Source organism: Dipodomys merriami, unplaced genomic scaffold (genome assembly GCF_024711535.1).
Source record: "Dipodomys merriami isolate MVZ:Mamm:240054 unplaced genomic scaffold, mDipMer1.0.p SCAF_12, whole genome shotgun sequence".
In the NCBI taxonomy this organism is placed as follows: Eukaryota; Metazoa; Chordata; class Mammalia; order Rodentia; family Heteromyidae; genus Dipodomys; species Dipodomys merriami.
In genome coordinates this window covers 5,088,669-5,664,009 of record NW_027202493.1, presented here as the reverse complement: position 1 = coordinate 5,664,009, position 575,341 = coordinate 5,088,669, and the positions used below count along the sequence as shown (strand labels likewise).

At 42.7% G+C, this 575,341-nt stretch overlaps 12 protein-coding genes, 1 long non-coding RNA gene and 3 pseudogenes across 50 annotated transcripts; 8 read left to right on the top strand and 8 right to left on the bottom strand.

Annotated features, from left to right (window-relative positions):
* Positions 1-22,363: 22,363 nt before the first annotated feature.
* On the bottom strand, positions 22,364-30,074 carry Got1l1 (glutamic-oxaloacetic transaminase 1 like 1). The gene is made up of 9 exons (XM_070016037.1): positions 29,902-30,074; positions 27,504-27,685; positions 26,562-26,673; positions 26,243-26,352; positions 25,918-26,010; positions 25,677-25,827; positions 24,208-24,373; positions 22,969-23,111; positions 22,364-22,548 (listed from the first exon to the last, which is right to left on the bottom strand). Exons 1-9 carry the CDS (start codon positions 30,014-30,016, stop codon positions 22,364-22,366), a joined length of 1,257 nt encoding a protein of 418 aa, XP_069872138.1. The 5' UTR covers positions 30,017-30,074.
* Positions 30,075-48,567: 18,493 nt separating this feature from the next.
* On the bottom strand, positions 48,568-51,580 carry Adrb3 (adrenoceptor beta 3). 2 transcript variants are annotated; one of them, XM_070015950.1, is made up of 3 exons: positions 50,318-51,580; positions 49,277-49,344; positions 48,568-49,108 (listed from the first exon to the last, which is right to left on the bottom strand). In XM_070015950.1, exons 1-2 carry the CDS (start codon positions 51,529-51,531, stop codon positions 49,305-49,307), a joined length of 1,254 nt encoding a protein of 417 aa, XP_069872051.1. In that variant the 5' UTR covers positions 51,532-51,580; the 3' UTR covers positions 48,568-49,108; positions 49,277-49,304. The 2 variants fall into 2 exon arrangements, with proteins under 2 accessions (XP_069872051.1, XP_069872050.1); XM_070015949.1 differs by having other exon boundaries at positions 49,292-49,344.
* Positions 51,581-65,494: 13,914 nt separating this feature from the next.
* Positions 65,495-66,837, top strand: LOC138823107 (E3 ubiquitin-protein ligase RNF13-like; annotated as a pseudogene).
* Positions 66,838-77,108: 10,271 nt separating this feature from the next.
* LOC138823106 (T-complex protein 1 subunit zeta pseudogene) lies at positions 77,109-78,591 on the bottom strand (annotated as a pseudogene).
* Positions 78,592-94,052: 15,461 nt separating this feature from the next.
* Positions 94,053-116,983, top strand: Eif4ebp1 (eukaryotic translation initiation factor 4E binding protein 1). The gene is made up of 3 exons (XM_070016182.1): positions 94,053-94,267; positions 111,011-111,190; positions 116,017-116,983. Exons 1-3 carry the CDS (start codon positions 94,123-94,125, stop codon positions 116,046-116,048), a joined length of 357 nt encoding a protein of 118 aa, XP_069872283.1. The 5' UTR covers positions 94,053-94,122; the 3' UTR covers positions 116,049-116,983.
* A 7,790-nt stretch (positions 116,984-124,773) lies between these two features.
* Ash2l (ASH2 like, histone lysine methyltransferase complex subunit) lies at positions 124,774-161,238 on the top strand. Of its 3 annotated transcripts, none has more exons than XM_070016177.1 (17): positions 124,774-124,988; positions 125,646-125,712; positions 126,096-126,241; positions 132,053-132,141; positions 132,413-132,507; positions 137,643-137,738; positions 139,466-139,561; positions 140,430-140,505; positions 141,327-141,344; positions 142,759-142,852; positions 144,126-144,343; positions 149,234-149,401; positions 149,652-149,845; positions 156,982-157,074; positions 158,637-158,735; positions 160,391-160,450; positions 160,546-161,238. In XM_070016177.1, exons 1-17 carry the CDS (start codon positions 124,801-124,803, stop codon positions 160,651-160,653), a joined length of 1,905 nt encoding a protein of 634 aa, XP_069872278.1. In that variant the 5' UTR covers positions 124,774-124,800; the 3' UTR covers positions 160,654-161,238. The 3 variants fall into 3 exon arrangements, with proteins under 3 accessions (XP_069872278.1, XP_069872279.1, XP_069872280.1); XM_070016179.1 differs by lacking the exon at positions 124,774-124,988 and adding an exon at positions 125,175-125,275; XM_070016178.1 differs by lacking the exon at positions 141,327-141,344.
* Star (steroidogenic acute regulatory protein) lies at positions 158,887-180,536 on the bottom strand. 3 transcript variants are annotated; one of them, XR_011370754.1, is made up of 9 exons: positions 179,887-180,536; positions 171,789-172,012; positions 169,930-170,043; positions 169,545-169,672; positions 167,687-167,845; positions 167,365-167,549; positions 166,450-166,543; positions 165,330-165,558; positions 158,887-159,057 (listed from the first exon to the last, which is right to left on the bottom strand). XR_011370754.1 is itself a non-coding variant. In XM_070016180.1 (8 exons), the coding sequence occupies exons 2-8, from the start codon at positions 171,850-171,852 to the stop codon at positions 165,445-165,447; spliced, it is 858 nt and encodes a 285-aa protein (XP_069872281.1). In that variant the 5' UTR covers positions 171,853-172,012; positions 179,887-180,536; the 3' UTR covers positions 163,676-165,444. The 3 variants fall into 3 exon arrangements, 1 of the variants encoding a protein (XP_069872281.1); XR_011370755.1 differs by having other exon boundaries at positions 165,336-165,558; XM_070016180.1 differs by lacking the exon at positions 158,887-159,057 and having other exon boundaries at positions 163,676-165,558.
* Positions 180,537-188,163: 7,627 nt separating this feature from the next.
* Lsm1 (LSM1 homolog, mRNA degradation associated) lies at positions 188,164-224,533 on the bottom strand. Of its 2 annotated transcripts, none has more exons than XM_070016175.1 (4): positions 224,332-224,533; positions 217,534-217,602; positions 214,403-214,518; positions 188,164-197,774 (listed from the first exon to the last, which is right to left on the bottom strand). In XM_070016175.1, exons 1-4 carry the CDS (start codon positions 224,375-224,377, stop codon positions 197,553-197,555), a joined length of 453 nt encoding a protein of 150 aa, XP_069872276.1. In that variant the 5' UTR covers positions 224,378-224,533; the 3' UTR covers positions 188,164-197,552. The 2 variants fall into 2 exon arrangements, with proteins under 2 accessions (XP_069872276.1, XP_069872277.1); XM_070016176.1 differs by lacking the exon at positions 188,164-197,774 and adding an exon at positions 206,150-206,682.
* Positions 224,534-224,874: 341 nt separating this feature from the next.
* On the top strand, positions 224,875-256,365 carry Bag4 (BAG cochaperone 4). Of its 2 annotated transcripts, XM_070016173.1 has the most exons (5): positions 224,875-225,190; positions 242,856-242,960; positions 249,592-249,846; positions 250,885-251,139; positions 252,686-256,365. In XM_070016173.1, the coding sequence occupies exons 1-5, from the start codon at positions 224,918-224,920 to the stop codon at positions 253,166-253,168; spliced, it is 1,371 nt and encodes a 456-aa protein (XP_069872274.1). In that variant the 5' UTR covers positions 224,875-224,917; the 3' UTR covers positions 253,169-256,365. The 2 variants fall into 2 exon arrangements, with proteins under 2 accessions (XP_069872274.1, XP_069872275.1); XM_070016174.1 differs by lacking the exon at positions 249,592-249,846.
* Positions 235,812-237,441, top strand: LOC138823006 (group XIIA secretory phospholipase A2 pseudogene; annotated as a pseudogene).
* Positions 256,366-270,379: 14,014 nt separating the features above from the next.
* Positions 270,380-297,241, top strand: Ddhd2 (DDHD domain containing 2). Of its 3 annotated transcripts, none has more exons than XM_070016165.1 (18): positions 270,381-270,631; positions 271,513-271,740; positions 273,658-273,848; positions 275,309-275,398; positions 275,922-276,042; positions 278,388-278,477; positions 279,860-279,995; positions 282,069-282,277; positions 282,783-282,850; positions 284,635-284,757; positions 286,510-286,605; positions 288,762-288,875; positions 288,984-289,139; positions 289,510-289,612; positions 289,732-289,902; positions 290,545-290,704; positions 294,289-294,395; positions 295,025-297,241. In XM_070016165.1, the coding sequence occupies exons 2-17, from the start codon at positions 271,521-271,523 to the stop codon at positions 294,368-294,370; spliced, it is 2,130 nt and encodes a 709-aa protein (XP_069872266.1). In that variant the 5' UTR covers positions 270,381-270,631; positions 271,513-271,520; the 3' UTR covers positions 294,371-294,395; positions 295,025-297,241. The 3 variants fall into 3 exon arrangements, with proteins under 3 accessions (XP_069872268.1, XP_069872266.1, XP_069872267.1); XM_070016166.1 differs by having other exon boundaries at positions 271,495-271,740; XM_070016167.1 differs by lacking the exon at positions 294,289-294,395 and having other exon boundaries at positions 270,380-270,631.
* Positions 297,242-297,325: 84 nt separating this feature from the next.
* Plpp5 (phospholipid phosphatase 5) lies at positions 297,326-302,681 on the bottom strand. Of its 4 annotated transcripts, none has more exons than XM_070016170.1 (7): positions 302,328-302,510; positions 302,142-302,250; positions 301,790-301,880; positions 301,491-301,554; positions 300,796-300,920; positions 300,035-300,205; positions 297,326-298,606 (listed from the first exon to the last, which is right to left on the bottom strand). In XM_070016170.1, exons 1-7 carry the CDS (start codon positions 302,423-302,425, stop codon positions 298,443-298,445), a joined length of 822 nt encoding a protein of 273 aa, XP_069872271.1. In that variant the 5' UTR covers positions 302,426-302,510; the 3' UTR covers positions 297,326-298,442. The 4 variants fall into 4 exon arrangements, with proteins under 4 accessions (XP_069872271.1, XP_069872272.1, XP_069872269.1 ...); XM_070016171.1 differs by having other exon boundaries at positions 302,142-302,222; positions 302,328-302,401; XM_070016168.1 differs by having other exon boundaries at positions 302,182-302,681.
* A 149-nt stretch (positions 302,682-302,830) lies between these two features.
* On the bottom strand, positions 302,831-423,295 carry Nsd3 (nuclear receptor binding SET domain protein 3). Of its 6 annotated transcripts, none has more exons than XM_070016159.1 (24): positions 422,852-423,295; positions 384,447-385,165; positions 375,177-375,248; positions 374,571-374,733; positions 365,874-366,028; positions 363,742-364,257; positions 361,907-362,033; positions 353,957-354,057; positions 351,785-351,830; positions 348,714-348,844; positions 347,839-347,964; positions 347,121-347,247; positions 336,847-337,044; positions 336,137-336,310; positions 332,609-332,755; positions 328,208-328,391; positions 324,978-325,180; positions 324,325-324,437; positions 323,495-323,764; positions 314,635-314,751; positions 312,583-312,724; positions 310,378-310,484; positions 309,523-309,727; positions 302,831-308,662 (listed from the first exon to the last, which is right to left on the bottom strand). In XM_070016159.1, exons 2-24 carry the CDS (start codon positions 385,119-385,121, stop codon positions 308,421-308,423), a joined length of 4,341 nt encoding a protein of 1,446 aa, XP_069872260.1. In that variant the 5' UTR covers positions 385,122-385,165; positions 422,852-423,295; the 3' UTR covers positions 302,831-308,420. The 6 variants fall into 6 exon arrangements, with proteins under 6 accessions (XP_069872260.1, XP_069872262.1, XP_069872261.1 ...); XM_070016161.1 differs by having other exon boundaries at positions 314,668-314,751; XM_070016160.1 differs by having other exon boundaries at positions 328,208-328,364.
* A 5,532-nt stretch (positions 423,296-428,827) lies between these two features.
* Letm2 (leucine zipper and EF-hand containing transmembrane protein 2) lies at positions 428,828-452,623 on the top strand. Of its 5 annotated transcripts, none has more exons than XM_070016154.1 (11): positions 428,828-428,998; positions 431,317-431,394; positions 433,319-433,772; positions 435,268-435,411; positions 437,415-437,552; positions 437,972-438,172; positions 440,255-440,374; positions 444,722-444,835; positions 448,959-449,051; positions 449,317-449,418; positions 450,153-452,621. In XM_070016154.1, the coding sequence occupies exons 2-11, from the start codon at positions 431,348-431,350 to the stop codon at positions 450,210-450,212; spliced, it is 1,473 nt and encodes a 490-aa protein (XP_069872255.1). In that variant the 5' UTR covers positions 428,828-428,998; positions 431,317-431,347; the 3' UTR covers positions 450,213-452,621. The 5 variants fall into 5 exon arrangements, with proteins under 5 accessions (XP_069872255.1, XP_069872257.1, XP_069872254.1 ...); XM_070016153.1 differs by lacking the exon at positions 428,828-428,998 and adding an exon at positions 429,589-429,676 and having other exon boundaries at positions 450,153-452,620; XM_070016155.1 differs by lacking the exons at positions 428,828-428,998; positions 448,959-449,051 and adding an exon at positions 429,589-429,676 and having other exon boundaries at positions 450,153-452,623.
* A 579-nt stretch (positions 452,624-453,202) lies between these two features.
* Positions 453,203-509,904, bottom strand: Fgfr1 (fibroblast growth factor receptor 1). Of its 17 annotated transcripts, none has more exons than XM_070016145.1 (18): positions 509,446-509,904; positions 498,806-498,984; positions 469,422-469,688; positions 468,039-468,128; positions 467,615-467,787; positions 465,800-465,923; positions 464,412-464,602; positions 463,270-463,420; positions 460,383-460,585; positions 459,526-459,671; positions 459,185-459,306; positions 458,415-458,525; positions 457,842-458,032; positions 456,473-456,595; positions 456,234-456,304; positions 455,812-455,949; positions 455,543-455,648; positions 453,203-455,446 (listed from the first exon to the last, which is right to left on the bottom strand). In XM_070016145.1, exons 2-18 carry the CDS (start codon positions 498,894-498,896, stop codon positions 455,270-455,272), a joined length of 2,475 nt encoding a protein of 824 aa, XP_069872246.1. In that variant the 5' UTR covers positions 498,897-498,984; positions 509,446-509,904; the 3' UTR covers positions 453,203-455,269. The 17 variants fall into 17 exon arrangements, with proteins under 17 accessions (XP_069872246.1, XP_069872247.1, XP_069872235.1 ...); XM_070016146.1 differs by lacking the exon at positions 463,270-463,420 and adding an exon at positions 462,382-462,526 and having other exon boundaries at positions 468,045-468,128; positions 509,446-509,903; XM_070016134.1 differs by lacking the exon at positions 509,446-509,904 and adding an exon at positions 509,145-509,210.
* A 5,865-nt stretch (positions 509,905-515,769) lies between these two features.
* Positions 515,770-569,192, top strand: LOC138823005 (uncharacterized). The gene is made up of 4 exons (XR_011370708.1): positions 515,770-515,850; positions 520,663-520,762; positions 564,683-564,757; positions 568,027-569,192. It is a non-coding gene; the product is annotated as an uncharacterized lncRNA (long non-coding RNA).
* Positions 569,193-575,341: the final 6,149 nt, after the last annotated feature.

Here is a 575,341-nt window from a genome sequence, read left to right as displayed (position 1 = left end):
TAGCTACTCAGGAGGCTAAGATCTGAGGATCATGGTTCAAAGCCAGCCCGGGCAGGAAACTCCATGAGACTCTTATTTCCAATAAACCACTCGTAAAACCAGAAGTAGTGCTGTGGCTCAAGTGGTAGAGTGCTGTCTTGAGCTGAAGAGCTGAGGGACAGTGCCCAGGCCCAGTATTCAAGCCCCATGACCAATAAATAAATAAATAAAACAAAAATAAAAGGGTTGGGAAGGTGGCACAGAGGTAGAATGCTTGCCTCGCATGCATGAGGCCCTGGGTTCAATTCCTTAGCATCACATATACAGAAAAAGCTGGAAGTGGGCTCTGTGGCTCAAGTGGTAGAGCACTAGCCTTGAGTTGAAGAGCTCAGAGACAGTTCCTAGGCCCAGAGTTCAAGCTCCACGACCTACAGAAACAAATAAAAAAACACACAAAACACAAAAAATATAGAAATTACTCACCTTCCATTTTTCCTTTCCCCACTTCCATTCTCCTCAGCCCCCTAAATAGTCGCATTGTTAGATAGAATCACATGCTATGTGATTCTCTATAAGTGTATGTGCCTATATGTATATGTTTAGGTATGTACACACATGTCTATGAATCTGTACATCTTTTAGGTCTAGTTTCCACGTGATTGAAAATGTATGGCATTTGGGTTTTTTGAGTTTGATACTTCTCACTCAACATGCTGACCTCCAGTTTCTTTGCTTTTTGTTTTTTTGAGGCAATGTAGGCTGAACTGGAACTTGCCAAGTAACCTAGGCTGGTATCAAACTGAAATCTTCCTACCTCAGCCACCTGAATGCTGAGATTACAGTCATGCACTACCATAGCTCTTAGTGACCCTACTTCATGAAAAAAAAGTACCTAATTTTAATGAAACCTGAATTATCAATCTTTTCTTTTATGTTTTTGTTTCCTGTTTTAGAAATATTTGCTGTCCCAAGTCATGAATATATTCTTCTTTATAATATTATGGGAATCTTCCTGCATTGCATTTGCCATTTAAAGTAGGAAACCATTTGGAATTAATTTTTGTGTATAAAGTTGGCATAAATAAAAAATAGGATTTGGTGCTGATGGCTCATGCTTGTAATCTTATCTACTCAGGAGGCTGAGATCAAGGTTCAAAGCCAGACTGAGCAGGAAAAACTGTGAGTCTATTATCTCCAATAAACTACCAGAAAAGCGTGAATTGGTGCTGTGACTCAAATGGTAGAACACTAGTCTTGAGTAAAAGAATCTCAGGGCCAATGCCCAAAATCTGAGTTCAAGTCCCAGGACTGACACACACATTAAAAACAAAATCATAGGCTTGGAGTGTGCCTCAGTGATAGAGTGTGTGTTTAACATGATCAATGACCCAAGTTTAATCCTCAACACTAGAGTGAAAAGAAAAAAAATGATTCTTAGACACAAAAATAAACATATTAAAATTTTATCTAATTTATTAGTTTAAAAAAGCTATCAAGGTGTTACAAGCTGTTCAAAAGTAAACCTTGAGAACAGACACATTTATAGATCAGGAATATTGACATGAATATGCAAATCGAGACAAAACTGGTTTTTTCATGGTGGAAGGGGAAGAGTAGCCCTTAGCAATACAATTTGTTTTTATAAGCTTTGCATTGTAGCTATCTATAATTTACAGTGTTGTAAATAGCTGCCATAGACTCAAAATCAGACAACCAGAGGGTATATTATAGATAATGTAGTTTTCCATGAAAGCACAAAAGTTCCCCTACAATATAATCAAGACACCTCCACTTCCAGTATTTTGCTGTTTCATTGAAGATGAGGACCTCACGGATTTGTCTTCCCTGGACTGGCTACAAACCACGATTCTCTGATCTCAGGCTCCTGAGTAGCTAGAATTACCGGCCTGACCCACAAAACTAATCTTCCTCCCTTCCTTCCTTTCTTCCTTCCTTCCTTCCTTCCTTCCTTCCTTCCTTCCTTCCTTCCTTCCTTCCTTTCCTTCCTGTATCTTCTTTTCTTTATCTTCTTTGTCTTTCCTGTCTTTTCCTTTCCTTTCCTTTCTCCCTTCCTTCCTTTTTTTTTTTTTTTTTTTCTTCTTTTTGTGGTGATATCAGGGCTTGAATTCAGGGCCTTGAACTCTCACTCAGCTGGTTTTTTTGTTTCTTTGTTTGTTTTTGGTCACAACGGGCATTCTACCACTTGAGCCATGCCTCCAATCCAAGATTCCTCTTCTACATGAATATCCCACCCAACAAATGGGACTTATTGCAAGTTACCAGCCCTTCAGTGGCATGGTACTGAACTCTATCCTGCTCCATACGTCTGTCTAGTTTTAAATCAATGCCATAGGCTGTCTTAAGTGTCATAATTTTATCCCATCTTGCTATCTGATAGCATGTAAGCCTTCAATTTTGTCCTTTCTCTGCCTAGATTCCCTAGGTATTTGGAGTCTTTTGAGTTTCCATATTCATTTTAGAATGAGCTTGTTTGTTTCTCGAGGGGGGAAACATCTGCTCACATTTTGATTGAGCCAAACTGGAGAAATTTGACATCTTTACAATACTGAATTTTTCATATTAATGAACAGGGGATAGTCCTATGAGATACCTACCTATTTCTTCCATGTTTATAGTTTCCTAGAAGAGGTCTTGGATATCTTTTGCTGAATTTATTCTTAGGAATTTTATGCTTTTGATGCTATGGGAAATGATACCACTTTTTTTGTTGTTGTTGTAGGGCTTGGGCACTGTCCCTCAGCTCTTCAGCTCAAAACAAGCTCTCTACCACTTGAGCCACAGACCCACTTCTGGTTTTTGGGGGGGTTAATTGGAGATAAGAGTCTCATGGACTTTCCTGCCTGGTCTGGCTTTGAACGGTGATCCTCAGATCTCAGCCTCCCGAGTAGTTAGGATTACAGGCATGAGCCACCAGCGCCCACCCAGCATGTTCTGTTTTTTTACTAGCCATTCATAGTTTATAAACCATCTCTGATCCTGAGGCATCAGTCAGAACACATAGTACTGTCTGACTTCTCCTTCATGCTCCTTCCTCCTTCCTCTCCATCTCTCTCACAAATGCTTCCCCCTACTGAGGCTCCTTAGACCTGCCAACAATGAAAAAGGGGCCTCCTACACCTTTTGATGGCTGCTTCCTTGGAAACACAGAGATTGTTGTGGAAAATGGATGAAGGCTATTAACTTTTTACCCAAAGGCCTTTGTTCAGCTCAGTTTCCTTCCTTCCTGCTCTGTCCCTCCTTCCATCTCTCTCTATCTCCCTATCTATCTTTCTCTTCCTCCCTCCTTCTCTTCATCTCTCCTTACCCTCATCCTTTCTCCCTCTTCCCTCCCCCCCCCCAGTAATGTACTAGAAAAGCTACTTCACTCTCCTCAAAGAAGCATTATGCTTGGTTGTTTCTGTTCATTGATTGATTCATGGTAACGTGTGTGTGTGTGTGTGTGTGTGTGTGTGTGTGTGTGTGTGTGTAGTTGCTAGGGACTAACCCACAGTCTTGTGCAAGTAGAGGCAAGCACTCTACTTCTAAGCTATATCTCCAGCCCTAATTTCTGTTTTATTGTAGCCATAAAATAATGTCATTGACATTTCTTTGATTTCTTGCAGTATTGCCCATTTTTCCACATGTGCTCATTAACTTGTTCTCACTGTGATGTCTCAGCCATATACCCGACTTGAAGAAGGGGGAGACTGGCCCAAGCAGAGAGTGTAAGATGGACAAAAGGCCTGTGGACAAGAACAAGTGCGAGGAAACTAACAAGTGGATCTAGGGAGCAAGGGAGGTCACCATGTGAGAGAGGCTGCAAGACAGGAAGAATACAGACACGCACATCTCAAGGGCCTGGCAAGGACACGCTTCTGAAGATCAGAGTCATGTTTCAGAAGGATTCTCAGCAGAGATGTGGAAGGCAGGTGGAAATGGGGTGGGCAGTGGCAGTAATGTCTGCAAGGGGTTCCAGAAGCTTGGGCTGACAGCTAACAGGAATGAATGCACTCTAGACATTATCAGGCAGAAATCCTAGGACATGTTAAGCCCCAGTTTTGTGCTGGGCATTTTTCTGGTCTTAAAGATATAGTACAAAATGAGATGGGTCAGGTTTTGCCCTGAGGGAAATTCTCTTCTGGCGTGAGGCTCTGACATGAAGCCAGTGAGACACTGGCATTAGAAAAAGGATCGAGTTCCTTGTGGACAGCCTGAGCTTTGAGGATGTTTGAGACACCCAAGAGGAGATAATGAATAGACTATTGGATGTGGCTTTGGAGCTCAGTGAGAAGAGCTGGTCTGGAAATACAAATTATCTTTACTTCATCAAGTCAAGAGATAAGACAGACAGACAGATAGACAGAGCACATAAGTATCTGGGTTGCAAGTGATTTGCACCCCAAAGGTTCATATGCTAGAATTTGTGTTTCCATTGTGGTGATATTAATCATCGCTGGGTGTTGGTGGCTTATACTTTTAATCCTAGCTTCTCAGGAGGTGAAGATCTAAGGGTTACATTTCAAGGCCAGCCTGGGCAAGAAAGTCCATGAGAATTTTATTGCCAATTAACTACTAGAAAATTAGACATGGTGCTGTGGCTCAAAGTGGTAGAGCACTAGCCTTGAGCACAAAAGCTCAGGATCAGTGCCCAGGCCCTGAGTTCCAGGACTCTCGCAGAAAAGAGAAAGGTAGGGGGAGGAGAGGGAAAGGGAGAGGGAGAAGGAGAAAAGGAAGGAAGGAAGGAATGAAGGAAGGAAGGAAGGAAGGAAGGAAGGAAGGAAGGAAGGAAGGGAGGGAGGGAGAAGGAAATTGGTGGAACTTCAAGCATAGGCACCTTGAAAGATGTAACCTAACCACTGGAAGTGTGCCTTTGGAAAGGATTAATGTAGTTCTCTAGAGACCCCAGTGAGCTTCCAGGAGAATAGATTATTATTATAATGGGCCTAACCCTTCAATTCTCCTTATTCCCCATCTAACTATGTAATTGCTCCATGTCACCATGATGCCACACTGTGGCACAGCTAAGGGGACCCCCACTAGAGGCCAAATAGGTGGAACCCTCCTATCTTAGCTTTCAGCCTCTAACATTGTGAGCTAAATGAATGTTTCTTTATAAAGGGTCCAACCTCTGGTGTTTTGTTATAGCAACAAGAAATGGACTAATACAATATCTTTGAGCTGAAAGTTATATAAGAATTAATCCCAGCCGGGCACTGGTGGCTCATGCCTGTAATCCTAGCTACTCAAGAGGCTGAGATCTGAGGATCGCGGATCAAAGCCAGCCTGGGCAGGAAAGTTTGTAAAAACTCTTATCTCCAATAAACCACTAGAAAACCGGAAATGGTGCTATAGCCTAAGTGGTAGAGTGCTCGCCTTGAGCTGAAGAGCTGAGAGACAGTGCTCAGGCCCAGAGTTCAAGCCCCATAACCAAAAAAAAAAAAAAAAAAAAAAAAAAAAAGAATTAATTCTAGATGTTACTACCCTTGTTTAGTGAATACTTAATCATACCATGAGAAAATAATATGAATGTGAGTAGTTAGTAAGAGTGCACTCTACAAACACACCCACCTCCCATCCCCACACCTGTTATTGGCTTGCAGTTATGAAGTTTCCTGCTTTCTGTTACTTTTTGCTTTTGAGTATTATTTGTCCACTGTTCCCTTTCCATTTGTCTGACCCCATCCTGCTAGCCCTTTCTGACATTCAATGCATGTTTCAGCTTCCAGACATTCATTTTGTTAATGGTCCATCAATCATTCAGGGCAGTTACACCATGGAGTTTCACTCCTGCAAATGCTACACTTTACTCAGCTTGATTGTGTGTGTGTGTGTGTGTGTGTGTGTGTGTGTGTATATACACATATATGTTTATGATCCTGTTTTGTGTCTAAGATTTGCATATGAGAGGAAATATGAACCCTTTGCTTTTCTGGTCCTGGATTACTTCACTCAGTATGATTTTTCCCCAGAGCCACCCATTTCCCTGCAAATGACATTTTATTTTTTTTTTGACAGATGAATAAAATTCCATTGTATATTACTTTTTAAAAAATACATAATTCTTCCTGTTATGTTTCAAAATAGTGTTATGTTAATTCAATTGGATAAATTAAATAGATGCATTCAACATATTATTAGATAGATCCATACATATCAGTATTGATATTTCCCCAATACATCTAAAGAACACAAACAGCATGATATACGTACATTTTTTATGATACCAGGATTTGAATTCAGAGCCTCACATTCACTTAGCATGTTTGCAGATAGCATTATACAACTTGAGCCATACCTCCAGCTCACCTTCTCGCTGCTTAGAGATGGAATCCCTCAGACATTTCTCTTGTGCTGGCCTTGAACCACAATCCAACTTCCTGAGTAGCTAGGATTATAAGTATGAACCATCAGCCGTCCAGCAATGTTTATATCACTTCTGGATGTTTTTGTCCTTTCCAGTTATTTTTTCAAGCTTTTATTTATAACCTACTTTCTCAGATGCTCAAATTCATGCCCTGTTTCCAGTACTGACAGAAAAGCTCACAGTACTAGGCACATAGAAAACATGTAATTCTGGACTTCATATGTAATTTAAGTCCTGTCCAGGGTGTTGATCAAGCATTATTTGTCTTAACTTCAGGATTAACATTAATCCTCTTAGAGCTGAGACTCACTTTTCTCCACATGATCCTCCTGTCTGAGTTCTGGGATTACTATATCTGCTACCACCCTTGGCTAGATTAGAAAGTTTACCAAGGTGGTCAGGAATCCATTGCTCACTTGTTTCTTTATAAGAAAAGGAAATTAAGACTCAGTTACACAGAAGAATTGCAGTTCAAAGTCAGCCTGGAAAAGGAAGTCCATGAGACTCTTATCTCCAATTAACCAGCAAAAAAAGCTCGATGTGGACTTGTGGCTAAAGCAGTAAAGTACTAGGCTTGAGTGAAAACTGCTAAAGCAAAATGCTCAGCCCTTGAGTTCAAGCCCCAGTACTGGCAAAAATAACCCCAAAATCCATCCTCTGAGAGGGGTTCATCTATTTTTTTCTCCTTGTTGAGTCTTGTTTCTCCACAAAGGCAATGTTCATCTTCAGGTGTCCCAGATGGAAGCCTGTTCTTTGTTTTGTCCATTTCTTTTGTTTTGTTTTGTTGTTGTTGTTTTGAGATTCACTATATATGCCAGACTGACCTGAATCTCCCGAGTCTCCTATCTCAACCTCCCAAGTACTGGGATTACAGGCATGCATACCACTCCTGGACCAAAAGTTATTTCTAATGAATTATTTTGTTGGTGATAGTGGTCATGGGGCTTGAACTCAGGGCCTGGGTGTTGTCCTTGAGCTTTTTGCTCAAGGCTAGCACTCTTTCACTTTGAGCCACAGCTTCACTTCCAGTTTTCTGGTGATTAATTGGAGATAAGAGTCTCCTGGGCTTTCTTGCCTGGGCTAGCTTCAAACCTGATCCTCAGATCTCAGTCTCCTGAGTAGCTAGCATGAAGGCAGGAGTCACTAGTACCCAGCTTCTAATGAAATTATTTAAGTATGTGTCTATCCTTCACGGACTTCTATAGAGTAAGATTTAGTCTGAATTCATTCTCGCATCTGAAAGGGGTGCCTTTAATGGCTAGAACTAATTTTTCTTCTTTTTGAGATTTATTTATTTATCTCCTGTACTAAGAATTCAGATTTTCATACCAAATAATTATTCCTCTAGTACTTTCATCCTTAATTCTGTTTTATTGTGTATGTGTATGTATCTATGTATATAACCTACTTTTGTAGAGGAAGTTCAGTTTCTTTATATTGAGCTATGAAAGAGGGACCTGTGGGGGCTGGGAAGGTGGCTCAGTGATAGAGCGCTTGCCTTGCATGCCTGAAGCCCTGGGTTCGATTCCTCAGCACCACATAAGCAAAAAGAAAAAAAGCCGGAAGTGGTGCTGTGGCTCAAGTGGTAGAGTGCTAGCCTTGAGCTGAAGAGCTGAGGGACAGCTCCCAGGCACAGAGTTCAGGCCCCCAAAAAAGAAAGAGGGACCTGTGGAGGGTAGTGAGAAAATGAAGGTCTGAGAGAGGCTTAACTCTGCTGGCTTTCCCACTTGGGGGCTGTCAGTAAAGTGTTAAATCATGTCCAGGACTCTACAGGAATTTCTCCTTTCTTCTCTGCAGGAACGGCATTCGATGTTCTCTTGTGGTCTCTTTTATCATGAAAATTGTGTGTGTAGATGTGTGTGCGCGTGCACACATGCGCATGTGCATGTGTATGAGCAATGCACTGATTTCAAAAATCTTTTAAAATCTAATCTGATGACAATCAGGTGCTGCTGCTTCCTGTTTGTAATCCTGGCTACCCAGGAGGCAGGTCACAGTTCAAAGCTAGATCCAATAGAAAAGTCTGTGAGACTCTTCAATAAACTACCAAAACAGCTGGAACTGGAGCTCTAGTTCAACTGGTAGAGTTCTAACCTTGAGTAAAAGAAGCACAGAGACAGAGCCCAGGCCCTGAGTTCAATTGGCACAAAACAAACAAAAACCAATTTGGGAGGAAGAGCCAAGATGGCAATGAAGCAATAGGGAAACAGCACAGCTGTCTCCAACCAAATAGCTTGAGTTCCACCTCCCAGTTCTCCAAAGAGATTGACAACAGCAAAAAGGCAAAATACGGGGCTGGGAAGGTGGCTCAGTGGCAGAGCGCTTGCCTTGCATGCCTGAGGCCCTGGGTTCGATTCCTCAGCACCACATAAGCAGAAAGAAAAAAGCCAGAAGTGGCGCTGTGGCTCAAGTGGTAGAGTGCTAGCCTTGAGCTGAAGAGCTGAGGGACAGGGCCCAGAGTTCAGGCCCCACGACCGGACCCCCTTCCCCCCCCAAAAAAAGGCAAAATACAGGAACTGAAAAAAGAAAAGAAAAAAACCCTCAGAACCTGTACAAAGACAGAAAAGCGCGAAGACCTTCCCCCATCCCTGGCTACGGTGGGGCTCCACACCAAGCTCCGAAAGTGTCCCAGCCCATGGATGCCAGGGACCTCAGAGCTACAGCAGTCCATAGAACTCAAGCACAGAAATCTCCCACGGCGCCGAACCTGGACAGTATAAACCGAGACAGAGAGCGAAGAAAAGGTATCACCATACCTGGATCTTCCACCACCACCCTGCTCAGCCCACAATCATTACACTGGAGTGTGATGGCAACCAGTGATCTACAGCACACAGATACAGTGCTCTGCCACAGCACCTCTGGACAACCCTTAACCACGGGGTAAATGCCCCCTGCTACAGGAGACCAGCTGGTGGTGACCCCCAGAGCTTGACCCAGATCCTTCCCTCTCCCACCTGGGCTACTGGTCCCACTGAAGCTGGGAATTGTGTACGCGCCCCAGCAACGGGTGGAGTATACCCAGCCTTCCAGGCTTGACCAGGAGCATCCCTGGGAGGGAGTTCGAGCAGCCTAGGCTGCCAGTCCCTGCCTGAAGTTTGGAACTGGGCTTGTGGGCTCCAGCAGCCGGTGGCAGAAAGAGCCCCACCTGTGTGACCTGGGTGGGAGCTGGAGCAGCCTAGACTACCGGTCCTGGGCTGAAGTCCGGAACTGCCTGTGGGCTCCAGCAGGCAGCTGAATGAGCCCCACCCGTGTGCCCCAGGCACGAGCCTAAGCAGCCTAAGCTATCTGTCCCAGACTGAAGTGGGAAACTGTGCACATGCCCCAGCAGCGGGTGGAATGTGTCTGCCCACCAGAATCTATTAAGAGTGATCCCTAGGTGGGTCAGACTAACAGCTGGAGTTTGGCCCCTCCCCCAGACAGAACCATGACCAAGCAAAGTCTCACTCAGCCAGCCCAGGGTTGAGAGCAGGCTTCAACAACTGACCCAGGAACCAACCCAGAAGCAAGAAAAGACAGCCACCTATTGACCAAAACAGCCAGAGTTCAGGATTAGACTCCGAAAATCCCTGAATCCTCATGTGAAAATCACAGTGAAACTTTACAAGATTCATCAAGAGTCAAAACAGCAAACCATCCCCAAAGGCCATCAGCCACCCAGGGAAGAACTCCAGTGAAAGCAAAAGAGAAATGGATGACAAATGCTCCATCCAAGAGTTGATAGAGGCAATGACCCAAGAATTAAAGGCAGAAATGGATCAGCAATTTAAAGAAAAAGGAACAAATTATCAAAAGAGATCCAGGAATTCAAAAAAGAGATGCACTGGGCTGGGAAGGTGGCTCAGTGGTAGAGCGCTTGCCTTGCATGCTCAAGGCCCTGGGTTCGATTCCTCAGCACCACATAAGCAAAAAGAAAAAAGCCGGAAGTGGAGTTGTGGCTCAAGTAGTAGAGCGCTAGCCTTGAGCTGAAGAGCTGAGGGACAGCGCCCAGGCCCAGAGTTCAGGCCCCATGACCGGACCCCCCCCCAAAAAAAAAAAGAGATGCACTCAAGAATAGATGCAGCACATATCTCCTTAACAAATGAAATTAACACTTTGAGAACCAATATAGAAATCATAAATGGTTCAATTTCCTCTATGCAAACTACAATGGAATCCATAGTTAATAGAGTGAATGAAATGGAAAATAGAATATTAGATACCGAAAACAAAATGCAACAACTAGGAAAAAGTCACAGATATGGAAAAACACTCAAAATATACCAAAGGGAAGCCCAAGAACAAGCATGCAATGCTAAGAAATTTAACCTTCATATAATTGGGATTGACAAAAGAGAGGAATACTAGAATAGAGGGATGCAACACTCATTCAATTAGATTATCCCTGAGAATTTCCCCAATCTTAAAGAGAAAATCTCACCTATATAACAGAAGCGTGCAGAACACCTATCAAACAGGATCCTAGGAGGAACACTTCTAGGCACATCATAATAAAAACACTAGATTTGAGTAACAAAACGATCTTGCACACAGCAAAAGCAAAGAAGGAGCTATAGTACAATGGAAAAAAATCAGAATCACTGCACATCTCTCCACACAGACACTGAATGCAATGAAAGCCTGGAAAAGTAACATCTAAGCCCTGAGAACCAATACACCAGACTGGTATATCCAGCAAAGCTAGCATTCACACTGAACAGAGAAACAATTTTTTTTTGGTCAGTCATGGAGCTTGAACTCTGGGCCTGGGCTCTGTCCCTCAGCTCTTCAGCTCAAAGCTCAAGGGAGCACTCTACCACTTGAGCCATAGTGCACAGTTCTGGCTTGTTTTTGTTTGTTTGTTTATATGGTGCTGAGGAATCAAACCCAGGGCCTCATGCATGCAAGGCTAGCACTCTACCACTGAGCCAACTTCTCAGCCCGAGAAACTAAAATTTTTAATAGTAAAGAAAAACTAAATGAACTCATATACACTAAGCCAACACTACAAAAAAAATATTGAAGGGGAATACAATTTGAAGAAAATAATCAAGATCAGGGATCCACATCTGACAGATATCGCTAGGAGGCCAACTTAGCACAGGAGGAAGGGAAAGAAGAAAAACTTGGAAAAGCAAGAAAATGACAGCAAATACAACATACCTCTCCATAATAACCATAAGCATTAATGGACTCAATTCACCAATCAAAAGAAAAAGAATTGCCAATTGGATCAGAAAGCAAGATCCATCCATTTGTTGTCTTCAAGAGACCCATCTCACAACCAAAGATAAAAAGGATGGAGGAAGATCTACCATGCAAATGATCCCAGCAAGAAGGCAGAAGCTGCCATCCAGATATCTGACAAAATAAACTTTTCACTAAAATCAATACAAAAAGACAAAGAGGATACTACATATTAATACAGGGAACAATCCAAGAAGAGGATATCACCATTATCAATTTATACTCTCAAAACATTAGTACACCCAAATACATTAAGCAAATACTGTCAGACTTACAGAAAAAAATAGATCCAAATATAATAATACTAGGAGGGGCTGGGAAGGTGGCTCAGTGGTAGAGTGCTTGCCTTGCGTGCATGAGGCCCTGGGTTCGATTCCTCAGCACCCCATAAGCAAAAAGAGAAAAGCCGGAAGTGGCACTGTGGCTCAAGTGGTAGAGTGCTAGCCTTGAGCTGAAGAGCTGAGGGACAGTGCCCAGGCCCAGAGTTCAGGCCCCACGACCGGACCCAAATAATAATAATAATAATAATAATAATAACAACAACAACAATAATAATAATAATGAGACTTTCATACTTCACTCTCACCAAAGGACAGATCTACTGACCAGAGGATTGGTAAAGAAGCCTCTGAATTAAATGATATCTCAAATGGACTTAATTGACATCTACAGAGTTTTCCATCCAACAACAACCCAGTACACAGTCTTCTCAGCAGCCCATGGAACTATCTCCAAAATAGATCATATCGTGGTTCTTACAAAGAATTTAAGCAAATACAAGATGGTTGACATAATCTCTTATGTTCTATCTGACCATAGTGCAATCAAGCTAGTTCCCAATAAAAAAGCACATTGTGGAAATTACTCAAATACATGGAAACTGAACAGCACACTTCTGAGCAACACCTGGGTCACAGAAGAAATTAAAGAAGAAATTAAAAAGTTCCTACAATTCAATGGAAATTAATAAACATCACAAAGCAATCTATGGGACACGGCCAAAGCAGTCTTGAGGGGTAAATTTATTGCTCTCAGTGCATGTGCATGCGCACGCACGCGCACCCCCCCCAAGAAAATAGAAAGACCAACTAAATAATATCATGATGCAACTAAATCTGCTAGAAAAGCAAAAATAAAATAAAATGAACCCAAATCAATAAGATCAGGATATCACAGGAAAAGTTACAACAAACATCCAAGACATCCAAATGATCATAAAGAATTATTTCCAGAATCTATACTCACTAAGGACGGAAAACCTAGCAGAAATGGATGGATTTTTTAGAGAAATACAAATTGCCCAAACTAAACCAAGAAGAAATAAATCAGTTAAATAAGCCAATAACTTACAATGAGATAGAGGAAGCAATCAGGATTCTTCCAATAAGGAATCCAGATGGATTCCCTAAGGAATTCTATATGACCTTTAGAGAGAAACTAATACCCATACTCCTTGAGCTCTTCTGTGAAATAGAAGCAGAGGGAGAAGTACCAAACCCATTCTATGAAGCCAATATCACACTCATTCCAAAACCAGGCAAAGATCCAAGAGAAAGAGAGAGAGAGAACTACAGGCCAATCTCTTTGATGAACACAGAGCAAAGCTCCTCAATAAAATTTTACCCAACAGAATCCAGAAACACATTAAAGAAAACAAAACCCACATTATGATCAAGTAGGTTTCATCCCAGAGATGCAGGGCTGGTTTAACATATGTAAATCAATTAATGTAATTCGTCACATCAACAGAGCCAAGGTCAAGAACCACATGATTATCTCCATTGATGTGGAAAAGGCTTTTGATAAAATACAACACCCATTCATGTTAAAAGCTCTAGAGGAAATAGGAATAGAAGGGACATTTCTTAAAACAATAAAAGCCATATATGAGAAACCAATAGGCAATATTATACTCAACAGGGAAAAACTAGAACCAAATCTCTTAAAATCAGGAACAAGGCAAGGATGTCCACTCTCCACTCCCCTTCAATATAGTTCTGGAACCCTTAGCCAGAGCAATAAGGCAAGAAAAGGACATTAAAGGGATCCACATAGGGAAGGAAGAAATTAAACTATCCCTATTTGCAGCTGACATGATATTATACCTTAACAACCCCCAAAACTCCACTCCTAAACTCCTGGAACTTATAAGGAGACATGACAAAGTCAACACAATTTGTCATATCGTTTCTAGATGACTCCATGTTCTTGACCTCATATATGGTATATACATGTGCACATCTGAAGGAGGCTAGAAGGAAGGCACAGAATCAGAGGGAAATAGGGGAAAATATACAACAGAGGGGCCCATCATCTGCATTGGACATTGATAAGCAACTCAAGGGCAACAACGGAAGGGAAGGAATAAGGGGGAAAGAGGGAACAGCTTACACTAAGCAAAAGGAAAGAAATGTACATATCACCCGATTTGGAAGAAATAGTTGTATTGTCAAAGTCTATAGAACTCACAAATTTTATAGACCATGATAATGACAATTTGTCTTGAGAAGGTTAAAACATGTGTGTGTGTCTTCAACCAAGTATCACTAAGCCACAATACTGTGAAATTTATGTAATCACTTAATCTCAATAAAAACTTTTTAAAAATAAAAATAAAAAAATCTGTAACTCTGTGTATGTAAGATTTATGAGGGTCTTTAAAAAGTGAGATTCTTGGTTCTATTGCCACTCAGTAATTTTTCAAGGTATGCCCACAACAAACTACTAAAATTGTGATGAAATACCCGCCACACAAGGACTGTTGTTAATAATAAGGACTGGGGGTATTTCACAGTGGGGGAAAGTTCTGGTTTGGCTAGGAAGTCTTTTGTCTTTATGGAAAAGTTGGGGAATTGGTAGGTAAGCAAAGTGTGCATAGATAATGTGGAAACTGAATTAAAATGAAAACCTGGTTTTAAAAAATCCGATTTGATGTTCAGAATGACTTTCAAATGCTCAGATGCCTTTGGTTGAACCACTCAGAGAAGGGAGGGAAGTACTTTAAATGTTAGTAAGGCTGTGTGTGTGTGTGTGTGTGTGTGTGTGTGTGTGTGTGTGTGTACACATGTGTTGATGCTGGAGCTTGAATTTAGGGCCTTGCATTCTCACTGAGCTTTTCACTCGAATCTGGCACTCTACCACTTGAGTCAAAACTCCACTTTCTGGCTTTTTGCTGGTTAATTGAAGATAAAATTCTCACATACTTTCCTGCCAAGTTGGCTTTGAACCTCAATCCTCAGATCTCAGCCTCCTAGGTAACTAAGGTGATTATACGTGTGAACCACCAGCACCAGGTTCTATGTTTGTCCTTTAATGAGGATGAACAAAGTTAAAACTGAATGCCAAGGTTGGTGCTAGGAGTTATAAAACATCATCTTGTTGGAAAGTGACACTAGGAAGACATGCTATAAGACATGTCCTGGTGAGGAAGAGGTCCCGTGACAAGGATTGCACACCAAAATGACGGACAACTGGCCTGGCGGCTTTGTGTGACAGTTGCTGCATCTACCAGTCAGGTAGCTCTGGAAGGTGGAGCAATTCCCTGTCAGTCATCTGGGAAAGAAGCAAATTCTCAAAGGCAAAATAGATCCAATCTATATTTTCATTCCAGAGAGTCCTGCAGGGGTGGGGACAAAGCCAGGGAAGAGCTGGTGGGGCCTCTCCCATCATTTAGTGCACTAACAGTTTTTAACTATCCCTGCTTATGATTTCTGAACCCATATCTACTGGATACAAGCCTGTATTAAAAAAAAAAAAAACTATCCGAGGAGATTTAAAAAAACACAAAACAGGGGCTGGGAAGGTGGCTCAGTGGTAGAGCGCTTGCCTTGCATGCATGAGGCCCTGGGTTCGATTCCTCAGCACCACATAAGCAAAAAGAAAAAAGCCAGAAGTGGCACTGTGGCTCAAGTGGTAGAGCGCTAGCCTTGAGCTGAAGAGCTGAGGGACAGCGCCCAGGCCCAGAGTTCAGGCACCACAACCGGACCCCCCCAAAAAAAAAAAAAAAACCACACAAAACATTTAGCTTGTTTTACTGTGGAATCCCAGAGTGGGATTTTTTTTAAACATTATTGATGTTTGGGGCTTCTTGGCAGTACTGGGGATGAAACCCAAGGCCTGATCATGCCAGACAAGAGCTCTGCCACCAAGCTACACTCCCAGCCCAGTTTCAGCTTTCTAAGGAAAAGTGGTAATCCTTGGACCAGGAGGAGCTGGCAGGACCATGGGAACTGCCCTACAATGGAGAGAGGGTTTGTTCCCACACTGATGAGGGTGTGTGAAGATGTTTCTGAATTTCTCCATCCAGAAAGGCTTCAGTGGCCACCACCCAGCACTTCATGTGAGCTGCATTCCAAAGACATTTGGGATAGCAACACATGGTGAGAAACACACAGGTGCCCAGGTCCCAGCAACCTCCCTCCTCCCTGTGGGCTGAGGAGGAAGAAGATTCTTGGAGCCAGGTACCAGGATGTAGGTGACTCTTCTCACATTGAAAACTCAGGTGCCTGTGTGGCTCAAGCCTGTAATCCTAGCTACTGAGGAGGCTGAGATATGAGGATCATGGTTCAAAGCCAGCCTGGGCAGGAAAGTCCGTGAGACTCTTATCTCCAATAAACCACCAGAAAACCAGAAGTGGTGTTGTGGTTCAAATGGTAGAGCGCTTGCCTTGAGAGCTGAAGAGCTGAGGGACAGTGCTCTGGCTAGAGTTCAAGCCCCCACAATCGACAAACAAAAAAACTCATTATAGAGCCCAGATATCCTAATATATATAATTTTATTCATCTATCAAGAAGAATACTATTTTTGCAAATAAATGGATGGACCTGGAAAAAAATAAGTTGAATGAATTAAGTCAGGCTCAGAGAGAACAAAAGGGCACGTTTTCTCTCATATGTGGAACCTAGATCTAAAATAGACATTCATGAAAACAAATATGCATATAGACATGACCAGGCTGATTGAAATATGGTACATGCAATGGTGTATGGTACATGCAATGGAAATACACCATAGGTATAAACCCTATGAGCAATTAACATACAATTTAAGAAAATGAATACCAGGAAGCTGAAATATGTCTTGTCAGGTAGGAGTAGGGGAAAAAGGGAAAGGGAACAGATGAACAAAGAAAGGATTAGGAGGGATGAAAATATAGTCACAATACTCAATTGTACATATGTGGACAAAAGAATCAGGTAAATTGAAGGGATGGCTTGTGTTTGGATGTTGAAGAGAAGACTGACACTGATCAAGATGCATTGTATTCATAAATTGGGGTCTGGTCATGGGGCCTGAACTCTGGGCCTGGGTGCTGTCCCTCAGCTCTTCAGCTCAAGGCTAGCGCTCTACCACTTGAGCCACAGCGCCACTTCCGGCTTTTTTTTTGCTGAGGAATCGAACCCAGGGCCTCAGGCATGCAAGGCAAGTGCTCTACCACTGAGCCACCTTCCCAGCCCCTGTATTCATAAATTGATATGTAGAATTGAAACGCCTCTGTAATAACTATTTAAAGATTTTTTTATTGAATTTTATTTTTTGCTGGTCCTGGGGCTTGAACTCTGGGCCTCAGTAGGCTTTAGTTTTCAAAGGGCTCTTTCTCCACCCCTGCCCCAGCCCCACCCCAGTCCTAGGGCTTGAAATCAGGGCCTGGGCACTGTCCCTGAGCTCCTTTTACTCAAGGCTAGCACTTGAGCCATGTGAGCCACAGTGCCATTTATGTTTTTTTTTCTGTGATTAATTGGAGATAAGAATTGTTTGGAGGGCTGGGAAGGTGGCTCAGTGGTAGAGCGCTTGCCTTGCATGCTCGAGGCCCTGGGTTCGATTCCTCAGCACCACATAAGAAAAAAGAAAAAAGCCGGAAGTGGCGCTGTGGCTCAAGTGGTAGAGCGCTAGCCTTGAGCTGAAGAGCTGAGGGACAGTGCCCAGGCCCAGAGTTCAGGCCCCACTACCAAAAAAAAAAAAAAAAAAAGAATTGTTTGGACTTTCTTGCCCTGGTTGACTTCAAACAGACTTAATCCAAGATCTTGATTTTATATAAGAGCTAGACACTGGAGGTTCATGCCTCTAATCCTAGCTAACTATTAAAGAGGCTGAGATCTGATGTCTAAGGTTCAAAGCCAGCCCAAGCAGACAAATTGTCTAGACTCCAACTAAGCAGAAAAAAGATGGAAGTGGAGGCATGGCTCAAGTGGTAGTCACCATTCCTTTTATTATTATTTTTGTCTCTTTTTGGCTAGACCTGGGGCTTGAACTCAGAGCCTAGGCACTCTCCCTGAGCTCCTTTGCTCAAGGCTAGCACTCTACCGCTTGAGCAACAGTGCCAGTTCTAGCTTTTACTGTGATTAATTGGAGATGAGAGTTTCACGGACTTTCCTGCCAAGGTTGGCTTCAAACAAGGATCCTGAGTTCTCAGTCTGCAGCGTAGCTAGGATTACAGGCGTGAGCCACTGGCGCTCCACTAAAGACAATTTTGAAATTTGGATTTCATGCTTGGGTGTGCTTAAGTGCTATAGCCTCTGTCTAATAAGCACAAAAAGCACCAGGCCCAGAGTTCAAATATATATTCTGTTCTTTTTGGTACCCAAGCTGCTAAACAGCGCCTCCTGCTGACCTAAAAGTGATCTAACTGGTGAGCATAGACTGGAGAGTCTTAAAGGTTTGACCTGCAGGTCCACCTACCAGACAGAACGAGGCAGAGGAAACTTTGAGCCAGATTAGTGCTTTCCTCTCTGAGCACCTGCTTACTGAATTTCTTTTCCAACAAAACCACCCAGTTCCCATAGCTTTCTGCTCATTTTCCCACCTGAACCCCAATGGTTTTTCTATGACCACCTTACCATTGATAAATAGCTCCTCTGCCCCAAATTCTGGCACTGGCTTCTCAACTTCTTAATATGAAGGGTTTGTAGAGTTCTGAAATAAATACTACTCAGTAGCTTTCCTTAAAACCGTGGTAAAATATGCACAACATAAAATTTACACATCTAGTGTTCAGTAGTGAGAAATGCAATCTCACTGTGTGGCTCAGCTCCAGAGCTTTTGGCTCAGGCCCAGTAACATTCCAGGTCTCCACTTTGTCACCTGACTTCCCCAGACCTCCCTCCAAGTTCACAGTGTACATATTATCACTGTTACGGTGAATCCTCACAAAGCTCACTAATGTGTTCTTCTCCTGTAGCCATTTCTTACTTCCCATAGTTGTATTTAAGCACTAGCTTAATGTGTAAAGTGTGTGTGTATGTGTGTGTGTGAAAGTACTCAGGCTTGAACTCAGGGCTTTGTGCTCTAGCTTGGCTTTTTCTCTTGACACTAGTGTTCTACCACTTGAGCCACAGGCTCCATTTCTGGCTTTCTGCAGGTTAATTGGAGATAAGAGTCTCACAGACTTTCCTGCCTGGGCTGGCTTTAAACTATGATCCTTAGATCTCAGCCTCTTGAGTAGCTAGGATTTCAGGTGTAAGCCACCAGCCTCCAGCAGCACTGGCGTGTTTTCTTTTAGCCTTATTTTAGCCTTGTTTTATTTTATCCTTTAAACAGTAGTTTCCTCCTGACTTGGATAATGCAGAAGGGAGGACAGTGGGCTTGGACTCCTGCCTCTGTGGCTAGACTTCTCAGGAAGATACTAAAGATGGAATCTTGGTTACGGGGGTCTCAGGACTCTGAGAGGGTACCAGATGGTCCCTATTACACCCAAGAACCCCTGATACTATATGCAAATTCCATGTTCATGTTAGGATAGACATTTTTCCTGAGACTGATACTGTTTTCTGTCAGGTCCCTGACCCATTGTAAAGGTAAAGAGCGACCAGAATCCCTCAGATCTGCCAACATGCCAGGTACAGTGGCCACAGCTCAAAGGCTGAGGCAGAATGGACAGTTCAAAGATATCCTGGGCTACATGGTGATTAAAAACATCCTCATCCTCATCTGCAGACAGATGGGAGGCCAGAGAAATGAGGAGATGATACAGCGGCCATCTATAACCCATCCGGGCCTTTATGGCTTCTTGAATTCCCTCCTGGAGAACTTGGTGATAGAATTTTCTGGAAGACTTTTTCTATTATGAAGTATTTATGTGCCAAGCTCTTTGCAAAAATGATCTTACTCATCTTCACCACAACTTCTAGAAGTGGGTGTTTTTAATACAAGGAAATAAATATGAGTTGAAGGACCTGCAACACAAGGTAGAAGTATATGGAGCCAGTCTCCAGTGGCTCAACCCTGTAATCCTAGCTACTTAGGAGGCTGACATCTAAGGATCGTGGTTCAAAGCCAGCCTGGGAAGGGTAAACAAAGGAGGAGGCTGCAATGCTTGGTAAGAAATGTATGCATTATCCTGCCCATGTAATTGTAGCCCCTCTGTACAGTATGTTCTCAAATAAAATAAAATTAAATTAAAAAAAAAAGCCAGCCTGGGAAGGAAAGTCTGTGAGACTCTTATCTTCAATTAACCACCAGAAAACAGGCAGTGGTGTGGCTCAAAGTGGTATAGCACTAGCCTTGAGCTGAAGAGCTCAGGGACCAAGCCCAGCACCCAGGCCCAGAGTTCAAACCCCACAACTGACAAAAAAAAAGTATATGGACCTTAGCCAGTGCTGATAGTTCACATCTGTAACACTAGCTACTTAGGAGGCTGAGATCCAAGGATCACAGTTCAAAGCTAGACAGGAAAGTCTGAGAGACTCTAGCCTCCAATTAACCACCAAAAAGCTGGAAGTGGACATGTGGCTTAAGTGGAAAAAGTGCCAAACTTGAGTGAACAGCTAAGAGACAGCACCCAGGACTCAAGTTCAAGCTCTAGTACTCATAAAAAAATGTATCATTCCATTTCTTACTCAAGTGACCCTGGATAAGTCAAACAATTTGCCTAGAGCTTTGTACATACTAGGCACAGACTCTCCACTGAGCTACATCCTTAGCCCTGAGACTTGGCCTTTTGATAAGAGGAGTATCAAGGAAGTTTTAGAACAAAAATTAAAGCTAGTTGGGCATGGTAATTTATGCCTATAATCCCAGCATTTAGGAAACTGAAATAAGATCATTTCAAGCTCAAGGCCAAGCTGTAGTACATGATGAAGGCTACAATTAAATTAGGGCTGGCAAGAGGGGAGAGGATGAGGAGAAATGGTGATATAACTAAAAAAATAGGTGGTGGAGATTGACAACTAAAGAGCATGGCATTCTTCTTGAGATGATGAGCATGTTCTAAAATTGTGCTGGTCATTGCACACAGCTGACACTATTGAATTTCAATAAAGAGTGCTGCCTCCAAGGAGATAGTATCAGAACTTATTGAATCGTAGGACCACCAAGTAGTGTCTGTAGAGAATTGAATTGAATTGTTGAGAATACCAGCAACATCTACCACCGCCATGTTCTTGTATCAGAAGTGACTGGAGTAGCAGAGGGAAAACCAAGTTCTCACTTTCAGCTATCTAAGTGGTTTCTCTCGAGCTAGAGAGGGGGCTATCATAGGGGCAGCACCTGTGTCTTAGGCATTGTTTTATCCTGGAGGTTTTCACGATTCCATACCTTCGTAGCTACCCAGTAAATGTTTATTTTTATCATGATAAAGAAACTTGCTCAGGGTGTCCCCAAGTCTAGGATTTTCTTTCAGCTTCCTTCTGTTACTGAACCTATCCATCCGTCAATAGCCAAATCAAGTCCTCCTCCTCATTCATTACATTTGCCTTAGTGATTTTGGCCTACCTGTGTTCTGGAAAACCTTGGTGTCTATAAAATCCATTGAGACATTTTATCACATTCAGTTTTGAAACATGCCTAGGGCTTATCTCACAATGTAATTGTAAGCTTCTTAGAGGAAAAGGGCTAAACTGCACTATAAGATGGGGGCTGGGCACTGGCGGTTCCTACCTATAATCCTAGCTGTTCAAGAAGCTGAGAATTTTAGGATTGCAGTTCAAAGCCAGCCCAGGCAGAAAAATCTGTGAGTCTCATCTCCAGCAAGCCACTGGAAGTGGAGGTGTGTCTACAGTAGTAGTAGATCACCAAGTAAGAGTGTAAGGCCCTAAGATCAAACCCCAGTACCAATATTTAAAAATATATATATATCACTTGGCCCTGCCTATAATCCTATCTACTCAGGAGGCTGAGATCGGAGAATTGTGGTTCAGGGCTGGGAAGGTGGCTCAGTGGTAGAGCGCTTGCCTTGTATGCATGAGGCCCTGGGTTCAGTTCCTCAACACCCCATAAGCAAAAAGAAAAAAGCTGGAAGTGGCACTGTGGCTTAAGTGGTAGAGTGCTAGCCTTGAGCTGAAGAGCTGAGGGACAGCACCCAGGCCCAGAGTTCAGGCCCCCACGACTGGACCCCCCCCCCCCAAAAAAAAAAGAATTGTGGTTCAAAGCCAGTCTGGGCACAGAAGTCCATGAGACTCTTATCTCCAATTAATCACCTGGAAGTGGAGCTATGGCTCAAGTGGTAGAGTGCTAGCCTTGAACAAATGAAGCTCAAGGACAGGGCCCAAGCCCTGAGTTCAAGCCCTAGGACAGGCATAAAAAATGTAGCAATGCGGGGCTGGGAAGGTAGCTCAGTGGTAGAGCGCTTGCCTTGCATGCTCAAGGCCCTGGGTTCGATTCCTCAGCACCACATGAGCAAAAAGAAAAAAGCTGGAAGTGGTGCTGTGGCTCAAGTGGTAGAGCGCTAGCCTTGAGCTGAAGAGCTGAGGGACAGCGCCCAGGCCCAGAGTTCAGGCCCCACGACCGGACCCCCCCCTAAAAAAAATGTAGCAATGAATAATTAGCACAAGATATTTTTTTTTACAAAGTCTAAAGTTTTTATTCTAAGTAAGAGGGAGTGCTTTTTGGGAAACTGCTCTGTGAGTCCTTTGCCAAGAGCACAGCTTCATTGATGCTCTCGGTGATGTAATCTATATTGTGGGTGTTGATGCAGGTGAAGTTGATCCTGCTGTTGCTGGGGATATAGATATGCTTCTGCTTGATCAGGTAGTCCACCTGTTGATCTGTTAGAACCAGAAAGTCTCAGGTCCTGGGGTGGCCACCTCTATGCACCTCTGACAGGCAGGATTATCTAGGATAGAAAGTGCTAGTATTTCTGGAATTTTAGAAGCATCTATTGATGATGATGATGATGATGATGATGATGTAGTTGTATAAAGGGGTTACAATTCCACAGTCAGGCTATAACTACAATGCTTCTTGGTCAATGTCACCTCCTCCCACATCATTCTCCCTCCTCTTTCCCTCCCATCCCTTACCCTCAAGTTACATGGTTCAGTTTCTAGAATCCTCTTTAAAGCAACTCCATTTTTCAGGGCAATAATGAAAATCTGGAGCAGAACTATGGGCTTCTAGTCAGTGAAATTCAACGCTCAACTACTGGTTCAAAGTTAGGGAAGAGCCACCTCCTCCCACCCACTTACTATTGAGTCCCAAATAGCCATGGGTCCCAGTCTGCTCAGTGATGTGATTCCAGGAACCTGGTGTTCCCAGGAGCCGGAGCTTCTCCTTCACCTTTTCCTTGATCAAGATCATGCCTTCTACAGCGTCCTTTAGACTCTGCTTCCTGCCAAAGAAGGCCAGCAAAAATGGAGAGTATGAGGCCTTCTCCTGCTTGTAAACCTTGTTTTTCCAGTCTGCAGGTACAACAGTGGAGCATGGTGGTCATTTGTGGCGCTATTGAAAAGGGGTGGAAGCTTCAAGGGGCAGAGCCCAGTGGGAGGAAGTTAGGTCTTTGGGGCTAGGCCTTCGAAGAAGATATTAGGACCCCAGCTATTTTCTCTTCCTTTCTTTGCTTCTAGACCTCCATGATGTTTATTTCCACATGCTCCCTGCCATAATTTACTGCCTCACTAGCAAGCTTAAGTAACAGGGCCAACTAACATAATGAAACCTATTACTTTGTATAATTAATATATGCTAATAAAAATGAATGAAGTTTAAAAAAAAAAACAAGGCCAACTGACCATGGACTGAAACCTTCTAAACTATGAACCAGAGTATAACTCTTTGCTTCATAAGTTGGTTATCTAAGATATTGTGTTACAGGAACAAAAAGCTGACTGATGGAGATTCTGTGTTAGTTTTTTCTTTTTTTTTGGTCGGTGGTGGGGCTTGAACTCTGGGCCTGGGCGCTGTCCCTCAGCTCTTCAGTTCAAGGCAAGCGCTCTACCACTTGAGCTACAGGGTCACTTCCGGTTTTCTGGTGGTTTATTGGAGATAGGAGTCTCACGGTCTTTCCTGCCCAGGCTGGCTTTGAACCGCGATCCTCAGATCTCAGCCTCCTGAGTAGCTAGGATTACAGGCGTGAGCCACCAGCGCCCGGCTTTTCTGTGTTAGTTTTAAAGTGCCAAGGAAGGTTCAAGGCAAATTTTGCTGCTGGAATAGCAAAATCTGATGCATTCCAGTATCCTCCTGAAATCTGAAAGCGATCAAGTATATCACGGCTCATTTCTATACTGAATGTTCTATTTAAGGTTAGGCAACCTTGGCCTGTTGGGTCACAGCCACTGGAGCACAGCAGGCTCTGAACAAAATGTGATAAATGTGTTAGTGAATGCATGGGATGGACAGGAGGAAACACCCAGCTGAATCCTGAACACCAGCAAGTCGATAGGTCTCCAGGGACTCCACCCACCTTGCCCCAACCCTTTCACCCTTACCATTCTCCCAGCAGAGCGGGGTTACAGAGGACAGATGTGATGATGCGAGCACCCATGGCGGGAGGGCTGAGCCACAGCACCTGGATGCAATTCATCAGCTGGGAGAGGACACACAGAAGGTGCTGGTTGTTGAGCGTCACCACAACGAGGAGCCCTACTCCTTCATCTGCAGCATTGGGAAGACATCTGGCCTCAGTCCCCTCCTCATCACCAGGATCTTCACCCCTCCCTCCAACATTGCAGAAGACAGAACTGAACGAGGAAGCTGCCATCCCAGCCAGATCTAGATCTCAGAAAGTTGCTTAGATTCTCTGTCTCTGTCTCTGTCTTTCTCTGTCTCTGTCTCTCTGTCATTCTGTCTCTGTCTCTGTCTCTGTCTCTGTCTCTGTCTCTCTCTCTCTCTCTCTCTGTCTCTCTCTCTCTCCTCTCTCTCTCCAGAAAAGTAGCCATTCAGTGAGAGTCTTCACAGAGGATGGACCTTGAAAGATCCCTAATCACCACCTTGTCATCTCATAGACAAGAATAATAAAGGCCTTGAAAGTGAAATGATTAACTAGAGAAGGTTGAGGCAGAGAGTTTTGGGAAGAGAACCAGAATGCTCCCCAATACTCTTCTTTTCTCTCTTCAATAGCTAATGACGTCAAAAATATCCCTCATAAGCCAGGCACCTGTGGCTTGTGACTATAATTCTAGCTATCTAAGAGGTTGAGATCTGAGAATCATTGTGAAAAGCCAACCTGGGCATCTCCAATTAACCAGCAAAAAGCTAGAAGTTAGCTGGATGCTGGTGGCTCACACCTGTAATTCTAGCAACTCAGAAGACTGAGATCTGAAGATCAAAGTTTAAGCTAGCCCGGACAAGAAAGTCCATGAGATTGTTATCTCCAATTAACCACCAAAAAGGATTGTTATAGTACTGGCCTTGAAGGACAGTGCCCAGGCTCTGAGTTCAAGCCCCAGGACTGGCTCACACACACATACAGAGAGAGAGAGAGAGAGAGAGAGAGAGAGAGAGAGAACAAAAAAAGAAGTAGAAGTGAGAGAGTGCCAGCCTTGAGTGAAAATGCTAAATGAGAGCTTGAAAGTGTGACTTCAAGCCCAATATCAGCATTAAAAACAATAATAAGTAATATGAATCAATCAGTACTTCAATAAATCAATAGCTAGGTGCCAATGGTTCATGCCTATCCTCCTAGCTGCCCAGGCAGCTGCGATCTGAGGATCATGGTTCAAACTCAGCTTGGGTAGAACAGTATATGAACCTCATATCTCGCCAATCAACCACCCAAAATCCAGAAGTAAAGATGTGGTTCAAATGCTAGCCCACCAGCCTTGAACAAAAAAGCTAAATGACAGCAGTCAGGCCCTGACTTCAAGCCCCAGTAAACAAACAAACAAACAAATAAACACATGCTATGGGTTTCACTGCATTTTTACCATTTCCTCCTCCATTCTGCCCAATATCATACCATAAATACCAAAGTTCTGGGACAGAGATTGGCTGCAGAAGAACTCCAAGCCTTGAGACACAAAGTACTGTAAGATTATGGCTTCTTCTTCCAAGTCCCCTGTATTTAAGCCTTGGCAAGGAAAATCAAAAAATGGGAATATCTGTCGGCTCTGTAGGAGAAAGACGGAAACCAGATGAGGCAGATGGAGGAGACAGCAGGTGAGGAATCAAAGGAAGTTCCACTGGGAGGCTGAGCTCACCTTAATGGTGTACATCAGTTTTGCCCACTGAACCTGGGTCAACTTGCAGTCAATAATGTTTCCAATCACAAGGATACTGCCTTGTGGGAGATTCTGCAGATAGAAACTCTCATCAGGTACCTCCTCTTGTACTTGGTAGTGACCTCAGAGCATGTGAAAGAGAAATAAGTCCTCCTTCATGTTGATTCCTACTGAAAGGCCAGCAAAGCTAAGCCCACTGAAGGCTTTGGGTAACTGAGGAGCAAGAGGTGGGAGGAAATAAAACTGGGGAGGTCCCTTCTGGGGAGAAGTTTCAGAATATGTGTGTGGGGGGGGTGTCCTGTACCTCTACGACGTTGAGGAGCAGGATGGGGTCTAGACACAGCTGATCAGGATCCCAGATGGAGTATTCATGAACTTCGTAGTCCAGGTCCTTGAAGATGAGTCCATGTGGTTCTGTGGGAACATAGCCCCGCCCACTAGCTGTGTCCATGGAGATGGAGAACTGAAGGCAGACATATTGGAAAATGGGGCTGAGGTAGGTCAATAGCAGGAAGTAGACGGATTTGGCCTGGCCTGGCCACCATTTTTCTCTGACATGGTGTTGGTGGGAATTAGGAACCGGACAACTTTCTTCAGATTCCCCCATCTTGTCTAACACTCACCTTTCTGAGACGAGATGATGCAAGCTACCTGAGCCCCCCTGCTCCAAATCCTGAGGAACTGGGCCCCAAGCTGGAAGGCGCCACTATCGCCAACAGTGTGCACGCCCCCGACCTGTCAGTAAAAAAGTAACAAAAGTAACACTGTAACAGAGTCATGGAAAGATAACTACTACCTAGGAGTACCCAGACTTGAATCCAAGGCTTCATGCATGCTCAGCTCATGTCCTACCTCTTTAAAAAGCTCTTAGGATGGTGCTGGTGGCACACACCTGTAATCCTAGCTACTCAGGAGGCTGAACTCTGAGAGTTACAGTTTGAAGCCACCCCAGGCAGGAAGGTCTGTGAGATTCTCATCTCCAATTAGCTAACAAAAAGCCAAAAGTGGAGCTGTGACTCAAGCTAGTACTTTATGTACTAGCCTTGAACAAAAAGAACTCAGGAACAGTGCCCAGGCCCTGAGTTCATGTCCCAGGACCATCTCTAAAAAATAAAAAAGCTTTCTTGGGTAACAATGGCTCATGCCTGTAATCTTAGTTACTCAAGAGGCTGAGATGTGAGTATTCTAGTTAGAAAACAGCCCAAGCCAAAAAAATCTTTGACACTCTTATCTCCAATTTCCCATCAAAATGCCAGAAGTGGAGCTGTGGCTGAAGTGGTAGAGCACCAGCCTTGAGTAATAAAGCTAAGGGATAGTGTCCAGACCCTGAGTTCAAGCCCCAGTTCACACACACACACACACACACACACACACACACACACACACACCATCACCACCACCACCAATACCAATAACAACCAGCCAACCAACAAAAACATCATTCCAGTAAGCCATGTGGAGTGCCTGTGTTTGGGTATGGCCTGTGCCAAGGCCAGGTGCTTCCACAGTCCCTTTGCAACTTTCAAGTTATAGAGACACCAATATCTACACCTTGTGTGACTCACTCTGTTCTCCATGATGGCTTGGCTGTGTTTTCCAAAGAGGAGCTCCAAAGAGGCCTGGATGAATGATTTCATTCCCTTCGAGGGCAGGTACTCGTAGTTCAGAGAGGGATCCTGTGCAATCTGCTGGCGGATCTTGTGCACCACACCCGAAACCCAGGGGTCACTTTCATTGGTCATGCAGACTGTGGGGAAAGCACAGAGAGATGGATCTCTGGATGCCTGGCCCCCTTTCCTTCTTTCATTTTTCATATATATATATATATATATATATATATATGTTATATATATATATGTTATATATGTGTGTATGTTATATATATGTGTGTATATATAACATATATCCATATATATTTGAATATATATATAGAGAGATATAGATATAGATATATAGTAGCCATGTGCTGGTGGCTCACACCTGTAATCCTAGTTACTCAGGAGGCTGAGATCTGAGGATCCCAGTATGAAGCCAGCCTGGACAGAATAGTCTATGAGACTTGTATCTCCAGTTAACCATCAAAAGGCTAGAAGTAGAGCTCAAATGACAGTGCTAACTTTGAGCAAAAAAGCTTAGGCCCCAAGTTCTAGACCAAGAACCAACACAATAAATAGAGAAACTGGGCGCCAGTGGCTCGTTCCTGTAATCCTAGCTACTCAGGGGCTGAGATCTGAGGATCTCAGTTCAAAGCCAGCCCATGCAGGAAAAGTCCATGAGACTCTTATCTACAATAAACACTCAAAAAACAGGAAGTGGCACTGTGGCTCAAGTGGTAGAGTGCTAGCCTTGAGCTGAAGAGCTGAAGAACAGTGCCCAGGCCCAGAATTCAAGTCCCACGATGGACAAAAAAAAGAAAATTAGATGAGACAGACAGACAGATAGATAGAAGGTATATTCTTTTTGTCTTAAAAGAGAGAGAGCACCAGGTATTGATGGCTCACACCTGTCATCCTAGCTACTCAGGAGGCTGAGATCTGAGGATTGTAGTTCAAAGCCAGCCTAGGCAGGAAAGTTCATGAGACTCTTTTTTTTTTTTTTTTTGGGTCTGGTCGTGGGGCCTGAACTCTGGGCCTGGGCGCTGTCCCTCAGCTCTTCAGCTCAAGGCTAGCGCTCTACCGCTTGAGCCACAGCGCCACTTCCAGCTTTTTTCTTTTTGCTTATGTGGTGCTGAGGAATCGAACCCAGGGCCTCATGCATGCAAGGCAAGCACTCTACCACTGAGCCACCTTCCCAGCCCGTTCATGAGACTCTTATTGCCAATAAACTACTCAGAAAAAGTCAGAAGTGGAGCTGTGGCTCAAGTGGTAGAGCACTAGCCTTGAGCAAAAAGAATCCCAGGGACAGTGTGCATGCCCCAAGTTCAAGCTCCAGGACCAGCATAAAATAATATAGTAGTAGTAGTAATAGTAGTAGTAGTAGTAGTAGTAGTAGTAGTAGTAGTAGTAGTAACAACAATAGAGAGTGAGGGAAGGAGTGACATTGCCCAAAATAAAATGTACTCTTTACCTGACTTATTAACTATAACCCCTCTGTACATTACCTTTATAATAACAATAAACAAATACAGGGCTAGGGATATGGCTCAAGTGGTAGATTGTCTGCCTAGCAAGTATAAGACTCTTGAGTTTAAACCCTAGTACTACCACCAAAACAAAAACAAATAAAACAAATGACAAACAAAAAAAAACCAGCTAGGGGGCTGGAAGGTGGCTCAGTGGTAGAGCGCTTGCCTTGCATGCATGAGGCCCTGGGTTCGATTCCTCAGCATCACATAAGCAAAAAAGAAAAAAGCCAGAAGTGGCACTGTGGCTCAAGTGGTAGAGCACTAGCCTTGAGCTGAAGAGCTGAGGGACAGCACCCAGGCCCAGAGTTCAGGCCCCACGACTGGACCCCCCCCCCAAAAAAATTATATACACATATACAAAGTGAGAATTGTCCATGGTAACTCTGACTCACAATAGCAAGGACTGGTTGTGTATCAGAGAAGTCAGTGTGGAAAACTTTTCTCCATTGAGGAATGAGGAGGAGAAAGAAGGAAAAGACTGAAGAGGAAGCGGCTGAAGAAAGGGTAATGCCCATGAAGGCCTCAAAGCCTAGAGCTATGGAAGAGGGCGTGGCTCTTACTAACTACCTGGCACCCAGAGAAGGTCAAAGGAGAGGCCATGGAATGACTAGGACCTTGTCCAGTGTTCCCAGCTACACAATTCTGATAATAAGGAATGACCTCTCTACCTTCTGAGAGGTGGGCCACCCCCCCCCCCAGTCCTTTGTGGTGCAATACTGCTCACCTATAGGCAGTCATATTATATATATATATATATATATATATTATGTATATATGTATATATATTCACTATACACACATATATAATATTATATATAGTCTTAAACACCAGAAGCTACCTCTGTAGGCCAGAAACACCTTGTTGGTGTCCTCATCTTGCTGGTAGGTCTTTAACAAGCTGCCATCTACTTTCTGGGCTGCAGGCACATCCATGAACACAGAAAGGCTGGGCATGACTGGATGATGGTAGAGCCAACACTACAACTCTGCTCTACTGCTCTTCCTCCCAGAACCTCGGTAGCTTCAACACAGAGACAACCAGTTGCCAGAGCAACAGAACTCTACAACTCCCATCCTAGTGCCAGTGATGCTTAGGGATCATGGGAAGGAACATTCTATGGCCCTGAGAGATCCCTTAGGAGAGCAAGCAGTGAAGAGGTGGGAAGGAATTGGGATTCCCAGGATTCCCACACTACCTTCTCTAGCAATGAGTTATCCAATCCACTTAGAAACACAGCTACTTAGAAAACATGGGAAAGCTAGGTGTCAGTAAGCCAGGTAGAACTCTGTTCACATAAGTAAAAATCCCACATCACATAACACCACAAGTCAAGGGATGTGTGTGTGTGTGTGTGTGTGTGTGTGTGTGTGTGTGTGTGTGTATAGTACTGGGGCTTGAACTTGCTAGGCAGGCATTCTGCCATCTGAACCATAACTCCAGCTCTTTTTCCTTTCATTATTTTTTTTGGGGGGGGTCCAGGCATGGGGCCTGAACTCTGGGCCTGGGTGCTGTCCCTCAGCTCTTCAGCTCAAGGCGAGCGCTCTACCACTTGAGCCACCGCGCCACTTCCAGCTTTTTTCTTTTTTTGCTTATGTGGTGCTGAGGAATCGAACCCAGGGCCTCATGCATGCAAGGCAAGCGCTCTACCACTGAGCCACCTTCCCAGCCCCTCTTTTCATTATTTTTGTAAAAGGGTCTCACACTTTTTTCCTCTGGAGCTGACCTGGTCTGTGGTCCTATTTATGATTTCCCTCACTGCTGACATAACATGCACTCACTTCTATACCAAGTTATTAGCTAAGATAGAATTTATGCTACATTTTTGTCCAATCCAGCTGAACTCAAACCCTTATGTTCTGAATCTCAACTTTCTGAGTAAAATTACAGGCATAAACTACCATTTCCAAATAAGGGAAATATTTTTAAACCTTTTATTTTCACCTTGCTAAGGGCCAAAAATAAAAATCCCATATGATATAATTATCACAGTGACTTTTATTATCTATCTATCTATCCTATCTATCTATCTAATTTGCTGTGCTGAAGATCAAACCCAGGGCCTGTTACAGGTGCTCAGATAGATTCTAGAACCTTCTACTTTCACTGTACAAAGAGCACAAGATCTGAAAATCACCAGAAGGATGCCCTGCTTTCATATATATATATATATATATATATATATATATATATATATATATATATATACTTTTTTTTTTTTTTTTTTTTTTTGTCGGTCGTGGGGCTTGAACTCTGGGCCTGGGCGCTGTCCCTCAGCTCTTCAGCTCAAGGCGAGCGCTCTACCACTTGAGCTACAGCGCCACTTCCGGTTTTCTGGTGGTTTATTGGAGATAGGAGTCTCACGGTCTCTCCTGCCCGGGCTGGCTTTGAACCGCGATCCTCAGATCTCAGCCTCCTGAGTAGCTAGGATTACAGGCGTGAGCCACCAGCGCCCGGTTTTCTTCTATATTTAAAATCTATATTTAAATCCTATATTTAAAACCAGCAAAGAGCTGGGAAGGTGGCTTAGTGGTAGAATGTTTGCCCAGCATGCATGAAGCCCTGGGTTCAATTCCTCAGTACCTCATAAACAGAAAAGGCTGGAAGTGGCACTGTAGCTCAAGTGGTAGAGTGCTAGCCTTGAGCACAGAATGGCTCAAGGACAGAGCCCAGGCCCCCTGAGTTCAAGCTCCAGATGGGCAAACAAACAAACAAACAAACAAGTATAATTTACAGTATAGTAAATCCATCCTATTTCAGTAATCTTGAACCAAGACCTCCCCAGTTGCTCAGTTTCAATGATGTCCATCTGGTAACAGTGAGCATCAGAGGGTAAGGGGAAAAGTTCACCCTCATCTGTCATCTTGCTTTCCTTTGATTGGTTGACTGATTGATTGATTTTGGTGCCAGTATTGGGGCTTTAACTCAAGGCCTAGGCACTGTCCCTGAGCTTCTTCACTGAAGGTTGTTGCTCTACCACTTCTGGCTTTTTGCTGGTTAATTGGAGATGAGTCTCGTGGACTTCCCTGCCCAGGCTGGCTTCAAACTATGATCGTCAGATCTCAGCCTCCTGAGTAACTACAATTACAAGTGTAAGTCACCAATGCTTGGATCCCTTTCATTTTTAAATGATTGCTGTAGGTTTTGTTTCTACCAACAGCCAATGACCACATGTTGGCAGCTAAGGCTTAGGTGTGTATTTTCTTAGAGAAACTGGCTTGGCACACAGCAGCCACTTCACCTGGAAATCATGTAGAAAATTACACTTGGCAGGAGAGGGGGGGTGCCAATGACTTCCCCATTTAGTCATCTGAAAATTCAGCCTCCGTGTCTTGGAGGTCTTTCTGTAGTTCAATTTACACTCCATAGCCCATCCCCAAATCAGGTTAAGGCTGGACCTGATGTGAGGCCATATTCCTATTCAGCCATCCCCTTCACATCCCTGGTCAAGGGCATGACTTCCCCAAGCCTCTGTACCCCCAAATCCCTGTTTCAGGCTCTGATTTTGGGAAGCTGCCTGAAGGAAAATGACTGTAAAAGCAATTCATAGGATGACAGAACAATACAAGAACTTCAAAATGTTATAATGAAGAAGGCATCAACAGTATGCAGAGAAGTTGGTAAGAACTTAAACTGATTTAAGCCTCTACTTCTTGCTTCGTGCTGATTTAAATATAAGAAGAATTTACTGAAAGGATGCTGAGTAGCTCACGTAATTAACAGAGAGGTTGGCTTTGGGAAGCAGTGCACCACCAAAATTGAACCACAGGAATCTGGTGGTAATTCCACTATGGACCACCAGAGGGCGATACGACAGACTCCGCCTTCACCTTGCTCTCTTGGCCCAGCTGCAAATCCCAGAAGTCACAATGGCTGCTGTTGGAAAGGAAGGATTCTCCAAGCTCTCCTTTAGGAACTTCACTGGCTCCTGCACTTAGACCAGGAAGCTGCGTCTGATTGGCTGAGCCCACTTCTGGACACTTCCTAGCTCCACCCATTCCCTTGATAAGGGGTGGGAGGGGGCGGGCCTGGGCTCCTCAATGGCACTAAAACCTTGAGAAAGAGAGGCAGAAAAAAAGACCAGAATGCCAGGCGCTGGCGGCTCATGCCCGTAATCCTAGCTATTCAGGAGGCTTGAGATCTGATGATCTTGGTTCAAAACCAGCCCGGGGAAGTAAAGTCTGTGAGACTCATATCTACAATTAACCACCAGAAAATGGGAAGTGGCACTGTGGCTCAAAGTGGTAGAATCCTATCCTTGAGCCAAAGAGGTCAGGACAACGCCCACACCGCAAGTTCAAGCCCCGGGCCCAACAAAAGAAAAAATAAAAGAATCTGGGTAGGATGTAGCTCTGTGGCAATGTGCTTGTCCCACAAGAGTTCAATCCCAGTACCAAAAGAGAAAAGACAACACACACACACACACACACACACACACACACACACACACACACACACACAAATTTCCAATTATACTGTCTCTCCCTCATCAGATAACTATGCCTTCCTCCCAGCTCTGAATGACAAATCTTGGAGACAATGAAATTGTTAACCAGGGACTAAAGATACTGAAGGATCTGAAATAATTGGGTTTATTGAGCCATGACAAATGCTGCTCAGGAACAAAAAGGATTAGGTCCTGGGACAAGTTGACACAACCACCAGCAGCAGGGCTAACAAGTGATTGGAAATACATCCTTTGAACCTAGAATCCAGTAGTTTTACAAAAGCGTTAAGTTTATGTGGAATCCCCACAGAGGCATTGGGAGTAAGGGTTTGGGAATAGGAGGAGGAGATGTTGCTTCTGGATTAGTTGGATTAGTCCACAAAGTTAATGTGTAAACAGGGTCCTTGACCCTTGAGGGGATTTAAGTCAAGGTTTCTCCAGACACTAGGGGCTGGGAAACTCTCATGTGTATTTCCCTTTCTGCTGTTAATTGATTAACTTCCCTATCACATCCACTCAACCTTCCAGCGTTTGTAATTATATTTTTGACATCTCCAGTGTTTTCCTGTATCGAAAGCAATAGGGGGACAGGCATCTGGTGGCTCTGCTTATAATCCTAGCAACTCAGGAAGCTGACACCCGAGGATAACCATTTGAAGCCAGCTAGAACAAAAAAGGCCTGTGAGACTTATTTCCAATTAACCATCCAAAAGTCAGAAGTAGAACTGTGGCTCAAGTAGTAAAGCCCTAGCCTTGAGAAAAAGCTCAGGGACAGCACCCAATCCCTGAGTTCAAGCCTCAAGACCAGTACTAAAAAAAAAAAAGCAATCAGAGGACATTCCATCACAGGCGGCCATCATAGCTGCCAACCATCATAGCTTGCTCAGGGAGCTGCCTCCTCATAGTTCCTGAATGCCTGCTCCTATATTCCTTCTCTAATTGTATCATCAATGCCTCCCTCTTCTAGAATATTCTTGTAGCTAAGAGTGGTGGTAACACACCTGTAATAGCAGCACCTGAGCAACTGAAGCAAAAGAATTGTGAGTTTGAAGTTAGGCTTGGCATATATAGTGAGATCCTGGAGGAGGGAAGGAAGAGAGGGGAAGGGGAGAAGAGGAAGAAAAGGAGAGAGGGAAGGAAGGAAAAAAATACATAAACAGGCAGTGAATCTCCTTTCCTAAAACAACATGGTTGTGCAAGCCTATAATCCCAACACTTGGGAGTCAGGATCATGAGCTCAAAGCCAGCTTGGGCCACATAGTGAGTTCTAGGCTAAACTGGGCTACTCAGTGAGACCCTAACTCAAATCAGAAACAATGAAAATCAAATTGCCTTGCTTCTCCCTCCCAGCTATTACCTCACAGGTCTTAGTCAGGGTTCAACCAAGGAGACAGCATTGCTATGAGTGATGTGGTTCTTAGTGGAACTGATCTCACACAATTGGGAAGGATCTGGAGAAGGGAGGGTCCAAAGTGGGAGTGCAGGAAGAGGAAGAAATCACTAATGCTTCCCCTATGGTGGCCAATTGGAGCCAACACACCTGCCTGCTACAGCACTGGGACTGGGGTGGGGTGGGGTGGCGGGGCAGGTGCAGAGACCTGTGGGAAGATATGGGTTCCGGATCTGTGGGTCCGTAGCTAAGTGTCTCGTGGATCTAGATGCTTTGATGGTCTCCAGGACCAAGTGTGAAGCATAGCTGGACATGAAATGAAGACAAGCTGGAACTTTCCTAAGCCACTCCTGCTTCTGAATCACCTTGAAATCCAGACATTAATGGGCGCAGCCTCCTAAAGCTTGGGTATGTTCCTCTCTTGCCCAACCCTAATGAAATCTTACCATGTTAGTAGGAAGCTGAGTTCCTGGACTACCAAGACAATGATGACTGTGCACACAGTGTTGCTCAGCCCCACTTCAGAGCTGGCATTTCTTAGAGACTGCTTTGCCCTTGACTTCCATGTCTCTGTCTCCCATTTGCTGCTGTATCCTAACCCATCAGCCCTTCCCTTCCCCCCCACCCATCAGAGCTGGTCTCATCACAGACACAGGTGACAGACCTTCACACTGCCAAGTCCAATGGTGTGTTCTCAGTCATCCTCTTGGCTAGCATTTCAACAGCATGTGTCACAACTGACTGCCTCCTCCGTAAGCACCTGCCACCACCATCATGTCTTCTCAGACACTGCTGTCTTATGGCCCACTCATCACATAACTACTGCTTCTGCTCACTGGTTTTGCCTCTTTCTCCTGCCCTCCCCCCTCCTGTAGATTGAAGCCAGGGCTTTGTGTAACCTAGGCAAGCACTGTCACTGACCTACATCCTCAGTCCTGCTTAGCCCTATGAACTTAAAACCCATCTCAAATTTGTTTGTTTATTTATTTGGTTAGTTATATTTGTGCCCATATGGGGCTTGAACTCAGGGCCTTGTGCTCTTGCCTGGTGTTTTCATTCAAGGCTAGCACCCTACCGTTTGAGCTACACCTCCACTTCCTATATGATGGCCCCACACTTTTGGCAAGCCATAAGCCAGATCAGGGATTTTGTCCAGTATAAAGAAATTCTGCGGGGCTGGGAAGGTGGCTCAGTGGTAGAGCGCTTGCCTTGCATGCTTGAGGCCCTGGGTTCGATTCCTCAGCACCACATAAGCAAAAAGAAAAAAAAGCCGGAAGTGGCTCTGTGGCTCAAGTAGTAGAGCGCTAGCCTTGAGCTGAAGAGCTGAGGGATAGCGCCATGCCCAGAGTTCAGGCCCCACGACCGGACCCAAAAAAAAAAAAAAAAAAAAGAAATTCTGCTATTTTCCTCATCTCTGAGAGCTGTAAGGCACCATCTTGAGAGAGAGAGAGAGCTTATTGCTAGATACCAAGCTACTCGTGGTGCCTGAAGATAGGAAGTAATCACAGCTCAGAGAGTTTGGGAACCGTCTGCCACAGTGTTGGGTGAAAGATGGCCATAAGAAGTGGTAGTGAGGGCTGGGAAGGTGGCTCAGTGGTAGAGCGCTTGCCTTGCATGCCTGAGGCCCTGGGTTCGATTCCCCAGCACCATATAAGCAAAAAGAAAAAAGCTGGAAGTAGCGCTGTGGCTCAAGTGGTAGAGCGCTAGCCTTGAGCTGAAGAGCTGAGGGACAGCAGCCAGGCCCAGAGTTCAGGCCCCACGACCGGACCCAAAAAAAAAAAAAAAAAAAAAAAGAAGTGGTAGTGAGGAGATGGTTGCACGCCCATGGTTACAGCAACACTATTCAAATAGCTACACTATGGAGTCAGCCTAGGTATCTATCAACTGATGAACAGGTAAAGCATATGTGGTATATGTAACCAATGGATATCAATCAGCCTTAAAGAAGAATAAAATCAGACCAGGTACTAGGGGTCTATGCCTATAATCCTAGATACTCAGAAGACTGAGATCTGAGGATTCTGGTTCAAAGCCAGCCAGGCCAAACAACTCCATGAGATGCTTATCTCCAATTAACCAGCCAAAAGCCAAAAGTGACACTGTGGTTCAAGTGGCAGAGTACCCACCTTGAGTGAAGAAGCCAAGAAAGAGAGAAGAACCTGAGTTCAAGCCACAGTACCAGCAAAGGGGGGGTGTGGGGAGAAGAGAAGGCGGAAGAGGAGGAGGAGAGAGAGAGAGAGAGGGAGGGAGGGAGGGGGAGGAAGAGAGAGGAAGGAAGGAAGGAGGGAAGGAAGAAAGGAAGGAAGGAAGGAAGGAAGGAAGGATGGAGGGCAGGAAGGAAGGAAGGAAAGCTATTTGCAGAAAAGTGGAAATTATCATGTTAAATAAAATAAGCCAGACTGAAAAAGACAAATGGCAGATACTGTCTCCCATAGAATCTAGATCTAAAGAAAAAGAAATGACAGGAGTGTAAAATAGAGGAACTGTTCTGTTGGGGGGAGAGTGGGAATCCAGTGAAAGGCGAGAGGATAAAGGGAGGTAAATGTGAACAAAATACTTCATACACACGTGTGTAAACAGAATAACGGAACCTTTAAAATTTGTTCTTAAAAAGGGAAAGAGGTTAAGGAAGAGTACAGAGGAGGTAAAGTTTACCAAAGTATATTAAATGCATATATGGAAATGTCACGATGAAATCTTTGGTACAACTAATATATGCTAATAAAAAATTCCAGACCCTTTATGTTAAGGGGTCTGCATCTTACCCCCTGAAGTTTTAGGCTGTCATTGAATTATTTTAAGAAAAGGAATAATGTAACCTCATTTATCTTTCTGGGGGCTTGCAGGGCATTAACCAGAGGGGAGTCAGAATTTGGCAGGAAGGCTAAGTGGAGTCTGCTTTGGCTAATTTGGTTAAGAAGTGACTAAGGCCTAAGCTAAGGTCCTAGCTGAGGGGTAGAATGCCAGATGGCCTCCATAAAAATACCAGGCACCAGCCCAAGCCGGGAGGGGAGATTTGGCAGGCAGAGGTGGTTTGGAAAACTATCTGCTTGATTTAAACAGTATCTTATGTGTCGATAGAATCCACTTATTTTGTTCAACTCAATTTTTTTTAAAGAAACAAAGGTTTCTCAAAACAACTTGCAATACATGGTAAGGAGAAACAGAGGCAAAGGAAACAAGGCAAGAGTTTTAAACACTTTTGTAGCCAGGCACCAGTGGCCTATAATCCTAGCTACTCAGGAGTCTGAGATCTAAAGATCACAGTTCGAAGCCAGCCTGGGTAGAAAAGTCCAGGAGATTCTTATCTCCAATTAACCACCAAAACAACTGGAAGTGGACTTGTGGCTCTACTGGTAGACTACTAGCCTTGAGCACAAAAGCTCTGGGACAGAACCCAGGCCCTGAAGCCCCAGTGCTGGTACCAAAAAACCCAAAAAACTTAACAGACAGAATAATGAAACCTGTTAAAAATTATTATTAAATTGTTATTACAAACGAAACTTAACACAAATTATATGTATGTGTGATATATAGATAGAGATAGGTCTATATATCACAAAATCAATACCAGATAGCTGCAAACTCTACTTAGGGTGTGGGCATGAATGTGGCTTAGGGGTAAGTACAGAGGAGGTTTGGGAGAGGGGCTTTAGTTTTCTTGTGTTTGCTTGTTTGTGTGGTTCTGAGATTGGAACTGGAGCCTCCTCCACGCTGGGCACATGTGTACCACTGAGCTCCATCCCTAGCCCCGAGCAAAGAGCTGAGGGGGTGGGGGCAGCAAAGTTCACTATCAGCCCCATGTGCTTCTCCCTTTCTAAAATGGTAAGAAATTCCTGGAAAAGCAGCTGCCTCTTCTTGTCTCAGTTTCCCAGCAGTTCTAGGAGAATGTTCCAATATGGATTAGATTCAGACTTGAGCCCAAGGGGACTCTGGGAAGAAGGACTCAAACATAACTCCACAACTGGAAGGGACCCCAGAGGTGCTTCAGGCAGCATGAAACAGACACAGAGCCGACCATTCCCATTCTTCTCCCCTCCTGGGAAGAAGTGAACCTTCCTTCTGGGACCATCTGCTGCAGAAGCAATCATTTATCTTGGTTCTCCATTAGGAGATTTAGAGAACTCGTCCTGCTTTATGTTTGTGTTATATAGTGTGGCTCTTTACTGGCAACTCAAATGGAAGTGGTGTACACCTGTAGTCCCAGCCACTCAATTATTCAGGAAGCTAAGGTAGGACTATGGCTCAAGTCTGGGAATTTGAGGCCAGCCTGGGAAACACAGCAAGACCCTATTCTACTACATAAATACCTTCTTTAATAATAATTAAAAAAACAGAAACAGACCAATACAGGACACTCTTAGAGGAGGAACACAAAAGCGCAAAGCCTATGTGCCTCTGATCATATAAAATAATATTTATTAAAATGAACTCCAGGAGGGACTGGGAATGTGGCTTAGTGGTACGGTGCTTGCCTAGCATGCATGAAGCCCTGGGTTCTATTCCTGAGCACCACATAAACAGAAAAGGCCAGAAGTGGCACTGTGACTCAAGTGGTAGAGTGCTAGCTTTGAGTAAAAGCAGCTCAGGGACAGTGTCTAGGTCCTGAGTTCAAGCCTGAGGACTGGCCAAAAAAAAAAAAAAAGAACTCCAGGAAATGGGAACAAGAGATTTTTTTCTTTTCTTTTTGTCTTCTTTGTTCATTTCGCTGTCTTTTGGTGAGTTAGGGACACAGAAATGGAGGGATAAAGGGTGAATAAATGAAGCAGCAGTAGAAACCATGTTGAAAATGAACTGTATAATGTGTGAATGGGGATGGGAGGTAAAAACTGGGAAAGGGCAAAGAAAGGGGTGACATTGTCCCAAAAGAAATGTACTCATTACCTGACTTATGAAACATCACCTTTATAATAAAAATACAATATTTGATAATAAAATAGAAATGGAAACTGTGGTTAAGTAAGTTCTGAACCTTTAGCTCCTATGGCCAAGGACTCATGGGACATAAAGTCATCTCTACAAGAAGGGGCAGAGACAGAGCCAAAGTTCCTGATAGTCCTTTGGGATCATAGCAAGTTATCTTCTGGGGCATGTGGTCCCTTTGTTTTGGCTCTGATGAAAATCCCTTAAAGACCCATTAAAGACAGTGTGGCTCACAGCTGTAATCCTAGCTACTCAGGAGGCTGAGATCTGAGGATTGCAATTTGAAGCCAGCCCAGGCAGAAAAGTCTTATTTCCAATTACGGACCAAAAAGCTACAAGTGGAGATGTGGCTCAAATAATAGAGTGCTAGCCTTTGAGCAAAAGAAGCTCAGGGACAGCATCCAGTCCCTGAGTTCAAACCCTCGGATTGGCACATACAAGAAAAGTGTACAGGGCTGGGAAGGTGGCTCAGTGGTAGAGTGCTTGCTTTGCATGCATGAGGCCCTGGGTTTGATTCTTCAGCACCACATAAGCAGAAAAAGCTGGAAGTGGCGCTGTGGCTCAAGTGGTAGAGGACTAGGCCTGAGCTGAAGCGCTGAGGGACAGCACCCAGGCCTAGAGTTCAGACCCCATGACTGGCAAAAAAAGAAAAGAAAAAGAAAAAAGGAAAAGAAAAAAAGCTTTGGGATTCTAAAAAAAAAAAAGAAAGAAAGAAAGAAAAGAAAAGTGCTAGAGTGCTTGCCTAGCTCCTGGATTCCATCTTTCACACCATGAAGCATCAAGGTAGTGCCAGAGAAGGACTACTGGAAAGAGCAGCCTCTGGCAGAATTGGGGGAAGTCCATATTCATTTTTTTCTGTTGTGGGTAACAAAGCACACCAACATAGCAGTTTAGAATGGCAGGCATTTTGTCTCATTGTTCCCATGGATTGTGGTTAGCTGGGCTCACTGGTTGGGGTCTCAAACGCTGCAAGCTAGGTCTGTGGTCTCATCCAAGGCTCAGGATCACTCTCCAAGCTTCTGCAGTTATGAATCCATTTCCTTGACGTTGAAGAACTCATAGGTGTAGAAGCTTCCTTAAAACTAGCAGGAGAAGCATGGTGCTGGTGGCTCACGCCTGTAATCCTAGCTACTCAGGAGACTGAGATCTGAGGATCGTGGTTCAAAGCCAGCCCAGGCAGGCAAGTCCATGAGACTCTTATCTCCAATAAATTACCAGAAAATCAGTCATTGTGCTGTGGCTCAACGTGATAAAGCACTAACCTTGAGCAAAGATTGCTCAAAGACAGCACCCAGGTCCTGAGTTGAAGCCCCAGGACTGACACAAAAAACAAACAAGCAAAACCCCTCAAAGGGCTCAGAGTGGTCTCTCCATGATGTGCATTGGATGGTGCTTCCACCGCCTAAAAAAAAGAAGATATGTTCACATGGAACTTCAGAATCTAACCTTAGACAGAAGAAAGCCCTTGACAGATGTAATTAAGATGAGATCATTATAGATTAAAATGAGCCTCAAAGCCAATGACAGGCATCTTTATAAGAGACAATGAAGAAGACACATAAGGACCTGGCTGGAAGAGTCATGTAAAGATGGAAGGAGAGAATGGAGTGATATCTCTAAGCCCAGCCATGCCAAGGGATCTGGAGTCCTCAAAAGCAAGGCAAGAAGCAGAGAAGAGAAAGGAATCAGTCCTGGTGACCCCTTCATCTCAGACACCTGGCCTCCAGAGCTGTGAGGGAATACCTTTGTATTATTTCAGACTAGCCCTGGCTAGTCTGGAATTTAACATTCCTGGATGATCATTTCCCCAAAGCCTGGTAAGGTCATGGCTATCTGTTTTGGTAAGCTTGGGAAACTAATGCATGCATTGGCCATTCTCACCATAAGAATTATCACTGTCAAAGAGATGGATCTGGTGGTCTCAGTGCAACAAGAACTCACATGCTACAAATACCAGGTCAGGGGGAGATGTCATAGATCAGAGGCTCCCTCAGCTATGAGAGCACAGTGGTTTTATGGCTACAGTAACACAATTCACAGAGCCCAAGAGATAGCCAAGTCTAAAGGAGGTATAGCCTATAAACCCATCACTAATACAGCCTACTTTACCATTTATTGCTATATTTATTTGGGTCAGCTATTATAAATAAATGAATAAGACTTAAACAGGAGAGAAGTTTTTCTATTGTATAAGGTCTTAAGTATAAGCAGCCCACGGCTGAAATGAGGGCTCCACACAGCTGGGCATCCAGGCTCCTTCTATCTGTTTCTTCTGTCATCTCTAACAAACACATGGTTGCCATCTTATGACCCAAAGTGGCCACTTCAGTTCTCACCATCACACTTGTATTCAGTACAAAAGTGAGAAAGGGGCAAGGAGGATATGCCTTTTCCCTTTAGTGCAGATCTGTTCATTAGAGCTCTGTCACCTAGTCACGTCTGAGACTGCAAATGTTTCCAGCTAGGAGGCCATGTTCTCAGCCAAAGCTTTGGCTTTCCATTATGGAAGGAAGAATGTAGGATGGATAACTACTTCCGTCCACAGGCGACAACAAACACAAAATCTAGCTTTGCCAGTGGCTCCTCAAACCCGGAGGAGGGAACAAAGACCCATAAGCAGAAATCTAGGAGTGGATAGCATTCCTTTTATCCTTTTGGATAGTGATAAGTTAAAAAAGAGCCTTCACAGGGTGGGTCTGAAGCCAGGTGCCAGTGGCTCACATCTGTAATCCTAGCTACTCAGGAGGCTGAGATCTGAGGATAGCTATTTGAAAGGACCCCAGGCAAAAAAGTCACTGAGACTCTTACCTACTATTAACCAACAAACAGCTGCAAGTGGAAGTATGGCTCAAGTGGCAGAGTGCCAGCCTCGAGCAAAAAAGTCAATCAAGAGTATGAGGCTCTGAGTTCAAGTCCCACTACTGGTACACACACACACACACACACACACACACACACACACACACACATATAAGCTGAATAAGCTAAGCGCCAATGGCTCATGCCTGTAATCCTAGCTACTCAGGAGGCTGAGATCTGAAGATCGAGGTTCAATGCCAGCCTGGGCAGGAACGTCCGTGAGACTCTTATCTCCAATAAACCACTCAGAAAACCGGAAGTGGTGCTGTGGCTCAAGTGGTAGAGCCCTAGACTTGAGCTGAAGAGCTGAGGAACATCACCCAGGCCCAGAGTTCAAGACCCACGACCAACCAATTAAAAAAAAAAACCCACACATACACATACACACACTGTGTGGGTTAGGCATTGTCTAAGGATTGAGAGTTATTAGACAGCATGTATTCTCCTAGCTCAGAAAGAATAAATACCACAGGGAGGAGTCCTTAGTCCCGTTTCCTGGGCACGGAACAGGAAATGCTTCTTTTTCAATTTCTTCCTTCTTTCTTGTGATGCTAAAATAAATCTTCACTAAAACTGAGCTCTGAGGACCAAAATTTGAGAAAAGTTGGGGGAAAAGTTCATGAGACTCATCTCTAATTCACTAGCAAAAAGCCAGAAGTAGAACTGTGGCTTAGGTGATAGAGTTCCGACTTGAGCTAAAAAAAAGCCAAGAGAGAGTACAAGGACCTGAATTCAAGTCCCAGTACCAGCTCATGCTCTGTCTATGTCTCTTTCTCTCTGTCTCTCAGTCTCTCTCTATTTCTCTCTCTTACACACATAATGTAAGTGTGAAGCAACAGGAATATGATGAGCGCAGAACGGACGGACTGGAGTACCATTGTCCCTTCCACATGCCTCTGTTTGGACCCCCAGAATCAGCTAATGTGTCCTTATTTAGAAAGGGGGCCTTTGTTGGTGTAATCAAATTAACATGAGATCACACTGCATTAGGCTGAGCCCTAAACCAGCAACTGATGTTCTTAGAGTTCTTGGACATAGAGTTCTCAAAGAAGCCCAAAGACCAAAGTTGGACAGATATATCTACAAGCTGACCCATCGCTGCCAGCACCAGAAGGCAGAGAAACAAGGAGGAGAACTTTTGGAGAGAGCATGGCCTTGCCAATGCCTTGAGTTTGGACATGTAGTCTTCAGAGCTACCATTTTACATCATCCAGTTGGAGTAACTTGTTGCAGTGACCCTTACATACATGTCCATCTTCTTTTTCCTTTCTGGTCCCTTAGGGCCTGATTTCATGAACCCTAGATGTTAGAAACACATCCTCTGTGCTCTCTAAGCCTTCTACCCCTCCCCAACATCTATTTTACTGTAAGATAGATAAGGTACATCTATCTTACTATGATTGCCTTGACAATCATAGGCAATCCAACCAAGACCAGATTCAGAATATGGGTCAGACCAGAGTCTGAACAAGGAAATAGAGCCCAAAATGGAGGCTCTACCCGTACAATTAGTTCATGATAGTGTTATCCCTCACAAGAGAAAACAGGCAGAACAAGTCCATAGTGATGAGAGAAGTGAGTCCAAGATCCAAGCTGCTACTCTAAGCAGGAACCAAAACCAGAAGGCCTAAGACTCATCCAGACTTCACACACACACACACACACACACACACACACACACACACACACACACACACACACACACACACACACACCAAATTATTCTATTATACATAAATATATATGACATGTTATATTTTACATATTTGGGGGGTATCCCTATAACTAGGACTTGAATTCAGGGTCAGGACACTATCCCTTAGCTCATTCACTGAAGCTTGTTACTCTTCCACTTATTAAGTCACCAGTCTACTTCTGGCTTTTTGGTAGTTACCTGGAAATAAAAGACTCACGAACTTTCCTACCCAAGCTGGCTTTAAACTGTGATCCTCAGATCTCAGCTTCCTAAATAGCTAGGATTATAGGTGTAAGCCACAGATACCTGGCTAGATCTAAACTCTAATTCCATCATTTCACATTAGAGAGCCCCTTTACATACTATTCTTTCACATACAGGATCTTATTTAGTCCTCGAAACTAGTTTGAAGCCAAGCAATTGTGGCTCACACCTATAATCCTAGCTACTTAAGAGTCTGAGATCTGAGGATCACAATTCACAGCCAGCCCAGGCAGGAAAGTCCATGAGACTCTTGTCTCCAATAAACTACTCAGAAAAAGCTGGAAGTAGCACTGTGGCTCAAGTGGTACAACGCTAACCTTGAGCACAAAGAGGTCCAGGGACAGTAACCAGGCCCTGAGTTTAAGCCCCAGGACTAGCAAAACAAAACAACAAAACAAACATACAAAGAAAAAACTAGTTTGTATGCCCTGCAGCACAGCAGGCAGATCTGAATTTGCTTTAAGGCAAGCAAATGGTATGAGAGGGTAAAAAACAGCAAGGCATGTTGACACATACCTGTACTCCCAGTACTCAGGAATTGAAGGCAGGAGAATGGAGAGTTCCAGGCCAGTCCTGACTACACAGTGAGACCTTTTCTTAAAAAAAAAATTTAAACAAGAAAAGTCAAAGTAACTTATTGGTGTCACCCAAATGGTTAGCAGTAAAGGAAATAAAGTGCACATTGGTCAGAATCCACACTGGCTTTGCTGTTCAATTCTCAAAAGCTCAATTTCAATTTGTTGTCATTATGAAGTAAATAGCATTTGCAGAGTACCTCTTACAGTGTTTGGCATAGAATAGTTGTTCCATCAATGGTCATTTCCTTCCTCTCTCCCTTTCTTGTTTTTTCACCTATGAAGAAGTCTGGACTGTTTATATATTGCCTCAGAGCTGCTGCCTTTAACTGAATACAAGAAATCTGTCTATCCAACTCATCCTTCCAGAACTTATTATTCATCTGTGTGTGTGTGTGTGTGTGTTTGTGTGTTTGTGTGTGTGTGTGTGTGTGTGCGCGAGACAGTCCTAGGGCTTGAACTCAAAGCCTGAGTGATGTCCCTGAGCTCTACCATTTGAGCCACAGCTACACTTCTGGCTTTTTGGTGGTTTGTTAAGAGATAAGAGTCTCAGAGACTTTCCTGCCAAGGCTGGTTTTGAACCATGATCTTCAGATGTCAACCTCCTGAACGCTTAGGATTACAGGCATGAGCCACTGACACCTGGCTATTCATCCTTTTATTTTATTTATTTTATTTTTTTTGTCTGTCATAGGGCTTGAACTCTGGGCCTGCGCGCACTGTCCCTCAGCTCTTCAGCTCAAGGCTAGTGCTCTACTACTTGAGCCACAGCGCCACTTCCAATTTTCTGGTGGATAATTGGAGATAAGTCTCAGAGACTTTCTTGCCTGGACTAGCCTTGATCCTCAGATCTCAGCCTCCTGAGTAACTACGATTACAGGTGTGAACCAATGGCACCCAGTTATTCATCCATTTTTATCAATGGATTGAATTAGTTCATTCTATGCTCTTTTCCAACACTGATAGTTGAGGTCTTATGAAAACTGAAGCAGGCTTCGTCTAGCTAACAGACCAGCATTGAGAAGCTCACCCCTGTTATACCCACATCGCCATCAGGGGGCGCCTGGCATCACTTATGCCTTGCCATAAGCCCAGGTCCAAGGCTTTACAGAGTTTTAGAAAGCCCATCATCCCAAGTTTTAGAAGGCCCACCATCCCTGTCACCCTTACTCCCCTCCTAAAGGCTGGAGAAGAGAAAAAGCATTGTTTTCTACAAGGAAAAGCTGATCTACTTCATAAGTGCTGAGGGATGAAGCTAACGTGGAATTACAGCCCAGTGATTGACCAGGAGAACCACAGCATATACTTGCCACCATCCTCTAGAAGCACCTGCCACGAGAGAGACCTGGGAGCATTTGCTACCAATTCACCCTTACCCTGATTTTGCCTGTTCCTTTCCAGCATAGCTAATCAACAGCTCTGGAGATGTTCTTCATGCTTTCTCCAACTCAACCCCCTTTTCCTTTTCCTGTCATATCTGCTCCATTCCCAGCTCCTGCTTACAGACTCTGGGAGAGCCAGAGGCTCCAGGGCTCTTTGGTTCTTATATGTCTGCAAGTCTTCACATCTCTGGAATCAGAGCATGGCTATTTGTCTTCTACAGTTCAAGTACTCCACCTCCAGCTGGCAAAAGCAGCCTGCTGCCCCTCCAAGGATGTAAATCTCCTCTGACTTGACACCCAGCTACACATTGCTAGAGAAATGAGCAGAGGGGCTGCCTCTTGCAGCTGTCAGGTGCACTGGTGACAATCTGCAGATGGAATTCACAGCCCCGTTCAAGCCTAAACATTCCAAAGGAGGCTGACAGTTGGCACACAGGGCTGTGTCAAACAGGACTCAGGCAATCACTCTTCAAGGATAATTCTAAAAACCAAATCCTCCCCCATCCAAAATCATCTTATCCCCTCCTAGGACTGACTGGACCAACTTTCCTTTAAGATGTTGAAAAGATATCCAGAGATGGTGAGAGAAGGCTCTCTGATTTATTCCCAGGCTCAGGAAGACTTCCTTGTCCACTAAACCGTAGTTCAAATGTGGAGCTCTTGCCAAGGAACCCTCCACATGCAGACACCAGAGACCTCACACTGCCCTGGGTTGGAAGGAGAAAGTTATCTTTGGTATGCAAACATCCTGAGAAATACAACCTGGGCTCCAGGGGGGAAGGGAGGAAGAAGAAGTACAGCCAGGTCCAATCCACTGGGAACACCCTTATGTGGAAATGCTCTGAGCGTATCCTGAGGGCCAATTGAGGTTTGAAAATTAGGGCCCCTGGACTTGAATCAGCAAGGACCATGGTCCTCCTTCATGAAATTTACATAAGAACCCACAAAATGATCCAGTGATTGCCACAGAACTTTTATGTTTCCAAAGGAAACGTGTCAGATAAGCTATGTAAAAATTCAGATAAGCCAGGCACCAGCGGCTCATGCCTGTAACTCTAACTACACAAGAGGTTCAGCTCTGAGAACTGCAGTCTGGGCAGACAAATCTGAAAGACTCTTATCTCCAACTAATGCATAAAAAGCCAAAAGTGGAGTTGTAGTTCAAGTGGTAGAGCATCAGCTTTGAGTGAAAAAGACAAGCAACAGCAAAAGGTTCTGAGTTCAAGCCCCAGTTTCTTGTAAGCATATGTGCGCAGTGTACTTATGCACACACACACACACACACACACACACACACACACACACACACACACACACACACACACATTAGAAAAGTTTCTACAAACTCAGATCTCTAATTCCAGTTTTTCTTCAAGAGGAGAACAGATTTCTGCATCCCAACAGAGATTATGGAGATACGTATAATCCAAGAAATTTGCCCAACACAAACAATACTCTGTGCCTCCACATACACACAGAAAGTACTGGTTCCTGACAGTGATGAGACCTTAAGAATCCTCTGTTAGCTTATAGCAGGAGAAATGAAAAATGGCTTAGGCCCTAGGCCAGCACACAACAAATCCTGTGGCTCCTATGCACTTTGCAACTCACTTGCAAGTAGATTCCAAGAGTTTCAGACAGGATAGGAAGGAGGGGGGATCAAAGGCTCAACAGTCCCCTTCACCCAAACAGACTTCAGTTTTTGTTTGATGAGGATTAGATGGAAAGGGACAGGGATTAGTCCTGATTTACTGCCTCTGTCAACGGCCAGCTCTGAGTTAAAAGGAAGGAGCAAATAGATTATGCAAAGAAAACAAAGGGAGAGAAAAAGAAGGCAAAGGACAAACTGCCTTCAGTAATATTTATTAATTGGATTTTAAATGGAAGGGATAATTTCCAATGGATCCCCTTCCTCCTAGCCCTGTAGAATCCCACCGTACTCCCCCCCCCCCAACCCTGAAGCATCCTCCTGATACTGCTGTGAGGTAGATCAAAGCTGTTCTGGGTCTGAGGTGAAATGCTGGTACTAGGACAGCTGCAGTGAAGGAGTTAGGGACAAACCCAAACCTTGTCTTTTCTAGCCTCCTGTCTCTCCAGGCCAGAGCCTGGGCTACAGAGTTTAGAGAAAGTGCAGCTGTTCATTCATGGGTCTGAGCAGCAGGAGGAAGGGAGCTGGGTGCAGAGAGCTGGGTGCTCTTCCCTCCCCCAGCACACATGTGCTTTGGGAACACCCCCTTGCCAAAGCCACAAGACTGAACTGGGGGCCATCCGGGTGACTCCCAAGCTGCTGAGGTAGTAAAGTTCAGGGTTTTCCAAAACTTCTCAGGTAAAAAAAGAGAGAGGGTGGTAAAAATCCACTTGCATGCAGAGATCCAGCCTGTTCTGGAGAGCAGTTTCACAACTGGGGCTTCCCTATGGCTCATTCAGATCACAGAGTAGAGACCTGCCAAAGGTTCTGCATTCATGGAGTTCTTTCTTGTCCTTTAGGCCTTGGAAATTCCCCCAGAAAGGCCTACAAAACAGAGATAATAAGTGTTAGGGTGGGAACCCCAGGCACTGGAGAAGAATGAGAGACCCTAGAAGGCATCATCACACAAAAACAATGAGTGACTACCCAGCCACAAGAATCCCACTCTCGCTCCACCCTGGCTCTCAGGGTCGGGGACAAATTCCCACTCACGAGTTGTTTGCTCACCGCCTGTGGTCCTTCACACTGGCAGTAGGTTCTCACCTCCATAGCCATCAAACCTATGAGAAAAAGCAGAACTGAGGCCAGGCAGCTGCTCTCAGTCCAAGACCCAACCAGGTATAGTGATGGCTAGACAGCCACATTGGCAGAAGAAGAACTTAGCTAGAAAAGCAAAAACTAGACCCACCAGGGAATCTAGAAGCCAAAGCAATGTCCCACGGTGCCATGAGTCCTAGGGTGAAGAACAGCACACCTGCCTTCCGCCATCTCAACAGTAGTGGCCCCATCCAGGAAAAGTCCCACTCCCTGTTTCTTCATATCCCCCCCCACCCCCCAACCCCCCACCCCCCCACCCCCCCCACCCCCCCACCCCCCCCACCCCCCCACCCCTCCCCACCATCCACTATATCCTGAGCTCAAAAATGGAGACACTGAGTCTGATGCCGCTGCCCCGACCTGAAATTCTGAAATCCTAGCTTCTCAGGGATGAAGCTCTTGACGGTCACAGTTCAAAGCCGGCCTGGACAGGAAAGTCTCTGAGACTATTTTTTTTTTTTGGGGGGGGGGGTCCAGTCCTGGGTCCTGAACTCTGGGCCTGGGTGCTGTCTCTCAGCTCTTCAGCTCAAGGTTAGCGCTCTACCACTTGAACCACAGTGCCACTTCCGGCTTTTTTGTTTTTGCTTATGTGGTGCTGAGGAATCGAACCCAGGGCCTCAGGCATGCAAACGCTCTACCACTGAGCCACCTTCCCAGCTCTCTGAGACTATTATCCCCAAATAATCACTAAATATGCCGGAAGTGGAGCTGTGGCTCAAGTGGCAAAGCATTAGCCTTGGGCAAAAAAGACAGTGGTCAGGCCCTGAGTTCAAGCCCCAGGACCGGCAGGCACACACACACACACACACACACACACACACACACACACACACACACACACACACACACACACACACACACACACACACACACACACACACACCACGGAGACACCAAACGCTTCCTAACTCAGTCCCTTCAGCCTGGGTTACCTACCTGTTGAGCGGCGGGCATTGCCTGGCCTGGGCCGGGCTGGCCAGGGCGGCAGGGGCGCCCGATGGGCCTCGGCCAGGGGAAGCGGCAGCGGCGCTGGGCTCGTCCGGCCGGCCGCGGCACAGGAGTCGGCGAAACGCGTTGCGGAAGTCCGGGCTGCGGCAGTAGATGAGCGGATTGAAGGCAGAGTTGGCGTAGCCCAGCCAGTTCAGAGCCAGGAACACTGGGTTCGGCACGACAGCGGGCCCCACGAGGGCGCGCAGCACGTTGGCGAGGAAGAAGGGCAGCCAGCAGAGAGTGAAGGTGCCCATGATGAGACCCAAGGTGCGCAGGGCGCGGTGCTCGCGGAGCGGCAGGAGGCGCGCGGGCCGCCGCGAGCCGGGGCGCCCGGCTTCGGGCGAGGCGTACGCCGCCGCCGCCGCCGCGGGGGACGGTGAGCGCGGCGAGGCGGACGCGGAGCGCGGGGAGGACGGGGCGGACCGGGATTCCTCGGGAGGGAAGCGGCCCCGCTCCCGGCGCAGCAGGCGCAACTGACGCTTAGCCACGATGAAGACCCGCGCGTAGACGAAGAGCATGACGAGCAGCGGCAGGTAGAAGGACACGGAGGAGGAGAGCAGCGCGTAGGGCATGTTGGAGGCGAAGGAACAGCAGCCCGGGTTGGAATGGCATCGCTGCGCCTCGGCGTCGGCTCCCACGCGCCACCACTGGCTCATGATGGGCGCGAACGACACCGCGGCCGACACGATCCACACCAGGACCACGGCCGCCCGGGCGCGGCGTTTGGTAACCAGGGCGCCGTAGCGCAGCGGGTTGGTGACGGCCAGGTAGCGGTCCACCGCCAGGGCGCAGAGGGTTTCGATGCTGGCGGTTACGCACAGCACATCCACCGAGGTCCACAGCTCGCAACCCGTCGCGCCCAAGGGCCAGTGGCCAGTCAGTGCCAAAGTAGCCCCTGGAGGCACAACCAGGAGTCCCACCACCAAGTCGGCTGCGGCCAGCGAAGTCACGAACACGTTGGTCATGGTCTGGAGTCTCGGCGTCCGGGCGATGGCCACGATGACCAGCAGGTTGCCTCCCACCGTGGCTAGCGCCAGCAGCGCCCCGGCTAGTGCCGCCGCCCACGGTACCCCTGGCAGCCCACTCGTGTCGGCGGGATCGGGCGTGGGAGCGCCTGGCCACCAGACCAGAGAGCCATTCCTGTAAGGCCACGCAGCCATCCCCGCGTCGGGAATGGGGCAGGAGGGGCCCCCGGGTCTCCTGGCTCAGGAGAGGGGACAGCAGGATGTGAGAGCGACTCCCCCTGTCTGGGCCATCTTCCCTACCGGCTCAGCTCCCCCCCCCCCCACCTCAGCCCCTACTCCTGGAAGCCACTGATCTTGGGGAGGAGTGGCGGCGTTTAAAGGGGCAGCGGCCAATAGTGTCCAGCAGAGAGACCTCTGGAGGGTATTGGAGGGTGGAGAGGGACGCCCTGCCGCGATCAGTCCACCCCACCATGGCCAGGAGCTCCACAGCTCCTTCCCGCCTAGGTCTCCCTGGAGCTGGGCAGGGGAAGGGGATGGGAGACTCTTCCCACCTCCAGGCTTTACCAGATCAGGACAGGACCTTCCCAAGGCAAGCAGAAAGACCTGTATTAGCCTCTCCTCTACTCCAGGTCCCCTGTCAACGACTTTATTTTTTAAAATATATATTGGTGACACTGGGATTTGAACACAGGGCCTTTTGTTTAGGCTAGAGCTCTACCACTTGAGCCAGCCTCCAGCCCTTTTTACTTGGTTTTGTTTATGAAATAAGAGTTTGCTTTTTGTCGCAATAGGATCCCATGGATGTGTTTTTATTTTATTTTTATTTTATTTCAATGCTCTAGCTAGCTTGTTGGATTGCTTACTGGATTGTCACTCAACCATTTGAACAGCCCTCCAGGTAAACTTTCTTGCCCAGGCTGGCCTCAAACCTCAGTTCTCCCCACCTCAGCCTCCAGAGTGGGATTAAAAGTAATCATTGCACCTGCCACATGATTTAGTTTTACATTTATTTGTTGGTTTGAGACAAGGTCTCAATATATGGTTTATGCTGATCTTCAACTTTGAATGTTCCTGCCTCAGAACCGTCACATCCAGACTTACTTACAACGCCCCTCTAAGGCTTTCAAAATTAAACAATATAGGGCAGCCAATATCCTCTCCTCTCCCAAGGATTCAGATAATGAGATTTGTATCCTTTTCCTTTTTATGTTCCATTTGCCCTGTGTTCCATTCAGTTTTCTGTTCTTCTCTTTTTCCTTCCAGCTACTGGGGAAATGATTCTATTTCACATTTCCTATACCTGCCCTTTTTCACTTGCATTTCAAATTATTCAGCATCAGATGCTGACAGGTTTTTTTTTTAATCTCTATCTCCTCCTCTACACACCTTGCACACATAAAAACTTTTGGTAGGCCCCATTAAATTCTACCATCATAAAAGACATTCTATAGGGGCTGGGAAGGTGGCTCAGTGGTAGAGTACTTGCCTTGAATGCATGAGGCATTCAATCTAAGCACCACATAAGCAGAAAAAGCCAGAAGTGGCACTGTGGCTCAAGTGGTAGAGTGCTAGCCTTGAGCTGAAGAACTGAGGGACAGCACCCAGGCCCAGAGTTCAGGTCCCACAACTGACAAAAAAAATTGATAAATACAGGCCAGGGGTATGTCTCAAGAGGTAGAGCATCACCTAGTGCAAAATTGTAAATTTGTAAATTCTAATCCCAGTACAGGACAAAGAAGAAGGAGGAGGGGAAAGAGGAAGATGAGGAGGAGGAAGAGGAGGAAAAGAGGGAGGAGGAGGAAGAAGAAGAAGAAGAGGAAGAGGAGGAGAAAGAGGAGGAGGAGGAGGAGCAGGAGGAAGAGGAAGAGGAGGAAGAGGAGGAGGAGGAGGAGGAAGAGAAAGAAGAGATGGGCAAAGTAGTGCAGACTTATATTCCTAGCTCTCGGGAAACGAAGGCAGGAAGAGTTCAGTTTTGATCCCAGCCTGGGCTACGTGGCAATACCCTGGTCCAAAATGTTTTTATTGTTGTTGTTGTTGTTTTTCAGTATTGAGGTTTAAACTCAGAGCCTTGAGCTGAAAGACTGTTGCTCTACAACTTGAGTAAATCTCCACTTTGGCTTTTTGGTGATTAATTGGAGGTTTTCAGGCTGGCTTCAAACCTTGATCCTTAGATCTCAGTGTCCTGAGTAACTGGGCTTACAGGCATAACCCACCAAAACCTGGCTCTTTTCCTTTTCCTTTTTTCTTTTTCTTCTTTAACTTGGGACATAGCTTGGTGATAGAGTACTTTTCTGTCATGTTGAATGTTCCAATTCAATCTCTAGTACCACACAAACATATCAAAGGAGAGGGGGGTGGATAAATGAAGGCTGGGATGTAACTCAGTGGTGGAGTGTGTTCAACATGCCTGAGGCCCTGACTTCAACCTAGCACTGAAAAAACAAATGGGTTTGTGGTTGAAGTTTGTCCAGAATCACACCCAGCTAGCTATCCATGATTCTTTCATCCCTCCTCTCCTCCATCGTAAAGTGTTCACACCACTTCCTTGAAGATTTTATTCATGACCTTTTGAAAACTAGAAGACATTGGGCTGAAGAACTCACTCATTATGTCTGGAAAGGCAGGCCTGGTGTTTTATTTACTATGTGCTATTTGTGTGTGTGTGTGTGTGTGTGTGTGTGTGTGTGTGTGTGTGTGTGTGTACGTGTGTGTGTGTACATGTGTGTGTGTGTGTGAGAGAGAGAGAGAGAGAGAGAGAGAGAGAGAGAGAGAGAGAGAGAGAGAATGTGCACGGGCTGGCAGACAGGCGTTAGTACTGGGGCTGAACTCAGGGCCTGCCCCTGAGCTCTTGTACTCAAGGCTAGCACTCTACCAATTGAGCCACAGCTCTACTTCTGCCTTTTTTGGCAGTTAATTGGAGATAAGAGTCTCACAGACTTTTCTCAGACCTTCTTGCCAAGACTAGGTTTGAACCAAGATCCTCAGATCTCAGCCTCCTGAGTAGCTAGGATTATAGATGTCATATGGCCCAGTACTTTAATGCCTCTAAAATCCCTCACACCACAGACCTAGCAGAAGTTTCTCTCACCTGATTCCCAGAACTTCTCCCTCTCCTAGTTCTGCCAGCCCTGTCTTCCAATCTCTAAGTCAGTTTCTCTAAAACTGGGCGTGGGGAGGAAAGGCTGGAAAATAAGCCCCAGTTTTCAAGTTGAGAGGTAGAAAGATTTCATTCCTTTATGAATTTGTCAGGTCTAACAAGACCTCATCCTTGAGCTGTCTCGCTTCCTCCCTTGGAACAATGGGACAAAAGGAGAACAAAATGATCATGGAAAATGCCTCCCGGGCCATGCCCGGGCTGTTCTTCTGAACTGCTCAGTATTTCAAAGACACCCTGTATAGTCACTGGTCTAAGCAATCCCTCTGGGAGGCTGAGCCAGGGGTCAGGAGTCAGGAAGGTTGGAGGGGACCAGAGAAAACCTAAAATTATCCCTGAGGAAGAAGGACCAGCTGGGCTCCCAGGGACCCAGCAGCTCACCCATGAGCAGGGTTTGTAGCGGGATCTCAAGTGAATGTTTTCCATGCCCATAAAGGACCCCATACAGGCCCTGGATCCAGGGAAAGGCCCAGAGGGTGGAGGTGAGGAGGCAGTGGCCCCGCCCCTCCCTGGCTAGGTCCCAATCATGCCAGGGTGATGAAGGCCCCACTTGGCCAAAGCTTCTTGCTGATCAGCTTGGGAGTCCATCACTCCTAAGCTGGGTTTCGCAACACCCCAGAGTGTTGCCAGGTATCTCAAAGGGGTGTCATAAGATTCTCAAAAAGCAATCTTTAAAACAAATCAAACTATTCTGGAAAACTTTTCTGGAGAAAGAGAAGAGGACTTCATAAGTCAAGTAAATTAAGGATGTCACTGCTTTCTGGGAAGATCTTGTTACTCAAAGAAAGTGTAAAAAAATGTTTACACCAAAAAAAGAAACAATGGAGCCTGGCACTGGTCATGCCTGTAATCCTAGCTACTAGGACGCTGAGATCTGAGGATCGCAGTTTGAAGCCAGCCTGGCAGGAAAGTCAAAGTAACCACCAGAAAACCAGAAGTGTGCTGTGGCTCAAAGTGGTAGAGCGCTAGCCTTTAATGAAAGAGTTCAGGGATAGCACCCAGGCCCCAAGACCCCCCAAAAGGAAAAGAAACAATGAGGTTGGCTCCAGTGGCTTACACCTATAATCCTGGAGTCTGAGATCTGACCATCATAATTTGAAACCAGCCAGAACATGATCTCATGACTCAGATCTCCAATTAACCAAAAAGCCAGACGTGGAGCTGTGGCCCAAGTGGTAGATTGCCAGCCTTGTACAAAACAACTCAGGGACTGTACCCAGGTCCTGAGTTCAAGCACAGAGAGAGCAAGAGGAAGAGAGAGAGAGAAAGAAACAGAAGAAAGAAAAAGGAAGGAAGGAAGGAAGGAAGAAAAAGAAAGAAAGAAAGAAAAAGAAAGAAAGAAAGAAAGAAAGAAAGAAAGAAAGAAAGAAAGAAAGAAAGAAAGAAAGAAAGAAAGATATTGATTGCTCAAACTGCAAGAGCATCCCTGAGTTTGAGGAATGGTCAGTCCAATAAGCAAGGGACACCTGAGAAGAGATGAACCAAACTCTTATCTCCAATTAACCACTGAAAAAAAACCAGAAGTGGAGCTGTGGCTCAAGTGGTAGAGCACTAGTTTTGGATGGGAGAGGGGGATAGAAATTTCTCAGACAGAGCCCAGGTCCTAAATTTAAGCCAGAGGATCGGCAAAAGAAAAAAAGAAAGCAAAAGAATATGGAAACACATGTCCTTCCTTTGTTCCAGCTCTTCCCTCCTCCCCCTCCTTGCCCTACTGCTCCGCTCCCCTGTAGCTCTCATCCTACAAAGCTCTGTCTTTGCCACTTTGGTTTGTGGAATTGTTCTTTGTTGTTGTTTTGTGTTTGTGTTGTTGGTGGTGGTGGTCAAGGCCTGGGTGCTGTCCTTGAGCTCTTTCGCTCAAGGCTAGAGCTCTACCACTTTGAGCCACAGCTCCACTTCTGGGTATTTTTGATGGTTACTTGGAAGTAAAAGTCTGATGGACTTTCCTGCCTGGCTTATCTCAAACTACAATCCTCAGATCTCAGCTTTCAGAATAGCTAGGGTTACAGGTGTGAGCCACTGGCTCCTGGCTCCAATAATATTTTATATACATACAAATCAATACAAATATGCATTTTGTGAGGGTTTTTTTTCCACACAAAGATACATTATTCTCTACTTCCTTTCTCTCTCTTTTTCTTTCTCTTTCTTCCTTTCTTTCTCTTTCTATCTTTCTTTCTTCCTTTCTTTCTTCCTTTCTTTTTTTTTGCCAGTCATGGGCCTTGAACTCTGGGCCTGGGTGCTGTCCCTAAGCTCCTTTTGCTCGAGACTAGTACTCTACCATTACTACAATACCATTTCTGTTTTTTTTTTTTCTGTGATTAATTAGAGATACGAATCTCACAGACTTTCCTGCCCAAGCTGGCTTCAAATCTGGATCCTGAGGTCTCAGCCTCCTGAGTAGCTAGGATTACAGGCATGAACCAGTGGCACCAGGCTTTGTACCTTACTTATTTTACCTTAACTAATTAGCTGTGAGCCTTGTTGAACACTCAAACGAGTCCCATTTTTAGTCTTCTGTTGTGTGGACACACCACAGCGTATGAAAGCAAACATCTACTGATGCCACAGTTAACTTCCCATCTTTACTAGAAGCTGGTATTGCAATGAGCCACTGGTCCACACGGCATCTCAAATCTGTGTAAGTCTATCTGTAGGATATGCTTCTATAAATAGAATCACTATGACTAAGGCATATGCATTTGCAAATTTGGGAGCTATTGCCAAATTTCACTCCCCTGGCATGTACCCATTTACACTCCCACCATCATTTCTGGTGGCCAACAGGAGGTTGGTTAGAGCCTGTTGCTCTGGGAAGTCATCCTAATAGCTGCTCCATGGGGAATTACTGCTGCCTGGTCTGTAGAGGTCATCCAACTCTGGGCAGACACATACAGTGCCAGAAGGAGTATTGCCCAGGCTCTTAGTCTCACATGACCCTTGTCCTGTGCCCTTGGAAGCAGGCAGTACATGTGCGCTCTGAGTCTTCAGAGGTCACACCTTCAGATTGTTATTTATGTGTTGGGGGCTCCAGAAATAGAGGATCTCTGTCTGATAGAGTAGCAATCATGATTTAGAATATGTGATTGGCAGAGCCAGAGGAGGTAGCAGCTGTTTGATGGAAAGAAGTTTTGTTAGCAAGGAAGTAATCTCTCTCCCTGGTAGGTTGTAACTTGTAATCCTCTGAACATAATGGCTGGCACATGTATGTGTGTGTGTGTGTGTGTGTTTTGGTGATACAGCAGGAAGAATCTCAGGAGAGTATAGGATTATGGCCTATTGTAAGATTACATATGAGAGATGCAAATTGGTAGTGTGTGTGTGTGTGTGTGTGTGTGTGTGTGTGTGTGTGTGTGTGTGTGTGTGTGTGTTAGTGCTGAGAACTGAACCTAGCATGTACTCTACCACTGAGTTATACCCCCAGCCCTAAAAAGGTGGCTGTATCCTACCACTCACAATGTATCTTTCTTACTTGGGAGGAAATATATACTAGATGGATGTTTTTCCACTGCTTTAGCCTGCCTCTCTTCTCTATAGCCTTCAGTAACCATCCATTTCCATGTGTGTTTTAAAAATATGTGTATTTGTGGCCTTCAGAAGTGGTTTGGTGGATTTGGGGGGGTCATAATTAGTCCAAGAGGTTAGGGAGAAAGTAGCAAATCATGAGAGTTAGATTGCCTTCAACACCATCATTCTGCAGAATTAACACAGTGAATCTCCAGGGAAACTGAGGCTTGTTCACAATCATAAAGTATTTCTTTTTTTTTTTTTTTTTTTTTTTTTGTCGGCCGTGGGGCTTGAACTCTGGGCCTGGGCGCTGTCCCTCAGCTCTTCAGCGAGCGCTCTACCACTTGAGCTACAGCGCCACTTCTGGTTTTCTGTTGGTTTATTGGAGATAGGAGTCTCACGGTCTCTCCTGCCCGGGCTGGCTTTGAACCGCGATCCTCAGATCTCAGCCTCCTGAGTAGCTAGGATTACAGGCGTGAGCCACCAGCGCCCGGCTCATAAAGTATTTCTAACAAGCACTCAGGTGCTCAAGGGCTGGCCTAGAACAAGAGTCCTACACTGGGATAGAAAGGGGAAAACAGATAAGGTCTTCTAACTATGTTTTCTTTTTATTTGCTTGTTTTTGTGCTGTTTTGAGGCCCTTAGAACCCAAAGCCTCAAGCATTCTAAGCACACACTCCCACCGAGCTACAACCAACTACCCCTCATCCCTGATGCCTTCTCTTCTAGTTCCTGGTCATTAATGCAAAAAGAAACCAGGAAATTGTTTATTCCTGAAGCAGGAAGAGAAAACCGGTTGTAGTACCTGAATAGTCCATCACTAAATCCTTGACTAACTATCAGATAAGATACTTTCAGGGTTTTAGAAGAGTTGCAAACCCCACCAAAAGCCCAGAAAAAGATCTAGGCCTCTGTCCAGGAAGAAACCCCCTCCTAGGTGGCAGAAGGAGCAGAAGAACAAAGCAGAGTTAGTATCCACTCACCCTACATTTCTCTCATCACTTCCTAGTCACCCCCTGGATAAGGCTGACTGGTTTCTACAGTCACTTCCCTGATGGAGTGAAGAAGGCAGGTTGGGTCTTCGGGCCCTTTTCCTCCTCTCTCCTAGAAAGAAAGCTCTAACAGGGCAGGAACTTGTCTGGTGCTCAATGGGAACGTGCCCAAGCACTTCCTCCTACCTTCCTGCCTCCTCCCCAGGGATGGGAGAGTATGCTAATGAAAGAGAGGGAGCCGACTGGTGCTGGAAGGACATGAAGATGGTCTCTCCTCTGATTAGAGCCCTCCAGTAAAGGAGCAGGTGAGGAGCCTGCCTGGATTGGGCTGGGAAGGTGGCTCAGTGGTAGAGCGCTTGCCTCTCATGCATGAGGCCCTGGGTTCGATTCCTCAGCACCACATAAGCAAAAAGAAAAAAGCCGGAAGTGGCGCTGTGGCTCAAGTGGTAGAGCGCTAACCTTGAGCTGAAGAGCTGAGGGACAGCACCCAGGCCCAGAGTTCAGGCCCTACGACTGGACCTCCCCCCCCAAAAAAAAAAGCTCCTCAGGAAACAAGTCTGTGGAGTGTCATGACCCAGTATCAGCTGTAGAGTGTTTTTATCAGGTCTTGGATTCAATCTCCAGTTAAAAAATAAAATCGAAGCCAAGCACTGGCATGAATCATCACTAGGTTTCATAATCCTGACTACTCATCAGGCTGAGATATGAGAATCTTAGTTTGAAGCCAGCCTAGGCTTCAGTCATAGGGCTTGAACTTTGGGTCTGGGCGCTATCCCTCAGCTCTTCAGCTCAAGGCTAGTGCTCTACCACTTGAGCCACAGCCCCACTTCCAGTTTTCTGAGTGATTTATTGGAGATAAGAGTCTCATAGCCAAGTGGCGCTGTGGCTCAAGTGGTAGAGCGCTTGCCTTGAGCTGAAGAGCTGAGGGACAGCGCCCAGGCCCAGAGTTCAAGCCCCACGGCCGACAAAAAAAAAAAAAAAAAAAAAAAAAAAGGATAAAATACATTTGCCGGGCGCTGGTGGCTCACGCCTGTAATCCTAGCTACTCAGGAGGCTGAGATCTGAGGATCGCGGTTCAAAGCCAGCCCGGGCAGGAGAGACCGTGAGACTCCTATCTCCAATAAACCACCAGAAAACCGGAAGTGGCGCTGTAGCTCAAGTGGTAGAGCGCTCGCCTTGAGCTGAAGAGCTGAGGGACAGCGCCCAGGCCCAGAGTTCAAGCCCCACGACCGACAAAAAAAAAAAAAAAAGAGTCTCACACCCTTTCTTGACCGGGCTGGCTTTGAACCACAATCCTCAGATCTCAGCCTCCTGAGTGGCTAGGATTATAGGCATGAGCCACCAGTGCCCGGCTACTGTGAGACTATTATCTCCAATTAAACAAAAAGCCAGGACTGATTATTTAGCTCAAAAGCTGAGTGACAGCACAATGCCCTGAGTTCAAACCCCAATAAAGATACAAAAAAGAGAGAAAGAGAGAGAGAAGGGAAGGGAAGAGAAGGGAAGGGAAGAAAAGAGCAGATGCTGGAAGGAAAGGCTATGCAGAGGGATAGAGATGTGTTTTCTAGTTTTTGAAGAAGCTATGGGTGGGAAAAATGTCATTTTGTGTATGTGTGTGTGCCAGTACTGGGCTTAAACTCAAGGCATTATGCTCTTGCTTGGCTGTTTCACTCAAAGCTGGAGCTCTACCATTTGAACAACACCTTAATTTCAAGCTTTTTGCTGGTTAATTGAAGATAAGAGTCTCATGGACTCTTGGGTTGGCTTTGAATCTTGATTCTCACATCTCAGCTCCTTGAGTAGCTGAGATCGAGGGAGTGAGCCACCAGTGCCCAATTTTTTGTTTAAATATCAAGAAGAAAAAGCACCTTGTTTTCTAGTCAGGATGGGACTATTTTCCTTCTTGTGATAAACAGCACCAAGACAAAATAACATTCAGGAGTGGAATCCTGGCAGGGCAGAGTGGGCTGTCTGCTTTCCTTCATCTCCCTCTCAGGTAAGAGAAAGAAGAGCCAGTCACCAGCTGGGATCTTTCATGTGGTGTCAAGGTTAAGGTCTGAGACAAGAAGGAGGCATTATTCTTGGAAACCAAAGGAAAGATGTTAACATTCATTTAGGATGGCCATACATACTGCAAACACAAGCAGCGAGGCAGAACAAGCCTCATTCTCTCATTTACAAGGACACACAGAGAAGAGGGCAAGTATTCCAGCACAGAGCACACACACACACACACACACACACACACACACACACACACACACACACACACACACACACACACCTGCATAGAAGTACACACCATTACATACACACCCTGAGTGGTCTACACAGACTCCAAAGAAATTCAAATATATACCTTCCTTCTCCACAAAAAGAACTGTCCATGCAATATACTAAGTCTGAGTCTACCTACTAGCAAATACAAGCCCACATCCCATGCAAAAGCATGGAGAGGTCAAGGCCTGTACCAGCACTAAAAATAAACTAAATTAAATTAAAAGCCCAGAGAAGTACAATTAATATACAGCAAAACAATACCAGAGGAAAAAAGGGAAGAAGGAAGGAAGGAAGGAAGGAAAGAAGGAAAGACGGAAGGAAGGAAGGAAAGAAGGAAGGAAGGAAAGAAGGAAGGAAGGATACGAAAGCAAAATAGGCTTGAGTGGGGGGTTGGGCACCAGAAACAGTAGGGAAGGCTATGGAAGAAGGTGAATGAGGATGAATGTGGTCACTGTAGTTCATTTGCATATATGAAAATTGTCAAAATTGTCTTAAAAAGAGATAGTGCGATAGGAGGACTGGTAGAGTGATCAATTGGAATACATTGTTTTCACGTATGGAAATGTCATAGTGAAAACCCTCGTTAAGCAATCAATGTATACTACTAAAAAAAAAAAATCCTGGACCCAGACAGGAAAGTCAGTGAGACACTTATCTCTAATTATCCACCAAAAAGCTGAAAGTACAAGTGGTAAAACACTACCCTTGGGCAAAAAAATCTCAGGGACAGTGCCCAGGCTCTGAGTTCAAGCCCCAGTAATGGCAATAATAATAATAATAATAATAATAATAATAATAAATTCCTGGAGACTATAGCCTCCATCAGTTGGGCTGGGAACGAATTGTCTAAGCCCATGGCTGCTAGGAGCTGTGCAGAAGCTGAACCAGGTCAGGGACCGGCACACTTGGCTGCATCTCTCACTGCTCATGTCTCAGCAGTAGTGCTAACTACACAGAGCTAACTACACAGGTCTCCAGTATGCCTGGGAAAGTCAAAGCATACAAGGTAGAGCAGCCTCAATTAAACCCCTCAAAGCCCTGTTTACTTGCTTGGAAGGAACAAGTCACTGACCAGCCAGCATATCATATGGGTTGTTTGTCCAGGGAAACTCCTTGGCAGTCATTTTTGTTTGTTTGGAATGGCTGAAGGATGCCCACCCTCCTGTGTCAATTATTCATTCATCTGTCTGCTCTTATTGGACACAACCAAGTGCCTTATATCAGGTCAGATGTTCAGAGATACTAAGAGATTTCAATGTGGCAGCTGCCTTCACAGAGTCAATTCTAGGAGGTGAAAACTCAGGAAAGTGACTACCACAGGACAAGGGCAAAATGGAGGAGCATCATTGATAATGGGCTTCCAAGAGGAGAAATTGCTTCCAGATGAGCTATCAGAAATTACACGGAAGAGAGTTAGAGGTGACAGTAAACAGTTAGGTCTTAGAAAGCCATAGAAAAGGGAAACACCATCCCAGACATAGGACTGGCATAAAAAGAGGTGTAGATCTTGGTCACTAAGGCTTCTTTCAGTTTCTTGGTCTGTCTGCATATTGTGCCCAGTCCCTTGTAAGGGATGCCCATTGGTATTATTATCACCCTCAACCCCAGATAACCTACCTTCCTCCATTCACACGCCATTGCATTCAAATGCACACTTGAAACTCATTATGTTTTGATCCTTGCCCCTCATTTTGAATCTGTCAAAATTACTACTTCCTCTGGGTTCTATTGTTGTATTACTAAAGCAGCTTCTTGGGCTAGGAAGGTGGCTCAGTGGTAGAGTCCTTGCCTTGCATGCATAAGGCCCTGGGTTTGATTCCTCAACACCACATAAGCAGAAAAAGCCAGCAGTGATGCTGTGGCTCAAGTGGTAGAGTGCTAGCCTTGAGCTGAAGAGCTCAGGGACAGCGCCCAGGCCCAGAGTTCCAAACCCCATAACCAACAAAAATAAAAAATAAAATGAAATAAAGCAGCTTCTTCTCCTCCTCCTCCTCCTTTTTTGATGCCAGTATTAGGACTTGAACTTGGGGCATGGGCACTGCCCCTGAGTTTTTTCACTCAAGGCTGGTGTTCTAAGCCACAACTCCACTTTTGGCTTTTTGGGGGTTAATTGAAGGTAAGAGTCTTCTGAACTTTCCTGCTTGGGCTGGCTTCACAGTGATTCTCAGATCTCAGCCTCTTGAGGAGCTAAGATTACAGGGGTGATCTATTGGCACCAGGTACTAAAGCTTCCACAAACAACATCCTTCATCTACACTTCACCTGTTCCTCAACCCTCAGCATCTCTCCCAGGGCAGCCTTCCCACCTGGGCTCATCAGCCTGAGAAGACCACAAAGAGCCTTTCCATGTGGTCTTTTGCTGGTGCAACTTCCCATGGGAAGGAATGAGGATCCTAGGGATTCCTGAACATCCATGCAGCTTTCTTTCCAATAACCACACTGTTGAATAAACCAAGGTGCCCAAAAACTGGTGAATATAGAAATTATGAATACGCATATTATCATAGTTTATATCATATATACACATACATGGAATACATATGTACATGCATGCATGGAATATTCCTGTGACATGAAAAAAATAAAATGATGTCATTTAACAAGAAACTGGGGTGGTAAAAGAGGCACCAGAAAATCAGCCTTGTGGAACACATGGGTCCTGGGGCTTGAACTCAGGGCCTGGGTACTGTCTTTAGAGATTACATTTACAGAAGAGATGGCTGCTCTAAGGGCTTTTCATTTACACCTAAAGCAAATGCTTTAAGTAAATGAAAAGGTCCACTAGGAATGTCCTTCATAAATTCCAAATACAAGGAAATGTTTCCATGTGCAAAGGAACTATAAAGAATGAAAGTGTAAATGACATTATAGGTGTGTTTTGAAAATGGTTCTTGGGGCTAGGGGCATAATTCAAATGATATAGGGCCAGCCTAACAAATACAAGGCACTGGGTTAAAATCCTACTACCACCCAAAATAAATAACTAAATATTTTAAAAAATAAAGACACTTTCCAACTTAACTGAATTTCACAGCATACTAAAAAAAACCCCACATATCATAACCAATGAGGACTTACACCAGGGATATAAGAGAAATTCAGTATGTGAAAAGGAACATATGTCACAAGAATAGACCAAAGAGGAAAATCCCATGAGAATATCAACTGGTGTAGAAAAAGTTTGATGTTAATCAAATTCAATATGCTTCCATAATAAAAATACTCAACAAGGCCTCGCGCCAGTGGCTCACACCTGTAATCCTAGCTACTCAGGAGGCAGAGATCTGAGGATCGCGGTTCAAAGCCAGCCCCAGCAGGAAAGGCTGTGAGACTCTTATCTGCAATAAACCACTCAGAAAACCAGAAGTGGCACTGTGGTTCAAGTGGTAGAGTGCTAGCCTTGAGCCGAAAAGCTGAGGGACAGACATCACCCAGGCCCAGAGTTCAAGCCACATGACCGACAAAAAAAAAAAAACACAAAAAACAGCCTCCAAAAGAACAAAATATTTTGGAACAAATTGTACCAAGGAACACTGTTTTAAACATGCTAAAGTTAAGCTGGGCACTGGTGCTTCCTACTTGTAGCTACTTAAGTAGGCTAAAATCTGAGGCTCATGGTTCAAAGCCCGCCCATTGTACTCATAATCTGATGCTTTGTATTCATAATCTGACTTGTTGGATTAAAACCTTTTTATATAACTACTTAAAATATCAAAGAGGGAAAAAAAAAACAGATGGAAAGCAGGGTGCTGGTGGCTCTCCCCATAATCCTAGCTACCAGGAAGCTGAGATCTGAAGATCATAGTTCAAAGCCAACCTGGGCAGTAAAGCCCATGAAATTCCTTTTTCTTCTTCTTCTTCTGTCAGTTGTGGGGCTTAGAACTCTGGGCCTGGTCGCTGTCCCTAAGCTCTTCAGCTCTACCACTTGAGCCACAGTGCCACTTTCAGTTTTCTGGTGGTTAATTGGAGATAAGAGTCTCACAGTCTTTCCTACCCGGGCTGGCTTTGAACGGTGATCCTCAGATCTCAGCCTCCTGAGTAGATAGGATTACAGGCGTGAGCCTCTGGCACCCTGGCCCATGAAATCTTATCTCGAATTACCTTCAAAAATTCAGAAGTGGATGGCGCTGCCTTTGTCCCCGCGGACTCTGGGCAGTGGTTTGGGACGAACCTGAACCTCTGGTCTTGAGGCCCCGCTAGGACTTCCCCGCAGCGCGGCCACAAGCTCATGTTTGGGGTCGGGAGTGAGGAGACTTTTCAGAGGCTGCTCTCCATAGGATTGTTCACTTTGTCAGCCGCACAAATCTACATCATCGTGACTGTCCAGCTCCCTGCATCTGTAGGCTACTGCCTGTAGAAACAAACATTTTAGCATATAATTTTGAAAATGCATCTCAGATATTTGAGGATCTCCTAGCAAGGTTTGGTTATAGACTGCCTACTGAAGGTTTAAAGGGTTTTTTGATTAACTCAAAACCAGAGAATGCTTGTGAACCCAGAGCACCTCCACCACTCAGAAACAATTCATCTGGCACTTTCATTGTGCTAATTAGAAGACTGGACTGTAATTTTGATATAAAGAGCAGAAGGAGGGTATGAGGAGGGGGAAGGACTGTTGTGTATACTCTAGCACCGAGAGAAAAAAGAAGTCACATCTCACACTTGCCACTAGGAGAAAGGGCAACTTTGTTGAAGCATGCTCATGATGACCCTTGAGTGACAGGAAAACTGGAGAAGGTTTTAAATGCACAGAGAGTAGGCTACAAAGCAGCCATAGTTCACAATGTTGAGTCTGAGGACATCATTAGCATAGGATCCAAGGACAGTAAGTACAGTTGATGTGTTAAAGAAAATTGACATTCCATCTGTCTTTACTGGTCAGTAAATTCCCTGAAAGATAAGTTCACATAAGAGAAGGGGAACTGCATTATCTTGGTTCCTGAATTTAGTCTTCCTTTGGAATACTATCTGATCCCCTTGCTCCTCATCCTGGGCATCTGTCTTATCTGGATAGTCATTTTCAGGATCACAGAATTTGTCCGGGACGGAGCTAGAAGAAACAGATTTCGTAAAGGCCAACTCAAGAAACTCCCTGTACATAAAGTCAAGAAAGGAGATGAGTCTGATGTCTGTGCCATTTGTCTGGATGAGTATCAGGATGGAGACAAGCTCAGGATCTCTCCCCTGTGCCCACGCTTACCACTGCAAGTGTATAGACCCTTGGTTCACAACCACAACAACAACAGCAACAACAAACTGTCCTGTTTGCAAGCAAAAAGTTGTTCCTTCTCAAGGTGATTCAGACTCTGACACAGACAGCAGCTGAGAAGAGAACGAAGTATCAGAGAGCACCCCTTTGCTCAGGCCATTTGCTTCTGTCAGCACCCAGGCCTTTGGAGCACTGAGGAAAGCGCACTCCCAGCAAAACATGACTGAGTCCTAGAATACGACAATGAAGACACCGATAGCAGCGAGGCTGAGAACAAAGGTAGTGACCACGGTGTTGAGGTCCAGTTGCAGCCAGGTGAACATGATAACAACATAGCAAATACTGTGTGGCTCAGGTGGTGATTGGTTTACTGTCTTTCAAATGTTTATTTAGGTATATAACTTGGTTTTCTGCGCCCTTTAGCTTACTGTAGAAATAACTTTTTTGCTATTCTAACTTCATCAGATGACAAACAGGCTTTCACCCCATACTTCATTTCACTAACAAGTGACAGAAGGCTGCTACAACTCAGGCATCATATTAATGCTTTGAGGGTCAGATGCACTCAGACATTTTTGTTAAAGCCTCAGTACAGCTTGTGATGAAAGCCTAGATTACAGTATGCACGGTGCGTGTTACACAGGAAGTCAGTGCCGTGGCCATGTGGCGTGACCTGGGCCAGCATACCTCTATAAAGTCACCTGGAACTACAGAGAGGGATACTTGTTCTGCTGTTTGCCCAGATTTCCATCATTACTGAGGGGCAGCAAGGTAATTTCATGCTTTCCCTCTTATCAGCCCTGCAAAGAAAAGAAAAGCTGCCTTTCTCAAGTCATCTTATCCATATAGGAAAGATCTGCAGTTAGTGTAGATTTCAAAGTTATCTTTTTTTCTTTCAGTTTTTACTGCTGCAGGGTCATGTAGAATTTGACTCAGTGGTTAAAACACTGTCTGAACTTTAGGCACAGATTTCATTGTCCTCAAGGATTTCTGTTGTGATCAGAGCAATAACAAGATGCTGCATGTGAATTCCACATGTCAGTAGCTGATAATACTCGGATCATATGCCTTTTAATAAAAGAGCACCTTCTGCTAATTAGCCCTGCTAGTAAACTAGGTACAGAGGAAATTACTCAAATATTGGATTTGGAAGTAAGTGCTGCTTAACATTTAATGTATTGGATCAATTTATTATGAAAAACTAAATTATACATTAGTGTAACTATGTAAAAAGTACTTATGTAGGGCTGGGAATATGGCTTAGTGGTAGAGTGGCTTGCCTAGCATGCATGAAGCCCTCAGTACCACATAAACAGAAAAAAGGCAGAAGTGGTTCTATGGCTTATAGAGCACTAGCCTTGAGCACAGAGAGGTTGAGGGACAGAGCCCAGGCCCTGAGTTCAAGCCCCAGGACTGGCAAAAAAAAAAGTGTATAATCAAAATACTAAGGATTTTTATCTGGCCTTGAATGAGGGGAGACGAATGTTAATAAATACGTTTTCCACTCTAAACAAAAAAGCCAAGACAAAACGATATGGCTCAAGTTGTATAGCACTAGCCATAGTGCAAGCATGAGGTCCTGAAGCCAAGCCCTGGACCAGCAGAGAGAGAAAGAGACAGACAGACAGAGAGACAGAGACAGACAGAGAAAGACAGAGAGAGAGGGGAAGAAGGGGAGGGAGGAGGGAGGAAGGGAGAGAGAAATAGGGGAAGGAAGGGAGGAAGGAAGGAAGGGAGAAAGGAAGGAAGGAAGAAGGAAGGGAAGGAGAGAGGGAAGGATGGAGGGAGGGAGGGAAAGAAACAGATTGAAATATAACTTTATGTTGACTAAATTGACTATAAGAAAAACAAACCAAAATGAAACAGAAAATTGTAAAGATGTGGAAAAATTGGAATCCTCATGCAGTTATATGATAACAATGTAAAATGGCACAGCCATTGTATAAAATAATTTGTTCCACAAAAAGTTAAACATAAAATTCCATATGACTCAACAATTCCACATACCCCAAAGAACTGAATAATAATAATTCCAGGAAGCACAAAGGTAAGCAATCCCAGTGTACCTCAGATGTATGGATAAACAAATCTAGTTACAATGGAATTGTTTTCAGCCATAAATGAGTATTCAGGATGAATCCTAAAAACAGTAAAATAAGTGAATTAAGTCAGATGCCAAAGGAAAAATAGCATATGATCCACTTTTGTGAAATATTCAGATAAGCAACTTCACTGAGACAGAAAGTAGCATAGAGTTTACCAGGGGCTGAAGGGAGTTGAAGAAGGAGGTATTGCTTAACGAGTGCAGAATTTCAGTTTGGGGTCATGAAAAAATGTCAGAGTAAATAGTGGAAATGATTGCACAACATTGTGGATGCAGTTCATACCACAGAGCTGTGCATTTAAAAATAGTTAGAACACCCATGCATCTGTAGCTCCTGTCTGTAATCCTAGCTTCTCAGGAGGCTGAGATCTGGAAGATCACAGTTTGAAGACAGTCTAGGCAGAAAAGTTCTCTAGACTCCATCTCCACACAATAACCAACAAAAAGCCATATTGGTGGCTAATTGCAGGGAAGTAATAAGTTTCAAAACAATTGAGTAGGTTTGCAGATGAAATAGGATTCCCATGGGCTGATCACTATGCCAGCCAAGAGATAGGTCCATGGGAGGAAAAATACTGTTTTCTCTACTTGGTTTGTATTGGAAAAGTTCTATTATAAAGAAAAACAGGGACTGAGAATGTGGCCTAGTGGTAGAGTGCTTGCCTAGCATACCTGAAACCCTGGGTTCGATTCCTCAGTACCACATAAACAGAAAAAAACAGAAGTGGCTCTGTGGCTCGAGGGGTAGAGTACTAGCCTTAAATTCTGACCAAATGCACATGCACTCACTCTGTTTCTCTCTACAGGGTTGTGTTGCATGGATGCTTTTACACTTCTAAAGCTGTTTTCTGTTTGACCTGTACTCACCTTCTATATGGGCATAGCTCTACCAAGAGGTGTGGAGTCAGGATGACTTTCCTGTGAAGTGAGTCTGTTAGCCAGATAAAAAGGGAGTAGGAATTTTTTTTAACAGAGAACAGAATAGACTAGCATGAGCCAAGATACAGAGGCAAGAACCCATGGGTGATTCAGGGACCTATTTACCCAGAAATGAGATCTGAGGCTTCTCACCACAAACCTCAGTGAGAAGAAATGAACTGAAGGGGTTAGAGGGAACTCAAGCCTTCAGCACATTGGTCCAGTCCTGCTCTACTACCACCTAGACATCTTTAGGTGGCTACATGAGCAATATCCAGGAAAATGCTTGAGAGAAGAGGGGCCTAGGGCTGGGAAGGTGGCTCAGTGGTAGAGTGCTTGCCCTGGGTTTGATTCCTCAGCACCATATAAGCAGAAAAAGCCGGAAGTGATGTTGTGGCTCAAGTGGTAGAGCCTTGACCTGAAGAGCTGAAGGACAGCGCCCAGGCCCAGAGTAACAAGCCCCATGACCCGAGAAAAAAAAAAAAAAAAAAGAGGCCTAGTGGTGACTAGCCAACTGGTTTTGTTGGTGGTTGTTGGTAGTGGTAGTGGGGCTTGAACTCAGAGCCACGGTGCTATACCTGAGCTCTTTTGCTCAAGGATAGAGCTTTGCCACTTTGAGCCACAGCTCTACTACTGATTTTCTGGTGGTCGCATAGACTTTGCTGCCTAGGCTGGCTTTGAACTGTAATCCTCAGATCTTAGCCTCCTGACTAGCTAGGATTACAGGCATGAGTCACTAGCATCCAACCTAGACAACTGTTTTCAAAGATTCTGTGACATTCTTATCTCTGATTAGCCACCAAAAAAAAAAAAAAAAAAAAAAAAAGCCAGAAATGGAGCAGTATTAAAGTCCAGAGTTCAAGTCCCAGGTCTGGCAAAAAAAAAAAAAAAGAGATAAGATGATTTAAATAATATTGTATATACAATTAGGAACAGTAGCTCAGGCCTATAATCCCACCTTCTCAGGAGACTAAGACCTGATAAATCACTGTCCATAGCCAGCTAGGCAGAAAAGTCTGTGAGTCTCCATCTCCACTTGAGCAGCAAAATGCCAAATTGGAGGTGTGACTCAAGTAATAAAACACCACCCAAGAGCAAGAAAGCTAAGTGAGAGCCCCCTACTAGCAGACAAATAGACAGACAGACAGACAGACAGACAGACAGACAGACAGACAGACAGACAGATAGATAGATAGATAGATAGATAGATAGATAGATAGATAGATAGATAGATAGATAGATAGATAGATAGATAGATGGATAGATAGAAGATAGTTGAGACTAAGAAACACCCCTACCACAAAGGAGCCAGAACCTTTGATGGCATCAGTACACTAGAGGATTCCTACCAAAAGAGCTAGCAGAAAGCAGGAATGGAGGCCAGGATGCTAGTCCCCTTCCTGAATGAGGACCCTCTGGCTGCTTAATGAGCACCTCACATTCTGCAAAGTGAGAGGACCCCAAATCTATCCTGAAGAGCTTCAACATTCAAATGCCTGTTTCAGTGTTGCCCCTGTAATAAAATAGCTGGGTACTGTTTTCCTAGACACAATACAAGTAGAACTTTTTTATTTTATTTATTTATTTATTTATTTATTTATTTATTTATTTATTGTCAGTCATGGGGCTTGAACTCTGGGCCTGGGTGCTGTCCCTCAGCTCTTCAGCTCAAGACAAGTCCTCTACCCCTTGAGCCACAGTGCCACTTCCAGTTTTCTGGTGTTTTATTGGAGATAAATGGACTTTCCTGCCTGGGCTGGCTTTGAAACGTGATCCTCAGATCTCAGCCTCCTGAGTAGCTAGGATTACAGGTGTGAGCCACCAGTGAGTGGCCAAGTAGAATTTTATTGACCATTTTTATGCATTTCAAAAAAGCCCCTGAGGTTTCCTCATAGTTGAGAGAGAAGAAAAAAAAGAAAAAACTGCAACATGATTAGAGATTCTTTATGAACTCCAGGCTCACAAAGCATACAAAAACCAAAACAAAAAGTCACAAAATGTAAAATAAAAACCTGCTATTTTCCATTTCTTGGAGTTCATTTCAATAAACATTGTTTTATATGATCATATGCAAATAGCAACTGAGCCCTTGTGATCTTCTTTTGAGACTATCCTCCTTTGGTCTCAATGTGTGAATGCTTAGTGTCTTATTTAATTTGTCATGTACAAGTGTAATTTTTTGTCTCTTACCATCCATCATGTTTACTTTTAGGCTTATAGGCACAGTCTAATTACTACCAATGAGGGAAACCATGCATCCTGTGTTTCTTTGGGTCTGGTTTACTTCACTTAAATAATTTTTCCAAGTCTTTCCATTTCCTTACAAATGAGCCATTTCATTCTTTCTGATGGAAGCATAGAATTCTACTGTGAATGTATACCACATTTTCTTGATTCATTTATCCATTGAGGGGCATCTGGGTTGATTGTATATCTTGGCTATGGCAAACAATACTGCAATGAACATGGTTGTGTTGGTAGCTTTAGTGTGGCCTGGTTTGTGGTCAATTGGATAAATGCCCAGAAGTGAAATTGCTGGGCCATAGGGGAGCTCTATGTTTAGTCTTTTGAGAAACCTTCATACTGCTTTCCAAAGTAGTTGAACAAGTTTACATTCCCACCCTTTTGGCACATCCCAACCAGCATCTGTTCTTCTTATTCGTTTTCTTGACAATGGCCACTCTAACTGGGGTGAGGTGGAATCTCAATGTTGTTTTGATTTGCGTTTCTTTTATGGCCAGAGATGTTGAACATCTCTTCATGTGTCTATTGGCCATTCTTACTTCTTCTATGAGGTGTGGTTGTTTCTTTGAGGATTTATTTTGGGGAGGTTTAATTTTTTAATCTCTAATAGATATGGAGCCTTTGTCTGATGCATAGTTAGTAAAGATCTTCTCCCATTCTGTGGGCTTCCTATTTATCTTGCCAGCTATGTCCTTTGCCATGCAGAAGCTCTGCAGTTTGATGCAGTCCCATTTACCCAGTCTTTCTTTGATTTGTTGTGATTCTAGATCATTACTTAGGAAATTTTGACTCTTGCCTAGGAGCCCTAAATGTTTCCCCTAACCCTTCCTTTCAGTTTTCTGCATGTATATAGCCAATTTGAAACAGTAGAATCTTTAGGAGGGGAAAGGCTATGTGTGGTTGTTCTTGTCTGTAATCCTAACTACTCAAGGCCAACATTCTTGAGACCCCATCTCAACCAATAAAAGGTGGGCATGGTGATATGTGTCTGTCCTCTGAACTATGGGAGAAATACAAACAGGAAGATGGCAATCCAGGCTATCCTGGGTATAAGTGTAAGACCTTATTTGAAAAATGAATAAAATAGGGCTGGGATGTAGCTCAGTGGCAAAGCGCTTGCCTAGCAAGTGCAACGTCCTGGGTTCGATCCCCAGTACCAAAAAAGAAAAGACAAAAAAAAAAAAATACAGTTAAAAAAGAAAAATGAATAAAATAAAAAGGGCTCAAGTTGTAGAATGCCTCCTAAGAAGCAGAAAGCTGGGAGTTCAAACTCTACAAACATTAGAGAGAGAGAAAGAGAGAGACAGAGACAGAGAGTCAGAGAGTCAGAAAGAGTGAGAGATGGGGACCATTAGGAGGTCATTTGAGGCATGTCTTTGAAAAGGACATGGGGACCCTGGCCCTTTCCTGTTTCTCTCTTTGCTTTCTGCTTTGTTTTATTTTTTGTCGGTCGTGGGGCTTGAACTCTGGGCCTGAGCACTGTCCCTCAGCTCTTTAGCTCAAAGCTAGCACTCTACCACTTGAGCTACAGCGCCACTTCTGTCTCTTTGCTTTCTGGCCACAGGGAGATGAATATGGCTTCCCCATCACATGATCCACTCATGCTGTATTGTCTTGCTACAGGCCTAAAACAACAGAGCCATGTGACCATGGATTGAATCCTTTGAATCTGTGAGACAAAATAAACCTTTCTTCCTTATAAATTTGTTTCTCTCAGGTATTTTGTCATAGCAATGGATAGCTGACTAACAAAGTGTTCGTCAGCCTTGCCAGGAAAACCCTAGGCCAACTAGGGGCTTTCTGAGGAGTCCTTGGGTTCTCAGGTAATGAATTATAATATATGCTTAATTTACTTAGGGTTACTGTAACCTGGACTAGCAAAAAAGAAAAGAAAAGAAAAAAATAAGAGTCCAACCTCAGGAACGCAGCAAGTTAAATGAACAATTGCTGTTTCTTGGTTTGTCTCCAAACTCTTTCTGTCTGTACCCTCCTCCCCACTTCAAGGTCCCTAGTTGTCTGAGTGTTTTGTGAATTTTTGTTTTGTTTTGTTTTTGTTTTTAAGGGCAAAAGATAAAAATTTCCCTGCTGCTAGCTCCTGTTGTCCTGGCTACTTCCCAAATTTCATGCTGGCACACAACTAAGCTCCAGGGACTACCCTTCTCTGTTTGCAGGGCTGAGAGGGAGTGGCAAAGCCAGGTGTGGTCTGACCTCGGGCTTTCTCCCAATCCCCTTGTAAGGCTGGGGGAGGGTGGCAGGACAGCTGCCCAATGGCACCAAATATTCAAATGTTCCTTGCAAGATTCCTCGGCCCTCCATGAGGATAGGATGGAGGTCTGTTGGGGATGCTCTGCAGGCACAGACCAGGGACTTTGTAGAGCAGGGGGAAGTGAAAGCCATGGGAACTTGGGCAGAGGGAAGATCTGAGCTGAGGTCCACTCAGCTCCCATGCTGTGCTAGGCAGGCCATGGCAGCAAGGACATTCACACAGGTCTTTCCTAAACAATTACGCATCCTTTAGGGCTCAGTTTTACTTAGCTTGTTACTTTCTTTTTTTTTTTTAATTTTATTTTATTTGTGAACATACTGTACAGAGGAGTTACAATTACGTGGGCAGGATAATGCGCTTGTTACTTTCTTTTCCATCCTTGTACCTAGGCTTCAAGCTTTTCCAGGTTAGAAAGTGATTCCAAAGGCATGATACCATTTGAAATCAAAGCCATCCCAGTAACCAGAATGTGTTGAAGAAGAACTCCCAGGCCTGCAGGGAGATGTCCATTCCATCTATCCACAATCATCAGGAAGAGACAATAGGACCCATGGATAGAGAATTCCACACTCACAGGCTAGGTCTTCAGTCACTCCCAGAATGAAGGTCCCCATAGGCTGTGGGAAAGAAACATAGCTGATGTAATCTTGCCACGTCTCCCTCTACCTCCCTGGTATGAAAGGAAAAATGCTTTCAAGGCCTCTACAAAGGCCTCCAGCTCAGACACCAAGGGGTCACTGGTATCAGCCTTGCATTCTAACCCCTGTTCTCATGTCTCCTGGCTCCCACCCAAAAGGTGGAGACCCTTCCATAGACCATTGAGTCATGGTAGAGGAAATGCCAGCACATGGGAGTGGGGCCAACTTGCCTCACTGGCTAAGAGCAGAGTTAGGCTTGGACAATGAGTCTATCCTGAGGTTATCACTGTTTAACTGGCTATGGGTTCTTCCTGCCCAGCTCTGGGTAACAGACCCAGCAGCTGATGCTGGGTGGAGACAAACTTTTGAGACCTGAAGCTGGGGTGTGGGATTGCTGAAGCTGGGGTGTGGGGCTGCTGATGACCTCTGGAGACAACATGCCAGAAGGAAATGGGAGGCTGAGGAGAATAACACAAAGACATTGATTTCAATCTGTTGTCTTTCTACAAAAATAACCAAATGCTGCCCAGCATTGGTGGCTCATACCTGTAATCCTAGTTACTCAGGAGGCTGAGATCTGAGGATCATGGTTCAAAGCCAGCCTGGGCAGGAAAGTCTATGGACTCATCTCCAATAAACCACCAGAAAATGGGAAGTGGTGCTGTGGCTCAAGTGGTTGAGCACTCACCTTGAGCTGAAGAGCTCAAGGACAGCTCCCAGGCCCAGATTTCAAACAAACAAACAAACAAACAAAAACAACCAGAAAATGTCCACTGGATTTAGAAGAAATGCAAAAGAGATTTAGGTGAAATACAAAAGAGATTAAATGACAAAAATATGCTGTCAGAGAGAGTAAGCACCTCCCTAATGACTTCCACAGTGGCTGAACTAATTTTTCTTCCTGATGGGCTCCCTTTCCTCTACACCCTGCGTCTTCACTAGCATTTATTATCTTCCTTGCTTCCTCCTTCCCTCCCTCCACTCCCTCCTTTTCTTTTCTGTTTTGGCATCTCTTGGGTTTGAAATCAGAGTCTCATGCTTGCTAAAAAAGTGCTCTACCACTTGAATGACACCTCTAACCCTTTTTGCTTTATTTATTTGTTTATTTATTTATTTAGTCAATCCTGGGACTTGAACTCAAGGCCTGGGCACTGGCTCTGAGCTTCGTTTGCTCAAGCCTTGCATTCTACTACTTGAGCCAGAGCTCTACGACTGGCTTTTTTGATAGTCTATTGGAGATAAGACTCCCACAGACTTTCTTTCCTGCTTGGACTGGCTTCAAACCCCAATCCCTAGATAACAGCCTCCTAAGTAGCTAGGATTACAGGTGTGAGCTACTGGCTCTCAGCTTTGTTTGATTTCTTGATGATACCCATTCTGACTGGGGTGAGATGGAATCTCAGTGCTGTTTTTATTTATATTTCCCTGATAACATGTTAAACACTTTTTTATGTGATTAGTGCTCATTTGTACTTCTTTATTTGGAAAATGTTTAGTTCATTTGCCCTTGTTTTTTGAAATTTAATTTTTTAAGTTCTTTACAACATCTGGAATATATCCAAAATAAATAGTTGGCAAAGATCTTAAGCACTGTATTGAACAAGAGTAGTGAGACTGTACACACTTGTCTCACTCCTGATTTTAGAGGAAATGTTTTCAGTCTTTTCTGAACTCAATATATTGTTAACCACAGGCTTGTCATGAATGCCATCTTGATTATATTGAGGAATAAGCCTTTCATATCTATTTTTAGGGCTTTTATCATGAAGAGATTTTAAACTTTGTCAAATGCCTTTTCTGTATATATTGAGACAACAGTAATATTTGTCTTGGTTCTTTTCATTAGCTCTATGACATTTATTGATTTGGATATGTTGAACAGTCCTTGTATCCTTGGAATGAGAAAAAACCTTATCTTGGCATATATTCTTTCTAATGTGTGCTTGAATTTGGTTTGCAAGTTTTTGTCAAGAATTTTTACATCCAGGACATTAAGGACATTGGTCTATAGTTTTCTTTTTGGTTGTGTTCTTATCTAGTTTCATAGACTGAATGGGAGCATTCCTTCCCTTTCAGTTTTATGATTAGTTTGAGAAACATTGGTCATATTTCTTTTTTAAAGTTCTGGCAAAATTCATCAGTGAATTCAACTGGGCTTTTCTTTATTTTTCAAGGAATACATAATAAACAAGCTAGGTAACATATGCTTATCTAATATTAATTTTTACATTACTGCAAATTAAACAAAACATACTGCTTGCTGGCCCTGCTTTAAGTGGATACTCTCAGTGCCATTTAAAAAATACTGTAACTACAATTTCACAGTGTCAGAATTTGAATAGGTGGTGAGTATTCTCTCTTTTTAGATTCCTTTGAAAAACATTTGAAGCTTGGGAAAAAGCTCCACATCTGTATTCCTCAACATCATCCTGTAGTTAAGATTCAGATATCGGAGGCTTCAATTCAACCTTTTAGAGAGGACAATCCAGCTCTCACGAGCTCATCAACCAGTAGAATGTTGGTGGCAATCACAATGCAGGAGTGAAGAAACTGCTTCATACAATAGTCGTCCCATATGCCTACCTCTGCTGCTACCATTGGCTCACCTGTGTTCAAGTCCACACCCACAAGTTGACCAGATTCTGAACGTCCTGCTTGAATTTTAACTAACATTTCCTGAAGGTCAAAACCAGAGTTCTGGGTAAGAACCTTGGGAATAATGAGCAATGCATCAGCAAATGCCTGGATTCCATGTTGGGCCCTGCTTTTTATGCTTCGTTTGTATTTGATCAGAGCCTCAGCCATTGCCACTTCTACTGCATCAGCACCTGGCACACACAGTGATCAGTAGCATTTTTGACAGCCCTTAAGCATCTCTTATTATATCTTTGATTTGAGTGTATGTGCGATTATTTGGTCCTTTGACCAATAATGAGACAGAACAGGGATTGTTACATTTCTCAATAAAGATGAAATTCTCTTCGCCCAATGTATACTCATAAGCAAGTCCTGTGTGTCTCAAACAGTCAGGATTTAAGATTTAGAGTTACCCCACCACAAGCGAGAGTCAGTCTCTCTGTATTTCTTCTTTTAGCTCTGCTTTTGCATGAGCCTTCTTTTGCATGAGCATCTAAGGAAAACAAGTTAATTGCCTTCCAGTTAATAACAATAAACCCTTTATCTATATCTCCACAAACTTTCCTTTTCAGTTCTATTAATTTTTTAACTTTATCTTCAGTACATTTTCTTTCAGCTTTTACTAGTTTTTCTCTATCTTCTGCACTCTTGTAGAAAAATCCAGGATTCATTTCTGTTCTTTCATATCTAATGACACATCACATGTGAGGATGTATGCATTTTCTACTCTATTCTTCATGTCAGGATGCTGTGTCCCATGACCCAAAACATGTCCTTTTATTAAGCTTGTGTCCGTTTCAGATTTATGTTTCATTTTTATGATCTCAACCATGAACAAGTCAATAGACTCGTCTCTTTTGTTAATGGCCAAAATAGAGCCCACTCTAGCCTCTGCTAAGACATCTGCTCGTTCAGCATGAACGTTAGTAGGGAGAGATTTTCTGTCCCCTTCTGTAAGTGTTTCCCTATCTGCCTCTCTGTTTACTTTGATTTGTTCCAGTAATGGAAGGGCCTTTTCCTTTGCAGCTTCAAAACCTTCAGTGATGATTCTGAGATGAAGCTCCTCAGAAATGTAGAGATCTGCCTGCTTCAGCAGCTCTCCAATGATAAGGACGTTGGAAGTTGTACCATCACCAGTTGTGCCATTGTGAGCTACTCTTGCTATTACCGAGGCTGCTGGATTCTGAATTAGCATCCTGTGCAGCAGCATGTTGCTGTCTTTAGTCAGCGTGATGTCTCCGGTGCCAGAAATGAGCATCTTCACCGTGCCCTTGGGCCCCGGGTTGGTTCTTAGCACATCTGTGCCCATGTTAGCTGCCTGCGCCACGGCAGGCCTCCTCAGCTTTGGGGTTCAAGGTCTTCACAGCCATAGCTGCCACCGCAGAGGAACAAACCAAGAGCATAGTGTCAGGTCCTAGACCAGTGCGGCTGGTCCAGAAGCCTCCAACTGGGCTTTTGTTTGAGAGACTTGTTCTTACTATATTGATCTCATTGTTTATTATTAGTCTGCTTAGGGTTTTTTTATCCTCTTGGTTCAATTTTGGTATAGATCATATGTGTCTAGAAATGTATCCGTTTCTTCTAGATTTTCAAATACACTGGAGTATACATTTTCAAAATAATCTATAATGATCCTGTGGGTTTCAGTAGTATCTGTTGTCATGTCTCCAATTATTTTAATTTGGGTATCCTTTTTCCTTTGGTTAGTTTGACTAAGGATTTATAAGTCTTGTTTGTCATTCCAAATAACCAATTCTTTGTTTCATTAATCCCTTATTATTGTTCTTTTACAATCTATTTCATTTGGCTTTGGCATGTTCTTGTTTTTCTAAGTCCTTGAGATGCATCATCATCTTGTTTGAGTTTCTTATTTTTAAATTTAACCAATCAGCTGGGTGCCGGTGGCTCACCTTGAACTGAATTGCTGAAGGACAGCACCCAGGCCCACAGTTCAAGCACCATGACCTGCCCCTCCCCCCCAAATTAAGCAATCATCCAGGCACCGGTGGCTCACACCTGTATTCCTAGCTATTCAGGAGGCTGAGATCTGAGGATCGAAGTTCAAAGCCAGTCCAAGCAGGAAAGCCCACGAGATTCTTATTGCCAATTAACCACCAGAAAACCGGAAGTGGTTTTGTGACTCAAGTGGTAGAGTTCTAGCCTTGAGCTGAAGAGCTGAGGGACAGCACCCAGGCCCAGAGTTCAATCCTCACAACCAAACATTTAAAAAAAAAATTAAGCAATCAAAGCTATAAACCTTTCTCCTAGAACTATCTTTACTGTATTCCACAGAATCTGATGTCATTACCTTCTCCTTCCTTCCTTCCTTCCTTCCTTCCTTCCTTCCTTCCTTCCTTCCTTCCTTCCTTCCTTCCTTCCTCCCTTCCCCCCCCCCCTTTCTTTCTTTTAGTGGTACTGAGGTTTTAGCTCAAGGACTCATGCTTCCCTGGCCGTCACTCTACCCCTGAGTCATTCCTCCAGCCTAGTTTTTGATAGTTAATTGGACACTTCATTTCATGGAATTTTCCGCCCAAACTGGCTAGGATTACAAGCATTAGCCACTGGTCTCAGCTTTTTTGTTGTTTTTGACCTGGGTAATCTATCTATTGATGTGAATGGGTTTTTGAAGTCACCATTATATTGGAGTCCATCAGTAGTGTTCATTTTATAAACTTGGGTGCACCAACATTTCATGAATATATATTTATAATTATTATTTATTATTGTTGTATTCTTTGGCAATTTTTACTAAGCTTCTTTGTCTCCTAATTTTTGCTTCCAAATCCCACCTCTTATAATATTGTTTTCTATTATTTTACTTTCAGTCTGTGAATATCTTTGCCAGTGAGGTTGGTTTCTTGTAGGCAGTAAACAGTTGATACAAGGTGTGTCTTTAATTGGAGAATTAAGAACTTTTACATTCAGGCCTAGAAGGTACCTGCTAGTTCTTGTCAATTCGTTGCTTTCCTTGTCTTTTTTTTTTTTTTTGTCAGTTGTGGAGTTTGAACTCAGGGCGTAGGTGCTATCCCTCAGCTTTTGTACTCAAGACTAGTGTTCTACCACTGACAGCCCCAGTGCCACTTTGGTTTTCTGATGGTTAAGTAGAGATAAATGTCCCCTGGCCTAACCTATTACCAGTGGCTCACACCTATAATTCTAGCTACTCAGGAGGCTGAGATCTGAGGATCTTGGTTCAAAACTAGCCTGGGAAGGAAAGGCCATGAGACTCTTATCTCCATTTAATCACCAGAAAACGAAGTGGCACTGTGGCTCAAAGTGGTAGAGTGCTAGCTTTGAGCTGAAGAGCTCAGGGACAGTGCCTAGGCCCAGAGTTCAAGCCCCATGCCTTTCCTGCTTGGGCAATTCAAAATGTGATTCTCAGCCTCCTGAGTAGCTAGGATTACAGGAGTGAGCCACCAGCACCCAGCAATTCATTGCATCCAATTCTTCCCTAATTCTCATTGTGCTAATCTGCTCTTCTAGTGGGATTTCTTATTTTCTGTACTTTATGATGGTGTTTATCTTTTTCAGTGTATATGATTCTTTTTAGTGTCTTCTATAAAGCTCTTAGTGGTAATAAATTCTTTAGTTTATGCTTATCTTAGATGGTCTTTATTTCTCCTTTGGTTTAGAAGAATGACTTTGCACTAGGTGTCAGTGGTTTATACCTGTAATCTTAGCTACTCAGGAGGCTGGGATCTGAGGAATGCAGTTTAAGGCCAGCCCAGGCAAGAAAATTGGTGAGACTCATCTCCAGTTAACCACTGAAAAGCCAGAGATGGAGCTGTGGCTGAAGTGGTAGAATACAAACCTTGCGCAAAGCAAGCTCAGGGATAGCACCCAGACTCTGAGTTCAAACCCAGGACCAGGCACACACACGTGCACGCATACACACACCCACCACACACACACACACACACACACACACACACACACACACACACACACACACACACACAGAATAACTTTGCTAGATGTAGTATCTATGCTGACAGCTATTTTCTTTTAGGGTTTATAACACACCATTTCATAATCTCTTTGCCATTAGTTTCTGTTGAGCAGTGTGCTGTTGTTCTTTTGGATTTGCTTTTATAAGTGAGTTGGTTCTTGTATAGCTTTCAATATTCTTTCTTTGTTCAGTATTTCTGGCATTTTAGTGATAACACACTATGAAATTTTGTGGGGGCTTTTTTTTATTATGTCTATTTGGATTTTAAATGCCACCTATACCTGAATATCAGTATCTTTTACTTGATTTGGGAAATTTTCTATTATGAGTACAGTGCATCTTGATCAATGTCCCTCCTTTTATCATTCTTCTCCGTATTTCCACTTCTCATCCATACCTTCCAGTTATGTAGTTTAACTTTTACATAATTTACATTGAATATAATGACTGTATCCCTCCATTTGTGTGCCCCTGCTCTCCTTACTCTCCCTCTCCAAAAACATGCTTCCATTTCTTAGTATTCATTGTGTTAAATGGTTTGTTAGTTGATTACAGAAGTTACACATCAGACTCCTTTTAGTACTTTCATGTATACCAAAAACATGTAAATTAGGTTGTGTGTATGCATGTGTTGGTCTTGGGGCTTGAACTCTGTGCCTGGGCACTGTCCCTTAGCATCTTTTGTGCAATGTTCTACAACTTGAGCCACAGTGCCACTTCCAGCTTTTTGGTGATTAATTGAAGGTAAAAGGTCCCACAGACTTTCATGCCCAAAATAGATTTGAACCATGATCCTCATAGCTCAGCCTCCTAAGTAGCTAGAGGTCAAATTGTAATCCACTGGCTTGGTCTTTTAATCATGTCCCAGAAATCTTGAAGGTTCTGTTCATACCTTTTTTCTTATTATTATTCTGAATTACTTTCTGAATGCTGTTACTAACCTTATCTTCCTGCTGTAACAGGGTCTTGCTTGATCTAATGAAGCTTTTTTTTTTGTCGGTCATAGGGCTTGAACTCTGGGCCTTAGCGCTGTCCCTCAGCTCTTCAATGCAAGGCTAGTGCTCTACCACTTGAGCCACAGCACCACTTCCAGGTTTTTTGGTGGTTAAATGGAGATATGAGTCTCATGGACTTTCCTGTCCCGGCTGGCTTTGAGTCATCATGCTCAGATCTCAGCTTCCTGAGAAGCTATGGTTACAAGCATGAGCCACCAGCACCCGGCTAATGAAGCTTTTCACTGAATTTTTTACATGATTTATTGAGCTTTTTATGTCCAACATTTCTGATTGACTTTTTTTCCAACTGTCTCTTCTAATTTATACCCTGTATTATCTTCCTTACTCCTATAGCTGTTTTTCTATATTTTCTTAGAATTCTTTTTAAAATATTTATTTATTTCAGTACTGGGGTTTAAATTCGAGGGCTCACATGTGATAGGAAGGCTCTCTACCATGTGACCCATGTCCTCAGTCCTTTTTGCTTTATTTTTTAGAGTCTTGATTTTTCTTTTTTTCTTTTTCTTTTTTTGCCAGTCTTGGGGCTTGAACTCAGGCCATAGCACCACTTCCACCTTTTTCTGTTTATGTGGTACTGAGGGATCAAACCCAGGGCTTCATGCATGCTAGGCAAACACTATCCCAGTAAGCCACGTTCCCAGCCCAAGTCTTGTTTTTTCAAGGGCTGACCCCAGATCATTATCCTCCAACTCTTGCCTCCGGTGTAGCTAGATTTACAGGCATGTGCCACCACATCTGAATTGTTTGTTGAGATAGGAGTTTTACTAACTTTTTACTCTGACTGGTCTCAAACTACAGTCCTCGTCTCTACCTTGTGGCCAGCCCACATATATTTTTCAATGAGCTTGCTCCAGTACCTTTCTTCCAGCTTCACACTAAACCACAAAGAAGGGGCTGGAAAGGCAGTTCAGTGGTAGAGTGCTTGCTTTGCATGCATGAGGCCCTGGGTTTGATTCCTCAGCACCACATAGTGGTGCTCACATAGTGAACACATAAACAGAAAAAGCCAGAAATGGCACTGTGGCTCAAGTGGTAGAACGCTAGCCTTAAGCTGAAGAACTGAAGGACAGTGCCCAGGCCCAGAGTTCAGGCCCCACAACCAACAAAACAAACAAATAAACCACAAAGAAGAGACTGGGCAGAAGATGTAGCAATACTTGCTGTGTGTTCTAGAAAGAGCATGTAGAAACTTGAGCAGCAAGAGTAGCAAGCCTAGAGCCAACCTTCTCAGGATGTTTTCTCATACTACCACCATGCTTTTGCATTGAGAAGCAAAAAGCACTTTTCTAGCACCAGTCTACTATGTATCTCCTAGATCAGCTAAGTTCAGACTACCTTCCTGTTCCGCCATCTGTTTCTGTATTGAGTTTTCTACACTATGCTTTCTCTTTTTCTCATTTTTTTTCTCCTCTCACTTATGGAGAGTTTAGTTCAGATAGCCAGAGCCTCTGGGTCTCTCCTAGTCTCTTCCCAATAATAAATTTCCCTGCAGTTCTTCTACCACCTTGCAGAGAAGCTGTTTCAAGTCTGAGCCACTTAAAAGATAGAAAATGTTGCTGTCTTGGTTCCACAAGCCAAAGGAAAAATTGGGCAGTTTTAAACTCTAGCCACAAAGAAGCTCAAGGAATTATAAAGAAAGAGGGTAGTAAAGAAAGCCTTGGGAAAGGAAGTGGGGGGAAAATGGTCTCCTCTGGATAAGAAAGGGTTTGAAAAGTAAGGATTGTCTTAAAATGTTTGTAAGTTTAAGTATGTAGCAAATGGTATGAGTATGGAGCTTATGAGTAAAGCTGGTCTAAAATTAAGTTAGTTGTGCTTTACAGAGTCAGGATTGGTGCACTGATATGGAAGATTTTTTTATGTCTATCTGTATGGGGGGGAGAAAGGTTGGGCCTACTGCAATCTAGATGCTGGTTTAGTTAGAGCAGCCAGGTAGACTCACTGGCAGAGATAGTTCTCTGCAATCACCGGGGACTGGACTTCTTCTCATGAAGCAAGGTAGCCTTTGTATTAGGGAAAGTTTGGCCTGGGTTAGAAGAGTCTGAAGGACTGTTGGTCTCCATGGATGATGACCCTGATTTCATCTATTGCTGCCCCCCTGGTTCTTATCCTCCTGATGTTACTGGTTGGCCCTTGTGTTATAAATGCATTAATGTCATTCATGCAAAAGAGAGTTGGGACCATAAAATTAATGGTAATGCGGACCCAATACAACTCTCTCTCCCTATGGAGGAACTGAGTCAATGATTTGACTCAGGAACAAGTCAAACGGTGGACCCTGAGATCGGGCCCCAGCTGGTATGATTCCATTTTGAGCTTTGCCTTTGTGTTAGGGATTTTAGACTTGATGGGCCTAGTTCCCAGAATGAAAAAAAAATGCATCTGGTCCCCCTCCCCTTAAAAACCTAACCCAGACTTGATTGTTCAGTTAAGGACTGACCCATAAAACAGATAGGTTGTAATCTGGCTCCAACTGGCAACACCAAGTGCTTATGGTAAACCCTGCCTTTTGCACATGCTTACGGTAAACTTCGCCTATTAGCCACCTGTGTGTGGGCTGGTATGACTGTACAATCCTTTGTGTGGTACGATCCCATTGGTCACCTGCAAGTGACCAGGATCAACCTCATGGATTTTGCCTTTAAAACCAAAGAATGGGGGCCACTCAGGTCGCAGTATCAGCTCCCGAGCCTGTGCTGCGACCCTGACCGGTCAGTGTAGGAACCTTCTCAATAAAGTTGCTTCTTTGTTAAAAAAAAAAAAAAAGAAAAGAAAAGAAAATGTTGCTGTCATGGCTTCTCTTTCAATTTGTAAATATTTAATGGAAGATTTTACATTTAGTCAAAAGATCTATTGGTTTATAGTAAGATGTTTGGTTTTTTGGTTTATTTTTTGTTTTGGCAGGGACTACTGCTTGCTCGTCAGGCATTTTACCACTTGAGCCATGTTCCTAGACCCTTTGTGCATTGGATATTTCCAAAGTAGGGTCTTGTTTTGAGCCCAGACCAGCCTTGGCTTCAATTTTCCTCCTTGTATTTTCCCATGTCACTGGGGATGAGAATGGTACAATGCCCAGCCATTGGATGATATGGAACCTTGTAAATTTTCATGCTCAGGCTAGCCTTGAACCTCAATCTCTCCATCTCTACCTTCCAAGTAGGTAGAATTATAGGCTTGAATCTGTAATTCTTTCTTTCTCCATCCCCCATCTCTTCCTTCCCTTCCCTTCCTTCCTTCCCTTCCCTTCCTCTTCCCTTCCCTTCCCCTCCATTCCTTCCTTCCTTCCTTCCTTCCTTCCTTCCTTTTGTGACAATACTGAGGTTTGAATTTAGGGACTTGCCTTTGCTAAGCAGCACTCTATCAAAAGCCATACTCCAACTTAGTTTTCTTTTGCAGTACTGTCTTTGTCAGCTTTGGATATCATGACAACATTCACCTCATATAATGGATAATAAGGGCCTTTGTCTTCAGGAAGGAATTGTACAAAATTCTCTGTTTTTCTTTGTGTACTTGAAAAAATTATCCCGTGAAACCATATGGGTCTAATGAATTCTCTTTTGCAAGAATATCTATTTTAGATACTCTTTAGATCTTGGCTTACACTTGTAATCCTAGTACTCAGAAGGCTGAGCTAATCAGGAGATTATTGTTCTTAGAGGGCCAGGCAAAAAATTCTTGAGAGACTCCATCTCAACAGAAAAAGTTAGGTATAGTGGCATGTGCCTGTCATCACAGATATGGAAGTAAATACAAATAGAAGCATTGTATGTAGGCTGGCCTAGGCAAAAACAAAGACTACAAATCAAAAGCAACTAGAGCTAAAAGGACTAGAGGCATGTCTCAAGTGGTAGAGTGCCTACCTGCCTTGCAAGGCCCCAAGTTCAGACTCCAGGACTTCTATATTTATGTGATATATGTGTGTGTTATTGTTGTTACTGTCAGTTGTGGGGCTTGAACTCAGGGCCTGGGTGCTGTCCCTGAGCTCTTTTGCTCAAAGCCTTGAGCAAAAGAGTACTCCACCACTTTGAGCCACAGCTCCACTTCTGGAATTTGAGTGGTTAATTGGAGATAAAAGTCTGACAGAGACTTTGCTGTGCAGGCTGGCTTCAAACCATGATCCTCAGATCTCAGCCTCCTCAGTAGCTAGGATTACAGGCATGAGCCACTGGCACCCAGTTTATTTATGTAATTTTAATCTCAATCTCCTTGTCCACCAATCAAAGGCATATTTTGACCAGGTTATAGAATCTAGAGCTACATAAACCCTTGAAAATCACTACATACCACATCCCTGTTCCAATATGAAGAAACTGGAGCCTGAAGGTAGGGGTGATGACTTGCTTAAATCCACAGGCTGGTGAGCAGCAGCAATGGGAAGATCCTATGGTTCAGTGTGCTCATCAGCTCTCTTTGCTGCCGAAGTAAACAGTGGTAGCTTAAGAAACAGAGACATCTTCAGGCTAATGCATTAATTCCTCATTTGCTCTCTCATAAGAGACAAAATGCTTCTCTATGTACAATGTCACACAAGTTTTCCCTCAATCCCTTCTAACACAGAGTAAAAACCAGAAAGGGCAGAGGATAAAAATAGAGCTAGCAACCTAGAATCAAAGGAGCAGAGGGACAAAGTTTTGGCAACCCAAATCTGCTAAGAAAGAGAGTTGATCATCTTGAAGACCAGATCCTTCTGTTGGACTGTTGGCACTTGGATAAAAGACTCCACTGAAGGGGGCAGAAAACAAGTAAGCAGCTCTTTCTTAGCAAAGAGGAGGGAGTCAAGTCTTTTGATTTACACCCTGTGCTTTTATTTTGGGGGGGGGGGTCCAGTCGTGGGGCCTGAACTCTGGGCCTGGGTGCTGTCCCTCAGCTCTTCCGCTCAAGGCTAGCGCTCTACCACTTGAGCCACAGCGCCACTTCCAGCTTTTTTCTTTTATCATGCTCAGGCATGCAAGGCAAGCACTCTACCACTGAGCCACCTTCCCAGCCCCTGTGCTTTCTTTTTTATTGTTTTGTTTTGTGTTGACATTGGTACTTAAACTCAGGCCCTTGGCACTCTACCTTGGCATTTTTTGCTCAAGGCTGATGCTGTGCCAGTTAAGCCACAATTCCACTTCTGGCTTTCTGGTGGTTAATTAATGATGAGTCTCACAAACTTTCCTGCCTGAGTTGACTTCAACTATGACTCTCAGATCTCAGTAACTAGGATTACAGGTGTGAGTCACCTGCTATTGGCTTCTTTTCAGTTTTGTTCTCTCACCAAAAAAAAAAAAAAAAAGGAACAAATCATTCTTCAGAAGTCCAAAAGTGAGAAAGTGAGTTCCTAAACAAATGCAGTTAGATAAGCTTTAGTTTGACTTATTCTGCTCGCTATTATGTCCTCAGGGATTCAACATCCCCTGGAAAATAACACTCGCATATTTGTTGAGTGAACAAAAGTAAGATTGTCAAATAATCTAATAATATGGGGAAAAATTGTTTTACAAGGCAAAACCTAGAGAATAAGTAGAAGGGCCGCTAGAGGGCGCCCTGACGCAGCAGTTCACTGGCTGCAGGGCAGATCTGGTTCACATTCAGAGATAGGAGAATCTTTGGGTTCCCCCAACACTTTACACACACTAGAGAAGCTTCCAAAGGGTAGTTTCCACCCACTCCTCCTCCCATCATATCCCCACTGGTGGCTCACACCTGTAATCCTAGCTACTCAAGAAGCTAAGATCTGTATGATGATTGCAGTTTGGATCCAGGTTGGCCAGGAAGGTCCAAGAGACTCTTATCTCCAATTAGCTACAAAAAAAAAAAAAAAAAAAAAGGTAGGAAGTGGAGCTGTGTTTCAAGTCATAGATTGCTAGCCTTGAGCAGAAAAAGCTATGGGACAAGGACAGGCCCTGAGTTCAAGCTACGTATAGATGTGTGCATACTTACACACACACACACACACACACACACACACACACACACACACACACACACACACACACACACACACACACACACGGTTTTGGCATTAAAAAAAAAATTCAGGGTCAGGTGCTAGTGACTCATGCCTATAATCTTAGCCACTTAAGAGGCTGAGATCTGAGGACAAAAGTAGCCCAGGCAGGAAAGTCCATGAGCCTCTTGTTTCCATTAAACCTCAGAAAAAGCCAGAAATTACACTGTGGCTTAAATGGTAGGAACACTAGTCTTGAGCACCAAAAGCTCAGGGACAGTGCCCAGGCCCAGAATACAAAAAGAAAAAAAGAAGGAGGAGGAGGAGGAAGAAGAAGAGGAGGGAAGGAAAGAAGGAAGGAAGGAAGGAAGGAAGGAAGGAAGGAAGGAAGGAAGGAAGGAAATAGAGAAAAGAAAAGGAAAGGAAAGAAATGGAAAGAAAAGAAGGAAGCTGGGTGCTGGTGGCTCCCACCTATAATCCTAGCTACTCAGGAGGCTGAGATCTAAGGAACATGGTTCAAAGCCAGCCTGGGCAGGAAAATCTGTAAGACTCTTATCTCCACTTTACCACCAGAAAACTGGAAGTGGCATGGTGGCTCAAAGTGGTAGAGCATTAGACCTGAGCTGAAGAGCTCAGAGACAGTACCCAGGCCAAGTTCAAGCCCCATGACCGATCAAAAAAAAAAGTCTCAAAATAAAACTTTCCTGCTTGTTCTGGCTTCAAACCACAATCCTCAGATCTCAGCCTCCTAGGTAGCTAGGATTACAGGCGCAAGCCACCAGCACTTAGCATAAATCATTACTTTATTAAATCCTCCTCATAGCACCCAGTTTTAGACCAACATGAGTGACCAACATGAGTGACAGATACACCTAAGAACGCTGACTAGGTCCTGACAGCTGATCCCACAGGGCCACTGGAGACCTCAGCAACAGTTTGTCTGGTTGTTACCAAAAGTTCTGGACAACATGCCATCTGATCCTAACCCACATCAGGTGGACCTTAGGAGCCGCTGCTGGAGGAAAATTCCAGAAAAAAATGACCCAGTGGCCAATTTCCCCACTCTCCAAAACCACTATATGGGTAAAATGAAGTTCAGATGAAGCCAGAGGGGAAATAACCCATAAAGAGACTCCAGTAAATTGGACCAAAGGAATCCAACTCAAGACAAGAGGTTAGCCAGGTAGTTCACACCTGTAATCCCAGCACTCCAGTGACTAAGGCAAAAGGAGCATCATGAGTTCAAGATGAGCATGGGCTACACAGCAACCTTGTCTTAGAAAACAACAAAACAGCTGGGTGCCAGTGGCTCATGCCTGTAATCCTAGCTATTTAGATGGCTGAGACCTGAGGATTGCAGTTCGAAACTAGCTTGGGCAAGAAAGTCTATGAGACTCTTATCTCTGATTAACTTACCAAAAAAAGCTGAAAGTGGAGCTGTGGCTCATGCAAAAGGCTAAGGAACAACAACACTCAGGCCCTGAGTTCAAGCTCCAGAAGAGGCACACAAAAGAGAGAGGGGGACGCGGGGGGGGGGGGGGGAGGAAGAAAATAAAAAAAACAAAACAAAAAAGCTCTAAAAATAAAAGATGTGAGGCAGGGTGAAGCCCTTTGTCTTAAAGCTAAATGTGAGCTTCAGGTTTGGTGTTTTTTTTAAGACAGTGGAACAGCTTAAATTTACAAGTCAATGTGTTCAAAGAACCTCCTTAGCTTCGTGTGTGTGTGTGTGTGTGTGTGTGTGTGTGTGTGTGTGTGTGTGTGTCCTAGCACTTGAACTCAGGGCCTAGACACTATCCTTAAGCTTTTTTGCTCAAGGCCAGTGCTCTGCCACATGAGCCACAGTTCTGTTTCCAGCTTTTTGGTAGTTAAATGGAGATAAGTTTCACAGTTTCCTACCTGGGCTAGCTTTAAACTGTGATCCTCAGATCTCTACCTCCTGAATAGTAGCATTGCAGGTATGAACCACCAGCACCAGCCGAAGTAGAATTTTTCTTTTTTGAAAACCTCAAAAAGTAGGCAGAAACAAACGAGTCTGGCTCTTGGTGATAGCACCAAAATGACCACTCTGGCTATGTCTAATGTGAGTATTGTCATAAGCAAACACATGGTTCCTGCCCATACAAGGTCCTGCTTATAATACACTGGAATACATATTTGGTCTTTGTTTTGTTTCCTGACATACAACATACAATTCTTCTTCTTTTTTTTTTTTTTTTGTCAGTTGTGGAGTCTGAACTCTGGGCCTAGGCGCTGTCCCTTAGCTCTTCAGCTCAAGGCTAGCACTCTACCATTGAGCCACAGCACCACTTTCAGCTTTTTCTGCTTATGTGGTGCCAAGGAATCGAACCCAGAGCCTCATGCATGCAAGGCAAGCACTCTACCACTGAGCCACCTTCCTAGCATCATGACATACAATGCTTTAAACCCTAAAATCTCAACACATGACTGTTGTGTAGGGGTTCTTAGATAGTTTTGGCAAGGGAAGGGAGAGGGACAATGACATAGTCATGCCATGTAATGAAGCTTCTATAGAACCTCATAATGACAGAGGACAGGGTGAAGGGAAATAGATGGCTGAGCAGGTGCAGATGTCTGAAAGGTGGCATTTCAGACAGGCCACAAAAGTGCCACACCTCCTCTCTGGTACATCACTGTATGTCTCTCCTTTCTGGCTGTTCCTTCTCGTAATCTGCAACATCCTTTGTACCAGTTGGTCAGAAACAATCTGTTTCTGAAGTGGGGGATAGTCTTTTGTGATTGAGTCCTCAACCTATGAGACCTGATACAATCTCCAGGCAGGACAGTGTCAGAACTGACTTTTAATTAGAGGACCCCCTTCAGATTCTACATGGAGAAATTGCTCAGTTGGATCATCTGTGGTAAGAAGTGGCAGGTTGACTGTGGGAGTTGTTTTCCTATAACTCTAACATCAATTATAAGACGTGATAGGAATGAGTCTAGGCTCTGGAAAGAGGCAGAAAGCATCAAGAGTGAAATGTCTGGACAGTAACAATTCAGCTAGGAGTTCTCCAAACCACAGAATGTTAACGTTCAGGGTCCTCCGAGATCTTAATTTTACTTTTATTTTTTTATTAGCTTTCATTAACTGTACAAGGGGGATTTCATTGTGACATTTCCACACATATAAACACATCAAACCCACCCCTTGGGACATCCTCTCGTCCTCCCTCCTTACGTCTTTTTTTTTTTTTTTGATTGGTGGTGGGGCTTGAACTCTGGGCTTGGGCGCTATCCCTCAGCTCTTCAGCTCAAGGCGAGCACTCTACGGCTTAAGCCACAGCTGTTTTCTGGTGGTTTATTGGAGATGAGTCTCACGGACTTTCCTGCCTGTGCTGGCTTTGAACCATGATCCTCAGATCTCAGCCTCCTGAGTAGCTAGGATTACAGGTATGAGCCACTGGCGCCCAGCATATTTTAAAACACCCAGTGACCTAATGACTCATGTTTATAATCCTTACTACTCAGAAGGCTGAGATCTGAGGATCGTGTGTTTGCAGTCAGCCTGGATGGGGAAGTCAGTGAGACACATTTCCAATTAATCACCAAAAGGCCAGAAGTAGAGCTGTGGCTCAAGTGGTAGAACACTAGCCTTGAGCAAAAAAGTTCAGGGACTGTACCCAGCTCCTGAATTCAAGCCTGAGTACTGACAAATAAATAAAATGTCAACAGGTTTCATTGTTCTATTTCCATACATTCATACTATTCATCCTTATTTACTCTCTATAAGCCTCCCCTGCTCCTGTCAGAACCTAGTCCCCCAAAAGAGCTTGTTCTACTTTCCTATCCTCCTTTTTTCAGTGTGTATTAATTATACCAACAGGTTTCATCTTGGTATTTCAGATGCATATACATTGTTTTCAATTTTAATCAGAATAACCCTAGCTATTGCTTTCTCTTTCCTCATCAGCGACCCCCTATTGATCAACAGCTTCCGTTGAGATTCCTAAACCACCTTTATCCATAGTTGTATCGTATTTGGAAATTATTGGTCCTCCATCTTTCCTTTTCCCTCTCTCTTCCTCTCCTCCTCCTAAATAGTCCCATAGTTAGAATCATGATCTGTGTGTATAAAATTATGTATATAGGAAGGTCTCAAAAGTACAAAATGTTAATGTTCAGAGAGATCTTTCACATTTTACTGTCTGATGGTAAACTTAAGGTCCAGAAAAACACAGAGGCTTACCCAAGACTGAGTTGCTATATGGTACAAAACCAGGGCTGGAACCCACTTGCTTGTCCCAGGTGAGGACCACTTCTATTTCTATTTTGGCAACATTGGACATTTTACTCAGGGCCTCTGCTTGAAAGGGAGGTACTCTACCAATTGAGCTACATGCCCAATGCTTTTGATTTGGTTATTTTTTCCAGGCCAGCCTGGACTGCGATCCTACTCTTTGCTGCATAACTAGGATACCTGGAGCTTGCCACTGTGCCTAGCTTGCTTTCTTCTTTTTTCCTCTTGTGAACTTTTTGTCCCAGCTGTGCCTCAAACCTTGAGGTTTGAAGCCAGGTGCTGGAGGCGCGTATATGTAATCCTAGCTACTCAGGAGGCTGAGATCTAAAGATTGCAGTTCAAAGGCAGCCTGGACAGGAAAGTCCCTGAAACTCCTATTTCCAATTAATAACCAGAAAACCAGAAGTGGAACTGTGGCTCAAAGCAATGGAGAGCTAGCTTTGAGCCAAAGAGCTCAGGGACAGTGTCCAGGCCCTGAGTTCAAGCCCCTAGACCGCCAACAAATATAAATAAATGACTAACCTTGAGGTTCAAGCCTAGCCTCCTGAATAGCTAGGATTACAGGTCTGTGCCACTGGTGACTGGCTTTGCTTTTGTATTTTTGAGACAGTGGCCAGCTGTATAATCTAGGCTGGCCTGGAACTCACTAGCCCAGGCTGGCTTTGGTTCCTATCTTTTGCCTTAACTTCTCTAGTGCTAGGATTACAGTCCTGTGACACCATGGCAGAAAGGGGACTGGAAGGTTTCTAAAGAAAATAAATTTTTCTAATGCATCAAGAATTGGCAGTTGTTAGCTGGGCAGCTGTGATTGTTTATGTTCTAGCTACTAAGGAGGCTGAGATCTGAGGATCACAATTTGAAGCCAGATAGAACAGGAAAAGTCCATGAAACTCTTATCTCTAACAAACCACAAGACCAGAAATGGAATTCTGGCACAGAGGATAGAGTGTTAGCCCAGACAAGCCCCCAAACCGACAAAATGAAATAAAAAGCCAATCCTCTGCGTTATCTCCACCTAGGGATCTCCTGAGTCATGCATGCATGCATGGAATGCACATTAGGAAAAATGCTGGACATTGGATCTCTTCCAAGGCCATTGGGAAACTTGTCTGATCAACTTTTATTCTCCCTAGTCCAAGCTCTGCTGAGGCCGCTCAGGGCTTCAAGCTCAGCTCAGCTCTAATTCTGCTCCTAGGATGCAGCGGATCAGTTTGTTCCCCACTCCTCTCACACTCCGGTAACGCTTTGCTCCTCGGAATGCTGACAAGGCCAAGTTTCCCCTCCGGGGAACCGCGGCTGGGCCCGGCGGGGACTGGGGGGTCCCTTGCGGCCAGGCGTTCCTTCCAGCGAGCCGGCCGGGTCTGCGGGGGTCCCGGCGCTGCGCGGAGACACCGCCTCCAACTACGGGAGACAAACCCAGTCTGGCTCCACACCCGCCTCACCCGGACCGGCCAAATGCGGGAGGGCTGGCCCGCGGGGCGTCGCGGGGATCGTGGGCGCGGGCCCGGGCCTCCCCGCGACCAGGAGGAAGACACGTGCGCGGGGCGCGCGGCTCCGCGGGGCGGCGCGGACTACACGTCCCAGGGGGCGTGGAGCGAGGCGGAAGAGGCGGGCCGGGGGCGGCCGCTGCGGGACCCCGTTCGGAGGAGGCGCGGGCGGGCCGCAGGCGGATCGCCGGGCCTCGCGCAGGAGACATGTCCGGGGGTAGCAGCTGCAGCCAGACCCCGAGCCGGGCCATCCCCGCCACCCGCCGGGTGGTCCTCGGCGACGGCGTGCAGCTGCCGCCCGGGGACTACAGCACCACCCCCGGTGGCACACTCTTCAGCACCACCCCGGGAGGTAGGCGCGGGCTCCGGGGACCGCGTGCGGGCTCCGGGGGCGGCCGGGGCGGGGGGCGATCGGGAGGCGCGCGGAGGGCTGGACGGAACTCCGGCTTGTGGGTGTCACAGGCAGCGAGGGGCGCGGAGGTGGCCGTCCCCTTTGCCTGCCTTCTGGGTGTCCGGGAGCGTCGTTCGGGGCCGGGCTGCAAAACTGTCCCATTAATGTTCCTCGTTCTGGGAGAAGCAGCCTCTCCGCGCACACGGACGTGCGCCCTCCCAGGACCGCCGCGTGCCCAGGCTGCCGGCCCTGGCCAGCGCTCAGGGCAGCTCTGAAGGGGGGAGGGGTCGGGGGATCCGGGTGCCCCAGCCATCAAGGGAAGGCGTGGCCTGCAACAGCGGGCACTCTCCGTTGGAATAAAAAAAAATGTCTCTTGCGGAGCAAGAGAAGCACCTCTAGTTTTGCTTTCAACAAGTTCGCCTAAGCCAGGTGTTCGAGACCGAGGGTTCTCCCTGCCCCAGCGGTGCGCCCCGGGCACCCGTGGTGTGGTGCCCATTTCCCGGAGTGGGGCGTGCAGAAAAACACGTTCTCCGCCGGGGGGCTGGGGGAGCACTCCGAGTGCCCGCCCTGGGAGTGGAGGAGGAAGAGGAAGCTGATCGGGGCTGCCTCCGGGAGCCAGGCATTCCTTCCCAGCCCCGGAGCCCCAGCGCTCAGGCGCTGATGAAACTACCCGCCCGTTTGCGTGATGAAATCTCCCTGGCTCCCCGATCCCCCTCCCATCCCCGCCTTGCCCCACCCTCTTCTCCCTTCTCCCCTCCCCGGTATCCTCCCCTTAGCGGCTTCCCACGTCTGCGCTCTGTTGGGTGGCGAGGGATGAGGGCCCAGGCGCAGGCTCCCGCCCCGAGGCCAAGCCACATGCTTTATTTTCTCAGGCAGGAGTCCCACCACCTGCCAGCGCAGCCAGATCCCAGGTCCTGAGATCTCTGTTGTCCTGGCCTGTCTCTCAAAATGTACAGAGCACTGTGCTTGACCGCATGTCTCTTGTGCATTGTTTTCCCAGATTGAACAAGGTAGATCGGGGAAATTGGGCACTTTTTATTAGAAATGATCCAAGGGCATGGTCCCAGCACTCTGCACTCCCACGACGTGAAGTATTTTCCCCATCTTCGCCTTTTGGAGTTGTGCCTCTCCCTGTGTCTCATCCAGATGGCTTTAGCAGAACTTTTCCTGTCATTATTGGAGTTCTTAGTGAAACTGTGAATCTCTGAGGTGCGTTCCGAAGCTGGTCTGAAGGCTTTGGTACCCCTATTTTGTCTCCTTGGTTACTGGATGGGGATAGAGGGGTTGGTCGGATGTGGCAATAGACAGGTATCGTTTTGTAGAGAATTCTGATCCACTTTTGCACTTTGGACTGGAAATGAGTGCTTGGCAGACCCTAATAAGAAACTCTTCCCTTGGAAGGCTTTTAGGAGGGAACTAGGCTTATACCCAGAGTGTAACATTTGGTTTTGAGGGATCTGGGAGGAGAGCTAGCAGTGCCAAGGAGCTTGGTGGAGCACACAATTCATATATAACTGGTAGATATCAGTGGGCTTCATTTGGCTCCACCCAGTCCTGGAATTTTTCACCATATCCCATCTCACCTATCCTTATGAGGGGAGAGAAGCCTGACTTACTGAGAAGGGGTCTCACACTGGCCAGTTTTCAGTATGTTTAGGTGTTTGTTATTATTAGCACGTTTACTAATTGTACACTAGTGTGTCATTGAGATACTTTCCTTTTTTTTTTTTTTTTTTTGGTTGGTCATGGGGCTTGAACTCTGGGCCTGGGTGCTGTCCCTCAGCTCTTCAGCTCAAGGCAAGCGCTCTACCACTTGAGCTACAGCACCACTTCCGGTTTTCTGGTGGTTTATTGGAGATAGGAGTCTCACGGTCTCTCCTGCCCGGGCTGGCTTTGAACCTCGATCCTCAGATCTCAGCCTCCTGAGTAGCTAGGATTACAGGTGTGAGCCACCAGTGCCCGGACATTGAGCTACTTTCCATACCTGCATATGGTGTACTTTGATCACATTCACACCCTCTATATCTAATCCAGTTCCCTCCACCCTATTTAAATGTAGATTTTGATTTTTTGAGTTTGACTGGAACCTAATGTACTTTTTGGATAGTTCTGTCTACCACTTTTTTTTTTTTTTTTTTTTTGGTCAGTCCTGGGGCTTGAACTCTAGGGCCTGCGAGCTATCCCTCAGCTCTTCAGCTCAAGGTGAGCGCTCTACCACTTGAGTTACAGTGCCACTTCCGGTTTTCTAGTGGTTTATTGGAGATAGGAGTCTCACAGTCTTTCCTGCCTGGGCTGGCTTTGAACCTCGATCCTCAGATCTCAGCCTCCTGAGGAGCTAGGATTACAGGCATGAGCCACCGGGGCTGGCTTCTACCACATTCTTAACTCCCAGGAATTCTAGTTATTTTCCATGAGTTCTTTCACACTTGCAGACCTCAGGAGTGTGGCAAAAGTGGTGATTCTATCCAAGTAAAAAAGTCTGCATAGCTTACTTGTGAGGCTGTCACCTCCTAAAAAAACATTGCAAAATCACTCCAGCCTGGAATGGCCAGGTACACCTAGCTGCAGAGAAGCAGTAATTTGTTTTTTTTGGTTTTTTTGGGTCCGGTCGTGGGGCCTGAACTCTGGGCCTGGGCACTGTCCTTCAGCTCTTCAGCTCAAGGCTAGCGCTCTACCACTTGAGCCACAGCGCCACTTCTGTTTTTTTTTTTTCTTTTTGCTTATGTGGTGCTGAGGAATCGAACCCAGGGAGAAGCAGTAATTTGTATGCCTATTTGATTGTGTGTATGTGCTGCTCCTGAACATTTTTCCTCTATGCTGGCAGTTTACCACTTGAGTCACACTTCTACTCCCCCCGCTTTTGTTTTTTGGTGGTGGTGGTTAATTGGAGGTAAGAGTCTTACAGACTTTCCTTCCTGAGCTGGTTTAAACCATGATCCTCAGATATCAGCTTTCTGAGTGCCTGAGATGATAAGCATGAGCCACCAGTGCTCTGCTTGTTGTTTGTTTTTGTTTTTTTATTTTGTTCCCAGACATGGCTGCAATAGAATTTATTTTGTTGTTTGCATGTATATTTCAATCTCCAAACCACAGGACTTTAACATGAATTGATCAGAAGCCAATCTTCTGCCTCCTCTGTTAACCTTCATAATCCCAGCTCCAGGTTAGATGTTTGACTCGCAAGTCTACCGGGCTTGCTTGGGTGTTGGTCATACCTAAGGACCTGTATCTGGGTGAGTTTAATGTGAGGTAAGCAGGTAGGGCTACAGGTGTTAATGGCACCCTGTTTTGTTAGACAAACAAAGGTCTATGCCCAGGAAGCTGACTTGGAGCAGCTGCCAAGTCTGGAACCGGCAGGATAAGGAAGAGGGAGAGGTAGGCTGGACACTGAGACCAGAGCACAGGATCTGAGGCCTCAGTCGCACAGGAGAGAAGTTATTGCTTAGAATACGAACAGGTTAAAAGAGCGTGGACATTGAAACAGTGAGGGAAGCAGGATGGTTCCTGTCTCACATTGACCTGAGCTTCCTTGTAAAATGTTTAGAACATTTTGTATAATGTTCCCCATTTCAGAATGATCCAACTGGGGGGAGGCACCTCAAACTCTAATGCCCAAGCCTTCTTTTTTGGGGGGGAGGGTTGGTTGGTGTGTGTGTGTGTGTGTGTGTGTGTGTGTGTGTGTGTGTGTGTGTGTGTGTGTGTGTGTGTGTGTGTGTGTGTGTGTGTGTGTGTGTGTGTGTGTGTGTGTGTGTGTGTGTGTGTGTGTGTGTGGTCAGTCATGGGGCTTGAACTCTGGGCCTGGACACTGTCCCTGGCTCTTCAGCCCAAGGCAAGCACTTTACCAATTGAGCCACAGCTCTACTTTCAGTTTTCTGGCGGTAATTGGACATAAGAGTCTCAGGGACTTTCCTTTCCTGGGCTGGCTTTGAACTACGATCCTCAGACCTCAGCCTCCAGAGTTGCTAGGATTACAGGTGTGAGCCAGTGGCTTTTTGTTTTTAAAGCATTTGTCATATTGAGGTCATATTGATGTCCTGGAGGCCATACTTCAAGAGTACTCTGGTGGGCTGGGATTTCAGTGACAGATCTTTAGCCTAGCCTGGGATGAACCCTGGGTTCAACCTCCAGCACTAGAAAGAGAAAAGCTTGCTCATTGTTGGGGTAAGGGAAATAGAGATGTTGGCTACAGGATATAAATATTCAGTTAAAAGATGAATACATTCACTGGTCGTCTGTAGCTCACACCTGTAATCCTAGCTACTGAGGAAGCAGAGATCTAAGCACCTTGGTTTGAAACCCAGCCACTTCAGGAAAGTCCTTGAGACTTATCTCTAACCACCAAAGAGCAGAAGAAGAGGTATGGTTCGAGTGGTTAGAGAGACAGCCTTGAGGGAAAAAGCTAGGGATAGAACCCAGACCCTGAGTTCAATGCCCTGTCCAGGCACACACACACAAAAACAATAACTTCTGGACATCTAGTGTTCAGCACGGTGAGTACAGTTACTAGTAGTGCAGTAGCTCAGGAAAGTAAACCTTGGCAAAATCCTCACTTATACACATGTAACTAGTATGGTGATGATTGCCATAATTAATATGCTGGTCCAGTCAGTCATATATACAGTACTTTGGTACTTTATATCAATAGATACAGATAATCATATAACAGTGTTTACAGTGTGACATTAAAACATGTACACTTTGAATATATGCTGCTCCCCTCCCCTGCTCCCAGCAAGGTCTTACTATGTAGCCCAGACTGGCTTCAAACTCTAAATCCTATAACCTCAATCTCCCAAAGGCTAGGGTTACAGGCAAGTACCATCATGCTCAGCTTGAATCTATGCCATGTTGTCAGTTATCCCTCAATAAAGCTAGAATATGAAGATTATAAACATCAGGAGTGTATTTATGGGGATAGGAAGGTAGCTTAGTGGTAGAGTACTTACCCAGCATGCATGAAACCCTGGGTTCAGTTCCTCAGTACCACATAAACAGAAGCTAGAAGTGGTGCTATGGCTCAAGTGCTAACCTTGAGCAAAAGAAAAAAAGCTGGGGTTGGGAAGGTGGCTCAGTGGTAGAGTGCTTGCCTTGTATGCATGAGGCCCTGGGTTCAATTCCTCAGCACCACATAAGCAGAAAAATCTGGAAGTGGTGCTGTGGCTCAAGTGGTAGAGCGTTAGCCTAAAGCTGAAGAACTGAGGGACAGTGCCCAGGCCCAGAGTTCAGGCCCCACGAACGACAAAAAAAAAAAAAGAAGCAGCAGCAGCTCAGGGATAGCACCCAAGTCCTGAGTCCAAGCCCCAGGACTTGGAAAAAAAAGTGTATTTATCTGTAGCATGAAATTATTAGATAGACAACTCCCTGTACTTAGGATATAGCCCATTGGACTTGCTTGTTCTTGTTTTTTCTTTTGGGTCCTGTTGTGGGGCCTGAACTCTGGGCCTGGGCACTGTCCCTCAGCTCTTCAGCTCAAGGCTAGTGCTCTACCACTTGAGCCACAGCGCCACTTCCGGCTTTTTTTTTTTTTTGCTTATGTGGTGCTGAGGAATCGAACCCAGGGCCTCAGGCATGCAAGGCAAGCACTCTACCACTGAGCCACCTTCCCAGCCCTTGTTCTTGTTTTGTGTGTGTTTATTTTTTTTATGCTGGGGGTCAAACCCAGAACCATAGGACTTGTTTGAAAAAGTGAGAACTTTTCACTCTGTGCATGGTCACCCTAATGAGTTCACAGTCTAATTATGCTGCATAGACAGATTTTAATAGCCTTTAGAGGTTTGCATGTTTTTTTTTTGTTCCCCCACACACACACCTCTTTTTCAGTAGTCCCCAAGGCAAGTCAGAGTTTGATTTTTTAAAAAAAGTTTTTAAAAAGTTTTAAAAAAAGTTTCCTTGGGGGGCTGGGAAGGTGGCTCAGTGGTAGAGCGCTTGCCTTGCATGCCTGAGGCCCTGGGTTCGATTTCTCAGTACCATATAAGCAAAAAGAAAAAAGCCAGAAGTGGCGCTGTGGCTCAAGTGGTAGAGCACTAGCCTTGAGCTGAAGAGCTGAGGGACAGCGCCCAGGCCCAGAGTTCAGACCCCACTACCAGACCAAAAACCAAAACAAAACAAAACAAAAAATTTCCTTGGGACTGGAATGTGACTTAGTGGTAAAGTGCTTGCCTAGCATGCATGAAGCCCAGGGTTCAATTCCTCAGCAACATATAAACAAAAAAGCCGGAAGTGGCCCTGTGGCTCAAATGTAGGCTACTAGCCTTGAGCAAAAGAAGCTCAAGGACAATGAATAGGCCCTGAGTTCAAGACCTAGGACTGGCAAAAAAAAAAAAAAAAAAAAATTCATTACCAAATTTGTTGGAAGTTTGAAGACAGAATAGAACTATAGGGCTGGGAAGGTGGCTCAGAGATAGAGTGCTTGCCTTGCATGCATGAGGCCTTGGGTTCGATTCCTCAGCACCACATAAGCAAAAACAAGCTGGAAGTGGTTCTGTGGCTCAAGTGGTAGAACACTAGCCTTGAGCTGAAGAGCTGAGGGACAATGCCCAGGCCCAGAGTTCAGGCCCCACTACCAAAAAAAAGAATAGTAATATATTCATCTATTGGCATAAAAGTAGTAAAATATTTTCTCATTTGAGCCTTTTATTTAATGTTACAGAAAATGGATTAAGAAAAAGGAGCAATATATATATATATATATATATATATATATGTGGTGTATATATGTATGTATTTTTAAAGGATTGTCTCTGGAGGTAATAGCTTTTAAAGAAAAGGTTTATTTGGCTGGGCACTAGTGGTTCATGCCTGTAATCCTAGCTACTCAGGAGGCTGAGATCTGAGGATCACAGTTCAAAGCCAGCCCAGGCAGGAAAGTTCATGAGACTCTTATCTCCAATTAACCACCAGAAAACCAGAAGTGGCGCTGTGGCTCAAGTGGTAGAACCCTTGCCTTGAGCTGAAGAACTGAGGGACAGCACCTAGGCCCAGAATTCAAGCCCTACAACCAACCCCCCCAAATTTTTTGTTTGTACAAAAAATTTGTTCAAATGACAAAGGGATAGCCTGGTCTTCCTCCATTATGATTTTTTTCTTTTTCTTTTTTCCAGTCCTGGAACTTGAACTCAGAGCCTGGGCACTGCCCCTAAGCTTCTTTGCTCAAGGCTAGCACTCTATCACTTGAGCCACAGAGCTACTTCTGGCTTTTTCTGGTTTTGTGGTACTCAGAATCGAGCCCAGAGCTTCATGCATGCGAGGCAAGCACTCTACCACTAAGCCACATTCTCAGCCCCCTATACTTCTTATTTTTGTGTTTGCTGAGTAGGCAAGGGTAGAGAATTTCTGCCAACTGCGTTCTGGTGCACAAGGGACCCAAGCAACAATGCTGCCTTGTAATCTAATATTTATGCCCATGGAAGCTCATTGAGAAAGCCAAAGGATCCTACCTTCCCATCAATCCAGAGAACATTGATATTGATGGAAATGACTGTATCAGGTAGCTATTGCTATATAACAAGCCATTCCCAACTTGGTAACATAAACGACAATTTTTTTTTTTTTTTACTTCTGTTTGGCTTTGATATGGGCATTCTTTGGGCATTCTTTGCTGATCTTTACTAAACTGACTCACCTGGTCTCATACAATCAGCAGCTAACATCCTCTGGGCTGGGAGGTCCAAGTCCAAGATGGCCCTACCTACAAGTCTGGAGCATTTCTGATCATATTGGTAGATTGCAAGCTCCCTCTCTTCTCTTTGGCTTAAATCTTTAAGGCTAGCTATGAGTTCACCAATACAGCAGTTTCCAAAGGCCAGTTAAAGCCCAGGCTTAGATGTTCCATAGCTTCACTTACAAAGTATTTTACTATCCAGAGCAAGCATGAGAAGCAACTCTGTTTCAAGAAGAGGAGAGTGATCTGGGCACTGGTTGCCACCTGTAATCCTAGCTACTCAGGAGGCTGAGATCTGTTCGAGGATCACAGTTCGAAACCTGCCAGGCAGGAAAGTCCATGAAACTCTTATCTCCAATTAAACACACATACAAATCTGGTGTGGCACAAATGGTAGATTAGCGCTAGCGTTGAGCCAAAAAGCTCAGGGATAGCACCCAGACTTTGAATTCATTCCCTAGGACTGGCATTTTTAAAAAAGGAATAGAAGGGGGCTGGGGGCTGGGAAGGTGGCTCAGTGGTAGAGCGCTTGCCTTGCATACCTGAGGCCCTGGGTTTGATTTCTCAGCACCACATAAGCAAAAAGAAAAAAGCCAGAAGTGGCGCTGTGGCTCAAGTGGTAGAGTGCTAGCCTTGAGCTGAAGAGCTGAGGGATGGCGCCCAGGCCCAGAGTTCAGGCCCCACGACCGGACCCCCTTGCCCCCCCCCCAAAAAAAAGAAGGGGGCTGGAAAGGTGGCTTAGTGGTAAAGTGCTTACCTCGCATGCATGAGGCCCTGGGTTTGATTCCTCAGCACCACATAAAGTGGTAGAGTGCTAGCCTTGAGCTGAAGAGCTGAGGGTCAGCACCCAGACCCAGAGTTCGAGCCCCGCGACTGACAAAAGAAAAAAAGAAAAAGAACAGAAGAGGAAAGGCAACTGCATTGAATGAGAGGAACCATATGGAAAACAGGAATAAGAGTTATGGAGTGCATGGTATTAGAAGTATAAAACATCAAAGACTAGTCCTTAGAGGGAATTTGTTGTTAGTGCTGATATGTAGCCAGTAGAACCAGCCACGTATAGAATCCAGAATCACAAGACTCTGAATCAGTTGTTGCTTCAAGAATAGTGACAACCTTCCTGAAAACATTGAGTCATAAGCCCCGTGCCTCATGTTCAAGGCCTGTGTCCAGTATGACATAGCAAACCATATAGATAGGCACAAGGCCAGAGCCACTCACTGGGCAGTACATTGTATTGTATCATGCCGTCTCTCACTCCCCCCACCTCGCCTGTCTCTTCCTAGTGTCCTGCTGGCCAGGCCTCAAGAACAGACAGCCCACACTTGGTTTCCTACCCTGCACATCTATTGAATGTCCTGGATTCTCTGGACACTAATAATTGGCAGGAGTCAAGTTTCTGCACCCAGCAGTCCAAAAGAGGATAGGAGTGAGAATACCAGACTGCAGTTGGTTCAGAGCTTTGGCTTGGAAGCATTTACTGTGTGGAGGTTAAAAACCAGGCCTTCTGCCTTAAAGAGAAATAAAAGGCACTGGTGGCCAAAATTGCAGCCCAGTGGAATGATTAGCATATATCAGTATGATTAGCATATATCAGGCTCCAGGTTCAATCTCTGGCAAAAGAAAAAGATGTAATTGTGTGTGTGTGTGTGTGTGTGTGTGTGTGTGTGTAAATGTGTTTTCTTTTGTTGCTTTGTTTTTTAGAGGCAGGGTCTCCTTGTGTAGTCCAAGTTAGACTTGGTGTCCAGCAGGTTAGGATTACAGGCATGTGTGCCTGGCTGTTATGTTCTTTGGAGTAAAATGGGAACTCTAGTTGGCCTATGTTAGTTTGCTGCAACTACCCTAACAACATACTCTAGACTTGGTGGCTGGCTTTTCTTTTTTCTCTTCTCTTCTCTCCCTTCCTTTCCCTTCCTCTCCTCTCCTGTTTCCTCCCTTCTCCTCCTCTCCCCTTTCTGTATGTGAGTATTTGGGCTTGAATTCAAGCTTTCACTGTCTGTCTTGACTTTTTCCACTCAAGGCTGGTGCTGTACCACTTGAGCCACACCTCCACTTCCACTTTTTGGTGGTTAATTGGAGATAAGAGTCTCATGTGCTTTTCTTTCTGGGCTGGCTTTGAACTGTGATCCCCAAATCTCAGCCTACATTTGTGTGTGTGTCTACATTTCCTCTTCTCCTAAGGACACCAGTGAGATTGGGTCAGTGCCACCCCTTGGGCCTTAATTGGAGCTTACCTCCAAATATAGTCATATTCTGGTACTAGAGGTTGGGCTTTTAACAAATGAGTTTGGGGGGGGGTGCAAATCAGCCCACAACCCAATCAGTCCCCATACCCAAGGGGGTACTCAAATGCTGCTTATAAGGTGAGATGAATTTCGGAGTACCTTTGCCACACTGTGCACAGGTGCACTTTGAAGTGTTTGAGGAGAGATGAGAGAGGGAGAAGCACTTGGCAACCACTGGAAGAATTAGCTATTTTCTTCTGAAAGTCTCTGTAAAAACCTTGTCTTTTCTGCTTAATTTTCAAATAAACTCACCTGTTCCTTCACATGTCAGGACACTAAGGGAGCAACAAGCCCTGACTGGTCACCCCCATTTGGTTATCTAGTAGTTATATAAGATTCCTAGCCCTGAGAAATGTCAGGATCTTGGTTCTCTTTGCTAGGCTCATTGGGCCAGAAATGAAGAAACATCTTGGGTTGGGCGGCTCTACTTCCCTCACCAAAATTTACTCCTTTGCCAGTCTGTTCTTCTTGAAAAAGACTGCCTAGCCCAATGCTGGAGGCTCACATCTATAATCCTAGGTATTCAGGAGGCTGAGATCCGAGGATCTTGGTTCAAAGCCAGCCTGGGCAGAAAAGTCCACCAGACTTTATCTTCAGTTACCTTCAGTTAAATAGCAAAAATCCAGAGTGGAGCTGTGGCTCAAGTGGTAGGGCACTAGCCTTGAGTGAAAAAAAAAACAAGTGAAAGTTCAAGCACATACACAAAGAAAGATTGCCCAACAAAAAGGTGACCATATGCAGTTCTGGTCCAATGGAATGAGGGGAAGAGGCACAGACCTACAGAAAGACACTGCTCAGAACTGGATTTAAATTCATCCAGAGTATTTATTTAGCACACAGACTACTGCCTTCTGAGCACTAGCATTCAAGCCACCCCACCCTGTGGTGAAATGTTCCCCCTTTCCCTGGAATGGGATCAGCAGTTCTAGGAATTCCATCCTTGTCTCTTGCTAAGCCTGCTGCCTTGTACTGAGGAAGCATGCTCCTGCCAGGGGCGGCCCAGGGGAAAGTGAGGGGCCAAGTTGGCTCCACTTCCAGAGTCACATCCAGCAGCTGAATGTGGACACTGCAGGGGGAAGGGCAACAGCAGGGGTCTCTCCATGAGAACATTCTGTCCTGGATGCAGCTCAAAGTCTGAAGCCTGCTTTAATGTTCTCAGCTGAGCAGTGGAATCCCAGTCTGTATTGCTACTTGTGCTTATTTGTTTTATAGTGCTAGGGGTGGAACCATAGCCCTCAGGTATATAGGTAAGTGCTCATTCCTGGGGCCACAGCTCTTGCCCATTTCTTGCTGGTTTTAAACAGTGGATAATGTTTAAGATTGGCATCAAGGCAGCCTGGGTGGCCTCTGGATGCCAGTGAGGGGACTTCTGACACTGGGTGTACTCACCTGCAAGTTCAAGTTATTAGCAGTGGGGTGGGGCTGTAGTCAGGCTGTGAGCACAATCACACAGTGCTAATGGGTGATGATTGTGATTGCTCTATGTAGCACATGTGAAAATCCAAATGTTTGCCCCTGCAGTACATTTATTTGTGCTCTGTGGCCTCCAAGAAGCTTCCTGTTCAGACTTGTGACTTTTCTGTAGTCCTAGGGCCTGAATGCAGGGCCTGGGTGCTGTCCTTGAGCTTCTTTTGCTTAAGGCTAGAGCTCTATACCACTTGAGCCACAGCTCTACTTCTGGCTTTTTTTGATAGTTTATTGGAGATAAGAATCTCATGGACTTTCTTGCCCAGTCTGGCTTTCAACCATGACTCTCAGATTTCAGCTTCCTGAATAGCTAGGCATACAGACCTGAGCCACTGGTGCCCAGCTTACCGCTGTTGCCCCTCCCACCTCTCAAAAACAAAACCTTTTTAAATTTATTTTTTCCTGTTTTGGGGATCAGACCTAGGGCTTTGTTGCACACAAGGTAAGCACCCTACCACCGAACTGCATACACTCCCAACCTGCAAAGAACCTTGATGCTTGTTTTAATTTTGATGCCTTTTTTTTTTTTGCCAGTCCTGGGGCTTGAACTCAGGGCCTGAGCACTGTCCCTGACATGTTTGCTTAAGGCTAGCACTCTATCACTTGAGCCACAGCACCACTTCTGACTTTTTCTGTTTATGTATTACTGAGAAATTGAACTCAGGGCTTCATGAATGCTAGGCAAGCACTCTACCACTAAGCTACATTCCCAGTCCTTAATGTCTTTTTATAGTAGAGAATGAAACTAGAACTTGAGTTGAGGGACTAGTATGTGGTGAACCCTGGTTTAGCCCAGAACGTCTACCTCCATATTTGCATATAAGTGCCTGCCAACAATGAGATTTTAAAAATAGATGGCTATGGCTGATGTTGTATAAAAGCTCATTCAAACTTGAATGAACCTAGTGCCCTGGAGGACTGTCTGGATTGATTTATGCATTCAAGCAAATGGTCACCAGCACAAATATGCCTTAACAAAAGGAATTGTCCCTGTATCTAGAGCACATCTGTAGCTAAAGTCCCAAAGGATAGGTAGAAACCAGTGGTTCATACCTGTAATCCTAGCTACCCAGGAGGCTGAGATCTTAGGATTGTGGTTCAAAGCCAGATGGGTCAGGTAAGTTTATGAGACAATTCTCTCCAGTTAACCACCAGTGGAGCTGTGGCTCAAGTGGTAGGGCACTAGCCTTGAGCAATAAAGCTCAGGGACAGTGTCCAGGCCCTGAGTTCAAGCCCTAGGACCAGTGTGTTCACCTGTGCATGCATGCGCGCATGTGTGTGCATACACACACACACACACACACACACACACACACACACACAGAGGACCCTGCTACTAGATAGATATACCTAAGTTCATGCTGGCTCTTGGTTTCTGTGGGCGTGGAAAAAATGGAGGCTGCCCTCCCTCCCCAGTCCAGGTTGCTTATTGCCCCTCTGATTGGCCCCTGCTTTGACTCGTAACTTGTTCCTCATATGGGTGGTACTGTGAGGAAGCAGCACAGTATGTCAAGTTGTGGAATAAACCCAGATGTCCATCGGTGGATGGAATGGTAGGGAAAATATGGTATATATATTGGAATCTTAAGACTTAAAGAAGTAAGTCTTGCTACTTATAACATAGATGAACTTTAGAACACGAGGCGAAGTGAAATGAGCCACTCACAAAAAACAACAAATGTATGGTCTCACATAAGATACCCAGAGTTGTTGGCTTCAGTGAGATAGAAAGTAAAAAGTGACTTCCAACACTTAGAGGAAGTGAGAATGGGAGCTATTGTTTAATGAGTAAACAGTTTTGCAAGACACAAAAGTTCTGAAGATAATGCTACAACTGATGGCACTGCAATATGACTGTACTTAACACTACTGAACTGCTTACTTCACAACAGTGAAGGCAGTAAATTTTATGTTACAGGTATTTTATCACAACTTAAAAATAATATCTGAGTTGGACACCTGTGGTTTACAACTTTGATTCTGAGTACTCAGGAGGCTGAGGTGGGAGGATTAAGGTTTGAAATTATTCTGGCAGACAAATTCATTAAGACTCTTATCTCCGATTTACCACCAAAAAAGCTGTAAGTGGAACTGTGGCTCAAGTGGTAGAGCACACGAACCCTGAACAAGAAAAACTAAGGTCCAGGGATGGGGGGAATGGAGCGCTCCAAAATACAAACAAACCAAAGACAGTTTCCTACAGATGAAGAATCTTTGGCTTTTTCCAAGGTCCCAGAGCAATGAGTAGAAATGGACTCACCAAAGTGCATGAATGTCTATCATGAAGCATGCTGAGGCTGCAGAGGTGATTAAAGATGTCAGAGGTACAAGTGAAAGCAGAGACATGTTACCTACAAGAGCCAAGTAGGGGGGCTGGGAAGGTGGCCCAGTGGTAGAGTGCTTGCCTTGCATGCATGAGGCCCTGGGTTCGATTCCTCAGCACCACATAAGCAAAAAGCCGGAAGTGGCACTGTGGCTCAAGTGGTAGAGCACTAGCCTTGAGCTGAAGAGCTGAGGGACAGCGCCCAGGCCCAGAGTTCAGGCCCCACAACCGGACCCAAAAAAAAAAAAAGAGCTAAGTAGGATGCCAGGTCTGATCCCAGCACTCAGGTTGCTGGGGCAGGAAGATTGTCAGTTTGAGGCCAACTCGAGCTACATAGTAATATATTGGAGGGGGGAAAAAAAGAAAAGAAAAAAAAGAGAAGAGAAAAGACAGAAGTCAAGTAGGATCTCTTTCAGTGCTTCTCCGAGCTAAGCTGGGTGCTAGGAGAGCCTGTAAGCGTACTCCTCATCTGAAGAAGCCTCAAGTAGTGGGATGGTGGCCTCCCTTCGGGAAGGTTAGTACTTGAAATGAACGATTTTTGTTTTCAGAGTGCTCAAAGCAGGCACTGTTGGCTCATGTCTGTAATCCTAGCTATTCAGGAGGCAGAGATCTGAGAATCAAGAAGCCAGCTGGGGCAATCAAACCCAAGAGACTCTAATCTCCCAATTCAGCAGTAAGAGCCAAAGTGGAGGTGAGGCTCAAATGGTGGAGGACCAGCCTTCAGTAAAAAAGCTAAGAGAGAATAAGAGGTCCAACAGGAGCACCAAGTTATTTATCTTTATATCTCCCTCTCTTCATTGTTTTTATAGTCCTCCAAAGAACAAAGTTCCTTTAAAGAAACAATAGTTGCTGGGCATTGGTGGCTCATGCCTGTAATCCTAGTTACTCAGGAGGCTGAGATCTGAGGATCATGGTTCAAAGCCAACCCAGGCAGGAACATCTGAGAGACTCTTATCTCCAATTAACTACTAGAAAACTGGAAGCAGGGCTGTGGCGATACAAAGAAAAAGAAATTTAGGAAGAAAGAAAGAAAGCCAAGGGACAACCTCCCCCCACCCCCCCCCCAAAAAAAAATTCTGCAGAGGGCCTCGAATGTAACTCAGTGTTAGAATTCTAGCCTATAAGGTCTTGGGTTCAATCCCCAGCACCACAAAACAAAAGCCACACCCCCCTAAGATGCAGAGCTGTGTGTAGAGCCCATGAGATGATAATGAGCAGGGCTATTGGCTTCAGCATTGTTGTTGCATTTCTTTCTTTTTTGGGGGGGGGTCTGGTTATGGGGCCTGAACTCTGGGCCTGGGTGCTGTCCCTCAGCTCTTCAGCTCAAGTGTAGCGCTCTACTACTTGAGCCACAGCGCCACTTCCGGCTTTTTTCTTTTTGCTTATGTGGTGCTGAGGAATCGAACCCAGGGCCTCAGGCATGCAAGGCAAGCGCTCTACCACTGAGCCACCTTCCCAGCCCTGTTGTTGCATTTCTGTTCTGTCCAGGACACCAGAAGGACCTGCAGGGGCCTGGGGTCAGGTACCAGAACTCGGGTTTCTCCTGCATGCTAGGCAAATTGTGTGCTACTGAGCTCCAACCACACCCCACATCTTATAATACTTTGAATTCTAGTTGTACTAGCTTTAATATTTATCATCTTGGTCTTTTTCATCTTATATTTATTTATTTGTTGGTTCTGGGGCCTGAACTCTGGGCCTGGGCACTGCCCCTCAGCTCTTTTGCTCAAGGCTAGCACTCTACCACTTGAGCCACAGCGCCACTTCTGGCTTTTTTTGCTTATGAGGTGCTGAGGAATCGAACCCAGGGCCTCATGCATACAAGGTAAGCACTCTACCACTGAGCCACCTTCCCAGCCCCAGTCTTTTTTTTCATTTTAATTTGCATTATACTTTATTTATATATTATGTAATACATGATATTGTAAAATAGAACTTACAGAATATAAAATATATCACTTTGTATATTGAAAAGGAAATAATAACATCAAGAAGATGACGATATCAATTAAAATCACTTGCCATATATAGAAGGCAACTATAAAAAGACATACAATGTCAGACAGCTTTTAAATTCTAGCTAGATTCTTTTACCTGTTGGAGGCTTAGGCCTGCTCATGAGAAGGGGAGCAGTCAGCAAATGCTTTGGAGATGTTAAATCAGTATCTTCCTCCTACGTTAGAGGCCATGGCAAAACATGGAAACTCTCATTTACCAATACCTCATGCAACAGCTGTCTTCCACCAGGACCTTGGGGTCCACCATCCTCTACTTTAGGAAATGCTCCTTTTTGTGGTATTTAAGCAGCTACACATAGAAGGTCCTGGTTGTGGGTTAGTGATAGGAGAATCATCTAGTGGGACTGGTCTTCACCCTGGAGGGGAAAACTCCTTGTGAAAGGAGAGTGAAGAGGGCAGGAATGGTAGTGGAGGCTCAGGATTGATGGTCAAAGCCAACTGGGGCCGGAAGGTTTGTGAGACTCTTACCACCAGTTAACCACCAAAAAGCCCCAAATGGGGCTGTGGTTCAAGTGGTAGCGCACCAGCCTTGAGCAAAAAAGCTCCAGGACAGCACCCAGACCCTAAAATCAAGCTCCAAGACTAGCATCAAAAGAAAAGAAAAAGGGAACACAATGTGCAAACCCAGAAGTGTTAAGCCAGGCAGAGGAAAAAGGTTGGCCCACTGAGGAGCGTGTGTGTGTGTGTGTGTGTGTGTGTGTGTGTGTTAATTGGAGATAAGAGTCTCAGGACTTTCCTGCTTTTTCCTTCCTGGACATCCAGTCCAGCCCTGAAGTCACCCCAAGTGAAGGGGTACCAGGCAGCCAAGTCCTGCTGTGGCCAGGCTCTAGAGAAGCCTCAATCCTTCTTGGTTCAGATTGTCTAAGACAACCTGCTACTTCTGCTCTAAGAATTGGAAAAACTCGAGGCAGGAAACTCACAGTGACTACTGTTCTCCCTGTGCCTTTCTAGGAACCAGGATCATCTATGACCGCAAATTCCTGATGGAATGTCGGAACTCACCTGTGGCCAAAACGCCCCCGAGGGACCTGCCAACCATTCCTGGGGTCACTAGTCCTACCAGTGACGAACCACCTGTGGAAGCTAGCCAAACCCACCTGCCCAACAGCCCAGAAGAAAAGCGGATGACTGGTGAGTGGCCAGGCCCTGCCTTGGTCCTTTGAAAGAGGAATGCCTGTCCTTTTGGGGGATTTCAGGCAGGGGGTGAGCCTGACTCTCTCCTACTTCCTATAGCCAGCCTGCCCCTGGAGCAAACCCAAGAACCCTCAGAACGCTGATTTGGCACCATCAGGCAATGTAATTAGTGCTTATCTAAAATGACAGTGGCATCACAAACTTTCATAAACAGGCTCTGTATAATTGTCTCCAAATAATTAGCGCCCTTGTGCAGGAGGCAATTTTTCAAAAGCCTGGTGCACTTGCCCTCTAGGAAATCACATGTTTATAAGATAAGAACTACATCCGGTTACTTCTTGGTGAGTGAGAGTTCTTTAATGGATCATTTATGGAGAGGGGCAGAAACAATGAGCCCTGTTGTCTCTGAGGCTTTGACATTTCACAGCTATGTTCTTCCTAGTATCCCCAATTCTCAGATACTCAGAGCAGTCACCTTGGTAGCAACAAGTGTGAATATGCCCTTTGTAGCATGGACTGGCTAGCCAGAACCTCTGAGCTCTCCTCAGTGGGAGGACAATGCCTAAGCACTTTGATCCTATGGAACCCACTGACCCTTCACCCTGAAGTCCCAGGCAGAAAGCAGCTGGGGCCTAGGGCTCCACCTGCTGTGCTGACAGCAGCAGAATCCACCCATCCGGCCCTGCAGGACATGATTCATAATTACTTTGGGAACTCCAGAACCCAAGACAGACAGCAGTTGCCTTTGTCTCCTAGGCTCAGAGGACCTGGTAGACGGGTGGATATAGGTACCTGTAGAGAACAATATGACAGATGATTAGTGTGGTCACCTGACATTTGCTCAAGGATACAGTCATTTAGTCACTGCCTCTTACTTCTGGTTTTTTCTTCAAACCTAAGATGCCTTTGAGGATAGAGCTACTCAACACCTGAAACTGCCAAGTCACCACTACCTAAAGGCTGTCACCCCTATTTACACATTCTTTGCTCCCAGTTTCTAGAGCTGCTTTGACCTGTAACAAAAGTAGGGTTGTCCACACAGTTGTTCGACTACGGTGAGTGGGAGGTGAGATATCTTTTCATTTTGTTTAACTGGATATAAGAAAACAAGGGTCCGCTAGGTATAAGTGGCTCACACATGTAATCCTAGCTACTCAAGAGACTGAGATCTCAGAGAACAACCCACGAGACAAGTTCTTATCTCCAATTAACCAGCAAAAAGCCAGAAGTAGAGGTGTGACTCAAGTGATAAAGCGCCAGCTTTCAGCTATAAAAGTTAAGCAAGATCACATGGCCCTGATTTCAAGCCCCAATAACCAGCACAGGGGAAAACAAAACAAAAAACAAGAGTTCCACCCTTGGACTCATACTTGTGTACATATAACCAAAGAAGAGACGAGTTTTTTCCCTATTTGAGGGCCCAAACAGGGCATCTTACTATCTAGAACCTTGAACCTATCCTTGCCCAGTAGACCATGACTGAGACAGTCCCATTTAAAAGCAAAAACAAGGGCTGGGAAGGTGGCTCAGTGGTAGAGTGCTTGCCTTGCATGCCTGAGGCCCTGGTTCGTTCCCCAGCACCACATAAGCAAAAAGAAAAAAGCCGGAAGTGGTGCTATGGCTCAAGTGGTAGAGCGCTAGCCTTGAGCTGAAGAGGTGAGGGACAGCGCCCAGGCCCAGAGTTTAGGCCCCACGACCAGACCCCCAAAAAAATAAAAAATAAAAAAATAAAAATAAAAGCAAAAACAACAACAACAACAACAACAAAACCACTCCCACAGTATGAATTACTTGGAAATGTTAGTGGAAAAAGAATAGTGACTGAATTATTCAGTTTAACTGCTTTATTTATTGCAAGGTCAAGCTATTCCATGGGCAATTGTATATATGAGTAATAGGGCCTATATTTTTGTGTTTGGAGTTGGTTTAAATAGGCACAAGTGAGCTAGCTGGGTACGGTGGCACATGCTTGTAATTCTAGCACTTAGATGGATTAAGGAGGAGGATCCAAGTTCCAGGCCAGTTTGGGCTACATAGCAAAAGCCTACCTGAAAAAAAAAAAAAGTAAACTTAAAGAGTAGCTAGAGGAAGTGGCGCCATGGCTCAAGTGGTAAAGCACTAGCCTTCAGCACAGAGAGGCTGGGGGGGGGGGGGAGTGGGGAAGGGCTGGGGAATGTGGCTTAGTGGTAGAGTGCTTACCTAGCATGCATGAAGCTGTGGGTTCAATATCTCACTACGATATAAACAAAAAAATAGTAATAAAATTATATTAACAACAAAAAAAAGAATAGCTGGGCTCCTGTGTCACATGTCTATAATCCTGATGCTGAGACTTGGAAAATCAAGACCTAGCCCAGGCAAAAATCCATGAGTCTTTAATCTTAAAAAAATAACCAGCAGAGCTGGGCACTGGTGGTTCATGCCTGTAATCCTAGCTATTTAGGAGGCTGAAATCTAAGGATCATGGTTCAAAGCCTGCCCAGGCAGGAAAATCCGTGAGACTCTTTTTTTGTTGTTGTTGTTGGTCAGGGGGCTTGAACTCTGGGCCTGGGTGCTGTCCCTCAGCTCTTCAGCTCAAGGCCAGCGCTTTACCACTTGAGATACAGCACTACTTCCGGTTTTCTTGTGGTTTATTGGAGATAGGAGTCTCATGGTCTTTCCTGCCCAGGCTTGCTTTGAACCATGATCCTCAGATTTCAGCCTCCTGAGTAGCTAGGATTACAGGCATGAGCCACCAGCACCCAGTTCCCTGAGACTCTTATCTCCAATTAACCACCAGAAAACTGGAAGTGGTGCTGTGGTTCAAGTAGTAGAGCACTTGCTTTGAGGTGAGGTGAAATGCTCAAGGACAGCACCAAGGCCCAGAGTTTAAGCCCCATGACTGACCAAAAGAAAAGACCTAGCAGTGCTGGGAATGTGGCTTCTTGGTAGAGTGCTTGCCCAGCATTCATGGAGCCCTGGGTTCAATTCCTCAGTACCACATTAAAAGAAAAGGGCAGAAGTGGTGCAGTGGCTCAAGTGGTAGAATGCTAGCTTTGAGCAAAAGAAGCTCAGGGACAGTGAGTGTCCGGGGCCCTGAGTTCAAGCCCCAACACTGACAGGGGGCATGATGGGGGGGGGGGGCGGGGAAAAGGTAGTAGACAAGCAAATCAGGCACTGGAGACTTATACCTGGAATCTTAGCTACTATGGAGACAGAGATCTGAGTATCAAGGTTCAAAGCTAACAAAGACTCATCTCCAATTTACCAGCAAAAGGCTATATAAGTGAAAAGATAGGGGGCTGGGAAGGTGGCTCAGTGGTAGAGTGCTTGCCTTGCATGTATGAGGCCCTGGGTTTGATTCCTCAGCACCACATAATGCAGAAAAAGCTGGAAGTGACACTGTGGCTCAAGTGGTAGAGCTCTAGCTTGAGCTAAAGAGCTGAGGGACAGCGCCCAGGCCTAGGCCCCAAGACCAAAAAAAAAGCCAAAAGGTAGAGGTCTAGCCTTGAACAAAATAGCTAAGGGAAAACATTGAACTCTTGAGTCCAAGCTCCAGAACCCTCACAAATAAAGACAAAGCCAGCAAAAAGCTAGGCTGGAGGCATGTTGTGGTAGAGTTCTAGCCATGAGCAAGAAAGCTAAGCAAGGGCTCAAAGCCCTGAGTTTCAAACCCTAATACAGACAAAAAATAAGTTAAAGGAAAAATAAAGTCAGGTTACTCACTAGTGGTTTACCCCTGGAATCCTAGCTACTCAGGAGGCTGAGATCTGAGGATCTCAGTTCAAAGCCAATCTGGGCAGGAAAGCCCAGGACCAACACACACACAAAAATAAAAGTAGCCATTCATTTGTGGTTACTTAGATGACTTTTTGTGTGTGTGTGTGGTTGTGGGGCTTTAACTCTGGGCCTAGGCGCTGTCCCTGCGCTCTTCAGCTCAAGGCTAGTGCTCTACCACTTTGAACCACAGCACTACTTCCTGTATTTATTTATTTATTTATTTATTTTTTGGTTCTAGTCGTGGGGCCTGAACTCTGGGCCTGGGCGCTGTCCCTCAGCTCTTCAGCTCAAGGCTAGTGCTCTACCACTTGCGTCACAGTGCCACTTCCGGCTTTTTACTTATGTGGTGCTGAGGAATTGAACCCAGGGCCTTGAGCATGCAAGGCAAGTGCTCTACCACTGAGCCACCTTCCCAGCCCTACTTCCTGTATTTTTAAAAAATTAATTTAATTGTTTAAAGGTGATGTAAAGAGTTACATGAGTACATGTACAGAGTCTTTCACTCTCCCAGGCCCTCCCTCCCATCTCTACCTACAAGTTGCTTAGTTTACTTTCATCAGTGTCCAGTAGGCTTCATTGCTGCACCTTTTCAACCTTTTTCTCTTGAGTTCTGTACATTCATTTGTATTTTATTTTTTGCCAGTCCTGGGGCTTGAATTCAGGGCCTGGGCATTGTCCCTAAGCTTCTTTTGCTCAAGGCTAGCCCTCTACCACTTGAGCCACAGTACCATTTCCAGCTTTTTCTGCTTATGTAGTATTGAGGAATCCAACTCAGGTCTTCATTCATGCTAGGCGAGCATTCTACCACTAAGCCACATTCCCAGCCTGCTCTTTGTTTTGAGATTGGGAAAGTGTATAGCTAGACATGGAAGCTCTAGACTGGAACCTGAGGAGTCCTAGCCAGGATTCCTAACTTAGTTCCAGCTACTCTTGCTCTCCTTAGTAGCCTAAGTCTGGCTCCTCCTCTTCTTGTGAGAGAACAGATTGAGCAAGAAGAAACTCTTAAGCCATGAGTGTCTTCATTTGCTTCTGGCTTACCCACCCTCTGTCTCTTCTTTCCACAGGTGAAGAGTCACAGTTTGAGATGGACATTTAAGGGACCAGCCATCAGATGGAGCGATGCTTCTGAGCCCCTCAGTCCCTTCTCAGGAGAAGAGTTACACCAGCCAGGCCTAACGAAAGTTACCCTGCTGGGCATTCAGTTGTGGTGTTGGTCACCCAGCCCTACTCTCTCACTCAGGGCACCCGCTCCCCTTTCCTCTTGTGAACACCAGCACGTACCTCCTTGTGCCTCCATTGATGCAGGAGCTGCAACCCCAAAGGGATTGACTCTTGCATACACCCTGCAGCCATCTTCCAAGACTTGGACAGAGAGGAACTCTTCTGAATGATCATCTGGCTTCTCCAGACCCATCCTCTGGGTGTACCCCTTCTTAGGTTGGGGTACCTGGCAAAGTTCCCCTCCACTTTTTCCCCTAAGATAGGAAATAAAATCCACCTTCACTATAGGGCCAAGTATTTGGCCCTGACTGAGCTCTTTGCAACTCCAAGTGATACCAGCTACTCACTATGTGTTCAGTGCTTGTAATGTAGTTTACATTAATTTCATTTGGTTCTCATACTGATCCTCATATTTGCAGCTGGCTCAGGAAAAATGACAACATGTGGGACTTGAGCTCTGGTACTCTCCATCTTATTTTTCAGTGGCAAATTCTACCTCTCTGTCGAGTGACACAGTTAGCTTCCAGCTCATTGCAAGTGAGAGAAAGGGAAATGCTAGTTATTGCTAGTAGGGAGTCTCTTCGGTCCATATATCCCTGATCTTTATTGAGTGATCCCTTTTTGTGAGCTGACATGAGGCGGGGTAAGATGAAGCAAGCTCTCCGCCTTAAGGATTTCATTGAAATGTAAGATTTATTCTCCAATTGTTTTAAAATAAAAAAAAAAAGCTTAAAAACAGATTCAGGTTCTATAAGGTTGCTTAGGAATGAGTGGCTTGTGCAAATTTTAAATCCATGCAAAGGGAAACTTGGAGTGATCTTGCAGCTGGACTTTGAGTATGGAAGGAGGTAAGTACACAGAGCTCTGAAGATCAGCAGGTCTTGGGGAACCAAGAAAGGAGAATTTTTGTGGGTGGGGTGATTTTTACAGGTGGCCATAGAAGGTCTAGATTCATAAGGGCCTTGAATAGATAGCTGCTGAGAAGCAAACAGGTGTTTCTCATTGCAGAATGTGTTATGGATTGATAACCTTGACCAAGAAAGAGTGGCTGAGGCAGACTTGAATAAGCTCTGGGAACATAGCACTTGTCAGACTGCTGTAAGGGAACAGACATTCAGTGATCAAGTCTTGTTCACTTTCAGCAGCTGAGTTGGAGCCCCCTGCCTGCCTAAGGACTGTTAAGAACAGCTAGGATCTGTGTCTGTGCTGGTGTGTGCAGGAAAGAACCCAGCTTTTGGCATATTAGATCCTTTTTCTTTTTTTATCCAGTCATGGGGCTTGAACTCAGGGCCTGGGCTCTGTCCCTGAACTCTTTCACTCAAGGCTAGTGTTCTACCACTCTGAGCCATAGTATCACTTCTAGCTTTTTCTGTTTATGTGGTACTTCCAGGGTTTAATGTATGCTAGGCAAGCATTCTACCACTAAGCCACATTCCTAGCCCACAGGGCCTTTTTCTTTTTTCTTTTTTTTTTTTTATTAGTTTTTGTCTGTTCTGGGGCCTGAACTCGGCCTGGGCGCTGTCCCTGAAGTCTTCAGCTCAAGGCTAGAGCTCTACCATTTGAGCCACAGTTTCACTTCCAGCTTTTTCTGCTTATGTGATACTGAGGAATTGAACCCAGGGCCTCATGCATGCAAGGCAAGCACTCTACCACTGAGCCACCTTCCCAGTCCCAACACAAGGCCTTTTTCTATGAGCAGAAAAAATGAGGCTGGGCTGGAGCCAGTAAATCCAAACTATGTTAAATGAGAGCTTCTTGTTTCTCCTGACCTCCCTCAGATGTATTGTTAAAGGATCAGATCTAGTTCCCTTCTTGGTCCTACATTTGTCTCAAGGTTTGTTTACTTGTTGACTTGTCTACTTGTTCAAGGTCTACAACTCAGTGCTAGTCCCTGGGAAAGGGAGAAAACTTTCTAGGATGCCTATGGTAATGGACACAGTTTGGCCTTTAAATTCTGGCATTAGCATCTTGAGCCTACTGGTGACTTGGACAGATGCCTCATAGGAGGACTAGGATATTTTTTTGTTGTTTATGTGTATGCCAGTATTGGGGCTTGAACTTGAGGCCTAATTAGCTTTTTCCACTCAAGGCTGGAACTCTTCCATTTGCTACACCTCCACTTCTAGCTTTTTGATAGTTAATTGGAGATAAAGGTTTTTCTTGCTGGGGCTGGCTTAGAACTGAGATTCTCATCCTAGATTTGAGGGTTATAAGCATAAACAACCAGAGTTCACACACACACACAAGGAAATACAGTTTTAAGCTATGGTGTGGCCTCCCTGATGGAGACGAAAAGAGTTAGAAACAGTGAAGGGTCACCTCACACTGCCAACAGGCAATTCTTGTAATTGTCCAACTACAAGGTAGTAACCATGCCCTTGGATTAAAGGGATGTGAGGTTTGAGGAGGCTTCACAGGGGAGGTGGTACTTGCTAAAGGTTTTGGTTGAAGCCATTCCTGGGATGGGAGTGGCCTAGGCTACAGCTGCCCTGAGCCCAGCTAAGTTAGAAGGCTATTTGAAGGACAGCCAGCCAGGCACTGGTAGCTCACACCTATAATCCTAGCTACGCAGGAAGCTGAGATCTGACAGTAGGTGTTCAAAGCTAGCCCAGGCAGGAAAGTCCATGAATTGATCCTTAATTAGCAAAAAGCTAGAAGCTGTGGCTCAAGTGCTAAAGTGCAAGCCTTGAGGTTAAGAAAAACAACAACAAAAAAAAAAACTTAGGGCTGGGAATGTGGCTTAGTGGTAGAGTGCTTGCCTAGCATGCATGAAGCCCTAGGTTTGATTCTTCAGTACCACATAACTAGAAAAGGCCAGAAGAGGTGCTGTGGCTCAAGCGGAAGTGGTAGAATGCTAGCCTTGAGCAAAAGAAGCTCAGGGACAGTGTCCAGAACCTGAGTTCAAGTCCTAGACTGGCAAAAAGCAAAACTCAGGGACAGACAGCACCCAAATCCTGAGTTCAAGCCCCAGAAGGTGCACATGTATGCGTGAGCACACGCGTGGACGCATGCGTGCATACACATACACACACACACACACTCCCCTGAAGTGGAGTTGGAGAGGCTTGATAGCACTTGATGAAGTCAATTGAAGAGGAAAATGTGTCAGGTTTCACATGTAGGTGAATTATGTAGTATGAGGAATTGTACCCAGGGCTTAATGTATGCTAGACAAGCACTCTACCACTAAGTCACATTCCCAGCCCACAGGGCCTTTTACTATGGACAGAAAAGTGAGGCCAGGCTGGGGCCACTAGAGCAAAGCAACAGTAAATCCCTAGAAGGGATCAGTAAGGAGATGTTAGTGGGAACTAGACAAGGTAAATAGCCAGGAGGTAGGTGATAGCATCTTGAGGAATGTTGCTAGTGGGCATTAATGGGATGTAGGGAGCTGAGGTACTGGTGATCCAGCTGTGGGCATCCCTCCAGTTAAAGACACCTTTCTCTGGTCACCTTCAGCTGTGTGACATCCTGCTGACTTGATGAAGGACCCAAAGACACACACACACACACACACACACATAAAAAAAAACATGATTAAATGCAGATAAATGTATCAGCAGAGCAGGGATACCCAAACAGTGGGAAGGATATGGAGGCTGGAGAGAACTCAGGAACAAACACCATCTGGAATGAACCCACTGTGGGAGCACATTAGTATATGGTAGGCATTAATGGGTTGGGTAGCCTAGGGTAGGTTGAGTCACATGGGATCTTTGCTAGAACAATTGTATGGAATGTCTACTGAATTCCTGGAGGCTTCAGTTTTATCTGCATTACCCAGAAATTTAGGAGGTTGGGATTTTTCTTTGTTTTACAGATGAGTTTTACAGAGTCAGAATTAGGAGTCTAACTCCAAAGCCCTTGCACCTTAAAACACAAAGCTGGGTGCCAGTGGCTCATGCCTGTAATCCTATAGCTGCTCAAGAGGCTGAAATTTGAGGATGGTGGTTTGAAGCCAGCCCCAGGCAGAAAGGTCCATGAAACTTATCTCCAAGAAACTACCCAGAAAAAGCCAGAAGTGGTGCTGTGGCTCAAGTAGAGTGCTAGCTTTGAGCAAAAGAAGCTCAGGGACAGCCTAGACCCTGAGTTCAAGCCCCAGGACTGGCCCCCCCAAAAACAACACTCGTGGGAGAAACTGAAGCCTGGGCTGTTCCAATTCAGTTCTATCAGCAGTAAGGATGTTGGTTGAAAGAGTTCATAGAACAAAGCAGTGACTGGTAGAGGAGGGGCCTCCTCAGTCATTCAGATGTCTGGAGAGTTGCTTTGAGCTAGGGGTTTGGCCTGGAGGGAGTTAAGGGAATGAAGGACTGCTGGGTTTTTGTTTTTTTTTTTTTTAAGTACTGGGGATAGGAGTGGGCAGTGGATGTGGTGTAATGTCTTTTTTTTCCCCCTGGGGTTTGAACTCAGGACTCGGGCACTGTCTGAGCTTTTTCTCTCTAGGCTAACACTTACCACTGAGCCACACACAGCTCTACTTCCAGTTTTCTGGTGGGTAATTAGAGAAGACTCTGGCCTTTCCTGCCCGAGCTAGCTTGGAACCTAGATTCTCAGAGCTCAGCTTTCTGAGCAGCTAGGATTACTGGGGTGAGCCACGCTCTCCTGGCTCTGGTGTAATGTCTTTATGGGTTGGTGCACAGGTTCTCATTGTGAAATCACAAGCCTAGACTCTTGGAAATAAGGTGCAGGGGCTCTCTCTCTCTTTCTCTCTCCCTCTCTCTCTCTCTCTCTCTCTCTCTCTCTCTCTCTCTCTCTCTCTCTCTCTCTCTCTCTCTCTCTCTCTCTCTCTCTCTCTCCCCCTCTCTTCTCTTCCCCTCCCCTCTCCTCTTCTCTTTTCTCCTCTCCTCTCTCTTCTCTCTCCCAGTCCTGAGGCTTGAACTCTGGGCCTGGGATCTGTTCTTGAGCTCCTTTTGCTCAAGGCTAGTGCTCTACTACTTGAGCCACAGCTCCACTTCTTCGGCTTTTTCTGTGATTAACTGGAGATAAGTGTCTCAGGGACTTTCTTGCCTGGGCTGCAATCCTCAGATCTCAGCCTTCTGAATAGCTAGGATTACAGAGGTGAGCCACCAGCCACACTGGCTTAGGTGCAGAACTTTTCATGGCAAATCTACCCTTAAGCAGAGGGCTTTACTATAAGACCAGCAGTCCTGTGTGAACAGCCAGCATCCCAGTGAAGGAGTAAACAACTCTTTCTGGAATTGACTAGAACAAAGAAAAACCTTTCTCTGCAGGGGGTGTGCTTGAGAAGGAAACCTTTCCGGTAGATTGACTGTGGGCGGGCAGCATCCCTGAAGATGTTTTTCTTAAGTTTCATACCAGCCAAAGAGTATAAAAGGAATTGTTCCTGAAAGCGGGTGGGGGGGGGGGGGGGAAGTCACCATGGATCACAGCAAAGTAGAAGTGAATCTCTTCCCTAGAAAACTGGGAATAAGCTGTGTTTTGCCAGAAAATTCTGAAGTTGTTTTCAGTGTCCAATTACCTGACTACTTGGTGCTGCCCCCTACGGGGAAGTTTTAGCAGGGAAGGCAGCATGCTTCCCATAGTAAAGATGCCAGGTGAATTCACAACCTAAGTACTATTTCTCTAAATTTCTCCTCTTTTTTTCTCTCTCTCATCTCTTTCCCTTCACATGCCAGTCCTGAGACTTGAATTTTTGACCCTCAGTAGTTAGGATTACAGGCCACCAACACCCAGCTTTTAAAAGAATATAAGGGAAAAGTTTCCCAGGCAGTGACCAGAGTTGTATTGTGGGCAGAACCAGGGGTAGGTAGCACAGAATACTTCCAAGCTTCCCAGACCTGGTTTGAAACAAGCTAGCGATGACCCTGCATTCCATGGGGCCAATGTAACCATGCCATATTGTATTCTGATTCACACCCAGGCCAGCCATAATGCTTAGCTTCTTCCACCAATAAACTCGAATTAGGAGCAAAGTACTCTAGTTCTTTTTAGCTAGTTGCTTTATACTAACACGAGAGGAGAAACTGCTTTCCAAAATTAGGATTCCAGTGGTAAGAAACTTCATGTCTGCTAGATTCAGATATGCATTGGAATCACCAGTATAAACACAGTTATCATTCAGATGCTCCTTCAGCTCTTGGGGGAGTTTTGTCTTCTGGATCACCAAAGCACCAGCCAGAAAACTCATGTGCCACTGTTTTCTGTCTTCGGAGCCAAGCCACTTACCCCTAAAGGACATCAGCATGCTGGGGTGTCCTGAATAGTGATGGTGATATACAACTATTACTTTTTTTAAAAAATTAATTATAAATTGCAGTTTTGCCAGGCATTGGTGGTGCACGCCTACAAATCCTAGCTACTCAGAAGGTTGAGATTGGAGGATCACGGTTCAAAGCCAGCCTGGGCAGGAAAGTCCATGAGACTCAACTCCAATAAATAGAAAACTGGAAGTGGAGCTAGGGCTCATGCAGTAGAGTACTTGCCTTGAGCTGAAGAGTGCAGGGACAGCGCCCCAGCCTGTGTTCAAGCCCCATGACTGACAAAAAAATAAAATAAATTGCATAGTTTTGTTCTCTATACAACATAGAATGATCAAACCAAACAACACACTCAGCACTTTAAATACTTAATTTTTTGTTGTTGTTGTTGACAGTGATACCAGAGTTTTAGGACATTGTACAAAGATTACAAGGTAAAGTACTTTAATCTTTTCTCAAATCTTTATCGTTTTTGGAGACTATCTCATTGGGGCTTGCGCATTATAAACATGTATTGAATTATCATAATTGTAAGGTGTATTAAATAGCTAAGTTTCATTAGGTAGCTGATGAAGATAACACCACACACTATTCAGGCAGGAAAAGTTTACTGAACTGCTGTCCCCACCATGCATGGTGGAGAGGCATGGTTGAAAAGGGGAGACCCACCCCTAGGTCAGGACTTATCTAGGCCAGGGACAGGAAGAGGTGTGGCCACACTGGATCTGGATGTGACCTCAGGGCCTGGGACCAGCTAATGTCAGATGGAATGCCAGGGGCCGCCCAGGATGTAACCTAGCAGGAGGGGGAAGTGACTGCTTTAAGTGTGCCAGTTACCTAGGTAACAGATACTGGGTGGAAACTTAGCCAAGAGGTAGGAAGCTGTCTGCACAGTGCCTGCAAGGCAGACCTTACAATAATGTCCTCCATGAATATGAAAAATATGTCTCAATTAAAATGATTGAGCTGGGCACCAGTGGCTCACACCTATAATCCTAGCTACTCAGGAGGCTGAGATCTGAGGAAGGAGATCTGAAGCCACCCTGGGCTGGAAAGTCCTTGAGACTCTTCTCTCCAATTAATCACAGAAAAAGCTGGAAGTGGGAAATGGACTTGTGGCTCAAGTGGTATGGCAGTAGCCCAAGCCCACAGTTTGAGCCCCAGAACCAGCAAAATTTTTAAAAAGTAAAAAAAAGTAAAATAAAATGTGAAGCCAGGCCCTGGTGGTGCATGCCTGTAATTCTAGCTACTCAGGAGGCTGAGATCTGAGATCCAGGTGTGAAGCCAGCTTGGGGGAGGAAAGTCTGTGAGACTCCTTATCTCTAATAAATTACTCAGAAAAAAATGGTAATGCTGTTGTCTCAAGTGGTACAAGCACTAGCCTTGAGCAAAACAAGCTCAGGGACAGCCCAGGCCCTGAGTTCAAGACCCTGGACTGGCACCCAAGAAAACAAAACTGGACATGATAAAACTGCCACAATAATCAGTATTTGTGCTTGGAAGGAGATACTTTTGTGGATCCTACTTCTCCTTAAAACATCAGTTATTTAGCACAATTCAAAGAATAATCTACCAGCTGATCATTCGTTTCTTCAATTTTGTGGAAAACATAAATGATTGAGAAATGAGGAACCAAAATATCTACCCGTTTCCAGTGGTTTAGTCGGGTGCCCTAGAGGTTCCTACAACAGATCACACAGTAAAGAGTCCAAGGCCCGAAGTACTTGTTCTTTTTGGTAACGTTGAAGGATAAAGGATGGCGTCCTGGTTCCAGTAACTCGGGTGGCGGCGGATCGACACCGGCTGCGGGGGCCCACGTCCCCGGCGGTGGAGCGGCCCCCGGGCTTTCTTTGCTCAAGGCTAGTGCTCTGCCACTTGGGATCACAGCACTACTCCGTTTTTGTTTCTGAGTCATTTACCGGAGGTAAGAGGGTCTCTCAGACTTTCCTCCCCAGGCTGGCTTCACACCTGGATCCTCAGATCCCAGCCTCCCTCCTGAGTAGCTAGGATTGGAGGCCTGAGCCGCCAGGGCCTGGCCTCACCGTCTTGATTGCTTGCTTGCTTGCTTGATTTTAAGCTTCGCTGGTCCTGGGGCTCCGACCGTGGCTTGCTGGGGCACTGTCCCAGGCAGGCGCCTCGGCTATGCGACCGCAGCATCTCCCCTGCACCTGCGGTAAATGCCACAGGAAACCCACCTGACCAGCCGTCCTCACCCACACTGGGTGACAAGTCGCCGCGACGGCGGGGCTCCCACCTGGCCTTAAAGCGGGCTTGCAATGGAACCGCCATTTCTCAACGAGCGGGGGGACCCACCAGCGGCCTTTACCATTTGAAGACTATACAGTGCCAGGCGGCAACTCGCGCGAGACTGAGGTAGTACTCTCGCGAGAAGCCTGGCAGGCGACAGTGATGGCGGCGGCGGGAACCGGACCCGGCCCAGGATCGGGTAACGGGCCGGGCCCAGGAGCAGCGGCAAATGCAAACACAACAGAAGAGGGAGAAACGAAGCCAGTGGCAGCGGCGGCAACCGCTCCGGCTGGAGAGGGACCCTCGGCGGCGCCCGCGACGGAGCCCAGCTCGGGAGAGGCGGAGAGCGGGTAAGCCGTCCCGCTGCCGGGGAGAATCCCCCGAGGGAAGCCCGCCTCCCCCCCCCCACGGAACGCCGCGGCTCTCGGGGCTCTCCCGCCCTTCTCGGAGCCTTGGCCTGGGCCAACGGCTCGGCTCGCCCTGCCCCCTCGGGGGCCGTAGCCCCGCCCGCCGCCGGCCCGGCCCCTCTGGTGTGACCCAGGCCACGCCCCCTTCCGCACCTTGGGCGGCCGGAGGTGAGCGTGACCGGCTGCGCGGATCGCGTCTCCGGCACTGGCTTTTGCGCCCACGGTTGAAGGTGGGTGGCTCCCTGTTCTAGCAGGACCTTCTTAAATACCCCAGCGGAGAGACCACTCCACAGTGCCAGACTGGACAGTGACAGTCCCGCTGAATTAGACGCCGGAGGGGCGAGCCGTAGCTGCGGATCTGCGAGGACCGGCTACAACCCGTGTAGACGTGTCCCTAAGAACCCAGTGAACTTCCCCGCGTCTGTCCCGACTATGTTACTGCAGATGTTCTGACGAAAACCCTGGGCCTCCAGTCCAGAACCGGCATAGCTGAAAACGCTGTGTGCTCTCGAAGTTCACCTGGGTTTGAGTGATAATCTTTGGGAATTAGGCATGGTGAGATCTCTTTCTCTTGAAGATTCTTACGTGCTTTCGTTACAGGGATGCAAACTCGGTTGATGTAAGTGGTGGTGTGGAGACAGAATCTTCTAATGGAAAAGATACACTAGTAAGTATTTCGTTTTGTATGGTCAAGGCAATCTAGGGTTTTTTTGGTGTTTTTGTTTTGTTTTGTTTTTTTGTTGGTCATGGGGCTTGAACTCTGGGCCTGAGCGCCGTCCCTCAGCTCTTCAGCTCAAGGCAGGCGCTCTACCACTTGAGCCACAGCGCCACTTCCAGCTTTCTGGTGGTTTATTGGAAATAGGAGTCTCACGGTCTTTCCTGCCCAGGCTGGCTTTGAACCGCCATCCTCAGATATCAGCCTCCTGAGTAGCTAGGATTACAGGCGTGAGCCACCAGCGGTCGGCGGGGTTCTTTTATTTTATGTTTTTTAATTAAATGAACTATAATCACATCAATTCATTTGATTCTCCAATTGCTCTCTGGCTACAGGAAGGTGCTGGGGATACTTCAGAGGCAATGGATACTCAGGCTGGCTCCGTTGATGAAGAGAATGGCCGACAGTTGGGAGAAGTAGAATTGCAGTGTGGGATATGTACAAAATGGTTCACAGCTGACACCTTTGGCATTGATACCTCGTGAGTACATTTCCTGGTCTTGAAAGAATTGCTTTATAAAATAAGTTTCAACGTGTCTAGCAGTTCAGTACTAGACAACATAAATACCTAGTTATTTCCTTCCTTCTAAGCCTTCATCAATAAATAGGGTGTTGTATAAGGAATTGTTTTAAGTTCTGAGGGAACAGCCCTAATAGGTACAATGGTGGGTATTGTCCCTACTTTCGAGCTTACAGCGGTATAAGTAAGACTATACAGTTAGAGCATTATCTAAACAAATTTGAAACAGTATCATTTAAGTTTTACATGAGGTATTTGGAGTTTTTCATAAGGATTTGGTCTATATTGTGAACAAAACCTGTTGCCAAAAACAACAACAACAACAAAAAACAACTCAGTGGTAGAGTTATTGCCACTGTGTTCTAAACCCTGTTTTCTATCCCTAGCACCTCTAAGGAAAATTTCAAATTAAAAAAAAAAAATTGGGAAGGAAAAACTTGAGAAAACAAGAGAAGGGGTGACATTGTCCAAAAAGAAATGTACTCCACCTGACTTCTGTAACTGCAACCCTTCTATACTTTACCTTTTTAAAATATATATATATATATATATATATATATACACATATATAAAAAAATTAAAGTATATATACATTTTTTTTTTTAAATTAAGCTGGGTGCCAGTGGCTCACACCTATAATCCTAGCTATTCAGGAGGCTGACATCTGAGGATTGTGGTTGAAAGCCAATCAAGGCAGGAGAGTCTGTGAGACTTTTTTTGTTTTTTTTGGGGGGGGGGTCCAGTCGTGGGGCCTAAACTCTGGGCCTGTGTGCTGTCCCTCAGCTCTTCAGCTCAAGGCTAGCACCCTACCACTTGAGCCACAGTGCCACTTCCGGCTTTTTTTTCCTGCTTATGTGGTGCTGAGGAATGGATCCCAGGGCCTCATGCATGCAAGGCAAGCACTCTACCACTGAGCCACCTTCCCAGCCCTCTGTGAGACTTTTATCTCAACTAATCACCAAAAAATAGAAGCTGGGAGAGAAGCTGTGATTCAAGTTTGTAAAGTGCCAGCCTTTATTAAAAATGCTAAGGGTCAGTGCCCTGGCCTTGAGTTCAAGCCCCAGTACAGGCACCAAAAAAAAAAAAAGAAAAAAGAAAAAAAGATGATAGCTCTTCATATCTAAGTATCCTTTTTCTCCCCCTTTGTCCTCCTTTCCATTGCTTCTAACTTGCTCCTTTAGGTATCTTGTACTTTCTTCTCTTATTCTAAACATGAATATTTGGTGTATTAGTCATATGATTGAGAATGAAAGTTTTCTTAGTCATGGAATTTGATCTAGAGCTAGCTCAGTAGCATTATTAACACATTGTCATAATGGGAATAATAGTACAGCTAATGCCTGTAATTTTTTTTTTTTTTTGTTGGTCGTGGGGCTTGAACTCTGGGCCTGGGCGCTGTCCCTCAGCTCTTCAGCTCAAGGCAAGCGCTCTACCACTTGAGCTACAGCGCCACTTCCGGTTTTCTGGTGGTTTATTGGAGATAGGAGTCTCACGGTCTCTCCTGCCTGGGCTGGCTTTGAACCGCGATCCTCAGATCTCAGCCTCCTGAGTAGCTAGGATTACAGGCGTGAGCCACCAGCGCCCGGCCTGTAATTTTTTTATTTGGTATTATGGTAACAAACTTAAATGTGACTTAAGACTGAATTATTCTGAAATTAATCTCTGACACAAAGTTTGTGATGAAATAAATATCTTCCGGTAATATGTTGTGTGCTTAAAAGTTAAAATTTTAAACCAGGCGCCGGTGGCTTACACCTGTAATCCTAGCTACTCAGGAGGCCGAGATCTGAGGATCACGGTTCAAAGCCAGCCCAGGTAGGAAAGTCTGTGAAACTCTGATCTCCAATAAACCACTAGAAAACCGGAAGTGGCGCTGTGGCTCAAGTGGTAGAGTGCTTGCCTTTGCTGAAGAGCTCGGGGACAGTGCCCAAGTCCAGAGTTCAAGCCCCACAACTGACCAAAAAAAAAAGTTAAAATTTTAAGTGGATTTTAGAAATGTTAATGTACTAATTAACATGTGACTGATGACCTAGAATATCTAATTAAAATAAGAAAGAAAAATAGTAGGGATCTGGAAAAAGATTTTTATAGAAACATCTAAAAAGGTTTGGAAGACACTGGTCTGAGAAGTCTGGTTAACTAGGCCCCAAATTGGCCACTTTGGATAAACCAAGTAATGAGGAGCCATCCAAGAAAGAATCAAATCACAGTCCAAAGTTTTCATACCTTTGGAGAGACCAATTGGTACCTGAATTTGAAAAAGGGTGCTCTGAACACCTGATTGTGTTTGAATTAAAATGTGAGACTTTGCCTACATTAAATGGGTGTATCATAACAGCCTTCTTAGCTGAAGGGCTTCTAGAAAGTAGAGAAAGGAATTGTTTATATATTACTGGGGTGAGAGGGGGTGTCACACTCCTCCTTGAACTTACTAGGCAAGTGCTCTACCACTTGAGCCAGTCTGCTAGCCTTTTTGCAGCCTTTGTTTGTGTATTGCTGGTTCTGGGGCTTGAACTCTGCTTTCCCTGAGCATCTACCACTTGAACCACAGCTCAGCTTCTGGCTTTTTTGGGGGTTCACTAGAGATGAGAATTATGGGCTTTTATGTTTGGATTGGCTTCAATTGTAATCCTCGGATCTCAGCCTCTTGAATAGGATTACAAATGTAAGCCACTGGTGCCCAGTATGTTGGTTCTTTTTTGAGATAGGATCACATTTTCATCACTATGCCATCCTGGAATGTGATCCTCCATTTTGTGTTTCCCTTTGTTGTTGGAATGACATGCATGTGCCACCAAGTCTAACCAGTGCTTGAGAAGAAGTCTCATGAACATTTTTTTTGCCCAGGTTGGCCTCCAACCATGGCCTTCCAGATATCCACCTCCTATGTAGCTGGAATGGCAGGCTTGAGCCATCTTACCCAGCTAGTTCTTAAGAATCTTTCGTTCTTTCTTTTTCTTTCTTTCTCTCTCTCTTTCCTTCTCTTTTTCTTTCTTTCCTTCCTTTCCTTCTTTCTTTCTCTCCTTTCCTTCCTTCCCTTCTTTCTTTTTCTCCTTCCTTCTCTTTCCCTCCCTTCCTCCCTTCCTTCTTTCTTTCCCTCCCTTCCCCTTTCCTCTTTCTTTCTTTCTTTCTTTCTTTCTTTCTTTCTTTCTTTCTTTCTTTCTTTCTTTCTTTCTTTCTTTCTTTCTTTCTCTCTCCTTCCCTCCCTTCTTTCCTTCCTTCCTTCCTTCCTTCCTTCCTTCCTTCCTTCCTTCCTTCCTCTCTCTCTCCCTCCCTCCTTCTCTCTCTTTCCTTCTTTTTTTCTCTCTTTCTTCCTCTTGAGATTAGTTTCATACTTGCTTCCCTTGCTTGCTCAGCTGGTGTTCTACTGCTTAAGACAAGACTCTAGCTTTTTTCTGGTTATTTTGGAGGTAGTGTCTCTCAGACTTTTCTGTATAGTTAGGATTACAGGCATGAGCCACTCAGTAAGAACATCGTAATCATTCCTTTCAATTTTTGTTCTCTGCCCATCTAATTGGTCACTAAACTTTTTCTTCTTGTCTTCTCTACAAAAAGATGTTTTCCATTTTTATTAATCACTGTAGCTCAGGGCTTATAAAATCTTCTGCTGAGACTACTACAAAAACCTTATATTCTTGGGCATGAGGTATGACAGTAGACTGCTGGGCAAGCTCAAAGCTTTGTTCTGGGGGAAAAAAAAAACCTTATATATTCATGTTTTTCTAATCTCTTCTCCCTTCAGATCATCACTGAATTTATCACTTTTATCATCTCACTTCCCCTTCAAGGAGTTCCATTACACAGAAAAAAATCCAATTCTGCCTAGTGTGTAAGGCTTTGTACTTCCTACCTTTCAAACTTTATTTATTTATTTATTCGAGATAGAATCTGGCAGTGTTGCCTAGACTAATCTTAACTTTGTGGGCCCAAGTGATCCTCCCAAAGTAGCTGAGACCAGAAGTGTACATTATGATCGTTTATTCATTTATTTTTAAAAGTATAATCCCTTACAAATCTTGTCCTAGACAGATTTTTTTTTTTTTGCCAGTCTTGTTGCTTGAACTCAGGGCCTGGGCACTATCCCTTCTTTTGCCCAAGCCTAGCCCTCTGTCACTTGAGCCAGAGCTTTACTTCAGTCTTTTCTGTTTATATGGTACTAAGGAATCAAACCCAGGGCTTCATGCACGGTAGGTAAGCACTCTACTACTAAGCCACATTCCCAGCCCAAGACAGAAATTTTATACTTGATTTTGATTTCTAGTCTTTATATACAGAGCGCCTATTTTGGAAGCCCACTTACTCCCTAAATTCAGTTTATATCTTGTCCTTGATAAATCTTTCCTAACTCCTAAACCTAAGTTTACTTCTAGGGTCCTGAACTGTAAGGACTAATTATCATCTGTAGGCTTCATTTGCTAACAGCAAGTAATGTTTTGTGACTAGTATTGTCGTCTCCAATAATTTTTTGTTTTGTTTTTTGGTTGGTCATGGGGCTTGAACTCTGGGCCTGGGAACTGTCCCTGGACTTTTCAGCTCAAGGCAAGTACTGCTTGAGCCACAGCACCACTTCTGGTTTTCAGGTGGTTTATTGGAGATAAGAGTCTCATGGATTTTCTTGCCCGGGCTGGCTTTGAACCACAATTCTCAGATCTTAGCCTCCTGAGTAGCTTGGATTACAGGCATGAGTCACTGGCGCCCAGCTTCAATAATTTTTTGTGTCCATGTGTGTTCTGATCCTAGGGCTTAAACTCAGAGGCTATGAGTTGTTCCTACTTTTGTGCTCATGGCTATTCCTCTACCGCTTGAGCCACAACCCCACTTCCAGCATTTTTGGTGCTTAATTGAAGATAAGAGTCTCACAGACTTTCCTGCCCCGGCTGGCTTTAAACCATGATTCTCAGATTTCAGCTTGTTGAGTAGCTAGGATTATAGGTGTAAGCTACCAGCACACCTGACTTAAACAAATATTACATTTTAAAATTCATATTGTCATACATTCTATCTGCTTTTCCTGATGTGATCAACACTAGACTACTTTTTCTCCTTGTACAGTTGACCTAAAAGAGATAAATTAACTGAGATAGAATGCCAGTGAAATCCTTCCACATGCTGTATTAGCTACTGTGGTGAATAATGTTTTGTTTTTGTGTGTCAGAAAAATCTAGGGATGGAGGCATATGTGGCTGAAGCGATAGAGGGCCTGCCTAGCAAGCATGAAGCCCTAAGTTCAAACTTACAGTTTCTTCTCCTAAGTACTACTCAGGAGGAGAATAAAAAAATTGTTTTGGTATGGATAACGTCTTTATGTTTTGAGTATGGTGACAGTTTGATTTTTGTTTTTTCCAGTCCTGGGGCTTGAACTCAGGGCCTGGGCGCTATCCCTGAGCTTCTTTTGCTCAAGGCTAGCACTCTACCACTTGAGCCACAGCACCACTTCTGGCTTTTTCTGTTTATGTGGTACTAAGGAATGGAACCCAGGGCATGCTAGGCAAGCATTCTACCACTAAGCCACCTTCCCAGCCCTTAATTTCACTTTTACTGAGGAGAAGGGTCCCTGTTGACTTCTTTTTCATAAAAAAGTATAATATGTTGAGATGAGCATGATGAGGCATGCTTATAGTCTCAGCTCTCTGGAGGCTGAGGCAGCAGGATTGTGAGTTCAAGACTAGCCTAGGTTACATTGACACAATATCAAAAAAGAAAAGAAAAGAAGAAAAAAACAAAATATGTGTTTTTAGTGGCTTATTAATCTGTAATTTGGCTCATTCACAGATCCTGTCTGCCTTTCATGACCAACTACAGTTTCCATTGCAATGTATGCCATCACAGTGGGAATACCTATTTTCTCCGGAAGCAAGCAAGTAAGAACAATTAGGATATTTCACAAATGACTGTCTACTGAAAAAGACAAAAGCTGTGGGCTTAGTATAATCAAGATACTTTTGTATCTGGTAGGAAGTTAAGTTTGGGTTAACTTGGGGTTTAGCTTGGGATAATTATTGTTGATCCATTTCAGAACAAATAATGATTTCACTTTTGACTACTCTAGAAGTTACTTTGTTGTCTCATCTTGTTTTTACCATGCGGATAGAAATGTATTACAGGTAATGATTTTCTTTTTGTTTTTGATAGATTTAAAGGAAATGTGCCTTAGTGCTTTAGCCAATCTAACATGGCAGTCCCGAACACAGGATGAACATCCAAAAACTATGTTCTCCAAAGATAAGGTAGTATGTAATTAATATAATTACAATTATATTAAAGAATGGGGTAGAACTTCTAAGTATTTGCTTTAATAACAATAACTTTATCCTTAATTTTTATGCATGAAAGATTATAAATTCATGATTTTCTTGTTTTTAACTTCATATTATTTACTGATTTCCTACAATGTGTTATGTTGCTTAGCTGATAGTATTATATATCCTTAAATTGTTTTGATTTGCCTTATAAAAGCAAGCAGATGTCTATCTCATTACAGTCAGAGCTGAGGCAGACTTCTCAACCTAGTGTAGGCCCTCCCCCTTATTTTGCCAGTCCTGGTGCTTGAACTCAGGGCCTGGGCACTGTCCCTGAGCTTCTCTGTGCTCAAGGCTAACGCTTTACCACTTGAGCCACAGCGCCATTTCTAGCTCTTTCTGAGTAGTTTATTAGAGATAAGAGTCTCATGGACTCGAACCTTGATCCTCAGATCTCATCTTCTTGAGTAGCTAGGATTACAGGTATGAGCCACCAGTGCCCAGCTGTTTAACCACTTTTTATAGATATTGCCCTTTGTCAATGGGGAAGAGGCTCAGTCTCCTTTTATTTTGTTTTATTATTATTTTTATTTGTCAGTTGTGGGGCTTGAACTGGGCCTGGGCACTGTCCCTCAACTATTCAGCTCAAGGCTAGTACTCTACCACTTGAGCCACAGAGCCACTTCCAGCTTTTTCTGTATATGTGGTGCTAAGGAATCCAACTCAGGGCCTCATGCATGTGAGACAAGCACTCTATCACTGAGCCACCTTCCCAACCCCCTCAGTCTTCCTTTATTATCAAAAAAAGTTATCAGCCAGCATTGGTGGCTCACGCCTGTAATCCTAGCTACTCTGAAGGCTGAGATCTGAGGATTGCAGTTTGAAGCCAACCAGGGCAGAAAAGTCCCTGTGAGATTCTTATTTCCAATTAGTCACTCAAAAACCTAAAGTGGCACACTGGCCCAAAGTGGTAAAAGTTGTTGAGCAAAAGAGCTCAGGGACAGCATTCAGGCCCTGAGTTCAAGCCCCATGACTGACAAAAAATTAAAACAGTGGGGTCACCAGGCACTGGTGGCTCAAGCCTGTAATCCCAGTTACTCAGGAGGTTTTGATCTGAGGATTGCAGTTCAAAGCTATCCCAGACAGGAAAATTTGTAAGACTCCAATAAATTACTCAGAAAAAAAACAGAAGTGGTGCTGTGGTTCAGGTGGTAGAGTGCTAGTCTTGAGCACAAAGAGGCTCAGGGACAGCGCCCAGGCCCTGAGTTCAAACCATAAGACTGGTAAAAATAAAAACAAAAACAAAACAATGAGGTTTGCATTGTTACTTAGCTCCCATTTAAAGTTAAAATAAGTTCTATAGATTTTCCACCCAATATTACAGTATTTTTTTTTTCCACTCATGGGGCTTGAACTCTGGGTCTGGCACTGTCCTTGCGCTCTTCAGCTCAAGGCTAGCTCTCTACCACTTGAGCCACAGTACCACTTCCAGTTTTTGGGTAGTTTATTGGAAATTAGAATCTCATGAACTTTCCTGCCCTGGCTGGCTTTGAATCTGCAATCCTCAGATCTGTTTCCTGAGTAGCTAGCCACCAGCGCCTGGCTTACTACAGTATTTTCTATTCTTTAGTTTTTATTAATAGTGATGGTCATGGGGCTTAAACTTGGGGCTTGGGCATTTCCCCTCATCTTTTTCTGCTCAAGGCTAGTGCTTTACCACTTTGAGCCACAGCACCACTTCTAGTTTTCTGGTGGTTATTTGGAGATAAGAGTCTCAGGCTGACTTTGGACCATGATCCTTAGATAATCCTGAGTAGTTGGATTACAGGCATGAGCCACCAGTACCTGGTGAATTTTCTATGCTTGTCAGTGCTAGTTTCCCTACAAAATTGAGACATGAACTTGAGCTACCTGTTCTAGGTTCATGAGGTTTTTTTTTTTAATTAAAAGACAAAAAAAATTTTTTTGGTGCCAGTCCTGGGGCTTGAACCCAGGGGCTTGGGCACCATTCCTGAGCTTTTTTGTTTAAGTGCTCTACCACTTGAGCTACAGCTCGTTTGGTGCTTTTTTTTTTCCTGCCATAGCTGACTTTGAGCCTTCATCCTCATATCTCAACCTAAGGAGTTCTAAGGATTATAAGTGTAAGCCATCATTGCCCAGCTTGGTTCATGAGGTTTTGATCAGCAAACAATTACATGTATTGAACTGATTTCATAAGATTATAAGGGAGCTGAACAATTCCCCTTGACTAGATTATGTAGTCATCACTAACTTTGTACTGCAGTGTATTACGTGTTTATGGTGATGCTGGTATAAAGAAAACCACTGTACTATTAGTTGGTATGAAGTATAGCACATAGTTATGTACAGAATATAATCCTTGGTAATAAATAACTTAATGAGGGTTCAGTGTAGTCTAGCTTGAAATTCATGTTCCTACTTCAGTTTCTTAAATGCTGGAATTAAGAGTTTGAACTATTACCGGGCTCTGGTTCATAGCTGTATCCTAGCTACTCAGGAGGCTAAGATCTGAGGATCACAGTTCAAAGCCAGCCCAAGCAGGAAAGTCCATGAGACTCTTTATCTCCAATTAACTACCAGAAGATCAGAGGTGAAGCTGTAGCTCAAAGTGGTAGACCATTAACCTTGAGCACAAAAGCTCAGGGATAGCAGGCAGGCCCTGAGTTCAAGCCCCATGACCAAAAATGAAAAGTGAATATTATCTTGCCTTGCTTGAACTTTACTTTTTATCATTATTTTAGAGTATAGTCTTCTTTAAAAATAGAAGTTGGGGCTGGGATGTAGCTCAGTGGCAAAGCGCTTGCCTAGTAAGTGCAACGTCCTGGGTTCGATCCCCAGTACCAAAAAAGAAAAGACAAAAAAATACAGTTTAAAAAAAAAATCCAAACAAAAAAAAAATAAAATAAAATAAAAGTTGATTGCAAAACAGTACATTGTTTAATGTCATGTACAGGCTCATACATTTCATGCTTACCATCTGTGTGTGTGTGTGTGTGCGCGCGCGTGTGTGTGTATATGTGTGTGTGTGTGTGTGTGTGTGTGTGTGTGTGTGTGTGTGTGTGTGTGTGCGCGCGCGCGCGCTCTGGTACTATAGCTTGAACCTGAGGTCTCATGCTCTTAGGCACCTTTCTAGCACACGGATGGTGCTATGCCACTTGAACCATGCCTCTAGTCTGACTTCTGGTTAAGTGGAGATAAGGAGTCTTACATACTTTTCTGGTTAGGCTGGCTTCAAACCATGATCCTCTGATCTCAGCCTCCTGAGTAGTTAGGTTTGTAAGTATGGGCTAGCCACATCTGGCATTAGCATGTCTCTTGAAGGCCTTGTTTTCTCTTGATTTTTCTTCTTTTATTTCATATTTGTTTCATCGTGAACCTAGAATCAATAATTCAATTCATAATCATTCATTACTGGGTTTCTGATGCATTGTCCTACAATTGACTGATGGAATCTTATTACTCAGATATATGAAACTTTTTTTTTTTTTTTTGGTCGGTTATGGGGCTTGAACACTATCCCTGAAATTTTTTGCTCAAGGTTAGTATTCTACCACTCTGAGCCACAGCACCACTTCTGGTTTTTTGGTGGTTAATTGGAGATAAGTCTCTCAAACTTTGCTGCTCAGGCTGGCTTTGAACTGTGATCTTCAGATGCTCAGCCTCTAAGTAGCTAGGATTATAGACGTGAGCCATCAACATATGCCAAACTTTTTTGGCATGTCTCCATCAGTTGTTTTGAGACCAGATCTCCTTATGTATCTTAGACTTAACTAGGAACACATTATCCTCTTGCCTCAGCCTCCCTAATTCTGGGGAAGAGAGAGAAAGAGAGTGTGTGTGAGTGTGAGTGAGTGAGAGTGTGAGTCAGTGTGTCAGTATTTTTTGTGGAGCTTGAACTCAGAGCCTGGGCACTGTCTCTGAGCTTTTGTGCTCAAGGCTAGTGCTCTACCACTTTGAGCAGTAGCTCCACTTCTGGTTTTCTGGTGGTTAATTGGAGGTACGAGTCACACAAACTTTCCTGCTTGGGCTGGCTTCAAAACATGATCCTCAGTTCTCAGCCTCCTGAGTAGCTAGGATTACAGTCAGCAACTTGGGGATTTATAGGTGTGTTTGTCACCATGCCAGGATTCCCTGTCAATTTTTAAACTCTTATTTTCTAGGAAAACCAAATATTTCAGGCTTCTTTTGTATTCTCTCTGATTCAACCCCTGTTCATGTTGGTAAAGATTTAGTTTCCAAGGTTGAGAATGTGGCTTAGTGGTAGAGTGCTTGCCTAGCATGCATGAAGCCCTGGGTTCAATTCCTCATTACCACATAAATAGAAAAAGCCAGAAGTGGCGCTGTGGTTCAAGTGGTAGAGCACTAGCCTTGAGCAAAACTCAGGGACAGTGCCCATGCGCAGGCCCTGAGTTCAAGCCCCAGGACTGGCAAAAAAAAAAAAAAGAAAAGAAAAAAAGATTTAGTTTCCACAGAGCTAACTCTAGTGGTGTCAGACTTTGGAAGATTCTGTAAAGTATGAATGATTTTATGCCCAAATATCAAAGTCAGCCATGTTTTGGACATTTTACATGTTTGGGACATGTAAATCAGGGCTGGAAAGCACCATCAATTAAAGTAGTGGGGATGAAAAAAGGATCCTGGTAGATGTGAAATTGGTGAAAGATGACCTAAAAGTATCTTGCTTTTGATTCTGGGTGATCAGCAGTTTCGAGTATTAAGAGCGGTATGATGCAGAATTTCTTCCATTTTAGTTACAAGAAAATTTTGGTGTCTAGAGGATGTCCAAAAGATGTTATAAGTAGGGAGAAACAAGAGCTCAGGAAATAGTGATTTGTAATTTTCCAGTTGACGCCAAAGACAATGTGACAGTTCTTCCCTCTCATTGTATGAGACGCTCTAAGTAGATAAAATTTATATGCTCCTCAAAAATCGGTGTTGTTTGCAAGCAATTAAATATTTGTTGAGTGATTAAAGTCTAAAGATAGTTTTGTTTTTTTAAATAGATCCTAACAAGGTCTTTGAAAATGGGTCTGTTTTCTTTCTTTGTGAGCATAATTTTGAAAGATACTATAAGTCTTAATGTATTTTATCTTAAAAATTAGGATATTATACCATTTATTGATAAGTATTGGGAGTGCATGACAACCAGACAGAGACCTGGGAAAATGACTTGGCCAAATAACATCGTCAAAACAATGGTAAGTAGACTAAAACTGAGTATACATTTGACATTTAAAAAACCAGTGCTTTGGAAGTGGCGCTGTGGCTCAAGTGGTAGAGCGCTCGCCTTGAGCTGAAGAGCTGAGGGACAGCGCTCAGGCCCAGAGTTCAAGCCCCATGACCGACCAAAAAAAAAAAACAAAAACCAGTGCTTTTAATAACAATGAAAGTTTAATTAATCTCATCATAAAATAATTTTCTGACTAAGAAAATGAGCGATTTGATCTTTGAGAGTATAAGATGCAGATCATTCTAAGTTAAGTAGTTTTCAAACAGATTCATTGAGTTGTATATTATATTTAAGTGAATATCATTCTTCTTGCTGGGTGCCAGTGGCTGATGAGCCTGTAATCCTAGCTACTCAGGGGGCTGAGATCTGAGGATTGTCATTTAAACCCAGCCCTGGCAGGAAAGTCTGAGACACTCTTATCTCCAATTAAACACTTAAAAAGCTTTAAGTGGAGTTGTGGTTTACACTGTAGAATATTAGCCTTGAGCACAAATGCTCAGTGATAGAGCCCAGACCCTGAATTCAAGCCTCAGGGCTGGAACACACACAAAGTGAATATCATTCTCTTCCACTTTAGTTTTATACATTGGAAATCTTGCCCATTGTATTTTTGTCAGTCTTGAGGCTTAAACTCTGGGCCTGGGCACTGTCCCTGAGCTCTTCAGCTCAAGGCTAGTGCTCTGCCACTTGAGCCACAGCCCCACTTTTGGTTTTCAGGTGGTATATTGGAGATAAGAGTCTTACAGACTTTTCTGCCCAGGCAGCCTCCTTAGTTTCTAGGATTACAGGCATGAGCTACCAGCGCCCGGCTTGTAAGTATAATTTTATATTGAAATTGGAGACCATTTATACTTTTATTTTTGTCAGTCGTGGGACTTGAACTTGGCCTGGGCATATTCCCTCATCTCTTCAGCTCAAGGCTAGCACTCTACCACTTGAGCCACAGTGCCACTTCCAGTTTTCAGGTGGTATATTGGAGATAAGAGTCTCATGGGCTTTCCTGCCTGGGCTGGCTTTGAACGGTGATCCTCAGATCTCAGCCCCCTGAGTACCTAGGATTATAGGTGTGAGCCACTGGTGCTCTGCTGTTTATACTTTTACGAAATTGACTTTATAATTTAAGAGAGGAACCAAACCAAATTGACTTTATAATTGAAGAGAGGAACTGGGAAGCTGGGCGCCAATGGCTCATGCTTGTAATCCTAGCTACTCAGGAGGCTGACATCTGAGGATCGCGGTTCAAAGCCAGCCTGGGCAGGAAAGTCTTCGAGACTCTTACCTCCAATAAGCCACTCAGAAAAAAAATATATAAATAAAAGAGAGGAACTGGGGAGAAGTTAACAGTAAACTACTAATAGTGCATATTTTTGTGGGATAGAAGACTAGCTGAGTATTATTCTATTTTATCTCTATCATTTATTTATGGTGCTGGTACTGAAGTTTTAAGTAAAGACTAGCTCTGTCTCTAAGCCCTTTTGCCCAAGGGTGGTACTTTACTACTTGAGCCACATTTCCACTTCTAACCTATTGGTGCTTAGAGGTAATAATCTTACAGACTTTTCTGCCTGGGCAGGCTTTGAGCCATGATCCTCAGATCTCAGCCTCCTAAGTAGCTAGGATTACAGGCAGGAGCCATCTATGCAATCTCTAAGTATAACATTTTCATTAATATTAAGATTCTGTTTCCCTTTTCAGAGTAAAGAAAGAGATGTTTTCTTGGTAAAGGAACATCCTGATCCAGGGAGTAAAGATCCAGAAGAAGACTACCCCAAATTTGGACTTTTGGATCAGGTAGATTAATTTGCTCCATGTTCTCTTTTTTGTTTAAGCCATTTGAAGATACAGAATCAGATTTTGTTTACATCTATATATATATACCACTCCCCATAAAGTATTAGAGTCTACCACATTATGGGCACGTAACAAACAGCAACCTGCTTGGCTATCTTAAATCCTATCTTAAAATAACCAAGGACTACAGGATTGTTCAGTGATATAGCACTTGCGTAGCATATGTAATGAGTCCTGTTCCATCCCTAACACTGCAAGTAAATAAATAACCAAAAGAAAAAAGTGAATGGGACTCCGACTACTACATAGGGTAGAATTCTCATAGGGAGCTGTGTCCATGGGGTTTAACCACTTTAGTTGCCATGCAGCAGTTCCTCCTCCACCCTGGTTGATTGGTTAATTGGTTAATTGGTTAATTAAATTACCTGACTTTCCTGTCCACAGGCCACTAGCTGGATTCCTGAAACACACCTCTGGCTTGTTTTGTTTTGTTTTGTTTTTGTCCATTGTGGAGCTTGAACTCTGGGCCTGGGTATTGTTCTTGAGCTTTTCAGCCCAAGGCGAGCGCTCTACCACTTGAGCTACAGCTCCACTTCCAGTTTTCTGGTGTTAATTGGAGAGAAGAGTCTCATGGACTTTCTTTGCCGAGGCTGGCTTTGAACTGCCATCCTCAGATGTCAGCCTCCTAAGTAGCTAGGATTACAGACATGAGTCACTAGCGCCCAGCAACCTCTGGCTAGTTTGAAACTCCGTTAGGATTATCAATTTCAGTTCTCATGCAATTACAATTTCTCATTATTTTTGATTAATTGCCATACTAATTTGTTTATTTTAGTCTCCCTTTTTCTTTGGATATTTTTCCTTCCAGGATCTAAGTAACATAGGTCCTGCGTATGACAACCAAAAACAAAGCAGTACTGTCACTACCAGTGGGAATCTAAATGGTAAGTTTTTCAGTGTGTCATTATTTAAATATTTTTAAGCTATAATTGTTCCTAAGATTGGACATTCTTTGGGATGACCCATACCTGGATATTTTCTAATATGCTTTATAGTTCAGAATACAGTTTTTATCAGCAAGTCAAGGATTTGGCAGAGGTGAACTTTTGTCACAGCACAGCTTTTTTTTCTTTTTTTTTTTTTTAATATTAGTGGTACATACTAACTATACAAGTCAATGGAATTCACTGTGATATTTCCTTACATGCATATATCATGCATTGATGATGTCTATTCAGCCACAGTTTGGTCTTCAGTAAGACAAAGTTAGTGTAAGACAAGGTACAATTTTAAGATTAAATTTACTGTGCTTATACTCACTCTGATCTGTTTCTTTACAACTAATATTTAGCTAAGTGTAGTTGCTTTCTATTCTTTCCACAATTCAGCTTCTACTGTTCATTTTCTAATTTTTCTTGCCCTGTATAATTTCTAAAATTTCTTACCCAGTGTACTCATTTGACAGCATTTCTTTATGGAATGGAACGACATCTGTGGCATGTTTATTTGTGTTGGTAACACATTAATAGGGGAATGAATGCTTGTCATTAGTAGTGATAATCTGAGGAAACTAAGGAAAGCTGGGAGGTAGCTAGCTAGTCATCTGATACATGGCATCATTAACTTCAAAAGGGAGAGAGAGCATCTTAAGTATTTATTATAACATGGGTTGGAAATGTAAGTGTATTGTTTATCTCTTACACCATGTTTTCTTGTGTAATTGTTAAAATTTGACAAATACATGGTGCCACTTCTGTTCCTACAGGTGGAGCCACTTTTGGAGGTGAATTCCTCCTCTGTCTTCTTTCAGCCCCTCAGACTTAAGTATTTTGTGGTTTGGAAAATGCTTTTTTGCTGAGTTGTGGTAGAAGCTAAACCTAAATAATTTTAAAGCCTTGTGAAAGTGGTGGCAATAGCACTTAATATGAATAGTAGTTAAGTTAAATGTTAGTAATTAAAAGCTTGTATGTTGTCATATTCTGCCTAACATGGCCAGCAGTTCCTTTAGGGTCCAGAAATAATGACTTAAAAAAATAATTTAATAATTTAATAATTTTTGATTGATGATAATGACATTGTAATAGTTTAACATTAAACTTATGAGAAGTAGGAAGTAGGAATCAGATATGTTTATAAAAGGAAATTCTACATCTACATCTGGTCCTGTGTATGCAGAATATGACCTACCCTCAATGTCTTGATCCTTTTTATTGCAGCAGAAGTGCTGATAATTTCCAAGCTTGCCCAAATTTATATATAGTACTCTATGCAATTGTTTACATAAAGGTGTTTTCCTGCAGTTCAGGGACATTTTCTGGAAGGAAGGAGAAACAAACCGAGAGGAATGATAGAACTGGAAAAAAACTTCAAAGTACCGATTTCAGATATATACAAGGAAATATTCCTTGTGGTCTTAATATATTGACAATTGTTTTTGTACAAAATATGTAAATTGTTGATTTGTCCTTAATTCCACAAGCCAAATTAGGCTAATCTAAATTTGATGACACTAGCACACTTGTAATAAATGTATTGACAAATGGATGTAGAAGTAAAATGTGACTACTAAAAGAAAACTCCTTTCTTACTTCTGTCATGTAACCATGATGACTATTGGGCAGCACTGGAGAGAAACACCTTTTTAGTACTTCTGTTTCTGTTTTCATGTTTGATGTACTTTTGTCTTGTTGGATATTAAAGTTAAGTGCTTTAGCAGATGCTGTAACTTTATTATGTTTACAAAATACATTGTGTAGTTCAAGCAAGTGAACATGGGCCCAAAGTGAGGACAGTTTCATTATGGATGTTTATATTGATTTGAGTGGGGCAAAAACATGTATCCATGCAATTGTTTCATTCTTTTTAGCTATGGGTTCTTAGAATCTGAAAGAGGGCAGATGCATTTGTGTCACATCCTTAAATGTACTAATAGTTGCAGTTCGTTAAGAAAGGAAAGTTGGAGATTTAACACAGTTATCACTAGTGCTAGATTACATTTGAGGACCCAGTGTGTGGGGCTGTAAGACACTGAGTAGATTACTTTTAGAACCAGAGTAAAATCTAGTCTGCTTTCAGAAGGAAACTCTCCTGTGGTGTTACACAAATGCACATTGGGTGTATTAGTCCCCATGGAATTGCAGTATCCATGTGGTGCTTCCATTACAACTCAATGAAAGTCATCTGCCTTCTCTTCAAAGGGGGAATTGCAGCAGGAAGCAGTGGAAAAGGAAGAGGAGCTAAGCGCAAACAGCAGGATGGAGGGACCACAGGGACCACCAAGAAGGCCCGGAGGTGGGGAGAAATGCACCCCACTTATCCCCATTTGCTTATTTGATGCTGGCAAAGTCCACTACAGGAGAAAGAATCATATTCTTCAGTAATTAAGTGTCTGAAGCTAAAAAGTAAAAAGCATGTTACCAGGCCAGCTGCTTATCCATATTTTCAAAGCCTTGAGCCAAGGGGCAGAACAAGCCCAGTATAAGTATTCTGTTTTATATACTTGTTACCACTAAAACAGAATCCAGGGCAGAATCCTCTGGTGATAAGTCTGGGTTTATATAAAGTTCCTTTATCTTCTCTCCTTACCCCAGGCTTGAACTCTGGGCCTGGCTACTGTCCCTGAGCTCCTATTGCTCAGGGTACCATTTCCAATTGTTTCTGTGATTAATTGGACATAAGAGTCCCAAGGACTTTCTGCCTGGGCTGGCTCCCAACCATGATCCTCAGATCTCACCTCCTGAGTAGCTAGGATTATAGGTATGAGCCACCAGCCCATAGAGGCTAACTTACCTTTCTCAAATTAAGTCCCCTTATCTTGAGAAAGGATAGATGGGGACAAGAGAGTGAAGCTAACTGAATGTTAGCTCATTAACTTGTCATGCCTTTTCCTTTCCCTTTGTCTAATACTGAAGTGATGAAATGCAGGTCACTTATTTTGACTGGCAAACAGGTAATAAGTGCTCATATCTGTGAGTTTATGTTCATTGATTTATATAATAAATATACTTGGGGCTGGGAAGGTGGCTCGGTGGTAGAGCGCTTGCCTTGCATGCCTGAGGCCCTGGGTTCGATTCCTCAGCACCACATAAGCAAAAAGAAAAAAGCCGGAAGTGGCGCTGTGGTTCAAGCAGTAGAGCGCTAGCCTTGAGCTGAAGAGCTGAGGGACAGTGCCCAGGCCCAGAGTGCAAGCCCCATGACCGGACCCAAAAATAAATAAATAAATATACTAAACAAAATTACCTTCAGCCCTTGTTCCTCTTCTCCTCTGATAAGTACTGGCTGTTTGTGCTTAAGGATGATCAGTAGTGACCCTTCTTTGACAAGTTACTGGTCAGTCCCTATAAAGTATGATTACATTTCACTGAAACTGCTTTGCAAAGTAAAGTAATCTCTTGCATTTCACCTGTTTGGACTGCAGAGGGCAGGATGATCTTTTTAAGAAGTATTTAAGAAGTTGCATGGTTTCCAACTGAAATCTAATCAATCAAACCTTTCTTACAAATTAGAAGTAGAGGTTACTATAACTAGAAGGGTTTTTTAATTATTTTTGTTTTTTTTTTTTCAGTGACCCTTTGTTTTCTGCTCAGCGTCTTCCCCCTCATGGATACCCCTTGGAACACCCATTCAATAAAGATGGCTATCGGTATATTCTAGCTGAACCTGATCCCCATGCCCCTGATCCTGAGAAGCTTGAGCTTGATTGCTGGGCAGGAAAACCTATTCCTGGAGATCTCTACAGAGCTTGCTTGTATGAACGAGTTTTGTTAGCTCTACATGATCGAGGTATGGAAGGTGGTCTTAGTATTAGTATGTATTTCAGGGTTACTTTGACCTGCTATATCAGCTTTGTCCAATCTAGGCTGAAAAATATATCTTAGTCTGTTATTTCTGCCCCAGCTTGTCATCTCTAACTAGACTTGACCAGAATATGTAAGAGATCATTTTTGCTTCCCCACAAGTTTTAGCCATGTTATGTACATTTTATGCATGTTTTTTTGTTATTGTTTCTGTGCCCATCCTAAGACTTAATCTCAGGGCCTAGGTGCTTTCTTTGAGCTCAAAAGCATAGGGACAGGGGCAGGGAAGGTGGCTCAGTAGTAGAATGCTTGCCTTGCGTGCATAAGGCCCTGGCTTCAATTCTTCAGCACCACATAAGCAGAAAAAGCCAGAAGTGATATTATGGCTCAAGTGGTAGAGTGCTAGCATTGAGCTGAAGAGCTGTGGGACAGTGCCCAGGCCCAAAGTTCAGGACCCATGACCAACCAAAAAAAAAAAAAAAAAATGCATAGGGACAGTGCTCAGGCCTGGAGTTCAGCTCCAGGACCAACACATAAGAAAACCAAAAAAATGGACTGGGCATGTAGCTTAATGGTAGAGTGCTTGTCTTGGGTTCAGTTTCTTGGTACCACATAAACAAAAACAAACAACAATGAAAAAGAAGGCAGAAAAGTCTGAGAGACTCTTATCTCCAATTAACCACCAGAAAACTGGTAGTGGTGGCTATGGCTCAGAGTGGTAGAGTGTTAGCTTTGAGTTAAAGAGCTGAGGGACAATGCCCAGGCCTAGAGTTCAAGCCTCAAGATGGACAAAAAAACAAAACCTTTCTGTTTTGGTGGTATGGCTCAAGTGGTAGAACATTTGCCTAGCAATATCAAAGTCTTGAGTTCAAACCCTCGTACCATAAAACAATAACATTTTTATTTTTGAAATACTATGGGTTGAACTCAGGATACTGTGCTCTCCGTCACTAAAGGCCAGCACTCTAGAACTTGAACCACACCTCCAGTTTGGACTTTCTGCTGGTTAATTGGAGATAAGAGCCTCGATTTTGTTCTGCCCTGGCTAGCTTTAAACTACAATTTTCAGATTTCAGCCTCTTGAGTAACTAGGATATCATAGGCATGAGCCCACTTTATATAGATTTTACTTTTTTTTGGTCAGTTGTGGATCTTGAACTCTGGGCCTGGGCAGCTATCCCTCAGCTTTTCAGCTCAAGGTAGGCACTGTGCCATTTGAACCAGAGGGCCACTTCCATTGTTAATTGGAGATAAGAGTCCACGGACTTTTCCTGCCTGGTCTGGCTTTGAACTGCGATCCTCAGATCTTAGCCTCCTAAGTAGCTAAGATTACAGGCATGAGCCACCAAGGCCTGGCTTGGATTTTACATTTTAAACTCATAGTGAAGTTAGAAAAATAATGAAATTCATCTCATCAAGCTTCTCCTAATGATAGTATCTTATACAATCATAATACTTAATAAAAACTAGGAAATTAACATTGGTAAATGTTCTTTTTTTTTTTTTTTTTTTTGGTGGAGCTTGAACTCTGGGCCTGAGCACTGTCCCTCAGCTCTTCAGCTCAAGGCTAGCCCCCTACCACTTGAGCCACAGCTCCACTTCGGTTTTCTAGTGGTTTATTGGAGATAAGAGTTTCACGGACAGGCTGGGAAGGTGGCTCAGTGGTAGAGTGCTTGCCTTGCATGCGTGAGGCCCTGGGTTCGATTCCTCAGCACCCCATAAGCAAAAAGGGAAAAGCCGGAAGTGGTGCTGTGGCTCAAGTGGTAGAGTGCTAGCCTTGAGCTGCAGAGCTGAGGGACAGCGCCCAGGCCCAGAGTTCAGGACCCACGACTGGACCCAAAAATAAATTAAAAAAAAAAAAAAAAAAGAGTTTCACGGACTTTGTTGCCCGGGCTGGCTTGAACCATGATCCTCAGATCTCAGCCTCCTGAGTAACTAGGATTAGATGCGTGAGCCATCAGCGCCCGGCTGGTAAATGTTCTTAAATTAGCGAATACTAAAGCTTAAATATCTTTAATTTGAAAATCCAAAATGTTCATAAATACAAAATCTTTTGAGTGTCAATATGGTTCTCAGAATTTTTAGAACTGGGCGCCAGTGACTCACAGCTATAGTCCTATAGCTACTCAGGGACTGAGATCTAAAGGATTGAGGTACTCAGCTAGCCAAGGCAGAAAAGTCTAGGAGACTTCTGTTTCCAAAATAACCAGCAATACTCTGGTTTCTCTTCAGATTGTATAAATCTTTTGCCTTTTACCAAAATAACCAGCAAAAAGCCAAACTGGAGGCATGGCTCTACTAATATAGCCTTACAACAGAGTGAGCTTGAGGCCCTGAGTTCAAGCCCCAGTACTAGAAGAGGGATACTTCTGATCCCAAGTATTTTACATAAGGGATACTCAACAAGTATTAATTAATGACCTTACTTAAATTTCACCAGGTTTTCCACTAATATTTTTCATTAAGATCCCTCATTGCCAGCTATTTCTTCTTAGTTTATTGTAGTCTTTGAGATCTTCAGTAGTTTCTCAACTATATGTTCCATGACCATGGTATTCTTTTTGTGTATTAATTATATTATTTGTCAGAATTTATTCAGTAACCATTTGATGCTTTCTCATGATTAGATGGTAAGACTTGCATAGAAATGATTCCTTCTTTATTGTTTTTTGTTGGGGGGGGGTGTTTTTTGGTCATGGGGCTTGAACTCTGGGCCTGAGTGCTGTCCCTCAGCTCCTGAGCTCAAAGCTAGTGCTCTACCTACCACTTGAGCCACAACGCCACTTCCAGTTTTCTGGTGGTATATTGGAGTTAAGAGTTTCATAGCCTTTTCTACCTGGGCTGGCTGTGAACCGGGTTGACTTTGAACCACAGTCCTCAGATCTCAGCCTCCTGAGTAGCTAGGATTACAGGCATGAGCCACTGGTGCCGCGTGCGTGCGTGCGTGCGTGCGTGCGTGCGTGCGTGCGTGTGTGTGTGTGTGTGTGTGTGTGTGTGTGTGTGTCCTCAGATCTCAGCCTCCTGAGTAGCTAGGATTACAGGCATGAGCCACTGGTGCCGTGTGTGTGTGTGTGTGTGTGTGTGTGTGTGTGTGTGTGTGTGTGTGTGTGTGTGTGTGTGTGTGTGTGTGTGTGTGTGTGTGTGTGTGTGTGTGTGTGTGTGTGTGTGTGTGTGTGTGTGTGTGTGTGTGTGTGTGTTTTAAATGATTCCTTCTTGCTCCATCATCTTATGAAGTTATAATATTGGTATGTCTTTTGGTTATGCTGGCTGTAGTGATTGAATTTAGGTTGCCCTGATGGCTTCTCTACTATAAAGTTTCTGTCATTGCCTTTGTAGTTAATAAACTTGTTAGGGAAAATACTTGGGGACTATCCTGTTTTTCCATAAAATTATGGTCACTGACTAGCACTTAGTTACCACTGTGATGCTTGCCTTTGATTTTTCTGTTTCTTTCCTAACTTCATTTATTTGATTATATTGGTAGGGACTTATAGATATTTATTTTCTTATAGATATTTATTTTCTCGAATTAATTTTTTGTTTAAATTATTCAAGTTTTGGCTATTTGGAGTCTCTTCAATTGACACTTATGTTAATCCTTTTTTTTTTTTTAAGTATTTTCTTACATTCTAGTATCATACATTTCTGGCTTATCTTGAGTTTTTCTTTTTTTTGTTGTTGTTGTCCTTTGTGGGGTTTGAACTCTGGGCCTGGGTACTATCCCTGAGCTCTTCAGCTCAAGGCAAGCACTGTACCACTTGAGCTACCAGGCCACTTCTGGTTTTCTGGCGGTTAATTAGAAGATTCTCATGGACTTTCCTACCTCGGCTGGCTTTGAACCATGATCCTCAGATCTCAGCTTCCTGAGTAGCTAGGATTACAGGCATGAGCGACCTTGCCTGGTAGATTGTCTTAGACTGTTCTTAATCTGTAACTGATTCTCCATCTTCTGTACTTTCTTGATTTGAATGCTTTTGAAGGGTACAAGCTAACTATTTTATTGAACAAGCTTCAGTTTAGTTTTATCTAGTTCTCATGATTCAGATTCTCATAGGAGTGAGCTATGTTCTTCATCATAGTTAGGACCACAAATAGAGAGCCACATTAACTGCCCTCCACTATTTTAAGTCTGTTGTGATTTTACGGTGAAAATTAGATTTTCTTCTCCCTTTCTCTCTCTCTCTCTCTCTCTCTCTCTCTCTCTCTCTCTCTCTCTTTTTAAATTTCTTTGCAGTGCTGAGTAGTAACCTCTCTGGCCTTGTTTATGCTAGATAAGCACTCTACCACTAAGCTACATTCAGGCTTCAAAAGCTTAACATTTTGCTGGGCACTGGTGGCTCATGCCTATAGTCCTAGCTACTCAGGAGGCTGAGATTTGAGGATCACAGTTCAAACTACGTCAACAGGAAAGTCTGTGAGACTCTTATCTCCAATTAAATCACAGAAAAAGCCCAGAAGTAGTGCTCTGACTCAAGTGGTAGAGTGCTAGCTTTGAGCAAAAAGAACTCAGGGACAGTGCTCAGGCCCAGAGTTCAAACCTCAGGACGGGCAAACAAACAATGAAAAAGTTTAACATTTTAAAGAATAGTTAAGTCAGGTTAGCATCTAAGCATGAAACTGGTTTATTTTAGGGACTATGCAGTATAATTTTAATTTGTCATCTTAAATATAATTACATTTAGGAAAACTAGATGTTCTGTTTCTTTTTCCTTCCTGTCTGTTTTGTCAGTATCTTATGTTATAAGTTTAAGACTCCTGAACTAAAGATTTAAACACCTGACCTAGAATTTCTCACTTTTCATGCTAGTGTAAGGGACTCATGTCTCAAAGTACCTCAAGTAAGCTGCAGGTCTCTGTTTTCTTCTCTACACTGCAGCTCCCCAGTTAAAGATCTCTGATGATCGGCTGACTGTGGTTGGAGAGAAAGGTTACTCCATGGTGCGGGCCTCTCACGGGGTTCGGAAAGGTGCCTGGTACTTTGAAATTACTGTGGATGAGATGCCGCCAGACACTGCTGCCAGACTGGGTTGGTCCCAGCCCTTAGGTAAGCTAACATTACAGTAAAGAGATTTGGGCCCAGGTCTACCTGCCAAGGCTTTAAGATGATAGATTACTAAATAATGGGCATGAAGTTCAGTTCCTAAATGTCTGTCTACTTTATAATGCCTTGAATACATGTAGGAAATTCACAAAATTGACCAAAAAAAAACTGAAAAGGGTTGAATCTATTTCCTTTAGCAAACCAAAGTTGACTTATAATCCTCTGACTTTCCTATGTCTTTTTATTGGGACAGGTAACCTTCAAGCTCCCTTAGGTTATGATAAATTTAGCTATTCCTGGCGGAGCAAAAAGGGCACCAAGTTTCACCAGTCTATTGGCAAACACTACTCTTCTGGTTATGGGCAGGGAGACGTCCTGGGATTTTATATCAATCTTCCTGAAGACACAGAGACAGCCAAGTCGCTGCCAGATACTTACAAAGATAAGGTGAGCTTGTCCTCTCCCAATGGGTTTCCTGTCTTTGAAGACCTGTGGCAGCCAGAGCCTGTAGCTGTGGCCTTGTGCTATCTTGATACTGATGCACAGTTTACATCCCTTGCCCCAATGCTTTATTATTAATATTCTCAGACAAGGCCGGGCGCTGTTGGCTCACGCCTGTAATCCTAGCTACTCAGGAGGCTGAGATCTGAGGATTGCGGTTCAAAGCCAGCCCGGGCAGGAGAGACCGTGAGACTCCTATCTCCGATAAAACCACCAGAAAACCGGAAGTGGCGCTGTAGCTCAAGTGGTAGAGCGCTTGCCTTGAGCTGAAGAGCTAAGGGACAACGCCCAGGCCCAGAGTTCAAGCCCCATGACCGACAAAAAAAAATAATAATAATAATATTCTCAGACAAGGTTGAAACAGTTTAACCAGTGCCTAAATACTCATCACCTACCATCGGTGTGTTATCCATTCATTTTTGAACACACTTCTCCCTAGGTATATAAGGATATGAATCATTAGCTAGATGCAGTGTATGTTTGTTTTAGTTTTTCTCTTGATATAAGCTTTATTTAAAATGAAACAAGACAGATTTTAAGTGAATATTCGTAGTTTTGAGATTGATCTAAACCTCCTATCAAGATGTATACCTTTTTTGTGTGTGTGATAGTCTTAGGACTTGAACTCAAGGCCTGGGCTCTGTCCCTATGCTTCTTTTGCTCAAGACTAGTGCTATACTAGTTGAGCCACAGCTCTACTTCTAGCTTTTTTTGGTAGTTTTTCGAGACTCTTCACAATTTCTCTTGCCCAGATGGGCAAGAGAACTGTAGTCCTCAGATCTTAGCCTTCTGAGTAGCTAGAATTACAGATGTGAGCCACTGACACCAGGCTGATGTATAATATGGGACCAGGATGTTTCCTGTTGGCCTTTTCTTGTAAGTCTCCATCCTCATCCCTAGCCTCATAGATGGAACCACTTCTGCTGTACTTTAGTTCTTGCCTGTTTTTTACTTACACTAATACAATCTTATAGTACATAATCCTTGGTATGGGGCTTTTATAATTTGGCATAATATTTAGTGATCTATGTTGTTGTATTTATAGTGTTATATATGTCTTGTGGTTCCTGCTTACTACAGGGTAAAGTACCCATCGCATGATTGTAGCATGGCATACTTTCTGTTTTCTTACTGTCCATACTTAGGCTGTTGTAAATTTGAGAATATTATAAGGATGCTATGAACATTTTTACACATCTTTTTAAAAATTAGTACGTAATTATACAAAGCAATTTCAGTTGTGTTGTTCAGGTTGCATCTTGATCAATGTCACCCTTTCTGTTATTCTCCTCCATTTTCCCTCTCCCATCCTTACCCTCAAGTAGTTCCGTTTTTACATTGAATATCATGACAGCTTTACTTTACCCTTCTTCACTCCTTTTGTGTGCCCCCTTCCTTACCTGCCTCCCCAACATACTTCCACCTCCTGGTATTTCTTTTGTTAAACAGTTGTTCAGAGGAGTTACACCATTGGACTCCTCTTCTTCTAGGTATACCATCCTTTAGTCAGTTTGATTGTGTATTACATAGAGCCCTGTTTGTGATAGTTACTTATATGTTTAGTTTTATAAGAAATTACCAAGTAACCAGATGCCTGTAATTCTAGCTTCTTTGAAGACTGAAATCTGAGGATCCTGGTTGGAGTCCAGTGTAGGCCTGGCCAAAAAGCCAGAAGTTGAATTATGACTTGAGTGGTAGAGTGCCAGCTAAAAAATCTAAGGGATGATACCAAGGCCTTGAGTTCAAGTCCTAGTACAAAAAAAAGAGAATGGACCAAAGGAAGAAACAGAGTGAGTGAGGGAGTTAAATTACCACTTGAGAAGTATTGTTCATTGTCTGGGAACATAAATTTAGTTGTTTTGATGTGTGTATAATAGTGTTTCATTGTGGCTTAAATTAGCACTTCTTTGATAGCTAAAGATACTGAACTTTTTTAGTGTATCTTTTAAGTAGCTGTACAAAAAGACAACCATTTAATAAAGCAGCCTGACAGACTGAACATTTTTCATGATTTTTTATGTGTATGCTTGTCCTGGGACTTGAGCTCAGGCTCTAGACACTGTCCCTCAGCTTTTGTGCTCAAGGCTAATGCTCTTCCACTTTGCACCACACTGCCATTTCCAGCTTTTTGGTAGTTAATCGGAGACAAGAGTCTCATGGACGTTTCTGTCCTGGCTGGCTTTGAATGGCCATGGCAATACAATAGTCCCTCACTCCAGTGATAGATGAAAATTCCTGAAGTAGCCGTGTTATATAATCAACCCTCATTATATCACTGTTCACTTATTGCTACTTCGCGCATTTTTACCTATCATGGAGTTCTCTGGAGTGTGCTAGGTGTGCTAGGTGAGGGATTGCTATTTACATATTGTTTAGAAAAACCCCATTACACAGTGAAGCTGCAATACTGAGCCACAATATAGTGAGGGTCAGCTGTTCTTCGTTCTCAGCTTCCTGAGTCAGCTAGAAATCCAGGCCACCAACCTGGTCTATTTTTCATGCTCTTATCTACCTGTCTTTCCTAATATCTCTGTATTTTACTTCTTTTTTAATTGGATTATCTCATTGTTTATTTTACAGGTATTTTATCCTAGTCTGTGACTGTTTTTCTTTTTTTCAGTATTGGGTACTGAATTTAGAACCTTGAGCATGCTCAGTAAACATTACCACTAAGTCATTCTCCAACTGTATTCCTTTTTCTTTTTGCCAGTCATGCAGCCTGAACTCTGGGCCTGGGCGCTGTCCCTCAGCTCTTCAGCTCAAGGCTAGTGCTCTACCACTTGAGCCACACACAGTACCCCTTCCAGCTTTTTCTGTTTATATGGTACTGAGGAATTGAACCCAGGGTTTCATGCATGCTAGGTAAGCTCTCTACCACTGAGCCATATTCCCAGCCCCAGAAGATACTGTTTTATAGGTCAGGTATTCATTACCTGGGACAGTGTCATCCCTGTCTTCCCTTTTCCTCAGTTTTCCTCTCCCTGTCCTTGCCCACAAGTTGCATAGTTCATTTTCAACATAGTGTCTACTGAGTACCCTGGCTACATTTGTTCACCCTTCTGCCCTCCATTTTTGTACCCCTTTTGTCCCCCTCAAAAGACAGAGAAAAGAGCAAACAAATGAAAAAGAATAAACAAATTTAAAACAAAACAAAAAGCAAAACAAACAAAATTATCTCCACCAACAATGGCAACTTAAAAACTCCATGTTTCCATTACATAGAATTTTTTTTTTCTAAATCAGTTGTGGGGCCTGAACTCTGGGCCTGGGCACTGTCCTTGAGCTCTTCAGCCTGAACTCTGGAGTTTTCTGCTTATATGGTGCTGAGGAATAAAACCCAGGGCCTCATGCATGCAAGGCAAGCACTCTACCACTGAGCCACCTTCCCAGCCCTCCTAGAATTTTTTAAAATAATTTTTTATTGAGATTAAGTTATTACATAAATTTCACAGTATTATGAGAGAGTGATACTTAAAGTCACAGCTTTTAAACTTCACAAGACAAATTATCATCATGGTCTATGTTTGTGAATTCTATGAGCTTCTGCTAAAACAGAGTTTTAATTTTTTGTTTTTTGTTTTTGTTTTGGTTGGTCTTGGGGCTTGAACTCCGGCCTGGGCATGTCTCTCAGCTCTTCACCACTTGAGCCATAGCGCCACTTCTGGCGTTTTCTGCTTATGAGGTGCTGAGGAGTGGACCCAGGGCCTCATGCCTGCAAGGCAAGCACTCTACCACTGAGCCACCTTCCCAGCCCAAGAGTTTTAATTTTTTGTGTATGTGTCAGTCCTGGGGTTTGAACTCAGGACCTGGGTGCTGTCCCTGAATTCTTTTGCTCAAAGCTAATGCTCTCCCACTTAAACCACAGCTCTATTTTCAGCTTTTTAGTGGTTAATTGGAGATAAGAGTCTCAAGAGACTTTCATACTGGAATTGGTGTTGAACTAGTATACTCAGATCTCACCCTTCTGTGTAGCTAGGATTACAGGTGTGAGCTACTAGCTCCCAGTTAAGGTTTTAATTTTTATGAAATCAAATTTATCAGATACTTCTGTTAGATACTCTGGCCTCAAACTTGTAATCTGCCTGCTTCAACCTTCCAAATGCTGGGATCACAACTAGATTTTTCTTTAACAATTTTTTTTCTTTGATTTACAGATCTTTGGGTAATTTCAAGTTATGAAAGTATCATCCTGTTTTTCTTTGAAAGCACCAAGCTTTTAACTTTTTCATATGTCTCTGATCTACCTCAAAATAATTTTTGTATGTAGTATATGAGTCAAGATTTAAAGAAATATTTTGTTCATAGGAATACTGAAATAGTCCAGTGCCATTATTTCTTTTTTTTTGGGGGGGGGGGTGGTGGTCCTGGCGTGGGGCCTGAACTCTGGGCCTGAGCGCTGTCCCTCAGCTCTTCAGCTCAAGGCTAGCACTCTACCACTTGAGTCACAGCGCCACTTCCGGCTTTTTTCTTTTTGCTTATGTGGTGCTGAGGAATCGAACCCAGGGCCTCAAGCATGCAAGGCAAGCGCTCTACCACTGAGCCAACTTCCGAGCCCCAGTGCCATTATTTCTTTCTCTCCTGGATTTCTTTTGTATCTTTAGTACAAATGAAATGGCCTTATGAGTAGAGGTTTCTTTGAGCTGTGTATTATGTAGAAGTATTTGTTGTCTTTTATGTTAGTACCAGTGTCTATTATTATACCTTTACAGTAGTGGATGTCTTCTTAGTTTGGTGAGTGAGTGGTGAGTGAATGTTTTCTTAGTTTCTTCTCAAAACAAGAAGCTCCAAATCTGTTTATTTTATCTTATATTTTGTGGTGCTATAAATCAAACTCAGGCCTTGAAAATGCTATACAAAATTTCTATTCCTGTGTAGCTCCCCAGACCATATTTCAATTTCATTGCATCATTGACTCTCATCTCTCATCCTCCCACTTGAAGTCTTTAAACAAATATCAATTAGTGCCTTTGTGTGTGTCTGTGTCTGTGTATGTGTGTCTATGTCTATGAACTTGATCTCAGGACCTGGACTTGAACTCAGGGCCTAGGCACTGTCTCTGAGCTTTTTTGCTCAAGGTCAGTACTCACCCATTTGAACTACCACTCTACTTCCAGCTTTTGGGGTAGTTAATTGTACATAAGAGTCTCATAGGCTTTTCTGCCCACACTTTCTTTAAACTATGATCCTCAAGCCACCAGTGCCTGGCTAATGCCTGGTTTTATAGAGCAAAGCAGTCTGTATTTACCTCAGAGTCTCCTGATAGAATCTATTTTGGGTCTGGTTGTGGGCCTGAACTCTGAGCCTGGGCGCTGCCCCTCAGCTCTTCAACTAAAGGCTAGTGCTCTACCACTTGAGCCACAGCACCACTTCCGGCTTTTTTTTTTTTTTTGCTTATGTGGTGCTGAGGAATCGAACCCAGGGCCTCAAGCATGCAAGGCAAGCGCTTTACCACTGAGCCACCTTCCTAGCCCCTCCTGATTTTATCTATAAAGCTAGTCTTTGTTTCACTATACCAAGGTTTGAACTCAGGAACTACTTGCTAGGGCTGACACTCTACCACTTAGCCTTTGCATATCTATCATGCTCTTAGCCCTTGAACATTAGTTTCAAATTTAATTAACAATTTGTGGAATTATGCACATACAACAGAATACTATGGATCTGTTTGAAAGCCTCAGATGTAGCAAAATAAAAATGATTTCCAGTTTATATTGGTGAATGAAAAGACCCAAAGCTATTTACAGTATTTATCACATATTGCTTGTTTCTCCTGGTGATTATCTGGTGAATATTTTTTTTGTGTGAGTATTTTAATTTTGGAGATACTAAAGTAGATTTATATTCTGGAAGAATACCAGATCATTGATATAGTATTCTGTTTTTACAAGGTAAACTGGAGTATGATAAGGTAAGTCAAAGAAAATCTTTATTGTAAATGTTTATATCTTATGATTTTTTTACCATGTCTAGTCCATATTTGTGCAAAGAAAACTAAATTTTTTTAATTAATGTCACGTATTTATTTTTGAAGTGGAACCTACCAGGAAGAAAGAGAAGACCCAGAGGCCTGTCTTAAGGAGACATAGGCAGCAAATTAGGGGAGAGGAAAATGGCTTTCAGAATGTTGTTATACTAGGCATGGTTGTACACACATATAATCCCAGCACTTTGTAGGAAAAGGCAGGAGGATCTAAACAGAATTCTGGGCCAGTGTGGACTGTGTGGTGAGTTCAGACCAGCCTAGATATATAGCAAGATCCTGTTTTAAAAAAAAAAATTAGGGACTGGGAAGGTGGCTCAGTGGTAGAGCACTTGCCTTGTATACCAGAGGCCCTGGGTTCGATTCCTCAGCACCACATAAGCAAAAAAAGAAAAAAGCCGGAAGTGGCGCTGTGGCTCAAGTGGTAGAGCGCTAGCCTTGAGCTGAGGAGCTGAGGGACAGTGCTCAGCCCCAGAGTTCAGGCCCCACGACCGGACCCCCCCCCCCCCCCAAAAAAAAAAAATATGGCTAGGAATGTGACTTAGTGGTTAAGTGCTTGTCTAGCATGCATGAAGCCTTAGGTTTGATTCCTCAGTACCACATATACAGAAAAAGCCAGAAATGGTGCTGTGGCTCAAGTGGTAGAATGCTAGCCTTGGGCAAAAAAAGCCCAGGTACAGTGCCTAAACCCTGAGTTCAAGCCCCGGGACTGGCCAAAAAAAAAAAAAAGATATAATAAATAGTTGTTATAGAATAGTTTAGGCTCTATGGAATTGTCATTTCTTTCAGTGAGATTATTGGAAAAGGTATGGATTGATGTAGCTTTCATGGACATTTGTGTTATGGTAAGAATACATTTCTTCAGATTTTCTTTGCAAAGGATTTTTTAATGAAAATATGTAACAAACATGGTTGTCTAGCGTCTTTTGAGAGGCGCATAATTGTTCAAATTTTGGCAAAATTCAGTGTCAGTGATTTTTGGTTTCTGCTGCAGAGCACAAGGACACTATGCTATTTATGTAAGTCTGACTTTATTTTCTCCATGATGCTGCTGCTGATGCTCCAGTGTCCTTTTCTTTTTTTTCTTTTTCCTCTTTTCAAGGCTTTGATAAAGTTCAAGAGTTATTTGTATTTTGAGGAAAAAGACTTTGTGGATAAGGCAGAGAAAAGCCTAAAGCAGACTCCTCACAGCGAGGTGAGTCATGGTTACTAAAAGGTCAGAATTCTGAGGCTTTGAAGGCAGATCCACCCCTTAATGATAAAAGTGAAGCAAATGAGAGGCCCAAAGCGGAATAAAGTAGAATTCCTTTAACATAAAACGCTACCCATCAGCTGAGCAAGTTCACATCACTGCCTATTGATTATGTGCTATCTGTGGTACCATGGTGTGGCTGTGAGAAGCATGGCAGGAAAGGGGTATAGGAACAACTGCATAGGCCCTTGAAGGAGCAAGTCTAATATCTTCACATCAGAGGAGGAGCCAAGTGCAGAGAAAGGAATACAACTAGGGGACACAGATACCACTCACTGTGAGATACCACTCACTCTGTGCTCTAGAACTCACAGTTGTGGAAGGGCTGGCATATCTGGGCTGGCCTCAGCCAGAAATCAAAGGAGAAGAGGATACAATAGGGAGGTAGAAAATTCTGAACTGGAAACATTTTTTTTCTGTAAAAAATGTTGTAAACTCACCAAAGGATGGTAATAGAAATGGTAATAGGGCTCAGGCCTGTAATCCTAGCTACTCAGAGCCAGCTGGGCAGAAAAGTCCTTCAGACTCTTATTTCCAACTAACTGTTAGAAAACTGGAAGTGGTACTGTGGCTCAAGAGGTTGAGCACTCACCTTGAGCTGAAGAGTGCAGGGACAGCGCCCAAGCCCAGAGTTCAAGCCCTACGACAGATCTCAAAAAAAAAAAAAAAAGAAAATAGGAAAAAGTGGAACTAGAATTCTAGTTGCTTTTAAAGGAGAAAATGTGTGTATATGTATATGTATATATATGTCACACCTGTATGTATACCTGTATGTGTATAAGGGAAACAGTTAATAGATCCAAGCATGATATAGCCAGGTGAAGGTTGCTTTTGCTTGAAAGAGAATATTCATGATAATTAGGGGAGAGAAAGAACAAAAAAAAACGAATTCAGTCACTGTGTCAGAGAACTTATTAAATGAAAATACAAGAAATGAGAACAAGAAAGAAATAAGGAAGTTACAGTTTCTTTTGCCTAAAATCAAGTTAGTATCATCCTTACCATTTACTGTTGGATACATGTCTATCCAAGGACAATATATGAAATGGATTTTTGGATTAAGGAGATAAAATAGGCACTTCATTTATTCACTCCATGCATTGACCTAGTATTGCAGTACTTCCAGAAACTGCAACTCTCAGAAAAAGTTAATAAATAAGTTAAGCAGGTGTCATTCCAAGGGCCCCATAGAAGATCAGCTTCTTAAAAAAAAAAACAAATAACAACGAAAACCAAATGCATGTAGAACTGTGTGAAATGTGCAGCTTGGGACAAGCGAATAGGGAGTCTGAGATCAGCTGGAATAGTGCGTGTTTATATCAATTTTACTTTGAAAAATCAAAGGTTATTACGCTCATTTCAGATACTAGACAGGCAACATGTCCTTGGAATAAATAGTAAGGGGAAGTGTATAGGAGCATTTTTAAAGTGTTCCCTAACAAAGTGAGTTCCTTTTTTTTTTCATTTAAAAAAATTCTAAAGTAAAGCCCTAATTTCTGTTTCAGATAATATTTTATAAAAATGGTGTGAACCAAGGTGTTGCTTACAAAGATATTTTTGAAGGCGTTTACTTTCCCGCCATCTCACTGTATAAGAGCTGCACGGTATGTATTATATCCCCCCACCCTGTGCACAGAACTCAAGGAAAGTGTGAGGATGAGTTATAGGAGAGCCATTGATTCTGCCCTAGAACAAAACACAAACAGCCTCAGTGATGGGGGAATAAATATGCTACTTCTTGTTAGGGTGCTGTTTTTATTTATTTTCACAGTATTGAGGTTTGAACTTGGGGCTCAAGTTTCATAGGCAGTCAAGGCACTCTACTATTGAGCCATACAGCCAGTCCTTTCTTTGTACTGCTTACTTTTGAGTTAGGGTCTTGCTTCTTCACCAGGCACAGACTTGGACTGCTGTTATTTAGGCTTCCTGTTGAAGAGAGATGATAAGGAGATTCATCAATATTAGTATATAATCTCATTTGCTCCACTTATACCCTAATATAATAGGTACCTTTTTGTGTTTGCTTCCTTCTTTGCCTATCCATTTTGAGATGAGGTAACCTAGGCTATCATTATACTCAATAGCCCAAGCTGGCCTTTATCTTATGATCCTCCTGCCTCAGCCTCACAAGTGCTGGGATTATAGACATGTGCTACCACACCTGACTCATTAGTACTTTCTTTTTTTTTTGTCGGTCATGGGGCTTGAACACTGGGCTTGGGTGCTGTCCTTGTGCTCCTCAGCTCAAAGGGGAACGCTCTACTGCTTGAGCCACAGCGCCACCTCTGAGTTTTCTAGTGGTTTATTGGGAATAAGAGTCTCACAGACTTTCCTGCCTGGTCTGGCTTTGAACCGTGATTCTCAGATCTCAGCCTCCTGAGTAGCTAAGATTACAGACATGAGCCACCAGTGCCTGGCTACTCATGAGTACCTTGAAATGAACATTTTTGCACATGGATCACTCTTGTCTTTCACAGGTGGCTAAGATCAGAAGGACTGAGATTTTTCTGGCAAGCTTGAGTTAAAAAATTCTTAAGATTTTATCTCAACAGAAAAGGCTGGGCATGGTAGCACATACCTGTCTTCCTAGCTATAGTAGGAAGCCTAAATAGTAGGATTGTGTATCTGTGCCAGCCTGAGCTAAAAGCAAGACCCTGTCTCACTAACCAGAGCAAAAGGACTGGAAGTATGTTTCAAGTAAAAGGTGCTTGCCTAGCAAGTTTGAAACCCTGAGTTCAAGCCTAAATACTGCCTTCCAAAAAAGGAACAGAGGCAAACATTTTCCTATGTCAAATTAACTTTTCAGCCAGCCATGATAGCTAAGGCTAGAATCACAAGTTCTAGGCTAATCTGGGCTATGTCTTATAAAAAAGGCTAGTCAGTAGTACTGCATGTAATGGAGGTAAGAGGATTGCAGTTTTAGGCCATCCTATGCAAAAATGAGCCCTAGACCCTATCTGTTAAACAAAAAGCAAAAGAACAAAGGTGGTTGGGGGATGGGGTAGCCTGTGGTGCCTCGTATAGAGTGGTTACTAGAAATTGCAAGGCCCTAATGCTTGCTTGGTAAGAAATGTATGCATTATCCTGCCCATGTAATTGTAGCCCCTCTGTACAGTATGTTCTCAAATAAAATAAAATAATATTAAAAAAAAAAAAAAAAGAAATTGCAAGGCCCTGAGTTTAATCCCCAGAACTGGAGGGAGGAAAGTAATTTTTAAAAATTTTCCCCTCATGTCTGCCTGAATTGAATTTATTCTAGGTTTCCATTAACTTTGGCCCGTGCTTCAAGTATCCTCCAAAGGACCTCTCTTACCACCCCGTGAGTAACATTAAACTGTGCACCAGCATCTTCAGCATGTTCCTTGCTGAGGCTTTTTTAATCACCCATTTTCCTATTTTCTTTTCTTCCTGCAGATGAGTGACATGGGCTGGGGCGCTGTGGTAGAACACACGCTGGCTGATGTCTTATATCATGTAGAGACAGAAGTGGATGGGAGGCGCAGCCCCCCCTGGGAACCTTGACTCATCCCTCTTGGTATCCACCTGGACTGAGAAGCAAGACTGAGGTTTTTGTTTTTCAATTGAAAACTCTTCTCCCAAAGATACTGAAAAAGCTGCCTACTTTCAGCAGGTTAAAAAATAGGACTGAGGGAGATCCCCTGCCCTTCAGCAATTCCCTCCCCAATTCCAATGATGGCTCTTACTTTGTATGCCATTAAGCCATCAGCTGCTGACCCCTAGGGTCCCATGAACTCCCTGTGAAACTGGTGCTGTACCACATCCCTGTCAGGTGGGATTTGTTACCCTGATATGTTTTCTAAGGAGTGAATTGTCTTGTCCAAGCAGCTAACTAACTAAAAGCTATTTCCTTGTGTGGCCATTGACTCCATCCCACCTGATTGCCATGTAGGTGGTGAGCCTATTTCTGAGAATAGCTGAAATCAGTGGCTATACATTCCAAATCCATCAATTAAAAGCTGTTTCTTTTTGGTGAAGGGTTTGCGAATCTCTGAAACTACGAGTCTTTAGAACTATAATTTTGAAAAGATTTTGCCTGCAACTTTAACAACTAGAATTCTTCCCAAATAAAACTTGTTTTCAAGTTTATGTGGCACTGGCTTCCCTTTAGAGGTTGAGTTCCTCTTAGCAACAAAGTCAGAGGTGTGAGCAGCACTGTTCAGAAGAAATATATTTCTCATCTATAGCTCTCATTCTTACTGGCCAAATCAAGCATCCTCTACATGCTGTGAAAATTGGAATCTTAAGCTGGTAGAATCTTAATTTAAAAGAGTGTGTTGGAGTTGAGTATCCATGACTCACATCTGTAATCCTAGCTCCTCACAAAACTGAAATCTGAGGATCTCCATTTGAAGTGGATTGCAAGCAGACAAATCTCCGGCTTTTTTTTTTTTTGGCTATGGGGCTTGAACTCAGGTTCTGGGCATTGTTCATGAGCTCTTTGGCTAGTGCTCTACCACTTTGCGCCACAGTGACACTTCTAGATCTGAGGCTTTTATCTCCTATTAGCCAACAAAAGGCTAGAAACCTTGAGTTCACCACCAGTACCAGTACCAACACACACACACACACACACACACAAACACACACACACACACACACACACGTGAATTGTCTTCCTCGTGTTGATCTGCAGACTATTTCCCTTCCTAGCTTATTATCTTCCTGTGATACTAGCTGGTGATTAAAGTGCAATTTTTTCAGGGCTGGAAGCATGACCTATGTGTCAGGATAGTTGGCCCTGAGTTCTAACTCCAGTACTACCAAAAATATACCAAACCCTAAAAACTAGAAGGAAAAATGAAATGAGATTTCCTTAGGGATGTTTTTTTATAGCTTTCCCATCTTTGAGTATGTGTGTGCACACAAATGCGTGTGTGCATACATGTGCCCATATTGGGACTTGAACTTGGGGCTTAAGTCTAATGCTGTACAACTTGAGCCACAGCTCCTCTTCCAGCTTTTTTTTTTTTTAATTGTGAAAATACTGTACAGAGGGGTTACAATTACCTGGGCAAGATAATGAGTACATTTCTTATCAAGCATTGAAGCCTCCTCCTCTGTTTCCCCTTCCCATCCTCCCCCTGCCCCCCCCACCCAATCCTCCCCGCTCCTGCTCTCTTCCAGCTTTTTAGTGGTTAATTGCAGACAAGAATCTTACCAACTTTCCTGCCCAGGCTGGCTTCAAACCAAGATCCTCAAATCTCAACCCCTTGAGTAGCTAGGATTACAGGTGTGGGCCACAGGCACCCAACCCTGTTTTAATTCTTCAGTCTAGTGGCAAATGCAGCTCTCCAGGATTGCCCAAATAATCTTCATGTAACTTCCACCTAAGTTACACCAGGATCTAGGTGATAGATTGCCACAGAATCACCATTTATCATGCCTATTGCTCTTCTGAATATGTTATTTACCTTTCCCTGTATAAGAAATTGCTGAGGGCTGGGAATGTGGCTTAGTGGTAGAGTGCTTGCGTAGCATGCTTGAAGCTCTGGGTTTGATTCCTCAGTACCACGTAAACAGGAGAAAAAGAAAAGGCGGAAGTGGTGCTGTGGCTCAAGTGATAGAGTGCTAGCCTTGAGCAAAAAAACAAGCTCATGGACACCCAGACCTTGAGTTCAAGCCCCAGGACTGGCAAAAAAAAAGAAAGAACTCTCCCAGATTGCAAGTGAATATTATCCTCATACAACAGAACTGACTAATGTATTTGTCTCATAGTGAATCACCCAGGATCCTTGTTTTTGTCCATTCTGTATGCTAACAGAAATCCTAATACAAATGCAGATTCATTGTGGAATGAAATATAAGATATTAGATTCTGGGGCTGGGAAGGTTCAGTGGTAGAGTGCTTGCCTTGCATGCATGAGGCCCTGGGTTCCATTCCTCAGCACCACATAAGCAAAAAGATAAAAGCTGGAAGTGGTGCTGTGGCTCAAGTGGTAGAGGGCTAGCCTTGAGCTGAAGAGCTTAGGGACAGCTCCCAGGCCCAGAGTTCAGGCCCCATGACCGGACCCCCACCCCCCAAAAAAAGATAATTAGATTCTACATACTTAATTTTTTTTTCGGTCATGCGGCCTGAACTCTGGGCCTGGGCACTGCCCCTGAGCAGTTCATCTCAAGGCTAGAGCTCTACCACTTGAGCCACTGCGCCACATCTGGCTTCTCTCTCTCTCTCTCTCTCTCTCTCTCTCTCTCTCTCTCTCTCTCTCTCTCTCTTCTCTCTCCCCCTCTCTCCTCTCTCTCCCTCCTCTCTCTCTCCTCTCTCCTCTCTCCTCTCTCTCTCCTCTCTCCTCTCTCCCCGCTCTCTCTCTCTCTCTCTCTCTCTCGACAGTGCCCCAGCCCTGAAGAAAAAATCACAGAATGTAATTTTCTTGTTAATATTCCACGTTGCAGAAGTGATAGAAAATGTGGATGTACTAATTAGGTTGTTTTGTAGGGCTTGGAGAATACCTACCTACTCACCATCTTAACTCATTAAATAATGTAATCAGATTATCAGTGACAACTTGTTTATTCAGCTACAAAATAAAACAAGTAGGAAATATCTCCCCAGACCCACAAAGACACAGTTACATAGTTTGAAAGAGCAGATTTTAATTCAGCTTAAAATGATGTTTGTTGAAAATCGTGTCAGTTTTTCCTCTTAAAAGCTGACAACATAAATTTTCCTTCCAATATTTAAGGATCTTTAATCAAGTGATTAGCCAGTAGTGCTTATGAATTGTTGTAGATGCTTTATACAGCTATCTTCCCTCTCAATCTCTTGGGTTAACAATAATTTCAAATGCCAAAAACAGACTTCAGAAAGAATAAATTAGAATAAATATAAAAGTTGATAAATTTTAATAAATACCAGTGTTCCCGCTACTGCTATTTTGCTCATAAATAAGCTAGAGCTCTATTACCAAAGGATGCCAGTTATTCTATACTGCCAAAAATAGAATGAAAGGCTTCAGATAGCAATACCTACATTTAGCAAAGAAACCCTATTCCAATTTATGGGGGTTTTTTGTTTTTTAACTTTCTAGATACTAGAAAAGGAAATTTGCCCTGACCTTGTTGCCCCTTCTTCCCAGGACTTCCTCTCAAAATGGCAGAATTTTAACTTTTTCAAGCAGAGATGTTGGCAGCTCCCCGCCAAATAGAAAGTTGTATAATTCTCTTACCAATTGAAATAGATAACAACAATATTAACTTTATCTTAATAATTATTGTTCAGACTCATGTCCGGTGCTATCATTTTAATTAATTAAATAAAAGTCCTAAATTATCATCTTACAGTGCCATGAATCACCTATCAGTTACGGAATTCTTTAAGAATTGATTTAGGTTTGTGCTTAGGAAAGTTGTTCAATTTTCTGGTAGCTTTTTTTTGGTAACAGTTTCTAAATAAAAGACATAGGTCTCCAATAGTTCTTCCTTTTAATAAGATAGGAGATTTAGTTAAACCATTAGATTAATTTAACAGAACTTCTCTAATACAAAATTGTAACCTATTAAAATGGATTTTTTTCCTTTTAGGAGTAGGACTTTAAACAAGTACAGACTGAAGTCTTCATGGTATTTGTGATTCTTTATTCTGACTGGTGCTGATAGAATAAATAAACTCAGTTTGTCTTATATTTATCTGTAGAGAATACACTATGAAATATCTTCTGTTGGGAGTTGTTTATGTGGTGTAGCCCTGGACCACCTTAGCAGAGGGGCAGAAGGTTGCTGGCACGCTGGTATAACCCTCCTAATCCACAAACTGCCTATGGGGAATGTGGTTCTTGAGCCCATAAGGTAATGGTTTCTAGTCCTGCATATCCCTCCCTCCTGTATGAGCCATTCAGATTTTTTAAATGTTTTTAGGTGGACATGTAAGGGCTCAGAAGAAAGTTAATAAGTTCCTTGGGAATTTTTTGTTTGTTTGGTTGGTTGGTTGTTGTTTTGTCTGTTGTGGGGCTTGAACTCTAGGCTTGGGTGCTGTCCCTCAGCTCTTCAGCTTAAGGTGAGCACTCTACCGCATGAGCCACAGCACCACTTCTGGTTTTCTGGTGATTAATTAGAGTCTCACGGACTTTTCTGCCCAGATTGGCTTTGAACTGTGATCCTCAGATCTCAGCCTCCTGAGTAGCTAAGATTACAGGTGTGAGCCACATGCACCTGGCCCCTTGGGAGGAGTCCTAATGTCTTACTCTTACACTCTGCCACCCTTCCATTGTTGCTAGATGGTGATCCTCAACAGATTCACAGGCTTCTCACAGGAAGTTCCTGGTGCTTAGGCAGGCCAGTCAGAAGGGTAGTCCAGCCCTAACACCGAGCCTCAGCGGCAGGTCTGGACTCCAGGTGCTTGCGCAGGTGCTTGGCAAACTCCATCTGGGTCTGTGATAAGACCTGATTGATGATAGTCTTTGGCAGCCACCCCTAGAGTAGAAGATAAGAGCATTTTGCCATTTTGTGGGTACTGTTCTACACCTTTGCAGCCAGTCACAAACATTTATAGGTGCAACCTTGGAGTTGTCACACCACAGTCACAGACAGTACCACTTTGCTGTTCTGCTTCTGTGATAGTGTCAAAAGCATAGAATTTGCTGTCAAGGTAGAATCCAGCCCTGTTTTCCAAGCTAGAGGACTCTGAGGAACTTACATGACCTTTCTCACACTTAAGAGTCCTGGGCTTAATGTTGCCTTCTTCTAAATCATAGTTGTAGACTAAAATAACTGCTTTTTGGTTTTTGGTTTTTTTTTTTTTCTTTTTCTTTTGGAGACTGGGTCTCCGACTGTGGCTCAAGTTTGCTCAGCCTGTGTACCCAGGCCGCTCTTACTCTTGCTTCTCCTGTCTGAGTACTGGGGTTACAGAACCAGCAATAGCTCCTTGACTTTTTAGAACTGAAATTTGATAGAAGAGGTAAAAGCAAGCCATTGTAGGCTTCCAAGATGGTGGATGGCACTTGGACCATACTCCACTTCCTTGCCTGTTCCAACAACCTGTGATTCTATCAAAATAGGAAGGCCAGGTAGCTCACACCTGTAGCCATAGCTACTCAGGAAGCTGAGATCTGAGGATTGCTGTTCAAAGCTAAACTGGGCAGAAAAATCCTTGAGGCTGTCTCCAGTTAACTAGCAAAAGGGCTGAACCGCAGGTGTGGCTCGAGTAGTAGAGCACCAGCTGTGTGCGAAATAATCAAGTGGGAGCTTGAGGCCCTGAGTACCAGAAACTGGCAGAAGGAAGGGAATTCTTCATGTTCTACTTAGAAGAAGGAAGAGCCTGTTTCACTACCACCTCTCCCCAAAGCCATTTCCCATGTTTCTCACCTTGAGGTCAATACTGAGCAGCCAAGTAAGTTTGGTCTTTGAAGGACTTCCAGCTAGTGGGTGAAGCACCATGCAGGTGGGACCATGCTCGGCTCTGGCAAAGGAAGAGAAGTCATCAGGAAGACAAATCGGAGTTCTTACCCTGACAAATTATACTAACTACATTTCTTGAGTACCTTGTCTATTTAATTTCATCTGATTGTCTATTTAATTTCATTTGATACCCTTTACCAAGAGTAATAGTAGTTGGCACGGCTGCCAGCTCATTAGAACAAAGGTTGGAAGTAACTGAAGGCCCTTTGGTTGATAACTGGAGAGATAGGGATAGGGAACTTAGGAAACTCAGATGGCTTCAGTGTCCTAAGGGGTATGGATTTTTTTTCTTCTTTTTGTGCCAGTACTGAAGCTTGAACTTGGCCTTGTACCATTAGATTTATTTTTTTTTTTTGAAGGCTGGAGCTCTACCACTTGAGCCATACCTCCAGTTCCAGCTTTTGTGCTGGTTAATTGGAGATAAAGAGGCTTAGGTTGTTAGTTTTTTCTGCCTGAGCTAGCTTTGAACCATGACCCTTACTTTGATCATTAGGATTAGCTAGGATTATAGGTATGAGCCATGGTGCTCAGCTGTTTCAATATTTTAATTATCAGTATTGCTGTATCTAGAGTACCAGCTGGACTTCAGCCTGCCTTTTGCTTTGGAAAATTATGATGGTCCTGAACTTCTTGGAAGAGTTAGAACAAACTAGTTAGCTGATGAAATGGAACCATTGTGGTCTTTCTCACTTAGGAAGATGGCTCTTTTTGTAAAAGGAAGCTGAGGGTAGGCTAGTTTGGAGCTGGGTTTCAGACCACAGCGAGAGTACATATACATTAGTCTGTGTTAGGAGAAGGGAGTTTGGAGGCTGCTGTAATTACCTGATGACACCTTTCTGCTCAGGCATCTCTCCAAATTGTGTGGCCATGCCTGCCAGCACACAGGTGGAGCCTCGGCGCTTGGCACAGCGCACACTCACAAAATCACGGGGCCCCACCAGGTTTCCTGCAGCTTCTGCAGCCAGCTCATGGGTGATAACTGTGTCTTTTCCAATCCTCTGCAGGACCTAGAAAATCACAGGGAGCTAGTCACAGCCAGTGCTGGAGCTGAGCACCACCCACAGCATGGAGACTCTTTGACCTGCCGGCCTTTCAGACTGGTCTTTCTCATGGTCCCTGCTACTTATACCTGAGCTTTTCTCACCTTGATCTCCTTGACATTAGGGTTCCACTCTCCCATTGCCTCCATGCGTTCCACCAGTTCTTCATAGAGCCTGTCCAAGGGCTGGTCCACCACCACCTCCAACCGGAACACTTTGCCTACATCCGGGATCATCTTACTCAGTACTTTGTCCCCATTTTCCTGTCAGGGAGAGAAAGGAATCCCCAGGGTTAAGGTTAGAGAAAAATATTCCTAGTCAGGTCTCAGACATTACCAGCCAAGATAGAAGGGGACTTGTGAAGGCTTACTATTGTCCCAACACCCAGAAGGCTGAAGCAGCAGGACCATGAATTCGAGGATAGCCTGGGCTACATGGACTCTCTTGAGCCAAAAAAAAAAAAGTTAAAGCTGAATATGGGGGCACCTGGATCTCTGTCTGGTTAGGATTTTATGTAAGAAGTCACTGCTACACCAAGCCTCACACATCTGGCTGGAGACTCACCTGCCCCAGCCTCCATCCCACCTCTTTTTTTCTTGGTGAAATACTGGTGGTGTAAATAGGTCCAACTGAAAAGCCCTACACATGACTTCAGAAGATCCTGAAAGAGACCAGAAAAATCTGGTCTCCAGTTAATTTGTATATATAGAATGTTGATCTTCAATGATGTTTTTGGCCGGAGGGGGGGGGGGGGGCGGACACAGAGGCAGACTATAGGCTCATACCGATAGTCCTAGCTACCCGGGAGACTAAAATCTGAGAATTGCAGTTCAAAGCTAACATGGCAGGCAAGTCTATGAGACTTATCTCTGATTAAATCACAGAAAAAGCTGGATGTGGCACTGTAGTTCAGTTGGTAGAGTGCTAGCCTTGAGCAGAAGGAGCTCAGGGCCAGTGTCTAGACACAGGTTTCAAGCCTCAGGACCGGCCAGGAAAAAAAAAAAAATTGGAAGTGAAGCTGGGGCTCACATGGTAGAGCCCTAATTATATGGGAAAAAAGCTCCAGGATAGCACTCATGATGTGAATTCAAGCCCCAGGACTGGAACAACAACAATGATTGTATTTTGTTACTTAAATATACTGTTCCACAGCAGAAGAATGTGGGGCCAAAGATAAATCAAGGACTTCTAGATGAAAGCAGTGCTGAGCCTAGATCCCAGTTTCTTAACTCCTAAATATTATCTCTGTAACTGAGAACTTGAGCAAGAAGGTGTTTCATCTGAACTAGAGGTAATAACAGCACAGGACCTTTTGCTGAAGATAAGGCTACCAAAGTCCCCAATAATAGACCCACTTGCTAACCTGAGTCTTAATGCTTGATCCCAGTGAGGGTGAAGCACTGAAAGAGGCGAGGGCCCCAGGAAGCTGTGGGCTACCTCTATTCTAGTCCATCCCTGCAATCTTACACATGGCCTGGTTTACACAGGACAAGATGCCTGGTGATACTATAGAGATGATGAGCGCTTTTGTTAAACTGAGTCCACATTATATGGGCTCCACTAGCTAAGAAGATAGGGAAGACTAGGTGCCAGTGGCTCACATCTGTAATTCTAGCTACTCAGGAGGCTGAGATTTGAGGATCATGGTTCAAAGCCAGTCCAGGCAGGAAAGTTTATAAAACTTTTACCTCCAGTAAACCACCAAAAAGCCAGAAGTTGAGCTGTGGCTCAAATGGTAGAATATTGAACAAAAAACTCAGAGTAGCCAGGACCTGAGTCTAAGCCCCAGTAGTGGCATAAGCACAAAATCTTATGGTGAAGAGAGATTGTTGGAGGTTTTGAGGCTTACCTTGCTGCCCAGAGACTAGTACATGAAGCAGGAGTCCCTGGAGCAGCCCTAGCTGGTCTTGAGGATGGCAGGGGATGGATCAGGAAGAGCAAGTTTCTCCACACACCCCTTACCTGCTGGTTCTCCTTCTTCCAGCCCTCCTGGTTGCTGAGGATGCCCAGGGCCTTCTGCATGGCCGCCTCTCCCTGCTGGATATAGGCCAGCTCCTGATCACTGTAGAGAGTCTCTTCCAGCCGAGAACCTGAATATATAGCCAATGAGAGACAGTGTCCTTCCTTTCCCTATGCTTGCACCCCTCTGATCTCTGGGTGTATTTGTTCCCCCCATGAAGAGCCAGACCAAAGCTGTAGACAGTGGAGATGCAGGTTTGGCTTTGAGAACTCTTAAGATGGGAATATCCTCTTAAAGTGGGAAGTGAAGGATAGGAGGGAGTCTGAGCCTCAATGTCATACACAAGAGTTTCTGCAATGTCAGAAGCCCAGAAGCCTCATCACTCACCAAGTAGAGAGCTCCGCCGATGTCGAACCTGGTTAATCCATGCAGCACTGGGGTCTCCCAGGGCTCTCCGGTTCAGCTCCTGACCAATGGCCAGCATAGCTTGGTGCCTCAACCCTGCAGAGAGGGAAGGAAATTCATATCATCTAGATGAGAGAAAGGACTTGCTTAGGAACTGATTCTTGGTAGGGATCTGAACTGGGGCCAGATAGGCAGTTTCTCAGTTCAGTACTTCTTATACTACAACACTTCCAGGGCTCAGGTAATTACCTCAGGGCAGGAGGGTCAGGTTAGCCCTGCTCAGAGGCAAGGCTGTACCATAGCTGCTGCAGTTTTAAGTCTATCAGAAAAGTCCTGCTGCAGAAGAATACCAGACCCTCTCCTCTGAAGCTCAGACCTTTGCAGGAGGAAGCTACATCTGAGTTTATAATCCTAGCTACTCAGAAGGCTGAGGTTGAGGATCTCGATTTGAAGCCAACCCAGGCAGGAAAGTCTCTTAAGACGCCTATCTCCACCGAACTACCAAAAATGACAGAAGTTGGGCTGGGAATGTGGCTTAGTGGTAGAGTGCTTGCCTAGCATGCACAAAGGCCTGGGTTTGATTGCTTAGTACCACATAAACAGATAAAAGCCAGAAGTGGTGCTGTAGGCTCAAGTGGTAGAATGCTAGCTTTGAGTAAAAGAAGCTCGGGACAGTGCCCAGGCCTCGAGTTCAATCCCCAGGACTGACAAAAATGCCAGAAGTGGAGCTGTGGTTCAAATGGTAGAGTGCTAGCCTTGAGCAAAAGAAGCTCGAGGCAGAGTCTAGGCCCAAAGTTCAAGCTCCAGGACTCTCTCTCTCTCTCTCTCTCTCTCTCTCTCTCTCTCTCTCTCTCTCTCTCTCTCTCTCTCTCTCTCTCTCTCTCTCTCTCTCTCTCTCTCTCTGTGTGTATCACACACACACACACACACACACACTTGAGTGCCACAGAAGTAGCACAGAGTGGTTGCTTCTACTCTTCCTAGCTGTACAGTGAAAATACTCCCCTGCCCACCAATTTTCACTTTTTGCATTGCTCTTCTGCTGACTCACGTGCCTTTTTCTCCTCTTGCTCCTCTATCCTTCCAGTATCTCAGGATTGCCAACATTGCTTCTTGGACTCAAGGCTGGCCTCTACCTCTATTATTGTGGCCAAGACTTTTTTTAAATCAGGCCCTGAAGGCAGGCAGGCAGAGGTAGTTTCATATGGATGTGTGTGTGTTTGTATGGCTTTTTTGCTTAAAGCTAGCACTCTGCCATTTGAACCCACAGCTCTACTTCCAGCTTTTTTTTGGGGGGGGGGCAGTGGTGGCAGAGAAGAAGTAGTTTATTGGCAATAACAGTCTCATGGACGGGGCTAAGAAGGTGGCTCAGTGGTAGAGTGCTTGCCTTGCATGCATGAGGCCCTGGGTTCAATTCCTCAGCACCACATAAGCCGAAAGAAAAAAAAGCCGGGAGTGGTGCTATGGCTCAAGTGGTAGAGCGCTAGCCTTGAGCTGAAGAGCTGAGGGACAGTGCCCAGGCCCAGAGTTCAGGCCCCACGACCGGACCCCCCCCCAAAAAAAAAGAAGAGTCTCATGGACTCAGAGGTAGTTTAAGCTCAATTAAAGCCCTAGAGTAGAGACTAGAAGTTATAGAATCTGAGCAGGACATATACAACTTAGTATCCAGTCCTGTTCTCCCAGAGGGAAGACAGATCCAGGGAGGAAGAGACTTGCTGAGGCTCCCACAGTAAGAAGCACACAATTGAGACCACAGTTTAATAGACCTGCCCCACTGTCCATGGTATGCCCTGAGACTAGCCAGCACCAAGAATGCCTCCTGCATCCAGGGACCCACTCACCTTTCATGTTGCGCATGTGTCTGTAGGAGCTCCCAGCACACAGCTTAAACGTTGCTAGAAGCATGTTCTCCTGGCCTATGCAGTGGTGGTGGTGGTAATGGTGGTAATTGTGCTGGGCCGCTGCTCTCAAGGGTGGCCTCTTTGTTCTTCCTGAGCCACTCAAGGTCCACCTGCAGCTGCTGCCTGATCATGTACTCTGCACTTTAAATGCCTCCAGCTGAAGGCTGCGCATCATCACCAGGAGATAAAAAAGCCATCACTCACTGCACAGAGGCAGGGGTCAAGGATAGAGTATTGCCTCATGCTGCTGTGTTGGCCATTTGTGGGGAGTGGGGGAGGAGCATTCGTAGAAAGGAAAGGCCTGTGCCAGGCACAGTAGATGGAGGAGAAAATCACAGAGACTGCTGAGCTGGTGAAACTTGATAAAGGGTAGATAGCACTTCTCTCTCTTTTTTTTGGGGGGGGGGTCCGGTCGTGGGGCTTGAACTCTGGGCCTGGGCGCTGTCCCTCAGCTCTTCAGCTCAAGGCTAGCACTCTACCACTTGAGCCACAGCACCACTTCCAGCTTTTTCTTTTCTGCTTGTGTGGTGCTGAGGAATTGAACCCATGGCCCCAAGCATGCAAGGCAAGCGCTCTACCACTGAGCCACCTTCCCAGACCAGATAGCACTTCTCTAAGTTTTAAAATTCAGACTTTAAGGCTTGTTCTCAAGCTCCAGATAAAGCAGGTATGGAACTGAGGCTAAGCTACCAATTGCAAAGAAATGCCCAGCTGATTGCCATGGACCACCCACTGCCCCTTGAGGATCATTGCCCAGGAGAGTGAGCCAGAGTGATGCCTAGAGAAAGGAGTCAATGCCACTAAGGGCCTTCTGGACTCCTGTTCTTACAGATGGGAGCCTTAACATCCAGAAGATAGAAACAACTGGTGTTCAGGGTCACACAGATGGTAGTAAACCTAAGGTCTAAGTCCTAAGGCCTTCAATTCATCTGAACATGGCTTAGGTACCATTTGTGATTGACAACCTCCTTTACCAAGGCCCCATCCGGAATTAGTTCTTTTCTCTGGGGTTTGTGCTGGAGCAGATATAACCTCTGCTCCCAAAGCAGAGGGTATCCTTGACTTAGGCCACACTTCGTTCCTTTCCTCACAACTGAGGCTTTGTGAACTATGCTATGGGGCTTGGCATATATACAAAATTTCATCTCAGACTTCTCAGCTTGGGGACCTTGTGGTACTAAGCAAGGACTCTTGAGGCCTCCAACTTGCCTTTCTCAGTCCCAGACATACACATAAGCAGATCACACTGCTCTAACATTTTTTTTTTTTTTGGTTGGCCTGAGCACTGGTCCCTGGACACTTTTGCTCAAGGCTAGCCTTAATGCTGTACCACTGTGAGCCACAGCACCACTTCCAGTTTTTCTGGTGGTTACTTGGAATTAAGAGTCTATGGACTTTCCTGCCCAGGATGGCTTCAAACTGCAATCCTCAGATCTCAGCTTCTTGAGTAGCTAGGATTACAGGCGTGAGCTACCAGTACCTGGCTTTCCATTTCCTCTAAGAGTGTCCTTAAGGCTACTATTAAGCCAGATTAAAAAAAAAAAAGCCAGATAGACTTGGCAAGAATAATGACAGTAGACAGACTCACAGCAGATTTGCTCCAGTCTGGTCCTGTCTCGTGTGTAAGTTCTGTGTCCCCCAAGACAGGAGAACTGGAAATAACATGAGTGGGCCTACCTTAAGCATCTCTATCAGATCCCTAGAAAACACAGGACAAGCACAGCAAGTCCCATGGCTCTATTTCAACCTTGGTGAGGCAGTGTAAGGCTCCGTAAGCAGCAGGTGCCTGAAGGCACAAGTCTTTCCCAACAGTCCTGTTGCAGAGTCACCTCTGAGTACTTCAGGCTTCTGGAATGGCTTGTTCGTAGGCTGGCCACGCACCCTTCCTATCAGAGCTGCTGGAGGTCAGGATCAGGATCGTTGTTTTTGTGCTCTCTTGACTGTTCTGTGCTATTGCTATCTCCCAGGGCCAACCTGTCCCCTACTCCTGGTGCTCAGCTGTCAGGGACCAGAGTGGACTCTTGCTCCTCTTTTGAGTGGCCATTTGGAGGAGCCACTAGGGGGCACCACACCTTCTGCCTTAGGAATCATTCTGATTTGAAAGAAGAGGTGAGGCTGGGGGGGGGGGAGATGGTGGGAAGTGGGGGGTGGTTGTTGAGGGATAGGCAGTGCAGATAATGTTCAAGGTCCTGCTGTTGCCATCCTATGGGGAATTATGGCACTCTGATGAAGGAGGGGAAGTATGGGCTGATTGGCATACTGAGGCAAGTAGTTGTTACTGATGTCAGAGGCTGAATTGACTCAGACAGGGTGTGCTGAGTGACCTCCAGTGCCAAGGCTCCCATCCTTTCTTCATTCCTCCAGCGATGAGTTAACTCTTGCTGTGCCTCTGGACAGGACGGCTGGAGTCAGGTGTGGAATGTGTGGTTTCTGAACATGGTTGAGATTCAACCCTGCTTTTATTTCGGGCTGGAAGGCAGGAGGGTAGGGGATTCTGAAGTTTGAACTGAGGGACTGGGCTCTGTCCCTGAGTGTTTTGTGGGGGTTTTTGTTGTTGTTGTTGTTGTTGTTTTTGCCGGTTATGAGGTCTGAACTCGGCCTGGGCGCTGTCCCTCAGCTCTTCAGCTCAAGGCTAACACTCTACCACTTAAGCCACAGCACCACTTCTGGCTTTTTCTGCTTATGTGGTACTAAGGAATCAAACCCAGGGCAAGCACTCTATCACTGAGCCACCTTCACAGCCCCTGTTTGTTTGGTTAAGGATAGCACTCTACCACTTAAGCCACAGCTCTACTTCTGGCTCTTTCACTAAGTCTCATGGACTTTCTTGCCCTGGCTGGCTTTGAACCACAATTCTCAGATCTCAGCCTCCTGAGTAGCTAGAATTACACAATATGCCCCACTTTCAGCTCTGCTTTTTTTTTTTTTTTTTAGCTCTTCTATGTACTTTATTTTTTTTCTTTTTTTTTTATTGTAAAGATACTATACAGAGGGTTACAGTTACATGAGTGAGGTAATGAGTACACTTCCTCTTGAACATTGTTACCCCCTCCATTGTTTTCCCCCTACCATCCCCTCCCTCCCTCCCTTCCCTGAGGTTCTTTTTTTTTTTTGTGATTAAGTGATTACATAATTTCCCGAATTTCACAGTATTGTGGAATAATGATGCTCATTTAAAGTCACAAGTTCATTCTAACTTTCCTGGAGCAAATTGTCTATTACAGTCTGTAACATATAACGGTGTTCACGTGTTATACACCATATATGTGATCAGCAGCGTGGGGATATTTAGTAGTGGTTCAACCAGATGAGTGGGAGTTCTTTGTTTCTTAAGTCCTGTTAGTTTTGTCGTATCACCTAACATTTTGGATTTAGCATCCACTTATCAGGGAGACCATGTACTGTTTGTCTCTTCGTTCTTGGCTTACCTCGCTCAACATGATTCCTTCTAGCTCCATCCATTTCCCTGCAAATGCCATTATTTTGTCATTTCTAATGGCTGCATAATATTCCATTGTGTATAGATACCACAATTTTTGGATCCATTCATCTGTGGTGGGGCATCTGGGTTGTTTCCATATCCTAGCTATTGTGAACAATTCAGCTCTGCTTTTTGATGAGGGCAGATTTGAAGAAAGTAGGAGAGGACCACCTCAGGTTAGGGGGAAAGAGGCAGAGCTTTAGAGCAGGAAAGGGGATCCACTCCATTCATTCATTCATTCATTCATCAAACATATAGGAATATCCATGGTGTAGCTTTATAGTTATGACTCCATGAATGGATCATATAACACAGCACAAACAGTTGTAGAGTTGTTGAGAGGCTCAGGAAATATAGAGGATAGCACACCTGATTCCAGGAAGAAGGGAAAGAGGGAGGGGTGAGGGAGAGTCACAGAAAGAAGGCCTCATTGAAGAATCAACTTTGGAATTTCACTTGGGAAGTATGATTAGGAGACTACTAGCTTTATGGCAGAAGATGATGTGTTTGGAGGATACAGGGGAAGTGAGAGTATTCCAGGTAAAGTAAATGGCCAAGAGCAGGGAGAAAGGCCCTGAGGTTTGATGGCTAACTATCTTGGGCACTTGGATTGCGCACTGTAGCTGTGGGTTTGGTGGGATGTTTGCAGGATGTGGTGGGAGAAATGGGCAGAGTTGAGAGTAGGAAGGGTGGAGTGGAGAGGCTTCTGGGCAGGTTCCAGTGAGGCAAATACTGCTGGAGGAGGAGAGCAACAGCACCCACCTCTCAGGTTTTCTGGCCTGCTTATGTAGGAAAGCCCGGGTGCTGTGTTCATCCCTCCAGGGATGAGTTCACCACTTCACAAGTGGCAGTCACACACTTGTTTGCTTGGATAGCAGGAATGTCTTTCATAAATTCTTCCAGAGTAGACTTGAGGTCCAAAGGAGGCAACAGTACATCAAGAGCCTCAAGATGAAGCCTCAGCTTTTTGCTGAGGCTTTGTGTGTGTGAGAGAGAGAGGCGGGTGTGGGGGGGGGAGAGGGAGAGAGAGAGGGAGACTTGAACTCAGAGCCTCAATCTCTTCCTTGGCTTTTTTGCTGAAGGCTAGTGTTCTACCACTTGAACCATGGCTCCACTTCCATCCTTTTTTTTTTTTTTTTTTGGAGGTAAGAGTTTCATAGACGTTTCTACCTAGGGTGTCAGATCTCACCCTTCTGAATAGTTAGGATTATGGGTATGAACTAACAGCATCCAGCAAGCCTCAGCTTGTTTAGAACAATCCTGAGGTCTTCTAAATTCTCACCCTGGTCTTTATCTCCAGCAGCAATATGCACATACCTGAGGGGCCCCAGCCTGCATCAGGCCCACTTCCAAGGTAGCCAAATGATTATCATCCCTACCAGGCTTCTCCCTGTATCCCACTTTACCTAACTATTTAGAATTCAAAACCTTTCTCCCTTCTTTCCTCCCTCTCTCCCTCCCTCCATTCTTACACTGTGGAGTTCTAGCTAGCCAGCATCCTCCTTCTGAACTTGGTATAGGTGTGAATAATCACACAAGGCTTTGGTATATTTCCTTTTGGATTTTCTTACTGAATACTTATTACAGTAGCAATAAGACTAATGCTAATTTCCCTCAATTTGTATCTCCACAAACATGTAAAACTGTCATGTATTTTGTATGCATAACAAATCCTAGCTTTTATTTTATTTTTATTATTATTATTTTTGGGTCCGGTCATGGGGCCTGAACTCTGGGCCTGGGCACTGTCCCTCAGCTCTTCAGCTCAAGGCTAGCACGCTACCACTTGAGCCATAGCACCACTTCCGGCTTTTTTTCCCCCTGATTATGTGGTGCTGAGGAATCGAACTCAGGGCCTCATGCATGAAAGGCAAGCGCTGTACCACTGAGCCACATTCCCAGCCCAATCCTAGCTTTTAAAAAGTAAAGTTATATACAAAACTATAAATCTATTAACATGAATTCAAAATGCATTTTACAAAGTCTGATGGATATGTAAGAAAATAATAAAGACTATTTACCACCTATTTCATATTCAATGACAAATAAATCCAAACCAATTTGTCATAATTGACATTTATAGTAAACTTTACCAAACCACAAAAAGAACATACATCTTTTTTGTAGATTTACATGGATTATTTAACAAAATAAACTCTGTATGAAGACAAAATTTTATGTCTCCACAAATTATAGGGCTGAAATTATACAAAGTATACTCTTTAAGAACAAGAAAAATAAATTATAAATAAGTATAACAAATAGCCAGTAAATATAAATCCATATGAATAATTTCCTAAGTTAACAAATGAGAGGAGAAAAGATAAATCTGTAAAGAATTACAAAGTACTCACATTCCAGCACCATTCTTAGGATGCAAGGACATGAATCAGTGAGAATGTAAGTTAATGTAGAAGACTGCTTCACAATTTCTTTTTTTTTTTTTTTTGCCAGTCATGGGGCTTGAACTCAGGGCCTGGGTATTGTCCCTGAGTATCTTTTTTTTTTTTTTGGTCGAAGGGCCTGAACTCTGGGCCTGGGCGCTGTCCCTCAGCTCTTCAGCTAAAGGCTAGCGCTCTACCACTTGGGCCACAGTGCCACTTCTGGTTTTTTTCTTTTTTGCTTATGTGGTGCTGAGGAATTGAACCCAGGGCCTCATGCATGCAAGGCAAGCACTCTACCACTGAGCCATCTTTCCAGCCCCTCCCCGAGTATCTTTTGCTCAAGACTAGCACTCTACAGCCACAGTGCCACTTCTGGCTTTTTCTATTTATGTGGTACTGAGGAATCAAACTCAGGGCTTCCTGCATGCTAGGCAAGCACTCTGTACCACAAAGGCACATTCCCAGCCCAGCAATTCCTTAAAAATATTAAAAAATATATAATCTAACCACCTAATTCCTGTTTAGTAATTAAAAATAAGAGTATGTTTCCACATAAGGTACATACTTTTAGAAAAGTGAATAGAACAGCTTTTTTTTTTTTTAGTTAGTTGTGGAGCTTGAGCTCTGGGCTTGGGTGTGGTCCCTCAGCTCTTCAGCTCAAAGCAAGCACGCTACCACTTAAGCTACAGCGCCTCTTCCAGTAACTAGGATTACAGGTGTGAGCCACCGGCTCCCAGCTCAAAATCATTATTCTGAGGAGAAGAGAGAAGAAAACAAGAAGAAAATAAAATGCATAAATAATTTTATAATTTATAAACAAATCTATAGTGAAGTCCAACCATACCCTGGGATTGGAGATAGAACCCAGTACAGTGGCTCATTCCTGTAATCCTACTGGCTCAGGAGGTAAACATCAAGGAACATAGCTCAGGGTGAATCAAGCAAGAGGTTGTTGGTAAAACATCTACCTCAAAAGATCTGGCCGGGTGCTGATGGCTCACACCTGTAATCCTAGCTACTCAGGAAGCTGACTGAGATCTGGGGATCACTTTTCAAAGCCAGCCCAGACAGGGAAGTACATGAGACTCTTACCTCCAATAACCACCAGAATACTGGAAGTGGTGCTGTGGCTCAAGTGGTAGAGCACTCACCTTGAGCTGAATTGCTCAGAGACAGCACTCAGTGCCACAGTTCAAGCCCCAGGACCGGCAAAAAAAAAAGTTCTAGCTGGGCATTTTGGGCTCTCGCCTGTAATCCTAGCTACTCAGGAGGCTAAGATCTGAGGATCCCAGTCCGAAGCCAGCCCAAGAAACAAAGATCTATGAGACTCTTATCTCCAATTAACTACCAAAATTCTGGAAGTGAACTACCAAAATTCTGGAAGTGAAGCTGTGGCTTAAGTGGCAGAGTGCTACCTTGAGCCAAAAGAAAAGAACAGGTGGGGGTGGGAAGGGATAGTGGGAAAACAATAAAGGAGGGGATAACAATGCTCCACAAGAAATGTACTCATTACCTTACTCATGTAACTGTAACCCCGCTGTACAGCATCTTTACAATAAAATTAAATTAAAAATACAAGAACAGAGATAGCACTCAGGCCATGAGTTCAGCCCCACACACACACACACATATTATTTCTACATAGTGGAGGATACCTATCAACACAGTGATATGTAAAGAAGGGCAGGAGGATTGTGATCCAGGCCACCCCTGAAGAAAATGCAAGATTCAGGCTGGGAAGGTGGCTCAGTGGTAGAGCGCTTGCCTTGCATGCTTGAAGCCCTGGGTTTGATTCCTCAGCACCACATAAGCAGAAAAAAAAAGCCGGAAGTGGTGCTGTGGCTCAAGTGGTAGAGTGCTAGCCTTGAGCTGAAGAGCTGAGGGACAGCGCCCAGGCCCAGAGTTCAAGCCCCACGACCGGACCCCCCCCCAAAAAAAAAAAAAAAGAAAGAAAAGAAAAGAAAATGCAAGATTCCACCCGAAAAGTAAAAATAAATAAATTTATGAATGAATTAATGAGAAAGGTTATGTGATTTTTATGATTGCAGACCCTCATACAGTATCAAATAATACACTTTAATGTGTAAAGCTTGTTTCAATGAAACACCATAAAGTGATTGAAAGAAAACAAAATAATAGGGCTGGGAAGGTGGCTCAGTGGTAGAGTGCTTACCTTGCATGCATGAGTCCCTGGGTTCAACTCCTCAGCACCACAAAAGCAGAAAATGCTGGTAGAGCGCTCAAGTGGTAGAGCGCTAGCCTTGAGCTGAAGAGCTGAGGGATAGCTCCCAGGCCCAGAATTCAGGCCCCAAGACCAAGAGAAAAAAATTAATAAAGCAAGGGTTGATTATTAACTACAAATAGTTGTCCCTGGAACTTTAACTTATATTCTTTTTTTTTTTCAACTTATATTCTTTCAAACGTACTGTGTATCTTCTGCACTGAGGGTGCAGTAGATAGCCTTAATTGACCCAGGCTATGACCGAAAGCATTTCAGAGGACAGGAATTCATGAAAAGAGCCACCAGAGGCCCAAGAGCTTGTACCCTAACACTCTCTTAAGACAACTCTCCAATTTGTTTCTGGGTTTTGTTTTGTTGGGGGAGGGGAGGGGTTGTTCTGGCATCCTGCCAAAAACACAACTTATTCTGTGTAAGGTACAATGACTATGCCTGGTAAGGTGTCTGTGGACAGGTGATTTCTGCAGATGCAGCCATTCCCAAGTTCCCAAGAGCAACAGAGAAGTACAGGGAAGGAAGGGACGACCAGGGGCTCAGCCCCAGTCAAGGTCATGACCACACAGTTCCTGGAGCCACGCCCACAGCACCATAGAGACTATGGGGGGATAGAGAGACCACCCTGACCCACTTCCCATTGTTCATAGAATTCTGGGCTTCAGATCCTAGCAAGAGAGTGAAGGCACGTGCCAGCGCTCGTATACCTAGGATCTTACAGCTGCGGATTGTGAGTATTGTACAGAGTTAGAAGGCGCTTTTCCATCCAGAAAGCCGACGCGGACACCGAGGCTCAGGAAGAGCAAATCCCCGGTCCCCGCGGGGGCCAGGGCGATGGGGCCCAAAGGGCAAGGCAAGCGCCACTCCAGTGCCACCAGGAGCATGCGTGAGCCCAGTGCCCGCAGAGCCGAAGGCCAGGCCACCAGGCCACCCCCCGCTGGGCCCGCCTCCACGGCGGAGGAGGTGACCCTGCGCGCGGCCTCCTCCATGGGTTCCACCCACAGGGAGCATTTATCCACCAGCTCCCTAGTGGAGGGGAGGGCCATCAGACCACCACCATCTGGTAGGCCCTCCACGACTCAGGAGGAGGCCCGACTGCGCAGGCCCTCCTCAGTGACCAGCAAGAGCCCCGGGGTCATGGAAGGCGGGGACCCCCGACCTCCATCTCGTGGGGTCTCTAGCACTGCCGTGGAGGTGCAACAGCCCAGGGCCTCCAGTTCCACCAGCAGTGCAGATCACTCCTTCTCTTCCGAGATAGTGGAGTGGGGAGGCCTCCGAAGATCACCGCCCGGAGCTGCATCCACTACCGAGGTCGAAAGATCGCCACCCAGAGCTGCATCCACTACCGAGGTCGAGGAGGTAAACCTGGGCCGAATCCCCTACAACACCGTCAAGAAAGACCCTTCCCGCGCCATCCACCCACGGAGGGCCCAAGGCCGGGTGACCAGGTCGTCCTCCTTTGGGCCTTGGCCCATCATTGAGGAGGGGTCAGATATGAACACAATCTTCCCAGTTATCACCCACCCTGTGCAAGCCCCTGAGAGGCCCCCAAAGGGAGAACCACTCAGCCGATCACCTGCTGGGGGTATCCCCCAAAAGGAGGAAGTCACCCAGGGCCAGGACCGCACCATCTCCATGACCCCTGCAATACAACGTCTCCTCAAGATGTATCAGGAAGGAGATCGCCCCACCCCTAAACTCCTGCCTGCCAGGGCCAATCGGCCAGCCCAGGACAGGACAGAATGCATGGTCTCCAACAGTGCGGTCACCAAACTCAGCCCCCTAAAGCTGGGGGGCCAGGGTGGAAATCATGTTCCCCGGGCCAAGCCCAAGGCCCGGGAAGTTCAACTTCCCAGCTCTACATCTACCCCAGTGCCTTCCTACACCGTCCATCTAGTGGGAAGCCCCCTGGCGGCAGTCCACACTGCCGGAGCCAATTTCAAACGGGCAGATACCACACTGCACCTGCCCACCATGAAGAACGGCGACACCCCACAACCCACCAAGAGCGTCCAATCCATCCATGGCCAGCGCATTAAACAAAACGCTGCCTTGGCCAAACTGGCAGCTGAGAAGGCAAAACTACGCAGGAAGGACATAGCCAAGACAGAGAACACCTGCTCTCTTGCAGTTATCGGGGTCAATGCCTCTGACATCAAGCAAAAAGCAGGGGCACTGCAAGATCTTCCGCAGCCTGCTTTCCCTCACCATAACACCCCTGAACCCTGCCCCAGCTCTGCCGAGTTCAGGTTGAGTGAACTGTTTCCATCTCCAGATGGACACTTGCACGCCAGGGGCCACCCCAGCAGCTGTGCAAGACGATCGCGTACACGGCCTCAGCCAGAAATGTGTCCAAAACCTGAACCCAGTTTCAGGGCAAAGACTGTCCTGGCATTAAGGAAGTCGGGCCAGCAGGAGAGAAAAATGCAAGTGCATCAAGTCGACAAAGAAATGTTATTTGTAAAGGGTATAAAACCCACTGTGCAATACACCCACAGTCCAATTCAAGAGAACCGTGATGAGGAAAAGGGGAGACAGCCAAAGGTGCCATACCCAGCTCCCACCAACAGAAAAGAACCAGAGGCCCATCAACCCCAGCCACCAATTCCCAGAAAGATCCAGGGGCAAGTGAAGCCAGAGGAAACGCCCAGGCAGCCAGTGGAAGACAGACACTACCTGAGAGTACAGGCCACACAAGCACGCCTGAAAGCTGAAATGGAAAACATCATTGAGATGGAGCACAGGGCACACAGCCAAATGATTCGACAAAGGTGTTGCCAGGAAAGCAAAGATACTAAACTGCACCCAGGCAAAGCCGACACAAAAGCAGGGGAACAGCCTCAAGCATGGGAGACTCCGCTTAGAGTGACCATAAGGGCTATGCTGGAAGAGGATCTACAAAATGAATTTGAGAATCTGACAAAACAATATCAAAACTCAGAGATAACACGAAGACAATTTCTCAAAGAGAAAGAGGGTTTAGAAGACAGATGGGACCAACTGAGTTCATCCACAAGGAGGTCCCCAAGACAAAGGGTACAGACCGCGAAATGAACCACCTACGAACCAGAGACCAGAGCACACTCAGTCATTCCTAACAACCTGGAGGAGACACAGAAGCTTTGAAAATAGATGAGGAAGCTCTTTAAAAAAAAAAAATGTTATTCTTGTGGGACTTGAACTGAGCTTTGAGCTTTTTTGCTAAAGGCTAGTACTCTACCACTTTGAACCACAGCTCCACTTTTGATTTCCTGGCAATTAATTGGAGATAAGAATATCATGGACTTTCCTGCCAGGATGGCTTGAAACCATGATCCTCAGCTTTCAGCCTCCTTGAGTAGCTAGGATTTATGGATGAGCCAGTGGTGTCCAGCTTGAGGAAGCTTTTTTTTGGGGGGTCCGGTCATAAGGCCTGAACTCTGGACCTGGGCGCTGTCCCTCAGCTCTTCAGCTCAAAGCTAGCGCTCTACCACTTGAGCCATAGCGCCACTTCCGGCTTTTTTATTTCTGCTTATGTGGTGCTGAGGAATCGAACCCAGGGCCTCATGCATGCAAGGCAAGCCACCTCCCCAGCCCTTGAGGAAGCTTTTTTATTGGAGATAATTTGTGGAACATTTCTATGGTAAAGAATGACTTTGAAGTTTGTTATGCATATTTTTGGAATCCATATAGGTAATACTGCAAATGAATCTAAAAAATGGAAAGTTACGGATCAACAAAAGATGGCAGAAAAGGAACAGGGAATCAAATAAGCTCTCTCCAAAGAAGCAGAGTTTTAGGGTCCCATCAAGCTTTCCACATTCAGAGAGTCACATCAAATAGGCTATAATCATACAGAGATATACACCAAAGAAGAAACCTATAAACTGTCTGCGTAAGAAGACAATGAAGCTCCCACTGGTGGTGGTGGTGGTAGCAGTGGTGAGCCAGCGAGCTTTCCCTCAACTTCTGTGCGAATTTAAAGGACAGGAGCCCACAGCCCAGCTGACCAAAGGCGGATACAGAGACAACCTGTCACATTGCCAACTGCCTGAAACACCAAGGGAAAGCATGAGCACCCCACAAAAGATATCCCCGCTCCCTCCCAACCCCTTCCCCTCCCGGAGAAAAATGTCAATTTTGAAAGTGGCAAAAAGCCTGCCGCAACACCTGGCTGGAGACACTTCACAGAGAAGCAGCACCATTATTGAAAAGGGCAAAGGAATCGGATACCCTTGCACCACCTCCCTCTAGTGGCAAACAGAGGGAAGAGACAGCCCCACCCAGGGGAGGCAGGCCCACCCCTCAGCAGTGAGCAAGGAAGAGCATGGCAATCAAAGTGCAGTCCCCCCTGCGGCCAGCAGAGCACCTTAGTTTACAAAATCAAAAGTCTCTACAATCTCACCCCCCGCCCCCCCCCCCCCCCGCAAAAAAAAAAAAAAGGTGGACAGGTTGTAAAGGCTGAAAGCAATTTCAGGTGGGGCTAAAAGAAGGATCTCAGAAGATAGCCCCCACTACTGATTCCAGATACGCCACACCCAAGCATTCTGCAGAGATTCTAGGGGGTGGATAACAGCCACCTTTTTCCTGTTTTAACCCAAAAAGCCACTCCCACCTCCCACTGAAACCTGACCTAGTTTGGAAAGAGACATGCAAAGACTCCCAAGTTTGTAAGGCAGAAATTTATTCCTGCCACTTAAACAAACTGATTTGCGAGTTCATCTGTTCTCTTTGAGTTACAAGTAAGGTTCAGTCAGGCCTGAGTAGGGGAGTCTGGTATCAGCCATACTGCCATTTCAAGAAGACTTCTTTTTTATTTTTGAGCCATAGTGCCACTTCCGGCTTTTTTATTTTCTGCATATGTGGTGCTGAGGAATCAAACTCAGGGCCTCATGCATGCAAGGCAAGCGCTCTACCACTGAGCCATCTTCCCCCTTAAGAAGAATTCTGAATCCAACTTTGCTCAAACCCCTGCATGTAAGCAGTGAGGACCCATACCTACATCACCACGGATACCTCCTACCTGTGAAGATGAACTCCTTCCCTCCCCTACCCCATCTCCATGCTGCTCGGACCTGGGATACAAGGACAGCTGCAAAACACAGCAGTGAAAGCAGAAAGTTCACAAGAGACTGCATACCAGACATCAGGAGAGAAAAGCTCCTCCCAAAATTGAAGAACCTATTTTTGTTGTTGTTCTTAGGTTTTATTTTTCTTTCTTTCTTTTTCTGTTGTGTTTAGTCTTAGATATACCGTCTGTGGTGTTTGCTAGGCCTCTTTCTTAGTTGTCTGCATACTTAATTTTGGCTATATTTTTGATTCTCAATCTTTTATTTCTCTTTTCTAATTTTTTAATTTTAATATATTGATTTTTTAATTAATTATTTAATTTTCTAGGCCTCTTTCTTAGTTGTCTGCATACTTAATTTTGGCTATATTTTTGATTCTCAATCTTTTATTTCTCTTTTCTAATTTTTTAATTTTAATATATTGATTTTTTAATTAATTATTTAATTTGCTAGGCCTCCTTCTTAGTTGCCCGCATACTTAATTTTGGCTATATTTTTGATTCTCAATCTTTTATTTCTCTTTTCTAATTTTTTAATTTTAATATATTGATTTTTTAATTAATTATTTAATTTGCTAGGCCTCCTTCTTAGTTGCCCGCATACTTAATTTTGGCTATATTTTTGATTCTCAATCTTTTATTTCTCTTTTCTAATTTTTTAATTTTAATATACTGATTTTTTAATTAATTATTTAATTTGCCAGGCCTCTTTCTTAGTTATCTGCATACTTAATTTTGGCTATATTTTTGATTCTCAATCTTTTATTTCTCTTTTCTAATTTTTTAATTTTAATATATTGATTTTTTAATTAATTATTTAATTTGCCAGGCCTCTTTCTTAGTTATCTGCATACTTAATTTTGGCTATATTTTTGATTCTCAATCTTTTATTTCTCTTTTCTAATTTTTTAATTTTAATATATTGATTTTTCAATTAATTATTTAATTATTTTTATTTTTAGATTTTAGGTCTTAATTTTCTTCCTTCTGTTCTTTCCTTTTCTTTACTACTCTATTTTTTTTTTTTTTTTTTTTGTCAGTCCTGGAGCTTGAACTCATGGTCTGGACACTTGCTCAAGGCTAGCACTCTACCACTTGGGCCACAGCACCACTTCCTGCCTATTCTGTTTATGTGGTACTGAGGCAATGAACCAGGGCTTGATGAATTCCAGGCAAGCACTCTACCACTAATCACACTTCCCAGCCCACTCCTGTATTTTTTATTTGCTCCTTTATTTTTCATTTAATTTCTTTCCATTCCTTTTAATTTCACTTTGACTTGTTTCCCTTTATTTCTGTTCCTTCTTTTCTTCCTCCTTTTTTTTTTATTCCATTGATCTGTCTGTGAGTTGGACTATATTTGTTTCCATTTTTACTCTAATTCGCTCATCAAGTTATCTTTTTGGTTCAGATTCATTTATCCCTAAAAACAAATTTGGCTACAACTCCTTTCCAGCACCAAAATACCCCTCCCCAAACAAAAGTGAAGGAGTATTTAGATAAGGGAATACCTGTGATTTAAAACCTCTGATTTAAAAGTCTGTGCAAGGTGATATATAAGGATCTAGCTTAATTTTCTACAAGTAGTTAATCATTTTTGCCAACACCATTTACTGAAGAGGCTGTCTTTCTTCCGTTCTATTTTTTTTTTTTTTTAGCTCCCTTATTGAAGATTAGATGGCTATAGGTCTGTAGGTTCATTTCTGGATTTTCAATTCTACTCCATTGGTCCTGAGGTCTGTTCTTGTGCCAGTACCAAGTGTTTTGATTACTATGGTTTTGTAGTAGAGTTTGAAATTTGGTATTGATATTCCTCCAGCACTGTTCTTTCTGTTGAGGATCGTTTTTGCTATTTGGGGTCTTTTGTTGTTCCAGATGAATTTTTGGATATGTCAGAGTCAAGCAGAAAAGGTCAGATAAGTTGATGTTAGGGAAATGAACCCTAAGATATGTATTCAAATGTGTTTTTTTCTTTCATGTAATTGTTTCTAACATATTTATAAGATTATTTCTTTGTTGCTTTGTATGTCCCTCCCCACAATATAACCCCTGCTTTCACTGTATTTGATGTCAGTATAATTTGTGGAGGGGAAGGGAAAAAACAAATTGTTTAAATAGGGATACAGGTGGACCCATTGCAACAATGAGATGTACAAGTTGTTATGTTGAAAACGAACTTTACAACTTTGGTGGTGGGGGCGAGCAAGATGGATTAGGTAGGGGGGTGGGGGGAGGATGGGAAGGGATGGGAAGGGGAAACAAAGGAGGAGGCTACAATGCTTGATAAGAAATGTACTCATTATCTTGCCCATGTAATTGTAACCCCTCTGTACAGTATTTTCACAATAAAAAAAAAAAAGTCTGTGCAATGATAGGGCTCTGGGTTGTTTTTCACTCTATATTGTGTTTTGTTGTGGTTTGGGACTTGCTTTTCTTTCCAAACGGGTAGAACAAACCATGGAAACACAAGAAAAATGGCAAGTCAAGCAACCTTAACTTCCACACAAAATAAGCAGGCAATAGAGCAGTCAATGAAAGACCTAGAAGATAGTACTCAAAATGCTTTTAAAACACTGCTGATAAATATGTTGAATGACAAAATAGAAAGCCAGCACAAGGCTATGCCTGAGCCTGAGATTAACCAAAGATGGTTAGAGGAAATCATGGAATGAAAACACAGAAAGCTAAATGAATTTTAAGAGCAGGAAATGGAGTCCAATGGAAAAATAGTCAGTCAGCTCAAGGATATGAGAGAAGACACAGATAGTCAAATCAAGGAAGTAAAGGAGTCCATACAAGACAAGACCTAAAACAAAGCTTCAGTAAAGAGATCAAAGCCACCAAAAAATGATCAGCTAGGGTCAAGGAAAAGAAAGACATATCAGAAATTCATGACAGCAGATTAGACGATATAGAAGACAGTTTCTGGAATTGAAGACAGACCAGATATTATAGATAACAGAGCTCCTTGCAACAGATATTAGGCCTTTGTCTGATATATTGCTGGTAAAAATCTTTTCCCAGTTGGTTGTCTATCTTTCTAGTTTTGTTACTATGTCCTTAGCTGTGTAGAAACTTTCTATTTTAGTGTAGTCCTACTTGTTGATTCACTCTCCTATCTGTTGTGCCCTTGGGACTCTACCCAGAAAGTTCCTGCTTATACTTGTAAATTCTTTTTTTAAAAATAATTTTTTAATTTAATTTTATTTTATTTGTGAACATACTGTACAGAGGAGTTACAATTACATGGGCAGGATAATGCATACATTTCTAAAAATAATTTTTATTGATATTGTGATTATATAAATTTCACAAATTTCACAGTATTGTGGCATAGTGATACTTAGTTAAAATCACAACACATTTTAACCTTCATGAGGCAAATTATCATCATCATGGTCTTAAAGTTTGTGAGTTCTATAAATATTGACAATACAACTATTTCTTCCAAATCGGATGATCTGTACATTTCTTTCTTTTTGCTTAGTGTAAGCTGTTCCCTCTTTCCCTTTCATTCCGTCCCTCCCATCGCTGCCCTTGAGTTACTTAGTTCATTTTCATCAATGTCCAATGCAGACGATGGGCCTCTTTGTTGTATATTTTCCCGTTTCCCTCTGATTCTGTGCCTTCCTCCTTGCCTCCCTCAGATGTGCACATTTTTATACCATATATGAGGTTAAGAACATGCAGTCATCTAGAAATGATACAACAAATTAAGTAGAAGTACTTTGTTCTTGAATCCAGTTTACTTTGTCATATCTCCTTGCATTTTGAATTTAACATCCACTTATCAGGGAGACCATGTGCCATTTGGTTCTCTGATTTTGACTTCCCTGGCTCAACATGATTTGTTATAGTTCCATCCATTTCCATGCCATTATTTTGTCCTTTCTAATGGCTGCATAATATTCCATTGTATATAGGTACCACAATTTTTGGATCCGTTCATCTGTAGTGAGGTATCTATGTTGTTTCCATATCTTGGCTATTGTGAACAGGGCAGCAATAAACATGGAGATGCTTGTATCCTGATTCCTGTTGCTCAGGGTAGATGCCTAGGAGTGGTATGGCTGGGTCATAGAGGAGGTCTACATTTAGCCTTCTGAGGTACCTCCAGACTGCTTTCCCGAGTGGGTGGACTAGTGTACATTCCTACCAGCAATGCAATAGGGCTCCTCTTTCTCCACATCCCCACCAGCATTTGTCATTGGTTGAATATAAGATATGGGCCATTCTGACTGGGGTAAGGTGGTATCTCAGGGTTGTTTTTATTTGCATTTCCTTTACACCAGGGGTGATGAACATTTCCTCATGTGTTTATCATTTTTATCTCTTCTTCTGAGAAGATTAATTTCTTGAGTTCCCTGTATATAATGAATATTAGGCCTTTGGCCGATATATTTCCGATAGTCTTTTCTCCATTAATTGGCTGCTATGTCTTTAGCTGAGCAGAAACTTTTTATTTTAAGGTAGTCCCATTTGTTGAGAGTCTCTCCAATTTGTTGTGACCCTGGGACTCTGTTCAGGAAGCTCCTGCCTGTGCCTAAAAGTTCAAGTGTCTCTCCTAGTCTGTCCTGCAGTAGTTTCAGAATTCCAGGTTTGATTTTGAAGTCTTTAATCCATTTTGAGTTGATGTTGGTGCATGGTGACAGGCTGGGGTACACTTTTAGTTTTCTGCATGTGGTCGCCCAGTTTTCCCAGCACCAGTAGTTCTTCCGCTCCTTTGTCAAATGTCAGCTGACTGTAAGTATATGATTTTATTTGTAGATCTTCTCATCTATTCCATTGGTCTTCCAAGCTGTTTTTGTTAGTATGCATCTATGGTAGAGCTTGAATTCTGGTATTGTGATACCTCCTATGTTGTTTCTTTTGCCTAGAATTGCTTTGGCTATTCTATGTCTTTTGTTGTTCCATATGAATTTTTTGAGTCTTTTTTTGTTTCAGTAAAGAATGTCATAGGGATTTTGATGGGAATTGCATTGAATTTGTGTATATTTTTGGCAGTATGACCATTTTCACAATATTGATTCTGCTATTCAAGAACCTGGAAAGAATTTCCATTTCCTGGTGTCCACTTTGATTTCTGTCTTTAGGCTTTTATAGTTTTCACTAAATAGGTCCTTTACATCTTTGCATAGGTTAAATCCTAGATACTTTATTTTATTTCTTTGAGGTTATTGTGGGGGTTGTTTCCCTGATTTCCCTGTCTGCTTGTACACTGTTGGTGTAGATTTTTGTTGTTGTTGTTGTTGGTTGTAGGGCCTGAACTCTGGGCCTGCGCGCTGTCCTGCAGCTCTTCAGCTCAAGGCTAGCGCTCTACCACTTGAGCCACAGCGCCATTTCCAGCTTTTCTGCTTATGTGGTGCTGAGAAATCGAACCCAGTGTCTCATGCATGCAAGGCAAGCACTGTACCACTGAACCACCTTCTCAGCCCCTGTCTATTTTCTTGATATGTGTACTGAGAGCAATAATTTGCCCCTCAGGACTGCTTTTGACATATCCCATAGATTTCTCTGTGATGTTTATTCATTTCCATTGAATGGTAGGAACTTTTTAATTTCTTCTTTAATTTCTTCTGTGACCCAGGTGTTGCTCATAAGTGTGCTGTTCAGTTTCCATGTATTTGAGTAATTTCCACGATATGCTTTGTTATTGAGAACTAGCTTCCACTATGGTCAGATAGAACACAAGGGATTATGTTGATCCCCTTGTATTTGCTTAAATTATTTCTATGAACTATGATATGATTTATTTTGGAGATAGTTCCATAGGCTGCTAAGAAAACTGTGTACTGCATTGTTGTTGGGTGGAAAACTCTGTAGATGTCAATTAAGTCCAATTGAGATATGACATCATTTAATTCAGAGGCTTCTTTACCAATCCTCTGGTCGGTAGATCTGTCCTTTGGTGAGAGTGGAGTATGAAGGTCTCCTAGTATTATTGTATTTGGATCTATTTTTTTCTGTAAGTCTGAGAGGATTTGCTTAATGTATTTGGGTGTACTAATGTTTTGAGAGTATAAATTGATAATGGTGATATCCTCTTCTTGGATTGTTCCCTGTATTAATATGTAGTGTCCTTCTTTGTCTTTTTGTATTGATTTTAGTGAAAAGTTTATTTTGTCAGCTATCTGGATGGCAGCTTCTGCCTTCTTCCTGGGATCATTTGCATGGTAGATCTTCCTCCATCCTTTCACTAGGAGTTTGTTTTTTATCTTTGGTTGTGAGATGGGTCTCTTGAAGACAACAAATGGATGGATCTTGTTTTCTGATCCAATGGGCAGTTCTTTTTCTTTTGATTGGTGAATTGAGTCCATTAATATTTATGGTTGTTATGGAGAGGTGCATTGTGTTTGCTGTCATTTTCTTGCTTTCCTAACTTTTTCTTTTTTCCTTTTCTCCTGTGCTAAGTTGGCCTCCTAGTGTTATCTGTCAGATGTGGATCCTTAATCCTGATTGTTTTCTTCAGATTGTATTCCCCCCTCAATATTTTTTGTAATGCTGGCTTATTGTTTATGAATTCATTTAGTTTTTCTTTACTATTAAAAATTTTAGCTTCTCCATCAAATGTGAACGCTAGCTTCGCTGGATATACCAGCCTGGGTTGGCAGTTATTGATTCTCAGGGCTTAGATGTTACTTTTCCAGGCTTTCATTGCATGCAGTGTCTGTGTGGAGAGATCTGCAGTGATTCTGATTTTTTTCTCCATTGTAGTATAGCTCCTTCTTTGATTTTGCTGCATGCAAGGTCTAATATTCCCCTCCTCTGTCTTGCAGTACTTTCAGAGTTTTGGGCCTGACATTGAGGTCTTTGATCCACTTTTAGTGCAATGTGGCTAGTAGTGATCTACTTTTAATTTTCTGCATATGGCTGCACAGTTTTCCCAGCAATTGTTAAAGAGGCTACATTTTTTGCCACTATATATCTTTGGCTCTTTTTCAGTATCAGATTACTATAAATGTGTGGTTTTATTTTTGGGTCTCCTAGTCTGTTCTATTGATCTTCTGGTCTATTTTCGTGCCAGTACAACCCTGCTTTTGTTATTATGGATCTGTAGTAGAGTTTGAAATCTGGTGTTTTGATACTGCCCACATTTGCTTTGTTTGCCTATAATTGCTTTGACTATTCTAGGTATTTTGTTGTTCCATATGAATTATTCGGTTTTCTCTATCTCAGTAAAGAGCATCATTGGGATTTTGATGGGGATTTGATTGAATTTGTATATCTTCTTTTTCATTATGTCCATTTTCTCAATATTGATTCTACCTATCCATGAACATGGAAGATCGTTCCCATTTCCTGGTGTCCGCTTTGATTTGTTTCTTCAGATTTTTCTAGTTTTCACTATAAAGATCTTTTACATCTTTGGTTAGGTTAATTCCTAGGTTGTTATTTTGAGACTATTTCAAATGGGGTTGTTTTCATGAGTTCCCTTTCTTCTTGTATAGTGTTGGCTTACAGAGAGGCTACCAATTTTTGTTGATTAATTTTGTATCCTGCTACTTTGCCAAAGTGGTTTATCAGCTCTAGGAGCTTGGGAGTGAGAGTTTTTTTGTTTTTGTTTTTTAGGTACTTTAAATATAAGATAATCTACAAATAGGGAGTTTGACTTCTTCTTTCCCTGTGTGGATCCCTATTATGTCCTGTCCTTGCTTTATTGCTCTGGCTAATAATTCAAGATGAATGGAGATAGTGGGCATCCTTGCCTTGTTCCTGATTTTAAGGGACATGGTTTTAGTTTTTCCCCATTTAGCATGATGTTAGCTATTGGTCTGCTCTATATAGCCTTTATTGTTTTAAGAAATATTCCTTCTATTCCTAATTTCTTCAAAGCTTTTAACATGAATGGGTGTTGTATTTTGTTGAAGGATTTTCTGCATCTTTGAGATGATCATGTGGTTCTGGTTCTTGGCTCTGTAGGCATGGTTAATTATATTTATTGATTCACGTATGTTAACTCTGCCTTGCATCTGTGGGATGAAGCCTACTTGTTCATAATGTATGATTTTTTTATTTGTTTCAGTATTCTGTTGGCTAATATTTTATTGAAGAGCTTTGCATCTGTGTTCATCAGAGAAATTGCTCTGTTGGATCCTTACTTGGTTTGAGGATGAGTGTGATATTGGCTTCACAGAATGAGTTTGGAATTGCTCCCTCTTTCTATTTCACAGAAAAGCTTGAGGAGGTCTGGTATTAGTTCATCTTTAAAAGAATTCAATGGTGAATCCATCTGGGCCTGGCTTTCCTTGCTGGAAGACATCTGATTACTTCCTCTATCTCACTAAGTATTACTGGTTTGCTTAGCTGCTTTATATCTTCTTGGTTCAATTTAGGCAATTTGGATGTTTCTAAAAATTTGTTCATTTCTGCTAGGTTTTCCTTCTTTTGTGAGCATAGGTCTTTAAAGTAGTCCTTTATAATCATTTGAATATCTTGGAATTTTAGTTGTAATATTCCCTGTGGCATAGCTGATCTTACTGATTGCTTCTTTTTCTCCTTAATCTCACAATTAGTTTATCAACTTTATTAATTAAAAAAACAGGTTTTGGGGGGCTGGGAATGTGGCTTAGTGGTAGAGTACTGGCCTAGCATGCATGAAGCCCTGGGTTCAATTCCTCAGGACCACATAGACAGAAAAAAAAAAAGCTGGAAGTAACACTGTGGTCCAAGTGGTAGAGCACTAGCCTTGAGTACAGAGATGCTCAGGGCCAGTGCCCAAGCCCTGAGTTCAAGCCCCCAGGCTGGCAAAAAAAAACCAAACACAACTTTTTGTTTCATTGGGTTTATATATAGTTTTTTTTTGGTTTCTATTTCTTTGATTTCTGCCCTAATCTTTACTATCTCTCTATGGCTAGTTCTATATATGATTTTTTCTTGTTTTTCTAGTAGTTTCAATTGCATCATGAGGTTATTCACTTAAGCTGTTTCTGTTTTCTTTGTGTGTACTTAGAGCTATAAACTTTCCCCTCATCATTGCTTTTGCCATAACCCAGAAGTTCAGTTATGATGTGTTTTCATTTTCATTGACTTGTAAAAACTTTCCAATTTCCTCCTTAATTTTTTCTATGACCCAGTTGTTATTCAGTAGTGTTATTAAATCTCTGTGTTTGAGTGCTATATGCAGTTTGTTTTGTTGTTGAGAGCTAGTTTGATTCCACTCAGATCAGATGCAAGTAATTATGTCAAACCTCTTATATTTGCTTAGGTTCTTTGTGTGTACTATGCTGCAATCTATTTTGGAGAATGTTGCATGGGCTGCTGAGAATATGCATTGGGTCTTTGTTGGGTGAAATACTCTGTAGATTTCTGTTAAGTCCATTTGGGTGATGATGTCATTTAGTTCAGAGGTTTCTTTGCTTATCTTTAATGAGTTTGACCTCTCCTTTGGTGAGAGCAGGTTATTAATATTTCCCACTATTATTGTGTTTGGGTCTACCCTGTTCTGTAAGTCCTAATGTTTTTGTTTAATATATTTAGGTTCTCTATTATTTGGTGCATAGATATTGACCTCTTCATGGATCATCTGTTTATTACTATGGCATGACCATCCTTGTCTCTTTGTATTAATTTTAATAAAAAGTCTATTGTATCAGATATCAATATGGCTACTCCTGCCTTTTTTCAGGGTGCATTTGCATGAAAGATCTTTTTCTATCCCTTCACTTGGAATTTGCTTTTGTCTTTGTCTGTGAGATGAGTTTCTTGGAGACAACAAATAGATAGATCTTGTTTTTTGATCCCATCTACTTTACTTTTTCTTTTGAATGGGGAGTGAGTCTATTAATGTTTAGGGTTATTATAGAGATATGTCATGTTTCCTGCCATTTTCTTTTTTCTCTTCCTTTCTTCCTTCTTTCTTTTCCTTCCTTCCTTCCTTCCTTCTTTCTTTCTTTCTTTCTTCTTTCTTTCTTCTGCCAGTCCTGGGGCTTGAACTCAGGGTCAGGTCCTGGGCTCTGTTCCTGAGCCTCTCTGTGCTGGCACCCTACCACTTGAGCCACAGCACCACTTTCGACTTTTTCTGTTTATGTGGTACTGAGGAATCAAACCCAGGGCTTCCTGCATGTAGGCAAGCACTCTACCATGAAGCCGCATTCCCAGCCCTCCTGCTATTTTCTTGATTTCTTGAATTTTGCTGCTTTCCTCTTCCTGTGCTTACTAAATTGGTCTTAGTGATTTTTGTCTGATGTGTTTCCTTGATTTTGATTGTTTTCTTCAGATTGTTTACCTCCCTTTACTATTCTTTGTACTGCTGGTTTAGCGTTTGTGAATTCCTTTAATTTTTGTTTGTCATGGAAAGTTTTAATTTCACCATCAAATGTTAATGATATCTTTGCTGGGTACACCAGTTTGGGTTGGCAGTTTTTGGTCTTCGGGGCTTGGATTATGCCATTCCAGGCTCTCCTTGCTTTGCTAGTTTGTGTGGAGAGATCTGCAGTGATTCCAATATATAGTTCCTTCTTTGATTTTGCTGCATTTAAAATCAATTCCCATTTTTTATGTCTAATGTTTTTACTATGATATGTCTAGAAGTGTTTCTTCTTGGGTCCTGTCTACTAAGGGTTCTATGTGATTCTGTTAAGTGGATGAGATTTTCTTTCAAGATTGGAGAAGGTCATTGTTATTATTTTACCAAATAAGTAATACCTTTATTATTGAATTTTTCTTCCCCCTTGTTGATCCCAATTATGCATAAATTTGATTCTTAGCCAAGTCTGCCAATTCTTTTTTTTTTTTTTTTTTGGGTCCGGTTGTGGGGCTTGAACTCTGGGCCTGGGCGCTGTCCCTCAACTCTTCAGCTCAAGGCTAGCGCTCTATCACTTGAGCCACAGGACCACCTCCGGCTTTTTTCTTTTTGCTTATGTGGTGCTGAGGAATCAAACCCAGGGCCTCATGCATGCAAGGCAAGCGCTCTACCACTGAGCCACCTTCCCAGCCCAAGTCTGCCAATTCTTGAATTTCCCTTTGGTAGGTTCAGAGTGTTTTTTCCATACCTTTGACTTTCTGTTCTCGTTCCTCTGTTTTGTCCTTGATTTCTGATATTTTATTTTCCATTTCACTTATTCTTACCTATAAAGTCTACTGTGGTTTGCACTATGGAAAGTGAACATATTTTATACTTTGAACACCAATTCTCATAGTGTTAATTTCATTTTTTAATGAAGTATATAGCATTTCTATTATCTCCGTATCTTTTGGAGTGTGCTGGATTTTCTTTGTTATTTATTCTTTGTATTTTCCTCAGCTCTTCAGCTCAAGGCTAGCACTCTACCACTTGAGCCACAGTGCCACTTCTGCTTTTTTTTCTGCTTTTGTGGTGCTGAGGAATTGAACCCAGGGCCTATGCATGCGAGGCAAACACTCTACCACTGAGCCAACTTCCCAGCCTTGTCTTGAAATGGTTTTTGCATCTCCCCTTTTATTTCATTGGCCAATTCTGTCATCGTTTATTTGATAGTTCTTTTGTCCTCCATCTCTTCTTCACTCTCACTGGGGTCCTTCCCTGGTAGTTGTTGCCTTTTGGATTTGATTTGTTGTCTTGATTGCTCATGGATCTTGTAATTTTTGTTTTGTTTTGTTTTCTTATGCCAGTCCTGGGACTTGAACTCAGGGCCTGGGCACTGTCCCTGAGCTCCTTTCCTTGCTCAAGACTAATGCTCTACCACTGAGGCACAGCGCCATATCCAGCTTTTTCTATTTATGTGGAACTGAGGAATTGAACCCAGGGCTTCATACATGCTAGGTGAGCACTCTACCACTAAGCCACCTCCCAGCCCCAATCTTGTAATCTTTCATTGTGATTTATGCATTTGGGTTCAAGGATCGTCAGAGCAATGGTCTAAGATTGTCCTGTTCATACCAGACAAGTGGCGGCCCATGCTTGGCCAAGCCTAGCTCATTGGGTTCCAGGGTCGGCAAACTCTAGGGCTAGCCCAGGGTTAGCTGAAAAGACCTTGGTCCAGTCTGCAGCAGGGGCTGGGAAGGCTAGATTTGGGCATCTGGGATGGGAGTGAGGCTTTGGAAGGGATGGGCTCCTGCGAGTGTACAGGAGTTTTTCCGCTTGCCCCCCTTCCCCCTCCTCCCCCGCTTCACCCCACAGGTGGCCAGTGCTTGGCCACTGGCTTGTGCATGCATACTTGGTTGGCTGGCAGCTGGGTGCTGGGTTCAATCTTCAGGGTAGCTGTGAAGAGTAACTTCAATCCTCTGGGATGGTGTGAGGCTCATGCAGGGCTGCAGGAAATTCTGTCTGGTTTCAAACAAGTCTGGTTTCCCTGCCGATAGTCAGGGCTGTGGAGAACACAGGGTCCTAGCATAGCCAGTAGGAGTCCCAGTGGTCTCCCACTGAAGTCAACAAATGGAGTGATGGAGAGTGGGGAATGGTTCTAGCCTTTTTGGTCTCTTCAGGTTCTCTCTCTTCTTGAGCCCGAGGAGACCACCAGCGCTGGTCTCCCATGGGGGGTGGGGGATTCCTGGCTGGGTACTCACTTATACTGGAGTTGTGGGCTGACCTACAGCACTGTGATAGATCTCTGTAAGTGGATGCTGCCGTGGCTGTTACTGCTCAGATCCCAGAGTCATGCGCTGCTGCAGGACCACTCTCGCAGCTTAGCCCTGTTGGTTGTGGCCTGACTGGCGGCGCTGTGGAAGTTGTCCAGGTCACGATGTCCTGGCGCCACGCTGCTGGTCCCGGTCTCTCTCTGCGTTGTCCAGGTCTGGCACTGTAGAAGTTTTCTGCATCTGGATGCTGCAGTCTGGCTGGCTGGGTCGCAGAATTGATCATCACCTTTACAATACAAAATTTTCAAAAATGGAAGGTTATGTTTTCAGTTTTTCATAATATAAAATCTCTAGAGCATAGAAAATGGGTTCTTGCCGGGCTCTGGTGGCTCACGTCTGCAATCCTAGCTACTCACGAGGCTGAGATCTGAGGATCGCGGTTTAAAGCCAGCCTGGGCAGGAAAGTCCGTGAGACTCTTATCTCCAATAAACCACTAGAAGAGGTACTGTGGCTCAAGCTAAGAGCACTGGCCTTGAGCTGAAGAGCGCAAGGACAGCGCCCAAGCCCAGAGTTCAAGCCCCATGACCAACAAGAAAAAAAAAAAAAAAAAGCAGCAGCAGCAGCTCAGGGACAGTGCCCAGGCCCTGAGTTCAAGCTCCAGGACTGGCAAAAAAATAATATACTTTTCAAAAATATAATGCAGCGATGAATGGGAGGGAGGGAACAAGTGGGAAAGAGGGAACAGCTGACTTTCTGCAAAAGGAAAGGAATGCAAGCATCACCCGATGTGGAAGAAATAACTGTATTGTTAAAGCTCATAGAACTCATACACTTTATAGACCACGATAGACAATTTGCCCCATGAAAGTTAAGATGTGTTTGTGACTTTAACTAAGCATCACTATCCCACAATACTGTGAAATTTGTGAAATTATGTAACCACTTAACCACAATAAAGAATTTGCAAAAAATACAATGCAAAATTTCTGAAAAAAATTAAGAATTTGTATGAAAAATTAGGTTATGAAAAATACCATTGACAATTGAATGCTGCTTTCAATATATGTTCAGTCACAAATTTTGTAAAAATGTACTTTGTTATATTTTGAAAAAAATTATAAATAATAAACTTTACAAATAACGTTCAAAAGTATTTCTTTTTTTTGGGGTCCGGTTGTGGGGCCTGAACTCTGGGCCTGGGCGCTGTCCCTCAGCTCTTCAGCTCAAGGCTAGCACTCTACCACTTGAGCCACAGCGCCACTTCCGGCTTTTTTCCTATGTGGTGCTGAGGAATCAAACCCAGGGCCTCATGCATTACAAGGCAAGCACTCTACCACTGAGCCACCTTCCCAGCCCCTCAAAAGTATTTCTTATTCTTCATGTATAATGAGTGCATGTAAAGTAGGGTGACAGATATGAATCTCCTAATGTGCTTAGTTATAACATTAACATTTTTAATATGTTAATATTTTGCTATGCTTTTGAGAAATTGTAAATCATGCAAAATTTCAAGAGTAGTTGTTACTTATATACATATAAAATTTCTTCAGGAAAAATTGAATTGTAATCTAATTCTCAGTGCAATCTTAAATGCTTTGTGAAATTTGGATGCTGCTTTTAAAATTATATTAATACCAGCCTGCTGAGTAGCTAGGATTACAGGCATGAGTCACCAGTGCCTGGCCTCCCAGCTTTTTCTGTGTTTGTGGAACTCAGAAATGGAACCCAGGGCTTCATGCATGCTAAGCAAGCACTCTACCACTAAGCCACATTCCCAACCCTCACATGCATCACAATACAGAATCTATTCAGTTCATTTCAAAAGTCCTCAGTTATATGCTTCCAATATTTCTGAAAAGTTCAAGTCCAAGCATGGTGCTGGTGGCTCACACCTATAATCCTAGCTACTCAGGAGGCTGAGATCAGAGGATCACAATTGGATGCCAGCCGGAGTAGAAAGGTTGGAGAAACTTCTATCTCCAATTAAAAAAAAAAAAAAAGCCTGAAGTGGTACTATGGCTCAAGTGGTAGAGCACTAGCCTTGAGCAAAAAGAAGCACAGAGACAGTGAACATGCCCAGAATTAAAACTCCAGGACCTATGCAAGCAGAGAAAACACTAAATACCATAGCTTTATGATCACCATCCAGGGCATGTGGTGTGTGATGTAAGTTCCAAAGGGCCTGGACTCTCTGTTCCCTCAACCTTGCCTAATGTAGCCTATGTGGTCTTTCCCTTCAGTTTGTGCCACTCAATGCCTGTGGCTTTCCTTGACCAATATTCCTTATTCTTAGCATCTCTAGCTTCCTAGAGTCCACTGAACCTTTATCCACCCTCATAGCTTCACACATCACCTACTGCAGCGCTGTCTGCATGTGTTCTGAATCTGCCACACATTGCCTGGTCTCGAGGCTTTCCTTTAAAATATAGGTGGAGCTAGGCCCTGGTGGCTCATGCCTGTAATTCTTAGCTACTCAGGAGGCTGAGATCTGATGATGGTGGCAAGCCAGCCCAGGCAGGAAAGTCCATGAGACCCTTATCTCTAATTAACCAACAAAAAGCCAGAAATAGAGCTGTGGCTCAAGTGATAGAGTGCTTGCCTTGAGCAAAAAAACTGACGGAGAGCAAAACACAGGCCCTGAGTTCAAGTCCCAAGACCAGCACACAGAGAAAACCATGTAAAGCTATAGCTAAAACTGTACAACAGATCCCAGAGGGGAGAGAGGTGAGGGAAGGGAGGAATGTTATGAGAAGCTTCTGGAAGGTCATTTGCATCTGATTAGTATGATTAGGAGTTAGCTAGGATGGTGAGGATGGTTGAGATTGAGGGTGAAATAGCAACTTTACACTAGTCTGCACCTTCAGACACCTTAAGCACAAAGACCTTTCAATTAGTGGGATACCCTGTGGTTTAACACAGTGCTATGTAATTCCTGTGTGGTTAATTTCCTGGAACTCTACCCTTTTGTTTCTAGTCTGAGTTGGTCACCATGATCTCACAGTGTCATCCTTATTTTCACAAAAGAGGATACATCCTAAGAGTCTGGCAGGCCCGGGGTAATTGGCAGATTATGGCAATGAGTCCATTGAGTCCAGGCATCTTAGCTCTTCACAAAACTGATTTTACCCTTGCAACAGTACAAGAATATGGTACTTGCCTGATTTCATTCATGAAGAGAGGGAGAGACTGACAGGTTATGGCCAGTGAAGCAACAGTTGTAAAACCAGGCAGGCTGGCTGGTGTTCTTGGTTAGACTGCCTAACTTTCTCAAACCTCATGTTCCTCTCTCAGAAAAATAAGGCCAACAGTTACTGCTCATAACAAATACCCAGCTGGAAAACTGTATTCCCTCAATTTCTTTTAGAATGATAGATGATTCACTTTATTATGGTAGAGCCCTCTGTTCCTGTTTCATCTGCCATTGCAAGTAGCTAAGCCAGAGTTTTAAAAAAAAAAAAATGAAGCTGGGTGCCAGCCGTGGTTCATACCTATAATCTTAGCTACTCAGGAAGCTGAGATCTGAGGATCTCAGTTCAAAGCCAGCCTGGACAGGAAAGTCCATAAGACTCTTATCTCCTATTAACCATCAGAAAACCGGAAGTGGCGCTGTGGCTCAAGTGGTAGAGTGCTTACCTTGAGCTGAGGAGCTGAGGGACAGTGAGTGCCCAGGCCCAGAGTTCAAGCTCCACAACTGACAAAATCCCCCAAGATATACATATATATTTATTTACATAAATGTGTGTATGTGTGTGTGTGTGTGGTGTGTGTGTGGTGTGTGTGTGTGTGTGTGTGTGTGTGTGTGTGTGTGTGTGTGTGTGTGTGTGACAGTATTGGGGCTTGAATTCCGGGTGTGGGCACAGTCCTTGAGCCTTTTTGCTCAAGGCTAGCACTCTACCACTTGATCCACAGCTATACTAGCTTTTTGGTGGTTAATTGGAGATAATAGTCTCATAGACTTTCTTGCCTGGGATGGCTATGAACCAGGATCCTCAGATCTTAGCCTTGTGAGTAGCTAGGATTACAAATGTGAGCCACTGGCATTGGGCTCAAGGCTGGAAGTAGAGCTATGGATTAAGTCAGAGTGTGCTAGCCTTGAGAAAAAGCTCAGGCACAGCACATAGGCTCTATTTCTGGTTTAAGCCCCAGGACTGTCATATACACAAAATTTTACTATATATATATTTTTTCCCCTTTTCCTTTTTTTTTTCTTGAGATAGTCTTATTGTGATTCTGGCCTTAAACTCGTGAGCCGCCTGCCTTAGCCTCCTGAGTTATGGGATTAGAGCACACATTAGCATGACCCATGCAAACTATACTTTAGATTTCCTTGCCCAGGAATTCTGACAGAGAACACAGTTACAAACTTACATATTTTTTTTTCTCTTTTGGAATAGGCTAAACCAGAAGAGAAAGCTAAAGGCAGGAGGAATGAATTTAACCTTTCAGATATTTTATGTGACCTATAAACCATTTAAGAAAAGTCTGAGTTAGATGCTAACATACATAATAGGGACAGAAAAGAGGCCAGTGGTTTTAAGAAACAAAGGAAAGAGGAAGGAGTTAAACAATGGGATGGGATGATGAAAATATTGTTATCTCTTGATTGTGATGGTGGTTACAAAACTACACGCAGTTGTTAAAACTCAAAGAACCACACGCTAAAAAGAGTGAACTTTATTGTAAACTGCATCTCCATAAACCCAACTAGAAATAACTTGAGTCTTAGAGTCCCAGGACATCTGGATTCCTGGCCTTGAGATCTGTCCAGCTTTGGGCCTTCTCTCCTTCACTTGGCTCCCCAGCAACTGTCTGCTTTGGCCTTGACACACCACTCAATGCTCTTGTTTCCAAGGCAAGAGCACTTGAGGTCATTTTCTTCTGTCTGGCCAAGTGGAAACAACCACTGCTGAGCTGCAAGAATTAGGAGAACAAGGAAATAGGCAGAGAATAAGAGGTTGGGGTGGGGGTGGGAGGACCGAGAGAGGCAAAACACTGGAGTAGACAGGAGAAAGGCACTTTAGATTTTATTTTGCTTCCTGGTAGCCCTGGCAGAACATGGGCATTAAACAGGAAGGAAAATTTTGGGAAAAGAAAGCAGCAGATAGGCTCCATTAGGACTGGTTCTTCAGGAATAGGGAGAGAATTTATTTTTTGTCTCAGTTCTTAGGCTTGAATTCAAGATCTAGGAACTATCACCTCAATTTTTATTTTTATTTTTCTGCTCAAGGCTTTCACTCTACTACTTGAGCCACATCTCCACTTCCAGTTCTTTTGGTGGTTAACTGGAGATAACAATTTCACAGGTTTTTCTGCCTGAGCTGGCTTTGAGCCACAATCCTGACTTCATTCTCTTGAGTGTAGCTAGGATTACAGGCATGAGCCCGTGGTGCTCATTTATGTCTTTAAAAATGAAGATCTAGTCTCACTATCTTGTTCAGGCTAGTTTTAAACTCCTCTGTTCAAATGATCCTCCTGCCTCAGCCTCCTGGTAACTGGGCTACAGGTGTGCAGTACACAGTTGGTCATAAAATTTACTTTGATTTTGGGCTGTATAGGTCAATACAAGACCAGCTTAACTAAGAAAGGCAAATGCCTGTGAAGCAACAGCTTGCTTCTGTGAGATGGGAGTGGGCACTGTAGCCCAATTCTATTTGGCAGGCAGGAGAACAGGCACTGTACTTGTGCTCTTCAGCCCAAGGTGAGCACTCTACCACTTGAGCTACATCAGCGCCACTTCTGGTTTTCTGGTGGTTAATTGAAGATAAGAGTCTCAGGGACTTTCCTGCCTGGGCTGGCTTTGAACTGAGATCCTCAGATCTCCGCTTCCTGAATAGCTAGGATTACAAGCAGGAACAACTTTCACCTGGTGTGAAGTATGTTCTAAGCACAAAGACTAAATATTCTGGGCCTAGTGGTCTTCAGGGTTGAAATAAGAGCTATGAAATGAACCTATACTTTTCCCTTTTCTATTCACCATAAGCATATAAAAACCCAGTAAAAAATTAAGGTAGTGTTGTTCAAATATTTATGACAGCAACCCACAATGTAAGCAACTCTGCTTACATTTCCAGAAATGCACACAGATACGTAACAAGTTTCACATACAACCTAATTTTATTATGTGATGCATTATTTTGTATTAAATTCCATTCAAATAGAAAGTACTAGTTAATACCGCTAATTCAGTAGGTTGTAACTTATGTTTAAACTAGGCTGACCACGGTTCTCTCTTTGGTTAAAACTTTCCCTTCTCCCAGCTAACATAGGCCTAACAGGTTGGGTATTGTTTTCAGAAGTCAGTTGCTTTGGTACAGCATGTATGCTGTTGAGCTTGTCTGTCGCAGATGAAATTTGTGCTCAGCTCACATTAATTAACTGCAAGGTGAAGTTCAGACCAAGTGTCTCTTCTACTACTCTTTCCTTGATTATGTTCAGAGTTGGTTTAATTAAGTTTAAATGTGGAAGGTTGATTCAGTATTAAAGCTTCAGCCTGCAGCCCTCTTCATTTGTCACTGAGATTGCTGGTTCTTACATGCAAAGGGGAGCTGGATGAGGGTCATCTTGGAGCAAATTTTCAAAAGTCAATGAAACACCCTAAAGATAAAACATGTGTACAATCATACCTTTTTTTTTTTGCAAGACTGAGGGATGGAGAACTATTAACTGCCTTTCCTCTATTTTCTTTCTGGGGACAATTCCTAGGACCCATTTCTTGAGCTGTGCTGTCGTGAATCTGGAATATAGATCCTAAAGTCTAGGAACTGCTCACAGCAGGGGCACGTCCTTTGTGTTAGGAACACCGCACCTTTTGCTGTCTAAATTGGGCTCTGCCATTGCAACCCTCTTCAAATAGGCCCGATAGAACTCATTCTGACATGGCTTGCCTAAGAATCCTCCTCAATGGATGATAGAAGAGCATTTGGCTCCACTAACTATTCAAAGCCTTTTAGGAGTTAATCAGAGCAGAAGGGAGAAATAGTGGTTTCAACAGCTGAGAGCACACAATCTAAGGTCAAGGACCTAGGGACGTGGAAAAGGAACAGAGTAAGAGATATGCTCAATTATTTTGGAGTAAAGATAGCCAGAAATGAAGCTTTGATAGGTTCTCCATGGTTTTCTCCTCTGTAAGCAGTCTCACAGGAAGCTCAATTATAAGAAACTTTGAGTCTGAACTGGAGTAGTTCATCATAGAAGACAGTACCAATGATAGCCTAGGGTTTTAGTATCTGTAGCTTGGAGCTTGGCAGTTGAGGACACTATGTTAAGCAGCCTGGGGACTAAGAGGAAGGAAGCAGAGTCATCCAGGCAGTTTCATCCCTTAGATGTAATTCTGGGTTGCTCCATGATGACTGAAACCTGGTGTGGTTTGGAAAGCCAATAGGTAAGTGTGGACTTACCATGGTAAGTAGGTCTCTTTTCCATGTTTTATTGTAGTTGAATGGTATGATGATGTTGAAAAGATAACATCTCATGTGACACATCACATGTTCTCAAACAGTGGGCTCACAAAAGCACATGCTTACTGTGCTGGCCCAAAGTATCTTACTGTACTCAGACAAGTTTTAAAGAGTGTTGATAGTATATTTTGGCTCTATGTGGATAACAAATCCTGGATTTTTAAACAGCAAAATTATACATAAAACACTACATAATTAAGAACTTTGTTTCTTGTGGTGCTGGGATGGAATCCTGGGCCTGGCACATGTTAGGCAAGTGTTCTACCACTGAGCTATGTCTTGAGCCCAAGAAGTACTATTTCTTCATAAAGTATCAACTATAAAAGACAACTTAATAATAAGTTATTCAAAAGTCAAATGGTTTCCAGCCACCTGGGGAGTTCTTAATAATACCTGAGCTCATAAACTAAGAATATTTAATATTATACATATAAGCTAGATGTCTTATGAAAAGGACATCTTTGTTCAAGAGATTATAAAAAGCAAATATCTGGACTACAGTTAAAAATCTCTCAGGATCAAGAGGATGACTATCCTACTCATGTCCAACGTGCCAATAAACCAGTTTTTACATTGTATGTCCTCATTCCAATAAACTACCAAAAAGCTAGAAGCAGAGCTATGGCTCAAGTGGCAGAGTGCTAACTTTGAGCAAAAGAAGCTCATCTGGATGAGATCAAGCCCCAGGACAGGCACAAAACAATCACACAAAAAACAATCTGATACACTCACATAATCACTATTCTTCAACAACCATACCATTATGGTTGTAGGTTGCTAAACACTGTTTTTGCCTTTTTTTAAAAAAATGATTTGAACAAAAGCAGCTTGATTCCCAACTCAAGTGACTAGGAACCTTAACTAAATTAGAAGGTTCAGAGAAACCACCACTTCAGGAAAATGCTGGGTATCATGAGAACTTTCCTTGGAATACTTGCGGGTATGGCAGGACTGAAGTGATTTCTCAAACATGAGGCTTCTGTTGCAACCAGTTACTTGAAAACTTAACTGAAAACTCTCTTCAGATAAGGTAAAATTTGTTATCATACCAAAACATGAAAAGAGTAGGGAGAACCCACAAGAAAATTGACATGAAAATATTCCTTCCTCAGTAACCAGCTACTTGGGGATGGCAGGAGAAATCCCAGCATGTGGGCTGCTCACACCTTTTCTGGGTTGTCTAATCACTGAAGATAACTCTCATTTGGGAAAATGAGGTTCATATTTTATTTACAATTTACAAAGAAATACAGAATGTCTCCCATAAACTCTACTCTAGGAGAAGAAAAGCAATACAAAGAAAAGCAATACATGTCCCAGCTCTGCAGGGACATGTGGTGAAAGAAGTCCATTTCATTGTTTCCTTAAACAATGATTTTTCTTATTTAAATGAAGTAAAATAAAATCCCATGATTTCTTCATATTACATATGTGAAAGAATTAACAATAAAAATAATCTTTCAAAATTACAGTCTCTGGTTAAATGTATGAGGTGATCAGGATGTTACTTTCCGTCAGTGACATAATCCCTGATCACTAAGAGAAATAACCTCTAAGCAAAGAGCTTAATACTCATCAAGAGTATCTGCTCGGGGAATAGAGAGACCCCGATCTTTAAGGGCCTGAACTTTCAGCTTCTCAGCCTCCAATTTGGTTTGCTGTTCTACCCTTTGTTCTTCTAGGATCTCTTCAATAGATACTTGTTGCAGAGGTGTATCACTCTCCTTTTCCAAGTCCTGTAAAAGAGTCAGATTTTAAAACTTCCCATGAAGACCAAGAATAGAAAACCTTATAGATTGAAAGGCAAATGATTACTACACAGGTTTTAGTTGCTTTTCTTAACTAGTATGGCGCTCAAACATCCATCTTCTATGGATAGCCAAAGAAATGACCACTGTAGAACACTTTATCTGGTAACCAGTGTCAGTCAGTATCAGTATGTACAGCTTAGTTTGTTTATTAAGATTAATACATTTGTCAGGATTAAGTTTTCTCTAAAACAGTACAACTAGGGACAGCTATCTCCTCAACTGCGCAAAATCCAAGACAGTTACTAAAGCTGAGATAATTTAGGTAATTCTTGTATTTTTATTTTTTTGGTACCAGTGCTAGGGCTTGAACTCAGGACCTGAATGCTGTCCCTGAACTTTTTTGCTCAAGGTTAGTGCTCTACCACTTAGCAGCTCTACTTCTGGCCTTTTTTTTTTTTTTGGTAGTTCATTAGAGGTAAAAGTCTCATGGCATTTCCTGCCTGGGTTGGCTTCTAACTGTGATCCTTAGATTTTAGCTTCAGATTATAGGCATGAGCCACCCGTGCCCAGATTTGTATTTTTTACATTTTTATTTTTTTATGGTACTTTTTTTAAATGTCCGGTCGTGAGGCCTGAACTCTGGGCCTGGGCGCTGTCCCTCAGCTCTTCAGCTCAAGGCTAGCACTCTACCACTTGAGCCACAGCGCCACTTCCGGCTTTTTTCTTTTTGCTTATGTGGTGCTGAGGAATCGAACCCAGGGCCTCATGCGTGCAAGGCAAGCGCTCTACCACTGAGCCACCTTCCCAGCCCCTTTTTTACATTTTTAAAGTTGACTTCATTTCTGGGGACTGAAGCTCTTAAAGGCATAATGTACTTCTCTTGTGTTAATTGGGAATACCTAAACTTTTAACACAAAATTCTATTCCCCTCCATAGCAACAAATCTATAGATAACATCAGAAGACTAGATAAGTTATCAAACCAGTTTGGCCCCAATGTATTTCATTAATATTTGAGAACTGTAGCTTAGCTTTTTCACTCAAGGACACTCGAGTGTCCTTGAACCCTATCTCTACTTCTGGCTTTTTGCTGGTTAATTGGAGATAAGAGTCTTTTGGGGGGGCTGGGAAGGTGGCTCAGTGGCTCAGTGGTAGAGCGCTTGCCTTGCAAGCATGAGGACCTGGGTTTGATTCCCTAGCACCACATAAGAAAAAAGGAAACTGGGAAGTGATGTGAAGGGTAAACAAAGGAGGAGGCTGCAGTGCTTGGTAAGAAATGTACGCATTATCCTGCCCATGCAATTGTAACCCCTCTGTACAGTATGTTCACAAATAAAATAAAATAAAATTAAAAAAAAAAAAAAAGAAAAAAGGAAAAAAGCCGGAAGTGGCGCTGTTGCTCAAGTGGTAGAGTGCAAGCCTTGAGCTGAAGAGCTGAGGGACAGCACCCAGGCCTAGAGTTACGGCCCCATGACCAGACCCTCCCCCCCAAAAAAAGAGCCTTTTGGATTTGCCAGGGCTGGCTTTGGACTAAATATCTCAACCTCTAGAGTAGCTTCCAAGCTACTCTAATCAAAAATCAAAAAAAAATTTTTACTTAAAAAATTGTTTATTTATTCTTATTTAAAAATATGTACCCTGTATAGGAAATTTAGAATATAGGCAGAAAAGCAGAAATTTTTTTTTTGTTTTTTTTTTTTTTGGGTCCGGTTGTGGGGCCTAAACTCTGGGCCTGGGCACTGTCCCTCAGCTCTTCAGCTCAAGGCTAGTGCTCTACCACTTGAGCCACGGTGCCACTTCCGGTTTTTTTCTTTTTGCTTATGTGGTGCTGAGGAATCGAACCCAGGGCCTCAGGCATGCAAGGCAAGCGCTCTACCACTGAGCCACCTTCCCAGCCCAAAAGCAGAAATTTTTAAGAAAATCACATAGCCAAGCATCGGTGCCTCATGCCTGTTATCCTAACTACTGAGGGTTCAAAGCCAGCCTGGGCAGGAAAGTCTGGGAGACTATTATCTTCAATTAACCACCTGAAAACTGGAAGTGGCACTATGGCTCAAAGTGATAGAGTGCTAGGCTTGAGCAGAAGAGCTCAGGGACAGTGCTCAGGCCCTGAGTTCAAGCCCCATGAGTGACTGCTGCCCCCCCCCCCCGAAAAAAACTATAACTGCAGTATGGAGGACTAACATTTTGGTGAATATACTTAAGAATTTTTCTAGGTAGATATTAACTTAAAAAAAAAAAGCTACCATTGGACCAGGCGCTGGTGGCTCATGCCTCTAATTCTAGCTACTCAGGAGGCCAAGATCTGAGGATTGCGGTTTAAAGCCAGCCCGGGCAGGAGTCCATGAGACTTATTTCCAATTAACCACCGGAAAATGGTGGGAAGTGGTGCTGTGGCTCAAGCAGTAGAGCACTAGCATTGAGCTGAAGAGCTCAGGGACAGTGCCCAGACCCAGAGTTCAAGCCTCATGACTGACAAACAAAACCCCACACACACAAAAAAACCCCAAAAAACTCATCATGCAAAGGCTATGACTTTTATTTAATACAGCATAATATATTTAATATTTTTATTTTGAACACCTTATAAACATTTCATGGGGCTGGGAAGGTGGCTCAGTGGTAGAGCGCTTGCCTTGCATGCCTGAGGCCCTGGGTTCGATTCCCCAGCACCACATAAGCAAAAAGAAAAAAAGCCGGAAGTGGCACTGTGGCTCAAGTGGTAGAGCGCTAGCCTTGAGCTGAAGGGCCGAGGGACAGCGCCCAGGCCCAGAGTTCAGGCCCCACGACCGGACCCCCCAAAAAACCCAAAAAAAAAAAAAAAACCATTTCATAATCAGTTTCATAACAAAAAAGAATCTTGCTACAGGTTTTTTATTCTCTTCAAAATGAACATACAGGTATTATTCTGGGTTTCTGTAAAATGGAAAGCATAGGGGCTGGGAAGTTGGCTCAGTGGTAGAGCGCTTGCCTTGCATGCCTGAGGCCCTGGGTTCGATTCCTCAGCACCACATAAGCAAAAAGAAAAAAGCTGGAAGTGGCACTGTGGCTCAAGTGGTAGGGTACTAGCCTTGAGCTAAAGAGCTGAGGTACAGTGCTCAGGCCCAGAGTTCAGGCCCCACAACCGGACCAAAAAAAAAAAAAAATGGAAAGCATATAAAAGATTCCTATTTCATTTTTAGGAAAGGTCTCTATGTAGAGTGCAGGCTGGTTTAAACTCATGATCCTCCTGCCTCAGCCTTTCTAGTGCTGGATTTCAAGCATGCACCATTCTGCCTGGCTGGGTTCCTATTTTTTATCCTCCTCTATGACTTTTGACGATAAGGTTTGGGAAGGCATTGACACACAGAGTGCAGCTGTTCCAAGCTGGAGAGTAATTGTCATATGCTGCCAAGGTCTCAGAACTCGCACTTGCAGTATCAGATTGAGGATTTACCCTAGAGGGTTAGATGGAAAGCCACACAAGTTGCGTAAGTCACCCCTCTGTCCTGGGTCAAAAGTTATCAGCACCCAGAAAAATATATATTATCACTCAACACTTTCCTTATAACCTATGAGAAACAACTGGAGAAGACAGTGTTCTTAGCTTAATGAACTGCTTCTTGAGAATATTCACTGTGTCATCCACCGAGCTTTTCATGTGGTTATGTTACTGCTTCCCAAGAATCAGTTTTATTACTTAAGGCTGTGCTCATCATCTTTGAGTCAGAATCTAGGGCAGAACTGGTTTCTAGGTATGAGTTTTCTTGGGGTTGGTACATAATTTCTTCCAATTGACTACTGATTCATTTAATTAAGTATATATTCCTCCAGTACTACTTCTGTGAAACTCCTCAGTCTTCCAACTCAAACTCATATAAAAATAAGTACTTTCTATGTAACTTGACAGTAGAGGCAGGAGGGGGATTTTGGGGGAAAATAAGGGAGAGTGACATAGACCAAGAAACATTCATAACCTGATTAATGGAATTGTAAGCCTTTTGTACAACCACTTAGTAACACTTTTCCTCACAAAAGAGATGCCAGGAAACTATGAATCGTCAAGAACAGACACATGTTCACTTCTTTGTACATTTACACTTATCTACCATGTATGTACCCTTTACACAAATGTAACAGGTACACAAAGTTTGTCTGTTGTGTCTATTGTGTTTATTAATATTTATTAATATAAAACTAAAGCTAAGATGGGGTGTGATCTGCTGAGATGGTAGTGAGAGGCTGAGATAGGTGGTCAGAAGTTCCAGGCAGACTTAGTCACACAAATCCTGTCTTAAAACAGTGCTAGCTAGGACTATGGCTTAAGTGGCAGAGTCACACCTAGCAAGCAGGAGGCTGAAATTAAATCCCAATACCACAAAACAAACAAACAAAAAAAAAACCCAAAAACCCTCCCCTGGGGCTGGCAAGGTGGCTCAGTGGTAGAGTGCTTGCCTTGCATGCATGAGGCCCTGGGTTCCATTGCTCAGCACCACAAAAGCAGAAAAAGCCAGAAGTGGGGCTGACACTCAAGAGGCAGATTGCTGGCCTTCAGCTAAAGAGGGACAGTATCCAGGCCCAGAGTTCAAGCCCCACGACCGAAAAGAAAGAAAGAAAGATAGAAAGAAAGAAAGAAAGAAAGAAAGGAAGGAAGGAAGGAAGGAAGGAAGGAAGGAAGGAAGGAAGGAAGGAAGGAAGGGAAGAAAAAAAAAACCCTCCCATATACAGAATATGTATACATACTAAAGTCTTTCCCTGGAAATAAAAATAGTATTTCCTCTTGAGAAACTGAATTTTGAAAAAACGTTTAAAAAATAAACCCATAATCCACTCTCCAGAGAGGGGTTAGGTCCTATGAATAAGCAGATAATTATAGTTGTTCACTAGCCTCTACCTCTCTGGGGTGCTAGGTGCTTTATTCCAACCTTTATATAATACAAGTTGGAAATTCTGCTGCTTAAACATGCAAGAAACGATTACTTGAACTAAATATACCAACGACAAAGTTGGGGGGGGGGAGTCGGTTGTGGTGCTTGAGCTCTGGGCCTGGGTGCTGTCCCTGAGCTCTTCAGCTCAAGGCTAGCGTTCTACCACTGGAACCACAGCACTATTTCCAGTTTTCTGGTGGTTTATTGGAGATTAGAGTCTCACAGACATTCCCGTCTGGGCTGGCTTTGAACCAAGATCCTAAAAATCTCAGCCTCCTGAGTAGCTGGGCTTACACGCGTGAGCCACCGGTATCTGGCCAAACTACAAAATATTTTAAGAAGAGATTTTACACATTACACTGTAGCATCTGGGAAGTACTGATAGTCTTGATGTTATTTGTAGTTAACTCTCCAACATGAGGTCTCTGAAACCAATCTGACCTTAAGAGAATTATCTGACAAAAATACTGGTATAAACTGAATTAAGATGTGGCTAGGTATTGAGAAACTTTATTGGAAAGTTTAAAAACAAAATAAAAAAGTAAATGCCAAAGTTTTTTTTTTTTTTTTTTTGTAAAAATCAGTCCTGGTTATTGCCTCTAAATCCCCCCACCACTCCAGTCTCTGTCTCTCTTTGTGCTGGTATTAGGGCTTTAACTTGGGGCCTTGTACTTTCACTTAGCTTATTCTGCTTAAGACTGGCATTCTACCACTTGAGCCATACCTCCAGTTCCAGTTTTTTGCTGGTTAACTAGAGGTAAGACTCTCAAAGATATGCCTGCCTTAGCTGGCTTCAAACTGATTCTCAGATTGCAGCCTTCTGAGTAGCTAGCATTACAGATATGAACTAGGGCCTGGCCTTTCTCTTACTCTCTCTCTGCTTTCAGTGGTAGATCAAACCCAGGAGTCTCCTACATGCCTGGCAGAAAATCTACACCCTTAGCCCCTCAACTCTTAATTTCAACTTCTTTCACAGGAGGTTTCAATTTCTTGGCAAACCTAATAATGAAAAGCATCAGGATTTGATCAAAGGTTTAAACAAGATAGTTTTTTTAAAAAGAAAAAACAAACAAACAGTATCTGAGCCAGGCACTGGTGGCTCAGGCCTTTAATGCTAGCTACTCAAGAGGCTAAGATTTAAGGGTTGCAGTTTGAAGCCACTAGGCAGAAAACTCTGTGAGACTATCTCCAATTATCCACCAAAAAGCTAGAAGTGAAGCTGTGGCTCAAGTGGTAGAGTGCTAGCGTTGCACACAAAAACTAAGGGAGAGCACCCAGGACTGGCACCAAAAACCTCCCCAGTATCAGAGTACTTCCACCAGATGAATATATTGCTAATAGTTTGTATGAATAAGCATATACAATGCACAGACTCATAGCAACAGCATATCAGAAGATCAGATTTTTCACTTGCCAGATGATCTTTCTACACAGAGACACAGATAGGTTGGTCCACACTATTATTGTGAGCCAATAATCCAAGTAAAGGTGAGCTCCATTCTAGGATACATAACAGAAGGGCTTTTCCTACAGTATTTTTTTTTTTTTTTTTTTTTTTGGGTCTGGTAGTGGGGCCTGAACTCTGGGCCTGGGCGCTGTCCCTCAGCTCTTCAGCTCAAGGCTAGTGCTATACCACTTGAGCCACAGCGTCACTTCCGGCTTTTTTCTTTTTGCTTATGTGGTGCTGAGGAATCGAACCCAGGGCCTCATACATGCAAGGCAAGCGCTCTACCACTGAGCCACCTTCCCACCCCCCCTACAGTATTCTTTTTTGGTGCTGATCCTAGGGCTTGAACTCAGGGTCTGTGCATTGTCCCCTGAGCTTTTTTGCTCAAGGCTAGTTCTCAACCACTTGAGCCACAGCTCTACTTCTGGCTTTTTGGTGGCTTGGAAATAACAATCTCACAGAGTTTCCTGCCTGGGCTGGCTTCAAACCAAGATCCTCAGATTTCAGTTTCATGAATAGTTAGGATTATAGGCCTGAGCCACCAGCTAAAGAATTAGTCATTCTTTATACAAAAAATATGAGCAATAAAATGTATATGCAATGTTTCCCTCAAATACTGCAAATTGTCTTTATGATATGATAAACTGCTCATAATAGATTAAATGCCTCCAAAACATTTCAATATATGTAAATCATACTTTTCACTTGTAGTGTAAGGGTCAAAGCCAGGGAATTACTGACATGATGCAAATGCTCTACTGAGCTATACTAGCCCTAAATCATACTTTTATAGATCAACATAAATCAAGATTTTCAACTTTTTGCTATACAGATAATTCAAATGCCACTTAAATGAACATACTTGTGTAGAATATTATCTTTTATATCTAATAAAACCAACGATATTTTACTAATAAGATCAAATTGTCAAAATTAAGCTCTGTAGCTTCCCTCTGGAACTATAGCTTTTTTCCCTAGTCAGTGGGTACCTGGCAAAAGCTGGTAAAAAGTGGAAAATATTTTTCTTTTCCGTTCTTTCTTTTGCACTGGTACTGGTGACTGAATTCTGTCTCACACTCTAGCTTAGCTTTTTTACTCAAGACTTGAGCCATACCTATACTTCCAGTTTTTTGCTGGTTAATTGGAGATATGAGTCAGTAGAGGTAAGTCTCCTGGACTGATCTGTACAAGCTGGCTTTAAAGTGAGATCCTTTGATCTCAGCCTCCTAAGTAACTAGGATTACAGGTATGAACCATCATCACCCAGCTAAATTTTTCTCTCTCTTGAGAAGACAAGAAACCTAACTAGCACAAACATCAAGAACATTAGAAGTTTAACAGTTTTTACTTACTATTTCTCCTAGTAGGACCACATTTTCTCCTCTGACCACAAAAATCCCTCGAGGAATATCACCGTATTTTTTGCCCACATGAATACGCTCCACAGTCTGATGAAGCACTAAGTTAGCTGTAAATATATAGAGAAGAAAAACAGGTATTTAGTTCATTTACCAACTTAAGTCCATAGCTCAAGAATTTGGTTCTTTTTTTTTTTTTTAATTTAATTTAATTTTATTTGAGAACATACTGTACAGAGGGGCTACAATTACATGGGCAGGATAATGCATACATTTCTTACCAAGCATTGCAGCCTCCTCCTTTGTTTACCCTTCACCTCCCTTCCCAGCCTCCCCCCCCACCCAATTATACCCCCCTCCCCCCCCCCACACCGACACTGTAAAGCTGGTTTTGACATGACATTTTGTACTTCTCATTGTTGCAACAGGTCCACCTGAATCCTTAAACGACTTGTTTGTCCCCATCTCCTCCACATGTTATACTGACATCAAATATAGTGAAAAGAATTTGGTTCTAATTATGGGAAAAACTAAAACTTCAATTTTACTGTATAGGATATACCTACTACTTAGGAAACAAACATTCAGAGTATATGAGGTAATAATGTATTAAATCATGATGATGGTGAAAGCAAATTCCTTTATTAGTTAGTTGCTACTATACACATAGCTGTAAGAAAATATAAATGAATAGGAACTTGGAAACTTGAACCTGAATAATCACTGAGGTTAAAACTTTGGTTTTTGGGAAAAAACAGTTTTCTTTTATTGTGTGGATATGTATACATGATGATTTATTAAAGGTTAAATTCTTTCAGTAGTAGGCTTTATTTAACCCAGTGCAATTATTCATGGATTGTGATGTAGAAAGAACCTATTTGTTAGATAATCCAATAACCTGAGAATAGGTTCAATATTCACTAGTCATCCCTCAAAGTACTCTGGTGATTTTGACTGAAAATTTGTAATATCATAATAGTCTATTAAGAATAATTTTCTTGGGGGCTGGGAAAGTGGCTCAGTGGTAGGGTGCTTGCCTTGCATGCATGAGGCCCTGGGTTCGATTCCTCAGCACCACATAAGCAAAAAGAAAAAAGCCAGAAGTGGCACTGTAGCTCAAGCGGTAGGGTGCTAGCCTTGAGCTGAAGAGCTGAGGGACAGCGCCCAGGCCCAGAGTTCAGGCCTCACAACCGGACCCAAAAAAAAAAAAGAGTCTCATAGGGACTTTTCTCCTGGGCTGGCTTGACTGTGATCTTCATTCAGATCTCAGCTTCTTGAGAAGCTAGGATTATAGGCTTGAGCCACAGTACCCAGCCCTTGATGTGCGTGCGTGTGCGTGCGTGTGCGTGCGTGCGTGCGTGCGTGTGCGTGTGTGTGTGTGTGTGTGTGTGCTGGATTCACACTGCACTTCTCAGATCTCAGCCTCCTGAATAGTTAGGATTATAGCACCAGTGCCTAGCTATAACTAGTCTTTTGTTTGGACATACTGGGGTTTGAATTCAGGGTCTTGAACTTTCTAGGCAAGTGCTCTATCACTGAGCCATGCCTATAGCCATTTTCTACACTGCTTGTTTTGAGAGAGGATCTAATTTGTTTACCCTAGGGCCTGAGAATGGACCATGATGTTATTTTATGCTTCCTGCCATATTTGAGACAATAGGTATATATCACCATGCCCACCTTCTTTCACCAAGATGGAGTTTTACAATTTTGTTTGCCTGCAGTTGGCTTGGAACTGCAAACCTTCCAATCTCAGCCTCCAATTTGCCTTGGGATAACTGGCACATACCACTACACCCAGCTATTGTCTGACAAGTGGTCTTGTGGATTGGTCTCAAACCACAATCCTCCTCATCTCAGCCTCCTGAGTATTTAGGATTATAAGCTTAAGCCAACACGTGCAACTTCTATCTTCTGTAAGTCTTAAGTTTCCATTTTATTTTCCTTATGATCAAGTAGAAGTTCAACAAATGCTGATGTGAATTTAGCAGTTACTTGTAAAAGAAGGAGAATATCTCTTACTTTAGAAAAATGAAGACTAGCCAAGCACCAGTGGCTCATGCCTGTAATCTTAGCTACTTAGGCAGCTGAGATCTGAGGACTTGAGGTTCAAAGCCAGCCCAGGCAGGAAAGTCTGTGAACTTTTATCTCTAATAAACCACTCCGAAAACTGGAAGTGGAGCTGTAGCTCAAGTGGTAGAACACTAGTCTTGAGCTGAAGAGCTGAGGGACAGCACACAGGCCCAGAGATCAAGCCCCACAAACGAAATTAAAAAAAAAGATGAAGACTAAAAACAAAGATTGAGACTTGTAAGTCTGATATAGTCCTCTGCAAAACTTGACTTTAATGTTCCCTAAAAAGTTTCAGGAAGTATTATCTTCTTAGTTTTTATTGGAAGAGAGGAATTACCTTCAGTATAGGTAGTGCTTTGAAGAGTAACCTCATCCAAGCCAATGCATAAATGAGCAGCCTTTTCAGCAGACTGAGTTTATGCCAGTCCTGGGGCTTGAACTCAGGGCCTAGGTACCATCCCTGAGCTTCCTTTTGCTCACACTAGTGTTCTACAACTTGAACCATAGCTTCACTTCCTGACTGAGTTTCTTTCTAGCATTTGGCTCCCTCTAATGGGAAACTAAAGAATCCAAATGCTGTAGTGTAAGCCAGTTTTAGAAACAGGAATTTATAAAATATACAAGCTTTTGAATCATCTAATCACAATTTAATAATGACTTACTCATTCAAAACAGATCCATTATGCTAGACATGTAAGAAATGCATATAAATAAATTTCAAAATGAAGCCAGGAGTTGGTGGTTCATACCTATAATCCTAGCTACTCAGGAAGCTGAGATCTGAGGATCCTGGTTCAAAGCTGGCCTGGGTAGGAGAGTCCGTCAGACTCTCATCTCCAATTAACCACCAGAAAACCTGAGTTAGAGCTGTGGCTCAAAGTGGTAGAGTGTTAGCCTTGAGCAAAAGAACTCAGGAATAGCACCAGGCCCTGAGTTCAAGCCTCATGACTGACCCCCATCCCACCCCACCCTGCAAAAAAATGAAATAACAAAAAATGCAATTGGTAGCTCTTACTATCCAAACAATTAAAATTTCCATAGTTCTTACATACCAAACTGATCAATGCTTCTTAAAAATCCTATAAGTGTCCTTCCATCTCGAAGCAGGACCAAGTGTTTTTCTAGGGAGAAGAAAAAAGATATTTGAAATGAAAGCAGTCATCTTCAGTGAGTTTACAGACTACTAGTGAAAATCATTAGTGACAATTTAAGCTATATCACTTCCTCTTCCATTGCATTAGGATAGAGATGGGGTTGGGGGGTGGGGGGAGGGGAGGAGAGGGGAACAGGGAAGCCTGGGATTTAGATGAGAAGTTTAGAGGTCAAAAGAATCAGAGTAGTGGGGCTGGGAAGGTAGCTCAGTGGCAGAGTGCTTGCCTTGCATGCATGAGGTCCTGGGTTCAATTCCTTAGCACCACATAAGTAGAAAAAGCTGCAAGTGGTGCTATGGCTCAAGTAGTAGAGCACTAGCCTTGAGTTGAAGAGCTGAGGGACAGCGCCCAGGCCCAGAGTTTAGGCCCCACGACTGACAAAAAAAGAATCAGAGTAGTGTTGCCATGACTGGTACCAGAGCCTGATGCCTAACCCTTTAACTCTCTCCCTGTCACATACATCTGTATATTGAGATATTTAGACTAGATGATTTTTATTAATTCTGGAAATATTTTCCCTCAACTTTTTTTTTTTCTAATGAGACATATACTTACAAATCTTTACATATCACTTGTCAGGGCATCCCTGACTCCCGGGGCCCTCTATTTTCATTGTGTGAATTAGCAGGGCTGCAGTTCTGGTCCTTCAGTTTGGGTTGCTAGTTCTCACTTTCACAGGTCTCCATTCTCCTTCCAAGGGACCTTAGGAAAGCCTTTGATGACTGTATTTTGTGCCCCCACAGTCCCAGTTCTGTCTGATCACCCACATTTGTGTGTGTGTGTATGTGCCAGAACTGGGGCACATAGGCAGTATCCCTTAGCTTTTTTTTTTTTTTTTTTTTGTCGGTCGTGGGGCTTGAACTCTGGGCCTGGGCGTTGTCCCTCAGCTCTTCAGCTCAAGGCGAGCACTCTACCACTTGAGCCACAGCGCCACTTCCGGTTTTCTGGTGGTTTATTGGAGATAGGAGTCTCACGGTCTCTCCTGCCCGGGCTGGCTTTGAACCTCGATCCTCAGATCTCAGCCTCCTGAGTAGCTAGGATTACAGGCGTGAGCCACCAGCGCCCGGCTTTCCCTTAGCTTTTTTGATCAATACTGACACTCTGCCACTTGAACCACAGCTTCACCTATGGATCACTCACTTTTTTTTTTTTTTTTTTTTTTTTTTTTTTTTTGTCGGTCGTGGGGCTTGAACTCTGGGCCTGGGCGCTGTCCCTCAGCTCTGCAGCTCAAGGCAAGCGCTCTACCACTTGAGCTACAGCGCCACTTCCGGTTTTCTGGTGGTTTATTGGAGATAGGAGTCTCACGGTCTCTCCTGCCCGGGCTGGCTTTGAACCGCGATCCTCAGATCTCAGCCTCCTGAGTAGCTAGGATTACAGGCGTGAGCCACCAGCGCCCGGCGATCACTCACATTTTAATATGCCTTGCCCCATGCAAGTTTTCCACCCATGTCCTCCAAATCTGCCTGTCTCTGCCACTTAGACCTGGCACCTTCTCATTCCATGAGGAAGTACAGCTCAGTGATAATACCGTTCCACACAGATCTGAATTCAAGTCTTGTAAAATACGGGTAAGAAGGGTAGGGTGCATGGGCTGCTGAAGGATTTGCCATGTATGTCTCTCCCTGCCTGGTCTCTGTTCCATAGTGAATGCTAAGGGAAGTTTTAAATGAAAATAATGCATCCAGCAGCTAGAGGTATAACAGACACAGCCTAAATTTAGCAACCCAAAGGTTCTGGGTTCAATCCATTGTACCAATACAAAAATGAAAACTGCCTCATTTAAGGGGACTTGATAATAACCTGGAGTAAAATTCAATATTTATTGAGAGCTATATACTGTTATGGTGCCTGAAGATCACTAACCCTATGAATTTATATTCACTGTTGGAGGAAAATAAGAAAGCCATGTATGGTAGCTTTCTATTATACTTATCTGTGGTAAGTATAATAGAATAACAGATAGGTAAGAATAGGATAATGACATGAACGGAGAAGTAGAGAACAGTGGTTGGCAAAGAAAAATCTCTCTAAAGAGGTAACTGAAGACACTGAAGGATGACAATAAGCCAGGTATCAGAAAAGCCAGCAAAATTTCAGCTATGCATCAACTACTTTCTCAATGTATAATTGAGGGACAGTGATTCTGCACTGAAGGAATTTATAGTCTTCTATGAGCTGTAATTAAGCACTATAAGCAAACAAATCAAATTTTATGAGCCTTCAGGGGCACATTATATGTGTGGAGGTGGTATTTGAGGTAATAATGATAGGTAATGGGACACGTGAGGAAAATCTGCAAATTAGGTAGGAGGAAAAAAAATTGTCCATATTCAAATGTCTGGCTAAAAGGAAAGGGGAGGGGAGGGAAAGGAGTTAAATTCAGAAAAGTACTGGGGGGAGGGGCAGGCTCAATTTGGATTTAATTTCTAAATTATAAAAGAAATAAGAAAACACAAAGACTGGGCTGGGAAGTTGGCTCAGTGGTAGAGTGCTTGCCTTGCATGCCTGAGGCCCCGGGTTCGATTCCTCAGCACCACATAAGCAAAAAGAAAAAAGCCGGAAGTGGCGCTGTGGCTCAAGTGGTAGAGTGCTAGCCTTGAGCTGAAGAGCTGAGGGACAGTGCCCAGGCCCAGAGTTCAGGCCCCACGACTGAACCCCCCCAAAAAAAGGAAAACACAAAGACTGATCTAGATAAAAGCAAGAAAAATTTAAAGTTCATCTAGTAGGTCTCCTAGAGAGTTAGAGAATGAAGCAGGACAACTGTTTGCCTCAGACCACCTAACTGAGAGAACAGCAAGAAACAAGAAGGTAAACAGCAAGAACCAATGTTAGAACAACCAAGAGAACAGAATTAAGAGCCCAAGTGAAATAATAACACATTTGCTGCAGAGAAGTCATCAGAATGTCTTAGCATTATGATTTAAGAAAGCACCTTTAGTAGTGTGGTGACAGTAAAATTTAGATTGCAGGGTACTAAAAGGCAGTCTGCAATAGATGGTCAGGAGTGGAATCAAAATGGAATGAGAATAAAGCTCTAGTGGTGAGTGCCAACTTTGAGTGAAAAAGCTAAGGGGGCCGGGCGCTGGTGGCTCACGCCTGTAATCCTAGCTACTCAGGAGGCTGAGATCTGAGGATCTTGGTTCAAAGCCAGCCCGGGCAGGAGAGACCGTGAGACTCCTATCTCCAATAAACCACCAGAAAACCGGAAGTGGCGCTGTAGCTCAAGTGGTAGAGCTCTCACCTTGAGCTGCAGAGCTGAGGGACAGTACTCAGGCTCAGAGTTCAAGCCCCACGACCGACCCCCCCCAAAAAAAAGGGGCAGTGCCTAAGATATGAGTTCAAGTTCTAGTAGTGGCACAAATAAAAAAGAAAATAGAGGTGAGACTCAATAATATGCATAAGGGGGGCTGGGATTGTGGCTTAGTGGTAGAGTGCTTGCCTAGCATGCATTAAGTCCTGGGTTTGATTCTTCAGTCCACATAAACAGAAAAAGCCAAAACTGGAGCTGTGGCTCAAGTGGTAGAGTGCTAGCCTTGAGCAAAAGAAGCTCAAGGACAGTGCCCAGGCCCTGAGTTCAAGCTGCAGGACTGCCCTCCCCCCTCAAAAAAATGTGTAAGGGATGGGAGTTCAATGGGGAGAGAATTGAAAAAGTACTTGAGATGACAGACAATATACATGAAGGGAAGGATGCGGAGAAAGGGAACAGAAAACATGACAGAAAAAATTATATGTAAAAAGTTTCCACTTAAGGATAACAAAAGGGAAGAAGACTTCCTCTTTAAGTGAGAAGATGGGTGAAAATACAGAAAGACAGAGGAGGAAAGTGTGTAAGTGTGTAAGGATGGGGGAATGAAGGATGAATAACAAATGGTTTCAAACTTTTCAGTAATGGAGGGGGCTTGGAATTTAAAAGAATTATGGAAATGGGGCACTGGTGGCTCAAGCCTGTAATCCTACTCAGGAGGCTGAGATCTGAGGATAATGGTTCAAAGCCACCTAGTCAGGAAAGTCCTTGAGACTCTTATCTCCAATAAACTACTCAAAAAAATTCAGAAGTGTTGGTGTGGCTCAAGTGGTAGAGTCCTAGCTTTGCACAAAAGGAAGCTCAGGGACAGTGCCAGCCCCAGAGTTCAAGCCCCAGGACTGGCAAAAAAAGAAAAGAATAGAAAAGAAAAAGTATGGGGTAGAGATGTAAGAACAAAATTTATATATATATATATATATATATATATATATATATTATGTATGAATTATATGTAATTATGAATAATTATATACATATATATGTATACATAAAGAGGTGAGGGTATAGGGCATCCTCAAGCTGCCAAAATACAATTATTTCATTACACCTTTACATTTTTTTTTTGTCAGGGACTTGAATTCAGGACCTGGGGGCTGCTCTCGCCCTTGAGCTTTTCCCTCAAGACTAGTGCTCTTACTATTTAAGCCTAAGGTCCACTTCCAGTTTTCTGGTGGTTAACTGGAGATAACTGTCTCACAGACTTTCCTGCCCTGCAGGCTTTGAATTGGATCCTCAGATCTCAGCCTCTTGAGTAGCTAAAATTATAGACATGAGCCACCAGTGCCTAGCCATCTTTACATTTTTTTTGAGTGTGTGTAGGTATGAGGGCTTGAACTCAAGGCCTTGTCCTTTTGCTCAGCTTTCTTGCTCATGCCTGGTGCTCTACCAGTCCAGCATTTTTGCTGGTAATTAGAGATAGCATCTCTTGGACTTTTTGGCCATAATTGGCTTCAAACCATGTCTCTCAGATCTCAACCTTCTAAGTAGCTAGGATTACATGTATGAGCCACTGGTGTCTGGCTTACATATTGTTTTCTATGTGTTGTTATTTGTGTGTGAATGTGTGTGTGTGTATAAACACACACATATATATGAAGATAAAGTCCAATGTATTTGCTCCAATTTCCACTACATTTGCCTTCAATAACAAAACAAGTCATTTAGGTTTAAAAAAAATGTCAGATATCTGGGCTGAGAATGTGGCTTAGTGGTAGGTAGAGTGCTCATGCGTGAAGCCCTAGGTTCGATTCCTCACTACCACATAAACAGAAAAAGCCAGAAGTAGCTCTATGGCTCAAGTGGTAGTGTGCTATCCTGAAGCAAAAGAAGCTCAGGGACAGTGCCAGGCCCTGAACTGAATTCAAGACGGATGTGGAAGTGGAAAGAAGAAAGCAGCAGCTAGGCGCCAGTGGCTCAAGCCTGTAATCCTAGTTACTCAGGAGGCTGAGATATGAAGATTGCAGTTCAAAGTCAGCCTTGGCAGAAATGTCTATGAGACTCTTTTTTTTTTTTTTTGTCAGTCGTGGGGCTTGAACTCTGGGCCTGGGCGCTGTCCCTCAGCTCTTCAGCTCAAGGCGAGCGCTCTACCAGTTGAGCTACAGCGCCACTTCCGGTTTTCTGGTGGTTTATTGGAGATAGGAGTCTCACGGTCTTTCCTGCCCGGGCTGGCTTTGAACCTCGATCCTCAGATCTCAGCCTCCTGAGTAGCTAGGATTACAGGCGTGAGCCGCCAGCCCCCGGCTCTATGAGACTCTTATCTCCAATTAACCACCAGAAAACTGGAAGTGGTGCTATGGCTCAAGTGGTAGAGTTTAAGCCCCAAGACCGACAATAAATAAATAAATAAATAAATAAATAAAAAAGCTGCAAGTGGAGCTGTGGCTCAAGTGGTAGGGCACTAGCCTTGAGCTGAAGAGCTGAGGGACAGCACCCAGGCCCAGAGATCAGGATCCACAACCAAAAACAAAAAAAGGAAGCTAGGTGCAGGTGGCTCACGCTTGTTATCCTAGCTACTCAGGGAGGGTCAGATCTCAGGATAGCGGTTCAAAGCCTGCCAACCCGACCGAGGCAGGAAAGTCTTTGACACTCTTCTTCAATTAACCACCAGAAAACTGGAAGTAGCACTGTGGCTCAAGTGGTGAAGAGCTGAGGTCCGGATTTCAAGCCCCATGATCAACAAAACAAAAAAAAACAAAAACAAATACAGAATACTTCACAATTTTGCGCGTATTCCTTGAGCACAGGCCAAAGCTAATCATCTCTGTATGGCTCCAAATTCGGTGATAAGAACTTAGTGAAAAGAAAGGACAGTAAGTGGTTCCTCTTTTATACAGGATTGAACTCTTCAGAACAGTAAGTAGGAATATGGGAAGTCTTCTTAGTAAAAACAAAAGATTGTGTCAAAGAAAAAACATGTTTGAGGTGAATTAGCTTTCTAGGAAAGTCAGCACCACGTGAGGCAGTGGTTTTTACGACCCACACCTAATAACCTGCAAACTGCCACGGCAGCGTAAGACCTACGTTTACTAATTAAACCTAACCGCTGTTGTCTTATTATTACTTCTCCCTCCCCGCTTGGTGACTCCTGTGAGTATTCTCATCCTTCCACTGCTAACAACCTGGTACTTAGCAATACTGCGGGTGGGAGACGGTGGGCCCGAGTGGGGCAGGGTCATTTTCGCGTTCGGGCCTCGGGTGCGGCTGCGACCCTCGAGGCCAGGAAGGACTCCACGGCTCGTGGCTCCCCAGCCCCGGGGGGGGGCAGGCTCAGGGGCGGGCCAGCGGTGGGTCCCGAGGCTGTGGAGAAGGTCGACGGGGAGCATCGGCACCGAGGTCAGAGCCTACCTACCGCCCGCCCGCAGAGAAGCCACTCATCCCGGAGACCAGCTACTCACTGTCTATGTCCTCGATGAGGCTGGCGGTGCCGGGCATGTAGTTCATTTTGAACTGAGGTAAAGTTGTAACGAACTGCGGCGTGGGCCAGCACCTCTGACAGCTCTTCCCCACCCCCACCCCACGGCAGTGGTCGCCTGCAGGCGACCAAGACGTAAACCGCGCGACCCCGACCCACAAGTTAGCCCCGGCTTTCAGCCGCCGGGGCTGGCCGGAAGCAACTTCCTATTGCCCCCACCCACTTCCGGTACACGTGCCCGGCCTCCGGAAAAGGCGGGACAATCGTGCGGTCCGGTGGCACCGTGTCTCCCCCCCGCCCCCATCCATACGTGGGAAGAGGGACTAAATTGGGTGGCCTGCGGGAAAATGCGTCCTACCGTTTAAGGAGTATAGAGACTCTTCATGCTTTCCTTCTTCCGTGGCCGTCGCTCAACGCTCCACCTTGGCAAACAGAAGGGGCGGGATCTTCCTGGGATTGACTGCTGGCGTCCTACCCCTGCGCAGCTCGTCAGTCCCGCCCTCCAGTTGGCGCCTGCGCAATGGGTCGGCCGTGGGGGGGGCGGGAAGGGCTTCGGGGCAGGAGAGCCCATGTCGGCCCTGAGGCGCTCGGGCTACGGCCCCAGTGACGGTCCTTCCTACGGCCGCTACTACGGGCCTGGGGGAGGAGATATGCCGGTACACCTTCCTCCGCCCTTATATCCACCTCTTCGCCCCGAGCCTCCTCAGCCTCCCATTTCCTGGCGGGTGCGCGGGGGCGGCCCGGCTGAGACCACCTGGCCCGGGGAAGGCGGAGGTGGCGATGGCTACTATCCTTCGGGAGGCGCCTGGCCGGAGCCAAGCCGAGCTGGGGGAAGCCACCAGGTGAGCTGGGCACGGTCTGTCCCCGAGGCTACCGAGGGCCGGTTGTTTATACGTCTAGGGTTTGTAACGCCTCGGGTTTCCTATTTGTTTTCCTTGGGGAGGGGGCCGGAGAGGCGGCGATAGAGGCGGGAGGGGGCTGGGGCAGGTTTGCTGGTATTCCCTTGGTGCCCCACCATTTCGGCTTTGGCTACAACGAGGGTGCCTCTTACTACGAGAAAGGGCGGGGTGGGGGGGGGGGAGAAAGGAAAAAGATCCTGCACTGACTTTTTACCCTTTGCACTGACTTTTTTTTTTTTTAAAGCTTAGCAACAAACTAGTGGTCCCTTTCCCGGAAGCAATGTCTTGTTGGCGTGCCAGAGCCCTCCGCGCGAGCTTTAACAATTTTTCCTGCGTGGCTAGGGTGACTGCAGCCCCAGTCGTCACTTAGCCCCTCCCTCAGGGAAGGAGCTTGACTGAGGGGGAGGGATCTGGGCATTTAGCCCTTTGCTCCCAGAGCCTTGCGGCGGGCGGGGGGCGGGAGGGGGTGAATCACAAATAATGTGGTGCAGCACCTTTACGTGGATTGTTTATTAATCTTCGCGGCCGCGAGGTAGATGTCGTTACGGGCATCCCTACTTGCCAATAAAGAACAAAGGTCAGAGGTTAAATCACTTTGTTTTATATTTGGGCTTGTTTTATTCTCATATGTGCATGGCATATTTCTTAGTCGTAGGTTATTATAGGAAGGTACCCTACCTCCTTCGTTCAGGAAGTAGGACACTGTCATTTGTTGGAAATGTGATAGTGACATTTTTCATACACAGCTGGTAAGGTTATAAAATGATACTGTGTTTTGGAAATTAATTGGGCAGTTCCTCAAAACATTAAGCATCGAATTAGTCCGTGATCCAGCAGGTCCATTCCTGGATCGGGTATATCCCAATAGAACTGCAAACATATGTTCACATGAAAGCTACAACATGCATGTTCATAGCACCATTAATGAGAATAGTCAAAATGTAGAAATGACCTACATATTCATCAACTGATGAGTGGGTTCACAAAATATGATACTTATTTTGGAATATAACAAACATGCAATGGAATATTACTTAGCCATAGAAAGGAGTGAAATACTGATATATGCTACAACATGAGTGAACTTTGAGTGTACCTGATGTACGTTTTATGGTATGCTTATTATATTTTATTTATTTATTTTTTTGGGGGTCCAGTTGTGGGGCCTGAACTCTGGGCATGGGTGCTGTCCCTCAGCTCTTCAGCTCAAGGCTAGCGCTCTACCACTTGAGCCACAGCGCCACTTCTGGCTTTTTTCTTTTTGCTTATGTGGTGCTGAGGAATCAAACCCATGGCCTCAGTCATGCAAGGCAAGCGCTCTACCACTGAGCCAACTTCCCAGCCCCTGCTTATTATATTTTAAACATTATATGAGAACAAGTTGCAGTGAGACATTAACTGCAAAGAATGAGCTGTTTTCTGTACTTCAATTTAGAATAAATAGGCTGTTGGATTTCAATTCCATGGTCTAGTGATGAAATGCTTGGAAGTACCCAAATTAAAAATGAGTTGAAAGGAAAGAGGAGGGGAAATTTCAACTGCTGACTTCTCTTGAATTTTGCTGTATTATCAAAGTGAAAGTGTGTTTTCTGAGATAGAGCTAGGAAGGGATTGGATAGGCTACAACAATGAAGGTTTTTTTGTGTGTGTGTGTTGTGTAGAGTGCTGCGAGGTATGGTTGGTGTATAGGTGTTTACATAGGATGAGTGCTCCTTTCTGGATTAGTTGGAAATAAAACAATTTGTAATGTGTATTATTTGTAAACTGTTTTTAGAGTTTGGACTTTCAGATAATGTAGAAGCTCTAAAAAGTACAGGATGGGGCTGGGTAGGTCGCTCAGTGGTAGAGCACTTGCCTTGCATGCCTGGGGCCCTGGGTTCGATTCCTCAGTACCACATAAGCAAAAAGAAAAAAGCTGGAAGTGGCACTGTGGCTCAAGTGGTAGAGTGCTAGCCTTGAGCTAAAGAGCTGAGGTACAGCGCCCAGGCCCAGAGTTCAGGCCCCACGACTATACCCCCCCAAAAAAAAACAAAGCAAAAAAAAAAGTACAGGATGGCCTTAAAATTAAGTGTTGGATATTCTTACATAGTAATAGAAAATTAATACAGCGCCCAGGCCCAGAGTTCAGGCCCATGACCGGACCCCCCCCCCAAAAAAAAAAATTAGGACTTGAAAATTAATACAAAAGATTCACATGCCAGGTGCTGGTAGCTCACGCCTGTAACCCTAGCTACTCAGGAGGCTGAAATCTGAGGATCATAGTTCAAAGCCATCCCGGGCAAGAAAGTCCGTGAGACTCTGATCTCCAATAAACCCTGAGTTCATTTCCCAGTAACTCTCTCTCTCTCTCTCTCTCTCTCTCTCTCTCTCTCTCTCTCTCTCTCTCTCTCTCTCTCTCTCCTCTCTCTCTCTCTCTCTCTCTCTCTCTCTCTCTCTCTCTCTCTCTCTCTCTCTCTCTCTCTCTCTCTCTCTCTCTCTCTCTCTGCCGCTTCTGGCATTTTCTGTGTATGTGGTACTAAGGAATCGAATCCAGGGCTTCATGCATGGTAGACAAGCATTCTACCACTAAGCCACATTCCCAGCCCTATTTAGATTCTTTTTTTTTTTTTTTGTTGGTCGTGGGGCCTGAACGCTGGGCCTGAGCTCTTCAGCTCAGGGCGAGTGCTCTACCATTGAGCCACAGTGCCACTTCCAGCTTTTTTCTGCTTATGTGGTGCTGAGGAATTGAACCCAGGGCCCCATGCATGCAAGGCAAGCACTCTACCACTGAGCCACCTTCCCAGCCCCCTATTTAGATTCTTTTTTTTTTTTTTTTTTTTGCCAGTCATGGTGCCTGAACTCTGGGCCTGGGCACTGTCCCTCAGCTCTTCAGCTCAAGGCTAGTGTTCTACCACTTGAGCCACAGCACCACTTCCAGCTTTTTCTGCTTATGTGGTGCTGAGGAATCAAACCCAGGGCCTCATGCATGCAAGGCAAGCACTCTACCACTGAGCCACCTTCCCAGCCCCCCTATTTAGATTCTTAAGTCAACATTTCTTTTTTCTTTTTTGGTGCTGATCCTGGGGCTTGAACTCAGAGCTGGGCACTGTTTCTGAGCTTTTTTACTCAAGGCTAGCACTCTACCACTTGAGCCACAGCTCCACTTCTGGCATTTTTGGTAGTTAATTGGAGATAAAAATTCTCACAGACTTTCCTGCCAGGGCTGGCTTCAAACTATGATCCTCAAATCTCAGCCTCCTGAGTAGCTAGGATTACAGGCATGCAGTTAAAATTTTATGAGTTGTTTTTGTTTTTTGTTTTTTTGCAGCTACCCATTTTAGTTTTGAGATGCTTAAATTGTGTAGATTTGAAAGGTATTTTCAAAGTAGAATAATAAGTTGAGGTGGAAGATGTGGAAGGAACATAAGACAGTTCTGAAGTTTCAATATTTCATATGCACAGAAATAAAAAGGAAGAACAGACTTTTATGGGAAAATAGTGGTTTAGTTTGATACCAAAAATCTAACAATTAGTTAAGAGAGGAGCTTGAAGAAGTATTTTCTGGGAACTATTGGGAAGGAGTTGGGATGATGGAGAGGATAAAGGAGGTTGCTATAGGGAATATGATTTTTTTGGGGTGGAGGGTCAGTCATGGGGCCTGAACTCTGGGCCTGGGCGCTGTCCCTCAGTTTTTCAGCTCAAGTCTAACACTCTGCCACTTGAGCCGCAGCGCCACTTCTGGCTTTTTCTGCTTATATGGTACTGAGGAATTGAACCCAGGGCTTCATCCATGCAAGGCAAGCACTCTACCACTGAGCCACCTTCCCAGCCCTGGGGATAAGATTTTTTTAGGATATAGTATAAATGTTAGAAGATATAACAACAAAATTCTCTCCTGTTAATTAACTATATTTTCATTTCTTCTGGAGACCTGTTAGATGTTTACTGGGTGTCAAATTCTGGATGCAATATTGGATTGATTAAGCAGCCAGGAGCCATTGACTCATGCCTGTAATCCTAGCTACTCTGGAGGCTGAGATCTGAGAATCACAGTTCAAAGTTCTAAGCAGGAAAGTCCATCAGATCATTGCTAGTAAACTTTAAAAAAATCCTGAAGTGGAACTGTGGCTGAAGTGGTAGAGTGCCCCCCTTGAGTAAAAGCTCTTGGGCCCTGAGTTTAAGCCCCAGGATGAATACATACACACACAAAACAACCAAAACAAACAATCACAAAAAACTCACATTTTTTTTTTCCTTTTTCTTTTTTGAGATTTTGTGGCAGGGCTGGGAGGGTGGCTCAGTGGTAGAGTGCTTGCCTTGCATGCATGAGGCCCTGGGTTCGATTCCTCAGCACCACATAAGCAGAAAAAGCTGGAAGTGGCGCTGTGGCCCAAGTGGCTAGCCTTGAGTTGAAGACCTGAGGGACAGCACCCAGGACCAGAGTTCAGGCCCATGACCCAACCACCACCCCTCAAAAACAACAACAACAACAAAAAAACCATGGAGATTTTGTGGCAATCAGTTGTCCTAGAACACAGTCAGAAGAGAGATGGGGATTTGAGAATCATCAAGTGTCAGAGTAGGTAATGTTGCTAAGGGAATTCTTTGAAATTCTAGAATGAGGTTGGGAAAAGGGAATCAAAGGTGATAAGAGCAAGTACTTGAATAACAGGAGAAAAAATCAAGTATAGACAGTTATTTGGGAGGGAAGTGATATGAGAACTAAAAAGAGTATGCTAGATTTGGTAATTTAACATATACTGTTAATTTTAGTTATGAGAGTTTAAAATAGTAGAGTATGGGGCTGGGGATGTGGCTTAGTGGTGGAGTGCTTCCCTAGCATGCATGAAGACTTAGGTTCGATTTCTTCAGCACCACATAAACAGAAAAAGTCAGAAGTGGTGCTGTGGCTCAAGTGGTGAGTGCTTGCCTTGAGGAAAGAAAAAAAAGCTCAGGGACAATGCCCAGGCCCTGAGTTCAAGCCACAGGACTGATTAAAAATAAATAAATAAATAAACAAAATAAAGTAATGAATGGGAGGTTTGGATGAGAAGGCAGTTGGTATAAAGTGTTCTTCTAGAAGCTTTTTAGCCAATGAGAAAAACAGTCACTGAGTTCGGATTTAAGGAAGAAATTTAAGGATTAGGTGACTTGAGTGTCTTTATAAACAGAGGAATATGAGTTGTTGTGTCAGGAAGAAAGTGAACAGAAGGATGGAGTATGGTTTAGGGAAAATGAGATTGAATTGAATTAGAGGGGAGGATTGTTGTTGATTTGAGAGTAAGGAAAGTAGGATAGGAATCACTGAGTAATTAAATGTAACCAAGTGCCTGGGGAAAGACAGAAATCGTCGAAAAGCTTGGCTTCGATTGAAAAAAAAAGTGCTGGTGCTCAAGATTGAAGCATAAAGTGAATTATTAGTGATTTTGGAATGGAGTTGTACCACTGGATATACAAATAACTTATAATGTTCTTTTCAAATATTTTTTGTGTAATTTCAGGGTATAAAGGCAAATTTATATAATATCAATACCACTTAGATTTCTCTACTGTTAGATTTATTGGGCTGGTGATATTTCGCAGAGGAATATTGGAAAGTCACTGTGTGTGTGTGTGTGTGTGTGTGTGTGTGTGTGTGTGTGTGTGTGTGTGTGTGTGTGTGTGTGTGTGTGTGTGTGTGTGTGTGTGTGTGTGTGTGTGTGTGTGTGTTTTACCAGGGCTTAAACTCAGGTCTGTACACTTGCAGAGGAATATTGGAAAGTCACTGTGTGTGTGTGTGTGTGTGTGTGTGTGTGTGTGTGTGTGTGTGTGTGTGTGTGTGTGTGTGTGTGTGTGTGTGTGTGTGTGTGTGTGTGTGTGTGTGTGTGTGTGTGTGTGTGTGTGTTTTACCAGGGCTTAAACTCAGGTCTGTACACTTGGCTTGGCTTTTTCATTCATGGCTGGTACTGTGCCCTTGAGCCACATTTTATTTTGCTGGTTAATTGGAGATGTCTCAAGGATTTGTCTGGGCTGGCTTCTAACCTAGATCCTTAGATCTCAGCATCCTGACTTGCTAGGATGATAGATAAGTCATTTTCTGAATTTAACCATACTTGTTTCTCTCTCTCTCTCTCTCTCTCTCTCTCTCTCTCTCTCTCTCTCTCTCTTTCTCTCTCTCTCTCTCTCTCTCTCTCTCTCTCTCTCTCTCTCTCTCTCTCTCTCTCTCTCTCTCTCTCTCTCTCTCTCTCTCTCTTTCCTCTCATGATTCTGGGGTTGGAATTCTGGCCCTCATTCTTGCTAGACAGATGTTCAAACCCCTTAGCCACTCTTCCAGCCCTATTTCTACTGTTAATTTTGAAATAGTCTTGCTTCCTGCCCATGTGCATGACTGAGCCTGATCATCCTGTGTTGTTTCCCCATAGCTAGGATAACAGGTATGTGTCACTATACTAAGCTCTTCATTGAGAAGGGTGTCTCTAGAACTTTTCTGCTTGTGTTTACCTTGAACCAGGATCTGAACAGTCAGCCTCCCGAGTAGCTGTGATTACAGGTGGGAGCCACTGGTGTCTGGCTCCTCCATATATACATTTTTGCTTCTGGATCTTGAACCTGAGACCTTAAGTATGCTAAGCACATGCTTTAGTACTAAGTCCTGCAGCTTTAGTTCGCCACTTCTCCTAACTAGTTCTAAAATAAAATGAAAAAAATTTACTCCAGCCTTCATAGGAGATGTGGTTTTATATCTCAAAAGAATTAATTTTTTTCTCAAACTCTGGAATTTGAACTCAGGATTTTATACTTGCTTGTCTTATTTGTTCATCTGATGTTCTACCATTTGAACACACTTCCAGCCTAGCTTTTTGCTTGTTATTTTTAAGTTATTCTTGGAAATGGAGGCTCCTGGACTTTTCTGCTTGAGCTAGCTTTGAACTGCTGTCTTCTGGATGTCAGCCTCCTGAATAGGATTGCTGATGTGAGTCACTGCCACTTGGCCTAGTTATCCTGCATAATTTTAATCCATTTTTTAAAATACAAAACTTCTCTACCATTTGTGAAAGCTTTTGTTGTTAGCCTTGTTTTAGTTTGTATTTCAGTCAACAAGTAAAAATTTATAAAGAATTGGACACATGATAAAATCGTCAGCTTATAGAATAGAATTTACTTTAACCACTTTCCTGTAAGTAGTAGTGCCAGCTTAGGAAGGCAGTGAACCACAGTTTTCATTGTTACTGAAGGTATTTTTAGGTTTGTCCTGTTTTGTCTAAAAGGGTGGGAGATGGGGGCGGGGAGACAAAGACCATCCTTTTTAAATTAACCTAGAAATTTTTATTATTGTTTAGAGTATATTTTTTATTTTTCTATTCTGTTTTATTATTTTTTTGTCGATTGTGGGGCCTGAACTCTGGGCCTAGGCACTGCCCCTGAGCTCTTCAGCACAAGGCTAGCACTCTACCACTTGAACTCTACCACTTCTGGCTTTTTCTGTTAATGTGGTGCTGAGGAATCGAACCCAGGGCCTCATGCATGTGAGGCAAGCACTCTGCCACTGAGCCACCTTCCCAGCCCTATTTTTTTCTTTTAAGTAAATTATTGTGTAGCATACATTTAGTAGATTTAACACTTAGGGTTCTGAGTTTTGACTAGTGTCTCCAATTATGTAAACATCAAAACAACCACCATGTCGATATTGATCCATCATTTTTTTATTTTTTTGGCAGTGCTGTAATTTGAACTCAGCTTTTTGTTGTGCTTGCTTGCTTATTGATTAATTGATAGTCCTGGGGCTTAAACTCAGAGCCTGGGCTATGTCCTTCAACATTTTTGCTCAAGGCTAGCACTCTTCCACTGGAGCCACAGCTCCACTTCTGGCTTTTTGGTGATTAATTGGAGATGAAGAGTCTTACAGACTTTCCTGCTCAGACTAGCTTTGAAACAGGATCCTCAGATCTCAGCCTCTTGAGTAGGATTACAGATATGAGCCACTAACACCCGACTTTATGCTGTTTATTTTTGAGATAGGGTCTTGCTTTTTACAAATGTGTACTTAGACTGTGATATGTCTATTTTGATCTGCCAATTTTAGGCTTTCCATCACTGTGGGGGATTAAAGGCTCATGATACTACATCCCGCTTCCTGAGCTGAGTTCCAACCAAAATCCTCTAGACCTCAGCCTCCTATTATAGCTAGGATGGCAGGATGAGTAAGCCCAGTTATAGGATCAGAAGGGGTCTCATGAACTTTTCTGCCTAAGCTGGCCTCTTAACTGCAGCCCTCCCATTCTCATTCTACCAATTAGCTAGGATTACAAATATGAGCCAGCAGTGCCTGGCTGATGATTTTTCTAAAAATGAATTTTAGGCTAAGGATTCCTTATTTTTCCTTCCTTCCTTCCTTCTTTCCTTCCTTCCTTCCTTCCTTCCTTCCTTCCTTCCTTCCTTCCTTTCTTTCTTTCTTTCTTTCTTTTCTTTTCTTTTCTTTTCTTTTCTTTTCTTTTTGGTGCCAGTCCTGGGGCTGTTCCTGAGCTTTGTATTCAAGTCTAGCGCTCTACCATTTGAACCACAGTGCTATTTCCAGCTTTTTTTTTCTTTTTTAGTTTATTGAAGATAAGAATCTCATTGCCTTTCTCACTGGGTTCAAACCATGATCCTCAGAGAGTAGCTATGATTATAGGTGTGAGCCACCAACTAGGTGTGGCCAAGGATAAGCATTTTAAGATTTATTTTTCATACTAAGTCCTGTTAAAATTACAGAGTAAAGAATTGTGTTATTCTTTATAAAAGTATGGTCATAAATATGAACTCATTTTTATAGCACACACACAAACTCATTTTTATAGCACATATGCATTCATGTGCGCACGCGGGCGCGCGCACACACACACAAATTCAGTACCAAATGTCTTTCAGTCACAGATGGCCCTTTTTTGGTGCCAATCCTAGGACTGGAACTCAGGGGCCTAGGCATTGTCCCTGAGCTTCTGTGCTCAAAGCTAGCACTCTACCACTTGAGCCACAGCTCCTTTTCTGGTGGTTAATTGGAAATAAGAGTCTCCTGGACTTTACTGCCCAGGCTAGCTTTGAACTGCGATATGATCCTCAGATCTCAGCCTTCTGAGTAGCTAGGATTACAGGCATGAGCCACTGTCACCTAGCCTATTATGGTCTTTTTGTTGTTGTTGTTGTTGGTTGTGGGGCTTGAACTCTGGGCTTGGGTGCTATCCCTCAGCTCTTCAGATCAAAGCGAGCGCTCTACCACTTGAGCCACAGCGCCACTTCTGGTTTTCTAGTGGTTTATTGGAGATTAGAGTCTTACGAACTTTCCTGCCCGGGCTGGCTTTGAACCATGATCCTCAGATCTCAGCCTCCTGAGTAGCTAGGATTACAGGCGTGAGCCACCGGCACCTGGCTGATGGTCAGTTTTAAAGTGCTTATTTGGTTACCTATCGTGCCAATGGAAGTCCTTCTTGTAGTAATTCCTTTGGATATGACCTGTTGGGGTTTTTTTTTTTTTTTTTTTTTTTTTTGATAGCTTCTTTTGATTTCTGGTGCAACAAACTTGCCCATGTCTATACTCAACTATTACTTTAAGAGATTTTAATTTTTTTTTAATAGAGAATAATGTTTAGAACTGCATAAGTAAGATACAAGTTGGATATCAGAAACATTGGTTTGGTTTTGTTGCAGGGAATTGAATCCAGGCTTTTTCACATGCTAAGAACCTATTTTTTTGGAAAGACATTAATGTTTTAAGAAATAATTTGATTTGGGAAATTAAACAGGTACTGGATATCTGAAAAGTGCAAAAAGAAAAAACAGTAGTAACTGTGGTAAACAGCTACAGCTTCTAGGCTGGGGAATAAAGGCAAGAGATTGGTCTTTTTAGAATCTGAAAACTGAAGGGCCTGATAGAGCTGGAACCCAAATTGAGTGCCAGTTGTACAATGGTTATTGTATTGTCATTCCTTCTAGACCATTATAAATTAAGTACTTGGAAGTATTTTTAAATACAAAGCATGTGAGTTCATACTCTGATTAAATTCTACATAATAGAATTTGTGTATATGTGTGCATATGTGTGCACTTGCTGGCTCTAGGACTTTAACACAGGGTATTATAGTCTTGCTTGGTTTTTATTCTCAAGGCTAATGCTCTACACTTGTCCCTCGCCTTCATTTCTTTTTGCTGGTTAATTGTAGATAAGAGTTTCACAAGCCGGGCACTGGTGGCTCATGCCTGCATCCTAGCTACTCAGGAGGCTCAGATCTGAGGATCACGGTTCAAAGCCAGCCGGGACAGGAAAGTCCATGAGACTCTTATCTCCAAATAACCATCAGAAAACTGGAAGCGGTGCTGTGGCTCAAGTGGTAGAGCATTTGCCTTGATCTGAAGAGCTGAGAGGTAGTGCCCAGGCCCAGACTTCAAGTCCCATGACCAACAACAACAATAACAAAAATAGAGTCTCACAGACTGCTTGGCTTGGTCTGGCTTCAACCAAGATCTCAGACTACCATGGGTGCCGAACCATAATAAGATTTTTCTAGGGGCTGGGAAGGTGGCTCAGTGGTAGAGCACTTGCCTTGCATGCCTGAGGCCCTGGGTTCGATTCCTCAGCACCACATAAGCAAAAAGAAAAAGTCGGAAGTGGTGCTGTGGCTCAAGTGGTAGAGCGCTAGCCTTGAGCTGAAGAGCTGAGGGACAGCACCCAGACCCAGAGTTCAGGCTCCACGACCGGACCCCCCCCCAAAAAAAAAGATTTTTCTAGTGTTAATTGCATTATTTTATATGGAAAATCTTTGTTGCTAACAATATTAAAATACAAATACAAATATTTGCACAATCTAATAATAAAAATAAGTTAAAAACAATGCCAAGTTTCAGATTTGGCATGACAGAGTGAAGAGCTCTGTGGATCTGGGTCCCTTTGAAACTGAACACTGTTTCAAAGAAGAAAAAAAAAAAAAAAAACAGAAGAAAAACAGTCGGTGCTACCAGTTTACTGGGAAGAAGATGCAGCCTTGGAGCCTGAGGTCCAGCCCAGGAACCACACCGCTGCTTAGAGCTCTGGGGTGGGCCTGGCAAGGGTGAGCCAGGAGTGGCTTGCCCAGCTTTGCAAATGGCCTGGTCCCTGAGGCCTGTACTCATCCTCCCGTTTGTCCTGGCTGCAGCCATCTGGGGCCAGGAACCTGAGCTAGAGCAGACCACTGGCTGGAAAGTGACCCTGAAGACTATCTAGGATGGCCTCCACTGGATCCACACGTATCTGAATACTGCCCTGTGGGGGCAAGGATGGCCTCTGCTGGTATAAGTGCAGTGATGAACTGAAGCCTTTTTCACACTATGGATATAAACCTTCCCTGCCAAATGGATGTGACGTTCCATTTGGCATTTTCTCAACATTAGCATCCCCTCCCTGACAAAGGGCTGCAACTAACACAACCAGTGCCATGGAGACCTGTGGCAAAAGCAAGAACTACTGCAATGAAGAATATCCAGTATTGCCTCACCAAGATCTACACAACTTGCTGAAAACTCTAGGGCTGGCTCAGCATATTCAGGCATGGAGACAATGGTGGACCTCTTCTTTGATAGTGTTAACACATTTAGGCTGTAGACTGTGTCTGGGCAGCCAGTGAACTGCATGCAGGTGTCATTATGAAGAAAAAACTGATTTGTAAAGGAAAATCTGACAGCAGGTGACAGATGAGGATGATGTTTTCGCTACATAAGTATAACCTGCCTTACCTCTTTTTTTTTCAATTAGACAACTTTTACTGAATGAGAAAACTACATTTAAAATGTGCTTTAAAACAAATGGATTTAGAAAAAAAAGACATGCATTTGAAAGAACTTTTGCACTGTGAAAATCAGATATTTCTTGCAGTAATACAATGCGCCAACCATAAAGTATAACAGAAAAAGAATTCTCAACATTTTCAAAGACAATATTAAGGTTAAGAATTTCACATCTGCCGGGCGCTGGTGGCTCACGCCTGTAATCCTAGCTACTCAGGAGGCTGAGATCTGAGGATCGCGGTTCAAAGCCAGCCCGGGCAGGAGAGACCCGAGACTCCTATCTCCAATAAACCACCAGAAAACCGGAAGTGGCGCTGTAGCTCAAGTGGTAGAGTGCTCGCCTTGAGCTGAAGAGCTGAGGGACAGCGCTCAGGCCCAGAGTTCAAGCCCCACGACCGACAAAAAAAAAAAAAAAAAAAAAAAAAAAAAAAAAAAAAAAAGAATTTCACATCTATGGAAGCAAATTTAGAAGGGCGTTATAAATATTATATCCATCCATACGAAGCTTACAAATTTGACAATGCTCAATAAAAGATTTTAGAATCACATCCAATAGTGTCACATCCACAGAATCACAAATCGGTGTCCTGTAAAGTCCCTTCTAAAATCTTTGTTGATTTTCCTAGTCCTTGCCATTTGTTAATGCTAACCCTTAAGGAAACAACAACAACAACAAAAACAGAACAGGAAAAGAAATGCTGCAGTAAACTCTTGATCATGTACAGAAATTATTGCTACTATAGTTCAGTACAAAGCATATCTATACAATACCTTTGATTATGAAAAACCAATAAAAATCTTTAGTGACACAGCCTTACAATCGTACACAACAGAGGTAAGGCAGCTTACACTTATGTAGACCTTACAAAACTGCATTTAAAACCTCAGAGTAAAAAAATGTGTGGAGGATGGTAAAGAGGCACACCTGCCCTCTCAGGTGTCTTCCAGGGCATTGCTGCTTCCCTGGTTCTTTTCCTTGTCTAGTGACCAAGGTCACAACCAGGTGTGTGTTAGGTGAGTAAAATCTGAAATGTATATAACTCATAATAACCAAAGTAAATGAGATTGAATATTAAAGAAAACCCAGCCCAGTGCTAATGGCTCAAGCCTGTAATCCTAGCTATTCAGGAGGCTGAAATCTGAGGATCACAGTTCAATGCTGGACCAGTCAGGAAAGTCTGTGAGACTCTTACCTCCAATTAACCGCCAAAAAGCTGGAAGTAGAGCTGTAGCTCAAGTGATAGTGTGCTAGCCTGGACCAAAAAAAGCTGAAGGATAGTACTTAGGCCCTGAATTCAAGTCCCAGTAGAGGCACACCAGAAACGAGTTGATTACGTAGACACAGTGGCTCACACTTGTAATCCTAGCTACTTGGGAGCCTAAGACTGGGAGGATCAAAGTTAGAGACCAGTCTGGGCAAAACACAAAATACCTTATCAACAGACAGCTGCACAGTAGCACACATCTGTCATCCCAACTATATCAGAGGCTGAGATTGGGAACGTTAAGGTTCTAAAATAGGCCAGTCCAAGCAAAAAGGTTTGAAAGACTCCCGTCTCAATAGAGTAAGAGAAATATAGTAATACATACCTGTCAGTTTAGCTAAAGCAGAAATCATGAAATAGGAGGCCAAGAACAAGTGCAGGTTAAAAAAACAAAACACCCAGGGCCTGGGAAGGTGGCTTGGTGGTAGAGCACTTGCCTTGCATGCATGAAGCCCTGGGTTCGATTCCTCAGCACCACATAAGCAAAAAAGACAAAACCTGCAAGTGGCGCTTTGGCTCAAGTGGTAGAGAGCTAGCCTTGAACTGAAGAGCTGAGGGACAGCACCCAGGCCTAGAGTTCAGACCCCACAACCAGACCAAAAAAAAAAAAAAAAAACCACCCAAGATCCTACCTCAAATAATACAAGTGAGAGAAAGGGCTAGAGGTGTGGCTCAGACAGAATGCCTGCTTATTAGCAAGCACAGGGCTCTGAGTTCAAACTCATTATCACCCTTCCTGAAAAGTAATTTATGTGGGGTGAGAATGTGGCTTAATGGTAGAGTGCTTGCCTGCATGCATGAAGCCCTGGATTCAATTCCTCAGTATCACATAAACAGGTTAAAGCCAGAAGTGGCATGTGGCTCAAGTGGTAGAAAGCTCAGGGACAGTGCCCAGTCCCTGAGTTCAAGCCCCAGGACTGGCAAAAAAAAGTAACTTATTAGGAAAGTGTACGTACACCTTGAGGCAGGCAGTTGAATGAGGGTCCATTACCTGTACACTATAAGAATAGGTTTGATTACAGGCATGAACCACTGGTACTGGTTAATAATAAGTCACTCAAAACAGGTGCCAGTGCTCATGCCTATAATCCTAACCACTCAGGAGCCTGAAGGATTGTAGTTCCAGCTATTCTGGGCAGAAAAGTCTGTGTGACTCCCTCTCTAATTAACAAGTAAAATTCCAGATTGGAGGCATGGCTCAAGTGGTAAAGCAAGAAAGCCAAATTAAAAGCTAGGCGCTGGTGACTCATAATCCTAGCTATTCAGGAGGCTGAGATCTGAGGATGGAATTTTGAAGTGATCCCAGGCAGGAAAGTCCATGAGACTCCAATTAACCACCAAAAAACTCGAAATGGATCTATGGCTCAAAGTGGTAGAGTGCTAGTCTTGACCAAAAAAGCTCAGGACTACCCCCAGGTCCTGACTGGGGTGGGGGGGAGAAGGGGGAGGGAAAAGGGGAGGAGAAAATGTAAGAAAAACAAGTTTGAGGACCAGAGTTCAAGCTCTGATATCAACACACACAATTAGTTAATATAACAAATTACATCAATTGACTAATGACAAAAACTGTGATTATACTGTATCTCAATAGATAGAAAATATTAACATCTTGTTATGATAAAAAAAAACACCCAATAAATTGGTAACACATGGATATTTTCTCAACTTGATAAAGGGTATCTGTGAAATATACAGAGATAACCTTGAATATAATTCTGAAGGACTGGGTGTTTTCTCTCTTAACAGTTCTCATGATGGTGGTGTCTGCAGTGACAGCTAAATCTCTTGGGCGGGCACACTATCCCTTCTACCCATATTTGTATGGCTGTTTCGCCTGAATTATGCTCTATAATGTGAGTTGATACTGCTACCTCCAATCCAAATCCATCACCACTCAGTTATTCTCCAACTTGCCCTATTGTACATTTTATTGAATTTGTCGCATTTCACCACCCACATGAAAACCATTTCCCATAAAATTGCAGTAGTCATTTATTCTGCATACACACAAAATAGTTAAAAAATTACACTGCTAATATCACTGCTAATAATATTCTAAGTGTATTTGTTTGTTTGTTGAGGTGGTGAGGAGAGGATATTTCACGATGTTGCCCAGACTAATCTCAAAACTCCTAGGTTCAAGGAATCCTTCTACCTCCCAAGTAGCTGTTCCCTTAGATTTCTTCACATTTATTTTGCCTGTAGAATATGTATTCCTGAGATGCCCATTCAGAAGACTGTTCAAGAGTTATTTGACTCTGGACACTGTGATGAAAGTAAACCATTTACAACTTGTGAGTGGAGATGGGAGAGATGAGGGAAGGGAAGACACTGTACAAAAGGAAATGTACTCATTACCTGACTCATGTAATTGTAATCCTTCTATATCACATTACAATAATAATAAAGAAAAATTTAAAGCTATTTGAATTATTTTCTGTGTGTAGTTATTAATGTGATAGGATTTCTTGTTTGCTATTTTTTTTTAAGGCTGTACTGGGCTTGAACTCAGGGCTTCACTCTTGCTAGGCCTTCATTTTACTGCTTTACCTTTGCTTTTTGAACTGTTTTTTGCGTGGGGAGCAATGGTTGGGAAGATGCAGGAAGGGAAGGAAGGGAGAGGAGGCTTTCGTACACCTGACTTTAGGACGTTGTAACTATTTCACATAATTAGATAAAACCTTTTAAATCTTAATTTGTTATTTGCTCTTAATTTTGTATTTTGTTCATTTATGTGCTGGGACATGAATCCAGGACTTCCTTTTTTTTTTTTTTTTTTTTTTTGGTCCAGTTGTGGGGCCTGAGCTCTGGGTCTGGGCGCTGTCCCTCAGCTCTTCAGCTCAAGGCTAGTGCTGTACCACTTGAGCCATAGCGCCACTTACAGCTTTTTTTTCTTTTTGCTTATGTGGTGCTGAGGAATCGAACCCAGGGCCTTATGCATGCAAGGCAAGTACTCTACCACTGAGCCACTTTCCCAGTCCGTCCAGGGCTTTCTTTATACATACTAAGGCAATAATCTAGCAGCCTCTAAGTGATTTTTTTTTTCTTGTAGAGCTGGAAGCCAAATTCACAGTTTCATCCATGCCAAACAAGCATTCATCCACACTCCAGACCCCCTAAGCAAACTTAAAGCAATAATTTCACATCCTTAGTGGGATATCCTGTAGATCAAGAACACAAAACAAAACATGAAAACCTTGAATTATTTTAGCAATATTAGTAATTTTCAACAAAGTTGGCATTATTTTGTTACCATCATGTAAGTATTATACTTAAAAAGAATAAGCATACTGATAAAATTAGAAATCTGTATTTTCACAGTAATAGTTAAAAGATATGGGTATTAGCCAGGCACCAGTAGCTCACACCTGTAATCCTAACTACTCAGGAGGCTGAGATCTGAGGATTATGGTTTAAAGCCAGCCTGGGCAGAAAAGTCCATGAGACTCTTTTTTTGTTGGTCGTAGGGCTTGAACTCTGGGCTTGGGTGCTGTACCTCAGCTCTTCAGCTCAAGGCAAATGCTCTACCACATGAGCCACAGCGCCACTTCTGGTCTTCTAGTGGTTTTATTAGAGATAAGAGTCTCAGGGACTTTCCTTGCATGGGCTGGCTTTGAACCGTGATCCTCAGATCTCAGCCTCCTGAGTAGCTAGGATTACAGGTGAGAGCCACTGGTGACCGCCCATGAGACTCTTATCTCAATAAACCATCAGAAAAGCCTTGAGCTGAAGAGCTCAAGGACAGTGCTTCAGGCCCAGAGTTCAAGCCCCACAACCAGAAAAAAAAAAAAAAAAAAAAGATACAGATATTAGAAAAAGAAAATGAAAAAACTCCCTGGGGCTGTAGTTCAATGGTAGAGCACTTTACTAATGTAACATGTTATAAGGTCTTCAGGTCAATCTCCAGCACGGTAAAAAACAAACAAACACCCCACAACCAGACTAAAGCAATAGCTTAGACTACACAGCAAGACTGTCTTAAAACAACCCCAGAACCCTTTAGTTCTGGTATAAGAGGCTGAGACCTGAGGATTACGGTTTGAAACCAGCCCAAGCAGGAAAGTCTGTTAATATCTCCAGTTAACCACTAAAAAGCTGGAAGTGCATCAGTGGCTCAAAGTGGTAGAGTGCTAGCCTTGAGCACAAAAGCTCAAGGACAGCACCAGACCCTGACTTCCAGGTCCCAGGACCAGTACATACATGCAAAAAAGGACAACACACACACACACATATACACACACACAAAATGCCTTTAGTGGTGAGGGGGTAGTTATTAGAGATGGATAAGGGCAATCAAATGTGGGTTTTGTGAGTCACCTCATAGAAACAAATTTTGTTTTTTGTTTTTTTTTTGGTCCAGTTGTGGGGTCTGTACTCTGGTCCTGGGCGCTGTCCCTCAGCTCTTCAGCTCAAGGCTAGCGCTCTACCACTTGAGCCACAGCACCACTTCCAGCTGTTTTCTTTTTGCTTATGTGGTACTGAGGAATTGAACCCAGGGCCTCATGCATGCAAGGCAAGCGCTCTACCACTGAGCCACCTTCCCAGCCCCTATATATATATTTTTAATGGTGAATTTATCTTCTTTTTCTTAGGAACAACCACCATATCCTGGCTACAATTCTAACTACTGGAATTCTGCACGCCCAAGGGCTCCATACCCAAGTACATATCCTGTGAGGCCAGAGTTGCCAGGCCAGGTATGGTTATCCTTTTTTCCCTTCTTCTTGAGTTTGAATTCAGGGCATCTTTGCTCATCTTCTTGGCTCTGCTGGTATTCTACTTCTTGAGCCAGAACTTCAGCCCTGGTTTGTTGTACTGATTATTTTATTTTATTTTGTTTTATTTTTTGTCAGTTGTGGGGCTTGAATTCAGGGCCTGAGCACTGCTCCTGAGCTCTTTTTCTTAAGACTAGAGCTCTGGGAAGTGGCGCTGTAGCTCAAGTGGTAGAGCGCTCACCTTGAGCTGAAGAGCTGAAGGACAGCGCCCAGGCCCAGAGTTCAAGCCCCACGACCAACAAAAAAAAAAAAAAAAGACTAGAGCTCTGCCACTTTGACCCATAGCTCTACTTCTAGTTTTAGAGTGGTTAATTGGAGATAAGAGTCTCACAGGACTTTTCTGCCTGGGCTGACTTCCAATGGTGATCCTCAGATCTCAGCCTCATACGTAGCTAGGGTTACAGGTGTGAGCCAGCAGCACCCGGCTGACTGGTTATTTTAAGGATGGAATTGCACAGAATTTCTGACCAGGTTGGCTTTGAACTCTTGATTCTCTGGGTCTCAGTCTCCTTAATAGCTGGGATAACAGGAGTAAGCCATTGGCTCTTGGATCTTCTGTTTCTTAATTTTTTAATTTTTTTAAATTTTATTTTTCATATGTGGGTTTGAAGTCATGCTTGCATTATACCACTTGAGCCACACTTCTACATCTGGCTTTTTGATGGCTAGTTGAATATAAAAATCTCATGGACTTCCTGCCTGGGCTAGCTTTGAACCGTGATGCACAGATCTCAGCCTTCTGAGTAGCTAGGATTATAGATGGGAGTCACTTGCACTTGGCTCATTTTTTTTTTTTATTCTTTTTTTTTTTTTTTTTTTTTGGTCGCTCGTGGGGCTTGAACGCTGTGCTTGGGCGCTGTCCCTGCTCAAGGCAAGCACTCTACCGCTTGAGCCACAGTGTCACTTCCGGTTTTCTAGTGGTTTATTGGAGATAAGAGTCTCATGGACTTTCCTGCCTGGGTTGGCTTTGAACCATGATCCTCAGATCTCAGCCTCCTGAGTAACTAGGATTACAGGCGTGAGCCACCGGCACCTGGCTTTTTTTTTTTTTTTTTGTCGGTCGTGGGGCTTGAACTCTGGGCCTGGGCGCTGTCCCTCAGCTCTTCAGCTCAAGGCGAGCGCTCTACCACTTGAGCTACAGCGCCACTTCCGGTTTTCTGGTGGTTTATTGGAGATAGGAGTCTCACGGTCTCTCCTGCCCGGGCTGGCTTTGAACCGAGATCCTCAGATCTCAGCCTCCTGAGTAGTTAGGATTACAGGTGTGAGCCACCAGCGCCCGGCTTGGCTTTTTTTTTTATTCTTAAATTACAAAAGTCTTAAATTTTTTGAAGTCTATTTTTCTTCTGTTGTTCTTTTGTTTAGTGTTATTTCTAAGAAGGTTTTGACTAGCCCAGGGTCATAAACATTTATTTCAATTCTTTTTGTAAGAACTAAAAAAATAATTTTGTTCTTACATTTACTCTAGGTCTATGATCCACTTTGAATTACTATGTGAAGTTTAACTTCTTATTCTTTTTCTTTTTTTTATATTGGTAGCTGTACATCTCAGGACTCTGTTCTTACTCATTGAGTAAGACACTAGACACTCATTATTCTGTGGATCTGTATGTCTGTCCTGAGTACTGATGCCAAACTGTTTTTATTATTGTAGCTATGTAGTGAATTTTGAAATCAGAAAGTGTGAGGAGGACTTCAACATTTTTCTTATTTTTTCTTTTTTTCAGTTGTGTGGCTTGAACTTGGGGCCTGGGCACTGTTACTGGAACTAGGGACCTCATGCTTTCTACACAAGTATCCTGCTGTATTCCCTTCTTTTTTATTTTAGGGTTTTTTTGTCTTTTTTTTTTTTTAACCCCCCAGATACAGTCTAGAGCTTTTGCCTAGATTGCCTTGGACCACTACTCCTACTTCACCTCCCCAGTAGCTGGGATTAAAGAGTGAGCTACCACACCTAACTACAACTGGTTTTGTTTAATTATCATAATTAGTTGAACAAGGGGGATTTCATTGTGACATTCCCATATATGCATATAATATAGTGCATCAATTTCTTCCATTCTTCAAAGTCTTTCTTGCCCCTCCCTTCTTAAAACAGTTTCAACTGGTTTCATTGTTCTAGTTCCATATATATGCATATTTAAGTATAAAATACTTCATAATTCATTTTCACTCACCTCCATTTACCTTCCCTATCTCCTGCTGATACGTACTCTCCAACAGAGCCTGTTTTTTGTTGTTGTTGTTGTTGTTTTGCCAGTCCTGGGGCTTGAACTCTGGGCCTCAGCACTGTCTCTGAGCTTCCTTTTTGCTCAAGGCTAGCACTCTACCACGTGCCACAGTGCCACTTCTAGATTTTTCTTTTTATGTGATACTGAGAAATCAAACGCAGGTCTTCATGCATGCTAGGCAAACACTCTACCACTAAGCCACATTCCCAACCACTATTTTATTTTTTTTAATTTGGCAATGCTTATGTTTAATCTTAGGGCTTTAGCCTTGCTAGACAGCCACTCTGCCACTGAGCCATACCTTCAGCTTTGCTGGCTATTTTGAAGGTGGAGTCTTATGGACTTTTCTGCTTTGTCTGGCTTCAAACTAAGATCATGGATCCCAATTTCTGAGAGACTAGGATTACAGGTGTGAACCACTGTACCTAGCTTGGATTACTTTTGCTAGATGGGATCTATCATGCTTCCATATGAATTTTTGTACTGGTTCTTCTATTTTTACAAAAAATGCCATTGGGATGTTGATGGCTGTTGAATTGACTCTGTAGATTTCTGTATGGCCATTTTCCTGATAATCATTCTCCAATCCATGAGCATAAAAGGTATTTCTATATTTATTGTCCTTCCTTTCTTCCTTCCTTCCTTCCTTCCTTCCTTCCTTCCTTCCTTCCTTCCTTCCTTCCTTCCTTCCTTCCTTCCTTCCTTTTTAAAAAATTTTTTTTTATTTGTATTTTTGCCAGTCCTGGAGTTTGAACTCTGGGCTTGGCCACAGTCCTTGCACTTTTGTACTCAAGTCTAGTGGTTGATCAATTGAGCCATAGCTCCACTTTCAGCTCTTTTTTTTTTTTTTTTTTTAATTTTAATTTTTTTTATTGTAGAGATACTATACAGAGGGTTACAGTTACATGAGTGAGGTAATGAGTACACTTCCACTTCCTCTTGAACATTGTTACCCCCTCCATTGTTTTCCCCCTACCATCCCCTCCCTCCCTCCCTTCCCCAAGGTTCTTTTTTTTTTTTTTTTTTTTGATCGTGATTAAGTGATTACTTAATTTCCGGAAATTCACAGTATTGTGGAATAATGATGCTCATTTAAAGTCACAAGTTCATTCTAACTTTCCTGGAGCAAATTGTCTATCACAGTCTGTAATATATAACGGTGCTCATATGTTATATACCATATATGTGATCAGCAGCATGGGGATATTTAGTAGTGGTTCAACCAGATGAGTGGGAGTTCTTTGTTTCTTAAGTCCTGTTAGTTTTGTCATATCACCTAACATTTTGGATTCATCATCCACTTATCAGGGAGACCATGTACTGTTTGTCTCTTCGTTCTTGGCTTACCTCGCTCAACATGATTCCTTCTAGCTCCATCCATTTCCCTGCAAATGCCATTATTTTGTCATTTCTAATGGCTGCATAATATTCCATTGTGTATAGATACCACAATTTTTGGATCCATTCATCTGTGGTGGGGCATCTAGGTTGTTTCCATATCCTAGCTATTGCGAACAGTGCTGCAATAAACATGGAGGTGCACGTGTCCTTGCACTTTCAGCTCTTTTTGTAGTTTATTGAAGATAAGTATCTCATGGACTTTCCTGCCTGGGCTGGCTTTGAGCCATATTCCTCAGATGTCAGCCTCCTGAGTAGCAAGGATTATAGGTGTGAACCACTGGTACTTGGCCCTTCAATTTCTTTCATTAAGATTTTACAGTTTTCATTGTAAAGGTTTTTTGCTTCTTAGTTAAATTTATACTGGAATTTTGTTTACTTTGAGACTATTGGAAATGTTTCTTTTTCAGCATGTTCGTTGTTAGTATATAGAAAAGCTTCTGATTTTTGAGTGTTGATTTTATGTTCTGCTCTATTGCCAAAACTTTTCTACTAGATCAGGAGTTCTTTTGTTGGAATCTTTAGAATCTTTTAAGTATAAGATCATATCATGCATAATGAGGGACAATTTGACTTCTTCCTTCCTTTGAATTTCTTTTCTTTTTTGTCTCTTATTGCTCTGGTTAGAAATTCCAATACTATATTAAATAAAGAGTTGGGAGAGTAGACACCTTTGATTTGTTACTGAGTTTAGAGGAAAATGATGTATTTCCCTCCCCTCCCCCCAGTTAAGTATGTTATTGGTTTGGCATTAGATTTATACATATAGCCTTTGTTATGTTGAAGTGTATTCCTTCTGTTCCTAGTTTCTTCTAACGTGTGTGTGTGTGTGCATGCGAGCACACATGCATGTGAGCATGCATGCATGTGCACCAGTCCAAAGGCTTGAACCTCAGGGCTTGGGCACTATCTCTAAGTTTTTTTTGTTGTTGTTCAAGTCTACTGCAGCAGAGCCACAGCTTCCCTTCTGTCTTTTTTGGTAGTTAATTAGAAATAAGAGTCTCACAGACTTTCCTGTCAGAGTTGACTTCAAATTATGATCCACTGATGTCACCTTCCTGGTAGCTAGTATTACAGGTTTGAGCCACCAGCGTCCAGCCTCTTCAGAGCTTTTATAATAAAAAGATATTGTAGCCAGGTGCCAGTGGCTCACACCTAGTTACTCAGGAGGCTGAGATCTGAGGATCGTGGTTCAAAGCCAGCCTGGGCAGGAAAGTCCATGAGACTCTTATCTCCAATAAACCACCAGAAAACAGGAAGTGGCACTGTGGCTCAAGTGGTAGAATGCTAGCTTTGAGCTGAAGAACTGAGGGACAGCGCCCAGGTCTAGAGTTCAGGCCCTACAACCAGACCAAAAAAAAAAGAAAAAACATTATATAGTTCTATCTACAGATATAAATATATATTAATGTGATACACAGGTAGGAAAAGCCGGTGTGTGTGTGTGTGTGTGTGTGTGTGTGTGTGTGTGTGTGTGTGTGTGTGTGTGTGTGTGTGTGTGTGTGTGTGTGTGTGTGTGTGTAAAAAATTGAGACTGGGTTAAATAGTGCAACTCTTTTTTTTTTTTTTTTTTGCTTATGTGGTGCTGAGGAATCAAACCCAAGGCCCCAAGCATGCAAGGCAAGCGCTCTACCACTGAACCACCTTCCCAGCCCCACATAGTGCAGCTTTTGTCTCAAAAACTTTTTTTTTTTATTTCTAGCTATTGGGGAAGCAGAGGTCTGGAAGATTGTGCTTTGAGTCCGGCTTGGTCAACACACATTTGGGTATAGTGATACCTGCCATCCCAGCTACTTGGGAGGCCAAGACTGGGAATTTTGTGGTTCTAGATGAGCTCATGCAAAAGTTTTAGAGACCCCCATCTTAACAGAAACAGCTTTTATGATGGCGTATACTTGTTATCCCAGCTATAGTGGGAACTGTAAATACTAAGATTGCTGTCTGGGCTGGCTGAGACAAAGGGGGAGACCCTGTCCCTAAAACAGACAAAACCCAGAGCAATGTTGAAGAGGATGCCAGACAGACTGTGGGGGGCTAATGAAGAGGATGAATGAGTGTGAATATGGTCAACATAGTTTGCATGTATGAAGATAAAACAATGATACCTGTTGAAACTGTTATAAAAGAGTGTGGGGACAGGGAAGAGTGATGGAGGGGTTGAAGATGATTACCAGGATATATTTTTGTTTTCATGTATGGAAATGTCACAATTAAATGCCTCTTATATGACTAATATATGGTAATGAAAACTTAAAACAGTAAAAAGGGCTGGAGGTATATGTGTGTGTGTGTGTGTGTGTGTGTGTGTGTATATATATAAATGAAAAATATTACAAGTGTGTTTTGTGCCACAAGTCTTATATTTATGTTATCTCATTTAAATTTACTTCAAGATAAGTTATGATCTTCTATTTTTCTCAGGAGCAACTAAGGCTGTGAGCCATTATATACAAAGCATATGTCTGAGGTAGTCTGTCTCATAGTCATCCTTTCTCTCTGTCTCTATCTGTCTCTCTTCTATTATATGATGATATTTCTTTATCTATTCCCCTGGGCTCACCCAGAATTCACTCTCCGATCTGTGGGTACAAACTTTTATCTGTGAAGTATATTTGTTAGGTATACTTAAGGAAATCTTTTTTAAAGAAATATTTGAGAAGCACTGCTCTAAAGCTATCACTTTGTCATTTCATCTCTCATCACAGTCTACTTGCCTGTGTTACAACATAGACTCTTACAGTCAGTTACAGCCTCAATTCAGTAGATGGCATGTGATCATAACAGAAAGAATGTGTCACAGATTGCTTGGGTAGTTCATATTTTCCCTAGATACTAATCTCTTCCCAAGGTTTTTGAAGTTGAACATTAAGTGAGGGCCTTTCTGCCTTTTAACTCTTTTTTTTTCTGTCAATTTTGCTTTTTTTTAGAGTTTGAATTCTTACACAAATGGAGCATATGGTCCAGCATACTCTGCTGGCCCTGGAGCAAATTCTGCCTCATACTCTGGGGCTTACTATACATCTGGCTATCCTCAGACCAATTACTCTACAGAAGTTCCAAGCACTTACCGTTCACCTGGCAACAGCCCAACTCCTGTCTCTCGTTGGATGTATCCCCAGCAGGACTGTCAGACTGAATCAGCCCCTCTTAGGGGGCAGGTTCCAGGATATCCTGCTTCACAAGTGAGCAGTTTTCTGTTAGTAAAAACTTGGTCTGCATTTTAAATTGTAAACAGTAGAAAGGTATTTATTTACATTATTGCTGATTTAAGAAAACATTCTACATGTTCAGAGACTTATTTAATTTTTTTAGATTTGAAGACAGGGTCTAATTTATTGATAATGTCTTTCTTGTAACAGTTTTTGCAGTAAATAGATTCTGGCTGAGTATCACAATCATTAAATTTTTTTTTTTTTTTTGGGTCCGGTCATGGGGCCTGAACTCTGGGCCTGGGCGCTGTCCCTCAGCTCTTCAGCTCAAGGCAAGCGCTCTACCACTTGAGCCACAGCGCCACTTCCAGCTTTTTGCCGGAAGTGCTGAGGAATCGAACCCAGGGCCTAAGGCATGCAAGGCAAGCGCTCTACCACTGAGCCACCTTCCCAGCCCCATCATTAAAATTTTTATAGCAAAAGAAGTAGTTTTCCATAGTTTGTCTTAACTTTTTTTTGGTATTTGTTAATATTCTATGAATGATACCATGTTTACTTATTTTTAAGAGGAGTTCTAGATATAACATAGGAGAAAATTTGTTTATAGTGCCTGTGAGAAATTATTATACTACATCCATTACATTTTTTTTGGGGGGGGTGGGGTCCAGTCATGGGGCCTGAACTCTGGGCCTGGGCACTGTCCTTCAGCTCTTCAGCTCAAGGCTAGCGCTCTACCACTTGAGCCACAGTGCCACTTCCGGGTTTTTTTTTCTTTTTGCTTATGTGGTGCTGAGGAGTCGAACCCAGGGCCGCATGCATGCAAGGCAAGTGCTCTACCACTGAGCCACCTTCCCAGCCCCCGTGCATCCATTTACATTTTAAGTCAGGGTTTATCACCAGATCTGCTTCTGCTATTTAGGAAGAGGTCTTTACAGGCTTGGAGAAATCAGTTCTACTATGGCAACAGATTGGTTTAGAGCTGTTAGCATCTCAGGATATGCCTTTCCTAGAGTATTATTATTAGTTTGTTTCTTTTAGCAATGACCAGCATGTCTGCTCTTCTTAATCTAGAATCCTGGGATGACCCTGCCCCATTATCCTTATGGGGATGGTAATCGAAGTATTCCACAATCAGGGCCGACTGTACGACCACAAGAGGATACGTGGGCTTCTCCTGGTGCTTATGGGATGGGTGCCCGTTACCCCTGGCCTTCAGCTACGCCCTCGGCACCACCTGGGAATCTCTACATAACTGAAAATGCTTCACCATGGCCTGCTGGTAGCTCTCCTCAACCACCTCCTTCACCACCACCCCAACAGCCAAAGGTAGATTTCTAAATGCTATTATGTTGCTCTCTTGAGTAATTGAGAGCACAACATGGGAAGTTTTTGCATTGATCTGATTAAATGGGAACTAGCTGCAAAAGTTGGTGGCCACTACTGATGGTTTTATGTCACCTTTATTGCCTTTTCTTTCCTCATAGACTTTTTTTTAATGAGTCACATTTATTTTATTTTTATTTTTTGCCAGTCCCAGGGCTTGAACTCAGGGCGTGGCACTGTCCCTGAGCTTCTTTTGTTTAAGGCTAACACTCTACCACTTGAGCTGCAGTACCACTTCCAGCTTTTTATTTTTTTCTGTTTATGTGGAACAGGAAATGGTGCTGTGCCTCAAGTGGTAGAGTGCTCGCTTTGAGCTGAAGGATGGCGCCCCGGCCCAGCATTCAAGACCCATGACCGACCAAAAAAAAAATATATATATATATAAACATATATATATATTCCCATGTTTAAGTGGTACAGAGGAATTGAACACAGGGTTTCACACATGCTAGGCAAACATTACCACTAAATCACATTGCCATAGACTTTTTTTTCTTGGGGGGGGGTCAGTCATGGGGCTTGAACTCTGGGCCTGGGTGCTGTCCCTGCGCTCTTCAGCTCAAGGCAAGTGCTCTACCACTTGAGCCACAGTGCCACTTCTGGTTTTCTGGTGGTTAATTAGAGATAAAAGTCTCAAGGACTTTCCTGTTCAAGCTGGCTTTGAACTGCTATCCTCAGATCTCAGCCTGAGTAGCTAGGATTACAGATGTGAGCCATGGCCGCCTGGCCATAGACTACTTTTTGTTTGTTTGTTTTTTGGTTGGTCATGGGGCTTGAACTCTGGGCTTGGGCTCTGTCCCTCAGCTCTTCAGCTCAAGGCTAGCACTCTACCGTTTGAGCCACAGCACCAGTTCTGGTTTTTGAGTGGTTTATTGGAGATTAGAGTCTCATGGACTTTCCTGCCCGGGCTGGCTTTGAACCGTGATCCTCACATCTCAGCCTTCTGAGTAGCTAGGATTACAGGCATGAGCCACTGGCGCCCGGCTGGCCATAGACTTTATTTTTATTTTTTATTTTTTTGGGGTCCAGTTATGGGGCTTGAACTCTGGGCCTGGGCATTGTCCCTCAGCTCTTCAGCTCAAGGCTAGCACTCTACCACTTGACACTTCCGGCTTTTTTTTTTTCTTTTTGCTTATGTGGTGGTGAGGAATCGAACCCAGGGCCTCATGCATGCAAGGCAAGTGCTCTACCACTGAGCCACCTTCCCAGCCCTGGCCATAGACTTTTTAAAAGACATTTTATACTTATATCTTTTTTTAAAGACAAAGTCTCATTTTCCATTTGTTGTAATATTATCTGAATATGAAACCCAATCAAGGATTGTATTTTACTGCCTCAAATAATCTATAGACGGAAGACAATAACCAATGTCAATGTTACTAGCCTATGGTATAATTTTAAATTAAACCATAGACTTGAATATCATCAATATCTGTTTTGAAGGTATAACTCTGATTTTTTCCTTTTTGTGTCTCCCACCAATTCCAAGGATTCCTCATATGCCTATAACCAATCAGATCAAAGTATGAGTCGACACAACTTTCCTTGCCGTGTCCATCAGTATGAATCTGCTGGGACAATGAACAATGATAATTCAGATCTTTTGGATTCCCAAGTCCAATACAGTGCAGAGCCTCAGCTGTATGGTAATGCCAATAACGAACATCCTAGCAATCAAGATCAGAATAATCTTTCTGAAGAGTGTTTATCTTCAGATGAAGGTACTCCTCCAAGTATTAAAAAAATTATTCACGTGCTGGAAAAGGTTCAGTATCTTGAGCAAGAAGTAGAAGAATTTGTAGGAAAAAAGACAGACAAAGCATACTGGCTTCTGGAAGAAATGCTAACAAAGGAACTTTTAGAACTGGATTCTGTTGAAACTGGGGGACAGGACTCTGTACGGCAGGCCAGGAAAGAGGCTGTTTGTAAGATCCAGGCCATATTGGAAAAATTAGAAAAAAAAGGATTGTGAAAGGATAAAGTGGAAGAATGAAGGGAAGCCTATTACAAACTTGGCCAAAGAACTCATGATTTTTGGTTAGTTACTGTCTTATTGAGATGCCTGTTGATGTCAAGAAGCAATACATTCCAACTTTCCTTTGATTTAAAACTTGAAAAACTGGCAAAGAAATGGAAGAACATTTAAGTTGTGAATTTTTTCAGTTTTCAGACGAATGAATGTAATAGGAAACTATGGAATTACCAGTATTGCCAAGTAGACTCATTCCTTCTTAAGAAACCTATGGCTATTTGCAAGCTGCTTCTAACTAATGGGAAGAACATTCACTTTAAGTAACAGGCTGTCAGAAACCCACCAGATGAGACTGGACATAATCTGAGACAAGCAAGTTTTGTTTTTGTAAACTTGTGGATTACTTGTCACATTTGTACATTGTGACTGCTTTCAGCATAGACTTCAAATGTAAATTACAGCTTAGATGTTAGCCTTATTGGACCTCTGCTTTGTTATTTGCAGTTTACAAATACAGTATTATTCTCTACTTCTTAGTACATTTTGTAGTAATATGTTCAATATAATTACTCAAGAGACTATTGACAGTCAGGATAGAATGGAAATTCTGAATAAATTGATAGCCTTTCACCATTTGAATATATTTCAGTGTGTAGTGAGTTCCTGAGGTAAATTGTCTCTCTTTTTGTATAGCTTGTTAAGTTAGTTCTTCCCACTTTACTTTTCATCTTAGTAGAACATGAATTTGAAAATGATATTGACATGAGTGAAAATGTGAACATTTTACTTTTTTATGGTACTTGGATAAAGATCCACTTTAAAATTGCTTTTAAAAAAGTTTTATTTTTGCTGGGTGTCGGTGGCTCATGCCTATAATCCTAGCTACTCAGGAGGCTGAGATCTGAGGATCATGGTTCAAAGCCAGCCCATGCAGGAAAGTCCCTGAGACTCTTCTCTCCAGTAAACCACTAGAAAACTGGAAGTGGCGCTGTAGCTCAAGTGGTAGAGTGCTAGCCTTGAGCTGAAGAGCTGAGGGACAGTGCTAAGGCCCAGAGTTCAAGCCCCACAACTGACAAAAAAAAAAGTTTATGTTTTCATTGTTGCTGCTTCTATAGAGAGCCTTGTGATTAATAAAATTAAATGCCACAGTGAGTAGGAATGCCTACAAAAAGTAATAAATGTGATTATTTGATAATACTGTTCTCCATGTAAATATTAATTTTACTATTCAGGAATCCCATGGACCGATTTCAGCTGTTTGTTACTTAAAATAATTGGGGAAAGGAGATTGATGCTCAGGGAATGATCAGCCATAGCCAGAAAGAGAAATTCATTACTTTCTTTGTGTAGAGGTTAGATCTGATTGTTTATTTTATAGGATTTCCTTTTTCATAAAATGATGATTATAACTACTGATAATCACTCTAGAGCTAAAGTAAGAAAAGGTATTAACTGGGCACTGGTGGCTCATGCCTATAATCCTAGCTACTCAGGAGGCTGAGATCTGAGGATCAAGGTTCTAAACCAGCCCAGGCAGGAAATTCCATTAGACTCTTATCTCCAATAAACCATTCAGAAAACCGGAAGTGACGCTGTGGTTCAAGTGGTAGAGTGCTTGCCTTGAGCTGAAGAGCTGAGGGACAGCACCCAGGCCCAGAGTTCAAGCCCTACACTGACAAAAAAAAAAAAAAAAAGAAGAAGAAGAAAGAGGAAAGAAGAAGAAGAGGAAGTAAAGGTATTGAAAGGGTCTTAACTGGTCTTGCTTAGTGTCCGTCCATATGCTGTTTTTGAAGAGAGTTAAGTAAAAGTCTACTATACAACATCTGCTTTTGGAAAAACAGCTATTGCTTAATAAGATAGTCAAATGACAATGTATGTATTTTGGGGTTTTTCTTTGTTTTTAGAATTCCAAGCCTGTTAATGATACTGAATTTATCAACCAGCTCCTCTTTTCATATTAGGTGATGAGAAGAAATGTTCTAAAAATATTGGCTGGGTCTTAACAGCTGTGATGTATGAGTTTCCAAGATAATGTAATAATCTTATTCTGTGATTCTCTTGTTTTGGTGTAATATAGCAAAAGGATTTTCTAAGAAAATTACACAGTTAAATGTGAGAATAAGGAATGGGAGAACCTTAAAGTTATGTTGTTAGTGAGTCAATGACTGATTCAGAAGAGAACATGATTATTTAACTTGCTGAATACCCAAATGCCAATTGCCACGAGTTCTTGATTTTTATATGTGTGTGTGTGTGTGTGTGTGTACATGGTATGTACAAACATAAATGTGTGTCTATCTTTTTAAAGTTATTTTTCAAACTTCTGAGATGATTGTAGATTTATAGGAGAATTGTGAAAGTAGTAAATTCCTGTATATTCTTAAGCTATCATCTTGTTTTGATATCTTGCTGTAAAACACTTGTCAAAATCAAGAAATTAACCTTACTACAGTGCTATTCTAGTAGAGCTAAAATTAGACATTTTTACTAATGTCCCTTACTGTTCTGGGATCCCATCCAGAGTCCCATCTTGAACTAAGTTGTCATGTCTCTTGTTTTGTCTTCCAGTTTGTGATAGTATGTTATACATAACAGGATGTGTTAAAGTGTTTCTGGTGTTGTTAATCTTGATCGCGATGCTAAGGTGGTGTTTGCTTGGATTTTCTATTGTATGCTTACTATGTTTTCCTTTATAATTACTAAATATTTGCTCGATACTTTGAGACTATGCAGCCTCCTGTTTCTGCTTACACTTCTGCCAACTACTTTTATTAATTGGCAGATCTTGCTTGTGGCATTTAAAACAGTGGTATTCTGATAGTGATTTTCTATTTTCCTTATACTTAATAATTGGAATTCTTCTATAAGGAAGAGTTGTTGTTGCTTCTGGATTTATATTTTTAATTATAATAAGATATATTCTGGATAGGTACAAACTTAGAACTTAAAAAATGCAAGCCAAATTAAAATGACTCCAAATAACCATGTCAAAGAATACTAAGTAACCTGTCTGAGAAAATGTAGTGAATTTAAAAAGGAAAATTGTATTATTATGAACTGGTTTAACTTTTGGCTTCAAACTGAATTTTTTTTTGAAACTTCACATCTGGACTTTTTAAAAGTGTCAAAATTTATTACTTTGGGGGATCATTTGTGTCAACATCTTGAATAAAGCTACCCAGAACTGGCATGATAAACCCAGCTATGGTTTCTTTGTAATAAGCCACTGTTGTGCCAAATATAAATACAGTCCCTAGTGCATCGGCTATGTTTGTTTTCACCTGTTGGTGCAGAATTATTTTAGCTTTAAAAAAATGATAGGGTTTGAAGAAGTGCTTTAGTTGTTTTACATAAATAAAAGGAAAGAAGAATTTTTAAATGTTGAAGAGCCTAAAATTCTAGCTACTTAGGAGGCAGAATTGTGAGAATTGTGGTTGAAAGCTACCCAGGCATAAAAATAAGCTGGAATTGAAGGTGTGGTGACAGAAAAAGTGACAGAAAAAGCCCAGTGAGTACACATAGTCCTGAACTTAAGTCCTAGTACTACCCCCCACAAAAAAGGGGAAGAATATAGATTAAAATGGTATTTAACAAAAGATTGGGGAGAAATGGGTAGTTGATGGAGTTTTTCTTTTTCATCTTTAATTTTTTTCAGTTATGAGTTTGCCTTAATTCATAGAAGTTGTAAGTTTAATTAATCAGTTCTGTAAAAAGCATCATTCTGATCCCAATCTTATTTTTCCTTTTCTAGAGACAACCACTTTCAGTTGTAAAATGTGCTGGGTGCTGGCTGTTGTAATCCTAGCTATTCAGGAGACAGAGATCTGAGGATCACAGTTGGAAGCCAGCCTGGCTACAAAAGTCCCCTGAAACTTTTATATCTAGTAAACCACTCGAAAACTGGAAGTGGTGCTATGGCTCAAGTAGTAGAGTGCTATAGCCTTAAGCACAAAGAGGCTCAGGGACAGCACCCAGGCCCTGAGTTCAAAAGCCCTGCAACTGACAGAAAACAAAACAAAACCTTAATTGTAAAATGTATATTTTAAAATTGTATATTTAAAATTGTAAAATGTATATGTTAAAATTAAATTTTAAATGGACATACATTAATAGTACTAATAGAATGAGGACATTTCCTTGTGATAATTCCAAGCATTTATATAGTATACTTTGAACGGTTTCACCTCTTCTGTATAAGGGCACTTGTTTCCCCTTGTTCATATTGGAGTTTGAAGTCAGGAGTCTCATACTTGATAGGTTGCACTATACCACTTATACTCTAGTCCTCTCCTTATTTATAGATAACATAACACGCTTTTTCCTTTTTCAAAGTTATTCTTGTTTTTATTTCATTTTCATTTTTTATTGCTTGTTTTGGGGAGATAGTGTCCTACTGTGTAGGCTGCCATATAGCTGGCGATCCTGTGCCTCTTGACTGCTGGGATTATAAGCATGTGCTACCACACCCAGCTGATTTTCCATAGATTTTTCTACTGTAGGTTTTTGTTTTTTGTTTGTTTTGGTTTGTCTTTTTTTGCCGGTTGTGGGGTCTGAACTCTGAGCCTGGGAGCTGTCCCTCACCTCTTTAGCTCAAGGCTAGTGCTCTACCACTTGAGCCACAGCGCCTACTTTTTCTTCTTGTACGGTGCTGAGGAATCAAACTCAGCCTCATGCATGCAAGGCAAACACTCTACCATTGAGCCACCTTCCTAGCCCAATTGTAGGTGTTTTTTTTTGTCGGTCATGGGGCTTGAACTCTGGGCCTGGGTCCTGTCCCTGAGCTCTTCAGCTCAAGGCGAGCACTCTACCGCTTAAGCCACAGTGCCACTTCCGGTTTTCTAGTGGTTTATTGGAGATAGGAGTCTCACAGACTTTCCTTCCTGGGCTGGCTTTGAACCGTGTTCCTTAGATCTCAGCCTCCTGAGTAGCTAGGATTACAGGCGTGAGCCACTGGCACCTGGCAATTGTAGGTATTTTTAACTGATTTTTTTTTTTTTTATAGAGCATGAAAATTGAGACTTGACTCTGTTCCTACAACACAACATCTCAATCCTATCCTCCTCACTTCTCAATAAATCATATGGTAATTTCTATAAAAATGATGACCAGAGCTCACCTTGTAATAAACTGATTTATTTTCCTGAACAAGTATTTTTTTTTCTTCCTGTATTTAATCATTTATCTTATTTGGTTCACGTATGCACTGATCACTACTTTGACCTTAACCCTTCGATTAGTTGCCCAAGTCTTCTGCCATGATGCTCAAGACATACATTTTATTAATTTCTAATTCTGAAGGAAGTCTGTCCTGGAGTCTTGACTGGAGGAATGGACTGTTTTGGTGCACATTGTCCTGAAATTTTTTCTCATCTAACACTAGGGATTCCCTCCCCTCTCCCCATTTTTTAAAATTCTTTTTTTAGGTTTTCTGTGTGTCCTGGGTCTTTTTCATTTTGGTAGAGCATTATTCTCTAAGAGCTTCCTGGAAAAAAGTGCATGAGAAATTTGCTTTTTTTTGTTGTTGTCAGTCATGGAGCTTGAACTCTGGGCCTTAGCGCTGTCCCTATCTATTTTGTTCAAGGCTAGTGCTCTACCATTTGAGCCAGAGCTCCCATTCCAGCTTTTTGGTGACTAATTGGAGAGACAAGTCTCACAGACTTTACTGCTGAGTCTGGTTTTGAACTGCGATCCTCAGATTTCAGCCTCCTGAAAATTACAGGCATGAGCCACCAGTTCTGGTTTTTTTGTTTGTTTATTTTCTTTGAGACAAGGTCTCACTGCTTAGCCAAGGCTGGCCTCAAATTCTTGATCCTCCAGTCTCTGCCTACTGAATGCTGTAGATATGTAACCACCATCCCAGCTAGTTGTGGGTTTTGATCACAATGTAAATTCATTTACTGTGTTACATTGTTTTTATTATAATGGAGAACGTGCTATAATAAGGGCTTGAACTCAGGGCCTGTATTTGCTCATGGTTGGTACTTTACCAGCTTTTTTGGTGGTTACTCTGGACATGGAGTTTCATGGGTTTTTCTAACCAGTTCCTCTAGACCTCAGCCTCCTGATTAAGATTACAGGTGTGAACCACTCATTCCTGTAATGTAATGTAATATAATGGTTTTTTTTTTCTTCCAGTTTTGGAGATTGAATGAACGTAGAGACTCATATGTGCTAGAAAACTAGTCTGTTAAGTTAGGTCTCTGTTGTATTTTTTTCTGTATTTTTTTTTCTGGTATAGATATTTTAACTGAAAATTGAGAAGCTGTGACTGGATTATTTTCACTCTTGTGTAGAAACCAGAACGGGTTACACTGGCTTTTCTGTAGGACTGTTAGACATACTTGTATCCTTGCATCCTTGTGTTTTGTAGTTACTTGATATAGCCTAAAGCCAAGAGTAATATTGCTTGATAAAATACAAGATTCCTAGTTAAATTTGAATTTCGGGCAGTGATTTTTTTTTGATGGGGGAGGAGAGGGTTGTTTTTTGAGTTAAGCTTTGTATTCCTAATTATCCTGTCTCAACCTCCCAAGTGTTGGGATTACAGGTGTGTGCCATCTTGATCTACTTTCAATGAATAATTTTCTCAGTATCAATATGACTCATGTACTATTTGGCATAAACCTGTATTAAAGATGTTTTTGATTATTTGAACTCCCAAATTTAACAGAATATTGTATTTTTAATTAAAGTTTTTTAATAAGTTTTTTATTGTGAGAATACAGAGGAAGGGTTACAGTTGCATGAGCAAGGTAATGAGTACATTTCTTATCCAGTATTGTTGTCTCCTCCTTTGTTTTTTCCCTACCATCCCCTCCCTCCCATCTCTACAATTACACTCCCCCTCCAATTAATGTTTTTATTTTGATCTAATCTAACCTTAGGTTCACTTGAGTTTTGAGAAATGATACGGAAATTTTGTATTTCCTTTTAGGATAATATAGCAAAAATTAGCTGCAAAGACAATTGAGATCTCAAGATAGACACAATCAAGACCTCAGTTATCTCCCAGTGACGTGTGTGTGTGTGTGTGTGTGTGTGTGTGTGTGTGTGTGTAGACACAATCAAGACCTCAGTTATCTCCCAGTGACGTGTGTGTGTGTGTGTGTGTGTGTGTGTGTGTGTGTGTGTGTGTGTGTGTGTGTGTGTGTGTGTGTGTGTGTGTGTGTGTGTGTGTGTGTGTGTGTTGGTCTATCAGTCCTGGGGCTTGAACTCAGGGCCTTGGCACTGTCCCTGAGCTGCTTTTGCTGGACTTCTTGCCTAGGCTGGCTTCAAATCTCCATCCTCAGATCTCTGTCTCCTTAGTAGCTAGGATTGCAGGCATGAGCCACTGGCACACCAGGCTCTCTTCTAGTGACTTTTTTTTTTTTGTCGGTCGTGGGGCTTGAACTCTGGGCCTGGGCACTGTCCCTCAGCTCTTCAGCTCAAGGCGAGTGCTCTACCACTTGAGCTACAGCGCCACTTCCGGTTTTCTGGTGGTTTATTGGAGATAGGAGTCTCACGGTCTCTCCTGCCCGGGCTGGCTTTGAACCGCGATCCTCAGATCTCAGCCTCCTGAGTAGCTAGGATTACAGGCGTGAGCCACCAGCGCCCGGCTTCTAGTGACTTTTGATAGTATATGCTTCCCCTCTTAACCCCCATTTACTCATCTATTCTTCATTTCTAAATGTTATCTTTTCAGGAGTGTTATCAGGTAGACTCATATAGAACATTGCTTTTAGAGAACTTTTGTGTGTGCATGCCAGTCCTGAGGCCTGAACTCAGAGCCTCGGGAACTTGCATTTACTTGGCTTTTTGCTTACAGATGGTGTACAAATACTTGAGCTATACCTCCATAGCTTTTTGTTGGTTAATTGGAGATAAGAGACTTTTACTATTACAGAGTTTTCTGCTGGGGATGGCCTTCAACTATGATCCTTCAGAATTAAAAGCATGAAGCCGGGCACTAGTGGCTCACACCTGTAATCCTAGCTACTCAGGAGGCTGAGATCTGAGGATTGTGGTTCAAAGCCAGCCCGGGCAGGAAAACAGGAAGTGGCACTGTGGCTCAAGCGGTAGATTGCTTGCCTTGAGCTGAAGAGCACAGGGACAATGCCTAGGCCCAGAGTTCAAGCCCCACGACTGACAAAAAAGCATGAGCCACCAGTACCTGGCAAGACTCCTTCATAATTCTCTTGAGATTCATTTCTAAGTTGTTCCTGTAATAGTAGCTACTGTTTTGCTGTTGGTAATAGTGTGGGGACAGGTTATAGTTCAGTGGTAGAGCAATTAGTATTGCTCATGGTCCTGGGGTTGGCTTCGATCCTCAGCATTACAAGAGAAAAACAAAGCCAAGTGCCGGTGGTTCACGCCTGTAATTCTAGCTACTCAGGAGGCTGAGATCTGAGGATCGCAATTCAAAGCCAGCCAGGGCAGAAAAGTCCATGAGACTCTTATCTCCAGTAAACCACCAGAAAACTGGAAGTGGCATTGTAGCTCAAATATTGGAGCACTAGCCTTGAGATGAAGAGCTGAGGGACAGCGCTCAGATGCAGAGTTCAAGCCCCACGACTGACCAAAGAAAGAAAGAAAGAAAAACAAAACAAAATGGTAGCTATGTATGATATGGCTGCACCACAATTTTATTAATCTATTAATTGAAGAATATATGAGTTGTTTCCAGTTGGCAGCTATTATAAATAAAGCCGTTCATACACAGGTTTTTGTGTGGACATTTTTATTTTATGTAGAACAGAATAATCCGTAGAAGTGCACTTCTTAGTTGTATAATGGTTGCATGAATAGTGTTGTTTTTTTTTTTCACTTGTGGGGCTTGAACTCTGGACCTGAGCACTGTTCCTGAGCTTTTTCACTCAAGGCTAGCACTTTGAGCCACAGCACCACTTCTGGTTTTCTGGTGATTAATTGGAGATAAAGGTCTCACAGACTTTCCTGCAAAGACTGGCTTCGAACTGTGATCCTCAGATCTCAGGCTCATAAGTAGCTAGGATTACAGGTGTGAGCCCTGGCAACCAGCTAGTAACAGATGAATTTTTCCAAGATGACTGTACCACATCGCATTCCCATCAGCAGGTAGGAGTTTTCTATCATTTTTTTCCTGTTAGCCATTCTGAAAGGTTTATGTTGGTACTTGATTGTGTCTTAGTTTGCATTTCCTCAATGGCTAATGATATTGCACGTTTTTTCACTTGCTTATATGCCCACACATACCCTGTTCTGTGAAATATTTGTGAAAGTCTTTTGGCCATTGTCTAACTGTGTTTATTTTAACAAACTTTATTTTAGTAGTAAGCTTTAAGAATAGTTTCCATTTACAAAAAGTTATGACACACAATTCCTATAAACCCCTTACCCAGTTCCCCCTAATTAACACCTTAACTTGATGTTGAACATTTCTTACAATTAATGGACCCATAGTGATATGTTCATATTAATCAAAAACCTATATCTTAGATTTCCTTAGTTCTTACTGATACACACACACACACACACACACACACACACACACACACACACATACATATTTACATATACATATGTACACATAATATAGATAGATTTTTTTTTCTTCCAGGATTCCAGCCAGGGTATCATATTTTACCTGGTCATCATATATCTTTAGGGGCCTCTTAGGCGGTAACAGTTTCTATTTTTTTTTCAAAAATTTTTTTTGTTTGGTCAGTCATGGGGCTTGAACTGTGGGCTTGGGCACTGCCCCTTAGCTCTTCAGCTCAAGGCTAGTGCTCTACCACTCGAGCCACAGTGCCACTTCCCTCTTTTTCTGTTTATGTGGTGTTGAGGAATTGAGCCCAGGGCCTCGTGCACGCGAGGCAAGCACTCTACCACCGAGCCTCCTTCCCAGCCCCTCAACCTTTCTTTTCTTTTTTTTTTTTTGGTCGGTCATAGGGCTTGAACTCTGGGCCTGGGCGCTGTCCCTCAGCTCTTCAGCTCAAGGCGAGTGCTCTACCACTTGAGCTACAGCGCCACTTCCGGTTTTCTGGTGGTTTATTGGAGATAGGAGTCTCACGGTCTCTCCTGCCCGGGCTGGCTTTGAACCACGATCCTCAGATCTCAGCCTCCTGAGTAGCTAGGATTACAGGCGTGAGCCACCAGCGCCCGGCTGTTCAACCTTTCTTTTTGTTGCTGGGAATGGAAACCAGAGCCTGTGACTGCTAGGCAATTGTTCTACCATAGAGTTACAGCTCTAGCCCAGTGCTGTTACTTTTCTCAAAATTCCCTGGGGCTTTAGGGAGGAAGAAGATAGAGGTGAAGTGACATTCTCATCAATCATATCAAGGTATATATATGAGCATGGCTTTCTACTGTTGATATTAACCTTAGAGTTTGTCAGATTTCTCCACTGTAGAGTTCTTTCCTCTATTTTCATACTACAGCTGTTCCTTGATGGGATTATTTCCTGATAAGTGTATTATAAATTAAATATAACCTAAATCAGCTAGGCTCTAAAGGCTTAAGCCTGGAATCCTAGCTCTTCAGGAGACTGAGATCTGGAAGATGAAGGTTCAAAGCCAGCCCAAGAAGCAAACTCAATGGGACATCACCTCCAAAATACCCTGTAAAAAGCAGGGCTGGAGGAGTGGCTCAAGTGGTAGAGTGCCAGCTAAGGAAGACAGCTAAGCAAGGTCTAGGCTCTTGAGTTCTGACTTAGTACTGCAAACAAAAACCATTAAAGATAAAAGAATGGGGCTGGGGGGACTGGGAAGGTGGCTCAGTGGTAGAGTGCTTGCCTTGCATGCATGAGGCCCTGCGTTCGATTCCTCAGCACCACATAAGCAGAAAAAGCCGGAAGTGGTGCTGTGACTCAAGTGGTAGAGCGCTAACCTGAGCTGAAGAGCTGAGGAACAGCGCCCAGGCCCAGAGTTCAGGCCCCACGACCAGCAATTAAAAAAAAAAAAAGAACGGGGCTGGGAAGGTGGCTCAGTGGTAGAGCGCTTGCCTTGCATGCTCGAGGCCCTGGGTTCGATTCCTTAGCACCACATAAGAAAAAAGCCGGAAGTGGCACTGTGGTTCAAGTGGTAGAGTGCTAGCCTTGAGCTGAAGAGCTGAGGGACAGCGCCCAGGCCCAGAGTTCTGGCCCCATGACTGGACCCCCCTCCCCAAAAAAAAAAGAACATCAAGTAATGAATGCATCCAATACACCTGACCTATTAAACATGTTGGTTAGCACACAGTGCACTGTAGCACGTGGGTTGTTCCCCTGTGATCATGTGGTTGATTGGCTGCTGCAGCTTGCTGCTGCTTCCCCAGTCTCATATCACTAGTCTGTCCATGAAAAGATAAAATTTAAGTGTGGTTTCGCAACCACACACTGGAAACTTGAAAAATCATCAAAAGTTGAGGACTGTCTATACTCTTTGGAGGAAAGTTACTATATGTAATAGGGAATTATGCTTTACTTTTTTGAAGAGTGAATGTTCTCCTTATAAAATTATTTGGAATGTCCCTGCAAGAGACAGCTGTCTTTTCTCTTGTTTGTGTTTACATACATTTATGGATTCATGGGTATTTATCTTAAAACTTTAATCTTTTTTCCCCTTTAGTACTGGGGATTTAAGAGTTTCAGGCAACCCCCAGCCTCCTTTTGTCTTTATTTCTTTTGAGTGGTACTGGGGTTTTTGAACTCAGGGCTTTGTGCTTGTTAGGCAGGTACTCTAGCACTGTTGCCAAACCAGTAACTTGAGTTATTTTTCAGGAGGTATTAAGTTTTTGTCCAATGTTGGCCAGGACCACATCTTAGGCTTCCTGAGTAGCTGGGATGAAAGGTGTATACACTATGCCCAGCTTTTTTGTTGAGATGGTGGTCTTTTTGCCCAGACTGGCCTCAAAACTCCTGAGTACTTGAGTCTACAGGCATGAGTTCATGCCTGCCTCTTTCTTTCTTTCTCTTTTTTTCTTTCTTTCTCTTTCTTTTTCTTCCTTTCTTTTCTTTCTTTCTTTCTCTCTTTTTCTCTTTCTTTCTTTCTTTCTTTCTTTCTTTCTTTCTTTCTTTCTTTCTTTCTTTCTTTCTTTCTTTCTTTCTTTCTTTCTTTCTTTCTTTCTTTCTTTCTTTCTTTCTTTCTTTCTTTCTTTCTTTCTTGTCTTCTGTCTGTCTTCCTTTTGTTGGTAGTGGGGCTTGAACTCAGGCCGGGGAGCTGTCTCTGAGCTCTTTTGCTCAAAGCTAGCACTCTATTACTTTGAGCCATAGCATCAATTCTGGTTTTCTGGTGGCTACATGGAAATAAGGGACTTTTCTGCTTGGACTGGCTTTAGACTGCAGTCCTGAGTAGCTAGTATTATAGGCATGAGCCACTGGTGCCCAGCTCTGTTTTGTTTTTAAGATAGGGGCTTAACTTTTTCCAGGCTGTAACTCATGACCTTTCTTTGTTTCCCAAGTATCTGGGACATACAGGTATATACCACCACACCTGCGTTGGATTATGATCTAATTTTATTTGTTGTCTCAAATTGTCCTTATTTGGCCTTTGGTAGGTCTTTTTCACACACACACACACACACACACACACACACACACCCTTTCTTTGGTGCTGGTACTGGGGCTTGAATTCAGAGCACACACACACACACACACACACACACACACACACACACACACACACACACACACACACACACACACACACACACACACACACACACACACACACACACACACACACACACACACACACACACACACACACACCCCCTTTCTTTGGTGCTGGTACTGGAGCTTGAATTCAGAGCCTAGGCACTATCTCTTAGCTGTTTTTTAAAAATAAATACTTTTATTTTATTATAATGGTGATGTACAGAGGGGTTACCATTTCATAAATCAAATAATAAATTCTTTTTGGACAATGTCACCCTTTCCTTTGCTCTCTGTTTTTCCCTCCCATCCCTACACACACCTCTTAGCTTTTTTTTTTGGGGGGGGGTCCAGTCGTGGGGCCTGAACTCTGGGTCTGGGCACTGTCCCTCAGCTCTTCAGGTCAAGGCTGGCACTCTACCACTTGAGCCACAGCACCACTTCCGGCTTTTTTCTTTTTGCTTATGTGGTGCTGAGGAATCCAATCCAGGGCCTCATGCATGCAAGGCAATCTACTGCTGAGCCACCTTCCCAGCCCCACCTCTTAGCTTTTTTGCTCAAGGATAACACTCTCACTTGAGCCACAGTTCCACTTCTTGCTTTTTGCTGATTAACTGGAGATAAGAAAACTAGGTTTGTCCTGAGTAGCTAGGATTACAAGAAAAACCAGTGGCTCAGCTCAGAGGCAAATTAAAAAAAAAAAAAAAAATCTTTAGCGGTTCACCTTTTTTTTTTTTTTTTTTTGGTCCAGTCGTGGGGCCTGAACTCTGAACCTGGGTGCTGTCCCTCAGCTCTTCAGCTCAAGGCTAGCACTCTACCACTTGAGCCACAGCGCCACTTCCAGCTTTTTTTTCCTGCTTATGTGGTGCTGAGGAATCGAACCCAGGGCCTCAAGCATGCAAGGCAAGCGCTCTACCACTGAGCCACCTTCCCAGCACCACCAGGCTCACCTTATATGTTTTGTCCTCATTTATTTCCCCAAAAGTGCTGGTTTCTCTTACTGAAAAAAAGGTATTAGAAAGTGTTATGTGGGCTCCATCTTTGCAAATTCTTTGTTTTCTAGATATTAGTCCTTTGTTGGATATGTGGTTTGTAAACTTTGTCTCAATTGGTAGCCTGTCCTTTCTTTTTTTTTTTTTTTTTGGCCAGTCCTGGAGCTTGATCTCAGAGCTTGGGCACTGTCCCGGATCTTCTTTTGCTCAAGGCTAGCACTCTACCACGTGAGCCACGGCATCACTTCTGGCTTTTTCTATTTATGTGCTACTTAGGAATCAAACTCAGGCAGGGCTTCATGCATGCTAAGCAAGCACTCTATCACTAAGCCACATTCCCAGCCCTAGCCTTTTTTTTTTTTTAATATATATTTAGCCTGTTTTTTTTATTGTCTTAACACGATGTTTTATTGAGCAAAAGTGTGTTTTGGTAAAGTCCCGTTTTATCATTTTTCCATTTAAGTATGGGGCTTTGGGCTGGAGGCTAGTGGCTCATGCCTGTAGTCCAAGCTAGCTACTCATGAGACTGAAATCCAAGACTGAGATTCTAAGCCAGCACAGGCAGAAAAGTTTCATCAGTTAGCTAGCAAAATGTCAGACTGGAGGCATAGATCAAGTGCTAAATACCACCTATTACCCAAAAATATTGAGATTGTCAGGCTCTGAGTTCAAGCCTCAGTACCAACACCCCCCCACCCCACCCCCACACAGAATATAAAAAGTTCCGTATCTCAAGTAAATCACTTTGGAGAAACCAGTTTTTGTGGAGCCAAGTTGTAGCTCAGTGGTAGAGGACTTCCTAACATGACCTAGGCCCTGAGTTCCAACCAACCAACTCAAAATAACCACCTCTACTATTAGTGCACTTTTTAGTGTAGTGTTAAAAAAAATATCCACAGGAAGTGGGGATGTGTCTGTGCTGTGGTAGAGCACTCTGTTGAGCTAAAGAGTTGAGGAAAAGCAATCAGGCCCAGAGTTCAAGCCCCACAACTGACATAATCAATCAATCAATCAATCCACAATTGGGTCTAGAGGTCTAATTTAGTAGTAGAGCATGTCTCACATGCACAAGTCCCAGTTTCAAAATCCAATAATTCAATAATTCGAAAAAGTTTTCTCTTTTTTTTGTTGTGTTGTATTGAGATAGAATTGAGTTATGTAGCTCAAACTGGTCTTGAACTCAAGACCCTCCTACTTAACCTCCTGAGTGGTGGGACTTAAGGCATTTACTTCCATGGGTGGCCTGAAATGGCTGCTAAGTAGTTCTTCCTTCTGCAAACTCATACTTGAGAAAAGCCAGCCTTTCTTCATATACTTCAATCATCACAGCAATTTTATTTTCTATTTTGAGGTGGTATCTTCCTATGTTGCTTAGTTTGGCCTCAAACTCCTGGACTAAAGCCATCTTCCTGCTTTAGATTTGCAAATAGCTGGATATAAAGGCACTGGGCAGTGCCCCCAGCTAGGAGATCTTAATAGATTGAACTCAGTATATATGAGAATCCAGTGGTACTCGATTAAGCCAGACATTGAAGCAATTTACAAAAATAAAATGCAATTGACATTCTCACTGATTTTTTAAAGTTGTATTTTTCATAAAAAATGGTTATTTTAGATGCTTTAATGTTTAAAGTTGTCAGTTTCAATTTCTAGTAGTAACATTAGTGATATATATTCTATATAAGCAATGCATTTTAAGGTCCTCAATAATGAAAGTGTAAAGAAGCCAGAAGTAATGGTGTATGCCTGTTATCCAGCACTTGTAGGGCAGGCAGGGATTAAGAGTTCCAGCCCAATTTGGGCTGGCCATGGAGCAAGACCCTGCCTCAACGCCCCCCCCCAAACACACACACACACACACACACACACACACACACACACACACACACACACACACACACACACACACACACACACACACACACACACACACAAGCACCTCTAAGTCCAAATAACAAAACCACCCCCTATCCACCCCTCAAACGTTGGGAGGAAAGTATAAAATGTGGAAATTTGTGTGTGCCTCTTACCATAAAGAAAATCTGCGTGTTACAAAAATTTCCTTTTTTTTCTTTTTTTGTCATTTGTGGGGCTTGAACTCTGGGCCTGGGCGCTGTCCCTCAGCTCTTCAGCTCAAGGCTAACGCTCTACCATTTGAGCCTCAAGCTCACTTCTGGTTTTCTGGTGGTTTATTGGAGATAAGAGTCTCATGGACTTTCCTGCCCGGGCTGGCTTTGAACTGCGATCCTCAGATCTCAGCCTCCTGAGTAACTAGGATTACAGGTGAGCCACGGCGCCCGGTTCCTTTTTGTTGTTGTTGTTGTAAAGGAAATAGACAAAGGGCTTACAGTTACATAAAGTGATGAGTACATTTCTTGTCCAACATTGTTACCCCCTCCCTCGTTTTTCTCCCAATTTCCTTCTCCTCAATTCTCCCACTCCCCAGGTTGCAGAGTTCATTTCCAACTTGGTGTCTTGTGAGTATTGCTCTCGCATTGGTTCACCCTTTGCCCTTTGTTTCACCATTTTGTTATCCCTTTCCCTTCCTTTTTCATTGGCCTTTTCTCCAGTTTCCCGAGAAATAAATTCCTTGAACCTCTGCCCTATAATCTAGTTAGGAAATAATAAAAGTGTCTTTTTTAATAATACAGGGAGAAAGGTCCTCCCCAAAAAGAAACCCTCGGGAGAGCTGGGCAGGCACACTGCTCAGCCCCGATTGGGAAATCCTTTCAAATTTTTCACCTCCCTGAGGTCATCTGTGGACAGAACTGTCGCTGTAGCTTCGTGGCAGCTCACCTGCTGTCGGCTCGGCATCTTTTTTTTTTTGGTCGGTTGTGGGGCTTGAACCTGGGCACTGTCCCTACGCTCTTCAGCTCAAGGCGAGCGCTCTACTGCTTGAGCCATGGCGCCACTTACGGTTTTCTGGTGGTTTATGGAGCGAAGAGTCTCACGGACTTTCCTGCCAGGGCTGGCTTTGAACCGTGATCGTCAGATCTCAGCCTCCGGAGTAGCTAGGGTTACAGGCGTGAGCCGCGGGCGCCCGGCTCCGTCGGCATCTTTTACTGACATTTTTAGGGCAGCCGCTAGTGAGTTCGGGAAAGTGGGGCCCAGCGCTTATCATCTGGTACCAGGCGGAAAGACGTGTCCTTTTCCTCGGTTGCCCGCGGCCATCTGCCGCCAAGGAGGTTATGTGTACATAGTCCTTGGCAGAGAAGGGTTCGCAGTCCTTCGCACGCAATGGCGAGGAGCCGCGGCCTGGGGATGAAGCTTTCCTCTGCCACGCGAGGTCCTTCTTGGATCTCCTCCCTTCCGTTCCCCCCGGGAGCGGGGCGCCCCGGTGCCCGCCCCAACCCACCCTAACCCCGCGCTCCGCCGACCCTGGCCACAGCACGCGGGGGCCGCTCCCCTCTAGACCGGGGAGGTGTGGCTTCCTCTCGCTGAAACTCCTCGCAGCACTCGCGGGCCTCCAGACTCGAACCAAGGCTCCGCAGCACGGCCAGGAACGCTGCGGAGCGCGCCCCCCGCCCTCCCCCCCCACCCGTACGCATGCCCGCGCCCCGGCGCCTGCCCGCAGGAGGTGCCACGTCTCGCGCGATCCTCGGCACTTCTCGCGACACTTCCCTCGGGCTCCCTCCTCGCCGTCCCGCTCGCCCCACCCGCGGCTGGCGCGCCGAGCTCGCGGCTCCCTCACCTTGACTCTGGTAAAACCTGGCCCGCTACTCGCCCGCTGGCAGCGCGGCGGAGCCCGGGGCGAGCCCGGCGGGGCGCAGGCTCCGCCCCGCCTCGCTCCGCCCCGGCCGTGCCCCGGGGGAAAGGCCATCGCGGGGACATGCCGTGCCCACCCCGGCGAGGGCGGGGGAGCGTGAGCGGCGGGGGCGCCGCCAGGTGAGTCGCGGTCCGTGCGGTGCGGGAGGCGCGGCGGGGCGGCCAGACCCCGAACCCGGGGCGCGGAGCAGCTCGCCTCTGCTGCGGGGAAGGGGCCGAGGCTCCTGGCGTCGGCTGCACCTTACGGCACCAAAAGGTTCTCGGGGCGGGAGCGTCCTGACCCCGAACTCCGGAGCCGTGGTGGTGATGGGGCCCTGGGGCGAGGGACGGGCGGTGCTGGGGGCGAGGGGCCGAAAGACCCGGGGGCGCCATCTACGCGGGCTGGGCGCGCCTGTCTGCTTTCTCCGGTCGGGGAGGTCTCTGCAGACCTTGACGTCCGCCCGTGCAGGTCCTTAACGAATGGAGGCCGCGGGTGGAAACTCCAGGAGGCTTTTAAGGTCCCTTGTTACTTTTCACCGGAGACGCTGGGGAGTGGGGCTTCGCGTGCACACGGTGGCCTCAAACAAGAGTTCGGGTTTTGAATTTGTATCTGTCTTTAAGCTCACGTTAAGGACCCATCAAAACGACTGTTTCGTAAATGTATGGTTGTATTGTCTGTATTTGGAGATTCCAGGAGTCGTGTAAATGTGTAATGATGAGGGATCCAGAACCTAGAACTTATTAGGTGTTACCAGGACATAGTCTACCAACTTGGTTTAGTACTTTGCCTTCTAAGAGAATTGTGAGTCTAAGAAAAAGTGGTTGTTCTAATAGAACCAAATACTTTATTTTATGTAGCCCTCTTAAATTTCTTTCTCACAAATGGTCTCTTAAAATGACTTCGGTGTGTGTGTGTGTGAGAGAGAGAGAGAGAGAGAGAGAGCGCACACTATACACTTGTGAATAATTAGTGTCAATAAAGGGAAAAATAATTTTCTTGATAGTTTTATCTTGTCTTTTAGAAAGCAAAATGTCATCAGTGGAAGCACACCAGGAGCAGTTGTCCCAGTCAGATCCATCCCCATCACCAAACTCATGTAGTTCCTTTGAGCTGTTAGACATGGATGCTGGCAGTTTGTATGAACCAGTTTCTCCACATTGGTTTTATTGTAAGATAATAGATTCTAAAGAGACATGGATTCCTTTCAACTCTGAGGATTCTCAGCAGCTGGAAGAGGCATATGGCTCCGGTAAGATGACAGTGATAACTTTGAAACCAAGGCGTTCTCTCCAAGTATAATGTAATAGCTATCCCTTATAGTTAATACTACTAAAAATAAACTTTACAGGAGAGTGATGGGGGTTTAGGAAGTTGATTGGCACATACACATTCATAGAACTATCACAATGAAATCCCCATTTATATAACTAATATATACTAATAACTTCTTTAAAAATACATATATTTTTCCTGTTGGGTGCCAGTGGCTCAGGTCTGTAATCCTAGCTACTCAGGATGCTGAGATCTTTGAAGCCACCCTGAGCAGGAAACTTCCTGAAACTTTTATCTTTGATTAACCATCAAAAAAGCCAAAATGGAACTGTGGCTCAAATGGTAGAGTGTGCTAGTCTTGAGGAATAAAAGCTCAGAGACAGCACTAAGGCCCTGAGTTCAAGCTTCAGGACCTGCACAAAAAAAAAAAAAAAAATAGTAGATTTTTCTTATTAAGTAATTTTTTTTCTTTCTTTCTTTCTTTCTTTCTTTTTTTTTTTTTTTGTTGTTGTTGTGCTGGGCTTTAAACCTAGGATCTAGTTTAAACCTAGTGCTTGCTATGCAAGCACTCTACCATGGAATTATATTCCCAGCCCTAGTTAAGTAGTTTTTTTTTTTTTTTACAGCATTTTATACAAAGTTCCATATGAGTTACTCAGCTAATCTATAATATTCAAGAATTTAGTTTGTATCTTGAAACGGTATCTATCATATTCTCTTTTTACTCAATAATACAATAATACTTCAATAATCTAACTTTTGTTTTTAGTTTTTGTTTCTAAAGAATATATGTAGAGGGCTGGGAAGGTGGCTTAATGGTATAGTGCTTGCCTTGCATGCATGAAGCCCTGGGTTTAATTCCTCAGCACCACATACACAGAAAAAGCCAGAAGTGGTGCTGTGGCTCAAGTGATAGAGCACTAGCCTTGAGCTGAAGAGCTGAGGGACAGCGCCCAGGACCAGAGTTCAGGCCCCACGAACAACAGCAACAACAAAGAATATATGTAGAGTAGGGTATTATAGAAGAATGAACTCTCTAACATACTAGTTTTTTTCTCTCACTCTCTCTTTTTTTTGGGGGTGGGGGTCTGGTCATGGGGCTTGAACTCGGGGCCTAGGCGCTGTCCCTCAGCTGTTCAGCTCAAGGCTAGTGCTCTACCTCTTGAGCCACAGCACCACTTCTTGTTTTCTGAGTGTTTTATTGGAAATAAGAGTCTCACAGACTTTCCTGCCCTGGCTGGCTTTGAACTGCAATCCTCAGATCTCAGCCTCGTTAGTAGGTAGGATTACAGGTGTGAGCCCCCGGTGCCCGGCCACTTTTTTTCTCTTATGAAACAAGAATACTATATACTATGGTGGTGGTTGTGAGTTTTCCTTTTGGTCCCTCAAGCAAAAAATTCAGCAAAGTCATTTTATCTATTTTTAAGAAAAAGGACATTTCAGTGTTTCATTTTCTAAGGAAACAAAACTGTTTGGGTAGTTTTGTTTTTTTGTTTTGTTTTGGGTCCGGTCGTGGGGCCTGAACTCTGGGCCTGGGCGCTATCCCTCAGCTCTTCAGCTCAAGGCTAGCGCTCTACCACTTGAGCCATAGCACCATTTCCGGCTTTTTTTTTCTTTTTGCTTATGTGGTACTGAGGAATGGAACCCAGGGCCTCAGGCATGCAAGGCAATCGCTCTACCACTGAGCCACCTTTCCAGCCCTGGGTAGTATTTTTTTGTTATTAGAACCAAGACGGGTTTTGATACTTGAAAAGTAGTAATCCAAATAGACTGAATTCCATTCATTTCATGTTTAGCCAAGTAGAACTATGTTACTTAGCATGTAATTTACAATGGTATTTTAGGAGATTTATTGTGAAGTATATAATCCTTTTCACTTTGCAATTCTTGATAGGAAAAGACTGTAATGGGAGAGTTGTCCCCACTGATGGGGGCAGGTACGATGTTCATCTGGGGGAGAGGATGCGGTATGCTGTGTACTGGGATGAACTGGCATCAGAAGTGAGGCGATGTACCTGGTTTTACAAGGGGGACAAAGACAATAAATATGTTCCCTACTCGGAGAACTTCAGCCAAGTGTTAGAGGTATCCTTTGATGGTTTTGTACTCATCATTTTCTATTTTCATTTAGTAATTTTTTCTTCCTCTTCTGACATATTTTTGTGAAATTTCCAGAAAAAGTTTGGTTCCATTTATGTTCCACTTTATAGTACTACTTTTTGTAAATTAGTTTCAGCATAAAATAGTTTTAAATCTCAGGTTTTAAATTATTAGGAAACTTAAAATTTTTTCCATTCTAGCAATTATTGTTAATTATTATTTAAACTATGACCACAGGATTAGTCATCTTGATTTTTATTATTCTGAAAACTAGTATTTGCTTTAAGTAAAAAGGGCATTAATGTTATTGATAACTGCCACATTAACATTAATGTCACAATCACATTAATGTACCTGACATGTGGCTCAAGTGGTAGAGAGCCAACATTGAGCAGAAAAAGCCAAGGGGGGAAAAATGAGTGAAAATGCAAGTTTACAAGTTCAAGCTCCAATACTGGCACATACACACAATTATGCCAGAATATAAAGCCGGGCGCCGGTGGCTCACGCCTGTAATCCTTGCTGCTCAGGAGGCTGAGATCTGAGGATCACGGTTCAAAGCCAGCCCAGGCAGGAAACCCCTTGAGACTCTTATCTCCAATTAACCACCAGAAAACCTAAAGTGGTGCTGTGGCTCAAGCGGTAGAGCACTCACCTTGAGCTGAAGAGTGCAGGGACAGCGCCCAGGCCCAGAGTTCAAGCGCCACTACCCACAAAAAAAAAAAAAAAAAAATTGACTAGTCTACACAATAAAATTGAGAATTTTTTTTCTTTATCTTATTGGCTTATTGTTTGTTTATTGATTGCTGTAGAGTGTGACAGGCTGACTTGAATCCTTCTGCTAATTTGGCTTCCTGAGTGCTGGTATTTATAAAGTGAATATATATATATATATAATTTACAGAAGAAGAAGAATACCTCTATCTGTTGTTGTAATTTTAAAAGAATTTTAATGGGCTGGAAATGTAGCTCAACTCAGTGGAAGAGAGCTTGCTTAGTGAAAGGTCCTTTTCTTCTTCCAGAGGAAAACAATTTATTTAATGTGTGTGTGTTTCTGAGTGTTAGTCCTGGGGCTTGAACTCTCAGCATGGATACTGACTCTTAAGATTTTGTGCTCAACAAATAAAATTAAATTAAATTAAAAAAAAAAAAGATTTTGTGCTCAAGGTTAGCAATGTACCACTTGAGCCACATCTTCACTTTTGGCTTTTTGGTGATTAACTGAAGGAGATAAGAGTCTCATGGACTTTCCTACCTGGGTTGGCTTCAAAGTTTGATCTTTAGACTTCAGCCTTCTGAGTAGCTAGGATTATAGGTGTGAGCCACCAGTGCATGGCAGAAAGTGATATTCTTATGAGGACTCAATAATAGTATTCTTGTAATAAGTCAGTTTAATAATAAAAAAAGCTGTTAGAGAAATCTAATGAAATGTGATTTCTTTTAAGGAAACTTACATGCTTGCCGTAACCTTGGATGAATGGAAAAAGAAACTGGAGTCTCCCAACAGAGAAATTATTATATTACACAATCCAAAGGTAAAATGCATTAAAGCATTTCACTGATGTTGAGATTAAATATTGATTACTAAGGGAAACTTGTTTTCTTTTCGTATGGTTCCTATACAGGATAACATTTAGTAAATTTTACTAATAGTAAATGCACCATAACTTAAAACTTAAGATTGCACTTAAAACTTGAGATTGGAGATATGGCTCAGTTGGTATAACACTAGGCAATGAGCCAAAAGTATCATGTCCTGGTCTTGGACAAAAAAAAAAAAAATTATAACTGTTACCTTTATTTACTCCACTCAGCTCATACAATATAATTATGTTAAGGAAAGTCATGTCATTATATATTGAGAAGATCACCAACACATGTGAGCTTGTCTTTCATGTTAGGTTTATTATCAAATGATCTATAGCTTGATATATTTTCAGAGTTCCCATTTCAAGCTGTAGGTGTTTCATATCGAATTCCAGTTGAGATTTCACTATATATTTTAAAAGTTGGATATCTGTAATGGACACTATATTGCTCTGATCTTTTCCATTAAAGCTCATGGTACATTACCAGCCAATCGCTGGATCTGATGAATGGGGTTCAACACCCACTGAGCAAGGTCGACCAAGAACAGTGAAGAGAGGGGTAGAAAACATCTCTGTTGACATCCATTGTGGTGAGGTTCTTTTTTTCTTCCAAAATGCTTTTTCTTCTGAAATACTTATAAGTATTTCATTCCTTAAATTGTGACTGCTTTTCTTTTTTTTTTTAGATTCCTCCTTCAAGGCTTAAAATGATCTTTAATAAGATGGGCTTATTGTGTGCTAAGATTACTATCATTTCATCTACTAATACTAAGGTTTTTTTTTTTTTTTATTTGGTCTGTTGTGGAGTTTGAACTCAGGGCCTACATGCTGTCCCTGATCTTCTTTGTGCTCAAGGCTAGTGCTCTACCACTTGAGCCATAGCACCACTTTGGTTTTTGAGTAGTTAGAGATAAAAGTCTCATGAGGACTTTTCTGCCCTGGCTGGCTTAGAACCGTGATCCTCAGATCTCAGCCTTCTGAATAGCTAGAATTACAGGCATGAGCCTGGCAATTTTATTTGTTTGTAACCCCAGCTGTTTTGGGAGGTGAAGCTAGGATGATCATGATTTGAAGCTAGCATAGAGGATAAACGTTAGGGAAATAGATCACAACAAAGTATGGTTGCATACAACTGTAATTCTAGCTACTTGGGAAGCAAAAGGATGGAGGTTGAGTCCAGCTATGGAATAAAAGCTAAGGTATGGTAGTATGCTGTTCTAGGCAGGAGGCATGGTAGGAAGACTGTGGTTATTGTCCAAGGATGGCCCTGGTTAAAAAAAAGCAAACCTCTATTAGAAAAACAGCTAAAGCTGCAAATTGTATTTTTTATTTTGACTAGAAATATAATACTGGTAATACCTGGCCCTGAAGGTTTTCAACTAAAAGTTTCATTGGAACTTGATTATCCACTAGGGTCATATCATTGGTTTTGCACACAAATTTGATTAAAAAAATGTCTTTTATCTTGCAAAAGAGATGATTTGTCTCTTGGGTAAATGTTTTCGACTTATTGTTACTGATTGGTAGGTTGATTTTTACATAGGATATCATTATGCCTTTGTCTGGACTGTTCTCCAGATACCTCCTGTCTTTGTCTCCTTAGTAACCAGTATTTCGGGTGTGTGTTGCCATGCTCAGATAATTTACTATAATTAAAAAAAATGAGTTTAAAGCTTGGCATGGTAGTATACTGCTGTAATCCCAACACTCAGGAGAGTGAATCAGGAGGATCTAATTCCAGAGTAGGCTATGTCCAGATACCTAATGAATTTGAGACTATTTTGAGGTACATAGTAAGACTATGTCTCTTAAATAAATCAACAGAAACTAAAATTACAGACTTTAAAATTATACTAGACATTAGTAGGATAGTTGATAAAAATGGAATTAGTTAAAAATATATTATCGGGGCTGGGAAGGTGGCCTTGCATGCATGAGGCCCTGGGTTCAATTCCTCAGCTACACATAAGCAGAAAAAGCTGTAAGTGGTGCTGTGGCTCGAGTGGTAGAATGCTAGCCTTGAGCTGAAGAGCTGAGGGACAGCACCCAGACCTAGAGTTCAGGCCCCATGACAGAAAAAAAAAATTATCTGCTGGGCTGGTGGCTCACGCCTGTAATCCTAGCTACTAAGGAGGCTGAGATCTGAGGATCATGGTTCAAAGCCAGCTGGAGCAGAAAAGTCTATGAGATTCTTATCTCCAATAAGCCACCAGAAAACTGGAAGTGGTACTGTGGCTCAAGCGGTAGAGTACTGGCCTTGAGCTGAAGAGCTGAGGGACAGTGTCCATGCCCAGAGTTCAAACTGGGACAAAACAAACAAAAAAACCAAAAAAAATTATCATTGTTAAATTGCCTGGATTTGATAATTGTTCAGTGATTATGTAAGAGGAGGAAATACACATATTAAAGGGCTAAAGAGGTAGGTTGTATGAAATCTGGTGACATACGCAACCTGCTTCCAAATGGTTCAGAGAAATAAATGTATGTGTGGATATATACATACATAAAGAAAATAAGGGCTGGGATGTAGCTCAGTGGCAAAGCGCTTGCCTAGCAAGTGCAACATCCTGGGTTCGATCCCCAGTACCAAAAAAGAAAAGACAAAAAAAAAAAAAAAAAAAGAAAATAATACAGCCACTATGGTAATTATTTAAGAGTTAAGATTATAAACAGCACATGAGAGTTACTATATTACATCATCTAGTTTTCTATGTATGTAGTTATTTCATGATGAAAAGTTATAAAAATTTTTACAACTTATTTTGATATAGAGATAGAATCAATATACTTTTACTAAGTTTTTAATATAGGAATGTTTTTGTCTTTTATTCATTTGTCTTTTAACTTGCTTACTTATAGCTTGTTCATTGTGAATGTTTGTTCTTTGAATACTTGACTATATAGGATAATTTTTCTTTTTTACTTTTATTTACAGGGGAACCTTTACAAATAGATCACTTGGTTTTTGTAGTTCATGGAATTGGACCAGCTTGTGATCTTCGCTTTCGGAGCATTGTACAATGTGGTAAGTTTGCAAAGCATATAAAATTAGATCATTGAAGGTCAGTATTAGTGCTCCTGTGAGCTGAGATAAAGCATCGCCTTTGGTCTGTTGTCTTAGCTGTGTAAGAAGATTTATAGAGCTAAAGACTAGTGACAAGGTAGTAAAGCCTCACAGCTTAGACTTAAAGTGCTAGTAAATTCCTGAGCTAACAGTTTATATTCTTAGCCAGTAATTTTGAGCGAACAAGCTCCTTAATACCTATACGATTTTCTCATGATGTAAAGTCCTATTTCTAACCATTTCTAATTTAAGGAGAACCATAACAATGATCATGTATAAATGAATAACAGAAGCTTTAATCATTTTTGTAATTCATACTGGGATAAGCTATTTGATGTTATAATTGGAAATTTTAAGGTATTAGTATAACTTGATTTTTTAAACATAATACCCTCTAAAACTTCGTAGTGTTCAAAATCTGCCCCAGTTAGGGGTTTTATTCTACTGACTAATACTTCTAAGCACAAACTAGAATTATATACTTAAAGGTTAAGATCAATATGATGGAAATTTTGAACAACAGTGTAATTTTTTTAGCTTAAATTGTTGGTTAATGATTACTTTTAAAAAAAAGTTAGTATAGGAACATGACTACAAAGTAAACTGATACATAATAGTGTTTGCTTTTTTATGCCAGTTCTGGGGCTTGAACTCATGACCTGGGTACTGTTTGTGAGCTTTTTACTCAAGGCTAGCACTCTTCTACTTGAGCCATACTTTCATTTCTGGCTTTTGGTGGTTAATTGGAGATAAGAGTCTCATGGAGGGGCTGGGAAGGTGGCTCAGTGGTAGAGCGCTTGCCTTGCATGCATGAGGCCCTGGGTTTGATTCCTCAGCACCACATAAGCAGAAAAAACCAGAAGTGGCACTGTGGCTCAAGTGGTAGAATGCTAGCCTTGAGCTGAATAGCTGAGGGACAGTGCCCAGGCCCAGAGTTCAGGCCCCATAACCAACAACAACGAAAAAGAGTCTCATGGACTTTTCTGCTTGGGCTGGCTTGAACTGCAGTCCTCAGATCTCAGCCTCCTGACTAGTTAGGATTACAGGTGTGAGCCACCTGACTTTTATTTTTTTTTAAACTTGAAACAATTACCATGATATAGAAGTTTGGATGTTAGTATTTCATTTGTTGAAATGTTTTATATGGTGAAAGCAACTTTTATACTAAAGAAATACCTTTTACTGTATGTAGTCTTAATTTTTCTTGAATTTTTCTTTATTGTTTGTCACTTTGAATATGTGATCTAAGCAGATGTAATTAGGCAATATATTATGTGATTTGCTGCATCCTGATTATATCAGTTGCTTCACTATTGACGCATCAGTTAATTTTTTTTTTCTAGTTAATGATTTTCGCAGTGTTTCCTTGAACTTGCTACAGACACATTTCAAGAAAGCCCAAGAAAATCAGCAGATTGGAAGAATAGAATTTCTTCCAGTCAACTGGCACAGTCCTTTACATTCTACTGGTGTGGATGTGTGAGTAATATCTTGTACCCTCAAATTATGCCCTTGTACCCTGTGATTATAATTGTTTTCTGCTCATTAGGTTGTTTTAAGGACACTTTTGTTATCACTGTATATTTAAATAATATTTGTTCAAAAAGGAAAAAAGGAAAAAATACCTCTCAGAATTAAATTAGTATTAATAATTTGAAATATAATTGATACAATAGAATTTGGTTTAAGCAGTTAGCATTGTTGTCCTTCTTCCAGACATAAGTTCTGTTTGCCTTTGACACCTGGAATTCTTACCTTTTTCTGATTTTAAAAGTTCTGCATTGAGCCGGGCGCTGGTGGCTCACACCTGTAATCCTAGCTACTCAGGAGGCTGAGATCTGAGGATCACGGTTCAAAGCCAGCCCGGGCAGGAGAGACCGTGAGACTCCTATCTCCAATAAACCACCAGAAAACCGGAAGTGGCGCTGTAGCTCAAGTGGTAGAGCGCTCGCCTTGAGCTGAAGAGCTGAGGGACAGCGCCCAGGCACAGAGCTCAAGCCCCACGACCGACAAAAAAAAAAAAAAAAAGTTCTGCATTGCCTTTACAACTTGGGCAGGGGTTGGGGGAAGGAGGGAAGTAATGAGGAGGTAGGGAGGGAAGGCATGCTGGGGGAAAAACAAAGGAGGAGGTAACAATGCTCAATAGGAAATGTAGTCATTACCTTATTCATGTATCTGTAACCCCTCTGTACAGTACTTTTACAATAAAAAGCATATAAAAAATTTCTGCATTGAAGTCAGGTGCTGGAGCTCACATTTGTAATCCTAGCTACTCAGGAGTCTGAGATCTGGGGATATCAGTTCAAAGCCAGCCTGGACAGAAATGTCTGAAAGTCTTCATTTCATTAACCAACAAAAATGACCGACTGAAGGAATGGCTCAAGTGGTAGAGTTCCAGCTGTGAGTGAAAAAGCTGAATGTGAGGCCCTGAATTCAAGTCCCAGAACACACACACACACACACACACACACATACACACACACACACACACGCTGAGTGTGAGGCCCTGAATTCAAGTCCCAGAACACACACACACACACACACACACACACACGCTGAGTGTGAGGCCCTGAATTCAAGTCCCAGAACACACACACACACCCATATTGTCATTATCAGACTTAATTTTTTTTTTCCATTTGTGCTGTGGATTGGACTCAGGGCCTCTTGTTCTGCTTTCTTGTTCACAGTTGAGGTTCTACTGCTTGAGCCATACCTCTAGTTCTCGTTTTTTGTTAGTTAGTTGCGGATAAGATTCTCTTAGATTGGTGTGCCTGGCTGGCTTTGAACCTTGATCCCCAGATTTCAGGCTCCAGAGTAGGTAAGATTATGGGCCTGAGCCACTGGCACTAGTGCCTGGCTCTTTTGAATCATGGTCTCTGAATGTAGACTATTTTGGTCTCAAATTTAAGATCCTGTCTTGGTTTCCCAAGTTGCCTAAAAATATTCTTATATCATCAGATATCCAGTCAGTGTTAAAATGTCCAATTGTCAAATAAAATATGGCACGCATATATATACATATGCCTATTTTAAACTGGGATCCAATTCCTAGGATTTTTCTCCCATATTTCTCTTTTTGTGTTTGTTTTTGCTTTTTGCTGGTTCTGGGGCTTGAACTCAGCGCTTGGGTGCTGTGCTGGTGTTTCTTTGGGCTTAAAGCTAGCACTCTACCAACTGAGCCACAGCACCACTTCGGGCTTTTTCTGAGTAGTTTATTATAGATAAGAGTCTACTGACTTTTCTGCCCTGGCTGGTTTTGAACTGCAATGCTCAGATCTCAGCCTCTTGAATAGCTAGGATTACAGGCATAAGCCACCAGCACCCAGCTCCCCATATTTTCTTGCAATTTATACTTGAAAAAGCTATGTTGTCTAGTGAGTATTAGCTGAGCCTTACTCCAGTCCTGTCTTCTGTTTTTCCTATATGTTGATCATCTCTTCTATTATTAAATAGCTGAGTCTAAGCTTAGACACCAAACTACATAATAATTTAAATTGGCTGTAGAATGTATTTAGGTTTTTCTGCTTATAATATAATTTCTTTTTTCAGAGACCTGCAGCGGATAACCCTACCCAGCATTAACCGCCTCAGGCATTTCACCAATGACACTATTCTGGATGTCTTCTTCTACAATAGCCCCACCTACTGCCAGACTATTGTGGACACAGTAGCTTCTGAGATGAACCGAATATACACACTTTTTCTGCAGCGGAATCCTAACTTCAAAGGGGGTGTCTCTATTGCTGGTCATAGTTTAGGTAACACTTGAATTCTCTGTAACCAGAGAGAAATATCACTTGAAAGGACACTGGCTTTGAAACACAATGTCTTCTATGAGTTTTCTAGATTTACAGATCTGGAAATGGTCTGTTCTGAAGAATTTGGAAGGCATTAGAAGGGTGGTGGTAAATTGAAAAGATTCTTTTTTATTGGCTTATGACTTTTTCTTGTATAAAAGGCAATCATTTTGCTGGGTGCTGGTGGCTCACGCCTGTAATCCTAACTACTCAGGAGACTCAGATCTGATCATGTTCAAAGCCAGCACAGGCAGGAAAGTCCATCAGACTCTTATCTCCAAATAACCATCAGAAAACCGGAAGTGGCATGTGGCTCAAGTGCTAGAGTGTTGACCTTGAGCTGAAGAGCTCATGGACAGCACCCAGACCCAGAGTTGAAGCCCCACAACTGACAAAAAGAAAAGAAAAAGACAGTTATTTAGTGCTAATACTGAGAAGTTGTTACTTTCTTCTATTTTACTTGTAGGTTCACTTATATTGTTTGATATCCTAACAAATCAGAAAGATTCTTTGGAGGATATTGACAATGAAAAGGTAATTTAGCTGTTTACATAGATTCTCTTATAGTATTTCATGGTAAAAATTTTAGATGAATGTTTTTGGCTGAAGTTAGACTCATATCATGATGTTAATTTTACACTTATTTTAACTATTTTACATTCATTTTAACTTTATTGTCTGACTTTTAACTTTTCTTGACTGATAGAAGCAGGATAGTAATCAGCTTCTACAGATAATTGTGATATTATAACCTAGCCATAGCTAGTATCTTATTTCCTTCCATAAATAAAGCACTATTGACACATTAATAGAATTGTAGAATCATTAAGCTAATTGGAGTTTGCATGTAAGGAAATGAAGAAAGAATTGGATGATTTACAGAAATTCTGTTTGAAAGCAAAGGGAGGGGGTCTGATATTTAAACATGTATCTTTTTCTTTTTTGGTGATACTGGTGTTTGAACTTGGGTTTTGTGTTCTACCAGTTGAGCTATACCTCCAACCTGTCTTTTTTTTTTTTTTTTTTTGGTGGGTCATGGGGCTTGTATTCAGGGCATGGGTGCTGTCCCTCCTGAGCTTTTTCACTCAAGGCTAGCAGCTGCCACTTTGAACCACAGTGCCACTTCGAGTTTTCTGGTGGTTACTTCGAGATAAGAATCTCACAGACTTTCTTGCCCAAGCTGGCTTCGAACTGCCATCCTCAGATCTTAGTCTCCTGAGTAGCTAGGATGTGAGCCACTGGCACCTGGCTTACCCTAAACATATCTTTATAAAACAAAGTCCTATGAACATATATCAGTGATAGTATTAATTTGTAACTTAGCAAATATGACACTTTTTAAGTGTTGTGTTTTTCCTGTTTGACCTTGAGTTTTTCTAGATAAGGGCTTTCTTTTCTTTTTTTTGGGTCTGGTCGTGGGGCCTGAACTCTGGACCTGGGCGCTGTCCCTCAGCTCTTCAGCTCAAGGCTAGCTCTCTACCACTTGAGCCACAGCGCCACTTCTGGCTTTTTTTCTTTTTTTCTTATGTGGTGCTGAGGAATCGAACCCAGGGCCTCAAGCATGCAAGGCAAGCACTCTACCACTGAGCCATCTTCCCAGCCCCAAGATAAGGGCTTTTTGTCAATAAATGCTTGTTAGTGATGATGGAACATCATTTACTCATTCATGTAAAAATACGTTTTTAAAGCTAGGCACCAGTGTCTCATTCCTGTAATCCTAACTATTCAAGAGGCCGAGAGCTGAGGATTGGGGCTCAGATCCAGCAGGGGAAGACAAGTCTATGAAATTGTTACTTCTAATTAACCAACACAAAGCTGGAAGTATACATTGGCTACAGGGGTAGAGCACTAGTTTTGAGTGGAAAAAATAAAGCAAGAGCATGAGGCCTTGAGTTCAAGGCCTAGTACTGGCACACACAAAAAAGTATTTTTAGTTGGAACTGCAAAAATTTAGAGATCATTCTTCATTTGCATTTGTATAACATTTAATATTTAAAGATGTAGAGGCTGGGAAGTTGGCTCAGTGGTAGAGTGCTTGCCTCACATGCATGAGGCCCTGGGTTCCATTCCTTAGTACCACATGAGCAGAAAAAAAAAGCCAGAAGTGGTGCTGTGGCTCAAGTGGTAGGGTGCTAGCCTTCAGCTAAAGAGCTGAGGGATAGCGCCCAGGCCCAGAGTTCAGGCCCCATGACTGACCTGCCCCCCCCCCCAAATGATATATTACCATGAAAATTTTATATACTGTATTTAATAAAGTAAAATGGTATTTATAAAAGAAATAAATTTTGAGGATATGAAATTTATGATTTACTTTTTAGGGTTCACCCTCTACCGTTATGGATCAAGGAGATACACGAACACTAGAGGAAGATTTGAAGAGACTTCACCTCTCTGAATATTTTAGTATCTTTGAGAAGGAGAAAGTAGATAAGGAAGCTCTGGTAACAATAATCTTAAAATTTAGTGTCAAAGCATTTTCTGTATTTTCATGTGTATTACTAAGGACCTGCTCATTAGAAACATTAGTCATAAATTCTTTTTTTTAAATTTTTCTTTATTTCTTATTGTGAAGATACTGTACAGAGGGGTTTAGTCATAAATTCTTTATCTTTAATACTATTCTTTATCATTGTTTATTTTCTTTTATCATATGAAGTGATCTTTGCTATGTGGCAGTTCAAAGTTTAGATGAGCCATATTGAGATGATTTCACAATTATATTTCAGTGGAGCAAAGTCAGACTAAATAGTGCAGATTAGTGAAAACAGAAGGGCTAGAATAAGCCAAGCCTAGTGGCTCATGCTGGGCAGAAAAGTCCATGAGACTCTTATCTCCAATAAACCACTCAGAAAACTGGGAGTAGCACTGGGGCTCTAGTGGTAGAGTGCTAGCCTTAAGCTGAAGAGCTGAGGGACAGCGCCTAGGCCCAGAGTTCAAGCCCCATAACCGACAAAAAAAAAAAAAGCTGAAACAGTTAATCAATTAAGGCCGCATTCTTTTTTTTTTTTTTGTCAGTCGTGGGGCTTGAACTCTGGCTGTCCCTCAGCTCTTCACCTCAAAGTGAACGCTCTATCACTTGAGCCACAGCACCACTTCTGGTTTTCTGAACATCTCACGGATGTTCCTGCCTGGGCTGGCTTTGAACCCCAATTCTCAGATCTCAGCCTCCTGAGTAGCTAAGGATTACAGGCGTGAGCCACTGGCGCCAGGCTTATTTCAGGTCTTTATTGTACATATCTAGAGCTGTTGTTGCTGTTTGCTTATTAGTTCTTTTCCAACTAGTTATGTTCTTTTCTGGTTTGTGATACAGACATTCACTTAACAGGTATTTAGTAAATGCTTATTTACTATGAAGCATACTGTGTCAAGTACTGAGGATAGACTAGTAACAACACAGACATGGTTCCTGACCTAAAAGATTTTGTATTTAACCGGGGAAGACACATTATATAATCACAAACATAATCACAGCTATGAGAACTAACAGGTACACAGTAGTATAAAAATGATTAATAAGATAAATTAACCATGTCTTGAGAAGGCAAGGGAAGTCTTGCCTATAAGATATATGCTACTTAAACTGAGAGTTTAATTGTTACGCTTCTGTTTTTGTTGTATATTCTCACTGCCTGTGTCCATTAGTAGGAGTATAATCCTTAGGAAGGTGATAGTTTAAGTGAACGTGGAAATCCAAGATGGTTTTTGTCATAAAGTCACTAGATGCCTAGCTTTCCTAGACTTGTTTATTTTTTAAACAAAACCACAATGTTATTTATATTACAAAACTGATTCTTCCTACTCATATATATGTTATGATCAAAACAATCAAGCTATTAATGACATCATACCACTAGAGAGTCAGAGCAATTTGGAGTAAAGAACAACAAAGTGCCTAGGACTTGGACTGCAGATGTTGCTCAAGTACCAGCCATGAGCATAAAAGCTCAGGCATAGCACCCAGGCCTTGAGTGCAAACCCCCAGGATGGGCATGTACATAGACACACACATACACAGATGCCAGACAAGAGCACTAGACCCTGAATTCAAACCCCAGAACTAGCATCAAACACCTCCCCCTCCCCCGCAAAAAAAGTAAGCAATGTGCCTAGGTTTTATTTCTCTCAGGGAATAGGACATTTAATTGATTTTATTTTGCCTAGAAATAAAAGATAGTTTGGTTTTCTGTGATTAGGCTTTATGTACAGACAAAGATCTTCAGGAAATGGGAATTCCCTTAGGACCAAGAAAGAAGTTACTGAACTATTTTGGGACCAGAACAAGTGCAATGGTATGTATATATTATGACTTGTTTTACTAAACAATTTTTTAGCATATATAGTATGTACCTTTATGTTTTGTGTTGTGTTTATTTGGAGAGCTAAACAGATTTTTGTTTTCTTTACAGTGGGGCCTCGATGTATTGCTCTGCCTGGCCTCAAACTCCTGTTCTTTTTTCTTTGTGTGTATGTGATGGTACTGGAGCTTGAACTCCATGCTTCACACTCTAACTTTTTTGCTCAAGGCTGGCATTCTACCACTTGAGCCACACCTTCACTACCTGGACTTTTTTTTTTTTTTTGTCAGTCTTGGGGTCTGAGCTCTGGGCCTGGGTGCTCTCCTTCAGCTCAAGCTTGAACTCCATGCTTCATGCTCTACTCTAGCTTTTTCACTCAAGTCAGGCTTTTTTTTTTTTTTGGGTTCGGTTGTGGGGTCTAAACTCTGGGCCTGGGCGCTGTCCCTCAGCTCTTCAGTTCAAGGCTAGCACTCTACCATTTGAGCCACAGCTCCACTTCCAGCTTTTTCTGCTTATGTGGTGCTGAGGAATCGAACCCAGGGCCTCATGCATGCAAGGCAAGCACTCTACCACTGAGCTACCTTCCCAGCCCTTCATTACCTGTTTTTTGGTATAAAGAGTCTCAGAATTTTCTGCCTCAACTAGCTTTGAACCTAGATCCTCAGATCCTTGATCCTCCTGAGTAGCTAGGATTACAGATGTGAGCCACTGGTGCCCCACTCAAACTCTTGGTCTTTAAGTAATCCTTCCATCTCAGCCTCCGGAGTACCTGGGACTACAGGTGCATACCACCATACCTGGCTAGCACAAACAGTTTGGATCATTGTTTTTTTTTGGGGGGGGGTTCTTTTAGAAGTCAACTACCATATCCTTAAAAATGGTATGCTTTGAAGTCTTAGCTCCTCATGACTCCTATCATTTATACATATATATATATATATATATATATATATATATATTTTTTTTTTTTTTTTTAGAATAGCTTTCTTTTTTTGGGGGGGGCAGGGAGGGTCCGGTAGTGGGGCCTGAACTCTGGGCCTGGGCGCTGTCCCTCAGCTAGTGCTCTACCACTTGAGCCACAGCGCCACTTCTGGCTTTTTTTTCTTCTTTTTGTTTATGTGGTGCTGAGGAATTGAACCTAGGGCCTCATGCATGCAAGGCAAGTGCTCTACCACTGAGCCACCTTCCCAGCCCCTAGAATAGCTTTCTTGAGATATAACTCACACCTTATACCATAAAATGTATCCCTTTAAAGTATATTGTAGGTTTTAGTATTCTTAGATTTTTTTTTTTTTTTTGGGTCCAGTCGTGGGGCCTGAACTCTGGGCCTGGGCACTGCCCCTCAGCTCTTCAGCTCAAGGCTAGCGCTCTACCATTTGAGCCACAGCGCCACTTCTGGCTTTTTTCTTTTTGCTTATGAGGTGCTGAGGAATCGAACCCAGGGCCTCAGGCATGCAAGGCAAGCGCTCTACCACTGAGCCACCTTCCCAGCCCCAGTATTCTTAGATTTTTATAACCATTACCACTGTCTAATTTCAGAATATTTCCAATACACTCAGAGGAAATCCCATACTAATTTGTAGTCACTCCCCATTTGTCCTGCCTCTAGCCTCTACCAGTCACTAGTCTGTTTTCTAGCTGTGATTTCTCTTATTTTAGGCATTCCATATAAATGAAATCATATAATATGTAGCCTTTTATGGCTGGCTTGCATGTAGTATAATGTTTTCAAGGTTTGTGTTGTAACTATACTTTTCTATGTTAAAATTCTTTCCATATCTTAATAATTAACTTTTTTCAACATTTTTTTTTTGTAGCTGGCTCAATTCTATTTTAAGTCCCAATTCCTTGGTCTAGTTTGTAATAGATTCTGTACCCATAGCAACATCTTACTTGTCTTGGTTCGAGAGGCACAGCATTTCAGAGAACTACTCAACATTTCTTTCAGTGTTCTGTTTTCTTTCATGATGGTTGCCTGAAGATTCAACTGCTGCCTAAATAGCACACAGGAATGTCTGTTATAATGAAAGGCAACCTTATTTGTTGCCACTTAAAATTTCTTCACACACCCTTTTAAAGCAGAAAAACCTGTATAATACTTTGGCTATTTTACTATGTAGTAGCACACTTAACTATTCTTTATTCTTTAGGGTATTAATAGACCAACACAATCTGCTTCTGAGGTTAATAGCCCCAAAGGATCTGAATTCTGCAGCAGTTCTGATAGCAGAAGTGATGACTATCTAGATGTTGGCATTGGGCAGGTAATTCTCTTTGGTCATATTTTTTTTTTCTTGTTACCATTTGTATGGTAGAAACAGATGTAACTTTTGTTTTTAATGAGAGATGTTCTTGTTTTCTTCTTCTTTCAGGTGTCTGTAAAATATCCCCGGCTCAAATATAAACCAGAAATATTCTTTGCCTTTGGGTCACCTATCGGAATGTTCCTTACTGTTCGAGGACTAAAAAGAATTGATCCCAATTACAGATTTCCAACATGCAATGGTTTCTTCAATATTTATCATCCTGTAAGCATTGTACAGCTATCATGGTTTTTCTGAATATTAGAGCTTATTGGTAAATAGCATGTGACTTTACATTGTTTGATTCATTTTAGTCTAGTCTAATAATGGGACAAATAATTGTAATAGTATTGACCTGCAAATGATGGGGCAGAAGAAGCATTCTTTTTTTTTTTTAAGCTTATGATATTCTTTTTATTTTTTGGTAGTACTAGAATGTTGACTCAGGGTGTTGCCCTTGCTAGGCAGATACACTATGTCTTGAGCCTTGCCACACCTCAAGCTTATAATTACTCTGACCTAAGTGACACAGTTTCTCAGACTTTGTTCAGCAGGGATAAATAGAGCTGTTTTTGTTTTTTTTTACTCAATGTAGTTTGATCCTGTGGCCTATAGGATTGAACCAATGGTAGTTCCTGGAGTAGAATTTGAACCAATGCTGATCCCACATCATAAGGGCAGGAAGCGAATGCACTTAGGTAAGTCTACATGTGGAACTTGATAATTCTAGACCTCCTGGCTGATATGAACTACATGGACTTCATTTTGTTTTGCTATGTTGTCTTGCATGCCATTTGATATTCTTTATATGTTTCAGAACTGAGAGAGGGCTTAACCAGGATGAGTATGGATCTTAAGAACAACTTGCTGGGTTCACTGCGGATGGCCTGGAAGTCTTTCACAAGAGCTCCATATCCTGCCTTACAAGCTTCAGAAACAGCAGAAGAAACTGAAGTAGAATCTGAGTCAAGTTTGGAAAAGTCCAGTGGTCAGTGACACTGAATACATGATTATCGGTATCAGGCCAAATAACTCCATGATGTGGAGTTCTTATTCACCTATAATATTCTTTTCCCTTTATGTGAAGTGCAGTCAATCTTCAATTCTGCTCACCTTAACTATTATAGTAATAACCATAAATTGTAATAGAATATTATATGTGAGAAAAAATGTCAAGAGAAACTTAACTAGGCTTGAAAATGTTCCCCACTTTGGAACAACAGGAGTGATGTGAAGAGTCTGCTCCATGAAATCTCTTGTTTTTATAGGATAAATGTCTGTATATTTGTGGGTCACTTTCATTTTCCTGTCTGGGGAATAGCTAGAATGTTGCCTGTTCAGTTTCATTTTTAGTTTGCAATTTCCCAAAGAGCTTTGTCCCTGCTTGCATCCAGTTTAGCAGAATGATTTAGCTATTGCTGGTGCAAGTAATGGGATATGTTGAGAACACATCCACACACACACACACACAAAAGTTTGGGCAATATTAGCAAGAGCTTTAGAGAAGAAAATGCAAGGGAAGAGGGCTTTCTGAATAGAGTGTCTCGTCATAAGGTAAACTTGTAATCTGCTGGGAAGCAACATGAAATCCTGCAGACTTAGGTTCTTACAGTGGCTCTCCTGTATTTAGATGTTAACACCGAAGAGCCCCCTGTGGCAGTGAAAGAAGACCCCCCCATCAATGTGGGAATGCTCAATGGAGGCCAGCGCATCGACTATGTGCTACAGGAGAAACCTATTGAAAGTTTTAATGAATATTTATTTGCTTTACAAAGCCACCTATGTTACTGGTGAGTTTTGATTATTTGCTTTGTTGTCTTTCAGTGTTGGCAATTGAACCCAGAGTCTCACACATGCCATGCAAATATTTTGCCACTGAGCCATACTACCAGCCCCTTTTTTTATTTACTGGAGCTTTTTTTTTTTGGCCACAGCTCAACTTCTGGCTTTTTGTTAATTAATTGAAGATGCGAGTCTCATGGATTTTCCTGACCACACTGGCTTCCAACCATAATCTTCAGATCTTAGCCTCTTTCTATTTCTCTTCCTCCCCCTACCCTCTACTTTCTCCTCTCTCTCACTCCCTCTCCTTCTCTCTCTCGCTCTTTGTGGGTGCCAAGTACTGGGGCTTGAACTCAGTTCTTCTCACTCAGTTTTCTTACACATAGCTGGCACCTTACCATTTGAGCCGCACCTCCAGTCTGGCATTTACCTGGTTAATTTAGATGTAGTGTCATTGACTTTTCTGCCTGTGTTGTCTTAGAACTATGATTCTTAATATCTCAGCCTTCTGAATAGCTAGGATTACAGGTATGAGCCACCAGGGCCTACCCTTCCTCCCTTCCTTCCTTCCTTCCTTTCTTCCTTCCTTCCTTCCTTCCTTCCTTCCTTCCTTCCTTCCTTCCTTCTTCCCTCCTTCTTCCCTCCCTCCCTCCCTCCTTGGCTTGAACTCAGGGCCTGGGCACTGTCACTGAGCTTCTTTGCTCAAGGCTAGGGCTCTCTACTAAGTGAGCCATAGCACCACTTCTTGCTTTTTCTGTTTATGTAGTATTGAGGAATGGAACCCTGGGCTTCATGCATGCTAGGCAAGCACTCTACCACTGAGCCACATTCCCAGCCCTGTTTTTTTTTTTGGGTCCGGTCATGGAGCCTGAACTCTGGGCCTGGGTGCTGTCCCTCAGCTCTTCAGCTCAAGGCTAGCGCTCTACCACTTGAGCCACAGCGCCACTTCCGGCTTTTTTCTTTTTGCTTATGTTGTGCTGAGGAATTGAACCCAGGGCCTCCGGCATGCAAGGCAAGCGCTCTACCACCAAGCCACCTTTCCAGCCCCCGCCAGCCCTGTTTTTGTTTTTGTTTTTTTTTGAGACAGAGTCTTGGCATATAGCCCAGGTTGGCCTTGAACTTACAGTCCTCTTGCCTCAGTCTCCCAGGTGTTAGGAATATAGGCATATGTTACTATGCCCACCTTGTTTCTGTCTTTTTCTGTGTTCTTTAATTGTTTTACAAATATTTGGTAGATGCCAGGTGCTAGTGGCTCATGCCTATAATCCTAGTGTGGGCACAGAAAGGAATCTAAATTGATCTATAGATGAGCGACAAATATCAGTCTTAGTAAATGTCTTTGTAGAAATTAAGAAGTTGATTCTAAAATATATTGGAAAATACAATAGCCAAACCTTGAATAAAAACATGACAGCTAGGTGCTGGTGGTTCATGCCTGTAATCTTAGCTACTCAGGAGGCTGAGATCTGAGGATCACAGTTCAAAACAAGCCCAGGCAGGACTGAAAGTGGTGCAGTGGCTCAGAGTGGTAGAATGCTAGCCTTGAGTGGAAAAGCTATGGGACAGCAACCAAGCCCTGAGTTCAAGCCCTACAACCAACAAAACAACAAAAATGACATATTTATATTACCTGAATTCAAAGTTTGTAAGACCACAATGACCCAGATGGTGTTTTATTGTCATAAAGACAAATAGCTTGAACTCAGTCCTCTCCCACTTCGTTCAAAGTTGGCATGTATACTACTTGAGCCACAGCTCCACTTTAGGTTTTTTTTTTGTTGTTGTTGTTGTTGTGTTTTTTTTTTTTTTTTTTGGTCGGTGGTGGCCCTTGAACTCTGGGCCTGAGCACTGTCCATCAGCTCTTCAGCTCAAGGCTAGTGCTCTACCACTTGAGCTATAGTGCCACTTCCGGTTTTCTGGTGGTTTATTGGAGATGAGTTTCACGGACTTTCCTGAGATCCTCAGATCTCAGCCTCCTGAGTAGCTAGGATTATAGGCGTGAGCCACCGCACCCAGCTCACTTCAGGTTTTTTTGATAGTTAATTGGAGATAAGAGTCTCAGACTGGGCTTGGAAGGTGGCTCAATGGTAGAGTGCTTGCCTTGCGTGCATGAGACCCTGGGTTCAATTCTTCAATATCACATAAGCAGAAAAAGCTGGAAGTAGCACTGTGGCTCAAGTAGGGTGCTAGCCTTGAAGGCTGAAGAACTCCCGGACAGCGGCCAGGCCCAGAGTTCAGGCCCATGACCAGCAAAAAAAAAAAAGAGTCTCAGACTTCCTCCCCAAACTCTCTTTGAAGCTCACTATTAAATCTCAGCCTCATGAGTAGCGAGGATTACAGGTGTGAGCCACCCACCAGCAGGCAGCTTTAATTGCATTTTATCTATAGAGAGCTGACATTTTAATAATTCTGAGTGTTAGACTGAGTTTTCTGGGCCATAAATGTATCTTTCAGTTTATTTAAACCATCTTTAATTTCTGTTAGTGATATTTTATAGTTTTTAAATGTACATATCCCATGTACAATATAAGTTTTAATTGTATTCCTTTTATGAATAAAATTGAACCTCTTGTCATTTTAATTTCCTTTTCTAGGGGTTATCTACATCCTTTACTTCATATTGACAGTATTGGATTGAGTACTGTATTTTCTTCAGTTTGTATTCTAGTATTAACAATATTGGTTTTTGCCAAGTAAAAACATAATTTTCACTTTGGTCTTTGCTTTCTGGTCTTTATAATTTGTGTCTTCCTTATTAAAAAAATCCTTATAGTTTATTGTAATGTTTTATAGCTTAAATTTATCTTCATAATGATTAAGGATAGATCTAGGTCATGTCTTTTTCTCAGTTGTCTCAACACTATTAATAGATTTGATATTGTTAAACTACTATACCTAATGGGACTATGTCTGAAAAGTCCTTTTTTTTGGGGGGGGGCAGTCTTGGGGCTTAAACTTAGGGCCTAGGCACTGAGCTTCTTTTGCTCAAGGCTAGCACTCTATCACTTGAGCCATAGTGCCACTTGTAGCTTTTTCTGTTTTTATGGTACGAAGGAATTAAACCCAGGGCTTCATGCATGCTAGGCACGCCGTCTGCCATAAGTCACATTCCCAGCCCTGAAAGTCCTTTTTTATTGATCTGTTTATATCTGGTATACCTAATTTTCTCGTTGATTTAGGAGTTTCTTGGGATCTGTGTTTGGAGTTTGGGGATGGGGTGGAAGGTAGTCTATAAAGCCACTGAAATCCAAGTTTGTAGTTCTGATTATATATATTTTCTCTTTCTTGGACAGAAGTTTATAGACCTCATTAGATTCTTAAATTCATGACCCAAAATGAACCATAGATCTAGAGAAATGTTTAAGCTTTATGTCTGTAAGGCAGTGCTTCATGAATGTTTCCAGACATGCTAGAGTTCTAGCATGTTAGATCACTTTCCAAACCAATGCTAATTATGTCACCTCTGGATTACATATTTTTGGAGTAGTGAAAAATGTGCTTCAAGGTAATTGTATGGATTAAAATAATACATGCAAAGCATTCAGCAGATACTCATTCTGTCCTTTTTCAACATAAGGTTTTCCTTTTACAGGGAGTCTGAAGATACAGTATTGTTGGTTCTCAAAGAGATCTACCAAACCCAGGGTATCTTTCTTGATCAGCCCTTACAATAAAATGATCCATCTATAGTTGTTTAATGTAAGTTGGCTTTTTTGTTTTTTGTTTTTTTTCCCCAGTACAGGGGTTTGAACTCAGGGCTGTTAATTAGCTTATTCACTCAAGGTTGGTATTCTACCACTTGAGCCACAGCTCTGCTTCTGTTTTTGTTTTTGGTTTTTTTTGGTGGTTATTAGAGATAAGAGTCTTACAGATTTTCCTGCCCAGGCTGACTTGAAACTGAAATTCTCAGATCTTAGCCTCCTGGATAGCTATGATTATAGGCACAAGCTACCAGCACTTGGTTTAATGTAAGTTTTAAAATGTCATGTATGCAGTGTAGTACTTACATGTTAACATGTTAAAAGGAATTGTGGAGCCTTAAGCTATTGTTCACTAGAGAGTGGTTAAAATTTAGAGAAGGTGTTCAACTGCCCACTTAACAACATTGTGCTTGGGATTTTGTCTAATGACATCTTTTAAGATTTAAATTTAGAATCTTAACAGTTTTGATTATCCAAGAGTTACTCTGGCAAGTAACAGTGGATAGCCCATTCTGAGCTTTATAATACTCATCCTCTCAGATGTGAAACAAGAAAGCCTGTAGCGTTCTGTATTGTTGCTGTTTGCCTCCAGTTGTGACTGCGTGACCTCTTCTACTCTTTCCCTAGATGGACTTTGAGGGGTCCTTCCCCTGAAAACCCACCTGTTCGTTGCTGAAATGTTCTCTTCAGCTGCATCATTTCCTGCATGTTGTCTGCTCGTTATGCACCATGTCTTTGGAAGATGATCTCCCTTTTTGGAATTGAGTGGAAAGGCAAGGGGAAGATGCTATTTCCATTTTACCACCGACTTCAAGTAAACACTTGCCACTCTTTATGGGGGCATTTGAATCATCTAATTGTCCAGTGATATTAGGTGCCACACTTCTTGCTGATCTCATGAGATGGAATATGGTCTACTTTTTTTAGATTGGTTTAGGGTTGGTTAGTTGTTTTTTTTTAAAGGAAATTATTGCTTATTTTTACAAAATGATATTCTAATTTGGGAGCAGAGTCTTGAAATACTGAAGGCATTTAAAGGTACACTTATCTGTTTTTTGTTTTTTGTTTTTTTTGCACTGAATGCTAAATCTAGGTGGGTATCAAGGAAGGCTACTAGGTTTACCTTGTTTCTTTCCTTCATGTTTATGACAAGATAGACTGCAATGAAGCTGGATAAGAATTGGGTTTTTTTGTTTTTGTTTTTTTCTGAGACAGGATCTTGCTATGTTATGTAGCCCAGGTTGGCATTGAAGCTGTAATCTCCTGCCTCAGCTTTCCTGGTGCTAGGATTACAAGTGTGAGCTACCATGAAGAACATTATTTACACTCTTAGAACTGGACTTACTGCTAGGGAACACTGACGCTATTCATTGTTTTTATGACTGAACTGCTATAAGTCTAAAGTGGAGAATTTAATTCACAGTAGGTACATCTGTATAAAGCAATGATGTTATCTATTATAGATGTCCCATTTATACCATACTTCAAATTGTGGGATTTGGGGTGAGATTTTAGGTAATTCTTTGATAACACTTGTATTCTTGTGTTGAGGGTGAAGTTGTAAAAGCTGATGAACCTGACATTGCATGGCCTTTACTGGCTACTTCAGTTATAAATGAAATCTCTAGGGGGTACCTTGTGAAACAGTTGAAATCACCTACCAGTCCCACTTGGATAAAGGTGGTACTGTGATGTTCTCTTCAAAAACATTTTGTAAGTATCGGTACTGTTAAACAGAATGCTTATTTAAAAGGCTGTGTTAGTTGAGCAAATGCATCTGACTAGGAGGACATACCTATTCTGGAAAAACCCCGACCCTATGCCTGTAAGTTCCAGGAGCAGCTACTGCAGTTACTGTCAGTTAAGAGCATGCACAGTGAGATTTACCTTGAAGAACACAGGTGACTATAGACTAAACTTTTTCCTAAGCATCTGCTCACAACTTTGCTGTAGGTATTTTCTTCCCTTTAACAGCATTTATTGTCATTCAGTTCTCTTTATGAGCCCTTTAGGCTTCCTCTTGGATTTCCAGAGATACAAGTGGCAGAGGTAGGCAACCTATATTTTGTAATTTATAAAATATTTTGGCCAATATATCATGGTATCCAAAGCACTGGTATTAATAGTCACTGAAGCCATTCCTCAGATAGTAATGGTCTTTAACTTTTTCTGTATAGACAAGGAGGTTTAATTATTGCCACCATGTTTATGGAAGAGAGGGTTAGGTAACAGTCAAGCCTGGCCTTTCCTTATCATCTGCATATGGACTAAATGCTGAACAAGTAAGCTGCTAAGTTTCAGATAAACGGAATTCCTTATCTTTATTATTATATAAATTCTGAGTAAGAGTTTTGTCAAGTTGATGTCTTCAACTAGTTGTTTAAGAATAAACCAAAGGACAACTAAGAGTTGAGTCCTGTAACGTAACCAAAGATGGACAGCTTAACACCCGTAGAACTAAAGGAACCACTGGAGTGGAATGGAAGGCTCCTTTCCTGGTGGTTAATATCTCATCCTTCTACTAGTGGAATTCTGGCTGCATAGTACACACATTAATAAGCTCGATTGAAGTTCTTTATTTTGTCATGCATCATTTGCACTGCTTCACTTGTATCATGTGCAATCTCTGACCAAGCCTATTTTTAGACTCCAATGTAACATTATTTTTTACGTACTCCTAGCTGCAGAATTAAGATTGCTTATTTCAATAAGTCACTGTTTGCTTGGAAAGTTGATAGCACTGATTAGCTTTCTAATATTTTGCACTTTTGAAATGTTTGTTTTTTACGTGATTATATACAAAACTTTAGTAAATACTAAAATAAAACTGTATTGACTAGTTGCCTACTTTTGTTTGGCCTCATCTATCACAAGGAAAATTAGTGCAGTAACTATTTGCTTCTCTTATGTCTTACCAAAATAAGTTTAAAACAAAAGTTTCAGGCAAAGAACTAATACTAAGTTATGTTCCTATGACTAGTATTTTCATTGTCATAGGCAAATATAGTTCAAAATTTAAAGTGTGGAAATTACAAGGTCAATTCAGAAATGGTCCTTCCGTTCGTATAAATATCAGCTAGTGCTAGAGAGCAGTGGTATTGATCACTTATGTGTGATGGGGACACCAGTGTTCACAGTCCAGCCCTACAGTGGTACTTAAAAAAAAAAGTACATATTCACCATTTATTTGAATGTCATGTTGACTTAAAGAAGAAAATGCATTGAACGTATCCTGTAGAAAGATAAGCGTAAGACAAATCATATTTAAAGTATAGTTACAAAAGAGAAAGGCAGTGATAGATCCTACAGTAGTGCTCTCATGATGTAACACAGTTGTTCCTTAGGAGAAGACAGGAAAAGATGCGCCGAGTCTTCCACATAACAAATGGTCAGCTGGCAGAGTTGACTCTGGCAAGAAATGCTTGAGCACAGTTCAGAGACAAATGAGGTAGAATTACCTGGGAGTGCCGAAATCAGTCCTTACCATTTTCTTTTTTACCGTGTTCTCATGGTAATTCAACAAAATGGAAATCAGTATCAGATGTCTGGACTTGATAACATAGGTTCAGCAGTGGAGCATCAACCAAAATTGGACATTTTCTCCCTTAAAGTTTGGTAGAATTATCACTAGAGAAAGTAAACAAATTCAAACTTCAGTTGATTAGGCCCCAGAGTTTAAGACTTCAAGTTATGAAAAACAGAAATTGTTTCAGTGATTTTTAACTCCAGCTTCTAGGATAAAGTGGTGCTATGTAGGCTGTTTTGTGGCAAGATGCTTCTAAGAGCAAGCATTGAGATTAAATGGAAAAACAGGATTTGGGGATGCCAGTCTGATGGACCAGACGCTGGAGAACTTGTGGCGTTCAGAGGTGGAGAATGGCCTGGAGTCTTCATGATAGATCCATGTGAAGTAGGGCAAAGTGCATAACAGAAGGCCCAATATCATCTGTACCTTGGAAGGAGTTAAAAGGCCAGAAATTCCTGTCTTGTGTATGGTTGTTAGGAGGGGTGATTCATCTGTTCTCCACTGAGATAAATTCGACTTTCAAATATCCATACAGTAAGGAATACCAGGTTTCTTCTGAGCAGTGGGAAGCATGTGTTTTTCCTGAAGTGGTTTATCACATTCCACATCAGTCAGAGGAGGGTAATACTGCCTGTAGCACACATAGGCAAGTGTCATTCCAATCATGGACCCAACTAATACATCTGAGGAGAGAAGAAATAAAATCTTTTTGTAGTCAATTAGATTCTTCAATCATATTTAGATGCTGCATAATATTAAACAAGTTGATCCTTGAGGATATTATATGTATAGGAGCTGAAAAAGCCTCAACTCTACATTTATGGTTTCTTTAGGCTTTCTTAAATGTATCGTTTAGTGTTACAAAGTACTCAGTCAAAACGCACCTTTAAAGCTGGATGCTGGTGGCTCACACCTGAAATCTTAGAGGATCATGGTTCAAAGCCAGCCTAAGCAGGAAAGTCCAGGAGACACTTATCTCCAATCATACACACCTCTGGAAGTGGCACTGTGGCTCAAGTGGTAGAACACTATCCTTGAGCAAGAAAACTCAAGAGACAGCACCCAGGCTCTGAGTTCAAGCCCCAGGACTAGTTTAAACAAACAAAACCCCCCATACCTTTAGTCAGTAATTGTTGTTCAAAGTAGACTGTTAATTTTAATTCAGAAGAATAACAAATGTTCTTGTAGTGCTATTCATTGACCTGTTTTCACCATTTCAAGAGTTCTGGCTGGGCATGGTGGCATAGCCTGTAACCTAATACTGGTGGCTGAGGCAGGAAGATTGAGAGTTTGAGGCTAGCATAGTTCTACCGTCAGGCTCAGGAGTTACCTCATTTCTTTTTTTTTGGCTGGTGCTGGGGTTTCAACTCAGGGCTTTCTTGCTCAGCTTGTCTGCGTGACTGGCACTCTACCATTTGAGCCATGCCACTAGCTTGGCTTTTTGATTAACGAGATGGAACCTAGTGAGTTTTCCTGTCCTGGCTGGCCTCAAACTGCAATTATCCAGTTCTCAGCTTCCTAGTATCTTGAGGTGAGCCACCGGTACCCAGCTTCTCTGCTTATTAAGATATAGCTCCTGAGGCCTCGAGCAACACCGCCAGCTTGTCAAACTTCAACTGCGGCTTTTCTTTGGCAATACTTTTTTAAATTTGGATGTTTTACTATAGCGTTCAAATTAACTTTCTTTGGTTTAACTATAATTTTATGTCTCTTGAATTTTGTTTTGGAATGAAACTCTTCGGACAATATCCTTAGAAATCTCCCTGTGTAGTCCAGGGGGCCTTGAACTCCCAGTTCTGCCTCAGCCTTCCAAGTCCTGAGATTACAGGTTGGTGCCACCATGCCTGGCTTAAAAGTATTTTTTACAGATTCAATTCAGTCTCATACTTCAAATAATGGAAAAATCACAAGTTCTATTTTGGTAATCTCTTTTAAAGGGTAATGTTTGCCTCTCATCTGGCCATAGATGCACATAGTACAGAACCCAGATCATCTACACACACTTATTTGTTCATTGAACAGCTGCTTGGTGAGTAAAGTTTCTCTTTGCCAGTCTCTAAGGATACAAGATGAGTGAAACATGGACACTCTTGAGGCATGACTCATCTTACCTTGCCAGTGGTGCTTGTAGTCACAGGTGCGGGACAGAGCAATTATAGATGCAAAAAAGAGAGGTGACAGAAAGGCACAAAACCTCCAAGATTTCCCGCGCCCTTGTGGTGTGAAGCAGTGTAACTTCCCTGCAAGGTAGAAGGAGGCAAAGGCCAGGCCAGCAAACGCAACTAGAAGAGAAAACCCACAACTAATGTGCGTCCTATTGGAAACTACTCATCTCCCCACAGGAGGCCAGGGCAAAAGAGTGCGCTGTCCCTTTTTGTATGCTTCTGTGTACAGTTATGAGGAAAAAGGAAAGAAAAAATATAGGACATTTTGTGTCATAAATTCAGTAATATTTTACTTGAGATTAGTTTTGGGAGTGCAAGTTATACAACTTTGGACAGGTTACTTCTGCTTTCCATAGATGGGAATTACAAAAATAACAGTACCTCGTTGGGTTATTGTGATCTATAAATGAGGTAGGACTATAATAAAAAGCTTCAGCATACTTGACTACACAGTAACTTCAGTAAAGGTTAGGATTTTTTGTGAATACTACTAGGTTCCAGGATTTAAGCACATAGTAATAAAATGTGCAGATTTCATGAGAATAACCCTGTGTGCTAATATTTATACTAATATTCAAGACTAGTGAAGTTGTAGGGGTTCCCACTGCTAGGCACAGTGCAACTGGGGGTCAGATATTCCTCCCACTACCAGCTTTCCATTAAATGTAATGAAATAAGAATAGAAACAGTCCATATGAAATTCATACAGGAAGAATGTCCACTAGGGAAGCTCTTGCGGCCCTCATTGACCACGTCCTTATCCCCTGTGCATATCAACTCAGGATGGGCTAGCCCATCTGGGAAACAGCGGTAGAAGAAATCTGGGCGTGGCCTGGAAAAAAATAAGCGTAGGTTAAGCAAACATCATTCACATTTGAAGTACTTTTTAGTTGTACATGTTAGTCACATGTCCCAGACAAAATAATATTAAAACTGGATTGGGATAATCACACTAAGAGAAAAACAGCCTTAGTCCTGGAGCCAATATTTAAATTAGGAAAAGAAGAAAAGTCATTCTAGCATGTGATCACATTTCAGGGCAATCACAGCTAACCACGGGTGATTTCAGAGGTATGCCAGACACCACAGGTGGCTGTGGTTTTGGTGGCAAATGCCAAAAGGCTGTAATAAGGCTAGCCGTTACGTTCAGGATAGAAGAGAGAGCAGGCAGCTTCTGGGGAATGAAAAAAGAGAAAAAAGTCGATGTGGAGGCCAGCCTGGCATTAAAGTCCCATGAGACTCAGCTCCAAATAAACACCAAAAAGCAGGAAGTGGAGCTGTGGGTCAAGTGGTAGAGGTCATGTTTGAGTGAAAAAGCTGGGGGACAGCACCCGGGCCTTGAGGAAAAGCCCAGGACTGGGAGAGAAAAAGATGAGGCCTCGGCTGCTGACGAGTCACTCACCTCCCCACTATCAGCTTTACTGTGTTGGTAAAGACACCATTCAGGGCGAGGGCAAGGGTGGCTGCTGGAAAGCAAAGCAACTGTTAGTGCTGTCGGCCCTGCTCACCCCGAGACAATCCCAACAAAATCTGTGTCCCACCATGAGGCCCTCAAGGACCACCGCTTGAGCAGGCCCAAGACACGAATGGGAAAGAAGCCAGTGCCTGCCTGTTCACCAGTGGGTTGTTACTGTGCTGAACCCCCCAATCACTGCCATCTCGCTGCCGGCACCAAGAGCAGCAGGAGGGGTTGGCTCTTACCAAGGCAGGCTCGTTTGCTGTCTGTGGCGTCAGCCTTCTTGAAAACCTTGGCCAGGAAGATGAGAGACAGCGGAGAGAGAAACGCGATGACCTGACAGGCGGGATACAGCACAGCACAGCTCCAGCGGCCTCCCGCGCGGGCCGCCGCGCCCCCGCCGCGCCCAGCGCCCAGCGCCCGCGGGCCGGCCTGCTGCTGGCCCGGCTGCGTGAGCCAACGTCCTCCGGAGGGGCGGCGGGCCGGGCTCCCGGCGGACCCCCCCGGCCCCCGTCCCCCCCGTCCCCCGCCAGCCCGGGCGGTCGGCCCGCTGCGGAGCAGCTAGCCACCAGGGTGCGACGCCGAGCCCCCACGCACAAAGGTCGGCGCGGCAGGGAAGTACTCCGCCTCCACGTACGGGTTCCGGTACAGCCACATCTCCTCCGGCTGGATGCGCCTCTGGAAGGGGGGCAGCACCTCGGTCACCCTGGGGGAACAGAGGGCCTGAGCTCCCGCGGAGCGCACGGAGCCGCCGCGCCCGGGCCGGGCCCCGCATGCCCTTACAGGAAGGCCACGAACAGCACGACCCGCACGCACACTTCGACCCCACAGGCCACCGCCGTCCCCGGCACGCCGCTTCGGACAGACAGACACAGCGACATGGCAGGCACGCGCCGAGAGCAGCCCAGCTCGACCAGGGGCAGAGCGGCCCTGGGTCCAGGGCCGGCTGAAGGCCGAGTCTCCAGGAAGCAGGAAGTGGGAGGGGCAGCGGTGCGTGCGGAAAAGCCAGCCGCGCGGTCCCGGGTTCTGTCCACAGGGAGCCCGCTTCCGGCCACGCTGCACACCGCCTTTGGGTCTCAAACCCGTGCCATAGAAGCATCATGGGTGCCTGGCAAAGCAGGGGCATCGTCAACCACGGCAAGGTCACTTTGTAAGGTTCGGGTCCTTAGTACTGAAGGAAGAAAAGCCGGCTGAGACCGGCAGTTTTGTGTCACCTCATGGCCCTGGTGACAGCCTTCTGCCCCAGTGAGTGGTAGCAAGACATTACAGGCAAAGAACAAGCCCACATACTGAACTTGGAACATACAAGACAATTTATTGAGGTTGATCTCAAGCAAAATCGGAAATTAGTGGAATGTCATTAAAAACGTTTCCAAATCAATCCTCACAGAACCTGAAAACACATTTGAATTCCAAAGTATTTGTAAAATAAAAAAGGCAACATTTCAGTAAATATAATGTACAAAAATGACATGTTCCTACTAGTACAACATCAGTTAGAAGCTTAGATATTACAGGCAATCCTAAGTGCACTATAACTAGTCCACAATAAGCTAGCTATATACAGGTTAACCAAGCTTTGCACGCTTCACACTTTGCAATAAAACAGGCCAATCAAAATCCTCAAAATATGACATCTTGAACTCGATGTGGCAGCATGGAGTCATGTACAGTAATGCCCCTAGTGGAACATTCCCAGGGAGAATTAACACGAATCCCTTAGTGTCAAGAGCTTCTAGGCAAGTCACAGAAACTCTGACATTAAAGGATAGATAGATAGTGATGCTTTGTTATTAGACTCAAGTCTCAAGTGATTTAGGCAAAATAACATTTCATAGGATCTATAAAGTTTATTACAGAAATAACAGTTTTACAAAGGCCATTATGTAAAGCATATGAAAAAAAATGAAAAGGGAATCTGTAGGTATCTGTTGTGCAACATTACTGTGGGTACAAATGAATTTGTCATTACTTCCAAATGCACACACCCTTGAATATAAAAAGATGATCTTTTCAGTCACTTGTAATCATTTAGCATCTTGGTTAATTAGTGCCAACAACATCTCCACATAGGGCATGTAACAAAACAGATTTTTTTTAAAAAAAAATTCTTTTTGGGTGGTCCTGGGGTTTGAACTCAGGGCCTTGCAAATGCCAAGCAGGCACTCTGCCACTTGAGCCATACCTCCATCCAATGAGATTTTAAAAAAATATTAACAGCAAAAAAGCAAATCTATTCAGCCCATTTTTAAATGGACAAGATTATCTTTTAAATACTCTGTATCTTGTACAAGCCATTTGGCTGACGCTTGTGAGCCACTTGCAACACATGAAGAGGCTGTGGGCACAGCTGTGGGCATAGGGAAGCTAAGGGTGCTTCATTACCATGGAGCGATTTAGTAGGAAAACTGAGGACTCAATAATGACTTTGGCAACTATCCTGTTTTCCCTTTTTACTTACATGTTAATGACTTTTAGAGCCTAATGAGGACTGGTAATTCTCTTCCTCTACCCCCTTCATACATCTGTACCACAAGTGCTCACATTTGTCAATTTTCAATGGACTGACAAAAAGCCACGAAAACGGAAATGTGTTTTTGAAAGTTACACACAGCATTGTAGGAGTGTAACATACATAAGTGCAATATTTTTTTCCCTAACACAGGCATGTATTTATTAAAAGGAAAGAGGTGCTTGGGAAAAGGGTTGACAGATAGACAAAATAAAAAACTTACTAGGAAATTTTCATAAAAATGCTGCTGGTATCCATGCAAGAGTCTCTTCCTCAAAGGTAGACAATAAATCTAAGATATCAACTATGAATATATTCCCCCATTTGAAGAACTTGGTCTTTAATCCCAGTTAAGGAGGGTTAAGAGACTAGGATATTTTTAAAACAGTATACAAAACAATGCTTTGTAGTTCATAAATTTAAAATGAAACTATAAAATAAAGAGCATCTGAAGAGCTTCAAGTACTTAAAAAACCTGAATTCAATGAGGCAGAGGTCTCAGTGTTAAGGTGACTACATCGTACCTGTGGTAAACATCAGCTTTCCCCTCCCTTACTCTTACAACTCTTTTTCTTTTCCAGAACCCTTGATGCCCCATCCCAGGCAAAGGAGGATGAGATTTCAGTAATACAAATCTTCAACTATTCAATATTGGTTAATACATTGCAGAGCTGCCTAATTATATCTATTTCCTACTCCATCTAAAAAGGGAGCCAAGTTCTACCTTTTGCTTGTTAACAACCAGAGACCAGCTCGCGGTGGCTCTAAACTGAAGGAAACTGGTCCATTTGATCACCTCCTGTTTGCAGCAGCTTGGACAAGTGGAGGGAAGTAGATACAACAGCCTTGTAAAAATTAATTCTAGTCTGCATTGCCCAGCAACAAAACAACTTTACATCACCTCACTGTTACTGCATGAAGTACTGCAAATACAAGCTTTGCAAGCTTGTAAGGACTCAGGGCTACTTGTCTTCTTACCCTGTTAGGGACATGGTGTGTGACTGGCAGTACTTTGTTTTTATGGTGAATGCTCAAAGAAAAGCTTTGCATTTAAAGATGAGAAGTAACAGTCCATGGCAGTACGGGGATTCCATTCTGGACTGTAGATCTGGGTCTGACCCTGATTGCAATACATCATGCAAGAAACAACTCAAAAAGGAGGCTATTTCATGGAAGTTGCCCATGCTATTTCATGGAATCTTGTCCCATCTGAGATCATATCACATGATGCGATACCATCTGTGTCCTACATTATTTACAGGCATGTTTCTATATACTACATGGTAGTGGCAGGAAAGGGGAGGCAGCATTTTCCCCTTTCTCCAGTTATCTTTTCAGTGTTCAGATGTGCTACTGACTTACACAGCAATCTTCATGTTCCATGATTTAAAAACTCAGTCCATTCAACAGCTTATGCCAGATCTTATTTGTGAGGAAACAGTGTGGGAACTTTAAAACAAAAATGAAAATAAACCCCACCTCACTGTGATCTCCAGAGCTGACTTGAAATGAAGCCCCCAGCTGCTTCTGCATGCTAGGGGCAAAGGGCATCTTCCCTTCTGTTCAGCAGACCACAGAGCCTGGAGTGTGTGTGCGTGTGCACGCACGCGTGTGCACATGCCAGTCCTGCTTTCCCTGCAGTGCCTAGGAAGATTTTCCTGCTCCATATTTAACTCTTAGTCATCCAATTTCTGAAGTTTTTGCTGATGATCAAAAATGTTATGTTCACTTCTCCCTCCAAGCAATCCACATGAGGTTATAAAACACCACTGTGATCCCAAGCTGCTTTAAAAGTTACTTCATTTGGGGCAGGAACAAAAACTAACCACTTACGCTATGGTCACATGTAGATTTTAAAATGAACAAACAGCAACTTGAGGCTAATTAAGCAGAACAGGCAAGCACAGTACATGTGTGTGTCTACCCACAGACCACTAGCTTGCCGCTTTCATGATCTATGGAAGTGGTCAACAGGGAGGTCCTTGGCCCTGGCATGACCAAAACCATTGTTTAGACCTTCAAACACTGGAGTTGTGGTTAGCTATTTAGTTTTCTACTTTGATTTCAGAAATGACAGAACAATCCTATTATTCATTAAAAAAATTTTTTTAAAAAGTCTCTGCAGAGCAGAGTTGTTACAGATATAAAAACAAAATGTGGCCCAGTGCAGAAGCTACATAAAAGCACTCCAACCTAAGGTATTTGCAGTACATGATATCTGGGCTCACTATATAAAAGTCATCAGATATTAAATAGCATTAATTTGAAAAGAAAACAAGATACAATATCATTTGGATAGTTCCAACAAGAGTTGCATTTGTATTAAAGGAAATTCTTGTTAGTAAGTTTAAAAAAACATATATTTATCATATATTTATATAAAATAAGACTTTAGTACAATAAAACCTAGATTTTCTTAAATTATTTTTAAAAGGACATCAAACTACATGTAACTGCTCAAGAGCAAAGTCTAGTGTTTTCATGAGCTGTTTATTTCACATTACTTTTATGATTAGACTTGGTAATGTGTAGAATTTTCCATTTTATCCTTTCTTTGGGGATCATATCTAATCAACAAAATTACTGGAGGCCAAATAAGTCTCCCCAGAATTAATTACTATAATCAGGCAAATGGCAGTTTAGGAGCTTACATATAGGAATTGTAGTGTTGTTGCTGTTATTCTTTGTAAGAGAAAATCCAGTATAATTGCACATTTTTATACAAAAAAGAGAGGCACAAATAGCTCTTTTTCTTTCCAGAAAGAGCTCTAAATAGACAATAAAATGGAACAAACACAACTGAAGGAATGTGGGAGAGCATCCACCCTCCTGAAGTTCATAAGGTAACTAGGTTAAGGGAAAATAAATGCTACCAGGTACCAGCATCTGTAAGCAATCAAATTCACAGAGAAAGTTAATATTCACTCAGGCTAACCCTAGACTTCTATTTATATGGTGTAATAACGATCATTACTAAGGATTTCATACAAGGAATACTTGAATACACACACTCCTAAGCAATAAATGTGGTGATTTTGTAGACAAATACCCAATATACTTGGGTCTGTAAGATTCAAACATCCTAGTCAACTCTTTTGGCTAACACTGACTTTCTTGGGAGCTTTCTCCACATGCTTGCTAAGATGAAGTGTTTGTATAGCTTTTATATACCCTGTAAAAGTAGAACTTCTTCCCCTTATAAAACAGGGGTAATTTTAACTATTAGGTAATACTAAAAAATTGTTTACATAGAATGTGAGGATGGTCCTACTGCTTTTACCCCGTTCCTATTAGGAACCCCCACAAAAAGATCCATTCGAACCCAATTCCAATTCACTTGTGTAGCTTTGCCAGGAAACATGACTGAATGGTCAGTTGGCAAAGGAAATGTCTGACTGGAACAAGGAAATACACAGAAAACAAAATGCCATTAATTCTAAGTCTGAATGGGTCTACACTAAATTGGAAAAAAAGGTGGGACTGCTAAGATCCAGTTTCTGGTTTGTGCCTTGCATCCTCTGTTTAGCTACCTCATCCTGCATCCAGAGGATCGGAGTGACACTCCACTGTGCATTCATGTTAACCATCTGCAGTGAATCAGAAAAGCCCACTACCAGTGGATGACATTTCAGAATCAGAAAAAAATCCATCCATCTGCCTTTCTAGGTACAGATACCATATCACAAAGTCCACCTAGGTTAAGAACACAAAGGCAGTGAGGCCTTGGTTTCCAAGAGGCCAGATTTAATACTTGCAGAGCTCTTCTGCGAAAGACGTGGAAGGGAAAGAAGTCAGCCCCCACCTACCGCTCAGGAAAGAGGTACAAAAAGTGGTCACACCCTTTTCTAGGTTTCCCTCCAATTCCTTACTGAACACACACACACACACACACACACACACACACACACACACACACACACTGATTAGACCATTTGAAACACACTTTGTGAAACTTGTAAAAATGAAGATAAAGGAATGCTACTTTTGCTTTCTATAACCAAGGAGCACATTTAAGACTTTAAGCCATCTCATTAACAAAACTTTCCTTTTCAATTTTTTCTTTAAAAGCAAAGACACTTCTTTGCCCCACTCTGCAAAGGATTTGAAGTACAATAAAAGGCAAGGAAAAACCAAGGGAATTTAACCCTCCATAAAGAATTCCCAAAGCAATATAACAGAAAAACCAGATATACCAACCACTTCTGCCTGTGGAACCATTTCCTATTTTTGTTAATAAGGCAGTTCTGATGGCAAAGGCTATCTGTACTACACAATCTCTTCTTTTTAAGACATTATCTGCTTGCTTGCTTGCTTCTTTTCATTTCATTTAAATAAAAAGGGAAGGGGAGGAAATCATCATCCATTTATTCTCCTGCTTCTTCTCCATGATCTCGAGATTCCCATCTACACTTGATCTTGCTCCAGTACTCCGATGACACGGGAGACAGGGGGTCATGTTCGGAGCAGCAAAGGTGGCCTTCCAGCGCAGAGGGAACCAGAGCCCCCTTGTCATGCTCTTTACAAAATGAGCGTGGACAGAACTCACAGAAGGAAATGGCCGCACTGCCGCACTTGCTGCACTGATGCCACGGGCATTCCCACTTCCCTAATGCCGGGGAGAGGAGGAAAGACCCATTAGTGCCTGTCCTCACTACACAGGAAAGACCAAAACCCCGCCTTCTGCCCTGACTGGAGACTGAGTCCAAGTGTGTCCAACTCCAAATTTAGCCAAATATACATTTAGGAATATTATCTAGAATGATGTGAGCTTCTGACCACAGAGGCCAAACGATGACCTGCCTACCTATGGCAATCAGAACTAAAGAATTCTTCTTGCTACTTGTGTAGTATCGCAGATTTGTACGACAGATTTCTCAGTAGCCTACTTTTGTTGACTATGTTGTTTTTTCTATTTAACTTTTTTGTTTTTTTTTTTAATGTGTGTGCCAGTATTGGGGCTTGAATATAGAGCTTCTCATTCTTTTTTTTTTTTTTTTTTTTTTGGATCTGGTCGTGGGGCCTGAACTCTGGGCCTGGGCACTGTCCCTCAACTCTTCAGCTCAAGGCTAGCACTCTACCACTTGAGCCACAGCGCCACTTCCGGCTTTTTTCTTTTTGCTTATGTGGTGCTGAGGAATCGAACCCAGGGCCTCAGGCATGCAAGGCAAGCACTCTACCACTGAGCCACCTTCCCAGCCCAGCTTCTCATTCTTGCTTGGGTGTTTTGCTCAAGGATGGCACTATACTACGACAACTACCACTCTCTCACACTTCTGGCTTTTTGCTGTATTGAAGATAGATTCATCTGCCTGGATGGCAATCTCCACATTTCAGCTTCCAGAGTAGCTAGGATTACAGGCGTGAGCCAACAGTGCTCAGCTTACTTGACATTTTTTTATTTTGCATTCTAAGGTACACACATCTGGCAAAGATGTAAGTAGAGAAAGACTCGAAGGTCTAACTTACCATATGGTGGCTGAGTCAGGTTAAGGCATAGAAGGTGGTATGCTTTGGAACAGTCTTTTTTGTCACACATGACCAGCTCTCCACTATCTCCACATTGAAAACAGTAATCTTCATACATCTGCTTTGGTTCTGTTTTGATTTTCCGTCTCTTCTGCTTTAACTTGGCATTCTTTGCCTTCTCTTCAGCTGTTGACGCACATGCTGTCTGCAGAAGAGAAGGAGCTCAGTTTCAGTGGTCACCCCACAAGCTTCACACAGAAATGAGAACTCTCCTACCAACAGGAGATGGACTTATCTGTTAAAAACACCCCAATAAAAACAAGACTTTCACTGACTTCCAAATAATGCCTTTTTCTTTCATTGCAAGGGGGATGGTTAACTGAAGCAAGTTTAATGCTTAGACAATACCACAATATCCATCATTATAAAAGTAAGTTTGGCTGGGCACCATGGCTCACGCCTGTAATCCTAGCTATTCAGGAGGCTGAGACCTGAGGATTGCAGTTCAAAGTCAGCCCAAGCAGGACCACCAAAAAAACTGGAAGTGGCTCTGTGGCTCAAAATGGAAGAGAATTAGCTTTGAGCAAAAACAGCACAGGGACAGCACCCAGGCCCCGACTTTGAGGCACCCTCCCCTCCCCCCCAAACGCACACACAAGTAAGTTTAAAATGTGATTTTAGAACTTAACAGGCCTTACTAAAATAGACTTCATTAGAAAGCTGAAGTGGCTAACCTTTGGTAAAGTACTGATAGCCTGCAACAGAAAGCAGCCTTTCTGTGAGGCAGTCACATACAAGCTGCTGCCCAGCTCCGTTTTGTATCTCCCCTTGCCTCGTGCCCTCTGCACAACTGACCTTTGGCCGCACGCCTAGAAAACCACTGCAGTTATCTGCCCCACAGTGGCATGCTGTTCTGCCACTGCCCAGGCAATCCAAGTTATAATTAAACGTTAACTCCATCCCTAAAATGTAAGAGAAATAATTATTCATATTTAAGTCACGATGAAGAGAAATGAAGCCACACTCATACTAAAGAACTACCAGAATTCTAACATCCCCATCCACCAAGTACAAGGATACTAAATACCCTAAATACTAAATACCCTGAATGTGGTTGAAAACAATTTAATAAGGCTAAGAATTTGTGATCTATGCTCAAGAAAACCACTGAAGCTAACTATGACAATGTTATTTGCAGTAATTAATGTCTTACATAATGAACCCAACAAAGTTAAAAATGAAGGCTAATTACATAAACCAAAAACTCAAAGGTTCAAACTCGGGCTTCCTACATTGTCTTCCAGCTGCGCCTGACTAATCCAGAGGTCCCAAAGAGTTTAAATCTGTCTTAGTACAGGGTATAGTGGCAAACACCTACAATCATAGGTGCTCAGGAGGCAGAGACAGGACGATCACAAGGTCAAGGTAAGTTCCAGGTCAGCCTAGTAACTTAGCAAGACCCTGTTTCAAAGTAAAAATAAATTAGGGCTGGGATGGTAGACAAGTAAGGCGTTGGGTTCAATCTCCAGTAATGCAGGCCAAAAGAGTCCTTGAGATTCCATCTCTAAAATAACCATCAAAATGCTAGGCTGGAGGTGTGGCTCCAGTGATAGAGACAGTTAAGCCAAGCAAGCTTGAGACCCTGAATTCAAATCTCAGTACCAGCAAAAAACACAATGTGTCTTAACTATAGAATTTCTGTTCGCATCCATTTTTAAATATATGTAATAAAGACAAACCTAAATTTTCCTGCAAAGGTGCAGGTTAAGGGGAAGGACAAATGAAAAGTGATAGCTCTAGCTTCCCAGGCTTTTGTATAGTATGAAACAAAGATCTTTCAAAAGTTGAAGACACAAAGTCAGTTGATGCTAACAAAAGCAAATTATTTTTAATGTGTTAGCTGGGCGCTGGTGGCTCATGCCTATAATCCTAGCTACTTGGGAGGCTGAGATCTGAGGATTGCAGTTCAAAGCCAGCCCAGGCAGCAAAGTCCATAAGAATCTTATCTCCAATAAACCACTCAGAAAACCAGAAGTGGTGCAGTGGCTCAAGTGGTAGAGCGCTTGCCTTGAGCTGAAGAGCTGAGGGAAAGACAGTGTTCAGGCCCAGAGTTCAAGCCCCATGACTGACATTAAAAAAAAAAAAGGAAAGAAAGAGAGGGGGGGGAAGGGAAGGAGGGAGGGAGAGAGGGAGGGAGGGAAGGTAGGAAGGAAGGAAGGAAGGAAGGAAGGAAGGAAGGAAGGAAGGAAGGAAGGAAGGAAGGAAGGAAGGAAGGAAGGAAGGGAAGGAAGGAAGGAAGGAAGGAAAACAACAGCTTATGACATCTGGTTACATCATACACACAGCAACAATTTGGAGGAGTCAGGAATTGGTTTCCCAGAACAGTGGGTTTAATGAGTGGATATGCAATCCTGCCTGGCTCTTGCTGTTTTTTCTTTAGGACACAGTATTTTACTTCTCATTTGCAGATAACACCCAAATTCCAAATATTAACATCCCATCTTTCTTTTTTTTTTTTTGGTTGGTCGTGGGGCTTGAACTCTGGGCCTAAGCATTGTCCCTCAGCTCTTCAGCTCAAGGCTAACGCTCTACCACTTGAGCTACAGTGCCACTTCTGGTTTTCTGGTGGTTTATTGGAGATAAGAATTTCACAGATTTTCCTGCCCAGGCTGGCTTTGAACTGCGATCCTCAGATCTCAGCCTCCTGAGTAGCTAGGATTACAGGCATGAGCCACCGGTGCCTGGCCATGCCATCTTTTTTGAATAAATACCTGAGTGTCAGCCTTCCCTATTAGTAAGGGTCCTAGGGAGCAAGTTAACTTTTTCTTTTCTCTTCTTTCCTTTTTTTTTTTTTTTTTTTTGCCAGTCGTGGGGCTTGAACTCAGAGCACCAGTACTGTCCCTGAGCTTCTTTTGCTCAAGGCTAGCACTCTACCATGTGAGCCATAGTGCCACTTCTGCCTTTTTCTGCTTATGTGGTACTGAGGAATTGACCCCAGGGCTTCATGCATGCTAGGCAAACACTCTACCACATTCCCAGCCCCAAGTTAACTTTCTTTACCTGCAGGAATATCGCAAAGAGCAAAAAGCCCAACTCGAACATCTCCATTCACTGTCCATTTTTGTGTTTCACAGTTTGGATTACAACTGTGGTTCATAAAACGAGAGTAATTCCCTTTTGGGCCAGCGTCAATTATACGGTCCTTCAGGAAGAAAAGAAAAAAGATGCCTTTGACATAAAACTCAGTGTAAGTCTACTGCAGAAACTCACCCAGTCTGTCTAGGGCCACAGGGCAGCAGCCTGTGCTCCCAGATGCTGCATGCCTGCCAACACTAAAAGCCTGACCTACACTCCTTATGCAGTTAACAGTCTACTAAATGACTGCAAGCCAAGTGATTAGGGCAAAGTGAAACTTAACTTTTTTAAAAGTATGCTTAGAGAAACAGACCACAGACAAATGGTACTTGAAGATAAGTGGACTCAGATGTATTTTCTCCGAGTTCAGATAACTCCTCTAGTGTTGTTTCCAGCCTTGCCTTCCTGCTCTGAGCAGGAAGGAAAACTGGTGTAGGGGAGACAAGGTTCAACCACAAAGACAGAAATGAAGACCTGGAGGTTAGTTTGCTAAGTAGGCTACTGTGTGGATAAACTGCCGTGTTTGCCTGTTTTTTCTGTTTTCATCTACACTGCAGTTCCACACGCAGTAGAGAGCATAATGCCTCTGAACTCTGACACTCCTGACAGACTCAGAGAGGCCTGAGCATCCAGAGTGTCATCAGCTGTCTGCAGGGCCTCCAGCAGGGAGGATAGGAGTTAAGAGGCAGACTGAGTACTACAAAAAGCCTGCATCTTCATTTATGCTCATGTAACATGTTTATGAAAGTTGCAAAACTTTACAACAGTGACAGCAGTTAAAATGCCTGTTAAGATGGGTGCCTGTGGCTCACGCCTGTTATCCTAGCTACTCAGGAGGCTGAGATCTGAGGATCGCAGTTCGAATCCCAGATGGGAAAGTCCCCAAGACTCTTATTTCCAATTAACCACCAGAAAATAAGAAGTGGTGGTGTGGCTCAAAGTGGTAGAACAGCAGACGCGAGCAAAAAAATTCAAGGATAGTACTCAGAGCTGAGCTCAAGCCCCATGACCAACCAAAAAAACACCTTGTAAAAATGATTTCTGTATTTGTATTTTAAGCTATTTATTTTACTCAGTGTGTGTGTGTGTAATGTGTCTATGGCATTTGTGTATTTTTATTCTTTTTTTTTTTTTGCCAGTCGTGGGGCCCGAACTCTGGGCCTGGGCACTGTCCCTCAGCTCTTCAGCTCAAGGCTAGTGCTCTACCACTTGAGCCACAGCGCCACTTCCAGCTTTTTTCTGCTTATGTGGTGCTGAGGAATTGAACCCAGGGCCTCATGCATGCAAGGCAAGCACTCTACCACTGAGCCACCTTCCCAGCCCCTTGTGTATTTTTATATGCCAATAAATATTTTATTTTTTCCAGTGGTGCTGGGGATCAAACCCTTTACATAGTCTGGAACACAGGAAATATAGGCACTGGTCTTGGCTCTTAATATTTCCACAAGATATTCAACAAGTCTCTTATCACATCTCAATCTCATTTTCTTATCTGTATAAATCAGAGTACTATTGAGAAAATGAAGTGTAACCAGAGATGTAGTGTAAAAATTACATGATACTGGACTAGTATTTTTACTGTCATTTTTCTTATGACAACTCATTGTTTCCCTAACAGCTTATACAGAACAATTTAGTTTTTGCTAAAGCAGAAATTAAATGGGGAGTTTATAACTTGGGAGTCAAAACTGATTCTCTCCATCAGTGATAAAGAAACAGGGGCCCAGGCTCAGTGACTGACAGAGCTGGGACAAAGCTCAGGGATGGCGATGCAGAGATGCTGGCCCTGCTTCTGGCTATCTCACACTACTGTAGAGGTTTCAGTCATGATATAATTTGTGCATCACAGTAGACAGCACCCTGGCTACTGAAAATCATCATCTGCTTGAAAGCATCAAATTATAAGAAATAGTTCAGCTTAAAGCCGTAAGTCTAAAAAGTCCCTTTTTCTTACCCCCCCAAAAAAAGCAATTTTACCTTGGTAACAGTTAACATATAAAAATTAGTTACACTGTTCTCGTGTGCTCTCTTGATTCGTAGTCTACATTCTTCTTCATCAATTAATTCACCAACATATTCATTTACAAATTCACCCTGCCAAGAAGCATGAAATATGTCATTGGAAACTGATATATGCATTACAACACAAATTTCAACACATGCAGAATCCAAGACAACAAATTGAAAGAATCCTGAAAATACAATTTCAATGCTACAAATAAATGGTTTTTATTTATTCATGGGCATTTAGAAGGCCTTGGTTTTCAGGAAAAGTGCCTCAAAAGGTGTCACTCTGCCTTTTCTTGCTAACAAAACTAATGGTAAAGTTGATGTATAACGATGTAGTTGGGCCCCATCTTTGAGACTTGATAGCTTACAGCTAGAGTAGCAAAGAAAAGGGGGTCTAGAAAGGATAAAAGCTGGAAAATATCTGAAACTGTTTCTAATATATTTATTTATTTTTAGTGCTGGTACTGGGGCTTGAACTTAGGGCCTCAAAAGCTTGCCTTTTTTCCTATGGCTGAACAATGCCTCATTTTGCAGCTTTTTTCTGGTTCAATGGAAATAAGTCTCATAGACCTTCCTGCCCAGGCTATTTCAAACCAAGATCCTCAGATTTCAGCCTTCCGAGTAACTAGGCGTGAGCCACTGTCATCTAACTTTAAACTCTTTACTTTGAAGTATTTATGCCAAATTAGAAAAACAGTGCAGAGATATCTGTACCTTTCACTCAGCTATCCCCAGTGATAACATCTTACATAATCAGCATGCTACATTATTTCCACACATGTATATGTATGTGTGCACACAAAGTACAGTAACCACTGCTACACTCAACATTCAGAAGTGGTCCTTTCGCACTTCTCTTCTCTACATCCCATCCATCCCGATCCCTCCTCTACTTCATGCAACTAAGCTGCTCTCCATCACTAGAATTTTGTTATTTCAAGTTGAATTACTCAATATGTAATCCAATGGGGCTGTGTTTTATTTTAAGCACAACAACAACAACAAAAAAATCAAACTCGGGCTAAGACCACCCAAAGTGTTATGTGTCAACATCTGCTTTTTACTGTGGAGTTGTGTTCCTCAGTATGGACACGGCACGGTTCTTTCTCACAAAGATACAGGCTGATCTGTATATTCATGTACAGTGCACTGTTGGTTCCAGATGGCTTTTCCTACACATGGAGCTTTGTGATCTGCCACTGGAGAATTCTGCACTGTTTTATGGTGTTACTCTGAAGGTAAGGGACCGGGGGGATAAAAGAATGTTCTATCTTGCCTGTACTATCTCATACTATGTACTCTTGGCTAGTTTATGGTACATTTTCTTTCATGGACATTGGTAAAGCAGAATATCAGCTCTACTTCATATTGCATATTGGATTTCAAGGTAAGATTTCATTGAGGAAATGATTTTATGGCTTCAACAGTTTGAAAACCAGCAGGGTACCAGTGACTCACACCTATAATCCTAGCTAATTGGGAGGCTTCAATCAGGAACAGTGTGGTTACAGACTAGCCTGGGCATGAAAGTCCATGAAACTCCATCTTAATGGAAAAAGCTGAACATGGTAGTGCATGCTTGTCATCCCAGCTACAATGGGAGGTATAACACAAATTCCAGTCCAGAAGTGTATATGGGCAAAAAGTGAGACGCTACCTCAAAACTAACCAAATGCTCAAAAGTGACCCTGAGCTCAAATGCTAGTATTACCACCAAAACAAGGCAACAAAAAAGAAAAACAAAATCAGAACAACCAAAGCATACACACACACAGAGAAAACAACAACAAACCTTTACAACCATTTCTAATGGCTTGTGTTTATTACTATATGGAAATGAAGCAAATGTAGAAAAATTCAAGTCCTAAGAGCAGATACAAAAAATAGTATATTCACAGATATACCACTGTGAATAAAAATGGAAATATTTTGAATGTTCTAAAAGTGACAAAAATCTTCAGCCTCAAAGAAAGTGCTTACCACACTTTAAAACATTATGAACCCAAATATGAAAAATTACCAAATTAAGAAATTTTTTAAAATGCTACAATATGATGTTCAGAGACTGCAGCAAAGCTGGGCATGTTGATGCACACCCATAATCCCCAGCATTAAGAGAAGGAGGCAGGGAGGTTGTGGTTTTGAGCTTTGAGGACAGCTGGGGGCCACGCAGCAAAACCCTGTTTCCAAAAACAAGTAAAGTTCAAAACAAATAAAAAAGACTGCAGTAAAACAACATGCTGTAATTCAACATCTAGTGATTATTATTGTACTTACTGGCAGTACTGAGGTTTGAACTCAGTACTAGCAGTGCTAGCAGGCACTTCACCAACTAAGCTATACCTACAACCATGCTTTTTGCTGTTTTTTTTTTTCTTTTTGAGATAGGGTTTTACTTCCTGACTAGGTGTGCATCTGGACTACAACCCACATATTTCAGACTTTCTATGTTGCTGGGATGACAGGTGCACACCACCCTGTCCAGCTTTCCTCTGCTGAGGTGGGGTCTCATGGACTTTTCTGCCTGGGTTGGCTCAGAACCATAATCCTTCCAATTTCAGACTCCCATGAAGCTTGAGATGACAGGCAAGTGCCATTAAACCAAGTCTCACAAACTTTTCTGTCCAGGCTGGCCTTGAACTGCAATCTTCCTCAGCTCCCAAGTAGCTAGAAGTACAGGTTGTGAGCTACTTTCTTATTACTTTCTTTTTTTAAAGTTTCTGTTAAGGGGTCATGAGTGTAGATCAGTAATCAAGTATATGCTTAGCTTCAATGGGCCATAACATCCCCAAAACCATTGCTGAAAAAGAACACTATAAACTATGTTTGACCCTGGTACACATTTTCAGGAATCTGTTATATGTGAATATAAAGGGGCTGACTATATAGTAAGTTCAAGGTCAGCCTGAGCTACATATCAGATCCTATCTCAAAAAGTCAAAGGTTGTAAAAATAAAGCCACACACTTACAGTTATCTGGTAATCTGACAAGAGAGCCACGAACGTAGGGTGGAAAAGATAGCCTCTCCCATAACTGGCATTGGGAAAACTGGGCATCCAAATGTAGAAAACTAAAATCTGATCCCCATGCACCAATATCAACTCAACATGGATCAAAGAACTCAACATCAGACCTGAGACTTTCAAACTACTGCAAGATGGAGTAGGAGAAACATTAGAAAATAGGCATAGGAGCCAGGTGCCATGGTTTGGAGGTTCCTCAAAAAACTAACCAGAGGGCTGGGAAGGTGGCTCAGTGGTAGAGCTTGCCTTGCATGCCTGAGGCCCAGGGTTCAAATTCATCAGCACCACATAAGCAAAAAGAAAAAAAAAAGCTGGAAGTGGCACTGTGGCAACTGGTAGAGCCCTAGCCTTGAGCTGAAGAGCTGAGGGACAGCGCCCAGACCCAGAGTTCAGGCCCCACGACCGGACCCAAAAGCAACAACAACAACAACAAAAAAAACTAACCATAGAATTTCCCTATGACTCAGTCATACCAGTTTTGGGCATCTACCCATAACATTACAAATCAGTATATGATAAAAAAAACACTTGCATATCCATGCTCACTGCTACACTATTCACAATAGCTACGTTATGGAAACAGCCCAGATGCCCTATAACAGATGAGTGGATCAATAGAACAGGGTACCCATACACAAAACTGTACCCATCTATTAGAAAGAATAAGATTATGTCATTTGCAGGGAAATGGATGGACCTAGAATAAATCATGTTAAGTGAGTTGAGCCAAGCTCCAAGAGACAAATGGTGCATCTTTTATCTCCTATGTGGAAGCTAGATCTAAAATATAACTGGACATGATAACCTATACCGTACTCTAGGCACTCACATACAGTCAGACTAAAAGAAGAAACTCTTGGGGAGGAATCCTGTGAACATTTATTAAAATACAATTTATTGAAATGAATTTCAGGAAACGGCAACATGGGTTTTTGTTGCTGTTAGTGCTGTTTTTCTTTGCTATTCTTTGTAGGGAGTGCTGGGGGAGATCAGAAAGGGAGGGAGGAACAAATGCAATCATGCTACTCAGAATACACTATGTGGAAAATGAACTATGTAACTGCGTAGGGATAGGAGGGAGAAACTGGGGAAAAGGGAAGAGGTGACATTGTCCAAAAAAGAAATGTACACATTACCTAATTTATGAAACAGGAACTCCTCTGTACAACATCTGAATAACAATATCATTATATATTTTTAAATATAAAAATATGCCTAGCATTCATAAAGCCCTGGGCTCCAACCCCAGCAAGTACATACAAATAAAGGAGGGGGGGGAGGGAGAAAGGGATGAGAGGGGAGAATGACTAACCATGTAAAATCTAATTGCATTTACTTATTTATTTTTGCTGATTCTGGGGCTTGAACTCAGGGTCTGGATGATGTCTCTGAGCTTCTTTGTGCTCAACTAGCATTCTACCACTTGAGCCACAACAGCACTTTCAGCTTTTTCTGAGTATTTATTAGAGATTTATTTATTAGAGATAAGAGTCTCAGACTTTCCTGGCTGGGCTGGCTTCGAACTGCAATCCTCAGATCTCAGCCTCCTGAGTAGCTAGGATTATAGGCATAAGCCACCAGTGCCAAGCTTACAACCTAATTTTATATTTGATATCCTTACTGTAAATGTACCCCAAATCTTTTTAATGTTACTACAAAATTTTTATGATTATGCTTTTTAAATTCTTGATTAGTTATTTTATAAAAGACCAAATTACATTGCATTAACAATCCCTCAGGTCTTAAAGAAAAATCCAGCCGGGCACCAGTAATACTCAGGAGGCTGAGATCTGAGGATCACAGTTCAAAGCCAGCCCTGAGCAAGAAAAGTTTGTCAGACTCTTCTCCAATTAACTACCAGAAAACCAGAAGTGGCTCTGTGGCTCAAACTGGTAGAGAACTAGGACTGAGAAAAAATGCTTAGGAAAAGCACCCAGGTTCAAGCCCCATGGCTGACCAAAAAGAGAAAAGAAAATACAGACTGTATTTCCTTTTTCTTAGCTGTATTACTAATCCAATAAATTACTTTAGTTGGCTGCAGTAGCTCATGTTTTCAGCGACTCAGATTAGTGAAGACTGAGAGGATCAAAGTTCCAGGTTAGCAAAGCAAAAGTTAGTGAGATCCAGTCTCAATCAATAAGCTGGTTTGGTGAAGCACACACCTGTGATTCTAGCTACATAGGAAGTGTAAATTAGAGGATTATGATCTAGGATGACCCAGACAAAAACACAAGACACTATCTGAAAATTAACTCAATCAGAAAGGCATAGGGGTATGGCCCGAAAGGTAGAGTACATGCTTATTAGTAAGTGAAAGGCCTAGAGTTCAAATCTCAGCACCACTAAAAATAAAATAGAATAATAATAATAATAATAATAATAATAATAATAATAAGCTATTAGTATAGATACCGATACTATTAAAAGGTGGGAACAATATCAAGCTGGATTTCAGGATGGCCCCAGAAATTTCATGAAACTCATATGCATAAATTTGTATGTGTGATATCACAACATTAAATATAAAGTTTTGGTATTACACACACACACACACACACACACACACACACACACACACACACACACACACACACACACACACACACACACACACACACACACACACACACACACACACACACGGTTGGGTTTTTTTGGTCGGTTCTGGGTCTTGAACTCTGGGCCTGAACGCTGTCCCTCTCAGCGCTTCAGCACATGGCTAGTGCTCTACCTCCTGAGCCAGAGCGCCACTTCTGGTTTTCGGAGTGGTTTATTGGAGATAAGAGTCTCATGGACTTTCCTGCCTGGACTGGCTTTGAACCGTGATCCTCAGATCTCAGCCTCCGGTATAGCTAGGATTACAGGCTGAGCCACCAGTGCCTGGCTAAGTTTTGGTATTAAATAATAATATTTAACCAAGCATTCTAATCTACATATTCAATGACAGCAAAGCTTGTTAGGTCTACCTTCAAAATGTCAACTGTAGGCTTAGCAGTCCTACCTGATATCACCCCTCTCCTGGGTCTCCTTCTCTTTGTTACTTAATACTCTTTCCGTAAGTCCTCCACATTCCAAGCTGTCCCCTTTTTTTGGCCAGTCCTGGGTTTGAACTCAGGGCTTAAGGGTTGTCTCTGAGATTCCTCTCAAGGCTAGTGCTCTACTACTCTTGAGCCACAGTACCACTTCTAGCTTTTACTGAGCAGTTTAACAGAGATAAAAGTCTCATGGACTTTCCTGCCCAGGCTGACTTCAAACCAGGATCTTCAGGTCTCAACCTCCTAAGAAGCTAAAATTACAGGCGTGAGCCACCTGTGTTGGGCTAAAGCTGTTCTTTTGAAGCCCAAGTATAGCAGATAGACCTCGAGGTGCTCTTCCTAATTCTAGCCCTCAGGAGTTCATGCCATTGTGCAGTTCCTTCCTATGGAGGGTTAATGTCTAATCAGCATCACTTGGCAATAGTGAGAGTATGCATGTACTCGTGTGAGTTTGTGACATGAAAACTCTGGTTTTATCTTGCTGGATGGTCACTCCCTCCGACATTGGGAACCCAGGTGATAAGGAGCTGAGGCATCCTCTAAAAGCTGAGAGCAGACCCTGCCCAAAGAAATACAGAAACAACAACAACAACAACCCAAATCAAGAAACAACACCCAGATCTCAGGGTTATAACTACAAAGAACAGAGTTCCACCAACAGCCATATGGGCAGAGAGATCTTTCCCTAGTGGTAAGATGAGAAGTCAGCCCTGGATGACACTTTCAACCCAGTGGAGCTCTAAATAAGGAACCAGTTAAGGACTGCCTGGATTGCTAACCCACATAAACTGTGAGATAATGTGTGCCAGGTTTTACACTGCTACTTTGCGCTAATACTGTCAACTGCACTGGAATATACAAAATCAGATCAAGTTAGTTCCTACTAAAATCCTACACAAGTTTCTCACCCCATGGCATATAAAGCTCCCTAAGTCCTAGGGCCTGGCTATCTCTCTCACCTTATCTTCTATCACCCCACCTCTCACCTCTCTTCTCCAAGCTGATTTATCTTTCCTTTGATATAGCATGTTCTTTTAGATGTACTTGCATAGCTTTCAACACTACACAGCTATCAAATGTCACCTCCTCAGGCCACTGTTAGCTAACTCCTGCCCATTTTTACAGCTCCGTTAATCTTCACAGCATTTAATGGTGTAATATCAGCTGCTTCTTTTCTGTCTCTCTAGTGGATCCACAAAAGTAAGGGCTATGTGTGTCTTGTTCATTATTGTTTTCTAAGTGCTCAGAATATTACCTGGCACAAAGAAAAAAAAGGTCGGGTATGGTGGTACACAGCTGTAGTCAGTTATTTTGAAGGTAGAGGTATGAGGATTAGGGTTTGAGGCCACTTTGAATAAAGTTAGTGGTAAACCATATCTCAAAAACAAAGTAACAAAATCAAAACAACTGGGGGAATGGCTCAAGTGGCAGAGCACCTGGTTATCATATATAAGGCCCCAAGTCCAGTACCTAGTATCACCAAAAAATAAAAATAAACCCTCAACCCCCCCCCCAAAAAACCCCAAATCTTCAAACCAGATACACAAAGATAAACTAGAATGTTCAATACACACACACACACACACACACACACACACACACACACACACACACACACACACACACACATTTATACAAATGTATTGGGTAATAAGCTAAATAGTAATGGTAACATTCCATAATCTCTATAAACTAGAATAAGGTGAAATCTACATGCATTACCACAGAGGTGTACTTAGGATATTTTGTTTACATGGGAAGAGTATGTTTGATTATGCTTATGTTTAGAAAACTCTACAAATACAGAATATGTGGATAATATTTACAGATGTGTTCATCGCTTCACAGAAAAAGTTCTAAAGGTTGTATACCAAACTATTCACAGGGACTTCCTCTGGTAAAGACAACATGAATGTAGCAGTGAAGGAGGAATTTCACTCTACTATCTTTTTGATATTATCTGACTTTTCTTTACCTTATTAGCTATTTTTCAATTAAGTTTTAAAAAAGATAGAACCCTGTCAGTAATTTTATATTCCTATTAGATCTATCTTCTCTTAGTGAATATACTTCAAGTTCTGTACACATGGAACTAGGTAAGGAGGGGTGAGGTGAACTGGAGGACTTGTTTCCAGGCCTGTGTGAATAATCTCATTAAGCTAGTCGAATTTCTAACAAGGACCCCAGGAGATTATCAGGCAGTCTAAAATTTGAGACCCAGTATTTGAATAGTAGGATGTGGATTTTCATGTAAATGTTTTTCTACAATGAGTTTTCATTTCTGTGTTAATGTGACTGCTTTAAAAAGTTATCTCAAAATACATAGAAGAAGAAAAAAAAAAACACAATTGTTACGGGCCTCAACTTTTCCCAATTGCTTTTCATCATATGACCCAAGAGCTGGGACCTTTAAGCTTTTAGGCCAGGGGCTGGCTACAAAGAGACTGCCAAATGACTGAACTACGATGCTAACCTAGGACTTCCATAACTTCATTATTTTGCCTTTTCTGAGACATTTAAGTAATTCCATTTAACCAGTAAGAAAACACTTCAAATAGGAAATGTCCCTTCTTTTGATGGCTGGTCACAGGACACTCAAAGGTTACCTATGTTTTGTCACACCCTCTTTCCCACAGCTTCTTTGCTCACAAAGTGGCAAATGGGAATTTTCAAAAAATTCCCATAAATCTCTGTGTATTTTATCCCTACACTGAGGCTCACGAGGCACAGGACCTGTGGTTCCCTCTCCATCTCCATCCCTGAGCTACCTTCTTAATGCTTCTTTTAGTCCTGAGGCCCCAGCCTCTGCGCTCAGTTTTGATGATTTCTGCATCTGGGTATAGCCTCTTGGTGAAGCACTGGTTCTGACAGCGATCTCCAGCCGGGCACACCTGTGGGTGGCACTCATACTGCAACATTCTGTTCAGACACTCAGATTCTAGGCCGCAAGGGTTCTCATCAGCAGGCTTGCAGTTACAACGGGGGATCTCCGACAGGTCAGCAACCTGGATCTGAACCTTCCCTATTACTTTGTTAGCCTAGGAAACAAAATTACAGATGACAGCAAAGCAGCAGATAGGTCAATTTGAACACAAAATCAAAATATCCAACCTCCTCTGGCCTCTGCTAATGCCCTGTGGTGTGACTTGAGAAAAAAAAAGCTTTTTACCTCAATTTCCCCAGGATAAACTAAGAATAGGAAGAGAGAGCTCAGATGACAAAAATATCTAAACCTGATGTGAATTCTCATTTCTCCTTTTACTGGTTGGCAGAAACTTCAAATCTGAAATTGAGAGAAAATAGGCTTGTCTGTGAGTTAAAGACCCATGTTCTCATTTGGTGACAAGATAACCTAATAGGAGCATGAATGGGTTTTCACATAGCCTATGGTGCTTTCTGGTAGAGAGGATTTGTCAAAGACCCAGTTCCTAAAGCACCATACCCAGGACTTCCATTGAATCTTCCAGTAAAAGTTCTTGGCCAATTTCACAGAGTTCTGGCTGATGATTAGTGAAAGTTAACACAAATGGCCTTTACTGAGAGAAAAATGTGTTTTCTTGTCTATGAAATACCAATGTTTTCATGGGTAAAGACTCACTTTGATGTGTTTGTAAGGAGGAGGTTTTCTTGAGTTTTTCTCAATCTCTAATGCTTCTTTACTTTCTCTTTGTGCTTTCAGTTCCTGGAAACGTTTGGCAGCTTCTTCCAGTGCTGACAAGAAGACAAAAGTAAATAATTACAAAAATAGAGTTAGAACATTAGCTTCTTACCTTCTCAATGCTCTGCATCTGGCATGAGATTACTACTCACACCAGTATTGGTAATCACAACATAGGATACAACTCACTGAACACTATGTTCTGTGCATGTGGATGTCTCTGAGAAGAGGTCCTATTTCAATGACAGAGACCTCCAATGCCATAACAACAGCAGCTATTGACCTTCTTCCCCAGAAAGCCAAACTCCTAGCAACTCAATACAAAGCAGAGTATGGCTTCTTTTGGGAAGTCTTTACTACTCTTCTGTGGCAATCGCTGCATTTGACAGAGACTTCCAGCTCAAACTTAATTTACAGAAATGTTGCTAAAGCAGCCCCTTTCACATACACTGTATATGTTTTAGTTTACTGATGCACAATCACAGTGCTGGTGAACATTCTCTAGTAGCAGAAATGTAATGGGCACATGAGGTTATCAAGAAACCCACAATGCTTTCTCAGTTCTGGGTAACTACAAACACGATCCAGCTTACCTTTTTTGAAGGTCTTGTTAATACTAGTCTGTCCCTCAGCAAAGCTTTTGTCTCCTTCAACATAAGGGAACACTCTGCCTTGGTGTACCCAATAGTAGTCATGAGAACCAAAGAAGAACACAGGGAAGTCCCCCAAGTCATGCTTAAGGCCTTGGATGTTCAGTGGCACAGACCTGGGATTGCAGATCTCAGCTGGCCACCATCTGAAAACAAAAGCAGTTTTAGACAAATCTCACCATTCCCTACAGGTTAGCAGGAGAAAGTAAGGGGTTTCATGGTTTGCAATTTTTATTCAGATTCTGAACACAGGCTATTTTGAACAAAAGTTCAAACACAATCCAAAGCATCTATCATTAAAAAACATTAGCTGGGCACTGATGGCTCACACCTGTAATTCTAGCTACTCAGGAGGCTGACATCTGAGAATCACAGTTCGAAGTCAGCTCAAGCAAGACCCCGTGAGACTCTTAGCTCCAATAAACCACTCAAAAACCAGAAGTGGAGCTATGGCTCAAAGTGGTAGAGCAAAAGATCTCAGGGACAGCGCCCAGATCCTGAGTTCAAGCCCCACAATTGCCAAAAAACCGAAAAAATTTAAAAAATTATTTTGAATTAACAAAATGGTGAACAAAGGTTAAGCAAGAAGGCTCTAAACAGCTGATTTAGTATCTTTCTTAATATGTTTAATATTTGACATTTATGAACTATGTCATAAAAATAATAAGTCATAAGATCTAATAATAACATCACTGAACCCACTACCTAATCCAAGAACCAGAATGCTACCAATCTTATTCCAAACCTAGGTAACGTTCTAGAAGTCACTCTCCCCTGTCACCCCCACACTAACATACATGAACATTTCAAGGAATAAGATTATCTTTTGAGGAATAAAGGATTACTTACTTCGAGTAATTCTGAGGATAAATGCTTTATAGTAGAACAATGTCTCCTATGCAAACCTACATTCAGGGCAAACACTTCTTGGCCTTTGCATCAGTTGGCAATTCAAAGTCTAATGCCTCTTAATACAGGGTAGGGCCAGAATGAAAACAAAGCAGTATCATGCTAAGATACTTGATCACTACAGTAGTCACTAAATGAAACTGTAAAGGAGCTTTTAACAGTTTCTAGTAACTAGACAAGTCAGGAAATAATGGGGAAGCCAGGGGTCAGATAATGAGGCTCCAACCCCAATGATCCTCATGTGGGCTTTTGTGGTTTACAAAGTCACCAATGCAAAGAGTAAATACATGAAAACAAATATTTAGCCCTAGGCAGGAAAGTCCATGAAACTCTTATCTCCAATAAATCACTAGAAAACCAAAAGTGGTGCTGTGGCTCAAGCGGTAGAGCACTCGCCTTGAGCTGAAGAGCTGAGAGACAGCGTTCAGGCCCAGAGTTCAAGCCCCACGACTGACCAAAAAAAAAAAAAAGAATGAGCCCTTAAGTGAACATTAACTATTTCAGCTCTTTTTTTGTGTCGGTTGTGGGGCTTGAACTCTGGGCCTGAGCACTGTCCCTCAGCTCTTCAAGCCCAAGCCCAGAGTTCAAGCCCCACAACCAACAAAAAACAAAACAAAACTTTTTAATTCCTTGAAGTTAAAATGTTGTAGCTATGATTCTAACATGTGATACCAGACTACCATCCAACTGCTCCTTTCCTTTATGCCTTCACTGCCCATAAATCAAACCTATAAATCTTTGTCAATCTACTTATTGAGAACAAAACTGTTTTATAGTGTGTTTTTAGTAAGGCTAAGCATTTTTTTTTCTGGGATTATTTCCTATCTGCTACTATTTTGCAAACTGATTCTGTTCTTTGCCTTTAAATTTTTTTCTTTTTTTTTTTGGGGGGGGTGGTCAGTTGTAGGGCTTGAATTCAGAGCCTGGGCGCTTTCCCTGAGCTCTTTTTGCTCAAGGCTAGCACTCTTGGAGCCACACACAACTCCACTTCTGGTTTTCTGGTAGTTTTTTGGAGATAAAGAGTCTCACAGACTTCTGTGCAGGCTGGCCTGCTACCATCCTGAGTAGCTAGGGTTATGGGTGTGAATGAATGTACTTGTCATTTTCCAATGAGTGTGGGGGAGTGAATATTTTTGATATTTGTCTTTTACAACTTTATGTCTATTTCCACAGCATATTAATTGATTTATTTCAATCTGATTTTTTTTAAATTAAGATGTGGAAGTTTATGTTAAAAGAAAAGGGGAGGGGTTCCTTTCTCAACTGCTCCTGGATCTCAGCTAAAAACAAACTTTTTATTTGTTTTATACTTCTGGAAATTTACCTAGGGCTTTCCATTCTATGAGGCAAGTGATCTGCACAGTTGAATCCCCAGCCCTTGATTTTTTTTCAGACAGGAGGGAGCTCTCACTCTGTACCTTAGGCTGGCCTCAACCCTGTAATACTCTGGCCTCCATCTTGCAAGGGCTAGAACTACAGCAACATAGGAGGCATAGGTAAGAAAATCATGGCTGAAAAATAACTAGGCTCATGCCTATAATCCCAACTACTAGGGCAGAGACTGGAGGATGGTGGTGTGAGCCCATCTAGCCCAGGCAAAAACTTCACCAAAGGCTCTTCCTGGAATAATTCTCTCTTTAAATTATAAAGCTATGTTTATACACACTTCTTAGGGCTTCTAGAAGTCAGAACAAAATGGGCCAGATTCAGGACTAGTGAGAGTTATTTTGGCCTGGATGTAAACTAAATCTTACTATAAATCAATATAAATCTAATTAAGGCACAAAGAAAATAGCATTTCTACTGACTAATCAAGACCTTTTGTTACAAAATTAAGTAGAATATAGTTCATTAGTATAAAACTTTCAGCCAGGCGGTAGTGGCTCATGCCTATAATCTTAGCTACTGAGGAGGCTGAGATCTGAGGCCTGCAGTTTGAAGCCAGTGTGGGCAGGAAAGTCCATGAGACTCTTAGCTCCAATTAACCACCAGAAAACAGGAAGTGGCACTGTGGCCCAAAATGGTAGAGTGCTAGCCTTGAACAAAAGAACTCAGGGACAGCGCCCAAGCCAGGAGTTCAACCAACAAGAACAACAACAAAACTCAGAAAGTCCAACAACATAAACTTCCCATTGCTGTAAAAACCCAGGATGAAAACCTGTTTCTTTCCTGGCTTAGGAAGAAGACAGGTCTTGGCTGCTCTGCATTCACTATGAATCTGGTCTGAAAAACAAGTACTTCCTCTTTGTCCTTTGAAAACTTGCCTGTAATTTCCCAATTTGACCCAAACAATCTGCTTGTAATGGAGTTTCTTGCCAGCTTTACAGTCATTGCAATTCCAGCAGCCGTCTGGCATATCTATGCTTAGGCATTCTGGGTGGAAGGAAGCCGGGCACGATTCGCAGCAGAGCAATCTTCCACCTTGAAACAAATAGACAGTCTTAATAACTGAGAAAAGAGGAAAGAGAAAAAGAGAAAGGAGAAAGTTACCTTTGAAGTGCATTTGATTTAAGTTGGGGGACAATAACAAAGGGATTAAGTCACATCCATAGAATGGATTAAAATAGAAAATCGAAAACCAAAGAAAATATTTAGCTACTTTTTGGGATTTTTTTTTTAGGATGTCAGTGGCTAGAAATAGAGCTTTTGAGTAGCACCAAAAGCATTATTGTACTTTTTACTCCTCTAAAATATGGACTATTGAAGTACCAGTTTAGCAAGCAGCTAAAACTCTTAAAATTATCAGTAGATGCATAACATTTTTAGACCGAGTAGATATGAGGGTAGTTAAAAAAATGAACAATTTTCTTCAGTGATAAGAAATGGACATCTTTATATTTTAATCCAGTGCCAAAATTAACTAAATCCCTTTATAATAAAATTAGAAAGGCCCATTAACAAGAATGGAAATAGGCAGTAGGCTCAGCAGTATTTTTTTTTCCATAAGAGGATATAAAAAAAGAACATTGAGAACACAGATTCTCTAATTGGTGATTGAGTATCATTATGATTTCAGTGATGACAGAAAGTCAAACACTATATAGCAGTGGTTTGAAACTTTTTCATTATCAAGGATCCTTTTGCACAGACCCACATTTGCAAATATTGTATCACTTCAACAATTGTGCACTTCAATAATAACAATTTCTCCTATTTTATTTTTTCTATTTTAATAACTAAAGAAATGCATATGCCAAAGACCCAGTCCTAATAATCAAACATCACATTAAGCTCTTCAAATTATAGCCAATTATAAAGAAATTCACGTTGCCTTATTTTGTACAAATGTATTATTCTGTTAGATAATAATAGTTCAGATATTATGTTTATATGTCTTCTCTGACTTACTCTTGAGAACCACTGCTTTATAGCGTGAAACTAAGTGATTACCAGTGTAGAATGAAGTTCCATATTTAGGACATCCCTCTAAGTATCCTTTCAAAACTCTCTCCTTTGAAATACACAAAATGATTTCTGGATTGACACCAAAACAAGTATGGCAGAAGTAGAATTTTTAACGCAAAAAAAATTTTTTTTGGTCAGGATTAAGCATTTCTAGTATTTCAACAAGTGACAAAAAAGGGATTAACTTCTGATGATGAATGTAAGACATTTACTGCAAAAAACAAATCCATATTTCCTTTGGAAAATTACCTCTATAACTGCTGAATATACTGAAATTTAAAGTTTCATGAGCAAAAGGTTAAGAGCCTTTATGAGACTTGATCAAATGACATGCTCCAACCTTTTGATGGTTTACGATCTATTTTCCAAAAAAAATCTTGTCTTCCTGAAGACTTTCAAGCTTCTAACTGATTAACATGAAAACAAAAATCTATATGCAGTCAGTGATGAATTAAATTTCTGTATTTCCTCTGCTCAAAAGCTTTTCCTTCAATCATCAGGGTTCCCCCCACACATACCCCCTCTTTGACTGAAGATCTCAATATAGACTTATTGGCTCAATTCCCCAGCCCAGAGATTACCTGCCTGAATGCTTCTGAGAAGGATAGAGAATATTCTGTAAATTTAAAGCAAAATGAATGATTCATGGGTCTTGCAAACAGTTTTAGAGATTATCATTATCAGTACTGACATGGAACTCAGGCCAGTCATTTTTAATGATTATTATGAAGTCCTAAATATTGAGTCCTATTTCAGAGGAAATACAGAGCCAGAATCAACAGTGAAAATCATCATGATAAAGATGTTAAAAACACACAGGAAAATAGAAAAAAAATAAAAATACAAATAATCTACCTTGGTGCTATGCAAGAAAACAGCTTTAGGATGCAAGAGAAGTAATATATGGTTCAAGCTAAGCAGAGGGCTCAAAATAATCTCAATTCATGGCAAGGTTAAAACTGAGGGCTGAAAACAAAGCAACAACTGAATTAAACTAATTTTATAAAGATGCCAGCAGGAAAATAAAGCATTTCCTAAAATGCCTCCAGTAAACTAACTTTACTGAATTATGAAGTCAGACCTATGCCCATCTTTGTTTTGGAAGGCACTATCACCAGTAAGGTTATACAATCTGACCTCATGGAAAACAAACAAAATAAATACCCTTTCCAATACATACTGAATCCTAATCAACTTGTTTAGTTATACTTTCTTTTAGTCATGAGAGGCTATCTGACAAAGAGCAAAGATATGACCAACAGGCAGCACAATGAATGAAGAAAGAAAGAAAGAAAGAAAGAAAGAAAGAAAGAAAAGAAAGAAAGAAAGAAAGAAAGAAAGAAAGAAAGAAAAGAAAGAAAGAAAGAGATAGAGAGAGAAGGAAGGAAGAAGGAAAGGAAAGGAAAGGAAAGGAAAGGAAAGGAAAGGAAAGGAAAGGAAGGGAAGGGAAGGGAAGGGAAGGGAAGGGAAGGGAAGGGAAGGGAAAGGGAAGGGAAGGGAAGGGAAGGGAAGGAAAGGAAAGGGAAAGGGAAAGGGAAAGGGAAAGGGAAAGGGAAACAGAAAGGGAAATGGAAAGGGAAAGGGAAATGGAAAGGGAAAGGGAAAGAAAAAGAAAGAGAAAGAGAAAGAGAAAGAGAAAGAGAGCCGGGCGCCGGTAGCTCATGCCTGTCATCCTAGCTACTCAGGAGGCTGAGATCTGAGGATCACGGTTCAAAGCCAGCCCATGCGGGAAAGTCCCTGAGACTGTTATCTCCAATAAACCACTAGAAAACCGGAAGTGGCACTGTGGCTCAAGTGGTAGAGCACTAGCCTTGAGCTGAAAGAATGCAGGGATAGCGCCCAGGCCCAGAGTTCAAGCCCCACAACCAACCAAAAAAAAAAAGAGAGAGAGAAGAGAAGAGGGAGGGAGGGAGGGAGGGAGGAAGGGAGGGAAAAGGAAAGAAAGAGGGGAAGAGGGGAGGAGGAAAGAAGGGAGGGAGAGGTAAAGAGAAAGGAAGGAAGGGGATTCAGGGTATGGATGGATATGGGTTCTATAGATAAGAAGGAAGAAGCTGGGCACTGGTGGCTCATACCTATAATCCTAGCTACTCAGGAGGCTGAAATCTGAGGATCACGGTTCAAAGCCAGCCTGGGCAGGAAAGTCCATGCGACTCTTATCTCCAATAAACCACCAGAAAACCAGAAGTGGTGCTGTGGCTCAAGTGGTAGAGTGCTAGCCTTGAGCTGAAGACAGCACCCAGGCCCAGAGTTTAGCCCCACAGCTGACAAAAAAAAAAAAAAAAGAAAAAGAAAAGAAAAGAAAAAGAGAGAAAAAGAGAAAAAAGGAAAAGGAAAGGAAGGAAGAAATAAAGAAGGAAAGAAAGCACATTTCATGTATACCTAGTATACCACACATGATACATATCAGGCATGCATGAATTTTTCTTTATAGATTCCATATCTGGCCTCCAGATCCAAATGGGAAACGTATATAAGAAAATCCCTTTACCTTCCAAGCTCACCCTTTTTTTTCTCTGGGATACTAACTCCCCAAATAATACATTATTGTTAAATCAGTTTCTCTCTTGATTATCAGTAGGCTATGGGATACTAAACACAGATGTTTTCTTCTATGGATGAAATCCACTGGAGGAATATAAATATGCATTTAGCTCTTGATTTCCTATGGATTATCTATCAGCAATTCAGCTGGGCTGCCTTCTAACATCCAGTATTTGAGGAACCTTCCATGCCCACTTTCCCACCAATGTCTTGTAAGGAAATAGCAGCAATTTTCATAGCATTTTAACAAATACTTAAGAAACAAAATGTTAGAATGCATTCTAAAATAAAACTTTTAAGTATGTGTATCTTGATTTCCTTCTCTTAAAAACCTATCTTATTATTCAGCTGACAGTAACACATCATACCATATGTCACTTCTAACATAAACGCTAGTTCTACATCAGGCAGAAGGGAAAGAGCCTTTAAAACATTCTTATATGTTGGAAAAAAAATCTTACTCTTGCTACTTTAATAACCTACATATTTGGAATGTGTGAAAAGTAACTCAAGGAGAATGGAAAATGTGATAACAGAATTATTTTAAGCCCTTTTTAATAATTTTGCAGCCGTATGAAGACACAGTCACAACCACCAAGGCAGAATTTACCAAAAGCAACAGATGGTGCTTGACAGGCATACATTTCCCCCCTTCATTTAAAGAGAAAAAAATAGGAAATGCAAAAATAAAACAAGAGATAAACTATTTTGATTATTACCTTTCTCACATTTCTTTTTGGAAGCTGACGAAGAAGGAATCATAGGTAATTTCATCAACTCAGCACGATTTGATTCGTTCAGTAGGTAGTGGGACTTATAGGCATAGGAACTGAACATGGGGTCTGAATGGTCCTGAACTATCAGCCCTATACGAAACAAACAGAAAGAGATGAGCTGCAATGAAACTACCCATGATTCCATGAGGTAAGAAATAAACCAACACCTATTATGAAGCTGGGCTTGAAAGTTGGGTGTGGAGGGAGGACATGAACAAAAAAGAAAGACCTAACAGAAAAGCTTGCTACAGTTACTGAAAGTAGTATGAGTTATCAAATGCCTTATAACTATATAGAAACCTCTACACTTTCTAGAAGAAAACCCTGAATCATTTGAAAACGTACACAACATTTGACATCATACCAAAACTCTGAAAGATTACTGAAAACTCAAGAAGGAAAACAAATCTATGTTCCTTAACATTTAGAAGTACTATGATGACCATCCAAAGAACAAAACAAGGTATCACTTTGCTAACTAGAAGAGCAATCATGAAACTCGGACCTATTTCAAAATATCCAATAGGACTCAAAGACAGAATTGAGTCTCCTATCTCCTCCACTCATATCTTGAGAAACACTCAAGTAAATTCTAGCATTCTCTGTCAAATAATGAAACTTTATCAATACAATATACGATTTTAGCTGGGCACTGGAGACTTACACCTAAAACCCTAGCTACTTAGAAGGCTGAGATCTGAGGATCGAGGTTCAAAGCCAGTTGGGGCAGGTAAGTTCATAAAACTATCTCCAACAAACCACCGAAAAGCTGGGAAGTGAAGCTGTGGTTCAAATGGAATAATACTTGCCTTGAGCAAAAAAGCTCAAGGACAGTGTCCAGGTCCTAAGTTCAAGCCCCAGGACAGCAAGGGGAAAAACAAAAAAAGAAAGAAAGGAAGTGGTTGTGACAATGCAAGGGTTTATTGAAGTAGGATCTACCATCTAGCTTCCTATCTGGAAGAAAACACACAATCTACTACAATCACCCATGATTCTTCTTTTTGCCTCTCTTCTTCCTGAGTTAGGTTTCTAATTCAACTGCAAGCCACTCCTAAATCCAGGTAACTATGAGACCAGAGAATATTTCTCTATCTTGGTTACTAGTTACTGTATAGAAATCTATAACTTTACAACACAAATCACAACAGCAATTTCATTTAGGGGTCATGTTGAGAGGAGGGAGGATATCATTTACTTTTTCCTGTGGGTTTTACCTTTTAGATACTGCCATCTACTGAGATGGAATCAAGAAATGCTTCTGAACCAGATGATAGGAAAGGAACCTGACAGTGCTAATTATATAAGAATCTTCTAAGAAGAGTTATGCAATGTCCAAACAAATTACACACATTTAATAGGAGACAGTGTAGTTTGTATTTAAAAAGTAGGCCTCGGGCTAGGTTCTAGTGGATTGTGTCTATTACCCTAGCTACTCAGGAGGCTGAGATCTGAGGATTAAGGTTCAAAGCCAGGCCAGGCAGGAAAGCCTGTGAGACTCCAACCAATTACCAACAAGCTGTAAGTGAAGCTGAAGCTTGGGGCATAAAAACCTAAGGGACAACCCAAGCTACGTTCAAGTCCTAGTACATACATACACCAGGCTGAGTTCAAGCCCCAGTACATACATACACATGTGTACGCACACATACACACACACAAGCAAAATAACAAGACTTTATATTATCAAAATTTTATTTCAAAAGTATTTTTATACAAGCAGTACTACATGCTTGTAGTCATGGCTACTCAAGAGGCTGAGGTAGAAAGGTCAATGGAGCCCATGAGTTCATGATGATTCTAGGCAACATAGCAAGACTTCATCTTTTAATTAAAAATTGTAAAAAATATTTTATAATACTATTATACAAAAACAAAAACTATTTTCATCTTCAGAACAGTTTAAATAAAATATAACAGGCCTAATAGGCCTTAAGAGTCCTCTCAAATATTTCACACAAAGATAAGTATACAAAACTTGGCACTTTTATTAAAAACAACAGAAATAGTACTTGAGGATACTAGTTTATTTCCAAATACTTACTAAATTAAAAAAAAGGTTTCATTGTAATACAACCAAGATAAATCTGGATCCCATGTATCATAAAGAAGCTCTGCTTGCTAACATACATATGGCCTTGAGTTTGATCCCAGAACCATTACCCCCTACCCCCTGCAAAAACAACAATAACAACAGAGAGACAGAAAGACAGAAAGACAGAAAGAAAAAGAAAGAAAGAAAGAAAGAAAGAAAGAAAGAAAGAAAGAAAGAAAGAAAGAAAGAAAGAAAGAAAGAAAGAAGACAGAAAAAAGGCTCTATTTATATGTACAAGAAACTCAAGCTTAAGCCGGGCGCTGGTGGCTCACGCCTGTAATCCTAGCTACTCAGGAGGCTGAGATCTGAGGATCACGGTTCAAAGCCAGCCCGGGCGGGAGAGACCGTGAGACTCTTACCTCCAATAAACCACCAGAAAACTGGAAGTGGCGCTGTAGCTCAAGTGGTAGAGCGCTTGCCTTGAGCTCAAGAGCTGAGGGACAGCGCCCAGGCCCAGAGTTCAAGCCCCACGACCGACAAAAAAAAAGAAAAGAAAAGAAAAGAAAAGAAACTCAAGCTTGCGGACCCTCCCCAGGGCCATAGTGTTTTCAGCTGATCAGTCTCTTGGCATACTTAAGTATCATAGCTAGCAAGTAAAAAAAAATCTTTGTTACTGACTCTTAAGTAAATCACCTTAGCTTTGTCTCATCAAGCCCTCTGAATGCTAGACCAAAACATCATAAAATACAACATAAACAATGGAAAAATAACTGTGCTAGCTTTGCCTTCCAAGTAAAACTTAGTAAGATGAAAGCTCTAGATTAAAAAGAGGACATGAGAAAGATCTACTTCAAAAATACTTGCAGAATATTAATCCTTTCAATTATAGAAATATTAAATAAGAGGGCTGGGAAGGTGGCTCAGTGGTAGAGCGCTTGCCTTGCATGTATGAGGCCCTGGGTTCGATTCCTCAGCACCACATAAGCAAAAAGAAAAAAGCCGGAAGTGGCGCTGTGGCTCAAATGGTAGAGTGCTAGCCTTGAGCTGAAGAGCTGAGGGACAGTGCCCAGGCCCAGAGTTCAGGCTCCACGACCGGACCCCCCCCCCCCAAAAAAAAAAAGTAAAAGAAAATTCTAGCTTAGCTTTTGGGGAAAAAAATAACAATCTGAATGTCTGTACCTGGTGGAGCAAGCACCTGAAACTTAGATAGGAGGATCCTGAGTTTCAGGCCACACAGCAAGACCCTGTCTCTAAGTGAATAAGTAAATAAAAGGGACTTTTGGTAATGTGCACCTCTCCAGGAGTTTAACAGAACAGAATTTGGCATTGGGTGATAGGCTGTACAGAATGGCCTGAGTTCTCTCAATGCTGAGACTCATTCTAAGTGGAAATATGCCAATGATCTGACATGGAAATAAAGAAAGAGGGTTGACACTCACCTCTGGCACAAACAAAACAAAAGCCTACATTTATAGCAGCAGTAGTATGATTGCCCCGTTTGGAATGGTTACTACAGATGAGAATGTAGGAGGTCACAGATACACTTCCAGCAGCAATGCAAGCATCTCCAGAGTGATAGGCGACTGGACATCGCAAGCATCTCATCATGCGTCCTGTGTAAAGACAAGTCAAGTAGGGTTGTACTGAGCTGGACAGGAGACTTTTGAAGTTGGGCTTTCTTGAGTTCTCATGTGACATTAATTATAGTAATTATAAAATACTTTTTCTTCACCAGGCTGTTTCTATCATTCCTGTGCATATGATCCTAAGTAAAAGCCTAGTAACCACTTAGAGATTGTTCAAAGAAAAAAACAATCTGTTCCAATGCTGGAGAGATCCTGATAATCCAAAATGGTGCCTGTTTAAGGGCTTTTCAAGTATAGTTTTGAACATATCAAATTTTCTTTTTTAATAGTATTTTTTGGTACAGGGGATTAAACCGAGAACATTGCACTTGCTAAGCAAGTGCTTTGCCACTGCACTAAACTCTAGCCCTGGAATTTTCTTCTCAAGGATTTGCATGGAATTTCTTCTCATAGATTTGTAGTTAAGCCTTTAACCACAAATTAGAGAGAATGCCTGATGTTGTCTGTATTGTGTTTAATGCATTTTTTTGACACAACTTCAAACAAGAAATCTTTTATGTTACCTTTACTTGCTTTGTGGATGTCTTTCTCCATAGAGCAGGCAGAGCAGCAATGTTGGGGACAGCGGAATCCTTTAGACTCAAAGATGGCAGTAGGAAATTTGCGAACACAGGCTTCGTGATAAAATTTCCCACAAGTTCCAACAGAACAACGCTTCACATCTTTACCAGATACTTTGCATGAAAAACATGGGTGTTCCCCTGAAAGATTGGTGAGGACCACAGTTAAATAAGATCTGATTAAAACAGTCTGTTTACTTATTTATTTGGGGTGTAAGGAATGGAACCCAGGACCTTGCATATGCAAGGCAAGTCTTCTACCACTGAGGTACAGCCACAGCCCTGGGTATTTTTTGAGACAAGATTCCACTAGTTTGGAATGGCATGAAACTTACTAGGTAGCCCTGGTTTGCCTTGAATTCATGACTCTACTGTTCTCTGACTGCTTGGATTATAGGCATATGTTATAATGCTTGGGTATATATTCCTTTCAGAGTTGTCCTCCAAAAAAGAAGCTCTACAATTACATTTAACACATTTTTTTTCCTTGGGTCTGGTCATGGGGCCTGAACTCTGGGCCCAAGAGCTGTCCCTCAGCTCTTCAGCTCAAGGCTAGCACTCTACCACTTGAACCACAGCGCCACTTCTGACTTTTTTTCCCCCTGCTTATGTGGTGCTGAGGAATCGAACCCAGGGCCTCAAGCATGCAAGGCAAGCACTCTACCACTGAGTCACCTTCCCAGCCCCTACATGTAACACATTTGAGTGTGCTGACACATGCCTATAATCACACTTGTTTGTAAGACAGATGGAAGGACAGCAATTTGAGGCCCGCCAGAGCAAAAAAAAAGTCAGTGAGACCTTTATCTCAGAACATAAATTGGACATGGTGGTGCATGCCTATCACTCTGGTCCAAGGCTGGTTCCATGCAAAAATGTGACACCCTATCTGGATAAAATAAAAATAAAAAGGGACCGGGGCATAGTTCAACTGATAGAATACTTGCCTAGAAAGTATAAGGCCCTGAGTTAAAATCCTAGTATAGATAAGCATTAAAGAGGCTGCATTATTGAGAAAATTAATAAATACCTGTGATATGAATAAAGAAAACTTATTAATATTAATGATATGAAAAATGAGACATCACTATAAATTGCACAAACATAAAGATACTAAAAGTGCATCAAAGCCAGGTGCTATGCCTATAATTCTAGCTACTCAAGAGGCTGATATCTGAGGATCATGGTTCAAAGCCAGCCCAGGCAGGAAAGTCTGTGAGGCTCTCTATCTCTAATTAGTCACCAAAAAGCCAGAAGTAGAACAGAGCTGTGGTACAAGTGGTAGGATACTAGTTGAGCAACAAGCTCAGAGACAGTGTCTAGGCCCTGCGTTCAAGCCTCAGGACCAGCACACACAGACACACAGACAAAAATATATCAATAAGCCGGGCGCTGGTGGCTCACGCCTGTAATCCTAGCTACTCAGGAGGCTGAGATCTGAGGATCACGGTTCAAAGCCAGCCCGGGCAGGAAAGACTGTGAGACTCCTATCTCCAATAAACCACCAGAAAACTGGACGTGGCGCTGTAGCTCAAGTGGTAGAGCACTAGCCTTGAGCTGAAGAGCTGAAGGACAGTGCCTAGGCCCAAAGTTCAAGCCCCACGACCGACCAAAAAAAAAAAAATTATCAATATATCTCACTAATAAATTTAAATTCTTAGATGAATGAACAAATTCCTAGAAAAACAGATCTCATCAATACTGGTGCTAAAATATTAAACTGTCAGAAGAAATTGAAACTATAATTGAACGTATTCCAACAAAGAAAATTGTATGCCCCCATGGCTCCAATGGTGAATGTGCCAAACATTTAAAGGGGGGAAAATGATGCCAATTATAATAGAAACGAAGTAAAATGAAAAACACACAAAAGAGAAACAAGTACAAGAAAGCAGATGTGGGAAACATGAACCAAAAATGGCTAAGAAAAAAGATGACTGAGGATTATATTTTGTCCTCTAGAGTTCACATATGTAGAAAATATACACCACATATGTAAGTAAAGCTTCACGAGTAGTCAGTAAGATTTCACGAGTAGTCAGAGAAATGCTAACAGAAACCAAGTTATAAACCACAAAGAATAGTTGGATAATACCTGTTGTTGATAAGAGCATAGGTAAGGTAGTCTCTTACACAACTGGTAGGAATTAATGTTGGAAAGAGCTATCCTAGGCGACAACTAGGCAATATTGTTCTCAATAAAAGCACAATCAGGAAGTGGAGCTGTGGCTCAAAGGGTAGAGCGCTAGTCTTGCTCATGGATAGCACCCAGGCCCTGAGTTCAAGTCCCACAATGGACATACATACATACATACACACACATACATATATACATACATACATGCATGCATGCACAATCACATCCTATAGCCTACAAGTGCTAGTTCTTGGTGAAGACATTTACATACATGAATAGACGATTACTGCAGCACTGTTTGTAACTGCAAAAAGCTGAAAGCACCTCATATTCCCTCCATAGGGGAAGAGATAAATAAACCATGATGTGTGCATATTATGAAATACTGTCCAATAAATAAGATGCACTTCTATTTGACATAAAGAGACTCTTACAGGACAAGGGTATGACACATTTTTTGTTAAGCATATGTAAAAATGTTACACAGACACAGAAAGGTTTACAGTACTACCCAAGAAACTGATAACAATAGCTAACTCTGGGCATAGCCAGAAATACATATATAGAGAGGGGTCTAGGATTTTAAGAGTGGTGATCAAGGCTTGGGCTGCAGCTCAGTGACAGAGTACATGCCTATTATTAGAATTTACCAGGCCATGGAGGCCAATTCTCAGCACCAAAAAAAGGGAAAAAAACAAAAGAGTGATAATCATTTAGAGACATGAGTTAGAAAAGTTAATTATGATATGTTCATAATATAGTTTATATAATTAGAAATAAAATTAAAATACTGTCAATAAGAATACTATATAACATAAATGGACAAGAGACAAAAAAAGCAGATAAAAATACAGAAAAATGCTCAGCTGGAAAGAAAGAACTGCAAATTATGACAACTAGTCCTACATTTAATGGGTATTTTGATATCAGCCCTTGAAAAGTGTTTAAATCTGTTGATTTCTTTTCAATTATCCCTATAAAAATCAGAAGGGAAATATAAGAAACAATATTGGTTTTTGCTTTGTAAAACAATAAGTTGAATTACAAGATTATTCCTTGACTTTTCAAATTGCCTAATTTTCAGAAATTGCTGAATTATAATTTTTTTTAATGAGTAGTTACCTTTACCATGAAAAAATAAAATGAGTAGTTACAACTGTGATGTTTGCACATTTTCGTTGCCTTTATTCTAGAAATAAAACACAATAGCTCCCAGCCAGGCAGCTACTCTGAGCAACAGGAACCAGGATACAAGGACACATTCACCTCCATGTTCATTGCAGCACTGTTCACAATAGCCAAGAAAATGTACCACTACAGATGAGTGGATCGAAAAATTGTAGTACCTCTATACAATAGAATATTATGTAGCCATTAGAATGCACAAAATAATGGCATTTGCAGGGAAATGAATGGAACTAGAGCAAGTCATTTTGAGCGAAGTAAGCCAAGAGCAAAGAGACAAATGCCTCCTGGTCTCCCTAATATGTGGATGCTAAAGCCAAAAATGCAAGGAGATATGACAAAGTAAACAGGACTCGAGAAACAAAGGACTTCTACTCATTTTGTCTTATCATTGCTAAATGATTCCATGTTCTTAACCACATATATGGTATAAGTATGCATACATCTGAGGGAAGCTAGGAGGAAGACACAGAATCAGAGGGAAATGGGAAAACATACAACAGAGTGGCCTATTTTTGCACTGGACAGAGATGAAAATGAACTAAGTAACTCAAAGGCAGCAACGGGAGGGAAGGAATGAGAGGAAAAGAGGGAAGATCTTACACTAAGCAAAAGAAAAGAAATGTAAATCTCACCTGATGTGTAAAAATAGATGTATTGTCAAAGCTCATAGAATTCACAAACTTTATAGACCATGATAATGTCAATTTGCCTTATGAAGGCTAAAATGCGTTGTGACTTTAACTAAGTATCACTATGCCACAATACTGTGAAATTTGTGAAATTTATGTAATCACCTAATCTCAATAAAAAAATTAAAAAAACACAATAGGGTTTTCCTTATTATTTTCCTATAGCATACTTGTAGTTGAGTTACATCATAGCATGTATATAGCTGTGAAAGTATTTTTTAAATATTTTATTGTAAAGATACTGTACAGAGGGGTTACAGTTACATGAGTAAGGTAATGAGTCCATTTCCTATCAAGCATTGTTACCCCTCTTTCTTTTTCCCCTACTATCCCTTCCCTCACCATCTCCCCAATTCCTCCTTCCCCTCAACAAGTGGTAAAGTTCATTTTCAACGTAGTGTATGGTATGTCTTGTTACAATGGGTTGACCTGTATCCTTGTTTCAGCATTTTGTTATTTCCCTCCCCTTTCCCAAATTGGAAAAATGTATATACAAGATGCAGGGCACCAGAATCAAATACAGTGACAATAGGGGGAAGACAATTGGGGAAGAACATACAAAAGAAACAAAAAAATCACATAGTACATTAAAAACGACAGCAACAGAGGGTCTGGGAAGTTGGCTCAGCGGTAGAGTGCTTGCCTTGCATGCATGAGGCCCTGGGTTCGATTCCTCAGCACCACATAAGCAGAAAAAGCCAGAAGTGGCACTGTGGCTCAAGTGGTAGAGCGTTTGCCTTGAGCTGAAGAGCGCAGGGACCGTACCCAAGCCTAGAGTTCAAGCCCCACGACCGACCAAAAAAAAAAAAAGAAAAAGAAAAAAAAGAAAAAAGAAAAAAAAAACGACAGCAACAGAGACAAAAATCTCTTGTATCCCTATCTTGGGGTTCATTTCACTTAGCATCATCTTATATGGCCATATGTACATAGCTTCTGTCCTTTTCTGATTGTCTGGTAAGATTATCCTAGATGTATACTAGTTATTGCAAATAAGAGAAATAATGGGACCTATGTTTCTTTGGATCTGGCTTCTCTTAATATAATTTTTTCCAAGTCTTTCCATTTCCTAACAAATGGGGCAAGTTACTATTTTTTTTTAATAACTTCTGGAGCTAGGATATGATTTGGTAGTAGAACATTACATAGTATGTGGAAGGCCTAGGGTTTTACCCTGGGGGGTAAAAAAAGCCCTGAGGGAAAAAAGTCATTTTTAAATATTAATAAAATTAAAATATACATTTTAAAGACAAATTTAACTAAAAAATGCATAAACTACTCCATGTAAGAGTGGTCTTCATGTGCATGATCATAATAAGCCTATTAAGTTCTAACTGGTGCAAGTGATAGACTGATTGCTGAATTATCCAATTCCTTTGACTTATGTCAGACCTCTAGCTTGTGAAAGGTAAAAGTATCCTCCCTTCCCATAATGAATTAGGGTTTTTTTTTCCCTTTTTTTTTTTGTTGGTTGTGGGGCTTGAACTCAGGGCCTGCACGTTGTCCTTGAGCTTTTTTGCTCAAAGCTGGCGCTCTACCACTATGAGCCACAGTGCCACATCTGTTTTTTTGGTGGTTAATTGTAGATGTAAGTCTCACGGATTTTTCCTGCCAGGCTGGCTTTGAATTGTGATCCTCAGATTTCAGCCTCCTGAGTAGCTAGGATTACAGGTGTGAGCCACTGGTACCTGGCTTGTAATCTCAGTCCTTCTGTTCAAAGTAGTAAAAGGAAGTGATTCTTTTCCAGAAAACATATTTGTCTTAAATAACAGAAAGTGATAGTCTAATTAGCAGGAAGAAAAAAACAGTAAGATCATGATTTTGAGGCCAGAATGGGCTATGTAGCAAGTTACAGGTGAGGCTAGGCTACACAGGAAGACCCTGTCTCAAAAAAACAAAACTGGTTGCCATGACTCAGGCCTCTAATCAAAGCAACTCAAGAGTCTTGAGATTTGAGATTCACAGCTAGGTAGAAAAATCCAAGAGATTCCTATTCATAATTAGCCAGCAAAAAGTCAGAAAAGGTGTAGCTTAACTGGTAGAGCGCCCTCTGTGAGCAAAAAAGTCAAGCAAGAGCACAAGAGTTCAACCCCCAGTGCCATCATAAAAGAAAGGAAGTATGGGGGCTGGGAAGGTGGCTCAGTGGTAGAGCGCTTGCCTTGCATGCTTGAGGCCCTGGGTTCGATTCCTCAGCACCCATAAACAAAAAAAAAAAGCCAGAAGTGGAGCTGTGGCTCAAGTGGTAGAGCGCTAGCCTTGAGCTGAAGAGCTGAGGGGCAGCGCCCAGGCTCAGAGTTCAGGCCCACAACCAGACCCAAAATAAAAAAAAAATTAAAAAAAAAAAAAAAAAAGGAAGTGTGTCTGACTTCATTCTTTTACACATATACTCATTTTTCTAGGCTCATTTGTTAAAATTGTCCTTTCCCCAACTAATGGTCTTTACACGTTGTCAAAAATCATTTGACCAGAACTAGAAATGTGGCTCAATTGTAGACCTCTTGCCTAACAAGTATGAGGCCCTGGGTTCCAAATTCAGTACCACCACCACCAAAAAAAATCCCCCCAAAACAAAAACCCTAAAACAACAATCATTTAAGTTGGGTGACAGTGGCTCATTCCTGTACTCCTAGATACCAAGGAAGCTGAGATTTGAGGATTGCAATTTAAAGCCAGGCCAGGCATCAAAGTCCCTGTGAGGCTCTTATCCCTAATTAATCACTCAAAAACCTGAAGTGTAGCTATAGCTCAATATGGTAGAGTGCTAGCCTTGATCACAAAAACTCAAGGACAGCACCTAGGCCCTGAGTTCATGCACCACAACCTCCCCTCCCCCACACACATATACAATCATCTGAACATACATGCATGGGTTTACTTCTAGGTTTTCTACTCTATTCCATTATTGTATATGTTTATTATCTCTATACCAGTATCATTGTTTTGATTTTTTTTCTTTGTCAGTCATAGGGCTTGAACTCTGGGCTTGGGCGCGGTCCCTGAGCTTTTCAACTCAAGGCAAGCACTCTACTACTTGAGCCACAGTGCCACTTCCAGTTTTCTGGTGGAGATAAGAACCTCACAAACTTTCCTGCCTGGGCTGGTTTTGAACTGCGATCCTCAGATCTCAGACTCCTGAGTAGCTAGGATTACAGATGTGAGCTACCAGTGCCCAGCTGATTTGGTTTTTAAATCAGGAGATAAGTCCTCCAACCTGATACTATTTGTTTATGAATTTTCCTCTTAAATTTCCAATAGGTATGTGCCAAATGAGACTCTACTCCACCTTTGTTGCCAGAATTCTACTGTCTTCTAGAGCTAAGCCCTATAAGTGTTTTAAGACTGAAAATACACATGGCCCTTCCAATCCAAACCAGGATTGTGTATTTAAACTCCACTGGTTTTTGTGGGGGTTTTTTGGTCAGTGGTGGGGCTTGAACTCAGGGACTAGGCACTGTCCCTGAGTCTCTTTGTGCTCAAGGCTAGGGCTCTCTACTGTGTGAGGCATAGCACCACTTCCATATTTAAACTCTTAAAGTGGCCATGCAGGTTACAAAGTATTAGGGCTTTAGGAAAAGGGATTATTGGGAAATGTGGGCAACCAAGAGGGCCTGCCTATCATAAATATTCAAAAGTTATTTTTCAACTTGTGTTTTTTTTGTTTTGCTTTTGTATTTTTTGGGGGGGAGGGGGGATTCCGGTCTTGGGGCCTGAACTCTGGGCCTGGGCGCTGTCCCTCAGCTCTTCCGCTCCAGGCTAGCACTCTACCACTTGAGCCACAGCGCCACTTCTGGCTTTTTTCTTTTTTGCTTATGTGGTGCTGAGGAATCAAACCCAGGGCCTCATGCATGCAAGACAAGTGCTCTACCACTGAGCCACCTTCCCAGCCCTGCTTTTGTATTTTTTAAGATTTTTCTTTTTTTTTTTTTGGGTCGTGAGGCCTGAACCCTGGGCCTGGGCACTGTCCCTCAGCTCAAGGCTAGCGCTCTACCACTTGAGCCACAGCACCACTTCCGGCTTTTTTCTTTTTGCTTATGTGGTGCTGAGGAATCGAACCCAGGGCCTCAAGCATGCAAGGCAAGCGCTCTACCACTGAGCCACCTTCCCAGCCCCATGCTTTTGTATTTTTGAGATAGGATCTCTATCCATGTGTAACTCACACTGGCTTCAAACTTAAGATCCTCCTGCCTCAGCCTCCTGAGTATTGGGATTAGAGTTGTACATCATCATGTCTGGCTTTATACATGCCTTAATTTTACAGATCTCTAACATAACAGAATCTTAGATCTTGCTAGGTACTGGTGGTTCACACCACTATCACTAGCTATTCAGGAAGCTGAGATTTGAGGATCATGGTTCCAAGCCAACCTGAGCAGGAAAGTCCATGAGATTCTTATCTCCAATTAACTACCAAAAACATTAAAATAATATAAAGCTTAAGTGGTAAAGTACTAACATTGAACAAAAAAGCTCAGGGACAGTGCCCAGTACTGGAGTTCAAGCTCCAGGACTGGCAAAAAAATATATATGGAAGACCAACAAAACAAAGAAAACAATGTACAACTATCTTTCCGAGAGGCTGCTAGGTGGCAAATTGGTCATAGTTTTATATCTAAATGTGATGATGATGATGAACAAAGCATTTGTGATAGGGAAATATACACTGTACATATGCTAAACAGCATTTATAGTATAATTTATACTGTTATGAGTATGTGGTAGGATATATGGCTATGAAATGGAACATCAGCTTCTTGGAGATGGCAATGGTAAAGAAAAAGGGCTTTGGAGTCTGCCTAGGCTCAAATTCCAACTTCATTATATAGTACCTTTTGAAACTGGGCAATTTACTAAATTCTCCATTCATTTTCTCTCTTCTACAAAATAGAAAAATAATGGTATGTACCTCATAATGTCCCTTATGTTAATATCACAGGCTAACACAGTATTACCAGCACCTGGTATTTAGCAAGTGTTCAATAAAATTACCAAAGAATTTTTGGGGTATACATTTAAATGATAAGATAAAAAATAAATGTGAGAATCCAAATAAAGAGGGAAAAAAATGTCCAAGAAGGTCAACATATCATATATACTTGATATCCACTTAACTCTTAAAACCTCCTTCAAAAAAATCAAAATCTGGGCTGGGAAGGTGGCTCAGTGGTAGAGCACTTGCCTTGCATGCATGAGGCCCTGGGTTCGATTCCTCAGCACCACATATGCAGGAAAAAAAAGCCAGAAGTGGCGCTGTGGCTCAAGTGGTAGAGTGCTAGCCTTGAGGTGAAGAGCTGAGGGACAGTGCCCAGGCCCAGAGTTCAGGCCCACGACTGGACCCCCCCCAAAAAAAGAAAAATCAAAATCCTATGTATACACACACAAATGCACACATACAAAACTCGTGCACACATACACAGCTCATAAAAACAGCACTACATGTTGTCAATCAGTTTTTTACTTGCTATGCTGTTTCAGACTGATCAACAATTACTGCTTTCCCTGAGTTTAACCAGGGTTACATAGAAAAGAAACAAATGTTTCTCTTTGTGTATAATTGGTCTTCTGACAGATGGTAGTATCCTTAGCAGAATAAGAAAGAAATGGTGAATCCAAGTTTAAAATAAAATTTCCAGCTCTATCTTTCCACTAAAACAGACTCAGCATGGTTACAGTTTTGATTGAAACTTAATTCTAATCTATTAAAATTAAAGGATTTGGGGCTGGGAAGGTGGCTCAGTGGTAGAGTGCTTGCCTTGCATGCATGAGGCCCTGGGTTTGATTCCTCAGCACCACATAAGCAGAAAAGAAAAAAGCCGGAAGTGGTGCTGTGGCTCAAGTGGTGAGTGCTAGCCTAGAGCTGAAGAGCTGAGGGACAGCGCCCAGGCCCAGAGTTCAGGCCCCACGAATGGACCAAAAATAAAAAATAAAAAATAAAAAAAATAAATAAAATTAAAGGATTTTAAATCATTTATAGAGCACAAAAAAATCTCAAAACTATCTGAAAAAAAAAACTTCTCCTAATGTTTTGCTAGATTTATGGTATAGAAACTGGTAGGAAGAAGTTTGTGCCTGGGAATCCAAATTGTTGGATGATGTTTTAATTTATTGAAATACCCATAAGAGAGGAAGAAAGTTATACAAGGTGAAGAAAGAATCAGATGTTAGGGAAAATGTCACTCTTCCCTCTCCATTTCCGTAGAGCAGCTTACCAGTGTTACACTCTGTGCAGATGAACTTCCCTTCAGGAACTGATGTCAACCCCAGGCATTCCAGATGAAAGTGTCTGCAGCATTCTCCCTCACATGGAGTCAGAGAGTCACCAGGGCTTTCACAGATCTACAAAATGGGGGTCGGGGGGCAAGCAGTGTTTCTCAAACTAGCAGGCTTCAGAATCCCACAGAGGGCTTATTAACTTAGTAAAATACAGGTCACTGGGTTCTTCTCCAGTCTAAGCCAGTGGGTCTAGGGTGGCTCAGAATTTGCTTTTCTAACAAGCTTTCTGGAGAGGCTGTCCTTGGACTTCCCTCTGAACTACATAGCTATTTCCAAGCCCAACACGGCATAAAAAGTTGCAAAGTCATACTTGATCTTTTACGGTTCCTTCTTTGTGACTGCATAGTTTAGCTTTTCTTCAAGGGACAAAATAATATTTTTCCAACAGAGTAAAAATACATTTAAAAGTTCATAAACTCAAATTTAGGATAAAGTATTTGAAATCTGTCATCTGTTATTTACTTCCAATTAATATAAAAAAGATGACTGGTACTTGCATTTGAATGACAAGAATGTCAACTCAGAAAAGGTAGACAATAAATTCCAGATCTGTACCTTTAAATCAGCACCACAATTTAGAAACACAAGGCCCTCTTTCAGCATATCAAACACGATGGCAATTGTGATCAGCCAGAGGATCAGCCTCCTCCCTACCTGACACACGGTGTCCTTCCTACTGCCAACACCTCTTCGGGACAAATTTGAATCCATGGACTGTGCATCAGACATGTCTGCATCTGCAGTAGCTGAAGGGCTATCTACTTGTTTTCCGAAGCCTACCTATATAGAAAACATAGCACATCTTAAAGAAAAACAAAACAGAACTCTGCTTGAAGTTACATGCAATGAAAATCCTGGTAAGGATAGATCAGATAGATATTGACACACCTTTTTCTTCCTAAAACCCATGGATACCATATGCCTGCTGTTTGAGGGAGAAATTGTAGTTAAAATAAAAAAAACCTATGATTTTTAAATTTACTTTTTGGTGCTAGTACTTGGGCTTGAATTCAGGGCTTGGGCACTGTCCCTTAGCTCTTTTGCTCAAGGCTAATGCTCTACCACCTGAGCCACACCTCAACTTCCAGATTTTGTGGTTAATTGGAGATAAAAGTCTCATGGACTTTCTTGCCCAGGCTGGCTTCAAACCTTTATCCTCAGATCTCAGCCTCCTAAGTAGGAGGCTTGCTGGCACCCAGCAAGATAGAATTCTGCTATGTGAGAGAGTTGTAAAATTTCAGGCATGTATAAAGGCAAGTGTGGTGGTGCACAACTGTAATCCTAGTACTCAGGAGGCTGAGGCACAAAGATTTTTAAGTTTGAAGCCATCCTGGGCTTGAGACAAGATGAAGATCTTGTCTCAAAAAACAAAACCACAAGTTACAAAATAATGAGTCATTTTTTGTCCCATGAATTTGAGTATTTAGAAATCTCCCTCATTTCTTTAAGTAAGCTAGACAAAGCATTGTGGTACTTTTGTTTGCAAAGCAAAAAAAGGCAATTCTACCCAGATCCAGGCACGTATTTACCTGCAGATCACTCAGTCCTCTAGAATCGGAGTCAGACGTGTCTCTGTATGCAGAACTAGTCATTTCTACATCTGTTGAGGCTCGACTCCTTTTCTTTAGAGGTTTACAGGAATCTGAAATCTCGCTGGCACCTTAATACAACACACTGAAATTAATCCTAAGTAATACTTAAGGTTTATCATTTTAATTTTTTTTGTGTGGGAGAATATTTTCTTTCCCCAAATTCCTTTCTTTAGTGTAGGAGGGAAAAAAAAGAGCACAGATCTCTTTGTAATACTGAAGATGCAAGTCAAAACTTCATGAGCTTCTGACCTTTCTTGCTCTATTAAAACATTTAATTCAGTTCTCCTGCTCTAAAATAGCTCTAGAACTATTTTCAGTCAACACAGCCCAAATTCCAACCTAAAAACCAATTGTATCAAAACTGCAGGACAGCCGATTAATTTGGAGCAACTCAAAGCACCATTTGATTTGGAGGGGGAAGACATAAAACCCAACACACTGTGTAGTTTACAAATACGGTTGCAGAGACATCTCCATCTTGTTTTTATTAGGGATGTGACAAATCTTTGATTTGTATTCGATTCGTACACGGATAGTGCCATTTTCCCCCAAATTTTGTGATTTAGTTGATTATTGTCCCCCCAATAAATTTTGAATGTTCATGATTGTTTATCTGAGACTTCCTTGGTGAAGTGGCATTTATTGTGACCATTAACAAATGCTGCAGCACTATACATGTCATGCCATTTGGGAGGCACACTGCTGAGTACTGTAAATGGACAATCAGTATTCAATGCAGTCAAATCATGAAGAGCTGGATGAGAAGCCTCTGTGGAATTTGTGCGGGAAGGAATAAATATAGAAAAAAAAAAAAGACAAGAATAATAGTGTGGAATTTTTTTTTAAAACTGTGTGTAATACAAATCCAGCCAAAACAATAGTGCAAAAAGTTACAAAGCAACAATCTCTTGGGCTAATGCAGTATAGGCTATACAGAAACAGCCACGATGAAATGTGCAGATCAGGCACGGTGAATACCAAGGAACCAAGGAGACGGTTATATTTCCACCCACAGTTTGTGTTTTGGATTTTTTTTCCCCCAGAATTTCCATACAACAGACAGACATCTAGATCAGCCCAGCAAGCTATGGTGGAAGTGTGCAGTCCAGAAGAGACCATGGAGAAACAAGTCTCCTGAGGCCATGAAGATCCGCAACAGGCTGGGTGGGAGCAGCACTTGGTGTATAGCCATGTTCTGTGGTGGAGGATGTGGGCCTCAGGAGACTGCTCAGATTACTGGAACTTTGTTATCACATCCCATGCTACAAGTTTTCACTGAATGCTTCCTGACTCTAGAAATGAGGGTGCCTGCCCATGTTAATGCTGATTAAAAAACACAAGTACACAAATCTATTTCCTTCATTGCTGGTGTATGGACCCAGAACACCACCACAAAATATTTCCTTGGCCTAAAATCACTGGATTAACAAGGAGTTTTAACAGAGGAATAGGAGGAGTGCTGTACTGAGAGGCTTTCGAAGGGAAACACAGGTACCGCCAGTTCCGACGAGTTTCTGAAAACACTAGAAAAATGACAGACTGCTGAAGACAGCTGTCATGCTGTTCTCCATAACGGCACTAATATTAAAAAAAATAAGAGCTTTTAATGATTGCAATGTATACAGTTTGAGCTGTTTGGCAAAACCCTGCAGGTATGCATTAATGATGCTTTATTTAAAAACAAAAAAAACAGTCCATGTTGGAATTGATCAGTGTACATTAAACGGTGGTTTTTTAGGCTGGACCCATGATTTAAGCTGTACCCATCCAGCTCAAACCAGAAAAAAAAAAAAGACAAACAACAAAAAAATCATTTGAATGTTAAAGCAATTGTTCAGTCTTGAAGAAGAAACCAGGCCAATAATGATGATTGGCAAAATCAAAAACAAAAGAAACTGTTTAACAAGCCGCCGACAAAGAAATCTTGAATGGAGACTACAATTCTGGAGTTTCTGGGATGAAATTGTACAGGAATCTCAGTCCACAGTTTCCTCAACCGCTGCGGAGACGGAGCTGTCACTGTATCTGACAGAGCCCTGCACTCCCCGGTCCGCCGACCCTGTGGAATGGTGGAAACACAACGCAATCAGGCCTCCTAATCTCGCAGCGATCGCGATGTCTTTCTTGGAGCTCCGCCAAGCAGTGTTCCCTCCGAGAGGCTGTTCAGTTCTGCTGAGGATCTCCACGGAGACCATCGCTGCAGACTTCTCCCCGAGAATGCAGAGAGGCTGTTGTTTTATTTTTTATTTATTTTTAAATAATGCAATTTGCCCAGAGTAAACTACAAATACAGTTTGAGCTCACCAAAAATGCATGAAACATGCCATGGAGTTTGTACTGTAGTCAAATTGCACACAGAAAATACAGATATAAGTTTAAGGTTTCTTAACCTTTGTGCATATCTCAAATAGATTCACATATGATCATTTAATAATGGCCATAAGTATGCTATGGATCATTTTAATTTACAGAAAGGTTTTACAGCACTGTAAAAATAAGTGTGGCAACATTATTTTTCAATCAAGTTGTCTTGTCTGATTTGTCATAGTCCATTTTTGACATTTATAGCTACTATTCGGTATTCAGTCGAATACCAAAAAAAGTGGATTCGTCACATCCCTAGTTTATAAGCCAGTGAAACCCCAGAATCTTATGGAGAAAAGTTGGAAACAGTATCAAGTCTATGCGGTGTTCTCCAATTTACCAAAACAAGTAAGATTTCATGTGGAGGCACAGAGTGAGATCAACTCTAAGAGTCTGCCTTTCTCTCTCCCTCTCTCTCCCTCTCTCTCTTTCTCTCGCTCTCTCACACATACACAACACACACACACACACACACACACACACACACACACACAAAACACACAAATGGGATATTGTAATTTCACACTGAAAAGCAACAACAGTGATTTACAGAGACAGGCAAAAATACATGAAGTACAAAATAAAAAATTCTTAGAATTGGTTTAGTCAAGGAAATGCAAAGCAACATTATAGTATTAACTCACCTTTTTGTAATCCAGTCTTCACTGTAGCTTGAGGAACTGTTTCAACCTGTTTGGGGGAAAAAAATTACAGCATTAACAAGGAATTTTTTCACTCTTGAACTACAGGGAAAAAAATTAAGACTTGCATCAATCTAAGTAGTGATGAGTGATCAATGTTTCTGAAAACTAAACTCAGTCCCATCTTATGGGTCAAGTTCTCTGTCTTAAAGTCAGGGAGGATTTAAATCCTAGCTGCCTGTGCTGAATACCAAGTGACAACACACAGCCACATGCTCTCTAGCAAAGATCTTTCCCACCATGCCCTTGGAATATGAATAGAACAAGAATACTTTCCTCAGTGTCTGGGAGGCAGGAGAGGGGTTGTTTCTGCAACCAGCCCCAATGCTGCTATAAACCCCTCCCGCCCCAAAGACGTTAGGATAAATTTTTACTTACTATGAAACTCAGGTTAATGTAACTCACGCCACTTTAAGACCCTTCCGCGCCTGCACTCACAGCTAAGTTGCTGGGAATCAGGACCCTCTCTGTAGAGAGTGCTACAGGGCTCCATACAGCTGGAAGCTCAACACTTTTGCTGCTAGTACAAACTTAAGAAAATAAGTTTGTGATATTGCAAAAGTACTTTCTTGAGTGTCTTATGAACAGTGTCTTGATCCTACATTAGGAGAGCGAGATCAGAAGTTATTCTGCCAATGTATATGTAAAACACGGGTAATTTGAGGATTGAAGCACGGGAATTAGAGAAAGGATGCTGTTGGGAGGAGTTCCTGATTAAGCTATGAATTGAATTTCATGTTTCTTTAAGATGTGGTGAAATATGCATGTTGAAACACATTTTGTAAATATTTAAGGATTGTTCTAAGCTTTTTAAAAAAAATTTTATTTTTTTACAACAGGTAAAAAACATACAACAGAAATGCTTTTTTTTAATAAGATACAATTAGTCATACAAATATAAAATCTTCTAAACAATCACTGATATTGTTTTACTACTAACTAAATATAACACAGTGGCATTAACAATTTGTCCCATTTTTGTACTTATTCTGCTTATTAACTTTAAATTGACTGGTCACAGACTGAATTTGGAAACCAGGTGGCAAAGTCACAACTTCATTTTGGTAATGAAAACTACAGGTCTGCAAGAGCTTAGAAAGATTTTTTTTGGAATTTCCTAAGTATGAAAGTTAATATGATAAATAAATGACAAATCAGTATATTACTTAATTTTAGTTAGATATTTTGAAAAAAATTGTTTTACATGCTTGTGACATCATAGAGCACCCACAAAGTTAACTTTTAAATTTGGAAGCTTAAAATTATAAATGCAATACTTTAAATAAGAAAGTCCACATTCTCCCATAGCGGTTTTAAAATATAAAACTTATTGGAACTAATACTATTAGAATTTTATTTTAATGCCAGGCATCCAGATTGTAAAAATGGATAACTTTCAGCTTTAAGAAAAATTAAGAAAATTCTGATTATAAGCTTAATTTAAAGGAGGATAGTTTTAAAAGATTCTTTGAAAAGGTAATTTAATATGAATGTTACTACACTGATTACACTGGTTGAACACATTCAAAATGGCTCCACAACACACTCTTTTTAAAGTTTGAATATTGTCTATCAGATAACCTGATAACCAGGTGAGTGCCATTCCACTGTAAAAATAACATTCCAAAAATTCTGTGATGCCAACAGAAAAACCAGATCATCTTTGATTATCTGATTATTAAATACAGGCATATAAGTTAAATTAATTTGATTTGTTTAAAAAACAAAAACAATACATACCAGCAGCTTATAAAAGCAAAAAGCAAAAATTTTAAGAGGGAGAACTCAATGATGGTTCCAAATGAAAATCATGAAGACATGAAATCATTGTGCTTATAAAAGAAAGTTAAAAATAAATGTGAGGGAATTTTGTGAGAGTCTCACACCACTGGCTTCCCATCTCCCAAAGCTTGACTTTTTTGTGAAAATGCTTAAAGCAGAATCACAGGGATGGCTGAATTAGAACTGGGCACTGCAACCCACCAGGACAGAAGCGTAAGACAGTTTAGAAAGGAAACTCAAAGCAGAGAAAGTTTCTCTTTCTTTTGAGATACTGAGATAAGCCACAAATTTTACATATACAATGCTTTAACTCTCTACATGTAGGAAGCCAACCTGCTCCTTTTTGATCTTCTTCTTTGGCACAACCTCAGTGGATTTCTCTGATTCAGATCGAGTCCTAATTGATCTTCTCTGTTGTTTCTTTTCTACTGAGCCTAAGAGATGATTTAAACACATGAACAAAAACTTAAGTATAGCTTGACATTCGTGCAGTTAAGATCTGACCCAAATTTCTTGCTTTTCTTACTCATTACTTTAGAATTTTAATTAAAAGTCACTAAAAAAATTTTAAGATGATGGGACCCATGTACCCGGGCCATGGCAGCGAGAAGGTGGTAGGCCAGGTAGCCAGGCAAGCTTCCTTTGGTATCCTCTTGCATGTACTTTCTGCCTGGATGGGCTGGGCTCATATAGTAGCCAGGATTTGTGGACCCACTCAGGGGCATACTCAGACCTTAAATGGACCCTCTGCTGTGAAAGGGATTTAGCAGAGAACTGTGTCAATGATAAGGCAGTACCTGGGCCAGAAGTTAGAAGCCCTTGGGGCTGGCAAGATGGCTCAGTAGCAGAGTGCTTGCCTTGCATGCATGAGGCCCTGGGTTCAATTGCTCAGCATCACATAAGCAGGGGGAAAAAAAGCCGGAAGTGGCACTGTGGCTCAAGTGGTACAGTCCTAGCCTTGAGCTGAAGAACTAAGGGACAGCGCTCAGGCCCAGAGTTCAGGCTCCACAACTGTCCAAAAAAAAAAAAAAGTTAGAAGCCCTTAGACTTGAGTGAGTGAGTGAGTGAGTGAGTGCTACAAACAAGCTATTCTTGTTCTGAGGCAGGGGCATTTCCTGTTGGAGAATCTGGTATTTTTAAAGTGAGGGGTTCACTTCCTCTATATCGCATTTTTGACCTTCAAATCATTTCTGTCAACCTGACTCCCTTTGAATTTAGAGACTACATGGCATAGTTAAAATCAGGGGTTGGATTCAGGCACAACTGTATTAGAACCCTATACTTCTGCATGACCAAGGACAAATGATTTCATCTGTGGAGCTTTAGCTTTTAGACAAAAGGGGGGGGGCAGTAAAAATAACATCTAATTCAAAAGGTAGTTACAAGAATTGATTGGGATCACTTGAATAAATGCAACCAAAACAGTAATAAATGCTAGCTGGATCACCAAAAAAGAAAGATTGTAAATATTTAGGGGCACAAAATTATTTAATAGCTTATTAGTAAAGGCCCATGAGACAAGACTGGGATCTACAAAATATTTTAATTATACAAATAAAGGAGGATTCAATTTTGTTTTTACAGTTTAGTTCTGAAAGCAGGTAAACATGTTTAGGAGTTCCGGTTAATCATTTCCAGCAGAGAAGTCACAAATAAAGGTGTTAGCTTGTTCCTTTTCTCTCTTAAGAGGATTCTGGAGACCCTTACTTTAAAACATTTGAAACACTTTTTTTTAATCAAAATTAAAAACAAAGAGGGAATTCAATGATGGTTCTAAAAAAAACAACAATAAAACATGAAATCATTGTGCTTATAACCAAAATTTCAAAATAAATAGAAGGAAATTTTGTGAGAGTCACACCACTGGCTTCACAATACTGAAGTATAATCACCAATATTCAAGTGCTACCTACACCAGGGGAGACAAAAAAGAAATGGAACAGCTTATCAGTAATCAAAAACCTTGTTTTTGAGGATGACAATATACGGTACCATGAAGTGCAGATGAGATTCTCTTACAGAGGAGTTAACCAACAGGGCTTTTAAAAATACTTGAAGGATGCTAGTGGCTCACACTTATAAATCCCAGATACTCAGGAGACTGAGATTTGAGGATTACAGCTCAAAGCCAGCTTGGCCAGTAAAGTTCATAGGACTCTTATCTCTAACTACCAAAAAGCTGAAAGAGAAGCGGTGGCTCAGTGGTAGAGTCCAATCACTGAAGGGGAATAGAAAAAAAAATTCTGAACATTTAAAACAAGTAACAAATATTATACACACCTTCTAAGACAGAGTGAACATTTCTAGATTTGGAAAATGGCTTAGAAGCCTGGTCTGAATGCAGACCAGATTCCTCAAGTCACAGAAATGTAGCAGTGCCACAAATTCTTTGTATTCCCTACATTCACCAAGAAAAGCCTCAAGAATTTTTTTCCCGAAGTTTACACAAGCTGAGGCAAATGATGTCATTGCTTTTTTGTTTTGTTTTGTTTTTTGTGGGTCATGGGTCCTCAATTCTGGGACAGCCTGGGCACTGTCCCTCAGCTCTTCAGCTCAAGGCGAGTGCCCTACCACTTGAGCCACAGAGCCACTTCCGGTTTCCTAGTAGTTTATTGGAGATAAGAGTCTCACTGACTTTCCTGCCCTGGGTTGGGCTTTGAATTGTGATCCTCAGATCTCAGCCTCCTGAGTAGCTAGGATTACAGGCCTGAGCCACCAGCGACCGGCTTCCGACTTTTCTTTTCTGCTTATGTGGTGCTGAGCAATCTAACTCAGGGCCTCATGCATGCAAGGCAAGCACTCTACCACTGAGCCAACTTCCCAGCCCCATGTCATTGGTTTTTGAAGGGAAATAAGTCTCCTTTTGACCTTTCAACTAGTAAAAGTATATATATTTTTTGGTGCTAGTTCTGCTGGGGCCTGGGTGCTGTCCTTGCTTTTTTGCTCAAGGCTAAGCATGCTCTCACTTGAGTAACAGCTCTACTTATGGCTTTTTGGTAGTTAACTGGAGCTAGGAATCTCACAGTTTCCTGCTTGGGCTGACTTTGAACAATGATTCTCAGATCTCAGCATCCTGAGTAGCTAGGATTACAAGCATAAGTCACTGATGCCCAGCTGAAAAATTGTTCTCACAAAAAACCAAAGTTATTTCAAAAGATAAAATATGCTTATCAAGCAGAGCTGGCAACCAAACTTAAACCAAGAGCAAAGCTCTTGAGCGTTTGTTCCTAAAGTAATGCTTGAGTCATATTCTACAACCTAAACTACATGTACCCGCCTAATGAAGGAACTACACTGTCTCTTTCCAGACACAAAGAATTTAAAACAAGAAAATGAAAATTCATGGTAGATCTTAAATCATACAATAAAAGACTACATGAAAATAAAATGTTTAGTAGTTGAGGAGAAAAACTCCATTAAAAATAAAAGTATATCACTTATGATTAATCTAGTGTTACATATTTAATATCCCAAGTCATATGAATAATTCTAGTTGAAAGACTACAGATGTTTTGGGATCTACCTATTCAGGTATCCCATTTAAATTCAGACAAATGAACAACAGTTAACAAAACTGGTAATAAAACTGATAGGCTTAACTGAAAATACCAAAAGGTACTTTAATATTCAACGAAAGAGGGGGTTGGGAAGGTGGCTCAGTGGTAGAGCGCTTGCCTTGCATGCTTGAGGCCCTGGGTTCAATTCCTCAGCACCACATAAGCAAAAAGAAAAAAGCCGGAAGTGGTGCTGTGGCTCAAGTGGTAGAACGCTAGCCTTGAGCTGAAGAGCTGAGGGACAGCGCCCAGGCCCAGAGTTCAGGCCCCATGACCGGACCCAAAAAAAAAAAAAAAAAAAAAAAAAAATTCAACGAAAGAAACAAATATTTCAAAACACAGCTAATGAATGTAAAATCTATTTACTCATTCTTTCACCATTATAATTTCATTTTATTATATGGTACTTTGAAGTGATACAAGCAGCAGACCTGGCTCTAGATCTTGTTCTCTCATTATAAATTTGGCTTCCTTTCCCAATTCAATTCGGGATAAAGGCATATTAGCTAGTAAGCACCATCTGATTTGTGCCCAAAGTCCTCTGATACCATGTCTCCCTGTCTTTCATCCTTCCTATCATTTGCTTTTATTTTTTGTTGGACATGGGGCTTGAACTCAGGGCCTGGGCACTGTCCCTCACCTTTTTTGCTCTACCACTTGAGCCACAAATCCACTTCCGATTTTCAGGTAGTTAACTGGAGACAAGGAATCTCACAGACTTTCCTACCTGGGCTAGTTTTGAACTACGATCCTCAGATCTCAGCTTCCCTGAGTAGCTAGGATTACAAGTGTAAGCTACCAGTGCCTGGATCCATCATTTGCTGTTAGAAAGCTAGCCAAAATACTACAAACATTAGAATTTTACTTAAGCTTACCAGCTACTCAATCCCAGGTCTACCTGAGTTACTACTGATTGAAGATTACTACTTCAAAGTCTTAAGACTTTGTTCTTCCAGAACAGTATTTGGTTATTGTGTTATTATGATAAAATAAATATATATTTGGCCTGTGCTCCTTTTCTAAATCCCCTGAAATGCTTTAAGTGACAGGGCTGCTAGGTGTAGCTTTTGTTCTAATGTTTGGTCTTTACTCCCAACACAAAGCTCCTGATAGAATGTCTCCTGTTTAAATGAAGCAACTTTGGTAGAGTCTGAGGTGGAGGCTGGTCAGTAGAAAGACTAAGCCATGATAAGCAGTATTCAGCTGCACAGAGACTGAGTTAGTAATAAATCATGGCTTTGTGATAAATCTCCTATGAAAATCAAGAACACGAAGGTTTGGAGAACCTCTGGATTAGGAAACCCAAGGTGCTTCTGGGAAGGAAATGAGACCAAAGAGGGCATAAAAGCACTGCAGACCTTTCCACATGCATTGGTCTGCACTTTCTCAATCTGGCTACTCATCTATATGCTCCATAACACCTTTTATAATAAACTGGTAAACAAGAAAAACACTTTCCTGAGTTCTGTGAGCCACTCTTGTAAATGAATGAAGCACAGAAGTGACAGGAATCCCAATATATAGCTGGTCAGTCAGAATTTTTGAATATAATCCTAGTGCTATAGTACATGCACTCAGCACTCAGCACTCAGGGAGACTGAGAGGAGGATCTTGAATTCTCATCCAACTTAGGCTATAGAGTGAAACACCTTGTCTCAAAACAAAACAAAAAAACTTTAAATAGGATTACAGGTGGACCCATTACAACAAATGAGATGTATGTCAAAACACAAACTTTTACAACTTTGGTGGGGTGAGGGTGGGGGAGTGGAGAGGAAGGGATGGTATGGGGAAACAAAGGAGGAGGCAACAATGCTTGATAAAAAATGTACTCACTATCTTGCCCATGTAACACACACACACACACACACACACACACACACACACACACACACACACACACACACACACACACACACACACACACACACACACACACACACACACACACACACACACACACACACACACACACACACACACACACACACACACACACACCGGGAGTAATCTTGAAGACGGAGTCCTTTAATACTAGGCTATGGCTGGGTGCTGGAGGCTCATACCTGTAATTCTAGCTGCTCAGGAGACTGAGATCTGAGGATCACGGTTCAAACCAGCCTGGGTATTAAAGTCCGTGAAACTCTTATCTCCAGTAAACTACCAGAAAACCAGAAGTGGTTTTGTGGCTCAAGTGGTAGAGCACTAGCCTTGAGCTGAAGAGCTGAGGGACAGCGCCTAGGCCCAGAGTTCAAGCCCCACTACTGACCAAAAAAAAAAAAAGGCTATGGCCAGGCACTGGTGGCTGACGCCTATAACCCTAGCTACACAGGAGGCTGAGCTCTGAGGATCATGGTTCAAAGCAAGGCCGGGCACGAAAGTCCCTGAGAATTTTATCTCCAATAAACCACCAGAAAAACCGGAACTAGAGCTCTGACTTAAGAGGTAGAGCACTAGCCTTGAGATGAAGAGCTGAGCGACAGTGCCCAGACCCAGAGTTCAAGCCCCAGGACTGACAAAAAAAAAAAAAAAAGGCTATGAAGCCAGGCCTAGAGGAGGCAGGAAGATGAGTCAAACGAGTCTGGGCTACATAGCCCCACAAAAAACCAAACAGGTACAAAGTGTGAGAACTGAATGGAATCATATACCCTGCTGGTGTATAAGAACTAGTCAGTGTAGGGGAAAAAAAAGCAGAAAAACACCCAGCAGGGCGCCAGTGGCTCATGCCTGTAATTCTAACTATTCAGGAGGCTGAGATCTGAGGATCTTGGTTCAAAAGCCAGTCAGGGCAGGAAATCCTTGAGACTCTTATCTCTAATTAACAACCAGAAAAGCGGAAGTGGTGCTATGGCTCAAGTGGTAGAGTGTTCACCTTGAGCTGAAGAGCTCAGGAACAGTGCCCAGGCCCAGAGTTCAAGCCCCATGACTGACCAAAAAAAAAAAAAAAAAAAAGTCACTTCTTCAATTCCAAAGAAATTTTTAGAAAACAAAATGAAACAAACTCTTTTTTTCTTAAGATTCCAAATGACCAAACTAATGAACACCAAACTCTTTTCTTAATAGTTATGCGAAATAGTATAAAATTACCTTACTGAATATAGGCATTCTCTCACTCTATTCTACCTTTGCAATACTGGGTTGAACTCAAGTTATTACCATTTTACCACTTGAGCCATACCCTCAGTCCTTTTGCTTGGTTTTCAAATAGGTTCTTAAGTAACTTTGGCCAGGATGGCAATCTGTAAGTAGCTGATACCACCGGTATGGAATACCATATCTACCCTAGGTCACATGCACACATGTGTGTGTGTATGTGCACATGTTGATCTTGGGACTTGAATTCAGGGCCTTGAGCTCTGTTTTTTTGCTCAAGGCTGGCACTCTACCACTTGAACCACACCTTGACTTCAGACATTTTGCTGGTTATAGAGGTAGTGTGATGGACTTCTCTGCCTGGGCTCATTTTGAACTGCAATCTTCAGATTTTAGTCTCCTAAGTAACTAGGATTACAGGAGTGAGTCACCAGCATCCAACTTCCAGTATCTTTTAAGTAAGTGTAACCTAGCCTGATTTTCATTTTGTAGTACCTGCTAATCAGAGAACAGGTTACATTCGATTAGCTAGGTCCTAAGCCCCTCAGCTATTAATGCTTTGCACACTTAGGAATAATCAAAGGATCACTGGCATTTAATAGAGATCTTGTTTCCAGTAGAGGATAAAGAAGGGAATACAAACATGCTAATAGACAAGCGCTTGTGACTCATGCCTGTAGTCCTAGCTACTCAGGAGGCTGAGATCTGAGGATCAAGGTTCAAAGCCAGCCAAGGCAGAAATGCCCATGACACTCTTATCTTCAATAAATTACCAAAAGAAAAAAAAAAAAAAAGCCAAGAGTGGAGCTGTGGCTAAAGTGGTAGATCACTAGCCTTAAGCAAAAACAAAACAAAACAAAACAAAAAAAAAACTCATGGACAGTGCCCAGGTCCTGAGTTCAAGCCCCAAGACCAGCATGCATACATACACACTTGCACATACACACATGTACACACACACACACAAACGTGCTAATAGTGCTGGAAAAGCAAAGATGCTATTCTCATGCAAAAAGATAATTAAAATGGTTGATGTACTCAGTTTATTTAGATTTTATAGTTTATATTGTTATTGTGGTTTTTAAGACAGTCTTGCTGTATACTCCATCCAGGCTGGCCTGAAACTCATGATCTTCCTGATTTAGTCTGTTAAGTGTAAGATTAAACATGCATCACTATATCCACCATAGAATTTATAGCTACTTTGTGTATGTGTGTGAGTACTGAAGTGATTTCAGTTTAGCTATATTTTGTGTGTGTGTGTGTGTGTGTGTGTGTGTGTGTGTGTGTGTGTGTGTGTGTGTGTGTGTGTGTGTGTGTGTGTGTGTGTGTGTGTGTGTGTGTGTGTGTGTGTGTGTGTGTGTGTGTGTGTGTGTGTGTGTGTGTATAGCTCTAGACTCTTTGCTTTTTGCTCGTTATTTTGGAGATGGAATCTCAAGGGCTTTACAGCCTTGGGTGGATTCAACCTTGGTCTTCTGCATCTCAGCTTCCTGAACAGCTAATAATATAGATGTGAGCCACTGGCTATATTTACTTTTGATAATGAAAAATTTCATAGGAACAAAGCTATCATGTTATAGCTGAACACAACAATGACCACCCAGAAAAGATTCATATATTCCTTGTTTACACCCACCTGTAGGACAGGATGTTGCTTCAGGAGATGATATATTCTGAGTTGGCTTTTCACTTTTCTGATTTGGTGAAGAAATTATAAGTCTGTCTTGCCCCCTGACACTTATTTCCGTTTTGTTACCAATTCCCTTTAAAGTAAGGCAAAATACAATAAAAAATAAAGTGATTATTATGCAAATAGCATCATGAGCTTATAAAGACAGCTTATAATAATTTGCTAGAATTTGTCTGGTCTTTTACTATGGTTAATTTATCTTAGCCATTATCCGAATAATTTTATTAAGTTATCAGGATATATTCTAAAATGTATGATGAGATCACATAGGGGGAAAAATAAAAACTACTGGTCTAAGACCAAGTTATACATATCCCTAAAATCTGAACCTGTGTCACCTCGTTTTCTGTCAAAAACAAAGTTTGGGTTTTTTGGGGTCGGTTGTGGGGCCTGAACTCTGGGCCTGGACACTGTCCTCAGCTCTTCACCTCAAGACTAGCGCTCTACCATTTGAGCCACAGTGCCACTTCCAGCTTTTTCTACTTATGTGGTGCTGAGGAATCAAATCTGGGGCCTCATACATGCAAGGCAAGCAGACTACCTCTGAGCTACCCTCCCAGCCCCAACAAAATATTTTCTAGTTTGAATAACTTCTTTTATATATGCATAATATATAATATACATATCTATGTATCTTCATATATATATATATATATATATATATATATATATATATATATATATATATATATATATAAAATAGTAAGAGAACTCTGGTCACTATCTCCCTATTACATAGTGAAGCCAAGATGTCTTTAGAAACAGAAATACGTCATTCATGGAGACTAAAATGTGATCAAATAAGTAACGTAGAACAGACAAAAGGAGCAACCAACTTAGGTCTTTAAGCATTTTTGATGAAACAGAATAGACATGAAGTTATAAATGGATTTTAAGATAAATATTACTAATATATATCTATAATTTATAATCAACAAAAATATATTTATATAAGTGTATTAATTAGGCATTCATATATGTAATTATTTTAATGTGTATATAACTATGAAAAAGTTGCATAGTACTAAGAAAAAGTAGGAAAAGGATTCTTTAACAAATATGAATAAAATATAGATAAACTGAAATCACAAACTCAGATTTGTGGATGGGGTTGGGAGTGTGGTAAGAAGGTATATATGATATAACCAGTGTTAAGAAAGAGTTTTCATGTCATCAAACTAAAGTATAACTGCTTTAAATGGAAGTCCAGGACAATCTGAGAAGAGGAATTTAGTTTACAGAATTTAGTTTACACCATTACCGCTTTATCACCAAAGGAAAACCAGTAGTGGGACTTCTCTGAAATGCAGTTAGAGGTCTAAAGCCAAGAGTAATCTAACAAAACTACTGGTGCAACCAAACAGTTCAACAGGTACAATTATTATAGTAACTTTTATAACAATGGCTAATTTAGATAACTAAAAAAGATTTTAATTAGAAGCATATTTTGCAACAACAATAGAAAAACCTCACCATACAAACTAGAAACAGACAAACTGTCCAGTTTTTTTCCATGACTTTCAGGAGCTAAGCTCAATTTTGGCTGCATAGTTCAAGACTAATCTACAACAGATGGGAATATTACAAAAGGGGTGAGGGGTGCAGAAGAAAAACAGCTTTTTTTTGGTCTATGTCTTTTTTGCTCATAGAGTAAACGTGACTATATGTTTCAAAAGGATATTTAAATTATGTCCTTATGTTGTTTTTTAATGCAAAAAGCCAACCATTTAAAAAAATATCATTTTACTACCCAAAAAGTCCTATAAGAAAAAAAGAGGTACCTTTGTTGAATAAACGAATTGATCAATAAATTTTCCATCTCCTGTTGCATTCTGAAGAGCAAACACTTGTTCAATTTTTACAACAGGAGACATGTTGCACTTCTGCAAATCCAGGCCCCCTTTGTGCATGGTAATGGAAGCTGGTAAAGATTTCCTTGCAGCTGCTGTCTTCCAGGCTATTTTAACAGGAGGTGGTTCTTCCTCTTCCGTGCTTGTATGCCGCCTCTGGCTCTGCCTCCGAATTTCAGTACTTGATTGTGAGGAGGCCACCTCCCCTGCATTGGTCTGTTCTGGTTGAGTATTCAGCACAGATCTTGGTCTTCGGGGTTTTTTAACATCAGTCTTGGAGGTAACATTCTTTTTTGCTTGGGATAAAGTCTCTTCAGGCTGTTTATCAATATAGATGAAGGTATACTGTTCTATTCTTTCTTCTCGAGTCATTTTCAATGCTTTCTCTGCATGGGCAATGCCAATATCCCACTGGGCACGTTCCCTTTGAGGTCGGGGTTTCCGAATCTTTAAAAAAGATACAGGTGTTATATACAATACTTTAATCTAATAGTATATTCAAACCAACATATATTTCCCATGTGTCTTATTATACTTTTAGGCCACAAGAATATCTTCAAGTTCTTTAATCATATAGGGGAATGTCCTCAATTCAATACCTTTAATCACTTAATTATTAGATGGCATGAAGGCTCATCCTATTTATCCTTCCTTTGTGGGCTTCAGACCTAGACAACTCTCCTCAAAGAGGGAGACATCTTTCTCACATCACACTTACTCTAGCAAGAATGAGGCAAAAGAGAAGAAAGGCTACTAAAACTTATTCTCAGTAGCCAATGAAACACTAACTTTACACACGGAACTGCAAAGCTCCCATTCCTTCATAGCTGGAAGGTGCAGTTAAGTCCAGGGTACTTGTGGACATCGTAACAAAACTACCCAAAAGAAGAAACATTGAGAAATGTACTGATATTCTGAACCATAATGTAAACAAGGAGAAAATGAAGTAAAAGAAGAGAGCCTGAGGAAAAAATGAAAGCAGTTAAGAAAGAAAAAGGACAGCAGGTATGAGAAGAAACATAAAGTTCAATCAAGTTCTATGGGTCTTAATTAGAAGAGCTTAGATTGACAACAGAGGTAAGAAAACTTTGACCAGAGGTGTATAGGATGACCAAAGCAATCGGGTATTGTTCAGGTAGATAAACTGAGATAGAAAACAATAGAACTATGAGATGGTATATAACAAATATTCACATATATAAACCCATAAAATATAAGCCTGAAATATAAGTCAAAGTTATGTGATAATATTTAGCTTTAAAAGTAGAAAAATAACTAATTTTTTGCATAATTACTTTGTTTAAAATATCAAATAACCCAAGCACTGATGGCTCACATCTGTAATCTTAGCTACTCAGGAGGCTGAGATCTGAGGATGGATGTTCAAAGCCAGATCAGGGAGGAAAGTCAATAAGACTCTTATCTCTAATTAGCCAGCAAAACCCACAAGTAGAACTGTATGGCTCAAGTAGTAGAATGCTAGCCTTGAATAAAAAAGCAAAGGGCCAGCAGCACCCAGGCCTTGAGTTCAAGCCCCAGGGCCAGCCCTAAAACAGCAACACAAGGGGCTAGGAAGGTGGCTCAGCAGTAGAGTGGTTACCTCGCATGCATGAGGCCCTGGATTCAATTCCTCAGCACCACAAAAACAGAAAAGGCTGAAGTGGCACTGTGACTCAAGTGGTAGAGCCCTAGCCTTGAGTTGAACAGCTCAGGGATAGGACCCAGACCTAGAATTTAAGCCCCACAACCAACAAAAACAAAACAACAACAAAAAAGAACCCAGCAACACAAACAAAAAAACCCTTCAACTAGATTGTCAAGAATTCATTTCCAAATTTTAACCTATCTACCACTATATCAAGCTCCAGGACTAGCATAAAACAAACAAATTTCAAATTTCCAAACCAAACCAAACAAAAATAAGCTATATTAGAGGGCTGTGGGTATAACTCAATGGTAGAATGTTCAGCTAACATATGCAAAGCCTTAGATTCAATCTCAGGCAATGCAACATATAAACAAAAATACTAACTTAATAATAAAGTTAATATGCCATCAGTTACCTTTTGTTTTTCAGAGTGATTGCTGGCTTGCTTGGTTGCCTCAGCCAGTAATTCTTCATACTGTTTATGACCTTTATACTCCCGTACACGCTTTTCATGAACCCATGCCCTCTCTGGCTGGTTGCTAAAAAATTGGACATGGTATTCCCGGGCACCTGTAAGAAAAAATTTTTATTAACTACTATAGAACATCTATATCCACATGTACTTTGTCAAGAGGGTCGCTAATACAGGTTCCTCAGCCTGTCTTAAAATTTGAGTATTTTGAATTGTCCAAAAATATATCTCAATACCTATCAATGATAAAATTAAACTACCAAAAAAATCATTCCTAGTGGTTAAACTCATCACAGAAAGTTTAAGTGAACTACTTAAAGAAATTCTAATGATCAGATTACTTTAGTTACACAATTGATGTTTACTTGCTTCCAGTTTTGGGGTTTGTTTTTTGGGACCTGGGCACTGCCTGAACTCTTTTGCTTAAGGCTAGTGCTCTCCCACTTGAGCCACAGTGCCACTTCCAGTTTTCCAGTGGTTAACTGGAGATAGGAGGCTTCATAGATTTTCCTGCCCGAGTTGGCTTCAAACTGCAATCCTTAGATCTCAGCCCCCTGAGTAGCTATGATTACAAGCATGCCTGAGCCACCAGTGCTCAGCTTTTGCTTCCAGTCTTACACAACAAGAAATTAAGGTAGAAATATATAATGTTTCCTTAGAAAAATGTGAATGCTTCTTTGGCCTTTATTTATTTTCATTATTTTTTTGCCAGTCCTGGGGCTTGAACTTAAAAGAGAACTGGGTGCTGTCTTTGAGCTACTTTTGCTCAAGGCTAGCACTCTACTAGTTGAGCCACAGCTCCACTTCCAGCCTTTTCTATGATTAATTAGAATCTCACAAACTTCCCTGCCCAGACTGGCTTCAAACCATGATCCTCAGGTATCAGCCTCCTGAGTAGCTAAGATTACAGGTTTGACACTGTGCCCAGCTTCTTTAGACTTTAAAAGTACTGACAATGGGGCTGGAAGTATGGCTCAGTAGCACTAGCTACTGAGTGAATGCATCAATACTAAGTTCAAGTTCCACTTCAGACCTAAAAATTTAAAACAAAAAAGAAAGAAAAGGAGAAAGAGAGGGGAAGGAGGGAAGGAGGAAAGGAGGAAGGAGGTGGGGGGGGGAGGAGAAAGAAGAAAAGTATTGATGAAATTGCTCTTCTGGCTGTAAGATTTTTTTCATGAGTCTTGTAAGAGTCCTCCTTCATAATAATATCCAAATATTATTTCTATGTTGACATTCACATAGTGCAAAGGCAAAGCAGACTGCTGACATCTTAGCATGACTAGAAACAATCTGGGTGCACAAACAGCCCAAGTCCCACTGTGTTCTTAAGCTACACAATAGCACTTAAATGAAACTGTTTTTGATAAGACAGCAACAATAATTAATTTAATTAAATCTTGAGTCTTGAATATACATGCCTCTAATATTCTGTGATAAAACAGGAACCACGAATCACATACTTCTGTACCCTAAAGGATGATAGTGTCTAGAGGAAAAACACTGGCATGATCATTTAGATTGTATGATGGATGGTCACTTTTTCATGGAATGTCATTTTTCTAGGCAGTAGGACTAGGGAGAGTTATGGTTATTCTAACCTGAGTAGGAATCAGGTATCTCTTAGTAATGATCACCTTCAAGGAAAACATTATTTGCTACCAATAATTAAGTCTGATCTTACAATGTTGAAAATTTTGTCCTTTCTTCTCTAAATCTTGCCAGATTCCTAATAATCAAAGGATATTCTGAGGAAGTTATGAACTTACCTTAAAAGAGAATCTATAAAAGAACATGTCAACATTTAAAAAATGTACATTAGCTCAGTGCAGGTGGCTCACATCTTTAATCCTAGCTACTAAGGAGGTTGAGATCTGAGGATCATGGTTCAAAGCCAGCCCGGACAGGAAAGTCCACGAGACTCTTATCTCCAATAAAGCACTAGAAAACCGGGAGTGGTGCTGTGGCTCAAGTGGTAGAGCGCTTGCTTTGAGCTCATGAGTACAGGGACAGCACATGGGCCCACAGTTCAAGCCCCACGACCAACAAAAAAAAAAAAGAAAAAAAAAGATGTACATTACTCAGTAAACAAGAATTTGTGTGTATGTGTATGTGCACATGTGTGTGCTCACACATGTGGATGCACCTCAATCCTGGGTGCTCAAAATCAGGGCCTGGGCACTGTCCTTGAGCTTTTGTGCTCACAGCTAGTGCTCTATCACTTGAGTCACAGCTCCAGTTCCAGTTTTTTTGGTAGTTAACTGGAAATAAGGAGTCACAGGGTTTCCTGCTTGGGTGGGCTTCAAACCTTGATTCTCTGATCATAGCCTCCTACCTACTCAGCTAGGATTCCAGTTATGAGCTACCAGCACCTGGCTAAAACATGAATTTTCAAATGGCCAAAGTATTCAAAAGGTTACAATATTTTTTTTTTTTTTGGTTGGTGATCCTCAGATCTCAGCCTCTTCAGTAGCTAGGATTACAGGCGTGAGCCACCAGCGCCCCGCTAGGTTACAATATTTTGAAAGGTAAAAAGATCCATTCAGGAAGTGGCGCTGTGGTTCAAATGGTAGAGCACTCGCCTTGAGCTGAAGAGCTGAAGGACAGCGCCCAGGCCCAGAGTTCAAGCCTCACAACCAACAACAACAAAAAAAAAGAATTAGAAGACATGTAAGTATTTGCTGGGCTCCGGTGGCTCACACCTGTAATCCTAGCTATTAAAGGGGCTGAGATATGAGGATCGAGGTTCAAAGCCAGCCGGGGCAGGAAAATCTGTAAGACTCTTATCTCTAATTAACCACCAGAAAACTGGAAGTGGTAGAGCTCTCGCCTTGAGCTGAAGAGCTCAGGGACAGGGCCCAGGCCCAGAGGTCAAGTCCATGACTGCAAGGAAAAAAAAAAAGATCCATTCAAAGTACAGGACATAATCAGTGGATTTTAATATACAAAGTACCTAAAGTTCATTAATATCATTTTAGACTGTATAATGTATAACACCTGCCACATGTTGAGGTGGGTGTAATAATAAAGAAAATATTAAACTACCTGAAAAAAATATTAAAAGTTTTTCCTTTTCCAAGTATATGTCTGTGTGAGGCAAGATTATCTTCATATTCTTCAATCAAAATAACAAATCTTAATAGACTGAATGTAGATGCAGACATGAGAATCCAGGATCTTGATTTAAGCCAGATATTAGAGACTTGTAAATGTACAAAACAATGCCATCCTTCTCATTAAAGTTTGAAAAAATAGGACTTAGAAGTATGGCTTAAGAGGTATAGTCCCTACCTAGTAAGTGTGAAGTTCTCAGTTCAAACTCTAGTACTACAGAGAAAAATTTTTTCAAGAAAATATTTGTCATAACATATAACAAAAATACTTTATTTGAAAATAAATTAATATGTATGTAATTCTTTTTTGAGCCCAGCCTGCCTGAATTTACAATGTAGCCCAGGCTGTTGATTCTCTTGCCTCAGCTTTCTATGTACTGGGAATACAGGCATCTGCCACCATGCTGACAGGCTAAAGCTTTTTGGAATTCTCAAGTTTAAAAAGCAAAAGAGGACCAGGTGCCGGTGCCTCATGTCTGTAATCCTAGCTACTCAGGAGGCTGAAATCTGAGGAACACGGTTTGAAGGAAGCCTGGGCAGGAAAGTCTAAGATACTTATTTCTTATAAACTACTCAGAAAAGGCCAGAATAGTGGAGCTGTGGCGCAAATGGTAGAACACTAACTAGCCTTGAGCAAAAGAAACAGCACCCAGCCTTGAGTTCAAGCTCCAGGAACAGCCGTAAAAAAGCAAAAGAGGGCCTGAGACCAAAACATCTGACAACAGCTACTTACAGAGTAGTTTACTCTGAAAGTATGGCTCAAAAAACAAGCCAGACTGGAACAAAATGAATACAGGAGTTGAGAGTAAGTGACAGTTAGGCATGTGATTGCAGGTTCTGAACTACATATTGGACTTGGAACTTTTGAATAAAAAGTTTTATAATATTTCATAAAAGTATTAGCTTTTTTAGTATTAGTAGATTAGAAATTTTTAAACTGGTCTTTTACCAAAGACAGTTTGAAAAATGCTTCTCTAGAGAAAAAAACATCAGATAGACATATGTAGAAACAAGTCATCTCTGAGAATCCATGAAAATTCAGGTAAGGAAAAGACAAAATGTAGATCCCTACTCACAATGAGTATTGACTTAAAAAGATGTAATTATCTGTTGCAAATACAACATGATATACACATGATAAATTAGACATCAATGAGATTATCTAAAGAATTATATTCTGAAAGATTAAAATTTTATATCAAAATAGCCCATAAGAAAGATACCCAACCACTTTGGAAAGCAGTCTGGAGGGTCCTCAGAAAGCTAAAGATTGACCTCCCTTACGACCCAGTCATACCACTTCTAGGCATCTACCCTAAACAACAGGAACCAATATACAAGGACACGTGCACCTCCATGTTTATTGCAGCACTGTTCGCAATAGCTAGGATATGGAAACAACCTAGATGCCCCACCACAGATGAATGGATCCAAAAATTGTGGTATCTATACACAATGGAATATTATGCAGCCATTAGAAATGACAAAATAATGGCATTTGCAGGGAAATGGATGGAGCTAGAAGGAATCATGTTGAGCGAGGTAAGCCAAGAACGAAGAGACAAACAGTACATGGTCTCCCTGATAAGTGGATGATGAATCCAAAATGTTAGGTGATATGACAAAACTAACAGGACTTAAGAAACAAAGAACTCCCACTCATCTGGTTGAACCACTACTAAATATCCCCATGCTGCTGATCACATATATGGTATATAACATATGAGCACTGTTATATATTACAGACTGTGATAGACAATTTGCTCCAGGAAAGTTAGAATGAACTTGTGACTTTAAATGAGCATCATTATTCCACAATACTGTGAATTTCTGGAAATTAAGTAATCACTTAATCACAATCAAAAAAAAAAAAAAAAAAAAGAACCTTGGGGAAGGGAGGGAGGGAGGGGATGGTAGGGGGAAAACAATGGAGGGGGTAACAATGTTCAAGAGGAAGTGGAAGTGTACTCATTACCTCACTCATGTAACTGTAACCCTCTGTATAGTATCTTTACAATAAAAAAAAAAAAAAAAGAAAGATACCCAGAACTTAGATTTCCACATTGTCTAATCTGAGAAGAGCCAAACAGAAATTTAATTATAAATAATCGGAGTTTTGATCAAGCACCAGTGGCTCATCTATAATCCTAGCTACTCAGGAGGCTGAGATTTAAGGATCTCAGTTTGAAAGCCAGCCCTGACAGGAAAGTCTATGAGACTCATATCTCCAATAAACTACCGAACAACAACAACCAAAAAAAGGCCAAAATTAGAGCTATTGCTGAAGTGTTAGAGCACTAGCCTTAAGCCAAAAAGCTCAGCACCTAGGCCTTGGGGGTCAAACCCCAGGACCAGCATAAAAATCATTATCATCATCTGAGGTTAATGCCCCCTTGGAAATCCAAACATTTTTCAGGGAGAAAGGATTAAAAGAACGTACAATATATTCAGAGGCTCAGTGGTAGGCAGAGTGCTTGCCTTGCATGCATGAGGCCCTGAGTTCAATTCCTCAGTACCACATAAGCAGAAAAAGCCAGAAGTGGCACTGTGGCTCAAGTGTAGAGCGCTGGCCTTAAGCTGAAGAGCTAAGGGACAGCGCCCAAGCCCAGAGTTCAGGCCCATGACTGACCAACAAAAACTCAGACTCACATTACCATCTTACTTTTGTCTGTATTTCTGTATTTTCAACTCCTCCATTAATTTGTCTATTAAGAAGTTAATGCAACAGTACTGGGGGAGGAGGGGAGAAGAAACCAGCTATTACACATTACATCTGTGATTCTAGCATGGGCGAGACCAAAGCAGAAGAATCTCAAGGTTGATGCCAGACTAAGCTATACAGGAAGACACTGTCCCAAATAGTTGGAGGCATAATACTATAAACAAAACAAAAAAAACTCTCAAAAATCTTTACTACTTATCTCTTAAGTATAATATACATACATAATAGAAATTACCCACAAATTTTAAACATTGCTTATATAGTTGGAGGAGATTATAGGCAACCTTTTGCTTTCTACCATATATATTTTTGTGAAATTTTACTTTTCCCTAAATGAACATGATCTCTTTTTTTTTTGGGGGGGGGGTGTCAGTTGTAGGGCTTAAACTCAGTGCCTGGGAGCTGTCCCTGAGCCTCTTTGTGCACAAGGTCAGCACTTTACCACTTGAGTCACAGTACCACTTATAGTTTTTGAGTGGTTAATTGGAGATAAGAGTCTCACAGACTTTTCTGTCTGAGATAACTTCAAACCAGGATCCTCAGATCTCAGTCTCCTCAGCAGCTAGGATTATAGGCAAGAGCACCAGCGCCCAGCCACGTAATACTTTTTTTTAAGGCAGATAAAACTTCTATTAAATTTTAAACTTAAAATGAGGTCTAAATAGTGAAATACAATTTAAAATAGATATGATCCAAATACCTTTCAACATTCTCTTACAAAGACTATTATTAATGGTGTAGAAAAATATCAATGCTAAATCTGACTAATAACAACACTGACTAGTAACATGGAAACCAATGATTGTATAAAACCATTCTACAAAGTATTTAGGCAATAGAGAAAAAAAGAATAGCTATAATGCCTTTTTTTTTTTTTTTTTGGTTTTCAGAAAAGCTGTCAATCAATTCGCTTAAGACTGTAAAAAACAGCCATATAATGGATATTATTTGATAATAAGAAAGGACCAAAGGGGTTGGGGACAGGGCATAGCATCTGCTTAGCAAGCTCAAAGCCCTGAGTTCAACCCAGTACCACAAAAAAAAGTAAATAAATCTATAAATAAAAATTTAAAAAGGATCAAGTACCAACTCATGCTAAGACATGGATAAATCTCAAAAACAGACACAAAAGAAGTTAAACGAAAAGGTAAATGTAGAGAGAGAAAGCTATTCTGGCATTAAAGTAGGATATTGTCCAGGGAGTATCAGACTAGATTAGGTTAATTAATGAAACTAAGTTTAAATATTTTCTTTAAAAAAACATACAAGGTATAACCTGTGCTTTCATTTGTTTTATGCAAAAAAGCTGAAATTAGCACACCTCATAAAGGAATTAAATGTGAAACTCGTTATATAATCCCAAAAGAATGCTTTCCTGAGAAGAAATGAAGAATCACAACTCACATGATGGTAATTTTGTGGAGAGTTCAGGAGATCCATGTATGAACAGGAGTTGTTTTCTTTAGGAAGATCTGGACTTTCTAGAGTATCCTGTCCTATATTTTCCCTTTCACAGAACTATAGATTATCAGAGCTGAAAGGTGCCCCACAGACTGGTTCAATACTCTTACACAAACATAGAAACCAGGACTGTTGCTTGACTTCTGTGAATTATGACAGAAAGAGTTCAACTAATTTCTTTCTAACATCTAGTACTGTTGAAGAACAATTCTTTGAGACTTTACTTTTCTGAAATATAGGATACGCATAATCCTACCATCTCAACCGTGTTGTTGCTGTAAATATCACATAAGAAAATAGATAATACAGGACTCAAACAGTAGTTTGAGCAAAAGCAGACATTCAGCAATGTTGATTCTTCACTTCTGTCATATGGATGTTTATATTCTCCCGGCCTTTAATCAGTGCATAACATTCACAAAAGGAGAGAAATTCAAGCCATTTCCTGCTGTACCCAAGGTGATTCCTTGCTATACAGCATAAGTGTCACAGACAGGGCTGATCCTGTCATACACATGACCCTCCAGGTTTAAGTAGACATTTTTCTGCTTATAATAGTGAACAAAGAACTACACAGAATATCACAGGTGAAAAAAATAATAGATGAGAAATTGTCACAAATAATGGAAAATTCAACATATGACTTATCTAGAAACAGGTTCAAAGATTAAACTTTCTGTGGTTGCTAAGTGAGTCCTTTTCAAACAGTAGAATATTAGGAGTCAAATCCACATCAAAGCCAAAGAATAAAGTTAAAATATATCTCTTCTTAATTTTTAAATTCCAAACATAAAACTTTTATGTTACTACAGATAGATTTAAGTTAAACTACTCTGTCATATCAAACATGTAAGGATGTCCAGCGAAAGGCTGGAGGTATGGCTCAAGAAGTATTGTACCTGCCTACCAAACATGTAGCCCCAAGTTCAAAACCCAGTATTATTACCAAAAAAAGAAAGAGAAGACAGAAAAAGTATCCTGCAAAATTTAATAGGATGAAAAGTAGTTGTCTGGTAACACACATATGTGTGTATGTATATGTGTGTATATGTGTGTCTGTGTGCCATCTTTTCAATCAAAGATGGAAAAAGAAGTTCAAAGAAGATAGGCATGTAGTGTGTACCTGTGATTCTAACACTCAGGAGGCAGAGGCAGGAGGATCATGAGTTTTAGGCCAGCCTGAGGTATAGGGGTTCTCTACCAATTAAGATAACCATAATTATTTTACTAGTTATTAAAAACTCAGAGATCCACACATTTGTATAAAATCATGTATTATATATGTATTCCTATATATACTTGCAACATTAAACTTTTTACTTATTATTTATTTATGCCTTTTCTTACCTCTTGTGTTAATTTTGGTATGAACCTCAAGCTGGGGATCACTTGAAACCATACAAGGCCACCAAGGATAGGTTCCCACCTTGGACCAAACCAGATCACCAACCTGGAACTTAATACCAGTGGACACTTCTGTTGTTGAAACAGAAGACAGTATTGGCTGAACCTAGAGGAAAAGGAAAACTCTTTCAGAAGAAAAACCATATTTAAAAAAAAAGAAACAATGTATTATATACTAGGTACATTAAAATTTTATCTTCAATTATATTCTTCTCCGACAGCTGTTTATAATTATGAAATAGGATAAAGAAAGGCAGTTGATAAGCCTAATCCCCCAACCTGAAAACAGAATTGATAGATTTTCTTGACAAATTATCACTAAAGTATCTTAAGAAGCCACATGATCAATTTAAAAATGGTCTTAGTTTTTAAAAGGTCAGTTTTTAGATGGAAAATAATATCTACCTAAATCAGCTCCAGGATCTGTTTCAGTATAATTTCTGAATTAGAGAAGTATGGAGCTATAATACCTCAGTATGTTACAATTTAATTGCTTTATGTTTACCTCCTTCAGCACATCTGATCTATTAATACTAGATGAGGACTCACCGGGGCAGTCTCTTTGATTACAGGCTCTTCTCTTGGTTTTTCTGGTGGTGGGTCCAGCCTCTCATTTGGTCTCTAGATAAAAAGGTATAGATGAAGAGAATAGAGTGGCAATAAACCATAGAACAGTAATACAAAAGAGTCAAAGAAACTTAAGTAGCAAAGAAAATATGGGACATTTACTACTAAATAATATATAAAGACTAAGATAACAACCACTCAGTACTGGATGTTATATATTAATGCTCGTTTTCTTTTTTTTTGTTTGTTTTGTTTTTTTTTGGGTCCAATCGTGGGGCCTGAACTCTGGGCCTGGGTGCCGTCCCTCAGCTCTTCAGCTCAAGGCTAGCACTCTACCACTTGAGCCACAGAGCCACTTCCAGCTTTTTTTTTTTTGCTTATGTGGTGCTGAGGAATCGAACTCAGGGCCTCCTGCATGCAAGGCAAGCGCTCTACCACTGAGCCACCTTCCCAGCCCTTAATGCTCGTTTTCTAGTTCACTGTTACATCTTGTTACTTATTAATATTTTTAAAAAATTCACTTCTAGGTGGGCACTGGTGACTCAGGAAACTGAGATCCGAGGATTGCAGTTCAAAGCCAGCCCAGGCAGGGAACTGTGAGACTCTTCTCTAGAATTAACCATAAATGGGACTGTGGCTTAAAGTGGTAGAGTACTAGCCTTGAGCACTAGGCCCATGATCAACCAAAAAAAAAAAAAAAAAAAAAAGAAGGTCACAGTCACTGACAGAATTTCTTAAGAAAGAGAGAGGGTTACAAGAATAAAGAGGCAGGTTAGATTTTGAGGGCCTGTAGGCAATATTTTGGAAAGAAGAGGAAAAGCTGAATGTTTAATTAAGACATCACTGCAGTAATCCAGATGAGACAAAGTAGTGCCATAGCTGTGCACCAGTGGCTCTTGCCTGTAATCCTAGTGCCCAGGAGGATGAGAGATCTGATATCACAGTTCAAAGCCAGCTAGGGCAGGAAAATGTGAAAGTCTTATCTCTAATTAACCACCAAAAAGTGGAACTGTATCTCAAGTGGTAAAGCATTAGCCTTGAGCAAAAAAATCTCCATGACCAGCACTCAGGCCCTGAGTTCAAGCCCCAAGAATAGCACAGAAAACTAAAAAGGTCTGCTGATCTACTGAAGAACACAGTCCTTCATTAAAGAAAGAAAAATATGCTCAAATGAAAACAGGATTTTTTTCTGATCACTAGTGTAATAACAGAGCAGTTTAGAATAACTATGTTTGTGTAAATTCATTCAAAGCTTCACCTGATACTGATACAACTTAAAACTTTTGCCTTAGCTTCTCACTCCAATCAAGCTACAGCAAGAAGGCAGGACAACTTAACAACATGGTAGCCACAAAAAGGAGTCATTCTCTAATATACAATCCTCATGATGTCTCCATGAAAGTTATCACTAGACGTTTTTTCTTCCCTGAGACAGTCATGCTCTGCCTAGCCCAGGCTGGTCTTGAGATTGTGATCTTCCTTTATCAGCCACCCAGCTACAAGGTTATAAGTACATACTGTAGATCTCTTATTGAAGACAGATTGAAGGAACTGGTGATATTTTTCCTTTCTAGATTAAAGACAGGGTCTCCTTTCCAAATTTCATTTCAGATTGTTGGTGTTTCTTTTACACTGATTTGATACATGGACTTTTCTTTCAGGCTGATTTGATACTACACTATCAAAGTTATTTTCCAGCTGGGTGGCTGGGTCAGGCCTGTAATTCTAGCTACTCAGGAGACTGAGTTCCAGATTGTGGCTCCAAGCAAACTTGGGTTGATGAATACCAAGACTCTTATCTCCTATTTTAAAAAGCCAGAACTAGAGATGTGTCTGAAGTGGCAGAGCACCAGCCTTAAGTGAAAATCTGAGGGACAGTGCCCCAGGCCCTGAATTCAAGCCCCAGTATACGCACACAGGCTTGCACACGCATGTACACACACACAGTCACTTCGAAAGAACTGCAATTTTTACATAGTCATTTTCAAAGAGGGGTGGTGGTAAGGTAAATCTAAGTTTTTGTTTGTTTTCCTGGTGGCACTAGGGGTTGAGCTCAGTGCCTTGCACTTGCTAGGCAGGAGCTTTACCACTGGAAGCACAAAACTAGCCCTTTATGCTTTACTTCTGTACAACTAGGATCAAGTTTTGTTACCACCATTGTCCAGCTACTGGTTCAGATACGGTTTTATAAACGTTGGGGTTATAGGTATGAGCCACCATGCAAGGCATCTAAGCTTTCTTTCTTTTTTTTTTTCTTTTTTTGTCAGGCGTGAGGTTTGAACTCTGGGCCTGGGCACTGTCCCTCAGCTCTTCAGCTGAAGGCTAGCTAGCACTCTACCACTTGAGCCACAACACCACTTCTGGCTTTTTCTGTCTATGTGGTACTGGGGAATCGAGCCCAGAGTTTCATGCATGCTAGGCAAGCACTCTACCACTGAGCCACATTCCCAGCCCCAGATAATATAATTCTAAGCATAAAATTCATTTTCCCCCAGGTGCCCAAAGTACAGAGGCCAAGTTCAAAATATTAAAGCTAATAAGGGACTAAAGACACCTCTTCTAATCCTAATACTGTTACTTCAGTATCAGAGGAAAAAAAGATGACTGTGAGCTAACTGTCCTTGATGATCAATTCATCTTAATTTAAATTTATGAATTTATGGGTATTTGCAACTTATTAAATATTTTTGGCTGATCCACATTGAAAGAATCACAACAAAATCTCTTAAATTAGAAAAAAATCATGTAAGGGATGCATCTAAGATAAATTACAGGGCTGGGAAGATGGCTCAGTGGTAGAGCGCCTGCCTTGCATGCATGAGGCCCTGGGTTCGATTCCTCAGCACCACATAAGCAGTGCCAGAAGTGGCACTGTGGCTCAAGTGGTAGAGCGCTAGCCTTGAGCTGAAGAGCTGAGGGACAGTGCCCAGGCCCAGAGTTCAGGCCCACGACTAGACCAAAAAATAAATAAATAAAAATAAAATAAATTACAGTATCTTAAATATTCTTTAAAATTTGTTTTAGTACTTTTGTTAAAACCTAAAAGATTCATTAAGTTGAGTAATATGCATCAAATCTGATAAGAGTTTTAAACCCTTAATAAAATAATCAAAAAGATTTTCAGAAACACTAAGCAAAACCATTATTTTTCTGGAAAACAAAAAACTAATGTCAATGTTTAAGTTGAAAATTTTTGGTGGACATCATTTGTAATCCTATTTACTCAGGAGCTTGAGATCTGGAGGATAGCAGCTTGGACAGAAAAGTCTGTGAGATTCCCCAAAATAACTCACAAAAAGCAAGAGCTGGAGGCATGGCTCAAGTTGTAGAATTTCAGCTAATATTTTTCAAAGAACTTTAAGATTTAATTCTCTGAAGCTAGAAAACAGAACATTTGACTCTCGGCTAACAGGATTTATGTGGTCACTGACTTTTGATAAATGGAAATGGCAAGCTAAGAGTTAATGAGACTGACTTGGTGGATAATCCCACTGCTAAAGAAGACCATGAAGAGACCACTGAGTGTTTGCATACAGCCTACACTTAACATGCCTGAGACGTTACACCTGGCAAGGAGAGAGATGTCCAGAAACATTTCCACATGCTTCTAATTTGGTAAAAGGCAAAAAAGCTAACGTAGATTTTTAAAATATACAATTTCAGTCGTGATCTCAGATCTCCTGCTGTCTAGATATTTGGACACATTTTCATTATTGAGATGATATACTTAGATTGTTCCAAATAACAGCCACTCTCCAGAAGGCCAAGCAGCTCAAGCTGGATGGAATTACTTACAGATCAAGTACTGAGAAAAGAGCTGTGGATGAAAGCTTAAAGTGTATTATTTTGTATGGGATGTTTGCTCAAACAAATAAATAACAACAAAAAAACCTTTCTGAGTAGGATTTTAAGGACATGGGAGGAAAAAGAAAAAAGAAAAACGTAGCTTTTTATTTTTTTAAAAAAATCAAGCTAGGTTTTTAATCTTTACAGTATTGGAGAGGGATTGAAGATAGAGTTAAGCATCACTGAACTATAGTCCCAAGCATAACCAAGTAGCTTTTTTATGAGTCTAGTGGCTCATACCAGCCTCTCAGGAGGGTGTGATTTAGTTGATTCCAGTTTGAAGCCAACCCAGGCAAAAAAGTCTGTAACTATCTTCAATTAACCAGCAAAAAGCAGGGCTGGAGGTGTGGCTGAAATAGAACACTAGCCTAGCAGGCAAACTAAGTGAGCTTGAGGCCCTGAGTTCAAGCCCCAGTACTACCAAGGAGAAAAAGAAATTGGGAGGGGAGGGGAGAGAAGAAAGAAGGGGAAAGAATGATAAAAATAAATCCAGCTTGGGAGACCCATTTCAAACTTGTTCTCCAGGTCCACAGTCACACGAGACTTCCCTGAGCCACTGGAGGGAGGGGAACTGTCTAGTATAGAATAAGCAGATGCTTCTCTGGGTTTCCCTTCATGTCTCAGCTCTCCGAATACCAACTGCTAAGGACTGGAGAATTTCTAAAGACAATGAGTAGGCACAAACCTTCAAAAAATAAAACATTTAAGACATCTGTCCTGAGGAAGCAGAATGGATATTGTTCAAATTAAGGAAACCCAATTTTAAAAACAACCAAAGTTACAACACAGTTTCATCTGTTATAATTCCTGTCACCTGCTTAGTTTAACAGAGGATGAGCCAGAACTTCAGGACCTTGGGCTTCACAGTCCAAAGTCAGATGAAGCATAACTTATGGCAGCTATTTCTTAAGCTTACAGATGCCCCAAGGGTGGAAACATTTCAACTACTTAGAATTCAATTAACTGGAGTTTACCTCCTCATTAACTTCTTTGAAAGAAGACAAGAATAAGGAAGATGAGCAAGAAGGGAGATAGGCAGAAAAGGACATGAGAAAAGACAAGAAAAAACCTGGATGTCACCCCAAACTTAAACTTATTAGCTCAAGAGAACTTAACACACACACACACACACACACACACACACACACACACACACACACACACACACACACACACACACACACACACACACAATAGTCTAGTTAAATTGAGTGCAACCAACCCTCTACTTTCTACCTCAAGATATTTTAAGATCCTAAATAATCAAATATTAATTTATACTAAGCACGATTCACTAACCAAAGATGAACTCTTAAATTCTATCCATTTACTCTAATACAAGAACTAGCTGAAGCCTTAAGCAATAGGGAGGTAATTCCAGCAGACAACAAAGACACAAGTGCTTTCAGACTGACTGAAAAGTGACTCTAATTTTTCTACATTATTTTATTTTTTTGAGACAAGGTCCCACTGTGTAGACCAGGTTGCCTCAATGTGAAATTTTCCTGCCCCAATCTTTTGAGTGCTGGGATTACAGATGGGCACCACTATGCTTGGCTCCTAGATTCTAATAAAGCAGAAAGTAGATTGAAAAATAAACAAGACTGTTTTAGCTTGCCTCTCACAGCTTCCAATTCCTTTTCTATTCTGGCTAACTTTAAGGATAAAAGGGAAAATAAATGTAGCAAAGGGTACATAAAAGTATTTCCTTATTTGCCAGATTCTCTCTGAACAAAGGCAAGTCCAGCCAGAAGATAGTTCTCCGACACTAATAACACTTAAAACACTAATTTGGCTTTAGCCATCTGTCAGGCTTTATATATTTCTGTGGTTTCCCAAAGCCATAGTGCATCATACGTCTTTTCAATGCAGGTCTAGTAAGAAATGCTGTAGTGGAGCTAGGGCTGTAGCTCCATGGCTGTGAATGGAGAATGCGGAGATCCTGGATTCTATCCCCTGCACTATATAAAGAAAAACAACAATGTCACAGTGATGATTTCTCTGCTTTTGGCTATGAGCAAATGTAGAAGTGTTACAGTGAATGTGTCTATAGAGTGCATACAATTAAACTTTCTCTTTCCATTTGTTCATGTATTTGACAGATGGTCACTATAAGAAACTATTGTGGCTGTTGACATCTGTAATTCCAGCTACTATGGAGGATGAAATTAGGAGGATTATGATTCTAAGACAGGACAAAAAGTTAGCAAGACCACACCTCAATCAAATAAGCTGGGTGTGGTATGATTTGTAATTCCAGATACACAGGAGGCTACAGATAAGAGGGTAACAGTCTGAGGGCAGCCTTTGGCAAAAATGTGATACCACAGCTTAAAATTAACACAAAAAAAGAGTTTGAAGCCAGGTACTAACATCTCATACCTGTAATCCTAGCTACTCGGGAGGCTGAGAATTGAGGACTGAGGTTCAATGAGAATTGAGGACTGAGGTTCAAAGCCAGACCGGGCAGGACAGTGTGTATGACTCTTATCTCCAATCAACTACCCAAAAGCCGAAAGTAGAGCTGTGACTCAAGTGGTAGAGTGATAACCTCGAACAAGAAAGATCAGGGACATCGCCCAGGCCTTGAGTTCAAGCCCCATGACTGATGAAAGAAAGGGGTGGGGAGGGAGGGATTGGAGTAGGTGGTGGCTCAAGTGGTAGAGGACTGAGTGGGGTACATTTGCTAAATGAAGTAAGGAACCAAGAGGCAACTTAAAAATCATTTGTGTTGGGGCTGGGAAGTTTGCTCAGTGGTAGAGCGCTTGCCTTGCATGCCTGGGGCCCTGGGTTCAATCCCTTAGCACCACATAAGCAAAAAGAAAAAAAGCCAGAAGTGGCGCTGTGGCTCAAGTGGTAGAGTGCTAGCCTTGAGCTGAAGAGCTGAGGGACAGCGACCAGGCCCAAAGTTCAGGCCCCACGACTGGACCCCAAAAAAAATGTAGTTTAAGGTTTAGCCAGGCACTGGTGGCTCACGCCTGTAATCCTAGCTACTCAGGAGGCTGAGATCTGAGGATCACGGTTCAAAGCCAGCCCGGGCAGGAAAGAACGTGAGACTCCTATCTCCAATAAACCACCAGAAAACCGGAAGTGGCGCTGTAGCTCAAGTGGTAGAGTGCTCGCCTTGAGTTGAAGAGCTGAGGGACAGTGCCCAGGCCCAGAGTTCAAGCCCCACAACCGACAAAAAAAAAAAAAAAAAAATCAGTTGTGTCCAAAGCCTTCATCTTACAGATGCAAAACTACGACATCAGAATAAATGAAGTGTCCTGATTACTCTACTCATTACCCAATTTTATTTTGTTCAGAGCAACTGACTCTCTGACCCTGTGTATCTATGTACACACACGTACACACACGTACACGTACACGTACACACACACACACAATCTTCTGTCTCTGTCACAGGAACACAAGACCCTGAAGCAGGTATCTGCTTTTCATACTCTGTCATACTCAGTTCTCACAGATAGTGCCAGCACATCAAATATATTCAAGCAGTGTTAGTAAAATGAAAAATTGATGAAATAGCACACTTGTGGCAGTGTAGAGTCATTGTGACATGTGCTCCAGAAAAAGGTCACATTTCAGTTGCAGGAAGTAGTGGACATAGTTCCCAAAGAAAAGATGTTTTAGTAAGAGGTAAAATATCCTTATGTAGAAGATAACAAAGTAAGTTTTTCAGATGTACTAGATATAAAAATCAGGAAAATCATAAAAAAAACACATTACTTTCCCAATCAATGTCTAAGAAAAATTCATACCATGAACTCTTCATTCAAGAGTTGATTTTTAGCCGGGCGCTGGTGGCTCACGCCTGTAATCCTAGCTACTCAGGAGGCTGAGATCTGAGGATCACGGTTCAAAGCCAGCCCGGGCAAGAAAGACCGTGAAACTCCTATCTCCAATAAACCACCAGAAAACCGGAAGTGGCGCTGTAGCTCAAGTGGTAGAGCGCTCACCTTGAGCTGAAGAGCTGAGGGACAACGCCCAGGCCCAGAGTTCAAGCCCCACGACCGACAAAAAAAAAAAAAAAAAAAAAAAAAAGAGTTGATTTTTATATTTATGTAATTGCTATGCAACTACACACTAAAGTCTCAGATATTTAAAAAAATTCAGCAGCATGAAGCTTAAGTTACCTATGAAGGATAACTTTTTATAAAACTCTGCCTTAAGTTTTAATCAAGATATATGAATGCTAACTCTGATTTCATTTTATTTTGGGGGGGGTGGTGGTGGTCTAGTCGTGGGGCCTGAACTCTGGGCCTGGGCGCTGTCCCTCAGCTCTTCAGCTCAAGGCTAGCACTCTACCACTTGAGCCACAGCACCACTTCCGGCTTTTTTCTTTTTGCTTATGTGGTGCTGAGGAATCAAACCCAGGGCCTCAGACATGCAAGGCAAGCACTCTACCACTGAGCCACCTTCCCAGTCCCTAACTCTGATTTTAATAAAGAGTTCTTCTACTACATTAGCTAACTTCATAGTACACACATTAGCAATGACTGTTCAATTTACGTGCCACCAACTAGTCACTCTGAAATAAATGAACCCCCCCCCCAATCTTTATTTTTTGCCAGTCATGGGCTTGAACTCTAGGCCTGGGCACTGTCCCTCAGCTCTTCAGCTCAAGGCTAGCACTCTTCTACTTGAGCTACAACGCCACTTCCGGCTTATTCTGTTTATGTGGTCCTGAGGAATCAAACCCAGGGCTTCATGCATGCTAGGCAAGCACTCTACCACTAAGCCATATTCCCAGCCTCCAAAAAAAATTTCTCTTTGCCTTTGGCCAAGTCCTGATGGCTCACAACTATAATACTATCTATTCAAGAGGTTAAGAGCTGAGAATTAGGGGGACGGAGGGGGGGGGAATGGGAAGGGATGGAAAGGGGAAACAAAGGAGGAGGCAACAATGCTTGATAAGAAATATTATCTTGCCCATGTAACTGTAACCCCTCTATACAGTATTTTCACAATTAAAAAAAAAAAAGATCTGAGAACTGTAGTTTGAAGCTAGCAGGGCAGAAAAGTCCAGAGGAAAAAGCTGGAAGCAGAGGTGTGGCTTAACTAGTAGCACTAGCTCCTCAGTTAAGCCCTAGTACGGGCACAAAACAAAACAAAAAACAAGGAGTTTGTTAAAAAAGTAAAAATAACTGAGGCTCTTAAGCAAAGAAGCATACATAAGATTCTTGGTGTGTCAATGTGCTTTAAGAATATTTCTTCATTCCAATGATGTCCATTCATTTAGTCAACAAATACGTACTCATAACCAATTCTAATATCCCAAGCACCTTCTAGTGATTATACATTACTAGAAATACTCACATTTGAATAGATAAAAAGTTTAAAAAAATGTTTGATTTCCAGTAAACACAAAAAATTAAAACTTCTCAAAAAGATGTTTCAACTTACATTTTGTTCCTCTGGTTCTAATTTGGGAATTTTGTGAGCCTTGCGCTCTTCAGATCTGGCTGAGTCATGCTTGTTGCTTTTTTTCCTCTTTTCCTTTCTGCTTTCATGCTTTGACTTTGTGTGCTCACTTGCCTGTACTTCATTTAAAAGGTCTCCACAAAGAGAAGACTCGAACAATTCCCTGCCATTCTGGATAGTTTTGGTTATTTTTAGTTTAATTTCAGGTGAGCCAGTCTTCTTTGGAATCACAGTTTGTGGTACCGAAGGAGGGGGTGGTGGCTGTGGAGGGGAAGGTTTTTCCAGAATTTCATGTGGTCTTGTGTTTGGAATTTCTGAATGGTAATAGTCAGTGGGACTAAAGTTTCTAACTGCACCAAAACCATTGGCTGACCCATTGGGATACTGATTATATGGTTGGTATTTGGTTTGAGTGTCATACATGCTGATCGATGGTGGGTAGCCATTTGTGAGTGGAGGAAGGTCTTCTGTTGTAGGTGGATACTGAAAGCCTTGTTGCAAGGTAGCTTCGTACGGTGTCTGGCCACCATCTTCAACAATGTCACTGTTGTTATCAAAGGCATCCTCCTGACGGATGTTGGCGGAGTCAATGAGTTGAGGTGGTTGCTGAATTGTGTTTCCCATGATCCCTTGCATGAAAGAGAAAGAGAAATCCATTGTTCTGCTCCAGCATCCTTAACTTTCCCTTTCTCTCACCGGGCCTAAAATTAGAAAAGTGCAGATTAAAAAGTATTAATATCCTAACAGGCTACAGATCAATTAATTGAAAAGAAATCAAGCAAAAATATTTTGAACCTAATTGTCATATTTAGATATAAACAGACATTAAATAGTTATAAAAGTAGATAGCCTACATAATTTTGACACGTAAGTATATTTTATCCTTTGGGGATTTTTTTTGTTTTGTTTGTGACATGGTTGCAATATTGTAGCTCAGGTTGGCCCTAAACTCAAGATCCTATAGCATTCACTCTGCTGGAATTATGGAAGTAGATCATGATGTCTGGAAAAATTCCTGATTATTGTCACAACTTTAACAACTAACTTTTATCCTTCTTGTAAAAGGGCAAGATAGTCTTAACATTCTTTTCTATTTTCTAAAATAGTTTCCCAAGAATTTCCTTTAAATTCATTCATGTTTTGTCCAGTTCTTTATATTATCACAAAAACAAAATCTTATTTCAAATACTTTACTTACAAAAGTAAAAAGTCCTATTTCCCAAAGGAAGGGAGAAAGAGGAGGAAAGGGGAGAAAACAAGAAAAAAAAGACACACAGAGAACACAGAAGAGCAAACACATAAAAGATTCTTCCGACTGTATTTTAGTGCATGTATATATACCTACAGGATAACACATTTGAAGTGTTCATAGATGCTGAAAAACTTTTCTACCGGCTATGTGGTATTCATCTACACTCATAACAATTGTGTCTAAGGATGCCCAATTCTCTACATGCGTCCAAGAATCTATTTGTTTTTAATGAATAGCATTTACAAGAGAATTATCTGAAGGTACTTATAAAATGCACATTTCAGGGTCAGGCATGGTGGTGTAAACTTGTAATACCAGCTTGGAAAGACAGAGACTGGAAAGACAGTGGTCCAAGGCCAGCCCAGGCAAAAAAGGTTTAGCAAGATGTCCATCTCAGCAAATAAAATGGGTGTGTCCTGTGCACCTATAATGCCAATGACATGGAAGGCCATAGGTAGGAAGAATGTGGTTGAAGACCAGCCTTCATCAAAACATAAGAGACTATCTGAAAAATTGAGATTATCCGAAAAATTAAAGCAAATGGACTAGAGGCATGGTTCAAATGGTAGAGTACCTGGCTAGTAAACATAAGGCCTTAAGTTCAATCCCCAGTATGGCCAAAATATAAATAAGAACCTAACAAAATGCATGTTTCAGGGTCCATCTCTTAAAGATCCTAATTTAATGTAATTGGCAGTGGGGCCCATAGTATGAGCATTTCATTTTTATTGTGTCAGTCCTGGGGCTGAAACTCAGGGCCTGGATGCTGTCTCTAAGCTGTTTTTGCTCAAGGCCAGAACTCTACCACTTTGAGCCACAGCTCCACTTCTGGTTTTTAGGTAGTTAATTGGATATAAGAGTTTCACAGACTTTTTTGCCCAGGATGGCTGTGAACTGATCTCAGCCTACACTCAGGCTAAGAAGATTACAGGTATGAGCCAGCACATCTAGTAGTATGAGTATTTTTAAGTCAGCTGATTCTGACAGACATTCTTCATTAGATCATTGCACTATAATCTTTGTATTTAGTCTTTGCATTATAATCTTACAATTACTGCAACCCTCTAAGATGATATCTGAAGATACTATTGTTATGTAGTAATATAATAATGTAAACATAAGGCTTGACAAGTCCACATCTCAAAATAAAAGATTAATGAACATGCTGTGTGCCAGTGGCTCATGTCTGTAATCCTAGCTACTCAGGAGGCTAAAATCTAAAGATCACGGTTTGAAGCCAGCCCCAGCAGTAAAATCCATGAGACTCTTATCTCCAGTTAACCACTGAAAAGCTAGAAGTAGAGCTATGGCTCAAGTGGTGGAGTGCTAGTTGAGCAAAAAAGCTCAAAAACAGTGCTCAGAACTGGGAGTGGGGGGGCAGGGGGGTTAGAATAACCCTGCTACTCAGAAGATCTGAGAATCATGATTCAAAGCCAGCCTCAGCAGGACAGTCCATGAGCTTAGCTTAAGTGGTACTGTGCTAGCCTTGAGCACAAAAGCTCAGGGACAGTGTTGAGGCTCTGAATTCAAGCCCCAGGAGTCGCACAGAAAAAAATAAAATTAATGAATGCTCTGTACATGATTTTACTATTTCAAAGGGGAGAATAGGTTTTTACTAGTGTACCAACTTCAATGAACTAACTGTAGCTATCCTGAATACTGTGCAGGATACTAAAGCTACATACCACCATTTCAATTCTATGACTACTAATGTCTACCACCTTGGTTTTTAAGTATGATTTGCCACAATGATAAAGCAAGTAATCCAAAACAGCAAAGGGAATATGGAAATAAATACTGAGAGTACACTTTCCAAAGTGTATCCATCCAATCATATAATTATTTCTTCTGTTGTGAGCAAACACAGTTTTCTAAGTTATAAAATTCCAAGTAAGAATACACAGAACAATCAAACTACCAGTATTTCTACATTGGGGAAGCTGAGAGGTAGGGAACAGACAGCATGCTCATTTCTTAGCATCTCCTACGGTCCAGGTATTTTAGTTATTTATTTATTGCAGTCCTGGGGCTTGAACTCAGGTCTAGGCACTGTCCCTGAGACTCTTCTGTGATCAAGGCTAACACTCTACCACTTGAGCCACAGCATCACTTCTGGCTTTCTGTTTATGTGGTACTAAGGAATGGAACCCAGGGCCTCATGCATGCTAGGCAAGCACTCTACCACTAAGCCACATTCCCAGCCTATTTTATTTATTTTTTGTGCCAGTCATAGGGCTACAACTCAGGGCCTCGGTGCTGTCCTTGAGCTTTTTTTACTCAAGACCATTTGAGCCATAGTGTTTGGGGAGTTAATTGGAGATATATCTCACAGACTTTCTTGCCCGGACTGTTTTGAACCTAATCCTCAGATCTCAGCCTCCTGAGGAGCTAGGATTATAGGCATGAGCCACCAGCAACAGGCTTTAGGTACTTTATATATTATTTGACAATTCACAAAGGAAGCACTATGATTCCTTATGGTATATAAGTTAAAAAGTACACAAAGCTCAGGGGAAGAACTGGACTTTGCATAAGAAGTCTGACTCTAAAGTCCATGATTTTCTAGCACTATACCATTTCTGTTCCCTCTGCTATTAGCCTCTAGAAGATTCATTTGCTTTGTTCATGTGCTTTATTTCTTGACAACTGTCAAAATAACCACTCTAATAGCTACTATGAACATTTACATAGCACTTTACATGTAATCCTCCCAACATCTTGCAGGTATATAGTATCTCTTATTACAGTCAGGGAACTAGAGGCACAGCAAGTTTAGAAAAGTAAACACAGTTCATTATCAATTGACAGGGCTAGGCTTCATTCAGCTCAGCAGTCAAGTTCACCCATCCTCCTAGCCAGCGTGTCACAGTTGCTGACAACCTTGATACATGTTAGAAATCATTACGTATAAACAAATTACAAACTGAATCATTATCCTAATCTGACTCTTTGCAAAAGTATATAGCTCATAGCAACAGATATAAGAAAGGAATGTTTAAAATTCTGCTAACACACATGGTGCAACTGTTCAGGTAGAACTTAAGTTTTCATTTATATTTCCAATTTTAAGGCACATGAAAGACTGACAACAAGATGCATTTTTTGTTTCCCTAACTGTCATATACAAGATCAGTTTCCAGACAAGTCCCAAATTAGTTTTTCAGACACCTGTAGAGACTAGTTTCTGATGCTTTTGAGTTAGTTCCAAACACAGCCTTTTAGAAGTTTAATGTTGGGGCTGGGAAAGTGGCTCAGTGGTAGAGTGTGTGCCTTGCATGTATGAGACCCTGCCTGAGTTCAATTCCTCAGCACCACATAAGCAGAAAAAGCCGGAAGTGGCACTGTGGCTCAAGTGGTAGAGAGCTGGCCTTGAGCTAGGGACAGTGCCCAGGCCCAGAGTTTAGGCCCTATGATGAACAACAACAACAAAAAAAAGTTTAATGTCCCCTCCTCCACTTTTCATTTTACTTTAAACTAAGGTAAGAAACAACATGACCATCTTAAAAATTACAAGAAGGATTCCAATTAACAGTATTTTCACATTTGGGGTGGCACAAAGGATGAAGCTCAGGGACCTCAGAAATGCTAAGCATAAGCTCTACCTGAGCTACACTTTCAGCCCTAGATGTATTTTTACTGAATATATGTATTTTACACTGAATATCTGAGACACTGACTTTCCTGAGACCATCAAACTTTAGTAATTAAGCTTGAAGAAGAATCAACTGAGTTCTACTCTTGTGCTTTTCCCCTTCCCCGCCCCCCCCAATCTCATTGCCAGAATGTAACTGACAACTAAAAGATAAGCATGTTTTTGAGTCACACAATGAAAACTGTAGCCTGTCCTTTACTTAACTTCCCTTTTAGACCACCCAGATTTGTCACTGCTTTTGCTGTTTTTATAGCTTCACAGGTTAGAAATCTCAGGCTCACGGGTAAATAATTCTTCCCTTTCTATTAAGCCATAAAACAAGCCTAAGCAAGTCCTATAGTTTCTTCTTCTGAAATTTCTGATTTCTTCTTTGATGTCTATGGCCATGTCAAGAACAAGCATTATATTCTAAAATAAGATGGTGGTTTTCTAGATATTTACTATTTCGTCTTCCTCTTTTTCTTTTGGCCAGTATCAAGTTTCAACTCAGAGCCTTGCACTCTTGATTGATCAGCTGCTGCTCTACCACTTGAGCTATACCTCCAGTCTACCATTTTGCTGGTTAATTGGATTTTTCTTTTTTGATGGCACTGGGATTAGATACAAGGCCTTGCATTCACTTGGTTGGTGCTCTACCACTGGAGCCACGCTGCCAGCCCTGTTTGTTTGGTGTTTGTTTTTTTTTGGGGGGGGGTTACTATTTTGGTACTGGAGTCTATCAGACTTTTCTTTGTGAATTGGCTTCAAATTGTGGTCCTCTGGATCTCAGCCTCCTGAGTAACTAGAATTACAAACATAAGCCCTCATTGCCTGGCTAAATGATACTTCTTGAAATCAAGCTTCTGTAAGTCTATTCTCAATTAATCTTATTCCCATGTTACCTAGAAAGAATGGAGCTGAAAATGATCAGGTGGTTTTTTTCCCTGATTCACATGATGGCCCACAGAAGTTAAATAAGATGGTAATTTAGGTCTTCTAACTCCAATACAGTGTCTTTACATGGTAGCTCCTACTATCCAAGTCCTACTTTTTTTTAAACTTATGCCACATATATAACCCAAACACTTGGTGACAATTCCTCTTATATGAACTCTTATTTCTAATTCTACCTGAAAGGGTCCTTCTTTTAGTCTTTTCCTTCAAAAAAAATTAAAATGTCCATTTATCAGTTGTCTAAGAAACCTGGGAACTATTTTCCCTTACTCATATTCTTATACAATTCATCAGCGAATTGCCTGAATTTTATTTCCCAAGAAGTATCTCATATGTATCTATTTCATCCTGCCTCTGAATAAAATCTCACCTAATTTATCAATTACTTTCTCAAGTCTCTTGATTTTCTGTCTCTTCACTATCTCCCACAGAACATTCAGTGTATCTTTTAAAAACAGATCCAAGAGGCTGAGAAGGTGGCTCAGTGGTAGAGTGCTTGCCTTGCATGCCTGAGGCCCTGGGTTCGATTCCTCAGTACCACATAAGCAAAAAGAAAAAAAAGCCGGAAGTGGCACTGTAGCTCAAGTGGTAGAGTGGCTAGCCTTGAGCTGAAGAGCTGAGGGACAGTGCCCAGGCCCAGAGTTCAGTCCCCATGACCAGACCTAAAAACAGATCCAATAATGTAACTAGTCCCCCTCAAAGTCCAACACAATAAAGAAAAAGGACTACTACATATAACACTGATGAATCTCATAAATGGTAAATACAATAATTCCATTTATACAGTATAAAGTTTAGTTTTATTTATATAAAGTTCAAAACCACGGTAAAATTAAAATAGCTGTCAGAATACTTGATTATGGAGATGGTAATGTGAATACTGTAAACACAAGAGCAGTTTCTGGTGTGCCAATAATATTCAACTTATAACTTTAGATAGTGTTACATGGTTTACTGAAAGAGGCAAGACCGAAGAACAGACCTTTCAATGCCTTCCTGCTGCACTCAAATACAATCCAAACTACTTCCACCCAGAAAGTTTCTGAATGGTCAGGCCTCAGCTTAGACTTCCATGGTCATCTAGCAATATTTGCTGCTGCACTCATTGTACTCACTGGCTTCTTTTCAGTTCCTCAAATGTGCCAAGTTCATTTGAGGTCTTACTATGAAGCCCAATCTGGCCTGGAACTCATGATCTCTCACCTCTGAGAAGTGCTAGGATTATATACATATGCCACCACAACTTGAATAACAATTAGGATTTTTAGGTGTACAGCTCTACCTACTTAACCAGCTCTCATCCCTCAAGAGGGGCCTCCTGATCCACAGCTCATTCTACTCCCTAAGCCTGCTGTCTTTCCTTCAAAGCCTTTACAGAGACATGGTTGGTTTCTTGTTGTATGTCTCCTTCACCAGCCTACATATTCTGTAAGGATATTCAATGCTACACACTCAATGCTGTTCAACTAATAAATAAATGGAAGAGTTCCTGTTCTTAAAGAAGTTGTAACCATTCTCCTTTTACCTGATAAATTTCTGGGTACATTAGCCTTCAAAACAACTTAACTCACCTACAAACTTCTTGTTGGCTAAAAATAGGTTAGGTAGGTGCCCTTGTCTTGTGCCTGTAATCTTAGCTACTCAGGAAGCTGAGATCAGAGGAGTATGGTTCCAAACCAGTCTGGGCAGGAAAACTGTGAGACTCTTATCTCCAAAAAAAACATAAGTGGCACTGTGGCTAAAGTGGTAGAGGACTCGCCTGGAGCAAAAGCAGCTCAGGGACAGTGCCCAGGCCCTGAGTTCAAGCCCCAGGACCAGCAATATAAATAAATAGATAAATAAATATGACATCTGTGGTTATGTGGTCAACTGTTCTTACATAAAAGTGCCAAATTAATTCAGAAGGAAAACAAAGTAATTTCAACAAATGGAACTGAAACCATTAACTGGATGTTTGTACACAAGAGTGAACATCAGTTGGGTACCAGTGGCTCCCATTTGTAATCCAAACTACTCCGGAGGCTGAGATCTGAGGATCACAGTTCAAAGCCAGTGTGGACACAAAGTCTGTGTCCCTTAGCTCTTCAGCTCAAGGCTAGCACTCTAGCCACTTTCGGTTTTCTGAGTGGTTTATTGGAGATAAGAGTCTCATGGACTTTCCTGCCTGTCCTGGCTTAGAACTGTTATTCAGCCTTCTGAGTAGCTAGGATTACAGATGTGAGCCACTAGCGCCCAGCTTGTGAGACTCTTATCTCCAATAAACCACCAGAAAACCAGAAGTGGTGCTGTGGCTCAAGTGGTAGAGTGCTAGCATTGAGCAGAAGAGCTCAGGGATAGCTCCCAGGCCCAGAGCTCAAGACCCACAACACACACACACACACACACACACACACACACACACACACACACACACACACACACACACACACACACACACACACACACACACACACACATTATACACAAAAGAACTAAAATTAACTCATATGCCTAAATATCCAAGTCAAAAAGTATAGCTGGGCACCGGTGGCTCATACCTGTAATCCTAGCTACTCAGGAGGCTGAGATCTGAGGATTGCGGTTTAAAGCCAGCCTGGGCAGTTAAGTCTGTGAAACTCTTATCTCCAATAAACTACAAGAAAACTGGAAGTGGCGCTGTAGCTCAAGTGACAGTGTGTCAGCCTTGAGCTGAAGAGCTGAGGGACAGCACTCAGGTCCAGAGTTCAAGCCCTACGACCGACCAAAAAAAAAAAAAAAAAGTGGGCTGGGAAGGTGGCTCAGTGGTAGAGTGCTTGCCTTGCATGCATGAGGCCCTGGGTTCAATTACTCAGCACCACATAAGCAAAAAAAAGAAAAAAAGCTGGAAGTGGCGCTGTGGCTCAAGTGGTAGAGTGCTAGCCTTGAGCTGAAGAGCTGAGGGACAGAGCCCAGGCCCAGAGTTCAGGCCCCACGACCGGACCCAAAAAAAAAAAAAAAAAAAAAAAAAGTGTAACACTTCTACAGTAAAACACAGGAAATAACTTTGTACTAGACAAAGGACACAGGACACAAATATCATCATAAATTAGAAAGAAGATTGATAAACTGGATTCAAAATATATCTAACAAAAGGCTATTACCAGGCAAAGGTGTATGTGTATGAAGGGGGTGGTTTTCTGAGACAGGTTCTCACTATGTTGCCCATCTGTCTTGAACTGGGCTCAAGTAATCCTCACAGATTTGTCTGGCCACGCTGGCTTTGAACTATCATCCACAAATCTCAACCTCCTGAGTAGCCAGGATTATAGGCATGAGCCATCAGTGCCCGACTACATGATGGATTTCTTATTTAGGAGTCTGGCAGGAACCTTTAAACAGCAGACACACTGAAAAGGTTTTGAGGGTCAAGACCTTACAAATGAGGCTCTCTACTGCACATTGTGCCTAAGAGCACAGGCTCCGAGTCACACAGCTGGGCTCAAAGCCAACTGAAGGCATGTGAGCCACATGACTTTAGGGAGCTTATTTAATATCCACAAACCTTCTTACATTTCTTTATTCAGAAACTGTGGCTACTTAGGGGATTGTCTAGCTTTTGTGGGTGGCTGAAAGAATTAAGAGTTAATCCATGAATAGCATTTAGGGGGTATGCTTAGGGCTCAACACTTGCTTGGCTACTCTTACTTGGTACAATGTTAGACACCCAAAATGGATTTTAAAAAAATAAACAAAAAATACCCCATTAATCTCTTAGAAAGAGAAGTAGTAAATAGTGTGAAATACAAGGCAACCAAGAATTAATTGCATTATTACTACAGTTAGACATTTGAGGCAAGGGTGACACTGAGGCTGTGAAGAGACAGGCTGGGTAAGTTAGAGGCTCTTCTACTCACTATATCAAAATTACTCTGGGGCTGGGAAGGTGGCTCAGTGGTAGAGTGCTTGCCTTGCAAGCATGAGGCCCTGGGTTCAATTCCTCAGAGCCAATAAGCAGAAAAAGCCAGAAGTGGCGTTATGGCTGAAGTGGCAGAATTAGCCTGGAACTTAAGAGCTCAGGGACAGTGCCTAGGCCCAGAGTTCAGGCCCCACAACTGACAAAAAAAAGGAAAAAATCAATCTGTCAATAACTTTCACATCTTGGCCCTCAATAAATTCTGTGTGCCTAATCTGTATTAACAAACACAGTAGTAATAATATTGATAACATTGATAATAGTAAGACTAATATTTGAAGACATACTGTGTATCAATACTATCCTAATAGTTTTGTTTTACACTGTTATATTACTTAACTCCACTGAATACTCCTTTATGGAAATACCATTACTATCTCCATTGTATAAATGAAATACCAAGGCCATAGTCCTACATGTGGTAATTGGAGAATTCAAACACACATTCTACTCCACACCATCAACTGTGAATAAGTAAGCTTATTTTCTACAATTCTTAAATACGGTAAATAAATTACAACAGCAACACAAACACCACTGCACACTTTCTTACTCTCCTCACCAGCGTTAACAGTGCAGTGGGAACCTAACTATACTGATTTTCCACCCATTCTTTTCTGTACTTTCAAATAAATAAAATCATTACATAATTTCTGAAAAATTCTTCTCTGATCAATGTCAAGATTAGTAAGAAAAAAATTTAAACTGCATTGATGCTCTTCATGGACAGTTTTACAGTTTATTTATCTCCCAGCTTACTCATGGGAAAAGCAATAATGGAAAAGCTTATAGAACCCTAAAGCCAAATCATAGAGGAAAAAGACCCATGTCAGGTCTTTCAGTGAACAGCTGGAGAATATAAATATCAATTAAATACAATCCCATGTTGAATTATAGTGCTGGTCACTATAACAAATGCAAGAACAATTTTCTTTGTCAGAATGTACATTTGGTGGATTCTATATCCTATTATTATAAACTATGTCATATCTATGTTCATTTGTTCTACTTCTGAAAAAAAGTTATAGAAAGTTTTTATCATCATTTGAAATTTTTCATTTTAATGTGGTACATATATACAATGAAATTTTACTCATCCATTAGAAAGAATAAGACTATTTCATTTGCAGGGAAATGGTTGGGCCTAGAACAAATTATGTTAAGTAAGGTAAGCCAAGCTCAGAGACAAATGACACATATTTTCTTTCATATGTAGATGCTAGATCTAATATATCTAGACATGATAACTTACACAGTACTAGGCATTCACAAACAGTCAGACTCAAGGAAGATAATCTTAGGGGAGGACCTCAAAGGTGTAACTCCTCTGAACATTTAAGATACTGTTTATTAAAATGAATTCCAGGAAATAGAAATCGGGGTTTTGGTTTTTGTTGTTTGTGGTGATGATGTTTTTCTTTTTGGGGGCAAAAAGAGGGCACAGAAAGGGAACAAATGCAATCATGCTATTCAGTATAAATTATGTGGAGAGTGAACTATGTAACTTGTGGGCAGTGATGGGAGGGAGAAACTGGAAGAAAGCAAAGGAAGGGATGATATTGCCCAAAAAGGAAAAGTACTTATTACCTAACTTATGAAATGGTAATCGCACTACACAACTTAATAATAACAATAAAATTATATTTTTAAAAAGTTTATCTTATACTTCAAAGTATTTCATTACTTAGGCCTTTGAAAATTGGAAGTAGGGGCTGGGAAGGTGGCTCAGTAGTAAAGCGCTTGCCTTGCATTCATGAGGCCCTGGGATTGATTCCTCAGCACCACATAAGCAAAAAGAAAAAAAGCCGGAAGTGGCACTGTGGCTCAAGAGGTAGAGCACTAGCCTTGAGCTGAAGAGCTGAGGGACAGCGCCCAGGCCCAGAGGTCAGGCCCCATGACTGGACCCCCCCAAAAATAAATAAAATAAAATCGGAAGTAGTTCTAAGATATAATATAAATGGCATATTTTTATTTTCAGACCCATCTGCCTATCAAATACATTCTCTGATTTTTTTAAATCTAAACACATTGCTTTCTTGATGAATCTTCTTCAATAATTTTCCACTGCCTAAAAAACAACCCAAATACCGTAACTGTCAAAGCACAAAAATCCTTCCAAGCAAGGTCTCTATCTGCCTGCCTGTCCACTGTCAAGTCATTATGCTCTAGTAATGCTAAATGCCTAGGAATTAACTGCTCACATCTGATTTCATACGTGTGTGTGTGTGTTTTTTCTGATGTTATCTCCTACGTGCAATGTGCTCTTTGATGCTTTTTTCTTGACTATAACATCTTTTGAGCTCAAAGTCATTTCCAAGAAGTAGTCACTGAAGCTAAGTTAGTCTGCATAACTTTCCTCTGTGTTTGAAAGATACACATGCTTCTCAGAAGTAATACTGAAATTATCTGTTCAAGGAAGTTCTTAAGAGCAGGAAGTAATTTTACTTCCATAACGTATATACTCTTAGAATCCAAGTGGAGAGCTCAAAGGAAGGGCTTCGATCAGTCTTTTCAACTGAAATGTTTTAACTTAGGATAGTTCTCACACAGAAACAAAACACTTTAAAGAGCTATTGAAAGTCTTTCCATGGAGAATATAAAGTAATATAAAAGCATCTATAAGCTCCTCAGCTAGTGTCCTTGCCAAAATTTGACTGACAACTGCTTATCTTGTTACTGTTGAGACTCTTCTTGGTTCTGGGCCAAACTTCCCTGGAAGATTTAAAGTCCCCAAAGAATAGCATGAAGACAAAAACTTCCAGGGATTACACTAACCCAATCAAAGACCAAAATATGTTTTAAAAACAATTACACAATACACCTATTTAAAACCTATAGTATTAATAACCACACACAAAGGAATTTTCCCTCAAATTTAAACGAAGAAGAAAACAGGGGTAGAAAGGTAGTTAACTTGGGGCTGGGAAGGTGGCTCAGTGGTAGAGCGCTTGCTTTGCATGCATGAGGCCCTGGGTTCGATTCCTCAGCACCACATAAGCAAAAAGAAAAAAGCCGGAAGTGGTGCTGTGGCTCAAGTGGTAGAGTGCTAGCCTTGAGCTGAAGAGCTGAGGGACAGCACCCAGGCCCAGAGTTCAGGCCCCACGACCGGACCAAAAAAAAAAAAAAAGAAAGGTGGTTAACTTTTAAAATATATGGTTCAGGGGCTAGGAAAGTGGTTCCGTGGTAGGGTGCTTGCCTTGCATGCAGGAGGACCTGAGTTTGATTCCTCAGCACCACATAAGCAGAAAAAGCTGGAAGTGGCGCTGTGGCTCAAGTGGTAGAGCACTCACTAGCCTTAAGCTGAAGAGCTGAGGGACAGTGCCCAGGCCCAGAGTTCAGGCCCCGTGACTGGCAAAATAAATAAATAAACAAACAAACAAATAAATAAAATATATGGTTCACTATTTTCAGTACATTGGATTATTACCATAAAACTGGAGCTTCGATAAAGCAATAAATTGCTCAACCTATAGAAAGTCCATTCTTTGATTCTCTGCTCTATTACTGCAGTAGCTGGGATTTCCATGCTCAAACACAATCTTTAAAATTCAGCAGGTCTCAAGAACTATTAAATAAGAACTACTCTTAAACAAGACACAAATAACGCTAAAAATTAATATTCTTCCTTTATAAGTCATAGGCCTTTTTATTAATGCCTATTTATTTATTTAGTGCTGGTATAGGGCTTGAACTCAGAGCCTTTACATTCTCTTTTAGGTTTTTTTTTTTTTTGCTCAAAGTTAGAATTCTACCACTTGAGACACATCTCCACTCCCATATGCCTTTTTAAATTATATTTTAAACAGACAGACACAAACACAGACACAGACACATACACATACATACACAGACACACACACACACACACAATGGACTTATGGAAGAAAAAAACAAAAAAAAAAACAGACAACCACAGGGTTCTAAGAACCTGATCAAGTTTCTACGACACCAAAAAGGAAATGAGCAATAACGTTTACCTTTTATTTAGGAAAATAAAAGGTAGAATTGATAACATCTAATCTAGTTCTCATAGATAAAAAGCAGTAATTTGGTGCCATGATGCAATGACAATCTCTTGAACAAAATGGATCCTGGGACAAATTTATTTATTTATTTATTTTTGGATCCGGTCGTGGGGCCTGAACTCTGGGCCTGGGCGCTGTCCCTCAGCTCTTCAGCTCAAGGCTAGCACTCTACCACTTGAGCCACAGCGCCACTTCTGGCTTTTTTTCTTTTTGCTTATGTGGTGCTGAGGAATTGAACCCAGGGCCTCATGCATGCAAGGCAAGCGTTTTACCACTGAGCCACCTTCCCAGCCCCTGGGACAAATTTTTGTCAGAGAAATAGAAACAAAATTGCAAACAGAAGTGGTTCTTCCATTTGACTTTAAGTTATCTTATCCCTAGAAAGAATATATACAGAACAGATTACAAGATTTTATTATTTTTCCCAAATAAAATACTTTTAATGACATCCAAGTGTTATATATTAATAGTTATAGCTATCTTAAAAAGTTTTAGCCATTGTAACATGGCAGTATTACTATTTCTGACTAAATTGTAGGCATTTTCTCATTTTCTCTCCATTTATAATTTTTTTTTTTTTGCCAGTCCTAGGGCTTGAACTCAGGGCCTAGGCACTGCCCCTGAACTTTTTGCTCAAGGCTAGTGCTCTATCACTTAAACTACAGCACCACTTCCAGCTTTTTCTTTTTATGTGGTACTGAGGAATTGAACCCAGGGCTTCATGCATGCTAAGCAAACACTCTACCTAACTAAGCCACATTCCCAGCACCTAAAATCATGGGGCTTGAACTCTAGGCCTGGGTATTGTCCCTCACCTCTTCAGCTCAAGGCTAGTGCTCTACCACTTGAGCCACAGCACACTTCTGGTTTTCTGGTGGTTTATTGGAGATAAGAGTCTCACAGACTTTTCCTGCCTTGGCTGGCTTTGAACTGCAATCCTCAGATCTCAGCCTCCTGCGTAGCTAGGATTACAGGTGTGAGCCACCAGCACCTGGCCTTACTCAAATTCTTATAGTAAGACAATGACTTGGACTTTTCAGACTTTTAAGACATTGTATGCAGCCAGGCAAATCCAGGCAAAAAATTATTGACAAAACCACTATCTCAAAAATCAGTGTGTGCTGGGTGCTTGTGGCTCATACCAACATTCAGGAGGCTGAGATCTGAGGATCACGCTTCAAAGCCAGCCTGGGAAAGAAAGTCCATGAAATTCTTATCTCTGATTAACCACCAGAAAATAGGGAATGTAGCTATGGCTTAAAATGGTAGAGCACTAGCCTTGTGCAAAAAAGCTCAAGGGCAACGCCCAGGCCCTGAGTTCAAGACTCATGACCAACAATAACAAAGAAAAAAGACATTATATGACCATACCTCTATAGACATGTAATACATTTTTGTTTTCTGTGGCTTTTTAAATAAAAATTGGAGGATGTCAAAATTATGAAGTTACTGACCAAACAGCAAATCATTTAAGGAGGTTTACAAACATTCTGGTTGAGGCTGAATGAAAGCTTACAGTTATGACTTAGGGAAAGTCATTTTTTTTAATGGCTTTTCAATAATTACACTAATAAAAGATTTTTTACAAAGGGTTTGCAGACTTTTACTATGTGAATAAATGCTCTATATTAGTGTTCTATAATGTTCTATATAACCATATCTGGGTATGTTGACTTAAAAGTATTTTCCAAGATAGCCATTTAAAAAGAATTTGAAGCTGCTAATTTCTGGATTAAAATGGAAAAATCTGCTTTTTTAAAAAATAAAACAATTCAGAAGATAATATATTTCCTTTATACTAGCATTTTATTTTATTCACTTTCCATCAAGATATACTGTAAATCATGTGCTTTTCTTTGGATTTTGAGACAGGGTTCTCATTATGTTACCAAGCTCATATCCAACAACTATATTCAACTGATCCAAAGTATTTTAACCTCTAGAGTACCCAGTACTTCTGGCATGCAACCAGCCTTGGGGCCTCCCTCCCTTCACCTTTATAGTTACTGACAATGTGCATTGAAACAAAGTGGTTTTACTCCATTTAGATACAAGAAACTCAAAATGTACGAGCAGAAGATACTCTTACTAAACTGGATTTGCTATGTGATGTTTATTCATTAAGCAACTTTGCAAGAACACAGGCAAGGTCATTGTGCCATAAATGAACAAGAAGTAAAAGGTAAGTCTGAGGCTTAAGCAATTTAAAAAAAACAATGAAACAGAAAAAAACATTGGGGACTTTTTGTCTCCATTAGGTATGATTTTATTTTATTTCTGTTTTGTTTGGTTAGTACTGGGTTTGAACTTAGGGCCCTGTTCTTGCTAGCCAGGCACTCTTATCACTTGAGCCACATCCACAGCTACTGTTGTGCTATTTGTTTCTATCTATCTATCTATCTATCTATCTATCTATCTATCTATCTATCTATCTATCTATCTATCTATCTATCTCACTATATTTGGTCAATAGTGCCTAGTTTTCATCCACATTGAAAGTCTAGATTTCTGAAATTCCCAAAGTCCAGAATTTGTTTGATGAATCTTCATCCTCATTGCATTTTCTGGATAACTGCTCAGAAATAATATGGGCATATTCCTTTGGCCAAAACAGCCTGTTAAACTTAGTCTCAATGCCTACATATGGAGTTCCTCTCTCCAAGTTCTACATCTTCATGAGTGCCCAAAGACATGCTTTTGAAGTTCAATGGACCTATGTACTTGTCTATGTTGGGGACAGAATGACCCTTCTTGCCACCCTTCTTTGGAAAGATTACAGGTATGAGCCACCATCACCAAGCAAGAATTTCTTTTTTGAGATAGTCTCTCACTGTAGCTAACCTGGAACTCAAGATCCTCCTACCTTACCCCCAGCCCCCACCTCCAGTGCTGGGATTACAGGAGGGCTACTATACCTTCAGGTTTTCTTAAATACATAAGAGTAAAGATATGTTTCCATAATAAAGCAAATATTTATTAAACAGGCACTGAAACTAAGCACTAAAGTTCTAAGAGTAAAAATACAGACAATTCAGATGTAACCACACAGCTTACAATAGTACTGGATAAAGGCCACAAAGGGAAAGTGCTGGGGATGAGGCTCAAAAGTCACTGCTGGTCAGGTGCATGCATTCTTCATTCATACTGAGTACCAGTATCAAGTCCTGATCACTAGAGGTAAGAGATAAACAAGACAGAAAGGACAAATGTCCTAGACAACAGGAAAATATCCAGAGTCAAGAGGCTGAAGTCTAAGGGGACAGGAAGAAGATGGTACCTCAGGAATTTCCAGGCTTAGGAAACAAGTCTCAATATAAGGCAGAAGAAGAAGGAGCTCCTTTCCCAAGACTGATAATAATAAATCAATATCTCAAAGAGCATCAATTAAAAACTTTCTCAAGGGCTGGGAAGGTGGCTCAGTGGTAAAGCGCTTGCCTTGCATGTCTGAGGCCCTCGGTTTGATTCCTCAGCACCACATAAGCAAAAAGAAAAAAGCCGGAAGTGGCACTGTGGCTCAAATGGTAGAGTGCTAGCCTTGAGGTGAAGAGCTGAGGGACAGCACCCAGGCCGAGTTCAGGCCCCACGACCAGACACACCACACACACAAAAAAAACTTTCTCAAGCTTGTTAATACTAACAAATTCCAAGTGACCTAAACTTCTGAAGGGTTTTAAAAAATGTACTATGGGCTGGAAAAGTGGCTCAGTAGTAGAGTACTTGCCTTGCATGCATAAGGCCCTGGGTTCAATTCCTCAGCACCACATAAGCATAAAAAGCCGGAAGTGGTGCTGTGGCTCAAGTGGTAGAGTGCTAGCCTTGAGCTGAGGGACAGCGCCCAGGTCCAGAGTTCAAGCCTGTTCAAGACTGACAAAAAAATAAAAATGAAAAAATAAAAATAAAAATAATACTGTGAAACCAGATTACATGCAGTGAATGAAAACACAATACAGTTCTCTAGGAAAAAAATAAGCAGTAGAGAATATGGAAAGAATGAAGTTTATATTAGGACAAAAGCATAAATCATCTTTATTTCCACAGCCAACTACAATCTGGCACATTATCAATAAACAAATCAATCCTAACAGAAGGGAGTACTATAGGAGGAGGTCATAGACTAGATTAATAATTAAATACTTTAATATGAATGAATATCATTAAGTAACAGATGCCACAGACTGTTGAACAGTATGAATCTAGACTAACCAACTCCACAGATTTGCTTTTCCTTCCTAAGACTCATGAATACAGCTTAGGAAGTATCTGCAGCGTGACTGTATGTACAACATTAAACCAAACTGGTAGCATGTAACCCTATCACTAAAAGAAAATAACATGACAGGCACTGATAGCTCATGCCTGTAATCCTAGCTACTCATGAGGCTAAGATCTAAGGATCAAGTCCAAAGCCAGTGTAGGCAGGAAAGTCCATGAGACTTGCCTCCAATTAACCACTAAAAAAAGCCAGAAGAGGACCTGTGGCCCAAGTGAACGCTAGCTTTAAGCACAAAAGCTCAGGAACAGTGGCTAGGCCCTCAGTGCAAGCCCCAGGATCAGCACAAAAAAGGAAAAGGAAAAGGTAAGAGAGAAAACCACAATAAAAAAAATATTTTGTCAGTCCTGGGCACAAAACAAATTTTGCTCATTACATTAAACTTTTTCAAAGCTTTCAGTATGTATTTTAGCAAAGAGTATTGCATTTTTAAAAAGAAGGGACTTTATTAAGTGCATCTTAAATACAAAGGACATAAACTGTCTACAAGAAATCTTTTTCTTTCCCAAGAAATTTTAAATTTCATTTAGCTACATTTAATATGATGCTTCTATCAGAAATCTAATAAGTATATAATCTCTGTTAACTACAAACAATTCATATTTCAATATTGGGTATGTTATAACATGACACTCTTGTCTTTTGTACGAATACATAAAAATGATCAGACATTTTTAATGGGATTAAGAGAAATTTCCTCAATGTTATCACGGTTTAAGGTAAGAAGCTAAAGCTGAAGAAATGATTCAAGTGGCAGAGTACCTGCATAGCAAGCAAGCACAAGGCCCAAACCTCAGTACAATAGAAAAAAAAGCCCAACCCTAAATGGAGTAAAATGACTTCCCTGTTTTATGTCTCTTATATACTAATTTCAACTATGATCCTCATATCTCAGCCTCCTAAATAGCTAGGGTTACAGGCGTGAACTACCAGTACCTGCCTTATCCTTTTTAATTTGCAAAATAAAGTTAACATTACTTTCTTCAGTGATGGAAAGACTAATTTAACAAAGACACTATGTCCTCTCTGTTTTGCTCATTGCTGCATCCATCAACAGTACAAGTGAATAAAGGAGGTAAATAAATGAATAGCAAAAAACCAAAATTGTGCAACCAAGATAATATCCTATATTATTCAGGTGAGCCCAATATAATCATGTAAGTAAAAAGTGGAAGAGGGTCAGAGTCAAAAAGAGCTGAAGACATGACCCACTTGTCTTTAAAATCTGAGGAAAAGCATAAGACAATGAATACAGGTGACCTCTAGAAGGGAAACAGCAAGAGAAAAATTCTTGAGGACTGGGAAGGTGGCTCAGTGGTAGAGTGCTTACCTGGCATGCATGAGGCCCTGGGTTCGATTCCTCAGTAACACATGAGCAGGAAAAGCCGGAAGTGGCACTGTAGCTCAAATGGTAGAGTGCTAGCCTTGAGCTGAAGAGCTGAGGGACAGTGCCCAGGCCTAGAGTTCAGGCCCCACGCATGACCAAAAAAAAAAAAGAAGTTTTACCCCATCATAACATTATATAGGGCTGGAAAGGTGGCTCAGTGGTAGAGCGCTTGCCTTGCATGCTTGAGGCCCTGGGTTCGATTCCTCACCACCACATAAGCAAAAAGAAAAAAGCCAGAAGTGGCGCTGTGGCTCAAGTGGTATAGCACTAGCCTTGAGCTGAAGAGCTGAGGGATAGCGCCCAGGCCCAGTTCAGGCCCCACAACCGGACCCAAAAAAGAAAAAAAGAAAAGAAAAAAACATTATATAGTTCTATCTACAGATATAAATACATATTAATGTGATACAGAATTTGTCCCTGGCCAGGTAGGAAAAGCCGGTCTCGTGTGTGTGTGTGTGTGTGTGTGTGTGTGTGTGTGTGTGTGTGTGTGTGTGTGTGTGTGTGTGTGTGTGTGTGTGTGTGTGTGTGTGTGTGTGTGTGCGCGCGTATGTGTGTGTGTGTGTGTGTGTGTGTGTTTTACCAGGGCTTAAACTCAGGTGTGTGTGTGTGTGTGTGTGTGTGTGTGTGTGTGTGTACTTACTTTCTATGCACTCTGGAGTTTACCTTCATTTTAGGCACAGAGGGCTTAAACTCAGGTGTGTGTGTGTGTGTGTGTGTGTGTGTGTGTGTGTGTGTGTGTGTGTGTGTGTGTGTGTGTGTGTGTGTGTGTGTGTGTGTGTACTTACTTTCTATGCACTCTGGAGTTTACCTTCATTTTAGGCACAGACCTGATAAAAATTACAAAATGACAGTAAAGCCCTTACTATACATGACACCATAATGAAGCAGCTCTTTAATATTACTGAAACTAAGCTGGGCACCAGTGGCTCAGGCCTATAATCCTAGCTACTCAGGAGGCTGAGATCTGAGGATCACGTTTCAAAGCCAGCCCAGGCAAGAAAGTCCGTGAGACTCTTACCACCAGTAAACCACCAGAAAACTGGAAGTGGTGTGTGGCTCAAATGGTAGAGCGCTAGCTTTGAGCTGAAGAAAAGCGACCAGACTCAGATTCAAGACCCACAACCAACATCAACAACAACAAAAATTACTGAAACTGTTACTGCCATTACTTTTCAGTTTTTGACAAGCAAAATCTCTGGGTTACATTGAATTTCATGGTTGTTTAACAAAAATATATGAGGAGGAAGAAAATTTGTAGTCACAACTTAAAATATATATATATATATATATATATATACACACACACACACATCTTAAAAGAATTTTATTAAGCCAATTTATTTTGCAAAAGTAATGTGCAGCTGGGCACCAGTGGCTCACGCCTGTAATCCTAGCTACTCAGGAAGCTGAGATCTGAGAATCACGGTTCAAAGCCAGTCCAGGAGGGAAAGTCCATGAGACTCTTATCTCCAATAAATCACAGAACAAGCCAGAAATGGCATTGTGGCAGAGTCCTAGCCTTGAGCAAAAGGAGCTCAGGGATGGCACCAAGGCCCAAAGTTCAAGCTCCAGGACTGGCAAAAAAAAAAAAAAAAAAAAAAAGTTGAGAAAGATGATGATCAAAGACATAAAAATATCCCCTATCAGAAAATGACATACATGAAGTGGAACATAATTAGTTAATAAAATTAAAAAGAACTAAAAAAGCAAATAACCCTATGTATTATTTCATTTACATCTAAGCCCCGTCATACAGTTTTCATTTGACCATGATTCCATTAAGTTATGTAACATTTTAGTGTTTTGTAGTATATATTTTTCCTTAATTAAATCATAGTACTATGGAACTCACTAGTAAAACAACCTACTCACTTTATCTACTTGGTTTAACCTCAACTGTCTTCACTTTGTTCCTGACCACACCCAGCAACAACAGATGTGATATCACCACTAGAAGAAAATATGTATAAGGCACTGTCTCTTACAGTAAAGGTGTTGGCTCACAATAAAAATACCTACAAACCGGCTAGACACCAGTGGCTCACACCTGTAATCCTAGCTACTCAGGAGACTAAGATCTGAGGATCACGGTTCAAAGACAGCCCAGGCAGGAAAGTCCTTAAGACTCTTATCTCCAATTAACCACCAGAAAACCAGAAATGATGCTATGGTTCAAATGGTAGAGTGCTTGCCTTGAGCTGAAGAGCTCAGGGACAACACCCAGGCCCAGAGTTCAAGCCCCATGACTAACAAAAAAAAAAAAAAAAAAAGCCTACAAACTAAGTAACTTCTGTCAGTCATCTTGTACTATTCCTTATGAAATCTAGTAAACTACCAAGTTCATCTACATATTTTCCTGTTTTTTTTTTCCTAGTGAAAGCTTAACTTACCGAAGAAGAGTTTATTAAACTGATCGTTAAAATTAGAAATGCTAAGCTGGAAGCTGGTAGATCACATCTGTAATCATAGCTGCTCAAGAAGCTATGATATAGGTTCATAGTTCCAAGACAGTCCAGGTAGTAAAGTCGTGAGACTCTTACCTCTAATGAACTACCAAAAAAGCCAGAAGAAGAGCTGTAGCTCAAGTGGTAGAGCACAAGCCTTAGGAAAAAATACTCAGGGACAGTGTCCAGGCTCTGAGCTTAAGCCTCAGGACCAACACACACAAATTGAAATGCTAAAATTATGCTTTCTTTTAGCTTGGATTCTCCATAGTGTAAAACAGGGCAAAAAGACAATTATCAGAAAAAATACATTTTAAAGTACCAAGCAATTTATTACACTTAAAATTATAACATGCCTGAAGAGCAAAGGATGTTACATACATATACTTGAAACCAGGATAATGAAAGCCACCAAGTGCAGTTTAAAACAAAAGGAGGAAGAGATTGGGAATAAGGCTGGGGGTGAATTTATTCCAAGTGAACTAGGTCATGTAGAAAAACATCACAGTGAAATCACCTCATAATAAAAATGTATGCTAGTTAAAAATAAAAGGGTAAAAAAAAGTGTATCTTGCCAAGTTTTTATTTTCTATAAAGATCAGTTTAGGTGATTTTAGTTTTGTTATAACTTTCACTGATCAGTTTTATCACTTTGGTTAGCTTCAACTTCTCCCCCCAGTGATGGAAATCAAACCTAAGGCCCTGTACATGCTAGACATACTACCAAACATAGTTCCAACTCCTTAGGTTCAATCATATTCACCAAGGTTCAGACTAAACAATAAAAGAGTATTAGAACTTCACATTATATATTCAGATTTCATACTGCCTTTTGTCTCTCATAAGAACACTAAGCTCTGGTACCACTAGAGCCACCATGAGTTGTAGTAACAGTGGAAGTAAATTTGAACTGGAAAGTTAACTTCATGTTCATACTTGTACCAGCATGAATTATCTTACCAGCCAAGAAACACTCATATAAATGCCATTCAGGTATTAGTTAATATTCAACTTTTAACTTCTATGAAGTGAGTTTTAGGCAATCAAGTTCCTTTTGCATACAGATTTTTTTTTTGAAGCTGCAGATGAACCAAGAGCTTCCATAGACACACTAGGTAAGCACTCTACCACAGAACTATACCTTCAGCTTCCACTATATTATTTCTCGTTAAAATATATATATATATATATACATATGTTTGATCAATAACATGCCTCTAAGCACTCTCTAAGCATTTCCAATTTGAATGCCTGTAACTCCAAGTAATCGTTTTTACCATCATTAAGGAAAAGAATGTTGCTCTTCATTGGTGAGATTAAGTGGGATAGACTCTTAAGACTTCCTCAACTCATGCCCTAAACACCACTGTCCATCCAGCTTAAAAAAAAATATGTTCTGCTCAATAGCATAAAGCAAACAGAGCCAACAGAACAGCTTTCAGGGGTGAAGGTCAGTTAGAGCAAGAAAACCTCGCTTGATAAAACAAAAAGCCAGTTTCACAAGGTAGCAAGCATACTATATACTCAAATATACAGGCAGAAGACTTTCCAGGGACATTTTCTAAAATAAAGTGTTTCTAAATCATTTTAGAATGAAAATAAGCATTAAAAATCATTTACAGGGGCTGGGAAGGTGGCTCAGTGGTAGAGCGCTTGTCTTGCATGCATGAGGCCCTGGGTTCCATTCCTCAGCACCACATAAGCAAAAACAAAAAAGCCGGAAGTGGCGCTGTGGCTCAAGTGGTAGAGTGCTAGCCTTGAGCTGAAGAGCTGAAGGCCTAGAGTTCAGGCCTCACGACCAGACCCCCCCCCCAAAAAAAAAATCATATACAAGCTCTCAAAAAGACAACTTGACTGAATTTATACTTAAAAAAAATCTACCTCCTACTGTTTCAGAAGCTAAAATGTTACATATTATTTTCTTTACATAAAGATATATATACAGGGGCTGGGAAGGTGGCTCAGTGGTAGAGCGCATGCCTTGCATGCCAGAGGCTCTGGGTTCGATTCCTCAGCACCACATAAGCAAAAATAAAAAAAAAGCTGGAAGTGGCGCTGTGGCTCAAGTGGTAGAGTGCTAGCCTTGAGCTGAAGAGCTGAGGGACAGCGCCCAGGCCCAGAGTTCAGGCCCCATGACCGGACCCAAAAAACAAACAAACAAGAAATGTACTCATTACCTTGCTCATGTAATTGTAACCCCTCTGTATGGTATTTTCACAATAAAAAACTTATTAAAAAAAAAAAGATATATATACAACATTCTTTTCATGGAGAAGCTTCTAAAATCTTCATAAAGTATGTATTTCACAAGTTGTTGGTTGTTGTGTTATCTTTTGTACTATGCTTTAACTTTTAGTCTTTAAAAAAAAAGTCTCACTGAGTTCTTGCTGGTCTCAAACTCCCATGATCAAGGGATTTTCCTGTATCAGCCTCTGGAGTAGCTGGGAATGCAAGTGGTATAGACTAGCATAGATGGCCTGTATTCTAAGTATACAATACATAGAATTTTTACCGGGCTCTGGTGGCTCATGTCTGTAACCTTAGCTACTCAAGGGGCTGAGATATGAGGATCCTGGTTCAATGCCGGCCTGGGCAAGAAAAGCCAGGAGACTCTTATGTCCAATTAACTACCTAAAAACCAAAAGTGGAGCTGTGGCTCAAAGTGGTAGTACTCTAGCCTTGAACAAAAAAAAAGCTCAGGGACAGCGCCTAGGCCCTGAGCTCAAGCCCCACAACTGACAGAAATTTTTATTTTTTATTTATTTTTTCTTTTTTTTTATTGTGAAAATACTGTACAGAGGAGTTACAATTACATGGGCAAGATAATGAGTACATTTCTTATCAAGCATTGTAGCCGCCTCCTTTGTTTCCCCTTCCCATTCCTTCCTCCCCCCGCCCCCAGAGAAAAAACATTTTTTAAAAAGGAATTCTTTATAAAGTTTTTAGAATAATTGCCAAGAGTGTAAGTAGCATCTAACTTTTCTAAAAAAATGTTTGATGGTACATACTGTTACCATACTAAAAATCACTAAATTCTATACTTCAGGATGATTTATATGTGAAATGTATCTCAATAAAAGTATTATAGGTAAACATCCCCTATCTAAAAATCTGAAATCCAAAATGTCTCAATATCTGTACCTTATGAGCCACAAGTGGAAAATTCCACACCAGACCTCAAAACAAAGGTACATTAGATATTGCATAAAATTACCTCTGGGCTGGGTGCAGCTTAGTGGCAGAGTACACGCCTAGCATGCACAGGCTCTGGGTTCAATTCCCAGCACAACAACAAAATTTAATTACTTTGTGATTATGTAAGATTCTATGAAACAGAAATGAATTTCATCTTTAGAGTTGAGTTTTTTTTTTTTTTTTTTTTCTTCTCAGATCACGCTTTATTGGAGAGCCTTTTAGTTGTAGGAGAGCTTGGGCACGAGAGAGCGTGCACCCGAAACACAGCCGCTTATATAGGGATAGAATTGAGTCTTAATCCAAGATACCCTTCTTTAAAAAAAATTTTTTTTAGGGGGGTCAGTCGTGGGGCATGTACTCTGGGCCTAGGTGCTGTCCCCCAGCACTTAACAAGGCTAGTGCTCTTCCACTAGAGCCACAGCACCACTTCTGGCTTTTTCTGCTAATGTGGTGCTGAGGAATCGAATCCAAGGCGTTATGTATGCAAGGCATGCATTCTACCATTGAGCCACCTTCCCAGCCCCCCAAGATACCTTAATATATATATACACAAATGCAAATATTTCCAAATCCCAAAACCCTGAAATCCAAAACACTTACATAATAGATATTCAATCTGTATTTCAAAAAACCTTTCTGGCCAGGTGCTAGTGGCTCACACCTGCAAGCCTAGCTATTCTAAAGGCTGCGATTTAAGGGATCTCAAAGCCAGCCAAAGCAGGAAAGTCTATGAGACTCTTATCTCCAATTAACCACCAAAAAAAAAAAAAAAAGCACAGGACCTAGACCCAGAGTTCAAGCTCCAGCACTGGCAACAACAACAAAAAATAAAAAAAAGGCGGGCTCTGGTGGCTCACACTTGTAATCCTAGCTACTCAGGAGGCTGAAATCTGAGGATCTTGGTTCAAAGCCAGCCCAACAGGAAAGTCCATGAAACTCTTATCTCCAATAAATCGCTAGAAAACCAGAAGTGGTGCTGTGGCTCAAGTTGTAGAGTGCTAGCCTTGAGCTGAAGAGCTGAGGGACAGCACCCAGGCCCAGAGTTCAAGCCCCATGACCAACACACACACACACACACACACAAAAGCTTTCTGAAGAACAATGTATAAATATGTATAAAAAACTAAAGCTGGGCACCAGTGGCTCAGGCCTGTTATCCTGGCTACTTAGGAGGCTGAGATCTGAGGATCATGGTTAAAAGCCAGCCAGGGCAAGAAAATCCGTGAAACTCTTATCTCCAATAAACCACCAGAAAACGGGAAGTGGCACTGTAGCTCAAGTGGTAGAGCAGAAGTAAGCCAGAAGAGATGCTGTGGCTCAAGTGGTAGAGTGCTAGCCTTGAGCTGAAGATCTGAGGGACAGCACTCAGGCCGAGTTCAAACCCCACAACCGACCAAAAAAAAAAAATCTAAATGTTTATGTATCTTTTAAGTAACTATTTCTAGGAATTTATTGTAGTGAAATATAATCAAGTTACATAGATTCTTTTAAATGTTTAAGGCTGTTCAACAAATTATAAAGGACCACCAACAGAATGATAAACAGATTACAGAGCACTAGTAAAAAGATATTATGTTTTTTGTTTTGTTTTTTTTGTCCATTGTGGGGGCCTGAACTCTAGGCCTGAGTGCTGTCCCTCAGCTCTTCGGCCCAAGCTAGCACTCTACCACTTGAGCCACAGCATCACTTCTGGCTTTTTCTGCTTGTGTGGTGCTGAAGAATCGAACCCAGGACCTTATGCATGCAAGGCAAGCACTACCACCGAGCCATCTTCCCACCCCAGAAATTATGTTTTTAAAACCATAATCTGAAAAAATTTGCTCCACAACATATTAAGCATGTACAAAATAACATAACAAATGTAGTTTTGACTTTATAAAAATACACATACATAAGAAAAATATTGAAAGTATTAACAGTAGTTACTTCCAGCTTGTAGAATTTCAGGTGATTTTAATTTTGTTTATATTTTACTTGCTTTTGCTGGCTTTTTGGTTTTTTTTTTTGTGGGTCATGGGGCTTGAACTTGGCCTGGGCTTAAACTCAGCCTGGGTGCTATCCCTCAGCTCTTCAGCTCAAGGCAAGCACTCTACCTTGAGCCACAGTGCCACTTCTGGTTTTCACTTTCCAGTTTACTGGAGATCAGAGTCTCACAGACTTTCCTGCCTGTGCTGGCTTAGAACAGCAATCCTCAGATCTCAGCTTCCTAAGTGGCTAGGATTACAGGCGTGAGCCACAAACGCCAGGAGTTTTACTGGCTTTTTTTGTTTTTATCTTACTGGCTTTTAATTTCTGTACAGTAAGTAATCCTTTCATAACATATTATATATTTTAAAACCATAGTAGCCACTCTAGAAAAGTTCAAGTTTCCTATTAAAATATGAAAATTCTCAAGAGGCAGAGTTCAGGAAAACAGCAAGTAACAGCCCACTGAGGCAAAAGGCTAGCAAGATTCATTTCAACCAAAAAGCCAGGTTATTTAGGAGGCTTTAGGTAGAAGGATTAAGGTCTGAGGCCAACCCCAGAAAAACACTTAAGACACTACTGGAAAAACAACAAAGGGCATGGGGTATGGCTCAAGTGGCAGGGTATCTGAAAAACACTTAAGACACTACTGGAAAAACAACAAAGGGCATGGGGTATGGCTCAAGTGGCAGGGTATCTGTCTAGCAAGCCAGAGGCCCTAAGTTCAAATCCTAATCCCACCAAAGCATCACATACATACATACATACATACATACACAAATATACACATAGCATTTATTACATAAATGGGGCCATAATAAACTATCAGAGCCAGTCTTTTTAAAAAGAATTATATGTATATGTTCATATGTGCATATACACATGTATATGCATCTCATTACTTTTACATCCCTACTTTATACATAAAATCACATTTACATTTATTTAAAATCATACTTACATATATAATTAGGAAACTATATATGAATGTTCCTTAAAAGCTAAAACTGTTTCTTAAAAATTAAAAATAATCACATAATATATTTATATATAAACATATGTATATATAAAACATAAATTTATATATAATAAGTATGTATTCATTATATTTAGGGAAAATTAGCAAGAAATATATTTAATCCTTAGTGGAAGTTAAGAAAATAATTACGGAAAGGAAGTCAAGATGCAATAGAGCAAAGTGAGAAGGGTCTTACTACATTTAATAGGAAACACTAATGAATTTGGATCCTGTAGAGACCATTTTTAAAGGGAGATGGCTGAAACAGTCAAGATTATAATAACTAAGTAAAGCTGTGATTTATGTACGTAATTGAATTATTAAAATGTCTTTCTCAAAGCTCATATGATAGTTGTATAAAATACTATATTTACCAGGTTGTGAGAGGTACAGTTGGTGACATTAAACTTTTTTCTACCATTATAATCCTTGAAAGTCAACATAGAACCTTTCCAAACAGGTAAGAAAAAAATCTAGAGCCAGGCACTGGTGGCTCATGCCTGTAATCCTAGCTACTCAGGAGGCTGAGATCTGAAGATTGCTGTTCAAAGCCAGCCTGGTCAGGAAAGTTCCTAAGACTTTTACCTCCAACTAACCACCAGAAAACCAGAAGTGGTGCTGTGGCTCAAAGTAGTAGAGTGCTAGCCTTGAGCATAAAAGCTCAAGGACAAGCACCCAGGCTCTGAGTTCAAGTCCCATGACCAACAAAAAAACAAAACATACAAAAAATCTAGAAAGCTAGGGAGGCACAATCCAGTAAATTTCCCTAACTTCTGAAGAAATCTGGCTTACCTGGCCAAATTACCAGAAAGATGCCACTCAAGAGACACCAAGGATTAAGGGTCAAACACAGGCTGAGATTTTTTTTTGAATGCTTCCAATCTTGAAAATGAGAGAGTCAAGCTGATTTTTATGAAATAACATGTTTAAGTTAAAAAGTGAACAATGGGGCAACCTCAGACACAGATTAAGATGCACTGACATGTTGAATTGAAACTCCCTTGTATAATTACTTAATTATATATATATACACATATATACATATATATGAGCCAATATTAATCCAAAAGCAAAAATCACAGAATGTACAACAGAGACAAACAGAACAAATAGTATAAAATGAAACTTTCTTGCAGGACTCAACACTACTTTTTGTTATATACTTGTAAATATGAAACCAAACTACCAGCTGCCTACACTCACTGTCAGGAAGTGGCTTCTTTTTTTAATTACCCAGACATCCCTTCTTACAATAACAATTAAAAACTGGTTATTCCATTTATGGAGATGGGAGTGCAGCTCAGTAGTACAGTATATGCTTAACATGTGTGAAGGAAGCCTGGTTTACATCCCAGCATTCATAGAAATGAGCAAAAATGAGCAGTTTATCTCATTTTTATATTTGCTGGAGCCTTATGATTATGAATTTTTCAGGCTTTTCTGATTTTGAAAAAGGACATCAACATTTTTAATTCTAAAGCGTAAGGACAACCAATGAAATACCAGCTAAAGCAATGAAGCTGCCTCTGCTGCTTTTCTGAAAGGGTGGTAGATATTCCATTCTTAATCATTTGTTTCTACTGTACATTGGACTTATGTGCTTTTCTTGATTGTATCATACTACATAACATTCAAAAGGTTTTACATTGTTTTTAAAGTTTCTGTTCATTTTTTAGACTCAACTTTCACAAGATGCCACAGCAATAAGAACTTAGTCACTATAAGAACAAATGACCACCATACCATCTTGGCAGTGGGCTAAACACCACTGAAAGGTCACCATATGATCTTTCACTCCCAAATCAATTTGAGCAACTATATTTTATTTTGCCACTCATTTCTTAGATTTAAAATACTTAACTACATGTTTTAGGAAGTATGCATGTAATTTACATTAAAATAAGAAAAGCTATATCCAATGGTAGAAAAACAATTATTTAATGTCTAACCATCTATTAAAATAAAAATATAAGCTATGAAGTCAGGACACACATACACTTAAAAAAAAAATAGCCAGGTGTTGGTAGCTCATGCCTCTAATCCTAGCTCCTCAGAAGGCTAAGATCTGGATCCTGGTTCAAAGCCAGCCCGGACAGAAAAGTCTGGATTTATCTCCAATAAACCACCAGAAAACCGAAAGTGGCATTGTGGCTCAAAGTCGTAGAGCACTAGCTTCGAGCAAGAGTTCAGGGACAGTGCCCAGGCCCAGAAATCAAGCCACATGACCAATAAAACACAATCAAAAAAAAGGGAAAGAAAAAATACTTCAAATACTCTGACTAAAATCTGAAAACCTATCCTACATATATCATGATACTCTTTTCTTGTTCTGAGAAGGCTCTGAAATCTCAGTTGAATTTATTACTTAATTAAATAATTCTGTACTTTTCAACTTCACTAAAAAAAAAAAAGTAAGTTATGTAGGAATTCTATCAAATGTGCCACATAGGGTTACATATAGGTAAAACAGAAACTAAACATATATAATTTTTTAATTTTCCTATTCATTTTCTCCTTAAAGACCTCGATAACCTTGAGACCCACACCTAAAACTTTAAAATAAGCTAAAACTCATTCAAAGAGCATTTTCAAATTTAATATCTTATTAATAAAACAGACTTTAGGAGTTAGAACACATTCATCCTAAAACCTGAATGTTTGCTGGGCACCAGTGGTTCACACCTGTAATCCTAGAAAGTCTGTGAAACTCTTACCTCCAATTAACGAAAAGCCAGAAGTGAAGCTGTAGCTCAAGTAACAGCAGCAGCTTTGAGTGAAAAAAACTAAGAAAGAGTGCTCAGGCCTTAAGTTCAAGACACACACACACACACACACACACACACACACACACACACACACACACACACACACACACACACACACACACACACACACACACACACACACACACACACACACACACACACACACACACACACTGTTCAATGAATTCATAATATTTGCTTTTTACCTTTTTTCATGCCATATTGTGCAAGCACAAAATACTATACAAATGTTTAAAGTACTTAATAAGTATTTAAGGTCAATAGTAAAAATGAAAACAAGACTATAAGCTTTTAAAAAATATTATATGGTCTTAGCATAATCTCTCTCTCTCTCTCTTTTTTTTTTGTTAGTCATGGGGCTTGAACTGTGGGCTGGGCGCTGTCCCTAAGGTCTTCAGCTCAAGATGAGCGCTCTAGCACTTGAGCCACAGCACCACTTCTGGTTTTCTGGTGGTTAACTGGAGATAAGAGTCTCATGGAATTTCCTGCCCAGGCTGGCTTTGAACTTGGATCCTCAGATCTCAGCCTCCTGAGTAGCCAGGATTACAGGCATGAGCCACCAGAGTCCAACAGCATAATCTATTTCTTAACTGAACCCTTATTAATGTTTATAAAAAGATTAGCCTGGGGGAGGGGAGAGGTTTGGGGGGGGGGAGATGGGAAGGGATGGGAAGGGGAAATAAAGGAGGAGGCTACAATGCTTGATAAGAAATATACTCTTTATCTTGCCCATGTAATTGTAACCCCTCTATACAGTATTTTCACAATAAAAAAAAAAAGATTAGCCTGCAGAAATAAAACTCACAATGTATTTAGAAATTCAACTATTGGACATGTTGCTTATTAACAAAGAAATAAATCATCTTAGTTGCTCCTTCAAAAAATAATGTCTTTTCTTTTTTCATAAAGTAAAACCTAAAGACCAACACTGAATTGAGAAACAGTTTTTATGGGTAGGAAATTCCAATTTTTTAAGCTTTAATATTTTAATTTCTCTAGTATCTACAATACATTGGGCAAGACTTAAAAGAGCCCATTTGGTATCCATGGTAACTTACTTTCTTCTTATAGGCAGAAATAATTTAAATAAATAGTAACCAAAAATGATTCAACTTCTTGTTTTCAACTGGTTATTTTTAGCCCATTTTACCGGTGTCTCAAGTTTCTTTCCAACATAGTGATTGGACCACTGATTTTTTTTTCATTTCATTGCTATCTTATTGCATTGACAATTTTATTAAAACAGGAAAATTTTTGCCAAAAACCACTTCATTATACAAAACACAAACTTGAAGAAAACTTGGATACAGACCAGGTGCAGTGGCTCACATCTCTAATCCCAGCTACTTGGAAGGCAGGGGCTAGCCCAGACAATACCCCATCTCAACTAATCAAGCTGAGAATGGTGGAGTGTGCCTGTCATCCCAGCTACAAGGGAAGCATAAACAGAAGGATGTGGTCCAGGCAAAAATGTGAGACCCTATCTCAAAAATAACCAAAGTAGGGGCTGGGAAGGTGGCTAGCATGGCTTGCCTCGCATGCATGAAGCCTTGGGCTCAATTCCTCATCACCACATAAACAGGAAAAGCTGGAAGGAGCGCTGTGGCTCAAGTGGTAGAGCCCTAGTCTTGAGCTGAAGAGTTGAGGGACAGTGCCCAGGCCCAGAGTTCAGGCCCATGACGGACAAAAAAACAGAACAAAAATAAGTAGTCTGGGTACAAGTGGCTCATTCCTATAATTCTAATCAGAAGGCTGAGATCTAGAGAATCAAGGTTTGAAGCAAGAAAAGCCCTTGGAATTCTATCTCCAAAAGAACCAGCAAAAAGCCAAACTGGAGGCATGCTCACGTAAGCAAGCAAAGTGAGTCTGAGGCTCTGAATTAAAATCCCAGAACTACAGAAAAAAAGAAAAAAGAAAAAGAAAAAAAAAAGTTAAAAAAGCAAAAAGGTTAAAGGGCTTGGCACAAGTGTTTAAGCATGAGTTCAAACCCCAGTTTGACTTCTCCATAAAAAAGATAACTTGGGGAAGTGGCGCTGTGGCTCAAGTGGTAGAGCACTAGCCTTGAGCTGAAGAGCTGAGGGACAGCGCCCAGGCCCAGAGTTCAGGCCTCACGACCAACAAAAACAACAACAACAAAAAAAAAAAAGATAACTTGGGCTCCAAGTGTGGTGGCTCACACCTGTAATCCTAGCTACTCAGGAGGCTGAGATCTGAGGATCAAGGTTCAAGGCCAGCCTGGGGAGGAAAGGCCCTGAGACTCTTATCTCCAATAAACCACTCAGAAAACCAGGGGCTGGGAAGGTGGCTCAGTGCCTTGCATGCTGGAGGCCCTGGGTTCGATTTCTCAGCACCACATAAGAAAAAAACCAGAAGCGGCACTGTGGCTCAAGTGGTAGAGTGCTAGCCTTGAGCTGAAGAGCTGAGGGACAGCACCCAGGCCCAGAGTTCAGGCCCCACGACCAGACCCCCAAAAAAAGAAAACCAGAAATGGTGCCCAGGCCCAGAGTTCAAGCCCCATGACCAACAACAACAACAACAAAAAGGTAACTTGGATATAATTCCTTTAGGCATGTAGGAATATTTTGTACATATGATGCATGTATGAAATATTGGACAAAGTATAAATAAGCAAGATTCTTTGCCTCACTATAACTTACACCTCCTCCCCTCTTATCTTTAGTACTAGGGAATAAACCCAGGACATTGCACTTGCCACACAAGCACTTTGCCACTGAGCTACATCCCAGCCCACTCCCTTCCAACTCATTATACTAAACGTGACTAACCCTGGGTATTTTCCCTTGTCTTCAGCTTTCAGACAGCTCAAATACTTTCACTGCAAGAGAGTAACTGATGTGATACAAAGATCCAAGAAACAAGTCTGTCGTCACCAAATTATTAGACTTACCTTTTGTAAGTCTGCTTTCTCTCTAATGTAAGGTAAGTCAGATAATCTTTCATTTAAACAAATTGCTAGAAATGTAATTTAGGAGCTGGGCGCTGGTGGCTCACGCCTGTAATCCTAGCTACTTAGGAGGCTGAGATTTGAGGATCGAGGTTCAAAGTCAGTCCTGGCAGAAAATCTGTGAGACACTTATCTCCAATAAACCACTCAGAAAACTGGAAGTAGTGCTGTGGCTCGAGTGGTAGAGTGCTAGCCTTGAGCTAAAGAGCTGAGGTACAGCACCCAGGCCCAGAGTTCAAGCCCCATAACTGACCAAAAAAAAAAAAAAAGAAAGAAAAAGAAATGTAATTTAGGGTCAACTACATTACTTAAAATAGTAAAATGCCATTAATCTAAATAACAATATTACCAATAATGGAATACTATACAACCTTAAACAGTGGGACCATGTGTGCTAATTTTAGAAGATGTCCCAGACAACTTATTAAAACATGAAAGTAAGGGCTAGTTGTGATGGCTCATGCCAGTAATCCTAGGATATGGATCTAGGCCAATCCTGCAAAAAGTTAGCAAGACCTCATCTCAACCAAGAAGCCCTGCATAGTAGTGTGCACCTGTCACTCCAGATACATGAGATACCATAGGTATGAAGCCAGCCCCAGCAAAAACACAAGACTTCATGTGAAAAATAACAAAAGCAAAAATGGACTAATTAGGAAGATGGTGAATTTGAGGTCAGCCTGAATAACTTAACAAGATCCTGTCTCAAAATTAAAATAAAAATGGACTAGTGCTGCTCTCACTTGCCTAGTATAGGTAAGGCCCTAGGTTCAATTCCCAGTACCATACTCCCCTAAAGAGCAAAACACAGACAGAAGGATCCCATCATATGTATTTTAAGAGCAACATACAAAAAAAAAAAAAAAAAAAGAGCAACATACATTTAAGTGCACAGAAATTTCCGAGGAGGCCACTAAAGCAACTTCAAAGGTGTAGAGCAATTGGAAGTACTATTTACTTCTCAGTTTCCTATAAACATTTGAAAAAGTCTCAAATAACAAGCATGTATTCTTATGATTTTTAAAAAAAGAAACTAAAAGAAAAGGTTTACTAGCTGGGCGCTGGTGGCTCACGCCTGTAATCCTAGCTACTCAGGAGGCTGAGATCTGAGGATCGCGGTTCAAAGCCAGCCCGGGCAGGAGACCGTGAGACTCCTATCTCCAATAAACCACCAGAAAACCGGAAGTGGCGCTGTAGCTCAAGTGGTAGAGCGCTCTCCTTGAGCTGAAGAGCTGAGGGACAGCGCCCAGGCCCAGAGTTCAAGCCCCACGACCGACAAAAAAAAAAAAAGAAAAGGTTTACTGATCTAGGTCCTATAATTAGAAAAGATCTGGACTTAAGTACTGACTGTTTAAATGCTTAATAACATTTTTGTGTTTTACTTAAAATTGTTTTCTCCATTTGTAAGAAGTTAAAAGTACTAACAACATAAACTGTTCAGAGAAAAGAAGAAATCAGACCTATAAGACACAGCACAGCACAATCAGACCTATAAGACACAGCACAGCACAAGAAGAAAACTATTAGCATCTGTTAATGGTTATTATGACTATCATCATAAACTCCAGAAGCTACTATCTTTACAGATTGGACAGTTGATTCAAATCATCATGCAGGTAACTAATTTCCTTTATCTGAAACTATAAATGTGATCAGTTTAAGAACATTTGCTATTTGAGGTTTTAAAAAAAAGTTACATTTACACTAATGGCACATGCCTGTTATCCTAGCTACACACTCCTATCATCCTAGCTACTCAGGAGGCTGAGATCTGAGGATCACCATTGGAAGCCACCCTGGACAGGAAAGCCCATGAAACTCTTATCTCCAATAAACCACCAGAAAACGGGAAGTGGCCCTGTGGCTCAAATGGTAAAGTGCTACCCTTGAGCTGAAGAGCTGAGGGACTGAGCCTAGACCCAGAGTTTAATCCCATGACCACCCCCCCCCCATAAAAAAGGTAGTGGTGCTGTGGCTCAAGTGGTCGAGTGCTTGCTTTGAGCTGAAGAGCTGAGGGACAGCTCTGGCCCAGGCCCAGAGTTCAAGCCCCACGACCAACCAAAAAAAGAGAAAGGTGAGTATGGTAATCTTAATTAAATAAATACCATTTCATCTGAAAGGAACCAGAATACTGAACATGACTCATACAAACTTCCAGCCTGATTTCTTTTCTAGTTTAATATACAATGATTGCTCATTTTCCTAAAATTTGTGGCAATGATAGTTCATTGCACATAGTCTGCCAACTAATTACAAATAACATGTCAACTGAGTGGGAAATAGAAATAAAAAATCTCCATAAAAATTAATTCTAAAAAAATCATGCTGAATGGCTCTTGTGAATGGAACAGATCTTCATAGAATTTCACAAAATACAGTCTTAATATTATCAAATCAAAAGAGTCCAAGTTATCAATCTACTCTTTACACTGAGTACTGACACTATCCAATTTAATTTTTCCACTAAACTAAGAACACATCCTAAACTCTGTAACAACTGATGGGACATTAATATTAAAGTTAAGTCAATATATAGTATAAATGAATTGATTCTATCAAACTAGAATTTTAACAGAACCTCCACTATTGTAAGAAGAGTTTCACTATCAATGTGATGGTTTTAAGTATGTATTACTCCAATTACAACTATGAAAAAAAGGTCAGGCAGACATTTAATCCTTTAAGATATGAAAATGAAACAGACTCCACCTGGTATCAATTTATCTACTGTAAATAGTTTTTAAACTTCTATAATACTATTTCAAATCACCCAAGTAGTTTCCCTGTAATAAAGAATTACAATAACTTTCCTGATAGTGAACTGGCTTTCCACTAAAATAAAAATTAAAAAGAGTAAGGAAAGGTTGTAAGAATAAATGAAAGGTTGTAGGAACTACATGCCTACTACACCGCTCAACTGGCATTTGGCACAGTGTACTGAGCTGGCTACCAGAAAGCAGAGACAGGGAAGAGTTCATTAAAATAAAAAGCACTATTCTCATCATGCCTATCATCTTATAACTAAAAGCTATCAGAATAATAAGATGCACACATCTCTAATTTTCCAACACTGAAAATACAGCAAGCAGATAAGCTCCCACAGGCAATCTTCCTACCCCTTCTCACCCCCACACAGTGCTTTTGCCAAGAGCACAGCCCCAAGTAAAATAACCGATGCAATTTCCTTGTTTACTTAAAGAATTGCAGAAAACATGTTGACTGCTTCGGAGGCTTCTGAAACCAATCAATATTTTAAAAGACTTTTTCACAATCATGTTTTAAATACGAAGAATAATAACGATTCATTCGGCTAGTCAAAAATCTAGTTTTAGATCTATTAAAATGTTTTAATTTTACACTGCAGCACATCAGCATGCCTGGTTTGCAACCAGTAGGTAGAGGAAAGAGAGGGGGAAGCAGCAAAAACACACAAGATGGAAAACACCACTATATCCTTCAGTGGTTATGGATAACTGTAAATGACCCAAGAGGTAAGGGAAGAAGAGTTCATGGATAGAAAGAAGGGAGAAGGGAGAGTAACACTGTGAGCTTGTCCTCTTCCACATTCACACCGATGTCGGGAAGGAAAAGGAATTTATTTACACTGCAGTGCCTGGCAGCAAACATGGCTGCCCCTGCCCCTTTTAAATCTGAATAGTCTTCCCTCCCTCACCCAAACCATCAAATTACGGCCATGCCTCTCCCTGTCTCCCTACCATAACACAAACATATCTTCTCTTCCCTCAAAACAGTAACACCCACATCGCCCCCGTTTCACAACAATTTACAACCCCATAACCACTAGCTTCTCTGTTCTCTGGCCTTGAAATAAAAGGCATCAGAACATACACAAATATAGGAACAAAAGGCTTTCCCCTTCTAACACTTTAACTACCCCCATCCTCTTCTTTTCCTCCCACTCAGTGACGCTTGGTGGATCGTTCCCATCCCTTCCAACATTCACTTAAACCCAATCGTGTGTGTTTCAGTTTTCTGCATCTATTTCCTATCTTCCTATTTGCATCCTGCCTCAATCATTTCTCATCCCTTTCTCAATTTATCTTTTCCTCCACTTTGATTCCCTCGTTTCTCCTTCGATTCTCGTAAGATGTCCCACTTCTCTATCAAATCTACCCTCTTTCTCCCCCAGACTCTTCCAGTTCCCACACTCTGCCCCAGACCTCCGTATTTCGCAGTCCACCCATGTCTCCAATCGCCAAATCTAACTCTTCTCCCCTTTCCCTGCCCCTCCCCCGTTCCCACCTATATCCCCGCCCCCATCCCACCTCCCCTCCCAATTCCCAACCCAGCCACTACATCTCTCAACCCAATCCTACCTCCCCTGCCCCACCCCCCAATTCCTTCCACACCCCCCACCTTGCCATCTGCTCTCCCCAATAAGACTCCCCACGAACGCTTTCAGGCCACCCGCTGTTCTCGTCCCCGGGTCTCGCTCCTTATGGGTGCCCCATCCCTAGGCCGCCCCCACCCCACCGATTCCTCTTCAAACCTCTCCTTGCCATACACACAGATGCACACACACCTTCACACGCACGCACTTTACCTTCAGTTTGTTCCATTCTAACCCCCCGGCCGTGTCAGTGCGATCACAGGAGAGACACGGAGGCCCGGAGTCAGGCGAGGGTTCGGGCAGCTGCCGGAGCCGCGGGGGTAGGAGACGGAACCAAGCTAGGCCGCATGAAATCCCCGGACTAGATTTCCCCCGCGCCGGGCGCATCAGCCATGGCGGCCCGCACCGACGTGGGCCACGGCTGGCCCGGGCCGGCCGCGCTGCGGGGTGGAGGAAGGCTGCGGGCGGTGGAGTGGGAAGGAAGGCGACGGGACGGGGGCCGCCGCGCAGCCGCTGGTGCTGGAGAAGAGCGTGTGGCTGGCGGCCCGACAGGGCGATAGGGTTCTCGGGGTTCTACTCAGAACCTGCACACCTCTCCGCGGCGTCCCGCGCACAGCCTCGTCGGCCCCCGCCTCCGCGCCTCCGTGCCGCCGCCCGCTCGCGCTCCCGCCGCCGCCGCCGACACCGCCGCCGCCGCCGCGCACAAAGCCCCCCCCCACCCCGGCTCTTGGGGCGCCGCCGCCAAATCCTCAGCCTCTCATTGGCCGCGAGCCGCGGTGCCTGCCGGGAAATGCAGTCCCGGGTTAGGGGCGCTGGGGACGAAAGGAGGAAGAGGCCCGGTCAATCGCGCGACGGGGGAGGGGAGGATGGGCGCGGGGGCGGAGTAGGGGGGGGGGGAGGGAGGGAAAAGAGCCGGAGCCCGAACCAGAAATACGAGCGGGCGCGTGAGCGTCTAGACCAGACGCGGCGCCGCGGGCTATGAAGCAAAGGGACGGCCCAGGACTGGGCGAAAGGGTCGGACGCAAACTTATAGGACCGGCGAGGCGGGCCTGGGCTGGGCCGGCCAGGTAAACCCGTGCTCGTGCGTGTTCTCGGGTGCCTAGTAAGCGCACGTATCCAATGCCATTTGGTACCCTCGGAGTGGCCCTGCTTACAGATCTTAAATAAGAGGAAGAAGCTGCCCTGAGTACGCGCTCCCAAAGACCCCGGAGCGAGCGGGATGGCTCAGCCGCGGCTGTCTGTCCGACAGCTGTCAGAAAAGAGCGCCCTAACTCCGAGGGTTGGCCTGCGGAGACCAGGGTAGCGATCCAGCTCTTGAACCTGGGCGGGAGCCGTCTCCCTTTCGGCCCCATACGACTCGGAAAGCCCCCGGCTCGCAGTGTGAGGAGAGCGGGCGGGTACGGCTTCCCTTTCAGGAAGCGCCGGGACCTCCCGGGCAGGCGTCGGTCTGCGCCGCCTTCTTCCTGCTCGCACCGCGCGGCCCGGAGGCTTGTGGGTAACCAGGAGGACGTCAGCGCTACTGCACCCTGGACCCCGGGGGACCGAGAGGGCGCCGTGCCCGTCACGTGCGGGGGCCCTTGGGTGCTCCAGCCAGACCTTCGCACGGAGTGACGCGAGGGCAGCGGTCCCCGACCGCTCACGCTAGAGCGAGCAGAGGCAGCAAACTCTGCGAACCTCCAGCCCTCCCCCTTCTAGGAAATATGTGTAAAACAATGGAAGGCCCTGGGTGTATGACACAGTAAGAGTCGTGCAAGGGCGTGCAGATGAGCGGTATTTCCTGGGGCCTGGTGGTAATGACTTAGAGCATGGCAGCACGGAGACACCAACGTACAAAGGAAACCTGATGAGGAAACCTGCGTCTTCTGCTCTTTCCGGAGAATTATGGACACTAGCACTACTAGATAGTCCTATTCTCTAATAGACCAGATACTGTCCAATCTGGCACTGTTACAAGAAACTCCTAATATCTTCATCATTGGATATACTGAAGTTAGAATTTTATTTTAGTGGCAGTCCTGGGACTTGAACTCAGGGCTTACCATTTTTTGGTGGTACTGGAGTTTGAACTTGGGGTCTTCCATTTGCCTGGCACTCTACTACTTGAGCCACACCTCCATCTCCGCTTTCGCTGTTTAATTACTTTGGAGTGGGAGTGATGGAGTCTAGTGGAGGTTTCTGGCCCCCGCTGATCAAGCATGATTACAAGCAAGTACCACCAGCACCCTGCTTAGCATAATTCATAATAATGCTAACGACAATGCTGAGAATTAAGAATCCCATTACTATTTTCTCCATTAAAAATAATAATAATGGGCTGGGAAGGTGGCTCAGTGGTAGAGCGCTTGCCTTGCATGCCTGAGGCCCTGGGTTCGATTCCTCAGCACTACATAAGCAAAAAGAAAAAAGAGCCGGAAGTGGCGCTGTGGCTCAAGTGGTAGAGCACTAGCCTTGAGCTGAAGAGCTGAGGGACAGCACCCAGGCCCAGAAATCAGGCCCCACGACCAGACCCCAAAAAAAAGAAAAAGAAAAAATAATGATAATGGGGCTGGGAATGTGGCTTAGTGGTAGAGTGCTTGCCTAGCATGCATGAAGCCTTGGGTTTGATCCCCAGTACCACATAAACAGAAAAAGCCAGAAGTGATGCTGTGGCTCAAGTGGTAGAGTGCTAACCTTGAGCAAAAAACGCTCAGGGACAGTGCCCAGGCCCTGAGTTCAAGCCCCAGGACTGGCTAATAATAATAATAATAATAATAATAATGTACTTTGAGTTGGGACTTGCTATGTTGCCCAGGTCTCCAAATTTTAAGCTCAAGCACTTCTGCCATAGATAATGCCAATGGCCAGTGCTTTGTATAATACTACAAGCTAAAGGAATAAATAAAATTCAGTTTTCATTACAAATATTCTTTTTCAAAACAGATGACTCCTGAATGTAATCCTAGCTACTCAGGAGGCTGGATTTGAGAATTGCAGTTCAAAGCCAGCCCAAACTGACAAATCGTTAGACTCATCTTCAGTTACACAACAAAAAACTGGAAGTGGTAGAGCACCAGCCTTGAGTGTACAAGCGCAAAAATAAACACATAAGGGCAGATGGCCAAGGAAACCACCTGAACCTAGTTTGCCTATTTTCTGGAAAGAGACAAATTGGTCTTCTACCCCTATATGATCCTCTTCTACCTTCTTGTAACCTAGTTCGGTGATAAGCTGTCCCTTTGATCTAGCACCTGGATTCTCCCCTAGAGAAGTTGGTAAATTGTGCCCAGAAATTTAATTTTAGCTGCTTTTAGTAGCTATGCTAACAACAGAAGTTTAAAATTGAAATTCTGTGAAGTATTCAGTGTTCCTGAAAAAGCATAGATGAAGAATTTTTCTTTGACCTGAAGCCAGTCTTAGGGAAATAGGCACTAACATTTTTTCAGCATCCAACATCTTCTATAGACACTAAGCAAACAGGTCATCAAGATAAATCTAACATAATTATGGAGAAGTTGTTTTTCTATTTTGAATTATATACAAGTACTCTTTATATAGCAAATCTATACCAAAACTAAAGAAATTGCAAGCCTAGAGAAGGGAGACATTACTTTGAACAAATAGTAAGAGGTGTTTTTAACATACCCTCTCTTTTTTTGGTACTGGTCCAGGGCTTGAACTCAAGGCCTAGGTGCTGTCCCTGAGCTCTTTTGCTCAAGGTTAGTGCTGTACCACTTGAGCCACAGCTACACTTCCAGATTTTGGGGGTCATTAATAAGAGTCTGGCTTTGAACCTGAGCCTCCTGAGTAGCTAGAATTACAGGCATGAGTCACCAGTGCCCCTCATTTTTTTTTTTTTTAAGAATTGCTTACAAGGCTGGGAAGGTGGCTCAGTGGTAGAGCACTTGCCTTGCATGCCTGAGGCCCTAGGTTCGATTCCTCAGCACCACATAAACAAAAAGAAAAAAGGAAGTGGCACTGTGGCTCAGCCTTGAGCTGAAGAGCTGAGGGATAGCACCCAGGCCCAGAGTTCAGGCCCCACGACCAGACCCCCCCCCCAAAAAAAAAGAAAGAAAGAAAAGAAGGAAAGAAAGAGACAGACTGAGAGATCAGAGAGACCAGTAGTGCATGTTTTCTCTTTTATGTGGAAGCTAGATCTAAAATACACCAGTACATGATAAATTATACAGGCATTCACACAAAGAAACCAAAGGAGGATATTTAGTGGAGGAACACAAAGGTGCAATGTCTATGTGCCTCTCATAATATAAAATAATATTTATGGAAATGAACTCCAGGAAATGGAAACAAGAGGTTTTTTTTTGTTGTTTTGTCCGTTGTAGGGGTTGAACTCTGGGTTTGGGCGCTGTCCCTGCACTCTTCAGCTCAAGGCAAGCGCTCTACTGCTTGAGCCACAGCACCACTTCTCATTTTCTAGTGGTGTATTGGAGATAAGAGTCTCACAGACGTTCCTGCTTGGGCTGGCTTTGAACCTTGATCCTTGGAACTCAGCCTCCTGAGTAGCTAGGATTACAGGCGTGAGCCACTGGCTCCGGGCTAGTTTTTTTTTTCTTTCTTTCTTTCTTTATTGCTCTTTTTGTTTTCTGTTTTGTTAGTTCATTTGTCTGTCTTTGGGAGGGCAAAGGAGGGATGTCACAGAAATGAAGGCAAAGGGTAAACTATATTGAAAGTGAACTATACAACTTGTATGTAGGGACAGGAGGAAAAAAACTGTGAGAGAGCCAGGAAAGGGGAGCCCCCCCCCATTGTCCAAAAGGAAATATACTCATTACCTGACTTACATAACTGTAATCCCTCTGTATATCACATTTAGAATAACAAAAATATTTTTTAATAATTCATGCTGTGATTTGTGATGTTTGTAAGTTAAAATTTATCTAGCCTCATCCTTTAACAAAAATTGCTGACATATGGCTATGGTAGGAAACCCAGCTCATCTTTCAGAAACTGGGCAAGGAATCCTTCATCTGCCTTATGAATAGTTAATGAGTTTTTACTGTGTCTGGTTATAAGTAAATACAATGCATGAATATTTCCCAGTAGAAAATGTCTCCCAATGAATTGAGAGGAATATTTTTGTATCCTTTCTAATCTTTTCCAAAAAAAAAGTACATGTATGTGGAAATACAGTGAGTGATATGTTTGCGAAATGGGTATGAAGGCTATACCTATCCTTTAAAGCTAAAACATTATCCACTGTGAATTTTCAGGGAGGGAAAAGTGATGTGAAAAGATGCGTAGATTTTAATTCTAGTAAACAGAAAACGTGAGATGAAACCTTTATATGGAAAGTTGGGTATCAGACATTCACAAAGGGACCTCTAGCGGCTAAACTGAAAAGTTTTATCTAGTTTACATAGTTGATCCTATTTGGTTATTAGCTGAAAATGGTTTCTGGATTCGAAGTAGTCTGCAGTTCTTACTGAAATTTAATCCCGCCATCTTCCATCCTCACACATGTGCTGCCCAGATGAAAAAAGCCTGTAACTGGCTCACATGTGAATAGGATTCTCCGTGAGAGAGGGACTCCTTATTGTCTGGAGTTAGCTGAGTCACTACAATTTTCGTCTTTAAAAGCCGGGGCTGGGAAGGTGACTCAGTGGTAGAGTGCTTGCTTCGCATGCATGAGGCGCTGGGTTCGATTCCTCAGCACCACATAAATCGAAAAGCAGCCAGAAGTGGTGCTGTGGCTCAAGTGGTAGAGGGACAGTGCCCAGGACCAGAGTTCAAGCTCCACGACTGACAAAAAAGAAAGAAAGAAAAAAGAAGAGCCAAATCAATGGATGGGAAGAGAGAACGGGCAAATAAGAATATTTCTGTATCTTTTCACTGGGCCAAGACTGTTGCTATTCAAGGAAACGAAGTGCCCCCAAATGTGCTATGACTTATTTTACAGCTATGCTAAATATAAACTTCAGATGTTGGGATTTCTACACAAACTACTGTTCATAACCAACACTTATTAAGTGACCATTTCTCAGAAGAATCTAGGTTTTGCCATATAAAGATTTCTCGGCTTTCCTGTCTTGCGTTCTGGTGAAGCGGGAGGGTTGTTTTCCTTCCCATTCCCCCTCTGCCACGCCCCCTCGATCTCCTCCGCAGCTCTCAGGTCCCCCAAAGGCAGTTTCCGAGTTGTGAGTGGGAGGAGGAAACTACATCAAAGTGACGTCATTCGTGATACCAAGACGGTTACCATGGCGACTATCCGACTTTACACTAGGATTAGATCCCCTTTAATCTGGCCTTTATTTCAGGGTTTCTCGGAGGGTTGGCATCCTGTGGATAAACAGAGAAACGTCAGCTGTGTACTCCACCACCGACGCTTCCTGGACTAAAGGCAATCGAGAAGTCTTATCGAGTAAGGTGAGACCTTAAGGCCTGGAGGGCGGGCTCCCAGGAAGGAGCTCCATAGCATTTGAAAGCTCATTGGATGGTGGTGTCATCACTCAGTGACGTCATGGTGTGAGAGGCAAGAGGTGGAGCCATAGAGGCTAGGCCTCGGGGCCTTTCTAGCTGTCGGGTGGGGGAGGAAGTGGGAAAGAACTGGGAGGACCGAGGCGGCCGTTCCGGGGAGCGGGCCGTGGAGGTAGAGGCAGTCCCCAGGAGGAAGTAGAGGTGGTCCCGGTATTACTTCCTGGTGGGCGGCTCACGTCCCACCTCCTGGAGCCCGTTTCCTCTGCACCTTCCAACTCCCATCAGCGCCCCCATCCCACCTTGCTCTCCTCCGCCCTCGATTTCGTCCCCTACCCAGCCTCCAAACTTGGGAGTTCAGCCTCTACGACACCCCCTTTCCCGCGCGTCGCCGCCGAATTTCCACTCTGTGCCATGCGCCCTGCTTCTCTCGTCTTGATTTCTACAACCAGGATCACTCCCAAGGGCCGTCTTTTCCGGGCCTACTCCAGCCCTGCATCTCCCACAAACAGAGAAAATTCCCGCGACCTCACCCCAACCACAGCCCACCCAAACCCCACTCCCCAAAGCCGCGGGCTGAGGAAGCGGAGGACGCGTTTTGCATTGCGTGGTGACGCGCCAGACACGCAGGTAACCCCCAGGGGAGGGGTGGGGCTGTGAGAAACCCAAGGGGGTGCTGCTGCCCAGGGCGGGAGTGCCAGCCTGGGTCGCTCCGTAACCGCCGGGGCAGGTCTGGCCTTCCTACAGCCAGTGCCCTCCGCCATGGGCTGCTTTAGAGGTTCTGCCATCCCCTGATCAGAATGTTAATTCAGGGGTTGAGGTCTTCCGTTCCAGTGTGACCATCTAAGCCCAGTTAACTGCGTACCGGCTGTCCTAGCTGAAGAACGCTGCAGGGTGGAGAAAGGCTTGAAGCTTAAAGGGATCCAAAGTTCAGTTTGGGCTCTGGAGAATCACTAACGCGAAAACCCTTTTTGACCTGCACGGGAGCGATTTTAGCTCAGACTTAAGGGCTGGGATAGTTTGATCAAATAGAATAAAAGTTTATTATTATTATAATATTTGTCGGTCTTGGGGCTTGAACTCTGGGCCTGAGCGCTGTCCCTCAGCTCTTCAGCTCAAGGCGAGGGCCTACCACTTGAGCTGCAGTGCCACTTCCGGTTTTCTGGTGGTTTATTGGAGTTTCACGGACTTTTCTGCCCCGGCTGGCTTTGAACTGCCTCCTGAGTAGCTAGGATTACAGGTGTAAGCCACCGGCACCTGGCTTCAGATTATTTTTTTAGGCTAAAAATGAGGATGTCTTTCTTGCCTTCTTAAATACTACCCCTCCTCCCTTTGCAGGTTATTAGATATTTCAGATCTCTGACCAGAAATTAAAATGGGAAGGCCAGGCCACTTCCATGAGCATCATCATCTTACAGATCTTTTGTATGTACTGAGATCTCCAACTCAGAGCTAGAAAAATGTTACAATTGTTGGAATGAACTTGAAGGAGATTTGCACTTTGAATATGCAAATTTTCTGTTCTTGCTATAATTAAAAACTTAAATCCTGATACCTTTTAATTGATGTGTGTATGTGTGTGTGTGTGTGTGCACACACACCTGCTAGTCCTGGGGTTTGAATTCAGGGCCTGGGTGCTCCCTGAGCTTTTTTGTTCTGTCACTTGAGCCACAGCTTCACTTCCAGCGTTGATGATTAATTGGATGGGCTTTGAACTGTGATCTTCAGATCTCAGACTCTTTTTTTGGGGGGGGGGTATCCAGTCGTGGGGCCTGAACTCTGGGCCTGGGTGCTGTCCCTCAGTTCTTCAGCTCAAAGCTAGTCCTCTACCACTTGAGCCACAGCACCACTTCAGGCTTTTTTTCTTTTTGCTTATGTGGTGCTGAGGAATCGAACCCAGGGCCTCAGGCATGCAAGGCAAGCACTCTACCACTGAGCCACCTTCCCAGCCCAGATCTTAGACTCTTGATTAGAGGCATGAGCCACCTGCACCCAGCTATGTCTTTTTTTTTTTTTTTTTTGCCAGTCCTGGGGCTTGGACTCAGGGCATAGGCACTGTCCCTGAGCTGCTTTTGCTTAAGGCTAGCACTCTACTACTTGAGCCATAGTGCCATTTTTGGCTTTTTCGGTGCATGTGGTACTGAGGACTCAAACCCAGGGCTTCATGCATGCAAGGCAAGCACTCTACCACTAAGCCACATTTCCAGCCCCAGCCATGTTTTTGTTTTTGTTTTTTTTTTAAATACTAACTTCTTTACTCTTTTGCCTAGGTCTCTTGTATTGGTTAGTTGAGACAGAAATATGGCCTTCTACAGTTATCATTCAGTCTTAGCTATTGTCCGGACAAGGTAAGCTTTAGAAATGTCCCTTTCCCATAGGGGTATATAAACTTCATTCATCTGGATGAAAGGATTGGCTTAGTACACAATGTCACTGATTTTTAACTGTGCTGAATCTTGGCATTTTAATGTATTTAAACTTTAGAAATTAGGCTTATAATTTTGTAGATGTATAGGACAGGTAAGATAGTTTCAGGGTAATGCCTCTGAAATTGTGGATATAAAACAAGGCTTTCATATTTAAAAAGGAATAAAAGACTAGTCCACAGTTCTAGGATATATGCCTGTCTCTCATAAAGGCCTATTACCACTTATTTATATATTCATAATATTCACTGAGAACTTACTATGTGCCAAATATACTGTACACTTTCCAATTTGGCCATTAAGAGTGTTTTTTTTTTAATTTTTACTTTAAAAAAATGTTGTGGCATACTTTAAAAATAAAAGAATGGAAAAGCCATTTTTTTTTGCCAGAAGTCTCTTTGCCAGTAACTTTCTTTGCTCAGAACTCTGTGTGTGTGTGTGTGTGTGTGTGTGTGTGTGTGTGTGTGTGTGTGTGTGTGTGTGTGTGTGTGTGTGTGTGTGTGTGTAAGTACTAGCACTTGAACACAGGGTTTGGGCATGGTTCCTTAACTTTTTCACTCAAGGCTAGGGCTGTACAACTTGAGCCGCACATCTCCTTGTAGCTTTTTGCGGCTTAAGAATCTTACTTATTTGCAATAACTAGTATATGTCTGAGTCAAGCAGAAAAGGTCAGATAAGTTGATGTTAGGGAAATGAATCCTAAGATATGTATTCAAATGTTTTTTCTTTCATGCGATTGTTTCTAACACATTTATAAGATTATTTCTTTGTTGCTTTGTATGTCCCTCCCCCACGGTATAACCCCTACTTTCACTGTATTGGATGTCTGTATAATTTGTGGAGGGGAAGGGAAAAAAAACAAATCGTTTAAATAGGGATACAGGTGGACCCATTGCAATAATGAGATGTATAAGTAGTTATGTCGAAAACGAACTTTACAACTTTGGTAGGGTGGGGGAGGAGGTTTGGGGGGGGAGGAAGGATGGAAAGGGATGGGAAGGGAAATCAAAGGAGGAGGCTACAATGCTTGATAAGAAATGTACTCATTATCTTGCCCATGTACTTGTAACCCCTCTGTACAATATTTTCACAATGAAAAAAAAAAAACAGAATTCTGCAGACTTTCCTGCCGGGACTAGCTTTGAATTGTGATCCTCTGATCTCAGCCTCTTGAGTAGCTAGGATTATAGGCATGAGCCGCTGGTGCCTGGCTTGTCTTACTTTTATTTTCCAGTTTAACTGAAGATGGTCAGTTGTTACCATACTATAATATATAGATTCTTGGTCACAGTACTCAATTTTAATTCTTATTCCTAATGTTCTTAAGAAATTTTGGAGAAGGCATTTCTGCATGAAGTTCCTTTCATTTGAAGGAGACCACAGAAAATACTTACAAAAAGTAGTATTATATGATTGGTTAATCACCACAGAGACCACTAAGTGTACCTTAAAAATTCCTATTATCAGTAGCATGGGTAAAAACACAGGTCTTCTATCTATTTTATGGTAGCATTTGGCGACAACACTATCAGACATAATCTCTAACAGAAAAATGTTTGCTAGTAGGTATTTGTCAATAAAACCTCTAATGTCTTATAGCAAATTATACTTAGGGATTAATTTATTAGTTTTTTTATAGAACACATTCAGTGATTAAACATACTATATTTAAGCTTGGATAAGAAGTTATATTTAGGAGTATGGTAAAAGCTCATTGGTAAAGTCTTATAGGATGGTGAGCCCTGGGCTATAGTCCCAGCACAAAAAAAACAAAAACAAACAAACAAAATTTTTTTAATCTATTTTGTACTGCTCTGTGTTGAAAGAATATTGCTTTTTATTCCAGATTCCCTAGCCATTTTGTGCTTCCTACCTGCTCTTCTTATTCTCCATCGCTTGCATTTCTTCACTTGCCAGATTATTTAAGTAAGAACTATGTGAAGAACTACAGAAGTAAGAAGTACTCCTCCTATATCAGTCAGTCAGACAGTGAAGGACTTCACTTACGAACTAGACTAATCCAAAAGCCACACACATCAACTTGTTGGCTACACCAGGGCCCTAGTAAACATCAGCTGGAACAAACCCCAGAAAATCCAAAAGATACAAGTCCTCAGTCCACAAAAAGACCTGAGACAAAGATTAATGAAAGAAAACGATCTTTCAGACAAAAAATCGTTGATGAACTTAAATATTATTATAACGGATTCCACTTACTTTGGATTGACACCAAAGTTGCTGCTAGAATGGTTTGGAGACTGCTGCATGGACAGGTGCTGACCAGACGAGAAAGACGAAGGGTAGGAAAGAATCTTATGTGAGGAAGAAAATGTGAAATTTAATGTGAATTATTTGGAACCAAACTGGGTTTTTTGTTTGTTTAAATACTGGGATCTGAATTCAGGGACTTCATACTTGCTAGGTTGGCACTCTATCATTTGAGCCATACCTGGAACCAATTTTTGCTTTAGTTATCTTTTGAAGAGGGTCTTGAGTTTTGACCCTTGCACCTAAGGTTAAAGGCATGCTCCACCATATCAAGTTTTTTATGTTCAGATACAGTCTTGCTAACTTTTTGCTGGAGCTAGTCTTGACCTTTCCCAATCTCAGCTTTCTGAGTAGCTGGGATTAGAGCCACTAGGTTTGGTAAGAGCCAAGTTTTAAACACATCTTAAACTCTATCTTAAAAATGTCAAAGTAGCTTGCCTGGACACTTCCCCAATTCAGATACTAAAGTAGGGATGATAAATATTGCTGAGAGCGGAACCCCTGGCCTTGCATATGCCAGACAAGTACCCTACCATTGTGCGATACCTGCAGCTTTCACACAACCTGAGTTTCCTTCTGAGTTTGTAACAAACTTTCACTTAATGTTTTTTTTTTTTTTTGCCAGTCCTGTGGCTTGAACTCAGGGCCTAAGCATTGTCTCTGAGCTTCTTTTGTTCAAGGCTAGCACTCAACCACTTGAGCCACAGCACCACTTCTATCTTTTTCTGTTTATGTGGTACTGAGGAATTGAACCCAGGGCTTCATACATGCTAGGCAAGCACTCTACCACTAAGCCACATTCCCAGCCCTCACTTAATTTTTTAAAATATATTTGCGTATAGAATGATTACAGTTGTGCTTTTAATCTGTCGAAGGACTTAAGAGGTATCAAATTAAATGCATAAGCACAAGTGTTAATATACTAAACATATTTAAAAACTAATTTTAAAGTCTAGTGCAGCAACATATGTCTATGGAGAGGCTGAAGTGTGAGGATGAGTTTTATCTATGAATTTAAGACCAGTCTGGACAACATAGCAAAATCCTATCACCAAACAAAACAGTAAATTTTAAGCCAAGTGCCAGAGCCTTACTCCTCTCATCCTAGCTACTCAGGAGGCTGAGATCTGAGGATCATTTAAAGCCAGCCTGGGCAGAAAAGTTGGTAAGACCCTACTCTTATCCAGTTAACCAGCAAAATGCCAGCTGTGAGCATGCAAAGCCTGTAGTTGGAGTCCAGGTGCCAGCACAAACAGGCAAGCCAAAAACCAATAAATTTAAATTAATGCTATGTCATTAATATATGCGTCCTTAAGCAATGTCAATAATATGTTATAAATTTTCTTGAATATAATGTTATAGATTTTCTTGAAGATAATCTCATAAATATTTCATAGAGTAGCAGAAAACCTGTCTTTCTTTCTTTCTTTTTAAGACTGTAAGGACCAAGGCAGGTTTGATTTGGGTTAATTTGTTTTGGGTATGCCCTAAAATAATGGAGTACTTCTTATGCATTCATTCCTCTAGTTGTTGAGAACTTGTGCTGATGTTTTCCGCTTGGTTCCATTTATGGTATTCGTAATTGTGCCCTTCATGGAGTTTCTGATACCACTGTTTGTGAAACTCTTCCCAAATATGTTGCCATCAACTTTTGAAAGTGAATCCAAAAAGGTAAGGTTTTTTTCTTTTTAACTTAAAATTAAGCCAGGTGGTGGTGGGGTGGCTCACACCTTTAATCCTTGCTAATCAGGAGACTGAGATCTGAGGATCTTGTTTCAAAGCTACCCTGGATGGAAAAGGCAGTGAAACTCATCTCCAATAAACCACCAGAAAACCAGAAGTGGTACTGTGGCTCAAGTGGTAGAGTGCTAGCCTTGAGCTGAAGAGCTGATGGACAGTACTCAGGCCCAGAGTTCAAGCCCCACTACCAAAAAGAAAAAAGAAAATTAAACTAAGTGCTGGTGGCTCACACTTGTAATCCTAGCTACTCAGAAGGCTGATATCTGAGGATCAAGTTTCAAAGCCAGCCCAGGCAGAAAAGTCTAAGACTCATACCATCTGTTAACCACCAAAAAGTCAGAAGTAGAGCTGTGGTTCAAGTAGTAGCATGCTAGCCTTGAGCAAAAAAGCTCAGGTACATGACCCAGGCCTGGAGTTCAAGCTCCAGAACTGGCAAAAAAAAAAAAAAAAAAAAAGACTATTTTTCATGATCTAGTTTGACTTCAGACAGAATTCTGTACTTTGAACCAGAAAAAGAGTCAAGAAATTTACAGGAAAAAGTAGTTTACAGGAAAATTGGGCAGGGAGTAGAGTTTAATGTATCATTCCCACCTCTCACCTAAGTTTTCATTATTGACATCCAGCATCAGTGAAGTGATGTGTACAACTAAAGGACCCATATTGATATATCATTATTAGTTAAAGCTCATACTTGATATTTGGCTTCGTTCTTGGTAGTTACAGTTCTCCATTTTGTACTGATGTCTATATCTACCCTCACAGTATTGTATAGAATAGTTAAACTGTTCTAAAAGCCCCTTCTATTCTTCCTGCTTGTCCCTACTCTGTTCCTCCTCTAGCTCATGGCAACCACTGGTCTTTTTACTGTATATGGCCTTTTCAGGATGACTTCTTTTTAACAATATACATTTAAAGTTTGCCCGTGTCATTTCATGACTTCTTTTGTGTGCGTGTGCAAGTGTGCATGCTACGCTGCTAATGGGGATTGAACACAGGGCCTAGTTTCTGTCCCTTAGCTTTTTTTGCCCAAGGCTAGCACTCAACCACTTGAGCCACTTTAGCTCCACCTCCAGCTTTTTAATGTTAAATTGGAGATAAGAGTGTCACAGATTTTTCTGCTCAGGCTAGCTTTGAACTTGGATCCGTACATCTTAGCCTCCTGAGTAGCTAGGATTACAAGCTTGCATCCAACCACACTGCATTTTTGATGATGAATAAGGACTAACAAAATATGACTCAATGTAGTATCTATAGGACATCCAGTTAACTCTCTTCTTTGTAGTGAGTTTTTTCATATTTATTATAGCACTTAGGAACAAATTATAGTTATGTCTGTTTTCTATTTAAACTCTATACTATTTTAGGATAGTTAGTTTTCTTATTTTCTTACTTATAGAGCAGAATCTGGGATTACTCAAACCAGGTGTTTATTCAAGTACTTTATTGTTTGAGGTTAAGAGATACCATCTTGGCCTGGGAAGGTGGCTCTGTGTTAGAGTGCTTGCCTTGCATGCATGAGGCCCTGGGTTCCATTCCTCAGCACCACATAAGCAGAAAAAGCCGGAAGTGGTGCTGTGGCTCAAGTGGTAGAGTGCTAGCCTTGAGCTGAAGAGCTGAGGGACAGCGCCCAGGCCCAGAGGTCAGGCCCCATGACCAACCAAAAAAAAAAAAGAGATACCATTTTATTCCTCATAATGACAAAGCCTTTCATTTTGGGTCAGTCAAATGCTATGATCATTGTGTTCATGAGAAATAGATGTAATATCAAGGAGACAAGTTTCAAGTAGATGCTACTTTAGCTTTGCTCTGGTTCTCATCAAACCCATTCAATTAGACCTGCACATTAGTACAATGCTTGTTTTAAGGATAATCAATAGCAAGGTAACAGTTTTTTCTTCCATCCTTACTTAACTTTTTCCTCTTCTAATATTAAGGAAGAAAGACAAAAGAAGAAAATGGCTGCAAAGTTGGAGCTAGCAAAGTTCCTTCAAGAAACAATTACAGAAATGGCAAAGAGGAACAAAGCCAAATTGGGAGATGCTTCAACACAGTTCTCATCCTACGTAAAACAGGTGTCAGTCTTTTCAATCATATCAAACACTTCTGGGCTGGAGTTACATGAAAAATTCATGTTATCATGGATCTTCCAAATTGCTCACAATCTTTGTTAGTTGCAAAAATCTAAGTTATAAATATATGACATTGTAACTATTTACAGCAATTTTTAGAAAAGCCCAAAGTAATTGTGTTGAGAATGTTAACTTCTTGGAAAGATGGTGGAATTAGTCAAACTTTTGTACTACTCCTGAGTTTTCAGATGATTTAGTTTGACTTCAGGCAGATTTCTTTACTCTTCTTTGAAACACAAGATCCATTTTTGGACAGTAAGTAGAATTCATAACTGCTTTGACAATTCTTTCAAATAGTCTACTGGAATGTTTATCTTCAGTAGGACATACATTTTAATTAACTTTGTTGTTCCATTGCCCAGGTCCAGACAGGCCACAGGCCCAGCACAAAGGAGATAGTTCGATTTTCCAAACTCTTTGAGGATCAGCTAGCCCTGGAGCATTTAGATCGACCTCAGCTGGTTGCCCTTTGCAAACTGCTAGAATTGCAGTCCTTTGGAACCAACAATTTGCTCCGCTTTCAGCTCTTGATGACACTGAAGTCTATAAAAGCAGATGATGAAGTAAGAGCTTAACCATAGCTGTAGGGGATTTCAAGGCACTGGGAAGCACCTTCAGGTAACATTGTGATGAACTACAGTATTCTCTGTTGGGTCTAGTCATGGACTGGTTCGGACAAAATGAGTGGTTTAAACAACTATTACCATGACAACTTACTTGAACCTTGATTACTCATTTTTTGGAATTGTTTGATGTACTGGGGGTTATTTTATTGAGAAGGCCATTGTAAGCAGTCTTTATTTGATGTCTTAGCTGGGACTAATCTAAAGCAGTTAGGACATGCTGGGAAGGAAATAGCAGCTCAGTAGATTCCTGGCAAGGCCACATCCCCACACTTCTGGTCCCCACTCAGGGGATAGTGCCAAAGTAAATATTCTGATGGGCAAATTGGACTGGGAGGAAATGGGTGGCAACACATAATGCTGGGAGGAAAAGCAAGACCTAGACATCTTACAGAAAGCACCATTTAGACTATAACTGTTAGATTTCTTTCAAAACTGGAAATAACTTAGCATGAACACTTACACATATATATATAATCCCAGCTATTCAGAAGGTTGAGACCAAGAGGATCATGGTTCATGGTTCATGGCCAGATACCACATAAAACAAGAACCAATAGCTAGGCTTGGTAGCATGTGCCTATCTTTTTAGCTATATGGGAGATGTAAACAGGAGAATGGTAGTCTAGGCTAGATTCTTTTCCAAAACTATATAAAGTAAAAAAGGTCTAAGGACATAGGTCAGATTATAGTGTGTCTGCCAACAAATGTAAGGTCTAGAGCTCAACCACCAGTACCACAAACAAAACAAAATGTTTAACACCTGTAGCTTGTTCCTGTAATCTTAGCTATTCAGGATGCCAAAACCTGGAAGATCTTGGTTCAAAGCTAGCCCAGGCAGAAAACCCCTAGAAAGAACATCTCCAATTACTAGCAAAATGCTGGACTGGAGGGGTGGTTTGAGTGGGAGAGGACCAGCTATAGCAAAGAAGTTAAGTGAGAGCTTGAGCCCTCAGTTCAAGCCTTAGTACCAAAACACACACACACACACACACACACACACACACACACACACACACACACACACACACACACACACACACACACACACACACACACACACACACACACACACACACACACACACACACACACACACACACACACACACACACACACACACACACACACACACACACACACACACACCTGAAAATATTTCCTGAATCTGAATCAGCTGCAATAAAGCATTCTATCTCAGGGAACTGAGAAAACATGATCCCACTGACTCCATTTATATTTAAGATGTTGCTTTCATAACTTTGGAACCAATACTGATCCCAGAAGTACCATAGTTTTGAATCACATTAAGTGGAAACTATAGTTATTTATTGAGAGAGTTTTGTGGACTAGAGAGTTAAGGGCATTTCTGGGGTAGAGGCAGTGGGCAGGGTTGGGGTGGGGGAGTAGCAGTGGGACATGCAACAGGTGGTATCTTGAAATGTTTTCAAATAAAATATTTTTTTCTAATAAACCCCCCAAAAAAGGCTATGAGAAGAAAAGGATGCCACAAGCAGGCAAAACATAAACTGAGAAGGGAAATATTTGTTAGCAAAATATTGGGAAGAGGTCTGGGAAGGTGGCTCAGTGGTAGAGCGCTTGCCTTACATGCATGAGGCCCTGGGTTCCATTCCTCACCACTACATAAGCAGAAAAAAACAGAAGTTGTGCTGTGGCTCAAGTGGTAGAGCTCTAGCCTTGAGCTGAAGAGCTGAGGGACAGTGCCCAGGCCCAGAGTTCAGGCTCCATGACAGACAATATATATATATATATTATATACACACATATATATGTATATATATGGAATAAATTATATGAATTTCTCTATTATTAATATTTGTTACAAGAATACCCTGCATCTCAACTGCTGCCTTCCTAGTCACCTTGTTACTTTTCGGTCTTGGCCTTTGCAGAAATCAGTGCAAGGGAGAGTCAAAACCTCAATTCTATGTTTCTATGTATTTTGCTGGCATATAGGGATTATGCAAAATTGAATCAAAAGATTCCTTATACTTCTTGCAGATGATTGCCAAAGAAGGGGTGAAGGATTTGAGTGTGTCAGAACTACAAGCGGCCTGTAGGGCCCGAGGGATGAGATCCTTGGGTCTTACTGAGGAACAGCTACGACAACAGTTCACAGAGGCAAGCAACAGCATTCCTGGCCTTCTTCACTGGGACTTCTCTCTCATACAATATGCAGACTTCATTTTGAGATCTCTACTTTGCAAATTTGTTAAGTCAGCTTTCTGTTACTGTGACAGAATACCTGAGATATTCAACTTAAAAATGTATTTTGGTTTACACTTTCAGAGCTTTCAGTCCATGGTCTCTTAGCCTTCTTGCTTTGGACTTGTGATCTCATAGTAATCATACAGAGATGTGGCTGGGGCAGTCTGTTCATCCCTTTGTGGTTAGGAAAAGGAAAAAAAATAGCCACAGTCCCAGTCCCAGTATTCCTTTCAAAGGCATTTTCCAGCACCCGACCTTCCTCTCACTCGGACCCATCTCCTATCTCCAGCAGCACCAAGTTTAGGGACTAGGCCTTCAGGATGACATGGGCCTTATGGGGATATCCAAATAAGTAAACCATCTTACCTAATTTGCCTTATTTCATTGAGCAGTGGGACACTGAAATAAGCTACACTTGGCATTTTGGAACAGACACTAGTTTTTCTATAGCAGTATTACAAAGTATCACAAAATTTGTTTTTTTGGGGGGGATCCAGTCGTGGGGCCTTGAACTCTGGGCCTGGGCGCTGTCCCTCAGCTCTTCAGCTTAAGGCTAGAGCTCTACCACTGGAGCCACAGCGCCACTTCCGACTTTTTCCTTTTTGCTTATGTGGTGCTGAGGAATCGAACCCAGGGCCTCAGGCATGCAAGGCAAACACTCTACCACTGAGCTACCTTCCCAGCCCAAAGTATCACAAATTTTAATGGCTTAAAACAATGCAATGGTGGCTTATTGCCTGAAATCCTAGCTAACCAGGAGGCTGAGGTTTCAGCATCATGGTTCAGAACCAGACCAGACAAGAAAGTCTGTGACACTCTTATGTCCAGTTAAGCAGCAAAATGCTGGAAGTGGAGCTGTGGCTTAAGGGGTTGGTTGCCAGCCTTGAGCAAAAAAAGCTAAGGGAGAATGACTAGGCCCTGAGTTCAAGCCCAAATACTGGCACCAAACAAACCAAACCAGTGCCTTTTAGTTTGCACTTCCAGTACAGGCCTGTGTTTCTTACTAAAGGGCATAGCAAAGAATCTACTTCCAAATCATTTATTTTGTTGGCTGACCTAGTTCCTTGCAGCTGTAGGAACAAGGACTTTATCCTTGCTTCCTCACTGGCTGCCAGCCCCCAGCTGCTCTCAGCATTAAGAGGCCACCTGCATCTTCTACCTTTTGGCCCTCTTCCATCTACAAAGCCAGCAATGGACTTCTCACATTCAGATTCTTCTTGTGTTCCCAATCTTGAACTTCCCATGTTTGACCCCTAACTAGCCCCAAATTTAAAGGGCTCATGTGATTATACAAGGCCCACTTGAATAATATCCTTCTTGTAAATCAGCTGCCATAGAATCTTAATTATATCTGCAAAATCCTTCCATATAGCACCTACAGTAGTGTTTGAACATGTGGAGGTATGGATATACCAGAGATAGGGGAATCGTGGGCCACTTTTGAATTTGCCTACTCCATGTACAGTAAGGGACTTGGCAGAAATTTTGAGGCCTGCCATTGATAAATGTCAGTCTGTTGAAAAATCCAGATTATGCCTGGTAGCCCACCTGAAGCTGCTTCTCCACTTAGTTCCCCTAATCAATTAGAAGTGTTTGCTTTGGTTATAGATGTTTAATAGTGCCCTTCAAATAACATATTTGTATTTTAACTAAAGGCATTACTGCTTAAATACAAAGCAATTTATTCCTATTCTGTTTGCCTCTTCCTCTCTGCCCTCCCTTCCCCTTTTCTCCTCTTATTTTTGGCAGTACTAGGTACTGCATGCTAGCCAGGAACACTTTTATTTGAGCTATGCTCCCAGCTCATAATTCTTATTTTTATAATTTTATATTATTTTGTAATAGGGGCTAGTGCTGTGCCTTTAAACGCCTATTAGGTTTTAGCTTTTCTCTTACATGCAGGACCAACTATACTTGGCAACTGAATACTTGTACAAACATAAAATGGTACCCATATGAATATGGTACCCATATTCATAAATTAGAACTAAGACATACTACATTAACTTATGATATTGGCAATGCTTAGAGTATTAAACTCTGATCCTTGGATAGAAAGAGTACTCATGCATTGCTTGTAAAGTCCTCAACAGTAATTGGAATTATCTTTTTTTGTGTGCCAGTTCTAGGACTGAACTCAGGGCTTGGGCACAGTTCCTGAGCTTGAGCTTTTTAGCTCAAGCTTTGTAGCTCTCTACACTTGAGCCACAGCTCCCAGCTTTTTTTGGTGGTTAATTGGAGATGAGAGTCTCAGACTTTCTTTCCTTGCCTGGCTTTGAACTGTAACCCTTACTTTCAGCCTCCTGAAAAACTACGATTACTGGCATGAGCCACCAGCGCCCAGCTGGTATTATTTTTTTTGCCAGTCATGGGGCTTGGGCCCAGGGCCTGGGCACTGACCCTGAGCTTTTTCAATAGAGCTTTTTAGCTCTCTACCACGGTGTCACTTCTGGTTTTCTAGGAAAGTCTCATGGACTTGGCTGGCTTTGAACCAGTATCCTCAGATCTCAGCCTCCTGAGTAGCTAGGATTACAGGAATGAACCACTGGTGCCCAGCTTGGTATTATCTTTTAAACTTCAATACACCAAACACTTGGACTTAGCAATTTTATTTTTAGGAATTTATCCTAAAATGACATGAGTATCATTGCAGCACTACTTATAGCAATGAGACTGGAGACTAAAGTTTATTAATAAGAGAATCATCAAATTATGGCATTTCTATACACAGAATTCTGTACAGATATTTAAAATCTACTGATATGAATCCATCTTCAAGATATTTCAGTATTAAAAAAAAAAAAAAAAGCAAAGGACAGACAGCATTTGCAGGGGTGGTGCTTATGCCTGTGGTTCCCAACTACTCAGGTAGTCAAGACAAGAAAATAGAGTTTGAAGCTAGATTTGGCTAAATAATAAGACCCTGATTTTTGTGGGGGGTGTGTGTGTGTGTATGTGTGCTGGTCCTGGGACTTGAGCCTAGGGCCTGGACACTATAAGTTTTTTTTGCTGAAGGCTAGCACTCTAGACTATGGAGGAAGAGCGAGTCTCATGGGCTTTCCTGGCCTCTCTGGCTTTGAAGCTAAATTCTCAGAACTCAGCCTCCTGAGTAGCTAGGATTACAGGTGTGAGCTACCATCTCCTAGCCCTTATTATTATTTTGTATATGCATAAGATAACCCTGGAAAATTGTCTGTGGAATTGGTATCAATGGTTGCTTCCAGGGGAAAGGATAGCTAGAGAATAGGGATAGAGGCAGACTTTTTTTTTTTTTTCCCCCGGTCATGGGGCCTGAACTCTGGGCCTGGGCGCTGTCCCTCAGCTCTTAGCTCAAGGTGAGCCCTCTACCACTTGAGCCACAGCGCCACTTCTAGCTTTTTTTTTTTTCCCTGTTTATGTGGTGCTGAGGAATTGAACCCAGGGCCTCATGAATGCAAGGCAAACACTCTACCACTGAGCTACCTTCCCAGCCCTAGACTTGTTTTTATTAAATACATTATTTACTTTTTGAGTTGTCTTTTGGTCAAGTATGATCTAAAAATGCTTCTTTTAAAAAGCTTGGCCAGGAGCTGGAGACATGGCTCAATTGGAAGAGCACCTGCATAGCATGAGGCCCTGAATATCATTAAAGAAAAAAAAAAAGTGAAAATCCTGCTCCTGGGCACTGGTAGCTCACTCCTGTAATCCTAGCTACTTAGGAGGCTAAGCTCTGAGGATGGTGGTTCAAAGCCAGCCTGGGCAGGATGAAACTTATCTCCAATTAACCACCAGAAAACTGGAAGTGGTGCTGTGGCTCAAAGTGGTAGAGAACTAGCCTTGAGCAAAAAGAACTCAGGGACTGTGTCCAGGCCCTGAGCTCAAGCCCCACAACTAAAAAGAAAGCCAGGCGTAGCAGCACTTGGGAGACTGAGATAGCCTAGAAAGACCTTGTCTTCAAGAAAAAACCCTCCAAGAGTTGGCCAATTCTTAAAAACTTAATCTTTCTCATTCTAATATTGGTTTGAGTTAGTAAGATTGACTTTTTTTTTTTTTTTGCCAACTAACTAGAGATAAAAGTCTCATAGACTTAAGTGCCCAAGCTGGTTTCAAATTGTGATTCTCAGATCTCAGCCTCATGAGTAGCTAGGCTGACAGACATGAGCCCCTGATGCCTACCTAGGAGGCTAGTGGTTTTATCCTTATTCTACCAGAGGTTACAGCATGTGGTAGAGGAAGGTTTAACAAAGTAGATGACTATGTTTTATGTCCTTCCATCTCCAGTGGCTGGATCTCCACCTAAAGGAAAATGTCCCTCCTTCTCTTTTGCTCCTGTCACGTACCTTCTACCTGATAGATGTGAAACCAAAGCCAATTGAGATACCACCAAGTATAAAGGTAAGCAACAGGGTTGGAATAAAATCTGGAGTTCCATAACTGAACCTTTCCACCAGTGTTTGTCTCCTTTTGCAGTCAAGGAAAGCATTTCTTTCGGAATTTGGACAAAGTAGCTTTAACATTAAAAAAAATAATAATAATAATCTTGGGGCTGGGAAGGTGGCTCAGTGGTAGAGCGCTTGCCTTCCATGCCTGAGGCCCTGGGTTCGATTCCTCAGCACCACATAAGCAAAAAGATAAAAAGCTGGAAGTGGCACTGTGGCTCAAGTGGTCGAGTGCTAGCCTTGAGCTGAAGAACTGAGGGACAGCGCCCAGGCCCAGAGTTCAGGCCCCACAACCGGACTCAAAAAAAAAAAAACAAAAAAAAAAACTTCAAGTAGCTGTAACAAAGGAATTTCAATTTAACAGGTCCAGTTATGTATATAATTCATCTTGATCAGTTTTACCCCTTTCACCATTCTCTCCTACTACCTTGCCATCTGTGCAATATTTTAGAAAAATTCCAAAGGCCCTCTAAAGCCACGCAGAATTTTTGTGGATGTGGGTGCAGTTTCATGATCGACTATGTGTGTGAGGCCATGGTTCTATCCTCCACTCCTCTCCACAAATCTACCCAGACTATTTCAAGCCATAGGAGTACTACTGCCTTTACGCTTGACACAGGAATTTTACTAAGTTTACTAATAGTTTTACTCTTTAACTATGTGTTCCTTATTTGCTGTTTTTATTTCACTTCTATTCCTTCTCTCCTTTTAAACTGAATTTTTTTTTTTGTAATGGCTAACTTAGACTTAACTTTTTGTCTTCCTTCAACTTTATTTCCATAACTAATTTGCCGAGCACATGAAGAACCAGTCCAGGATGGGCCTAAGTACTGGAGTGTCTTGCTTCCAGTATAACTCCATTTTCATGAGTGAAAAACAAAAATGCTGCACATGTAATTTATTTTAGTAGCCTTGGCTAAGTGAGGACTGATATATATATATATATATATATATATATATATATATATATATATATATATATATATATAGGACTGTTTAATCTTAAAATGTGCTATTGAGGAGCCAGGTGCTGGTGGCTGATACCTGTAATCCTAGCTACTCAGGAGGCTGAGATCTGAGGATCATGGTTCAAAGCCAGCTAGAGCAGGAAAGTCCATGAGATCTCCAATTAACTACCAGAAAACCAGATGTAGAACTGTGGCTTAAAGTGGCAGAGTTAGCCTTGATGCACTCAGGGACAGCACTCAGGCCCTGAATTCAAGCCCCATGACTGACAAGAAAAAAAAGAAAGGAATGCTGTTGACCCTTCCTAGCACACATCAAAGATAACTATTTGAAACCAACATGAAAAGTCTACTCTAGGAAATACCATATGGCCTTCTCTCATTTCCAGAGGGTAATCTGGTTTTGGTTTTGTCCACAGTGGGTTCTAGAAAAACTAGAAACAATTTTGTAGTACAGATTATTAAGGCAGGCTAGTCAATTCCTGATTTAACTTTGGGCCCACTTAGGACAGACCAAAGTTAATCATTATTTTTAGCCTGCTCTCAAGAGCAAGGTAATTTTGAAGGAGTGCAGTGTCAAGCTAAATTTATTTCTCAAAATTACTCTTGATGGGTAGGGAGTCTATCCAGATGTCGCTTTCTGGCTTTGGAAATACCTTAGAAAAACACGGAATTGGGGGGCTGGGAAGGTGGCTCAGTGGTAGAGCGCTTGCCTTGCATGCCTGAGGCCCTGGGTTCGATTCCTCAGCACCACATAAGCAAAAAAAAAAAAAAAAAAAAAAGAAAAAGAAAAAAGCCGGAAGTGGCACTGCGTGGCTCAAGTGGTAGAGTGCTAGCCTTGAGCTGAAGAGCTGAGGGACAGCGCCCAGGCCCAGAGTTCAGGCTCCACGACCGGACCCCCCCCCCCAAAAAAAAAAAGAACAAAAAATAAAACACGGAATTGAACCGAATTTTGGATTTACATAATTCTTTTCCTTCAAAATACCCAAGTTATTTCCACAGAGCATAAATTTGTTATTTGTTTTGTTTTTTTGTTGGTCATGAGGTTTGAACTCTGGGCTTGGGTGTTGTCCCTCAGCTCTTCAGCTCAAGGCTAGCGCACTACCGCTTGAGCCACAGCGCCACTTCCGGTTTTCAAGTGGTTTATTAAGAGTCTCACGGAGCCAGGCGCTGGTGGCTCACGCCTGTAATCCTAGCTACTCAGGAGGCTGAGATCTGAGGATCGTGGTTCAAAGCCAGCCTGGGCAGGAGACCGTGAGACTCCTATCTCCAATAAACCACCGGAAGTGGCGCTGTAGCTCAAGTGGTAGAGCACTCGCCTTGAGCTGAAGAGCTGAGGGACAGTGCCCAGGCCCAGAGTTCAAGCCCCACGACCGACAAAAAAAAAAAAAAAAGTGTGTCACGGAGTTTCCTGCCCGAGCTGGCATTGAACCGTGATCCTCAGATCTCAGCCTCCTGAGTAGCTAGGATTTCAGGTGTGAGCCACTGGTGCCCGCCTTAAATTTGTTATTATTGTGCCAGTATTGGAGCTTGAACTCAGGGACTCAAGCTCTCATTCATGGATGGTGTTCTACCACCTGAGCCATACCTCTTTTTTTTTTTTTTTTGTAAATTAAGGACAAGGCTCCAGGATTTGTCTACCTGAGATCCTCAGATTTCAGCCTCCTAAGTAGCTAGGATTATAGATGTCAGCTACCAAGCACCTGGTTATAAATTTTTAAAATCTAGTGATTCTTAAAGTTAGGTTAGCTAGATATTCAGTCCCTAATTTAATCTATTATTATACCCCTCCTTCCCCATTTTCCTTGTGTTACCCAGGGCTCACACACTTAAGCATTCACTTTACTATTGAGATATACCCCCAGTTGCGGGGCTTGAACTCTGGGCCTGGGCGCTGTCCCTGAGCTATTTATATTTAGCTCAAGGTGAGCCCTCTACCACTTGAGCCACAGAGTCACTTCCAGTTTTCTCGTGGTTAATTGGAGGTAAGAGTCTCGCAGATGCTCCTGCCCGGGCTGGCTTTGAACTGTGATCCTCAGATCTCAGCCTCCAGAGTAGCCAGGATTATAGAAGTGAGCCACTGGCACCCAGCTGAGTGCACGCACATGCGTGCGTGCGTGCATGTGTATGTGTATGTATGTGTGTGTGTGTGTGTATGTGTGTGTGTGTGTGTGTGTGTTTCCATCCTGGGGCTTGAACTTGGCCTGAGTGCTGTCCCTAAACTTCTAGTTTTTTTTTTTTAAATATTTCTTTATTGAGATTAAGTGATTACAGAAATTTCACAGTACTGTAAGTAATACTTAGCTAAAGTCACAAACACATTTTAACCTTCACAAAGATAATCATCTTAATCTACAAAGCTTATGAACTCTACAAACTTTAACAATAAAACTATTTGTTCTGGGGCTGGGAAGGTGGCTCAGTGGTAGAGCGCTTGCCTTGCATGCATGAGGCCCTGGGTTTGATTCCTCAGCAGCACATAAGCAAAAACGAAAAAAATCCGGAAGTGGCACTGTGGCTCAAGTGGTAGAGTGCTAGCCTTGAGCTGAAGAGCTGAGGGACAGCGCCCAGGCCCAGAGTTCAGGCCCCAAGACCAGACCTCCCCCCCCCCCACAAAAAAAAACTATTTGTTCCAAATCAGGTGTTATGTACATTTCTTTCCTTTTGCTTAGTGTGAGCTCTTCCCTCTTTCTCTCTCATTCCCTCCCTTTGAGGTCCTAAGTTTCTTTTTAAGTTAAGGCTAGCATTCTTACCACATGAGCCATGGCTCCACTTCCAGGTTTTTTTTGGTAGTTTACTGAAAATAAGTCTCACAGACTTTCCTGCTAGGGCTGGCTTTGAATGCAGTCCTCAGATCTCAGCCTATTGAGTAACGAGGATTATAGGCATGAGCCATTGATGCTCGGCTTCTTTCCAACATTTTAAATGAATATTATTTAAATATTATCTACCATTTTTGTCAGGCAAATTTACCATTTGTGATAGAAAAAATGATTGGTGTCAATTTTGACTAAGTTACACCAATGCTATTAGAAACAGAGTAACTAAAAGACCCTCTAAATTTCTGAAAGAGCAGCAGAGATCTTATACTATGTAAAATATTCTTTTCCCTAGGCTCCAAAGACAAACATTTCTATGAAATCACCTACCTCCCCTGAATCTAAAGAGAATATGGTAGATCGTGCACCTCAGCTGAAAGGAACTAAGGTTAGAGGACTTATGTGAATTAACTAATTTTTCTCTTTTAAGCCCCTAGCATTCCTAAGGCTTATTTATTATACTGCATGTTTCTAAGTTTAGTATTTTGGGCTGGGTATGTAGCTCCATTACTTGATGTTATATTTCAGATTTTGCCTTTCAAATCCTGCGCTGGTGAATGAATCAATTGTTATAAATTCCTTGATTCATGATAGTAGACCTAGTATACATTTTGTTTTAATCAGTAATCCAACCCTCAGTTGTGATGTTTAAGGGTGAAGAATTTATACAACTACCCCCAGTACCATCAACATCCATAAAACCATCAGCACCTACTTCTTTACCCCAAGGATCCATCACTTCTTCTCAAGAAGCTGTAAGTATTCAGAAAAACTCCCTTCCCTCTAGTTAATTATCTATAAGGAGAGGGAGACTAGAATTCTAACTATTGAAAAATGCTGCACAGGTCCTGTCATCCAAACCAGAACTTGTAGGTTGAACTCTAGTCATCTCATAACCACTGTATTTTTATCATTATCCAAAAGCAAAAAAAAGAAAACAAATTTACCAAATAATTTAATGGTGAACCAGATTTAAACATGTTACGTCTAAAAACTAAATTACAGTATACAAAGGTCCTTATTTTCTATGCACCAGATGGAATGTTTTATTTTTTTTTCTTACAAAGGCCTCTGGTGTGAGGAAATACTACTAGGAAGCAATTTAAATGTTAGCAGAAATATATATATATATATATATATATATATATATATATATATATATAAATTAAGTGTCTATTTTTCTGATTTGGGCGAAGGAATTTGGAGACAGACAGCATGACACAAGTAAACAGTAGAGAATTCACAGAATTGAACTGTGGTGTGTCTGAACATTTCAAGTTGCTATGTGAACAAAGATGGGCTAAGCATCTAGAAAATGACCCAAAGGCACAGGGGCTCTGCTTGCATGTCTTCCTCATTTTTAGTACCAATGTAGGTTATACACAGATATAACTTTGTGGTCAGTTCTTTTTTCACCAAAACCAAACAGGGAGTCTCAAAGAACTTAACATATCCAGTTGTGACCCATGGTCCTATGTTTTATACCTAGACCCTGCAGGCCAAATCTAAGATCTCTCAGACCAGCAAGGCTAATTCCAAAGGAGCCTAAGGACCAGCGCAGCAGTAGCACGACATCCATGAAGCACTCCAGCTAAGACTCGGTGTCTGGTTTGAGGATCAGCCATTTACTCCTTGGTGGGCTTGTGACCATTCCAGGGATCAGCAGTGACACCAAGTCCAGACCATTTAGAGAAACATAATTCAAAGCCCAATTCCTCTGTACTATTGTGTCATCACACTAAACTTTATGTAAAGCCTATCCCCACCATGTTTTTGAACAGCTTCCTGTTTGTGTGTATCTTTTCAGAAGGTTTTTTGTTGTTGCTACATTATGGAAGCAGCTTGGCATCTAGGATACTTTTGCTTATCATGGCTTAAAATCCCTAATCAAAACTTGGGACTCCAAAATTCATTTTCAGAACACCTGACCAACTTTTTCAGACTGGTCACCAGTAGGAACAGTGCCCTGGAAACAAAGCACCCTGAGACAAGATGGATATATTTCTCAGAAAGGCCTTATCAGAAAAATTGGGAAGTTAAACATGGCAATCAAAATGATTTGGCTGCTGCTTAGCTGGTCATACATCCATCTTCCTCCTACGCCCACAGAGGCTACAGGAGTCTGGAAGGTGGCCATTATTGTAGCACATATGGCTTTCATTAGTTACCATTGTGCTAGCAAACAAAATTAAGGGTATAAGGCTTATACATCTGTTCTGGGTGTGTTTGGTCAGTTTGTCTTTCACAAATGAGACTGTTAGTCATAGGGAATCAGTCATACATAATCCCTGTGCTATCCAGTAACAAGTATTGTGTATATCCTAGTATTAACACTGGACTATATAATACTGGATTATGTAATACTGGAAATATATTCCAGTATTAATACTGGAAACTACAAGACTGCCATACTGCTGACCCAAAAGCTTTTTTTCCCTGAGGTAGGGGAGAAGGTATGTGAGCCTGTCCACAATGAAATTAAATTTATTAAACTTGCTGTGAAATTGAAAGCAGTTAGATGGGATTTATATCGAGTAAAAAATCTATCCTATCTGATCACTTACATGAGAAATGTCCAGCACTTTACAGCAAGGAAAATGTACCTTGAAATGCTTCAAGATGCTGGTGCCTACTTATAATCCCAGTTTTCAAGGAATAGGGGCAAGAGTGAATTTTAAGGCCAGTCTGGACTACATAACAAGACTTAGCCTTTTTTTTTTTTAAAGGTCTTGAGGCATAACTCAAGTGGTAAACACTTGCCTAGCAAGCACAAAGCGAAGTTTCAGGCTCCAGTATTGCCATAAGAAAAAAAGCTAGCTTCTCTATCAGTGAGCTTCACCTTGTCCTATTAACTGCACTTCCAAACAGATAATGAATCCCTACTACGCAAATACAACGTTCTATGCATCTAGCTAGATGATTCACAATAAAATTCCCATTTTTAAAGCAATGGGTGTCTATCTTAGTGCACATCTCAGGTGTCAAATATGAGAAAGACAGCTAGTTAACCTGTTTCATCGTTTCAGTTGGATGAGTCATTCGTGCTGCTGGGCTGTGTGACAATTCTTTGTAGCTTTGTTAGCCAAACAGGAATGGTTAGGTCAAGGGCCTTAGTCACTTCTGACCATGGTCTGCCTTCACCTCTTTTCACTAAAGCACACAGGACACTTGATACCCCCCCACACCCATCCAAATGATAATAGCTTACCCTAGAAAAGTCATGGATGTTTCTTTGTTCTCATTGCTTTGCTGTTGTTCCATTACTGTTAGATCTATCCCTATACCAAATGCTGGCTGATGGTGCTCTGGTAAACAGTGAGCATCGCTCTGAAAAGTGCCTAGATTTGTAGCATCTTTTCAGATTCTAGTGATGTATGTATTCTCCCTTTACCCCCAGATGACTTCAGGCTACAAACATGAGTTCACTAAATGCAGAACTGGTAAGTGATGTATAGTGGGTTTCTGAGAACCAGCTTTGGCACACCACTGTCTTAGCCATCCTGGAGTGACAAAAGATTGAAATCAGGTGTGGTAGCACATGTCTAACCCCAAATACTTGGGACATAGAAGCAGAAGGACCAGAACTTCAAGGCCAGCCTGGGATACATGAGACCCTGTCTTTAATAAAACGGTAAGTGAATCTCTAACTAGCATGTCACCAAGTCCAACAATTCTAATGTGCTTGGACATGTATCCGGGAGGCAGTATGATATGTAGGATTCTGAATGCTATTGTTGGCTGAGAGGACTTGCTCCAGTCAAAGTCCTTCTTAATATCTGCATTCCTGATCTTAGCTTTTCTAGCTCCCATCAGCTGAGGGAATGGAAAGTCATGCTAGGTTCTTGCAAAACTTCCTCTTATTGCTCTCTACTCTTACCTGTTGATGCAGATGCCTGGCTCTGCTTGCTGCTGCTAATCTCCCTGGGAATACTTTAGGCCCTCTCTAACATCCACCTGCAGCAATGTTAAACGTGGCCTGCATCTCACAGAATTCTGTTACAATAGCTGTTGGTGGCACTTAAAATATTTATGGCCCTGAACTTGTGCCATGTCTAATTGTGTACTTGAATTATAATAGAATTCCTATCAGTGATGTTCAATCAATGGATTACATGGCTAACTTCAAGCCAAAGAATCCTATTCACTACCAGGACATGCAGGGAAGGTCAAAATTTTTACTTCAGAGCTGACTGGCCACATTACTTAGTGCTACCAGAGATTTTTAGCTTGCTGGCTCCATCCAGTGGTAGCTGATAAACAGTGACTTCATTACCATTAAGATAGATTTCTTGCTTCATCTGTGTTCAATCTTACTTACCTGAAATCAATATATTACATTAGCAGAGCCAAGGGACTGATGATCTCCAGCCTATGGCAATTAGGAAAGATGCAAGGGCAGTATTGATTGATGAATTCTGTGGTGATCTCAGGCCTTAATCTTTTAACCCTCAGGAAACCAGACAGATTCAGCATTTTGACAGCACAATGTCTTCATTAGATAAACTGAATTCCTTTTCCCAAGAGACCCCCATATAGTCATCAAAGTAAAATAGCCATTTTATTTTCTCAGGTTAACTTCACTGTCTTTTGTCAGCCAACTTAGTCTCCGGAGAAACTTGTGGGTGATTTGAGTAGTAACAGCAGGGACATCACTGTTAGTGCCTTTTACTTTTCTAGCACCTCTCCAGGAGGCAGAGCCCTTTATATAAATTCTCATTCACTGACATAACACCATGTCAAGGTGAGGTCTAGGCAGCAATCACTTGGTTTACAAAGAAAAGATGCTACCATTTTGTCTGAAAGCAAATGATTTTAAGAGCTGAAACTCACTTCCTGATTCTGTTCATCAAATCATACCTTATTAAAACAAATACATTTGTAGTATATGTCAACAGTTGCATGATTACAGAGAGAAGAGAATTTTACAATGGTAACCAACACTGCAGCTTCCAAAAATTACCCAGCTGAGAAAGGAAACTTAAAGCAGCAATTTCATTTTCCTTACAGAATGAAAGCATAAGATTCAATATGCTTTTATATTCAGTGGTTGACCCACCCAAAGTAAGCTTTAAGGATAGAGGCTGCTAAACAATGAAGTTCCCAAGAGCCAGAATCCACTTGGCCAGGGCAGGAACAACCAGCAGGTGGCAGAAGCAAGTTTCAAAGCAGCCTGAACCCAAAAAAAAACAAAAAACACAAAAAACCGTTCAGACTTTTCTTCCCTTTCCTGAGGCACTGATGGGTGGAGTTTGCACAGGAAGCCAAGATCTGCAACAGACTAACAAATGCAGTCTGGTCACAGAAGACAGGAAAGACAAACAAGGGACCTGAATGTACACTGCCGTAGTTGACCAGTTTTCCTTACACAAGCACAGGCCAGATCATGCCCACACAAAGGGGGTACTTGCAGACCCTCACTAGATAATCCTTGTTTTTCTCTCGTTAGCTCTATGACTTGGCTATTCCAGGCCCCCCCCCCCACCCTTAGTTTCCTCTGAGGAAACAATTTGTGGTCACAGGCTGCTGTGGCCTTGGCTCTTGGCCCAGCTCCTCTGGGGCTCCTGCCCACAATGCTGATGTCTTCTTTTCCTGCCTTTCCAATGGCATTGGAGAGGTAGGGGGTTTGTACCAAAGGCCTGAAGAAGAGACCACAAGGCAAAGTGGAGAGTATGCAGTGCCTTCTGTGTAGATGGCACATAGCCCCTTGGCATCCCTCCTTTCCGATGGACATCTGCTCCCTTTTCACACAGCCAATATAAAAATGAAGCAGCAGCAATTTTTATTGAGGGACCTAAACTGAAAATAGGTTTAGAACATAATTTAAAAAAATAAAACAGCAAAAGTAGCAAAAAATATATGACCTTTTAAAAAACATTTTCCTTTTTTTTTCTTTGTTTTTAATATATAGCAACTGATGCCTCCCTGCTACCAGGAGCATCTTACCCAATGGGTAAATCTCTGGTAATGACCCTTTTAAAAAGACATGTAAATATATACTCAGATTTATACACTTAGTGTTTTTTCATAGCTATGTACAAATCCCCCAGTCCAGGACCACATCACTGCTCCAGTCTTTACCCTTGCCATCCTCTGGTACCAGGCATTTTGGTCAGCAAAGCAAATTAGTACTACAATTAATAAGCCACTGGCACCATCCATCTGGAACAGAGGGTCTTCAACTGAGGTCTGAAGCAGTGACCTCCCTGCTGTTGTAGCCCGAGGACAAGGCACCTGCCACCATAATGCAAGGGGCTGACAACACAAGAACTATCAGCAAGCTCTCACCGCTTGCCTGCTCATTCTACTCCTGGCCAGCCCTCTAGGCAGTGCCAGGTGGCAAGGAAGAGCATTGGTCCAAACTTGGGAGGGAATGAAGTGGCTACCAGCAAGTACCTGCCTCTGCTCTCCTCTCACAAGCAGACTGAGGAAGAGAAAGGGGGAGCTTGGTAGGGGAAGACAGGCCACACAAGAAGGCCTCACACAGGCAGCTGGCTCATGCCAGCAGGAAAAGGGAAGAGGGAAGGCAGTTGAGTTCAGCAGGGAGCTGTGGGTGAGGGACACAGCTGATGATGGAGCTTTGGTAGGGAGTGTCAGAAAGGGTGGTTGTCAGCGTCGTTTGAGTCCACCATTGGCAAGTGGGGTTGGGTGTCGAGGCAGACAGGGCTCCTCAGGCAGTGGCTCATGAGAGAAGACAGAGTCCTCCCCAGAGGAGCAGGTAGAGCTTCGAGTATCAGGAAAACTGGGAGAGTACTGGTCTAGAGGCATGGACAGGTCCAAATACTCCTGAAATAGGAGAGGAGAGAATGATGGGTAGGAGGCAGTATTCAGCTGATGTGTCCTCATGATAATGGTTTAAGGTCTAGTTCAGGGCAGCCCTACCTGGTTGGAAGTCAAGGCCACAATACGGTCCAGGTCTTCCACCAGTTGCTTGAAGGTAGGCCTCTGAGAGGGTACTGCATGCCAGCAGTCCCGCATCATCATGTACCTGTGGTGGGATCATGAGGTCATAGAAGGGCAAAAGCAGAGTGATGGGCTGTAGAGCTTGGGGGAGGGTGACAAGGAAGAGCCACTCTTGTAGGCTCATACTCCCTTCCCTCTGCCCAATCTTCCCTCTGCCCATTCTTCCCAAGGGCCTGGCTCAGGCTTACAGCTCGTTGGTGCAGTTACTAGGCTTGTCCATTCGATGACCCTCCTTCAGCAGCTTGAAAAGTTCCTCCACAGGCACACCAGGGTATGGGGAGCCGCCCAGAGTGAAGATTTCCCACAAAAGCACCCCAAAAGACCACCTGTAGGCACAGAGAGCCACTGTAGTCTTTCCAGTGATCCCTTCAGAAGCCCACATGGCAGATGTCCATCCATCCTGAACCTCTTAGTGGTTTGCCAAATAAGCCTTTAACTCCAAGGAGAGCACAGAGGACAGGGCTGAGAAGATGGGCTTCTAGTGCTAAAACGGTGGTACTTTCCCTCTCTCTAATTAGGAAGGAGATTCATCAACCCAGAGGGAATGCAGGACTCTTCTGTACTGGATACTCTTAGATGTATTCCTGAAAATTGCTTATTTTAAACTTACACATCACTCTGGTGGGTGTAGATCCGGTCAAACAAGGCCTCAGGTGCCATCCACTTCACAGGCAGCCGGCCCTGGGAGCAGCAGGGGACAGTGAGGATGGGAGATCCAGTGTAGGATGTGGTATGCACATTTTCAGCCCATCTTAACCACCTGCTTCTCCAGAACAACCCAGCCAGGCTACAGCACAGCCATCTAAATGGGCAAATGCTAGTTGGAGCAGTGCTCAGGGAGACACTTACATTAGTTGTCTTTTTATAGTAGTCAATGTGGTGAATGTCCCGAGCAAGGCCGAAGTCTGCAATCTTCATCACATTGTCTTCTGTTACCAGCACATTCCTGGCAGCTAGGTCTCTGTGGATGCACTGCAGAACGTGGGGTGGGAAGCAGGTGAGGAACAACGACCCTTAACCATACCTCACCACCCAGCTATCTGAGTCCTCTCACACCATTCTGCACTCCAGGGCAGATCCCTTTCTCTTTCCTACACCATAGCCTCTGGACATCCCCCTTCCCCCACTCCACTCCCCTGGGCTAGAATGTTCTTTTCCTCTGTTCCAAACACCTTCAGCTGCAGGCTTCTCCATCACCTTAGCAAACCCTTATTCCAGGCTCCTCCTGGTCCTCCTAAACTCTCAGCGTTTGGATTTTTACACCTTGAAAACCTTCAGACTTCTGTTCAGTTTTATGGGTACATGCTCCAAGCAACCTTCCCAAGCATGGAACATCTGCACCGGGTTTGGGTTACAACAAAGATACCATGTACTAAGCACCCAGAGCAGTGCCTAACATATCTTATCCTCATAATGACTCTACAACATAAGGACTATTATCAGGCTGGGAAGGTGGCTCAGTGGTAGAGTGCTTGCGTTGTATGCATGAGACTCTGGGTTTGATTCCTCAGCACCACATAAGCAGAAAAAGAAGTGGCGCTGTGGTTCAAGTGATAGAATGCTAATCTTGAGTTGAAGGGCTCAGGGACAGTGCCCAGGCCCAGAGTTCAGGCCCCATGACTGCCCCCCCCCCAAAAAAAGGATTATTATCATTTGCATTTGAAGAAATATAAAGCTGAGTATGGTGTCTCACAGGTGTGATTTTAGCTACTCAAGAGGATAAGACCAAGGATCATGATTCAAAGCCAGTCTGAGCAAAACATTTAAGAGATCCCATCTCAATGAATAAAAAGCTGGGTGTGGTTGCTTGCACTTGTTATCCTGGTTATGTGAGAAGCATAAATAAATAGTAGGACTGAGATCCAGGCCAGCGTAGATAGAAAAGAAAGACCCTATCAGAAAAATAATGAAAGCAAAAGGGGCTACAGGCATGGCTCAAGTGGCAGAGCTCCTGCCTGGTAAGTCCAAGTTTCTGAGTTCAAACTCTGGTACTGCCCGCCCCCCCCCCCCCCCCGAAAGGAAATATAAGATGTTAAAGCAGCTGCCCAAGGCTATGAAAAGTGGTAGAGCACAGACATGAATCTCAGTCTGATCCCAGGGTCATTAGGCCACACTGACTCTCCTGTTTCTTTGGGAGACTAGGGAAGCACCTGGGGTCAGTGTTCAGCTGGAGTACTAGACAGCTCCTCCCACACCACCAAGTGTTCAGGTAGCACACCTTCTTAGAGGCAAGATACTCCATGCCTCGGGCCACCTGATAGGCACAGGATACCAGATCCTTGGAAGAGAGCTGCTCTTCTGGGTTGTGGCTGGGGTTATAGCAGTATTCCAGTCCTGGAGGCCTTCGTGCCTGCAGGTACTCTCGGAGATTCCCCTTGGAGGCATATTCCACAATGACATACAGAGGACCTGGGGCACAAGAATAGAGAAGCCATAAGTTGGGCAGCCAGTCAAAGACACCACACATGTGTACCGTTTCCAGACCATAGCTTCCCTTTCTTGCCTCCTTTTAAGAAAAGCAAAGATAGTCACTCTGCTTCCTAAAGAGAAAGTCACAGAGCTACTTTCCTCCCCACATAGTTCAAAAAGTTCCCAAGTAAAAGTTGAAGGTAAGGGCACTAATGTAGACCAAAGTTGCTTATGTTCTCAGATGAACGCCACTGAGCTCCAGTCAGACTCTGGAAAATCCCTTCCAATCTCTACCATACTGACTTCTCAATCTCCAAGAGGGGCTGAGAGTCCTTGCCTAAACCTGCCCAGGTCATGGGAGCTAGCTTGGCTCAGCACCTACCATCCTGTGTGCAGGCTCCCAGCAGGTTGATGATATTCTTATGTTTCCCAATCATCTTCATCATCTCCATCTCCGAGATCAGGTCTGACAGGTCCTTCTCTGTTGCATCCGCTTCACACAAACCAGAGAACAGAGTGAGACTTGGAAAGGAGGGAGGAAGAGAAAAAAGGAGGGAAGGAAAAGAAAGAGAGAGGAAGAAAGGGAGAACTAGGGGGAGGATGTATGTTCAAGGAATCCTTGTTTCTCTCAACGCCACTTCCCATGCAAATTGATCTCCTTTTCCCTCTTACAGGAGCTACTGCTGCAATATGTGGTAATGAGATATGTGGCCAGGGAGAAAATTCAGCTAGATATGGAATCTCAAAAAGAGTACAAAGGTTAGGCCCAGATGGATGCCAAGGAACAAGGCTAATATTACAGTAATCCTGAAGTCCACTCCTAGGTAACCCCATCAGGTTAGCAGGTATGAGCAAGGTAAGCACCAGAGAAGGTGGTCCATTCACTGAGTGAGGTCCAGAGTTTGGTTAGAAAGTGAAGAGCTTGAGGCTGGGACTGTGGCGTAGTGGTACAGTGCTTGCCTAGATGCATGAAGCCCTGGGTTTGATTCCTCAATACCACATAAATAGAAAAGGCCAGAAGTGTTGCTGTAGCTCAAGTGGTAGAGTAGTTTTGAGCAAAAACTCAGGGACAGTGCCCAAGCCCTGACTTCAAGCCCCAAGACCAAAAAAAAGAGAAGAGCTTCAGTTTACAAGGGTAGAAATGTCACTTACACTTCAACATCTTCACAGCTACTTTGGTCACACGGTTGGGCTTGTCCTTGTCTAGCCCAATGGCCTCTGCCAACACCACCTGTCCAAAGCAGCCCTCTCCTAGGGGCTTGCCTAAGACCAATCTTTTGAGAAAAACAGAAAACAGTGAAAACCGGAGCCAGAAAGGTCAATCTTTACAGGACATCCCATCTTCCCTTGCCATGTTTCACCTAACTAAAAGCCAAAAACGACAGGATTATTTCTACAAGCTCCTCATGCACTGTACCTCCTAGATATCTAGGTAAGCACAACTACCACTAGAATAAGTGAGGGTATCATCACAAAGTTGGAGATTACAATACCTGTCTCGGGGTAGCTCCCAACGGGGGTCTTCAGGAAGCTCATATTCAGAGACCCCAGCTAGCATAGGAGTCCCACTAGAGGAGAGACGTGAGGGCCGAACCAAGAGAACCCCAGAGTTCATGGATGCACTGGAGTCAGCTGACACCTATAGGGAAAAGTGGGGTCACCCTTCTAGCAAGAAGACAAAAGTATGTGACGGCTGTTCCCCAGCTGGTGTGGTAGGAAAATCACATGAGATGAGAAGACCCAAGTTCTAGGGCTGATGATAAATTTCTACCATCAACTAGCCTTCTGGGTTTGATTTTACTCACCTTTTAAACGAGCACACCAAATATCTCTCTTCCAGCTTGATGTTTTATAACTTGTTACCACAATAACAACTTTCTTGTTAATCAGCCTTTGTGAAGACCCTCCCCCAGATTATGGATTCCTGACTTGACACACATTCCAGTGTCAATACAGTGAACTGTCCCTCTTTCACACCTCAGAACCTTCTGGACATTTCTTTCCTGAGGGAGAGGAAATCTGGGTACTAACTTGGGTCCACATCTCTACCTTGCATCAATGCACCTATAGCTGATCTGAGGGATGGTGCGAGTGTACAACACATTTAGGGCCTTATGGGACTTTTTCCCAATCCATATCAGGTACAAGAATGATGCCCTGGCACCTGGGATGGAGAGAATAAAGATTCATGGGGTAGATTAGCATGGAGCTAACTGTGGAGCACCTAATTTAGGCCATTGTGTCTGGCCTAGAACCCAGACAACAATCACCTTAAGTGCTATATTAAGGACAGTGGAGAAGGGAGCATGTGAAAGATGTCAGTGAGCGTGCAAATCCCCCATCTACTTTCTGTTACCTGTCTGCGCAGAGGAATGCTCTTGGCCAGCTTGTGCACGGCCATCTGGCTATGGAAGTCGCTCTTCTTGGTGCCACTCTTCATCTTGTAGATGATGACAGAGCCCACCATGCAGGAGATGAGGAAGGCCCCTGTGCAGTAGATGATGATCTCCAGGTAGAGGGGTGAGGTCATCACAGCTGGTCTCTCTTCCAGGGCTGAGTCAGTGTGAACAGAGTATTAGTAGGCTCCAGAAACCATGTCCAGGAGGGGCCCTACTCCATAAAAGCTCAATACCAATTTCTCCTCCCCTGGTATATTTAGAGAGGGAAACTCAAACCAGATCCTAGGGAAGGATGAGATTCAAGTATATGTCTAATAACCTCTGAGGCTTTCATAAACTGCCTTGAAATTTGGAGAGGATTGAACTGGATGACCTTGCTACACATCCCACACTCATTCTTTCTGGAGTCCCCTGCTCAGCTCAACTGTGAACACAGATCCTTTTTCTGCAGTCTCAATACCATGTGTACATTTATCATATGGGGGCAGAGTGTTTCTCAAGTGCTTGCCCCAAGGAGCCAGGAGGATCTCAAAGGAGGATCTCATTTCTGTATGTGGTAGCACCTGGCACACAGTGGTGCTCACAATGAGAGCAAATGGAGGATGGGAACCAGCCTTTATCCAGACTAAGCATCTATAACATCTGTCATGTCAAGCAGGTAAATATTTACACCTAGCCAAACTCAATTTCCAAATGTTTTACTGGATGAAAAAACAGACATTTTGTCATTATTGCTTTTGTAGTCCTTAAGAACTCTACTGGCAAAATCTCTAGGGCTCATCAGGAGACGTAAGGAGAATTGAGGGCATTATTTGATTTTCTTCTTTCAGCTCCTCTTGAGAACTCACACCTATTCCCACAGAAGCTATGCCAGTTATTCCTCCATTTCCTTCAACAGGAGACACATGGCACACAGATTTCATGGACCCTCCATGCCCCACCACTTGGACAGCCCTTCCTTTCCAGTCCTCCCGTTTAAAACACACCAGCCAGCACTGGGAAGGCCACACCCTGGGAGCACTCCCAGAGGGGCTTCAGGTTCGATCCCAGAATGAGCCTGAGGCTTAACAAGAAGACAGAGCCAATTGTGGTGAGAAGTGTTCTGTTTTTTTTTTCCTTTCCCAATATTGAGAAAGGCAAGACGGACTCACTGGGAGCACAGACAGAACAGAGACAGGACAATGATAAAAACAGAACGCTTCTTTTCCATCAACAGGGCACAAGACCTTGTTGGGCAAGTAGTGAAGAGAAAAGAGGGAGAGAAGAGAAAGAAGCCATGGAACACAGGAGCACCCAGACCACTGGCAGGACACTCAGAGATGCAGCGACAACCATGCTGGCCCTGCAGTCACCAGCCACCACCCAGCATAGGCTGTAGGCTCCTTTCTTCTTGGCTCAACATACAGACCTTCCTTCTTGGGACAAGAGGAATGGCTGTAGTCAAAGACAAATGGGCTGCAGCTGCTTGAGACAAACGTTGCTCCAAGCAGTCAAGTTCCACTGTAGGTGGGAGGGCAGGCCAGTATGGGTTTGTACAAGCAGCAAGCCCATTTGGCCAGGTGCCTTGCTCAGGAAGATGAGGAACATGGCCCCTTCTGAGAGGGTAAGGTAATTCAGACTCTCAGTACCAAGTAGACAAGGAAAGCTGCTGGGCCAGGAAGGAAGGAGCCTAACTTGGAGAAGAGCCCTGGTAAAACCCAGTCCCCATGCATGCATTGCCCTGGCTAAAGGGAAAGATAGCTATGAGGTCCAGGTGAAAGGTCTCTGTGTTCCTGCAAAACTAGCTGAAAGGCTGAAATCTTCAAAGCGGGAGCAGAAAAGGGCATATGGCAGGCAGGAGCCAGCCCTTCAGCTGCCTCTTCCAGCTCTCTTAGTCTCCCTGAGCCTTGCAATGCATGCCCTCTGTGCCATGGCAAAGACAGGATGTGGAGAGAGAAGTGCAGTGTATACCTTCCAAAACGGTCAACCATGCAGAGTGATGGGAGAGTCCGATAGAGTTACCCGCCAAGCATGTATACTCCCCCGCGTCCTCAAAGGAGACATTTCGCAAGTGAAGCACCTCCATCTCTTTGTCGGTGGTATTAACTCCGGCAGTCTAGAAGAGACAACGGAAGCAAAATGGACAAGCACAGGACATAAGACCTCCAAGAGACACCGAGAAACGGAGGAAGACAGGTGAAGGGACACGAAACCAAAGGCAGAAATGCTCCCCAGCGTCTCCTTTGCAACAAGGAACAAACAAAAACCACCAGGCAGCGAAACCTGTTAGAAGAAAAGAGTGAGACCCTGAGGAAGAGCTCCGGCAGACCTGAGACGACGATGGCTGGTTACGACCCTTCACCAGACTCTGGCAGCCACTGGCCCAGCCAAGCATGCGGGCGGTGGGCAGCATGGAGAAATGCAGCCCGACAGGTGGGGGGCTGTTTGGTTTTGGGTAGAGTTAGGGTTCACACAGGAGGGAAGGTGGGGCAGCCTCTCTCCCTCTTTCTCACACACACATACGCACCCTGAGGGTGACAGTTTGCCTGGCCTCTTCTCTTACCATTCAAACCTTCAGCCTAAAGTTGTCACTCCTAACAGAGAAGCCTGGGTTCCACAAGTCCACAAACATGTGCACATGCACTCACATACAGCCAAGGAACACACACAAGGCACGGAGGGAGCCAGTAGACACCAACACAGTACCAAACCAAACCAGCCTCCCAGGCCGGGTATTTTTCCATGGCTCTGGGCACTAGGAACATAGTAGAATGACAGGGAGAGTCGGCGCTGGCTTCCCCACATGCCCCAGCAGTGTGGGGCCTAAACCAAGTTCCCATCCATCCATCTCCCCATTACCTTTTGCCACAGGTCTGGTGACAGTGAGCCACGCAGACTGGTTAGCTTCACCAATATAATTGGAAACCTTACACACATATTCCCCGCTCTGGGCCTCTGTCACATTGAACAGGGTCAGCACCTCCGCATCCGAGCTATTAATCCCCGAATGCTGGAACAAACCAACGACACACCAGTCAGTTGGGCAAATACTGAGATATAGCCACATTGTGCTTCCAGGTAACTTTCAGGCAGGCCCAGAAAGCCAAGGCAGGGGAGGCATTTGAGACTTGTATCTTCCCCTTTGAGTAGGACAAAACAAGTTGGCTTTAAAACATTTAAATGAGCTAAGTCTTTTTAATGAAGAAAATTAAAAAGAAGGAAATAAATTACAGCCCCAAAGCAAATGTCCTGTTTGTGCTGAACCCCCCTCTCCCCAGGACTGGGCAGGGACTGTGAATGGATACAGGGGCCCCTTCCCTCCAAGGCAGTTACAGCATCAATGGCAAAAAGAAGGGACTGCCAGTAAATCTTTGGGACAGCCAAGCCAGGGGAGGGGAGGTCTAACTCTGGGATAAGGAGGTCAACCACTTTCCCAGCTTCTGGTTACTTCCTGTTGCAAGATCCACTGGAGACTTAGCCAATTACCTTCCCTGGATTAATGGAGCATTCAGGGACAATGACAGTCTGGGAGTGAGAGGAAAAAGGAAGAAAATGCCATTACTCCTCATACTGCTTAGAATTTATGTGGCATTTGCTTTCCCAACTACTCCAGTGATGCCCTTATCATTCATTCATCCTGTTTGCCAAAGAATCATAATGGGAAGCAAGCAGGCCAAGACTGAGAAATGTCCACTGGAAAGGTTCTCATCTTGAACAATGAATAAGCAGGGGTACAAATGTCTGCCTTGAGCAGCTGATCCAAAAGCCCTAGCAGAGACCCTCTCAATGCTCTGTAGAAATCAGCACTAGTGTTGTCCATACTCTAGCCCTCCATTTCCAATCACCTCCTAGTTTGTGGTTAAATACCCTACTAGGACAGAGCATGTGCTAGAAGGTTATGGGCTGAGCCCTAACCCTGGTCACTAAGGGAACTTGAACCACCAGGAGACATTGGTCACCCACCCCAAACACTGGCCCATGAAAACTGGGACCAAATTTACCTTCAAGATCTGGACATAAGGCAAGTTGTCCGGACCAATCTTACTCCCATTCACCTCGATGTGCTTTAGCCACTGGATATGGGGCTGTGGGTCACTGTATACTTTACACATGAACTCCACATTGCTGCCCAGAGCCACTGTCTTGTTGGCAGGCAACCCAGCTTGCAGGATGGGCCGGTGAGGGGACCGCTCTGAGGAAGAAGGGAGAGGACGGGCTCATCAGATCCTGCTGTGGCCTATACCTGGCTAGGATGCTGACAGTGAGCATCACTGATGTTCTCTCTGCTTTGCCAGTGGCAGTGTCCTTCCCAGTACTACTACTGAGCCTCAACCCCTTGATCCTAAGGAATACCTCTTCCAGTTCCCAAGCCATCAAGAACCTCTTCCCCAAGGCAATTTGCTTTTATAAACACAATTTGCTTTTGCCAAACTCCAACCTGCTTACTTCTCAACTAAAATTAAGTCTCTTAGACTACTGCTGTTCCAAGTTTGGCCCAGGAGTATAGAAACAAGTATTACCTGAGAGCTTGACTAAAGCAGGATCTCAGACCTTACCCCAACGCCTCCAGGACCACAATCTCCTTCTCAGATTACATCAAAGCTAAGGCAGGATTATGGCCATGAGGTACCATACCTTGTGATCTCAGAAGCATGGATTCAGATCCTCTAGAAAGACAAGGCTGCAGTAACAGCTCTTTCTGGGGTCTTCTGTGATTTCTGGATTCATAGGGTGCTGGACCTCCCTGGGCTTCAGTGTGAGTATGTGTTCTTGTATATGGCTACTGTGATCCTGTCTGCCTACAGGATCCTTTGTGTTCTTGAGGTGTGTGTGTGTGTGTGTGTGTGTGTGTGTGTGTGTGCGTGCGTGCGTGCGTGCGTGCGTGCGTGCGTGCGTGTGTGTTAAAGAGCCTGGGCATGGACTGGGAAGGTGGCTCAGTGAGCCCTGTGTTCGATTCCTCAGCAGCAAATACGCAGAAAATGCCAGAAGTGGTGCTGTAGCTTAAGTGGTAGAGTGCTAGCTTTGAGCTGAAGAGCTGAGGGACAGCACCCAAGCCCAGAGTTCAAGCCCCATGACCGGCAAAAAAAAAAAAAAAAGAGCCTGGGCTATTATAACATTAAGGAATAATTGCTATTAATAATTACTATTAACACCACTGTATCAACTGCATCTTTTAGGAAAGCCTATCAACTAACTGAATCTTCTGCTTCACAGTGACATAAATTTGAAACATATTCCTATTTGACATTCTTTATGTTATTGATAAGAAAAGTGAGGCTCAAAAGGGGAGGTACAATGTTAGATGCTATCCTGACTTCATTATACTCTGACTATTTTCACCTATCCCACTGATTCTTCTAAGATCCTCTTGCATCTTTGGCCTTCTTACCTACAACATCCAGCTGGTATGTGTGGTTTATACTGCCATACTCATTCTCCACGATGCAGGTATAGTTGCCCTTATCAGATGGCACCACTGAGTCCATTATGATGCTCCAGGTGGCATAACGGACCTGTGGGAATACATGTCAGTAGGCACCATTGAGGGTCTAAGGAGGAGACTGAAGGAAGCTTGAGAGTCTGTGGCATGATTCCTATAAATCAGAGGCAGTAGCAGATGGCCTTGTGCTTTAGTATGGGCAAGCACAAGGCATAGGGGTCCCTACTCCGGCTCATTTATACTTAAAAAAGAATACACTCTGCTAACTGGCCAGCCATGATCTAGACAAATGTACATTCTACAAACTCTCCCAACCTCACAAGGAACTTTCTATCTCTGTGCTTGTGACTGGAATGGTTTACCAGCTCTGACAGCCTTGGACACCTTTCAAACCCTGACCCCTCCTCTCCAGCTGAATCTCTGGTCAGATTTCTTCTCACCCTTCCCTCTGCACCTCCACTAACCCATCGATCACTGTCCTCTCATTTGACTGGCAATCTTTATGGACAGGAATGCCATCCCATCCTGTCTGAACCACAGGAACTTGCAGAAAGCTTTCCTCCTGTTTATTCCTGAGCTCTCTTGTTTTTCTCACACAAGAATAATCATAAAAGAGAAGCTAGGTGAGCCAAGATATAAACAGTTCTAAGAGGATGACCGAACTCGAAGATCAAGATGTTCTTCCTATGAATTATCAACAAAGGAAGTAACAGACAATTTAAAAAAAAAAAAAAAAGGAAAGAAAAGATTCTTAACACATGAAAACTCTAACATTAATCAACAAAATAAAATACAAGAGAACAATGAAACACTTTGATCACTAAATTTATTGGCAAAGGTCTAGGGAACTTGTCATTCTCATATTCTGGGAAAGTGATTAATTTCCCCTTTTAAGACTAATTGGGAACTTTGGACATCGCTCAGTGACAGTGATATGAACAATGCTCTGGGTTCAATCCCTAGTGCCAGAAAGAAAAATAACAGAAAAAGAAAACAAACTGGAAAGTGAGAGCAAAGGGAAGAGAGGAAGCAGAGATAAAAGGAGGAAAGAAAATAGGAAAGGAAAGAGAAGAAAGGGAGTATGGAGCAAAGGAGAAAGGAATTGGGTAATATGTAGAACCTAACATGCTTATACTCTTTGGCCTGATTAACTCATTTCCACAAATCTGTCCTAAGAAAGCACATTTTAAAATGCTGATTAAGACATTTGCTGCAATATTATGTAATTTGTAAAATACTAGAAAATACCTAATAATGCAGAATAGTTCATTAAATTATGGGATTAAAAAAAAATAATGGAATCAGGCAGCCATGAAACTAATTTTCAGTCATGCTTGACATAACAAAGACTAATATTAGCATGCTAACAGACAACAAGGTAAGAAGTTATATATACAATATAATTAACTGTAAAAACCATACATAGAAAAAAGATGGAAACACATTTACATTACAGTTAGAAAGCATTTAAAATAAAGGGACTTGGGAACATAGCTCAATGTATGTGTTTATTAGCATGCACAAGGTCCAGGATTCAATGCCCAGCACCCTCCTTGCAAAAACAAAAAAACAAAAAAAACCCAAACCCACAATGAAAGGAGTAAGGATTTTTAATCTCAATCTCTTCCTCTTTTTGGTGGTATTGGAGTTTGAACTCAGGGCTTTGTGCTTGGTAGGCAGGTGCTCTACCACTTGAGAAATACCTCTATTTATAGCTTTTACATATACATTTACACACAAACACATGTTTACACACAGATGTACCTTGTAGCCTCCAATCCTGTGGTCAGGTTTGAATTCTTTGCCATTCTTCAGCCACCGCAGTGTAGGGTTTGGTGTCCCACTGGAAGGGCATTTGAACTTCACTGTCTTGGCAGCTGGCACTGCATGCAATTTCTTTTCCATCTTTTCTGGGGATGTCCAATATGGAGCTACGGCTGCCCATGGAAAGCCAAGAGAGGTAAGACGGGGTAGAGAAACAGTCAAGTTTATGAGCAAGGGTCAGGCAGAATCTGTTGGTGCCTGCCCACCTGCTCCATGCCTGTGACCAATGCCTAGCACTTTTTAGGACAGTCAGAGAGACATCTATGCCGTTCTGCTTCCTTCCTCCCCCTTCAGCCGGGCCTCCTCCCTCTTAGACCCAAAACTCCAGGCCCCAAAGGCAGTAAGATAGGAAACTGTGTCTCACGCATACGGTTTGGTTTGGTGTTATCTGTCTCTTTCTCCTCAGAGGAGGAGTCATCATCGTCATCATCATCCTCCGAGGAGGGGAGGGCATCTGTAGGAAGAAGAGGGCACTGAGCTTACTCAAAACACCTACACATTCCAATGCATCAGAGATGAACACAGACACCCTTATCCATAAGGACTCACAGTCCCACTTTTCCCTTAGTGACACTGTTCCTGTGGGACACAAACAGAGCTGCATATTCCAGTGCCCATCCTCCTTTTCCACAACCTGGGGCACTGCCAACTTTTCCCAGAAGCCTTTGTACTGGATAGCTCCAGTAGGGCCCATCGTTTCTCTTAAGTTTATGAACCCCAAAGCTCCCTCTCAGCTCACAGTACCACCTGAGTGGCCCGGGTCTTAGGATAGCAGCCAGGGAACTTGTATACTCTTATTTGGACACCAACCACAAGAAAACCCAGGGTAGTCTATAGTCACTCTGGCTAGAAGCTATTTTCAAAGCCTGTAATAGATATCTTCTTTGCATGAATCTGCCAAGTCTTGGGAATTGCCCTTCTTAACCAGAGCTCATGGGGAGCCCAAAGCTGCTAATGTTGTTTCCCAACAGTATGTATTCTGCATAAGAATGAGCTCCATACAGTGGTCAGCAATAAGGTACACACCAGAGCTTTTCCCTATCATTCCAGGCATTGTGGGGATCAATGAATGGAGAAGGCAATCCTTCCATCAGGGCTGGTTCTAAGGATGCCTAGAAGGAGGTCCTAAGTCCACATCTTGGGTACACAAAAGGTATGATAAAGATTTCAGTTCTACTTCCTTGAATGCTAGTTTTGTGGGATGGAGTCACATTCAGAAAGAGGCATATTCACAGAGTCACAGAGCTCCAGGATGTTTTGGCTGCCCTCAAACAGCTTTGGGAGCCAGCCATCAGATGTTTCAACCCAGCCTGTGGGATGGCAATATGCACCTCGGTCCTTCCCCATCACAGGGGAGACCTCACCACATGCTCTGGTGTTTTAATCACTTAATGGAGTACCAAATTCAATGGCAAGGACATGACAGGATGAACACTAGCATTCACACTCAGCATCCACAGATCTGGGTGGGGAAATCATAAGGTCTTAACCACACCAAGGGTATCAGCAATTACCTCTGAGGTATTACTCTGAAGTTCCAGATCTCTAATCTGGGGCCCATCCTACTTAGTCACTCCTGAGAGCTAAGCCACGCAGCGGGCAGGGAGCAGTGTTAGTGGCCAGCAGTGTCTGAAGCAGAGTAGGGGCAGATCAATGGAAGGGAAGGAGGTTCACTTCCCCAAGGCTAGCACAGAGAGGCAGAGGAGCGAATCCAGAGGGATGGGGAAGAGAGGGTGTTGCTACCAACCTGAGACATTGACGGAGAAGTAGGTGGTGTCACTGCCAGAGGGGCTGCTGGTCACACAAGCGTAGAGGCCGGAGTCAGCGGGCACAGAATCCCGCACCTCCACCTCCTCCCCTGTGATGCGAGTACGGTTGCTCTCCACCAGCTGCACCCCATCCCGCAGCCAGTTGATGCTCTGCACATCGTCCCGCAGCCGACAGCGAAGCTGCAGCAGGTCACCGGGGTGGACCAGGAGGGACTCCACTTCCTCAGGGGCTCCCCAAGGCTGAGCTGAAGCCAGCCATGGGGGCCAGGAAGAGAGCAAAGGGGGGAGAGGAGGAGGAGAGAGACAAAGGGAGTTACGCTAGCCACTGCAAGCTGTACATCCCACGCCTCACTACCTTGAGGCTGTGGAACTAGGAGGTAGAATATAGGGCAGTCGGAAACAGCTGGCTATGTGGGACCTCCACCCCCCCAATCCCTTCTCCACCCCATTTCCTCCAAAAGTCAAAGGAAGAAAGAGGCAAAGTTAGGAAGCAGCTGCAGTAGCATTAAGCAGATCACATTTCATTTCCCTCCATCCCAGTGGGAAAGTTGACCCTTTCCAGGACTTCTTTGTGTCCAGAGCCTCCCTCCCACCACATGCTGCTTAGTTCTTTGCCTGAACAGCCACTTTCCAGAGAAACACCCCATTCCTTTTGGCTGGGCTAGCCCTAGCGCTTTTCCCTTGTGAACAAACTCCACCCCTTACAGACCCAGCAGTCCCCTCCCAAATTGAGAGCAGGCACTTTTGGTCATATGGAGGCAAGGTGGGGGCTCAGCTCTGGGTTGTTCACATGACTCAGCAAGCCAGATGCACATGTGAGAGGGACAGCCTAAGGAGAGGTCGGCTCAGGGGAGCCTCCAGCGAACAGGTGTCAGCCCAGAGGATTTGGAACCCACGCCTGTGTTAGGAATGGACGCCTGCAGCTGCCACAACACCACTTGCTTTGGCAGCAAAAACTGCTGTACACAAAGCCCCTTTCTGCTGGGCTTACCGTCTCCCTCCCCCCACCCCAACATGCTATCACCCTGGCCCAACTTCTCTATCTTGGGCAAAAAAAAACAAACAGCAAAAACCCTGGTCCTGCCAGGGTGTCTGGAGCTTCTGAGAGTACCTGTCCCTGTCCTGGGCTGGCTTTTACATGCTAGCAACAAGGCCCATGATCCCAACACATCCTAGTGCCAACCGTCATGGTAGAACATCCCATTCTCCACTCACAAGCAGGAAGTAAAAGTTTCTATTTCCTTTCAGATGTTTAAACCCATCTCTTCTTTCGCCAAAAGAACATCCTGGTTACCTCTCATACCTGCCATCTTACTTAGGTCTCTACTGACTTAGAGAGGTCCACAAGTTCATCATTGGAGGCTCAAGTGCAATCTGTCATGGGTCTTGCTCTCAAAGTATGTACTCTTCCCACACCCCTGTTCTAACTCAAAGCTGTCCCATGTCCCTCAGGGCACCCAGCCCTTTGCTAGTCAGGTATTCTGAGAAGCCACTTCTTACTCCTTTGTTTGGGTTAGACAGTGGGATGTGCCATATCTAAGGCCAGCACCCGGAGAACTGCTCTCAATAAATAGTTGCTAAATAAATGACAAAGGCACAGTCTTCCTATCTTAATTTCCTTTCTCATCTCTCAACTTTTTTTCAGAGCTGAGGCTCAAATCCACAGACTTGCTCTGTCATTCAGCTTTGTCCCTATCCCCCACCTGTCAACTCTTTCTGAAGAATTACAAATGAAAACTGGGAGCTTGAAGTCATGGTTCTCTCAGAAGGTTGAGACAGCCTAGATGTTCTAAGGACAGCCTGGTTGTTGTCTAGATTCCCAGCATGGAGACTCTGACTTACCAAAACAAAATGAAACAAAAACAAAAAACCCAGTCAGTCTCTAGTGGTCCATACTCATGATCCCAGTTGCAGAGGCATAGGTAGGAAAGGATTATGGCCTAAAGCTAAGGCAAAAATGTAAGCCCCAATCTGAAAAATAATAGGAGACTAGAGACATAGGTCCAGCGATTGAGGGCTTTCCTACTAAGCTTGAGGCCCTCAGTTCAAATCCCAGTAAGAGAGAGAAACAGACATAAACAGACTGTCTACTTTTAAATTTGTAAGGCACCAGCCTCTTCAGGGCCATCAGAAGTAGGTGCTGTTTTAAAAGGGTTTCAAATTGTTAGGCCACCACACATTTTTTTGTTGTTGTTGCATCATTTTTTTGGCTTTGTTTTAATTTTATTGTCTAGGTGATGTACAGAGGGGTTATGGTTACATACAACACATTTGTTTTTCTGAGTCCAGTCAAATGGAATGCCACAAAGGTGAACTGAACACACAGTTGATTAAAAATAAGCCTCTGTGGGCCTTTAGGAAAGTCATTCTTTCCATTTTTAATAGTTTGTGGTTTTGCCAAATGAAGGCAGAAAAAAAAGCAGTTTGGACTTGACCGTTCAGGAAAACAGAAGACACTCCTATTGATCAAGTCTCATTTCCCTCAAGTGACCTCACTGATTAAATATTTTGCAGCTCGTGACCTACAACAGCCATCAGTCAAGAGTGAACTAAATTCTTAGACTCTAACATCACATGGCCAATTTCCACAGGTTCTGGAGATGAAAATTTGTTACCAGCTACTATAATAACACAGCAGGAACACGGGGCATTTGCCTCTAAGAGAAAGGAGCCCAAAAATCTGGCCTAGCTGAAACCTACTCCAGGAGATTCTTGTTTGGATTCATAACTTCCAGCCAATCTCAAGAATGTGCAAAGAAAACTCTTCTACATAATCTATAAAAAGCCTCACAAATCAGCTCTCTTTTCTCCTGATGCAATCACTGTGATCTTGATGCTATTCCAAATGTATCTCTAGATTGCCTCATCTTCTCCCTGTCCAGGTATCATCTTAGGATAACCTTGTCCTACATGGCCTCTCTGTGTGGTAAGAGCCTGGACTCACTCTGAATCTCCTTTCCCCTGGTGTGTGCTGAGGTGTTATTCTACTGATCAAGCTCCTATACTATGTAAAGGGCAATACCTACAATTCTACTTAGCCTTTAAGGAACCTGGCAATATATTCCTTCCTATCTGCCATTAAATACTTCTGATCTGGCTGTTCTCTGCCCTAACTGAATGAATCTTCCCTTACAGAACAAATCTGACTTCTACTGACAATTGTCAGCACCAATCCTGTACCCTCCTGCCCCAGACTACTCAAAAGTCTACCACTGAAACATTCAGGCGGGCTTCAGTTTACCCTAGTTTATCCATTCTAGTTTTCTGTACAACAGTTACTGTTTTTTTTGTTGGTTTTTTTTTTTGGTCCGGTTGTGGGGCCTGAACTCTGGGCCTGAGCACTGTCCCTCAGCTCTTCAGCTCAAGGCCAGTGCTCTACCACTTGAGCCACAGCGCCACTTCCGGCTTTTTTCTTTTTGCTTATGTGGTGCTGAGGAATCGAACCCAGGGCCTCAGGCATGCAAGGCAAGCGCTCTACCACTGAGCCAACTTCCCAGCCCCAACAGTTACTGTTTGAACCACATTCCTATTCAATTTCATACCATATTGCTGGGGGGGAGGTTGAATTTTTTTTTTGTTGTTGTTTGTTTGTTTTTTGGGTCCGGTCATGGGGCCTGAACTCTGGGCCTGAGCGCTGTCCCTCAGCTCTTCAGCTCAAAGCTAGAGCTCTACCACTTGAGCCACAGCGCCACTTCCGGCTTTTTTCTTTTTGCTTATGTGGTGCTGAGGAATCGAACCCAGGGCCTCAGGCATGCAAGGCAAGCGCTCTACCACTGAGCCACCTTCCCAGCCCTGGAGGTTGAATTTTTTAAAAAAATGTATTGTCAAGGTGATGTACAGAGGGGTTACACTTACATAACTAAGGTAGTGATTACATTTCTTGTCTAACTTGTTATCCCTTCCCTCGTTTTTCTCCCTCTTCCCCCCTACCCCCGCAAGTTGTACAGATCATTTCCAACGTATTGTCTTGTGAGTATTGCTGTTGCATAGGCTCCCCTTTTGTCCTTTGTCTCACCATTTTGTTGTTCCCCTTCCCTTCGCTAGTTCAGGAAATGTATACATAATACCCAGGGTACCAAAATCAAATACATACCATATTGGGTTTAAGAATTCAAAATATACAATTAAATTCTTGTACTGTTTGTCCCTTGGTATATGTGAGGACTTCCTACTTCAACATCTACCAATGCCCAAATCTCTTATATGAAAGAGTGGGGGCTGAACTCTGAGTCTGGATGCTGTTCCTCAGCTCTTCAGCTCAAGTGCCCTACCACTTGAGCCACAGAGCCACTTCCAGCTTTTTTCTGCTCATGTGGTACTGAGGAATTGGACCCAGGGCCTCATGCATTCAAGGCAAGTCCTCTACTACTAAGCCAACTTCCCAGCCCGTATTGTAGCGTTGTTTTTACATAGACACCCTCCTGTATATGCTTCAAGTCATCTCTAGATTATTGATTACCTATAAACATAATGCAATGTAAATGCTATGTAAATAGTTGTTATACTATAATGTCTAGGAATAATGATCAAAAAAGTGTACACCTATTCAGTACAGACATACTTTTCCCATCTATAGTTGATTGAGTCTGCAAATAAAGAACCTACAGATGTAGAAAGCTAGCTACATATTCGGCTGTAAAAGAAACACAATTTTACAATATTTTTTCTACTACTAAAAGAAACTCCCTACTAACAGAAGTCATGTCTCCACCTGAAACTGACTGGCTTCCTATCTTTATAGATTTGCCAATTCCATATATTTGCTTTCAATGGAATACAATAATGTTTCATCTTTTGTGACTGGATTTTTTCACTTTATGTCATGTGGCCAAGTTTCTTCCATGTTGCAATGTGTCTCAGTACTCCATTCCTCTTAATGGCCCAGTACTATTCCATTGTGTAAATGCACCACATTCCAGTTACAGTTAATGGATATTTGGGAGTGTTACTTCTGTGTGTGTGTGTGTGTGTGTGTGTGTGTGTGTGAGAGAGAGAGAGAGAGAGAGAGAGAGAGAGAGAGAGAGAGAGAGAGAGAGAGAGAGAGACAAAGAGAGAGACAGAGAGACAGAGAGAGACAGAGAGAGAGAGAGAAACAGAGAGACAGAGAGAGACAGAGAGAGCGCATGTGCATCTGTGGTGGGGTTTGAACTCAGGCCCGGGTGCTGTTCTTGAGTTTTGATGCACATGGTTAGCGCTCTACTACTTTGAGCCATAGCTCTACTTCTGATTTTCTGGGGGTTAACTGGATATAAGAGTCTCACTGACTTTCCTGCCTAGTCTGGCTTTGAATCATGAAATTCAGATCAGAGCCTCCCGAATCACTAGGATTACAGGTGTGAGCCACCAGTGCCTGACCTGAATCTGAGTGTTACTTCTTCTTTTTTTTTTTTTTTGGGTCCGGTCATGGGGCCTGAACTCTGGGCCTGGGCACTGTCCTTCAGCTCTTCAGCTCAAGGCTAGCACTCTATCACTTGAGCCACAGCGCCACTTCCGGGTTTTTTCTTTTTGCTTATGTAGTGCTGAGGAATCGAACCCAGGGCATCAGGCATGCAAGGCAAGCGCTCTACCACTGAGCCACCTTCCCAGCCTCTTCTTCTTTTTTTATGTTGGTCATGGGGTTTGAACTCTGGGCCTGGGCACTGTCCCTGAGCTCTTCAGGTCAAGGCGAGCGCTCTACCACTAGAATCATAGCACCACTTCCAGTTTTTTGAGTGGTTTATTGGAGATAAGAATCTCATGGACTTTCCTGTCAGGGCTGGCTTTGAACCACCATCCTCAGATCTCAACCTCCTGAGTAAGCTAGGACTACAGGCCTGAGCCACCGACGCTGAATGTTTCTCCTTAACTGTTGAAAATATCCATCTCTTATCTTGCTGCTTTTAAGAAACCAGCAAGTAACCCAGAAAGGAACTGCTTACTATAATTTTCTCATGGCACCTAACAATGGCAGAAACATAAAAAAAAATTCTCAATAGATTTTGGGGTGAATTTATCATTTAGTAAAAGCTAATTTTCAGAGCCACCAAGTCAGCCTAGGGCTTAGGAATATTAGTGGCTTTTTTCCTTGCCGTGAGTTATATGTCAGGTTCTCCATTTACAAAGCAGAGATAATACCACATTTTTTTTTAAAGATATGATAGAATTGGCAGATAACTTGTTTGCTTACTGGACTTTGCCATCTGCATCACTGCCCTAATCCCAATCCTGTCCTATGTGATGTGGCTTGCTAGAGGATGCCATTTCTAAACAGAAGCCCATGCCTGTGAAGACTCCAGTCCCCAGTCTCTTCACGTTTTTCCAGAGCCTGACATATATGTCCTTTTTGGAGAAGAGGCAACTTTTCATCCTTCTCCAGCTCCTCTAAGCTGGCTTTTCTCAGTCAAGACTAATGAGCTCAGGTTATATATGTTGCAGGTGTCAGGCAGAGATGAGCTAGCTGATGCTTTTTTATTGAGCTAGTCATGAAAGATGAAGAAAGGAAAACCATTTTCATTGCCTGGCCATCTGAAATCAATATTTTAACACTTGCAGAATCTGCCTGGTGGGAATCAGGCACAGTGAGCACTATCTATCTATCTATCTATCTATCTATCTATCTATCTATCTATCTATCTATCTATCTATCATATACAGATGCTAAAGGAAAGTGGGAAATCAACTTTATGGCAAGCCCTTGTTTTATGTACTTTGTTTCCTGAAAGATAAGGTGGGGAATGAAGACTAGAAGCCATGTGGTATCTGGAGTCCATGGTGACCTAGCCTAACTGTAAATAAAATAGGATGTTCACAACTTTTTGCAGGCTTAAAAAAGCATTGTGGAAAAATGGTGTATGGTGCTTCAATGTCAACAGAAGTCATCATCACCAAGAATGAAAAAGTCAGAGACAGGATGTAATCTTTAGAGGACTCAGACTTCTTACTTCCAAAGCCTCAACTTTCAAAAAAATAGGCAAACAACTGGGTGTGGTAATGTATGTTTGTAATCTCAGCACTCAGGAGATAAGACAAAAGACTTACAAGTTTGAGACCAGCCTAAACATGGGCAAATCTTGTCACAAAATAACAAAAAACAAAAATAAGAGAGTGAAAGAGGCAGAGGAGGGGGAAAGAGACAAAGAGAAAGAGGGAAAGAGGAAGCAGAAAAAGCAGCATCAGCAAACAAAAAACAAGGTTCTTGGTTCAGCTGTTAAATCTAAAATTGAGGAGATTGCTAGTCCTGAGACACATTGCAGGGTTGTGGAAAGGTCTCACACATTGATTCCTTTTCTCCAGGGGAAGTCAGAAACAGAAAGAGACCAACACTTTAAGTAATCCTTAAGCAAGCAGCTAGAAAAGACAAGTATGTGCACACACATGCATGCATACATGTACACACGTGTGAAGGATTTTCCAGTGGTGCTTAAAATCAAGAACATGACTACTCTTAATGAAAATCTGTTGTGTGAGTCCCTTTCTCTCCCTATTTGCCTCCCAAATACTGTCACCATGTAACTCCCAATAAGCCAATAAGATGGCATTTTGCTTATGTCAGACCAGGTCAACAGGTAGTCTTTTGCCCTGGGGACATCAGATCAGATCAGATCTAAGCTCTTGATTCTAAAACTTGGGGTTTCTGCCAGCCATGGATACTGTATAGGTGGGGGGATGGACAGAGCCTGTTATCCTTTCAGTTCCTGAAAACACAGATGACAGAGAGCTCTCTCTTCAGGACAGCTGTCATTGTCTATCTGTGAGCCCTGGTCACTGTGCAAAGAGAATTGGGCTAAATAAAAGTACCAAAGACGTGCCGTGGCCTACCTATCTAGGGTGACAAGATGTACACAACACCTTGGTATATATGAAATACTTCCTACTGCAACATGAGACAACCAGAAAATAAAAGAGCTAAACAAAGGCAGCTGGACATAGGCTTTGGGCTTATAAAACTAGAGCCTAAGTGAATAGCCTTTACAACAGGTTCATGGTAGAAAAAAATTTTAAAAACAAAGTCAAACATATAACTTCAACATGTAAGATAGCAATGAGAACAAAATCACTAAAAGAAGTTTCCAGGAATACATCTCTCTGCAGAGACTATCAATGCACAGTAGTGCAAGCAATGCAAATATGCAACTAAAAATGTACTTTGAAATACCTCTCACCAGTCATGGTCCCCTAATAACCAATTTGTCCTGGAGGTTATCCATTTCTAAACCCCCAACTTAACTTCAGTGAAGAGTAAGGACTTATTTGCAAAGCACTTGCCATTTGCCACATGCCATCCTGCACATTATCTAGGGATTCCTAAATAACTGTGCAAACAGGAATATCAATACTGGCCAATATTCATAGTATATGGAAATGTCCCATACACAGATCCAAGCCTTCTCCAGCCCATTTCATTTCACCCTCACAGAAACCCTATGAGGTCCATTCTATTCTCTATCATACATAGATGAGAGCCTACCATCCCCCAAGCGTAGTTCTCCACATGGGTTAGTTAACTCATTGAACTCCAGCCTTTGTTCAGAGAGGAGAAACTAAGGCACAGAGTCAGGATATGTTCAAGACAGCCTACTTAGGTAGTAAATGACAGGGCTGGGATCAGACCTGCCCAGATGGCGTGGTTCTCCAGGATCTACGGGGCCAGCTCTATCTTTGAAAGGCAGCCCACACTTTTGATGTATTTTTATAGTTCTTGACTTCCAAAGAGGTGAGCTTACTGATCTTTGATCTTGTCTAATGGCACCCATATCTCCTGTCATCTCCCATGGGATTTTGGTTCATCCTCCCTTGTTCCCATCCTTCTTTCAACCCTATGGCTCATATCATAGTCACATGATCACTAACTTATAGCTGGCAGGTGAGGAAATGGGCAGGGGGTACACTGTCATGTGGCAGACCTGCCCTATTTTGGCAATGCTTATTCATGATCATGTTACTCGTGTTTTGTTCCAGGAAAAGCAGGAGCAAATGGAGCTTTGAGACTTCAGTAAGTCACAAAATAAGGATCAGTTTAGAATTAAGATGTAGGATCTATTGGGCCCCTTCATGTTCTTCTCATGTCCAAGGCTGTCCAGCAAGTACTACTATAGCACTTGAGACACTGAGAGGCACAGCCCTCTCTCCTGAATTCCCTGGGTGTCATGTGTCACCTAAACCCCTCAACCTAGATTACAGATTACAGCTGATGACCTTTGATGACCTTCACTGTGAAGATTAAGATTATTAGGCAAGGGGGCTGGTCCACCCTCCCTTTGGAACGGTTCTCAAGATCACATGTCCTCAGAGGTCCCAGCTTTAGACTGTCAGCTTCCATTCCCAAATTCGTGGACTTTTTATTTTGCTTTTTTCCATACAAAAAGACTTTGCTTCTAACTTCCCTTTCTCCTTCATCTCCAGTTATCTTCACTAGTTCTCCAGACCTTCCTTCTCTTAAACTTGAAAATGCTCATGCTTCAGTTTGCACTGGATTACATTACCTGGCCATTCATCCATATGTGTATCTTCATTCAGGTCAGGAATGGTCAAAACAATCTAAGCACCAAAGGGCTTGAATCACCCACCCACCCTCCACATAGACAAAATACAGACCTCAGTCCTTAGCATGATGTCTCTGAGTAGCTCGCAATCTCTGTCATCCCTGTTAAATCCTCTTGATTTGAGAGTTCTAGGTTAAGAAAATTAGAGGAGAAAGGCCATCATCCTCTTGAGTAATGTGAGAGAAACTGGTGGTCTAGGAATGTTTACAGATTGGGCACAAGCTCCCCAGAGATAAATGAGAGGGCAATTGTGGGTGGGGGAGGAACTCAGGGTTGCTTTGAAAGCAACTTAAAAGCAATGCACAGCAGGGTTGGAGGGCCTCTGCAAAGGGTTTTATTATTATTATTACTACTATACTACTACTATTACTACTACTACTACTACCAGAATGGTGAATCTCACAGAAATCCTGGGTTAACACCTATCATTCTACAATGTTGGGGAATAGAGAGGGAGCCCTAAGATAGGTAGTCCTTCAAGTCTCCAAAACACAGGGAAGCTGCAGAAAAGAAAAGCACAGGTATGTGTCAGGGTAGACAGGAGCACCAATCAATTAACAGGGTCTCTCTAATCATTCGGGCTCTCCAGTACCTTAACCCACTCAGGGGTTTGGTTAGAGCAGCTTTTTTCCCCTTAAATCAAGGGAAAGGAGCAAGAAGGAACATTTTGCATGCAAATGGACCACTGCCAGAAGAGCCCATTAAAATGTAAAAACTCCACATTCACCCTGACAAAACGGTGCAAACTGCTGTGTTTGCCAGAGGGGCAGCAATAAAGCTCACCACAAAGGGGCTGGGGAACAATGGCAGGCTGAAAGGCCTCAGTCAGCAGGTCCCCTCACGCGTTGCCATGGGGACCCCACCAGGGCTTACTAAAGGTATTTCCTGAGGAGAAAGGCAGCACACACATGCCCAGGCAGCAGGGCTAATCCTGACAGGAAGCCATCGCCATTCAGCAGCCCAGGGGCTTGGGGCTGGAGTTTTGTTTTGTTTTTATTAAAAAAAGATTTCGTTCTTTTGTGTGTCTCACCTCGTCACTGTAATTTAGTACAGAGCTGCCTTTGCTGGCCAAAGCCTCAGCTCTTGAGCCCGCCTGACGACCCCCCAAAATCAGCTCCCTAGGAACTGGGCAGAAGGAAGTTTGCAGAACCCCACTTGGCTTGCAGCCCCAGGCCAAAAGAGAATTTTCTCTCAGTCTTAGGCAGAGAGAGCCAGGTTAGGGTAAGGGGTAATGTACTCTGCATCAGAACTGAGTTTGGAACTAAAACTTCTGTGCCTGGGTCATCTGATGACTCCTTTGGATGTGCATTTTTCACCATAGAGATTTGGTCTCCTCCTCCAATTGGCAATAGCATCCCTTACCTCCCACTGTGAAGAGAGCACTCCTGGTCCAAAGAAGGGGTGTAATTAAGTGATTAACAAAGGAATGCACTCAAGAGTTGTCTTAAGAAAAATCTCCCCATCTTTAGTTCTCAGCAGAAGTTCTGGCCCCAATTGTTTTTACTGATAATGCCACCAACTAAGCTATAAAGTACAGAATTTTTTCTCTATTCCCAAACTGATTCCTAATCTGCTTTGCTTTTCTTCCTCCAATCTCATGACCAGAAAGAACGTGAGAAGGAAGGTAAGGACAGTTACGGGGAAGGACAGCATCCCCACCAACCAGCTTGTCACCATTTCTCATTTGGCACCAGAAGAATCTGGCCCTGGCAAACTCAGGGAAGGAAGCCAACAACACAGCTGGTGGTGGAGACACAAACGCCTGTGTGACAACTGTACTCTAGGACACAGTTTAGGGTAAATTAACATTTCCTGAGGAACCAGCCATCCCCAAAGAAGACTGGAAGATGAAGGGTCCAGCTCCTTCACTGTGATTTGAATCCAGGTCCATATTTGCAAAGCTCGCTCTCCTGTCTTTTTTTTTTTTTTTTGGTCAGTCACGGGCCTGAACTGTGGGCCTGGGCGCTGTCCCTCAGCTCTTCAGCTCAAGGCTAGTGCTCTATCACTTGAGCCACAGCACCACTTCTGGCTTTTTTCCCTCACTTATGTGGTGCTGAGGAATCGAACCCAGGGCCTCATGCATGCAAGGCAAGCACTCTACCACTGAGCCACCTCCCAGCCCAAAGCTCTCTCTCTTGTAACTATTTTTCCCCTGAAAACATTTTGGATCTAGTATTCTGGAATTGTAGAGAGGACAACATACTATTTGGGAGGCCTAAGACAGTGCCTAGCAACTCCCTTAGAGAAGTGTCCGGTCTTGTCTCCCCGCTCCCCCCGCCATCAACCCCTCTACTCACCCCCCAACCCCGTCAAAGGGCTTGAACACTGGGCCTGGGCACTGTCCCTCAGCTCTCCAGCTCAAGGCTAGTGCTCTACTACTTAAGCCACAGAGCCACTTCCGGTTTTCTGGTGGTTTAGTGAAGAGTCTCACAGACTTTCCTGTCTGGGCTGGCTTTGAACTGAGATCCTCAGATCTCAGCCTCCTGAGTAGCTAGGATTACAGGCATAAGCCCCAGAACCAAGCCCTTGGAGACGTTTCTAAAGCTATAGCTGTGACTTAAATTTTGAATAAGGGGGCCAGAATCTCTACTCAATGGTGGAATGATGGGAAGCTCCTAAATCTGGTAAGGACAATTTATGCAGAGTGTAAACTGAGGGTAGGGGTGGGAAGGATGGGCTCTAGCTAGTTAGCTGTGTGTGTGTGTGTGTGTGTGTGTGTGTGTGTGTGTGTGTGTGTGCCTGTGTGTGTGTGTGCCTGTGTGTGTGTGTGCCTGTGTGTCTGTCTCTGTCTGTGTTGGGGTCCTGCTGCTAGAAGGAGAGATCCAACCCTCCCACCACTGGCCCAGGGCCCAGGCCTCCCAGCCATGTGTCTGCAGCTGCGACCTGTCATGCACTTCCTGGTCTGGGATCTGTAATGGAAAGATCATTAAGTGTGGGGGAGGGAGGAGGAGATGGATCAACAGGGAAGAGGTAACCCTGTAGTTCCCTCAGCTAGGTGTTCTGACCTTCTAGTCTCACCAGGTTCCTTAAAGAAAACAATGTATTGCCCAGCCCCCACCTCTTCCACTTTGACAGACCTTGAAAGGCTGCCCCTCCCCCAGGCTCAGAGCTGCTGGCAGGTTTGAGGAAGGAAATGCCAGCAGCTGGGCAGGAAAGTTGCTGCTCCCTAACTCTGCTGAAGCATTACTCTCCGGCCTCAGCTGTTTCAGAATATGTCTTCTACCCCACAATGGGTGCTGAAGTGCCCAATTCACCAAGCCCCTGCCTAAGAAAGGTCACTGCCCACACCAGAGTGAGGATAGAAATGACTTTATAAAGTGAAAATTTTTCCAATCTAAAGAATAGACACGCCCTGGACTGAGATAGTAACTAAGTGGTAGAGCATTTGTTTAGCACTCCAGGGACCCAGGGTTCCATCTCAAGCACAGGAAATACAAATAACAAAACAACTTATTTTTACATTAAGGAAAACAGTATCTATTAAAATGAAATAATGTATTCTGGTGATCTGAGATGCTGAAGGAGACGCAAATTGCCAGGGAAGGTGAAAAGGTTCTAGAAGCACATGATGGCAGTGGCTGTACAACAGTATGGAGGAACTGAATGTCCCTTAAAAATGTAGCTTTAAAGTGGTTACCCTGCCGGGTGCCGGTGGCTCACGCCTGTAATCCTAGCTACTCAGGAGGCTGAGATCTGAGGATCACGGTTCAAAGCCAGCCCGGGCAGAAAAGTCCGTGAGACTCTTATTTCTAGAAACCCTTGGAAGTAGCGCTGTGGCTCAAGCTGTAGAGCACTCGCCTTGAGCTGAAGAGTGCAGGGAAAGTGCCCAAGCCCAGAGTTCAAGCCCCACGACAGCCAAAAAAAAAAAAAAAGTTACCTTTAAAGTGGCAAATTGTTATGAAAATTTCTCCCTAATAAAAAATTTAAATGATGATGGTCATAAACAATGTATATTAAAATTGTGCTTAATGACAAAGTAGGTCAATGGCCCTTCCATAGATTTTAAAACATTAGGGAAAAACTTATTGGCCCATGAAATCCAAAGACCTGAAGTCACAGGTGGCATAGATTGGTTCCAAAAGAACCATGAAATCCTGAGAGTATCAGTTATGTCCCACTCACCCAGTTATGTCCCACTCACCACATGCCAGGAATCCATTTAGCCTTCCAGTCTCTTTGGTGCCCACAGCATAAATGGTGAGCAGGTAGTGAGTTAGAAGACCGTGGTCATCAGAATCTCTAACTGAGATAGATGGCTCTCAGGAAGAGAAGGTAGAAGGCCCAGTATCTATATTGCTATGGTCCCACCTGGGGATCTCCTGGAGCAGAGATTCCTGTTTTCCACAATGAGATCTTTCTAAAAACTATTTAGCCCTAAACCCAGGCTGAACTTCCTGTGGTTGTCACTGGCTCAGTGCATCAGAAATCTTTGGCTAATCCTACCATTTACTGTGTAACCCCCTCTCAGACCTGTTACACATGGGAGAAATACAAAAGATGGCTGACTCAAGATGTTCTAGGTCCCTTCCAATGTTTCAATTGGGCATCCCTAGATCAAGGGGCACTGGCATCCTGCCTTGCCCCCATCCATGAGTAATGATCTATTCTTTCTGAGGGGAAAGAGGGATGGAGGGAAGAGTCCTGGTCTAAATGTCCTTAAGCAAAGAGGACTGTGTTTTGGCCAACCACCTCTGGCCACTTGTACCTTCACCCTCATCAGATTTCCTCTCAGACAGATTAGCAGAAAGTCTTGGTGTTCTTCAAGGATTCACTTCACTGTTTCTTTCTGATGCTTGTGGTTTAGGATCCCAAGAGAACAGTTATACAAACACATCTTTCAGATGTACTAAGGAATCTGAATGGGAGTGAAAAGACAAATACCACTTCTAAATGTACTCTTCATGCATTAATATAGCCTTGAATGTGTTCAAATAACAGCATGAGAATTTTGACTGCCAAGGGGTAGTTTCATTTAGTACTGACTAAAGAAACCTGATGCTTAAGATTCAAAAGTGAATTCCTAAAACCTAAGGAAAATAAACCTTAATTCCAAAAATAAGCCCTTGACCATAAGGGAGCAGAGATTGCTGGATGCAGAAAGGCTTTCTAAGCAGGAGGAAAACTCATCAGCATTTCAAGGTCATGATAAGGACTTAAAGTAGGCTGGTATTCCAGGAAAAGGTATCTTTCTTCAGAAAGTACTGAGACCACTTCCCTATTCCTGTCCTTCTGGTCCACATACCTCCAAGGCAAAAAAGACTCAACCGCCCACCTCCCATCCTCATGCCTGTTTTGTCTTTCTCCACCTAGGCCCTGGATGGTCCATCTTCACAGCTCCACCAATTTACTAGCTGTTTAACTTTGTGAAGTTGTTTGAAAATGGTTAAATGGAAAGAATACTCAACACATGGACTTTGGGGGAATTAACTGAGTTTAGAGTTTCTGTTAGGTGTGATGCCAGGACCAGCAGTATCCTGGGAACCTGTCTGAATCAGCAAGTTTGGTCCCTGCCAGCTTCAAGATCAAGAACTGCTATAAGGATACAGGTGGACCTGTTGCAACAATGAGAAGCACAAGTTGTCATGTCCAAAACGAGCTTTACAACGTTGGTGCGGGGGGGGGGGGGGGGCCGGGGGGGGGGAGGAATAGGATTGGGATGGGGGGGAGGGGGGAGGCTGGGAAGGGATGTGAAGGGTAAACAAAGGAGGAGGCTGCAATGCTTGGTAAGAAATGTACGCATTATCCTGCCCATGTAATTGTAACTCCTCTGTACAGTATGTTCACAAATAAAATTAAATTAAATTAAAAAAAAAAGTTTTCAGCAGCCAAAAAAAAAAAAAAAAGATCAAGAACTGATGAGAACAGACAACAATGTTTTTGATACACCCTCCAGGGGATAGGGAAGACCACTGTGTTAGATGACAAAGCTCAAAACATGGTAGAAGTAACTATTTCTCACCTTTTCCTAACCTTCCTATTTCTAGTGTTTGTTGTTGTTGTTTTTAAAGACATAAGTTAGGTGGACCCATTGCAAGAATGGGATGTACAAGTCGTTATGTTGAAAATGAACTTTACAACTTTGGTGCGCGGGGGGGGGGGGGGGGGGGCAAAGGGGGGAGTGAGGGAGAGTGGAGGGGCAGCGAGAGGGGAGGCTGGGAAGGGATGGGAAGGAGAAACAAAGGAGGAGACTACAATGCTTGATAAGCAATGTACTCATTATCTTGCCCATGTAATTGTAACCCCTCTGTACAGTATTTTCACAATAAAAAAAATAAATAAATAAAGACATAAGTTTTCCTTATGTAGCCCAGTCCATGTGGTCCTGAACTTGAAATCCTCCTACCTGAGCCTCAAAGTGCCTGGATTACAGGCATGAACCATCAAGCCTGTCTACTAGATTTTCCTTTTAAAAGCTGGAGGTTAGCACAATAATGCACAAAGGGTGAACAAAGGTTGCAATGGTACTCAGTTGATACTATGTTGAAAATGAACTATGCAAATTGTAGGTGGGGACAGGAGGGAAAAACTAGGAGAAACTGAGGGAAGGAGTAACATTATTCAAAAAGAAATGTACTCATTACCTGACTTATGTAACTGTAACTCCTCTGTACATTATCTCTGTAGTAACAATAAAAAATATTTTTTAACGCTGGATTTTTTTGTTATTTTTTTAAATAACAGGGGTTAGGATGTGGCCCAAGTGGTAGACCATTAGCCTAGCAAATTCAAGGCCATACTGAGTTCAAACCCCAGTACTGCCAAAATAAAAAGAATTGCTACATACCTGTACGTTCATCTATTCAAAAAGAATTATACATATGTACCAGATACTTTAAAATATTTATGTGTAAATATATATACATAGTCCCCAGCCAACTCAGGATGGTTCATGCTAAGATCTTTCAACTTTACTGTGGTAGGAAAGTGACATATATTACATAGAAACTGCATTTTTATGTTTTTTTATCCAGGCCAACACATCACGCTGGTTTTCAGCAGTGAGCTTCAGCTCCCAGGAAGCACCAGTATGACCAGTGTAAACAACAATAATATGTAGTCTATTGCTTTGCCAGGGTTACCTGGATATATACATATTTAATAAATTACTTGAGATATTAGACACTTTTCATAATCTAGACTTTTTGTAAGTCACAGTAGGAATTAGACTCAGAGTTTTCCATGTGCAAGGCAAATATTCTAATTCTGAACTACACCCTAGCCCTTTAAAAAAAATTTTTTTGAGATAGGATTTTAAGGAAGTTCTTCAAGCAGGCTGGCCTCAAATTTAAGTTCTTCCTGCTTCAACTACTAGAACAGCTGGGATTATACAGGTATGTGCCACTATACCAGGCTTTGTATAAAAATAATTTTGCCCAAGTGGAAGGCAAATGTAAATGTCCTAAGCACATTTAAGATAAAAAGACTACCCCAAATGTTCAGTACATTAAGATGTACTAGATACATTTTTGACCTATGGTAGTTTCAATTTAGTATCATCAATATGTAAGCCCAATTTAAGAAATTCATATATAAAGGGGAAAGGAAAGGATGGAAGGAGAGGAGAAGGTCATATGCTACAAAAAGTTTCAGTCAACAGTGGACCAATATGTAACAGTGATAGTTATAAAGAAATACAAAAACTTGTACCACCAGTACACAGAAAAAGCTGGAAGTGGCATGGTGGCTCAAGTGGTAACGCGTTAGCCTTGAGCTGAAACGCTGAGGGACAGCGCCCAGGCCCTGAGTTCAAGCCCCACAACTGACACAAAAAAAAAGTATGGTGGATACAATCATATATAGTACATAATATCTGATAATAAATGCCAATTGACATTTTCTGTGTTCACTATACATTTTTATCATCAGAGTATACTCCTAGTTACATATAAAAGGCTTTCTGTAAAACATTATGTTGTAGTACACCAGCAGCAGCCTCAGACATCTTGGTTTACTGTCTCCTGGCTCTACCATTTCCTCTTGTGCTTGATTTCATCTTATGTTGTTTTGCTCATCATGGCCTTAGAAGCCATAGCTTACCATATACACAGACATACACATCACAGAGCCTTGACAGATAGGAAACTACAGAAGGCACAAGCACAAGCCTGTTGTTCCCACAACATCTCCAAAGAGAATACCCGCCCCCCGCAACATCACAGCAACACATGACTGCACACACGTAAGCAGGTGTGCAAATGCATACATCTTATATATACACTAGCTGTAGTATGTATTTCTTCACTTTGGAGATGAAGCCACCCTATACAATTTCAAACAACCTCATAGAACCTGGGCTTAATGTATTTATTTTGATGTGAGCTTTGGCTACTTTTTCTTTCTTTTTTTTCTTTTTTTTTGGGTCCGGTCGTGGGGCCTGAACTCTGGGCCTGGGCGCTGTCCCTCAGCTCTTCAGCTCAAGGCTAGCGCTCTACCACTTGAGCCACAGCGCCACTTCCGGCTTTTTTCTTCTTGCTTATGTGGTGCTGAGGAATCGAACCCAGGGCCTCAGGCATGCAAGGCAAGCGTTCTACCACTGAGCCACCTTCTCAGCCCTTTGGCTACTTTTTCTTAAATGAGCCATTTATTCTATCTGCAAGTCTTAAGAGTTAACACTGGCTAAGACCAGTGTTATTTTCCATGAGAGTAGAATGGCCCACTCAAGAATTCATGAGGGGCCAGGTACTGGTGGCTCATGCCTGTAATACTAGCTACTCAGGAGACTGAGATCTGAGGGTCACAGTTTGAGGCCAGCCTAGGCAGGAAATTCCAAGAGACTTTTATCTCCAATAAACCACTCAGAAAAAGCAAGTGGCGCTGTGGCTTAAGTGGCAGGGTGCTAGCCTTGAGCAAAAAAAAAAAAAAAAAAAAAAGGACAGTATCCAGGCCCCGAGTTCAAGCCCCAGAACGGGGGGAAAAAAAAGAATTCTGTGATGTTTCTGATATTTCCTCCCTAAAACGGACAGAACAACTAATAGAACCAAAAGAAAACATTCATCAGCTTTCATCAAGGAAGATCTGCATTTTCTGGGGGGTGCTTCAGACAAGTTACCACAAATAATATATACCTTTAAAAGCTAGTAATTAGTCAAGTACTGGTGGCTCATACCTGTAATCCTAGCTACTCAGAAGGCTGAGATCTGAGGATCATGGTGTAAAGCCAGCCCAGGCAAGAAAGGCAACTCTTTCTCCAATTGACCACCAGCAAATTAGAAGTGGAGCTGCAGCTCAAAAAGGTAGAGCAGCCGGGCGCCGGTGGCTCACGCCTGTAATCCTAGCTACTCAGGAGGCTGAGATCTGAGGATCGCGGTTCAAAGCCAGCCTGGGCAGGAGAGACTGTGAGACTCCTATCTCCAATAAACCACCAGAAAACTGGAAGTGGCGCTATAGCTCAAGTGGTAGAGCGCTCGCCTTGAGCTGAAGAGCTGAGGGACAGCGCCCAGGCCCAGAGTTCAAGCCCCACGACCGACAAAAAAAAAAAAAAAAAAAAGGTAGAGCACTAGCCTTGAGCAGAAAAACTCAGAAACAATGCCCAGGCCCAGTCCAAAATTTAAAGTTTCTTTTAATTAAAATTTTTTTTAAAATTCCAGTAACTATTCTGTGATTAGCTCAACTACACTGTATTGTTTGCATTAATTTCATAAATATAAACAACTAAGAAAAAATTGGATAACCTGTCTCCTCTCACTATACTGGTAGCTACAAGAAACTGATAATGTCCCAGGTCTTTGAACCTTGTGACATTGTTAACTATCATTCACCTCACTGTTGGACCACAAGATCCTTTTTTTTTTCTTTTATGGTCAGTACTGGAGTTTGAACTCAGGGCTTTATACTAATCAGCTGTCACGCTACTCTTGAGCCAAATCTCAATCCCTGCTTTTTGCTTTAAAAAAAAATTTTTTTGGCTAGTCCTGGGCTTTAACTCAGGAACTTGGTGCTGTCCCTGAGCTTTTTCATCTCAAGACTAGTGGCTCTACTATTTGAACCACAGCTTCACTTCCAACTTTTAAATTATTATTTATTTGTTATAAAATTTACTAAAATTTTATAATTTTTGGTAATTTAATTGGAGATAAGAGACTTATTAACTTTCCTGGCCAGGATGGCTTTGAACTATGTTCCTCAGCTCTCAGTCTCCTAAATAGCTAGGGTTGTTAAGTGTGCCCCACTGTGAGCAAAAATAACCGTGAACGGGTGGCTCACACCTGTAATCCTAGCTACTCAGGAGGCCGAGATCTGAGAATTGTGGTTCAAAGCCAGCCCAGGCAGGAAAGTAAGACTCTTATCTCCAGTAAACCACTAGAAAACCAGAAGTGGCACTGTGGCTCAGAGTGGTAGAGCACTCGCCTTGAGCTGAAGAGCACAGAGACAGCACCCAAGCCCAGAGTTCAAGCCCCACAAACAACAAAAATAATTTTTAAAAAAAATAGCTCAGATACAGTCTTTGTACAACCCTCCTAGTAGCCAGGCATAGGCATGAACCACCGGTACCTGCACCTGGCCACATTTGGACACAACATTTTAGAAGATAGTTTAGGCATCAAAACATTACTGGACTGCAGACTTAAGCATAGCATCTTAAGTCTCGGGAATCTTTGACATTAGCCCTGGAGGTTAAGTTATGTTCTGTTGATTACATCTAGCAAGAGAACTACCCCTTTAGGGTAACTCACACACCTGAGACAGTGAAGATAAGCAAAGAGACAAGCACCACAAAGAAAGAGGAAGCCAGATTCCTGTGAGATAAAAGTTGGAGGCTTCAGGGTTTAAAGTCAAATCTAAGTTCGGTGTAGAAACTTGATATAAGGATGCAGCACAGTGCAGAATGCAAAAGACCCAGTTCCTCCCCACATTAACTAATTACACAACCTTATACTAGTCACTTAGTCATGGTACCTCACTTTATTCACTTAACTTTGGGAATATAACCTAGGTCCATTGGATGGTTGATTGTAAGGCATAAAAAATGTAAAGATTACAGAGTGGAGAGGTGTAACAAATAGTATTTAGTATTATTTTCAAAGACCTTTACTGATACAACCTTTCTGGGGAGCAATTTGGTAGTAGGATCAAACTTAAAACCCTGTACCTTCCTTCTGAACATGGACAAATTTTATTTGTAAAATATGTTTGCTGCAGTGCAAACTACTACAAATAAAAACAGTTGCACAGGCTGGGAATGTGGTTTAGTGGTAAGAGTGCTTGCCTAGCATGTATGAAGCTCCGGATTTGATTCCTCAGTACCACATAAACAGAAAAAGCCGGAAGAGACTCTGTGGCTCTAGTGGTAGAGTGCTAGCCTTCAGCAAAAGAAGCTCAGGGTCAGTGCCTCAGCCCATAGTTCAAGCTCCAGGACTGGCAAAATAAAATAATAAAAAATTTTGGAAAAAAAAAAAAAACTGTTGCATGACAGTAGAGGACTATACAGCCACCCATCCAGTAGAATACTATGTAGTTATTAAATATGCTAAAAAATTTCTGTGTGGGGATAAATATAAACTTAAGCTATAAACCAACATTCACTGTATATACCCCATTTCTGATGTATGAGAGGAAAATCAGAGATTCACAGTCCACAGTGATTATTTTTGGGTGATGGTAATACAGGAGTTTTTTTTCTTCTCAACAAAGCTAATTTTCCTGTTTTCCCGCTCTCCCTCCCCCTTCAGAGCTTAAACTCATTCAAGGTCTCCTGTTTGCTATACAGGCACTCTACCTACCACTTGATTCACATCTCTACTCCTTTTTTTGAGTGTGTGTGGGGTCATAGGTCTTGAACTCTAGGCCTAGGCACTGTCCCTGAGCTCTTTAGCTCAAGGCTAGCACTCTACCACCTGAGCCACAACTCTACTTCCAGCTTTCTTTCACTTATGTGGTACTGAGGAATCAAACCCAGAACTTCATGCATGCTAGGCAAGCACTCTAGCACTAAGCCACACCCCCAGCCCTATACTCCTTTTTTCAGTGAAGGTCTCTCATCTTTTGCCTAGGGCCAGTCTCAGATACAATCCTATTTATGCTGCCCCAAAAGACAGGATAAGATTTGTACCACCACACCACCACCTAATCCTGAGTACCTGGGACTACAGGCACACACCACCATGATCAGCTGTATTTTCTCCATTTTCTATGATAAACTCAGATTACATTTCAAAACAACAAAAACTTCAGGAGCTGGTGTTGTTCAGTGATAAATCACTTGCCTAACAAACGTGAAGCCCTGGAAACAATTTCTAGCAAGGAGGTGAGATAAAAAAAAGAAAAAAAAAAGCTTTCATTATACTATTAGGCAAAGTAAAGCATTAGGTTAAAAGTCAGAAAGAAAAAAAAGTGGAAGACAAAACAATAATTCAAGACAGAAATGGCCCTCACACTAAACCTCAAACTAAGAATGGAGTAGGAGATAAAAAAAATTAAAAAGGAGGAGGACAAGGACCCAGTATAGAAAACACACTGAGAAGCCGGGCGCTGGTGGCTCACGCCTGTAATCCTAGCTACTCAGGAGGCTGAGATCTGAGGATCGCGGTTCAAAGCCAGCCCGGGCAGGAAAGACCGTGAGACTCCTATCTCCAATAAAAACCACCAGAAAACTGGAAGTGGCGCTGTAGCTTAAGTGGTAGAGTGCTCGCCTTCAGCTGAAGAGCTGAGGGACAGTGCCCAGGCCCAGAGTTCAAGCCCCACGACCGACAAAAAAAAAAAAAGAAAAAGAAAACACACTGAGAATAGTGGTGTATGCCTGTAATGTATAGAGTCCATTATTTAGTTAGATGGGAGCTGATGACTCATACTTATAATTCTAGTACTCAGGAGGCTGAGATATGAAGATCATGGTTCAAAGTCAGTCAGGACAGGAAATTTCAGGAGATTCTAATCTCCAAATCAAACCACTTATAAAACCAGAAGTGCTCAGGCCCTGAGTTCAAGCCCTACAACCAACCAACCAAAAACAAAGAGTATGTTATTTTCATTGATGTTTTACTATTTTGTTTGTCTGTGTATATATAGGTGTATGCCTGGGCAGGTACTAGGGCTTGAACTCAGGCCTGGGTACTGCTGTCCCTGAGTAAGAGTCTCATGGACTTTTCTGCCATGATTCTCAGACCTCAGCCTACTGAGTAGCTAGGATTAGAAGAACAAGCTACCAGCACCCAGCTTGTACATATTATTTTCAAGAGAAAAGGAAGAGACTTGTTTGGATGGATGGATGGATGGATGTTTGGATAGATGGATGAAAATTAGTAAAGATCTGAAGGAAACAGGAAAGGATAAATAAGCTTGAAGCTAAATTTTACCTGTTGCTCAACCACTTGAAATGCTACTATTGACCTTTTATATTCTCTTTCCCTGCCCTAGCTCATAACCAGTTTGCTAAACTCCTTGACCCTCTCACCCACTTGGGGCTCAATGTGTCCACTCCCACCCTGAGAAACAGCGGCATTCCCTTTCATAAGCCATCCAGGAGGCTCTGCTGAGCCACAGAAGCCAAATAGCACACGCTATGCAAATACACAAGTAGCATTGAGTTTCAAACAATGCCGGAACAGATCTTTCTCAGTGCCTGAAACTAAGGGGACAAACTCAGCACAGCCTTACTCAGTGTTCAGGGAGGAACCTTGAGTGAAGGCAGCAGGTACTGTTTTAACAAGTAGAAAGGTAAGAGGTGGTGTGAGTCAAGGGCTAGGAGTGGGAGCAGGAAGGGCAGGCACTGAGCCTGGTGGTAACCTGTCTGTCTACTGCAGGCCAGGAGGGTCGAAGCAGTCATTCCCTAATTTGGCTGTTACCAACCACTGGAAGTCAGAGCAAATTCCTAAGGTTAATGGGTGGCCCACACTACTAAAGCAAAGGGTTTGGGATGTGCCCAGACCCCCTATGACCCAGGCAGTTAGCTTTGAGCCCAAATCATTAATTACCCAGAGGAAGGGGGGAATCAAAGGGGCATGGACAGAGAGAAGACAGCACTTGTGGGTCAAGTCTGTGTGTGACTGACCTCCCTATTCTCCCTGGAATGAGCAGAAAGCCTGGATAGCTGAACTCCAGAACCCTGGAGACAACAGCTGGACCTCTCCGGTCAGCAGGGAACAGTTCTCTCATTTCCAGGCTTGGGAAGGAAGAGGGAGCAAAGGTGGTGTCTGTAAGGGGAATGGGAGCCCCCAGCAGCCCCACAGTAATGAGACACTGTAAAAACAGGGTACAGCTGCTGGTCAGGCTCTGACTCAGTTCTCGTCCTGCTGGATAATGACTCCCCAGAACTCACTTCTCTAAGGCCATCCATTACCACTCAAACATATTCTCACTGCCTCTGCCTAACCAGGCTCAAGAGCAGACACCAGCCAGAAGTGAGCCCTGATCACTGTCTTCTGTGCTGGGCTCACAGGCTCCAGAAGAAGAATTTCCCTGTAGTCCCCACAACCCAGGTAGCCACAGAAATCTGGTGACATAACCCAATTCTTTGGGCTCCTTCCTGTCCCCTAGGCAGCAAGTCCAGTGGACAGCCATTTGTTCTTTCCTTCCTAAGAAATTCCTCCCCCCTGACTTCAGGGAGTGGGCTGGCAAAGCCAGAGTGGAAAATCAGTGAAGCTAATGGTGTAGCAATGCAGAAGCTAGAGCCAAGAACACAGCTTTGGAGTGGCTCAGCCACACTTGCCCATTGCAGTTAGGCGGACATGTGAGTATTTCACATTCTCTCCCATGCTGAGGGCTCTCACCCTGCATCCCCATCTCCCTCCAATACCTGCAAACATCTTTCCTAGGTACTGGAGCCATATCTCAGGAAAGTGGGATGTGGCACAGTGTAGATCCAGGGGTAAAAAGCTGGCAGCTCAGAGAGAAAAGTATGTGGGTTTCCACAGGCGAAAATCCTTTATCCTTGTTCTCAAGCACAGCATTCCACATCCCCTTTTGCAACACAAATTCCACTCACCTTCTGAACCTCTTCTTACCATCCAGTGTGGATTAGAAATTCACAATAAATTTAGCCAGGGATGAGATGGGGGGGGGTAGGAATCATCCCCAACATGTCGCAGAGTAGCTGTGCAACTCTGGTCCTCAGTGTCTGCTAGTGGGACAGCCTCTGATACTTAAGGCTCCCCCTGCAACAGGCTCAATGCATATACCCTTGGGCCAAGGGTGAGACCTCTAGAATGATGGAGAACCCTACAACTTGATGCCCATGGCCTCTCACACGGGTGCAGGTTTCTGCAGAGCACAGACAAAGCCTTGCTTTGTGGTGCACACCCAGCATGCAAGGGCCTTGCAGCCAACAATGGAAATGTTCAGCTTTTCCATTAAATGTAACCTCTCCCTCTTCAGCAGGCCACCAGACTCCCTCAAATCTGGGTGAGTGGGAGGAGCTATAAAACTCTAGCCCATTAAATCACTTATGAGTTGCAAGTTTCTGTGGACAGAGGCAAATATTTCAACACTATATATCTCATACACACTGATTCCTGTACCAAAGTCTGGGGTGTTTAACCCACATGACCACTGAAAAGCTGGCAGAATTCCCTCTCCCAACTGCCAGAAGTGACCCAGCAAGCAGTTCTGGACACATCTCATTTTTCCCTCAAGTCCTATCCTGGGGGGAAGGGGTGGTTAGGGGGAGGAGATATGGAAACATCCTCCTTTGACCTCAAAATGTCTTTTAAGGTGGTACTTATATTTTGAAAGGAGTATTCTGCCCCTCAGCCTATGACCCAACTTCAGTCTACCCACAAACTTCAAAGCCTGATCAGAAACAAACTTAGACTCTTTAAGATGACAAACTTGAGGAGGGAAAAGAAGTGGAGGAGGGAGACTGGTTTTCCTGGAACTCTTATTAAATCAACTTTCTGAGGATAGCCAGAAACTCCAGGCCCTCCCGGGTCCCTTAGGAGCATTTGCAGAGACCGCTAGAATTGCATTCAACAAGGGGAGGGGACACACACACACACACACACACACACACACACACACACACACACACACACACACACACACACACACACACACACACACACACACACACACACACACACCAGCAGCAGCAGCAACAAAACCTTTTCAAAGCTCTTATTGCAGCAGAGATTTGAATGGGTTGCTTTCAACTTTTGGAGAAATCTTTAAACACCAATTATAATGTTTGTAAAAGCAATAGTGGTATTATTTAATAATCAGTATGGCCAAGACTATACAATATACTTTATGTATATGAAGGCAGACTTCCCCTTGCAATGTTACTGTCACAACTACTGTGTGAAGATGGCAGGGTACATGCTGTATCACAAAGCTCATGAGGGATCCACCATGTAGAAGAGTCACATTAAGACAAGGACTTGCTGGGTGCTGGTAGCTCACACATGTAATCCTAGCTACTCAGGAGGCTGAGATCTGAGGATCACAGTTCAAAGCCAGCCCAGGCAGGAAACTCTGTAAGACTCTTATCACTAATAAACCACTAGAAAACTGGAAGTGGTGCTGTGGCTCAAGCAGTAGAGTGCTCGCCTTGAGCTAAAGAGCTCAGGGACAGTGCCCAAGCCCAGAGATTCAAGCCCTCCCCCCCAAGAAAAAAAACAAGGACTTCCTCTTGTTCCAAGTCCAGGGGCTTCCCACTGCTGTGTCTGAAGGCACTCTAAGCCCCTCAGAATATAGATTGTCTTCTAGTCTCCCAGGAAAATGAACTAAGATCAGCTCTTTATTGCTCACTGACTATGTGTAAACACGATTCAAGAACTTCACAGACATTCTCACTTGATTTTTATAAAGACCTTGTGAACATATATTCATTTTCAGTAAAGTTTACAGAGACACACAGAGAAGAACTTTCCCTAAAGCCAACAGTCACAAAGTGGAGCCAAAATCAAAACAAAAGCAATTCAGGGAAACAATTTCCACATAAAGACTTGTACATGAATGTTACAGTAAGTTATTAATCATAGGCAAAATTATTAGGGACTATTATGGTTGAGTCTGTCTCCCAAAGGTTAATTGCTTCATCCTCAGAGTAGCAAGGTTGCAAAGTGTCAGAAAAAAAGAATGAAGGCCACTGGGGGGCCACTGTGCTCAGAAGGAACTGATGTTAGTTCCCTTCCTGTCAAAATGAGTTATTAAGAGTCCCTGGCTTCCTGCCTTGCCAGGGGATCTCTCCCATACTCTCCCATACTCTCACCAAGACATATCTACCATTTTGTAATGCAGCCTGAAGTGCCCTCAACCACAGGCCAAACAGATAAGGCTGCCTAATCTTGGTTTTTCAGTCTCCCCAACTGTGAGCTAAATAAACTTCTTTTCTTTGTTAAGTAGCCAGTGTTGGGTATTTTGTTATAGCAATAAACAAGCAAATACAGTGACCCAAATGGCCATCAACAGGTGAACAGATACATACTCTTGTTACATGAAATTCTAGAACTGGAAAAACTAATCTGTGGTGACAGAAAGCAGACCAGAAGGGACATTGACTACACCAAGGGGAATGAGGGAAGTTTTAGGGATGATGAAAATGTTCTACACTTTAAGGTGGTAGTTCCATGGGATATAGACATTTATGCAAACACACCCCACTGAACACCTCAATCTGGCATATTTTATATTATGTGAGTTATACCTCAAAGTGGTTTGGTAAAACTAGAAGTATAACTTTATTCTTCACTAGCTATAGCTTTCTAACAGCTCTTGTCCTGCTCTCCTGTTCACCATCATTACTTTGTCCTCATCAAGACTTTCTTTCAACCACTGATTCACACCTTCATCACGGCCTCTGCTTTCTTTCTTATACTAGATCCACAACCAGCTACTTTAGTAACTCTTCCTCCTCCTCCTCCATCATCAGCACCCCTCTAAAATTCTAGGCTTGTGTTTCCAGACATGCCCCTTCCTGCCTAACAGAACTGGGGCCCAAACCCTACACGGTTGCTTTCTCTGCCCTCCATTCTTGGGCTTCCAAGAGTTTGTTAGAAAAAGTTTGAAAAAGCCCTTACTGCCCTTGGGATCCTAAGTGGCTGATCCAAGTCTTTACTTTCCAAAAACTCCCATATAGATTCATTTGCTTGTCTTCCTCTAGTCTTCTAGAATTAACATCCAACGTGTCCCTATCTTCAGAGTCAATTTCTAAAGTGTCTTCACTCTTTTTTTCCTTCCTTTATAATTACACAGCACCAGCCTATTTTTCAGTCTCACTCTCTGTAACTAAACATTCAGAACCTGTGACAGTGACAGTGACAGCAGTAATTAACTACTAGCTCTTTACACATTATGTGCTTTATTTGGATCACCACATTTAATCCTTTATCACTGTTCCCATTTTACAGATGAGCAAACTAAGGTTTACTGTGTTTGACTAAGTTGTCAAAGCAAGTAATGCAGCTTCAAGTAGCAGAGCAGGCTGCAAACTTGGGTACACCAGACTCCTATCATCCAATTCAGCTGCCAAACTACTTTCCTGAAAGCTAGATCATGTCACTGAACTTTTCAAATTTCCCACTGTGTCCCAAATACAGTTTCCTTACCAAATATAGTTTCCTTAGCATGACGTAAGATTTCTTAAATGCTAACTAAATGCAATTTTCCCAGGTGTTACTATTTTCCATAACTACCTACTCAACAAACTGTTCCCAATATACATTCTACTTCCTGCCTCTGTACTCTTGTTCATGTCGCGACTCCTGGGCTGCCCTTTATTTCACCCTTGAATACCCACTACCTTAGTCCAAATACTCAGAAAGCTGAGGCAGGCACAAGTTTGAGCCCAGTCTTGGCTACCTAGTAAGATCCTGTCCCAAAAAAGGGCCCTCCATGCTACATCTACCTCAAGCACTATACTTCCTTTTGCATACCCACTGCATTTTGCTGTAACTCCACTAAGCATGTTTAAATGCAGTCAACTTTCCATATACTTATCTCCGCACTGCTCTCTCCACTACCTGATGGTACAGTTAGTCTCTCACTGTGGGTCTCCAGCAGGTTCTAGCTCAGTATCCTACCTTTGGTTCTACTACTGAATGCAACATGAATGGCCCACTCTAGCTACTGCTCCTTCCAGAAAGTCTCACATAACAGCCTTTGTTCCTTTTCTCTACTACTATCATCCAAACAGGCCCTGACAGCCCTGTAAACACAACCACTACTTTATAACCAAGCCTTTCATCCATTACTTGCCAACCACTGAGTCTAAGCCACACTACCCTTTGGCAGCAGAAATGCCCAATCATTAATTTTCCAAGTCCTTCAAAAGCCATTAGGTGTACTGTACCTAAAATTTCCATCTCACAATTTTAGCAGTGGGGCGATCCTCCTGTTACTCATAATCTGTAATTCCAACCTATTGTAGGCCCCCATGCCCCATCAGGCTCCCAGGCCCACACACCTCCTGGTTTTCTCCAAAATCCTTCAAATAGAGTATCTCTAAAGCAGACTGCCTGGCACACCCTAGTGGGCCCTGTGAGACATGGTCAAAGGCAAAAGGCTGGCATGTGATAATGACTACTGAACCTTAAAGAAGATGTATATCTGGAACAATTTTCTGAAAGCCAGAGGCCACTATCAAGCTCTCATACCCTGTAATTTCTTCTGTAGTGTAACTTGAGTTCTAACCCCCAAATTCACTGTTCATTTATATCATCTAAGTTAAGGACTGGCTTTACAGTCTTAATAATGCTCTTTCCTCAGGAAGAAAAAAGCAAAAGCCCATCCTGAACATATAAACTCTGACAAAGTTGGTAAGGCTTATAACCAGGCTCAACCTAGACACTCAATCTCAAGTATGGCTCCTTTAGGAAAGGAGCTTCCCAGTAGACCATATCACCTGTATGCCAGCCCACACTGCTTCCAAAACTCAGGAGTCCAGGCTGATCCTACGTCTGCTGCCTTACCTTGTTCAGGCAAGGTCGGGGCCGGCCTGGCAGTACAGAGTGTGGCTGTGACCAGCACAGCCCAGAAGAGGAGGCACTTCCAGCTCCACATCCCAGTTCTGCAGTTAGAGGTTGGTGACAAGGCTCCACACCTCCATGGATACTCCACCTTGAGCTTGATCCTCCTTCTCAAGCTGACTCTGGGAAAAAGGGGGGAAAAACCAACTAAGTTAAAGAGAACATGGGAGCAAAGAGGAAAACAACAACAACAAAACAAACAGGTGTAGCATGCCATACTGGTCACCCTGCCCAAAAGTGCTTAAAGCAATTCCAAGTGTTCCTTAAGGTCTAACAAGGAAAACTGAGCCTACCAAACTGAATCACAGGTTACAGTTCTTAATTAGAGTAAGGGGGTGTTTTAGTTCATGTTATGGCTTGCATGTCAAAAGGCAGTTGCCCAGAGAGGCACGATTAGAAGGCAGTAGAACTTTCAGAGATGAATCCTAGTGAAGGTTTTAGGTCACTGGGTGCGGGATACCCTTGAAAGGAATTATGGAAATTCAATCACATCTTCTTCCTCTCTGTCATTCCTGGACAGGTTTCTTTCACTAGATGCTCCCACTACCATGTATTGTCTTGACAACTGCTCCCAAAAAAACAAAGTCAATCAACCCTGGGCTGAAAGCTCCATCCATTTTAAATCTGTTTTTTAAATTTAATTTTATTGTAAAGGTGATGTACAGAAGGGTTACCATTACATAAATAATGAATACATTTCTTGCTGAACATTGTTATCCCCTCCCTCTTTTTCTCCTACCTTCCTCCCCAACCTCCCTCACTCAAAGTTATAAAGTTCATTTCCAACAAAGTGTCTTGTGAGTATCGCTGTTGCAAATCTCCTCTTTTAAAGTGTTTATCTCAGGTAAATACCTGAGTTAGTGATCGAATGCTGACTTAGTTCAGTCTATAACTGTATTTTGAATGTACACTGAGTGCCAGTCTAGCTGGGATTATTGCCATGAGGTTCTCCAAGATATATGCCTCAAGATCATTTATATGAGAAGTAAATACTTCATGAAAGTCCCAAATAATTTAGCCACTTTGTGGGTCAGGGCTTCACAAAGTATTGTGCAATTAATTGCAGGAGACGTAAAGATGTTTATGACCCCCCCAAGACAAGATTTCACTCCCAACTACTCCACTTAGTACAAACCAATCCCTTTGGGAGGAACAACTATGAAACAGGTTAACAACTAGGAACTGGGAGCCAAATAACTAACAACCAGTTAGCAACTAGTAGCAGGACATTATAAACCTCCCTAGACCTAGGAAGAAGCTAAAAGACATTATTTCCAGGGTACTTGTATTTGTTTATTTTTGCAGTGCTGGGGATGGAACCTAGAGTTCTGTAACCCTTGCCCTGCAGAATTCTTTCTTTTTACCTCTAAGATGGTATGCGACACAGGTATTTTCTATCAACCTCCCTCAGAGAGAACACAACCCTGACTTGCTATTTACAAAGGGTCTCAGAGCATGGAATTATGAGGTAGATCCATTATCTCTAATGATAGAAGGTGACAGCTGATGTCTGATACAAAAAGTCTAGTAGTTAGGTCAGAGAGAAGGGCAGATCCCTGTACAGTCAAGTGCTCTTGTAAGGACTGACTCAAAGATGGCTCATGTTGACCCCAGCTAAAGCAAAGATCCTGATGCCCTTGCCCCTTCTCAGGTCTCTGATGGTGAAAGTTAAAACAGCTCCCTAGAGTCTTAAGAAAAGGCTCATTGGACTGCTAAACATTTAACAAGTAACAAACCTTTCTGGGCACCGTTTGGGCTACATGGGGGTGATCCATCTCTGTCTTCCAGGTGGCTTTTGTCCTAAATGCTCCAGGGAACCATCCAAGTTATTCAGAGAATCCACTTCCCCGGAACATGCCCTAATGTAGTGCTTCAGCCCTGCCTCCCCTTGAGCAAGCAGGGCCCCTCTCCTGTGACTCAGTCCAGGCTGGCAGAAACCCCCAGGATTCTTGGCTTCGTCCATGTGTGCTCAGCCATCAGAAATCTGTAAGCACTACAAGTAGCTTCCCCTCTCCTCCCACCGAGGCATTCTAAAATTTTAATTATTTCAAATCAGAAAGCAAACATTTCTCTTTCATTTTTCTGAATTTAGGAAAAGGACCAGAAATGGATGTAACGTTTGCTGGAAAGGCATATATTTATTTAAAAACCTTGTTTATTCCTCCCTATAAATTTCTAGGGAATAAGAAGTATTATTCTCCTCTAAGCACTAGAGAAACTAGGACTCAGAACTTGAAGTACTTTGCCCAAGGACACATAGTTGGTAAGCAACAGCACTTGTACTTGGAACACCGGGTGTCTGAATGCTAGAGGACACAAATAAGATACTGAATAAACTGGCTCTTGACCTGGGGTGTAGACAGTTCAGTGGCAGAACTCATGCCTAGCACAGGAGAAAACAACAACAACAAAGCACCAATCAATGAATAAATATGCACTACCTCAAAGAGATTTCCATACCAGGAAGAAGGCTAAGGCAGGATTGATAATTTCATGCCAGCCTGGGCTACAAGGCTCTCTCAAAACACCAGAAAAGAAAAAAAGAAAAAGACTCAGACCCAAGTTAACTCTATGAATTAAAGGGTCTTGATTCCCTATTCCTCTGGTGGAGAGAAAGATCCTTAGTCCTAAGGAGATCTCAGATGGGCCATCTAGGATACAGGATGGACACAACTTCAGGCCTAGTATAGAAGTAAAGCTCACTGGAGAACATTCCTAAACTCACATGGTACTACAGCCCCAAAACACACCCAACCAATTTGGACCTGTAGTAGATCATTAACTTACAACACCATTCAGTCACCCTGTCCTCTGAAAAGCCTACCCACCTCCTTACAGGTACAGGCTGACTATAGATTGTCTTCCTTTAGCCCTCAGGATTGTACATTTGAAATGCATCTAGCAGCTTCCTTCAAACTCACTGCCAAAAAAGGTACCAAAAACCCTCCCCTACTCCTCTAGGCCTGAAGCTTCCTATTTGTAAAACAAAGATGCTAAGAATATAAAGCCTCCTAGAATGAGAAGTGGGCACCTACCCCATTCCACACAACTACAGAAAATGCAGTGACAGCATGCTAATCCACATGCTGCCTGGGATCCTGAGGACTGCCACCTCACCTCCTTTGCTTTCTAGTAATTAATGAATTCTTAAAAGCCCTGAGGAACAGCTTCCTTCCTTCACAGATTGACAGATGTGACTACAGCCTCACAGGTGCACACATCAGCTTCCCCAGAGACCTTCCAGCTGGCTCCCCATCAGTCTTTTCATCCTCTTTTGGGATTCAGAGCCCAATGTCCCCTAGGTGTTCCCTCCAAGGGGAACATGGTATCTCAGTTTTTATACTGGCAGGAGAATGTGACACTAGTATTTGCCCTGCCTACATCCTAGATGGTTATGAGTGATGACAGCACGCATGAAAGTACTACAGATATCTCTTTCAAGAGCCCATCCAGAAGAAAATGAGTCTCCTCTCTAAATGTCCATCCAACAGAAGATATGGAAAAGGGTCTAATGGGAAAATGCTAGAACCATGTGACCTTGTACCTCTCCCCAACTCTAACAGAAAGAGTTTATGAACACCAACACCAACATCTAAAAATGATGCAAGGAAAACTAGCTGACAAGTTCAGGACTAAGTTTTTGTCTTCCTCTTCTCTGGAGAAGTTGATAAATGAATGCCTGTTCTTTCATTTATATGACCCTCCCATCCTTGGACAGTCATTTAATCTTCCTAAGCCTCAGTTTCCCACTTGTTGGAGGGACTAAATTATATGGCTGGTTATATCAAATGGTTATGAGGATCAAAGTGGCAACATGGTGAAAGGTCTGCTCTTCTAAGTACTATATGAGGAATGACAATAAACACTCCTTAGTGGTATTCTTGGGAGATAAACTTACTTCTGACCTTCCTACCTTTCTAAAGCCCCAGTACTGAACAAAAAAAATGAAACAATGGTATTTTATACCCTTCATCTTCATACTCTATACTATAGACCTACTTGGTCCCTCTAGCCACATGTGGTTTTTGTTGTTGTTGTTTTTTTTTTTTTTGGTCAGTTGTGGGGCCTGAACTCTGGGCCTGGGCACTGTCCCTCAGCTATTCAACTCAAGGCTAGTGCTCTACCACTTGAGCCACAGTGCCACTTCCGGCTTTTTCTGCTTATGTGGTGCTGAGGAATCGAACCCAGGTCCTCATGCATGCAAGGCAAGCACTCTACCACTGAGCCACCTTTCTAGCCCCACATGGGGTTCTTGAGCACTTATATATTTTTTTTAATTTTAAGCCTGGCATTGTGGCTCAGTGGTAGAGGAGGTCATGGGTTCAATCCCCCAGCACCTCCTTCATTTTTTAAAATATTAATGACATGTTACAATGATATTTTAGAAATGTTAATAAATAACATTAAACATTATTAAGAGTTGGGCGCTGGTGGCTCACACTTGTAATCCTAGCTACTCAGGAGGCTGATATCTGAGGACTACGGTTCAAACTCAGTCTGGGCAGGAAAGTCTGTGAAACTTTTATCTCCAATAAACCACCAGAAAACAGAAAGTGGTATTTTAGCTCAAGTGGTAGATGGCTAGTCTTGAGCTGAAGAGCTGAGGGAAAGCGTTCAGGCCCAGAGTTCAAGACCAACAAAAAAAAAAAAATAAGAAGAAGAAGAAAGAGAGAGAGAAAAGAAACATTATTATTATTATTATTTTTTTGGGTCTGGCCTTGGGGCCTGAACTCTAGGCCTGGGTGCTATCCCTCAGCTTCAGCTTAAGGCTAGTGCTTTACTACTTGAGCCACAGCACCATTTCAGGCTTTTTTCTTTTTGCTTATGTGGTGCTGAGGAATCGAACCCAGGGCCTCAGGCATGCAAGACAAGTGCTCTACCACTGAGCCACCTTCCCAGCCCGAAAAGAAACATTATTAAGTATAATATTAAAATCTAAACAAATTGAAAAGTGGATTCATCTATTTAACTTCAAATGTGGCTATTAGAATATGTGAAATTACTGCCAGGCTGTTAAAACCCCTACTGGACACTCTTGAGACCAGCAACTCATTTCACACTACACCACCGATGGTTGGAAGTCATTCCTAGATCTTCATAAAAGCATTTCTTCTTTGCTTTCTCCCACTACAAGAGGCTGGGTCTTTCCTATTCTCTCAGCCCCACCTACAGAATCTGTCTCTTCTGAAAAGCCTTCTCTGGTCTTCCAGCTGGGTGAGTCCCACTCCTCAACATTTACAAAGCACATTACTAAACCCTGTCCTGATGCACTTATTTCACCTAGTGTGCCCTTACCTATCATTCCCCACCCATTTCTCATAGGCTCCTTCAGAGCAGGGCTTACTTGTCAATAGTCTCAGCACACAGGATGCCAATGGCAGGTGCTGGCATTATTTGTTAACTGACTGAGTGGGTAAGTGAACCAAAGAAAAGAGCCAACTCTAAAGAAATTAATACAGGCTGAATGTCCCTTTTCTAGAATGCCTAGATCCAGAAGTGTTTCTGATTCTATAGTTTTTCAGATTTCAGAATATTTTGTAGAGGCTCTGCCAGTTGAGTATTTCTAATCCAAAATAGAAAATGGTATGTAATCAAAACATTCTGAGTGCTAACAAGACGAGCATTTCAGATTTAAATTAAAAATGATCAAGCTGTATAAATATTCTTCAAGATATTCATCAAGAATATCATATAAGTCGGGCATTGGTGGTTCTTGCCTATAATCGTAGCTACTCAGGAGGCTGAGATCTGAGGATCGCGGTTCAAAGTCAGCCAGGGCAGGAAAGTCAGTGAGACTCTTATCTCCAATTAACCACCAGAAAACCAGAAGTAGCACTGTGGCTCAAGTGGCAGATTGCTCTCCTTGAACTGAAGAGCTCAGGAACAGCATTCAGGCCCAGAGTTCAAGCCCCACGACCTATAGCCGCCCCCTTCCCCCCAAAAAAGAATATCATATAAGTCACAATCATATAAGGCACAACAGTGGTCTCATTACTCAGAGGCTGAATTCTGAAGATCAAGCATAGAAGCCAGCCCACACAAGAAAGTCCATGAGACTCTTATCTCCAATTAACCAGCAAAAAGCTGAAGTGGATCTGCAGCTCAAGTGCTAGAGCACCAACTCTGAGCAAAAAAGCTAAGGGACAGCACCCAGGCCCTGAGTTCAGGCCCCAGTACCAACTCCCCCCAAAGAGTATTATATACACATACATACCTATCTTTTATATGTATAGCTACATTAATAGGTTTATAGGTAATATATATTCAAGAAAATAAACAATATAGGAGAAAATCCATAGCCAGTACTCTTTGTGAGACAAACTACTCTTACAAATCAGAAATTTTCTAACATCCTAATGCCATAAGATTGAGGAAGCAACACTCAACTATGAATTCCTTTAGATAGGAATAAGACTTACTATTTAACAAAAGGTGCTCACTTTTGGGAAGAGGGAATGATCTCTACTCCATGTTGAAGGGGAATTTAAATAATAAACACTTCAAAAAAACTTATTCAGCTCTGTTTATAAAATTTTAGGCAGATCAAAGACAATGTCAGTTGTTAATATTTTGAGTCTCAGCAAAAGAAAAATCCTAATATCCATACAAATAAGAGGCATTTAAAAATTAGCAATCACCAAGTATGATAGTGTATGCCTGTAATCCTAACACTTAGAGGCCAGTGTGGAAAAAGAGATCCAGTCGCAAATGGTTTTTTTGTTTTTGGGGGTCCGGTTGTGGGACCTGAACTCTGGGCCTGGGTGCTGTCCCTCAGCTCTTCAGCTCAAGGCTAGCGCTTTACCACTTGAGCCATAGCACCACTTATGGCTTTTTTTCCTGCTTATGTGGTGCTGAGGAATCGAACCCAGGGCCTCATGCATGCATGCAAGGCAAGTGCTCTACCACTGAGCTAACTTCCCAGCCCTCAAATATTTTTTTTGTCTCTAATCCATCAATAAATTAAAACATTAACAGTGCCACATAACTTAGAAACATGCCTACTAATGACAAGAACATATAGGGACATTATTGCCATATTCTTTGGGTTCTTTTATTCCATGAGTGCTATTTTATTGGAGGCTTGGGCTGGACTCAAACACAGCTTCTTACTGCAAGGGTAGTGGTAAGGAGAGAATTACTGTTTAAGGGAGATCTAACCTTAGAGAGGAAAAACAAATATCCTAGATCATGCCTGGTATTTAATCCCCTCTGGAAACACCAGAGCCTTTTCTAAAGCTCTACATCTGGACTCCTACCATCCCCAGTGCATTCAAACCTTTTACAGAGCCCTGGGGAAGACAAATGGGAAGACAAATTTCCCAAGAGGAAATGAAACTCATCTCAAGTGAGTAAGGCTCTTTCAGAACAAGACATTGGAATAAATCTTATATAACTCCTTTTCCACCAGTAGCAATAGGCTTAAACTTCATAGGAAGCTTTTGAACTAACAGCCATTTTGATTAAAGAAATTACAAAAACTAGAGGGAAGAAAAAGAGCCTTCAGAGAAGCTAGGTGCTAATACCCCCAAGCTGGCTGCTTACACTCACAAGAGCAAATAAATCTCCTTTTTTAGGAGGCTTGTTTCAAGTCAATACCTCAAATAAACAAAAACGGCATCACTGAAAGCAAAACCCAGGGATTTTCCTTGGTCCTTAAGACTGCAGTCTGCCTACCCAAGGCTTAATTCACAGGACTAACCCAGGTTTAGGGATGCCTGGATGCATTCTAACCCTCTTCACCAAGGTGGGAGGGAGTGAGGTCATTTGTGATGCTCCTCTATTTCTTCCCCCTGGGCTTTTGCTTGCTATTCTAAGGGTAGTAAATGGAACTTTCTAACATCCTCCATGGCCAGAGGCCAAGGAAAAGAAGTACCCTAAGTTGTCTACTCTGCAACCAAAGGAAGTGGTGCTCACTTTGGCCTAAATCCACATGGTGAAAATACTTCAGAAATGGACATTTCCGCCTGCCCTCTTGCTGGCATGTGAGTGTCTGAGTCCTAGTGGCTCTCAATCCGGATGGTCCTCATTAAAAACTTGACGCTCAGCTTTGACTAGGAGTAAAATGCAACAGATACTTCAAGGAGCTTGTCACCCAGCTAGAGCAGCAGACTCCCTGGAGCTTCTCCCAACCAACTGGGGGGAAATATGTAAACAAGTCATTAGAGAGGGAGGCCGGCCATCAGGGCAGACATTGGGCAATGGCCAAGCTTGCTGGCCTTCGGTCACTGAAAGGAAGAGATGACCCAGGCATGTGGTAATTAGCCAGGCCATGGACCGTCCCAGGGGCCCTGCTACTTAGCTTTTAAACAAGCCTCAGAAAGGAAATCGGGAGTCTGGGCCAAGGGAGGAAAATGGTCACTTTCTGCTAAACAGTCTCAAAGCACAGGTTCTATAATTTAGATAGTAAAAAAAAAAAAAAAAAAAAGCACTGGTCTGGTGGGGGGGGGGGGAAGGGAGTGTGCAAAGGGCAGGGCACATCTGCGGAGGAAACAGTCACCTTAATTACCATGTCTCGAGAAAGTGCGATTTCATTACAGCCTCCCAAACTACCGACCCAAGAAGGAAACCAGAGAAGTGTTTTCAATTTGAGATTGGAAAGCAGAGGAACCAACTCTCTCTGGCCTGCCGCAATTTTGGATCCCGAAATGCTTTCCGGCCTCACAGCACATTTCAAACAACAGCCACACTCCACCCTCACCCCACTTTCAAACCTGTAGCCGTTATTTAAATGGTAAAACACCTCGCTTTAGTTTCTGACTGCAACTCAGATAACACCCGAAAAAACATCCAGAAAGGCCTCTGACAGCCATGGCCCTGCCCTTAGCCCCACCTGTGCGCCCAGATCCTTCCAGGGAGGGTGCAAAACGGACGCGTAGACAGGCTAGCCAGCCAGGGGCGGCGCGACATGGGCCAGCGAGGTCCGCACCCTGGCAGAAGCGCCCTCAACTCCGGCTATAATTAAAGGGAAGAGAAGGCAATGCTTTGGTTCCAGAAACATCTGTCAGGTCCACAGCCAGGCCAGACCCAAGGCCAAAGAGGCCACCTCTAGCCGATGAACTGTTCAACGGTGCTATCCCTCTACAATCTCGACACCATTTCCCAAGGTCTTTTTGGCACGACCTAGAAAGCACCCCAACCGTCCTCCACTAGCAGCAAGAGTAAGTGGTTTGGTGGTATCCTAAATAAATTGGGATCTAGAGTAAGTTTTCCTCCCCCAATCCCAAAGCCTCATCTCCAAGTCTCAAGAAATTTTGAGGAGGGAGGTGGTAAGAATAAGTTGAAGAATCTCAAGTTTTAATTTAGGAGAGGGGGAGGGGGAGGAAAAGGGATGTAATAATGTGGCTGCGGTGTGCCCGTGTGGGGTGAAACGGAACCAGATGCGGCCGCTACATCTGGGAAATGGGGGACGGGGAGGGGGGGACCGTAGAAATGCTTTTCAAAGGGGGGGGGGCTTACAGCTTCTAGCCTCAGAAAAGAGAAGCAGGTTCCCTCCAAAAACGGTGCCTGGTTGTCTGATAGGGGGGTACGTGCTGTGTTCAAACCTCATCTACGGTGTCGATGAATTTTTCTGCAAATGTTAAATTCTTGCCTCTTTCTAATCTCCGCCCCAAAGGCCGGGGGAGGGGGCGGGGGAGGGAGCGTTGAGCAGAGGGGTCAGGACCACAGAAGCAACAAGCAAGGCTGCCCGAAGAACCTCACCGGAGAAAACCCTCGTCCCTTCCCCCACCTCCAAGAGCCAGATTGGAACGGAGCGGCCCCCGCCCCCCGCCGCGGCTTCCCAGCATCCGCCCGTCACCCTCCGCTTCTCCAAACTTCCGACCCGTTCCGAAACCCTTTAAGTAAAACATTACCCCAACCCCCTAAGAAGAATTTTCCCTCACTCTCCGCTAAAGCAGATCCAGCCATTTGGTGACGACACCTTCATAAAACGCAGTCCAAAGCAAGCTAACCTCCGCCTCCACTACGCACTCGCACCCCTCCGCCCCCCGCTCGGACCCCCACTTCCCCGGAGGTGGAAAACCTCAACATTTTTAGCGTTGCGCGTAAAGTTACTTGCTGAAACGGGAGAATCCTCATATCCTCATAGGGACCCAAAAGAGATGGAGTGGAATGCAACACCCGCGCGCGCTCACACGCACGCGCACGCACACACACACACACACACACACACACACACACACACACATCGCTGCCCACTTCGGCTTCCCTCCCAAGTTCGAGGAACCCAGGGAACCCAGGGCGTCCGCTACCTTCTCCCCACCCGTGCTCTTCCCGGACTCACAGCAGAGCCGCCGCCTCGCCAGCTCCCGAGCGCGACTTGGCGGAAAAGTTGGGCGGCAGGAGGAACGGCGGGCGCAGCGCGGGGAAGGGGCGCAGCAGGCGACGCCGGCGGAGGGAGGGAAGAGCGGGGGGGGGGGCCGCCGGGGAGGGAGCCCGGAGGTGGAGGGGCGGGGAAGGAGTGGAGGGAGGCGCCGGCCACGGCAGGGCTGCGGCGGGCGCAGCGCGCGGCCAGGAGGCTCCCGCGCGGGGGGCCGCTCGGGACGCCAAGCCCGCCCCGGATCTAGGGGCGCCGCGGCTCTTACCTCACTTGGCGCAGCGGTTCCGACTCTGGAAAGCTCGCCGTGGCTTGTGCAGGCGGGCGAGTGCCCGCGTCCCTCTCTCCGGCTCGTCGCCCCCCGGCTTCAGCTCCGGTCCTCGCGGGGTCGCGAGAACCCCGCGGCTGGCGCTTCGCTCCTGGCGTTGCTCGGTGCTCGGCGCCTCCAGCCCGGGAGGAAACAATGGAGCCGAAGCTGGTGCCCCGGAGGCGGGGCGGGGGGGGGGGGGAGGGCTCCCGTCCGCCGCCCCGGGTCTCCAGACCTCGCGCCCCCCTCTCTCCAGAACCGATCTGCGGCGCCTCACGCTTCGAGCAGACCCGGCTCCATCGTCCGGCGGGATCCCGGCGCCGCGGCGAGCCCGACTGCAGCACAGGGACGCTGCGCCCTACCGGGCGCCCCTCGGACTGGAGAAAAGTCCTCGGTCTCCGCGGCTGTTTCAGCTGCGGCGCGCGCTAGGGCCCCTAGAACGCGAGGTCGCCGCAATGCGTTGAGCACAGTCTCGAGCTTGTCCAGTCGTTGCTGCCCAGCTCCGGGCACAGTCCTGGTTCCTAGCGCTCTGCGGCTCGACCAGCGTTTGGGCTCCTGCTTGCTGCCGCTCACTGCCCAGACCGCCGCACCAATGCCCGCAGGAGCCTCCGAGCGCTTTGCGCCGGCGAGGCGCCAGGGCTCCGACTCACTCACACCCGCGCTAGCCACGCCCTCCCCCGCCCCCTCCCCTGGCTACGGCCTGCTGGGCCTTGTAGTTCCCAAGCCTTGGCGTGAAGATGCCGGGAGCGGGCTAAACTGCCCAGCAGCCTGCTTTCTTCCACTTATCAGTGGGCGTCCCTTTCCGTCAATCTGAGCACCGACTTCAAGGTGCCTGAATTTCAGGATGTGGACAGATTAACCGTTGGGAAGATGAGGTGAGGGGGCACTGTGGCCCTGACGTTGTGCATCTTGGGGAAGTGGGTTTTGGGCTCTATAATAGGGCTAATAACACTTTGCATATAGGGTAAAGGAGTGAGAGCCTGGCACATAGTTTACAGTCAATAAATACTAGCTGGTTTTATTCATGAGGAGGGCATCCTCCTCCTTCTCCTCTCCCTTCACCACCTCCCCCTACACCTCGTTCTCCTCCCCCCCCCCCTTGCCTTGGATCTTAGCTTTCCCCAGCCTCATAATCTCATAATTTAGGTTTTGTGGTCCACGGTGGGGGGGCGGGAGGGGGGTTGGACCCTGCAGATCTACAGCCTGCGGGGAATGTTCAACAAGCACTGAGTGGTGGGAGACGTGTTCTGTTGGTTTGGCAGTTAATCAGAGCCTACTCACAGCACCTCCAGTATCCTATGGAACCCACACATAGGGTCTCAAATGGCCTCTCCCTGGGTCCTTACACAGCGTGATATGTAACCTGTGGTTCTTTAATCCCAGTAGACATGAGCCCCCTGGGGGACTCAGAAAAACAAAATCTTGGGTGGGCTCAGATGAGAGGAACGAGCTATCCCAAGAAGGAACCAAAACTATATTTTTTCCTAAGGCTTTCTTGGGACTGTGATGTGATGTGGGTTGGGGGCCACTGGCAAAGTAGGAAATATGTCACACACTGATTATGAAGGCTATTTCCATCTGGGCTGCCACTTGTAGACATTTTGATTTTGAGTAAGTCATACAGCTGACAAAATCAAGTCAGAAGAATCCATGTGGTCTCCTTCACAGTGCGGGTCAAGAGAATCAAGTGGAATTGTAGATGTCAGTCCACCAAAAGTGTTACATAAATAGGAGTCACTATGTGAAATGAGGTAACAGTAGCCAGGTTCCCTGGTCTTCACCCCAACCAGAAAAAGTTGTGGAAGCTTGAATGCTAAATTGGACTGTGCCAGTTCCTTCAAAGTAAGACAAGAATCTCTAAGCTATTTCCCTATGTGACTAGCAGATGAGAGAACAGTAATTGGCATACAGTTATACTCAGCTTACTCAGAGAGATAGAGAATTGGCAGTTTGAGAGCAACCCTACTGAAAAAATGACTAAAGTGCCCTGGCACTATTGGCTTATACCTGTAATCCTAGCTACTTAGGAAACTGAGATCTGAGAATAGAGGTTTGAAACCAGCCAGAAAGAAAAGGCCATGGATTCTTATCTCCAAAAAAAGGTAAGTTGAAGTGGTAGAGTTCAAGTTCTGGCAGACACACACACACACACACACACACACAAAGACTAGAGCAACAAAAGGCTGGAAATGTGCTAGATTGTCTGTCTGCCTAGGTTCTGAGTTCAAGTCTATGCACAATATACAGGGAGTATGAGAGAGAAAGAGAGAATGTCTATTTCCTACAGCCCTAAATTTAATTTCCAGTATATGAAAGAAAAAGGAAGCAAGCAAGCAGGCAAGCAAGAAAGAAAAGGAAGAAAAGAAAAGCTAGAGTGTAGCTAGTGATAGAGTTCATGCTTAGCATAAGTGAACTTCTGCCATTGCTTATGAGGCTATTTCTCCTACAAGCATATCTCTAGTTTTAGCCTGTTAACTTTTTCCACCCCATACCTTCCCCTGCTATACCCTGCCTCCTTGATCCCTGGAAACCCTACCTAGTTCCTAGACATAGCCACTATTTTCATACTTAATAGAAGTGGGGGAGGGGACAAAGAGAGAGAGAGAGAGAGAGACAGAGACAGAGACATAGACAGAGACAGAGACAGAGAGACAGAGAGAGAGAGAGAGAGAGAGAGAGAGAGAAAGCAAGAGACTATAGGTACTTAAACTCAAGTCCTGAGCTCTCTCCTTTGGCTTTAACACTTTAGGCTAGTGCTCTACCATTTGAGCCATACCACCACTTTTAGCTTCTTGCTGGTTAACTAGCGATGAAAGTCTCACAGACTTTTCTACCTGGCTGGTTTTGAACCAGTATCTCAACTTCTTGAGTAGGATTATAGGCCTGATCCATCAGCACCCAGCTTGATATAACTTTGTTAGTTTGGCTTTTTGTTTTGGTTTCTTTCTCGTCTCTAGCTGGCTTCCATACTGTCTAGGACATAAATGTCTTACCTATGTATCTGTACTCTGGAGGTTTTTCATGCACACATTTGAGATTTGATAATCTGAGTTAACTGGGTTAACTGGATAACCTGGTAACCTGGGTTACCAGAGGAGGAGATACAGTTCCAGCAAATCTGATTGGAAAGGCAAGCCATGCAAAATCCAGAATTGAATGTTGACACTTAGCCACTGTTTTTCCACCTTGTTGCTAAAGGAGAATGTCAGAGTTGGCCTCTCTACTTCTTTAAAATCCCTGTTCAGGAAAGGTGGCTCAGTGGTAAAGTTCCTAATATGCATGAGTCCCTAGATTGATCCTCGACACAGCTAAAATTTAACAGCTAGTGCTTTTCTTGTGGAGTTAACTAAAACCCAAGAGATGAGGCTGAAGAATATGTCCTGATTGAAACAGAGAGATCTCAGTACCAATTTGGTATTGAGAGGCATAGACCCATGGTTAAACCAGTTCCTCTGTTTAGAAACAAAAATGAAAATGAAGAGCCCATGTGCTTGTTCACAGGGAAGCAGGTAAGGGTGAACTGAGAAGGTGAGCAAGCCAGAGGCAGCATGGGCCATCCCCAACCCTGGCCTAAATAATGGAGTCTTGGTTGCCTTGTTTTCCCATCCTCTTCCTGTCTCTGCTCTTTTAGATCTGCAGACTCTGGGTTTGAGGAAAGCCTTGCAGGTGCTTCCCCTACGCCCCCCCCCCCCAATCTCCCAGAAGCTCAAATGCTCAGACTGCAGGGCTCCTCAGCAACTACATGGTTACAGTCTGGCTTGGAGGACTATGGGGGCACCCTGCCTTCCCACCCCAAAATGCAATCTTCCCTGGGAGATAACAAAGGGCCTGGAGAGCCAGGGAGGATGGGGGGGGGGGCGGGGAACACAGGCCTGGAGGCCCAGGGAAGATTTGGAAGATTTGGAGAGGGGGGCACACATAGGCCTGGAGGCCCAGTTGTCTGAGTAGGGAGAAACAAAGGCCCTCATGCTTCAGGACCACCCTGTGGCCTCCCTGATCTGTGGAAAAAAGGGATGGTGGCACATGAGGCTGAGGGAAACTGATCTCTCTCCCTGAAGCTTGCTCAGCCCTCTTTGCTGGGAAAGACTGCACACATCCATCCCTCTTCTTCCAGCTTTGGGCATCCTTCCACTTCTCCCAGGGAGGAAGAGGTCCTAATCCCTGCAGGCCCTGCTCCCTCTGATCTTAGTTATTTGGGGATGAGCACCCCACTCCCCAGGTCTGCACTACAGATTCCATGCCTCCAAGTCACAGAAGTGAGGTTCCTGAGATGTTTGGAATGGCCAATCTGGGCTCTGAGCCCATGGCAGGAGGGATGTAGGAGGAGGGAACTGCCTGGGCTTTCCCTAAAATAGCATATCAGTCATAGGTCCCTGAGAGCAGGTGGGCCTTTTGCCCCAGGCCCCTGGAGTTAGAGAGCAGCAGCCAGTGACCATCTGGTGGCCATTTGGTGACCTCTGGCTGTTCCCAGCACAACTTCAGCATGTTGGGGAAGGGAGGGTCTTGTTTGGCTTGGCGTTTTGTAAATAACATTCATTCACTTTCCTCTACCAACTGGGAGTTGGAAAGCAAGTAGAATCCACAGTTCAGTGTCTGGCCACCAAGCCACGTTTATTCACTGAGCACTGGGGCAAGGCATGGGCACTTGTGTGTGCTGGGCACAGTAAATCTGAAGATAAAATTGACAGGGCCACAGGCTCTAGGGCTCAAAGTCTTGTGGGCCCATTACAGGCAGCCGCACCCAAGGGCATCTGGAGTATGTTTTGGGGGAAGAGATTAGGAAAGAATATGACTCATAGGGGAAGTAATGCCTGAATCCCGGAAGATGACAAACATGAAAATCTAGAATCTGAAATAATTAAGGAAAGCAAGCACCATGTGGGTGGAGGTGGATAGGGTGGGCATCAAAAGTTTCCCAGTTGTTTAACTGCAGGATGATTTAGTCTTGGGGCTAGTATTGAGTGCAGGCTCTGGGCTGTGGGCTGTTGGATGAGTTCATTAACTTTGCTGTATCCTGAGTACAGTAAGGAACAAGGGTAATTGTTCTTCTAGGGAATGCTGAAAGGATTAAGTGAGACAGAATGCTTGGGCATAGTGCCTTGCACACAGTATGTGCTCAGTAAGTAGCCATTGTTACTTTGTTACCGAGGAACTTATCTTTGACCAGGGACATCTTTCAGATATCCCTGTTAGGTAGCCGTAGCTTTTAGTGTCATTCCCTGCTCCCCCATACCTTCTGTGGATTCTATCTTCCCCAACACCAGCTGCAAACTAGGATAAGTTTTCCGTACTTATCTCCCCCTTCCTTACTGTACCCCAAGACAAGCAGCCCTTTTTGTTAGTTTTTACTGTGAAACAAGAACAAAATAAGCTCAGGTATGGAGAAGCTAAGGAAGCTTTAGAAAACCTCAGCAGATCATTAGGGCCAGGTCTAGGTTTCTCATTTCTTTCATTCTCATTCTTTCTCATTTGCTAGCAGCAAACAAGTTGGCTTTTTTGTCCTCTGTTTTTCTTCAGGGTTCCCCTAACCCTCCATTCCTTCTGACCCCAATTCCCTCCCTCCCCACACCCACTTAAAGCCACTCATTCAGCACAGGACTGGGGGACTGGAGAGGTGATGGAAGAGGCAGTGACAGAACAGTGGTCAATTTGCATTTCTGAGAACCCCCCAGGAGTAGAGGACCCAGTTCAGAGGTTTCTGCAAGGCCTAGGGACTGAGATCAAAGTTTCAGGGTTGGGTTGGGATCCCAGAGGACTGAACTTTGAAGTGAATTCCATCAGAGGATATGCTAACTTAGTTGCAGATGATTTTTCCTGGCTCCTTAAGAACTTTTGGTGATATTGGAGTGGGTGGGGTCAGAGAGGAAGGGAACAAACATAATTTCTTTTACTCAGGCTAAATAAATGATATATATGCTACATACGCATATTGACTAACCTATGGTATATGCAGGGGAGGATTGCAATGGTGAAACTCCTTCAAACAACTAACTTACAGTTTAACAAAATGAATACCAGGAAGCTGTTGGGGGGAAGTCAAAGGGACAGAGGGCAGATGAATAGAAAGAGGAAAGGTGGGCAAATACAGTCATAATATTCAATGTACATATGAAAATGGAACAGGTAACTTGAACAGGGTAAGTGGGGTCAGGAGAAATGGAAGAGAACGATGGAAGGGATGACATTGATCAAGATGCATTGTACCCATAAATTGATGTGTTGAATTGAAACTCCTTTGCACAAGTACTTACAGATACAAAAAGACTGGAAGGAAATGGTAATGATGGGAGAAGAAGCACTCAAACCCACTGCGGATCGGATAACCTCTCTGGGAACCATTTGATAAAATATGTCAACACTTAACAGGTTTGCACCTTATATATTGTGATCCAGTAATTCTCTTCTGTCAATTTATTATACAGATGTTCTTGCATATCTATAGAATGACTGCATATATTGTATGGTTGTTGATATCTCTGTGTGTTTGTATGTTATATGTGTTTTCTACAAGTGATCTGTTTTATGTACAATACAAGGTTCTTGTTTTGTCCTCTGTATTGATACATTATAATGCTTTAACAGATACTCAGTTTTGCAATTATGGAAGTACATGAATTATTTCAGCTGTGGACTGTGCAGATGATGGGCAGACATGTTGGGTCTAATGCTTTTTATTCCTAAACAATACATTATTATTGTATGTAGATAATACATTTGTCCTGAATATCTGAGAGTAATTGGTTCAGGACCAAGACCCAAGAAGCCCCAAGTCTCTTATATAATGTGGCATAGTGTTTGCATATAACCTACACTTCAAAAGCTGTCTAGATTACTGATAATACCTAGTACAATATAAGTGATATGTACTGGCTATTTTATTTTAACTAACTTCATACTGGCTTTTTATTTTTCTAAGTGCTAAGGATTCAATTCATCTTAGACAGGCATTCTACCTCTGAGCTGTATCCCAAGCATCATTAATTATACTAAATCATCTAGGGAATTATTATTTTTTCTTTTTCTTCTTCTTCTTCTTTTCTTTCTTTTTTTTTTTTTGGCAGGCTCTGGGGCTTGAACTCCGGGCCTGGTTGCTGTACCTGAACCTCTTTGTGCTCAAGCCTAGTGCTCTACCATTTGAACCACAGTGCCACTTCCAACTTTTTCTGAGTAGTTTATTGGAGTTAGAGTATCATGGACTTTTCTGTCCAGGCTGGCTTCGAACTGCAATCTCATCCTCCTGAGTAGATAAGATTATAGGCATGAGCCATCAGCACCTGATCCATCTAGGGAATTAGTACAAGAAAAAAATATTTGTACATGTTTAGTACAGATGCAGATTTATTTTTTATTTTTTATTTTGCCAGTTCTGGGGCTTGAACTCAGGACCTAGGCACTGTCCTTGAGCTTCTTTTGCTCAAGGTTAGCACTCCACGTAAGCCACAGTGCCACTCCTGGATTTTTCTGTATATGTGGTACTGAGGAATTGAACGCAAGGCTTCATGCATACTAGGCAAGTACTCTACCACTAAGCCACATTCCCAGCCCCAGATGCAGATTTTTAAAAATCAATTTCTATTTTTGGCTGAATCCTTGTGATAAATCCTGTGTACAGAGGATCAGCTATCCTCGCTTATTTATGTACAGAATGCCTGGAAACTCACACAACTGGTGAGCTGATCAGCGGTAGGAAGGAGGCTTTTAGACTATATTTTGTTGACACTAGTTAAATTTTTCACAGTGCATCTGTATTTCCTACCCCTTCCCCAAACAAACTTTAATATTCTGTTAAAACAAAAGTCTGCTAATCAAATTATGAATAATGGCTTTTCTTTGAGGGTGTGGCATAGAGGCTTATACTTTCTCTTTTAAATACTTTGCATCTTTTGAACTTTTTGTTGTTGGTTTGTTGTGGGGCTTGATCTCTGGGTCTGGGTGCTGTCCCTGAGCTTTTCGCTCAAAGCTAGTGCTCTACCTCTTTGAGCTATAGCTCCACTTCTGTTTTTTTCTGGTGGTTAATTGGTGATAAGTCTCAAGAACTTTCCTGCGCTGGCTGGCTCAAACCTTGATCCTCAGATCTCAATCTCCTAAGTAGCTAGGATTACAGGTGTGAGCCACCAACACCTGATGCCTTTGTACTTTTTGAAAGGAGTATGTTTACAGGCCTGGGTATGTGGTTGAACAGGTTATATCCTTGGCCAAAATCCTGGGTGCTGTAAGCCACATTTCCTCAGGAGAAATGACATCTTTTCCTACTTGCTCAAAGACTCCCTGACCTGACCACCTGCTGCTATTGAAATCAGCAAAATAATACTAATGATAATAATTGCATCTTAAAAAATGAGTTTACACTGACTAGTGGGATTTTATCTTTGGACGTAAAGAGATTATAAAGAAATGGCCAGTAAGATGTAAGTCAGTTCTGCTAATTTTTTTCTTTTTCTGTGCTGGTGCTAGGGCTTGAACTTAGGGTGTGGGCACTGTCCCTTAGCTTTATCAAGCAAGGCTGGCACTTTAACATTTGAGCAATAGCTCAACTTCTGGCTTTTTAGTACTTAATTAGAAATAAGAGTCTCATAGACTTTACTTCCTGGCTGATTTTGAACCATGATCCTCAGATCTCAGCCTCTGATAAGCCACCCACACCTGGCTCCTGTTAACATTTAAGTGTCTGCTCTCAGGTCTTCACAAGACACTTCCAGTCCCTCACTTTGTGGTGACCACAACTTCAGACATACTATGAGATAGCCCCTTTTCTGAAGGGTAAAAGAACATGGAAGCTAAGATGACAAGGACTCTTTGGGAGTCTAATCTGGAAGAGCTGAAGATGTCTGTGGTCATATATACTGAAACTTGGTTTCTTCCATGACAGGCAGTGCTGCAGTAACCTTGCAGTGTGCCTTTGTAAGGCCTGCCCAAGCCAAGAGGAGGCAGGCCCTCTCCCTCTGTGCTTTGCAGCCCATACTGTATTTTCCTTCCTTCCTTGCTTCCTTCCTTCCTTCCTTCCTTCCTTGCTTCCTTCCTTTCTTTCCTTCCTTCCTTCCTTCTTTTTTCCTCCCTCCCTCTTTTCTTCTTTTCTTGCTCTGGTGATGTCCCTCATCCTTTCTGCTGGAGATGAAATCCAGGCCTTAGCCTAGGCAGCCTCTCCACTACTGCCCTATATATGGTTTCAATCTGCAGCTGGAGGGGGTCCGTAGGCATTTCTTTGCCAAGTCATTGGGGGTGGATTTCTCAGGCCTATCTTGAAAAGCAATGTGGATAAGTGTTAAGTCCTTTTAGATATTCCAGGAAGCTGCTTGCTAAGGCTAGATAGAAGCCAACAATTCACTTTAGCCTTCCTAAATCCATTTGTTTGTCTCTGATAGGTTTCTTAGCATGTGAGCTTATTTTCTAAGAAGTGTGTAGAAAATACAAATAGTGATGTTAGATTTGATCTCTCTGCTTAAGACTTTTGTTGTTCCTGTGTTTTGTCTTAGGCCATAGCAGCTAACGTCTAACAGATGTTGACTATGAGCAGGCAATGTACCAAATACCTTCATCCCAGCTATCTCATTAAATTCCACAATAATGTGACAGGTATTATTGTCAGTTCCCATTTCACAGGTGAGAGACTGAGGCTTACTGGTCCTGCAAGTGGTGAGGTATGGAAACAAGCTGACAAATCCAGACAGGCCGACTCCAGAGCCTCTGTGGCCAGCCACTTCACTGCAGGAAAAGAGGCTGTTCTTGATTAACTGTGTCTCCAGGAGGGAATTTAAAACTGCTCTTTCTTTAAAAATTCATTTTTTTTTTAAAGTTCCAACCAAGCCAAACAGAATCTTTCATAGTTTGAACATGTGTTTTAAAGGAGACTTGGTACTAGTCTGCCATTTTCTTGAAACAGTTTGGCTTTGTTAGGTCTTGTGATTCAGTGGTGTGTGTGTACTAGTTGAGAAAATAGAGTGGACTGATAGGAAAAAAAAAGCTGAAATCTGACACCAGGAGGTCCAAATCTCAGTGTCACTTAGGGGTGTCACTAGATGTCAGAGTCACCCCAGCTACTAAAGTTCCACTGGTCTCATTGAAGGTGGTGTTCAGGAATTATGAGTTCATGTGAAACAGGGACAGAAAAAATATAGAAGGCATTTTTTAAGGAGACCCAATCAGCCAGTGCAGAAATCATATTTTAAGAAACCATATCTCTGTTATGAATAGGCCCATAGAGAATTGAAATGGAAAAATTCTTTCAAATCAAATGTACTTTTATGCTAGGTTGTTTCAAGTTTATTTTTTATATTTATCTTTTTCCATACCCTCTGCCTGCTTAGAATTCCATCTCCTCTCTTTCAAAGTTTTGAGCAGAGAAATGAGGAGTATTATGATTAAAGAAATAGTTTTGTCTTATATAGTTTATTAGTAGTTTAGCCTCATCCCAAATTTTGTTTGGTTTATAGAGTTTAATCTGCTCTACAAGGGACCCAGCAAAGCCAGGTACTAGTGGTTCAGGCCTGTAATTCTAATTACTCATGAGGCTAACATATGAGGATCATGGTTTGAATCCAGACTGGGCAGAAAAGTTTATGAGACTTATCTCCAATTGATCAATATAAGGCCGGAAGTGGAGCTGTTGCTCAAATAGTAGAGTGCCAGTCTTGAGAAATAAATCTAAGGGACAGCACCCAGGCCCTAAATTCAAGCCCCAATAAGGCATTAATTGATTAACAGGAAGGCTAGGGTTTAGCTCCATGGCAAAGTCCCTGCGTAAGCTCTCCTGCCCCATGTTTTCAAGAGGGGACTATGGATCATTAGTTGCCCAAATTAATAGTTGATCTTAATACTGTGACTCAAAATCAAGGCTTTAAGTCCAGTAAACATTCTTAAAACAGGACAAAGTATTGAATAGGGGGGTGATGAAAGAACAATCCAAGAAGAGAAATATCCAACACATCCTGGTCTCCCTGTTTGTCACTACATCTTTCCTTCCACCTGGAATGTCACGTTTCCACTGCAGCAGTAGCCTGGAGGCTTTGAAGTCTGGTCTTAATGACTTAATGGAGATTCAGAGAAGATGTATCTGCAGATTTGACTCCACTCACTGTAGCTTCTTCCTTTTTGTATTTTTTCTGAAGACCCCTGGAAGAGAGCCAGGATGTTTGATGATGTTGGTTTCTATAGACATTCCAAATTCTTTTTTTCTTTCAGATTAGATTATCATGTGTTGGTGGCAGCAAGAACACGATACTGATGACAGATATATTGCTGGGGAGCACACTGGGACAGTAAGGACAACTTGGTCCAGATGGTGAGTTATGCTGGCTGAAGGTACTTAGTCCAGGGACAAAGTAAGTGCAACAGAATCAGTGATACTGCTTCAGGAGGTACTTAACACTCCCTAACTCCCTGGAGGACCTAAATGAGACTTTATTTAGCCTAAAGCAAAGATACAGAATAACCATAGGCCTCCTTAGCATTTTGCTTCTCTGACTTTCCAATATTCTCTTGGGGACTAGGTAAACCTTGGCCTTTTTATCACATGAATTTTGTTTTTCTTTTGCCACTTTTAAGGCTGAGCAGACAGCTATTATGAGTTTAAATTTCCTCAACTGTAAAATGGATGTGAGGGATCTCCAACCTACAATGATTTGACTTAGTGATCTTTGAATTTTACAACTTGTACTAAGCTTGGGTTTATCCTTCAGACATTTGGGGCTGGGTACCAGGCTTACCACTCGCTGAGCCATTCTGATGCCACCACCCAGACCCATCCTAGTCCTTTCTTATTCTCCTTGCCATAAGGAGTGGTCTTTCTCTTAACTGGCTTCTCATGCAAGTGCAGGCTTTCCTGTCCAATGGGGATGCCTAGCGTTCTGAACAGTAGTTCTATAAGGACAATCTGGGGTTGGTAAGCCCCTATTGTTATATCAGGCCATGCTCAGCACTTTAGACAACACAACTCTGTCCATCTCACAACTCCTCACTGTTGCATCTGCACTCAGATTTTATAGGTGATGGCAAATAGAGATAGAAAAAGGGTGCTGGCGGCTCACACCTTGTAATCCTAGCTATTCAGGAGGCTGAGATCTGAGTATGGCTGTTCCAAGCCAGCCCAGGGAAAGAAAATCTATGAGACTCCTATCTCTGTTTAACAAGCAAAAAGCTGAGAGTGGAGTAGCTCAAATAGTAATCTCCAGCCTTGAGCAAAAAAGCCAATTGAGGGTGTGAGGCTCCAAGGCCAAGCCCCAGTACTGACATTAAAAAAATAGAAGGAAAAAAGGAGGGACTGAGATGAGGAAAGACAGTCGAGCAATGGACAGGTAGGGGTGGCTCGTGTCTGTAATCCTCAGGAAGCTGAGATCTGAGGATCAAGGTTTGAAGCCAGCCTGGTCACGAAAGTCTATGAGACTCTTACCTACGATTAACCACCCCAAAAAGCCAAAGTGGAGCTGTGACTCAAGTAGTAGAGTGCAATCCTTGGATTAAATTGCTCAGGGACAGCTTCCAAACCCTGCGTTCAAGCCCTAGAACCAGCTTAATTTTTTTTTAAAGAAGGAAACAGGTTGATATTTCTCAACTCTTTTTTTTTTCTCAATAACCTCCTTGGCATTCTCCTAGCATCTTTTGCCCAGTTCCTCACACCCAGGTTGATTCTGTGTTTGTTTCTTTTATAGTGCTAGGGATTGAGCCTAAGGCCTCGCACATGTTAGGCAGGGGGCTGTACCATTGAGTGCCATCCTCAGCCTTTACATCTAAAATGAAGTGTAGGGCCTAGGCTGTGGGTGCCTAAATTCTGTCCCCAGCACCTAGATGAACAAATGAATGATGTAAAGCTAAGGACAGAGAGCTGGCCCTCTGATCCCCTTCTTCCTTTCTGGACAAACACTGCTGCCCTTCTTCCAAGGTCCATTTCTGTCCCTCCTCAATGGCATTATCCTCTGGAGAATTTGTCAGGAAGCTAAGGAGGAGCCTCAGTATTTTCTGACCACACTTTGTTAAACACAGAGCTCCATAATCTCCATTAAGTTAGGCTGATTTTTCCATGGCTTTTATTCCCAAGAGGTCAGAGGAGGTGGGTAGGGCAGGTTGAGAGGTGATGGGATGAAGAATAGCTAGCAGTGACTGAGCTGCCTCTCCCCAGCTGTTAAGGATCTTGACAGCTAAAACCAGCCTATCAAGCTGCACAGATGGTACTAGGAGTTGCCTTCAATAAGATGTGGGCAGGAGAGGCCCTTAGTATCATGGGTAGGTAAGTTAAGACCACCCATGGTCCCATTTGCTGCAAATGGAGGAATTCAAACAGAAAGGCAAATATAGTCAATTGTGCACCTGTGAGTCAGACCGTTCCAGTCTTTAAGAAAAAACAAAACAAAACTGTTTTGCTAATTCTTATGGAGCATTAAAATAACTTGGGGAAAATGGCAACATGTACAACTAGTTTACATTGCAGGATTTTCTTTTTTTTCTTTTACTTTTCTTCTTTCCCTCCCTCCCTCCTTCTCCCCCCTCTCTCTTTCTTCCTTTCTTTCTTTTTGCTGGTACTGGGGCTTGGTCTCAGACCTTAGCTTTTTCACTCCAGGCTGGCATTCTACTAATTGAGCCACAGCTCAACTTCGGGCTTTTTGAAGGTTAATTGGAGATAAGAATATCATAAACTTGTTGGATACTGATGTCTCACTCCAGTGTTACTCAGGAGGCTGAGATCTGCGGATTGTAGTTTACAAATAGCCATGCCAGGGAAGTTTGTGAGACTCCTAACTCCAAGTAACCTCTAAAAAACTGCAAGTGGAGAGCGAGACAATCCATCGAGGCACAGTGAAAGGTGAACAAAAGTTCACTTACACTATTTACACCAGAAAGGGGTCCTGGGCTAGAGATCCAGAACCAAGAGCAGCCTCAACCACCAAACCTCCAAGCCTCCAACAGGCAGCCCTGACCCCTTGACCTTTGTTAGTTGGTCTGCAAACCTCAGACCTCCAAAGCTCCAAAGGCTTTTCCTTTTCTTCCCTTCTCTGCAGGCCCCTCCACTCTCCACAGGCCTGACCTGCTCTGCTCCTGCAGGCTTTCCCCTCCTGCCGTCTCTCCCTCCTCTCCTGCTACTCTCCTCCTCGCTCTCCCTTCCTCCCTCCCTCTGGACTAACAGTCTTTCCCTTACTTCCTCCTCTACCCCCCTCAGGGCTCCTGTTTTTCCCTTACTCTCCCCTCCTCAGGACTCCCGTCTCCTCCGGACTCCTCTCCCCTCAGGACTCCCGGGATACGCTGTGCCCCTCCCCAACGAATGGTTTAAAACCACTATTCATGCTCCTCCCCCAAGCTGCCCCCTGTCCAATCCCAATGGGCAGCTGGCCATGTGGGGCTTGACGCCCCACCCCTTTCGTGGCATGGCACGCCCCTCCGGAGGCACATCCCGTGGGGCGATGATGTCAGCCTCTCAAAGCCCTGCTCGGTCTGGTGGCCCCATCTGTGGAGCAGTGAGGCTCGCCTCTTGATGCCGGACCATGTGGCCACGCTGACTACTGGGCCCCGATGATTATCCGGGCCCTGCGGGTTATTACAGTGGCTCAAGTGGTAGAGTGCCAGCTTGGATCAAAAGTGCTAAGGAGCAATGCCTGAGTTCAAACTCCAGTACTCGTACCAAGAAAAAACGAATGATCCTCAGATCTCAGCCTACTGTGAGTAGCTGGGATTATAGGCATGAATCACTAGTGCCGCTTTATTTTTTGGCATTAATACTTTCTAACTCCCTACACTCCTAGCTGTGAGAAAAGTATGATTTAAACACATTTTCAGCAGGGGACAGTAGAAAGAGGGGAAATAGTTCATGGTGGGTGAATAATTGCTGTGCTATGAGCTCCAGTGATGGTGTGACTGCCTACCATAATGGAAGGGTGATTCTGTCCCAGACCAGAAAAAGGAGGCTTGAAGAATGAAGGGGTCAAAAGGGGACAAGAAACTTAAAGTGAATGAAAGACAAAGATAACAAGAGGGGAAGAGAATTGCAGGACACTAAATAAGAGAGGAGGTTGCAGCATAGCCTGTGTAGCTGCTGAGAAGAGAGTCCTATTCAGGGAGTCTGGGCCATTGTGCAATTTCAGAAGGGGCTCATTAGAGCCTGTCACATGGGCCACATTGTCTCTGGACAACAGTTCCACAGGACAGTCCCATCACAGTCCAGCAGCCAAGGCAGCTGTCTCTCTAGACTGCCTGTCTCTTAAGGTGGTTTGGCAAACTGCTTCCTTGTGATCACTAAGACAGTTTTAGCAAAAAGCATCCCCCCAACTCCTGGTGGATCTAGTGCCAAATTCCAGAGTCTATGTACAGCCTCCTTGGGTAGGGTCTATTAAAACTGTAAAACCAACTGCCTTGGGCTGGGAAGGTGGCTCAGTGGTAGAGTGCTTGCCTTACATGCAATGAGGCCCTGGGTTCAATTCCTCAGCATCACATAAGCAGAAAGTGCCAGAGGTGGCGCTGTGATTCAAGTGGTAGAGCACTCTCCTTGAGCTGAAGAGCTGAGCAACAGTGCCCAGGCCCAGAGTTCAGGCCCCACAACTGACCAAAACAAAACAAACAAACAAAAACCTATAGATCAAACCAACTGCCTTTATTGGTGTAGACTTGTAACATTTTGGAATCTCAGAATACAGAAATGGAATTCAACATGCATTAACTCAAGGGCATCTTGTCTCTGCCTCCTGAGATTACAAGTATGTACTGCCACATTCATCTCATATAGTTTATGTTCCATTAAAAGACTGTCCTTAGTATTCTAAGATTATGTCACCTCTATTTTTTTATTTTATTTTTTGTCGGTCATGGGGCTTGAACTCTGGGCCTGGGCGCTGTCCCTCAGCTCTTCAGCTCAAGGCAAGCAGTCTAACACTTGAGCCACCACGCCACTTCTGGTTTTCTGGTGGCTTATTGGAGATAAGAGTCTCAGGGACTTTCCTGCCCCTGCTGGCTTTGAACGGCGATCCTCAGATTTCAGCCTCCTGAGAAACTAGAATTACAGGTGTGAGCCACCGTTGCCCAGTTCCAATCTCCTTTTTCAGAACTGAAATGTTTTTACTTTTTTTTAGATTGATAGTGATTGTGATTTTATTTTTCTGCAGTATTCTTTTTTGGTAGAATACCAAGTTAGCCTCCCAAGGTCTGGGGTTGGCTCAGTGGTCGATTGCTTGTCTTGCATACATAAAGACTTTGATTTAATTCCAAGAACTATACTTTACGAGAGAGGGGAGGGGAGAGGGAAAGAAGGAAGACAGGGAGGAATGGAGGAAGGAAAGAGGGAAAGGAGGAGGAGAGAATTAGGAGTAGAGATTTGGGGAGGGGGGACTGGCAATGTAGCTCAGGGGCATAGCACTTGTCTGCATGCATGGGTCTGATTCTGATTCTCTCTCTCTCTCTCTCTCTCTTTCTTTCTTTCTCTCTCTCTTCAAACCTTTAGTAAATTGCACAGGTCTGAAATTTAAAAACCATTGATCAATTAGATCAATGAGAAAACAGGCCTAACAAGCCCAGGGATGTGTCCTAGGTCATAGGGGAGGTTCAGCAACATCTGCTACACTGTGTCTATTTTCATTGAATTCTGTAGCTGGAGATTTTGTGCATCAGGGCCTATGGAATGTGTGAAAACACTACAGGTTCCCCGAAATTGAAAGACCTCTCTGTGATCCATCAGTCTCTGTGTCTGTCTCTCCTGTATACTGTGTTAGGTCCTCATTTCTAACCAGCTATATTACCATAAACCCTGTTTCCCAGCCGGGCACCGGTGGCTCATGCCTGTAATTCTAGCTATGTAGGAGGCTGAGATCTGAGGATCTGGGTTTAAAGCTAGCCCGGCCAGGAACATCCGTGAAAATCTTATCTCCAATAAACCACCAGAAAACCAGAAGTGACGCTGTAGCTCAAGTGGTAGAGCGCTTGCCTTGAGCTGAAGAGCTGAGGGACAGCGCTCAGGCCCAGAATTCAATCCCCACGACCAACAAAACAAACAAACAGAAAAAACTGGTTTCCCTTTATAAACCTTTGAGAGATGTATGTTCCTTCATAGCAGGCTGTGTCCCCCTCTGCACACACTCCTAAAAAGCAGGAATGCAATTTGCTCAGCAGGGTGCCCAGGTCTGCTCCATCTTAGATGTGCTTTGTGTTTTATATTTGCTTATAAATTTTGTATTTAATCAGCTTAGCATTGTGCTCATCTGATCTAAATTAGCTTCTGGGGTGGGGGGCATTTCTTCTGTTTGTTCTGTAGCTCCCCACCTATTAGGCCTATTATCTCAAACCATGCGATTGACTATATGGTTTCTACAATGGTTGGATGGATTAAACATAGTGGCCAACTGAAACTGAGAGGTGGCCACAAAGAGTAGGAGCAGATGGTGGAGGGAACATTTTTGAGGCCAGGTTTCAGATGACAGAGGACAACTTGCTCTAGCAAACCCTCAAGCTTAAAGATGTTCCCTTCTTTAATTGTGGGACATGATTGTATCGGAAAAGACCTAAGTTCTGACACTTCAGGACAAGAAGGGGAGAGTTTGAAGCTCCTGAAAGTCAAGGTAGAGGGTAATTTCTTCCTGTGCTGGAACCCTCTTCTACTTCTTTTCTCCAGCAAGCTACTGAATTAGGGAGAACATTCTCCTAGTTTTCCAGCCCCTAAGCAAAAGCACTGTTCATGTTTCTCTCCCTCAGCACTGTTAATGTCTCAGAGGCTGGCTGACTAGTGTTGTCTGTCCCAACCCAGGAAGGTGGAGCTCAGACTTAAACAGAGGTTAAGTTAGCCTTGGGCACCATACACATTAAATATTTAAAAAAAAAAAGGGGGTTGGGGGGACAGAGTACTCCCTGCTCTTGAGTCTGTTTTCCTGGCTAGCTTAAGAGATCTCAACCCAGTGTACATGCTGATCAATGAAGACCAAATAGATCCTTCAGCTTGAAATGAGCCCATTCAGACTTTTGTGTTGTGGCCAGAAGGCACTGCCCTGGTCTCCTGAGCCATGCTGCCCAAGTAGTTGGACTAGAAGTGGTTAGAGAGAGAAGACAGGACAGAGAAAGTCTCAGTTGCACTAGTGAAAATTGTCATTGTGCAGGAGAAAGATAGTAATCTAGTCAGAAACTTACCACTTCACCTGTTAATTGTCTGAATCAGAAAATAGGAGAGAAGGACCCCTCTGCATCCCCACCAGGCATATAAAGCCTCTTTTAGAAGCATCCTTTGTTCTGGGCTAATTACTAAAAAACAGTAGGCTAGATTAACAAATAAAAATAGTAATTGTTATTATATTTAGAAACCCAGTAAGCCAACAGACTTAGGGATCACATGTTCACATAAGGAATTGAGTTAAGGCCATTGCTGTGACAGCTCCATAAACTGGAGTTTGAGTCTCAGCTTAAAAGATTAAAGATAAAGCATGTGTAAGACGCAGTGGTCAACAGGTTCTCCAAATTACTGGTTCCATATTGTTTCCACCTTGCTTCTGAAATGTATGAGGTAAGACTTCAGACTTCTAAAAAGGGAAAGGGAAAAGCTGAGCGTGGCTCTGTGGAGGAGCTCTTGGTAGCCTGTGTAAGGTTTTGGGTTCCATCCCTAGCATTGCAGAGGAAAAAATAAATAAATGAAAAGGGAAAATGAGTTATTCAATTCTTTAATTTCACAGGTTATATAGAGACTCTTTGTCACTGTGTTCTGTCCCCAAGCAGCTGAATGAAGGTTACCATCATTAGAAATCACTTGTCCAGCCACTTACTACCACGTCAAAATGATCTTTGGAAGCTTGACTTGTTAAAAAGACAAAAGAATTAGAGTCCAAAGCCGGATGCCTATAATCCTAGCTACTCAGGAGACTGAGATCTGAGGATTGTGGTTCAAAGCCAGTCCGGCAGGAAAGTCTGTAAGACTCTTATCTCCAATAAACCACTAGAAAACCGGAAGTGGTGCTATGGCTCAAGCGGCAGAGTGTTTGCCTTGAGCTGAAGAGCACAGGGACAGCGCCCAGGCCCAGAGTTCAAGCCCCACGACCAACCAAAAAAAAAAAAAGAATTAGAGTCCAGAGGACAGCTTTTGTTCCTGGCCTCCATTTGGTAGGCACCTGACTTCAGACATGAGTTATGCCATCCAGCATGTGCTTTAAGTGGTTGTTCACTTCTATAGAACAAAATCGCAATTATATCGCTCCATCTTTAGAGAACTCTGGTTTGATTTCAAGTGAAATCTATCTTCCTGGTATTTCTTCCTTTGGACCATAGTCTTGTACCTCCTTAGGCCATGGAGGAAAAATTGATTCCGTCTCCTACATAATTCCATTTAAAGGTGATGGTCATGTCTGCTTTGTCTTCTGAATCTCTCTGTGCCTCCCCCCCCCCCAATAGCTGCTTTCAGTTTCTTTGTCATTCTGGCTATTCTCTGCTTCCATCTAAATACAGTTAGCCCCAGCATTCCCCAAGAATAGTACCAGGCATGATGGCTGGTAAGACCATCATCATCTCAATCAGTAAAGGCTAAGTATGGTGACATATGCCTATATTCCAGCTCTGCAGGAAGCATAAATAGGAGGATTGTGATTCAGGGCAGCCCAACATAAATTTTGAGACCCTATTCAAGAAATAACTAAAGCCAAGATAAGGACACAAGAGGTTTTTATCTTTTTTGATGTTGTTTCTAATGTATTTATAATGTACTATGTGATTTTTTTTTGTTTCTTTTGTATGTTCTTTCCCCACGGTGCAACCCCTGTTTTCACTGTATTTGATTCTGGTGCCCCGCATCTTGTATATACATTTTTCTAATTTGGGGAGGGGAAGGGAAATAACAAAATACTGAAATAAGGATACAGGTTGACCCATTGTAGCAATGAGATGTACAAGACAATACGTTGAAAATGAACTTTACAACTTTGGGGGTGAGGGTGGAGGAGGGAGGAGTTGGGGAGGTGGGGAGGGAAGGAATGGTAGGGGAAAAACAAAGGAGGAGATAACAATGCTCCATAGGAAGTGTACTCATTACCTTACTCAGTCACTGTAACCCCTCTGTATAGTATCTGTACAATAAAAATATATACTAAAAAAAAAAAAAGAAATAACTAAAGCAAAAAAGGGCCAAAGGTGTGACTCCAGTGGTAGAGTACCTGCCTACCAAGTTCAAATGCCAGTGCTGCCAAATAAAACAACAACAAAAACTAGGGATATTCTTGCCTTGCAGTGAGGATCCAACAATGAAATGTCCAGAATGTGCTCGATGTTGAAGGAATAGGTGAAATAATTGTGTGGAAGCACTGCCTAGATGATACCTTGCTTCCTAAATTAGTCAGCTCAAGCTGCTCTACCAATACACAGACTGGAGGGATTCAACAACAGAAATTGGTTGTGTTACAATTTTAGAGGCTCAAAGTCCATGATCAAGGTATTTTTAGGACTGGTTTTTCTCTTCTTTTCTGGTCTCTTTCTCAGGCTTGTGGATGGTGTTTTCTCATAGTGTTGTCTTTAGGTCTATCTTCGTTGTCCTCCTTTTCCTCTTCCTCCTTCTTCTCTTCTTTTCCCTCTTCCTCCCCGTGGATGAGATTTTTGTTCAAGGCTAGTATTCTACCACTTGGGCTAGAGCTTCAGTTCTAGCTTTTTTGTTGCTTACTTGGAGATAAGAGTCTTATGGACTTTCCTCCCAGGCTGGCTTCAAACCTTGATCCTCAGATCTCAGCCTCCTCAGTAGTAAGGATTACAGGTGTGAGCTACCAGTGCCTGACTCTATCTTTTCTTATAAGGACACTGTTCAAATTGGACTATACTCACCCCTGAGGACCTCACTTTACCTTAATTACATCTTTAAAAACCATATCTGCAAAAACAGTTACATTCTGAGGGTTAAGGCTTTAACAAATCAATATTGGAAACTCACAATTCAGTTCACAACACTCACTAATGTGTTGTTAGCAATTTTATTGATCATAACATTATTCAGAGGTGGTACTTGTATGCTTTGGGAAATATGGGCCCTTTGTTTATGAGAAATAAGATATTGCAGGCTAGTATTAATAAATATATACTTTGGCCAAGTGCCAATGGCTCATGTTTATAATCTTAGGTTCCTCAGGAGGCTGATCTTGGAGGATTGCAATTTGAAACCAGCTCAGGTAGAAGAGTTCACTAGATTCTGATCTCCAAAATAACTAGTAAAAAATAGGACAGGAGGATGGCCTCCCAAGTGCAAGAGCATCAGCTTAGCAAGCATGAAAGCCCCAAGTTCAAACCACAGTACTGTCCCTAGATGTTTACATGTGTATATGTGTCTGTGTCTGTGTATGTTCACATGGCTCAAAATTCAAAGGCCTATTGCCTCTCAAAACCTTAACAAAGACTTGGTTCCCTGGGTGGCAGAATTGAGAAGTGGCAAAATTTTAGAGAGGGTTGGAGCATAGTGGGAGGTCTTTAGGCCATTGGGTGATGAGTGTAACCATGAAGGGGACCAGTGGACCCAGACTCTTGCCTTTTGCTTTCTGGCCATGAGGTGAGTAATTTGCTCTATGTGTTCCCCCAATGATGTGTGGCCTCAACACAGACCCAAAGTAATGGGGCCAACTAATCATGAACTGAAACCTCCAAAGCTGTGAGCCAAAATAAAGTGTGTGTGTGTGTGGTGTGCACATAATGCACATATCAGTACTGTGGCAAGAACTCAAGGCCTCACACTCATGCTTGGTGTTTTTCCCTCAAAGTTAGCACTTTACCACTTGAGCCATACCACTTCTGGCTTTTTGTTGGTTGATTGAGATAAGAGGCTTAGGGATTTTTTCTGCCCACACTGACTTCTAACCTTGATCCTTAGAGCTCAGCCTTCTGAGTAGCTAGGATTACAGGTGTGAGCCAGCAAACCTTTTCATTGATAAATTAGTTATCTATGGTATTTTGTTAGAGTGATGGAAAGCTGACTAATATCATCACAAAGGAGGAAAAACAAATTATAATATATATAATAATAATATACGAAGATAACTTCCATTACCAAGAACCAAAGAAATAGAAATTAAACTCATACCATGTTATTATTAATAACAATTTATGATATTAATTATGGTTAATATGATACCATTCTACACCATTTGCATTGGCAAAAATTTAGTCTATTAATATCAAGCACTAGGGAGAATGTAAAAGGATAAAAGGCCTGAATGCTACTGGTGAGAATGAACCACTTCATAAGAAGCCATTTAACAAATGGTCATCGAGCTACAAGTATGTCTTCCTGCTGGTCCAGCAGTTTCTTCTGCCAAAAACAAGCCTTGGAGAACTTTTGTACCTTGTGCTCTAAGGGGTAGCCACAAGGATGTTCAAGATGGAGATAAGCCAAGATGGAGATAAGCAAATGTTTGTTTCTAAGAGAAAGGATCAACAAAGCAGGTGTGTTTACTCAACAGAATTTTGAGTAACAACAAAAATACACGCACTGAAATTACTTCTGTCATCCTGGATCTTGGAAGCAAGACTTTTTTGTGTGTGTATGCCATTCCTGAGGCTTGAATTTAAGACTGGGACACTGTTCCTTAGCTTTTGTGCTCAAGATTAGTGCTCTACCACTGAGCCAGCTCTAGCTACAGCTCCCCCTCATCCCCCACTCCACTCTCCACTCCTGGTTGTGGGGCTTGAACTTGGCCTGAGTTTTGCCCCTATCTTCTCTGTGCTTAAGGCTAATGCTTTACTACTTGAACCACAGCACCACTTCTGGTTTTTGAGTGGTTAATTGGAGATAAGAGTCTCATGGGGACTTTTCTGCCTGGGCTGGCTTTGAACTAAGATCCTCAGATCTCAGCCTCCTGAATATCTAGGATTACAGGCATGAACCACTGGTGCTGTACTTATCATTGTATTTCAGTAAATATATTTATTTCAAGTAGTTTTTGTATACATCAAGTAAGTCATAAAAAATGTTTTTGCTGGGTGCTAGTAGCACACAACTATAATCCTACCCAGGATGCAGAGAACTGAAGTATCAATGTTCAAAACCAGCCCAGGTAGAAGAGACCTTGAGATTCCATCCCCAATTCACTTGCAAAAAGCTAGCCTGAAGTCATAGCTCAAGTACTAGAGTTGCCATAAGTAAGCCAATTGAACAAACCCTTAACTCCAGGGTTCAAGCTCTGGTACTGGCCACAAAAATAAAATAAAATAAAAATTGGAAATGTATGTAGTGAAATAATTTCTCTAAGGACAATTGATATTCTCAGATTTTTATATATCATTCAGAGAGAGCATATAATTACAAAGATTTGTATTTTTTTTAGAGATATGTTATACTGGACAGCAAAACCATATGTGTGTGTGTTTATATATACATACATACATACATACATATATATATATATATATATTATGTAGGTCTCTTCTTATTTTCCTTTTTATACAAATAGTACCATTTCAGTAGACTCCTTTCTCTCTCTCTCTCTCCCTTTCTTTGTTTCTTTGTTTCTTTGTTTCTTTGTTTCTTTCTTTCTTTCTTTCTTTCTTTCTTTCTTTCTTTCTTTCTTTCTTTCTTTCTTTCTTTCTTTCTTTTTGTCAGTCGTGGGGCCTGAACTCTGAGCCTGGGCACTGTCCTTCAGCTCTTCAGATCAAGGCTAGCACTCTACCATTTGAGCCACAGCACCACTTCCAGCTTTTTCTTATTTTGTGGTGCTGAGGAATCAAACCCAGGGCCTCATACATGCAAGGCAAGCACTCTACCACTGAGCCACCTTCCCAGCCCCTCTTTCTTTCTTTTTTTTTGTGCCAGTCTTCAGGTTTGAACTTAGAGCCTGGGAGCTTCTTTGCTCATGCTAGCATTCTATCATTTGAGCCACAATCCACTTCTGTCTTTTTAATAGTTAATTGGAAATGAGTCCTACAGACTTCCCTACCTGAGATGGCTTTGAACCATGATCCTCAGATCTCAGCCTCTTAAGTAGCTAGGATTTTAGACATAAGCCACCAGTACCTGGCTGTAGACTCCTTTTAAACAATATTATCATCTGATAATAAAATTTCAGGGATAGTAGAAAGTCTTAAGAAAGAAAAAATGGGCTTGTCTGCATATCTATATAATAGTTTGAATTTTAAAAAAACAACAAAAAATTTTGCCATTTGTGGGTAAAAGAGTTGGAAAGCAAGAATTCAGTTTGGTGGCTAAAGGTGATAAAACTTGGGACTGGAACTAAAGCCCTAGGGTTCGGAGTCTAGTCACCTCAGGATTGATCCCACAAACGGGCCGAGGCAAACAATTCTTCCTTCTTGCTAACAAGACCCCCTGAGTTCTAACTACCTCAGACAAACTACACAGAGTAAAAGAAGTAGAGAGAGTTCATGCTTGTGACCAAATGAAAGCGAAAGGTAAATACATCAGTGATAGTGAAAGTATTAACATCAAATAGATGTCCAGTGCATGATGGAATCAGGGCAGACTGGAAAGCAGGGAAGACACGGAGGGGAAGTTGCTGCTGGTCCAGAAGCCAGAAGGCCAGATGTGAGGCCATGGCACAGTGCCTTCCAGGTAGAAGGCAGAGGAGCTATACCTAGGCAAGGATGAGGTTCAGACAGGGCCCGTTACAAGAGCTGCCAGTAGCTTAGCTGGGAAGGCTTCCCAGAGGAGACAGGCTCTCCTAGCAGCTTGAATGAGAGAGAGGAACAGGCTGGTGAACAGACTGAGGGGGCTGTGAATGAGGCACACTGCCGATCTACACTGGCAATGCTCCAAAGGATTGCTTGCTTATCATCTTTCTGTTGTGTCTTTCACTCTTTTGTATTTCCTTAAAGATCTCAGAATCTGGCATGAGGGTTTGGTGATATGATAAGCTGACAGGGAATAGCTGTGTGCTAAAATATAAATGCGTGCTGGGTTCTTGGTATAAGAGCTAAGATGCAAGCACTGAACAGTGCTAGACAAATCAGCCCTGGCAGAAACAGAAGTAGTATGGCAAGAAGCACTGAGCTCTGTATGGGAATCGGAGCCTGCCTGTTTGTGGGTTTTCAGAAGGGTCAGAGTGTCATTTGCTCTGGAAGAGCATGATGGTACATATTTATAATCCCAACACTGAAGGAGCAAGATCTCAAATTCAAAGCCAGCCTGGGCTACATAGGGAGATTCTGTCTCAACCAGAAAACAAGCAATAAAATAAAATAAAACCCCCCAAACCTCCTTCTAGTCTGAGGAATTCAGTTATTAGCAGCCTAAAGAACCCAAATTTCCCAATTCAGCAAACTGAACAGCCTCAAAGCTGCTCAGGAAAAACAGCATTCAGAGAACAGCCTGCCAAACACTAGAAACAGGTCTTTATCGCAGGTCATTTCACCTGCATCCCATAGTTACCCTTGAGGCAGGTAGGGTACCTATGTTATTAGCCCACTTTACAAGTAGGGAAACTGAGAGGCAGGCTAATGCGATTGAAGTCCCTGCACTCAACACTCAAGCTCTCCCTGCTTACTCCCTGCTTAGCTATTAAGTGACATTCTTAGTATCATCCTGGCTCTGAAGCCTTGGTGCCAGGTTTATCATCCCAGCCTCAGCCTAGGCCAGATTCACCTGAATTTTACCACTAAAGGTGCATTTGGCTCACACTTAGGCTGGATCAGGGCACACACTCTGTAGACCCATGAAGGCATATTGTGAGCTAGCATTCAGACCCTCCCCAGGGGAGCCATCCCTGGTCTGTTGAAGCAGTGACACAAGCTGCCTGGGCTCTCATTAGGGGAGTGTCCTTGCTTTTCTCCCAGCCTGGCTTCCTGTCTAGACATCTCCAATGGTCCACTGGATTTAGCATGCTGAGCTTGCTTGCCAGCTCTGTCAAGCCCACACAGTTCAGTGCCCAGCGGCTGCCTCCCCCTCACTAGGGCCCAGTTCTAGAAGGAGGGGCTGGCCACCAAGCACTGAGCTTAGGAAATTGGATAATAAAGGGACCCAGGGGAGCATAAAGATGACAACACCCTGGGAGGCAGCTCTGCATCATAGAATCCTGTCCTTTTCAGAACATGTAGGGTTCCCCCCTTCCCACCCCCGTACCTGGGAGGATAGGTTGTCAAGGCAACTTCTAAAGGCCCCAGCATCTACAGTGTGTTCAGGTCCCCATGGGTGGCAGTAGCTGGCTGTGAACAAGGGAGGCTATCCTTCAGATTGGCTCTAGAGCCATGGGAGTAGAGACTAATTCTCAGAATATCTAATCTCCCTCTCACATGACCCCCTTTACCCCACTTGTTTTTCTGCTTATGTGGTGCTGAAGAATCGAACCCAGGGCCATATGCATGCAAGGCAAACACTCTATCACTGAGCTACCTTCCCAGCCCCTTCAGTATATTTTTTACTGAAAGTATCTTTTCTTTCTCAAGATCCTGTGTAGAATGTCATATTGCCCTTGGTCATCATGTTTTATTGGGCTTTTCTTGGCTGTGACCACTTCTCTGTCTTTATTTTTTATTACCTTGACAGTTTTGAGGGATATTGGTTTATGGCTCTTTTTCCCCCCCATGATTAGACTAGAGTTATGGGTTTGTAGAAGAGACCACAGAAGGAAAGGGCAATTCTCATCACGTTGCATCAAGAGGGCCTGATGTCAACACGATTTAAAGTTGTTGTTGAGGTTGATCACCTGGCTGAGGTAGTGTTTGTTATGATTATCCACTATCAGGTTAGTTGAACGTATTTTTTTTTTTGAGACAAGGTCTCACTATGTAGTCCAGACTGGTCTTGAACTTATGATTCTTCTGTTTCAGAATGCTGAAACTTCAGGTCTGTACCAATAGGCCCAGCGGAGAGCATATTGTATATGTGCGCACATGCCAGGTAGGACTTGAACTCAGGGCCTAAACTTTGTCCCCGAGCATTTTTATTCAAGGCCAGTATTTTACCACTTGAACCACAGCTCCACTTCTGGTTTTTCAGTGGTTAATTTGAGATAAGAGTCTCACAGACTTTTCTACCCAGGTTGGCTTTGAACCTCAGTCTTCAGATATCAGTGTCCTGATTAGGATTTCAGGCATCAGTCATCAGCATCCAGCGAAAGCATACTTTTAATGTAGGATTCGATTTCATCTTATTGAATCATCTTTGTGACTTTGTATAGTCACATAGTATCTTCAGCCTCTCCAGCAGTAAAAGGAACTATATAGAATGATGTCTCTGTAGTTCTACGATTCTAAGTTGTGCTCCATTTACAGCCTGATCTATAGTGCAAAGATGTCACCCAGTGATCTCTCCTTGGAGTGGGCTAGATGTGAGCTCCCACTTTGCTCACTCGCTCTCTTTTCTTTCTTTCTTCCCCTCCCTCACTCCCTCCTTCCCTCGCTCTTTCTTTCTTTCTCTCTCTCTTTCTTTCTTTCTCTTCTTTCTTTCTCTTTCTCTTCTTTCTTTCTCTTCTTTCTTTCTTTCTCTTTCTTCTCTCTCTTTCTCTCCTTCCTTCCTTCCTTCCTTCCTTCCTTCCTTCCTTCCTTCCTTTCTTTCTTCCTTTCTTTCTTTCTTCCTCCCTTCCTTCCTTCCTTCCTTCCTTCCTTCCTTCCTTCCTTCCTTCCTTTCTTTCTTTCTTTCTTTCTTTCTTTCTTTCTTTCTTTCTTCCTTCCTTCCTTCCTTCCTTCCTTCCTTTCTTCCTTTCTTCCTTCCTTCCTTCCTTCCTTTCTTTCTTTCTTTCTTTCTTTCTTTCTTTCTTTCTTTCTTTCTTTCTTTCTTTCTTTCTTTCTTTCTTTCTTTCTTTCTTTCTTTCTTTCTTTCTTTCTTTCTTTCTTGTACTGGGGCTTGAACTCAGGGTCCTCACACTCTCACTTGGCTTTTTCACTCAAGGTTAGCATTCTACCATTTGAGCTATACTGCCACTTCCAACTTTTTGCTGGTTAATTGGAGATAAGAATCTCAGGGACTTTTATGCCCTGGCTGTCTTCAAACTACAATCCTCAGCTTTCAGCCTCCTGAGTAGCTAAGATTGCAGGGGTGAGCCATCAGTACCCAGCTGAGTTCCCACTTTTATGAAGGCAAAGCCTTCTAGAAACTCCAATGAGCACACAAGCAAACCAGTATTGTAGAATGAATGAGCAAAAATAATAAACTGAGAAGCCATTAATGCCTAGTTCTGTTCTAGGCATTTTAAGGGATGAAGAGAGGTATAAGCTGTTTGTGTCTAAGCCAATGGTGGTGAAACAGCTTGATTTTGTAAGCCTATCTCCAATATTTGCTACTCCACAAAGCTGTTCCTAATTGTGGATACTTTTTCTTCCTCTTCCGAACTGCTATAGCTTTCAGTGTATATGACTTGCTCTGGCCCATAGAGACTCTGCTGCTTGTCAGAGTTATTATGAAAACTGACTATGTGCTGACTAAGCCTGAGGGGGTGGGGGAATCTGGAGAAAGTGAGCTTAGAAGTATGGTTGAAGTAGAGATGGAGGGAAGAGTGAATTCCAAACTAGGCTTCTAATCTCTATGCAGTTCAGGGACCAGAAATTAATACCCAATAACTTAAGGCCAGCTCTTCACACCTTCTATAATCTTACCTTGAATCAGCTTTAACTAACACTAATCTTCTCATCTGGAAGTTCTTTCTTCTTCTCTCCCTACTGATTGCAGCCCACAGTGACTCTGGCTTTCTCTGACTGCCCAGGCCAGCAGCTCTTATATTGCCCCAGCTATGTTATGAGCTATCTTATATGGATCGGCTCTGTGTCTCTTCCCAGGCCCCTAGCTCATGCCCTTGGCTCAGCCGTGGCACACAGTGGATGTAATCAACAGTGACTGATGATTTCTTGGCTCCCAGTCTTCAAGGACAGAAGCAGTCTTTCCTGCCTTGCAGTTCATCATCTCTCCAATGCCTAATTGATTCTTCCTGTTAGGTTTCTTGCCTAACTCCCTTTCCATTGAAGAGAAGATATTGCAGAAGGGAATATAACTCCCACAGAGCTTTGGCATTTGTCTCTCAATGATCTCCAGACACCCACAGAGTCTGTATCCTAGCGACTCTGGAAAGACGCATCCCAGTCATTGTTGTCAACTTCTTCTCTTCTTTTTCTTTTTCTTTTTCTTCCTCTTCTTCTTCCTCTTCTTCTTCCTCTTCTTCTTCTTCTTCTTCTTCTTCTTCTTCTTCTTCTTCTTCTTCTTCTTCTTCTTCTTCTTCTTCTTCTTCTTCTTCTTCTTCTTCTGCTGCTGCTGCTGCTGCTGCTGCTGCTGCTGCTGCTGCTGCTGCTGCTTCTTCTTCTTCTTCTTCTTCTTCTTCTTCTTCTTCTTCTTCTTCTTCTTCTTCTTCTTCTTCTTCTTCTTCTTCTTCTTCTTCTTCTCTTCCTCCTCCTCCTCGTCCTTCTTCTTCATCATCTTCTTCTTCTTCTTCGAATGAAGACAAGCTTCCATCGGCAGCCTCTGAGATAATACTGGAACATGAATGTGTGCCTGCATGTATGAATGCATGAATGAGTATATATTGTATATATGTGAGTATTGATGTGATGTGTGTGTGTGTTGTAGTGTTACAGGTGTTAGATGGGTATGTGGGGTCCATATCCTGACCCTTACTGATGTGTTGAGAGGGAGGACCAAAGTGAAAGTTTTCACCCATTCCTCCTTTCCTGATTCAAACTGCCCTGCCCCTCTCCCTCACCAGTATGGCCTCCTTGCTTCAGTGGGCACTGGGGCATCTTACCAAGAGATCAAGTTGCTCCAGCTCCCTCTGAAGATATCCCAATTGAGCAGGTCTACTCCTAATTCATTCCTCCTCATCTTGGCCCTGCCTTCAATACTAAGAGCAGGATGACCTCAGAGGATGCTGGAAGTAGTTTCCTGTACCATCCAGACCACAATCCAAACCTTTGTAGTCCCCAGAACTCCACAGCCAAGGGAGATGAGTTTGGCAGCAGACATCAAATGACAAAAACTGCTGACACAGGCTCAAAGTTGTGCAGGCTCTGTCGAGGTGATGGATGTTTTCAAGTGAATCAAGTAGAAAGTCCATGCATAATACATTTTTATGGGAGCAAATGCCTATTTGCATCCCATTAGGTGGCTTAAGTCTCAGCTACACAGCATTCAGCTCAAGCTTTTCCTCAAAGGAAACCTAGAACATGGAGCACCTGTGCTGGCAGAGCTAGGCTCCCAAAGCAAGATGGCTGCCCTAGTTGTAGGCAGAGCTGTGGTCCCACATACAGTGCTCTCTCAGGAGCCCTAGCTTGACTCTGGGTGGCTCTTGTTCCATGCCTTCAGAGGCCCTTCAAATCAAGATCAAAGGACCTCCCTGGCTTCCTGTGGCTGATATAATGTATATATAGTCATTGCCTTGTTGTGGGTCAAGAATAAGGAGAAGCTAGGGCTGGGAAGGTGGCTCAGTGGTAGAGCGCTTGCCTTGCATGCCTGAGGCCCTGGGTTTGATTCCTTAGCACCACATAAGCAAAAAGAAAAAAAAAAAAGCCGGAAGTGGCGCTGTGGCTCAAGTAGTAGAGCACTAGCCTTGAGCCGAAGAGCTGAGGGACAGCGCCCAGGCCCAGAGTTCAGGCCCCACAACCGGACAAAAAAAAAAAAAAAGAATAAGGAGAAGCTGGGCACTGGTGGCTAGCTGTTCAGGAGGCTGAAATCAGAGGATTGCAGTTTTGTTGTTGTTGTTTGTTTGTTTGTTTGTTTTTGTTGGTTGTGGGGCTTGAACTCTGGGCCTGGGCAGCTCTTCAGCTCAAGGAGAGTTCTCTACCACTTGAGCCACAGTGTCACTTCCAGTTTTCTGGTGGTTTATTGGAGATAAGAGTCTCATGGACTTTCCTTGCCCGGGCTGGCTTTGAACCGCAATCCTCAGATCTCAGCCTACTGAGTAGCTAAGATTATAGGTGTGAGCCACCCATGCCCAGAGAGGATTGCAGTTTTGTTGTTGTTGTTGTTCTGTTTTTTACCGGTAGTGGGGCTTGAATTCTGGGCTTGGGCACTGTCCTTGAGCTCTTCAGCTCAAGGCCAGCACTCTACCACTTGAGCCACAGTGCCACTTCCGGTTTTCTAGTGCTTTATTAGAGATAAGAGTCTCATGGACTTTTCCTGCCTGGGCTGGCTTTGAACTGCAATCCTCAGATCTCAGCCTCCTTAGTAGCTAGGATTACAGGCGTGAGCCACCGGTGCCCAGCTCCAAGACCAGCACTCTCTCTCTCTCTCTCTCTCTTTCTCTCTCTCTCTCTCTCTCTCTCTCTCTCTCTCTTACACACACACACACACACACACACACACACACACACACACACACACACACACACGAAATAGGGAAAATAGTGTGCACCTCAGTTTCCAAAGTCATGAATTTGAGCCTGGAAAGGAAAGGGCCCTTCCTGGCAAGGACTAGGTACTGCAGAACAGAACAGGTGTTGCAGAGTGCTGAGCTGAATTCCTGCTCAGCAGTTGGCACCAACCATTTTTGTACCCCAAACACCTAATTAGGTCTTTCTGTCCCTTAACTTTTTTACTCAAGGCTGGTGCTCTACCACTTGAACCACTGCTCCACTTCTGGCTTCTTTTTGGTGGCTAATTGAGATAAGAGTCTCATGGATTTGTCTTCTTGGGTTAACTCCAAACCGGGATCCTCAGATCTCAGCCTCTGAAATAACTAGGATCACAGGTGTGAGCCCCTGGCACCTGACTTCTACAGAGCCTTTGCGAGTCTGGGAAAGAGCCATGGAAACTTCACAGACATGTAGTACCAAGAAGAATACTCCCAAAGGTGGCAGGAGGTAGTACCTTGGCCCGCAGGGTGGAGTAGGGGAGACAGAGGCCAGAGTTTTACCTTCCATCCCTTCACCTTCATCCTACCTTCAGGCTTCTCCTCAAGCTGTGGGGCAAGCTGGATGCTTGGCAATTGGGGTGAGATTTGTGGAGGTTCAATCTTGAGAGTGTCCTGTGTTTTTCAGGGCAGAGCAAGTCTGGGGAGGAAGGGCCTGAGCAGGGGGTCCGTGCCCTCAAACTAGAACACTTTGATATTTTAAGAGCAGAAAAAATTCAGGAAGAACTGGGAGATATGCCAGGGGCAGGGGTGAGTAGAATGCCATCAGGTCCAGAACACCACTGGATAATGGTAGTGGAGGAATATTAGAGGCTCAGGACACAGTCTGTACCCTTTGCTCTCTAAGGAAGTCTGCCTGGGTTTTCTTCCTTTTCTTTTGCCATGCTGTGTGCCTCAGGCCTGCTATGCAGGTGCTCTACCACTGAGTTACATCACTACCTCTTCCTGGTTCTTACCTGGGACAAAGCTGTGCTTGTGGGGTGAGGGTCTCTGTGCCTCAGAATCAAGCCCCCCCTTATGAGTACCATCCAATTCCTGTGTGGTCCACTGTCCCTCTGGCCACTGAACTTTCCCTCAGGTTTTGGAGTAGCTGCTGACCTGACCCAAGGCCCCAGACAGGCCTCAGAGGGCAAGTTGATTGGCACCCTCAGACCCATCAATTACCCTCCAGTTCATGAAGAAGCACAGGACTGTGGTCAGATGAGTCAGCCCATGGCAGAGCCAGCCCTGTGGGATGTGCATTGCCCTGGGGCAGGGCAGAGTGTCTTGTCTCTCCCAGGACTTGGATTGTACATTTTACATGAGACCGAGGGAAGTATAAGTTTTCAAGGATCCAGGAACTTAGGTCTCCAAAATTTCCAGTTAGTCTTCTCAATTATCAGGGCAACATAGGGGACAGCCCAGGAAGGGGTGGAGGTAAGCATTTGGGATAACCTACCTGGTCTGTAGGATGCATCCACAAGGGGCTTGGATAGACCATACCACAAAGGTAGGCCTGAAATTGCTGAAGGCCCAGCTAGTAGGACCAGCTGGACTTTAGTTTTGCTTCTTATAAAATGCTACTCAGGGGCTGGGAAGGTGGCTCAGTGGTAGAGCGCTTGCCTTGCATGCCAGAAACCCTAGGTTTGATTCCTCAGCACCACATAAGCAAAAAAAAAAAAAAAAAAAAAAAAAGCCGGAAGTGGCGCTGTGGCTCAAGTGGTAGAGCGCTAGCCTTGAGCTGAAGAGCTGAGGGACAGCGCCCAGGCCCAGAGTTCAGGCCCCACAACCAGACCCCCCCCCCCAAAAAAAATGCTACTCAGAGCACCATCATTTTCTTGGAATAGCAAAATGGGAGAAAACAGAGAAGTTTAATAAAAGGTACAATAGGGTGTTTGTTTTTTTCTTTCATTTTTTGGTTGGGAAGGAGAGGGAATTACGAATTGAACCAAGGACTTTCTAAACAGTAAGCATACTATACCATTGAGTTATGCCCCTAGTTCCTAGTTCCCTTAGTACTTTGAAAATACTGTGCATATGGTGAAACGTTAAAGTATAATGTTACGTATTTACTTGCTTGCTTACTGGGGCTTGAACTGAGGGCCTCATGTTCTTATATGCCTTTTTTACTCAAGGCTGGTGTTCTACATTTGAGCTACAACTTCACTTCCAGCTTTTGGCTGGAGATAGGAGTCTCATGGACTTTCTTGCCTGGGCTGGCTTCAAAACAGGATCCTTAGATCTCAGCCTCATGAATAACTAGGATTACAGGTGTGAGCCTCCAGCACCTGGCTTATAATATAATTTTATTTTTGTAACATTTTATAAAAGTCCCTGTCATACTAGTCAACAATGTGAAAATAATCTGTTGTCAGGCCAAGAATGTCATATTGATATGGCAATCATCTAGATGTCCTGACTTTTCAACTGTTGCCAACATGTGCCAGGTTCTGATACCCAGCAGATGGGCCATGAGCATCCGAAAACTTGTCAAGCTTCCAGAGTACTATTAGATTTTGCTATCAGACTTTCTCGGGTTCCATAGTGAACTCTTAGAGCTATCTTGCCAGGGATGTACATTGTTTCATTGTTCTAAATAGATTGGGTGATGTTTCCAGCAAGACTTTTGTGTTCTGTCAATAACCTCCACAGTAGTTATTCATCCTCTGTAACAGATTGTTTGCTCAGTTGGACAGGATTTGTTGATCTGCTGTCACAGCTCAATCTTAGGACATTTTGTGGTGGTTATTTTCTAAAGCATTCTTTGGTGTGTGCTATCATATTGCTTGCATCCATTTATCAGCCCACATTTGAGGGCTAACTCCTGCTGGGTAATCATTATATACTTATTTGCATGATCCCCAGCAGACAGGGTGGCATGCCCTCCAATTATACCTTCAATGATTTCATCAGTTGGTTGTTAAGAGAGTGTGTTTTCATTTCTTATAAGCTCATCATCATGTGTACAAGTGAATGTATGATCTTGGACTATGAAACAAATGTCCAGCCCGGGCCACTTTCTTTCTGCCTCAGGCTAAATATCACTTTACCCATAGGTTTGTACCTAAGCTGAAAGATATTTTAGTTGTCCTGACTGAATTTGCTTCTGGGTCTTACACCAAACCCTTTCCACAGTTTTTCTAACAGATTTGGCTGTTCAGATTTCAGGTTTTAATGCAGAATCCCTATAATTTTCTCAGACCAACTAAGTTGCTATGATACTCAGCATAGACTTGCCTTATTTTGCAGTTATGGAGCTGTTTCTCTGTTGTCAATGAGAATTACTTTCTTTCTACCTGACAAACAGCATGGCTCTGTGTGTGTGTGTGTGTGTGTGTGTGTGTGTGTGTGTGTGTGTGTGTGTGTGTGTGTGTGTGTGTGAAAGAGAGAGAGAGAGAAAGGGAGAGAGAGAGAGGGAGAATGTGAGTCATGAGGTTAAACTCATGGTCTGGGTGCTATCCCTTAGTTTTGTGTTTTATTTTTTTCCACTCAAGACTGGAGCTCTAACAATTAAGCCATACCTCCTGTCCCAGATTTTTGGTAGTTAACTGGAGATAGGAGTCTCACAGACTTTCATGCAGAGGCTGGCTTTGAATTGAGAATCTCAAATCTTAGCTTTCTGAGTAGCTCAGATTACAGCTTGAGCCACTGGTGCTTGACTGGTACCTGGCTTTATTAATAGGAGCATTTTCATAGGCAGTTGGATGTTCTATACCCTTATCTGCTGTCAGACCATTTTATAATATCGTAACTGTGTTGATAGAGACATGACAAGTAGAAATGGTTGCCTACATCTCATTGCCCATATTAAAGCAACTTCTTATATTTTTCCCCCATGGAACTGAATGTTTCCATCACCTTTCCTTTATTCTCTAATTCCTCTAGATGGTTTTTATTGGATACAAGGTAGTGTGGGGATATAAGATAAATAGAGACCCAATGCTTTCTCTAGGATAGAACACTGTTATTACAGTCAGTTACTACACAGGTCTGAAAAAGTTTCATCTCACTTAGTTTTGGGTGCCTAACTCCAACACAAACAAACAAACAAAAAACCCCACCTAACAAAATTAAACAAAAGATTTCTTTGGAGTGGGAAAGGTTGGTGGGGAACTGCATCTGAGAAGCTTAAAGGGTTACAGGGCTTTGGGGGCTTGGACCAAATTTTTACTTTTCCCCTCAACAAGATCTTCTAGTTGCTTACAATTACTGTTTTAAAGTTTCTCCTTATACTGAATTTTCAGCCATTAAAATGAGTGATTTGCTTTCGGGTGGGAGCATAGGGGTTGTGGAAAATTGAAGGTTGCTGCACAGCTTGAAAAAGGGTTTTCTATATTATAATTTAGTATTTACAAAATTAAAAGAAAAAGAACTTACGACTTTGGAGGTACAAATCAGAGCAAGTTAAAACATCTACGGGGAGACTAGAAAGACGTAGATTGAGTATCAGTTATTCTCAAGGGCATGGGAGGAGCCCCACAGTCTTTATCACAAGTTGTTCTTTCACAATTTGGGTTCAGTTTACATTTCTTTTTGGCAGAGTCCTTCTGTGTCAGGGAGCCTGGGGACCTGGCTGGCCTGTCAGATATACCTGTTGTATTTGGAAGCAAGCTATCTTCTGGCAGACCAGTATCTGGTCTCTATTCTATTACCCGACTTTACAAATAGAGCCCCTCAGCACACCTTTTCTCTAAGGATGGGAGAGGCCATGTGGAAAGTGGGTGCCTAGTCCCTCTGTTCTCAAGGCTGCTTGATTTAGGGAGGAGGCAATAGCACAATGAGACCAGGAAAGAAGAAGTAGATGGAGATGGGGAAAAAAAGAAAGGGGGGGAGGAGGAGAAGAAGGGTAAAAGAGGAGGAAGAGGAGGCTTAAAAAACAAAATACAAAAAAATCTGAATGCAGACCTGGGAAAATACCAGAATGCAGACAGGATTCCTTCAGAGAGGAGGGGCTAGAGGGGAATTGCAACCTTACCCCCTGGGACTCTTGCTCAGAAGCCTGGCCAGTCAGTTCAGTGAACCTGTTAGTAACATGAACTTGGTTGCTGTATTTCTCAGCCTGAGCTCATGCATTATTTACCTGGCATAAGTAAACCTGTTTCTTGCACTGTTGCTGGGGAAACCACTTTGATTTATGGAGTTCTCCTCTTATATTCTCCAACAAAATTGATTTAGTGTGGGAAGGAGAGAGGGAAAGGGGTGATGCAGGATCTCAGGGGCTCAAAGTGTAGCTCAATAAAGGGGAATTCTTACCCCACACACCAAGAGTAGGAAAAACACTAGATTTCAGCATGGGGAGGCCCATGGTTGTCATTTTCTGCCATTGTCTGCTGAGGATGTCCTTTTTCTGAGTATGTGAAGGCCACTGGCTGGGCTCACGGATTGCTTTCGAGATACACATCAGCCTCGGCTTCTCAGGGGAGGAGGAGAGGAGTCAAGTTTCTCCAGGGGCTATTTCCCAAGGGAATGGGCTTGGGAAGCCAGCTCCATCAGCCCAGGTAAAGTGGTCTAGTCTGTTCCCAAGCCTGCTTGAGTTCCTATTTGGGAAATACCCTCTATCTACACAGTTGTAGTGGTTGAAAGGGACACAGGGTTTGGGGACCCTAGACTCAAATCCCAATGCTTTCATTTATAACAAATGCCAGTACGTGATGTAACATTCCTGCCTCTCTATCTCCCACCAGGTGGAAAGTGGAAAATGGCTTTCACTTCGGGGTGTTTTAGGAAATAGGATTCAGGACAGATTTCTGAACCTAGTCCACGGTAGGTAGAGCTCTTGGAGTGAAGGTCCACCAATTTAGGCTTCCTTCTTCCCTTCATTCTGCAGGATTCAGACATCACAGGAGCCTCCCTCCTCCTGTTCTGTGTACTGATTTTTCTTCTCCTCCCTTTGTTCTATGTATGGCTCTCTGGCCCTTCACAATTGCATTATTCCTTCGGAACTAGGCTGCAGGCAGCAGCATGGGCCCTTCTCTGTGGTCCAGGGGCTCGAGCTGCTCTCCAGCATCATTCCTCTAGATAAAAAGCACTTGTCGAGCCGTTCCCCTTCCTTCCAGATTCTTTGCTTCCCTGGGAAGGAAGCTGCTGCTTTTTAGGGGAGCATGGAGGTGTCTGCCTGGCTGATGCTCATTCAACATCATGATTCATTCAATATCATGCTTATAAGGGTCTATGTATTTACAAATTATTTAGACAACAGCCATCATCATGAGCATCCCAGGTATCAATAACTGCTTTTGTTACATCTTTCTGGATTATTGTTTGTCCTTTCTGCCAGGGCTATTTTTTGTTGTATTTGGACTTCTGTTTAAATTTGTACTTAGCTACTATTGAGATTAAAATACAGGTGTTAATTGTATCTTTAATATTGTGATTTTTAAGCTAGCTGTGAAGCATGCCCAGGTGACTTAGCTGCTTTATTGAAGCCAGTTTGCTTGCTGCAGACCTCTTCCATTTCTGCTTTCTCTTTCTGCACTAGGCAAAAATCTCCCTACAGCTCTCCCAGATCATCTGATTTCCTCAGTTTGGAACTGCTCCCATGGGATAGATGTTCCAAGCTGGCCTCTTAAAGGAACTTCTGATTGCTTACAAACCACAGGATAAGTCAACAAGGAAAATGTGGGTCATCTCACAAATCTGGCAACAGGTGCACTTCTGAGAAGGATAAGGAAGAATTCTTCCATGAAGGAAGAGTCACCACAGGATGATCTGAGAGAAGTTTTCTAGGCCAGTGGTTCATAAACTTCAACCATATCTGAAGATGCATAGCACAATGTCAACTCCCAGAGTTGCTGAAGTCTGGGTAGGACTGTGTCCTACCCAGCAAAGTCCCCTGGAGGTATTGATGGTCTTGTGAGAGACCCACTGGCAAAAATGATGTAGAGGGCCTGACCTTGACTTAGGGAAGGAGCTGGGGTGGGGTTGGGGTTAAGAAAGGAGGGCCAGGGCTGGGAAGGTGGCTCAGTGGTAGAGCGCTTGCCTTGCATGCCTGAGGCCCTGGGTTCAATTCCCTAGCACCACATAAGCAAGAAAAGCCAGAAGCGGCGCTGTGGCTCAAGTGATAGAGTACTAGCCTTGAGCACAAGACAGGCTCAGGGACAGTGTCCAGGCCCAGAGTTCAAGCCCCACGACTGACCAAAAAATAAAAATTAAAAAATTAAAAAAAAGATTAGAAGAAAAAAGAAAGGAGGCCAAGGTATGCAGCTCAGTGGTAGAGTATGTGCCCTAAGCCATGGGTTCCATCCCCAGCTTGGAGAAGAGAAGGGGAGGGGAGGGATTAGGAGGGGAGGCATGGCTCCCGGAAAGGAACAGGAGTCACTCATACAGTGGGAAGACATGTATTTGAAGTGGGGGGGGGGCAGACTTAATAATTTGACTGATCTGCTTTTTGCTACTGTTATTTTATTTCATTTGATTCTTGCTTAGTACACTGTGAGCTCTATGGCCTTTATCTCTTCCTCCTCCTCCTCCTCCTCCTCCTCCTCCTCCTCCTCCTCCTCCTCCTCCTCCTCCTTTGTTCCAGTCCTGGGGTTTGAACTCAGGGCCTGGGTGTCATCCTTGAGCTTTTTTGCCTAAGGCTAGTGCTCTACTACTTGAGCCACAGTTCCACTTCTGGGTTTTTGGTGGTTAATTGGAGATTAGAGTCTTGTGGATTTCCTGCCTGGGCTGACTACTAACTTCAATCCTCTGATCTCAGCCTCTTGAGTAGCTGGGATTACAGGCATGAGGCACCAGTGCCCAGCTTGTGGTTTGGTTTTGTAGACAGTGTCTCAGTGTGTTACCCAGGCTGGGCCCAAAACCACTCTCCTACCCCATCCTCCTGAGTACTGGACTCTAGGTATGCGCCATAGCCCCTGGTAGCTCCATCTTCCAAATCCCTCCAATTCCAGCGTCTTCCACAGAATGGATGCAGAGTTATCTTCATTACTTACCAGAGTTCTGAGCTCTTATAAGCATTATCTCATTTAATCTTCCAAGTATGGTTTGTTATGACCCCAATTCACTGCTAAGGAACACTGGAGCATAAGAGAGGTTCATCACTGGTGTGTGACCTGTGCCAGAGGCTTAGGTCTAAACTTCCACCCCACACTGCTTCTGCTTCCTCATGCCTGAGGAACAACCAGGAGACAGACAAGATTGTATTGTCAGCCATCTCTTTCTCTTTTTCTTGCTGCGTTGGAGACTGAATTCAGGGCCTTGAGCTTGCATGCCAGGCAAATGCTCTACCACTGAGCTCCACCCTCGATCCCTTATTGTCATTCAAAGGACCTGAAAACTAAAGCTGGAAGAAGAGTGTTGACCTGATACCAGGCTTGTCACAAACATGGTCTGGTAACAAACCACAAACCTGAATGGAGAGTCTCCTGTGGGCTGGGCAGAACTAGGCAGACAAAGAAGTGAAGCAAGGAGGAGAAGGGCCTGCCTGGCAGGTGTGAGGGCGAGGCTGCCGCCCTACAGAGATGGGCCGATAGCTTTGTTTGGTGGTGGGTGTCCTGTCCACAGCCTCCCTCCCTCCCTGAGGGGCTGGGCAGCAGCTGGGCTCCTGGGCCTCAAGGTGCCAACAGGGCCAGCCATTCACAAAGCCGCACAGGCACAGAGAGGTACAGTCCTCCCCCCCAGGGATGGAAAGCAGACACTGTAAACACTTAGGGCTTTATCTCCCATGGAGAGGGTCATCAGAGCCACTTTTTCTGCACAGGAAGAGTTCCCAGGGGAGGGCTGACCTTTGGGAAGCCTTGTCCTGCTGAACAGATGGTCCTAGGGCTGGGCAGGAGCGAAGAGGAGCCCCACAATTACTTCCAAATCTGAATTCCTGATACCACATGCCAGGCCTCCCAGAAATTCCCAGGTTTGAAATGAATGTGTGTGGTGCTTGTGACTTTTGGGCTTTCGCTTTAGAAACAGTTCTTTTCTAGACACAGCAGAGTAAGATGCACAATTTAAAAAGTTCAGAGTACTTTTAAACTAAAAGTATCTAAACTAATAGTATTTAAACTAAAAGCATCTCCAGCCTTGTGCTGGATCCTGAGGGTAAAATGAAAGTAGAGTGCCCACTTTTCTCTTGTTTTGGTGGTACTGGGGTTTGATCTCAAAGCCTCACAACTTCCTAGACAGGTACTTTTACTCAATCCACATTTCCAGCCCTTTTCACTCTGGTTACTTTTTTTTTTTTTTTTTGGCGGTTGTGGGGCTTGAACTCTGGGCCTGGGCATTGTCCCTCAGCTCTTCAGCTCAAGGCCAGCACTCTACCACTTGAGCTACAGCGCCACTTCCTCTGGTTACTTTCTCAAGTACGGTTTTATTTCCTCCCTCTGTTAGCCTCAGCCATAATTCCTGTATAGCTAGGATGACAAATGGAAGCGACCCCACCCAGTTTTACTGGTTGAGATAGGGGGAGGGGGTGGTCTCAAGAACTTCTTGCCAGGAGTGGCTTTGAACCGAGAATCACAATCCTCCTGAAATCTGCCTCCTGATTAGTTAGGATTATAGGCATGAGCCTCTGTGCCTGGCACAAGTGTCCACTTCTAAAGCACTTTTCTTTCTCTTCTGACTTTGATTTGAGGAAGTTTTACTGTCAGGTGTGAGATTTGTTCTGTTCAAGAAGTGGCTTATTTTCAGGCTAATTTTGTTTATCTGTTGTTTGTTTTTGACACAGGGTCTCATTGCATAGCCAAAGCTGTCTCCAGATCTTCCTGCCTTAGCTCCAATACCTGACTTACTTAAAAGTGACTTTACTCACTCAGTTACTTCTACTTGACTCAAGAAAGTCTCAAGCCCTGTGTGGAGGTACACACCTGTAATCCCAGGTACTCAGGAAGTGGAGGCAGGAGGATTGTGTGTTTGTGTCCAACCCTGGGAAAGTTAGTGAGACCCTATTTCAAAAACAAAATCAAAACAGAAGAATTGGGGATGTAGCTTATAGTAGGGCACTTACTTAGCAAATTCAAGGTTCTAGGGTTCAATCTCCAGTACTTCCAATAACAACAATGAAAAGATTCTATGTATCATTGTACCCCCAATATTCAGCATGCCTGGCCTTGAATTTTTTTCTTTGTGCTGGTTCTGGGGCTTGAATTCCAGCTTGGGTGCTGTTCTATACGCCTTTGTGCTCAAGGCTAGCACTCCACTATGTGAGCCACAGCTCCACTTGTGGCTTTTGGGTGGTTAACTGGAGATCAAAGTCTCATGGACTTTGCTGCCCCTGCTGGCTTTGAACTGTGATCTCAGCCTGCTGAGTAGCTAGGATTAGTGAGTAGTTAGGATTAGGAGTAGCTAGGATTAGTGAGCCACTGGAAGTATATCTTTCTTTTCTTTTTATTATTTTTTTGTGTATGCTGCTACTGGGCTTAAACTCAGTCTCTAAGAGCTCTTCCATAGCTTTGTTCACTGAAGGCTGGTGCTCTCTACCACTTAAGCCACAGCTCCACTTCTGGCTTTTTGGTGGTTAATAGGAGATAAGAGTCCCATGGACTTTTCCTGACCAGGCTAGCTGCAAAGTGAGATCCTGAGGTCTCAGTCCCCTGAGTAGCTAGGGCTATAGACATGAACCCTCAGCCCTAGGCTAATTAGAATTACATGCCTTAAGTGAATTAATGTCTTCAAATGCCTTCCTAGTCTTTCTGCATGGGAAGGGGAGTAAATGGAAAGCTATATGTCTCAATGGCTATCATATACCAAGTACTATGTGGTATGTTTCTATATTACTTCCCTCCTTCTCTCTTAGAAGCATTTTCATTTTAATACAGATATGAAAGGCAGGGACACCCAAAAAACAGTTGACAAACACCTGTGAGAGGCACTATGGGAGAAGCAAGGAAGGCAAGGCCTGCTAGCAGGATCAAGTCTTACTGAAAGGCCAGGGTTGAGGCTCAGTAGTGGAGTGAGTGCTTGGCTTACAAGAGGACTAAGATAGTTTCTATCTTACCACCATGGAAGAACCTACTGAGGACTCTACTATCATCACATTCTCTAGACTCCCTCAAAAAAAAGGATGACTCCAGAGTTCAAGCCCCATGACCAACAAAAAAAAAAAAAAAAAAAAGAAAGAAAGAAAGAAAAGAAAAAGGAAAAGATGACTGACATTGTAAAACACATTACTTTCTAAATACCTAACATAGATCTAAATGCAATGGAAATGAGAAAACACATAAAATGACTACAGACTGGGGTGTTTATGTGTTTAAATCAGAATAACTTTCTCTGTTGCTTTCTTTCTCTCCATTCCTAAACCCAATCCATCAACAGCTTTCATTGAGGTTCCTTATGCCATCTTTATATGTAGTCCCACTGTATTTTGAAATTATTTGTCTTCCATATTTCTTTTCCCTTCTTCACCTCTTCCCCTACCTAGTCCTATGTTCTGTGTATGTGTGTATGTGTGTGTGTATGTACACACATGTATTCATATATATAGGTACTTTCAGGTTTAGCTCTCAAATGAGTGAAAACTTTATATATTTGGCTTTTTGAGCTGGGTCATCTTGTTCAACATGATATTCTCCAATTCCATCCACTTTCCTGAAAATGCCACAATTTCATTTTTCTTTATGGCTATATAATACTCCATAGAATATATGTAACCGTATCTTTATATCTGTTCATCTGTTGTTGGACACCTTGGCTGATTCATCATTGGTGAACAGTGTGGCAACAAAATGGATATGTAGCTATCTTTCTCATATATTGATTTATATACCTTCAGATATATGCCCAGTAGTAGAATCATAAGGTAGCTAGGCATATTTTAGTTTCCTGAGGAACCCCCATACTGATTATTTCCATTGTGATTATACTTAGTAAGATGGACTCTTAGTGGGTTTTTTTTTTTTGTTTTGTTTTGTTTTTTGGTGCCTGTCTTTGAACTCAGGGCCTGGGTACTGTCATTAAGCTTTTATGCTTAAGGACAATACTCCATAGCACTTGAGCCACAGCTCCGATAGAAGTCTCACAAACTTTTCTGTCTATACTGGCTTTGATTTGTGATCCTCAGATCTCAGCCTCCTGAATAGCTAGGATTATAGGTGTGAGCCACTGACACCCAGCTTTTAGAGTGGATTTTGATCTGTATTGTCTTCCTTCCTTCCTTCCTTCCTTCCTTCCTTCCTTCCTTCCTTCCTTCCTTCCTTCCTTCCTTTCTTCCTTTCTTTCTTCCTTTCTTTTCTTTTCTTTCTTCTTTCTTTCTTTCTTTCTTTCTTTCTTTCTTTCTTTCTTTCTTTCTTTCTTTCTTTCTTTCTTTCTTTCTTTCTTTCTTTCTTTCTTTCTTTCTTTCTCTGTTTTGGCAGTTATGGAGCTTGAACTTGCCTGGACACTGTCCCTGAGCTCTTTTTGCTTAAGACTAGTACTCTACCACTTTGAGCCATAGTACTACTTCCAGTTTTTTTGGTAGTTAATTGGAAATCTCACAGACATTCCTGCATGGACTGGCTTTGAACTCCAATCCTCATATTTAGCCTCCTGAGTAGATAGTATTATTGGCTGATGGTATAAGCGGTTATACTTTTTGCCACTGCCCTCTCATGTACCTACCAGCAGCCCAAAACAATGGGTCTGCCTGATTTTGGAAAGGAACACCAAAACCAACTTTTTCTCCTTATTCAGTATTATGTTACAGTGATAGAAAGTTGACCATGTGAATCTGGGAAAAGCTGACCCAGCCTGACTGAACAGGTTACCTGGATATTAACTCAGAAATGGACATGTGACCCAAGATGGGCCCACAGGACTTAGTGTAAGGTACTACAGCTAACTCTGTTGGGAAAAGAATTCAAGGAACTAGGTAACATGAACTTCTGGGGCCATCTTGGTTGTGTTGTCCAAAGAGCCCACCTAAATAAATGAAGTTAATACAGAGGAAGTACAGAGACAGAGTAATCTTTTTTTTTTGGGTCCGGTCGTGGGGCCTGAACTCTGGGCCTGGGCACTGTCCTCCGCTCTTGAGCTCAAGGCTAGCGCTCTGCCACTTGAGCCATAGCACCACTCAGAGTAATCTTAAATTACCATTACTTGAGCCAGAAGCCTCTACTTGAGCAGTTTTAGTTCTAAGAGTCAAACCATCGTATTCTGGTTTTGGTTAAGTTTCAGTCACCTGCAATGAAAAGTCCTAATGCTACTTCCTTTTACTCTTACGAACCTCTTTCCAGAGCTTTTGAGCCTCAAAAGGTTGGTCCAGAGGGATCTTAACATTGCTGCTGCCCTAACTTGATGCTCTCTGTAGGGCTTTGGGCTACTGTTTCCCTGAGTCCCTAAGCTCCAGCTCAGTCTGTCAACTCTTGTCTGGTCTCTTCTTGCTTTGTTGGTGTGTTTCTAGTGCATGCCGAGAGAGAAAAAGAGAGAGAGCGACAGAGCAAGAGTGAGAGCGAGAGCACACATACAGGTGTGAGATCTTTTAGCCTACTGCCTGGCACATAGCCCTAGCCTTCTTCTTTCTTCCTAATTCAGTGTGTGATTTAAGGATCTGTGATACCTTCCAATTCTCAACATCCTGAATAAATGATGGGGTGAGGGGCAGTGGTTAATGTGTTAGGGTACAGTCTCCAGAAATATGTGCCAGTTTTAATTATCTGTTCAGAGTGAGATATTTCAAAGTTGCTGAATACATTTATGTCATGTTTGTTTATGCAAACGAGTATTTGTCTTTAGGGCTGACAGCCATAGTCCTTGCTTTGTTCTTTGACACTGCAGTTGAGGCCAAGTTATGGCTGTTCGCTCCCCCCGTGTTGTACTAGGTGGGCAAGCACCCATGTTGAGTGTGGTCAAGAAGCATCTACAAGCCCATTTTTACTACTTTTCTTTATTTTGTAATGTCATTGATTCTGTATTAAAGTTATAAAAATTTAGTCAGTGTAGAATTTTCTCATCCATTTCTATTCCATTCTTGGAAAACTAGAGTCATGAGGATCCTTCTATCTTTTTCTCATATACAAAATTTCTCGCATAGATGCACATTTTAAAACATACACAAACATATGTATCTACTTTTAAGTATGAAATATGTGTATGTATAGTAAAAGGCTATCCATTTTCATTTAAAGTATAAAATAAGATTATATTTTGTACTTGAATTAATTAGTTAATGGATATTTTACTGTACTGGAGTTTGAACTCTGAGATTCCTGCTTCCTGAGCATGTTTGGTTGACTGGCACTTTAACACTTGAGCCATGCCTCCAGCCCTGCTTTTTGCTGATTATTTTGGAGATAGAGGCTCATAGACTTTTCTGCCCTGGTTGGCTTTGAATCTTGATCCTCTGGATCTCCTCTTGAGTAGTTGGGATTACAAAAGTAAGCCACCAGTGTGTGTGTAGTTTTTTTCTTTTTCCTCTTAACCTAAAAACAATGTAGCACTCTAGATCATTGTAAGTGGCTATAACTCATTATCTTCCATTATATGGATACACCACTATTTAGTCAATCAAGAAAGAATTTTGCTGGGAGCGGGTGGCTCACACCTGTAATCCTAGCTACTTAGGAGGCTGAGATCTGATGATCACAATTCAAAGCCAGCTGGGGCAGAAAAGTCTGTGAGACTCTTATCTCCAATAAGCCACTAGAAAACTGGAAGTGGTGCTGTGACTCAAGCGGTAGAGCGCTTGCCTTGAGCTGAAGAGCTGAGGGACAGCGCCCAATCCCAGAGTTCAAGCCCCACAACTGACCAAAAAAAAAAAAAAAAAAAAAAGCATTTTTCAGGTAGTTAACATGAAATAGAGAGCTTTCTGCACTTTATTGTATCAAATACTATGAATATACTTATCTATGTTCAAGGGAACGTTTGGCTGTTCTACCCTTTTGGTCATGTGCTTATACAGAAAGGACACTTACTATATCACATATTTTTTCCCTTAAGAAGATGACACTTCCTAACTATCTCTCCCCAGGATGTTTTTTCTCTGTTGAAGGCAGAACACAATAAGAGTATCCTGGCTCCAAATCTGACCTGGAGCTGTATTTCCTCTGTCCCCTCCCTCTCCCTGCCCTGAACATCCCTGCTGCCTCATAGCCAGTGACAGGTGTTATTTTTCCAAATGAAAGCCTTTGAAGTCCAAATAAATGAGATAATAAATCTCTGCTCTCCAGGGATGCCAGGCAGTGTTTGTCCCTACTGAATGGCTCTTTGCAGTGCTGAGGGTATAGTAGCTACTTAATAAATATGAAATAAGAACAATCAATCCTGGGGCTGGCATGATCTCTTTGAAGTTTAGGGTCAAGATGGCAGCATTTGAGAAGAATGAATGGCATGGGTGATGGAAATGCATAGACAATCTCCAAACCTCATTTTATTACTTTTTATATTCAGGGGTACAAGTGAAATTGAGCAGTGAAATGGCCACCAGGAAGGTCAAGAGGGAAGGTCAAGAAGCTTGAGTGGTGAGACACCCCTACAAGGAAGTGGGGCTCTAAATAAAGCATGTGTCTGCCAGGCCTCCCTCTGAATGGGGTGGGCAGAGCAAGGCTCTGGGAAAGGCTCTAGTGACTCTCCTTTCTGGCTGTCTACGTGGAGTGGACCCACCTTTGCCGTTTGGGTTATTCATCCATTTTGGCTTTTAACAAGAGCAAGACCGTGGGAGGGCCCAGGAGTATTTTAGTTGGAAGAAGTGATGTCATCAACTCCCTGCTGGGAAGGAAGAGAGGATCCGCTCTGTGCTGGCAAGGGAATTCGTGATCAGGGAAGTTGGGACACCTGGATCCACACCTGGCTTTGCTAGGAACTAGCTCTGAGACCCTAGGTGTTGGCCTCTGCTTTCTCTGCCCCTGTCAACTGCAGGGTTGAAACACAAATTCCCACTGTGGTCCTCTGTGACTGGGAGAACAACCCTGTGAGCCTGAAGAATGTAGCACTGTTGTTCTGTAGTTTCAGAAGAGGGGACAGATGGCTGTCTCTGGAACGTGTTCAGAAATGTGATGTGTGATATATGGTGTGAACGAAGCGTGGTGCCCTATAAACAATGTCCCCTCCCCCCAGTGACAGCACTTTGGCTCCCATTCACATTCCATTGTGGCTGGGGCACAGGCAGCCCTCATGGGCTTGAACACCTAAACACACACATATACACCAATGGAGTGACACACAAACTCGGATGACTCACAGCCGATGAGACCATGGCACACACGGATGATTCAGCAGGGATTCTCATACACTGGCTCACAACCAGACCCAAGGTGGCAGGACCTCCCAAGGATCATGGCTGAGCATCTCACCAGCATCTGCAAATGATTTGCATTCTTGGCTCTTCTCATCAGCCTGTTCTTTGTCTTCCTGTTCACCCTTTTCTTTCCTTCTGTCCCCTCCTTGGCTGGTTTTGGTGTCTTCTGTCCAAACTTCTGTCTTTAGCAGGCCATCTCCATCTCCTCCCCCTCTAGCTTGGAGCTGCTTTGTCTCCCTCAGGGTCTGGTTCCACCCAGGCCTGGACTTCTCTTTCTGGCTTCCACAGGATCCTGGCAGGAAGCTCTTCAATATTTGTGCCATTTGAGCCAGTCACTTTCAGGGGATGAGGGAACCAAGGGTGGTCCCAGATGGGAAGTGGGGGCCCAGTATCGGCAGATCTGAAGTTGCCATCAGTCCAGGCAGATGGGAGTATTGGAGTTGGGATTGAGAGGACCAGCTGTGTCGGACGGCCACAGAAAAGAAGGCACTGGATGTTCCAGTGTGACAGCTGTGGGCCTTGGCTCTTACTGGGACCCACTCCAGAATGGGTATCAAGCTGGAGGAGGAAGGGAGAGGGGAGGGGCTCTGATCACCAAGGTCTGTGTGCCACTGCCTTGCTTTTCTTTCTTTGCCTGCTTGTGGCCTCTGGATGTAGTTTTGATAAGAAGATAGGGACAAGTTATGGTGCTGTATGCCTAGGATACCTACTTTCTGCTCTTTCTGGGGGAGAGGTCCCTCAAAAATTAGAATAACATGGAAAGCAGGGTCAGATCACTAAGCATTTAGTGATCTTTTTTTGGTGTCACTATGGGGTTAGAATTAGGGCCTGATTGTTGACCTTTAGCTATTGCAATCAAGGCTGGTGCTCTACCTCTTGAACCACAGCTTCACTTCCAGGGTTTTTTTTGTTGGTCGTGAGGCTTGAACCCTAGGCCTGTGTGATGTCCCTGAGCTCAAGGCGAGTGCTCTTCCACTTGAGCCACAGCGCCACTTCTGGTTTTCTAGTTGTTTACTGGAGATAAGAGTCTCACAGACTTTCCTACCCAGGCTGGCTTTGAACTGTGATCCTCAGCTCTCAGCCTCCTGAGTAGCTAGATCATAGACTTGAGCCACCAGGGGTCTGGCTCTGTTGTTTTTGTTTGTTTTTTTGTTGATTAATTGGAGATAAAAATCTCAAGGAAGGCTGGCACTGGTGGCTCCCGCCTGTAATCCTAGCTGAACTCTGGAGGTTGAGATCTGAGAATCATGGTTCAAAGCCAGCCTGGCCTGGGCAGGAAAGCCCGTGAGTTCAAGCCCCATGACTGACCCCCCCCAAAAAAAAGTCTCAAGGACTTTCCTGCCTGGGCAAGCTTTGACCCTCAATCCTCCTATCTCAGCCAGTAAGTAGTTAAGATTACGGGCTTACTTCCTTTTTTTCTTTTCTTCTCTCCTCCCTTTTTTACCCCACCCCCCCAGAGCTGAGGATTGAATCCAGGGCCTTAAGCAACTCTAGACCTTTATGTACACTAGACCTTTCTTCTATCACTGAGCTCCATCCTAGTTGATCCTGTCTTAACTGTCTTAATTGTTAGCAGCCTCCTGACCCTGGGAGTGTCACGAACCCAGGAGATTCCACTACTTCTTTGACTGTCTCCTCTGAAGACAGTTGTGGGGGTGAGTTGAGACCAGAGTGGCTGTGCTATGGCAAATTAAAGTCACACACATTGACACAGACACAGACTCCAGAATTCCAACCACAGGAATTGCTGCCCAAGGGTTCAGCCTAACGATTCTTCAAGGAGATATTCCAATTCATCTCTGGGTCCCCAGCAAATCTCTGCCAGAGCTCTGCAGTTGGTCTAGGGCCTCTCTGACTATAACATTCAAGAGTTCTAGACAAGGACCTGCCCCATGCCAGTTCTGGACCCAGATAGCAGTGGACCTAGAGACATTTCCTGGAAAGAGAATGAGTAGCCCTTTTACCCAGATGTCCCACCAGGGAGTGAACCATGGGAGTCCATACTGTAAGGTATATTAAGTAGGTAGGTTTCATTAGGTAGCTGATGAAGAGAACACCACGAGTTATTCAGGTAGGAAAAGAAGTTTATTTACCAAACTGCTGCCCCTCACTCCTCCGTGCATAGTAGAGAAGCAAGGCTGAAAAGGGGAGACCTATCCCAGGGCCAGGACTTATCTAGGCCAGGGACAGGAAGAGGTGTGGCCACACTGGATCTGGATGTGACTTCAGGACCTGGGACCTGCCTATGGTCATCTAGGAGATGTGACCAGAGGCAGCCCAGGATGTGACCTAGCAGGAGGGAGAGGTGACTGCTTCCAGGTATGCCAGTTACCTAGGTAGCACAGATATTGGGCGGAAACTTGGTGAAGAGGTAGGGAGGTGTCTGCATAGGGTCTGCATGGCCTGGGGCAGACCTTACACATACCATGATCCACACCAAAGGGGCACACTGGTCTCTTATGTTAAGGACATGGAGACCTTCTGTGCTTCCATTTCACACTTTCCTCCCCGAGCTGGCTTAGAACCACCATCTTCAAATCTCAGCCTCCTGAGTCGTTTAGGATTTATAGGCGTGAGCCACACAAGCCTGGCTTGAAATAACTCTGTTTAACTTGAAACATTTCCTCCTCTGATATTGTTCAAGAACTTTATCCACTTTGTCCACTTTCTGCCTAAGCAGTCCTGAGTCTTTGCCTTCCTGTCTGTGTCCTCTGAGTCTGTAACTTCCTGCTATCCACTTCCTGGGATCCACTTCCTTAGCAAATGCTAAATTGTTACCACTTTATTACATGCCCAGTTAACTTCTTCCTTGTAGTCTGCTGACTTTAGATTCAAGGTTGCTTTTGCCTAGAAGAGTATTTTGGAGATTACAAGGTAGACTCAGTAGATTCAGTAGATTCTAGTATACTCCTGGGGTCCCAGAAACAGAGAACTCATTTGCTGAACATTGAAACACACGTTGATGTGAATATGTGAATATGCCAAGCATGCACGTGCTTGCTTCCCCCCCCCCCCCATCTTGAGCAGTATGGGGAATTGAACTCAGGGCTCTACACTCTACCACTTGAACCATACCTTCAGCTCTTGAACTCTATTTCTATGTTCTACATTTCTTCTACTAAAAGATGTATTGCATAGATGTGGAGGGCCTACTACATTATCTATGGCAAACTTGTAACATATACAATATGCATGGTAAACTAGCCAACCACCTGCAGGTATAAGATGGCAACTTTGTTGTTTATTTGTGGTGCTGGGGATGGCCTGGGGCATGCTAGGCAAGTCTTTACCACTTAGCTACATTCTCAACTCTTATAAGATAATATTTGTGCCCCTGTTCCAGATAAATTTGATACATGGAAATCTAACATCATCTTTATTTAGCTCTCAGTTAAATATTTAACTTACATAGTATTTACTCTGTTCTAAACATAGTTCTAAGTATTTTGTTGTTTGTTTTCTGAGACAAGCTCAGCAACTGCAGTCTTGACCTTTTTACCCTCTTGCCTTAGCCTTCTCACTTCTAGGATTACAGGTATGTATCACCATACTTGGCTTCTAAGCACTTTTCTGCAATATTAATGAAACTAGGTTTTTAGACCCCAGTCTCAAGGTTTAGGAGTCCCATGTTAGGTCCAACCACTCTCCCTCATATACCAGATAAAAAACATGGTAACTGTCTTCAGTAAATTTTCAGCCATCTTCAGAGGTGCACACATGGGCTTCAGGTTAAATAGGAAGAATTGGGGACAGGGGGTGACAAAGGTCAGCATAGTTCAAAACAGTTTCAAGTCATAGGTGTGGCCTGGTTGACCATTATCTCAGCCTTTGTCCTGGGTGGAGTTCTGGAGAATTGTCACCACTTTATTACTAGAACAAAATGGGAACAAGGTGATCTCCTGAGTTTTTGACTGTTTCCTTTAAGATGATAAGGAGGAGACATTGACTGTTTGAGGGGCAGTTTACCTTTATCAGTGAATCTCTTTTTTGGAACCCAAGGTTTCAAGCTATTTTCCCAGGAGAATAGCTCAGATCAAAGGCCCACAGATACAAAGTTGGAAAACTTTTAATTCACAGGCCTCAGCAAAAGCATCTTTTGTCTTTTACATTAATTTATTTTTTTTTCATAAAACCCTTTTGAGACAGACTTTGTTTTTTATATTTTTTTTCTGGTTTTAGGGTTTGAACTCGGGGCCTGAGTGCTATCCCTTAGCTTTTTTACTCAAAGCTGGTACTCTACCAGATGGTTAATTGGAGGTAAGAGTCTTATGGACTCTTTTCTTGCGTAGGCTGGCTTTGAACTGGGATCTTCTGATCTCAGCCTCCTGAGTAGCTAGAATGAACTGCATGAGCCACATGTACCTGGCTGAGATAGGCCCTCTTATCCTATGTTGCTGTTGAGGATCCCAGGAAATGTAGTCAAATGGCATGAGCTGGTGGCACAGCTTACTCCAAAGTGCTAGGCATGGACTTGTACCACCAGCCCTGGTTTGTCCTCTGGTGATAACCACAACTGCAGTGCTGTTTTCCATGGCTTTTCCAAGAGCAGCAGGAATCGCTGGCTACTGGCATATGGAATCATGAAATGGGCGAGATCTCTGCACCTTTATTCAGGCCTGGCTCTACTGACAGGTCCTGTTCTCACTCCTAGTTGTCTCCTTGGTTCCTCCCTAGCAGCATCCACCCAAGTCAGCTAAGGGGTGAGACTGCAGCTCTTCTCCAAGCTCTCTACCCCGACCTGCAGAGCCCAGCTCCTCCTCTTCTCTCTTGGCAAAGGGATAGTGCCTTCTCTTATTTACCCATTAACAACTAAGCTCTAGACATCTAACATACAAACCCACAAAACATTAGCATAATTAGAGCTAAGATTCCAAAAGCTTTTGGCAAGAAAGACCTGAATATTTACTTAACAAAAGAATTCTCGACTTAAGAAAAAAAATTACAATAGGGTTTAACAAAACAGCTTCTGTAGTAAATTAAAAACATTCTTTTATGGGTTGAAAATGTGATTTGTGTTTGTGAGAAATGTAATTCCTTTTTGGAGAGTTCTGTTCTTGCCTCATCCATCAGTATTTCTCACTTTAGTAATAGAGCCAGGAGTAAAGGGAGAGAGCAGGAGGATCTGAAACCATTGAAAATGCTTTCCTTGGCCAGGCACTGGTGGCTCCTACCTGTGACCCTAGCTATTCAGAAGGCTGAGATCTGAGGATGGTGGTTTGAAGCCAGCCCAGGCAGGAAAGTCTGTGGAGATTCTTATCTCCAATTAACCACAAGACAACTGGAACTAGAGTTGTGGCTCAAAGTGGTAGAGTGATAGACTTGGGTAAAACAATCCAGGAGCAGCACCCAGACCCTGAGTTCAAGCCTCACTACCAACAACAACAACAAAAAGAAAGACACAAAAAGAAAGACACAAAAAGAAAGAAAGAAAGAAAGAAAGAAAGAAAGAAAGAAAGAAAGAAAGAAGGAAGAAAAGAAAATGCTTTCCCTTAATTTATTTTATATTTTTCTTGCTGGTACTAGTAGATTACAGGTGTGAGTATGAGCCTCTAGTACCCCAGGCTGCTTTCCTTTGTTTAAGCTTGATTTTTCTACAGATGAACTTTTATTGTGTAAGAAGAATGTTTGTTCAGTCAGGACTTCTGTGACTAATTGGATCTTTGCCAGTCTGTGGGGGTTCAGAGGTGTTGGGAAAAGGAGAGAGGATGGGGAATGGGTTTACTGGGGAAAGAAGAGATATTCATTTCTTCACCCATGTTTGATCTTTCACTTATCCAGAAAGATTCTCCCATTCCTACTGTTGCCAGACATATGCAATGCAAAGATAAGTAAAAAAGCAGGAGTCAGGAAAGCAGACAAATAAATAAGCAATACAGTTAAGCAAGGTTAAAGGTCAGCATGGACTGTCCAATTTTCCTAGTCCAGAGTTGATAGATGACATGTGAAGACACTGTTGAGGAAAGCTGTAACAATTGAGTTTCAAAAACCCATTACTTCCATTGCATTTGCTTTGTTTCTGGAATTATATATATATATTTTTTTTGTCGGTCGTGGGGCTTGAACTCTGGGCCTGGGCACTGTCCCTCAGCTCTTCAGCTCAAGGCAAGTGCTCTACCACTTGAGCTACAGCGCCACTTCCGGTTTTCTGGTGGTTTATTGGAGATAGGAGTCTCACGGTCTTTTTTCCCGGGCTGGCTTTGAACCGCGATCCTCAGATCTCAGCCTCCTGAGTAGCTAGGATTACAGGCGTGAGCCACCAGCTCCCGGCCTGGAATTATATTAAAATTAGTTTTTTAAAATATGTTTTTGAGACTGTGGGCCTTACCCAGCTAGCTTTGTACTTGCAATTTTTCTGTCTCATCCTCTTAAGTGCTTTGTGTACCACCAGGCTCAGCTAACATCTTCCATCTGAATTTATATGATCTTGACAGAAATACCACAAGGAAAACTATTATGGTTTGGATGTTAAATGTCACCCAAAGGCCTATGCCTCAAAGACTTGGTCTCAAGTGCTACTGTTGGGAGGTTGTGGAACCTTTAGGAGGTGTTTTTTTTTTTTTTTTTTTTTTTTTTTGCCATGGGCTCCAATGCATTAAGGCTAGTTCATCTTAGATTAGACTGTCTACAAGTGAGAACTGAATGAACCTTTTCTCATTATATGCTAATTGCCTAAGGTATTTTGTTTTAGTAATGGGAAGCTGATGAACAATAAAACTACTACTTTTATCCTTATTTTATAGATAGGACATTGAGGCTTCCTATAATTAAGAGAATGCATTTGCCAAAATCTTATAGCTAATGAGAGGTAGAAATGGGACTAGAGCCCTGGCAATCTAGTTCTGGTATTCATGGCTAATGGCTCTTAACCTCTGTGATAGTTATTATTGTGTAAATGTATTTTGATTATGAAATAGTTAAAGTACCAAGAAAAATACAAAGAATAATGTAATCTACCATTCATCTCCATTGAACTCCAATATGTTGCTTTGCTTGGTTTTTGTTAGAAAGACAGGAGAGGAAAGAAATGACAGATGCAACTGAAGCCCCCATGTACTCTGCTGAGCTGCTCTCCTTTCTCGCAGCTAGTGGTGATCCTGCCTTGTGTGTATTTTTCCAAAGCATGTTTTATACTATTAAACCAACTGTGGATATTTACCAACAATATAAAATGTTTTTGCATACTTTCAAGTTTATGCAACTAGTATCATTTCATAGGCTACTTCTGTATTCAACATTATTGAGATTTAATTTTGATCCTACATAGTCTCTCTGCTTTCCTTGAAATAGGGGTTTGATGCCAGGAATTTAAGTTTGCTAGGCAGGTGCTCTACCACTTGAGCCTTTATTTTTGGAATAAGGTCTCACATGTTTGCCTGCATCAGCATGGACCTTGATCCTCCTATTTATACTTCTCATATATTTGACAGGCATAATACACCACAACCAGCCTACTGGTTGGGATGGGGTCTTGCTAACTTTCTGGCTGGCCTTGAAATATGATCTTTTGATCTCTACCTCCAAAGAAGCAGGGATTGCATATGTGAGCCACTTATACCTTGCTGGACCCTACAGAGTTCTAAGTTCATTTATTTAAAATGCATAAAGTGTCAGGCAAAATCATACAAAATCCTATTGTATAAATATGTTAGTACCTTAAAAAGAAATCTTTTGCTGATATAGACAAGGCTGCAAGAGATTTTCTTCACCATGTACTTTTCTGTGCTCGCACAGAAGCTTTCAGGAGGGCACTGCTGCTAGAGACCAGGCTCCCTGTCAGCTTTAATGCCTCAAATCCCATTCTAAAAAGGTCAACCAGGTGAACTTCTACTAGCAGTATGTAGGAGTCTTGCTGCTCTATGTCCTCACTATACCTTTTCTCTTAACACATTTTCAGATATGAAATGTTTTCTTACTGTAAATTCTATTGGATTGAGGAGAGGGGAGACTGCACATCATAGCAGGAGCACAGGTGAGCAAAACTACATATCTCATGGAGAAGATGTATCAAAGAGCCGGGCGCTGGTGGCTCAAGCCTGTAATCCTAGCTACTCAGGAGGCTGAGATCTGAGGATCGCGGTTCAAAGCCAGCCTGGGCAGGAGAGACCGTGAGACTCCTAGCTCCAATAAACCACCAGAAAACCGGAAGTGGCGCTGTAGCTCAAGTGGTAGAGCGCTCGCCTTGAGCTGAAGAGCTGAGGGCCAGCGCCCAGGCCCAGAGTTCAAGCCCCACGACCGACCAAAAAAAAAAAAAAAGATGTATCAAAGAGAAGGAAGACAAGACCAGGGTTCCTCAGGTCCATTCCAGGGCAGGCTCCCAATGATCTAAAAACCTCCAACCGGGCTCCATCTCTTAAAGTTTCTGCCACCTCCCACCTATTCTGGAGATCAAGCCTTTCAAGTATTGGCTTCTGAGGGACATTTCTGATCTAAATTATAGCATCCCTTTATTCATTCATCCTCTTCTTCACTGATTTTTCTTTTTTTTCTTTTCTTTTATTTTTTATTGTGAAAATACTTACAGAGGGGTTACAATTACATGGGCAAGATAGTGAGTACATTTCTTATCAAGCATTGTTGCTTCCTCCTTTGTTTACCTTTCCCATCCCTTCCAAGCCTCCCCCCGCCCCCTGATTTTTCAAATTTAAAAATTTGACAGAGAAACAGGTTTGGTGGCACATTCTTATAATCCTAGCATTTGGGAGGCAGAGGCAGAAGAATCAGTTGTTCAAGGCAAGTTTGGGCTACATGGTAAGAGACCTTGTCCCAATTTTTTTTTTTTAATTGTATTTTATTTTATTTGAGAACATACTGTACAGAGGGGCTACAATTACATGGGCAGGATAATGCATACATTTCTTACCAAGCATTGCAGCCTCCTCCTTTGTTTACCCTTCACTTCCCTTCCCCGCCTCCCCCCTCCCCCCACCCAATTTTACCCCCCTCCCCCCACCCAATTATACCCCCCTCCCCCCCCACCGAAATTGTAAAGCTGGTTTTGACATGACATTTTGTACTTCTCATTGTTGCAACAGGTCCACCTGAATCCTTAAACGACTTGTATGTCCCCATCTCCTCCACATGTTATACTGACATCAAATATAGTGAAAGCGGGGGTTACACTGTGGGGGAGGGCTTGTCCCAATTTTTTAAAAATTATTTTTTCTGTCTTTTGCTGGTACCAGGACTTTGAACTCAAGGCCTCACAGTTGCTTGGCTTACTTGCTAAACTTGTGCTCTATCACTTGCCCTACTAAAACTAATCTTTTATGGAAATGGACCTGTGGCTCAAGTGATACAATGCCAGCCTTGAGCAAAAAAATCTAAGGGAGAATATAGGCTCTGAGTACCTCAACATCTCCCCCCACCCCCGCCAAAAATGATAAACCCTTTTAAATGACAGGCTCTATACACTTCTGAGTTCTAACGTGAAGATTTATGTAACTGAAATAGCAGTTGAGTGCAGGATAGCTCTGTCAGCCTATGAAGGATACTGTAATGGTTCTGCAGCCCTAGGACACTATCAGGTATTTTCAGAGTATTTTAAACTGTGAATTCACTTTCTTAAATAGATGTGAAATGATTTGGTTCATCTATCTGTAGGTAAACTTTATGGCTTATAAGAACCTGGTTTAGGGGCTGGGAAGGTGGCTCAGTGGTAGAGCACTTGCCTTGCATGCATGAGGCCCTGGGTTCGATTCCTCAGCACCACATAAGCAAAAAGAAAAAAGCTGGCAGTGGCGCTGTGGCTCAAGTGGTAGAGCTCTAGCCTTGAGCTGAAGAGCTGAGGGACAGTGCCCAGGCCCAGAGTTCAGGCCCCACAACCGGACCCCCCCCTAAAAAAATCTGGTTTATTTTACTCAAGATGAAATATAATTGTGTAGAGTGTTATAATGTCTTCATCATTATTTTGGAGGCAGAAAATTTGCTGTATTTCCTAGGCTAGCCTAGAATGCCTGGCTCAAGTGAGCCTTCTGTCTCAGCCTTCTGGGTAGCTGGGAGGACAAGTACATGTCAGTTTGTAATTGTTCTTAATTGTGTGTGTGTATGCACATGCACATGCATGTACACATGTGCCAGTCCCAGGGCTTGAACTTGGAGCCTGGATACTATTCCTGAGGTTTTTGCACACAAACAGCATTCCACTGCTTGAGCTACAGCTCTTACTTTTGGCTCTGTGTGTGTTTGTACGAGCATGTGTGTGTGTGTGTGTGTGTGTGTGTGTGTGTGTGTGTGTGTGTGTGTGTGTGGTGAATTATTGGAGACAAGAGTCTCATGGGTTTTCCTGCCTGGGCTGACTTTGGAATATGATTCTCAGATCTCAGCTTCATGAGTAGCTAGGATGATAGGCACAACCACCAGTATCTGGCCCTGTGAGTAGAGCATTTCCCTCTAGTTATTGATCATTTGTGTCTTGCCACCTTCCTTACCCCTTCCTTTCTGGTTATCCTGTCTAGAGGTTGCAACTTTATTAAGAAGTTAAAAAAAAAAAACACCTTAGTATTTAGTGTTACTGATGTCTGCCGTTTGTTCCTTACTCAATTTCATTGATTTATTATGACTATTTTCTTCTTTTTGATTATTTCTTGTTACTTTGCCCTCCTTTTTTTGGTACCAGTCCTAGAGCTTCAAGTAAGGGTCTGGGCACCGTCTTCAAGGCTAATGTTCTACTACTTTGATCCACAGCTCCACTCCGGTCTTCTGGTGGTTAATTGGAGATAAGAGTCTCATGGACTTTTTTGCCTGGGCTGGCTTCAAACCAACATCACCACATCTCAGCTTGGCTTACAAGCATAAGCCACCAGCACCCAACTCCACTTAGATTTTAAAGGAAAGCCTGGAGACCAGGCAATGTGTGGCAGAATCAGAACACCTGCAGACAGCACCGTAGTAGGTGATATATGAAACTATGAGGGTGGATAAAGTTTCAGTGGGCTCTGGGAAGCTAGAGATGCTAAGAATAAGGATTATCTGTCAAGGAAAGCCACAGGCATTGAATGGCACAAATGGAAGGGAAAGACTACATAGGCTACAGCAGGCAAGTCTGAGGGAAGAGAGCCAAGGCCCTTTGGAACTTACATCACACACCACATGTCCTGGATGGTGGTTATGAAGCCAAGGTATTTAGTGTTTGTCCTGCTAGTTTAATTCTACGTCACCATTCTTCATTTAAAAAATGGTCATTTTTACTATGTACAATTGTATGTTGTAATACATAATTCTTGCTTTTTGTTTCTACAGGGCCTCATAACTAGGAGCCTGCTCTGAATTTCAGAAGAAACTTTAGTCTTGAACTTTCAAGCAATGCTGGAAGCATCTAATTGTGGGGACCCTTGAAATGAACTGAATAGATTCTGTTTTGAGTTGCATGGGGAATAGGGGTCAAATGGCTCCTAAGGCTAAATAAGATGTGTTCAGGTACATAGTTGAAAGGGGTGAATTGTGATGGTTTACTCTAGTCAAGTTGGTTGGATTGGGAAGTGATGAAAAGATTAGGGCACGTCTATGAAGTCATTCCCAATGAGAAGTGACTAAGCTGGGAAGACCTGTTCCAAAGGGGGTGACACCACCCCATAGACTGGGGCTGGATGAAATTAAATGGGAATAGCCAATAAGAATAATATTTTTAGCTGGGCACCCATGGCTCATTGTCTATAATCCTAGCTACTCAGGAGACTGGGACCTGAGGAGTGTGGTTCAAAGCCAGCCGAGGCAGAAAAATCCCTGTAGATCCTTATATTCAATTAACCTCTCAAAAACTGGAGCTGGGGCTCAAAGTGGTAGAGTGCTAGCCTTTAGCAAAAGAGCTCAGGGATACTGCCCAGGACCTGAGTTCAAGTCTCACGATCAACCAAAAAAAAAAAAAAGAAAAGAAAAATATTATGATCCCTTTTTTCTTATCTCTTCTCCCTCTCTCTTTCTTCTATGTTTTTTGCTCCCATCTTTCCTCTCTCCTCTCATTTTTGCTCCTCTCTTTTCCCCTTTCTCTTCTCTCTTCTTTTCCCCTACTCTGCTGTTTTCTCACTCCACCATAGTTGACTAAAACTCAGAGCCAGCTCAAACTACCTAAGCTGTTTTCTCAGATATTTGTCATAGTATTGAATACTACACTACATCCCAACACACTTCTAAGTTTACTTCTGTGCCTTTCTTTAGCTTGTGAAAGCCCTAGCACACATCAGATTATCTAAAAAGTCTGACTCCTCAACAGTCCTTATTATGCTTCGTTTGGTGAAACTTGCTCCAGTCCCTCATACTTACTTGGTCTTCCTCTAGGCTGTCTCTCCTCACCCCTGCATCCCATCTCTTCTACATGTTCTGTCACACTAAGGCAAACTTTTTTATTTGAAAATTGTAAGCACAAGTAGGCTTTAAATTATTTGTACTAATATATTTTTAAAGGCAACATCAACATTTCACAAAGCATTTAAATTTACAGTAAGAATTAGATTGTAATTCAATTTTATCTGAAGTAATTTTACATGTATAGAAGTAACAATTACTTTTGAAAATTTGCATGGTTTACAATTCCACAAAAGCATATCAGAATATTTGCATGGTAGAGATGTTAATGCTGTAACTAAGCATATTAAAAGAAATTCATATCTGTCATCTACATACATTCATTTTACATGAAAAAATAAGATACTTTTCAAATTTATAAAGTTCATTGTTTATAATTTTTTAAAATATAAAACACATTTAAAAAATCATGACAGCATATATTAAATTAGCATTTTATTTTCAATGCTATTTTTCATATTCATTTTTCATAAAAATTTTTGTTGTTGTTCGTCGTGGGGCTTGAACTCTGGGTCTGGCCGGAGTCCCTGAGCTCTTCAGCTCAAGGAGAGTGCTTTACCACTTGAGCCACAGTGCCACTTCCATCATACAATTTTTTTTTAATTTCAGAAATTTTGTATTGTATTCTTGAAAAGTATGAATATTCTTCTTGAAAAACCATAAAAAAATACATACCTTTCAAAAAGTGTAAAGTTGGCCCTTCCAGTCACAGTGAAGTATTCATTTTTAGTCTAATTTAAAATAAATTCATTTTAGATCAATGAAAGGGAAAATTTATTAACTCATATTTGAAATTTGCCATGACTTAATTTTGGGGAAACAAAGGTGATCACCCTTTTCTACGAGGGAGCATTGCTGAAACATTGGCATTCTATGCCCAGCAGGGATTTTGAGCCCCACAAATGGCTATTGGTAGAGCTTTGATCTGTCATGAATCCAAAACAATTTGTGCATTCATGACAGAGGAATGTGTGGATCCAATGATCTACAAGCAAAAACTTCCTCATATATTTTCAAGGTTCTTGTATCTCTTCCAGTTTGTTTAGGAATGTCATTGCGCTTTGGTCTCTGGTTCCTAGGTGGTTCATTTGGCTGTCTGTACCCTTTGTCTTGGGCACCTCCTTGTGGATAAACTCAGTTGATCCCATCTGTCTTCTAAACTCTCTTTTCTTTGAGAAATTGTCTTCATGTTATCTTTGAGTTTTCATATTTTTCGGTCAGTTTCTCCAGTTTGGCCCTCATGTTCACTCTAATCTGATTCTCCCATGCTTGAGGCTCTTCCCTTGCTCTAGTGTTTTGCTTTCCCGGCAACACCTTTGTCGAATCATTTGGCTGTGTGCCTTGTACTCTATCCGAATGATGTTTTCCGTTTCAGCTTTCAGGCGTGCTTGTGTGGCCTGTACTCTCAGGTGCTTGTGTGGCCTGTACTCACTGGCTGCCTCGGTGTTTCCTCTGGCTTCACTTGCCCCTGGATCTTTCTGGGAATTGGTGGCTGGGGTTGACGGGCCTCCCGTTCTTTTCTGTTGGTGGGAGCTGGGTATGGCACCTTTGGCTGTCTCCCCTTTTCTTCTCATGATTCTCCTGATTCTCCTGAATTGGACTATGCGTGTATCCCGCTATGGGTTTGTTTACACCCTTTACAAACAACATTTCCTTGTTGACCTGGTGCACTTGGACTTTTCTCTCCTGCTGGCTGGACTTCCTTAATACCAGGACAGTCTTTGCCCTGAAACTGGGTTCAGGTTTAGGGGATGTTTCTTGCTGCACCTGTGTACGCGATCGTCCTGCACAGCTGCTGGGGTGGCCCCTGGCGTGCAAGTGTCCATCTGGAGATGGAAACAGTTCACTCAACCTGAACTCGGCAGAGCTGGGGCAGGGTTCAGGGGTGTGATGGTGAGGGAAAGCAGGCTGCGGATCTTGCAGTGCCCCTGCTTCTTGCTTGCTATCAGAGGAATTAATCCCAGTAACTGCAAGAGAGCAGGTGTTCTCCGTCTTGGCCATGTCCTTCCTGCGTAGTTTTGCCTTCTCAGCTACCAGTTTGGCCAAGGCAGCGTTTTGTTTAATGCGCTAGCCATGGATGGTTTGGGCGCTCTTGGTGGGTTGTGGGGTGTCGGCGTTCTTCATGGTGGGCAGGTGCAGTGTGGTATCTGCCCATTTGAAATTGGCTCCGGCAGTGTGGACTGCCGCCAGGGGCCTTCCCACTAGATGGACGGTGTAGGAAGGCACTGGGGTAGATGTAGGGCTGGGAAGTTGAACTTCCCGGGCTTTAGACTTGGCCCGGGGAACATGACCTCCTCCCTGGCCCCCCAGCTTTAGGGGGCTGAGTTTGGTGACCGCACTATTGGTGACCGTACGTTTTGTCCTGTCCTGGGCTGGCCGATTGGCCCTGGCAGGCAGGAGTTTAGGGGTGGGGCGATCTCCTCCCTGACGCTCCTTGAGGAGACGTTGAACATCATGGAGATGTTCCGGTCCTGGCCCTGGGTGACTTCCTCCTTTTTGGGGATACCCCCAGCAGGTGATTGGCTGAAGGGCTCTCCCTTTGTGGGGCCTCTCAGGGACTTGCACCGGGTGGGTGATAACGGGGAACATTGTGTGCAGTTCTGACCTCTCCTCAATGATGGGCCAAGGCCCAAAGGAGGACGACCTGGTCACCCGGCCTTGGGACCTCCGTGGGTGGATGGCGCGGGAAGGGTCTTTCTTGACGGTGTTGTAGGGGATCCGGCCCAGGTTTACTTCCTCGACCTCGGTAGTGGACGCAGCTCCGGGCGGTGATCTTCGGAGGCCTCCCCACTCCACTATCTCGGAAGAGAAGGAGTGATCTGCACTGCTGGTGGAACTGGAGGCCCTGGGCTGTTGCACCTCCACGGCAGTGCCAGGGACCCCACGAGATGGAGGTCGGGGGTCCCTGCCCTCCATGACCCCGGGGCTCTTGCTGGTCACTGAGGAGGGCCTGCGCAGTCGGGCCTCCTTCTGAGTCGTGGAGGGCCTACCAGAAGATGGTGGTCTGGTGGCCCTGCCCTCCACTAGGGAGCCGATGGAAAAATGCTTCCTGTGGGTGGAACCCATGGAGGAGGCTGCGCGCAGGGTCACCTCCTCGGCCGTGGAGGCGGGCCCAGCGGGGGGTGGCCTGGTGGCCTGGCCTTCGGCTCTGCGGGCACTGGGCTCACGCATGCTCCTGGTGGCACTGGAGTGGCGCTTGCCCTGCCCTTTGGGCCCCATCGCCCTGGCCCCCGCGGGGACCGGGGACTTGCTCTTCCTGAGCCTCGGTGTCCGCGTTGGCTTTCTGGATGGAAAAGCGCCTTCTAACTCTGTACAATACTCACAATCCGCAGCTGTAAGATGCTAGGTATACGAGCGCTGGCACGTGCCTTCACTCTCTTGCTAGGATCTGAAGCCCAGAATTCTGTGAACAATGGGAAGTGGGTCGGGGGTGGTCTCTCTATCCCCCCATAGTCTCTGTGGTGCTGTGAGTGTGGCTGCTGGAAATGTGTCGGTGGCCTTGATTGGGGCGGAGCCACATGCCCCTTGTCTGTCTTCCCTTCTTTGCCTGTACTTCTCTGTTGCTCTTGGGAACTTGGGAATGGCTGCATCCGCGGAAATCATCTGTCCACAGACACCTTACCAGGCATAGGCATAGTACCTTACACAGGAGAAACTGCCTGTTGTTGGCAGGATGCCAGAACAACAACACATCCCCCCCTCCCCCCAAAAAAGAAGAAAAATACCCAGAAACAAGCTGGAGGATTGTCTTAGGGAGTGGTAGGATGCAGGCTCTTTGGCCCTGGGTTTCTCGTCATGGTCTCCTGTCCTCTGAAATGCTTCCAGTCCTAGCCCAAGGCTGTCTTCTGCACCCTCACTGCAGAAGAATTACACTGATAAAAAGGCATTGTACATTTGAAAGGCTGTGTTAAGTTGAAAATCCAGGACAATAATAAAGTTTTGATTTAGTTTCAACCACTTTATGTAACTCCACTTGAAACACAGGGTGCACATTGATACACATTAATGAGTTTTGAATGCCTGTTAGGAATAGCTCAGGATGCTGGGGTGTTGCATAGGAATAAGGACACTTATTTGAAAGGAACTCGGCAAGGCAAACACGTTTACTTCTGCGGAGGGGTTGGGCCATCAGCCAAAAATCCCGCAAGCAGGCACACAGAACCGGCAGACCACTGCCTTTTTATCCGTAACCCCGCAGGCCCCGACCCTCCGTTCACATTGGCTGAACTCCGGGACACACACTGCAAAAGCCTGCAGCTTAATTACAGTATAACTAAAATTCAAGGATGTCTTAATGAAAGTGCCGCAGGAAAAGCAAGTATGTAACTAAAATGTAATTAACAAGGACCAAGCCACCTGGCCAAAACAGGCACTTTTCAGAAAAACAATCTCACAAGATTAACCGAAAGGAGGCAACCTGCTTTGCTAGAAATGATGCTTTTCTCCCAATGCTCACTTTTTAAAGGTGCTACTGCAGTCACAATAATCACATTTCCACCACCCCCAAGAGTATTTTTTGTTTATTTATTTAGTTTCATTGATTTAGTGTCTTCAGGTAGAAAGTTGCATTTTCTCCAGGGCTGATAAGGACCACAGTCTTCCTGCCTACTTATTCCCATGTAACTGGGGTGATAGGTGTCCATCACTACACACAACTTCTTTTGTTGTTGTTGGTTTTAGTCTTGGGGCTTGAAGTAAGGGCTGGGTGCTGTTCCTGAGCTCTTCTGTTAAGGCTAGTGCGCTACTACTTTGAACCACAGCTCTACTTCCAGTTTTCTGGTAGTTAATTGGAGATAAGAGTCTTGAACTGCAATCCTCAGATCTCAGCCTCTTGAATAGCTAGGATTACAAGTGTGAACCACCAGCGCCCTGCATACAACTGATTTTTTGAGGTAGCTGTTTTGTCCATAACCTTTTTCCTGGATTTGCCTTGAAGCATATTTCTCTAATGTTCACTGCCTGAGCAAGGAGGATTACAGGTATGAGCTACTGTGTCTAGCCCTATTTCTGAGAGTCCTTGGGTACTGTTCTAATTCTGCTTTCCCCTGTTGAATTGTTCATAAATCATAAAAGTGTTTCTACATTTCATTTTCCTTTCTCTTATCTCTTTTTCTCAGAATAGTGATTTTGAGAGTCAATAATGCTTAAAATAGCCATAGTTCTGTTATTATGGAGTAAAAATCCACTTTAAGGAAGTTCTATAATTTATGTTACAGTTTGTGATCTTTGATTTATTTTAAGTGGGAAATTATTAGAAACAAAGTTATTGTATACATTTGTTGATATCTATCTATCTATCTACCTTATGTGGAAATATGCTTACTTATTTTCATTTATATTCACTCCCTCTGTTTAAATTCACCGTATCAATATCTGAAATGACTGCCATTATGTCTGTCAAATTGAAAACTATCTTCTTCAGCTCCCAAACAGTGGCTCATGTCTATAGTATTAGGTGTACTCAGTGGGTAGAAAGGTAGAGGTTGACATTGTGAAGCCAGTCTAGGCCAAAAACGTTTGCCTGAGTCCATCTATAAACTAATCAGCCAAAATCATAACTAGGGGGTGGTTCAAGTGGTAAGAGTAGTATGTAAGCCAGTGCAAGAGGCCTGAGTTCACTCTCCTGCAACCTGAAGAGAAAAACATACCTTTTCTAAATGCCAACATTGACTGTTTATTGAAAAATTAAATGCAGTTCAAAGAAACTTACCAAGCAATCTATGAACATTCATACTTTAAAAAATTATTATCTACATTATCTCCTCCTTTCCAATGAAAATTAACTGAAGTATCCTAATGGAGGTGACGCCATTCCATAGATTGGAGCCAAGATGAAATAAAAAAGACAGAGCCAGTAAGAAGGACATTCTTTGATTGTTCTTCCTCCTTGTGTAGGCCTCTTCACCCCACTGTGTGCGTCTTTTCGTCATTTTCTATCACATATCCTCTAAACACCGGGAACACATCATATGCTTTTCTTTTAATTTGATTATGTATATTTAAAATATTTTAAAGAACCCTATAAAGGAGAAAACAGTCTATTATATAACTAATTTTTAAAAACTCTTTTCGTCTCTTTTACTCTCTTCTTGTTGTTCTCAATTTCCTTCGCTTACTGTTTTTCTCTTTCTAGACTTTTTGGTGGTACTGGGGTTTGAATTCAGGGCCACAAGATTTCCAGGCAAGCACTAAACCTCTTGAGCCATACACTAAGCTTCTTTGGCCTTTAGTTATGTTTCAGATAGGGTCTTCA

Coding starts and splice junctions, on each gene's coding strand:
- Got1l1 (XM_070016037.1), bottom strand. CDS start 30,016: ATGCCCAGCCTTTCTGTGTTCATGGATGTGCCTGCAGCCCAGAAAGTA. Junction 23,112..24,207: donor CCCGCTCTGCTGGGAGAATG/GTAAGGGTGAAA, acceptor CTTCTTTGGCAG/GAAGCAGAGTCTAAAGGACG. Junction 22,549..22,968: donor TGGCTATTTGGGACTCAATA/GTAAGTGGGTGG, acceptor TGGTTCTAACAG/ATCAACAGGTGGACTACCTG.
- Adrb3 (XM_070015950.1), bottom strand. CDS start 51,531: ATGGCTGCGTGGCCTTACAGGAATGGCTCTCTGGTCTGGTGGCCAGGC. Junction 49,345..50,317: donor CAATGCCCGCCGCTCAACAG/GTAGGTAACCCA, acceptor TTTTTCTCATAG/GTTTGATGGCTATGGAGGTG.
- Eif4ebp1 (XM_070016182.1), top strand. CDS start 94,123: ATGTCCGGGGGTAGCAGCTGCAGCCAGACCCCGAGCCGGGCCATCCCC. Junction 94,268..111,010: donor CTTCAGCACCACCCCGGGAG/GTAGGCGCGGGC, acceptor GTGCCTTTCTAG/GAACCAGGATCATCTATGAC. Junction 111,191..116,016: donor AGAAGAAAAGCGGATGACTG/GTGAGTGGCCAG, acceptor TTCTTTCCACAG/GTGAAGAGTCACAGTTTGAG.
- Ash2l (XM_070016177.1), top strand. CDS start 124,801: ATGGCGGCGGCGGGAACCGGACCCGGCCCAGGATCGGGTAACGGGCCG. Junction 149,402..149,651: donor GGGTTGGTCCCAGCCCTTAG/GTAAGCTAACAT, acceptor TTATTGGGACAG/GTAACCTTCAAGCTCCCTTA. Junction 158,736..160,390: donor CACTGTATAAGAGCTGCACG/GTATGTATTATA, acceptor AATTTATTCTAG/GTTTCCATTAACTTTGGCCC.
- Star (XM_070016180.1), bottom strand. CDS start 171,852: ATGCTTCTAGCAACGTTTAAGCTGTGTGCTGGGAGCTCCTACAGACAC. Junction 169,673..169,929: donor TCGGCGGAGCTCTCTACTTG/GTGAGTGATGAG, acceptor CTATATATTCAG/GTTCTCGGCTGGAAGAGACT. Junction 166,544..167,364: donor GAGCAGAAAGGTGTCATCAG/GTAATTACAGCA, acceptor TTCCTTTGCCAG/AGCCGAGCATGGTCCCACCT.
- Lsm1 (XM_070016175.1), bottom strand. CDS start 224,377: ATGAACTACATGCCCGGCACCGCCAGCCTCATCGAGGACATAGACA. Junction 217,603..224,331: donor CCTCATCGAGGACATAGACA/GTGAGTAGCTGG, acceptor TCTTCTCCCTAG/AAAAACACTTGGTCCTGCTT. Junction 197,775..214,402: donor TGGTCCTACTAGGAGAAATA/GTAAGTAAAAAC, acceptor TGTATTGTAAAG/GTGATGATCAATTCTGCGAC.
- Bag4 (XM_070016173.1), top strand. CDS start 224,918: ATGTCGGCCCTGAGGCGCTCGGGCTACGGCCCCAGTGACGGTCCTTCC. Junction 225,191..242,855: donor GAGCTGGGGGAAGCCACCAG/GTGAGCTGGGCA, acceptor TCTTTTTCTTAG/GAACAACCACCATATCCTGG. Junction 251,140..252,685: donor CACCACCCCAACAGCCAAAG/GTAGATTTCTAA, acceptor ACCAATTCCAAG/GATTCCTCATATGCCTATAA.
- Ddhd2 (XM_070016165.1), top strand. CDS start 271,521: ATGTCATCAGTGGAAGCACACCAGGAGCAGTTGTCCCAGTCAGATCCA. Junction 276,043..278,387: donor CTCTGTTGACATCCATTGTG/GTGAGGTTCTTT, acceptor TTTTATTTACAG/GGGAACCTTTACAAATAGAT. Junction 289,613..289,731: donor CAGGAAGCGAATGCACTTAG/GTAAGTCTACAT, acceptor TATATGTTTCAG/AACTGAGAGAGGGCTTAACC.
- Plpp5 (XM_070016168.1), bottom strand. CDS start 302,670: ATGCCCCTGCTTTGCCAGGCACCCATGATGCTTCTATGGCACGGGTTT. Junction 301,881..302,181: donor ATGTGGCTGTACCGGAACCC/GTACGTGGAGGC, acceptor CCCGCCTGTCAG/GTCATCGCGTTTCTCTCTCC. Junction 298,607..300,034: donor CTACAAGCACCACTGGCAAG/GTAAGATGAGTC, acceptor TTCTCTCCTCAG/ATGTATTAGTTGGGTCCATG.
- Nsd3 (XM_070016159.1), bottom strand. CDS start 385,121: ATGGATTTCTCTTTCTCTTTCATGCAAGGGATCATGGGAAACACAATT. Junction 364,258..365,873: donor ATCACTCTGAAAAACAAAAG/GTAACTGATGGC, acceptor TCTTTTTTAAAG/ATTCGGAAACCCCGACCTCA. Junction 332,756..336,136: donor TTGTTTTGTTTGTGCCAGAG/GTGAGTGTCAAC, acceptor TGTTTCGTATAG/GGCTGATAGTTCAGGACCAT.
- Letm2 (XM_070016154.1), top strand. CDS start 431,348: ATGGCCTTCTACAGTTATCATTCAGTCTTAGCTATTGTCCGGACAAG. Junction 438,173..440,254: donor CTATAAAAGCAGATGATGAA/GTAAGAGCTTAA, acceptor TACTTCTTGCAG/ATGATTGCCAAAGAAGGGGT. Junction 449,052..449,316: donor CTCAGCTGAAAGGAACTAAG/GTTAGAGGACTT, acceptor GTGATGTTTAAG/GGTGAAGAATTTATACAACT.
- Fgfr1 (XM_070016145.1), bottom strand. CDS start 498,896: ATGTGGAGCTGGAAGTGCCTCCTCTTCTGGGCTGTGCTGGTCACAGCC. Junction 463,421..464,411: donor CTTATGTCCAGATCTTGAAG/GTAAATTTGGTC, acceptor GGTTTGTTCCAG/CATTCGGGGATTAATAGCTC. Junction 460,586..463,269: donor CACCAGACCTGTGGCAAAAG/GTAATGGGGAGA, acceptor ACACTGACTCAG/CCCTGGAAGAGAGACCAGCT.